The sequence below is a fragment of the Podarcis liolepis genome (genome assembly GCF_965112155.1).
Source record: "Podarcis liolepis genome assembly, chromosome: 7".
Classification (NCBI taxonomy): domain Eukaryota; kingdom Metazoa; phylum Chordata; class Lepidosauria; order Squamata; family Lacertidae; genus Podarcis; species Podarcis liolepis.
In genome coordinates this window covers 74,839,567-75,278,843 of record NC_139561.1, presented here as the reverse complement: position 1 = coordinate 75,278,843, position 439,277 = coordinate 74,839,567, and the positions used below count along the sequence as shown (strand labels likewise).

General features: G+C 46.5%; 18 protein-coding genes and 3 long non-coding RNA genes across 49 annotated transcripts in view; 12 read left to right on the top strand and 9 right to left on the bottom strand.

The window, feature by feature from the left end:
* The window catches only part of LOC310712335 (neural cell adhesion molecule 2-like), a 17,964-nt gene extending 14,188 nt beyond the window's left edge, over positions 1-3,776 (bottom strand). The window contains exons 1-2 of one of the 2 annotated variants that reach the window (XR_014528855.1): positions 3,651-3,746; positions 1,212-1,301 (exon numbers count right to left, since the gene is read on the bottom strand). Coding sequence is in view for 1 of the 2 variants with exons in the window: in XM_083515278.1 (XP_083371404.1) it covers positions 1,212-1,301; positions 3,651-3,690 (130 nt within the window). In the remaining variant the exon portion in view is untranslated. Of the gene's footprint in view, positions 1-1,211; positions 1,302-3,650 lie in introns of both variants that reach the window. The other variant, XM_083515278.1, reaches the window with a different exon arrangement.
* Positions 3,777-40,331: 36,555 nt separating this feature from the next.
* Positions 40,332-44,319, top strand: LOC310712356 (trafficking regulator of GLUT4 1-like). The gene is made up of 2 exons (XM_083515317.1): positions 40,332-40,940; positions 42,962-44,319. The coding sequence occupies exons 1-2, from the start codon at positions 40,626-40,628 to the stop codon at positions 43,133-43,135; spliced, it is 489 nt and encodes a 162-aa protein (XP_083371443.1). The 5' UTR covers positions 40,332-40,625; the 3' UTR covers positions 43,136-44,319.
* Positions 44,320-49,239: 4,920 nt separating this feature from the next.
* Positions 49,240-52,243, top strand: LOC310712354 (transmembrane protein 91-like). The gene is made up of 2 exons (XM_083515314.1): positions 49,240-49,679; positions 51,119-52,243. Exons 1-2 carry the CDS (start codon positions 49,353-49,355, stop codon positions 51,287-51,289), a joined length of 498 nt encoding a protein of 165 aa, XP_083371440.1. The 5' UTR covers positions 49,240-49,352; the 3' UTR covers positions 51,290-52,243.
* A 3,103-nt stretch (positions 52,244-55,346) lies between these two features.
* Positions 55,347-59,088, top strand: LOC310712369. The gene is made up of 2 exons (XR_014528858.1): positions 55,347-56,223; positions 58,308-59,088. It is a non-coding gene; the product is annotated as an uncharacterized lncRNA (long non-coding RNA).
* A 1,979-nt stretch (positions 59,089-61,067) lies between these two features.
* Positions 61,068-78,327, top strand: LOC310712352 (proline-rich transmembrane protein 1-like). The gene is made up of 3 exons (XM_083515312.1): positions 61,068-61,387; positions 71,964-72,580; positions 76,840-78,327. Exons 2-3 carry the CDS (start codon positions 72,224-72,226, stop codon positions 77,011-77,013), a joined length of 531 nt encoding a protein of 176 aa, XP_083371438.1. The 5' UTR covers positions 61,068-61,387; positions 71,964-72,223; the 3' UTR covers positions 77,014-78,327.
* A 7,696-nt stretch (positions 78,328-86,023) lies between these two features.
* Positions 86,024-90,990, top strand: LOC310712376. Its single transcript, XR_014528865.1, has 2 exons — positions 86,024-86,561; positions 90,713-90,990. It is a non-coding gene; the product is annotated as an uncharacterized lncRNA (long non-coding RNA).
* Positions 90,991-107,838: 16,848 nt separating this feature from the next.
* Positions 107,839-136,408, top strand: ATP4A (ATPase H+/K+ transporting subunit alpha). The gene is made up of 23 exons (XM_083515224.1): positions 107,839-108,105; positions 111,423-111,554; positions 112,327-112,386; positions 114,361-114,564; positions 114,920-115,033; positions 116,373-116,507; positions 117,653-117,770; positions 118,248-118,516; positions 119,031-119,229; positions 120,563-120,672; positions 121,854-121,988; positions 122,880-123,072; positions 124,079-124,254; positions 125,851-125,987; positions 127,414-127,564; positions 128,594-128,762; positions 129,381-129,535; positions 129,641-129,764; positions 130,854-130,999; positions 132,264-132,397; positions 132,592-132,693; positions 134,423-134,514; positions 135,312-136,408. The coding sequence occupies exons 1-23, from the start codon at positions 108,094-108,096 to the stop codon at positions 135,338-135,340; spliced, it is 3,096 nt and encodes a 1,031-aa protein (XP_083371350.1). The 5' UTR covers positions 107,839-108,093; the 3' UTR covers positions 135,341-136,408.
* A 2,121-nt stretch (positions 136,409-138,529) lies between these two features.
* TMEM147 (transmembrane protein 147) lies at positions 138,530-146,869 on the bottom strand. 2 transcript variants are annotated; one of them, XM_083515306.1, is made up of 8 exons: positions 146,792-146,869; positions 146,152-146,277; positions 144,694-144,763; positions 143,089-143,154; positions 142,752-142,888; positions 141,127-141,211; positions 139,772-139,893; positions 138,530-138,831 (listed from the first exon to the last, which is right to left on the bottom strand). In XM_083515306.1, the coding sequence occupies exons 2-8, from the start codon at positions 146,226-146,228 to the stop codon at positions 138,711-138,713; spliced, it is 678 nt and encodes a 225-aa protein (XP_083371432.1). In that variant the 5' UTR covers positions 146,229-146,277; positions 146,792-146,869; the 3' UTR covers positions 138,530-138,710. The 2 variants fall into 2 exon arrangements, with proteins under 2 accessions (XP_083371432.1, XP_083371431.1); XM_083515305.1 differs by having other exon boundaries at positions 146,728-146,812.
* Positions 146,870-155,066: 8,197 nt separating this feature from the next.
* Positions 155,067-172,284, bottom strand: GAPDHS (glyceraldehyde-3-phosphate dehydrogenase, spermatogenic). 3 transcript variants are annotated; one of them, XM_083511307.1, is made up of 13 exons: positions 172,034-172,111; positions 166,520-166,723; positions 165,102-166,483; positions 163,743-165,059; positions 161,534-161,630; positions 160,947-161,053; positions 160,005-160,095; positions 159,052-159,170; positions 158,442-158,523; positions 157,663-157,814; positions 156,736-156,898; positions 156,152-156,249; positions 155,067-155,492 (listed from the first exon to the last, which is right to left on the bottom strand). In XM_083511307.1, the coding sequence occupies exons 4-13, from the start codon at positions 163,769-163,771 to the stop codon at positions 155,417-155,419; spliced, it is 1,014 nt and encodes a 337-aa protein (XP_083367433.1). In that variant the 5' UTR covers positions 163,772-165,059; positions 165,102-166,483; positions 166,520-166,723; positions 172,034-172,111; the 3' UTR covers positions 155,067-155,416. The 3 variants fall into 3 exon arrangements, with proteins under 3 accessions (XP_083367433.1, XP_083367432.1, XP_083367431.1); XM_083511306.1 differs by lacking the exon at positions 165,102-166,483 and having other exon boundaries at positions 163,743-163,931; positions 166,618-166,723; positions 172,034-172,198; XM_083511305.1 differs by lacking the exons at positions 165,102-166,483; positions 166,520-166,723 and having other exon boundaries at positions 163,743-163,931; positions 172,034-172,284.
* A 1,957-nt stretch (positions 172,285-174,241) lies between these two features.
* On the top strand, positions 174,242-181,253 carry LOC310712373. Its single transcript, XR_014528862.1, has 2 exons — positions 174,242-175,052; positions 175,298-181,253. It is a non-coding gene; the product is annotated as an uncharacterized lncRNA (long non-coding RNA).
* Positions 181,254-181,354: 101 nt separating this feature from the next.
* Positions 181,355-207,783, bottom strand: LSR (lipolysis stimulated lipoprotein receptor). Of its 4 annotated transcripts, XM_083515249.1 has the most exons (10): positions 207,146-207,778; positions 202,090-202,431; positions 193,884-194,003; positions 190,089-190,145; positions 187,803-187,949; positions 187,216-187,386; positions 185,733-185,792; positions 183,826-183,957; positions 183,042-183,667; positions 181,355-182,278 (listed from the first exon to the last, which is right to left on the bottom strand). In XM_083515249.1, the coding sequence occupies exons 1-10, from the start codon at positions 207,204-207,206 to the stop codon at positions 182,243-182,245; spliced, it is 1,752 nt and encodes a 583-aa protein (XP_083371375.1). In that variant the 5' UTR covers positions 207,207-207,778; the 3' UTR covers positions 181,355-182,242. The 4 variants fall into 4 exon arrangements, with proteins under 4 accessions (XP_083371375.1, XP_083371377.1, XP_083371376.1 ...); XM_083515251.1 differs by lacking the exon at positions 183,826-183,957 and having other exon boundaries at positions 207,146-207,783; XM_083515250.1 differs by lacking the exon at positions 190,089-190,145 and having other exon boundaries at positions 207,146-207,772.
* A 6,327-nt stretch (positions 207,784-214,110) lies between these two features.
* FAM187B (family with sequence similarity 187 member B) lies at positions 214,111-221,114 on the top strand. Its single transcript, XM_083515277.1, has 2 exons — positions 214,111-214,996; positions 220,696-221,114. Exons 1-2 carry the CDS (start codon positions 214,158-214,160, stop codon positions 221,033-221,035), a joined length of 1,179 nt encoding a protein of 392 aa, XP_083371403.1. The 5' UTR covers positions 214,111-214,157; the 3' UTR covers positions 221,036-221,114.
* Positions 221,115-230,308: 9,194 nt separating this feature from the next.
* MAG (myelin associated glycoprotein) lies at positions 230,309-306,956 on the top strand. Of its 9 annotated transcripts, none has more exons than XM_083515241.1 (13): positions 230,440-230,557; positions 260,739-260,812; positions 266,804-266,937; positions 270,852-270,950; positions 280,957-281,031; positions 287,313-287,681; positions 289,619-289,915; positions 290,932-291,189; positions 292,017-292,277; positions 293,705-293,992; positions 294,978-295,074; positions 298,429-298,528; positions 302,852-306,956. In XM_083515241.1, exons 5-13 carry the CDS (start codon positions 280,983-280,985, stop codon positions 302,990-302,992), a joined length of 1,860 nt encoding a protein of 619 aa, XP_083371367.1. In that variant the 5' UTR covers positions 230,440-230,557; positions 260,739-260,812; positions 266,804-266,937; positions 270,852-270,950; positions 280,957-280,982; the 3' UTR covers positions 302,993-306,956. The 9 variants fall into 9 exon arrangements, with proteins under 9 accessions (XP_083371365.1, XP_083371364.1, XP_083371369.1 ...); XM_083515246.1 differs by lacking the exon at positions 230,440-230,557 and adding an exon at positions 299,679-299,714 and having other exon boundaries at positions 260,303-260,812; XM_083515243.1 differs by lacking the exon at positions 266,804-266,937 and having other exon boundaries at positions 230,312-230,557.
* A 3,253-nt stretch (positions 306,957-310,209) lies between these two features.
* On the top strand, positions 310,210-330,651 carry HAUS5 (HAUS augmin like complex subunit 5). The gene is made up of 19 exons (XM_083515247.1): positions 310,210-310,462; positions 312,011-312,073; positions 312,957-312,989; positions 314,606-314,630; positions 314,902-315,034; positions 315,213-315,372; positions 315,738-315,813; positions 317,166-317,245; positions 318,027-318,087; positions 318,233-318,360; positions 319,070-319,148; positions 320,064-320,209; positions 320,788-320,950; positions 321,869-321,949; positions 324,258-324,403; positions 325,612-325,726; positions 326,899-327,037; positions 328,445-328,577; positions 330,166-330,651. Exons 1-19 carry the CDS (start codon positions 310,356-310,358, stop codon positions 330,311-330,313), a joined length of 2,016 nt encoding a protein of 671 aa, XP_083371373.1. The 5' UTR covers positions 310,210-310,355; the 3' UTR covers positions 330,314-330,651.
* Positions 330,652-330,766: 115 nt separating this feature from the next.
* ETV2 (ETS variant transcription factor 2) lies at positions 330,767-344,075 on the bottom strand. Of its 2 annotated transcripts, none has more exons than XM_083515288.1 (8): positions 342,983-344,075; positions 342,057-342,161; positions 338,358-338,537; positions 337,676-337,759; positions 336,134-336,301; positions 334,740-334,931; positions 333,920-334,038; positions 330,767-332,650 (listed from the first exon to the last, which is right to left on the bottom strand). In XM_083515288.1, the coding sequence occupies exons 2-8, from the start codon at positions 342,130-342,132 to the stop codon at positions 332,465-332,467; spliced, it is 1,005 nt and encodes a 334-aa protein (XP_083371414.1). In that variant the 5' UTR covers positions 342,133-342,161; positions 342,983-344,075; the 3' UTR covers positions 330,767-332,464. The 2 variants fall into 2 exon arrangements, with proteins under 2 accessions (XP_083371414.1, XP_083371415.1); XM_083515289.1 differs by having other exon boundaries at positions 342,057-342,141.
* A 7,365-nt stretch (positions 344,076-351,440) lies between these two features.
* LOC310712330 (retroviral integration site protein Fli-1 homolog) lies at positions 351,441-380,801 on the top strand. 3 transcript variants are annotated; one of them, XM_083515264.1, is made up of 9 exons: positions 351,443-351,600; positions 369,349-369,554; positions 371,433-371,590; positions 372,729-372,932; positions 373,995-374,081; positions 374,730-374,795; positions 376,381-376,440; positions 377,920-377,967; positions 378,486-380,801. In XM_083515264.1, exons 1-9 carry the CDS (start codon positions 351,583-351,585, stop codon positions 378,998-379,000), a joined length of 1,362 nt encoding a protein of 453 aa, XP_083371390.1. In that variant the 5' UTR covers positions 351,443-351,582; the 3' UTR covers positions 379,001-380,801. The 3 variants fall into 3 exon arrangements, with proteins under 3 accessions (XP_083371392.1, XP_083371390.1, XP_083371391.1); XM_083515265.1 differs by having other exon boundaries at positions 351,449-351,600; positions 371,436-371,590; XM_083515266.1 differs by lacking the exon at positions 377,920-377,967 and having other exon boundaries at positions 351,441-351,600.
* A 5,509-nt stretch (positions 380,802-386,310) lies between these two features.
* Positions 386,311-399,107, bottom strand: RBM42 (RNA binding motif protein 42). The gene is made up of 10 exons (XM_083515263.1): positions 397,555-399,107; positions 396,618-396,771; positions 394,889-394,976; positions 393,992-394,057; positions 392,493-392,653; positions 391,504-391,644; positions 390,437-390,643; positions 389,409-389,529; positions 388,755-388,949; positions 386,311-386,812 (listed from the first exon to the last, which is right to left on the bottom strand). The coding sequence occupies exons 1-10, from the start codon at positions 397,713-397,715 to the stop codon at positions 386,700-386,702; spliced, it is 1,407 nt and encodes a 468-aa protein (XP_083371389.1). The 5' UTR covers positions 397,716-399,107; the 3' UTR covers positions 386,311-386,699.
* A 100-nt stretch (positions 399,108-399,207) lies between these two features.
* COX6B1 (cytochrome c oxidase subunit 6B1) lies at positions 399,208-404,678 on the bottom strand. Its single transcript, XM_083515334.1, has 4 exons — positions 404,531-404,678; positions 400,955-401,070; positions 400,287-400,387; positions 399,208-399,457 (listed from the first exon to the last, which is right to left on the bottom strand). The coding sequence occupies exons 2-4, from the start codon at positions 401,058-401,060 to the stop codon at positions 399,404-399,406; spliced, it is 261 nt and encodes an 86-aa protein (XP_083371460.1). The 5' UTR covers positions 401,061-401,070; positions 404,531-404,678; the 3' UTR covers positions 399,208-399,403.
* Positions 404,679-404,805: 127 nt separating this feature from the next.
* Positions 404,806-427,417, top strand: LOC310712342 (gilatoxin-like). Of its 10 annotated transcripts, XM_083515294.1 has the most exons (7): positions 404,806-405,146; positions 413,674-413,852; positions 422,056-422,143; positions 422,883-423,036; positions 424,918-425,162; positions 425,524-425,660; positions 426,817-427,417. In XM_083515294.1, exons 3-7 carry the CDS (start codon positions 422,092-422,094, stop codon positions 426,997-426,999), a joined length of 771 nt encoding a protein of 256 aa, XP_083371420.1. In that variant the 5' UTR covers positions 404,806-405,146; positions 413,674-413,852; positions 422,056-422,091; the 3' UTR covers positions 427,000-427,417. The 10 variants fall into 10 exon arrangements, with proteins under 10 accessions (XP_083371420.1, XP_083371419.1, XP_083371425.1 ...); XM_083515293.1 differs by lacking the exon at positions 404,806-405,146 and having other exon boundaries at positions 413,601-413,852; XM_083515299.1 differs by lacking the exons at positions 404,806-405,146; positions 413,674-413,852 and adding an exon at positions 413,858-413,872.
* On the bottom strand, positions 409,935-421,655 carry LOC310712327 (vomeronasal type-2 receptor 26-like). The gene is made up of 5 exons (XM_083515258.1): positions 421,635-421,655; positions 418,756-419,183; positions 414,391-414,609; positions 412,385-412,508; positions 409,935-410,954 (listed from the first exon to the last, which is right to left on the bottom strand). The coding sequence occupies exons 2-5, from the start codon at positions 419,023-419,025 to the stop codon at positions 410,035-410,037; spliced, it is 1,533 nt and encodes a 510-aa protein (XP_083371384.1). The 5' UTR covers positions 419,026-419,183; positions 421,635-421,655; the 3' UTR covers positions 409,935-410,034.
* Positions 427,418-431,460: 4,043 nt separating the features above from the next.
* LOC310711078 (uncharacterized protein) lies at positions 431,461-437,318 on the bottom strand. 2 transcript variants are annotated; one of them, XM_083512545.1, is made up of 3 exons: positions 437,167-437,318; positions 434,478-435,463; positions 431,461-432,896 (listed from the first exon to the last, which is right to left on the bottom strand). In XM_083512545.1, the coding sequence occupies exon 2, from the start codon at positions 435,361-435,363 to the stop codon at positions 434,512-434,514; it is 852 nt and encodes a 283-aa protein (XP_083368671.1). In that variant the 5' UTR covers positions 435,364-435,463; positions 437,167-437,318; the 3' UTR covers positions 431,461-432,896; positions 434,478-434,511. The 2 variants fall into 2 exon arrangements, with proteins under 2 accessions (XP_083368671.1, XP_083368672.1); XM_083512546.1 differs by having other exon boundaries at positions 437,048-437,175.
* Positions 437,319-439,277: the final 1,959 nt, after the last annotated feature.

Sequence of the window (439,277 nt, the reverse complement as noted above, 5' to 3'; positions counted from 1 at the left end):
CAAGTCCTGTTCACGGAGGAAAAGTCACCCTGCGCCATCACAGTTGGATGCCTGATCCAGCTAGAAGAAGTGGGTGCTCACTCTTATCAGGCTGGGTCAAGGCTGAGCTTTTCCTGCACAAACGTCCTTGACACACCTCCTTAGTGCAGGCTGGGTAAGCAAATTCCCCTAACAATATTTTTAGAATCATAGAATTGTAGAGTTGGAAGGGAACCCGGGGGGTCATCTAGTCCAACCCCTTCAAATGCAGGAATCTTTTGCCCAATGTGCTGGGAATTACCAGTATAGGGGACAGAACTACCTAAACTGTATAGAAACTTGTATGCTACTACAGCGGCAAGAATGCTACTCTCCCAGAAATGGAAAGAAGCAGAAGTCCCAGCAAAGGAAGAATGGAAAAAACTTACAGAATATACAGAAATGGCGAAACCGCTATTAAAGGTTTGTTTGTTCAACGATTAAAGTCCTACGTGATCTGAGTTCAGACCCGAGAAATCCAGGTCGGTTTCTATCTATGCAGCACTATTTTTAGTACGAAAGGACCAAAATAGTGGGACCCATGCTAAATAAACGTCCCAATTAAAACTACTGTCTACCACTAAAGTAGTAAACATGCCCACCTCATAAATCAAAATTACCAGAAGATAACAAACTTTTTTTTTATTAAAGAATGGAAATGTTCTGTTGAATATTTACAGATAAACAGATAAGAACTTTGGCAGTATTATTGTAATAACCTGCAGTTTTATATAAGAGTATATATTTAAAGTAGATGACTAAATGAGCTAATTAAGTTAATTTGAAGAAGGTGTTAAAAATAAATTTAAGGAACTGCAGGAAGAGAGGAAAGGAATTCAACTTCTGAAATGTTAAAATGATTGTAAAACTAGTGAAATATATAAACCTGAGAAGCATAAATGACTCAAACCCGTGACCCTGTGATGAAGATTCTCATGCTCTACCAGCTGAGCTATCCCAGACATTCTGGGTAAGGGGAATCAACCAGTTCCCCACTGCTGGTCTCTATTGACTGGCAGCAGCGAATCTCTCAGGTTTCAGACAAGGAAGAGATGCTGGGGTTTTGAACCCGGGGCCTTCTGTATGCAAGCAGGCACTCTGCCACTCAGATCACCCTGCAGGGGCCCCAAATACTGTGCTGGCTCCTGCTTTGATGCATATTCGTGCACACGCTCTCCATTATCCGCTTTCACCTTTGCACAAGAAATACGCTTTCTCGCCCAGCTGCACGTCCCCATTGCCAGGGATGATCTCCAGAGACGTCTTGGCGGAGTAAACAGCCCCTAGGAAGAGGAAAGAAGCACATTGTTTCGTCCAATCACAAGGCAAAGTCCTTTTAGCTCAGAGCATCTAGTCAGGGCTGGCCCACCAGCACAAGGAAGCATTCCAAGCAGCCACAGCCAGTGGCAGTGGTGTTCAGGGCACCACTTAAGCAGCAGATTATTCAAGAGGCATACCCTCATGATCCTCGACGACCCCACAGTGACGCCAGGGTGCAGCTTTATAATTGCATGGTGCAACAACAACAAAAACATGCCCTGGACCACTTTGGAGTCCAGTAGAAGTAAAATTGGGGACACGGGTAGCACTGTGGGTTAAACCACAGAGCCTAGGACTTGCTGATCAGAAGGTCGGCGGTTCGAATCCCCACGTGCTCCCGTTGCTCGGTCCCTGCTCCTGCCAACCTAGCAGTTGGAAAGCACATCAAAGTGCAAGTAGATAAATAGGTACCACTCTGGCGGGAAGGTAAATGGTGTTTCCATGTGCGGCTTAGTCATGTTGGCCACATGAACCGGAAGCTGTACGCTGGCTCCCTCAGCCAATAAAGCAAGATGAGCGCCGCAACCCCAGAGTCAGTCACGAATGGACCTAATGGTCAGGGGTCCCTTTACCTTTAACTTTACCTTTAAAAGTAAAATTAATGGGTTGATTATCTAAATTTCAGTCGCAACACTGGTGAGTCAGCTAAATGTAAATATGGGGGGAATCACTCAAAAGGGGGAGAAAGTGTGCTTTCTTTGACCCCACTCACGCCATACGTTTAAAGCATTATGATACCACTATAAACATTCCCCCAAAGAATTCTAGGAGCTGTTGTTTGTTAAGGTGCTGAGTTGTTAGGAAAGGCTCCTAATCCCCACCCCCACCCCCAGAGTTACATTTCTCAGAGTGGTTTATCAATCCCTCTTCCCAGGGGCCTCTGGGAATTGTAGTTCTGGGGGGGTCTCTTAACAATCCTCAACCAAGTATGCTATCCAGGAATCCGGAGCTGGGGAAAACCATGACTACTGTTTTAAGGGGCATGACTACTGTTTTGATTGTATAGTGCCGTTGGAACCTAAGTCATGGCTATTAATTTCAGTGGTTCCAACTGCACTACACAATCAAAACAGTATCATGCCCCTTATCATAGTCATGGATTTCGACGCGGGTGGCGCTGTGGGTTAAACCACAGAGCCTAGGACTTGCCGATCAGAAGGTTGGCGGTTTGAATCCCCGCGACAGGGTGAGCTCCCGTTGCTTGGTCCCTGCTCCTGCCAACCTAGCAGTTCAAAAGCACGTCAAAGTGCAAGTAGATAAATAGGTACCACTCTGGCGGGAAGGTAAACGGCGTTTCCGTGCGCTGCTCTGGTTCGCCAGAAGCGGCTTAGTCATGCTGGCCACATGATCCGGAAGCTGTACGCCGGCTCCCTCAGCCAATAAAGTGAGAGGAGCGCCACAACCCCAGAGTCGGTCACGACTGGACCTAATGGTCAGGGGTCCCTTTACTTTACCCTGAATAGGTCTAGCATGAACTAGAACCCAAAATAGGTGTTGACTCGTTCAAAACTATCCTGTTAGGCATGCAGAAAACAGCAGCAGCAGTAATTTGCCATTAGGAAAACTAAGCAAAACATTTGCTTGCAGGTTTGAGCTAGGGCAAATGGCAGTTCAGCTGGCATCTCCAGTTAGCAGGATAGGGAGAGCAAGTAACGGGGAAAGACCTTTTTCTGCCTTAGATTCTGGAGAGTTTCTGCCAGTCAGAGCAGATATTGCTGGGTGAGGTGGACAAACTGGCTGGCTTGGTACATTCCTAGATTTTCTAGGTTTGAGATTACTTGCAGAAGCCTTCTGATCCAGGGGCACTCCAGCCCATCACTATCTCATCCTCTGTCCTTTTGTAGCCTAAATGCCCAGGCAGTCCACAATATCCCCATGCAAGAAGGAAGCATTACTGGGCTTCAGAGAGCCCCCAAAGTTTACAGAAGTACCATTGGGGCAGGGAGGGGGTTGGAGGGGTAAGAAATATATCATAGATTAAAAAGCGAGAAAAGTCTGATTAGGACCATGCATGGTCACCGGCCACAAAAGCACTGAGGAAAATTGGGGGAAAGGATAATGGGATAATGAGTATTCTGGAAGAGAGTATGCCAGACTGGCTAGGACCTTGAAGAGGGGCACATCGCACTGCAATATTTTGTTGCAGGTCTCACTTGCTCCCTTAAAGAAAAAGTCATAAAGAGGAAGGAACGAAATAGCCAAAGAGCTAATACTAAGGGACTGTGGGGGGTGCAGTCTAGACACCCATAAACTCCCTTCGTGGAACAGGGCCCTTTCTTTCTTTCTTTCTTTCTTTCATTCATTCATCTTACCTGCTGCAAACATGAAAATGAGGAATCTCCCTGGTTCCATCTTTAAAAGGTGGGGATAGGAATTGGGCTCCTTTGCCTTTCAGCACCAGCAGTTTGGAACAGGGACTCCTGGGTCCTGGGCTATTTATAAAGCTTTTTCGCCCGCCCACCACCCTCCCTCCCTCTCCCTCCCACCTTTTTCTTTCCTCCCTGCTGTGTGCCCCTGTGGCATGGGGGGGGGGGAGGAAAAGGGCTGGAGCAGGAAATCAGGGTGGGAGGGGAGAAAGAAAATAGGAAGATTTGTGTACATGCACGCTTGTGCAGGCATGCAGATATGCATTTCCAAATGTGCATTTGCCTATATTTCAGCAAACTCAGGTGCTCAGCTACGATGGCTACCTAGTCAAAACAGTACCATTAAGATGCAAGAGGGTAGCACCAGCATGCTCAAGTGGCAGAACTCCAAGATTTGGAGGAGAAAGAGAAAGAAAAAATTCAAAATAGAATATCTCAATGATTGAGCATAATCCATCGCCACAGAATGCTGGGTGTTTGCTAGAGGGAGGCGGAATTAGGGGTGGCAGAATGGAATGGGATAAACTCAAAGGAAACTTGGGCTGTGTGGCCTAGTTGGAATTCCCAACAACAGCACTACACACTGAAACATTTTGTTGCACTCCACACTTGCTATTTAGCTAGCGAAGTGTTACATTTGTTAGTCGCTTTATAAAAAGAAATAGTGTCGATGCAACTTAATAACAAAATGCAGACAGATAAAATAAATTAAAAACCATTTTTTTAAAAAAAGGAAAACCAAATGTACAATACAAAATTCATTTAAAAGCTCATTCAATAATACAATAGGAAGGACAAGTCCTAGTAGGGATGTGAACACACACACACACACCTTGATCCATCCCAAGGCCCCAATCCAGGCACCCAATCTGGGTTGCCCCAGGGAACACCTGCCCAGCCCCAGATCCATCCCTGAAACAAGTTGGGTGAAGGACTGATGTTTAATGAGAGCTTTTTAAACCCTAGTTAAACATACAGTCTTCCACCTGATGGAGAGCAGAGGGGCTCTGATCAGGCAAAGAAGCGCTGCAGCACAAGACCCTGCCATACACGGAATACTCTTGAGGAGTAGCACTCTGCAGCAGCAGCCAGAGGATTCGATCCTGTGGGGTGCTGCTCCTCAAGAGCCACCCGCTATGGAGATCACCCACCCAGCCCGCTCTGGATCAGGCCATTGGTCCATCCAGCCCAGCACCCTGTTTTCACTGCAGCCAACCAGATGCCTATGGGAAATCTCCAAACATGAGCTCTTTCCCCGTCCTGCAGCTTCCAACAACTCATATTCAGAAGCATTTACCACCTCCAACTGTGGAGGCAGAGCACATCCACAAACTTGTCTGATCTTCTTTTATTTTTTATTTTTTTAAAAAAAATATTCAATATTACAAGACATATTATCCAAAAACATATCATCCTTGTTCCCCCCCCATTTTTCCTCCCTCCCGCCCTCCCACATGAAACCCACCCACCCCCACCCCACCCTCCGACTTCCCTCAGTTCCAGTCTTTGGTTTCTCTGAGAATGCTGTTTTCTGCATGTTACAAAATTGTATAGGTCCTCAAACGATTTAGCTGATTATTATCAATAAAAGGTTTGTGAATGTTTATTCAAAACCTGCCAAGGAGTCCAGTTAGCTTTGTTGCGTCTTCAGATACTTTGTAAAGAGTTCCCATTCATCCTTAAAGTCACAGCTATCCTTCTCCCATAGCTTATATATCAGTTTTGCCAGTTCTGTATAGTCCATCAATTTTTCTTGCCATGATTCTTTGTTTGGGGTTTCTTCAGTCTTCCATCCTTGTGCTACTAGAACTCTCGCGGCCGATGTCACATACATGAAGATGTTTTTCAACTTTTTTGGCAGGTCTTTCCCTACAATCCCCAACAAAAATGCCTCAGGTTTTTTAACAAATGTTAAAGTCTGATCCTCTTTTAAAGCCATCCCAGTTCGTGCCCATCACCGCCTCCTGTGGGAGTGAGTTCCACAGGTTAACTATGTACTGTGTAATTTTAAAACACTAATTAAACATAAAGTGTTGGTGGGAGAGAGATGCAGAGTCTCCTTGCCCCTCACCTGGCAGAAAGTGTGGGGTTTGATCTCATGGGGCACTGATACTATTGTTTATATAGGAATATAAAGCTTGGGGGGTTGAGGTAGAGAGGAAATAGATAATTTACAGTTACAAAACCCTTGGTCAGGTTCCTATGCAACTGAATAAGGCGACAGACTAGTAAATCTAAATATTTCCTTTCCCCCATTATATATATAGACACTTAAAACAAGCAACAATAATCTCAGCTGACTTGGGCCAATATCTAATCCTGCAGAACAGCTCATAAAACAAAGGATAGCCCCTTCCCTTTCCTGGACACAATGAATATATAAAAATACAACCTGACTCTGAGTTGAATGTGGTATTGCAAGTTTATGTTGAATGGGGGAGTTCTTGTTCCTGCCAAGGGTTTCAAAGTATATTTTACGTTTGTGAATTGTGCCTTTTTGAGTGATTTTTCCTGCATTGCTTCAGGGATCACGAGCCTTCATGGCCCCTTTGGCTCATTTGCAAAGTAGAGGAACTATTGTGACTCTTCCCAGCACACCAAAATTAACCCCATGCTGTGATTAGGCTGGCGAATGCTTCCTTCAAACCCGATTCCAGAGATTTCATTTACCGGTTTATTTAAACTTATTTACCACTTAATTTTTTTAAAAAAAACACACCTCGAAGCAATTTACAAAAAAAACCAGGAAAATGAAAGTATCAGTAAAAGCAGTCCAAAAAAGCTATTGAAAGCATTAAAAAAAATGGAATCAACTACAGTGGTACCTCGGGTTACAGACGCTTCAGGTTACAGACTTCACTAACCCAGAAATAGTACCTTGGGTTAAGAACTTTGCTTCAGGATGAGAACAGAAATCGTGTGACAGCGCCGCAGCAGCAGCTGGAGGCCCCATTAGCTAAGGTGGTGGTGGTGGTGTTGTTTAGTCGTTTAGTTGTGTCCGACTCTTTGGACCAGAGCACGCCAGGCACTCCTGTCTTCCACTGCCTCCTGCAGTTTGGTCAAACTCATGCTGGTAGCTTTGAGAACACTGTCCAACCATCTCGTCCTCTGTTGTCCCCTTCTTCTTGTGCCCTCCATCTTTCCCAACATCAGGGTCTTTTCCAGCGAGTCTTCTCTTCTCATGAGGTGGCCTAAGTATTGGAGCCTCAGCTTCAGGATCTGTCCTTCCAGTGAGCACTCAGGGCTGATTTCCTTCAGAATGGGTACGTTTGATCTTCTTGCAGTCCATGGGACTCTCAAGAGTCTCCTCCAGCACCATAATTCAAAAGCATCCATTCTTCGGAGATCAGCCTTCTTTATGGTCCAGCTCTCACTTCCATGCATACACTTCTATACTGGGAAAACTATAGCTTTAACTATACGGACCTTTGTCAGCAAGGTGATGTCTCTGCTTTTTAAGATGCTGTCTAGGTTTGTCATTGCTTTTCTCCCAAGAAACAGGCATCTTTTAATTTTGTGACTGCTGTCTCCATCTGCAGTGATCATGGAGCCCAAGAAAGTAAAATCTCTCATAGCCTCCATTTCTTACCCTGCTATTTACCAGGAGGTGATGGGCCCAGTGGCCATGATCTTCCTTTTTTTGATGTTGAGCTTCAGACCATATTTTTAAAAGTGGTCACGACTGGATCTAATGGTCAAGGGTCCCTTTACCTTTTCCTTTTACCTCAGGTTAAGAACAGTTTCAGGTTAAGAACAGACCTCCAGAACGAATTAAGTTCTTAACCCGAGGTACCGCTGTATCAGCGAAAACCAGATTAAAACACATCAGCATTCTTGCATTCAAGGGAGCTTGGCCAGATAGCCCTTAGAATCCCTTCCAACTCTACAATTCAGTGATTCTATTAATATTCTACATTACCCAGGTGGGCTAAACAAAAACATTGACTCCCCCCCCCCACAAGACCCTAGACCACTATGCCACTGTCCCTCACAGCCAGTAGACCACTGCACCCACCCCATGGGGGATGAGATGCAACAGGTCCTTGCAGTTGCAATCTACAGTCCTGTTCTCTGCCTCCATCCATCACCGTGATGGGCATTTTGCTTATTATGTTTACAAGAGACAACTCCTTATCTCCGCAAGGATCCACCATCTCAGGAAAGCAGGGGGACCTGGGGACATGAAGAGGAGGAGAGCAGGAAAGACAGGGTTTGGCGTTTGAGTTCCTTTTCAGAAAAGCTGTTCGCTTCTTCCCCGACCACTGCCCATGCCAGCCCTTGCCACCCCTCCTCTTCCTTCAAGACAGTGCCCCACCTAGTCAGCCTGTGATGGCAAGTACATGATGGAAGAACTTACGAGAAAGGTCAGCATGGCGTCATGTGGAACAATGCCATTGTTAGGGGTGGCCCAGGTGGACAAGCACTGGGATGGGTGTGTGCCGCGGCCCAGATCCCCCTACCTCTCCCCCGCTTTTAAACTTTAAAGTTTTAATTTTGTAAAAACAAAAAGACTTTGCCTATACTTCAGTGGTGTAGTGTAGGGGGTGCAGGGGGGGGCCGGCCGCACCGGGTGCAACATCGGGGGGGGGCTCACACTCGCAGCTCTCTGCCCCTACCTGGCTCACTCACTCTCTCTCAGTTAGGGGGCGCAAACTACTTGCCTTGCCCCGGGTGCTGACAACCCATGCTACGCCACTGCTATACTTTGAACATGCTGTAAAATGCAGTGCTGGTGGGACATGGCAGGCACCCAGACAGCTGCAATCTTAATTTGCTTAGACACCTAGCCTGGAAAGCACTAACTAGGCTTTGGGAAGGAGCCCTTATGCCTCTCTCCCAATGCTGCTGACCTCCCCCCCCCCCCCACACACACACACCAACTGCTTCTGCGGCCCCTGTCAGCTGGCCAGGAGAAATAGGGCGCCCCGGATCAACCCAGAAGCCGTAAGGGCTTTTGGAATTCCAGGGCTGTCCAGAAAAATTGTGACACTTGAAGATTACATACCCTCCAGATGTCTCTACAGCGGTACCTTGGGTTACAGACGCTTCAGGTTACAGACTCTGCTAACTCAGAAATAGTACCTTGGGTTAAGAACTTTGCTTCAGGATGAGAACAGAAATCGTGCTCCAGTGGCGCAGTGGCAGCGGGAGGCCCCATTAGCTAAAGACATTTAAGGGATTCTCTGTTGGTGATCCCCTATGGTTTAGATGTACACAAGGCATTACCTCCTTTTCTTTCACATAGGAGGAGACACCTCTGCTGAGTTGATGCCTGTTGTGACACGTATAAAAACAAATGAAGTATGCTTCTTGCTTCAGAAACAATGGTTCACTAAGGTAAAGGAGCACAGGCCAACACTGGTGTTCTGCTGGTATATTTGCACACAAAGTGAAAGGTCCCCAGTGCTCCCTGTTCCAAAGGAAACCAACTCTGGGTCTGTTGTGGTAAGCCTGGAATTCTGCAACACTCAGGAGAGTATGAAATGCCCAACTATATTATGGCTATGAGATTTCTGCAGCACTTTCATGCTCTGTCCTCAAGCTCAACCATGTCTCCTGGAAGACATGGTGTGTCTGTTTGGAACTGCTTCAACCCTCCTAGGTCAGTCTTCCCCAACCTGCCCCAGCCAGTATGGCCAATGGTCAGGTATGATGGGAGTTGTAGTCCAGAACGTTGAGAGGTCATCACCAGGCTGGAAAGGTTGTCCTAACTTTACGGTTTCATGGTTTTCTGTGTGAAAACCAGTGTAGAATCTGGAAGCTGGAGTGCAAAGACCCTTTGTAGAGTATCACTGAACATTGGGTGGAAATTACAGGAGGGGAGAGAGCTGTTGTATTTGGTTCTTGCTTTCAGGTTTCCCATAAGCATCTGGTTGGCCACTGTGAGAACATGATGCTGGACTAAATGGGCCACAGGCCTGACCAGCAGGTTCTTCTTATGTTCTTAATAATTAAGTGCCTCAAGAGTTTTGAGGAGAAAGGGGGCCCAGAGATTTGGAGCTTCGAAGACGAGGCCTCTCACTTCCACATCTAAACAGCCAGTGCCAAGCTTATTTACAAGGCCACATGTTTTTCCTTGCGTCACCCAGGACCATATTACATTGTCCCCTTACATATCTGGGTGTGGTTTCAGAGATGGGACAATAACCAGGATTGCTGAGGGGAAAACAAGACAGGATGTTTCTGTCTCCTGACAAAGCCCATTGTATGGTGGATGCTTTATTTATCTCTGCTGTCCTCTGCTCTGATGTTTACCGTGCACAGAGATGCAGATAATGGTTTTCCAACCTGTCTTTGCATCCAAGCCTGACAGAGGCCCCTCCTCACCACCTGGGAGGGATGAGACCACAGGCCTGCATCACAGTAATCTCCCATTGTTTTCTGTGCCTTCATTCCAAATTGCACGTTCCCTAAGGGTTCCCTGTGGAATTATCCTGCGTCTATCCCAGCAGGGAGGGAGTTTTACCCCTGAAGCAAAAACACGTTCAGCATGCGGCCCAATCTACGCAAGCAAACCACTCCCACCTTTAAACAGGTTCACAGCTACACTTTAAGCAACAGAACAGTAATAGTCCCTATTTAAGCTGGGGAGGGGGGGACATTTGTGTACAGACAAAAGAAGGGAGGGCAAGCTGCTAGGCATGTATGCCGAATGGGTTGCATACCCTCCAACATTTCTCCGATGAAAATAGGGACGTTCCATTCCATAATGATAATTTTATTATTTATACCCCGCACATTTTACAGGGTTGCCCCAGCCACTCTAGGCAGCTTCCAGCATATATTTTTTATTTTATTTTATTTTATTTATTGAATTTATATACTGCCCTACACCCGGAGGTCTCAGGGCAGTTCACAGAAAAGATCACAATATATAAAATCAAAGTAAGAACTATAACCCAATAACACCCCTCCAAAAAAGAGCTACATTTTAAAAGGGTATAGGATGTCAATCAGGTCAGCCAAAGGCCTGGTTAAAAAAGAACGTTTTTGCCTGGCACCTAAAGGTGTATAATGAAGGCGCCAGGCGAAGTTCCCTGGGGAGAACTTTCCACAGGCGGGGAGCCACTACAGAGAAGGCCCATTTATATAAAAACATAATAAAACATTTAAAAAAATTAAAACTTCCCTATACAGGGCTGCCTTCAGATGCCCCAGGGGGCTGGACAAATCTATACCTTCCAACATTTGTCCAATGAAAATAGGAACGCCCTAAGGAAATGTGGGACATTCCGGGATCAAATCAGAAACTGGGATGGCTTCTCTAAATCAGGGACATCCCTGGAAAATAGGGACACTAGGAGGGTCTAAAGTTGCTTTAGTTCACTTAGTGATAGCTACCAACTTGTATGGTTGAAAGAAATAATTCCTTAGAGGAAACTATGACCACCAAAGTGGTGTATGCTGTAGATGAGAATAGATAAGATGAGGGAAGAGCTTGCGAAATTTTGTGTACCATTCCTTAGTTTCATATACTACTCTTCAGTGCATAATTAAAAGGGGGAAAAACTGAAGAACTACCGTTCGTACTAACTATTGTTATTTTTGAAGAAGGAGAGTGGGAGCCTGTCAGCCTGACAGGAAATCAAAGAGTTGGGGACAGCGAATGAAATGTTTGTGCCATAAATGTGCATAGTAGTGGGAAAGGAGGGAGAATTGGTCAAAAGAAAGCCATCCCTGTTAAAATGGTGTTCAAAAAAGTACTTCAGTACAGGGAAGAGAGCTTAAAGGGTTTGGCAGTCGATACAGCTCAGTGAAGAGAAAAGTGGATTGGCTGAAGACTAAAAGTTAGGACTGACCAGAAATTTATCAGGAAACCTGAAAGACCAATTTCCCCTCCATTGCATTTAGATTAAAAAATGCGCCTGATGGTGAAATTCAGGTGGGCTTTTTGACTGGCAGCACTGCAGTACAGTACAGTGGTACCTCGGGTTACAGACACTTCAGTTTACAGATGCTTCAGGTTACAGACTCCACTAACCCAGAAATAGTACCTCAGGTTAAGAACTTTACTTCAGGATGAGAATACAAATTGTGCTCCAGCGGTGCAGCAACAGCAGGAGGCCCCATTAGCTCAAGTGGTACCTCAGGTTAAGAACTGTTTCAGGTTAAGAACGGACCTCCGGAATGAATTATGTTCTTAACCCGAGGTACCACTGTACAATAAAATCCAAGAGGCTCCATCTGTACTGGTGGTTTTTATATCAAACCATATTATCCATGGTAATTGTTACACTACAAGTGAATTCAAAATTCTGCTAATGTTTCCATCTGTTTACAGTGGTCTTCTGAGTAACTTATAAGTTTTTCCCATTCTTTTATAAAGTATTTGTCCTCTTAGTTCCTGAGCTTTCCAGTCAGATTTGCCATTTTGGCACAGTCCATCAGCTTGGTTTGCCATTCCTCTCGGTAGGGACTTTGTCTTCTTTCCATCTCTGGGCTAGTAACATCTCTTATACGATAATGTTTTGATGGGATTGTTTTGTGGTGTATTTTAAGTATGGATGATTATATTTGTAAACGGAGAAATCTGAGGGCTCCCTTGGACAAAAAAACAAGGACACCAGCCAGGAATACCAGAGCAAAACAGCAGCCAGTAGGCTTGGTCTTTATTGAAGACTGTCGCAACAGGACTCCCACCTGCCACAAGGTGGAACAAGATGGAAGCCCCGAACAAAAGAGCCCCCAAACTTTTATTAGCTGCTAATCCCCATGTTACACACACACATCTCAAACTACATCACTCATACATCACGGTTACATCATGAAAGGGGAGGTCTGGTGGCAGTAATCAGAGCATCCTGGACCATGCCCCATGGTTCTCCTTGCCCTCCACCAAACACCCATCAAGTGCAACAAAAAAGATATTTACATTTCCCTGTTTCCCAGCCAAGTTAATCACACCCTTTTGTCTTCATCTGGGTTTGTTATTTCTGGAATGGCTACCTGTCTGGCACTCTGGTATCAGGATGCCAGGGATTATCACTCAGGCAGAGGGGCTGCTAACTAGCTGAGCTCACATGTCTATGTGAATTTCTGAAGTTTTCCCAGTGAGCCAGTACATAGATACATTGATCAGTGAATTCTTACATTTGGTATCGTGCAGCAAAGGCCCTTTGAATAGATAGGAAGAAACTGTGATGAAGTGTTTTGTGGGGACATATCACAAAAGTCACAAAAGCGATTGTGCTGATTTTGGTAGTGGGCTGCATGTGCATGATATCTGCTGGAGGGGCAACCCCCCCCCCAACCTATACATAAATTCCTGCAACATAGCACAACAGCGTTTGGAGGGCATTAAGTTGGCAAGTTCAGTATTCAGTTAACAGTTTCCAATTTGTTGTGAATTTGCTATTCCTTAACCCCATTGCTATTGTATAATGTATTAGCTTCATCACAAAAGTATAGTCATTTCCTCCAGGTCCAGCTTGCCCCAGTGTAAACTGTGTCTGTGATCCAGTACATCGACATACAGACGGTCTTTTACCCTCGCCAGATTCAACGTTCTCCCTTCTGCCTTACTTCAGGGCAGATTTGAGGGTAAACCATATACAGCACGGGTCTGCCCTTGTGGCTCGTTGGAAGTTGAAACTGCTCCACACGTACTATTACGTTGCCGTTTTTATGAGGATGTACGTTTGACTTTTATTACACCTGTTTTGCAAAAGTGCAGGAAAGTATCGGAACTCCATAGTTTAAAACTACTGCTAGAGGACAAGAATCCCAAGACTACATTAAATGTAGCCAAATTCTATGTGTCAGCAATCAATCGCAGGAAGCAAGTGGTATCCCATAATGACCAAACCCCTAAATGTTAACTACAGGGAGCACGCTAATAATTAATTTTAATTTTATATTTAAATCCTTGTTATATTCATATTGTCCTTTGTATTTCTGATTTTTTTTTTATGATCTGCGATATTGTGTGTGTTGTGGCTGGTCTGTGACCGTATTAATAAATTCATTCATTCATCGACATAGCTCCTCTGAAATTGTAGCATACACTTTTTCTCATGCTGACCTAGCAGTATGCATCAGTTTGCATTTCTTGGTACAGAAAGTGTTGATCTGATCTTTCCTATTCCAATTTATTCAAGAGGGTTCTCAAAGCTTCTCTGTGTGAAAGAAACTGGTGTAAGCTGGAAATTTCTAGTTGACATGTAAGTTTCTATTCTGCCTAGAAGCAAGCAGAAGGTTCATGATATTTGGGTCATTTCTTCAGAGAAGCTGAGTACAGCTGGCTTAAGCTGGTTTTGTTCTCTCTTTTTGTCAAGGTCATGCTGGCTATAATCATAAGGCCAGAAGGAGCCTGGGTTTCACTTTCTGTCTCTCTTTCCTTTGGGTGTAAAAAGGTAAAGGTATGTTATGAAAATGTTTTATAGATGGTATATAACACCGGTAAAATTAGTGAAAATGTATAAGACATGTAATAAGTGTTGGAAATGTAAAGACAAAGAAGGCTCTTTTTACCATATGTGATGGGAATGTAAGAAAGTGAAAGGCTTCTGGGAAATGATATATAATGAATTGAAGAAGATACTAAAATACACATTTGTAAAGAAACCAGAGTCCTTTCTGTTAGGGATTTTAGGAAATGAGATAAAGAGGAAAGACTGTAAATTCTTTCAATATGCAGTTACAGCTGCAAGAGTGTTACTGGCTCAGAAATGGAAACAACAGGAAATACCGATGATGGAAGAATGGAGAATGAAGCTGTTAAACTATGCTGAGTTGGGCAAATTGACTGGGAAGATTAGATATCTAAGAGACCAAAAGTTCATCGAGGACTGGGGAAAATTTGTGGAATATCTGAGAAGTATAAGTGAGGGGCAGATAACGCTAGAGGGATTTAAAGAAGCACTGTGAAATTTGAGAAGTATTGTTAAAAGGGATTAGAAGTGGAAAGGATTAAATAATGACAATACAAACTTAAGGAATGCGTAACTTAAATATTGACTATGGATGATTTAGGGAGAAGCTGAAGGAAGTCCAGAAAAGAAATATTTTGTGAAAAATTGGATGTGAAACTATTGTGTGTTTTTGTTGTAAATTAATAAAAAATATTTTTTTAAAAAAAAAAAGTTAAAAGGTAAAGGTAAAGGGCCCCTGACAGTTAAGTCCAGTCGCAGATGACTCTGGGGTTGCGGCGCTCATCTCGCTTTACAGGCTGAGGGAGCCAGCATTTGTCTGCAGACAGTTTTTCCGGGTTATGTGGCCAGCATGGCTAAGCCGCTTCTGGTGCAACGGAACACCGAAACCAGAACAGAGCATGGAAGCGCAGTTTACCTTCCCGCCGGAGTGGTACCTATTTATCTACTTGCACTTTTTGACGTGCTTTTGAACTGCTAGGTTGGCAGGAGCTGGGACCGAACAATGGGAGCTCACCCCGCCGTGGGGATTCGAACCGCTGACCTTCTGATCAGCAAGCCCAAGAGGCTCAGTGGTTTAGACCACAGCGCCACCCACGTCCTTTTGGTATAGTGTTCTGCATATACCGTATTTTTCGCCCCATAAGACGCACCGGCCCATAGGACGCATCAAGTTTTTTTGGGGGGGAAATAAAGGGGAAAAAATTTATTTTCCCCCCCAGGCGCTTGTGGGGCCGGCAGCGGGGAGAAGCGCTCTTCTCCCCGGCGCCCGCCTTCAGATCAGGTCCGGGGACAGCGGGAGACACGCTGCACCTCCCAGCTGTCCCCGGAGCTTGCGAGGCCGGCAGCGGGGTCTCCCCACCGTCAGCCTCCAAACCACTTCGGGAGACAGCAGGATGGTGGCGTTCCGCCTCCCCCTGTCCCCCGACCTTGTGGGGCTGGCACTGGGGCTCTCCTGAAGCCTGGAGAGCGAGAGGGGTCGGTGCGCACCGACCCCTCTCGCTCTCCAGGCTTCAACGAAAGCCTGCATTCACCCCATAGGACGCACACACATTTCCCCTTCATTTTTGAGGGGGAAAAGTGCATCCTATAGGGCGAAAAATACGGTAGTATGCTTAGTGTTACAGTTTTAGTTTTATTATAAGTTATTATAACTTATTATATTAGAAGTTATTATATTATTATATTATGTTTAAATTAAGTCTGCTGCAACTGGATTTCTTATGGACAGTGCCAATCCTGAATGTATTGGATTTGTGACCATTATGCTCTTTTGCCTTCTGTAGCAGTAAAGCTCTGCTGGATGAAATCTTAATTGCCTCTGGTCTCTTTATTGGCAATCCTGCAATGTGTTTAAGTTTTTACTCTGCTAAGTATACATTGGAATGTGCTCTGGATAAATATTAGTAGAATGCATGTCAGTATGTCAGGGTTTGTGCTCAAATGACCCCAGCCACGCCTGCTTGGTTGGTAGCAGAGTAGAGTAACTTGCAAGATGATGCGTAATTCAAAACAACAACAACAACCCCAGTAAACTCTATTAGTAAAGGTTTACTAAAGGCATAACATGAGCTTGGTGGTACAATTCCAGCTCCCTGGAAGGTAAAGGTCTCTCAAAAATCTGGTTGCTGCACAATTTAACAGAAAAAAACGAAACTTAAACGTCTATGTTGTTAACGAAGAAATCTGAGGGCTCCCTTGGACAAAAAAACAAGTATACCAGCCAGGAATACCAGAGCAAAACAGCAACCAGTAGGCTTGGTCTTTATTGAAGACTGTCGCGACAGGACTCCCACCTGCCACAAGGTGGAACAAGATGGAAGCCCTGAACAAAAGAAGACCCAAGTTTTATTACCTACTAATCCCCCATGCTACACCCCTAAGACTACATCATAACTACATCATGACTATATCATTGACACAACACAAAGAGGACGGGTTTCAGGGAGTTGTGAGTGTCTTGTCACCTGTCCGGTTCCTCTTTCCCCCTCCCCATGATTACATTCCTGAGGACAAAGAGGAGTTCAGTGTTTCCTGCCCCCAGAGGGAAGGGCTGATCACTGTCCTTTGTTTCAGTCCGTACTGAATCCACTTCCATATGCAGGTCCTTTGTGAGTGTAATGATCTTCTGTCTAGGACCATCAAGGTTGGCATGCCAACTGGGTAGGGCTTGCTGCAGATGTGTTGGTATGCTTGGGGGATTATGGCTGCCTTGTGTCAAGTCTCCCTCGTTTGATAGTCCTTCCTTCATGGTGTAAAATAAAAGTGTAATGGTACAAATCCAATGTATGGCTGATTTTCTATGAATTTATAACAGAAGCATTGTGTATGTCGTGTGTGAGTGTGTATGTGTTGTGTTTGTACAAACTGAATGATTGGGGGGGTGGTTCCTGCAACATGTTTTAAAGGTTGGTGATTGGCTTTCGTATTTTACGAACCACTTAGAAGCCTACTTAGTGGCAAGCTGTTGTTGCTGGTTCTTTTTTTTCCTCAGGCTCCCAACAAAGTGCGGTTTGCTCACCTGCTGAAGACAGCAATAGCTGTGACCTTTGCATCTTTCCGTTCTCCCTCAGCCCACTGCTTCCTTTGTGCACTAAGGCGAACTAACATTTCATTTGAGCCAACATTTCCCAGAAGGGACTTTTCCAGGGGTTTTCTTTTCCCCCTGCCCACCCACAAACTGCTGGAGATTTCCACCTCCCTCCAGAGAATATCATAGGAAGGTAGGGTGCTGCCTTAATCCAAGTCAGGTCATTCAGTTTGACCCCAGTAGGTTTGCAAACTTTTCTCTCCCTGGGATAGAGGCAGAAGTTCCACTGCTGCAACTGGTCCCCTGTTGACTTCCAGGGCTTACGTCCCTCCACCACGACCCTGGCCCCTCTTTGTCTAGCTTCCTCGCTCCTGAAACACTCATGTTTGTGTGAGGGGGTCTGTCAGATCTCTTTCCACAGTTCCGTTTAGTACTGCAGCTAAAAATAACAGTCCTGGAAACTTTCCCATTTCCTGCAAAGCTGCACCCCCTTTGCAGCGCCTTCCTCTAAGCTGCGTCCCTCTTTGCAATGATAGCTCTGTTGTGAGCCAGTAAAGTATTCTGGGAAAGAGAAGACAGAGTCCGAGGCCGTCATGTAAACTGTTTAGCTTCAGTGTCTCTCTTTGGAGGAGACAAGGTGACTGACAGATCAGGAAGTGGGATCCAGCAGTCAGAGATGAGGTGGGGCTGATCTGCAAGGGAATTGCATACTGATCTTGGAAAGGGGAGTAAAGTTGATGAAGCCTAGGAGTCAGGGAGGGTCCTAAGTTTTATTTCAGGCTCCAGCATCATGCAGAAACATGACAGTTGTCAGCTGGCATCTGTCCGAGCCAGACAGACTATGTTCCCTGGCTTGCGGCCAGCTTTACGTTTACTCAAAGAAGAAACACACACACACACGTCTCCAGGATCCAGTTGCTAATGCCTGACTTCTGCTTGTTGGAAGTGGCAACAGCAGAGATCATTCCATCTGTAACTAAAGGGTTAGTGTTAAAGTCAACTAGCCAAGAAGGGTACAGGTGGAAATGTTGCTTAGCAACCAGACCCAGTGGCATGATGTTTGCTGAGACAATACACACCCTGATTGGCCGTCTAGTTTGGAGGTAGTTTTCCTCTGCATGTTTGATTCAATGTCTGCCTGCTATGTAGAAGGCCTGAAATAAGAAAGAAAAAAGCCTCTCTGTTTATTTTTCCTCATACACTGCTTTTGTTCATTTTCCTCCCTAAAGTGTGAGCAGTATTTATTTTGTCTCTGGACTCAGCATTATTTATGTGACTCTTGCAAACACTGCTGTGGTCTTCCTTCTGTCCATAAATCCTCAGCAAATGGGGGTGTTGGGGTGGGCAAAATCCCTCTTGTTTTTCAGGAATGCCCCATTGGCCAAATGGGCATCTCATTCAAAAGCACAGAGAGGTTTCAGTCTATGAAGAGACCAGGCATTTCCTAACCTAACGGTTAGCTCACTGTGATGAGACTTCAGTCCTATCACCCTGGGCTATAAATATACAATCTGCCTTGCAAAAAAATGTTGAGCTAACAGCATTAAGGATCAAGCATAACTTATTCTAGTGACTATATTCTTTCTCAGTAACTCTGCATGCATATGAGAGGGTTTGAGGAGGGCAGAAAAGTATTTAGGGTAAACCCTCCCTAGCATAGCGTGAGAGTTGAAACAATCCTCTAAACCACAACAGCCAGAAGATAGCATATGCGTACTTCCTTCTCTCTCCTGAATACACTGGTGTGGTTTTTTTTTTTAAAAAAGTCCTTTCTTATGGCAGGGGAACTGAAAATTGCAAAACATTTGCACGAAATATCAATTTATCAGCCAGATTCAAAATCTGGTATGACCCGGGTCTTCTCTGTAAAGCACTGGACAAACCGACTGATGCCACGCACAAGAGATCTGGATTTCACTGAATAATAATGAAAAGATGTGTTTGGGTCTGTTACTGGGGGGAAATCCTCACTCTCCACTGGCACAGGCTATTAAAACCCCTCGATAATCACTGCCAAGTCCAGGGGTTCAAATAACCCTTCGTTCCCATATCAGAGGATATTTCAGCTTGTGTGCTTAGCCTCATGCTGTTGTGCTGCATGCACCGCAGTCCGGCCGCCTTCCTCTTTGTGCTGTAAGCCCCCATCCCATTTTTATTGGTTTGGTTTGTTGCCTGAGTGGTGGCTCAGGGTGGCTGAATGCAAACGTTGTGAAGTTAATGAAAGAAACAGCTGCAAAAGAATCAGAGACAAACCCAGACAGGAGTTCATTCTAGAATGGGATAACTTCAAGAACTACTTGTAAAATAGCTGTAATATAAGCACGGTAGTTGCCTTTGAAAGATTTCTGTAAATGATATAGATAATGGAAAATGACATTAAAATAGAAAAAAGAATTTTTACCAAAAAATAATGACAAATTAAAGTAATATGTTTATTACAAAGGGAAACATAGAGAGAATGGGAGGTCTTATGTTTGGGTAGAAAACACATAGTTGAAATTATATGTAATTTTCTTTGTGAGCATAGATATCCTTATTGGACAGACTGAAATGAAGATAACTACATGCTGTATATATATGAAAAATGATTAATAAAGCATTTTTTAAAAAAGAAGAAGAAAGAAAGGAACAGTTGCAACAGATGCAATTGGCCACTGTGGGAAACAAGGCTTTTGACTGGCTCAGCACCCATCCACCATCTTCAATGGTATGTCTGCCTGCTATAGGTAGCATCCCAGCATAAAGGCATGTGAGGAGAGAGAAAGCTGGAGCTCTTTGGCAGAGCTAGGGATGCAAGAGAAATGCATTCAAGTGAGCCTACCGAATTCGCACTTCCTGAACCAAACCACAAGTGAAACATGGTTCTCCTTGGAAAGTCCATCTGAATTTTGTGACGTACTTCTCCAACCAAAGAATGTGCACAAAAATGCATAGCTTCATAAAAAAGTACACATTCTTAAAAAAGAAAAGAGTATGCCACTGAAAATTAGATACAATAATGCATTCTATTAGGGAGGAATTGCTTGCAAAAATTGCATATATACTAGGCAAAACTAGAACTAATACTAGGAGTGTCAAGTTTGCCCTGCCTAAGATCCCCATTTCATCCCAAGATTTATTTTGATGTAAACATGTAGTTATCCTGTGTCCTGTCCTCCCTCCTTTTTTGTCATCTTTTCTTGGCTCATTACTGGAGTCAACCTACCCTTTTTCTTCCCTTTCTCTCCTCCCAGTTCCTCAGCCCTTCCCTTGTTCCCTTCCTCCCCTGCTTATTCCCTCCTACTTTAACAAAGTCTTTCCTTGCTTTCCTCCTTCTTCTGTGTCTGTGTCTGCCATTCTCCTCCTCCAATCAATCCTGAAGATCAGCCATTCTGGCTGCAGCTGATGGGACAAAGCATTCTTAGGGAACTGGGTTAGGGAAGACTACTTTCAGGAGCTGCTGTCAGTCAGAGTAGGCAATGCTAAGCTTGCTGGATCAATGGTTTCATTCTGTATAGGGCAGCTTCTTTGTTGTTTAGTCATTTAGTCGTGTCTGACTCTTCGTGATTCCATTCACCAGAGAACGGCAGGCCTCCCACAGTTTGGTCAAACTCATGCTGGTAGCTTCGAGAACACTATCCAACCATCTCGTCCTCTGTCGTCCCCTTCTCCTAATGCCCTCAATCTTTCCAGCATCAGGGTCTTTTTCAGGGAGTCTTCTCTTCTCATGAGGTGGCCAAAGTATTGGAGCCTCAGCTTCACGATCTGTCCTTCCAGTGAGCACTCAGGGCTGATTTCCTTCAGAATGGAGAGGTTTGATTCTTGCAGCCCATGGGACTCTCAAGAGTCTCCTCCAGCACCATAATTCAAAAGCATCAATTCTTCGGCGATTAGCCTTCTTTATGGTCCAGCTCTCACTTCCATACATCACTACTAGGAAAACGATAGCTTTAACTATACGGACCTTTGTCAGCAAGATGATGTTTCTGCTTTTTAAGATGCTGTCTAGGTTTGTCATTGCTTTTCTCCCAAGAAGCAGGTGTCTTTTAATTTCGTGGCTGCTGTCACCATCTGCAGTGATCATGGAACCCAAGACAATAAAATCTCTCACTGCCTCCATTTCTTCCCCTTCTATTTGCCAGGAAGTGATGGGTCCAGTGGCCATGATCTTAGTTTTTTTGATGTTGAGCTTCAGACCATATTTTATGCTCTCCTCTTTCACCCTCATTAAAAGGTTCTTTAATTCCTCCATACTTTCTGCCATCAAGGTTGTGTCATCTGCATATCTGAGGTTGTTGATATTTCTTCTGGCAATCTTAATTCCGGTTTGGGATTCATTCATTCCAGCCTTTCACATGATGAATTCTGCATACAGTCATACCTTGGGTTACAGACACTTCAGGTTGCACGTTTTCGGGTTGCGCACCACGCTAAACCCGGAAGTACTGGAATGGGTTACTTCCAGGTTTTGGCGCTCGCGCATGTGCAGAAACACTAAATCATGCTTTGCACATGCACAGACGCGCCGAATCATGATCCGTGCATGCGCAGACACGCCGCTGCGGGTTGCGAACGTGCCTCCCGCACGGATCATGTTCGCAACCTAAGCATCCACTGTCGTACTCCTTTCCCAATTTTGAACCAGTCAGTTGTTCCATATCCAGTTCTAACTGTAGCCTCTTGTCCCACATAGAGATTTCTCAGGAGACAGATGAGGTGATCAGGCACTCCCATTTCTTTAAGAACTTGCCATAGTTTGCTGTGGTTGACACAGTTTTGCTTTTGCATAGTCAATGAAACAGAAGTAGATGTTTTTCTGGAGCTCTCTAGCTTTCTCCATAATCCAGCGCATGTTTGCAATTTGGTCTCTGGTACCTCTGCCCCTTTGAAATCCAGCTTGCACTTCTGGGAGTTCTCAGTTCACAAACTGCTTAAGCCTGCCTTGTAGAATTTTGAGCATAGCCTTGCTAGAGTGTGAAATGAGCGCAATTGTGCGGTAGTTGGAGCATTCTTTGGCACTGCCCTTCTTTGGGATTGGGATGTAGACTGATCTTCTCCAATCCTCTGGCCACTGCTGAGTTTTCCAAACTTGCTGGCATATTGAGTGTAGCACCTTAACAGCATCATCTTTTAAAATTTTAAATAGTTCAGCTGGAATATCATCACTTCCACTGGCCTTGTTATTAGCAGTGCTTTCTAAGGCCCATTTGACTTCACTCTCTAGGATGTCTGGCTCAAGGTCAGCAACCACACTACCTGGGGTGTACGAGACATCCAGATCTTTCTGATATAATTCCTCTGTGTATTCTTGCCACCTCTTCTTGATGTCTTCTGCTTCTGTTAGGCCCTTACCACTTTTGTCCTTTATTATGGTAATCTTTGTACGAAAAGTTCCTTTCATATCTCCAATTTTCTTGAACAGATCTCTGGTTTTCTTGCGCTTCTTTAAAACCAGGAGAGTGGGACAATGTATATCCAGTCCATGAAGCAGTCTGGAGAATAGAGCTATCTTGGAAAGACCTAAATCAGCTAACCCTGCTGGAGAAGATTCTTGCCGGAATGTGTCTGATTGAAAATGATTCAGACATTGAATGGTAACACCACCATGCAAGGACAAAAATTAAGATAAGGTTGCCAACTGCTCTGTAGAGAACAACCCATCTGAGGCTTTGACATAGAAACCAGCAGGCTAAATAAGATAATATAATTAGTATTATTAATTAGGAATGTGGTGAACGCATAAAGACATGATGAATAAGTTGTATTGGAAGAAATATGAGGATTAACTCTATTTGATTAATTGGGAAGATAGTTAAATAAAAGTCTATGCAGGCATTGAACATGCACAGTCGATGGAAAAAGAGAAGAGATGGGAAAGTATTAGAAATAAAGAAATTATTGTGAGCAGCAAAGGATGGAGGTGGGAAACGCATCTTTAAAGGGCGGGGGGAAGTCAATCTTTAAATTTGTGTTCCACTTGAATTAAGTTGTTGTTCATCTGTTAAAAATCTAGAAAATTAATTAAAAAAATAATTGGGGGTGTCTGGAAACCAGTAGGTGAAGATTTCTATGGATGAACTCCCACATGCTCATCTGCCAATTGCCACAAAGAGGCACATGAGCAGGTGAGCAGGTGAGGAGCCACGGCCACACTAACCCAGCCTGTGCATGTAAGATTTGAGGAAGAGGCTTCCAGGCTGTTAACTGCAACACCCTTCCCCAACCTGGTGCCCACCATATGTCTGCATCTCCCATCACCCCAGACTATTGACTATGCTGGCTTGGGCTTATGGGAGCTGTAGTTCAAAACATCTGTAAGATATCAGGTTGGGAAAGGCTGGGCTAAGATTGCTCAGCAGGACTTGTCCCTGCCATGCCTTGATTGAGAAATTAATCTCTTGCTGCTACATGTTTTCTTAACCTCACTGGTTAAACAAATCTCTGATCGTGTATCTGGGTTAAGAGCCCAGCAAAAAGCACAGATTATGGGAGATGGTGAAAGAAAGCTAAAGACAGCTCAGTCCTTCTGAGCTTTTCCCCCTCTTCCTCCTAAAATTGACGCACACTCACACACAAAAACCACGAGTCCTTGCAGAGAAATGTGTCATTGTAAGTTATGAGCAGGTGCTGGAGAAACAGCCTCAAACCTAGGTACACATCTTGTAAATACAGCATGAACTTGAGTGTAAACAGTGGGGTTGAACTCAAGGGACCATGAACTCTACGTTTGGCAGGACAAAAAGCAGTGTGGGTTTCTTAGCAAGGGACGTTTATTTAATGATTGTATTTTTATCTCAGCCTTCATGCAAAGGGAGAGAAATGCAAGGTTGTTTGCATTTTGATGAGAAACAATCTGATTTGCGCTTTTCAAACCAAAGCATGAACATGCAGTTCAAAGCATAAACATACAGTTACCCTATGAAATTCAGACGTCTCCAAATTATCAACTGGCAAGCAACAGGTCGAGATTTTCTAGGTAGAGCAGTTTAGCTTGAAGTGTAAAGTGAGCAGAGCTGTACTATCAAAGGATTATTGAAAGGAACAAAAATGGAAGTGAAGATGAAACGATTTACAAACACCATATTATTTGCTTCGAAAAGAAAAGCTTCAGAGTGCAAGCAGAGGCTTGGTCTTCAAATATCATCCACCAGAATTTAGAATATATCTCTGGCTCAAGCTACTGGAGCTACAGCAATCGGCTGTGCAACCAACCACAAAAACTGTGGTGCCTTCCTGAATCTTCCTTTGCACAAACCATTCTGCTAGCACAACCAGCACACCATGAAGGGACTTTAACTTAGCATGACAATGAACTCCTCCCATGATTATAGCATCTTAAAGTCACCATAAAGCAAACTGTCTGTCATTAAAGCATGTCAACAGTAAGCCACTATATGGCAGTACAAATGGGACAAAAGCTAACAAAGTATATACGTCATAGAGCCTACAAATCTAAAGTGCACACAGTTAATGTATTACTTTAACCTTCATATCAAATGAAACAGTATTTGTTAAAATAAGCAGACCTACAGGCCACACACAGGAGAAAGTCATTTGGATGATCCAGAAACACAGGCCACACACAGCAGTAATCAATCCACATTTATTGTCCACCCTAAAAGTTTCAGATACAGGACAGAAAATTTTGACAGCAGTTCTTTCTTCAGTCTCTACATTGCTGGGTTAAAGGTTCTTCAAGCCATGAAGACAAGGGTGAACTTTCCCAGAGTAGAGATGGAATAAAGTAGATGGGGTGTGTACTAAAATGCTGGTGGGGATTTTATTTTTTTTTAAGTAAATTGATATGGAAATAACCAATCAGTCATGTTATTTGTATGCCACCTTTCCAAGGTTAAAACCATGCTCAATGCAGCATACAATGAATTTAAAAATTACATAATTATAGACATAACAAAATATGCCATAAACAATAAAGACATCAAAAAGTACATAACCAAACTGAACCAATTCCACATAAATCATAATATAAATGGCATGGTAATATAAAATGAGAAACTGAGTGAAATCACAACTGACAGATTCACTCATCCTTAATCTCAATGCATGTGCATGGACACTATCCTCTCATGAAGTGCCTGCCCACTGTCTCGCCAGAGGGTACATGCTCTGGTCATCTGCTTGGACTACTGCAATGCGCTCTATGTGGGGCTACCTTTGAAGGCGACTCAGAAACTACAATTAATTCAGATTTCAGCTGCCAGACTGGTGACTGGGAGCAGCTGCCAGGACCATATAACACTAAAAGAACTACATTGGCTCCCAGTACAATTCAGCATGCTGATATTGACCTTTAAAGCCCTAAACAGCTTTGGCTCTGTATACCTGAAAAAGCATCTCCATTCCCATCGTTCAGCCCAACACTGAGGTCCAGCTCCAAAGGCCTTCTGGTGGTTCCCTCATTGCGAGAAGTGAAGTTGCAGGGAACCAGGCAGAGAGCCTTCTCTGTAGTGGCGCCCACCCTGCGGAATGCCCCCCCCCATCAGAAGTCAAAGAGATAAATAAGTATGTGGCCTTCTGTAGACATCCGAAGGCAGTCTTGTATTGGGAAGTTTTTTATGTGTGATGTTGTGTTGTGTTTTTGTATGTTTTGTTGGAAGCCACCCAGAGTGGCTGGGGCAACCCAATAAGATGGACGGGGTACAGAAAATAATTTTTTTGTTGTGGCTGCTGCTGCTGTTATTTCATACCTTGATAAAAGACCATTTTGAGCAGTTGATATTGTAGGACAATTATTATTATTTTCTCCAAGGAAAAGAATTGCTTCCCCTTTGGTATTTTTCAATCAGTGGAGGGCAGGGTTGTCGAATAATCAAGTAATACAGAAAGTGGTGAAGAGCCTTTCATTGCTCTGAAATGTATTTTTATTTATTTTTAATTGTCTTCTTTTAGCATCATAGTAATTGTTACCGTTATTAATTACATTGATATACAACCTTTTCCAGGGACATTTTATCATATGTGGTGGGACTGTAACGTAATTTTAAAAAATTGGGAAATGATATACAATGAATTTAAGAAAATGTTCCATCTAACATTTGTTAAAAAACCCAAAGCATTTCTGTTAGGGATTGTAGGGAAAGACCTGCCAAATAAGTTGAAAAACATCTTTATTTTTGCGACAATGGCAGCGAGAGTCTTAATAGCACAAGGAAACCCCGACTAAAGAACTATGGCAAGAGAAACTGATGGACTATGCAGAATTGGCAAAACTGACACATAACTTACGGGACAAGGATAACTGTGACTTTAAAGATGAATGGGAACCTTTTACAAAGTACTTAAAGATGCAACAGAGTGAAGGGAATATGAAAAATGGATTATTAATAGGTAAAAATTTAACGTTACAATATTTTAAGATTAAAGACTAGGATAAACAAAAAGGGTAAGGATTTGCTGAACCAACAAACTGAACTGGAATACAAAAAAGGGAGGGAGGGGGAATGGGGGAAAATTAAGGATGATATGTGTTCAAGATAATATGTTTTGTTTAAATTCCTAATAAAAACTTAATGAAAAAAGGGGGGAGATATACAGTGGCACCTTAGGTTACATACGCTTCAGGTTACATACACTTCAGGTTACACACTCCGCTAACCCAGAAATAGTGGCTCAGATTAAGAACTTTGCTTCAGGATAAGAACAGAAATCGTGCTCCGGCGGCGCGGCAGCAGCGAGAGGCCCCATTAGCTAAAGTGGTGCTTCAGGTTAAGAACAGTTTCAGGTTAAGAATGGACCTCCAGAATGAATTAAGTACTTAACCCGAGGTACCACTGTATAACCTTTTCCTCCAAGAAGTTCAAGAGGGTGGAAATGTTTCTCCCCCTCCCACAACAACCCTGTGAGGTAACTTAGGCTGAGAGGCAATGGCTGGCCCAAGGTCACCTCACTGACGGGAACTGCTTTCCTGTTTTAACCGAGTAACCACACCCGGTACCTGCCGGCCTGCTTGGATTATTCATCACCTAACCCCTCATTCTACCCACTTCCCTTCCAGATAGTGAGAAACAGGAAAGTCGCCAAATCAAAGAGCCCGAGTGATACCCAAGAGTCCCTTGAGCAAAGAAGAAGAAGAGCCCAGAGCCTTTCGCTGCAAAAGGCAGGCATCCTGAAGGAAGAAGATTCAGAGTGGTTGGTCAGGTACCACAACAGCAGGAAGGCAAAGTGCAGGGAAGGAATTGAAGGTACCACCTGAGAGAGAGAGAGACGGAGAGACAGCAGGTCACCCATCAGCTCATCGGGGCAGCCAGAACAGAAGAAGGATGGAGAAAGGAGAAGAAACTCTTGTTGCAGAACTGCAAAGTGGGATAGAAGGAGGAGAGCAGGAGAACACTATGAGCAATGAGAAGCCACCTATCCCCTCTGGAGAAGACCAGGTCAACACCTTGAGCAATGAGAAGCCACCTATTCTCCCATCTGGAGAAGAACCCTCACAAGTGTTCGATCCACTGATCCCTCCTGCTGGGACAGCACCACCCATGGATTATGGGGCACCCCCCATGGGCTATGGGGCACCTCCTCCTTTCCAACCCCCATACCCAGTTTATTATGCCCCACCCGATGCAGGGTCCACAGTAGATCCCATCCTTCAGCAACCACAGACCATCACCATCACACCTGTACAACCCTGCAATGAACCCGATCACCTGGGCTACTCCATCTTTACCATGCTCTGCTGCTGCCTACCCCTTGGTATTGCTGCCTTAGTTTACTCTCTACAGCAGTGTTTCCCAATCTTTTTTGGGCAAAGGCACACTTGTTTCATGAAAAAAATCTCGAGGCACACCACCATTACAGCCCCGTGACGTCAGCGCGCAGCGTCACGCCGGGAGGGACATGAATTGCTAGCAAATTACATAATCACCTCCTTGAGGGCTGGCTCATCTTCTCCGAAGGCAGAACCCCATTAATTAACAGCACAGACTCACACCATAGCCAAGACGAGGGGGGAAAACCTCAGTCATGCACAGTCATGCACATGTGGGGGCTAAATGAGGACGAAGACCGGGCAGAGAGCAGGGTTCAAATCACCCCACCTGGCCAGGACAATCCCTGGGTGCTCCCTTGGGCCACTCGCCTGACCCACCTCGCAGGGCTGTTGTTGCGAGGATAACACGGGGAGAACCACGCGCGCCCCCGGGAGCTCCTTGGAGGAGAAAGCGGGCGATGAATGCAATGCATGAAATATATGAGAGGCGACCAGGTTTTGCAGGTGAGGGGCCCCCGCCAGCCTCCGCTTCCAACACCCGGCGCAACGACGCCAAAGTTTCCCCCCGGGCTCGGCTCGGGGAGCAGCGCTGCTCCCCCCCGGCTCCCCTTCGCCCTCCCGGCTCTCTCTGCCGCCCACTGGGGACCCCCCTCACCTGCCAAGTCTGGAGCGCCGGTGGAAGTTGCATGCATGCATGCAGGGCGCTGCGTTGCCATTGCATTGCACTGCATTCCATGCAACGCCTGCACGCATGCATTGCCTTGCACGCCTGCCAAGGGGTCTCCCCGCGGTCCGATGCGTCCCCTCCGGCGCGGATGCAGCATTGCAAAAATAACCCCCCCCCCGACGCAGCCCTACCTGGGGGGCAGCCTCCGCCTCCGCTGCTCCGCCTCCGCGGGGATCCCCGGGCTCCATCCTGCCGCCCGATCTCCGCGGGGGCGCAGGTAGGCTGCGCGGGGTCTGCGCGGAAGAGCCCCTGCCCGCCCGGCCGCCGCCGCTGCGCTCATTCCATGGCCGGGAGAAGAGCGCTTCAAACAAAACGCCCAGCCCGCCAGGCCACGCTGGGAAATGTAGTTCGCGCACCCCGCGCGGGCGCGGAGCCCAAGGGCGAGGGGACTACGGATCCCGGCCGGGGACGGAGGGGGAGAGGCCGGGTGCAGGGATGGAGGGACGGGTGGGCGAGCGAGTGAGTGAGTGGCAGCCGCCAAGCCTTGGCCGAGAGCCAGGAAGGGCCTCCCCGGAGGAGGAGGAGGAGGAGGAGGAGGGAGGCGCAGAGCGGGAGGGAGGGAGGGAACCCCAGGGGTCATCTAGTGACGGCGCCCCAATCGAAGATTTGACTTTTTTAAAAAAATAAAAAAAATCTTTTGAATTTTTTAATTTTTCCCGTGGCACACCAGGCAACATCTCGCGGCACACTAGTGTGCCGCGGAACAGTGGTTGGGAAACACTGCTCTACAGGTGAGTGTGCAAAAAAGAGGGAGGGAAGGAGGGAGGGAAGCAGTGTTATGGGTACAAGGGGATTCCCTCATGATAAAATATCCAGGCAAACAGTTAAGCTTTAGTTTTTACTAAATTCAAGCTTGTTTCCGCTTAGGTGAGACAGAGCCTTCAATTCCCAGAGGGGGCCAAGCTCCCCACATTGTCCTCAGTCAATTGTCCATTCCTTGGCGGGGGGAGGGGTCATTATCTTTGATGAACCAAGATCCTCACTTGCCATCCCCTGATCTACACATCTTATGACATTATACAATGATGCATTGTATTATATTTTCCAATCATGCAGAGACAATGCAAAACAAAAGCCAAAGCAAACATTGAGGTAATAATGAAATAATAATAATAATAATAATAATAATAATAATAATAATAATAATAATAATAAAGGTTGCTATGTTGAACTTATCTAGATAAAGATCTTGAAGTATATGGATTTGATTGCCCTTGTTATATGAGTTCCTAATGAAAAGGCTCATTTTTCAGCAAAGTAGTCATAGTTCTGTCTGCCTCCTGTCACCCAAATCAGATTAGTCCTTTTCACCATCGAGGCTGTGTACCAGACTTCAATCAACTAATTTTTCGAGGTCAGCAATTGAATTTCCCCCGAATTATAACCATAAGCATAAATTATGGGGATGCTTACAAGGAAGCCCAACTCCATGAGCATGAAAGGAACCCTGGCTGAGGGAGCGGGTGTCCTACTTTGCATCCCAAGTTCCATCTTTAAAATAAAGGAAGGAAGAGGAGGCAGTTGAAGTTGCCCTTCAGCAGTGACTAAGCAGGGGTGATGCTTGAGATCCACCTTGGTCATTTTCCTTTTGCCCACGCCCTTCTTTCTCCCCCAAAAGTTGCCTCAAGCAGCGTCTGGCTGCCTTGAGTCCTTGGGGCCCTCCCTGGGAGTGGGGTAGTCAAGGTTTTCTTGACTGCGAGGAGAAGCCCGGGTCGGTTCCTTTCCTGGGGTCAAACCCAGCAAGGCAAGTTGTGCTGGACCATCGCAGCAAAAAAGGAAAAATTCATCTGCCCTTATCAGGAGCTGCACAGATCCAGAACCAAAGACTTGCCCACCTTAAAGCCTGACTGGCTTATTGTATGGGTGCCACAGAAAGGGCCACCATTGCCAGCCTTGTGATGGGGGGCTTTCCCCCCGGAGTTGTGCAGCTTCCGCAGATGAGAGGGTGTAGGCAAGCAAACCTGGAGTTGGGATCTGGTCCCGCCTCCTTCAATGGCCCAAGCTGCAGCCTGTCTCTGTCTTTCTCCTGTAACCTCTGCGGTGGAAATACTTTGGAACTAAGTGTCCAAAGGCACCCTGGTGGTTCCCCGCAAGGAAGAACCTATTGCGGTTGGCTGCTCTGCCCTAACTCCTCTTAAGGGGGTCTCTGATTGTGGGGGGGGGCTCTTGTGGCTGCTGCTCCCCCCACCCAGCAGCTTCCAGATTGTGAAGGAAGAGGGGCAGGGCCCACACAGACGTCCAAGATTCAGCCATGACATGAGGGGCATAGCTAGGCAGGAGGTCTAGGCTGACTCCTCCGTTACTGGTCTTGGCAGCCCTACTGCCATCAGGAGATTGGGTGGGGTGGGGCACAGCCTTTTGAATAGCACAAAAAGGTATGCAGGCCCTGGAGTGAAGGGGCAGCTCTGTGGGCTGAATTTCTTGAGAATCATAGAATCATAGAATTGTCAAGTTGGAAGGGACCCCAAGAGTCCAAACACCTGGAATGCAGAAATCTCAGTGAGGTCATACATGACAGATGGCCATCCAACCTCTACTTAAAAACCTCCAATGAGGTCCACCACCTCTCGTGAGAGTCCATCCCACTGTCAAACAGCTCTTACTGTCATCAAGTTTAGTCAGAATCTCCTTTCTTGTAACATGAAGCCATTGGTTCAGGTCGTACCCTCGGAGCAGGAGAAAACAAGCTTGCTCAAACCTCCAAGCTTGGGCTTGCAAGCTTTAGGACCGTTACTGGAAATCCATGTCTCTCACGGAAGGTGTGGAGATGTTGGAGATGATGCTGGTATGCCAGGTGAGCATGTGAGCATGTGAGGCTGGAGTGTCCTTGGTACCCTTTGGACAATGGGCCATGCCAGAGAAGAAAGGTTATCCAGTGTGGTGGTTATCCAGAGCCAGCGTGGTGTAGTGGTTAAGAGCGGTGGACTCGTAATCTGGGGAACTGGGTTCACATCTCCGCTCCTCCACATGCAGCTGCTGGGTGACCTTGGGCTAGTCACTCTTCTTTGAAGTCTCTCAGCCTCACTCACCTCACAGAGTGTTTGTTGTGGGGGAGGAAGGGAAAGGAGAATGTTAGCCGCTTTGAGACTCCTTCGGGTAGTGATAAAGCAGGATATCAAATCCAAACTCTTCTTCTTCTTCTTCTATCCAGTTCATCCCAGGCACTTTCACTTATCTCTCTTCCCAGACCCGAGATGCCAACCGCATGGGAAGGACCGTGGTTGCAAAGCAAAAATCCAGGCAGGCACTGAAGTTGGCCCACTCAGCAGTTGGCGTGGGGATTGTATTCCTCATTATGAACATTGCACGACTGGTGCTTTTCCCTGACAAGAACTGAAGATAAACTGTGCATCGGTCATATTTGTAATGCACCACACTCGTGCACACACATGCATATTCATGACACACTGCTTTTCAGCCTAAGCTACCGCTCAGGGTTTTTGTGGGGATTCAATGGGAGGCCTGGGACGGAGGCATCGGAATGGGGTGCAAGATGCCTTGGACTCCAATGCTGCGCCACAGTGGGAAATAAGACAAGGTGCAAATGCCATAAACTCTGCATTCCCCTCATTGAAAGCTTCCAGTGTAGAATAAACCAAACTTCTTAAAGATGCTACAGTCTCTGCTGCATCTTGATTCTCAACCATGGCTCAGCGTCTGGAACCCCTGATATCTTGCTACCGCCCAGCAGAGCGGGGGGATGGGGGGGGACAAAACCTTTGTAGCTATATAAGCAGCCCTCGAAGATGCATTTTTTTAAAAAAAATAAAATTATTGAATTTTCTGTTTTACATTTTAGAATATTCATTTTTACATCCTTAAGATAGCAATGGCTTCCCTTCTTCTCTTTCCGTGGTTCATTTTACATATCATAAATCCCTGCATATTTTACAGAAACTATACCATTCAGTATTCCATTATTGTGTACATCATAACTTATTTACACAGTTGAATTTATCTTAGCGCTGCCAGCATTTTCAGCTTTGACCAGTTATTTCCCATATATTCAATAAACATTTTCCAATCTTCTCTAAATGTATGTTCTTCTTGTTCTCTTATTCTATACGTTAAGTCTGCAAGCTGCGCATATTCTGTCAACCGAAGTTGCCACTCTTCTTTGGTTGGGACCTCGCTCGTTTTCCATTTGGGGGCTAACAAAACATGGGCTGCAGTAGTGGCATACATGCAAGACATATCTATTCACTCCAATGAATTCCTAATTCTGCACCAGTGTCAAATTGACCCATACTTTGCTTTCCTTTTAATATATCTCAGTGCCGTCCTCCTTCTGCTGCCAGCAAGGCTATAAGTCCAGCCTTGGTAGAGGATCTTGGCGAAAGCTGTTCTCTGGCAGCAGCCAGCTCCCAGCAAGGGAGGATTTGCTTGCCTTGATAACAGGCTGAATGAGTTCCCGCTGCTCAGCTTGAAGCCATCATTTCGGCAGCAGTCGTGCTGCAGGGAAAGGACCTTGGGCCGAGGTCTTGGAGAGTGGGGGAGGCAGTTCCAAATGACCACTAAGATGCATTATATTGTGGGAATTTGCTTGCAGAAATGTGTGCATTAGTCCAAACAGAATACGGAACTATGTTTCTTGGGGAAAATTCACAGTAAAGTCTGGGTGAAATTTCATGAGGATTTAAAAAAATTAAATTAAATTGTTGCAGAAATGTGGAGAACTGAATTTACGACTGGAAAAATACAGAACCTGGAGAACCAAGATTGACAATTTGCCCGTTCCTGGCCAGCATTCATGCCAACTCCATTCGGGCCCTGGGTGCTCAAGCACCCACAAAATTCTCCATGAAGAGGCTGGACACCCACATATTTTGGTGCCAGGGCCATGCACGCTGCATGGCACCCACAGCCCTGGGCACCCATGGTTGCGGGCCAAGTTGGCACTCCTGCTGGCCAGGACAGAAGCTATCCCTTATTGTGACACAGGAGATGCTGCCTGGGTCTCCTCCGGGGGGGGGGCAGAGCCTTCCACTGAACACCTCAAGCATTTGATAAATACCAGTTTATTTTTGTTTATTTTTCCATTATTTTTATTAACTTTTCTGTTTTACATTTTAGAATATTCATTTTTATATCCTTAAAGTATCAATGACTTCCCTTCTTCTCTTTCCATGGTTCATTTTGCATAATATAAATCCCTGAATATTTTATGTAAACTAAACCATTGAGTATTCCATTATTACAGTACATCCATCAAAACCTATTTTCACTGCTGAATTTATCTTAATGCTGCCCACATTTTCAAATATACACCATTTTCCCCCATAAACATTTTCCAATCTTCTTTAAACATACATTCTTCTTGTTCTCTTATTCTGTATGTTAACATATGTTCTATATGTTAACATATAGAATAAGGTAAATACCAGTTTAGCTCCAGAGATTTCCTCCCATTCACCATGAGTTGTGGCAGGGCTATGCTTTGTCCCCATTGCTTTTTGCATTAAGCTGTTTGCTGCAAGTGTTGCTAGGAAGACAAGAACAAAGGTGATGCTGGCAAGGGCAGCAAGCCATAAAAACCAGTTTGCTAATGGTACCACATTATGCATTACAGAACCAGTTATCCTCTTTATCAGTTTTGCAAGGGGCTTATTACACAGCTTCTCGGTTCCAAGTAAATCACATAAAATGAGAGATTCTGCCAGTCACTATTTCATTCCCTGGCTAAGGAGCCTCTTAAATCTAAATAATGCAAAGGGGTGAAATGGCATATGGAAGCACATGGGAGTCTGCATTGTTTCAAATAGCCCCTGTCTCCTGGAAAACAATCTCATTAAGCTAATTGGCTTCATTAAGACAGAGCTGAAACAGTGGAGGTAACTGAATATAATGTGGCATGCAAATATGTTCCCTTAAAATGGTTGCATGGCCAGGGTTCCTGCTCTATTTTCTATCTCTACCAGTGAATCAGCAAAAGCTTTTGGATAATTTCATAGGGAATCCTAAAATATGGTTAACAGACGTCCCCGTTTCCCGGAGACAGTCCCTGGATTTACAAAATCCATCCCCGGAATGTACCTGGATTTCATTTCATGTCCCTGGATTTATATTTTAAGCGTTGTAGATTTATTAGTAGGGAATGAATGTTGTGTCGTTGGTTCAATGGCACAAGACATATGGGGACTTCCAGCGAGGCAAAATGGTGGGCGCCATGACAGTGAGCAGCTCCTGAAGCCAGCCAGATCCACTGCACCACCAGGCTGGCTCTGGGCTGTTGAGACTGCCACTGCCAAGGGGGAACCAGGTACGCCCAGCACGTCAACTGGGAGAACTGCTGGCACACACACACACCCGCAACCCAAATTGAGCCGGGAGCGAGAGCGCCCAGCCACCCAGCCAACTGCCCAGCGGCGCTCCAGGGCCAGGAAAACCCTGGAGCTGACGGAGGGAGAAGGAGGAGAGGAGAAGGAGAAGGAAGAGAGAGAAAGTGGAAGGAGGTTGTGGCCCTGATCTGGTGGAACGCTCTGTCACAAGAGACTAGGGTCCTGCGGAACTTGACATCTTTCCGCAGGGCCTGCAAGACAGAGCTGTTCCACCAGGCCTTTGACCCCCTCCTTCTGTAATCCTCATAGCACTCTAGCCCAATGGTTGCCATTAATTTGATTTTGAATTGATTTTAGAATGGATTTCAATTAATTGATTGTGATTTTATGTAAACTGTGTTGTTTTTACTGTTAAAATAAAAAAATTCCTTCCAGTAGCACCTTAAAGACCAACTAAGTTAATTCTTGGTATGAGCTTTCGTGTGCATGCACACTTCTTCAGATATCTGAAGAATATCTGAAGAAGTGTGCATGCACACGAAAGCTCATACCAAGAACTAACTTAGTTGGTCTTTAAGGTGCTACTGGAAGGAATTTTTACTGTTGTTAGCCACTCTGAGCCCCGCTTCACCTGGGGAGGGCAGGATATAAATAAATAAAAAATATTATTATTACCTTGCCACGCTGCTACTGCTGCCACCACTGCTGAAAAGAAGTAGAAGAGCACTGGGAGAGCAAGGACACATAGCCGAATCCAGGCCCAACCCAAGCCTACTCCACAGTGGCTAGTGCTCCAAGAGAGCATGCCGGGGCCCAGAGGAAGGCAGCGCAACAGAGGAGACCACAGAAGAGAAGATATTACTTCTTAATTTTTTATTAAAAAATTAACTTTTTAAAAATAACTTTTTTTCTCTTTTCAAAAAAAAAAGTGTCCCCGGATTCTTTGAAAAAAATCTGGTAACCTTATCATAAGAGAACTTGGATCATTTCAGGTACGCTTCAAACGGTACTGGATTACCCAATAAGCAGATTAAACACACACACTCAGGGCAGGAGCAAAATAAGGGCAACCCCATTTTGGGTGGGAAGAATTTGACATTTGTTATTTCAGAAGAAATAGTCATCATTTTCTGATGTTGATGATTAAGAACTGTACATCAGAACACTCCTCACCTGGAAAAAAAACTCCTCAGAGAGCAACCATGTGGCCAATTTGATTCACTTTCCGTACTCTATATGGAATCAGACATGTTTTGTCAAGTGACTTCGATGAACTTATCCGGAATTTGGAAATCAGAAAACTGAGAAAAAAGAAGCTATTTTAATTGTAGCATACATGTAAGTTTTGTGTCATTTCAAAAAAAAAAAGCTTTTTTATTTTAGTGTTTAGTTTTTATTTTGGACTACCTGTCTGCAGGGGGCACTATAATCTCTTCAGTGCTGAGAAGCTCTCAATGTCTTAATCCAGCTCTGGCTTCAAAATGCAGTGTCTCGGGAATGTTTAAACCGTTCCTCATCTCCAGTTGCACAGCAAAGCAGCCCAGCCCTAAGACAGCTTGTTTATGTCTTACTTTAACCATCATATTAAACTAAATACAGGCCTTTCGAAGCAACAAATCCTGCATGCTACATGCTGGAGGTAGCCATTTCGAAGGGCTATAAACACAGCCGCACAGTATCACAAACAATCTTTATTTACATTCTTACCTACTTTTCGACGATAGATGGCAGAAAACCTCAGCACCGTTTGCGTGATCCAGCAAGACTCTTTTTATGTGTTAACTTTTTGTTTTTTTTAAAGCAAGGGAGATCTGGTCAGAGAAAAGACTGTAACTCAGTGGCAAAGAATTTGCTTACATGGAGAAGAGCCCAGGGTTTTTAAAATGTTTTTATTAGCAATTTCAACATAACAACATATCAAAACATATCATATTGATTATTTTTTCCCATTCCCCCCCCTCAAACCCTCCCCCCCCCGAGACTTCCCTCAGCTCCTCTCTCTGATTTCCCAACCCATATTATTCTCTGCATGTTATAAAACTATACAAATCCTCACATTATCTACCATGTTATCAATCAATAAATTTGTGTATGTTTATTCGAAACCTTCCAAGGAGTCCAATTCATTTCGTTGTCTTTTTAAGTAATTTGTGAAAAGTTCCCGTTCTTCTTTAAACTCACAGTTGTCCATATCTGGCAGTTTGTATGTCAAATTGGCCAGTTCTGCATAGTTCATCAATTTCTCTTGCCACTGTTCTTTTGTCGGGGTTTCCTCATTCTTCCATCCTTGTGCTATCAAGACTCTTGCCGCTGTTGTTGCATACATAAATAAATTCTTTGTTTCAGAAGACTCCAGGTTTAATCCCCAGAATCTTCAGGTAAGGCTGGGACAGAACCCTGCCTGAAACCTTAGAGAGTCACTGCCAATCAGTGTAGACAATACTGAGCTAGGTGGATCAATGGTCATACTAGGAATAAGTCATCTACTGCCACCTAGTGAGGGTCTCCCTCCATTCTGTCCTACCAGTTCCACTGGACAGCAGCCAGCAATGGTTGGGGGGGGGGGGCTTTTCACAGGACTTTTCTCTTGATCCTGTAGCCTGAGACCTCCATGTTCAATCCAAAAGTCACGATTGCGGGGAGATAAAGGGGGAAGTGCAACTAGGAACGGACTGCTGGTTAATGACCCTGAATATAATGTCACCGAATTTGTGGAAAACAAGTTTCATTATAGCTATGATAAGAAGTTTCCTGTTGCATCACAGCTATTGCATCAGGCAGCTGTCCAGCACAAGGCTTTCTGCCCAGAAGTGTTGCTCAGAAGCTTCTGGAACAGAGAAGGGGAATTTTTGTCCCTTGGCTTGTTGTTGGATTCTGACTCTCCTCATCTCTGATAAGAGGTGGAATTCAGCACCACCTGGAGGACCACCAGAGATTTCCCATCCCTTCTTCTAGAAGGTGACAAGCAGGGCATAAAGCCAAATCCCATCCCTCACTGTCGCCCCCACTGCAATTGGTCTTCTAAGATATTGTGCCCCTAAGCATGGAGGTTCCTTGTTGCCATTGCTGCTAATTTATGTCTGCATGCATTGATTTATAATTGCTTTGCCCAGTTCTTCAGCCAAAAACGGCTCCCAGAGCAGCTCACAGGTAAATTTCATAAAAGCCAAACAAAGCAAACTCAGCCCTCAGGCTTACGATCTAAAAGGCACAAAAGGAAAAGCAACGGGGAGGGAGGAGGGAAACTCAGCATTAGTTCTTGAAAGCTCTCCAGATGTCCTTTTATTTATATACTGCAATCTCTGGGTGGTTCACGACAACAAAACGTAAAGCAATACCTGGCTAGTCAGGAAAAAAAGAAAAAAGCTTCAAGCAGCCACATAGACCTGTCAACATAAAATAACAAAAGTATCCAAGGGAAAACTGAAATCAAAAGTGAGAATGCCTGAAACTTTGCTGGAAGAAGGTCCCACAGCATAGGGCCAGCAGCCCCAAATCTCCGACTTCTGGTTTAACAATCGATCCCTTTCGCGGGGGAAACAGAGCTGTCCCAAGACATTTTGGCACCTGAGGCAAACTGCAAAAAACGGGAGGAAGGGGGAATGAAGTTCTGCACCAGGAACAAGGGAGGGAATCAAATCAACAATGAGAAGGGTTGGGGTGAAGGAACAAAGGGCTGGGAGGATCCCAGCAGGAGCTCCTATTTGCCAAGAGGCTGATGTGGAAGCAACATTGGGGAGGGACTGCTGAGGAGGCAGCAAGTCCAGGCCGACCCTGTCAGGGGGAATTGTAGGAGCCGAGTCCCTTTGCCCCCCCCAAAAAAAAATATATTTCAGGGGGCCACCCCCTCCCAAAGTTGAAGGGAATTCCCATTCAAATGGTGGGTGGGTGCCATATTTTATTCAAGTTGGCATCCCTGCTGGGAATTGTAGCTGTGGGAGGGGAGAATCAGTCTCCAAAGAACTCTCAATGCCCTTAATAAACGGGGGGGGGGGCCTTTGGGAGAAACCAATGCTTGTTTAAAGTGGTAAAAAAGTGCTTTACAGGCTTGTAAAGCCTCCTCCCTCCTTCCCTCCCCCCTCCCCATTGCTTTTCCTTTTGTGCCTTTTAGATCGTAAGCCTGAGGGCTGAGATTGCTTTACAGGCCTGTTTAAAGTGGTAAAATAGTGCTTTACAGGCTTGTAAATAGTGCTTTACAGGCTTGTAATTCTGTCAAAAAACGAGATCAGGAGTCTCCTTCTTTGGAGGTCTTTAAGCAGAGGCTTGACAACCATATGTCAGGAGTGCTCTGATGGTGTTTCCTGCTTGGCAGGGGGTTGGACTCGATGGCCCTTGTGGTCTCTTCCAACTCTATGATTCTATGATTCTATGATTCTATACATGTACAGTGTGACCGTGACCCAAGTTTCTCATTTCTCCAAACTTAAGTTCAGTTCTCCATATTTCTGCAGCAATTAGTAGTTTCTTTTTTCCAAAACCTCTGTGTGTGTGTGTGTGTGTGTGTGTGTGTGAAATCGAGAAAGAGATAGCCACACCGGCAGCATATTTCTTCTTTCTCGTATCCAAAAATGCTCTGCCCTCACCAGTCCTGGAAGGATCCTTTTAAAAAGTCCCATATGCTCAGAGACTTTGCGCCTGTTCATTGGAGGATATAGGAAGCCCAGAGCACTTGTTCTTTAGGTGTCCCTTTTATGAAGAGGCACGTAGTGAGACCATTGATCCCCTGCTGGTGAGGCTCACTGACCTCCCGGAAAAGCAAAAATTAGACCTTTTCCTGTTAGGCAAAGATCATAAGATGACCCGGATGGTCGCCAGATTCTGTGTACAGATCTGCAGGTGCAGACCATCCCCTGACTCAAACTAGTTCGTTAAGAAAATCCCCAAACTCTGTTCCATGGGTGACTCTGGGTCATCTCTCTGCAGTAGCTTATCTTAAAGTTTTAAGCTTATCACATTTATTAATTTTAAATTTATTGTTGTACATTGTTTTAAATATTTGTTTTCCTTCTGGGATTGTACCCCCAAGTGTGTTTTATAAGCTGGTCTCCGACCGTAATAAATTTTCTACCTACCCACCTACCTATCTATCTGTATATATACCAGCATTTCAGTGTTAATTTCTCTCAATAAACACATTTTGACTAATGCACATATTTCTGCAAGCAATTTCCCCCAACGTATAACGCAGTTTTGTATATCATTTCCACTGAAGCATGCGTTTTTAGGCACCTCTCACCCTAATATATGGATATCGTTTGGTTGGAGAAATGCTTTGCAAAATCTGGAGAAGTGTATATTGGTTTGAGAAGTACAGTTTAGGTAGTTCTGCATTAAAATGCAGAGAAAAAATTATTTATCCTCCATTCCTAGGGAAGGATAAGGGGATATCAAATGCTCCCTGGCGCTTCTACATTCGGTATCAATCGGCTGGGGTTATTCATTATCTAATTCCTCATTCCAAACACCCACACATTTTGCAGGGTGGGAGGGAGGACCGCGGTGCCCAGTTCTTTTGTCCAAGGGCAGAGCATTGCACACAGCTCCCCTAAAGCAAAAGAGCCAAGCAGATCAGCCTAGGTTATAGAGCAAGGACTCTTCTGAAAGAATATTCAGAGCAGTGGGTCTGGTACCACGACAGGAGGAGGGGAAAGGGGAGGGGAAAGGGCTGGAGGTGCAACCGACCGAGGAGAGACAGGGACTGCAGGTCACGCAGCAGACAACCCAAGAAGCAGGGATACCAAGAGAAAAGGGAGAGAGACTTCACTAGCAGAATAGCAAGCCAGTGGAGAACGGAGGAGAGCAGGACCTGCACCATGAGTGACATCAAATATGAGAGGATGAACGAAAATGCTCTGCACATGGATAATCCACCGCCCTACTCTGCAAAGAACGAGGAGCCTGGTCCTTCTGCTGGGATGGCACCCACCACGGGCAGCAGAGGAACTCCCGCTATGCCGCACCAATACACCCCTTACTATGGTCCAGCCAGCATAGCACAAACTTCGCAAACCATCGTCATCAGTTCCGTGCAGCCCAGCCGTGAACCGGATTACCTGGCCTACTCCATCTTCACCATGCTCTGCTGTTGCCTCCCCTTGGGTGTTGCTGCCCTTGCGTACTCGATTCAGGTGAGTGGGAGCTGAGTGAGTGTTTGAGAGAGGACTGGGGGGACCTTAAAGGGCAGGGACAGCTGCCTGTGCTGACATCTAAGGCCCCATCTGCACCATACACTTAAAACAGTATCATACCACTTTAAACAGTTGTGGCTTCCCCCTCCCCCAAAGAATCCTGGGGACTGTAACTTCTTAAGGGTGCTATTTTTCTAGAAAAAGAGGCGCTGGAACTCACCACGAATGTCTCCCTTGTTCTCTTATGAAGGCAATGGCACCCACCTGAGAGGGGCCAGAATTCGGTTCTGGTGAGATCCAGCTGGGGGGGGGGGAACCCTGGTGCTGAGAGTTGTTAAGAGTCCCCTAGTTAGAGCTAAAACAGAGCCTTAGCTACAGGGGAGCCAGCCGGGTATTTTGCCCCATGTGAACCCTCAAGGGGAAGCCCCCACTCAGTTTTCCTCTGAGACAATCTAGGCTACTCAGAGGGGAACAGGGTGGGGGCTTCCCCCTTGAGGGTTCACACAGGGCAAAATACCCAGCTAGCTCCCCTGTGGCTAAGGGCTCTGAGACAATCTAGGCCAGGCATAGGCGAACTCAGCCCTCCAGATGTTTTGGGACTACAATTCCCATCATCCCTGACCACTGGTCCTGTTAGCTAGGGATGATAGGAGTTGTAGTCCCAAAACATCTGGAGGGCCAAGTTTGCCTATGCCTGATCTAGGCTGAGGACACCGTACCATCACCTGTGTTGAAGCAAAATGCTGTTGCCAGTATAGCTGGATTCCATACACTGAAATACGACGGTGCCGTCTGGCCCACAGGCAGCAAAATGTCTAGGCCTAGCCCGGGTAGCTGAGACAATATGTTGCAGCAAAACAAAGAGAGAAGCTCGTGGAAGCTTAAAGGCAAGCACATTTATGGTGGCAACTGTTTTTATGGAACAGAGCCCCCCTCTGTGTTTTATCTGAGCTGTGGCATGCCACCCATGAATCCATAACAGCCTAAGAAAAGCCTGCTGGGTCAGGCCAGTGGTCCTTCTAGTCCTGAATCCTGTTCTCACTGTGGCCAACCAGATGCGCACTAGAAGCTTGCAAGCAGGACAAGAGCACAGCAGCCCTCTCCCCAGTTGGAATTTCCAGCAACAATTAGTGACTATGGCTGGTTATTGTGGCTAGTAGTCACTATTAACCACCTTAAAATCCTCTTTTAAAGCCATCCAAGCCATCACTAGGGACGTGGGTGGCGCTAGGGACGCGGGTGGCGCTGTGGGTAAAACCTCAGTGCCTAGGACTTGCCGATCGTATGGTCGGCGGTTCGAATCCCCACGGCAGGGTGAGCTCCCGTCGTTCCATCCCAGCTCCGCTCCTGCCCACCTAGCAGTTCGAAAGCACCCCTAAGTGCAAGTAGATAAATAGGTACCGCTTTATAGCGGGAAGGTAAACGGCATTTCCGCGTTTCTTCGTCACGCTGGCCACGTGGCCCGGAAGTGTCTTCGGACAGCACTGGCTCCCGGCCTCTTAAGCGAGATGAGCATGAAACCCCAGAGTCAGTCACGACTGGCCCGTACGGGCAGGGGTACCTTTACCTTTACCTAAGCCATCACTCCCTCTTGAGGGAGTAAATTCCATAGCTGGAACTATTTGCTGTGTGCAGCAGTGTTCTGAATGTTTCTTTTGTCTGGGTTTTGCTGATACAGTAAGTTACTGCATCTGGGAGTGTGGATAAATCAGAAAACATTGCATTTTGACAAGAGGCAATGTTTACCATGACAGTACTGCATGTTACCACTGGACCAGATGATCATCTGGAACCTCCTGTCAAGCAGCAAGGAGAATCGAACCTCCGCCTTGTATCTTTGGTTCGGGAGATGGTTCTTCACTTGCCATGATGTTACAGTGGTCAGTTATGCCCCTGCAGACTAGGGCAAGTTACCACTTTGTACATGGGTGTCTGATTTCGCACTATGCCACACACATTCGGGAAGAGATAAGGGGTCAGTGTGCTCTTCCCCTGATCCAGTTTGTTCTCTTTCTCCCCAGACCCAAAACGCCAACCAAAATGGAAACTACATAAGCGCTCGACGAAACTCCAGGGTGGCACTCATATTGGCTCACACAGCACTCGGAGTGGGTCTTGGGTGCCTGATTATATACATCATCTTCTGGATGAATATTTCTCACCAGATAATCGAAGTGCCAACCATCAGCCCCTGAGGATACACAACGTTCATATGCTAAAAGTCATTCCCTGCCCAAGATGCCCAAGTCTGAGAAGTCCTCCTAAATTGACGTCATGCTCTTTGAATCGTTCTGTAAAGTGGTATGTTCTGAGCTGACTCCCATACCCTTGTTCTAACTAGGGATAGATTTACAATGTCAAGCGATGAACATCATGTGTGAGCCAGCTCTGTGATACCCAAAGATCTCAAACTCCTTCCAGGAGTATCTCTCCCCTCTCTCATTCTCCCACCCAGAGTTATTTCGATTTCGAGAGTCTTCTGGTCTTGTCCTGTTCCTCTTCGCTGCTGACCATTCTTCCAACATTTCACAGATAATAATTGGGACATGCATGTAACACAACAGTTGTCAGAGCACAAATTTCTACCCAAGCCCTATCCTTGACACCCATCCCATTCCCCATCGTCCTACTTCTTTGGCCTTATTCGTAAAATTTTTCGGAGACACCGTTGATGGAATCTTATAAATGCCATCTCCAACTCCTCGAAAGATTCCATCAACGGTGTCTCCGAAAAATTGGGAAGACAGATGAACTAATATCAGTGTACTGGAAGAAGCAAAGATCACCAGTGTTGAAGCAATGATTCTTCAACATCAACTTCATTGGACTGGTCATGTTGTGTGGATGCCTGATGATCGTCTTCCAAAGCAACTACTCTATTCCAAACTTAAAAATGGAAAGCGTAATGCTGGTGGTCAACAAAAGAGGTTTAAGGACTGTCTCAAGGCAAATCTTTAAAAATGTAGTATGAACACCGACAACTGGGAAACACTGGCCTGCAAGCGCTCCAGTTGGGGAACAGCCTTTACCAAAGGCTTTGAAGACACTTGAACTCAGAATGCAAGGGAGAAATGTGTTAAGAGGAAGGCACGCTTGGCAAATCCACACCGTGATCAGCTCCCACCCAGAAACCAATGTCCCCACTGTGGAAGGACGTGTGGATCCAGAATTGGCCTGCACAGTCACCTACGGACTGATTGTTAAAACCGTGTTTATGTAAGACAATCTTACTCGACTACAAGTGATCGCCAAAGAAGAAGAAAAAGAAGATCCTGTGATAACTTATCCCATATGTTTTTAATGCAAAGAAGGCACTTGTGAGATGCTTAGAGAGCTATCTGAGGCAAAATAAATAAAATATACAATGAGATCACCATGATTCTGTGTTGTGTGATGTTTTCACAAAACTGCTATTGGTTCCACATAGAGAAAGGACAGTGGGATAAATGTTCATTATCTGTCACATGCAGCTCTTTCTCCATTCTGCTGCAGTTCACCTTCTGCCCCAAAGTGTGTTATTCTAGAGTTGTTATATTTTGAAGAGCAAAAAAGAGGACAGCCTGAGCCGGGAAAAGAGGTGTGTGGGTGCACCTCTTTCCTCAGCTTGGACTGTCAGCAGCCATGGCATGCAGAGCGTCCATGTGCCTCTTTCACCGGCTCGGGCTGGCAGCAGCAATAGCATGCAAGAGCAGCCTGAGCCCAAGCCACCCCAGCCCAAGCCACTGCCAAAAACAAAAAAAATCCCAGACATTTCCTTTAAAATGTACAAATCCACCCTGATGGGCATGTTGACCCCCAAAAGAGGACATGTCTGTGTTTTCCCAGACGTATGGCAGCCCTAGTTATTCGTCTTACTGTCCACTGTGGTGAAATTACATAAATTACTTACATTATGTTGTCATTAAGTCATTCCACCCCATTCATTTTGATGCAAAGAAAACACAACACAAATGGGGGGTGGGGAGAGGGGACGTAATTTGTAGATTGAAAGCAGCAACAGGGAACATTGACTTAACCTGCTAGAGGGGTTTCCATTACAGATATGGGGGCGAATGAGCCAACATTGTCCATTTCTGCTCTCGTTTCTGTTTTCATCAGAATTCCCTGACATGCCTAATCATGACACCTTCATGGCAGATTCACTGACTTCAGCTGTGAAGACAGAACAAAGCCATCATGGCTAACAGCCTTTGATAGCCCTCTCCTCCATGAAATTGTCTAATCCTCTTCTTTAAAGCCATCTAAGTTTGTGGCCATCCCAAGTTCCATAGCTGGACTAAGCACTGCATGAAGTACATTCTGTTATCTCTCCTTAATGAGCCAACTTTCAGCTTTATTGGAGATCCATGAGTTCTAATGTAATGAGAGAGGGAGAAACCTCCAAACTTCAGCGGCTGTCCTTCAATCTAGACTGTCCTTATTCCGGGGGGGGGGTCCAACAATCACATGGCAGCAGTTTTGATGCTCTTCTGCAATGAACCCACTTCCCCCAATAATCAGACTTTTTGCAATACAGGAAGAAATGAGGCAATGCACTGCAACGTCACCTAACCTTTTGCCATACAAATAAAAGCATGCACCATATAAATGTTCCATTAGCAGCTAATGACATCAAATGTTCCCCTGCAATTGTTGTGCAAATATATCAGGGTGAATGGTGCAATAAACAGGTCATCTAGAAGCAGCAGTGGTCAAGGGTCACAGGAGGTCAAATACCCAAAATACCCATTACGCCCTGCTGCAGGAAAGTCCCAGCACAGTCTCTGTCTCCAGTGTCCCAGAGCCTCCCGAACAGCATGGGAGGGGATTGGGGATTTTTTAAGCACCAAAAAGAGCTCTTTTCACCATTTGTGTTGATTATAACCCATCAGAATGGAAAGAGGTGAGTTAGGAGTGGTTCCTAGGGTCACTCTGGAGAAGGTCAAAATAAAAAAATTCCTTCCAGTAGCACCTTAAAGACCAACTAAGTTAGTTCTTGGTATGAGCTTTTGTGTGCATGCACACGAAAGCTCATACCAAGAACTAACTTAGTTGGTCTTTAAGGTGCTACTGGAAGGAATTTTTTTATTTTGACTATGGCAGACCAACACGGCTACCTATCTGTATCTGGAGAAGGTGTGTGGGAAGAAACATTTAAGGGACACTGGAAATACAAGGTGCTTTCACTTCAAGAGAACAGTGTGCAAGTTTTGTTCCATGCAGTGGGGCTTCAAGGAAGAGACAACTTAAGTGGCTCTGAAAGAAGATATTGGAACATTCCAAATCATCTGCCCATGCACACACACACAGGAAATAGGACCCCTAACTGAAAGGCAACACGTGGAGATCTGCATTGATCATGGCAATGCAACCCTAATTATTATTATTGCAGAAGTCTTAGAAGGGGCATGGCTGGGAGGGGAGGCTACAACGAAAGGACCCTCCATTTACGAACTTGTCACTACTCTTCTGTTAGGAATCAACATTTATCTCTATCTAAAAAGGCAATCTGGCCTTCATTTTCTGAAACCTAGGCAATAATAATAATAATTTATTTATACCCTGCCTATCTGGCTGGGTTTCGCCAGTCACTCGGGGCGGCTTCCAACAAAATATTAAAATACAATAGTCCATCAAACATTAAAAGCTTCCCTAAACAGGGCTGCCTTCAGATGTCTTCTAAAAGTCTGGTAGTTGTTTTTCTCTTTGACATCTGGTGGGAGGGCGTTCCACAGGGCAGGTGCCACTACCGAGAAGGCCCTCTGCCTGGTTCCCTGTAACTTGGCTTCTCACAGGGCACTGGATGGGGGTGGAGACGCTCCTTCCATTCAGAGCAGGAATAATGGGGGGGGCGGGGAGGGAGAGGTCTCTCACTTTCATGCATTTCTTAGCCATTCAGACCACCCAACAAAAGCAATCCTATGGGTGGTTTTACCTTCACTCTGGATTAAATGGTGCTGGGGTGGGGAAAAGAGAGATCAGCTTTCAAAACGTTGCAAAAAGTGAGGAGGGACAGTTGGAGGGATGAGTGAGCCGCTTGCACGGCTGTGATCTGAATTAAGATCGTGCAACACGCCAATCTCCCTGGGGCTGTCTTGGGAGCGAGGTGGTGAGTGCACTGCCTGCTGTGCGCGTGCTTGTGCGTTCTTCTTCTTGTTGTTGTTGTTTAGTCGTTTAGTCGTGTCTGACTCTTCGTGACCCCATGGACCAGAGCACGCCAGGCGTTCTTCTTACACGAATGTAAAGATGCGCAGTGCGCCCATTTCCACATGCGTTGCAAACCGATCTGTCTCCAGCTTCTGTGAGCCTCTCCTCCAGTTGGCTGCTCACCCTCCCTCTCCCCCCCCCAACATCCCCACCGCTCCCAAGTGTGGGGTGGTAGGAGAAAAGGGTAGGAAAGAGTGGAAGTTTCGGTGCCTTTCCCTGCTTTCTCCCTCCGTCCCCCTCGCCCGCTCCTGCTGCGCTTTTGCGCCAAACGGTAAAGGCCAGCGGGGTAGTCATTTATGCAAGTAACCTAGGGATATCCCCAGTTCTCCTTCGCAACCCTAAATGCCCACTCTGTTTCTCCCCATCCTCGCCCTGCCTTCCCCAGCTTCTCTTCCTGGGCTCCAGCGACAGGAAGCCACGGGGCCGCACAAGCCCCGCACCCATGGCTTCCTCTCTCTCTTGCTCACGCACCCCGACGTGGCGCCGGCAGGAGCTGGTCACGCAGCAGCGGGTGCCGTCTGTTCAGACTCCGGCTCTGCAAAAACGACGCCTAAAAGGAAGGGCGGTGGCGGACACGGGTAACATGGGGGCCCTGTGCGATGCCAACACTGGACTTCGCCACCCCCCAAAGGCCTTTCCAAACTTTAGGAAGGAGGCGCAAGCTTCTGTCAGGGTCCTAAAGTCTCCCTTACCCGGATTTCAAAAGGCTCCCCCCTGGCTCAGCGCCCAGTTCGCTTCGCACAGCCCTAAACCCGTTCTTACTAAAGGTTTATCCACACTCTGGAAAACTGGTTATTTCAAGCTCAATCGGAGCAAACCGCAAAGCATGGAAAATCCGAACTGACCGAGCGCTAAAGTATGGGTTTTTGCTGGGAAGGGGGGGAACCACACTTCAATGTGAAGATTTGAAAAGAGCTAGGAAAAAGTTAAGTGCGGATAAGCCTGAGAGCAGGGGTCAGCAAACTTTTTCAGCAGGGGGCCAGTCCACTGTCCCTCAGACCTTGTGGGGGACCAGAGTATATTTGGGGGGGGGGGAAATCCTATGCCCCACAAATAACCCAGAGATGCATTTTAAATAAAAGGGCACATTCTACTCATGTAAAAACACGCTGATTCCAGGACTGTCCGCGGGCCAGATTTAGAAGGCGATTGGGCCGGATCCGGCCCCCGGGCCTTAGTTTGCCTACCCATGCCTAAGAGCATGGGCTACAGGAGCAGCCGCCACGGCTACAGCCCCTCCAACAGTCCCAGTTCCAGCACCGGCTTTAGGGTGCTGCAGACAGCTTCCCTGTGCTGGGGGTCCTTGCTTTGGTTTTTGTACCATATTGATCTGAGAATGGCTATGGTAGAAAATGAGATCTGAGTTGGGATAATGTTTTCTGATCTAACAAGCAGGACGAGTGATTGCTTAATAAACAGCTGCTGTCATCTTAATTTCCCCCATCAACTTTGTGCAAACAAATCAGGATGGGTGGCCAATAAGCGAGTCAGCTGGAAGCAACATTTATCTCTTTCTCAAAAGGCAATCTGTCCTTTGTTTGCTGAAACCTGGGCTACAACATGTTCCCGGTCAGGAGTACTTGGAGATAAGATTGGTGGACAGAGAGAGGCATCCCTCTTTCATGCATTTCCTAGCCACTCGAAAAACTACTCATTGAGAGTGACCAGCCGGTCTCCAAAACAAAAGGAAGGTTTTTGGCAATTCTGCCAGGACTACTAAAGCAATTTCCAGCACCAGACCTGGTTCCAACAACCAATTTTTGCCTCGGTTTCTGACTTTGCGATAACATAAAATATGGAAGCATTTGCAGCTTTGAAATGGTGTGTCCATTCAGTCACACAGAAAATATGAGGAAATTGAAGGCCACACTCAGTATTCATCTGACTGCTTTGGGTTACCAATTTCCTCATTCCTAGCCCTTCATACTTCTGGGCTGGGAGACCTGGTGGAGCTGCTGTTATATTCTTCCACAGCCAGAGCCCAGACTAGGGGTCACTTGAGCAGAGAAGCCGGCACTGTAAAGCCAGCTCCCAGACAAAAAAAAAGACCGAAGTTAGCAGAAAGAGGAAGAGGGGAGGGGAGGAAGGGCTGGAGGGGGCGGCCGAGGGGAGGAAGCGTAAAGCACCAGCAGCTAATCACAGACAGCTGAGGAGGAGCAGAGCGAAAGACTTTGGAGGCTGCGTTCAGGGAACACCAAAAAGGAAAAGGAGAGCAGGCCGTTCGCCATGAGCAACTACGAGAGGCTGAAAGAGGAACCCATCCCTCAGGATCCACCCCCTTACTCTGACAAAGACTCCCATGAAGACCCTGAGCCAGCTGGATCAGAACCCCGTCGCATGGGCTGGCCCTCTAACCCTGTGCCATCCCAGTACCAACATTATGTTGCAGCTGGTGCAGGATCCCACCAGTTTCCGATTCTTCAACCTCCGCAGGCCACCGTCATCATTTGTGGTCCACCTGCCAAGGAGCCTGATTACCTGGCCTACTCTATCTGTACCATGCTTTGCTGCTGCCTCCCCCTGGGCATTGCTGCCTTAGTTTACTCTATAAAGGTGAGCTCCTCCCTCTTTTTCTTTGGGCTGGGGGAGATGTAGTGCTTATAATAACAGGCAGTCCAATAGGCCCCATGACCTTTTCTGGTGGCCCCTGTAGCAGAGGCCTGTAGAAGGCTACAGGGTGGCTTGTGTTGTAGCTGAAATTCAGGGGAGCAGGTGAGCCTAAGGCTTCTGGATTTCAAGGTTTGGGGGCCCTTTCTCCACCCCAATAATTCAAGCCACCGTGTTGTCCACAGGGACAGGGAGAAACGGCAGAGCACAAAGTGGGTGGTGGTTTCAAAGAGAACAGGATAAGGGGATCGCTCAGATGTTGCTTTTGCTCAGTCAAGGCTAAACTCAGGCAGGGTGAGGTTCAGAGAGGGGGCTGAATCACGTCTGTGTGCAGGAGGGTTCCAGCTGGCTGGAGGGGCTCAAGCTAAGATCTGCAACTCTGAATCTCCTACGCTTCAGCAGGAAATAAAATGAGCCTCAGCACAGCTGCCTCTGCCAGCGCTGAAAGTTTTTGTTTAGCTTAAAGGGGCCCAGCCCTCTGCATTGGTCTCTTGTTGCTATGGTGGAGCAGAGGATTCCCTGCTTGTAGTGTCTAAGTGTGACATTGTCACAGCCTCTGACCAGTGAGGAGTCAGACACTGGCCCCACAGGCACTTTGGGTAGCAATGTTTCTGGGCTGTCTCCTGAGTGGCCTTCCTCCTTTCGTTTCGGAGTCCTGCACCTCACCACCTAAAAAGGACTTGACTCCTGTTCCCCGGCAGGTGCAGGATGACTCTTAGGCAGCCAACATCCAGAGAGACAGCTGGGTTAGCCTGTTGCAGCGAAACAGGAAAGAGTCTCTGATGACCACTTTAAGGTTGCATGGATTCTTTGGGGCATTTGTTTTCACAAACTAGGCTTTGTCTGAGCTGCAGGGCAGCTTTCTGAGTTAGGGGTGGGTGGCCTGTTTCATGGTGGCCCAGGTCCTACTTGGATGGTCATTTCTAGAAGGTGATGCTCAGGGAGTGCTCTTCGACTCCCTGGACCCTTCAGTGTGGGGTTCCTCTGGGTTTGATTTTATCCCCTCTGCTGTTTAACAGCGACATAAAACCACTGAGTGGGGTAATCTGGAGTTTTGGAGTACAGTGGTACCTTGGTTGTCGAACTTAATCCATTCCGGGAGTCCCTTTGACTCCCAGAACCATTCGAAAACCAACGTGCAGCTTCCAATTGGCTGCAAGAGCTTCCTGCACTCAATTGGAAGCCACAGAAGCCATGTCAGAAGTTCACCTTCCAAAAAACATTCACAAACCAGAACACTTACTTCCAGGTTTGAGGCGTTCGGGAGCCGATTTGTTCAGGAGCCAAGCCGTTCGACAACCAAGGTATCACTGTACCTTGCTGGTGATGCACAGGTCTACTTCTCCTTTACATTTGTCATCAGTTCTCACTCTCTTTCTCCACAGACCCAAGAAGGCAACTTTAATGGAGATGTGATAGCTGCCAAGCGAAACTCCAGGATGGCTCGCATCTTGAACCACACAGCCCTCGGAGTGGGCTGCTTCTGCTTCATTATGTATATCATCATAATGGCAACTTTGTATTGGCAACTGCAAAACCAGCACCCACTTGACTGAGGATTCACTGCAGAGCCTCCACATTTCGAAAGACCTCCCCACCGTTGCACTACTGAGAAGAAGGCCTGGCTGGACGCTGTGCTTTATGAATCATTCCATAGCAGGAAGTGCTAAAGGACGAGTCACACGTACAGGCTCATCACATGATTTCTGTTTATTTTACTTGATGACCAACAATGGGATGTGTGAACTTCAAAGCATTGTCCCAAAGGGGACATCAAGTGCTCTTGGAAGTTCTACCTAGGGGGGAAAATATAATATCCTATACTCTGCCATAGATTCCTATACAGTGGTACCTCGGGTTAAGTACTTAATTCGTTCTGGAGGTCTGTTCTTAACCTGAAACTGTTCTTAACCTGAAGCACCACTTTAGCTAATGGGGCCTCCCGCTGCTGCTGCGGCACCGGAGCACGATTTCTGTTCTCATCCTGAAGCACTATTTCTGGGATAGCGGAGTCTGTAACCTGAAGCATATGTAACCTGAAGCGTATGTAACCCGAGGTACCACTGTACACATAATAATTTTTAAAAACAGGGATGGGGTTTATAAGAGATTCTGAAAAACACAATGTTATTATCAAGCAGGATCTGGTGACAATAGGCATACTCCATTTACAATTATAGATCAGAGATGGAAAAATACAGACATAATATGAAGCCAAAATAATCCATCGGTATGTGAATGTGTGGAAGTGAGTGACTAGAACTGTTTATTATGTAGGCGTAATGGTTAAACAAGGCAAGGTTACAAAACGTGAACCCTAATCTACCAAAGCAAAGTAATTAAAATATTCAAATGCTCTACACTACTTCTTCTTTTGACATGTTCAGGGAAGTTTTTAAATGTGTGACATTTTAATGTATTTTTAATCTTTGTTGGAAGCTGCCCAGAGTGGCTGGGGAAACCCGGCCAGATGGGCGGGGTACAAATAATAAATTACTATTGCATCTTTATTGAAAGTTCAAAAAATACATAATTATATGTGCACTAAACACTGAGAGACGTGAATAAAAGAGAGAAAAAGAGAAACAGAATCTGTGTAGAAGGGAAAATAAAGTGGGGGGGGACCCCAAACTCTATGCTTTACAAGGTTGTTATTGTCCTTCACCAGATCTTAACCTATTACAGTATTTGTAAGAATGGATTCCAAATATCAGTGATTAAATATTACGCAACAAAAAAAAAACCAGCCATCAACATATATGAATCTTTGTTATTAGCAAACCAATTTGATATACAGGTAGTGAGGGAGAATTGGAAGAATCAGAGATCTCCATTTCGACCACACAGTGGGAAACTGTTTTAAGTGCTATAACAAGGTGTCAATGGACCTTAGATTGAGGCTCATACAACAAAAAATAATATTTGGAATATACTGGACCCCATTTCGTTTGTTTAAAAAAGGGCTATCTAATGTATCTAACTGTTGGAGATGCAATAGGATAATGCTTCTCCAAAACATATGTTTTTTCATTGTCCTATATTGAAAGATTTTTGGCAGAGGGTAACTGGAACCATCAACAGAACTGTACGGAACAACCGTACATTTGCAGAAAGTGGAGGACTCCCTGGTCCTCTCGAATTATATAGCCAGCTCATGGAACCTTACAAAAGGACAATACGAGTGGACTCTCCGTGCCCTTACCACAGCAAAAAGACTGATCCTGATGACTTGGAAAAATCCTGATGAATTGGAAAAATAAAAATGCGGCTCCCTTCTATGATTGGATTGAAGACTTATGCAAACTCGTAACATATGAACAACTTGCATTACAAACGCAGACTTGTCATGGACAAATGCTCTACACTTAGCAAGCGACGGACATCACGGGTGATACCTTTATGATACACAAACATTCCAAGTAGGAATGATTAGGTTGTATCCAGTGCTTCCTCTACTCAGAGTATACCCATTGAAATTAATGGATATGACTGACTTAGGTCCATTCCGTTCAGTGGAGCTACCCTGAGTAGAATTCAGTTGGATACCACACAGAGTCCCATGGACAATGGCCATGTTAGTTGCCCCAGAATTGGCAACAATAAAATATAACGATACATGCCCTTAAAATAAAGGGGGGTTTAGGGCAGTGTGACTGCTTCTGCCGCACTGGGCGCCACAACTATGGCATGGTGAATTGAGCTGAATGGAAAGTGAGAGGTGGGAGGCACCAAATGTTGGCCTTGGGCTGGGAGTCTCTGAAATCTGAAAGACCAAAGTCTGCCCCTGCCTTAAAATCATGATATGGGCTTACCCCTCTGGCTCCCAGCTGCAACTCTCCTCACTGGGGGACAGGAGGCGGGCAGGTGTGGAGGACTCCCTGGTCCTGAATGGGGTAACTATGCCCCTGAAGGACCAGGTGTGCAGCCTGGGAGTCATTCTGGACTCACAGCTGTCTATGGAGGTGCAGGTCAATTCTGTGTCCAGGGCAGCTCTTTATCAGCTCCATCTGGTACGCAGGCTGAGACCCTACCTGCCCGTGGACTGTCTTGCCAGAGTGGTGCATGCTCTAGTTATATCTTGCTTGGACTACTGCAATGCACTCTATGTGGGGCTACTTTTGAAGGTGACCCGGAAACTACAACTAATCCAGAATGCGGCAGCTAGACTGGTGACTGGGAGTAGCCGAGACCGCATAAAACCGGTTTTGAAAGACCTACACTGGCTCCCAGTACGCTTCTGAGCACAATGCAAAGCGTTGGTGCTGACCTTTAAAGCCCTAATCAGCCTTGGTCCAGTATACCTGAAGGAGCATCTCCACCCCCATCGTTCTGCCCAGACACTGAGGTCCAGCTCCAAGGGCCTTCTGGTGGTTCCCTTGCTGTGAGAAGCCAAGTTACAGGGAAACAGGCAAAGGGCCTACTCGGTAGTGGCACCCTCCCTGTGGAACGCCCTTCCACCAGATGTCAAAGAGAAAAACAACTACCAGACTTTTAGAAAACATCTGAAGGCAGCCTTGTTTAGAGAAGCTTTTAATGTTTGATGGACTAATGTATTTTAATATTATGTTGGAAGCCGCCCAGAGTGACTGGGGAAACCCAGCCAGATGGGTGGGGTATAAATAAATTATTATTATTATTATTATTATTATTATTATTATTATTATTATTATTATTATTATTATTATCCCACCATCCTGCCCAGTTTTACCTTCCTATATAAGACTCCATCCTCCAGTTTTGTTCCCTTCCTCTTGTTATCCAGACAATTAACTCCCTTTTCTAACCCTCCTGCCTCGTCTTCTCAGTACTGCTGGGCCTGGTGCCTAAATTCTCCCAATGCTTCACCAACAGGAATACATGCCTATCATACCCGTCTTCTCATCCCACAAATTTCAGCCCAAGCCATACAGTACCCAGGCAGGGAAGGTGTGGCCTGGGGCCAAACAGTGAGGCCTGGAGCAGGACATTGGTCACTCAGTCCTGAAGCGCCCCATCCCTGCCTTAAAGCTAAAGAAAAAGATGCACTTTGAACATTAATTAGTAAATGCCATCTATTCTATTCATGCAGTCTTGTGTTTCAAAGGCAAATACTGCAATTGTATGCCAGTGTGGCAATACTGCAATTGTGTGGTGTAGTGGTTAAGAGCGGTAGACTCGTAATCTGGTGAACCGGGTCCGCGTCTCCGCTCCTCCACATGCAGCTGCTGAGTGACCTCGGGCCAGTCACACTTCTCTGAAGTCTCTCAGCCTCACCCACCTCACAGAGTGTTTGTTGTGAGGGAGGAAGGGAAAGGAGATTGTTAGTCGCTTTGAGACTGCTTAGGGTAGTGATAAAGTGCGATATCAAATCCAAACTACTACTACTACTACTACTACTACTACTACTACTACTACTACTCTTCTTCTTCTTCTTTTTCTTCTTCTTCTTCTTCTTCTTCTTCTTCTTCTTCTTCTTCTTCTTCTTCTTCTTCGTCTTCTTCTTCTTCTCCTTTGGGAGCCTCAGAGTGATATAAATAAATATGTGATATGATATAATATACAGTTGCAGCGTGGAAGTCAAATGGAATCCATTCCGGTCGTCCGTTCAACTGCCAAAACGTTCGAAAACCAAATTGTGGCTTCTGATTGGCTGCAGGAAGTTCCTGCAGCCAGTCAGAAGCTGCAGAAGCTCCGTAGAATGTTTGGCTTCCAAAAACAGTTCACAAACCAGAACAGTCACTTCCAGGTTTGCGACATTCAGGAGCCAAAATGTTCAGGAATTAAGCTGTTCGAAAACCAAGGTACGATTGTACATATTTTATGATTGGGGTGTATGCAGTTTTAGGGGAGGAGTCATTACCAGTTTCCTTGTTCCCAGCCACTCGTACTTCTGGGTTGAAAGACTCAGCGGAGCTGCTGTCCTATTCCAGAGACAGAGCACGGACTAGCGGCCACCTGAGCAGAACAGCCAGCAATATAAAGCCAACGCCTAGGCAAAAGAGGACCAAAGTTCACCAAAAGAGAAAGAGGAAGGGAGGGAGGCAGCAGGAGGCGGGGAGAAGAGTTAGAGGTGCAGTTGGGGAGAGGAAGAGCAGGGCACCCAGCAGCTAATCACAGACTGCCAGCTTCGGGGAGCAAAGGGGAGGAAAAGGAGAGCAGGCCGTTCGCCATGAGCAACTACGAGAGGCTGAAAGACGATTCCACCACCACTCAGGATCCACCTCCTTACGCTGACAAAGACTCCCATGAAGACCCTGAGCCAACGAAACCTCTTATTGGACCAGAACCCCGCCACATGGGCTGGCCCTCTAACGCTGTGCCATCCCAGTACCAACATTATGGTGCAGCTGGTACAGGATCCTACCAGGTTCCGATCCTTCAACCTCCGCAGGCCACCGTCATCATTCGTGGTCCACCTGCCAATGAACCTGATTACCTGGCCTACTCTATCTGTACCATGCTTTGCTGCTGCCTCCCCCTGGGCATTGCTGCCTTAATTTACTCTATGCAGGTAAGCTCCTCCCTTTTTTCCTTTGGGCTGGGGGCGATGTAGTGCTATAATAACAGGCAGTCCAAAAGGCCCCATTACCTTTTCTGATTTCCTTTTAGCAACAGTCTGTAGAAGGCGGCTTGTGGTGTTGCTGAAATTCAGGGAGCAGGGGAGCCTAGGGTTTTTGGATTCAGGCTTTGGGGACTCTTTCCTCACCCCAGTTGATAGAGAAAAATAGGGGTGGTTGACTTTTACTGCCCAACTCCCTAAGGGACCGAGTCCCCTAAGTCTATGATCGGTCAGAGATAAATGGATGGAGGCAGGAGGCAGTGAAAGCAAGGCAGATCTTTATTTTTCTGTTGCAACAGAGTTCCCTCCCCACCTAGCAAAGAGCAAAGAGAAACTCAGAACCAAGAAGAAACATCTCTTTTAAGGGTTTTCATTTTGGCATGGAGAAGAAGGACATCCCCTCTACAAACAGTCAGAAATTACATCACACATAATGTGGGGTAACTGTGGCTCAAGTAGGCCGAGATGTCATATTCCTGAGGATTTGGCAAGATTTACATAGTTCCAGACACAGTTTGCAGAAAAGGCATTTGATAGGACCAGGGGTCAGCAACCTAAGGCCCATGGGCCACAAGTGGCCCATGTGGATCGTTTAACCAGCCCACGAGCCACCCCCAAACCAAGCCGCCTGCTCGGCGAGTCCCCGTGTGTTGTGCTAAACTGGCACAGGGACTCGCTTTCGCAGCGCCAGAAATTGCGTCTGCACGATCTGGCACACAGAGGGATCTCTGCTGGAGTGAACCGACCCAGACAAGGTAAACCTTGCAGACCCCTGGATAAGACAATCAGGATGCCTGTCAGTCATCCCTCATCTGGGCAAACACTGACACTTAATAAAAAGGAGGTTCAATAGATATAGGAGAGGAATCCCTTCAGGAATTTCCCCTCATTGCTACCTGCCCATGTGGTCTCAGGCAAGAGGGATTAAGGAAGCAGAGGAAATATTTAGAGTCTTTAGGAGACCCAAGCTGGCTTTTGGATTGCTCTCCTGTACTATTGTAGTGTATATACTTATGCATGTGTGCAATTATCAACATTTCTTCTATATTTGAGACCTTCTTCTATATTAGAGACCTACAACACCCATCATTTAAGCCACGGTGTTGTGCTACAGGAGAAATGTCAAAGCACAAAGTGGGTGGTGGTTTCAAAGAGAACAGGATAAGGGGATCGCTCAGATGTTGCTTTTGCTCAGTCAAGGCAAAACTCAGGCAGGGTGAGGTTCAGAGAGGGGACTGAATCAAGTCTGTGTTCAGGAGGGTTCCAGCTGGCTGGAGGGGCTCAAGCTAAGATCTGCAACTCTGAATCTCCTACGCTTCAGCAGGAAATAAAGGCAGCCTCCGCCCTATATAGTATCAGCACAGCTGCCTCTACCAGCAGTGTGAGTTGTTTTGCTTAAATGGGCCCAGCCCTCTGTGTTACGGTGGAGCAAAGGTGCCTCTGCTTGCATTGGGTCTTCCAAGTCCAAAGATGACATTGCCACAGCCTCTGGCCATTGGGGAAGACAAAACTCTGAATCCTTTATTTATTTATCTTTTAATTTTTTATATAATTTTCATTTAGATATATTACAACAATTATTCCATCATAATTTTAGCATTTCAAACTTTGACTCCCTTCCCCGTGTTTCTGTGGTTCTTTTCATTTCTTTTCATCTTCCTGCATACTCTTGAGTATAGGCTATATTAAAGGCTGAATTAAAAACACAAATTCCCCTGTAGTTATTTTCCCCACCACACTGTGTCGCCTCTGTTCCTCACTTTATGACCTCTTCTAGCAAGGTCACTTTTTCTTTTGTTTATCTTTCCTGCTTCCTGTTAGTCCTCCTTCACCCAAACACAGACATGAACTTTCTCAGAAATGTGGGATTCCCCTGGGGTATGATTTTATCCCCCCTGCTGTTTAACATCTACATGAAACCACTGAGTGGGGTTATCTGGAGTTCTGGAGCACAGTTGTCAGCGATAGGCTGATGACGCACAGCTGTACTTCTCCTTTACATCTGCCGTCAATTCTCTCTCTCTCTTTCTCCACAGACCCGAGAAGCCAACCTTAATGGAGATGTCATAGCTGCCAAGAGAAACTCCAAGATGGCGCGCATTTTGGCCAACACAGCCCTCGGGGTGGGATGTGTCTTAATTGTTGTGTATATCATAATAATGGCAATTGTGTATACAAATGCAAAAAATCAGCATCCGCCTAACTGAGGATTTGCCGCACAGCCTCCACCCCCTGAAAAACCTCCCCACCGCTGCAATAATCAGAGAAGGCCTGGTTGGATGCTGTGCATTCTGATTCATTCCATAACTAAAGGGCTGGTATACACATGCATGCACATCACATGATTTCTATTGAATTTGCACAATGACGAGCAATGGGGTGCATGAAATTTCAGAGCACTTGATGTTGTCACTTTAGAGGCAATGCCTAGGAGCAATACCTAGGAGCAAATTTGTAATATATTCTGTAATACATCCTGTCATATATTCCAATACACATTGGAAATCTATTCCTAGGTATATATATAATTTTTGAAAAGGGGGGTGGGGGGTTATAAGAGATTCTGAAAAATGCAATGTTATCAAACAGGATCTGATGACAGGATGCCAACTCCACTTATCATTACTGATCAGAGATGAACAACTGCAGACATAAAATAAAGCCGGGAGCCAGAATAAGCCATGGGTACGTGAATGTGTTGAAGGTAATGACTCAAACTGTTTATAACATAGGTGTAATGGTTAAACAAGTCAAGGCAGAAAAATGTGAACCCAATTCTACCAAAGCAAAGTAATTAAAATATTCAAATGGTCTACACTTCTTCTTTTCTTGACATCTTTATTGAAAGTTCAAAAAGTACATAATTTTATGTGCACTAAACATTGTGAGACATAAATAAAAGAGAGAGAAAGAGAAAGAGAAACAGAACCCATGTAGAAGGGGAAATAAAGGGGGGACGACCCAAAACTCTATTCTACCGAGGGAAAGTAATCAAAGTATCCATATGCTTTATACATAGCAAGTGATGGACATCATGGGTGATTCCTTTCTGATACACAAACGATACAGTTCCAAATAGGAAATATTAAGTTGCATTCGGTGCTTCGAATACCCGTATTCTCATCGCACAAATTTCAGCCCAAGCTCTGCGGAAGAGGGGCAGTGAAGGTGTGGCGGAGGGTCAAATAGTGAGGCTTACAGCAGCACATTTGGCCCCCAGTCCTGAACTGCTTCAGTCCCCCTCCCTTAACATGAAAGAGGAAGATGTGTCTTGAACGTGAATTAAATGCCACCTCTTGTATTCATCCAGTCTGGTGTTTTAAAGGCAAATAATGGGCATGTATGATGCTTTGGAAGCCTCTCGGAGTGATAAAAATAAAAATGATGTGATGTAATATACATATTATATGATTGGGGTTTTATGCAGTGTTAGGGTAGGGGACAGTACCTCTGGCGGGGGACATGCCGTGCTCCTTCTGGGGTAGTTTGCCCACCTTTGGTCCCCACCCTACACCAGCTTGGGAGGGCGATGGGAGGGGGGGGCAATGCCACGCATGACACCACACATGTGACTTCATGACATCTGGAAGAGCCAGGGGAACATCCAGCCAAACATGGCGGCCAGGTGGCTTCAATGGCTGGGGTTCAGACTCCACCTTCTCCTGGAGCAGCCACCAGCAGGAAGCTGCTTCGACCCTCTTTCCACTCCATGGCAGGAAGTGGAGAAGGAGGAGTCCCCCCCCCCCATGGATGTAATGCCAGGAATCACTGTTTCTTGCTGCCGTTTGCACAAAAGGAGAAATACAGCAGAGTCATAAGAGCATTTGTAGAAAACCCTTATGTGCATATTGCTGTGGTGTTCAAATACAGCCAGTGCCTAGATACATGCATACGTACATACATACATACATACATACATAGCTACCTGCAAAGATAGATAGATGATATAGATAGATGATAGATGATAGATAGATAGATAGATAGATAGATAGATAGATAGATAGATAGATGATAGATAGATGATAGATAGATAGATAGATAGATAGATAGATAGATAGATAGGATAGATAGATGATAGATGATAGATAGATAGATATAGATAGATAGATGATAGATAGATATAGATAGATAGATGATAGATAGATAGATAGATAGATAGATAGATAGATGATAGATAGATAGATAATAGATAGATGATAGATGATAGATGATAGATAGATAGATAGATAGATAGATAGATAATAGATAGATAGATAATAGATAGATAGATAGATAGATAGATAGATAGATAGATAGATGATAGATAGATAGATGATAGATAGATAGATAGATAGATAGATAGATAGATAGATAGATAGATAGATGATAGATACATAGATAGATGATAGATAATATATGGGATTTGTATGTTTTCCATCCCATGGCATTCAGCAGCTGTCTTCTCTAGCATGAAAGGATCAGTATCTTTGGATTTCTACCCAAATTTAGGATTCAACATAGACTAGACTACATTCATTCATTCATTTCATTAAACTTACATCCTGCCCTTCTGCCTAAGGAGTAGCAACCACATCAATAATGAAGCAATTTAATCGTACAAAAACAGTTTAAAACAACCCTCCAGTTTAATAGTTAAAAACATCTTTTAAAAAGGCCTCTACTCCCACAGCAAATAATTTCAGGGTTGCCAAGAACAGATCTTTCAGCTAACAAATGCCTAAGGGAGCAGCAATGTTTTTGAATTCTTCCTAAAAGTTTATAATGAAAGAGAGAGGGATGCCTTATTAGGAAACATCTCAGATTCTCCTACGTGGGAGCTATATATCTGGCCTGGGAGAAACTAGTAGCCTCCCCAAATTTATGAACCTGCGCAGACCCGATGACATCTCATATACTTGAGAATTGCAAGATCTCTCTGCCGTGTGTGTCCATTTCCACAGCAAGGATGACGGAAAAGAACTACAGCACTACATGGCTAGGAAATATCCTCCACTTCCTGGACCTGTGTTGCAATACCCAGGACAAAACTGTCTCTTGCTCATTGCTTGCCCCTCATTCCACACGCTCTTCATCTGGAAAGCTAGACACAGCAAATCTGTCCTGTCTAAGAAGCTGCGTATCTAGGAGTCTCCAAAGGAAGGACCCAGAGCTTGGCTTGCATTGCAGAGGCAACACACACACCTTAAAGAAGACCCAGACCACAGAAAGAGGGCTTTAAGGCAGAGGGGGGGAGAGCAGGACACCCAGCAGCTAACCAGGGCAGCCACAATGGAGGAGCGCCAAGAACTGAGCAGAGGTTGCAGAACAGAGAAGACGAAGGAAGAAGAAGAAAGCACCACAATGAGCAACCCAAAGCATGAAAAGCTGGGTGAGAAGGTACTTGCCGCTCAGAACCCCCCTGCCTACTCTGAAATAGATGCCTATACAGAGCCTGACCCATTGAAACAGCCTCCTGGGCCAGCACCCCAAGCAGGCTATGGGGCAATGCCAGCACCCCAAGCAGGCTATGGGGCAATGCCAGCACCTCAAGCAGGCTATGGGGCTATGCCAGCACCCCAAGCAGGCTATGGGGCAATGCCTTACTATGGCCCACCTGGTGCGGGATCTCACCTAGGCCCAGTCCTTCAACCTCCACAGGTGGTCTACGTCACACCTGTAGAGCCCACCAATGAACCTGATTACCTGATCTGCTCCATCTTCACCATGCTCTGCTGCTGCTTACCCCTTGGTCTTGCCGCCTTGGTCTACTCTATACAGGTAAGTGTGTGTGAAAGGGAGAGACAAACAAATGGGGGCGGGGGGTGAGGCTCTGCTAGAAAACAAAGGAGGCAAAAAAGGCATGCCCCCCCTTAGTAACAAGGGGTTGCACCCAACTGAGTTCTACTCAGAGAAGACCCATTGCAAGTAATGGGTCCAAGTTTGTAATGGGCATTGATTTCAGTGGGTCTGCTCTGAGTAGGACTAGCATTGGCTTAAGTGCTGTTTTTGGAAGGTGACATCGCAAGCTATAATTTGGCTGTAATTGGGAGTGGGACTTCTGGATTTCATTGAAAGATATTTCCCTTTGCAGTTCAAGCATTGGCACGATGGGAGTGGGAGGGGAGTGAGGAGAGAAACTTGATGCAGTTTGAATTGGAAGGCAAACCTACCTAATTTGCTCTTTCCGAAATGATACACAAACCGAAAAACAGTCCTCCTCCCAATATGTAAACTTCTCTGAATTCTGCAACACAGTTCTCCAGCCAAGTATGTGTGTACCAAAACGCAAACGCTAGGGCAAAACGTGTGTAAAATGCATACACTCATAAAAGCAACATCTAAGAAAGGATTGCATCGTGTTACGGGAAATTGCTTTGCAAACGCGTCTGTCTGCTAGTCTGTTGCGGTGTGAGCAAGGGAGAGTCTCATAGCACCTTGAAGGGAACAAACTGTTGCAGCATCTCTTTTGGTGGACCTGAGCCCCCTTTCATTGACTTGACCTTGATAGGTAGGTACCCACCATGTGATCCTCAGATAAAGGGCAGTATGTGCATTTAATAAATAATAACAAAATGTATATCATGCCACCACTTAGCTTCAGAATCCAGGCATGGTTAAAGGTGTGATGTGGAATCAAACTTTTTTATTTTAATGCAACTAGGACTGTGGATGGAAAACCGACTCTTTGGCAAGGGCTAACTTACCATGGAGCTGTTTACAACTTGGTGAGATGGAACATCTTGCCACACAGCTAGGAGATTGGTCCTCATATCCTTAGATCAAGGGCCAATTCTTCACTGGGCATGATGCTGCAGATGATCAGCTGCAGGGCAAAGAGCTCTCTATGCCACCCCAATACCCCAATGCCACCTCTATGGCACAGCTAATGCTGGATCCCCCTGCTCCGGCGGGAAGGTAAACAGCGTTTCCGTGCGCTGCTCTGGTTTGCTAGAAGCGGCTTAGTCATGCTGACCACATGACGCGGAAGCTGGCTTCCTCGGCCAGTAAAGCGAGATGAGTGCCGCAACCCCAGAGTCGGCCACGACTGGACCTAAAGGTCTGGGGTCCCTTTACCTTTTCATGCTGGATCCAACCTCAGTGCTCTGTGTTTCAAGAACTGGGATCCACCTTTGTCTTCCTTCCTTCCTCTTTTACTGCATGCATTGAAAGAATCGTAGAACTGTAGAGTCAGAAGGGACCCTGAGGAGCATCTAGTCCAACTCCCTGCAATACAGAAATATGCAGCTCTCCCATTGGAGGGTCGAACCTGCAACCTTGGCATTATCAGCACTATGCTCTAGCAGACTGAGCTAGCCATCTGATCTTTCTCTTGGGGCATGTTTGATTTTCCTTTCTCTTTCTTCCTTATTCTCTCCTCCTCCTCCTCTCCCCTGCACCTCCTCCTCGCTTCCTCCTTTTAAAACAATGTGCATGAAATTACGAGAGAGAGAGAGAGAGAGAGAGAGAGAGAGAGAGAGAGAGTATGGCAGAAAGCCACTGGTGTGACCCAGCTTAAATGAGGGTGTGATCCAGGATACGGCTCATGTCAGTGGGCGCATTTCCCTTCTTTGTACATCGCCCCCGAGGAAGGAGTTATGCAAATACTCATTGTAAGCGAGTTCTCCATAACTGTGTGCCCAGGGACCGTGAACCCCACCATATCAGTAAAACAAGAACCACAGGAAACATTCAGTGAGGTTCAATTAGGCCACAACTTTGTTGGTTACAGGAGTAACTGAGTTTTGGCTTGGCATTGAGCAGCCGCCATCTCCTCCAGTCAGCCTGCTGGAGGGATTCTGGGGACCAACCCTGATTTGGGGTGGACCCATGACATATATTAAATAAATGCAACCTGCACAGACTTGCGGCATTGGGGAGTGCTGTGGCTCTTAGCCTGGATGTATGGACAGAAGCGCCTCCTTGTGGATCTCTTTATCGGGATACCCCAACACCAAGGAGTGGGGAGCAGAGGCTCATAACCTCCTCTCCACCAAAGAATAGGCTACCTTCATCTGATCTTTTTCTAGGGTGTATTTCATTTACCTTTCTCTAACCCACATTCACTTTTTTTCTTAATTCTCTCTTTCTACCCTTCTAGTTCCCTGCTGCTGCTGCTGCTGCTGCTGCTGCTCCCTCCTCCCTCCTCTTCTCTTTCTCCCTTTAAAACATTGCATAATGTGAGAACATGATGCTTGGCTAGACAGGCTACTGGCCTGATCAGGGTTGCCATGCTCTTATGCAGTGCGGCTTGCCATAGAACTTGTGGCTACATATGCACCACACATTTCAAAAAGTCCATTTAAAGCACATTTCTCCCTGAAGAATCCTGGGAACAGTAACTTTCCCCTCCAACAGGGCTACAGTTCCCAGCCACTCTTAACAAACTACAGCTCCCAGGATTTTTGTGGGGTGGGTGTTTTAAACATACGATATGAACCCGCCCGCCCCCCAGATGTTTTGAGACTACAATTCCCATCATCCCTGACCACTGGTCCTGTTAGCTAGGGGTGGTGGGATTTGTAGTCCCAAAACATCTGGAGGGCCGAGTTTGCCTATGCCTGGCTTACAGTCTTGCTTTGCTCTGCTAGGTTCCAGACTAAAACCACAAGGTTACTGGTAAGTGACTGATAGCCTCAAGCAACAAGATTCTTCGTTGGCTAACACCAGGCAGCTGTTTCTCAGCTTGCCACTTCTGCATGCTGGAGGTGTTCCTTGGCGGTGTGGTTTCTCACTTGCTTCTCTCTCTTTCTCTGCAGACAAGAGAAGCCAACTTTGCTGGAAATGCCGCGTCCGCCGAGAGAAACTCCCGAATGGCACGCCTCTTCTTTCACCTCGCTCTTGGGATTGGGCTGGGGTTACTTATTTTATATATCATCCTTGTTACAAGAAATTATAGATAAAAAATGTTCATAAATTTACAAGGCAAACATATACATGAGTATGTAAACCACGTGTCTGAAATAGTACAGGAGAACAATCCTGAAACCATTTTGACTCTCCCAAATTGACCTCAAATGTTTCTCTGCAAGGAGGAAGGAAATGGGAAAGACTCTCCATTGTCTTTTGCTTACCTGTCTTTAGGGCATCTTTCTGTATGAACAGGGTGAGCCTGTGACCTGGATTCAGGAATTAAAGTATTTACTATCACAAAATAATGGCCAGGCTCCCCAAGTAAGCAATCACTGGCCATTGTCAGGTATCCTGGCAGACAGGATTTCTGTTGTAGACCGCCTCCTTCTGTGATGTGTGTATGATGTTTTTGGGGGTGATCTTGAGATACAGGGTGGGGAATTTCAAAAGTCTATATAAGGGCTTGCACACCATTGTTCTGGGTTCCTCCTCCCTTCTGCTTGTGGTGAGTGAAGACCCTGTTGCCAGTGCCAGTAGCGTGGGGGGTGCAGGGGGGGCGGCCGCACCGGGCGCAACATCTGGGGGGGGCGCTTGCACTCGCAGTGCCCTGGGTGCTGACAACCCACGCTACGCCACTGCCTGTTGCAACAGTTTTATAAAGATCAAGTTTAGTAGCTGCTTTGCTTCTCAGTATTTTCTGGTTGGCCTCTGTTATTTTCTCCTACCAATAGGGAACTCGCTTAAGGACTCTATACGAACCCTTGGATAGCCCATAAGGGAAAAGGAGCAGATTTTGTTTACATCAATATGGTGAGCCAGGCAGGAGCTTTGGCTGTCCAGATTCTGGGGGTGAGGAAGGACTGGTGATCCAATGCACACCAGGCCATTTGCCAGGAGGAGCCACCAGTCCACCAGCGATCCCAGGGTCTGGAAATAACTGGCGTTCCAGCGGGGCTAACCAGAGGAAGCAACGCTTGATCAGGCCAGCCATAAAGAATTTAGTAAAAGATCCCGGGATCGCCAGGAGCAGCGCTTGCAGAAGTGAGTATAAGGTACCGTGCACAGGGAAGATGGTAGGGAGGACTGTCCAACCCCAGGGACTAAAAAAAATCTCCCTCTATCAATCCTTTTTCTGCTCTTTGTTTACAGATTTTTTAAATCTACCCCTTCCCTTCCATGAGTCCCTGGTAAGAAAAGTCAGTCATGGCTTTATTCAAATGGTAATTTAGTCAGGAGATGCAACACTTTAAATGATATAATAGATTTGCTGAATCATGAACTCTGTACATGTCTAGAGGCTATGTTAGCTTAAAAAGAAAAGAAAAAGGAGGTTTAAAACAAGAAGTGACAAGGCTATGCCTTGCACATGAAACTTTATTCAAATTTCTTAATGTAAAATTGGGAACCATTGAGGGAATTGCAGTGAGAAATACCCCTTTGTGTGCATTGTGTAAAAATGTAGGTTTTTTTCCTTCTTTTCTCCCGCAACACCCAAAAACTAAGTGAAGGAAAGTAAACAGACAGAGCAGAAAATAACAGTAGTAATTATATGGAAAGGTGATAATAATAATTAAATGAATAAAATGCTTAACTCTAAAATTTTGTATTGTTTACAACTTCCTAAGAAGAAATTTGAAGGATATTCTCCCCTTCCTTGGCTATTTATTATCTTCCTCTTTTTTTCTTTTAACCAATTGTGTCTTCAGACCCCAACCCTCTGCAGGCCTGTCTCTTCAAAGGATGTGTTATTGGAAACTGAATGGTGAAATCAGCCGGCATTGCTTCAAGAGGACATCAGCAATTTCTCTCCATAAAGGACTTGAGGGCAGTGGGGGAGGGGTGTTGAATAGTTGAATTGTTATGGACATTTTCTCTTTTCTGACCGCAACCTAAGAAGAAAAGGAACTTAGAAAGCTATAGGACTATCTTCCACTAGGGCCAGGGCTTTTTCAGTGACGGCTCCGACCTGGTGGAATGCTCTGTCCCACAAGACTAGGACAACTGCCCTTTTATTAGAATGGTTTTTACCAGATTGGTTTGAAAAGTTGAGAACCATGGGGCTATATAAATTATAATTGGACTCAGTTTGAATTGGGCAAGTGTATCCAGGCTGCAAATACCGGTAGTTTGTTTTTGGTTTTTCGATTTTTGTGTGTGTGTGTGTGTGTGTGTGTTTTGTCCTTAAGAGCAAGTGAGCAACTTCCCTAGAGTGCAAAACCAGAGCCTATGATAATAAAAGCCCATAGAAAGGTCAAGGCAAAGCCATCTCTCTCACGACATGTCCAAACTTGTGGCAGGAACAAGGTGACATGCTCCATGAAACCCCTAACACCAAGGTTTGTCGTTGCTGTGGTAGGATGAAGGTGAAAGAATAGAGGAGAGCAAACTTTGGCTTCAATGGCCGGTGGCTTGGACTCCACCTCCTCCTGGAACAGCCACCAGCAGGAAGCTGCTTCAACCCTCCTTCCACTCCATGGCAGGAGGTGGAGGAGAAGGAGTCGGCCACTGGAGCTGTGCCACTCTCAGCTCCACACTTCACCTCCATGCTTTTTGGACATGAAGGCCCCAGACTCTCCCAAAAATATTGAGGGAGCCAAATGGGCTCGGCTCCCAGGAGCTGGTTTCCCTGCCTTGCACTCAGCTCTCATCTGTGGCTCCTAGAAGCTATCTGTCTAATGGCCACACCCTAAGAGTGGTTTCAATTGGCTGGCTAAACCAGGTGAGGGTAGCTGATGGGTCTCAGACCAATACAGTGGTACCTTGGGGTTCTCAAACTTAATCCTTTCCCAAAGTCCGTTCCAAAACCAAAGCGTTCCAAATATAAGGCACGCTTTCCCATAGAAAGTAATGCAAAATGGATTAATCCATTCCAGGCTTTTAAAAACAACCCCTAAAAGAGCAATTTAATATGAATTTTACAATCTAACAAGACCATTGATCCATAAAATGAAAGCAATAAACAATGTACTACAGTCACACAATCAATCATTCAGTAGCCGAACTGGGTTCTAAACAGTCACAAAAACAAAACAAAAAGAGCCGCAAAAACAAAAATGCAAAATTAAATAGCAAAAACAGATGGACCTCAGTGTAACACTCAAAACGGAGCATGTTCGGCTTCCAAAAAAAGTTCACAAACCGGAACACTTACTTCCGGGTTTGCAGAGTTTGCATTCCAAGTTGTTTGAGTACCGAGGTGTTTGAGAACCAAGGTACCACTGTAGTGGGTCCAACACGTGGTATCCGCATGTGCTGTAGAGGCAAGTGAGGGGCAGGTGGTGCTGGTCAACCTGTAAGGTACTCTACCTAGAAGAAGGAAAACTCTGATCCTAAACCTTCGCTGCTTTGCGGGATATCTTCAGGAGAAGGAAAAGCTAAGGAGTAACCCCTTCACAAATCTGGAGTTCAGTCCCCAAGACAGTTGGGTGGTGCCTTTTACACCTCCTTCCAGAAACTCCTGCAGCCAAGCTGGTGCGAAATGTATTGCTCTGCTTTCCAAGAGTCTTGTCATCTGAACAGCCCAGGACCACCTTACACACTGCCCAGGCTTGCACCCCAGGAAGGTGACTTTGGTGCTGCTAACACAGCTGTTTGACTTTACCTCATTCTCTTGAGACAGACGGATGCCAACAACATTATGTGATGGAGGTGTTTTCAGTGTAGACTGGTCCATGAGGGCAAATGGGGCAGTGGCCCACCAAACCTCAGGCAGCCCCCACCTGCCTGCCTTCTTACTTACAGCCCGTCAGGGGGCAGTTCTGTCTGTGATTGGCTGTGGCTCCGCTTACTGCCTCCCGGCCCAGCAGTCCCATGGCTACATGCTTTATGGGATGAATGCTTTTGAAATAAAATAAATAAATCTGAAAGGCCCTGTTCCTGACCGCAGTGAGGATTAATCAGCCCTAAAAGCATACCACACTCTATTTTTGGTTCCTTAAACAAAGGACTTAGAATCATAGAATTATAGAGTTGGAAGAGACCACAAGGGCCATCGAGTCCAACCCCCTGCCAAGCACTCCTGACATATGGTTGTCAAGCCTCTGCTTAAAGACCTCCAAAGTAGGAGACTCCACCACACTCCTTGGCAGCAAATTCCACTGTCGAACAGCTCTTACTGTCAGGAAGTTCTTCCTAATGTTTAGGTGGAATCTTCTTTCTTGTAGTTTGGATCCATTGCTCCGTGTCCGCTTCTCTAGACTTGCAAACTCTGTAGACTTGCAAACTACAGGCAGATGTCTTTGTCTCAGTTCCTGTAATTTCACTTTGGAGCTCGCCTACTCATAACTAGTTTACATGTGTTTGCCCATTTCGCATTCCAGGAACACATTTCACATTCCTAGAACTATCAGCTTAGATCCTTCATTCTGTAGATTTGAATAAGGACAGCAGTATTTAATCAGTCAGGCAGATTGATCAACTCAGCCTGTGCTCCCAACTCTGAGTGTGTGTGGGGGGGTGTTTCATCTGAGACCAGATGGACATGTTGTTCTAAGATGTTTGATACCACACTTGCATCTTAAAGACAAAGGAACTCTTTTTTCACCCTTCAGAAAAACTGTTTAATTCACACAACATGTTATGCAAGCTTACCTGTGTAATTAACCAACTGCAATTCAGATGGTGAACCCATTCGTAAGAAATCCATGGGGAAGGACAAATTTACAAAACACTTGTGCTCCGCTTTCTTACAGCAGAAAGATTGGCTCAGTGTACACCACCTTTTTAAAGTCATTGTTGACTTTTCAGGAGGAATTTGACCCAGGTGTTTGGTGGCTGAAAGACAATGTCCTTGACAACCATGAGATCACTGGATGAGATAATATTTTTCACTGCTTTTAGAACTTTTTTTTTTAACTGTCGTGGTTTTTAGAATGTTTTCATACCGTCAGACATTTTACCCGCAAAAATGAGAAAGCTCCATTTTTTGTTCCAAGCTTTCTTGCATGCGTGAGAGCACAGAAACAAAGCACGCATTCTTTGATCTCGCAAGACCCAAAAACATTCCAGTGTTGTGGCACGACCCAGCTGATTCACACCAGAGCACCACATCGCCGCCCACTACCCCTCACTGCCGCCCACCCCTCCCTTCTCCACACCATGACAAAACCAGAGCATTGTGGGACAAAGGCAGGGCACCCTCAAGGAAAGGAGGTCCATCCCACTGAAAATGGGGCACTTGGCAAATACTGCATTGGCCTGGAAATAAGCCTCACTTTTTCCCCAAATTCCATCCATGAAAAGTTAAAGTGCAGCTTATATTCACGACCTTACAGTATGCAGCCAGGAGCGTGGGACAAACAGCACCAGGAGCTTGGAAAAGCGGGGGCCGCCCTGTGCATACTCCCCCATCCTCTCCCCCAAGGCCAGGAAGGGAGAGAGCAAGGAAGGGGAAAGGCCGTCGGCAATACAGCGTGGCTCCCCCCCCCCCCGGCCCCCCTAGTATGCAGCCTGGAGCAGCGAGGAATGGAATGGCTTATATTTGGGTTTTGGAGTCCCCCCCCCTTTCCCCCTCTAATTTTAAAGGTACGGCTTATATTCAGGTGTGGCTTATATTCGGGCTAAAACAGTATATGTTTTGACTTGGGGGTGTGTTTGCAGCCCTGTGCTGCTTTTAGGAGGAAGGGTGGGTGATAAATTATGACGAAGGCTAATGGTTTATTATTGATGTGGGAGCAATAAAACCATGACCCCTGGATTAGCACCACATCCAAACTGAGGGTGGGGGTTTGTGGCACTCAAACAAACCATGATTGCTAAAGCCATGATTTCAGATTGTGGTTTGTTTGGAGTGAAATGAGCCACAACCCCCCCCCCCCCCGTGGTGGATGTAATGCCAGGAATCACTGTTTCTAGCTGCCGTTTGCACAAAAGGAGAAATACAGCAAAAGGAGAGTCATAAGAGCATTTGTAGAAAACCATTATCTGCATATTGCTGTGGTGTTCAAATACGGCCAGTGTCTAGATACGTATATACGTACATACATACATACATACATACATACATACATACATACATCATAGCTACCTGCAAAGATGATAGATAGATGATATAGATAGATGACCGATAGATAGATGATAGATAGATGGATAGATAGATAGATAGATAGATAGATAGATAGATAGATAGATGGTAAATAATATATGGTATCTGTATGTTTTCCATCCCATGGCATTCAGCAGCTGTCTTTTGTGGCATGAAAGGATCAGTATCTTTCTACCCAAATTTAGGATTCGACATAGACTAGACTACATTCATTCATTCATTTCATTAAACTTACATCCCATCCTTCCTCCTGAAGATTAGTAACCACATCAATAATAAAGCGATTTAGTCTTACAAAAAAAGTTTAAAACAACCCTCCAGTTTAAAACAGTTAAAAACCTTCTAAAAAAAGAAGCCTCTACTCCCACAGCAAATAATTTCAGGGCTGCCAAGAAAAATTTTCAGCCAACAAATGCCTAAGGGAGCAACAATATTTTTGAATTCTTCCTAAAAGTTTATAATGAAAGAGAGAGGGATGCCTTATTAGGAAACATCTCAGATTCTCCTACGTGGGAGCAGTATATCTGGCCTGGGAGAAACTACTAGTCTCCCCAAATTTATGAACCTGCGTAGACCCGATGACAGCTCAGATACTTGAGAATTGCAAAATCTCTCTGCCGTGTGTGTCCATTTCCACAGCAAGGATGACGAAAGAAAGACTACAGCACTACATGGCTAGGAAATATCCTCCACTTCCTGGACCTGTGTTGCAATACCCAGGACAAAACTGTCTCTCGCTCATTGCTTGCCCCTCATTCCACACGCTCTTCTTCTGGAAAGCTAGACACAGCAAATCTGTCCTGTCTAACAAGCTGCTTAGGAGTCTAGGAGTCTCTGAAGGAAGGACCCAGAGCCTGCCCAGCATTGCAGAGGCAATACACACACCTTAAAGAAGACCCAGACCACAGGAAGAGGGCGCTAAAGGCAGAGGGAAGGCAGAAGGGGAGGAAAGGGTAGGAGAACAGAGAAAGAGAGAGAGAAAGCAGGACATCTAGCAGCTAACCAGGGCAGGAGGAGGAACGCCAAGAACTGAGCAGAGGTTGCAGAACTGAGAAGACGAAGGAAGAAGGAAGAACCACCATGAGCAAACCGAACTATGAACAGCTGGGTGAGAAGGCACTTGCCGCTCAGAACCCCCCTGCCTACTCTGAAAAAGAGGCCTATGCAGAGCCTGACCCACTGAAACAGCCTCCTGGGCCAGCACCCCAAGCAGGCTATGGGGCTATGCCAGCACCCCAAGCAGGCTATGGGGCAATGCCTTACTATGGCCCACCTGGTGCGGGATCTCACCTAGGCCCAGTCCTTCAACCTCCACAGGCGGTCTACGTCACACCTGTACAGCCCACCAATGAACCCGATCACCTGATCTACTCCATCTTCACCATGCTCTGCTGCTGCTTACCCCTTGGTATTGCCGCCTTGGTCTACTCTATACAGGTAAGTGTGTGTGAAAGGGAAAGGCAAAGAAATCGGGGTGGGGGGTGAGGCTCTGCTAGAAAACAAAGGAGGCAAAAAGGCATGCCCCCCCCCCTAGTAACAAGGGGTTGCACCCAACCTAGTTCTACTCAGAGAAGACCCATAGCAGGTAACGGGTCCAAATTTGTAATGGGCATTGAATTCAGTGGGTCTGCTCTGAGTAGGAGTAGCATTGGCTTAAGTGTTGTTTTTGGAAGGTGGCATCACAAGCTATAATTTGGCTATAATTTGGCTATAATTGGGAGTGGGGCTTCTGTATTTCATTGAAAATATTTCCCTTTAAAGTTCAAGCACTGGCACGATGGGAGTGGGAGGGGAGTGAGGAGAGAAATTTGATGCCGTTTGAACTGAAGATAAACCCACCTAATTTGCTCTTTCTGAAACGATACACAAACCAAAAAACAGCCCTCCTCCCAAAATTCACACTTTTCTGAATTTTGCAACGCAGTTCTCCAGCTGAGTGTGTGTGTACCAAAATGCATACAGTAGGGCAAAGCATGCGTAAAAGGCATATACGGGTAAAAGCAACACCTAAGAAAGGATTGCATCGTATTAGGGAAAATTGCTTTGCAAACATGTGTATCTGGGCAAATGAGCTAATAGGTCTTCATGGGGTCTTTAAAAGAAAATGACAGTGTGGTGCAGAAAAGTGTAGGAGCGAACTTAAGATTGGGAAAATAAAAAACGGAGAGAAACCAAAACTGACAGAGGGGCCCACCCCACAGCCCTCCTACACAGTTACAAGGAATTAGGTAAATAAAGGAGAAACAGACACACATTGCTAAACTACATGTTTACGTAGCTGCATGTTACACTGCAACATCTGGAGGAGGCTAGCCATGCTAGTCTGTTGCGGTGTGGTCTGTTCTGGTGCACCAGAAACAAAAATAACATGCCAGCACTTAGCTTCAGACTCTAGGCATGGTTAAGGGTGTGATGTGGTATCAAACTTTTTTATTTTAATGCAACAAAGATTGTGAGTGGAAAACCGACTCTTTGGCAAGGGCTAACTTACCATGGATCTGTTTGCAACTTTGGTGAGATGGTCACCTGGAACATCTTGTCACACAGCTAGGAGATTGTTCCTCATATCCTTAGATCAAGGGCCAATTCTTCACTGGGCATGATGCTGCAGATGATCAGCTGCAGGGCAAAGAGCTCTCTATGCCACCCCAATACCCCAATGCCACCTCTATGGCACAGCTAATGCTGGATCCCCCTGATCCTGCCAACCTAGCAGTTCAAAAGCATGTCAAAGTGTAAGCAGATAAATAGGTACCGCTCCGGCGGGAAGGTAAACAGCGTTTCCGTGTGCTGCTCTGGTTCACTAGAAGCGGCTTAGTCATGCTGACCACATGACCCGGAAGCTGTATGCTGGCTCCCTCGACCAGTAAAGCAAGATGGGTGCCGCAACCCCAGAGTCGGCCACGACTGGACCTAATGGTCAGGGGTCCCTTTACCTTTTAATGCTGGATCCAACCTCAGTGCTCTGTGTTTCAAGAACTGGGATCCACCTTTGTCTTCCTTCCTTCCTCTTTTACTGCATGCATTGAAAGAATCGTAGAACTGTAGAGTCAGAAGGGACCCTGAGGAGCATCTAGTCCAACCCCCTGCAATACAGAGATATGCAGCTCTCCCATACAAGGTCGAACCTGCAACCTTGGTGTTATCAGCACTATGCTCTAGCAGACTGAGCTAGCCATCTGATCTTTCTCTTGGGGCATGTTTGATTTTCCTTTCCCTTTCTTCCTTATTCTCTCCTCCTCCTCCTTTTCCTTCTAGTTCCCCACTCCTCCTCCTCTCCTCTCCCCTCCTCCTCCTCCTGTCTTTTAAAACAATGTGCACGAAATTACCAGAGAGAGAGAGAGAGTATGGCAGAAAGCCACTGGTGTGACCCAGCTTAAATGAGGGTGTGATCCAGGATACGGCTCACGTCAATGGGCGCATTTCCCTTCTTTGTACATCACCCCCAAGGAAGGAGTTATGCAAATGCTCATTGTAAGCGAGTTCTCCATAACTGTGTGCCCAGGGACCGTGAACCATCGGGCCATATCAGTAAAACAAGGACTATAGGAAACATTCAGTGAGGTTCAATTAGGCCACAACTTTGTTGGTTACAGGAGTAACTGAGTTTTGGCTTGGCATTGAGCAGCCGCCATCTCCTCCAGTCAGCCTGCTGGAGGGATTCTGGGGACCAACCCTGATTTGGGGTGGACCCATGACATACATTAAATAAATGCAACCTGCACAGACTTGCGGCATTGGGGAGTGCTGTGGCTCTTAGCCTGGATGTATGGACAGAAGCGCCTCCTTGTGGATCTCTTTATCGGGATACCCCAACACCAAGGAGTGGGGAGCAGAGGCTCATAATCTCCTCTCCATCAAAGAATAGGCTACCTTCATCTGATCTTTCTCTAGGGTATATTTTATTTACCTTTCTCTAACCCACATTCACTTTCTTTCTTAATTCTCTCCTTCTACCCTTCTAGTTCCATGCTGCTGTTGCTGCTGCTGCTCCCTCCTCCCTCCTCCTCTTCTCTTTTTCCTTTTAAAACAATGCAAAATGAAATGACCAAAAGGCAGGGAGAGAAAGAGAGAGAGAGAGAACGGCAGAAAGCCACTGATGTGACCCGTTTTAGAACAGGGTGCGGTCCAGGACATGGCTCAGTGCCCATTCCCCCTCTTTGTACCTCAACTCTGAGCAATGTGTTGTGCAACTGCTCATTGTAAGTGAGCTCTCCGTATTTCTCAACAGAAATATCTGTACATGCACCCAATAGATGTTCAGAATACCACAACACACATGTAACTGGCTGAAAAGTAACATAACATTATATATAATGAAACTGTAATATACTCATCATATCAAAAAAATTGCAAAGCACTGTTCCTGATGTCAATAACATATCATATTACTATTAATCTTCTATATATTTTTATTGTCGTAAAGTCCAAGGATAGTCAAGTCCAAGGATTACAATGGACAGTTCCTGTAGGTTAATAGTGTGTGTGTTGACTCAATAGACATTCAAGCATTAAAACATGCTTAAAGTCCATATAAATCATTAATCATAATTCTAAATAATATTTCCTCCAATGCAACTTAACCATCATGCCTTTATGCGTTTGCAGCATTCTAATTAATAATACTAATTAAATTAACTTCTTTAGCCCTAGCATTCTGTTCATGTTTTACTAGCCCCTCAATGATCCAGAAAAATCTCCTGATCTGCCTTGTTATGCAATTCCCTTTTCACAAAACAATTGGGCGGCTTTTAAAGCACGTTAAACACATTCATAGAGAAGGCTGTCAGCGATTACTTGCCACAATTGCTGATGTTCTACCTTGACTGTCAGAAGAATTATGCCTCTGAATACCAGTTGCTGAGAATTGCAGGTAGACAGACGGCTGCTGTTGCATTCTTGTCCAGTTTGCAGGCTTCCCACAGGCATCTGGTCAGACACTGTGAGCACAGGATACTGGGCTAGACATGCCCCTGCTCTTACCATAGAACCTCTAGCTGCATATGCACCATACATTTTAAAAAGTCCACTTAAAGCACATTTCTCCATGAAGAATCCTGGGAACAGTAGCTTTCCCCTCCAACAGGGCTACAGTTCCCAGCCACTCTTAACAAACTACAGCTCCCAGGATTTTTGTGGGGTGGGTGTTTCAACAGGCCTACACCAACTGTGACAAGGGAGGAGGAGAGAGGGTCTTTAATCATGAGATACTTTAAGGGCAGGCCCCAGCCTGCCTGCTGGCGGTCGCTGAGAGCCTGATTTGCAAATTGCTCATGGAGAAACCTCACCACTGGTCAGATCTGTGCTGGTGAAAACTCAGAGGACCATCCAAACTGATGTCTTGAGCCTCAATGTGAGCTTACAGCAGGCATAGGCAAACTCGGCCTCCAGATGTTTTGAGACTACAATTCCCATCATCCCTGACCACTGGTCCTGTTAGCTAGGGATGATGGGACTTGTAGTCCCAAAACATCCGGAGGGCCGGGTTTGCCTATGCCTGGCTTACAGTCTTGCTCTGCTCTGCTAGGTTCCAATCTAAAACCACAAGGTTACTGGTAAGTGACTGATAGCCTCAAGCAACAAGATTCTTCGTTGGCTAACACCAAGGCAGCTGTTTCTCAGTTTGCCATTTCTGCATGCTGGAGTTGTTCTCCAGCTGCATGGTTTCTCACTCGCTTCTCTCTCTTTCTCTGCAGACAAGAGAAGCCAACTTCGCTGGAAATGCCGCGTCCGCCAAGAGAAATTCCCGCATGGCGCGCCTCTTCGGTCACATCGCTCTGGGGATTGGGCTGGGGTGCTTTGTTATATATATCATCATCGTAGTGATTGTTTCTACCACAGCAGTCTACCTTCCACCGCAGAAGCCCTGATGATGCCCTCTGCAGCCTTCAGATTCCAAAAGACCTTCCCCACCCCACCCCAGCAGACAGGCAAGAGAAGTCCCCCTTTGACAATCGTCTTCCATAACAGGATACGCCATGGGCTAGATGGCATGCGTGTGTGCCCTCGCGTCACCTGACTTCCATAAAGTCGACTTGGTCGCCATCAATGGGGCACAGGGCTGCAGAGCACTGCATCTGAGCCAGCATCAGCTGACCTGAAAGGTCCACCTAGCAAGAGCTTTGCCGCAGCCCAAACACATTAAACGAGAAGCATTATCTGTGCTCCAGCTCTACTACACGCAAGCATCCCGAACAGAAACAACAGAAGAGGGACAGGCAAATGGATTTGGGCACTGAGGATCTGAAACAGTGTCCTGCCTGATGGCTTGGGAAATGCCCACGTCAATTGCCTTGCTCTTGCCAATGTTAAAGTAGAATTACCTGTTTAGACCATATCCCGTCCAGAGCCCAGATGTACCTCTCCTCCATCTGACACCTCTGGTCCAGGTTTCTTCCCTGGGCCTTTAGTGTAGTGGCATTTGAAACACCCATCCATTATATATCTGCCTTTTAAAAGTCTTTATTAACTTTCCAGTGCACTGTTGAATGCCTTTCTTTTATGCCTGCCTGTGTCTGTATTCAGTTCAAAATTGTCTTTTATGAATGAACAAGCTAATAATCTATGTTTACTTGTGGGGTTGCTTTACCCCATATATGCCAACTCAACCACTTTGATCTGTGGAACTGGCACTGTTACAAGGGCTACATAATATTCCCTCTGCATCTGTAAGGAATCAATATTTTAGTATGGCAACGCTCACACTTTGGAACTCCCAACCTATTGACACCAGGCAGGTGCCTTCCTTGTATTCTTTTTTGGTGCCCACTAAAAACATTTTTATTTAGACAAGCCTATATAGACATGTAGAAGGTTGGGTTGTGTTTTAATCAGCTTTCAAGCTTATCATTGATTCAATTATTTTTTAATGTTTTAAATAGCTGTTAACAGGGGGCTCACTTCTTATTCTTTTCTCTTTTTTTACACTGCTTTGAGGGTTGTCTGTTTGCTATGTGCACCAACAGGATATAAATTTTGTGAAATGAAAATAAATAAGGAATAATCAGTTGACACAAACTGCTCTTCAAACCACGGCGTAAGGTGGTCCCCCCGTAGCCCCAGACCACGTTTTGTACAGTTAACTAATTGTGTATATCATATAATATTGCTTAATCCAGGAATGAAGATGATTTTCAGTGTTAGTGAAGAGAAGCTGTCAGTTTCATTAAAAATATTCGAAATACCTCCTGCCTCCGAATGATATTGTATTTACTTCAAACAAGCAAACTGTCTGCCATTGTGATCAGTAGGGCGAGTCTACATATTACAGAGACCTGGGGAGGGATGACACATTTGTCTTTGCACAGCATATTTGTTCCCCACCCCCAAATTTTCCGTTAGTGGGGAACAGGCCACTACCATCAACACTAATGGGCAGATTCCTCCACCACCACTACAACGTTTGCCATGAGTCCTGAGACATCACCAGACTCAGGAATGGAGTGGCAAGCTCAGAAGAATGAGGAGCGGGAACAGGAGGATGACCTGGGACCTGCGCTGTGGGGTTGCCAAGCCAGGGACATTCCAGACTCTGAGATTTCACAGCCCAAAGCTGACATCTGGAGGGAGGGCCCTGGAGATGTCACGGAGGGGGACCCTAGTGATGTCATTAAACATGACACATTAAGTGAAATATACTCAGAGTCTAGTGTGGATTTCATGCTCTTTATTCAGCTCATAGTAGTGAGGAATGGAAGTTCCCCCGAAATGTCTGCTTTATATACATTATTTACACAATGGGCCCCACGTGATTGGCTAATTCTGGGATTCTCCTGTAGGCAAATCAGGTTGAGGATTCACTTCCACCTGGAGTTGGATTGGGTGGCTCCTGCGGACCAATCAGACTGCTGCATTCTGGATCCTATTGTTCTAGGACCAATCAGACTGCTGCATTTTGGATCCTATTCAATTCAGTACATAACATTAAGCAACAGAACAGATCCCCTTGAAACCAATACTAGTGAACTGCCAGCGTTAAGGATGCAATTGCCAATCAGTACAGTATGCATTTAATTTCCTCCTGATCTCACTGTCTACACACAATCTCACCAGGGCTGGAAGACCCACAGTCAGAAGAGGAGGGGCACAGCCTAGTCACCCAGGACCCATTGCAATGACTCATCTGTCTTGCAAGGCACAAGAGTTGCACGAGTAGGCTCGCCTTGCCCTTTCTTCAGAAGCTTGGCAGGTGGGTGTGTCAACCCACTGGGATTACTCCATTGCTTCTGCACAGTTGTGAACTCCTTGCCCTGATCTTGGGCTCTGTAAGCTGAAATCACAGCTTCTAACCTGGCTAATCTCACCTATCCTGTCACCTAGCCTGAGCGTAAAGGCTGCTTTGACTCAACACCATTGCTGAGCCGGACCCCCTATGTCAATAAAGATCTCTTCCTTGCTCTTGCCTCTGTTGTCATAGTCCAAGCGGGAGTCAGGACAACGTTATACTCAAGTGTGACCTCTTTCATTTTTTAAACATTGCAGTCAGAGTGAATGAAAGCCATCTATCTCTATCAGGAGTGTGCAACTTGTGACTACTCAGTTGTTGCTGGACTACAAATCCCATCATTCCTGGCCACTAGCTCTGCTGGCTGGGGATGATGGGAACTGGAGTTCAGCAGCTGGAGGACCAAATATTCCCCTCCACAGGCTGGATCTATGCTAGCAGACAACCAGCCAGCAGCCACAGCAGAGAAGTGCATGCTGACTCCACTACTGCAACATTATCCCAAATGCCACTGATGATAATGATAATGATAATGATTCCCTGCTGGAGGAGTTCGTAGCTTCTGCCTACCCCTCCTTGCTTATGGGTATCTCATTAAAGGAATCCACGAGGAGTTGCTTCTGTCCGACGCCTAGACAGAGGCCAGGGCCATATAACTCCTCCAGGGGGATCCCTTGGGGGGAGTGGTGTTCCCCTATTTGATGTAGGTCATAGGCCTCCCCCATTTGTGGTTTCCCCTTAGATACACTCCCAGCAGATGGGCTGGAAATAATTAAATGGATTTACCCAATAGCTTTGCCAAACCTTTCACAACTGTATCAAATAGTTGTGGCCTATTTCAACCCCCAAAACCCCCTTTCTTCTGCTGTCTTGCCTGCTTATTTCATCACATAGAGAGTGACTGGGTCATGGGGCTTTGGCATCCAACAGGAATCTTTGTTGGCTAACACAGAGGCGACTGTTTCTCAACTTCTCAGGAGGACCACCCACTTCTGCATGCACGCAATGTTTTGCATTTTTCCACTAATCCGTTGCTTCTCTCTTTTTCTGCACAGACACGCGAAGCAAATACCACTGAAAACAGCTTGGCTGCTCAGCAAAACTCTCACTTGACACCCCTCTTGGCTCAAACAGCTCTCCTGGTAGGGATTGGATTCCTAACTCTGTATCTTTCCTTGCTGTTCCTCTCTGATCTTTGCTCAGTAGCTGACATTTCCTGAAGATGCATTGCACAGCATTAATATCTGAAAAGATGGACCAGTTATCCTGGTCTGATGCCATGCCTTTTGAATCCTTCTGTTGGTGCAGGCTGGTACACATTGCTTGCTCACCCTGCGATTTCCGTATAACATTAAAAATACATTAAAACATTAGTCTTTTAAAACTTCTCTAAACAGGGCTGCCTTCAGATGTCTTCTAAAAGTCAGATAGTTATTTATTTCCTTGACATCTGATGGGAGGACATTCCACAGGGTGGGCGCCACTACTGAGAAGGCCCTCTGCCTGGTTCCCTGTGGCTTCACTTCTCAAAGTGAGAGAACCACCAAAAGGCCCTTGGTGCTGGACAGTGTCCAGGCTGAACAATGGGTGGGGAAACATTCCTTCAGGTATACTGGGCCTGAACCCTTTGAATTGTGCTCAGAAACGTACTGGGAGCCAATGTAGGTCTTTCAAGACCAGTGTTATGTGATCTCGGCAGCCACTCCCGGTCACTAGTCTAGCTGCTGCATTATGGATTAGTTGTAGTTTCCGGGTCACCTTCAAAGGTAGCCCCACGTAGAGCGCATTGCAGTAGTCCAAGTGGGAGATAACCAGAGCATGCACAACTCTGGCGAGACAGTCTGTGGGCAGGTAGGGTCTCAGCCTGCATACAAGATGGAGCTGGTAGACAGCTGCCCTGAACACAGAATGGACCTGCACCTCCATGGACAGCTGTGAGTCCAAAATGACTCCCAGGCTGCGCAGCTGGTCCTTCATGGGCACATTTACCCCATTCAGGACCAGGGAGTCCTCCACACCCACTCGCCCTCGTCCCCCCAAAAACAGTACTTCTGTCTTGTCAGGATTCAACCTCAATCTGGTAGCCGCCATCCATCCTCCAATGGCCTCGAGACACGCACATAGGACCTTCACCACCTTCACTGGTTCCGATTTGAAAGAGAGGCAGAGCTGGGTATCATCCGCATATTGATGGACACCCAGCCAAACCCCCTGATGATCTCTCCTAGCGGCTGCATGTAGATGTTAAAAAGCATGGGGGAGAGGATGGAACCCTGAGGTTTGATGAACAGCAGAAGACTGTAAGAACTTCAAAACACTGTCTTTCAGGCAACTTCAGGGGAATCATAATTGTAAAGCTGACCAAAGGTCATCAGGTCAAATCAAATCCCCTGCAATGCAGGAACCACAGCTAAATGATCCCTGACAGATGGCCACATAACCTCTGTCTGAAAACCTCCAACGAAGGAGAATCCACCACCTTTCAAGATAGTTCACTGTCAAACAGCTCTTACTATCAGAAAGTTCTTCCTAATGTTCAGTCGGAATCTCCTTTCTTATAACTTCAATCCTTTCTTGCAATTTGAATCCTCTGGAGGAGCAGAAAACAATCTTGCTGTGTTTTCCATATGACAGTCCTTCAGACACTTGAAGATGGCTATCAGTCTTCTCTTCTCCAGGTGTGTCCTGACCCTTTGTGATCATTGGAGAAGCTTCAGCCAATCACTGTCCGCAGTTTCATCACCATGAAATGTCAAGAGAGAGTGAATTTCAAGCTAGAAGTTTCTTTTTTCTCTCTCCTAATGCAAAATATCACCAGGATCACACCTGGGAAGGGAAGAGCTCAACCTCTTCCATTCCTGCCTGCATGCTACTGTCACCCTTGATATTGTCCCCAGGCCCTGTTTTTTTAAAAAATTTAAAAAAAAAACCAGACATGACTGCAAACCATTCAATTAAAGAAATGTCTAGTTTGGCTCCAAGATGCATACCGAGATGTGCAAGGCATTTTTATTTGCTCCAGTAAATTTCCAATTCTGCACCAGCTGAACAACTCGACTCTCTTTGCTTTGCTTTCATTTTGTTGATGCTGTTATTTTTCGCTGCCAACAAGGGAAGACTTGCCTCAACCGTATGCTAACCCAGTTCTAACTACTCAGGGAACCCCTCCAGACTAGTGGTGGTGCTGGGGTTTGTGAGTATATTCTGCAATATGTGTCTGACACTATAGCAGTGGTGGGTTCACACTGAACCATCCACTCTGCTGCTCCAGGAGGAAAACTCAAATCAGGACAATGGTGCAGGGAACAAAGGGTTAATCCCCCCCTTCCCTTCCCCAGTATTGTGGCCCTGATTTGAATTTGTCAAGTCCATGGGTCTGATGGGAGCAGCATCTGGAGGACCACAGCTCCCCTAGCCCTGGTTTAAATGAAGGGATGGAAGTACTCTGTCTCAAATGCACAGGTGAGACATACCTGGGAGGGCTAGCTAGCAAGACAGGAATAATATCCCGAATGGCCTAGATGGAGTGGGAAACTGGGCAGAAACTAAAATGAAATTCATCAGAGACCAATGCATTTAGGTATCAAGAAAAAATTAAATGCCCATGAGTCAGCAACGCAATGCGGCTTGGAAGGTTAATGTGGTTTTTGGCTGGATTCCACTTCATTCGTTTCAAAAGAAAACACCATGAAAATGGAGGGGTGGGGGAAACATAATCAATTACATATCATTTGCCGTTTGCAAGCACAAGAGAGAACGCTTGTCATATTTGTTGCCTTGATTCCCCTTCCAGGCTTGTTTTATATATTGCATAGGGCAAGGTTTTTAATTTTATACATAATTCTTATGTATATTATTATGCTATTTTATTCCGTTTGGCCACAACCTGTATTTGGCTGCCTTAGGAGTACATTTGAAATCTGAATCCCGTTAGATGCTGAATCCAAAGGATTGTCCTCTCAGTGTTTTCTATTGCAGAGTCAATTACGGTAATACAGGAAACGCTGGAGAGGTTTAAGAAACATCTAATGATCAGGAATAAACAGAGGCTCTGAAAGGGGACCTGGTGGCCTCCTTAGACTGTCAGTGATGTTGCCTGCACCCCAGTCTCCAAGTGGTGAGAGATTCCAGGAATTCCAAGCACTTTTCCCCGGGTTTGGTTTCCTTGGAATGACAGTCAGTGGAGACTGTGGTGTCTTTAGGATATATGGTTTTATTGAGTCGTGTGTGTGTGTGTGTGTGTGTGTGTGTGTGTGCGCGTAGGGCTCACAGCATTAATACTCCAATGGGCCTTGCCTCCCCATTCGCTTTCCATGGAACCCCGCACCCCAGGCTACCACTTTGGGATTCAGCCTACAGACAAGGCCAAGCACCTCTGTGTCTGCTTTCAGTTCCCAGCATCAGCCCAACTCACTCCTGAAACTAACCCCCAACCAGCGGCAGAGCATATGCCCACACTGCCTAGGGTGGGTGCACTCCCGAGGGGTGCTGGGGGCAGAGGGTGCCCTCCCAGGGGCAGGAGAGCCGCTCAGATGCATGGAGTGGCATGCGCACCCTACAGCTGGGGGCAGAGCGAGCCGCCAATGGTGAACATTCAGCGCGCCACCCACCCGCAACTCCCAAATGAAGGAGGAAGGCGAAAATGCCGCCGGCAAAGCAGCACAGCTCCTCCCACACACCTCCAACGGCTCAAGGTAGGCTTGGGAAATGTGGGCAGACAGCTGGAGGAGACTCTTGAGAGTCCCACGGACTGCAAGAAGATCAAACCTATCCATTCTGAAGGAAATCAGCCCTGAGTGCTCACTGGAAGGACAGATCATGAAGCTGAGGCTCCAATACTTTGGCCACCTCATGAGAAGAGAAGACTCCCTGGAAAAGACCCTGATGTTGGGGAAGATGGAGGGCACAAGGAGAAGGGGACGACAGAGGACGAGATGGTTGGACAGTGTTCTCGAAGCTACGAACATGAGTTTGACCAAACTGCGGGAGGCAGTGGAAGACAGGAGTACCTGGCGTACTCTTGTCCATGGGTCACAAAGAGTCGGACACAACTAAATGACTAAACAACAACAAAGCGCGCCAAATGTCACTCCCCTTAGTGAAGGCACCCGGTGCAGACCACCCCCACTGCACCCGCCTTCATCTGCCCCTGCCCCCAACACCAGTATATTGTTCTTCCTAGGATGATGTGACTTCCAGCCAGTTGAGGTGGGGAAAAGCCGCCACCACCCTCTTCCTAGATGCATCTTCAGTTGTCAATGTGGCCACACAATTCCCTCTTTCAGATGGTGGTGATGCTACTTAGCAGGACTGGCTCTGGCTGTTAGCTATGGGGTTCATCCATGCTTCCACTTGTCCTGTGCCTGGAAAGCAAGCTCTGAGCAGTCTTCCCCCTTGCCACCGTCCTTTTCAGACAAAACCCCCCTCTTAAGCGCTAAATCAGAGCAAACGTCAATGCAAGAAAACCTGAATTTGCTGTGTGCTCTCCTTGAGCCCTAAAGAGTGGTTTTCCCCAAGGAATAAATGATCACCGGTGTGATGGCCTGGGATTCCGATTCGGAGGATGAAACAGAGGAATCCCAGCCTGCACAAGAGTCCCCGCCTCCAGGGCCGGCTGAACTGGGGCAAGGCCTAGATGCTGAAGAACCTGCACCTGTGGCAGTGCATCAGGAGCTGGCCCCAGGTGAAACCCTTCTGGCCCCAGAGAGGCTTGACGACTCAGTGGCCACAGGTGAGCCTCCTCCAGGGCCCAGTAACCCTTCGGCCTCTCCTGATCTGCAGAGGCTTAGGGCAGAGAGGCGAAGGGAACTGGTTGCCCCCAGGAGGAGTGCTCGCCTTAAGGCCAGAGGAGGCGGGGCTCCTGGGGGTCGGGACCGCCCCTGACCTTAGAAGAGGATAAAAGCCCAGTCAGCCCGGCCCCAGGTTGCGGGAGCAACGTCGTTGTTGGCTTCGGACCTGCCTGTGTTCCTGATCCCTGCTCGGCCTCCTGTTCCTGACTATACGGTACTCCTGTTCCCTGCTCGGCCTCCTGTTCCCGACCATCCGGTGTTCCTGCTCCCTGCACAGCCTCTTGTTCCAGCGTTCCTGTTCCCCGCCCGGCTCTCTGCCTCGGACCTTGCCCCTCTTCGTGTGGACTCTGCTACACCCAAGGTACCTTACCCCCGGGACCAGCACAACCGGGGAGATGCATAACCACTTTGCAAGCAAATCAGCATCACTGCACACTGCTGTCTAATCTTCCCGCAAACAAATCAAGACAAATACTCATAGACTAACCTCTGCATAACCCAATCAGGATGAATGCTCAAGAAACACCTGCAGGAGCTCAAGGAATAGATTCCTGTTCTTATTTTCAGCTGTAAAATGGGGAAGAGTGTGTTTGTATCTATGTATGAAGGAGCCCATCCGTTCACAGTGCCCTACTTCAATAAGTCTTCACCCATATCACAGTACGTGAGTCTGTCTCTCTGTCTTTGTGGGTTGCTTGTTCTCTGCCTTATTCCACCCACACATCCGCCTAGGCTCCGAGACACCATGAAGTCATCCTGTCCGAGAGCCAGGGCAATCAGTAAATCGTTCATTAAGCAGACGGGCAGACCAACCAGCATTATAAGGCAAGAGTCCAGCCATAGAGAAGATTCAGAGGGATTGGTTGGGTGCCACGAGAGGAGGAAGGCAAAAGGCACAGAGAGGATTGGAGGAGGTGAGAAGAAGAGAAGAAGATACCCAGCAGCAAGTCGGGGTGGCCAGCAAGGAGGAACGTGAAGAACTGAGAAAGGCAGAGAAACTGTACTTGGAGAACTGGGAAGAGCTGGAGGGGAAAGAGGGCAATAGACTGGCAAAATGAGTGACCCAAACTATGAGAAGAAGTCCAGCAACTGGCCTGACCCTCAGGCTCCACCACCTTTCTCTGAAAACCAGCCCTTTGAGTCAGAGGCTGATCCGCTGGCACCTCCTGGTCAGCCTCCACCTGCCCCGGGCTATGGGTCAGCTCCCTCTATGCCACCTCTTTACCAAGCTTATTATGGCCCACCAGATTCAGGAGGCTACCAAGGTTCGGATCAAACCCCGCAGGCCATCTTCATTGTGCCTCCTCAGCCCACCAATGAGCCTGATCACCTGTACTACTCTATCTTCACCATGCTATGCTGCTGCCTACCTCTGGGCATCGCTGCCTTGATTTTCTCTATAAAGGTGAGAAACAAGAGAGGGAAAGTGAATGTGGGAGGGCATTATGCAGTGCTAGAATACAAGGGAGCAGAGATGGCATGCCCCACTTAACTTTTGCCTCTTGAGAACTGTGTATTAGGAGACTTCAGGGCTTGCACTGGTTGGGCCAAAACTGGTGCTCTGGGTGGAAGAGTCGAAGCTTGTGGCTTTCACTATGAGCCCTTTCCCCACAATGTCAAGGACTGTTGTGTTGTGCTACAGGCTGGGGAGTCAATGAAGGCGAAAGCACTATAATGCACAGAGTGGGTGGTGTTTGCAGACAGAGCAGGCTTGCGAAGGTGCATGTTTACTCTTCCAGAGTAGCTTCTGGAGGAGCAGGAAATCAGAAAGAGAGTCTCCTGGCAACTTAAAGATGAACAGGTGGGTATGGGTTGGTGGCGTCCATTTTCGTGGACTAGACCGCAGTAGTCTTCAACCTTGGGTCCCCAGATGTCGTTGGACTACAACTCCCATCAACCACAGCCAGCTTAGTCAATGGTCAAGGATGATGGGAACTGTAATCCACCAATATATGGGCACCTAAGGTTGAAGAGCAATGAACTAGAGCCTCCTTCCAAGTTTAGGCTGGGCCACCACTAAATTCTAACATCTAAGCGTTCTTTTGGGTGGTAGCTTTGCCTGAGTTTTGCTGATATGGATGGAGTCGTTTACTGCAGCTGGGAATCAGCTGGCCGAATCAGATGCCCATTTCCCCAAGTGGTGGTGGAGTGGTGGATTGCAGCTGCTGTGCACTGAACAACCTGAACATCCTTTCAAAACAGTAACAAAAATTGCACCCTTTCCTTCCATCTTTGCAGCAGCGGCTGGTTGGTTCTCCACTTAGCATCATGTTATAGATGATTCGTAAGACATCTGAAAGCAGTCCTGTATCAGCATGTTTTTAATGTTTGGCGTTTTTATATGAGTTGGCTGGGGCAGCCCAGCCAAATGGGTAAGGTGGTATTATTATTATTATTATTATTATTATTATTATTATTATTATTACTCCTGCTGCTGCTGCCACCACCAAATAACCTAATGCAGACTGTGGAACATTATCACTTAATATGTGTCTGTGTTGCCCTACTGGGGTTCAAAGGAATAGCGGCTGGGTATTGCAACTGATAGGAAGAACAAAATCTTAACCTATGCTGCACTGCAGAGCAAATAGATCGACACAATGGAAGGAACTTTTAATCACAAGACCCTTACCTTGATAGTCCTTGGAAACAGATAGCAGATGGCCTGTTTGAACTGGTAAATCAACGCTGGTTGTAGAAGCATAGCGCCTTGACTGATATTACTAGCAGTAGCATTGTTGCACAACTGATGGGTATGTTTGATCATTGTGGCAATCCAGATAAGCTTGTGGCTGATGGTGCAACCAAGTTTGTGGCGGCATAAATCTCAGCCGTTTCAAACTGATGTGACTTGGGGGGGGGAGGAGTTGCCTCTTCAGATTATCCGGCCAAGCAAAGTCAGGAGCCTTTTTTTTATAACTGGCAAACTTCAGTAACCCCATTTACAACTGGAATAGTGGGTTGATATCATACTTGGAGAATAAAAGGCACAGCAGACTCGGGGGAGGATTAATTAATTAGATAATCCATACATCGTGTAATAAAAAATTTAAGGTCTTATATATATAATAAATGTTCATGAATGTACCAACCAAGCACGTACATAGATATGTGGACCACATGTCTGGAGCAGAACAGGAAGACCGACCTGAAACCATTTTGACTCCCAAACTGACCAAATGTTTTCTCTGCAAGGAGGGAGGGGGTGAGGGAGCCTCTCCATTGTCTCAAGAATTGGGTAATCACCATCTCAAAGGAATGGGCAGACAACCAGGAAAGGCAATCAGATAAGGCAGACAGGAAAAACAACAACATTCAAATTTCTGCTGTAGACCGCCTTTTCTGTGATGTAGGCATGAGGTTTTTTGGGGGGTGGTCTTGGGTTACACCCCTTCTGTGATGTATGTATGATGTATGGAGCGGTGGTCTTGAGCTCTAGGGCAGAGAACTTAAAATGTCTATATAAGGGCAGGCACACCTTTTCTCTGGGTCCTCCTCCTTTCCTGCATGTGAGGGGAGCACCCTGTTGCAACAGCTTTAATAAAGATCAGGCTTACTAGCTGCTTTGCTTCTCAATATTCTCTGGTTGGCCTCTGTTATTTTCTCCTACCGATAGGGAACTCACTTAAGGACTCTATACAAGCTCTTGGATACCCCGTAAGGGAAGAAGGGCAGATTATGTTTACAACACATTATTACTCTGAATAAGTCAATAATGTCCAAATTGCTGATGAATAGATCTCATGAGTGTGCAGACTGTGTTTGCAGAAACCCAAAGGAGTTTCCAATTCTGAGACTCAGTCAGAGCATACAGCCCAAGCTCTGAGTCTTGTTGTGCTCTGCTCGCTTCCAGTCTTAAACCATCTGGTTAGGAACATAGGAAACTGCCTTGTCCGAGTCAGACCATTGGTTTATCCAGCTCAGTATTCCCAATACTGACTGCCAGAGGCTCTCCAGGGTTTCAGGGTCTATCACAGCCCCACCTGGAGATGCCAGGGACTGGACCTGGGACCTTCTGTATGCCAAGCAGATGCACTGCCATGGAGCAATGACTCTTCCCCTAAATTATTGGTAGGTGCAAATTATTATTAATTGTGATTCTGTTTGTGATTACCAGTGGCGTAGCGTGGGGGGTGCAGGGGGGGCCGGCCGCACCGGGCGCAACATCTGGGGGTTAGGGTTAGGGGGCGCAAATCCACAGGTTAAGGGGCGCAAATCCACGGGTTAGGGGGCGCAAATTACTTGCCTTGCCCCGGGTGCTGACAATCCACGCTACGCCACTGGTGATTACTACTACTACCAGGGCTGGATTGAGATTTGATGAGGCCCTAAGCTACTGAAGGTAATAGGGCCCTTTCTATGTCCAGCTGTCCTTTGTCAACAACAAATTGTTGCTGTTTTTTTGCGTAGAATATATGCTATATGGTAATTTATGGACCTCATAGGTCTCTAAAGCCATTTGCACCTGTTGCCATGCAACCAGTCCGTGCAGAATGTAGGCACTCTATATATAGAAATGAGCAAACCAGTGATATTTTAGGGAGCAGGCTAGCAGGCGGGGCTCATTACTTACATCATAGGAGCCTACACAAAACAAAACACTGTTGCTGTATGCAGGTTTTATTGCATTTGTTTTTTATCTTATATTTTGAAAATGTACATCCAGGTTGTTGTTTTCTTTAATGGGGGGGGGCGGGTCAAGAGAGTGGGGCCCTAAGCTATAGCTTGTTTAGCTACAACTATAATTTATTTTATTATGTGCTTTTTACCCTAAGGTCTTGGAATGGGTTACAACAATGAAAGCACAATGTTAAGAACAGTTTAAAACATCTCCGACATCTCTTGTTGGAGATGTAGATTAAATGAAGGAGATCACATACATATCTTTTGGAACTGCTCTCAGATAGAAATATTCTGGAAATCCATGCATGTCCATATCCATTTCCAATACGTTAGGATATCATATGCCCTTGGAACCTAAAACATCCCCGCTTGGTTATCTAAATGATGCTATTCTGGGAAACGATCAAGAAATAGTGTTCCACCTTATAACTGCTGCTAAGATTATAACAGCTAAAAACTGTGAGGGAAGCAGATCTGCTACTGCAATCTGAATGGATCGAGATAGTAACTATGATTAAGCTAACTAATTCTAAAAGAATTAGTCTGCCAGTTGTTTGGACATTACCAGGATTTCAAAGGCAGAATTGATGTCCCGTGGGGTGGGGTGGGGATTTCCGAAATACAGAGCTTTGTCCTGGGATCTTAGGTAAGTCAGTCACATTTATTTCCTTTAAAAGGCTCAACAGTTTTGGGGGGTATCCTTTTTTGAAATATGGGAACCCGATAAACCAGCCTACAGGTTTATGGAAACATTACAAAAGATATGTTTTGGAACAGCAAGTTCATATAATCACAAAGATAATTTGTTGGCTATTGGTTAGTGCCTCACAGCCTGAGACAAAAGGATTGTTTGCTAGCTACCAAGCCATTCCTGCATTCCGGACAAGGTCTCTAGTTGCATTTTTTTCATGGGTTTTCTCTCTTCTTCCCCAGACTCGCGATGCCAACCTTGTTGGAAACGGAACAGTCGCTCGGCAGCATTCCCGGACAGCGCAGCTCTTGTCCCACCTGGCAGTCGGAGCGGGGCTCATATTCATATGTCTGTATATAATCTTAACTGTGATTATGTTTAAGGCAAGAAGTTATGAGCTACAAAACCCTTGAAGATGTGTGACACGGCGTGCATATCCTAAAAGTTCTCCCCTTCTCTCCATCCTACCCTCACACACAGAGAAATTCTCCTCTGATGTCATGCCCTTTTGAATCGGTCCCCCCAAAAAGGAAAAAAGAGATGTGCTACAGGCTGGTTCTCACACACACACACACACACACACACACACACACACACACACCATGAAATGTCTATGCGCTTCACTCAAGGACCAACAGAAGATGTGAACTGCATAGGACTGCATTTGAGGTGATATCAGGTGATATGAATTTTCTTTCTGGTAGATTTAGTGGGGGGGGGCTTTGCACATCAAGAGATGGGTACTGTGTGTGATCCAGCTGCACAATAACACAAAGATCCCAAACCAAAATAGGAAGAGGAAAACTGATCCCCCCCCCACCCAATTTCCTTCCCATTTCAGATTTCTTTCTTTGGACTACCAGTCTTCCTCGTTTTCTCCTGGGCTCTTCCCAGTCTTTCTGCCAAAGCTCCCCATTGATCTCCCATTCAGGTTCTCCAGTATTTCACAGGCAAAAGCTGGGACATGCAGCTGCCCGTCACCTGAAATCTCATACCACAAATTGATGCTCTCTTGCCCCGTTACGCAGGACTTTGTTTCAGTGGCGGCTGCTCCATTGGTGTGAGTGAAGCAGTGCCCCCCTAACCATAGTCTGCCCTTGGCCAGTACCCACCTGCCTGCCTTGCTACTTACATCCAGCCAAGGGGGTTGGGTTTATTATTGGCTCTCTCCCCTATTAACCTCAGCATTGCTCTTGTATGGGGAGGATGGAGCAGGCAAAACTAGAATTAGTTGGCTCTGCCTCGCATTAGCTGTGGCTCTGCCTGTCGTTGCCTCTGGTGCCCCCTGCTGTTGAACTCCCTGCCGCCCACCCTATCAGCCCCAATGGGCAGCAGCCCTTTGCTTTGTTTTGTTGGCCCCGGTGTTCATTAAGGCTGCTGTAGCATGTTTTCAATGCGTAGAAGCTGGTTGTGCTTTCGGTGAAAATATATGCTAGATGGACAAATTTGCTTTAAAGATTCATGATCAGCCTCGTCGCCAGCATGTGACTTGGAAGGCCGTGTGCACTACATAATCAGGTGCCTTAATGTCTGTACTTGTGAGCTCCGCTCATCCTCCTCTCCTTGGATGCAATTGTCTTGTGAGAATGTTTTGTAAGCTGCTTTGAGAGCCACTGTGGGCAATGTAGATAAATCTTGAAAGTGTGAGAGATAAACCATTGCGACTCTCCCAAGGTCATGTCTTCAGCTTTGTTCCTAAGGCTTTGTAAAAGTTTAAAAATAAAAATAAAAAAGAACAGAAAAATAATACAGAGTGACATCAAACGAATGTTGTAAGTAGGACAGGGGATCTTCTGGTCCTAATCTTGTAGCCCCAGGACTGAGGAACCTCAGGCTTACAGACCAAATGCGGCCCTCTAAACCTCCCAAGGTGGCCCTTGGGACTCTTCCCACACCTCACCCAGCTTCCTAGCTGGACCCCAACTCACAAGTCCTCCTTCACACTCTCCTCAAAGACTTTTGCTTGGTTCCTATGTGTCTTTGAACTCTGACGATGCCTCTCGTTTATCTAGATTAGTGTTTCCCAAACTTAGTTCTCCAGTTTTTTTTGGACTACAGTTCCCATCATAGAATCATAGAATCATAGAATCATAGAGTTGGAAGAGACCACAAGGGCCATCGAGTCCAACCCCCTGCCAAGCAGGAAACACCATCAGAGCACTCCTGACATATGGTTGTCAAGCCTCTGCTTAAAGACCTCCAAAGAAGGAGACTCCACCACACTCCTTGGCAGCAAATTCCACTGTCAAACAGCTCTTACTGTCAGGAAATTCTTCCTAATGTTTAGGTGGAATCTTCTTTCTTGTAGTTTGGATCCATTGCTCCGTGTCCGCTTCTCTGGAGCAGCAGAAAACAACCTTTCTCCCTCCTCTATGTGACATCCTTTTATATATTTGATCATCCCTGACCACTGCTCCTAGCTAGGGATGATGGGAGTCCAAAAACCACTGGGGACCCAAATTTGGGAAACCGGGATCTAGCTGAATTTGTGGAAAGATGTGTGAGAGTGCGTGCAGAAACTAGCCCACTGCACAAAGGTGAAATGGACATTGGTTGCTTCGCCCAATTTTACCTCTGGCCCCACCCACCACTGGCATGTGGCCCCTGGAAGGTTGCCCAGAAGGGAACGCAGCCCTCAGAATGAAAATAGTTCCCCAACCGTTGCTGTAGTCACAGCTCTCTTAGGGCCACAGCTTAAAGCTGCAGCAGGAGGTAAAACTGGGGATGAATGGCAGATATCTGGTTGATGTCAAACAGATCAGCATGGATTTCCGACTCCCAGTGTTGAACAAAACAACATATATCACCCCCAGAATTATATTGCTGCAATGAAGAAAGCTTTGGAGGGGGCATACACAAGGGGGCTTGTGAAGAAGGCACAGCAGAGACTGTACTTTTTGAGAATACTAAGGAAAAACCATCTTCCGCAGAAACTGCTGCTTGCCTTCTATCACTGTGCCATTGAGAGCGTGTTCACTTATGGCTTATGTGTGTGGTACGGAGGCTGTACTACCCAGGACAGGATGGGGTTGTGCAGGGTTGTTAAGGCAGCAGAGAGCATTGTTGGCTGCCCACTCTCCACCTTAGAGCAGATTTATGCCACAAGGTGCCATAGGAAGGCACTGGACATAGTAAAAGATCCATCGCATCCTGGTCACTGTCTCTTTGAGCTCTTGCCGCCGGGACGGAGATACAGGACGATGAAGACAAGAACGAGCCGTCTTAAGAACAGCTTCTTCTCCAGAGCGATCTCGGCCCTGAATGGGAAGCCCGGACTTTGAAAGTCATCTAATCTCCCTTGCTGTATTATACTGTATTGTTTAATTAGTGTTTTTATGGAGCAGTCAAGTAATTTCGTTGTCCCCGAAGGGGGCAATGACAATAAAGATATTATTATTATTATTATTATTATTATTATTATTATTATTATTTATTATTTTCATGTGGAACAACTGTGAGCAATGTTCACTTCTGGAGATTCCTGAGCTCAGGATTTTGGATGTCTGGGTGCATGTCTTTTGCACCAGCAAGTAAAGCCCCACAAGCCTCACTCTGCCTTCAGAGAGCCCCTACCTTCCTGCCTTTGTACTTACAACCAGCAGAGGGGCAATGGCTGTCAGTTTCTTCCTCCTTGATATCAGTGTTGGAACTCAACAGGGAGGAGGAAGAGGACAAGACTGGAATCAGGGCCGTGGCTAGGGGGTGGCAAGGTGGACCCTCGCCAGGGGCGCAGGCGATGGGGAGGGATGCAAAATTGGCTTTAAAAAATGTCCATAAATATAAATATTGATTATTGCCTCATAAGAAATTGTTTTAAATAGAGGGTGAATTGAAGGGGGGGTTGGAGGAGAGGCAGAAAGAAGAGCTAATTTGTCAGTGGCTAGAAGGCGCAATCTGGACGGTTCTGCCAGGGGCACAAGATCGCCTAGCTACGGTTCCAATTGGAATTAATTCACTGTGCTATCATTGGCTCTGACGCCATCTACTGTTGGCCTCCCTGCTTTCCAGCCTACCAGTTCCAAAGGGCAGCAGACACTACTGTGCACAAGGCTCCGGCAGGCAGATCTTGGGTTCTAGGGAAAAACCAGGAACATGGGCATGCATACTTGTGGTACGGCAAGGTTAAAGCGCATAAAGCATTTAAAAACCATATTGTCAGGAAAGCACTGTTTAATGTCTGGACAAGGTATAAGGACTTACTTGAAAATAAAACCCCAAGGTGGTTGTCACCAATGGAGGCAAAGGCTCAGAAAAGGCCCAATATGGAGGCCAAATGGTCAAAATATTGGGAGATTTTGGAGCAAGAAGGAGACAAATTGAAATTGCAGAGCTTTGACAAACTAAAAGACAGAGTGCGAGATTGGCTTCATTATTACCAAATAAGAGAGGTATACAATTTGGATAAAAAAATTGGCTTCCAGGTGGAAAAATCAAAGTTGGAAACAGAATTGTTAGATCCCAAAACTAAGATACTTTCAAGAATGTATAACTTGCTGTTAAAATGGAACACTCAGGATGAAACGGTTAAATCTGCTATGATTAAATGGGCACAAGATGTTGGGCATAACATTATGTTTGCTGACTGGGAACAGTTGTGGACCACAGGTATAAAATTTACGGCATGTAATGCCTTAAGAGAGAATATTATGAAAATGATATATAGGTGGTAGATGACACCAGTCAAGCTGGCAAAAATCTATCATTTGCCCAATAACAAATGTTGGAAATGTAGAGAAACTGAAGGTACATTCTTTCATCTTTGGTGGACGTGCCCAAAGATTAAGGCTTTCTGGGAGATGATCTATAATGAAATGAAAAAGGTATTTAAATATACCTGCTTGAAGAAACCAGAGGCCTTTCTCTTGGGCATAGTCGGCCAATTGGTGCTAAAGAAGGATAGGACTTTTTTATGTATGCAACAACAGCAGCAAGAATATTGATTGCAAAGTATTGGAAGACACAAGATTTACCCACGCTGGAAGAATGGCAGATGAAGGTGATGGACTACATGGAATTGGCAGAAATGACTGGCAGAATCCGAGATCAGGGAGAAGAGGTGGTGGAAGAAGACTGGAAAAAATTTAAAGACTACTTGCAGAAATACTGTAAAATTAATGAATGTTAAAGGGATGTTGGATTGAAAATAAGCGGGATTGGTAAAAAGATTAACAAGAATATGTAAATACGGATTGATAATGGTTGAAAATACATATTTATAATAGGTTAAGATATTGAGTAAGGATAAATGATAGAGGGTAAGGATTTGCTGAATTAATCATGTGAACTGGAATACAAAGAAGGGAGGTGTGAGGAGGTCAGGAAACAAGTAAATGAAATATAAGACATGAAAATATTGATAATTTTTTTCTTTTTTTCTCTTTTTTCTCTTTTTTACTTTTTACTCTTTACTGTTTATGTGTTTTGTTTATGTATTTTTGTATCTCTTTTCTCTTTTTATTACGGTTACTTTTTGCTCTTATTTTTTATGTTTAAATTCTGTAACCTTTTACTGTTTGTAAAACTTTAATAAACATCATTAAAAAAAACAACAACCAGGAACATGAAGAAGAACTGTGCTCGGTCGAACCAAAGGTCTGTTTATCCCAGCATACTGTTCTTACAGTGACAAACCAGATTAGCCTACAGGAAGCTGGGCAGCAAGTCATGAGTGCAACAGCATTCTGCCTGCTTGCACTTCTTTTTGAGTGGGATTCAAACACATACTGGCAAATTCAGACTGCACAATTAGAGCTGAGGGGGAGGCGTTGCACAACAAACCTGCTTCCCCAAAACACTGCTTCCCTTTTACAATAAGGGAAATGGTGAGGAAATGTGGCACAGCATGTGGGATACCATTGCTTTGACACAGCATCATCTAGCCTCCTGGCAGACAAATGAGGGTGAATAGCTTAAGTCATCTACCGAATCTGGATGAGTATTTAAACAGGTTGTCTCTGGAAAGTGCCTTCAGATTGCAGGAGCATTTCTGATCAGAAATATGGCGGGAGCTGCCAAACGGACACTTGAAATGGCAGTGATGTTGCAAGTCCCAGTGACAATCAGCAGATTGTTGGCACTTGCAAAGCACAGCTTTTAGCAGGGGGCACCAATCAGCCGATTAATAATGTCTGAAAGCCCTCCGTGGCCCAGCCATGTCTTTTCCTCTACAACTTCATAGCAGAAGGAGCTTGGCTAAAACAGCCTTGAATGTCAAAGATGGAGGCCTGTGCAGCCTGATTACACCCATGGGCCAGAGCTTCCCCACCCTTTGGGGATTTCATTTTTAAACCCTCAGCCTCCTTTTAAGGCAAGAGAAATATAGCGAAAATTCATGAACTTTGTCCCCTTCCCAAAGGCTAATGCAATATTCACCAGGGCATGTGAATGCAGCCTTGTGGCCCAATGGTCAGACTTGGCATAAAGCAGTTTCTTATGGGTGGCGCTGTTGCCTAAACCACTGAGCCTCTTCGGCTTGCTGATCAGAAGGTCAGCGGTTCAAATCCCCGTGACGGGGTGAGCTCCCGTTGCTCGGTCCCAGCTCCTGCCAACCTTGCAGTTCGAAAGCATGCCAAAAATGCAAGTAGATAAATAGGTACTGCTCCAGCAGGAAAGTACCGGTAAACAGTATTTCTGTGCATTGCTCTGGTTTCGCCAGAAGTGGCTCAGTCATGCTGGCCACATGACTGGGGAAAACTGTGGACAAAACGCTGGCTCCCTCGGCCTGTAAAGAGAGATGAGCACCGCAACCCCAGAGTTTTCTGTGACTGGACTTAGCTGTCAGGGGTCCTTTACATTTACCTTTTTATGTTCCTAAGATCTACCTCTCCTGTGAGTCCATATTGATTGGCTCGTTTCCATGTGCATTATTATAGATGGGTCCAGCCCATTTTAAGTTCACAGATCCCCACAGTAAAATCCCCTTCCTGTGCAGGGGTCAAGGGACAAGTTATCCAGAGCGTAGAAACAGCTCAGCCTCAAAAGCAAACTCGGTTCAAGTCATGTGGTGTAACAGTAATTTGAGCAAGCTACAATTTTGCCATTTGCAGCCTGGTTAGCACATGGGGAGATGATGGGACTTTCCCAATAAACAGTATCTGATAAACTAAAATGTTGACATTTCCTGCTTCCCACAACTGCTAGGAGATGAAGCTGAGAGTTTCCCAACAACCCACTCCCTCTAGACACATCTTCGACTTTGTACACACCATATATTTCAAGCACATTCATCAAAAACCCTGGGAACTGCATTTCTTACATTTTCCACTTCCTTAGCAAACTACAGCTTCCAGGATTCGGGATGGCTTTAAATGCATGGTGTGTGCAGCCTAAATGAGAGAGGAACCGCAGGCTCAGGGAAACTGGCAAACCAGCATAGGTCTTATGCGCTGCTCGCTTCTCCTATGTGGTGACTGTTGCTCCCCTGCACCTTTGTTACCTCGGCAAATGTGGGACTGAGCACCTTCGAACCTCACCTCTGCCAATAGCTCCAGGCACTCTGGTGTCTTAGACTTAGTCACTGTGTCTGCATCACAGGCATGGCTGTAAGGGCTGCAGCAAGATTGGAAATACCACAAAGACAAGAACCTTGGTTCCTCTTTGCTTTCTGGAAAGGGAGGGGAACCTTTTTCTTTTTTTAAAAAAAATATTTATTGCAAGTTTTAGACAAAAAAGAGGTTAAAAAGGACAAAAAAGATAGTACCATCACCCTACAATCAAACGAAAAACAGAACTAAAGAGATTTAGAAAGTAAACATAGAATAAGGAAAGAGAAAGAAAAATACATGAAAAAATACATAAAAATCAATTTATCCAATCATATTTTCATAGTCTTTGGACTTCCTCACGTCACCCTTTCCTGCGTTCTCAATCAGGCAATTTTAGACAGCAATTTATTACCTTGTTTCAAATCTTATTAATAGTTCTCAAATATTATGTCCCCAATTATCAATACTTTTATCATACATTAGACTAGTTGACTTGAGCACAGTATTACCTCAAATTTCATCATTTTCTCAAATATCACTTACTCATATCTCTTATGGCTAAATTACTGATGCCGTGTTATTTTCTGTCATGCATTCTCCTAGCATTCATACAGCTTGTAATGTTTTTGTAAATAGTCTTTGAACTTTCTCCAGTCCTCATCCACCGTCTCTTCTCCCAGGTCTCGAATTCTGCCAGTCATTTCAGCCAGTTCCATGTAGTCTATCAGTTGCATCTGCCATTCTTCCAGAGTAGGCAAATCCTGTGTCTTCCAAAACTTTGCGATGAGTATTCTTGCTGCTGTTGTTGCGTACATGAAAAAGGTCCTATCCTTCTTTAACACCCCTTGGGTGACAATGCCCTTCTGGGAAGGGGAACCTTTTTCAGCCCAAAGGTCACATTCCCTTCTGGACACCCCTCCAGGAGGCGCCTGGGGCAAAAGGGTGTGGGGCAACCGATGTAAGTTTTACCTTTGACTAGTAAGCTTCCCCATCCCTGCTTCATTCCATCTGGACACTCCTTTCTAGGACTCTTGACTCATAGAGTTGGAAGGTACCCTGAGGATTATCTATTCCAGTCCTCTGCAATGCAGGAATATGCAGCTGTCCCTTCCGGGGATCAAACCTGCAACCTTGGTGTTATATCAGCATCTTTCCCTGAAAAATCTGCTCCTTGTTTTAAGACTCCTACGTCCTCCAAGGAACCAAACTACCCCATTTTAGCCTCACATCAGACTTGTGACACAGGTTATGCGGAAAGACAGGGGCTTGTCTATGGTAGCAAGGGCCTTCTGGCGGTTCCCTCACTGCAAGAAGTGAGGTTACAAGGAATCAGGCACAGGGCCTTCTCGGTAGTGGCTCCCGCCCTGTGGAACACCCTCCCATCAGGTGTCAAGGAAATAAACAACTATCTGACTTTTAGAAGACATCTGAAGGCAGCTTTGTGTAGGGACGTTTTTTAATGTTTGAGGTTTTGTCGTGTTTTTAATATTCTGTTGGAAGCTGACCAGAGTGGCTGGGGAAACCTAGCCAGATAGGTGGGGTATGAATAAGAATAAGAATAAGAATAAGAATAAGAATAAGAATAAGAATAAGAATAAGAATAAGAATAAGAATAAGAATAAGAATAAGAATAAGTTGTTGTTGTTGCAATCAGCAGCTATCCCTGTTACATGTCATCCACACAGCAGTGGTGAAACACCAGTGATCACATAGCAGCCGTGTTTGCCAATAGCGTGCACTGCTGCCTTCCACAAGTTTCTTGGAGAATATGCAAGCGACTGATTAGCACCCATGCTGTGCTGTGCTCTCTGTTCAGTACAATCACTTCCATATTTCCCTAAAGTGTTTGGCAGTGACAATCTCAGTGGCATGTCCGCAGCTACCACTGTACTCACAGCTAACTTAACCTCGGCAAACATATTCTGCTTTCGTGCATGTCAAGTCATTATATCTGTAGCAGGATTAGGCTGACCATGTGTCCTATTTTACAGAGGGTAATCCTCTATTTGTAGAATTATTTTAAGGGCTGCTAGGTCCAATTCTGGTTTTAAAAATAAAGAACTGTGTGTACACCATACATTTAAAGCATGCTTAAAGCACAACCCTCCCTCCAAAGAACCCTGGGAACTGTAGTTTGTTACGGGTGCTGGGAATTGTAGCTCTGTGTATGATAAACTACAGTTCCCAGGATTCTTGGGAGGGAGGGTCCTGTTTTAAATGTACTTTAAATGCATTGTGTATACACAGCCAAAGGACCCTAAGGAGGGAGATCAGAGGCCTTGAAGGTGCCAATCAACAGTTAGCTCCTGGACTAGGCTCCCAGGTCATCAGATCCCAGTCTTCCCCATTCTGATGACCATGGATGCCATGGATGCTTTGGCTGAGAATCCTGCATAGAAGGGTGAGACTAAATGACCCTTGGGGTCCCTTACAAATCTATGATTCCATGAGGAGATGCATTGCATTTCTATTTAAATCAAATGGTATTTCTCAATTTGCATTTAGAAATAGCACATGCAAAGTATCTATGTCCTCATTTTGAAGGACAACGCAGAAGAAGGTCCTTAAATCAGCGCAACTGGCTTTGGGGCTTTGCAAGCCCCAACGAATGTTGGACAATCAGCAGCTATGGGGACTTGCAGCTGATGAACCCAACCTGAACCACCGGTTTGACAGCTTAGCCCATGGGTTATGTGGCTTGGTAAGGTAAATAGGTAAATGACCCCTGGACAGTTAAGTGCAGTCAAAGGCGACTATGGCTGAGGGAGCCAGCGTTTGTCCACAGACAGCTTTCCAGGTCATGTGGCCAGCATGACTAAACCACTTCTGGCACAATGGGACACTGCGATGGAAACCAGAGCATACGGAAGCGTCGTTAACCTTCCCACCGCAAAGGTACCAACTTATCTACTTGCACTGGCGTGCTTTCGAACTGCTAGGTTGACAAAAGCTGGGGCGGGAGCTCACTCCATCAAGCAGATTTGAACTGCTGAACTTCTGAGCAGCAAACCCAAAAAGCTCAGTGGTTTAGACCACAGCACCACCCACGCTGTGGATTTGTCCTCCCTCCAGACTGAAGATCTGGCCTTGTGTAGTGATGCAAGCAGTGACTCGATAAGCAGCCTTGAGCTCGTCGCCTTGAGAACAGTTTGGCCATGTACAATGCAAGGAAAGTCACAAGGCCAGGAAACAAAATTCCAGAAGGAAAGATAGCAATGTATGGCGCATTAACTTGCTCGGCTCAAGGGTGCGGCTCCTATGAAATATAGGAGAGTCGAAACCTACTGACGGCTGCGTTCATATCTGCCTTCCTGTTGACACATGATACAACAGAGTGAGCTTCAAGGCAGAGAAGTGATTTGATACCGGATCGAAAGCCTTTGTGATGCAGTGGCTAGAGGCCAGGACTGGATCCAGGAAATCAGGATTCAAATCCCCACTCAGCAACAAAGTTTAGTGGGCACCCATGAGCCAGTCACCATCTCTCAGCCTAACTGGTGTTGCTGTAAAGATAAAATGGGGAGGGAGGAAACCCTGTATGCTGTTTTGTGGGTTTTTTGGTAACATATTTATTGAAAGTTCAAAAAGTACATAATTATATGTGCACTAAACATGGTGAGACGCAAACAAAAAAGAGAAAGAGAAAGAGAACCCACGAGGAAGAGAAAACAAAGTGGGGAGGGGGGAAACCCCAAAACTATATACAAGGTTATTATCTTAACCTATTACAGTATTTGTAAGATTGGATTCCAAATACCACTGAATTTGTCCATGGCAAGTCTGCGTTTATATGCAAATCGTTCATATGTTGTGAGTTTGTACAAGCCTTCAATCCAATCATAGAAGGGAGCCACATTTTTATTTTTCCAATTCATCAGGATCAGCCTTTTTGCTGTGGTAAGGTCACAGAGAGTCCACTCATATTGTCCCTTTGTGAGGGACGCGGGTGGCGTTGTGGGTTAAACCACAGAGCCTAGGACTTGCCGATCAGAAGGTCGGTGGTTCGAATCCCCGTGACGGGGTGAGCTCCCGTTGCTCGGTCCCTGCTCCTGCCAACCTAGCAGTTCAAAAGCAAGTCAAAGTGCAAGTAGATAAATAGGTACTGCTCTGGCAGGAAGGTAAACGGCGTTTCCGTGTGCTGCTCTGGTTCGCCAGAAGCGGCTTAGTCATGCTGGCCACATGACCCGGAAGCTGTACGCCAGCTCCCTCGGTCAGGGGTCCCTTTACCTTTACTAAGGTTCCATGTGCTGGCTATATAATTCAAGAGGATATTTTGCTCTGCAAATGTACGGTTGTTCCGTACAGTTCTGTGATGGTTCCAGTTACCTGCTGCCAAAAATCTTTCAATATAGGACAATGAAAAAACATATGTTTTAGAGAAGCATTATCCCTATTGCATCTCCAACAGTATACTGTCTTGAGCTCCTTGAAAGATAGGTCTAGCTAAAATACTTCCCTCGCTGCCTCCGCCACCGCCAATTAGGCATTCTACATAGGCTTCTGGAATTTGAAATGCAGTTTCATCCCTTATTCAAGCTGTTGGTTACGCATTTCACAACTCACAGACATGTGCTGTTCACACTTATTCTGCAGGACCGTAACTCAGCAGCAGAGCATCTGCTTTGCATGCAGAAGACCTCAGGTTTGATCCACAGCATCTCCATCTGGGGCAGGGAAAGAAGCTGCCCAAAATCCTGGCGCGTGGCTGCCAGTCAGTGCAGATAGTATGAAGCTTGAAGGACCAGGTGCCTGACTCAGTTACAAGGCAGCTTCCTACGATCCCATCTATTATAATGAGTGAATGAATTCATAATGAATTAATTATCTGTCCTTTACCAGCAGGTCTGAGGGTATTAGACGACGACTTGAAATTCAGAACTGAAAACAGCAAAAAACAAAGCACAGGAATAGGATAGGCCCAGAAAACATACATCTCAAGTGTCAAATGCCAGGGTAAAATGGTGTATCTTCAGCATTCGCCGAAAGCTGTAAAGTGAAGAAGCCGGACGCACTATTTCTCCAATGAAAATAGGGACGTCCTATTCAATAATAACAATAATATTTATACCAATACAGTGGTACCTCGGGTTAAGTACTTAATTCATTCTGGAGGTCTGTTCTTAACCTGAAACTGTTCTCAACCTGAAGCACCACTTTAGCTAATGGGGCCTCCTGCTGCCGCCGTGCGATTTCTGTTCTGAAGCAAAGTTCTTAACCCAAGGTACTATTTCTGGGTTAGCAGAGTCTGTAACCTGAAGCATATGTAACCTGAAGTGTCTGTAACCCAAGGTACCACTGTATACCAATAATATTTACACCAATATACCAATTTATAACAATAACATATATATATCTCACTGGTTTGCCCCAGCCACTCTGGGTGGCTTCCAACATATATAAAAAAATTAAACATTTTTAAAAAGCTTCTCTATACAGGGCTGCCTTCAGATGAGGTTGGATAACTCCATAATCTCCACCATTTCTCCAATGAAAATAGGGATTTCCTAAGGAAAAGTGGGACATTCTGGGATCAAATAAAAAAACCAGGACGGCTTCTGTAAATCCGGGACTTGCCCTGGAAAACAGGTGCATTCGGAGGGTCTTTGGGGAAGGACTTTCACAGTTTAGGGGCTGCCAAGAGAGAAGGCCCTCTCCTGAGTCACCACCACCCGGAACCTCTGAGGGAAGGAGGCAGGTTTTCTGGTATGTGGGACCCAAATCATTTAGGGCTTTAAGTCCTGGCATGAGCACCTTGAACTGGGCCCAGAAATGAACTGGAAGTCAATGCAGCTATTTTAGAACTGGGTTATATCTGTGTACATGGGGTGGTTTGCAGATGGTTACATGGCTCCCAGCAGGGCTTCTAACACAAGTTTGTAGCACGTGACCTGGAATAGAATGCTATTGTACAGGCGGCACACTGAGTAACAGTGGAGAAGGCAAACTGACGCTTTCACATCTCACATACGCGAGTTGTGTTTGTCTACGTTAATCCTTCAGCTTCCCTATCTCTCCTTCCTCTTTGTAAGGTCACCAGCTGATAAGCAGGGGTTGGGGAGGAGGGCCCTGTTCCCCAGAGATTTCTGGCTCCAGCACAAGGCGAAGGTCTGTGAACATGCCAGAGGCAGCTCTGGACGCAAAGCTGGGGCATTTTAGTACAAGGTCCTGTCAAGGTCCCTCAGGGGGGAAAGGAACGACAGCGAAGAACCGGGAGGGAAAGGGCAGCCCACTAAGAGGTACTGAGAAAAGTGGGACGTGAGGAGCCTCCGTTATTGTCTATGAACAAAATAAAAGCCACATTCACACCACCACCTTGAGGTCCCTTCCAACTCTGCAACTCTATGAGCGCAAATCCTAAAAAGAGGATGTGGTGTGGGCCTTCTGCTTATGTTTTTAAATATGCTGTAAATTGCTTGGAGATTTTTTTTTTATTTTTTTTTTTGCGTAAAAAGCAACTGTAAAAGGAAGATTCCCAGGCTCACTTGGATTCTGGTGACTGGGACTGGCCGCCAGGACCACATAACACCGGTCCTGACAGATCTGCATTGGCTCCCAGTACGTTTCCAAGCACAATTCAAAGTGTTGGTGCTGACCTTTAAAGCCCTAAATGGCCTCAGTCCTGTATACCTGAAGGAGCATCTCCACCCCCATCATTCAGCCCGGACACTGAGGTCCAGCGCCAAGAGCCTTCTGGCGGTTCCCTCACTGCGAGAGGCCAAGTTACAGGGAACCAGACAGAGGGCTTTCTCAGTAGTGGCACGCGCCCTGTGGAATGCCCTCCCATCAGATGTGAAAGAAATAAGCAGCTATCCTATCTATAAAAGACATCTGAAAGTTCAGGAAAGTTTTTAATATTTAATGCTGTACTGTTTTTAACATTTGATTGGGAGCCGCCCCGAGTGGCTGGGGAAACTCAGCCAGAAGGGCGGAGTATAAATTATTATTATTATTATTATTATTATTATTATTATTATTATTATTACTCCCAAAGACACCAGCCAAGAAAATAGGAGCAAAACAGCAGCCTGTAGGCCTGGTCTTTATTTAAAAGACTGTTGCAAGAGAACTTCTAGCCACCCCATAGAAGAAGCAGGGAGAAGCCCCAAACAAAGAGATGCTTCCTCTTTTATCAGTTTCCCCTTTTCCCATAAACACCTCAGGTGAAGCATCAGGCACACATCCCAGATACATCATACATACGTCACAAACAGAGAGGGGGTTTCTGGTAGAAAGCAGTTTGTCAGGTTTGCCCCCAACCTCCCTTGCCCACCACCCATCAAGTGATACCATAGGGATATTTACAATTCCTGGTTTCCCCCCATCAGGTAATCACACTCCTTTGTCCTGACCCAGGACCTAATCCATTCCTGGGTGGTTTGCCATTGTCCATGAGACAACTGCCTGTCTGGCACCCATTTGCCAGGGTGCCAGTGATTATCTCTTGTGCAAGAGATATGTGATCCCAGGTTTCAGGGATTATGGCTGCCCACATCCCAGACTCTCCCCCCCCCCCCTTGGTAGCCATTCCTTTCCTAAACAGAACAAAGTTGGAATGGTGCAAATCCATACTGGAGCGATTTTATATGACTTTCTAAAGTTTTCCCAGTGAGCCAGTACATAGATACAGAGGTACCTCGGGTTACATACGCTTCAGGTTACAGACACTGCCCACCCAGAAATAGTACCTCGGGTTAAGAACTTTGCTTCAGGATGAGAACAGAAATCGTGCTCTGGGGGTGCAGCAGCAGTGGGAGGCCCCATTAGCTAAAGTGGTGCTTCAGGTTAAGAACAGTTTCAGGTTAAGAACGGACCTCCAGAATTAATTAAGTACTTAACCTGAGGTACCACTGTACATTTGTCAGTGAATTGTTGTATTTGTTGAATAGAGATAGGGGGAAAGTGTTTTGTGGGGACATATGCAGGAATGATTGTGTTGAGTTTGGTAGTCGGGGGGGTGTATGATGTCTGCTGGAGGGGCAACCCACCCCACCCCCAAACTTTACATAAATTCCTGTAACACAACTAACAGGTTTTAATTATATTATTATTATATTTCTATCAACTTTGGTAGCTTATTAGTAGCTGCAAGACAAACAATCCCTGGAAGGATGAGGAGAGTTGTACAGTGCAAGAATGGTCTAAGTGAGGGCCAGCCCAACCATGAGGCAAATTGGGGCAACGGCCTTCAGGCGGCAGGATCGATAGGGGCAGCAGATCTGGCCTCCAAGGAATTTCCTCTCTTTCAAATAGGGAAGTGTAACCTGATGCACTGTGGGGGTATTTTGGTTTTTTTGTGCTTTTTGTTTGTCAGTTTAATAATGTGTTTAACAAAAGGAGGGGAATGAGAAATCTCTTCAGATGCTAGCATAAGTCACTTGCCCTCAAACCTCTCCTGTTCTCCCACTCAAGAACCACAAACTGAAACTCAAAGTTGAGAGGCATGATCAACTCCAAATCCCACAGAAAGGCTGACCACATAGGATGCTTGCTACGAGGCTATAGCAGTTTCCACTTGACATGGCTACCACAGCTGTGGTTCTTTCGCAAAGCTTCGTGCCAGAGGAAGGGAAGGGGGACGAAATCTGATTCATTTCCCATTTAGGTCACATTCACACCACGCCGCAAAACCGCTATTAAAAGCACTTTAAACAGCCGCAGCTCCCCTCCCCACCCACCCCAAGAATTCTGGGAGCTGATGTTTGTTAAGTGTGCTGAGAGTTACCTTGTATTTTTATCTTGTGAACCGCCTTGAGATCTTGTGATGAAGGATGCTATATGAATCTGATACATAAAATAAATAAGGCAACCGCTAGTCCCCTCGTAGAACTACAGTTTCCAAAGTCGTTTTGCAACCATTGTCTCTTCCTGAGGAACTCTGGGAACCGCAGCTCTGTGAGGGGAATCAGAGTCTCCCAACAACTCTCAGCACTCTTAACAAATATTGTAATTGCCATACTTCCATCGCCTTCTTTTTATGTGTCATTGCCACAGTGGCATCATCAAAAGAATTGTTTTTTTTGGGGGGGGAGTCGCTGTTGACGGTCCTTCCATGGCTCAGTTGCACAGCTCATAACTAGTGGCCTACCGACCAGACCTTACTATTCCTGTCTCCCCTCTTGGAACCAGGGAGGGTATCTGTTGCAACGATCAAGGGTGCTTACATGTAGAAATAATAATAAACTGCACCCCACAACCAGTGTGGTATAGTGGTTAAGAGCAGTAGTCTCGTAATCTGGGGAACCGGGTTCGCGTCTCCGCTCCTCCACATGCAGCTGCTGGGTGACCTTGGGCCAGTCACACTTCTCTGAAGTCTCTCAGCCCCACTCACCTCAAAGAGTGTTTGTTGTGGGGAAGGAAGGGAAAGGAGAATGTTAGCCACTTTGAGACTCCTTCGGGTAGTGATAAAGCGGGATATCAAATCCAAACTTTTTTTCTTCTGAAATCAAATCCGTTAATCATAACACAATGTCGCAGTGTGATGTGCTCATGTTCCGGCCAAAACGGCACAAGGGGGAGGAGGTATTAACAGAAATATAAATCAAATCTTGGGGAGGGGGGACCCAAAAACAGCCTGGTGAGAACTGAGTATGCTCAATGGCCACTAATACTGGGGGGAAATCAAGATGTCTCTTTTAGCCACACAGGGAGATGGTAGGAATCGAACCTGGGACCTTTCAGCATGCAAAGTAGATGTTCTACCACTGAGCCACAGCCGTGGCTTTCCCCCAGAGCCTTGTAATTAATGGCACCAGCTCTGTCCTTTTATATGGCCTGTTCCTTCATCCCCCTCACCTTCAAGGTCTTTGCCTTCGACGCCTGGATGTGTTTGCTCCAGAGGGAGTTGCCATGGGTGGAAAGGGGAGTCCAAGGTGAAACCTGCTCTCTTGGGTGTTTGTTTTCTCCCTTCTGAGGCTGTCACCTCCTGGTGCGTGACTTCAAAAAAGCACGCAAGACGGCTTGGCATCCCCTCTCCTCCCTGGGACAAGGTGGCACCCAGAGGAATTGATAAAAGGGGGACACCCGAGAGGGGTCACCGTTTACCCTCCCTGAGCCACAGAGCACCTGCAGCAGCCTGACACTCAAGACCCACCCGGGTCTGTCTTGTTGGCCTTAGAGAAGACAGACCCGAAGGAATCAAAATGGGGAAGGCGGTAAGGAACTTCTGCTTTCACCTAGACACCTCCGTTTTACAGAGGTTTTAGGTTTCCATCTCTGGCCTCCTTTTTCTTGTGAATTCTTGATGATCTGTGATTGTGGTGGGACCAGGGACGCTATACGTGATCCCACTTCCAATACTAATTGTGGCTGCAGATGTTTCAGGGCAGATATACCACTTGGTTTCCAAATTCTGAAGCCCCGTAGTTTCCAGTTGAAGTCTGGTAATTTTTCATACCACAAATGTTCTGTTGGGGGGGGGCAGTGTTCCACTTTTGTTGCACTGTTACAGCGCAAGAACTGCCCTCCTGGTGGCAGTGACATTGGAGAGGTGTTGCAGAACAGCTAATAAAGCAGAATGGTTTGTGGATGGCCCAGCCTGAAACCACCACTAATTCACTATTATTGCATAAATATCAGGGGGCAGGCAAAATAGACCAGCAAAGATGGTGCAGAATCTGGAAAATAAAGTTCTATGAAGAACAGTTGAGTTGGCTGCTTTTAATTTGGAGAAGAGGAGATGAAGAGGAGACAGAATAACTGCCTTCAAATATCTGAAATTCTGCCATGCAAAAGGGGGGGGGGTGACTTGTTTGTTGCTACTTCAAGGGACAGGAATAGACTGGATGTATGGGGAAGGCAACAGAGCAGCTTTCTGCTATACATTAAGAGAAACCTCCTAATGGAATGAGTTGTGTGACAGTAGCCCAGACTGCCTTGCAAGATGGCAGGGTCTCCTTCACTGGAAGTATTGAAGCACTGGAAGCATCATCAGTCAGGGATGCTGCAGTTGCAAGATCCCTGCATTGATCAGGAGTTGGACTAAATGTCCTATGTGGTCCTTCCAGTTCTGCATTTCTTGGTGTCACAGTCTTCTGGAGAACCCTACCCACTCGATTCATGCACAAATCTGCAGAAAAGCAACAGTGCCAGAGTTAAACCTGCACTCTGCTATGATGGTTTCCAAAGGTCCCCCTTGACAAGAGATGAGGGAGAAATTCTACCCAGTTCATATTTAAAAGGAAATCCTCCTAACATTCAACACCATGAAAACAAAAATACAGCAATTACTTTGAAATTCTCGCTGCTCTGAATTTTCCAATGCAGTTCTCCAGCCAAGTGTTGTGTACAGAATTGCATTTACAGTCAAACCTCGGATCGCGAACACCTCCGTTTTGGAATGTTTTGGCTCCCAAATGTGGAAGTAAATACTCCAGTTTTCGAATGCTTTTCAGAATCCAAACATCCGACGCGGCTTCCGCTTGAGTGCAGGAAGCTCTGGCAGCCAATCGGAAGCCACGCCTTGGTTGTCAAACATTTCAGAAGCTGAAAGGGCTTCTGAAATGGATTGCATTTGACAACCGAGGTTTGACCGTACTAGGGTACAGTTTGTATTAAAATGCATACAGGCAAAGTGATGTGGGAATGTGGAGAGCTGAAAAGAAGAGTGGAAAATGAGAAGGTGAAATTGGCAGCTTTGCTTCTTCCTGCCCTTGGCATCTTATAAATCACCCTGTCATGTTTGACATCTAGCTAGTGAAAGAGAGCCAACGGGGCGAGGTGTTGCCACCTTTCAATGCATGCTTTTAGGCAAAGTGAGGGTTCTAGTCCTTCTTGTTAATTGTGAATGCAACACCCATATAGAAGATTAGATGTTGCATAAGTTGAATAAGTGGCAGCCGACAGACATAGCAAGGCTGAGAACAATCATGACAATTTGTAATACAGTTTCCTTCATTCTGGGTTTAGGAAGTTGAGCCAGTTGTTGAGTCTTGCACAGATGTAAGATTTCATCACTTGGCTTTATTTCACATATCCTGGGGTTATCCAGGCAGTGAACTCACAGCAGAACATAGAACAGGGTAGAAATAGGAATCCAACCATCTGAGCAGAATCTCAGCTTCCGGCAGGGGTGTTAAAAAAATTTCTAAACCTCATAACTATTAATTAATTAATCTTTTTATTTGTATGCCACCTTTCCATAGTTAAAACCATGCTCAAGGTGGCTTACAACATGAAAAAATGTGCATAATTTTTTAAAAAAAACACACAACAAAAGTAGTCATAAACAATAAATAAAACTCACCAAAAAGTAAACAACCAAATGGAACATTTCCCACATAACTCTAAAAAGATATACAGTGGTACCTCAGGTTACATACACTTCAGGTTACAGACTCCGCTAACCCAGAAATAGTGCTTCTGGTTAAGAACTTTGCTTCAGGATGAGAACAGAAATTGTGCTCCAGCGGCGCGGCAGCAGCAGGAGGCCCCATTAGCTAAAGTGGTGTTTCAGGTGAAGAACAGTTTCAGGTTAAGAATGGACCTCCGGAACGAATTAAGTGCTTAACCCGAGGTACCACTGTAGAAATAAAGATACAGTACAAAAAATTAATATCAATGAACAACCCCTCTCCCAACTAGAGAGAAGAATATGAGGAGAAATCTTGAGAGAATTGCTGTGTGTAGGGAGAGAGGAGAGAAAGAGAGATGTCTCACATGTTAAATGGGCGGGGGGGTCAAGTACATTATCCCACTGAAATCAGCAGGGTTTAAAAATCCTCGATCCTGAACCAATCAAACTGATTTGGGATGACCTGTGGTTTGGCCATGGTTCAATTAATTTTGGTTGCAATCTTAAATCCGCTTACCCCTGGAGTAAACTGCATCCAACCCACAGAAAGGATGCCCCCCCCCCCGCTTAGAACTACTGATTTTGTTCTCCTATGCAAATGCAGGCAGATTAATCCACTCGAGTTGTGGTTGTTTTTTCTTATGCTGAGGAACAGATCCAGCCAAGCTCGTGACCACCACCACCCAGTTCCTCAGGCACAAAGAAAGTGTGCCCTCACAAGAACCCTCACTTTGAGAAAATCTCCTATCTTGTCGAATTTGAATTCAGTCTCTACTGCAAGGGAGATTGTTGGGTTTGAGCTCTGAAATACGATAAAGGACAGGGCCTCTGAACATGTGTGAAGTGCCTTTCCTTCCCATTAATAGTGCCTCTCAGCCTGTGCCACCTGCATTCCCCCATTCATGAAAGGCAGTGCCTCTGCACATGTGCAAAGTACCCTTTCCCCAGCAATTAATGAAAGGCAGCGCCTCTGAGCATGTATGAAGTGCCTTTCCCAGCAGTTAATAGATGATAACGCCTCTATTCATAAGTCCCTTCCCCTTGCGGTTAATAAAAGGATGTGCTTCTGAGCATGTGCAGAGTGCCTTTCCCCAAAACTAAAGTTTCAGCTGATTACATTGCCATGGTGCATCAGTTCAAGTTCACAAATCTCTATTTTCCCCTCACTCTTGGCTTCAGGACAAGTACGAGATGTACTCGGTGGAAATGGAGAAACATCCTGGTGGGGAAATGGATGTCAAGATCAAGAAGAAGAAGAAAGGGGAAAAGAAGAAAGAGAAGTTGGAGAGTATGAAGAAAGAGATGGATGTGGTAAGTCAGCTGAATGCTGATTTGGACGTTCTGAAAGGGACTCTTATTCCGTGAGACAGAGAGGCAACTGAGGAAAGGCCCTTGCTTGCAGTCACACTTCCATAATATTTAATTATCATATTTACCATCCTATCTATTGCTGCCAGTGTTACTTGTTATCTGGAAAGGCAACTTGGTGACTTGGCAAAGGGCGCAGGTTTAAATCTCTGCTCAGCCACCAAGCTCATTGGGTGACCTTGGCAGGGATGGCGGCTGCATTAAGGTGGGGTCCCTTCTGCTCTGAGGGGCTCCTGTAGGCTTACCATTGAGCCTCTTGGGCTTGTCGATTGGAAGGTCGGCGGTTCAAATCCCCATGACAGGGTGAGCCGCCATTGCTCTGTCCCAGCTCCTGCCAACCTAGCAATTCGAAATCACACCAGTGCAAGTAGATAAATAGGGAAGGTAAACAGCGTTTCCATGCGCTCTGGCTTCCATCATGGTGTTCTGTTGCACCAGAAGCTGTTTAGTCATGCTGGCCACATGACCCGGAAAGCTGTCTGTGGACAGACGCCAGGTCCCTCGGGCTGAAAGTGAAATGAGCGCCGCAACCCCATAGTCGCCTTTGACTGGACTTAACCATCCAGGGGCCCTTTACCTTTTCTCTCTTTTTTTACCTTTTATGTGGTAGTTGTGAGGCAGCGGCAGCTGCAGGCAGTCCCTGCCACCCAATATCCCTTTCCCTCCCCCCTCTGAAGCCACTCTCTCTTCATCTTGGGTCTGCTTTCCCTTTTAGGACGATCACCAGTTGTCCATAGAAGACCTGGAGCTCAAGCATCGGACCAGTGTCACCAAGGTGATGCCCACAGGTTTAAAGAGGGGATATGCGACAATCTGAGTGTGGTGTATTCTTGTCTGGGGTCCTCCAGATCTGAATGTTTGTGTGCCATCTAGTGTTGAAACAAAATATTACAGGGATTTTAAAAATGTGTCCAAAATGTCAAAATTCATACTCAAAGCACATATTACCTCACAACGTCAGTGGCATATTATGCTTTTTCTTTTTTTCTTTTTTCTTTTGACAAAGTAATAAGAATAAATAAATAAGAATAAAAATGTGCACCCCACCCCCAACCATTCCAACCTCGCAAAATTTCAATACCCGTTGCGATGGTTTGACCCCTTTCTGTTTAACAGTACAGATTCTACAAACACCTTCCATATTTCCTCGAAATCATTTCTCCTGCGTATTCCCCATCTTACCTTAATGCAGTGGCGTAGCGTGGGTTGTCAGCACCCGGGGCAAGGCAAGTAATTTGCGCCCCCTAACCCGGTAGGGGCAGAGAGCTGCGAGTGCGAGCACGCCCCCCCAGATGTTGCGCCCGGTGCGGCCGGCCCCCCTGCACCCCCCACGCTATGCCACTGCCTTAATGGCACATCTTTATTGATCATTAATAGCTATATCCCCCACACCTCTTTATAATTTTCTCCTATTTTATATTCTGCTTGCGCCTTCCACTTCCTAGCTATCATAATTCGTGTAGCAGTCAATAAATTAGTGAGCAAGTCCTTTATAGCCTGTGAACCTTCCACCCCACCTTAAATTGATAATAATGCTACCTCTGGACCTTATATTATGCTTCTTAGGTAAGAAGGAGTACTTAAACTATCCAACTAACTTTATTTCCAAGAGAATTCAATTGTTGTGGTATTTTGTTTTGTTTTTTTAGCTAAAAGCCCCAGCTCTTCTGGCAAATATTGAGCTACTGTGTCAGAACTTTTAGAAACACAATCCGTTTGAAATCGGTTCTTTTGCCATATCAAGATTTGATCTCAAGGTGCATTTTTTTTCCAACCATGCATTTTTGTAAAAGAAAAGTTGAAGAAGCTTTCCCCCCACCCAACCCACATTTACTTTCATGATCTCTTTGGAACGCGCTTCATAGTCTTGGGAGTAAACGAACATAAGAACAGCCTACTGGATCAGGCCAATGTAATCTTGCATCCTGTTCTCACAGCAGCCACTCAGATAGCTGTGGGAAAACCCTCCAGCAGGACCTGAGAACATGAGTCTTCTCCCCTCCTGTAGCTTCCAGAAATTGTTGATTGAGAAGCATTACTGCCTCCAGCTGTAGCACAGCCACCAAACGGGCTTTGGGGAGTGTTGTGTTTTCAGTGGTGTTTGCCTGAGTTTGAGTCTGGACTAAGGATTCTGAGCGCCTGTGTTCTGATTCGATACATGTTGCCCAATCACAGAACATTTCAGGATTTGGGCCTCTGCCATTGGCCCTTGAACTCTGAGTCGTGATTCGCAGTCTGGAAGTTTAGACAGCCAATCAAGTTGGGAGTGGGAGTGGCCCAGGCTTACAGAAATGTATACAGTGGTACCTCTGGTTACATACTTAATTCATTCCAGAGGTCCGTTCTTAACCTGAAACTGTTCTTAACCTGAAGCAGCACTTTAGCTAATGGGGCCTCCTGCTGCTGCTGTGCCGCCATGTGATTTCTGTTCTCATCCTGAAGCAAAGTTCTTAACCCGAGGTACTATTTCTGGGTTATGAAGTGTATGTAACCCAAGGTACCACTGTATAAGCAGGTGTTTTGACTCTATTTCCCAGTGATGTAGTTCAATAAAGGTTCTGCCTGTTATCACTCTGTCTTGCCTCATGGGAACCCACCTACACTTCAGGGAGGTAGCCTTCTTGGACCCAAATATTTGGGACTATCAAAGCAGAGGACAAGCTAGGGACTCAGAATTGTCTATTCCCCAACTCCAGTCCTGGGGGGAAGTATTTCTAATGGTCCTACCTCCCCTTCTCTCTACTTCCAGGGCCTGAGCAGCACTGTGGCTGGAGAGATCCTTCTTCGTGATGGCCCCAATGAGCTGAAGCCCCCCAAGGGCACTCCTGAATATGTGAAGTTTGCCCGCCAGCTGGCCGGGGGGCTGCAGTGTCTCATGTGGGTGGCAGCAGCCATCTGCCTCATTGCCTTTGGCATCCAGCTCGGGCAAGGTGACCTCACCAGTGCAGACAACGTAAGTGCCGAAAGCAGGGCTGGGAGAAGCTGTAGTCCCTCCAGGTGTGACTGGACTACAACTCCCATCATCCCTGAGCTTTGGCCATCCTGGCTGGGGCTGATGGGAGCTAGAGTCCTATGAGGGCCCTGTTGTCCATACCCCTCTGCATCCCTGACTTAATGGATGCTATGAGGAGGACACAGTGGCGAGAGATAAAACTGGTGAACGAAAGGTTGTGAGGTTCAGGTCACCCAGCAGTGATGCTCCAATAAACGCGGAATTTTAAAATGGAAACTGAAGGCGTAACAGCTGCTGGAGTGACAAAATACTACAGGAAGATCATAGGCTCTTTTTTGCTTTCTTCCCCATATAGCTATACTTGGCTATTGCTCTCATTGCTGTCGTGGTCGTGACCGGCTGCTTCGGGTACTACCAGGAATTCAAAAGCACCAACATCATTGCGAGCTTCAAGAATCTAGTGCCGCAGGTAAGGGGAATGTTCCTGGGTGACTGCTGTTGCAAATGTGGCTGATGGCAGTGAAGGATCAGGCCAGGTTTACACGCAGGTGTGCGCACACAACCACAGATCAGGCTCCTGTAATTTGTAGAAGTGAAACTGGCAATTCCAAGTTCTTTCTTTCTTTCTTTTAATGAAAAATAGCCATAGGAGACTAAAGGAATGTAAGAGGGAGCATTTGATCTTTTCTACTCCAAATAGTTGAAGGAAAGAAATCATAGCCCAGCAGCAGACTTCATGCTTTGAGTGCTTTCTTCTGTGGTCAGTAACTTATTTTGTTAAGATCAATTAAATGAGGGAATTCAGAGTTCCCCTGACTTCTCTTTATCTTCTGGGGAAGAGTTTCTGTTAGCATATGGAAGGAAGAATTCATTGCACCAAGCAGGAACCTTAAACTTGTTTTTATCCTATATTTTATTCTGCGAACCACTCTGAAATCTTATGATGAAGGGCTGTCTATAAATCTAATTAATAATTATTATTATTAATAAGGAGTAATAATAATAATAAGGAGTGCCTGGCGTGCTCTGGTCCATGGGGTCACAAAGAGTCGGACACGACTAAACGACTAAACAACAACAACAACAATAATAATAAGTTTGATCCCAAGCAACTTCAGTTAAAGGGATGAGGCAGAAGATGTTGATGGGTAAACTGCGAGATAGCTACAAGACACCTATGGTCTTTGGCTAATGTCATGACTATTCAGCTTCAAAAACACCAGCAGTGGGAGAACACTGGAACCAGAATAAGCAGTAATGTGTAGAGAGCCATGGCTAGGCAGCAAATTACCAGCCAGTGCTGCTATTTCAGCAGAGGTGCTACATGATCATGGCAGCAGACTCAAATACAGTGCATTACAATAGGTAAAGGTAAAGGACCCCTGGATGGTTAAGTCCAGTGGGGTTGTGGCGCTCATCTCACTTTCAGGCCGAGGGAGCCGATGTTTGTCCACAGACAGCTTTCCAGGGCATGTGGCCAGCATGACCAAACTGATTCTGGCACAACGGAACACTGTGACAGAAACCAGAGTGCACGGAAATGCCATTTACCTTTCCACCACAGCAGTACCTAATTATCTACTTGCACTGGCGTGCTTTCAAATTGCTAGGTTGGGACAGAGCAACGGGACCTCGCCCCGTGGTGGGGATTCGAACAGCCAACCTTCTGATCGGCAAGCCCAAGAGGCACAGTGGTTTAGACCACAGCGCCACCCGTGCCCCGCATTACAATAGTCCCATCTGGAGGTGTGGTTTGATTTATAGGTTTCCAAGTTTTAACGTCTGACTCTTGTTCCTCCCGACCACAGCAAGCCACAGTGATTCGAGATGGCGACAAGTTCCAGATCAACGCCAATCAGCTGGTGGTGGGCGACCTGGTGGAGATCAAAGGGGGAGACCGAGTCCCAGCAGACATCAGGATTATCACCTCGCAAGGCTGCAAGGTACACAAGACCTTTTTTGGGAATGGGGAAAATTCTAAGCAAATGCTACCTTCTCACAAGCTTGTGCCTCTGCTGCCCTCTCCTGGATGAAGCAAACCATAAAGTCTGATTTGTTTTTGCCTGGGGAGAAGTAGATAAATTCACGGAAGACAAGCCTACCAATGGCTACAAACGTATTATGGCTATGTACCACTTCCACTACCTGAGGCAGTATGCCTACTTCTGGGGAAAAGAGTGAGAGAAGGTTACAACCTTGCTTGGGGACTTCCCAGAAGCATCTGGTTGGCCACTGTGAGAAGAAAGTGCTGGACAAGATGGGACTGGGAAGGGAGTTGACGCATTACTTGGTCACTTGGAGCATGTGAATCCTGATAGCCACTTTACGCAGTTGCAGCAGAGAAGCACAGGGCTTCACCCTTCTCCTTCTCCTATGCAACTGCAGCACAGTGCTTCACCCTTCCCCCACCAGCCGCTTTTACCTAAACAAATCCCTCCCTGCCAATGAATTTTCACCTGTCCAGGCATCCATACTCACCTGTTCGTTACATGCAAAGAGTTTGTATCCAACTCAATTCTGCTCAGAATACACGCACTGAAATTGATGGGCCTAAGGTGATGGTGTCCTTTAATTTCCAAGGGTCTGAGGCTAACAAACATTGGATAAAACCCACCTTTCTGGAATGCCAGCTTGGAGCAGGAGGGTAAATTTCAGGGAGGAAAGCGAGGGGTAGGCAAAGGCTTTTGATATTAATATCAATATTCGTTAGTCCCTTTTCTCACAGAGTGGCACAAAACAAATTACATTTATAAAACCAAGGGGGAAAGCTAAAAACACAGTTATACAGATATGCCCCTCTAATAGAGGCCACCACGCCACCCTTGAAATTAAGGACCAAAGCCCAGATAAAGAGAAAAATATATGCCTGTAACATAAAAGTACATAAAGATGGTGTCAGGTATGCCTCCATGGGGAGAGCGTTCCACAAGCAGGGGGGCCACCACTGAAAAGGCTCCTTCTTGTGTCCCATGGAGAGGGCACACAAAGAAGGATTATCTCGGTGAGGACCAGATCAGTTCATGTGGGGAGAGGCAGTCCATGGCAAATAGCCACATGCATGAATCACGCTTCTCTCTCTCCCTTTCAGGTGGATAATTCCTCTCTGACTGGGGAATCAGAGCCTCAGACAAGAGCCCCCGAGTGCACCCACGAGAGCCCCCTGGAAACTAGAAACATTGCCTTCTTCTCTACCATGTGCTTAGAAGGTAGGAAGGTGTCCAAGTGTGTGTGAATGGGTGGACAGTGTGTGTGTGTGTGTGTGTGTGAGAGAGAGAGAGAGAGAGAGAGAGAGAGAGAGAGAGAGAGAGAATAGTTTGTGTGTGTGTGTGTGTGTGTGTGTGTGTGTGTGTGGAGTGCATATATCTATATTATGGTCCTGCTTTGGGATTTGGCCCTGCCCACTGCCAGTATGCAGTCCTTGACCACTTTTCCTGAGGGTCTTCATCCTGAGTGAGGCAGTGGGAGGGCCATTAAAAGCTGCTCAACCATCGCTGCTTCCTGTGATCTACAAAGCTGGCAGGGCCTGGCCCAAATCCACACAGAGTCTTTACAAATGGTTTCCCATTGTGAAGAATGCACTGTGAGGGGCCTGGCCATCTGGACACGCCCCTACCTAATGAAGTTTGGAGGGGGGTCACGTTTATGAACCCGTACCAGCTCTGTTTATCTCCGTGTCCTCACAGGCACAGCCACGGGTATCATCATTAACACTGGGGACCGTACAATCATTGGGCGCATTGCCAGCCTGGCTTCGGGCGTGGAGAATGAGAAGACGCCCATCGCCATCGAGATAGAGCACTTTGTCGACATCATTGCTGGTCTGGCCATCTTCTTTGGGGCCACCTTCTTTGTGGTCGCCATGGTGATTGGATACCCCTTTCTTAAGGCCATGGTCTTCTTCATGGCCATTGTGGTGGCATACGTCCCCGAGGGCCTTCTGGCAACTGTCACTGTAAGTATCGCTTTCCCTCGGTTTTAGGGCAGGGGTGGGGAATCTGTGGCCCTCAATATGTTTCTTTTGTCTGTCCCGAATCTTCCAACATTCAGCTTCAGTGGATGCCTCAGTTACAGATTTATGAGAAAAAGAGAAAGCTAAATTCCCCCTATCCACTTTCTTCATACTATGCATAATCTTCATAGATTTATCATGCCCCCTCTTGCTCATTTTTAACGAATGTTGCGCACACGCTATTCCTCTGAAGCACATTCAAAGCAAATTTTGCCCCTCAAGGAATTCTGGGCATTGTAGTTTGTACAGGGTTGCTGGGAATTGCAACTCTATGAGGGATAAACTACAATTCCCAGAATTCTTTGAGGGGAGAAATGTGTTTCAAATGTGATTTAGTGTTGTAGTATGCAGCCCCAAAGCCTGAAACATGGTAACCTTTCCTTCATTATAAGTATTTTCAGCTGAAGTTTTCTGCATTTCCATCTCTCTGTCTTTATCTCTCTCTCTTTCTTCATAGGTTTGTCTTTCCCTCACAGCCAAACGCCTGGCCCGGAAGAACTGTGTGGTGAAGAACTTGGAGGCCGTCGAGACGCTGGGCTCAACTTCTGTCATCTGCTCTGATAAAACAGGGACTCTCACTCAGAACCGCATGACTGTCTCCCACCTTTGGTTTGACAACCAGATCCATACAGCGGACACCACAGAAGATCAGTCAGGTGCAGAGACTGGACTTCACAAATGCTGGGCCAGAGGCACTTGTGTCCGAGAGACTAATGGATAGGGTTGGCCAGGAAAGGCAGGGTCAATTGATTTAAATCAGGGGTGCGGAATATGTGTGTTATTGGACTACAGTTCCCATCATCCGTGGCTATTGGTGGAGGCTGGTCCATTAGGGTGAATAGGGCACTGTTCCACCATCTCCAGTCTTCTCCCACCTGCCCCCACCTGCCTGCCTTCCTACTTAGGAGCAGTCCAGCAGGTGGTCATGGCTGTCAACTCCCTCCTCCTGCCACCCAGCACGACCAATCATATCCAAACACAGCCAGAAACTTGCTCCTTGATGTCAGAAACCACCATGCAGTGTCACCATGTCAATTGTTATTTTAATTTCTGGTAGGTCTGACACAGGCGAAATAAATAAATAAAAATAAAAAATTGTCTAGTAGCTCCTTAGAGACCAACTAAATTTGTTCTGGGTATAAGCTTTTGTGTGCATGCACACTTCTTCAGATACACTGAAACAGAAATCACCAGACCCTTATAGAGAGAGAGGGTGGGGTGGGGTATTTCTCAGAAGGGTAGTAGGAGATGGGTGATTGTCTCAATGGGTATGGTAAACCTGTTGACGACTGTTAATTACTGCAATTAGTCCTACAGGAAAAAGCAAGAGATAGTATGCAGATGACCAAAAATAGCTTTAGCATGTGTAATGAGACAAGAATCCAGTATCTCTATTCGGACCAGGTCTCTCCATTGTTTTCAGTTTAGTAATAAGTTGTAATTCAGCAACTTCTCTTTCAAGTCTGTTTCTGAAATTCTTTTGTAATAAGACAGCTGCTTTGATATCTTGTATTGAATGTCCTGTGAGATTGAAGTGTTCTCCTACTGGTTTCTCTGTCTTGTGATTCCTGATGTCAGATTTATGTCCTCCCTCTATATATAAGGGTCTGGTGACTTCTGTTTCATGCACACGAAAGCTTATACCTAGAAAAAACTTAGTTGGTCTCTAAGGCGCTACTGGACTTTTTTTTTTTTTTTGTTATTTTAATGTAATGGTTGGCCACCCTGGGACTCTTGGGTAAAGGGCAGGGACCACAGGCACCTCAAATAAATCAGTAATATCTGAACTATAATGGACACCAATATACCAGTTCATTTGAATCATTAAATGCTTGCAGTGAGCAAGGCCTCTGGAGCTAATGTCATGGCCCAGGCTGGTTCATATGGGTGAAAGCAATCCTTTGGATAACTCAGTCCTAAGCCGTTTGATACAGAAAAAAAACTATTAGTGCCACCTCCCCTCACTCTGTCTCATTTTGTGCCTTCCAGGGCAAAGTTTTGATCAGTCCTCTGAGACGTGGAGAGCTCTCTGCAAAGTGGTGAGCCTCTGCAACCGCGCATTTTTCAAATCAGGCCAGGATAGCGTCCCTGTCCCAAAGGTAAGGAAGAGCAATGGGATATGGCTGGAATACATTTCTGCTAGTAAATGTGCCGTCCAAAAGTACACAATGCAGCAACGTACTGTGGTGCCCCGCAAGACGAATGCCTTGCAAGACGAAAAACCCGCTAGACGAAAGGGTTTTCCGTTTTTCGATGCGCTTCGCAAGACGAATTTCCCTATGGGCTTGCTTCGCAAGACGAAAACGTCTTGCAAGTCTTGCGATTTTTTTCGCTTTCCCCCCTTTTTCTAAGCCGCTAAGCCGCTAATAGCCTTTTAGCCGCTAAGCCGCTAAGCCTTTAATAGCCGCTAAACCGCTAATAGCGCTAATCTGCTAAGCCGCTAATAGGGTTGCTTTGCAAGACGAAAAAACCGCTAGACGAAGAGACTCGCGGAACGGATTATTTTTGTCTTGCGAGGCACCACTGTAGCTGAAGGTAATGTTTCCAATAACAATTTAAATAGTATTTGTTTAAAATAATAATATACTTTTTAATTAAAGCAAGAAAAGCAACTTAAAGAAAACACATCATTGGGTTAACAGCAGCAGCAGCAGCAACACCACTACCACAACTACACATCAGGCTGGTACAATAAAAATAGAAGCCTTTAAACACAGAATAACATAAAAGCCATTACTCTCATGGGTGGAATGAATCTTAAGGAGTAATAATATCATATATTATTGAATCAACCAAATCCATCGATAAGCAGAGGCACTGTTGAACTATTATTCTTCATTCTATTTGTGAATTGCTTCCCATAAAGCATCCTGAAGCGATTCACAATATAATAACATATAGGGAAAACACTACAAAGCCCATCGTCCACAACCTGCTTGGCAAATGCCCAGGAATGATGGGAGGTGGTCCAACAGCATCTGAGGACCCAGGGTTGAGGGAAGACTGTATCTCTGGTGCTTGTTTGTGTCAAATCAAGCCTGGAGGAGCCTACGCCCTGCCCACCAATCCTACATGTGTGGCAATAGCCTTCTTCTTATGCTCAGAGACTCTTCCATCTCCAGCCAATCTGTAAGTAAACTTGTCAGTCCCTTTTGTGGAGATGGTGCCTCTAGATCACATCAGGGCTGGTCCTAAAATGTGCCTTTTCTCTCCTCGCCCCTGGCACTGCATTTCAGCTGTACTGACCTATGTCCATTTTCTCTTTGGCATCTGACCCCAGCGGATCGTCATCGGAGACGCCTCAGAGACAGCCCTGCTGAAGTTCTCCGAGATCACCCTGGGCAATGTGATGGAGTACCGGGACCGCTACAAGAAAGCCTGCGAGATCCCCTTCAACTCCACCAACAAGTTCCAGGTCAGCCGCTGACTCTGCTCCGGAGGGCTGACTAGGCCTTTGCCAGCCTCAGCCACCCTTGTTCAGTTAGCTCAGAATGAACTGCAGAAAACTCTGAGGCAGCCCATTGGCCCATAAAGACCCAGTTCTCTTCTGTACTCACCAACCCTGCCTGCAAAGCAAGCTTCACCTCTGATTACGCCCCTTGCTGGCATAGATGAAGGATATAGGAAACATTCACATGGGTTGCTGCTCCTGATTTTGCCTCAGACCCCCCCCCCCACTGGCATGCGGCCTCCAGAAGGTTGCTTTGAAGGGAATGTGGCCCTTGGTCTAAAAATAAAAAGGTTCCCCACCCCTCTGCTAGAGTGCCAAGGTGGTGGAGTGGACTACATCGCTTCAGAATGCAAGGTCACATTTTTGAATGCTGGGATGTTTGTCTTTTTTAAAAAGAAAAACTTCAGGCAAGTAGAAGTTTAGCACTGCAAGGAGTAGGTCGGGGATGAAGCTTTCTCTCTAATTTGCTCGTTGTTGTATTGAACTTGTGGGGAGATGTTGTTGTTGTTGTTTGTTTGTTTTTCACATGCTGCCCACATCCTGAAGCGGTGCAGTCTACCAGTTCCACTGTCAGTGTGTACCATTAGATCATTTTGGACTCTGGATTTTGAATAGCAGTGCCTATGACATCGCTTACTTCAACATGTCGTAAGCCCACCCCTCTTTTGGGGGTGATGTTCTGCAGAATGCCCCCCCCCAAGTTCTGCCCTGATGGCACCATTGTCTGCCGTGTGCCCAGACTAGGCCTCAGTCCCGTTCTCCCCAACAAGAGGGCAAAAGAAAGGAGGCTAAAACGCAGGGCGTATTTTTATGAACAAGTCCTCCTGTGTCTCCTGCTCCCCTTCTTCACTCCAGCTGTCCATCCATGAGCTCGACGACCCTCGAGACCAGCGCTACTTGATGGTGATGAAAGGAGCTCCCGAGCGCATCCTGGAACGGTGCTCCACCATCATGATCAAGGGTCAAGAGCTGCCCCTTGACGAACAGTGGAAGGAGGCTTTCCAAACAGCTTACATGGACCTTGGCGGTCTGGGCGAGCGTGTCCTGGGTAAGTCGGGAGGGTGAGGGGTGGGTGTGGGTGGGTGTGCTGTTGGTAGAACTTGGGACCTGATAAAGGCCAGGTCTGTATTCTGAGGTACCATCAGAGCCAGCGGTATAGATTTGAGGGAACACTTAGCAAAACTCTCTCTCCCTCTCGTGGATTTTCTCAGTGTCAGTGCTTTCAGGAGTGACATGGAGCTCCCATTTCACTCTCCCACAACGGCTTGGGGTGTTGGAACATCAAAGGGCATTGTGGGAAATGTCAATGACAGCTCCAAGCCGCCCAGCACTCATCCTGAGGATGCCCGGATGCTGATCCTGGCAACTGGCATGTCAACTGGCTGAAACACAAGGAGTTGCCTTGTACTGAGTTGGACCATTGGCCCATCTAAGTCAGTATCATCTACACTGACTGGCAACTGCTGTTCAAGGTTTTAGATAAATAATCTCTCCCAGCCCTACCTGGAGATGCTGGGGATTGAACCTGCATGCAAGGCAGGTGCTCTGCCCCTGAGCTATGACCTTCCTAAGCAAGTGTCCAATGAGACTACAAGGGTAGGAGGCCAGGAGGCCAGCAGTAGGTGGAGCCAGAGCCGATTTCCCTGTGTTTGGTTGTTAAACCACTCTGGGAATTGTAGCTCTGCGGGGGAATATAGGGGTCTCCAAACGACTCTCAGCACGCTTAGCAAACTACAGCTCCCAGAATTCTTTGGGGGAAAGCCATGACTCTTCAAAGTGCATAATGCTTTCAATGTATGGTGTGGATGTGGCCCAATTATTTCTAAATGCACATCTCTACACATTATTAATTGCATTTCTACCCTGCCCCTTCCTTCCAAAGGTGGCACACAACCTAGTAGTAAAACAATACTGAAAAGGAAAATATTACCATATGCAGATTATATGCAGATCCATGTCCTCTTCTTTGGTGATATGTTTCCTCTTTTTCTGACGATGCCTCTAAGTGTCCACCCTTGGCAGAGGCCTCAACATGATTCTCTGTTTCCTCACAGGCTTCTGCCACCTGTACCTTCCCCAGAGCGAGTTCCCACGTGGCTACAACTTCGACAGCGACGAGATGAACTTCCCCACCAGTGGGCTCTGTTTTGCAGGCCTCATCTCCATGATTGATCCCCCCAGAGCCACCGTGCCCGACGCCGTCATGAAATGCCGCACCGCTGGCATCCGGGTATGCTGCCAGCTGTTCCGAGATGTTTCTGGCTCCATTGGAAGAATTAACAGCAACCAAGAGGGCCGGCCCTATCGTTAGACAGAGTGAAGTCACTGCCTCAGGTGGCAGATCCTGGGAGGAGCGGCATCATTTCTCCTGAGACTGTGTGCACCCGCACTATCCTGTCACCAGTGTTAGGCAGCCTTTCCCAGCCTTGGTCCCCCAGATGTTGTTGGACTACAACAACTCCCATTAGCCTCAGCCAGAATGGACCGATGGTCAGGGATGATGGGAGTTGTAGTCCAACATCTGAGGATTCAAGGCTAGGCAATACTGGAATAAGATTCACCTGCCAGTTCAGCCAGCTTCTGATTGTGGAAATGGGAGGCATGCAGGGCTTGGGGGTGGGCACCATCTTGTTCTTCACTGCAGGCTGCAAAATGTCTTAAGTCATCCCTAGTAACAAGCATCTTGGCGAAAAATGATAATTTACATTTTGTATGGGCAATAGGGATGATATCTCTAGTGGCCGTTAGTCATCTATATAGAGTTGCAGTGGTATGTAGCCAGTGTGGGTGAGTGGTCAGAATGTCAGACTTGGACTTGAGAGGCCAGAGTTCAAATCTCCACTCAGTCACAATGAATGTCACTGGGGGGGGGGGGGCGGAAACCATGTGTGCCACCTTGGTGGAAAGTTGGGATATAAACTTAATAATAAAACAAACTATCATTAAATAAATAATTAAATTAGAGGCAGGGACTGAGCATTCCTGAATATAAAATGATGTGATTCTGATTCACTGGGAAAGCTTTTTCTTTCTTTTTTTTAAAGGTCAGGGGCCTGACATTAAAACTACAGTGGTACCTGGGGTTAAGTACTTAATTCATTCCGGAGGTCCGTTCTTAACCTGAAACTGTTCTTAACCTGAAGCACCACTTTAGCTAACGGGGCCTCCTGCTGTCGCCGCGCCGCCAGGGCACGATTTCTGTTCTCATCCTGAAGCAAAGTTCTTAGCCCAAGGTACTATTTCTGGGTTAGCGGAGTCTGTAACCTGAAGCGCCTGTAACCTGAAGTGTATGTAACCCGAGGTACCACTGTACATGTATTTCCTACCCTCCCTTGAGACAAACTCAGGGACTGTGACTGAGCCAAGGTCAGCTACCCAAGTAGCTTCATGGCTGAGCTTGGATTTGACTCCAGGACCCCCATCTGCACCATACAATATCATACCACTTTAAACACCCATTGGCTTCCTCCAAACAATCCTGGGAACTGTAGCTTGTTTAGGGTCTTGAGGGGTGCTAGGCGACGCCTATTCCCCTCACAGAACTTCAATTCCCACAATCCACTCTGTGAATTGTAGCTTTGTGGTGGGAAGCGTCTCCTAGCATCCCCTTAACCAGCTACAGTTCCCAGGACTCTTTTGGGGAATCTGTGACAGTTTAAAGTGGTCTCATTGTGCTTTATATGTATAGCGCAGATGCCTCCCTGAACCTAGACCAACATTCTCATCAGCATTTTCCAGTCAGGCTTATTCGATCTGTGCTGATGCAACGACAACCAAAGATTACTTCAGGAAGGGCCATTTTGAACCGCTGCCCTGTCTTCTCCAGGTGATCATGGTGACAGGAGACCATCCCATCACCGCAAAGGCCATTGCTGCCAGTGTGGGCATCATCTCTGAGGGCAGCGAAACGGTCGAAGATATCGCCACCCGCCTGCGCATTCCCGTGGAGCAGGTCAACAAGCGGTGAGTATCTAAACACAGAGAGCTTTGCCTCAGAAGCAGCATGGCTTTGTACCAGGAGTATATATGATGATAATTATATTAATCTTCTTATATCTTATAGTGTGGTGGTTTGTTTGATTTTTCTGTTATTTGTTTGTTTGATTGTATGTTTGCTTACTTGTATGTACATCTGTTTTTCATAAATGTATTTATTTTAAATTAATAAAGATACTTTTTTAAAAAAAGAAGCAGCGTGGCTTTGATTTAAATCAAATCGATTTAAATCATGATTCAAATCACTAGTCAGTAAGACTTGATTTTAATTTTTTTTTTACAGAAAGACTCATTCTTGCTGGTATAACCTTCATATTTACAACCAGATGAAGGTTTCATTTTTGGAATAATAAATTTTCAGAGTAGTTATATCAAAAATTACTGATTTGGTTGTACTATTAGAAATACATAGACAGAGATAATTATAAAATTATTGTGAGGTTTAATAAGTTAACTGTTTATATTGGGACAACTTTTCTGCTGTACTTTATTGGGAGGAGAAAAATAATCATTTCCTTAATAACAATTTAAAAAATTTAAACAATTTATTTAACTCAAACAATAACATTATAGCATATGTATCCATGTTTGTTAACTGATGTGGTTAAACATTTAAAAAAAAACTTAGACTGAGTTTTAGCACACATGAAAAACTTAAAACAAATTCTTATTTCCTAATGAATAGCCTTTGGACTATAATGTAACTTAAATAGAAAACTATCTTTGGAAAGATTTTTCATCCAAAAGCATTTTATTTAAAAAGTCTGATTTAAATTTTAAAAAATCATTGATTTTTATCCACCCTGCTCAGAAGCATCACAAAGTGCAATTAGGTGACTTTAGACTCTGGGTATAATAGTCACCATACAGGGGGAAGTTCTCCATCTACAGAGGGTCACTTCCTTCAAAATGTGGTAAGCCAGCCACACTGAAACAAAGGAAGGACAGAGTTGTGTTTGTCCGGCATTGAAAATACCAACTCTACGTCTTGTTTGTTGCTGAAGAGAGGCTCTCACTTGAAAACTTGAGGCTCTTTATTTATACAAAAAAACTTTTGTCTCACCCCTTCTAGTGCCCATGAATCACTCAGGGCAGATTTCAACAATGTAAAATTGCAGGACAATGTAAAATGGAAAGTGTTTTGCAACTATACAAATCCATAAAATATGCATTGAAAACCCAACTGAAACAACAGTGGCATTGATGACATGTCAAAATGAACATAGCAGGCAGAAGGCTGCTGAAATAAGAATGTCTTGGCCAGCCAGCAAAAAGGCAATCAGAAAAGGGCCCATCCATGCCACTTTCCCCACAATTATTGGTGCAGCCACTACAAAGGCCCTGTCTATGTATGTGACCCTGGGGCTCTCCCTTTCTCTGCTTTGGCATCCAGGGACGCCCGAGCCTGTGTGGTCAATGGGGGCCAGCTGAAAGACATGGAAACCGAGGAGTTGGTGGAGATCCTCAAAATGCACCCAGAGATGGTCTTTGCTCGCACCTCACCACAACAGAAGCTCATCATTGTGGAAAGCTGTCAGAAATTGGTAAGGGGCACAAAACCCTAACTGCAGAAGGTATTGTGGGCACTGTGAATTTGGACCACCTGCTTCATACGATTATCATTCCCTCCATTTCCAGTCTTCAGGCATGAGTGTTGATGGTTGTGCATCAAAAATAACACTATCTGTGTAACAAGACAAAGCACTTGAGGAAACCTCAAGGTGTGCAGAAGGACAAAAATCTTTAGGAGGGGAAACTAAACTGTTTGGGGTGTGTGGACAGCCCAATGAGAACTGAGCATGCTCAGTCCACATGGAATGATAACTGACTTTTGATGGGGGGGATGGAATGGAATATCCTGGAAAAGGGCAGGACTGGCTGGCTGGGACTCTGAACTCCATACAGCAACATTTTGTTGCAGGTTCCATCTGTAGGTGTAGATGAATGAGCCCATCCAGACATCCTTTCTATTGCACATTAGTAATGATTTCTGCTCATAATGTCACACACAATCCCACTTTCAATACTGTTTGTCCCTGCAAAAGTTTTGGGGGTGTTCACACTGCTTCATTGCCAATCGCTGCACATCCTGTAACTTCCTGCTGCAATCCTGTAACCTTTTACAGTGGTACCTCGGGTTAAGAACTTAATTTGTTCCAGAGGTCCGTTCTTAACCTGAAACTGTTCTTAACCTGAGGTACCACTTTAGCTAATGGGGCCTCCCACTGCCGCCACGCAATTTCTGTTCTCATCCTGAAGCAAAGTTCTTAACCCGAGGTACTATTTCTGGGTTAGCGGAGTCTGTAACCTGAAGCGTCTGTAACCCGAGGTACCACTGTATATCAAAAATGTTCCGGTTTGTTTATCTCCCACTTTTGTTGCACTGTTCCTGCTCAGGACAGCAGTAAATGTGGGATCACTGGGGAAACATAAAAGAACAAACAAGAATGGGGAAAATGCAGCACGGATGTGCTAAGATTGTGTCGCGGATGTATTAACAGCATGCACCTGCAATAAAACACCCATCTGCAGGAGGCCCATCTCTCTCTCTCTCTCTCTCTCCTTGTTCGCAGGGTGCTATTGTGGCGGTAACAGGAGATGGGGTGAATGATTCCCCAGCACTGAAGAAAGCTGACATTGGTGTGGCAATGGGCATTGCCGGATCCGACGCAGCCAAGAACGCTGCTGACATGATCCTGCTGGATGACAATTTCGCCTCCATCGTCACTGGCGTCGAGCAAGGTCTGTTCTCGGGAGGCTGTGGCACAAGGGGGAGGGTTAGTGCCTTTGGGTCATATATCAGCATCTGATGGTGGCAACTTCGTGTGGGAAGGTAGGTGCCACCACCGAGAAGACCCGCTTCCTAAGTGTCAGAAGGTGGCATTCCACTACTTATGGAAAAGCCAGCAGTCTCTCCTCCGAAGATCTTAGCAATTAGCCAGGGATGTCTAAAGGGTATGCATGAACCCTGACTGTGTGTCATGCAAGACAGCAGAAGTTTGTACCATTTAGGGGCTGGGTGGTCACATAGGAAGTTGATACTGTGTTCTGGGAAGCTGATGAGAACACAGTGCTGTGCCTGCCCCCTTCCTGGACAGCATCACTATGGCAACAAGGCTCACTCTTTGAGATGCTGATGAGAGCATTGAACTGGCCAGCTAAGGCCATTTCCTTACAAAGAGGCTGGTATGACTGGCTCAACAGCTTCATCTATTAGATTCCAAACTTTGCTGGACACAGAATCACAGGCCTGGAAGGGACCCGCAGATAACATCCAGAAAGGTTCGATGGAAGAAATCCCAGATCAATGACAGGAGTCATCCATTAAACCCACCGCCATCATTCTTTTCTTCCTTTCAGGGCGCCTGATCTTTGACAATCTCAAGAAATCCATCGCGTACACCCTAACCAAGAACATCCCAGAGCTGACGCCCTATCTGATCTACATCACTGTCAGTGTCCCGCTCCCCCTGGGTTGTATCACCATCCTGTTTATTGAGCTGTGCACAGACATTGTGAGTGGCCAACACTAATCCAGCAGAGGCTCTTTCCCAGGGCTGCTCAGTCTTGTTTCCGACCCCCAACTCCAAAACAAAAACCTTTCTCATCTCTCTTCTCAGTTCCCCTCAGTTTCCCTAGCCTATGAAAGGGCTGAGAGTGACATCATGCACCTGAAACCACGCAACCCTCGACGGGACCGTCTGGTCAACGAAGCGCTAGCGGTCTATTCCTACTTCCAGATCGGTGCGTATTAGAGCTGGAAGGGGGGAGCCTAGAGGTTGAAAAACAGGGGAGAGCAAGCTATGTTGCATGAGACAAGGCAGGGAAGCCTAGGTGGGCTCCATGTGGAGTGGAGCTTCTATAGGGACTGGCAGGAATTGGCTTAGATACCTGCCCCATCATGCCTTATCCCGTGGGGAGGAGAAAGGCACATCATCTGAGCAGTGATGGATGGTTGTGCAGTGGCAAATTCAGAAGCACAGGATCCGTTCATGATGAGAGCAGCCAGGCTCCCTCACAGCCACACCCCTTCTGAGATTATACAACCTTCTAAGATCATAAATAAACATATAATTATACAATAATAATTAGGGATCCACTACAGAAAACCATGCAGATCTCCACAGAACACCTTTCATCTAGATCAGTTTCCCAAACCTGGGTCTCCAGCTGTTTTTTTAGACTACAATTCCCATCATCCCTGACCATTGGTCCTGCTAGCTAGGGATGATGGGAATTGTAGTGCAGAAACAGCTAGAGACCCAAATTTAGGAAACCCTGATCTAGAGCTACTATTTTCTGTGCAAGTGCATGCAGGGTAATGATCTGAAGCTGCTCCAGTTTCTTCTTTCAGAGTGACTAAAGTTGTTTTTTCCATAGAGGTCAACAGTACGTAACGGAACTTGCACACCGTTCTCTTGAAACTGATGTGCCTTCTTTTCAGTGCTCATATTTGGAGCAAGTTCTCCTCCTTGGTGTTCTTCCCACATGCCTTCTCCGGGTTGACCCAAGGAGCCAATCCTCTGTGGCTGACTCACCTCCTTTCACTCATCAGCAAGAAAGGTGGTAACACTTCTTCCCAGTGGCTTAAAAGCTCCCCTTTCAAGCTGATCTGGGTGGCCCTGGGACTCTGGAGAAAGGGATGCTGCCAAGACCCTGCTGCAGAAATGGTAGCAGGTCCACGACCCTTCCCAAAACCCCAGGCCCACTACACCAGACAGGCAGGTTGGGAATGTTTGGGGACAGCTTGGGTCAGGGGGGCAGTGGCTCCATGTGCTCTAATGGATTGGCCGCCCACTGACACAAACTCCCCTGTTCTTCCCTGCCACACAGGAGCCATCCAGTCCTTTGCCGGCTTCACCGACTACTTCACTGCCATGGCCCAGGAGGGCTGGTACCCGCTGAAATGTGTGGGCCTTCGGGCAGCCTGGGAGAACGACCATATCCAAGATGTTCAGGATAGCTATGGACAAGAGTGGGTGAGTGGAGGAGACACACTGCTTCTGGCCTCCAGGTAGGATGGCCAGATGTCCTGCTTTGTTGGGGACAGTCCTGTCTCTGAAAGGCGGCCCGTTTAAAGACAAAGAAACGTGAGGAGAACAAGGGTCCTGAAGCACTTAGCCAGCTGACTGAGGAAGCACAAAAAGCACTGTTGATTTGCTATGATGCTATGATATAGGCCTACGTTGGGCTGGCCTATATCTTCCAATTCTACAATTCTATGATTCTATACCTCCACTGTCAGAGGCAGTAAGCCTCTGAATGCCAGCTACTGGAAATCAGTGTGATGAATGTGGCCTGCAATTTTTGACTGAATTATCAGTTAAATTATTATTTAAAACAACAACAACTTTAAATTGCCCTAATCAGGCAGGAACTTTGCATCTGTGTATGGAGAGATAGAGTAGGTTTAAAGCATCAAGGTTTGCCCTAGATCCTGGAGGGTGCAGCTAATCACTAAAATCATATACAGTGGATGCTCGGGTTGCGAACATAATCCGTGCGGGATGCATGTTTCAAACCTGCAGCGTTTGCAACCTGCAGTGGTGCGTCTGCGCATGCGCAGGTTGTGATGCAGCACTTCTGCCCATGCGCAACCACCGAAACCCAGAAGTAACCCGTTCCGGTACTTCCGGTTTTCGGCAGGTCCATAACCCGAAAAAACACAACCTGAAGTGTCTGTAACCAGAGGTATGACTGTATAGTATTTTATCAATGGTGGTTGGTGCCCTTGAGGACTGGTAGGGCATAAGGCAGGGAGGCCAGCAGTAGGTGGAGCCAGAGATCCAATGGCAGGCAGAGCCAACTCATTCTGGTTTTGTCCTCCTCCTCCTCGTTCAGTTCCACATGAGGCAGCACTGAGACCGAGCAGGAGGCACACCAACACCCAGGACGGGTTGCGCATAAGATGGGAGGCAGGTGGGGGCTGGCTTCAGGCAGAGTGAGGTTGATAGGGCAGTGCCCCGTCTGCCTGAATGGAAGTGTTCCCCATTGTTTATTGGAATGACTCACAAAGGAGCCAGCATAGCCCACAGTAGGGAGATGCAGCCCAACAGCACGTAGAAGGCCACAGGTTCTCCATCAGAGCCCAGATCCTGTGTAGGGAATGGGAAGCCCAGCCTTTCTCTTGCAGGAGGCGCCACTGGGCACCCTAAGCTGGTGGGTGCAGCTGGCACAGGGAGAGAGGGCAGAAGATAGCCAAGCATCCCTCCGTCCTCACTGATCGATTCTTCCCACCTGCAGACTTTTGGGCAGCGCCTGTACCAGGAGTACACCTGCTACACCGTCTTCTTCATCAGCATTGAGATGTGCCAGATCGCCGACGTGCTCATCCGCAAAACGCGACGCCTTTCTGTCTTCCAGCAGGGATTCTTCCGGTACGTGGGAGCCGAACAAATCTCCAAGCCAAACATGGTTCTGTGCTATACAATATGCTGCATTCTCCATTCTTGTAACAGAAGTTATTGTGATAGAAGCACCCTGCCCCCATCTCCCCTCAATCATGCTACCTACTTCGCTGAAACCAAGCCATATTCGCCACCCACCCTGAAACACACCCTTCCCTTTTCAGGAACAAAGTCTTGGTGATAGCCATCGTGTTCCAGCTCTGCCTGGGCTGCTTCCTCTGCTACTGCCCTGGGATGCCCAACATCTTCAACTTTATGCCTATAAGGTAAGACCTCAAATGCCTCCATGGGGCAGATTTAGCCCTCCACTCCACTCCCCCCCCCAAAAAAACCAACAACAACCAGTGGAGGATACTCTGTAGAAGAGAGTAGGGCAGCTGGATCTAATAAAGCTAGTGGCCTTCTTTGAACTGATGGCAGACATTGGAGGGCCATCCAGATGTTGTTGGTCAGCATCACCCCTGACCATTTTGCTATGCCAACTGGAGCAGATGTCCGGCAGCATACGAATGGCACCTCCAGATAAATGGAGCAAGGTAGCCTGACTTGGTATGACTTAGGACGCCACCACTTAACTCACCCGTCCAGCTCACCTTCCTAATTCTCCATGCTAGCCTGAAAGCGGGAAAGCAGATGAGCACAGCCACTGTATACAGTAGATGATAGATAGATAGATAGATAGATAGATAGATAGATAGATAGATAGATAAAATTTATTGTCATTGTCCGTATATACACAGTATACACAACAACGAAAATCAAACACCCACCCAAAGACCGGGTTCACATATACATTTGCACGTATCTCCGACACTCTCATCCTATTCAGACATAATCTATAAAAAACATAACATAATCCAGAATATAACATGACCTATTAAGGCATAATCTATAAAATCCAGAATATAACATGACCTATTAAGGCATAACATAACCTAAAACCTATCTCATTCCTTCCTACTCCCTGCTTGCTAAACCTTGCAACTGGCCCTGAGATCATTATTTAGTGCAATCAGAGCTCTTGGATAGAAACTATTCAGAAGGCGTGTGGTTCGTGTTTTCATTGTCCTATATCTTCTGCCCGAAGGCAATAGTTCAAAGAAGTTGTGAGCAGGGTGGGTGGGATCTCTCAGGATATTATGTGACTTCTTCAAGATGCGAGACGTGAAGATCTCATCCAGGGTTGGTAGTCGGAGCCCAATAACATTCTGGGCAATTTTAATTGTTCTCTGTAAAGCTTTTTTATCCGTTTCAGAGCTGCTACCATACCACGATAATATACTATAGGTTAAGACACTCTCGATGGTACTATGATAATAGGACAGAAGTAGGTGCTGGGATAGATGCAGTCCCCTGAGCATTCTCAGGAAATACAACCTCCCCTGCACCTTCCTCACAACCATATTAATATTTGCAGTCCATGAGAGGTCCTCCGGGATATAAACGCCCAGGTATTTAAACGCCCAGGGACTCCTGTGCTTAATACTAGAGTAGAAGAATAGTAAGGTCCCATTCTCACTGTCTGCGGCCTATCAGTCAGGAAATTCCTTACCCACAGACAGATCTTCTGATGTATACCCATCATATAGGGCTCTCTTTCACCCAGCACCATGGACAGCAGCCCAGCAGCTTTGTTCTGTTAGTGGAAGCATCTCCTAGGCCAGCAAAGGGCAAATGGAGATCTACTGGTAAATCTCTGGTTAATTTTTAGATTACAAAGGAGATTTCACTCTGCTTTTGTTTTGCAACAGTTACCCTTTTCCCAAGGTTATTTGCATATTTATGGTATCCTTGAGAAAGTATGTTGTTTCTGAAATGCATTGAAACACTTATATGTAGCTCCTGGACTCCCCTCCCTTTGTTTGTCCTCCTAGTGATGCTACCTCATTTTTGAGGTTGGTTTCCTGTCTTCCTTGGGCCAAGCCAACATAACGATAACTGAGCTCAGCTGGCTGGCTTAGCAATGTAGCACTGAAATCCCTTTTTCCTGCTTAGATTCCAGTGGTGGCTGGTGCCGCTACCCTATGGCCTTCTCATCTTCGTCTATGATGAAATCCGAAAGCTGGGAGTCCGGAGACACCCTGGAAGTAAGTAACTGGGGGAAGAGAATTCACCTGTTGCATCTGCCAATGTAGAAATGACACGTGTGTCTTCAGGCACACTCTCCTGCCCTGTTGTGGCTACTGACCTTTGGGTCAACCTTCTGGTCTTGGTCCTGCATCTGGCAGCCAAAGCAGCACTCAGAACAGCAGGCAGGAATGTGATGTTTCAGCTCCCTGGGCTTTGTGAGGGAAGCCTGCAATGGTCTTTCTCCACGGTCTGAGGCAGCCTGCTTCTGAATTCCTGCTGTAGGACACAGAAGCCATTGGTAGCCTTGTCCTCCATGAATTTGCCCAATCCTCTTTTAAAGCCATCTGAGTTGGTGGCCATCACTGCCTCTTGTGGGAGTGAGTTCCATAGTTCAACTATGTGCTCCACAAAGTATTTTCTTTTATTTGTCCCGAATCTCCCAACACTCAGCTCCATTGGAGGCCCACGAGTTCTAGTGTTAAACTTTTCTTTATCCACCTTCTGCATGGCATGTGTGATTTCATATACTAATCTACACTTCTTACTCGCCTTTTATCTGAACGAAGTGCAAGACAGCCAGAACCGACACTGACATTGGCTGTAATTTTTAAGGACTTGTTCCTCGGCTTGCTTGCTTTCTCTCTCCTCCATCCTGTTACTTTTTCCCTCGTTTGTCTTGTTTTCTTAAATTATGAGCCTATGGGCAGGGGACATCTTTGAAACTTATTTTTGTATGCAGCTGTGAGAGCCTTTGGGGGCCAAAGGATGGGATACAAATGCTGCAAATTAATCGTAAACATTTCCCTTCCTCCAGGTTGGTGGGACAAAGAACTCTACTACTAAAGGCAAAGCTTCTTTTGGATGGAGCTTTTTCCCATTTTCCCTGCTTGTGCAACGGAGACAAGGAAATCAAGGATTTGCTTCTGTCATCAACAACTGCTGAGCCAAGCCTGCCATGTTTCACACCAGAGAATCAAAGAATCGTAAGGTTGGAAGGGACCCCAAGCGTCATCCAGTCCAACCCTCTGCAATACAAGAATCTCAGCTAAAGAATTCCTGACAAATGGCCACCCAAACTGTTGAAAAGCCTCCAAGGAAGGAGAGCTCACCACCTTCCAAGGTTGTTTGTTCCACTCTTGATCAGCTCTTACTGGTAGAAAGTTCTTCCTAATTTTTAGTCACAATCTCCTTTCTTGTCCATTTGAATACATTGGTTCAGGCCCTACTTTCTAGAGCAGCAGAAAACAATCTTGCTCCATATTCCATGTGACAGCCCTTGAGATATTTGAAAGTGGCTGTCGTATCTCCTCTTAGCCTTCTCTTTTCCAGCCTAAACAAACACAACTCCCTCAACCATTCAGCATAAGGCTTGGTTTCCAGACCCTTGACCATCTTGGTTGCCCTGCTCCACACACGTTCCAGCTTGGCAATATTCTTCTTAGATTATGGTGCCCAGAACTGGACACAGTATTCCAGGTGTGGTCTGACCAAGGCAGAATAGAGTGGTACTATTACTTCCCTTGATCTGGACACAATACTTCTGTTGATGCAAACAACACCTTTAAGATAAAACTTAAGCTTCAGGCTACCACAGTTCCCACTCAGCTACTTTGGGGTAGTCCTTCGTCAAGAAATGATTTAAGGGTGCTGATGCGCAGAGGGAAATTATATATGTATGATTGCAGGTGCTGAGATCACAGCCGAGTAACAAATTGGCACAGGATTTCTAGATCATGAGAGTTTTCATGTGCATTTTTAAAAAAATAAATACCAAGTTTCTAACTCTGAAGGCTGTAAATATACATGTAAAAGCAGCATGCCAACAAAATCTCTATGTGACAGAGCAGAAGGGAGGAGGGCAAGCAAGGCATGAGAAACAGAATTAAAATAAAATGACAAAAGATAAGCCAATGAATGCAAATTGGCATTTCGTTTATATGGGAGCTGCATTCAAGTTTTTGGTGATTTTGGGTCAGCATTATTTACAGAGGCCAGGAGCCCATAGCCTTCCACATTTTGCTGGACTACAACTCCCATCAACCCCGGCGAGCATGGCAGACAGTCAGTGAAGGTGTGTGCTGCAGTCCATCATCATACGAAGGATTTCTGATTCAAGCAAAATTTGCACAACTGTGTAGCCCACTGAGTGTCAACGGGTTTGAAGCTAGCCATGCTGCTGCTCAACCATGGTGAAGCAGGGTCTACTCCAGCTGACCAGGTACCTTTGCAGATGTTTTTCTCCTTCTTCGTCTTAAGGTACAATTGACTAAAATTGCTATGTTGGCAAAGGCACCCTCTGAAGGATCCTCCCCTGCTCCTTTAAGCAAAGGAGCAGATGGCAAGGCGGTGGGGGTGGGATAACTTCTTCACTGCTCCTTTGGAGTAAGTCTGCACCCCAGGTTGGGAATCCCTGATATAGGAGTGGGTAGGCAGGAATGGGGCTGAGCCGGGCCAAAAAGGGCTTCTGAAGCACCACCAACCAGCAGATCCTTGGGCACTCCAGACTCCCTTCACGCCAGCCAACCAAACGTCAAAGCACAGGACAGGGCTTTCTGCAAGAGCTTGTGCAAAGAGCTCTGAGCACCGCTTTGAAGCCCCAGCCACCAGCTGATCATTGGCTCTTCAAAGCACCGCTTCACGATGGCACTGAGTGATCTGACACTTGTAAAACCTGGCCCGTGGGACAGATAAGGACCTGGCCCGTCAGCCAGATCCAATCCCCACCCCCACCATAGCAGATCTCAACCATGAACTATACAATTATTTATTCATACGCCGTCACTGGAATTCGGTGGTGCGCATCGAAAATGTTTGCAACAACATGCAGAACTGAAGGGTCTGAATGAATCAAAATATGGCAGTCGCCCTCAACAGGGAGCAGAGTCACCCACTGCCCTGTGCACCAGCTTATATGGAAAGTTAAAGGATCCCTTTGCTATAGGTATGTACATTTTCAAGAACCTCCAACCAACTCACTAGGGAAAATAACACACTGTAGAGAGAGAGCTTGCTTGTTGTTGTTTAGTCTTTTAGTCGTGTCCGACTCTTTGTGACCCCATGGACCAGAGCACGCCAGGCACTCCTGTCTTCCACTGCCTCCCGCAGTTTGGTCAAACTCATGCTGGTAGCTTCGAGAACACTGTCCAACCATCTCGTCCTCTGCCGTCCCCTTCTCCTTATGCCCTCCATCTTTCCCAACATCAGGGTCTTTTCCAGGAAGTCTTCTCTTCTCATGAGGTGGCCAAATTACTGGAGTCTCAGCTTCAGGATCTGTCCTTCCAGTGAGCACTCAGGGCTGATTTCCTTAAGAATGGATTGGTTTGATCTTCCTGCAGTCCATGGGACTCTCAAGAGTTTCCTCCAGCACCATAATTCGAAAGCATCAGTTCTTCGGCGATCAGCCTTCTTTATGGTCCAGCTCTCACTTGCTTAACTCCCTTCAACCTGACGGAAAGAACCCCACTTCCCCATGAAGCTTTTGGGTGCACACACCCATGTAATTGTGACTTTCTGCTATTAGACTCTCCTATTATTCCACCCTAAATTTAGAGATGCGCAGGAAGCAATTATTTACACTTTTCACACAAAACCAACCTATTTTGGGGTGGTGGGGCCCTCGAATTGACAAGGGGAAGGCAGATGGGAAGACACACTAGCAGGCATTTGGTTCCTGGGTCTAACACAGATGCTTTTCAGCAGCTACAATGCATTTATGCCTACCCTGCCTTACTCTGCGACAACTCAAGTCACCTCCTTGCAAAGCCACCACTGACCTGACACTGATCACGCCTACTTCAAGGAGAAAACAAAGACCCACGTTTGATGCCATTCCCATGCAGCGTAACAGGCCTGTTCAGACAACAGTCACAGAATCATAAAATTGTAGCACTGGAACGGACCCCCAGGGGACATTTAGTCCAACCCCCCTGCAACGCAGGAATTGCAGCTAAGGAATCCCTGGCAAACGGCCACCCAACCTCCATTTAAAAACCTCCAATGAAGTCAAAAAGAACTTAACCACTGCAAACCACAGAAATACCAAAACCTGTTTATTATTATTATTCCCCTCGCCTGCAAGCAGAGGCCGCGCTGAGGCCAATCTCACCACGGGCAGGATCAAACCGTGTCTCGACTTGGCGAAAGTGACTTGGCCGGACAATCCCGCCGGGATGCAAAGGCGATGTCTCCTTCCCGAGTGGGAAGGAATGAACCCTCAGTTGCTGTGTACCAGAGTGACAAAGAGAGTCAGGGAGCTGAGGGAAAGGAGACCAGTGATGACAGCCTTGACCAGGAGGGCTGTCCAGCTGCCCAGGAGGAAAACATGGACGAAAGACCTGGGAAGGAAAAGAAAAGGGAGAGGGTTGGTAAGGAGCAGAGGAACATCGGGAGCTGCTTTCTACCAAATCAAAGCACTGGTTCATCTAGCGCAGTGCTGCCCACTCTGGCTGGCAGCAGCTCTCCAGGGTTTGAGACATAAGCATTCCTCAGCCCTGCCTGGAGACACCAGGGATTGAACCTGCGACCTTCTGCATGCAAGGCAGATGCTCTACCACTGAACTACAGTCCTTCCGTGGCTGTAAAGATTTAGTGGGGCAGGAGAGCAGGAGGTCGCAGTTCCTTACAACTTCCATGCTTGAAAGAAAACATCCTGCAATGTTTAATGCTTATATATTTGGGGAAGGGTCATAGCTCAGCAGCAGAGCACATGCTCCACATGCAGAACTTCCCCAGATTTAATCGCTAGGCTCTCGAGGTAGGAATGGGAAAGATTCTCAGCTAAAACCCTGGAGAGCCTCTTCTAGTCAGCGTAGACCCCTCTTTCGCCAGCCCTGTGCATCCCTGACCACTGGGATGATATTGACCAAGGCTAACAGTGAGCCAATATGGCGCAGTGGTTAGAGTGTTGGACTAGGACCTGGGAGGCCCGGGTTCAAATCCCCGCTTGGCCATGAAAGCTCACTGAGTGAGCTTGGGCCAGTCCCTCAACTCTAAGCCCGACCTCCCTCGCAGGGTTGTTGTGAGGATAAAATGGGGACAAAGAGAACCACCACGTTGAGCAACTCTGAGGAAAGATGGGATGTGCATGCAATGAATAAAATAACAGGAGCCGCAGTCGAACATTATCTGGGAGGCTGGTGTAGACAATACTGAACAAGGTATTGTATTGAAGGAATCGAAGAAGCTGCCTTATATTCAATCAGCTAATGGAAGCCACGGCCCAAAACGCACAAGCCCCAAGTCCCACCTCCAAGCTACGAGCACCCAGTGACTCACTCCATGAAGAAAGCCTTGTAGACACTGACTCCCAGCAGGAAAGTGAGGGGCAGTCGGTAGTGTTTGGGTAAATCGTAGCGTGTAAACATCCATACCAGGGCGGCCGTGGCAATATAGTGGACCTAGGAGAAGAAAAATGGGGGGGCGTGAGGGGAGCAAACAGAGAGAGGAATGATTCCAAATCCTTTCTGTAGCACATCCCGCGAGGCAGCGGAGGTTTAGGACCAGAGTTTTTCTTCTCCTAGACAGGCTACATCATACACCCTGTACACCACTGTTATCCATAATTGTAACTTGTAACTAGACTTTATTGGCACAAGTTAAAACAGTACAATCATACAAAGTCACCCAAATACTTTGATAAACCAAACACAGACAATACAGTATATAAAAGACTAGAGACCCACCATTTAATAAATCAGGCAACTTTAGATTTAGCTTTAAAGACCTCGGCTAAGTACCGCAAAACAATATTGGTAGTTTCAGGAGTATCATCCCTCAACAAATATTGGATCACAGAGCCTTTGCAAATTGATACAGTCAAACCTCGACTCCTGAACACCTCCGTTTTAGAACGCTTAAGCTCCTGAACGCCAAAAACCCAGAAGTGAATGCTCCGGTTTTCAAATGTTTTTCAGAAGCTGAATGTCTGACACGGCTTCCGCTTGAGTGCAGGAAGCTCCTGCAACCAATCGGAAGCTGCACCTCAGTTGTTGAACATTTTGGAAGTCGAACGGGCTTCCGGAACTGATTATGTTCAAGAACCAAGGTTTGACTGTATTTTGAGCTGTAAGGGAGTCACTAGGAGATCTCTGCGATGGGTGTTGAGAAGAGGGCAATCCAAAATTATGTGATGCAATACTTCCCTTTTGTATATAGACAGTGGTGTTTTGGTTGCCTATGGATCCACACTCAGATAGTGACTTTGCTATAAGTATACACCTGTAAAATTTCCAGGCGGCCTGCTATACAAGCCTCATAGCAGGCATGGATTTTATTAAAATGCGTTATTTTAAAATGCAACTAGTCCAATGTCACTTAAGAACAGCTCAGTTCAGAAGGAACATTAACACTGAGAGTTATAGTCTCTTTTGAACTATTATTCTCACGCGCATTCAGACCCATATACAAAGTTTTGCAGTTTTACTCAAACAGTTAATTGGATTGATTCATCGGAACACACAGGGACACACACAAAAAAGTGTATTTCTTCTGTTATACAAACACCACCACTAGAACAGCAGGGGAAGAAAACAAAAGCAGGGAAGACTATCCAAATGTCGTGCTTCCTCCCCGCCAGCAGGGGCACTGCTTTAGAGAAGCTTGCAACAGGCAACAGCAGAATCAGCACTTACCAGACTGATGTTAGAGTCGATGCTCATCTGGATGTATTTCCAGTCAAACTCAATTCCACGAGCTCCCACCCAGAGCGGGATGCATCTGTCAAAAGCACAGCGGCGTCAGGCACACTTCACACATTTATTTATTCATTTCTTCAGAGCATTTGGTACCCACTCTTCAGTCAAAAGGACCCCCAGAGCGGCCTGTGGGCAATCAATTAAACAAGACAATCCCTACCCTACCCTCAGGCTTGCAATCTAAAAAAGCATGGCATGTAAAGGAAAAGGAAAAGGAGGGAAGAGGAAAAAGTCAAACTCAGGCACCAATTTTTTAAACAGCTGTTCTTACAATGATGGAGCTGGGCTTTGGGCAAAGGGAATGGAATGAGCCTTCTGCTTCCTGTCTCTCCCACAGAGGCAGCCTGATGGACTGGCTGCTCCAAGGTGACAGCAGGAGACCTGATGGAGCTGGTCTGTCACAGCTGATTGCATGCAGCTACAGCCAAGGATCTCAAAACCAGACATTACACATGCATGTACACACAGACACACTGGTTGCAAAAAGAAAAAGGAAAAAAGAGCAACCTTCCAAAAGCTCTTGCACAACCAGGGATCAGCCTGTAATTATGAGCCATGAAAGTCTTTCCAAATTCAAAATGAAACCTAGGGCTGCACACCCAGGATTGTTCATCACAAAGGCTCCCTAGAATGTAGCACCAGAGCCTAATATTCTTTGTCAAAATAAATAAATAAAATGTCCATTAGCACCTTAAGGACCAACTAAGTTTCAGATGCCAAGGTGTCTGAAGAAGTGTGCATGCACACGAAATCTTATGCCCAGAACAAACTTAGTTGGTCTCTAAGGTACTACTGGACAATCTTTTTTATTTATTCTGGGTCAAAGTTCAGCTTGGGGACATCCAACACACTGAAGTTTCCACAAGCATGTGCAGAGTGTGTCTGCCTCAGCAATGAAGCAACAACAATCCAAGCTATGTGGCAGCGTAAGGATTAGCCCCTCCAGGCAGATTCAAGTCCCAGCGCCTATCATTTTAGAAACGAACCACACCTTCATGAGAATAAGCTCACACCCCTTGACACCCTTTAAACAACTTAAAAGAGTTATTTAAATCGTCGGGGGAAAAGAAAGAAAAGAGATATATTTGTTCCAGCTGGTTGCAGAAACATATCAGGCTTGTGGGGAATTTTACAGAAAATTGAAAGTGCAAAGAATTGGCCTGAAAGGGAGGAGGAAGGCGGAGTTAAGCAATTGTAAGGTGATGATGAAAAAGGAAACAAAAATAGGTTTTTTTAACAAACCATGCAATTGATGGTCAAATAGGTACTATTCATTTTTAGTTGTTGGAGGCATTTTGTGGGTAAAGTCAGAACACTAGTGCCTGCTACGTTCATTTGAATGAGGGGTTTAAGAGTTTCTCCAGATGAATGAATGTGGATTAAAAGCATGTAAAAAAATAAAATAAAAGCACGCAACATTGCTGATGGAGGAGGCAGACATAAAAACCCACATCAGAACCTCACATTCACCTGGGATAAGTGGCTCCAACTGAGCTCCGCCCACATACCTCCCCCACTAGCTCTGGCTCCACCCCCTAGGGCGGGGCTAAGGCCCAACTCACCGGGACATGATGAGCTCTGCTGTGGCCCATCCCATGGCAGCCACCATGATCTTGTACTCCCCTTTCCCTGCGTTCCGCGACATGACTAGGTGCAAGCCTACCAGGTCGGCCAAGTCTACGGTGGCTTTCATGAATTCCTGGTGCAAGAGGAAAGGTTTCAGAGCAGCAGACAGGAAAACCCCAATTCCCCCCGTCCTCCCAAATCCACATCCCTCAAGTTATGCAAGCACAGATGCTCCCAATGTTGTAGGACGGTCAGTAGTATGTGATACGGGTAGTTGTACCTCCATCCTTGTAGGCTCCCACCCTGCCCTGCTTGCCCAAGTGCCAGACTTACTCCAATGAAGTCGTAAGCGCCTACGCCGCCCTCCCAAGTCGGGAAGAAGGTGGCTAAGAACAGCATCTGTAAGAGAGAGAGAAGGCAGCAACCAACATTTATGAATGAAAACATTTATAAAAACAGGGAAGGAAATGTACAGTGGACAAATGGACATAGTTATGTTCTACCAGAATCCTGAAAATATAGATCACTCTCCAATTCAAGCCTTCATTACAGCCCATGAGAATGAGCAGCAAAATTTCCCGATTAACATTTTAAGGATTGTGGTGAAAGGCAACAGTCAGGAGGGGCCACTATTCCCAGGGAGGGCACTTCACAACAAGTACAGGGGCCACCACTGAAAAGGCCCTGTCCCTTTGGGGAAGAGCGAAAAAGTTAGCATAGCACAGCATAGCATAGCACTGAAATCACACGTACAGGACTGTCCATTGAGTACCCATTGTTAGCTGGCTTCATATGCCCAGATTCTAATATACAAAGAGTCCTGCTGGATCAGGCTAATGGCTCACCTAGTCTGTCATCCTGTTTTCACGGTGGCAAACCAGGAGCCTGTGACAAGCCCCCAAAGCAAGACCTGAGCATGAAAACACTCTGTCCCACTGTTTTCCCCGGTAACTGGCATTCAGAAGCAGATGGTGGCTAGTAGCCATTGATAGCCTTATTCTCCATGGATCTGTCTATAATCTTCTTTTAAAGCCCTCCAAATTGGTGGCCATTCCTGCCTCCTGTGGAAGAGAGTTCCACAGTTTAACTCTGTGCTGTGTGAAGAAGCGTTTTTCTTCTGTCTGCCCTGAATTTTCCAACATCCAGCTTCACTGACAGACTCGGGAGTTGTAGTGCTTTGAGAGAGGGAAGTAACAATTTCTCTATTCACTTTCTGAGCTTCTGCAGGTGATCCTGAGAATCAGGTCTCTTAACACATATACAGTGGTACATCGGGTTACATATGCTTCAGGTTACATACGCTTCAGGTTACAGACTCCGCTAACCCAGAAATAGTGCTTCAGGTTAAGAACTTTGCTTCAGGATGAGAACAGAAATTGGGCTCCGGTGGCGCGGCAGCAGCAGCAGCAGGAGGCCCCATTAGCTAAAGTGGTGCTTCAGGTTAAGAACAGTTTCAGGTTAAGAACGGACCTCTGGAACGAATTAAGTACTTAACCCGAGGTACCACTGTATAGGATTGCCCAGTTTAGGGTGAAGTCCAACAGACTATAATGGCACTTACTCCCAGCTTAGTGGATACAGAATTATGTCCCAAACAAGAACAAATATTCTCACCGCTGCAGTGACAGGCCTCCTAGATGTTGCTGAACTTCATCTCCCATCACCCTCCACTATTTGCTATGCTGCCTGGTGCTGACGGGAGTTAAGAGTCCAGCAACACTGAGAAGGCCCCATATTCCCCAGTCCTGCCTTGCTGGACACCGCAATGGGATCAAACTCAGAAAGTCCATGGCACAACCCATCAAACTATGCACCAGCGCAAGGGTGTTGCCGAGAGAACTGTGTGCCTCCTTTGCAATGGACTTCACATTCTCGGCATCCAGATTCTCGTGTGCTACTTCCTTAAAACTGCAAGAGAGCGAAGGGGTCGGGCAATACCTTGCAAAGCTGCACAAAGAGGTAGGTAGCTCCGGCTTGGACACACCTCCAGAAGGCATTATACTCTGACCTGAAAGGTGCAGAAATAAAAAAGACAGCACTTGCACTTTGTGGGATGGGATATTTCTGAAGCAGAAGGAGCTCTCTTGTTAATGGCTGTTTTCCCCCCGCCAGAGCTTTTATTTCTTGGTCCCTGGCCCCACAGAATGAGATAAAAGGACAGTACTGGGTCCAGATGTTTTGGACTCCAGTTCCCATCAGTCCTGGCCAGCATGGCCAACGATTGGGAATGAGGGGGGTTGTAATCTGAAACAGCTGGAGGGCATCAGAGTGGGGAGGGTTCACATAACTGCATGCAGCCCAAAATAAGCTAAGCCTTGCTCTGAATTAAAATTAATGAGCCAATGTTAGCCATGTCTATTAGTTTCAGTGGGTGTGTTTTGAGTAGGACCAGCACTTTATTTACCACCCTTTATATTTTGGAAATTTGGTTTGTTTACTTGCTACGCATTTGGGCACCTCTGAAGGTATCATAACCAAATTTCGCATGCAGCGCCTGAGATCAAGCACCGAGTGCTCATCTGACGCTCTCTCGAATCAAGAGAGTGGGCTGAGCCTTTGGAACGGCACTGATATTTCTGCTTCTTAGAATTCCCAAGCAACAACAAGCTTGAGGCTGCCAGTGGTTTACAAAAGGAGCACATGCAGAAGATCCCAAGTTCAATCCCTGGAATCTCCAGGTAGGAACGGGGGAGAGAGAGAGAGAGAACCCTTCCCGAAACATTGGAGAGCTGCTGCCAGTCAGTGTGGGCAATACTGAAATGGATGGACATATAAGGCAGCTTCCTGTGTTCCTACACATTAAAAGGCACCAGTCTCTGTTTTGTATACCCCACAAGCCCTACTAAACAAATGAGGCCACACCATCCCATGCAAAGCCTACTCCCATTCTAGCTTTCCATCCATTATGTGCCCCTCAAAATGCACTGCTCATAAAGGTAAAGGGACCCCTGACCATTAGGTCCAGTCGTGACCGACTCTGGGGTTGCGGCGCTCACCTCGCTTTATTGGCCAAGGGAGCCGGCGTACAGCTTCCGGATCATGTGGCCAGCATGACTAAGCCGCTTCTGGCAAACCAGAGCAATGCCGCTTACCTTCCCGCCAGAGTGGTACCTATTTATCTACTTGCACTTTGACCTGCTTTCGAACTGCTAGGTTGGCAGGAGCAGGGACCGAGCAACTGGAGCTCACTCCGTCGCAGGAATTCGAACCGCCGACCTTCTGAAAGGTCGGCAAGCCCTAAGCTCTGTGGTTTAACCCACAGTGCCACCCGCGTCCCACACTGCTCATAAAGGGTGAAGTAAATCTGTCCCAGCTCAGCCAGAACCTCCCTACATCACCCCCAACAATGCACCTCACATTCCCACCACCCCTCAAACACACACACCCAACACTTACAGGCCGCTGCACTTGTAGGTGATGAAATAGGGGAAATAGGCGAGGGCAAAGCAATTCCCAAAGTGGAAGAGGGTCATCTCGCAGCCAGCCCGGCGGGTCGAGACTCGAGGTCGTCCCACCTGCCGCCTTCGGAAGGAAGGAAAAGGGAGGATGAGAAGCACAGCAAAGAACCAGGCGCAGCCTCCCCCATATCCTGACCCACAACACGGAGGCAAGGGGTCCCGACTCCCCCACTCGCGAAACCCATCTGGGGGTTGCTAGGCTCCAACTCGCGCCCACCCACCTCCTGCCCAGGGATAATGATGGGAGTTGCGAGTCCAGCGACCCCCGGAAAGCCGCAGGTTCCCCTGCCAGGATTGTAAGTAACCTCGGGGTCGGGGAAAGGGGGACTTGTCACAGAATTGTCGGGTTGGAAGGGACCCTGACGGTGATCTAGTCCAGGGATCCCAGCGAGATCACCCATGACAGGTGGCCATTCAGCCTCTGCTTCAAAACCTACAAGGAAGTCTCTGCTTCGGCTGCGGGAAAGCGAGCATTTACCCGGGAGCAAGCCCCATGGAACTGAGCGGGACTTACTCCTGAGTAGACGGGTCTAGGGGCTTGAACCGCCCTCCACTCCCGTTGATCCCCCGGTACTTACTGATCTCACGTCTTCCCTGCTTTTCCCCTCTGCATCTGCGCATGCGTGCAGCTTCGCGCCCCTCTCCCTTCCTTCCTTGAACTATCTTTGCATCATGGGGTTTGTAGTTCTGCCGAGTCCCTGTCTATCCTGCGTTCGGAACGGGCGCAATACAACTCCCAAGGTGCACCGCGCGAGCGGCGCCCCAAGGGCATGGCGGGCGTCGTAGTTCTTCATTCGCACGCCTTTAAGAGCGTGTTGTTGCGCAAAGTTGTTGGGCGGCGAGCGGCGCCTTCCGGCGACATCCGTGAACTGTCGCTGGAATCAACAGAAAGGCTCGATAGATTCATTGCGGCGACAGTTGCGTGCTGGGAATCGTAGTTCTTCGCCGCCCTTTCTGGAACTACGGGCGCAATTCACTTGGCAAAACCAGAGAGTTCCTGCTGCTACACAGACTGCGCCTGTTGCACGCGTGTCCTTTGTGCAAAAACGCCACATATTATACTTCTTGCATTTCGGCCCCAGTGATCAAATGCTTACATTTTCCTCCCCTCTCTTCTGCACATCACACATATCAATGACCTCTTCTTTGTTCATAAAAGCATTTGTGAACCGCCCTGAGACCGGGTATAGGGCGGTATATAAATTCAATAATAATAATAATAATAATAATAATAATAATAATAATAATAATAATAATAATTTGCTGCAATAAATATCCACTGGGCCATGAAGGTCACTGGGTGACCTTGGGCCGGCCAGCCTCCCTCAGCCTAACCTACCTCTTGGGGTTGCTGTGGGGATTAAATGAGGAGGGAAAGAACCATGTACATCACACCTTGAGCTCTTTGAAAAGGTGAGATATAAATGCAATTAATGATAGAAGTGGTTTCTAAGCTTTTGAGGCAGTTTACCATGGGGGTGATAAATGGTGCATGAGAACAGCCGCAGAGTGAGGGCCAGCCAGTTTAAAAAGTAGAAAGCTTTTCAAGTCAAGCCTTCGAATTTATGATGGCAAGGAATGAAACTTGCCAGGTCTGTGACTGTTGCATTGCCCATTTCCTCTTGCCCTCAGCCCTTCCAAAGCCAAAGACAACTAAATCCATCCCTGCGTGGCCAGATGTTCTCTGCTGATGCCGCAGGAGCTGTGTGGGATTCTCTCTCTTCCTTATGCCTAATCCCCTTGCATAAACAGAGATTATCTCTGACCCTTTTATTAAGGCGGAGATGGAAGGATCGGAAGGGTGAGGTCAGTTTTGCTGTTTCCATGCTGGGATCCCTTCACCTTCTTGTAACAGATTGCTTGATTTCCTGTTGAACTAAACCACCAGCCACCCAACACCAACAAAAGTGTCCTTTGAGGGCAAGGTGCTGCTTTGCTTGCAAAACATCCGGAAAGGAGATTCAATTCAACCCTCCTAAACTGCAAATCAGCTGGTTGATGAATAATAATAATAATAATAATAATAATAATAATAATAATAATTTATTATTTGTACCCCGCCCATCTGGCTGGGTTTCCCCAGCCACTCTGGGCGGCTTCCAACAAAGATTAAAAATACATTAAAATGTCACACATTAAAAACTTCCCTAAACAGGGCTGCCTTCAGATGTCTTATAAATGTCGGGTAGTTGTTTGTCTCTTTGACATCTGATAGCAGGGTGTTCCACAGGGCGGACGCCACTACCAAAAAGGCCCTCTGCCTGGTTCCCTGTAGCTTTGCTTCTTGCAGGAAGGGAACCGCCAGAAGGCCCTCAGCACTGGACTTCAGTGTCCGGGCAGAACGATGCGGGTGGAGATGCTCCTTCAGGTATACTGGGCCGAGGCCGTTTAGGGCTTTAAAGATCAACACCAACACTTTGAATTGTGCTCGGAAACATACTGGGAGCCAATGCAGGTCTTTCAAAACCAGTGTTATGTGGTCTCGGCGGCCGCCCCCAGTCACCAGTCTAGCTGCCGCGTTCTGGATTAGTTGTAGAGCAAACATTAGTTGATGAAGGGCTGGGCCTGTAGCTGTTTCGAAAGTTGCCGCTGAGGGATGGCCAAACGAGAGGAAATGTATCACACACACAAAAGTGTGTCCAAATTGCAAATTCTAATCTAATCTGGGCTGATGCAGGTTTAAATATAATTGCTGTAATTCAGGCAGACACTTTATTTATTTACTGCATTTACCTTTTGCACCAAGGAGTTCAAGATAGCGTAACATGGTCCTCCCCTTCCTCACAGCAACCCTGTGAGGTAGGTTAGGCCAAGAGGCAGTGAATGGCCCAAAGTCGCCCAGTGAGCTTCATGGCTGAGTGAGGCTTTGAACCCTGGTCTCTCAGGTCATAATAACCCACACTTTAACTGCGACACCACACTGGCTCTCAAGAGGTTAGGTTTCTGCTAGAGTTTCAGGCAGAGTTATTTCCATTACCTGTTGGTGAGCTAAAATTCCCTTCACCTGTGACCAATGGCCATGCTGGCTGGGGCAGATAGGAGTCAGGCTCCAGCAGCACCTGGAAGTTAGAAATGTAGGACACTTCCTTAGATAGAGTTAGCCCATTGCTCTATCCAGCTCAGCAGCAGGTATGCTGACTGGCAGCAGATTTCCAGGATTTCAAAGGTGATGTACTTTCCCAGTCCCACCTGGCAATGCCGGTGATTGAACCCGGGGCCTTCTGCAGATGCTCTGCCACAGAGCTACAGCCCTTCCCAAAACATGGTGCATTTCAAACTGCCGGCAACCCTGTTGGTTAATAAAATCTCCCAGTATATCCTCAAGGAACAGACACCTTCTTGCTCCTAAAATTTGTGCAGAGCAAACTTACAGGCGTCACCAGTTTGTGATAGTGGTAGCAGTAGGACATGCTTGGAGAAGGACAAGAATTAAGGGCACTGCGAGCATCTCCCCGTTATCATTTGTGAAATGTTGGCAGGTATGTGATCTCAAGCACAACAGGCCTTTGGTTACCAACAGGGTAGGAGAATCCAGTTTAATTAGGTTGTTAATCCTCTAATCTGCTCCATGAGCCCAACTGGAGGCAGTTTTGGTCAATGGGGATGTAGCAAGAGATTTGCTGTTGTGATCATGGATCAGGAGCACGTTCAGCTCCTAAATCAGCTGCTCCACTTTAGTGATTTTATCTCTCTGCTAAAGGACCTCATCATCCTCCTCCTGCTGACGTGATCTCGTAAGTGGATGAGGCACCGCCCTCCTCCTCCCACTCCTCGGGAACAGCAGCACCCAATGAGACAGGATGACCTTGAACAGAACAGAAAGGGTTGGCTTGGGTGCAATGAGAAGAGATGCCTCCAGGTGGCACTATGGATGAAGAGTTTCGGCATCCACATTTGGGCGGTATGATTCCATCACAAATATTGGGCTGTATACTAAATCATACTGAGGAGCCCATATTTTCCAACTGCAAAGAGGGCACCTGGACAGGGATTTCAACCTTGATCGCCAGTTTTCACCGGGAGCCTGGAAGACCACAAACCCTGTCGGGGGAAAGATACAGTGCTGGGATTTCTTCCAGCCTGCTGTTTTGCATTTGTTCTGAAAATTCAAGAATGGATCACATGAAAACACAGGCTTTCACCTGTACATTAAGAGATCTTGCATTATGGCAAGGAGGAGGAGGAGTTGCAACAGGTCTGTGGGTTTCTCTAGAAAAAGAACGAGGGAAGCATGTTCCTTGCAAGGACGTTAGTTGCCTATGGCTTAATCCAAACACATTTGCATGAAATGCATGCAAGAGCGGGGATTGTGCAGTTGGGGAGACCTGGCTTTGCAGGCATTCTGGACAGGTCTCTGGCTTCATCCTCCAGCAATTCCCTCAATCACAACAAGGCAGCCATAGAATCCTGCCTTTGATCTGTCACAGCAGTTTTCAGCCACAATTGACTGAGCAAAGCAAACAACTCAACAGGGAGTATCAGATCTGAGAGCATTCCACACAAGTTCAAATGAATCGTGAAGCCTAATGAGAAGTGCTCAAGCAGGGTAAGATCGGAACAAGATGGTACAAGCACCATCTTCTGCCCTGCAGCATACAGGTTTGCCCCTCTGACCAAAGTGAAAACTAGAAGCCACTGGACTAGGATATAAAAGCGTATTCCTTGGGTTGTGGCAAATCTCTGACTCCCTACTTGAAGAATATCAAGGGGAAACGGAACTGTCCTACTTGGTTCACAGCTAGTTATCCTTTGTGTAAGCTGAAAGGTGCCCAACAAAATCACAAAAATGAAGATAATAAAAGCAAACAAGCAGCAGACAAAATTGTGAAAACAAGGCAGCAACTAGAAATCATACAACAGGTATGCTTCCCAAGCTGGGTAGGAGGTGGGGTCAGATAGCATACAAACAGCCAAATACTATTAAAAGCCAAAGAGACTAGGACAGATTTTGTCTCCCATCTGGATAGGGACATAAGCAGTGACCTTACATTTAAATCAGACTACTGGTCCATCTGCCTTAATGTTATTTGTTATCAGTCTCCCACAACCTGTGGGGATCCTCCGGCCTAGGGAGTTTGCCCTCATGGGACTTGCTTTACGCTCTGCCCCAAGTGTTTTTGCCTAGTTGGAAGGTGTCCTTGAATTCTGGCAATGCCTCTTGCTTCCCTGGGTGGTAGGGTAGTGTGTGTGATTGTAGAAACAAGCCCACAGTACGAAGTAAAATCTACAGCTGCTGCTCTGCCCATTGCTGCCTCTGGCCCCACTCACTGATAGATTGTGTCCCTCAGAAGGTTGCTGAGAGGAGTATGAGGCCCTCAGGCTGGAAGGAGATACCTATTCCTGTTGTAGTGCAAAATATCTGGAGGGCAATATCTCCCCTCAGCTTTGGGAGGAAGCATCACCTGAGAATAAGAGATGCTGAGGACAGGGGGTGCCCAAACTTTTTTCAGAGGGCCAAATTTGATGAAGTGGAGATAAACTGCCACATGGCCCCCCAAAACGGACTTTGGACATGCCTGACATACATCGAGGGGAGGCCATGGCCCTCGTGCCCTAAGCTCTAAGTGCTTCTCCTGCTATCAGTTTATTCCATTCTAGTCTTATTTTTACTGCAGGGATAGGGAACTTGTGGCCTTGCTGATGATGTTGGACTCCATCTGCCATCTGCCCCAGCCAGCATGACCTTTGGTCAGGGATTATGGGTGCTGTAGTCCAACAACATATGGAGGGCCATCCATGCAAAATCTTCCAGGAGCACAAGAGCATCAACCCCCCCCCCCAAAAAAAAGCCCAGATGTGATCTTATCCTTCTTACCCTTCCCACCTATTTTGGTTTGGATGCTGAAACTCAAATGCAAGCGAGTTCACACAAGATGCACAGTAGAGAAAACTGTCTGCTCTAACTTTCGCATTGGACTGTGCAAGCAGCGCACAATGTGTTAATAAGGCTACAGTTTTCAGAGAATTCCATCCCATGCTGAAGGCAGGAAATATTTGCCAGAACTGCCAGCTCACAAAGACAGAGCTGTAACAATGGGCTGCGTTGAGGCATTTGACTTGGCTTGGCAAGGAGCTCATTCCCAAGAACTGAGAGCCTCTGTCACTGACATGACTTTGCGTTTGGACGCAAGCTCTCTGCAGACACTGGATAGCTCTGTGCAGAAAACTAACCTGCAGCAGGCAGGACAACTTCATCTGAAACCAGACAAGGTTGTTTAGGACGCCAATGCTTGCATAGCCAGTTAGCAACCTTTAAAAGGTTACAAAACTGCAGAAGTAGAACTAGATGTATGTCCATTCACATACACAATAAGTGCAGCATGAGTCTTTGCCTGCCATGCGGAAAATACCTGAAGGCAGCTGCTCAACATATTTGTGAGCAGTGTGAAAGTGTTCCTCTAGTCCAGGTGTCAGGTATCTTTTTCAGCATTCCTTTGTGGGAAATCTTCCAAGGGTCACATACAAGACTTCCCCCTTTGTACCACAGGCTACATTACAGTTCTGCCAAAGCCAGGCCACACCCCTCACTAGCTCACATACACATCCCTAACTCTCCATCCAGGCAGGCAAGAAGCTTCACCACAGCTCAAGAACTCATCTCAGCAAGGCAAAAACACTTGGAAAATGCGAAGTAGATGATCAGAATCCCCCTTCGGATCTTGAAATATGGGTTCCCTCAACAAAATTTAAAATTCGGCTTTGTAATTCGGAATTTATGTGATGTGATTTGATTTGATGTGATTGGCCGGTTAATAAAAATTGTTTAAAAAAGAAAAAAGAAAATGCAAAGTAGAACCAGTGAGGGGTGGGGCTTGGGGAGAGCCTCACGGGCAATGTAAGAAACTTGGAGGATAGAGGCTCCCTACCTGCTTGCTCTGCTCTCAACACTGGGTGGAATCCAAGGGTTGTTCCCACTAACACAAGATCCCAGTCCTCATGAGGAACTTTTCAGAAGGCTACAGTGGGCAATATGGATTAGCAGAGGATCAGGGACCTCCCTTGCGCAAGAGGAAGCACTTTTTGCTAGAGTGAAACGCAGCCCTGGGTACAACAACAGTGACCAGCCAGCTGCCTTTGGAAGATTATAAGCAGGGCATGTGGAAGGTCAGCTCTGCACTGGCCTGCTCCCCTACTTTGTGGCTGGCCAGAGTGCCCTCTGGATGTTGTTGGACTAGAGTCCAACATCTGGAGGATCATATTGCTGGCTATTCCTGTTCCGCAGCTCTACATCCTGTGGACGTTCATGCATCTATTGCCTGGTCGTTGTTGTTTAGTCATTTAGTCATGTCCGACTCTTCATGACCCCATGGACCAGAGCACGCCAGGCACTCCTGTCTTCCACTGCCTCCCGCAGTTTGGTCAAACTCATCCTGGTAGCTTCGAGAACACTATCCAACCATCTCGTCCTCTGTCGTCCCCTTCTCCTTCTGCCCTCCATCTTTCCCAACATCAGCACCCAAATCTCATGACATCTGTTGCAGGCAATATATGCGCCCAGGAAATGCTGAAATTGTCCCTGAGCGACCTGTCTGAAGTGGCAACTGTCTCTGGTCACTCTTCCCTTTTTTTGCTGCTGCCATGTTATATTGTGAATCCATCTTGGCTCTTCAGATGTTGGGGGAAGACAACTCAATGCTATCGGTAGGCCCCACACCAAAGACTTCTCCCTGCCCCCCTGCAGAAACAATGGCAGCAGTTTTTACAATATGGAAGAATGGAATCCACCTTATGTAGAGCCAGGGAGTGATTACTTCCATAAGCCATGCAGCCTTTCAAATAAACTTGGCATACTCTGAAATCTGGTGCAGCTATGAGCTAGGTTCAAATTCCATCTTACTAGGGCTAGCCTGGGTGCACTCTTTTGGTCTTAGCTGCTCTCCTGCAATATCTACATTGTGGGGTTATAAGGATTGATGGGTGTATTGCAAAATGGTATGAACTATCAAAAGTGTTATAGCCTTCTGAAAGGTTTGTGATTCTTATGCTAGGAAAAGTTCATAAGTTATGGCTACAGAGGTTTATAGAAAAGCCCAAGTTAGGAGTTTGACAGCCTCCTTGAGGGAGGTATATGGACTTTTACCAGGTAGATACTCTGAACAGCAATACCTTTTACATTCTCATGGTGGTAGTGCAAAAAGTTAAAAAGCTCAGTGGTAGAGCTTGTGCTTGCATGCAGAAAGGTCCCACGATCAGTTTGCAGCATCTCCAGAGAGCCACTGCCACTAAACAGAATGCACCAGATTACAGCAGAGGCAGGCAGCAGGTAGACCTGGCCCTGCTTAAAAGATTGCTGGATGATTTTTGCAGATCAGCTCCTGTTCAACCACAGTAATAGAACATCCCCCCCCCTCCCAATTGGTAGTAATCCAGATGGGGGGGGTGTATATATAGATTTAGATCATCTCACAGCTCTTTCCAGCAGTCACTGGTTCCGCCGCCACCATCATTTGCACTTGGGCTGTCCTCCAACCATCCAGCCACTATTTTGCACTTGGTTCTGACTGGTGGACCTCAGGATTTGAATAGAGACCAAGTAGATCCCACAAGCTTTAAGTCTGCCCATGTTTGAGCTTGAGGGACTAATATAAAAGCTCGATATAAAAGGCAGCTTCCTGTCTTCCCTAAGTTTCTCAGCAAACTATAGCTGAGGAGACAGATTTTACACAAGTCCTGCACATAGATTAATGGCAACCAGGATTCTGATCTTTGCAAAAAATGAGCATTTTAATCAGAATGCTCCTTCGATAGAGACATTTAGGAATGCTCAAAAGGTGTCCAGTTGATACACAGGTGTGGTCAAAATGCACATTTCAGCAGACCCACAGGGAGCTAAAATAAAAGCCCAGGAAAACGTTTCCAGGTTCACATAACTTCAGTGGTTTTATTTCAATGCTTACGAGATCTCAAGGACACTACAGCCACACAAACCAATGTGTAACCCCAAAAGCTAGACTCTTTCTCCAGGGGGAAATTCGGTGCATTTGTCTTCACTACGTTTTTAAAGCTCATACAAGCTGCTGTGGAAAGCAGGATTCACACTCACATGTACACACATACACACAAAGCTTTACACAGTGACAAAAGGTGCAGTGTTCAGGGTTCTGTGGTCGAAGCGAAGAACTGGCCAGGAGATCAAACCTATTGACTAAAGGGGTGAGAGGCCACTCTGTCGGATAGCCTGGAATGCAGAGTGTGGGCAGTGCTCATTCGTGCTCCTTGCTGTACATGTGCTTCAGGAGATCTACTACACGGCAGCTGTAGCCATATTCGTTATCATACCTATAGAACGGAAAGAAAATTGCATCTAAGTAATGTTCATAGCCCAAATCACACAAATCCACAGTTCCCAAGTGCCTCTGACAGTGAGCCAGGAGATAATCAGTACCCCCAGTTTTCAATTATAGAAGCACCTACTAGGGCTGAACAATATAGTGTCCCAAACCGGTTTGAAGCCCATATTGTGATATTGGTTTCATAGTTTTTGCTCTGGTAATATATCACGAATCATGAGATGTGGGTGGGTGGGTTTGCTTTGCAAAAATCACATTGTGGGCAAAACTTTGAAGTCAGCCTCTACATAGCTCTATCCTTATTTCAGACATTGTGGCATATCAGTATATTCCGATGTTGATAACCAGCCCTAATGCCTACGACATATACAACTCCCTCTCTCATGTAGACACAATAGAACTCTGGTTATACAAATATTGAGCCTAGTTGGTAAGTTGTTCACAGCAGATGACAAAACCAAAATGTTCCAATTGCCTCAAGTCATCCCTGCTTGGTCAAAATTGGGTGTTCCTTGCTAGCTTTCAAAGGAAGCAGCATTGCTACCTGAGCAAGCCTAAGTCAGGGTGGCAAATTCTCCTTCTGAGAAGGGATTATCAGGCAACACACCAACTATGCTCCAGTGTGGAAAAACACCTGCTCATTCTTACCAGGAGATGAGCTTCACAAAGTTATCATTGAGGGAGATCCCTGCTCCAGCATCAAAGATAGAGGAACGATTATCACCAATGAAATCAGTAGAAACAACCTGCAAAAGAAGCGTGAGAATTAAATTATATACAAAAGAAAAACAAAAAAGACTGGTTCATCACAGATGTCAACCTGGTACCCTGGGATTCCAGCCTTGTGAGATGTTGGTAAGATGCTCCAGCAGGTAAAGACTGTTTGCCCAGTCCCTCAGGTTCTGCTATACTTATACTTTAAGCAGAGCACCCCACATTTTATTTTACTAGTGAATGAATGGCAGCGACTTTTGGCTAAGTGATTAAAAGTTTGGATGTTGGATTCCACAGTCAAAAATATACCTCAGCTTTAAATGCCCACCTGGTGTAGAATAAAACAGCTTTTTGCTAAAAACTAACTTAGAATGTAACCGCTTCCCCCAGCAGCGTAAATCAAAGCAGGCATTATTATTGTTCTGATGAACTGCATTGCCTATAAGTGGCTCAATGGTGTGCCTTGGGATTTCTCTCCCTCCACAGCTTGTTCAACTGAGAAAACTATCCATACTCACCTCATCTTCTGTATACCCCAGGATTCCTGCCATTGGCCCTTTAGCTGCCTTCTTGACAGCTTCTTTGATCTGAGCATAGGAGGCTGGCTTGGAAAGGCGGCAGGTCAGGTCAACAACTGAGACATCACATACTGGCACACGGAACGCCATGCCAGTGAGCTTCCTGTTAAAAGAGGAGGTTAGTCATTAACGGGGGGGGGGGATTATCCTGGAGGATTACTACTAAATAGGAGCCAAAATTATATACACTTTAGGAGAGTGGTTCTGCACATTAAATTCTTAGCACCACCTGTATTCTATGCACTGCTCTTGGGAAAACATGGCAGAGGGCCTTCTTGGAAGTGGTGCCCGCCCTGTGGAACACCCTCCCAGTCAGAAATAACTATCTGACTTTTAGAAGACATCTGAAAGCAGCCCTGTTTAGGGAAGTTTTTAATGTTTGATTTTTATCATGTTTTTAATATTCTGTTGGGAGGTGCCCAGAGTGGCTGGGGAAAGCAAGCCAGATTGGCAGGGTAATAATAATAATAATTATTATTATTATTGTTGTTGTTGTTGTTGTTGTTGTTGTTGTTGTTGTTGTTGTTGTTATTACTGTTGTTGTAAGTCATGAAAAAAGTGCCACAATTGTTCTGCTAAAGATTGCTAATCCATTTCATGGCAATCTAATGTATGGGCCAAGTGTTTGGGCTCTCATCAGAAAGCCAGGGCAGAAGGTCTGGGGAAGAAATGTTGAGAGACCTCAAGCAACTACCCTAAGAAAATAATGCTGGGCAATGTCATGTTTCTCTCTTCTGCATGAGCACAATTAACATACCTTGCCAATACTGCTTAACCTGTTTTGTAGTCAACAAACAGCTGCAATAACTACAAAGACACAGGAACTAGTTTCTACAGAGGCCTCTGAGAATAAGATATATTCCATACCCATTAAGCTCTGGAATGACCTTGCCCACAGCTTTTGCAGCACCAGTAGAAGCTGGAATGATATTTTGGTGGGCACCCCTGCCATCACGCCAAGCCTTGGATGAGGGACCATCCACAGTCTTCTGAGTGGCAGTATAAGCATGAACTGTGGTCTGCAAACAGAAGAAGCCAGTTAAGGAGACAAGCAAGACATTTTAGAGTAGATTCTGGTCTAACAAGCAATATCTGAGGTTTTCTTGGAAACCTAAACTTTTGCTTTACATGTAAAAACATGGGATTGACTCACACGAGATGGACATGTGTTAACTTTATGGGAGAGCAACTCTAATCTTGACTGGTGACAGGATTCAGAGACCTAAAAACTAAGCTGCACGCTTGTAGTAAAAATGCCCTTTTTGCCCCTCAGCAGGCAGTTTGTGAAAGCAAAAGTGATTCACAAGAGCGCCAACACTTCTATAAGAAACAAAGAATCAATACATGATCACACAACAGCTGCAGACAGGATTCAACTTCCCAATCATTTTATCTAGAAGCCTGGCCTCTAAGGACTGGATGGCACTGTTAGAATATTGTTTTGAATCCTCAAACAGCCACCAATTTGGATAAATGCTTTTTTATAGTCGGTAACTGAAAGCTATAGTTGTGCATTGTGTAGGAATTTCAGTTTCTTCTAGACCACACTGTCTATAGGAAGACACCAGGGTGATAAAAGGTTTTGTCAGAAGTCCTGCTCTTGAATGCAAGCTCCATTCTCAAAGGCAATCCTGTGTTGCTCTTACCATAAGGCCCTCCAAAATGCCAAAGTTGTCATTAATGACCTTGGCCAAAGGTGCCAGGCAGTTGGTGGTGCAGGAAGCATTGCTGAAAAGCAAGAGGGATACATTAAGCTGACCTGACAACTGGCCAAGGGAAAAAGCACAACCTTTTTGTGTGTAACACACCCAGGAGCCTGCACTGCAAGCAAAGACCTGTGGGTTATCTCCAAAGCTAGGTAAAGTTCATGCCCCAAGCTTTGATTGTAGTGTCCCATTTTCCAGGCTTCTCTCTTAATCTGGGTATCTTGAACAAGTTTGTGTAAATCATCAGCTTTCCAGGTAGGCTAGAAGCTCCCGCAACCATCAGGGGATATGCTATGAATTACTATACCTCCCCCATTAGCACCTTGCTTTGCAACACAAGCTCAGCTATTCTGCAGAAAAAGAGAGAAAGCAAGGCCATCTTGTCACCACCCTGCCAACCCAAACTCCTCTACCCCCAGGGAGGACCTGAGCCCCCTGCCTACATGATTGTTCTTTCACTGGAAAGCATCCAGAGAGACCCATCCCTAGAGTGGCCATGCAGCAAACTACTTCTCAGAAGACGAAACGCTGGGGTGGAGAGGAGCCTTACCTCACAATCTTCATGCTGGAGGGATCGTACTTCTCATGGTTGACTCCCATAACAAACATTGGCGCATCAGGAGAAGGCGCACTCACCACTACTCGCTTGGCTCCACCATGGAGATGAGCCTGTGGAAGGCGGCAGGGTTTTTTTTTTGTTTGTTTTTTTGCATTTTAAAATTTTATTAATATTCCATCATATATACATTATATCTGTATTTAGTACATCTCATACATTTTGGACTTCCTTCAACGTCATTGACATTCATTCGTATTTGTTTCTTTGTAACACATTCCAATCGTTCATACTGCCATTCATACCTCCCTTCATACATTATTTCCAATAAGCAATACTTATTAGTGCTTTACAGTGCCTCTTTAAATCCCACTAGCGTTGTATTTACTAAACATTTGTTCTCCAGATAACCCACAAATTTCCCCCAGTCATCTATAAACTTTTGATCCTTAATATATCTAATTTTCCCTGTTAATTTATCCAACTCAGCATATTCAGTCAGTTTTAATCTCCACTCTACTATCATTGGGCTTTCTTCCTGCTTCCACTTCTGCGCTACTACAATTCTAGCTGCCGTTACCGGCAGTAGTGGAAGATTTTACAATCCTTTCTTTTAATGTCTTTTCCCACCATGCCTAATAGAAAAGCTTCAGGCTTCTTTACAAAAGTATAGCTTAATATCTTTTTCATTTCATTATAGATTTCATCCCAGAAGCTTTTAAGGCAGGGGTTTTTTTTTGGGTCAGTCACTGAAGAGCAAACTCAGGCCATGCAGAAAGCATTGTAAGTAGGATGGAAACACAGCACACAAAGGGGAGCATGCTCCAGCACAGAGAACTGCCCCTGTGCATTTAGAAACCAAGCATCCGCGGCGGGAGTCCAGCGCAGAGTCACAGAAAGGCCCAAGAATTGCTTCCCTTTTCTGAACAAGCTACACAGGTACTTACCGAAGCTTTCTCGACGGAGAGGAAGACTCCGGTGGATTCTACTACATACAAAGCTCCTGCTTCGCCCCATGGGATTTCATTTGGTTTCATGCTGCAAAATACAAGATTGCAAGGCCTTTTGTCAGTAGCTGTTTTAGTATGTGGAGGTGCGAAGAAATCTCTCACAAAAGTATTAGCTGCCAGAGGACATGGGCAGGTTAGCAGTTATGTACCTGCGGGACTTGGCTGCTAATTAACCGTCTTTAAAACTATTCATCAAGAGCTTAGTAAAATTGAGGTATGAATAAACTGATGCTCTCTGCACTGACGAAATGCTTTTAGAGTCCATATATAACTGTAAAGTGTAATGAATGGATGCTTTTAAGTATTCCAGTGAGGACTAAATGGTAGAGTGTTGCTTTTTACAATCCCTGATACGATCAACGGGCTAATGGCAAAGTCAGTCCCAGACAGGTTCACATCTATGTACGTAGGAGGACCCAAGAGAGGTGGGAAGCAAAACAGGATATTTGTAACATTTTATCCTGGCCTTCTCCAAAGAGGTTTTCCACCCCCAAGTTCTTCTAACAACCCCATGAGGTGGGTTAGGTTTCAAAAATAGTGACTAGTTCAGTGTCATGTAGCCACAAGGTTGATTTGAATCTGGTTTTCTCCAGTCCATCTGTTACAGCACACAGGCTCTCTGCATTCAACTCTATCACAGCCTGCTGCAGGATGATATGCATTTTATCGTGCCCGTGAGAAAGAGATGTAGTCTTCTGTGGGGATAGGGATGGTGCACAGGTACACGCACAATCCTTGCATCTGTCACATTTTTGGTGCAGTCTTTGGGCCAGTCATCAGTTACACAAACCTCGGACAAAAATCTCAGAAGCCTGCTGCAGATTATTGCCAAGAATGGGTACGCCTCTAGTCAAGACCCTGACTTTTATCCCCACTTACCTCTGGAATACAGAGATTTTTGAGCCATTCACTACCAGCTTGCCGTCCTCAGCCTTCACTTCTCCCTTGAAGCGCCCATGTGTAGAATCATACTTGAACATGTAGACCTAAAGGAGGAAGAGAAGCGTCAACCGCAACCATATTGTGCCAGGCAGAGGGCACTGGATTTACTTATTTTTGCTTTCTTGGCTAGAAATAAAAGCTTATGCAGAAAGCATGAGGATGGTACAGATCACCCAACCCAATACCCCCTTATTGTATCCATATGTTAATATGACGCTTGAACAGGGCCTTACATACAGTAAGTGCAGAAATCTGTACATTTCCAATTTTCTGATTGCGATTTCACACACTTCACCTCTATGTGCGCTGGGATTTACTTATGTAAACTAACATGCAAATGGGGTATAAATGTGTCTGTGTACGTTTCACTTGAGATGGTGCCAGGATGCCAAGGACTAGCCAGCATAATCTTGACCATTCACCACCACCACCACTCCCTAAAACCTTCCTTTTCAGTCTACCAAGGAAACAGACTAAGGGCCATTGTACATTTGGAGTTCAGTCAGACACCATTAAGCCATTACCATGTATTTGACGTCAATGAAAGGATCATTGATAGCCACAACTTTGACCCCCTTCTCCACACAGGCTCGGAGGACCAAGCGCCCGATACGCCCAAATCTGCAAAAAGACAAAAGCCAATCCATTAGAGTTGCAAATGTCCCTCAGCCCTTTCTACATAACTAAAGCAAGCAGAATATGTTACTTGAATAGGCCTTCTTCTAGGCAGCAATTAAGGCTTCCACAACATTAAAAAGCCTTTTTCCACTTAGACCCATAGTTGACATCAGGATGCAGAGCATGAGCAATTAAGCTCAAAACCTTGCTAGAAGCCCATGGGTGCTTAGGAGTAGCCAACCTGATACCTTCCAGATATTGTGATTTGCAACTCCCATCATCCCCGATTACTGGCAATAATCGGCTGAGGAGAGTTGAACTCCACAATATCAAGAGGGCACCATGTTGGCTATCACTGAAATGAGCATTCAGAGACTAGATATTCCTGCTCTGCGTTTTGCTTTCTTGCACAAGAAGCCACCTTTTGGTTAACCAATCTAGAAACTGTGTTCTAGAGGGTTGCTTGGAACCTTATCAGAAAGCTCTCCAATGACAATGATCAGTAAAAGTAGACAAGTTTGCTGCAAAATGTTGCTCATCAATAGCTCTATTTCTCTGCAAGATTCCGCACAGGAGAACATTGGGTCTGTTGTAGCATGAATGCATGCTCTATACATTCTGAGTGACTGTGAGGCTCAAAAGACCTGTGAAACATGAGTCAAGCATGTTGCCTGGAACAGGGGTTGTCAGAAGGTAGATTGGGATCTACTGGCAGATTACTGGAAGATTTACAATGGACTGGTGAGAATTCCAGATGCCCCAGTTGTTTCACTACAACAATGAACACCCACACAAATTAAGCCATTAAGAAACCCTAATTTGTAGTAACTCAAATACAGACTAGTACTTTTATGTGCTAGTCATCCTAGAGTATTGCTCATGGGGCACAACAGGGAGCTGGCTCTGATTTAAAGCCACCATTTTGCATATGGTTCTGCACAGTGAAGCTCATCATTGTAGTGGGTCCAACAAGCCTGATGTCTGATCACACTTGTCCAAGAGCAGGCCCGCCCAAAAATCCTCTGCAACATGCAAGGGTTTTGTGGTGGACATGTACGAAGCTCCTCAAGCAGACAACTAGTGTAGAAAAAAGATTCCTTGAAAGCACAAAGTTTGGAAATCATAATTATGATCCAATCCTTCCAACTCCCTGAAAATGGTATTCAGAGACCTATCACCTTTAATATTGAAGGCAATGCACTGCGCCACTGTGACTAATAGCCACCGATAGCTTTCTATCCCATGAATTAAGTCTAAACCCCTATTGAAATTGGTGGCCATTATTACATTTTTGTGGCAGCAAGGTTCATAATTTATAACTATGCATTGACACATATTGTACTGTGTGAAGGACTTCCTTTGGTCTGTCCTGAATTATCGAACATTCAGGCTCATTAAATGTTCCTGGGTTTGGTTATTATGAGGGAGGGTTTTAAAAAAAAACCTTCTCTCTATCCACTTTCCCCACACCAGGCATAATTTTATAATTTCCATCATGTCCCTCTGCTTACTTGCCTTTTTTCCTACACTGAAAAACCCCTCCAGATTTTGTAACCTTTCCTCACAAGGGAGTTGTTCCAGCCTATATTATTTTGGTGACCCTTTTCCATCTCTACAATATCCTTTTTGAGGTACAGCAACCAGAACTGTACACAGTACGGTGTTCCAAGTGCAGCCTCATCACAGATTATTGTAACAGCACTAGGATGTTGGCAGTTTTATCTTCAACCCCTTTCCTAACAATCCCTGGTAAGGAACTCCTGCCAGTTTCTTCACTGAGCTATCTGCCCACTGTATTACCGTATTTTCCGCTCTATAAGACGCACCAGACCACAAGACGCACCTAGTTTTTGGAGGAGGAAAACAAGAAAAAAAAATTCTGAATCTCAGAAGCCAGAACAGCAAGAGGGATCGCTGCACAGTGAAAGCAGCGGTCCCTCTTGCTGTTCTGGCTTCTGGGATAGCTGTGCAGCCTGCATTTGCTCCATAAGACGCACACACATTTCCCCTTACTTTTCAGGAGGGGAAAAGTGAGTCTTATAGAGCAAAAAATACGGTATACTGTGTTACAACAAACAAACCAGCAAGCAAATGCTCCTTTTGAAAAATCCTTACCCATTGATCCCAACATGAAATTCCGCCATACGTTTCGGAGGTGGTGGAGGTGGAGGAGGAGGAGGTGGTGGAGCTTCTGGTTCTGGCTCTGGGGTAGGCGGTTCTGCCTCTGGGGTAGGTGGTTCTGCCTCGGGGGTAGCTGCCGGCTCTGGAGAGATTTTTGGAGGAGACCCTTCACTTATCTCGAGCCTGGAAGCATCAGAAAGGAGTAAGCATGCTGGCTTGGACAGAGGCAACTAAAGATCATATTGGCTAAACAGATTTTAATTGGTTTAAGTCATTTTCACTCCCCACAACTAGAAGTCTACGGTAGGAGATGCCAGTAATAATCAGCCCCCTCCCTAGACTACCACTTCCAAGATTCTTTAAGGGGCCATCACACTCCCATGTGGGTTAACCCAAGGATATTTATTATTCCTGCTCCCCCCCCCCAACATTCTTTATTCAGCGGTTAGATCATTTATGCAAGCCATGAAGATTTAACTTCAGGACTTTTCTAACAAGGATGGACTTCATATTGTCCTATGTATCTCTCTTCTTCCCAGCAACCTTGGTTTACAATGATCTACACTGTGACATGTGACTCAAATCCACTGCACAGTGTTGCAACAAGAGGAGGAAGAGACCCGCTACTTACTCAAAGAGAATTTCCAGATACTGTACTGGTCTACATACAAACTCTAGGCTTGTGCACACTTCTGCTCGTCCTGTGCCGGGGGGGGGGGGGTCTGAGTGGTCTTCCACTTGTCCCACACTTTTCAGACATGGGTCTGAGTGGTTTTGCCTTGCCCCACCAGTTTCCCCCAGAAAATTCGCTCTTTAGCAATACAGTGGAACAAATGGCAATCTGCAGAAACGTCAATTGCCGATTGTTTCAATTCACCACTAAAGACTGGGTTTCCCAAGGGGGAAGGCAGTGGGGCAAACGGAGTATGCCACAAGCATTTTGTTCTATGGTAATTTCTGCTCCAGGGTTGAATTCAGGAACTTGAGCTTCAACTTTGGACCAGAGGCTGGCTGTACACAGCAATGCTTTGATGGCTCCTGTGACATCATGAAGCCCCTTCACTTCCATTAATTCCAGAGTCGGCTTAGCAGTTGCTCATATTGATATTTTTTAAGCCCTACATGCTTCAAAAAGATAGCCACCTAAAGCACAGGGGGAAGACTCATGACTAATCAACATTCACACTACTAGTATTCCTTTATTACAAAGAAAGGAGAAAGCTTGGCTTACCACGCAGGAAAAATGAGCTCCTATCACTTCCATTATATTTATTCAGACCCTAACTATGCTGATCCGATCCCTTCACTTGACTATAAGAACTAATGTGTTGTATCAAACTAAGTTTAAGTAACCAGGGTTCATTACTTTCAATGGGTCTAACTCTGGATAAAATGCACAGATACAACACACATTACAGGAAATATTTCTGGTGAACAATGCATATTACATGGTTTGCATTGGGCCAGGCAACTTGAGTTTCAAAATGGGATTTACTGTGTAATTAGGAAGCTTGTTTGCTCATTCCAGGGCAAGAACAACAAAATTAATGTAAACTTCCGATTTAGTATACAGTCGTACCTTGGTTGTCGAACAGAATCCATTGTGGAAGTCCATTTGATTTACGAAAATGTTCGACAACCAAGGTGCGGCTTCTGATTGGCTGCAGAAGATTCCTGCACTCAATCAGAAGCCGCGGAAGTTGTCTCAGACATTTGGCTTCCAAAAAACATTTGCAAACAGGAACACTCACTTCCGGTTTGCGGCATTTGGGAGCCAAAATGTTCGAGTCGCAAGGCGTTCAAGATCCAATGTATGCCTGTACATATCTCTGAGAGACTATCCACTCCTTAATTTGCCAGTAGCTTTGTTTTGTTCTTGGATTAAACCAAGCATCCCGGAATAAGATCTTAAAATTGCTGCCTGCTAAGCTACTTCTGACAGGCCACATGCCCCAAAGGCTTGGAAATGGCAAACAGCTTCACTAATTATGTCATGATGCACCTCCTGTAAGACCACATTACACAGGACAGCCAAGTGGGGAACCCCAGTAAGTAACAATACATACCGTCACAAAGCAAAATAGCCTTGTAGACTGAAAACCTGGAGGGAGGCCAAATATTTTAAGACTGAAGGGAGCCTCCAAGTCAAGGTTAACCAGAACACACAGTTTTCTCCGGAGTGAGATTCACTTTGCTATGCTTCTATGTAAAGTAGATGAATCCTTGCCATAGCAAAAGCTAGGATACATGAGAGCATAGTTGTTTTCTGTAGTTTCATCCAAGAGTTGAAGATTCCATCACACAATACACTGAGGCAAGCAAGGATAAATGGCAATTCCAAAACATTCCAGCATTCCTGGCCAAGCTAAAGGGGGCTGGTCGCCTAGGATCACTAACCCAAACGACAACTTTGGGTGCTTCTGAACATGTAAACAAACCTTCAATATGGAGAACAGTGAAAAGATTTAATAAAAAATATTTTCATATCCAGATAGAACATGCTTGCTTAACCAAATTTCAGTAAGCGCACACTACATGCTAAAGGAAGTTCCTAAATAACGTACATCTGCTTGGGAGAATCTCGCTTGGAGAAAAGTTCTCTTAAATGGGTTTCACTGAGGTTCTGGATATTGCCTTACCCATTGTTGAACCTCATTTACAAATGAAGTTTAACAGACCTAGAACAGGGTGGCTTTCAAACCATATATTGTGAACCTTTACTGTTATTTTTACCACTATATATCTTATCTCTTTACTATTATTTTTACCACTATATATCTTACCTCTAGTTACATTGGCTTTACCAACTCACAGAGAAGGCTGCTGGTATTTAAACGTTCATCAGAACCCCCTCAAGAAATTTGCTTACCTGAAAACTTTGACACTAACTGATGTGCCGCCACAATCCGGTGGCGGTGAGCAACTGCGATTCATTCTGCTGGCTGACCTATCTACCGTTTCTCTACCTAGAAATACTGAAAGAGGATTTCAGGAGGCTGGTTAACTTCTGCTCGGCTAAGCTTGCTGCAGCTATTATCAAAGATTCCTTTGCTCCCCAGCATTTCTGTTTTTTCACCACCCATTCAAAACTGTGTTCTTAATAAGAATCAGGGACTTCTGGCCCAAAAGTGGTTATAAGAACAAAGAGCATCGGGGTAGTGGGGAGATAAGAAGGTCTGGCAATTTTTAGAAGTGCACCTCCAAATGTTCTCCAAGTAACTTGCTTTCCTGGAAATGTTAGTCTGAAAGACTAGTTCCTACACTGGTAGCAAAAAAAATGTTATTTAGAGGGATTACCAAAATTCAGATTGAAACAATAATTTTTGGAGCCATCTTCAGAAGAACCACAGTCCAGTTCTACCCTACTGAGCAGATACTAGGAAAAGATTGTCAAACATATCCCTGAAGATGAAGAGTAGCAACAGAAAAATGCCTTATTACAGCAGCTCATTGATAGTTCCAAAAATTGTGAAATGGCTCTTTTTGTTACAACTTCAACAATGCAACATATACCATATTTTTATATATATACTGCTTGTATGCCAAAATGGCAATAGCAATACGACACAGAGGTGATTGTATCAGTTGCCTATCAAGGTCTTTTCAGCTTTCAATCTACTTTTTTGCTTCAGCATCCTGTGCAGAACCCAAGAATAAGTGGAGAAACTTTTGCCCTGAGGGGCATAGCAGAAAGCTAGACAAACAAGGACAGCTATTTGCACAGTGCTCCTGCCCAGATCAGAAAGCAGATGATAGCCAAGGTTATATATGAATCAAGAGAGCACAGCTTCGCATTTGAAGACAGTTACATAAGCATGACTATCTACATTTGTGTTCCTGAGCCCCTTCGTTTGCATTCAGCAGGATGACTCCGCAAGTTTGCTTTATGTCCTGTTGGCCCCATTTGTATTGAGTCTAAGCTACAGGTTTATATAACCATGATTATATGGTTTGTTACAAGCAGAACAAGTTGCTTCCCCTGGTCATTTTAACCTAGGCTTCTGCCAACGGCAAGTAGGAAAATACTCATAAAATACAAAAAGGCAGAGAAAAGAATAAATACAGTGTCTTACCATCCTGAGGTTCCAGTATTAATTTCTCCCGCTGAGTTATAGTGGCTTTGCAATACAAAACCAGTATCACATTTGTGTATCTCACCACTTCAACCTTGAGCAGGATCACCTTAGTCATATTATCTCTTATTTGTATAAAGATGGATACTAGATGACTTTTCAAAAATGCAGATGATGCCAGTAACACGTTAAGGTGGGGGTTTTCCAACCTTCCCTGCTACAGCCACCATCAACCATCAATTATTTCTAGCAACACTGCTTGCCAGACTTTCAGCCCCACTAGTGATACTAATGGAGCCATGCTTTAGAGATGGTACCTTTTTTGCCAACCAAGTGCTTCCCATACAAGGAGATATTAAAATGAATCAAACCAAGGAAAGAAAGAAGCAAAGATCTTAGTCAAATGATCTTTTATTTAGAAATCCTGCATTTCCCCTGATTTTGTTAAAATGTTGCATGCCAAACAATAAATATCTTGGCAACCGCAATTGGAAGAACAGAAGCCATTTTGTTTCAGAACAGCTCAGGTCTGGAACCTCTCAAGCGTATTATTTCTAAATTGCTCGGTACAGAAAAACCTTTCGATTCCTTGGCAGACAGCCCCATGGAATTTTGCAACCCATTGCAGATTTGCCAACGCATTTTCACAACAGCGTACGGTAAAAAGGGGAACTTAGCAATAGCAATTTTGCAGCATTGCTGTGAAAACGACATTGGCCTAAGCATCAATAATTTTGCCACCGTTATTTGGTGTTCTTGGATCTTCCGGTTTACGCAGCTTCCATGAATGCAACAGCTTGGAACTGTATGACAGCCACAGAAGTTGCTTCATTTAACAAAATGAATATTAACCAGATATATTTTCTTCTATTGCTTCATTACCATTTTGGCCTTCCATACGTGTACCTAGTACATCACGACAGAAGCAACAGTCCGTCACCGAAGTGAGTACATTCCCATCCTTCTGCAGACATCTAATTGCTGCAGTGACGCTCTGTGGCCAACAGCAGAGTCCCAAACCCATCCAAGAGTACATTAAGCAGCAACCACAGCCTAGAGCAGCATCGGCAGGCACATACAGTCCCTGAGCATTTTACAACCATCACGTCCTGGCTGCAGATGCTGTGACCTTGAGACTGTATTGGTGCAGCAGAAAAGTCTGCCCACACCCTACTCCTATGCAGTTTGATGTGCCAAAGCTCATAGGTGCCAATGGTCTTAGTCAGACCTAGAGCTAGTTTCACAGTCTAATCATGCTATACATTTCTCAGTATAAACCCATGGCACCCATTGCAGTGTACCCTTGCTAACAACCGGGATCCAGATTTTCAGTTAGAAAATGGGCTCTTATCTCCTTCCTGCATTCCTGGAACAAACAGTTTGCATTTGACCTCCACTGACCAAAGATAGGAAGTCTGTTTTTTTAGCCTTTAGTCTAAGCCTAGGCATGTTTCCCTTCTTGTTGTTTGTGGGGAGCCTGGAGCAAGATAACAGTTAGCTGTCTGCTCATATTAGCAATTGAGACTTACAACCTCCTTCACAGAAAGACTATATACTTGATCTGTGGATCACCTCTACCGAAGGTCCATCTATTCGCCTGCTGTAGTCAATAATGCAGGCTTGCAACATATTCATGGTCTCATTTCCAATGTCTCAATATTTCATGATGATTGCAGTTTTAAGTAGACATTGTGTGCACTTAAATTTTGAGCTACAGCTCCAAGAAAGTAGTTTTTTCGAACAGGCTATCAACGTATAAAAAGTGTAGAATTAAAAAAAATGCTTTATATTCTGCCAGCAGGGCACTGGATGAATTTATAGTGGTGCAGCATATTTGCAGAGTCTCATTCTTGCAATGAGCACACGGTTCTGCAGCCTAGTTTCTACCAAAAATAAGAGTCAGATTAATTTCCCTTCTAACAATGGCATTATTTGCGAGGAAGTAGCTTTTCGGTTTCTGAAATCCCTGAGGGAGAATCCTGGCCATCTTTCAACTGCTGCTCTCTGGAGCGTGCCTGGCTGCACGCAGACATCACTGCTTCCTAATCTCACCGATGTGATGCGACAGTCACATGAACAGGACGGATCCATACAATTAGCAGTTGATCTGGAAGAAACCAACTCGATCGCTAGGTAACAGGGGTCTTTGCTTCCCTACCTCTGCAAAAATCCCTAGGTATTGAAAACTACCCAGCCAGGGTAAAGGCAACATATATAAACATCAGCCAGTTCATTCTCTCACCTGGAACTGATACAGAACAAATCTTTACAACTTCTTATATTTTGATTTATGCAAAATATACACAATAAAAATGGTGTGATACTATTCCTCAAAGAGGATAAGAAGTCTAAAAAGAAAAAAAGATAGAAACCCGGGCTTATTTCTACAGAAGGGAGTAGGTGGGACAGAATCTTTCATTAAATTCCTCTTTTTTTAAAAAAAAACAGTAAGGGAGATGCTTCTTCCATTGATGAAGAAAAGTAAAAAGGCAGGAACTGCCCATCTAACAGTCCTCAAAATGGAATGGTCCAGGCTTGACTCTTCAGTGGTTTTTCTGACGCAGTTGCATTTCTAGAGAGATCCATGGTACAGATGAATCTGCATCATCATCTCCTACTCTCAGTTGTTTAGTGCCTTCTCTAGCAGTAGCTGAAGCTTCCCTGCTGGCGCCTATAGGGGAACCTTCCTTGGTATCCAGCATTCTTGTCACTGCAAATACTTTCAAAGCAAGCCCTAAAGCTTCCTTACAGCACCCTTACCATGCACCCATCAAGGGCAACATTCTCTCTCCAAACTGCTGCATTGTAGCATCAAGCAAACCTGCAATCATGTAATTTATTCCCCTTTACACCACAACCTTTACTCCAAGGAGACCAAAGTGGCACACACTCCCCTCCCACTCCGTCCAAATTTAAGCCCTGAAACCACCTTGTGGGGTAGGTGTGTTTGTGTTTATTATGTTTATATACTACTGTTTCTTCCAAGGAGCTCAAGGTGGTTGTGCATGGTCCTCCTTCCCCATTTCATCCTCACAACAACCCTGTGAGGTAGACTTAGGCTGAGAAGTGGTGACTGGCCCAAGGTCACCCAATACAGTGGACTGAGTGCGGGTTTGAACCTGGTTCCTGCCATGTCTTAGTGAAACACTCTCACCGCTACAGCATGCTAGCTGAGCTTCCCCTTGCCCCACACCTCCTGTCCTCCAAGTCCCCAAACCAGTCCACTACAACAGCACCCTCCTCCATCTATGCCCTAAAGCCATTTAGGGACTGTTCCTGTCCACAGGCCTGCCCCCTCCCCAACCACAAGCCTCCTGCTATCTGATTCATAGCACTGCAGAAAGAAGCACCATGTTGCTATGTGGTTGACTCATGCTTCTGAGCTCTCCTAATGCTCTAGCTCTTGAAGGCTACTCCCCGCGACAACCACACGTACAATCCACCCCACCCCGAAACATCACCCCTTCTCTGAAGACGACACACATCCACTTTGCCCCATGCCTCTCTTGCCCCCTCATGCAGCCCTTCTCAAAACTGTACAGAGCCAAGCTCACGGTGGTCTTCTGGGGTCAACCCCCAACACAGCGCTGTCCTCTCAGACATCATCTCTCCTTCCGCCTCCATTTTAGTTACCCAGCCACAGTCTATTTCTTAACTGGAAAGATGCCTAAGCCACCTTTTCAATACCTCAGCCCACTAGTGTGGTTTTCAGGGGTTAGAGCGCCAGATTAGGGACCTAAGAGAGCAGGTGTCCAAGTGGTGGTTCAGCTGCTCACTTTAGGGGGGGCTCTTCCCCCCCAACAACCCATCTCACAGGGTTTGTGAGCTGCCGAAGCAGAACCATGTGCACCTTGAGAACGAAAAAACCCACACACATGTACGGAAAGAATGAATAAAAGTCATCAGAAGGCAACGAGCAATTTAAAAGCACTGAATACGGAGGATATAAATGCATTAACAGGCAAATAAATGTCAAGACCATCGATTTTTAAATTAAACAATAATCCCCATTCGCCCAGCCTTGCAGCCCCCACCCACCCAGCTAGCATCCTCTATAGGGCGCCCCTTCCCCCCTCCCAGCATCCTCTGTACGACACCCCCCACCCCACCATGGTCGACTGGACAACCCAGACCACCCCCCAGACCCTCTAGGTCCACCCTAAAGCGCCCTCTCCAGCCGCAGCATCCCCCACCCCGCCCCGCCCCACTCACAAGTCTATCCAAGCGACAGACCAGATGGCGTCGAACAAGCGAAAGCAACGGCCGGGCTGCAGCTTATATACCCTCTGCTGCCAGGCAACGCCTAAGCTCCCGCCCCCGCCTCCTCCTCCCCCCTCCCCGAACGCGCTCTTGCGGCACCTGCGCGCACGCGCGCCTGCGCTTGTTCTACTTAGCAAGTCAGCCCGAGGCGGCGCGTGCGCTCGCGCGCCCTCTCGCTCGAAGCCCATTGGTACCCGGCCCCATCCGCGCACAACGGCCGCGGCGCGCGCTTCCCTCCTTCCCGCATGCGTAGTTCTGCCCTCTTGGGCATCTTTCGCGGCTCGGGGTTTTTTTGTGTGTGCACCTGCTGCCCAGGTGAGGCGAAGAGAGAGCAAGGAGGAAGGAAGGAAACCAGGGCCGCTGGGCATTATTTGTTTTCTGTGGCCTCCTCCCCTTGTGCATCGTTGAGGCGCCTTCACACGTGACGGGTTTCCTTTTTTAAAAAGAAAAAGAAAAGCTACCCTTTACCTGTAGGAATGCAGCAGATGTGCTCTGCGTGGAAGAAAGATATGGGTGTACCTTGAAGGCTTAGCAACGAATATATTGCACATTATTAATGCCCCCCCTTTCCAACCAGAGGAGCGCAAGTGATAAAGGAATTAAAACGTCTAAAAACAATTCCTATCCAGTTCCAAACTTTTTTGTAGGGTGGGAATAAGAAAATCAAAGGGTTTAGTCAATGAAAGATGTTGGAAAGGGTGGGGTGGAACTGGCTGGCATCTGGAAGCCTTGTGTTCATGTCTTCTTTTAAAACGTACCTCAGGGCAGAAGTTTCTGAGAATGTTCAAAAGTCACGAGCCTCACAATCATAGCTGTTTGAAATATTTGCTTGCCAAATCCTCAAGGAAGATGATTTAGCAGCAGTTATATGTGGCTTGATTGCAAATTATTATGGCATGGGCTTTTGAGGCCTATGGCCTGTGTTAAAGTGTTGGCCTGGATTATAGTATACTGTACACAGATGCCCTGTGTGTGCATTGTTAAAACCGTGTTTATAGAAGACAATCTTACTCAGCTACGAGTGATTGCCAAAGAAGAAAGGAGAAGAAAGCAGCAGACAATGAGGTCGGAAGGAAAGGCAATGCAGAAAGCACAGGTGGTGATAATTATTGCACTGATGCATTCTGAGGTGCAGGTGTTCCTCATCGACACTTTCATTATTAACCCTTTGCTTAACACCTAGCCTCAAGAAAAGTTCTGATGAACTCAAAAGCTTGCTTTGCAACACTTCGGTCATAATAAAGGAACTTGGGAGCTATTTCATAATAAAAGTAGCAGTTTAACCTTTAGGTATGTGTGCTAATGTAACCTCCCTCTGCTTAGCTTAATTGGTGGGTTTTTCTCTGAGAAAAGCTTATTGGCATGCAGAGGATTGGCAAAAAGTATCCCAAGAGATGACATCACCCCTGTTGTGAAATAAATCAAATGCTTAGAAGCTGGCCCGCTGCTCCACTACCTGATTGCATTATTAACAGCAGTCATGCAGAATAAACATAGAAAACCATTCTGATGTTTAAGCAGTAGTCTGATAGCTATAGTCAACCAGAAATTGCATGTAGGCAAATACATGGAATGCCAGAAAGGTGAGTAAGTGGACTGGCAGAGGAAAAATGAAGTGATTCATCATCCTCTGCCAACAGTGCTGAAACCATACAGCCTGCCAGATGACAAAAACTCCCTCTTCTGCACCATGCAGAGGCAGATGCAGCAGGTTGCCGGAGGAGGGACAGAAACCCTCTGCCAGCTCCCAGCAGCTTACTAAAAAAAAATTACATTTCTTCAGGTGCCAGGTGAAAACATTTCTCTGTTACCAGGCCTTTGGCTGATTAACATTCTATGGCCTTTTAAATGTGTAGTGGGAGGGGGTTATTGCTTTGTTTTTGCTCCAATACGTATTTTGTGTTCTCATTTTGAATATTTATGTTGTGAACTGCCCTGCTGTCTTCAGTACACAAATTTAAGAAATAGTAAAATAATAATAAATAGATTGCTATAAATGAAGAGCTGTTTGACAGTGGAACCTCAGGAGGTTGTGGACACTCCTTCCTTGGAGGTTTTTAAGCAGAGGTCAGATGGCCATCTGTCATGGATGCTTTAGCTGAGAGTCCTTCATTGCAGGGGGTTGGACTAGGCAACCCTTGTAGTTCTATGATTATACAGTGGTACCTCGGGTTAAGAACTTAATTCATTCTGGAGGTTCGTTCTTAACCTGAAACTGTTCTTAACCTGAGGTACCACTTTAGCTAATGGAGCCTCCCGCTGCCGCTGTGCCGCCACCGCACAATTTCTGTTCTCATCTTGAAGGTACTATTTCTGGGTTAAGCGGAGTCCGTAACCTGAAGCATCTGTAACCTGAGGTACCACTGTACTGCAATTGCAGAATAATATTTTTTTAAAAAAACCAGGAAGATGGAGGAAGAGGCAAAAATATTAATGGCAAATTAGGTAAGTATTTTACCTAAAAGATTACTGTCACACTCAAAAGAGGGAAGGGACAAATAAATGCAGAAGCTGAGTTTGATTAAATGGAACCGAGACATATACTAGGTAAAAAAGGATGAAGGCAGCAACAGCGGGATGCAGACCCACAGGGGTGGTGGTGGAAGCCACAGAAGCAGATGAAAGCTGCAGGAGTTCTTTCAGGCTGCTATTGCCTCCCTGTTTTAAGTTGCTTTCCTCCATTCAGTCAGCCACAAGGGAGCAACAGAGGCGGGGCACCGCATCCGTGCTGACGTCTCCTTCGGCAGGATGAGCCAGCACTATTGAGCCATTAATAATTGAGAAGACGGGAGCAACAGGGTGGGAGGGAGAAGGACCGCAGAAGCAGCTGCCTGCCTCGATGTCTTTGAAAAGGCCTCAAGGAGACGTCTGCCTCCACGCAACCAGTATGGAGACACAACCAATGGTGATGGTGAAGAATGTGATTTATTTAAAGGAGAGCATCTTCAGCGTACGACAAAAACTGTACCAGGCCAGTGTGGTGTAGTGGTTAGGAGCGGTAGTCTCGTAATCTGGGGAACCGGGTTCGTGTCTCCGCTCCTCCACATGCAGCTGCTGGGTGACCTTGGGCCAGTCACACTTCTTTGAAGTCTCTCAGCCCCACTCACCTCACAGAGTGTTTGTTGTGGGGGAGGAAGGGAAAGGAGAATGTTAGCCGCTTTGAGACTCCTTAAAGGGAGTGAAAGGCGGGATATCAAATCCAAACTCCTCCTCCAGGCACACCTCTGTGGAAAGGGGGTTCCACAATGCCGCATATAATGCCCTCTCCCAGGTCTCCACCACCCAAGCTTCTGAGAACTGTGGAACCACTCATGAGAGGGCCTGTAGGGAAGGAGATTTTACTACACACAGAAAACTACCCCATTTGTCCTTTTCGAAAGCTCAGGTTTCAGTTGGTTGGGATAGTCTCTTTCCAGGCCCTAACCAACATATTTCCCAAGGGGAAAGCGAGAGAGTTGGCTAGGCTTGTGTCCTCATGCCATCAGCTCCTAGAAAAACACAGCATCAACAGACAATGGAGTTTGCTTCTGTTTTGTTGTTGTCTTTTGCATCTTTATCATAGGTAATTTTTAATTTTAAGCCACCATAGAGTTCCTTGGCAGAACATATATTCCAGTAAATATATGGAATATATATTGATCATATAGTCCAATAAATCAGTCTTAGTCTTATGCAATTTGGGATGCTGGAATGAGGTTCGTATCTCTTTGCTGTTTCCCATGACAAACAAAATCAGACTCAATTATGTAACTTTGTTAAGTGACACAAGTAGCATCCTATACCCTCTTACCTGGGAGTAAGTCTTGGCTGTGACTCCTGGAAGACCAGCTCCCTGTCTTGCAGGCTTTTTCCACCTGACCTAGGAGGGCAGGGCCTGAACTGACTCCAGCTACAAAAACTGAGGCTGCTGAACTGACCCTTGGGCTAGGGTATTGCTTAGAGGGCTTGTTGCTGTTACTTATCTTTTTGTATGTTTCTTTCTTTATTTTTAGTTCTTATGATCTGTGGAAATTGTTGACTTGCTTGTGTACTCTCTGATGTGTTTTTTAATTGTTTATTACTATTTTTGTTGTGTTTGTAATTATTTGAGCATGGTTTTAACTATGGAAGCGTGGCATACAAATAAAATATATGTATTTATGTATGTATGCATGCTTTGTGGCTGAAGAGGGGTGTGTTTGTTTTTTAACCAGAACCTCCAGCAGGTGTCAAGTATCTACCTCCTCCTTGAATTAAAAGTACCATTCCTTCCTTCCCCCAGTGAATGGGGTGCAAAAGGAAGAAGAGAGGTTGTGGTGCCAGAATCAATAACTGTGCTTGCAAGAATTCCTCTGCCAAGGCCACCATCAGCCCTTGAGGTGTTGCACAATGCCCCTTCCCACCCTGCCTTAACCACTTTGGGAAATGCCATGCAATGCCCTTTTGCCCACCCCAGTCCTCTTCAAAGACACCCCGGTGCCGCCGAGAAAGGGGTGGGCGCAGCTGGAGTCTCTCGATGCGTTTCAACTCTGCAGCTTCTTTGCTGCAGATTGGTCAGGAGGCCCGGGGCAGTAGTAGAGCAGCACTAAAAATAACTCATCAGGAGCTCCAGTGGAGCGTGCGAGAGAGAAAAAAGGCAATGGAGAAAGAAGGAATCACATGAGAGAGAAAGAGGTGAAGGCAGAAAGCAGTCTGATGGTGGAGGGTACACATGCAATATTCTGGGTTAACTGGGGCATTAGCATAAAATGAATGCAAACATATAGATTGGGGGAAAGGCACCATCTAAATTTATAACTTGTGCTAGGCATTCAACATCAAAAGCATCCAGTGAAAACCACATTTTACAACAAAATAAGTTTGATGCACTCAAAATAAGTTTGCTTTTTTGCTCAGTGGGCTTACTTCATAGCTACTTTAGGCTTCAGTATAATTTTTTCAGAAAAGGTAACACGAGCCATTCTTGTTTTAATTCTCACTCTATAGCTACTGCAAGTTTTTGTGGGGAAATGGTGATGAAGCCATTGGCAAACCATGAGCTGAGCTTCTCAGATGTCACAAAAGGACAGGACAAGTCAAGGTTTGATGTTTTATTGTGTTTTTATATTTTGCTGGAAGTCACCCAGAGTGGCTGTGTAAACCCAGCCAGATGGGCAGGGTATAAATAATAAATTATTATTAAAATTATTAAACAGATAGTGATCTGGCTTGAGCTGCCGATAGCCTACAACAGGGGCAAGGGACCTGCCAATGTTGTTGGACTACAGTGCTCCTCTTCCCTCACTATCGGCAAAGTGGGGTGGGGTCATTATGGGAGTTGAAGTCGAACAACATCTGGAAAGCCATATGTTCCCTCATTCATGGAGCATTAGAAGACAATGGAAGCCTAGGGCAGAAGTAGGCTAGGACCCAAGGCTGCAGCAGGATGTTTTAAACTTAAATGAAGGTTGAGATTTTTTTTCTTTAAAATATAAAGCGTTATAGAAATGAAACTAATAATAATAATGAATCTGAATATGACCAAGGCAAAAGCAGCAAGATCTTTCATGCCACGCATGGCTTTCACCCTTCACAATCGAAACCTGGGCACATCTATGCACATTGCATAGTTCTACTGCAATCTTTAAAACGGTGGAAACGTCTTTGTTATGGCTAGGCCTTTTCCCAGCAGCAACTCAATAAGATTCTATTTCTATATGTCTGCTAATGGGTGATATGTGGTAGAGGTCAACACACCACTCTCTCTACTAATGGTTGTACCATTTTCATTATCCTTTCAGCACCAGGTACAACATTATTTTTCAACTGGGATCAGAGCCTTTTCGGGGGGCGGGGGGAGGTTGTGTTGGTTGCATTTGTAGAGTTTCCAAATTTCATCAACCATACTGACAGTACACCTGAAAAGCAGCATATAAAAAGTTTAAAATGTAACCATCAGTAAATATACCTCCCGAGGCCTTTACTGTTTTTGGGTGAAGTAGTGAAAGCCTTTTTGTGTTCTCCCTGGCGGTTGCTCTTGCAAAGTTTTAAAACAAAGACACATTGATATCTGCAAGCAGAGGGCCTAACAGCTGCCCATCTCCTCCTTGACCTGGAGTTTAGTGACTCAGCATTTTAAATAATTCAGCTTGGTGAGCATCAGGCAGAGGAAGGATGCCGGAGTGCACTTGGGGATTTAGGATAATTTGTTCTAGAAAAGCAAGACTAAGAATAGAAATATTCTACTGGGAGTAGCTGTTGGCATTTCTGATTATTTCATTTGTCAACCCAAACCCAAATGCCACAGCAGCCTCCCCAAGTATACAACTACTGGTGCCTATGATCTGCATTGCAATGTTGGTTTGTGCAATATAAAGGGGAGAGTACAACACAGCCCTTTCCTGCCGTCTTGAACACTGTGCGGCAGTGGAAGCCAGTAAGGGTTTAAAGGCTGCAGTCAGTAATCTTAACATCCGCTCCCTTGCAAGGGTTGCTACTGGTTTACTTTGAGCAGTCAAATTCCTGCACCATTTCAAAAATACACACAAAACCATACAATCAAAAAAATATTTTTCCTCCATTAAAGCACCCCAGTGTCAGAACAAGCTGCTTGTGTCAAGCTTCCTCATCTGTGCAATGAAGAAAGGTACGTGTATAGGATTGCAGTCTAACTGTGCAATCCAAGCCCAAGATTTGCTGGGAAGAGCAAGCTTGGCACAAGCACATCTCAGGCTGCTCAAAGCTGGTCAAACTCTATTTTAAAGGCTTGTTTTCACTGCACTAGGCTCAGGCTGGCTTAGCCAGCAGTAACCCCACTCCTGAACAAAGTTTGGAATAGGGGTAACGTGCACCAACTTAAGTGCTGCTGGCTTCCTATATTGTTAGGACTTGTAGCCACTGTATGACTGACACAAGCCAAAATAAAACCAAATAAATAAATCCGAACCTTTCATCACATCCATATTTTGTGGCACGCTATCAATCAAATATTGCCAGCTATTAGGTTCCATGGCATGCAAAGCAATCGAAAACTGTCAGATATAATCCTGGCTGACGTGCAATCAGATATATTGATATATCAAAGCACTACTGCATGCCAAATACTGGACACAGCTCTGCTTAAGAATACAAGTGTAAAGGTCCATCTAGTCCAGCATTCTGTTCTCGCAATGTGCCTATGGGAAGCAGGCCCTGGGTGCAACAGCACTCTCCCCACCTGTGATTCCTAACAACTTGCATTTAGAGGCTTACTGCCTCCCAACAGGACAGGTAAAACATCACCCTAGCCTCCTTGAATTTTTCTAATCCTCTTTCAAAGCCAGCCAAGTTGGTGACCATACCTCTTGTGGGAATGAATTCCATACTTTAACTATGCACCATATAAATCAGTAATTTTGTCTGTCCTGAATCTCCAAACATTCAGCTTCATTAGTGGACGGCACCATGTTCTAGTATTATGCAAGGGAAAGCAAACTTCCCTCTACTCACGTTCTCCGCATCATGTATAAGGGATGTGGGTGGCGCTGTGGGTTAAACCACAGAGCCTAGGACTTGATGATCAGGTCGGCGGTTCGAATCCTCGCGACGGGGTGATCTCCCGTTACTCAGTCCCTGCTCCTGCCAACCTAGCAGTTCGAAAGCACGTCAAAGTGCAAGTAGATAAATAGGTAACGCTCCGGGGGGAAGGTAAACGGCGTTTCCGTGCGCTGCTCTGGTTCGCCAGAAGCGGCTTAGTCATGCTGGCCACATGACCCGGAAGCTGTACTCCCTCGGCCAATAAAGCGAGATGAGCGCCGCAACCCCAGAGTCAGCCACGACTGGACCTAACGGTCAGGGGTCCCTTTACCTTTACCTATCCTGCTACCTCTTACATACTTTTTCTCTAAAAGAAGCAAGCTCCATACCATTCCACATAGGGGAGACTCCCCATCCCTACAACCTGTTTCTGAATCTTTCCCAACTCTCCAATATCCTTTTTGAGAGGAGACTTCGTTGCAAGGATAGCCCTGCTGCAACCAGCTGCTGCTTAGTTGCGTAAGGTTTTAGTCGTAAAAGTTTTACTATGAAGCAGGCGTTTGTGTGCAGAGACACACCAAAATATTGGAAGGGCTGTGCGCTTCTGTGGGCTAATACTGCTAACAATGCACATCCTAGTATTTAATACTCTTCATTCAAAAAAGTAACCCAACCAAAATGACACATCCTGGATTGAGAGGGCATCTGTGGCCTGTGGCCTCTGCTGTCTCTGGCAGCAGAAGCTTTGGGCTGCATGCATCTCTTTGCAGCGCTTGGTCACGCAACACGACATGTGAATGTGCCAGCCCAAAAGTTGTCCCTCTCATGGCCAGCCTGGAAAACTGCACGCTCCAGCATTTCACGACGCCACCCCAGCAAGCACACATTGCACAACCATCACTTCCAATATAGTAAGCCCAGTGGTTGCTGCTGTTGATTTGCCACCTGCTGGGCAGTTTGAGAACATCAAAGCTCCTCTGCTTCTTTCCCCCACCGCTCTGCAACCATCACAAGGGATTCAAACTAGACCTGGAAGATGGCGTTTTGTTTTTAAATGAAAAGTGCTTGCAAGAGGCTCCAGATATGAGTGGAAGGGAGAGGAAGAAAGGAAACTGAGCCTTTTCTGCTCTAGGTCAAAGTATTTTCTCCAGAAGTGGAAAAGCAGCTGTGATTCGTAGATTTTGAGTGGGAAAAAAGACACAGGAGGAAGGCCTTAATAATAACCTCTCTCCGCCCCCTGCAAGCCTTTCCCCCTCTCAAGGCTTCTCCTATGGCAAATTTTCACAAGTTCATAACATAGGTTGTCCATTACAAACTTTACACCATCCTCAAACCAGCTTAAATATCACTGCCACCACTGGCAGAGGATCTTTCATAGGAAGTTGGAAACACAGTTTGCAGCAAGCAGTTGCCTTAGAACGACTTAATATTGTGGTCACTAAAATAGAAAATGTCAATGCAAAAGATATAATTCTCAGCACTACAGGCATAGAACTCACCATTTTGTTGGGGGGAGGGGGAGAAATCTGTAGTATTCAACATTGCATGACCCTTTATTTATGCTGTTATGTTCAGCCTTCAATTAATGGTGGCCTACTTGCACAAACATGAACATTTACGCAACTAACTTCAGAGCTGCCTTAAACTCCCCTCTCAAATGCTCTACATGTGCTCTTTTCAAAAAAAAAAAAAAAAAGAACCCACCTCAGAATAATTATTCTAAAAAAATAAAATACAGAAAAGCTAGTAAGAGGGATGTTTTTCACCCACCCTTTCCCAACATCACATCCTAGTAAAGAGTTCAATCCTACTCGTTTTATTTTCATTTCTATAAAACAGCAAACTCAACAAAATTATAAGCTCTTTGCACTCTAGAAACAAGAGTTGGGAGCCTGTAGTGATGCCACTGTTGTTAAGACTCCTATCAGCCCCAGCCAATGCAGCAAATGGTCGGAGGTGATGGAATTTGTAGTCCAACAACATCTGGGAGGTCACAGGTTTCCCACACCTGCCTTAGAATATTTACAGCACTGGCAGTCTATACTTTGTTTAGAAAGGGAAAAAAATCTTGCAAGCACAAAATCACACAACTCATGTATAAACTACTTTCATAAACCGCTTTTGAGGTTTTTTACAATCAAGCAGTACATAAATTTTATGGAATAAAAAATAGAATGAAAAGAAAAAAATGTATTTGAAGCACTTCACAAAAACCTATGCAGGAAATGTAGTTCCAGTAAATTCTCTTTGGAATCGTCTTCAAAATTATTCAAAAAGGTAAAGCGAGAGGAAGTTCTCCTTTTGGCAGAATAAGACCACTGGTTTCTGTTTCCAGTACAGTACTGTAGGATCGTGTTCAAGTGCCCTCCTGAACACTACGGAAAAAATAAAACTAGGCCTGAAATTTAACAGGAGCACCCAAAAAGGAGCTTAAAAGTTCTCCTGCAGTGCAAACTCCTTAAGATTCTGAGCTGATATGCAATGAAGTTAAACCTAAGGCACCAAGAGGTCTGTTTCTCAAGTTTTGTCCAGTCGACCAGTCCCTGTTGTCAGCTGGGCATACATGAAAGCTCCACTTTATAGACTCCAGGTGAATAAATCTCATATCAACAAGCCAAGACGCAGTTGCTGTAGCTGTCCAAGGCACAGGACTTCTCTAATCCACCCAAGGCAGAGGTATGGAAAGGGTTAAACCACCAAACTTTCCCTGCTGACAGCATGGTTCTGTAGGGCAAAAAGAAAGTCAAGGTTTAGTAATACAGTTTAAGACATTATATCTCACCAGATCTTTAGAACAACCCAAGGCTGTTAACACCACAAGGTATAACAAAAACACCACAAATAGAAGATACACTCTTATTGACCAAGATCCACACACAGGCACCCTAATACACCTTTGCACAGCTTCCTGAGCCTCAATAATAAAGACATATACTGGTGGGTCTCCAATTCTACTATCTTGGAGCCACTAACCAGAAAGCTAGTTTTAGTCTTCCTTTAAGGAAAATTCCCATAGCAGATCCTACAAAGCCGTAGCTGCTGGATAATCTTCCCCTATAAAGCTGACTGAACCACCCCAACCACTTCAGTTGCTCTTATCAGTACAACGCTGGGTCTTCGATTTGGATCAGCCCCAAGAACAGGTGTGGGGAGACTGTGGCCTCCCTAGACATTACTAGACTCCAATTCCCATCATCCCTGAAGACCGGCTATGCTGGCTGGTGTGGATGGCAACTGGGAGTCCTGCAACACCTGAAGATACCCACTCCTACACTGGAACATCTCCTCTGTTGAACCCCTTCTTCCAACAGCAGCTCAATCTCCTCAGGAGAAAGAAAAGAATCGCCCTTGAGGGCCTCATTCCTCCACTTCGCTAGCAACGTAAAAGGATCCAGCAGTCAACTGAAGGCCATGTTTCATCTGAAATGCCAAGGCAATGCTATCATGCACCACATTAGCAGGGTGCTCTCCCTACCCCCCTACTCACCCTCCGGAGCTTGCGGTCATTCTTGCCACGGGAAGAAACAGACTCTGTCTCTGTGTACGGAGGTGGTGGCGGCGGGGGGAACCCATTGCTATCGTCATCTCCGTTTCTCCTGTTGCCGGGCCTCCCACTTGATGTACTGGCATGATCCCGGTCCTCACGGCCGGCCGCCTTCTGCTTCCGCCGCAGCGCTTCCTGCAAGATCCGGTCATCGTAGTGCGATCGGTCCAGGTCCCTCAGGTCATCCCTGCTCCGGCTGCGCCGTCCGCCGTAGCGGTCATAGTCGTCGCGGGAGTCCGGGGAATAGTCGCGGCGGTGCCACTCGTCATCATCGGAGCCACGTTGGCCGCGGCTCCTGGGCCGGTCTGGATAAGGGTCCCGGTCCAGATCATCCAGAGCGTCCACCGAGCGGGATCGGGGCCGCCGGCCATAGCCTCGTGACGGAGGGTCCTCGTAGTGGCCGCGCCGCAAGGGGGGTAGCAAGCGCCTGGTCTCGCTGCTCCGCATGCTCTCCTCTTCCACGTCACTGATGGGAGACATCGCCTGGCCGCGCAGCCGCCCCAGCCCCTGCCGCAGTTCGTAGCGCCGATCGTCCTCATGCAGAGAGCTCAGTTCGCTCATCACAGAGGCTGGAAAGTAAGCGCAAGAGAGGGTCAAAAGCTTCTAGGCTGCAAATGAGTCATCAGCTAGTTATCATGCTCTCCTAAAAAACAGCTGTCCCCGAGGGCTGCTCTTGGGGAGCCCCGTGGTGTGCTTCCACACGTAAAGAAGGACCCAACCAAAGTACCTTTCTCAAGCCTCCCATTAGGCTGGCCTGGGCGGGTGGGGTCAAAGTTGGCCAGCTCCTTCTCCATATAGTAGAGCACCCGCATGGAGTCATCCTGCTGGTTGGCTTGGATGCGGTAGCCGCTGCGCACAGCTGGGGAAGAGACATCAGGAGCAGGCTTTAGGACAGAGGCCCATTTCCCCATTTGCAGGGAGCCAAATATCATCCATGGGACAAAACGCAGCAAACAGGGCTACAACCAAGGGATTTGCCCACCACCAAGAAAATGCAGTTCTGAACTGGAAAGAGGCAATAGGTGTCCCTTCTCCTGCACCCAGTCTTTTGATCTGTAGCTGTCCCCCAACCTGCCTGCACAGCCTACAGCAGATGAAGGGGCAGGAAAGTGGGAGAATAAATGACAACCTCATCGCCTGCTTCAGCAGATTTAAAAATAAAGGAGGAACCTCCAGGATGCAACAGGCACTCTGTGAACAAGGGCACATTTCTCTGCATGCTGGGAAAGGTCCTCCCAACACAGCCTGGAAAATTCTCGCCTCTGCTGAGCATGACGTTTCTCCCCAAGAGGCAGTCATTGTCTCCATGAATCCCTTTCCAAGGCTTTCTAAGTGCAAATGGCAGGATAGCATTCATATATCTGTGGCACTATGACCCTAAACCATGCAGCAGCAAGTATTCAGCACAGCTATGTTTGGAACACACAGTCCGAGCAACAGCTCAAACTAGGTGTGCTACAGAACTGAGTATCAGTACAAAGAGGGCAACAGCACCCTGCCTATGTTCTTTTGCCACCTCTTTTCCAAGCAGGAGTTTTAAAAACCTGTCCACTTTCTGCCAGTCTTTCCATTTTCTGGCTTGTTTTTGCTGCTGCTGCATTTTTAGCTTTCTTTTCTGGCCACATATTTGCATTTCAGGAACTCGAAGATTCTATATAGGAACTTGTCCACCCAATATGGTCAGCAATGGCCCACTGGGGGAATTGAACTCTTCCCAGTTAAGATACTTTGGTGGGGCGTGGGGTGCTATTCCTCCAAGTGACACCATTGCTGGCCCCAGGGACGCGGACTTATAAAAAATATTGGGGGGGGCCGCCCGGGAAAGCTCATGAATAATAAATAAGCTCATGAATATGCAAATAAAGTGGCGCCGCCTCCTCGTGAGCGAATAGGGGAGAGCGTGCTGCGCCTATTAATCAGCTCCGGAGCGGAAACTGGGTGGAGCTTCTGCTCGGGAGGGAGGGCAGGAGGCATGCAGCCCGACCCTGTGCATTTTGGGCTGGGGGAGGGGCGGCGATGGCGCTCTGCTGGAGGGGCGCTGGAGATTATTGGGGGGGCGGAGCCCCCCCAAACAAATTTTTGAGGGGGCTCGGGCCCCCTCAAGCCCCATGGAGTCGGCGCCTATGGCTGGCCCTGCTCAGCATAGAAGAGGTAGCAAGGAGCGGCCCAGGATCTTGCAAGTGCCCTTCCTGGGCACTAAACAGGACAATATGTCAGAAGCCTATGCGGTATCCTCTCATACTATCCTGAGAAGTGTGCATCTGGAAGGTGAGAAGGAAATCCTAAGCAAACTCACTACATGAGCAATTTCCTGCTCTATCTTTATTAATTAGCAAGCAATTCTGCTTCTGTGCAGCAGAGGGAAGCATTAGCCCTCAATATCCCTCTCCCCACACCCTATAAGCTTTCAACCTCAGTTGCTTGCAAATACAAACAGATGGATCACACAAAAGCATAATTCCCCATGTGAGCTCATAAGCAGCTCCCCCACAATAAAGCAGGTTAGTTCAGCCAATGGTGAAGCACTTGCCCACCCAAAAGGTTGCCTGCTGTCAATACTTCATTTTTATATGCCCCTCAATGAAGGTCCAAGCAGACACTTCTGCTTCTATCTCCAATACACACGTTTCTTACCAGCATTTGCAATACTATCTGTATCCCTCAGGAGGGGCACCTGGGAGCTGTTCCCACCAACTGCAATAAAATAGACAGCAAGGATTGTCAAAGAACTTTGGTATTCAGCCATGAGAATGACTGCTCAAGCCTACACTCCTCAATCCTGCAAACTTGTACAAGCAATATCAGGTCATTCTTGCAGTTCTGGGGTTCATTGTTGTACCCTGTAAACAAGTCCCCTTTTACTTAGCGTTGCCTGTCAAGCACCTGATGCCAGGTGATTCGGCACTTTGAAGTCTCAAAAGCTGGGCCTTCAAAGCATGACGCACAGCCAATTCTGGAGGCTTCAGCTCTACTTCCTATTAGTCACTGGGTGGCAGAGGTGAAGCCTGCCTTCTTTTGCCAATGCACAATCATTAATTCATTCATAATTTTATTTGTATGCTGCCTTTCCATAGGTTCAAGGCGGCTTATAAAAAAAATCAGATAATTACAAACATGGCAAAAGTAGGCATAAACAAATAAAACACAAATTGGACAATTTCCACATAAATCATAGTAAATGCTAAAATAAAGATAGTAACAACACCCCTCAATAAACCCTACTCAGCTGTCTATTCAGCAGCCTCAGCTTTTGTAGCTGGAGTCAGTCCGGGCTGTGCCCTCCCAGGCCAGGGGGCGGGGGAAGGCCTGCAAGGCAGGTATGAGGACTCACAGCCCAGATGGTCTCGGGCCTCTTCATTAGCCTCATATTTTGTAGCTGGAGTAAATCACTTTAAGGCCCCTGGTTGTGTACTGGCAGCCACTTCTCTACAGTGGTACCTCGCAAGACGAATGCCTCGCAAGACGAAAAACACGCAAGACGAAAGAGTTTTCCGTTTTTTGAGTCGTTCCGCAAGACGAATTTCCCTATGGGCTTGCTTCGCAAGACAGAACGTCTTGCGAGTTCTTGCGAGTTTGTTTCCTTTTTCTTAAAGCCGCTAAGCCATTAATAGCCGCTAAGCAGCTAATAGCCACTAATAGCCGTGCTTCGCAAGACAAAAAAACCGCAAGACGAAGAGACTCGCGGAACGGATTAATTTCGTCTTGCGAGGCACCACTGTACTTGCCTGACCCCTGACATCACACATCAGGTGTGGGTAGGTGGGTATGATATGGGGGCAAACAGCCTCAAAGGCCACATCTGACCTGCAAGCCAGAGGATCCTCACCACCTGCTCTGCCTGAAGAACTCCAGCAAAGGAGAGCCCACCATCCCCTTCTACATGATTGTTTCCAAAGCCGAATGTGCGTATCACTGTGTTGAGCAAGACAGCAGCTGCCCAAATAGTTACAGGAAGTGAGGAGCCAGCTCTATCACCCAGCAGACCAGGGTTAAGCCCAAATGAGAGCTCACAAAAGTCAGGCCCTTGGCTAGCACAAAGCCTTTTAGAACTGTCAATTCAGCCCAGCAGGGAACTAGCTCTGAGGCAGCAAGGATTTGGCTAGTAGAAGCCACTTACCTGAACTGGCTCTGTCGTAATCCACTCCATAACCGTTGTACATGGCAGGCATTGGACCCATGGGGATCACAGTGGCTGGGGGCCCCTGCTTCAGATGGTTACTGGATGCATAGAGGGTGGGTGCATAAACACTGGGGGCCCCTGAAGTTGCAGCTTTCCCTGCAAGGTAGACTGAAGACATGCTTGTGTTAGGGATTACAATATATTAATGCTGGAAAAGAGGAATTCTAAGCCAAATGTTCAGGGCATTCCTCCAGCAACATTCAGGGGAATCACAAATTCAGGCTCAGCGATAACATTTGCCCTGCTCTGCTTTTCATCAGGGCAAATGTAGGCAGGGTGGCTTCCATATTGCCCATGTTTCCCTTGCAGAAATATGCTGATATAATGCAGCATTAGGTAGTTTGGGGAAAGTTAGGGACTGCTTATATACAGAGCCATGGGTGTTTTACTAATAAGCCTGTGGGCAGTCACACAAAGATGGGAGAACTTGTCCTCGGGTCAGGCAGAAGGTTCATGGCAGATCTGAGAACAGAAGCTGCTCTGCCTGCTCTCGCAGTTCAGGGGAAGAGAAGAAGACGACTTACGTGCTTCAGGGCAGCAGCACTTCTCAGAGCAGCAGGGGCATCGGACGTAGCAGCAGCAGGTGTGAGGGCAGCACTGACACCAGCAGATCCCAAAGAGCATTAAGACCAGAAAGAACCCTAACACCACCAGGACGACAAAGAGCCAGTCTGGGAAGAAAGGGGGGTGGGGAGGGAAAAGTCCTTTTGAGACAGAGCCTATGAATCAAGTTCCATCTAGAGAGAAGGGCTAGGCCATCCTGGCAGCTTCTACACTGAGTCAACAAGCTTCCGTTAAGGAAGAGAATGCCAGTTGTGATACCAGGCACTCCTTGCTCTAATATACAGCTCTCACAGTGCGACAGCCTTAGCAAACTGACAATTCCAGCCCCCTCCTCACACCAGCTCCTGCACCGCCCAGGCCCAGAAGTCCCTCCTCTCAGACCCTAACTGATCCTGTTGAATGCTGAGTGCATGCCAGCAGGTCCTCTTGAATCCTGGGTCCCAAAGGGCTGCTAAAAATCTAGACATTCATTCTACATCTATCCCATTCATTGCACCGTTCTGTCTCCTAAAGGATCAGGATCAGGCCCTCAGCCCCCTCTTGCTATTCCTAAGCAAAAGAACTGCTGCACCAAGATTGCTTTGCAGAGGCAAAATCCCTCCCATGTGTCAGTGATGCCGAAGTCCAGTGTCAATGCTGAACCTACAACTAACAAGTCGCCCAGGGAAGCAAAAGCCTTCAGTGTGCCACATTTTTTGCTCCTCTCGTTCCTTCTCTTTCTATTGGGCGCTTTATCCACTGCTTTTATACACAGTTCTTTAAACTCAAGGGCCCTACAGCTGCAAAATGAACAATGATCCTAGACTGGCAGACCAATTTCCATATATTACCAACACAGGATCTGGGATTAGCCCAACAGATGAAGACCGCAGAACTTGCAGGATGGAGCGTGTTCTCTTTCGAACTCATACACACCACAGCTCAAAGAGGGACAAGGCCTCATGGCACAGATCTCTCCACCTATGTCTGTCAAATGCAGCAAGCTCTCAAGTGCTGGTGTCCATCATTCACGCTTTGAAGCCAGCCTCAGCAGTCCTCCTCATCTAAGGATAGTTTTCCAGGATGAGTTGGTTGTGTTCAGCTGGCTAGAGCATGGTTTTAAGTATAGCTCTCCCACCAACTTCTAATGGAGTGTTAGGGGACTGCCTTTCTGCTTCGCAAGCAGTTGCGTTCTGTGTAGGATACCAGTGTGGTTTACCCTTCCCTCTCACTAGCTGCTGGGGCTGAAAGGACTTGCATAGCAGCAGCCCCTAAACAAGTCCTGACAAACCAAAGCTGGGGACCCTTTGCTTATGCCCTCCAGCCAAAGAACATCAGAACAATGCACAACCCAGCCTTCACCAACCTGGCACCCTCCCAATGTTTTGCACTACAATTCCCAGCACCCCAGCCAGTATGGCCAGTGATCAGGGACAATGGGGAACTCCAATACAAAGTTTATTGAGGGTGCTAGTGTTAAGACACAACAGCAACCCCTGTGCAGCATACCATCATCATAACAATATCATGTGCAAATGAACACCAAGGTTTGCTATGAAGTTACACTCGGCAGGTAGGCTGCAGCCAGTTCCAGCTTGCCCAAATGTGTTTTCTGCACAATCCAGATGCTGGTAACATTAATAATAATAATAATAATAATAATAATAATAATAATAATAATAATAATAATAATAATAATAATAATAATAATAATAATACATTATTTATACCCCGCCCATCTGGCTGGGTTTCCCCAGCCACTCTGGGTGGCTTCCAACAAAAGATTAAAAATACATTAAAACATCAGTCCTTAATAACTTCTCTAAATAGGGCTGCCTTCAGATGTCTTCGCACTTTACCTTTTTTTTTTTTTTAGGTGAACACCCCCAATGTATGTGTGAACCACTCCTAAGTCAGTTACAGGCTCAAGGGACCCTGAATCGCACACTGCACTTAAGCCTGCATCTCTACAGCAGGGACATGAAAAGACAGGTTCTCTTGTACATCACAGTTAAGAGGTAGGTGGTGGGTGGGTGGGGAGGTTGGAAGAAACGTAAAAGAAGCCTACAGAGTTTTGCAGCGTTAGCAAGTTAACAAAAGAAGTACCCTAAGAGACAGACATTTTGGACTCCTTTCCAAACCCAGGCACGCCTACTGCTACCCCGACAGATTCAAGGATAGGACATATTAAAGAACAAAGGAGTATTATCCACCCACCCCTCACAACCCCAGGAAAGACAGCATGGAAAAAGAAGAAAAGCCAGTACCTTCCATATGCCCTATCTGAAAGCCTGGCAAAAGCTCTGAGACACCGGAGGATTTGCCTACAGAACAAACAAAAACACAGGGAAAAGAAAGTTACTAAATACAGCTGGCTGCTCCTGGAGGCAGGCACTTCTGGGCCAGCTAAAGCAGTGGTTTGGAACCTAGGGCCAAATGCAGCCCCTTCCAGGCCTCTGTCCTTGGGACTCACCCCAGGCCCACACCGTCCCTGCTCTGCGCTTTCCTCAACAGCTTTGGCTTGGCTAGAATGTCTCCTCTGACTATCATAATGCTCTGCGCTTGCACGAATGATGGGAGAGGTGTGTGTGTGGAAAACAAGAGACTTCTGCACAGCTGGAACGAAGCCCACTGTAGAAAGGCTAAACCATCCAGGACGCTGTGCTGGCATGTGGCCCCTGGAAGGCTGTTTATGAGGAAATGCGGCCCGCAGACTGAAAAGGAACCCTAGAGGGGCAAATGGTAATATCAGAAATTCCATCTGCAGTGATTTATCTGTGATGCACAGAAGCCCTTATTTAAATGCTGCAGTCAAGAAGTGATGAGCCTGCAATTGTTACCTTGTCCTAAGATAAGCCCACTGCTTTTGTCTTAAGGAAATGGAGAAGGCAGAGAGGTAAGGACTAACATTCCTGGGTGGGTGGGTGTTTGTGTGTGTGTCCCCATCCGTCCCCCTGATGGAGCAACTGCAAGCCAGGCACGCACTCTCACCTACAGAGTGGAATGTTTGGGAAAATATTTCCTTTCCCAGGCCCTGCTGTAAGCAACCGGCATTTTTTCAGAACATGCAACCCTGGCACAGCCAGGCACATCACCCTGCTGCAGTTCCTGATGGGGGCGGAATATGGTTTCTGACATTAAAAAAATAGAGGAAAAAGAAGAGTACAGGAACTGACAGGAAGCAGACACGTTCCACAGAGAGGGTACTATCTGGAAGAAAGCAGGTCTCCCAGTTTTAGCCAACTTGGGAGTAGAAAACCTCAAGACAATACTACACACAGTATGAAATAGCTGCCTGCACAGAGGCGTCCGAATATATTCCCTGCCTGCTCTGCTCCCTCTGGTGGGACAACTCCTAGAGCCCCCCAGAGAAATGGATTGATGTACACAACATAATTGCGTGGGATGAGAACCAGGTCACAGATCTGAACATGTTAACTTGGCAGTCAGGCAATGCCAGAAAGTTGCTCAGGAGCCTGCAGGATAGGACCAACGATCTGCCTAGTTGAAATCTTGATTCTAATACTGGCCACACAGATGACTTTGAGAAGCTTACCAGGGCATAAAGCCAGTAGCCCTCCCATGTTGTTGTTTTTTGCCCTCGACGTACAGTACACAGAGATATACTGTATTTTTTGCTCTATAAGACTCACTTTTTCCCTTCTAAAAAGTAAGGGGAAATGTGTGTGCGTCTTATGGAGCGAATGCAGGCTGCGCAGCTATCCCAGAAGCCAGAATAGCAAGAGGGATCACTGCTTTCACTGCGCAGCGGTTCCTCTTGCTGTTCTGGCTTCTGAGATTCAGAATATTTTTTTTCTTGTTTTCCTCCTCCAAAAACTAGCTGCGTCTTGTGGTCTGGTTCGTCTTACAGAGCGAAAAATACGGTACTTGCTCTGGACATTGAGGTTCCATTTAGCCAAGAGCCATGAGTGCAAAAGTTAAGTAAAAATCACAGCACAAATTGCAAAATACAAATTAAAGAACGCAGACATACGAAAAAGAACAGCAGCAGTTTGAAAACAAACTCACACTGGGTCCCAAGGGCACATTGCCCCCTTGGTATACAAAAGATGTTAATAAACAAAACAGATAAGATATGACGCGCCACACTTTTAATCCCTGCCACTGCAGGAAAGTCCATTCATGTTCATTTCCTCTCTGCTTCAAAGATCTGCTCACAGCACACAACCACAAGCAGCGTGTTGGTGCACAAAATTCAACACTAAGGATCTGTGTTTGGTTTTGTTTTTTTAAGAACAAAACAAACTTCTAGTCCTAATGTATGTAACAAGGAGCCTGAAAAGTACACAGGCAAAGCCTTATGAAATAAATCCAACTACAACGGACCTGGAAGGAAGAGGGTGAGTGGGATTAGGCCAAGCAACATATTAAGTTGCCTTTCACGCAGTTAGACCACTGATCCATTTCCGACCATCAACAATTCCCCAAATCCACAGACAAAACAAAAGGGTTGTTCCCAGCCCTGCTACCCAAGACAGTCTTAACTGCAACTACTACTGCATATACACAAGGTCCCAAAATCAATCCCTGGCAACTCAAGCAATAATATTTCCAGCAGGTAGCATTAAGGCTTGTATGCCCTTCGTAGCACACAATCATTGAGAAAGGCAGAAACATGTAGAATAAGCAAAATTCCATGCATTTTTGGCTTAAGTAACAATATACAAGAATAGTATTTTTTTAAGCTCCACAAAGGACACAAGATTCCTCATGACAGGGGCCAATGTTACAGGGCAGGGTGACGCGGCACTGCCCACGATAAAGGGACACTTCAGAATGCCAGTCTCCACCCGCCCTTAGAACTGGTTCCTCCAGTACAGTATCACAGACGTGCACACGCACACACAGAGATTTTGCAAAGAAAGAGTCCTGTGTGCATAGCAAACAAAGATCAACCTGCACCCTGGCTCCAGTCCAGAGACCCTGCTTTGTTCCCAGAACACACACACACACACATTGGAGAGTATTTACAACTGACTACAAGAGGACATCTGAGTAGCAAATTTTTGTGTGTCTACGAATGGGTGTCCCAGATAGGGTGTGGCATAGGTTGGGAGTGCAAGGCACCCAGAGCTATAACAAAGCTGGGCATAAAGCAGTGGGGCTGATATGGCAGGCAATCAAACAGAAGGAATTATATGCCTGCCTGGAAGCACAGTGCTGGGGTCCCAGAAGTGGTTTCTCAGGCTGCTAGTGCAGCGCACAAATCAGGCTAAGGCAGTAGAGAAGGTCGGCAAAGTTTTCGTGGCTTGGGCCGGTTCACAGTCCCACAGATGCCGCCATGGGCCGGAGTGTGTGCGCATGCACGCACAAACGCTATTTCTGGCACACCTTCCGGCATGGAGGAGGCATTGCACAGCTTCCCACTGGCTGCAGGAGCTTCAGGAAGCCAGCCAGTGTTGCAGAAGGCGGTCCCCGCTCTGCTCCACGCCGTAGCGCAGCACATGGGAGCTGACCAAGTGGGCGGCGGGGGTCCATGGGCCAGTTAAACAACCCCCATGGGCCGCTTGTGGCCCATGGAGCTTAGGTTGCCGACCCCCGCAGTAGAGCCTGGGCAACAGAATGGACTGCACCAGTTCAGACCCTGAGTTATTGAGGTGGGGAGATAAACATTTTGGATGCTTCCTTACATTTAAAAAGTCTGAGTGAAAACTAGCACAGCACCTCTCTTCTCTCCTGTGTTGTTTTTCTCCTTGGTGTATTTTTGTAACCCAACAAATCTGGGCTAGCAGCAACAAAATAAAAGCTACCACCTGCAATATGAACTACATCACCTCATTCTTCTGTGGATGAACCCAAACACCTTATCTTCCTCTGAGTGGGTGGGACTTGAAAAGCAAAGGTACACGCACCAGTTTTGCAGGGCAAACTAAGCTTGACAACCATCCAGGTCTTCCTTTCCTCCTGGGGATTTACCCAGTAGGCCAGCTAGTCTTGTGCGAGAGCATCCTCCCCTACGAAGCCTCCCACAGCATGCAATTAAGCTGCCCTGATCTGTCCTGAGAGATTCCTGTGTGCTCAACAGCAGCCTTGTCACTTACCCAAAACAATGAGCTCAGCATAGGCCTCGTTGTTGCCTTGCAAGTCTTGATTGGAAGTCACTGTGCAGTAGTACACCCCACTGTCTCCCCAAGCTGTCTGGTCAATACTGAGGTCAGCATCTAGAGGAGAAGGATGAAAAAGAAGGCAGAGAAGAAGAAAAGGGTATCAACCCAGATGCTAAATGTCAGCTCCTTGGATAGATGAATGTTAAGCAGAGTCACAGCATCTTCTCTCAAGGTATATTCCTACATACAAAACCATAATATTGTTCTAAAGAAAAATAATATTCTTCCGCTGGTTATTATAAACTGTACCATCAGTTTGGTTTTTGTCTTGGGAATCTATGAGCATCGTAGGGAAGCTGCAAACCATTGCTCATGAAGAGAAACCATACGGATACCTACCTTTCCAACCATTCATTTAAGGAAATTTACCTATATGTAAGAACTGGAAACTGCAGCAAGGTGGGGGTATTTTGTGCACAAGTGATGAATAGCACCTGTCTCTGAAAGCGAGCTCTGGGCCCTAGAGAGAAGCTGTGCCCCAATTTCAGCCAGAATTATTTTCAAAAGCTTATCCTAGCTTTTGTGCTGCAAGGAGATCAGAAATAGGCAACCATACTGGGCCTCTCCCAATCGGTGGAAGACTCATTGTTCAAGAGGAACGCGAAAAGTAAAAAAGGAAATCTCTTGCAGAGGCGAGCCACCCCACCTTTTTCCAGGGGAAAAAGTCCTGGGATTAAGCCAGAAACTGACAGAGGGGCTTCTCCAGGAAACACATTCCAAATTCACAATTAAATTGCCCCCGAGTGCTCAGCCGAGCAACTTCTTGCAAGAGGGCTTGACTGGGCGGGGGGTTGTCCCTGCTACACCTTGCACTCCTTGCACTCAGTGAAGCAGCAGTCCAAGGTCATAAAGGGTCAAACACCCATACTATTTCTGCAGCACTGTCCCTGTCTCCAGCATCCAAGAACAGCCCAATCAGCACAAAAAGGAAGCTTCTTAGCCACTGTGTGCTCGAAAGCCAAACATTTATGAAAACCGAAAACACAAGGCTATTCAGTTTTTTTAAAAAAAAATGGTGTGCAAGTTCTTCTACACACAATTGAACTTCATGTAGAGCACAAGCCACTATATTGGAGCACACCAAATCATTTGCCCATGTGTGTGCATAGAAAATAAATCTAACAGGAAGGGAGCACATGGAGATCGGCATTGATTGTTGCAATGTACCTCTGAGGATGATGATGATGATGATGATTATGGTGAACTTGTATAATCTTAGAAGGGGTGTGGCTTGTGACCATGATGAAGGGACCCTACACTTCTGAATATGCTACACTACTGCCTAATCTCTGTGCCTGGCTGAGGATGGAGGTCTGCAAAGATGAAGAGTTGTGCAGGTAAGCACTTCTATTTAGTAGGAGGGTACAAGAAGGGAGTATCCAATGCAGCGGTAGTTCACGCTGGGACCACTCACCAGCAGTAGGAGGGGGGGGAAGGTTGTTTTGAGACTTTTGCTGGATTCTCTGCCCAAAGTCTCAAGAAAAAAATATTCCCTGTACAAAATTCCATCCATCAACAGTGGTACTTCCCTTCTTAAAAGGGAAGTTACAACTTTAACACATTGCATTGGATGCTCTCGCTATGGTTAGGTAAGGGCTATTAGCAGATGCTTGTTTTTTCCTTCTTTGAATCATACCAGGATACAGAAATGGCTGAACATGAAGTAGAATTAAATCGCAAGCAGGCAAGGACCAGCCCACAGGATGTACTGAATCCCAAGTATTTATTTTTTCCTCATCTGCACAACTCTGCACTGCTGCTGTGTGGCAATTCATGGGCCAGTTATTCTCCCTTCTCTGGAAAGTAGACAGCTTTGGCCCATTCAAGGATCTCCAAGAGAAAGTCAGTGTGGAGAATGAATGACTCAATCCTGTAAAATATAGGAGGCGTGAAATAGGGCGAGAGACAAGGAAGTGCAAGGAAAAGGGTTTTCTCTCAGCTGGTTTGGATTCTGGTCCTCCTCATTTGCTCCAAGGCTTCTGGCTGGGCCAAGTTAACAACAATTAGTTGGGTAGATCAAGCCACCAACACCTAAGATCACAGGGAAACCACTTCCTCACTTCCTCATACAGCCCAAGATAACATGCAATTATTCCCCATGTGCTAACTCACCTGGTGGCAATTTATGCCTTCAACTTCTTCCACTTTAACAAGTCCACAGAGGCAGCATTGGGTGAGGGAGAAGGAAATTGGTCACATACACATTCTAGCGCAGTTGCTGAAGCAACAAGTACTGCTCACTATCTCCGATTGTAAAAACCAGGGATAGCCAACATGGTGCCCTCCAGATGGTCTCTCCCATCAGCCATAGTGAGAATGCCTGACAGTCAGGGACGATGGGAACTGTAGTCCAAGAACATCCTAAGGGCACCATGTCAACTACCCCTGGTACAAACAGCATCTCTGCTGTTTTGCAGGAATGAGAAACTGGGTCTTTTCAGGCAGGGAACCCGCAGCCTTGCTATAGGGGTTCACAGCTGCATAAATAAAATAAGGTTTGTTCCGCAACAGCCCTCAGGAATGTTTCCCCATAGCAAACCGATATATGTGCAAATATCAGATACACCGGCAGTGGCAATACAAGAGTTGATGGGGTTGGCCTCACTTTTACAGAACTGCTTTCCAGGTCATGACTAAACTGCTTCTGATGAAACAGGACACTGTGAAGAGTGCCAGAGTGCACGGAAAAGCCATTTACCTTCCTGCCACAGTGGTACTTGCACTGGCGTGCTTTTCAACTGCTAGGTTGGCAGGAGCTGGGACAGAGCAACGGGAGATCACTGCATCATGGGGATTCGAACCGCCAACCTTCTGATCGGCAAGCCCAAGAGGCTCAGTGGTTTAGACCACAGTGCCACCTGCAAAAGCCCAGGAGACACTAGGGACATGCTCAAGCACAGCAACATAGGATCATAGAATTGTAGAGTTGTACGGGACCATTAAAAACCTATATAGATGGGTTTTGCAAATACACATGTTTATTCTTTCCCCACCCTCTCCTGTTCCTTACTGAGCAAATGTTGCATCACTCTTAAGATTAAAATTCTGTACAAAGGCCAGGACCACACCAAGGTCTTGAGCCACCACTTCACCATCCCTGTTTCGAGTGCACCAACACTTGGAAATCAGCAGAATATCAGCATATTCTACAAACCAATTGTTTCCAGAACCTGAACATCAGCCTAAGCTGCACCAAGTTTTTAAGTAGACCTTCTGTGCTTCCTGAAATAACTGCAATTAGGTGCTTAGAAAGTGCTGCGAGGATGGAAAGTGCATTGCAATTATTTTTTTTAACTGCTGGTTATGGTGCTGCTGAAGGCTTCACAACTAAATCCACTCTGCCCATTACTAAGACGAGAACTATGCAGAGCTTAAGCAGCAGGGGGAAAACAGCACAGGTGTCCAAAAGGGTTGTTTTGGTTTTCTGCAATGTGAGTCAGACCTTAGTGTAGCAGGAGAGGAAAAAAAACCCTGTTATCAGACTGCAATCTTTTCCATGGGTTTGCAGGGAGGCAAGAAAGAGAACATGCCTGTGATGACTCCAAATCTGGCGATCGACACTTGTTTTGAAACATGCTATCACAAGCCGTAGGTTTTTGCCATGGACTTTTGACCTGCTGGAACAGTAAATGCTGTTTATTCCTGTTTTGCCTCTCCTCTCAAGTCTTTGCTGATGTCAGAGTTCATAAGAGAGAGAAAAAGAAAGCAGCAGTACTTGCCAGAATTTAGCAGGGTCGATTTTGTTAAGCACAACAGCAGGAACGAGATAGTGAAAAGATTGCAAAATGGTTGCTGTTCTTGGTCCCAATTTGTAATTATTTTTATTTGGTTTATTTTATTTTAAACGAACAAGGGCTGCAATATATACAGCTTAATCCTTTGCATGCTTACTGGGAAAACAGTCCCAATAATAAGACAATCTTTGGCTTAGAGGGAGCAAGCAAAGGTGCAGGTACCCAGAGCAGAAACTTTGCTTCTTCCCTGCTCCAGAGCCAGTGTGGTGTAGTGGTTAAGAGTGGTGGACTCGTAATCTAGTGAACCGGGTTTGCGCCCCGCTCTTCCACATGCAGCTGCTGGGTGACCTTGGGCAAGTCATACTTCTCTGAAGCCTCTCATCCTTGCTCACCTCAGAGAGTGTTTGTTGTGGGGGAGGAAGGGAAAGGAGAATGTTAGCCGCTTTGAGACTCCTTCGGGTAGTGATAAAGCGGAATATTAAATCCAAACTCTTCCTCCTCCTTCTTCCCAGAGCTAGTTCATGGTTTGCTTTAGAATAACGTGCAATCCCAGGCTTATGGTCTGTAAACCTCAGGCAAACCATAAGCAGTATACAAAGTGCAAACCTTGGTTACAGCTCTTGATTTGCTCGGAGTGAGACAAACCATGAGGCTGGCTTAGTTCTGGCCAGTGTGGCAACAGCAGGAATGGCGCTGGAGCAAAGCAGCTGCCATTTTCATTCCAGTTAACCACAAACATGGACTCTCTTGCAGAGTCAGAGTCTGGCTTGGTGTTATGCGTGAACCAAGCCTCACCACGGCCAATAGGGTTCACTCTCGACTAAGTGTACTTAGGACTACAGTGGTGCCCCGCAAGACGAATGCCTCGCAAGACAGAAAACCCGCTAGACGAAAGAGTTTTCCATTTTGGAGGTGCTTTGCAAAACGAATTTCCTATGGGCTTGCTTCGCAAGATGACAATGCCTTGTGAGTTCCTGCTGGTTCCCCCCCCCCTTTTTCTAAGCCGCTAATAAGCTGATCCGATCAGCAGATAAGCCGCTAAAAGCCGCTAATAGCGCTAATCCGTCAATGGGCTTGCTTCGCAAGACGAAAAAACCGCTAGACGAAGAGAATCACAGAACGGATTCTTTTTGTCTTGCGAGGCACCACTGTACAACCTTAAATCAGACTAAAAAGGTGTCTTGATTAATCTGTTGGAAGTCATTTTGAGACAATTCAAAAACAACAACAACAGAAGGCATTCTCCTCTCTGCAAGAGAGAAAGGGAAAATGCCTCTAAGATTTTACTTGCTGGAAAAGACAGGTACAACACCAAGTATGATTCCTTTCCCCTTAGAAAAGAATCTTCCATTCTCTCTCCTTAGCGCAGGAATGTGGGAACCTGGGCCCTCCAGATGCTGCAGGATTCCAACTCCTGGCAGCCTCAGCGAACAGAGGCAATGCTCAGGAAGGATGCAAGTTGGCAGTCCAGCACATTCCCTGCCCCTGGCTTAGTATTTTGCTGCTTTCAGAAGTCATGCTATCAACCAGTGAACTGCACTGTTCTCCAGTTGTGCAATACCTGCCAATACAGTGGTGCCCCGCAAGACGAATGCCTCGCAAGACGGAAAACCCGCTAGACAAAAGGGTTTTCCGTTTTTGAGCTGCTTCGCAAGACGATTTTCCCTATGGGCTTGCTTTGCAAGACGAAAACGTCTTGCAAGTGTTCCGATTTTTTTCCGCTTTCCCCCCCTTTTTCTAAGCCGCTAAGCCGCTAATAGCCTTTTAGCCGCTAATCCGCTAAGCCTTTAATAGCCGCTAAACCGCTAATAGCGCTAATCCGCTAATAGGGTTGCTTCGCAAGACGAAAAAACCACTAGACGGAACAGATTAATTTCGTCTTGCGAGGCACCACTGTATCCTCAAAAAGCGATTAACAGGGTTGTTGGGGTTTAGAAGTAGAAGAACTGGATTCAAAGCCCTTTCATGTGTTTTACGATTGATAAGATGTATTTTGTAGTGGGCCCCAAGCAGTTCATTTGCTGGTTGCAAGAATACTTCGGGGTGTTAAAACAACAACAACATTCAATCCATACAGAAGCAACAACTCAAAACCTACATAGAGTGAATGCAAGTGAAACAAAGAGAGTATATTGCTTAAGTACTCCAGGGTTTGTACAACCGAGGGTGGTGGTTTTGACCTTTTAAAAACTTTAGAAGATTTGGCCCTACACATCTCAGTGCCATGTTCCATCAATTACAACAGGGGTCGGCAATTTTTTTTAGCCGCAGGCTGGTCCGCTGTCCCTCAGACCTTGTGGTGGGCCGGAGAAGCAGAATCAGGGAGTAGGAGCTGGAAGAAGAGGCGAGGGGGGCAAGTAGCCACCACCACCACCACTGCTTTTTCCTGTGGGTAGGCAGAGCGAGCTCATCCGCTCCACTCCCTGGTCCACAGGAGCACCAGGGTGGCGGCGGAGGGAAGATGAACGGCACGAAAGGGCTGGCTCCGGAGGGGCTGCTTAAAATGGCGCTCAGCCAGCCCCTTTCCTCCTCTAGGTAGGGCAGGGAGAAGCCAGGAGGAGGGAGGGAGGAGGCGCCACCACGGTGTGTGGGGGGGGAATAGAATGGCACAGGGGGGAAATGGCGCAGCCCGAACGAACAGAATCCCCAAGCCGATCCACAGACAGTCCGCAGGCCGGATCCTGATTCGGCCTGCAGATCTTAGTTTGCCAACCCCTGAATTACAATCAGATTTCTGACCCTCCCCAATCCTGCCATATCAAGTACCTGCTGCCTGCAAATCTACCAGCCCAAGCAGAACATTTTTCATTGAAGCTTGTGATTTGTCAAACTGTTAAGTGACTCAAGCACCTATCACCCAGTCTCTCTCTCTCCACCACAGAAGACTCCTAATACACACAATAATGTGAATACTGTTGCAACACCACAATTTCTCTTTAGAAGCTTAGAGGCATAGCATTCTTTGCCTGTATGCTCTCACACTGAATTCTTGGCACCTCCACTTAATCTCAAGTATCTGGGCTGAGAAAGACCCAGGAAGGGGAAGCTGTTACCAACAAGAGTTGACAAAAACTCAGCTATCTACGCTATTGGTTTTGGCTTTAACATGGATTACCGGGAACTCATGCACTGAGTTTACATGACAAAATCAGTCTCTTGTCAAGTATGGCCTGTAGAGTGCTGCTACACAGAACTCTGGGCACTGCACTGCCTGCAAATTCAGCTTTTGTAGCTTGAGGCCAAATAATCAAAAATTAAATTTTCCAAAGGCTTTTAGGATTAAGTTTTCTCGCAGAACTGAAATGCTCTCTGCACATTAAGCGGTTGTATGTTAGGCTAGGGGAGGAGTTGTCCTAGCCAGGAAGCACAGCTAATCATTCCAGCACTTGTAAACTTATTGTTCTCTAGCTCCAGCCAACAGAGAAACTGGGGCACAGGAAGGTGTGGAATCTGGTCGCACCCAGTTGTAATCCTGGCACTTTGCCTTTCTTCTTCCTTGTGCTACAGATAAGACGTAGGTTTAAAAAAAGCCCCATGAAACTCAAAACAGAAAGCCTGGGGAAAGAATACTTTAGAAGTGAGACAGTGCTTTATGTGTTCAAAGCACTTCACATAATGTTACCCAATAATCATTACAAGAGCCCTGTGATATTTTTATTTTATTTATGTGAAAATTTACATCCCATCCTTCTAGGGCTTATGCACCACTGAAGACACCTAAACATTTGACCAGGGGTGGTGAACCTCAGGCCAAATGCAGTCCTTCAACCCTCAGGCCATGCTCCTCCTCTGGCCCAAGTTATTTTGTCTTTAGAATGCATATCCTGCTGTTCTCACCAAAGGAACCTATGGCACCTAGCAATCTGAGCCACAGAAAGAAGACCGCAAACACAGCAGCCTGCACCAATGAAACTGACAGAATCACAGGACAGCAGGAACTGGGTACCAAAAAATCAAGACTAACAGCAGAATAAAGCCACCGCGAAGCTGTACCAAGCTGTGAATCTGTAGCCACAAATAAGCGACAGTGTTTTAAGATCATGGCCTTTGTCTCCAAGATAAGCCAGATCTGACTGAAAGACACTTCCAAAAAAATATCTTCCATTTGTCCAGCTTCCAGATCTTGGCTTCTATTCCATGAGCCTGACCTGTCTACATCCTTAACTTTTATCATCCTGTGCTCACTTAGAACATTGCTTTCTCTTCATACATACATACCTGCTTTGAGAAAGCCAATCTGATGCCACAGTTAGCCTATGGGACTTTGATCTAGGATCAGATCGCCGCCCAAACAAGAAGCTCTCTGGGTGACTTTGGCCCCAACATTCCCAACCTAACCTACCTCACAGAGCAGCTGCTATTAGGGTTCTTGGAGACAGCCACCACTCCTGTTGCTATTTACTTACTATTGGTGATGGTGATGCGCCGGCCCTGGTAGAAGTCCCCAAGGGTCACTGCATTGCCTTGCTTGGTAGCTACAACCCGCACTGTCCTGGAGTTGTCCTGACACTCCACGTATGGGTTGTACCCGGGGTTGTTCTGCTGCAGCTGGTTGGTGATCTGGCTGTCCTGGCCGCTGGGGTTAAAGGCATCTGCCAAGCGGCTCCGGCAGTAAGACTTGTACTTCCACGTGACAATAGGTGGTTGGGTGGCCGAAGTCTGGTAGTTGCACTGGAGAGTGACAGGTTGAAATAGGATGACCACGTTGAATGGGTTCTGCACTGTGACTTGCATTGCAGAGGCCGGATCTGGAGATAAGAGCAGACAGTCAGATAGGACGACATGGTAATGAGCAGAAAAGTAGTAGAAAATGCCACAGAGCTCCCTCCTGGAATGTTTCTAATGTTTCTCCACCACAGTCAATTACTACGACCATTGCACACTAGAATCCAGGACTGTGAATAATCCTGCCTTATCCTCTTAGCAAACGCCCCTTACGCTTTTTAACAAATTCATTTCAGGGGCATGCAGTCAGCCCTACCACCTAGTTAAGCCAGTTTGGCTTCTCTGCTTCATCTTTCAAGAGGAAATAAACATTTAAGTCTCAAGTGTGGAAATCAGACATGGTGTTTGCAAGCTCACTGAAAACACAGCATTTTCTGTAACTAAATGCTGGCCATCTAAACCTGTCAAATGTTGATGGACAAGGCAGGAAATATCCCACAGTCTAGCCTCTTGGGAATCTGATATATCTTTCTACATGTTAGGTGAGCTAGAGAGCTTTGCTATCACAAATGCAGAAGCCAATTTATTAAGCCAAGGGTTTTTATCACTACTTCAACAGGGAACAAGAACTGGCGTTAGCACAGAGTGAGGAAATGCACTCTCACAGGCAAGAGAACCATTATGCATTTAATTTCATTCATACCCTTAACTCATACCCTTAACCTGTTTCTGGCTAACAGGCAGAAAAGAAAGCCAGAGAGTTGTTATCGGCATCTTTCAAACAAAAAGAAATGCAGGATTGTGGGGTGAGAGAGAGAGAGAGAAATGAACCCCATGAGCCTTTGTTTCTAGTCTGTCTTCAAGGAATCTTTCTCAAGACGATCTCTTTCCTTGACTCACCAGGCTTTATTTTATCTCAAATATTTATATACCACATTTCACGAAAAAACAAGCACAAAGGTTTGAGAGTAACATTTTCTCCAGCTCTGCATTTTAGACACTTCCACAACCCAGCTGCCTACTTTCTCTAAACCAGAGGTGGGAGACCTCCAGCGCTAATCTGGCCTGCCACAGGACTCAATTTGACTTGCAAAAACATTTCCCACAAATCATCCCCACCTGCTCTACACCTGAGCAATTTTTTTTCTCCTCCAAAGGAAATGCTTTGGATGCAAAACACTGGAGGAAGGACTCTGAATCCAAACTGCTTCCTCTGCAGAGAGCGGGAAATGCTCCATTTTTAAATCAGCTGATTGGTGGCTACACCAAGCCTCTTTGAAAGATGCACTCCCAGCACCAATCAGCTGAATGGTGCTGAAAGTACCTCTTCAAAGGAGGTTGCAGTCACTACTGATCAGCCGTCTCAGCAACCTCCATTGAACTTTGACATGCGTCAGTCACAACTGCATCATTAAGATAGCCGGAGGTCTTGCCCAGCACTCAGCCTGCAAGGGGTGGGGGCAATTTAGTCCACCACCAGCCAGTTCCTCACCCTGCTCTAAACACAGAACTAGAGCTACACATGCTAAACCAGGAGGGCTAATCAGTAACTGAAAAACAGCCTGAAGAAGGGGAAACTTGCAGCAGCTTCTGGGTTACAGAAAATCGTTTCCCATTCTGAAAGGAACAAATGACTTCCTATCGATGGGCTGCTAACCCAGCATACGTTATTCTCATCTTCCCCAGTAATCCAACTGACTCATTAGCCAAGCCTTGTAAATAAGCCTACATGGAACTTGCAAATCCACAAAGACATACTTGCAGTACATTAGCCACACAACAGTTTTTCCAGTTCAGCAGAGCATTCATACTTGCAGCTAATTTAGGGGAGCAGCTATTTGCAATACTACATAAACATACCTTCCATTTTCTTCCAATCAAACCAGTCAACATTCTAGCACTTAAATGAAGTGATGGGCCACAGCTACTTCTTAATTTATTCATAACACTTGTCAACACCAATTGCTACCTATTATTTATTGATGTAAACCTCTAAAATGTATTCTGTACATTTATCTATCTTCAGTACATTTTATTTTATTTTATTGCTATGGCTAGTGGCTGATGCAAATAAAATTCTTCTGATCTGATTACCAAGTCATGCAACCACCACTGTTCATAATAAACCCTGAAACTCAAAACTCCAATAGGAGTCTCCTGCCCCAAGTATTTCACCTTTCCACATATGTAGCCAAGCTGGCATGCATAAATACTTCATGTACTGGCTGTGCTCAGACACCATGATAATCAATTATGGTTGTATCTGAACTCTGAAATATGCTTAATGTTAACTATGGCTTGTTAAAAGAAGCCAGTTTGGTTGTGTAGTAAAGTAAAATTAGTTTATTGTAAACAAATCCTAGTAAGTTAAACACATTTTGTTTGGGTCAGATATCAACCAAAAACAGGAGCATAATTTTTTGACCTCTTCTTCAGGGCCCAACCGGGGAAGGATAGGGAAGGCCATACCTGGTCCTGTCACAATAAACTAGGGGTTCTGGTGCCTGTCAGTACCAAAGAACATGGATCTTCATGATTTTTACATCTAATCAGTTGAAAATCACAGAACAGGTATATCTGTGTAAAAAGAGGTGACCTCTGATGTGATGGTAGTTTGAGGGGACCCCTTATAAAAAAATTTGAGGATCCATCAGGAAATGTACCTCAGAGCTATGTGTCTGTGCCATGGTAGCTCCAAAAGCACCATATTGGGGGGGGGGGGAACGACTCATGAAACAATTATACAATTGCAAGAGGGACCACTTTATTTACTAAATTCAACTTGTGAGGGGGTTTTTTTGGGGGGGGAGGAAGGCACACACAATTCTGCGTCACTCCAACCTTCTTTCCTAGCACTCAAATTTCTCTCAACTCCCCCCCTCCACCCTAGCCATTCTCTTTTCCTTCTCTCAGGTGGCTCCCCTTTCACTCCTATCCTCTCCGTCATTTGCTTTCCGTTTAGCTTCTCAGGTAGCAAACAGTCTAGAAAGGCAAAGCGTTCCCGCAAACCAGCAATATCCACACAAAAAAACCCTGACAGATCAAGGTGGTTTTTATTAGGTGCCTGAAGGATATTTACACTGTCCACTGCACTAGTATTTTCAATCCAAATTTCCTTTTCGCCGAAAAAAGCAAACCCCTGTCCACTGCTTGCATCAACTTTCTTCCTTTTATTTGCTCCCGTGGTTTCGCCTGAAGGGGGGTGGGTTGGTACAGAGATCAGTTTCGGCAGGCGTGTCATGGCTGCCACAGCAGCCAAGATGAGACATCACCCGAGAAAAAGAGAGGAACAGAGATGACCACATTTCCCACAAGCTGGGTCTGAGTAGAGTCCAGGCTTCTAAGCAAGACACCCACCACAAAAGTGACATCACCTGCTGCAGAAGAACTATCCCTCTCTCTAGGTCATGAAACCAGGATTACAGAAAAGGGTTAAGGTTTGAGCAAAAACAATTATCAGTCCCTTCCTGGGTGTTTACTTTGGAGGAAGGCCATTAAATGCAAAGCACACACCCTGCCATGTGGTAGACCTAATCCCAGCCAACAGTGGGGGAAGGGGTATAAAAGCATGCCTAAATTTAAGCCACCAATGGGTTGATCCCAATCTTTTCCCCTGGAGCAAATGTTTTTATCTCCCATGGGGCTGGAAACTTGTTAAGGTACTTTTCTCAGCAAGCAAGGATTTCTTATGTTCCACCAACTATTAAACACTGTTGAAATTCCAATAAGATTCCCTGATGCTGGACATTACTACCTTTCCTTCTATCCTTGAAAACACAGGCACTTTCTACAACACGTAGATGGGGTTACTAGGTCCTATTTTGACCCCTGTTCCTTTAAATCTCCCAATGAGCCTCCTCTCCCAACAAACTGAGGGAGTCAAAGTCAGCAAGGCAGATCATTGGGCTGTAACCAGACAAACCTATATGCAAAGAAAGACACAGACAATCCCTCAAGTTGAGAAAGGTTGTTGTCTTGCGGGAAGGGAGCCAACAAGACAACTTGGTTTTTCAATCCAAGAAGGTGGGCCCAGGAACTGAAGAGAAAAGGCATGTATTTTACATCCCAGAGGTACAGGAAGCAGATTAGGGAAAACTGAAGCTTCTTGGCCTCCCTACAGAACCAAGTTTCAAATCACTGCGAGACCCTGGGCTGGTCACCGCCCCTAAACCTAACGTACTTCACTGGGTTGTTGTGGCAATTAAATGTGGGGAAGCGAGAGAAAGAGAGAGAAAACTCTGTACACCACCTGCAACCCTTTGGAGAAAAAGATGGGAGCCAAATACAGTAGATAAATCATCTCAGTTGCCAACTTCCTTAATCTTTCGACAACTACGAAACAGCTAGAAACCTAACAGGTGCTGATTTCCCTCATCACTTCCATAATAAGAAAAAGGCTTCACTCTGTTAATGTCTGCCTGTCGGAAACCCTATTTTCTTTTTTGTGAAAGGGGGGTGGGTGCAGAGAAAATAGCAGTCATATACCCTTTCCTCACCAGGAAGCCCACACCTTGGAACAGGTGGGTTTCCCAAGTTGCGAAATATCCCCATAACCTTTGGAAGACAGAAACCCTCTTTGAGCTCTCCAAACAAAACAAAAAAAAAGGTCAGCGCGAAGGAGAAAGGAGCGCGAGCCCTTCGCCCAATCAGCTCTCGAGTTGTCTCCCCCCCCCGCCAAAAAAACAGAAGACCCCGGACGAGTTTCCTCCAGAGGAGGGTGGAGGGGCAAGGTAGAAGGGGGTCCCGCCGCTCGCGCTATAAAACAAACAAAAAAAAACTTTTAAAAGTTCTTTTTACCTAAGATCCAGGCGCTCCCCAAGAGCCACAGCAAGGGCAGCATGGCCGGCCGAGTCTCCATTTCCCACCCCGCTGGCTTGAGAGACGCGGGGAGGGGAGGGGTGGTCCGCAGGCAAAGGAGGGGGAAGCGAGAACTCCGTCGGATCCTTCACTGCTTCGGCCCCTTCTTCCCTCCGCGGACACTTCAGCCGAATCCTTCAGGAAAAGCCGCGTCCCGCGGAAAGCTCCCCGAGTTACGTCCGACTGCCGAGCCCCTCTCTCTGGGCTCTCGCTCTCTCCGCGCGCCTCAGGTGCAGCGCTCGCTGTGGGTGCCTCGCCCAAACGACGGAAACTACCAACTCCCATAAAGGAGGAGAAAGGGGGGTGGCGTGGAGGAGAGACGCGAACCTGCTGAGGCGCTTTCCGGCCACGGAAAGGCTTTCGGTGTGGTGTGGAAGCCCGTCCGTTTGCCGCCTTTGGGAGTCTCTTTTACTGCAAGGCAAAAAGTAAAGCTCACCTGTACCTTCACGACCCCCCCATCCCTTTTATGTAGGTGGTTCAGCCCCCCCCCCCCGAGGCCGTATTGAGGACGAGCCGGCCAACTTAAAAGGGTGGGGGAGGATGGGTCCAGCTATTAAACTTTGCTGCATCCACCCCCCCCCTTAATATGGAAGTGAGCTTGCCCAGGTGCTGCCTTGGCAGGCGGAGGGATACAGAGGGCAGATTTAAAAAGCGCAGGGAACGTGATTGGTGGAGGACGGGTTGGTCCAAGAGGGTAGGGAGCGGGTTTCAGCCACTTTACTGTACCTGTAAAGCGCATTCGAAGCGCGTTATTCCCTCAAAGAGTCCTGGGCGCTGTAGTTCCCCCATCGCAGAAGTACAGTTTCCAGCAACCCTTAACAAACTACAGTGTCCAGAGTTCTTTGAGGGAAAGAACGTGCTTTACAGGTACAGCTGAGACTCAACTTACACAGGCTTATATTGCAGGGATAAGTGCAGAAAGCCAAAATTGTGTACAGTATAGTCAAAATATATAGGGTGCAATGGTCAAATAATCGCGCCCCCCTAGATTTCCACCCTCTTTTATTAATTAATTACTTAATTTTTGGTCAAGCACCTGAAGCTCAGCTGAATGCACACAAGTTAAATGTGCATAAGTTGTGAGTGCCTTTTGCTGAGCAAGAGCTGAAGGACTGCTTGATACAATCTCTGCGCACTAGGTTTGTGAGAGATATTTCACCAGCCTGTTACGCCTACTATTATTGCCATTTTTAAATATTTTTATCCCACCTCCTCTCCAAGGAGAACTCAAGGCAGTCTATGTGCTTCTCCTCCCATACCATTTTATCCTCATAATAAATAACCCTGTGAATTAAATTGAGAGATAATTTCCTTTTCCTGCGAGTGTGGTATAGTGGTTTCTGTGACGGTGTCCTGTTGTGCCAGAAGTGGTTTAATTATGCTGGCCACATGACCCAGAAAGCTGTCTGTGGACAAACTCCGGCTCCTTCAGCCTGAAAGCAAGATGAGCACCGCAACCCCATAGTCGCATTTGAGTGGACTTAACTGTCCAGGGGTCCTTTACCTTTTGTACCTTTTACCTAGTGGTTAAATTGCTGGACCAGGACCTGAGAGAACAGAGTTCAAGTCAGTATTGTTATGTATTGAAGTTCTCACCCTGGCCACCAGGAGTATCGTGTATATAGTTTTCACTCAGGTCCACGTCAGTTACTTTAGGTGGGAAACCCTGGGTTGTTGCTGCTACAGTGTTGACAGCCGACTGCCTATAAAAGCAGGCCAGCTGAGCTGTTTGCTGTTCAGTTCTGTTCCAGCTTACAAATAAAAAGCTGCTTTGAAGAAATCACTGTGTCGTCTGCTATGTCCACCCACGACATAACAAGTATTCAACGATATTTTTATGGATGCCTTTTGATGATTTTATTCTTATGTGCTGTATGCCACCTTGATGTATTTTTATTTACGTGTGGGCTGTAAATATGTAGATAAATAAATAAAAATGCCCAGTTAGGCACAAAGCCCACTAGGTGCCTTTCAGCAATTCATTATCTCTCAGCCTATCCTGCTTTTAAGGCAAGAGTAGACTACCTTCTGGAAGGAACTTGCTAGCAGTGGGTGGGCCCAGTTGTAAGAAGTGGTTAGAACAGCAAATGTGATTTGTTAGATTTGTGCAGTCAATTACAGTGGCTACCATATTCAGGTCTCCATGAAACCTTAAGCTGGTCCTGAGTTCAGGAACTATGCTAGGGCTATGAGGCAAGCCCTCCAGAGCTGGGTTGGGTGTTTTAAACCCCCAGTGAATTTTTAAAACATTAGTGGTTTGGCATCTTACTGTCAACACCCTTTTCTTTCCAACATTCCCAGTTTTGAGCTGTTTAGAAAATAGGACTAGTGTATGTTAATGTGTGGCAGTATGGGAAAGTGGTTAGAGTATCAGACAAGGGCAAGGAAGACTAGAGTTTAAATCCCCACTCATCCATGAAGTTTACTTTGGTAAATTGCCATCTCTCAGCCTGGCATACCTTGCAGGGTTTTTGTGAAGTTACAATGTGTAAGGGAAGTGTCATGTATGAGGCTCTTGGAGAAAGGGAAGGATAAAAATGGGGGGGGGTTGTTTTTTGCTTTTGCAAAGGTGAAAAAATGTTCAGAATCCTCCCTCTGGGTGCCACAATTTAAGAAAGATATTGACAAGCTGGAACATGTGCAGAGGAAGGCAACCAAGATGACCAGGGGTCTGGAAAGCAAGCCTTATGAAGAGTGCTTGAAGGAGATGGGTATGTTTAGCCTGGAAAAGAGGAGACTGAGAGGAGATATGATAGCCATCTTCAAATATCTCTGGGGCTGTCACACGGAAGATGGAGCAAGTTTGTTTTCTCCTGCTCTGGAGGCTAGGGCCCAAACCTACAGATTCAAATTACAAGAAAGGTGGTTCTGACTAAACATCAGGAATGATTTTCCGACAGTAAGAGTTATTCAACAGTGGAACAGACTCCCTTGGGAGGTTGTGGACTCCCCTGGAGGTATTTAAACAGAGGCTGGATGACCATCTGTCAGCTGTGTGTTAGTTGAGATTCCTGCATTGCAGTGGGTTTTCCTAGATCAGTGTTTCCCAACCGGTGTTCCGTGGCACACTAGTGTGCCGTGAGATGTTGCCTGGTGTGCCGCGAGATGTTGCCTGGAGGGAGGCGGGCGAGGGCGTTTGCTTCCCGGAGGACTTGTGGGAAGCCGCCCCTTCCCTGGGCGACGCACCGCCTCGCGACTCCGGAGTCAGTCCCGAGGGCTCTCGGAGGGACTCGCGAGCGACGGTGCGGAGGCTCCGGGGCGCGCTCAGCCGGGCCGCCGCGCGCCCCCGCTGCAGCTGCCTGGCGTGGAGCGCGACGCGGAGCCGGCCGGGCTTGGAGGCGCCCAGGTAGGGCCGAGCCGGGCGGGGGCGGGGAGGTCTCGGTCTGCTGCGGGCGCAGGAGGGCGAGCGGGAGAGGGGGAGCCGTCGGGTCTCCTGGAAGGAAGCGAGGCGGCGGCTGAGGGGGATGCAGCCCCGTCCCCAGCAACAGGCGCTCCTCGAAGTGAGGCCACAAGTCGGGGCTCGGACAGGGCCTGGAAGCAGCGGCTCCGGCTCTTGGGAGCGGAGAAGGGGACTTCAAAAGCGGCCTGGAGGAGAAAAGCCCCGATGCAGCGAGAGCGGGGAGCATGCTGCCTTGTCCAGGCCTCCTCGCTTTGTGCCGTCCGCTGCCGGGAGCAGGACACGGGGGCTCCTCGTTCGCATGCTTTCCCGGGTGATCGGTGAGGGTTAGGGTTAGGGTTAGGGTCCCTCAGTCCCTCGCTTTGCTGCCTCCTCCCCCCCCCCACCCCCAAAGCTTGGAGGTTCCCCGGCAAGGGGGAGGGAAAAAAATTCAAAACTTTCACTTTCGTGCGTCCCTCCCGGCGTGACGCTGCGCGCTGACGTCACGGGGCTGTAATGGTGGTGTGCCGCGAGATTTTTTTCATCAAACAAGTGTGCCTTTGCCCAAAAAAGGTTGGGAAACACTGTCCTAGATGAACATTGTGGTCCCTTCTAACACAACAATTCTCTGATTCTCTGATTCTGTTGAAGTTTTGATTGCAAATTCTTTTGGGCAGGAGACCTACGTATCTTTCCCCTTCTGCTGTTGTATGATGGCACAATCTTTCAATCACAATCTTCCTAAATACTGAATTGTTTCCCCTTCAGGAACTAGCCGATGCAACTTGTGATAAATAAGTTGTCTGAAAGGTGGGGGAGAAATGCTAAAAGCGAATAAACAAAAGGAGTATTTTGATTTATTTATTTTTACAGCACCATCAATATATGTGGCCCTTTCCAACATAAGCAAGCAAAGATGAAGAAAGGCTTTGCTTGCTACTTGCCAGAAATAACTTCTGTTCTTGTTGTTTTAAAATTCTGCCACTTGGGATAAAAGGAGAAAGGGAAAGGAAGGAAAACATAAGCCGAAAGATAAAAGTCAGAGGCAGATGTTTTCCTGTACATATAGCAAATGGCACAGGGGTCATTCCTACAATCTTATGATTGCATTGTTTCATGCTGGCACTGATCTACAGTTTGGAAAAATGCTCTAAGCAGAGTGGTTTAACCATCAGTCCCTCTTCACAGGGAACTCTGGGTGCAAACCCGACTGAATTCAATGCTACTTATGTCTGAATAAATATACATAGCCAGAATGGGGAACCTGTTGTTCAGCTCCAGCTCCCATGATCACAGATGAGCCAACCCCAACACAGGCAGCCCATCCCTGGGTCGGAAACCTCAATTTGATTATTATTCCAGAAGATTAATAAGAGCTTAAAAAAAAAAGACTTTGAACTTACAGTTGCATTCCTGTTGTACCACATCATACTTTGTTTAAAACACTCTTTGTTTCCTTTAGTGAAAAGAAGAATTAGTCATTATTTATTTTCTTTTTCATCACTGTTTGCTGAATGAGCGGTGTATGTTTTCTGTTCGCAAGAGAGACCTTTTATGGCTAGAGAGATCTTTCGTGTAACCGGTCTTTTATTTGTGTGTGTGTGTGTGTGTGTGTGTGTGTTTAAAAAATACTGGTGAATGGAAATATGAGGCCATACTTAGGAGGATCAGGGTACGTAGAGCCCCTGCCTAACAGCCTGAGAGCTGCTGCCAGTCAGAGTGCAGGCCAGCCACCAACCTGAGCCCTGCCTTCATGTTTTGGACTACAACTCCCATCAGCCCCAGCCAGCTGATGGGAGTTGTAGTCCTGAACAATGCGAGTGAGAGAGAGCACCATGCTGGTGAAGGCTAGTGTAAACAAATGCAACATCCTGTTATAAGGAAGTTCTCTACCATTTTATGGTGTGCATGTAGATCCCGCAGTTTTAAGCCCCACTTTTTTCCTGACCCTTTGTCTGCAGCCTCTCTTCCCCTGACATTTCTTCCCCCTCCTTCCCCAATTTAAGTGGCAAACACATTGGCCCCTCCACTAAGGCCCAACTCCCTTAAATGGAATCAAAATCTCATAGCAGATTGTTGGTAATGTCCCTTCTTGCTTCTCTCCCTCTTCTGTATTCTTTCCCTTTACTATTGTTATGAGTTGGGGGGCGGGGTTCAGTTTGGATGAAAACCCTTCCAAACTTTTGATCCTGTGTCTCTGAGAGCAGAACTTATAAAAGAGGGCTTGCCAAACCAGTTCCTTTGTTTGAGTGGCTAGTTAAGTACCACAATTTAGCATATCCAAAGAGGTTGCTCTGCATCTTAAAACACCAGGGTGGGCCTTTCCCCTCACCCCCTTCACCTGACTGGTATGTAGGAGAACAATAGCCGCAGTTGGATTGTGAGACATCGCTTGCTCGCTGTGTTGCTCTGAGCTGAACTTGGGGGCTCCCCTCAAAACTTAAAAGGGAAGCAAGTCCTTTTGGGGTGTTAGTGCTGTGAGCCCCTCCATCCTATGCTCATATGTGTCGGTAAGTGTAAATATATCCCAAAGACACCACAGTCTCTTCTGACCTTCATTCCAAGGAAACCAAACCTGTTGTGCCCTCAATCTTTCCCAACATCAGGGTCTTTTCCAGGGAGTCTTCTCATGAGGTGGTCAAAGTATTGGAGTCTCAGCTTCAGGATCTGTCCTTCCAGTGAGCACTCAGGGCTGATTTCCTTAAGAATGCATAGGTTTGATCTTCTTGCAGTCCATGGGACTCTCAAGACTCTCCTCCAGCACCAGAATTCAAAAGCATCAATTCTTAACCAAACCTAGTAAGCATGGGAACTCCCAGAATCTCTCAGCATTCAAAGATCGAGGTGGTGCATAACAATATTGTCTCTTTTCTAATGTTCTTTCCCCTTTTTTATTTCTATTTTTATTTTAGGTCTAACAAGTGCATTTACAATACAGGAAAGATTATGTAAAAATTTTGTCTTTTCGTTAAAACATTTGTAAAATAAGATGAAAAATATTTTTTTAAAAAAAATATATATATACAGTAAGGGAAAGAAGTTTTAGCACCTTCATAAACCATAATTCTTCACTTATCTGTACTGCCCTCATTACCATTTTCTGTTGTTACATACATTTGTAAAGGCAATGGCTGCATCTTTCCCTCCTTTTAGTAGGTTGCTGTTAAGAATGTTTATTATCTTTAACAATAAATAAAATGGGCCGTGGGAAGGGATGAACTATGTGTGTTACACTAAACTCCTTGGAGAAAGAAACATCTAATAATTTTATTCGTGTAAAAAAATAATATTGCCCAGCTTTTCAGCTGATAAAGCCTCCCAGATCAGATCAGGAATAAAACAAAAATAAGAATGAGTAATGACTCGCCACCCCCTGGCAGCAGTTGTGGAGAGAGGCATGTCTGGGTCTCCAGACAACCAAAGTCATACTGAACATCAGCAATTAGAATTACTCTGGCTAAGCCCCACACTCCATTATGACATCATCCTCTTGCCCACCTCAGTTATGATGTCACAGTGAGGTCAGCTAGAACGTTCCTTTCCAGTTGCCCTTAGTGCGACAGTGCCCAGCTGGTCATGTCCTCTTGGGCATCTACTGTGGCTCTGCTCCTGGGTTTGGCCTTGGCCTTCACTGATGGTAGCCTGTACGAGGGCCACTCCCTGGGGCCGCCATGTGTCCCAGGCCAGCCTTGCACAGTAGCCTTCATCTCTGACAACCCAGTGATCCTGCGCTGCCCCCATGTCTACTTCAAGATTTTCGTCAGTTGGCAATACCTGGACCCAGCCTGGGCGAAGGAGCAGCCCGTCACCTTCCTGCGCTCAGGGGGCCCCATCTGGCCCTTGCTCAGCCATGCCAAGTTGAGGAGGTTGCGCTTCAAATCCCAGCTAGTCGCTGGCAACCTGTATATCCCAAACCCCAGCGTGGAGGACTCCGGCTTGTACACCTGCCGGGCAGGCGATGCCACGATCGCCTACTACGACGTGGATTTCCAGGATGCCGGGAGCATCCATGTCTCACACGCAGGCCTCGGGGAGACGACCCTGGGCAATTCCACCGCCGAGCTAGAAGACGGAGCGCGGGCCAAGCTGTTCACCTCCTGGAGCCCTTGGCAGTCTTGCGACCGCTGCGGCAACCCCGGAGAAAGGAAGCGAGTGGGTTTCTGTTATGCCCAGGTGACCTGGGAGGACCGGCACGAAGAAGATCCACTGCCCTGTGGGATGGTCAGGAGGAAGCACCCGGCGTTGCCGCGAAGGGGCCCGGAGCTGCGAGTGGAAAGCTGCCAGGTGCCCTGCGATGCGTCTTACCTGCTGTCCCAGGATCAGGCCAGCGCCGTTCCGCTCCTCGTCTTCACCACTTACCACCCCCAGCTCAAGACCGTCGCCCACCTGCGCTGCCCAACCTCTTCCATCTACAGGTACGGACCTCAAGCTCGCTCCGTGGTAGAGCCACGGGCCCTGGCTCAATCCCTGGCAACCCCAGTTAAAAGGAGCAGGCAGAAGGCAGCAGCATCTTTCTCTCTTTAAGACCTTGGAGAGAGAGCCACTGCAAGGCAGACACTAAGACCGGGGTTGGCAAACTAAGGCCCGGGGGCCAGATGTGGCCCACCGGGCTCATGCCGCCCACTCAGTCAGTCCCCACGCTGAACCAGTGTGGCGTGGAGGCCGCGCCATGCGGGGTCTGACTTCCGCAACACTGGCATGGCTTCGGATTGGCTGCAAGAAGCTCCTGCAGCCGATCCGAAGCCGTGGACGCCTCTAACCGATGCCCCTTCCTTCTCGCCGACGTGGCCGCATATGGGCAAGAGCCGAGCGGGAGGAAGCGGCGGCAGTGGGGAGGCTGTCTCTGCCACCCAGGCCAGCGGCATGGGGTCTGCGGGGCACAGAGCCAAGGCAGAGGACAATGACGACGCTGTCGAAGACGAGGCAGTGGCTGCGGCATGAGTGGCAGCGGTGGGGGGGTCTTTTTGTGATGGGGGTCCTTTGGGGGGTGCTTTCAGGAGAGGGTGGGTCCGGCCCCCCACAAGGTCTGATGGACAGTGGACCGGCCCTCTCCTGAAAAAGTTTGCTGACCCCTGCACTAAGACTATACCAAATGCAAATGGACCAATGGTCTGTAAGGCAGCTCAGTATGCTGTGTCTCCTTGATACGTCGTGTCTCTAGCCCCACACTTGCCTTGCAGGATTATTGTGACGATAAAATTGGGGAAAGCCCTTGGTATCCCACCATGAGCTCTTCAAAGGGTGGGTGGGATGGAAGTGTAGTGAACAGGTGGAGCTCAGTGCTCCATGAAACAACTGCCTTCTGGCACAGCACATCCCATTTGGCCGCCTGAGGCAAAACAGGAAGGTGCCGCTGCTGCAGCCGCACTTGCTGCGAAATCTCACCGGCGGTTGGAACCCTAGAAGCTGCCACTGAAGCCACTTCTCTTGTGACAGTGGGTGGAGTTCCCGTGATGGCTGCGGAGAAGCAGATGTGGCTTTTGGCTAGACCCAGTGAAAGCCCTGAGACAGCTCGCTGGAAGCCGCAGCCGCTTCTCACTTCTCTGTTGGGGAAGGGCATCAATGGGAGCATGCCCCCCCCCCCCGGATTCCACCGCCTGAGGTGGTGGTTTCAGTTTGTCACACGGGCGGGTGGCTGCTGACTGCAAGGAACCGAAAGCATCTTATTGTTGCCTTGGTGTTGTTGCCATCAATGGCTATTCAGAAGCATTCCTCTTCCAGCAATGCAGGTAATGTGCCCCATGCCAGATCTCTAGAAAAGCAGCCAGCATCCTGAAATATACTCGGGAGTCGAGAGTGGATTTCATGCTCTTTATTCAGCTCATAGTGGTGAGGAGGAATGAATGTTCCCCCAAAGTATCTGCTTTATATACATTACTTACACAATGGGCTGTACGTGATTGGCTAATTCCGGGATTCTCCTGTAGGCCAATCAGGTTGTGGATTCACTTCCATCTGGAGCTGGATTGAGTGGCTCCTGCGGACCAATCATACTGCTGCATTGTTCTAGGACCAATCAGACTGCTGCATTCTGAATCCTATTGTTCTAGGACCAATCAGACTGCTGCATTTTGGATCCTATTGTTCTAGGACCAATCAGACTGCTGCATTCTGAATCCTATTGTTCTAGGACCAATCAGACTGCTGCATTTTGGATCCTATTCAACTCAGTACACAACACATCCCAAAATGTCTCCAGAGCTTACAGCTGATCTCTCTCTCTCCCCCTCCCCCTCTCTTTTACACACACACACACACACACACAGACAGACAGAGAGAGAGAGAAAGAGAGAGAGGGAAGGAGGGAGAGGGAGAGAGAGAGAGAGAGAGACCCAGATTGCACCTTCCTTAGATGGGAAAGGGGAAATCCACCCTCCTTTTTTCCTGGCTGAAAGATTTGATTTATCAGACTATTTTAGCATTCCACTTGACCTCTTTCTTGTCCACGCCATGAACCTAAGACACCATCTATGCAAGGCTTCGCTATCCACTTCTTCCAGCAACTCATCCTACACGCTAGACAGGAGGGCACAGAAGAACCTTTGATTTTTTAATCTGCCCCCTTTTCACCCCAATAAAATAGTCAAATGTAGCACAGGCCCACATGTGTGTACTCAGAAGTAAGTTCCTCTGAATTAGATCCCATGTAGGCTGTGTAAACATTACGCGGCTAGGTACATGTTTCCCAATCCAGATCAAAACTGGTTTGAGGGGCAAATCAAAATGCAACCTTTCATTAAAAACTACAGAGGAAATATGGATTGTGGCCAAGATTGTGTGCGCAGTGCTCCCCCAGCAAGCAGTGGGAGCACGCTGGGTGCAGAGTAAATCATAGAGTTGGAAGAGGCCATGAGGCTCATTTTGCCCAGCCCCCTGCAATGCAGGAATCTTTTGCCCAACGTGGGGCTCAAACCCCCAACCCTGAGATTAGGAGTCTCATGCTCTACCGACTCTGCTGTGAGTGTGTACACAGCTTTCCGCCCCAAGTACGTCTGCATAGAATTAAAGTTGGCTGCACACACGTTGTACATTTAAAGCACGTTGTTTCTGCCCAAAGAATCCTGGGAACTGTAGTTTATCCTTGACACAGCTACAATTCCCGGCTTCCATAACAAACTACCGTTCCCAGGATTCTTTGGAAGAAGCTATGCATGGTTTGTATGCAGCCATATATGGTTTGTTCCAATTCTTTCACCATCCTAGCCATTAGCTGCTCACCCACCACAATCTTCAGCACGAGGAAATGTCTGTGTGAATGAAGGGGAGATGCTGTCCCATATAAGTGTTCTCACAGCACTTAAGTTTCGCCTGTCTATGTTCTCTCTCTCAAATAAAAGAAAAAAGCCAGTTAATGATTGACAGGTGACTCGACTTTCACCTCCGGATGCAAGGCCAAAATGCCGATTAATAGCTGGGGGGGTGGGAGGGGACTAGAAAAGTATCAGTAACAGCAAACCGAATCCTACTCTTTAGTGAAGCAGGAAACAGTTCACAGGAAAAGCAAGAAGTTATGTAGGAATAAAGACATTTGAGACGAGGCTAAAGCGAAAGTTTAACATCAGTCTGCTATGTTTGGCAGGATGGGAATCCGATGATCTCTGGATCTGGCCCTGATAACGATCTCACTGCTGTTTATATTGCATCCTGACAAATATTTGAAAAAAGCCGGTCCTGCCCTGCCATTCTTGTTGTGTAGGACATTGGTAGCACAATGTCTTTTCTCAGCCTGAAATTGTTTGTGCTCATCCTCAAGAAGATGATGCTTTTGATCTAGATAGATTTTAGCTCCTGTTGTATGCAATAGGGAATGTGGTTACGTGATGGGCTCTCCTTGATGAGGTAATCCACACCTTTTCCTACCTGCACGTTCTCCCAGGTGAAGGAAGAAGGAAGTGGTGGTTGCAGTCTTTGCATATGTATCCACCCACAGTGTTATTGGACAGGTGCGATGGATACACACACAAGCACATTTGTTTTTACCTGTTTTCAAACAGACACACACTGGGGCAATGCAGAATCAGTCTGCAACGAGCGTCTATTTGATGAATGAAACCAGTTTCTCAAGAAGTGCTTTTCAGGGGCAAAAAATAAAAAAATGCAGTTTATTTAGATAGCATGTGGACAATTCAGCAAGTCTCCATTGCTTCTAGAACAAAAGGTCATGTGTCAAAAGTACAAAGTTTTCAGCACTTGCTTAAACTTCTTGTTTTGTTTATTTAGGCATTCCCTGAAATGCAGCCCAACCACATAACTACTGGATAGATAATCTGAATTAACTTATTCTGATTTGCATGTTATGGCATTTTGTGATATTATGCTGCATACAGCTTTGGCATTCTTTATGATGGGCGGTATAGACATTTGTAATAATTTTAAGTAGACGACCTGTCAGCCAATGCAAAGCAAGACAATGAAACAAGGACTGACTCTAGACATATATATATATATATATATATATATATATATATATATATCTCACTCACTGTGAAAGTGCTTTTCAAAAAGTGTTAAAACGTTTATTGAATTTGCCATTAGCCCACCATTGCCATCTAGTGTCACGTTTGTATGATGCACTTGGAAAGCACTTAAAATGTTATATTTGCAGCTGTATAGCTGAGTCCAAAATATTGCTGCTACCTTTGTCTGCCAATCATTTCTGTGCCTTTCCACAAGACCAGGAACTTGGGAGGCAGCAGCTGTCTCGATTCTTGCTGAGTATTTGGGTAGAATATAGTCTGTGTGGTTTTTCTTAATATTATCTGTAAGGTAGAGCTGGGGACTCCAGGTCCCATCAACCCTAGCGAGCATGGGGGCGGGGAATTATAAGCCACAAAATCTGGAAGGCCAAAGGTTCATACCTGTGTCAACTGCCCCGGAAAAACCAAACACCTTGTTTTTTCCTGATTCAGGTAGGTAGCCATGTTGGTCTGTTGTAGTCATAATAAATAACGAGATGAAAGATATTATATATATGATCCAAAAAGAACTCCCTTAAGAGAATCAAGTCTTTTTGTCTTAAGACAGTCTTTAAAAGAATCTTTCAAAAAAAGTTTTTTTAAATAATTCCAGTAGCACCTTAAAGACCAACTAAGCTTTCTAGGTATGAGCTTTCGTGTGTATACACACTTCTGCAGATACTAGTTTTTTCCAGGAAGTGTATGAATGCCATGTTGGGTGTCGTGCTCTCATGCGATTTTGGGCCAAGACCTTGCCCCCCCCCCAGCATTTGGGGGGGGGTCTGTGATCTCACATGGTACCCCAGAACATGTGTTTTCCGGATTTACGATCTCACACAGGAGTGCAGACCTCAAATAGAGTTTCCCAGTTTGGGGCCATGTTGTGATGGGGGGGGGGGGTGAAGTTTCTCTATCCCTGTTAGAAACAAAGTAAGTTATGCTTGGAATTACTGGATTGTATTTAATGTTGGTCCTACTCAGGGTAGACCCACTGAAAATAAAGGAGATGACCAAAGGAGGTTCACCAATTTATTTAAAAGCACTATTTTACCACTTTAAAGGCCATGGCTTCCCTCTGGGAAGAACTCTGGGAACAGTAGTTTGTTAAAGCTGTTGAACGTTGTTAGGAAATTCCCTCTCAGAAATGCCCAACACCCTTAGCAAACTATAGTTCCCAGGATCCTTTATTGCCATGACTGTTAAAGTGTTAGAAGAGTGTTTTACAGTGGTACCTTGGGTTAAGAACTTAATTTGTCCTGGAGGTCCGTTCTTAACCTAAAACTCTTCTTAACCTGAGGTACCACTTTAGCTAATGGGGCCTCCCGCTGCTGCCGCCGTGCCGCCACCGCACAATTTCTGTTCTCATCCTGAAGCAAAGTTCTTAATCTGAGGTACTATTTCTGGGTTAGCGGAGTCTGTAACCTGAAGCATCTGTAACCTGAAGCGTATGTAACCTGAGATACCACTGTATATGTATATCATGAATGAGAGCTGTAATTTAGTTCAATACAGCCTACTTTTTAAAAAAAGCATCCTTGACTAAGGCAATGAATTAATCACCTCAGGCACCTGTAGTTAATTGGCTAGGATGCTAACTGCACAGCAACAGCCTGCATTTCTGTCTGCAAAATGTTCTCCCCCCCCCTTCTTTTCTTCAGTCCTGTGTACTGGCAAGCAGGCCCCACCATGCTGACCCGCCTTGAACTTCTCCAGAAGAATAGCTCCCAGAGCCTGGACAAGGCCACCGGCGGCGGGATCCTGCGTCTCTCCTTCCAGAATGAATCGCATGGGGCTTATTACCAGTGTTATGTCAACGGGCACCTGGTGGGCAAGTTCATCGTCGCCTCTTCTGGAGTCGTGCCAGTCTCTGGGGAGCATGGCCACACCTACTCCATCATCGAGGCGCTGATTGTTGGGCTCTCCATGTTCCTTGTTTTCCTGATGTTCCTCAGCATCATCCAGTCCTGCCGCAGGAAACCCGGAACCACCATGGTCTAACTGGGATGCAGACAACCTCTTGGACATCCCAGAAAAGCAGGGCATGGATTGCTGACTAATAAAAAATATTGACTAGCAATACGTTTGGAGTCAGTCTTGAGCCCTGGAGCTGTGTGTAGGGAGGGGAGGGCTTGAAATCTGTGTTGGTTGGAGTGATGCTATACAGTAAAAAAGGTAAAGGACCCCTGGACAGTTAAGTCCAGTCAAAGGCAACTATGGGGCTGCGGCGCTCATCTCGCTTTATTGGCCGAGGGAGCCAGTGTTTCTCAAAAGACAGCTTTCCAGGTCGTGTAGCCAGCATGACTAAACCGCTTCTGGTGTAACGGAACACCGTGACGGAAACCAGAGCACACAGAAAGGCTGTTTACCTTCCCACCGCAGCGGTACCTATTTATCTACTTGCACTGACATGCTTTCGAACTGCTATGTTGGCAGGAGCTGGGACAGTAAAGGTAAAGGTAAAGGGACCCCTGACCATTAGGTCCAGTTGTGACCAACTCTGGGGTTGCGGCGTTCATCTTGCTTTATTGGCCGAGGGAGCCAGTGTACAGCTTCCGGGTCATGTGGCCAGCATGACTAAGCCGCTTGTGGCGAACCAGAGCAGCGCATGGAAACGCCGTTTACCTTCCCACCAGAGCGGTACCTATTTATCTACTTGCTCTTTTATCTACTTGCTTTCAAACCGCTAGGTTGGCAGGAGCAGGGACCGAGCAATGGGCGCTCACGCCATCATGGGGATTTGAACCACCGACCTTCTGATCGGCAAGTCCTAGGCTCTGTGGTTTAACCCACAGCGCCACCCTCGTCCCAGGCAGGATTGCAGTTGCAAATTCAGCTGTTCACAGGCACACACCTCTTCTAAGATTATACAACCTTCTTAAGATTATGCAATGATAATAATTATTAGGGACGCATTGCAACAATCTATGCAGATCGCCATGTGTTGTCTTTCAGCGAGATCAGCTATTTTCTGTGCACATACATGGGCAAATGGTTTGGAAAGCTCCAGTATCGTCTTTCGGAGCTGTGTTTTCCAAGGCACGTAACAGAACTTGCACATCCTTCTTTTGAAGCACCTTGTGTTTTCAGTGTCCCTAAATGCTTAGCTTTGGAGCACACAGAACTCCTCTTCCGTGTACTTCCTGTACACCTTCTCCCGAGTGACCCTAGGAGCCAGTCTTCAGCAGCTGACTCGTGTCCTTTCACACTGATTGTCTCCAATCAGAGCAGAGGGCCAGAAGAGTTCTCTAAGTTGCCCAAGGGTTCCCTTGTCATGTTGACTGGGAGGGTCTAGGACAGACATAGGCAAGCTCGGCCCTCAAGATGTTTTGGGACTACAACTCCCATCATCCCTAGCTAACAGGACTGGTGGTCAGGGATGATGGGAACTGTAGTCCCAAAACATCTGGAGGGCCGAGTTTGCCTATGCCTGGTCTAGGATGCTGGAGGCTGGGGCCTTGCTGCAGAAATAGTAACAGGTCCTTGATCACCCATGACCAAGGACCGCTACTCCTCTGGTACCAGGAGAAGATGTGCTGTATCAAGTATGCGAGCCAAGCCACACATTGCATTAATCACCTTTTTAAAAAGGTGCGCTTAACACTGCCAATTTTGAAAAAAAAGAAACCGCACAGGATTCACGTTCCAGATCAAGGCCCTGCGCCACTTTCCTGCTTACCCACTGTTACTATTCCCCAAAGACGCTATTTACCACTTATAATGATCTTTAAGGGCAAATAGCCGCAGGGCAGATTCCAGCAGAATCGGGATCAGGCTGCTTTCCTTTCGAAATAGGAGATTTTAAGCATGTTTCGTAGCAGTGTGATTAACGTGGGAATCTGTGGCCTTCAAGATGATGTTGGACCTCAGCTCTCATTGTCCCTGCTGGCTGGAACTGAGGGGAGTTCGAGTCCCACAAGATGTGGAGAGCCACAGGTCCCCCCACTGATGGAATAAGTAGTTTGGTCCACAATGGAGGCTGTGATGAGGGGATTCATGTTCACGTCAACACAACACAAGAGGGCACTGTGGTATAAGGCACTCATCCACAGATTTTGATTGGGGTGCAGGTGCAGGTACAATCACCCAGTGAGTTCAGTGGCAACCAACACTCCCCTCCAAGCAACCCTCTGGGACCCTCCCCAGGGTGGTCAGGCATCAACTCCCCAAGCTCCTCCCATTCTTCCCCAGGATTGGACCATTCCGTCCATGACATCTCCAAGGGACTCATGATGACAATAGATCCAGCTAATCAGCTGCACTGGCTGAACACAGCACAAGGTCTTCCACAAGTGCGACGGGCTTTCCCATCCCCTTTTTAACTGGCTGCACTTCCAGGTAGAGATTGAGGGGCGGGGGAAGAGAGCACGAATTTAATTCAGTTCACGTTTAAAGGCAGATCTATAAAATCCACACGCTGCAAAACAATGAGTCACAGCCATCCTTTGAAGTCTGCACTGACCCAAATCGTGCAATGCAGTTCTCCCAACCAAACGATGTTTACAAAAAAATGCACATATTATGTGAATTACATAAGATGTGTACAGAAGAACACACATTTTAGTGAAAATAGTATTTTAAAATGCATGTTAGGGAAATTGCTTGCAAAAAAAGTGCACACCAGTCAAAACTGCATACAAAATTTGCTTTGTTAGGAGAAATTTGCAAACAAATTTAAAAATGCTAAAGAATTTCCATGAGGGTTTTTTTTTTAAATTGCTGCAGAAATGTGGGCAATTTTAACTCAAGATGGGGGGAAAGAGAGAACTGAAACTGATAGCGCCTTCCACCCCTGATTTCAGGTTAAGGGGCAGAACTAGGGTGACCAGATTCAGTTCATTGGAAGCTGTCTTATATCACGGTTAGACTATTTGTCCATCTGGCCTGGTACCATTTACAGCCTTTTACCACTTACTCTGACTGGCAGCAGCCAATGTGTGCCCAACACAGTCTGTGGGGTGGCATTTTTCACCTCCAGAGTTCCAGTTAAGCACATCAATTTAAGAACGAAGCAGAGAGAGATCCAAAAATGGGAGAATGCAATTTATAAGAAGACGGGAAGAAGAAGAAGAAGAAGAAGAAGAAGAAGAAGAAGAAGAAGAAGAGGAGGAGGAAGAGGAGGAGGAGGAGGAGGAGGAGGAGTCTGGATTTGATATCCTATTTTATCACTATCCTAGGGAGTCTCAAAGTGGCTAACATTCTCCTTTCCCTTCCTCCCCCACAACAAACACTCTGTGAGGTAAGTGAGGCTGAGAGACTTCAGAGAAGTGTGACTAGCCCAGCAGCTGTATGTGGAGGAGCAGGGAACTGAACCTAGTTCACCAGATTACGAGTCCACTGCTCTTAACCACGACACCACACGGGAAAAACAGAATTAACTAGCTATCAGGAAAACTAACACGTTTCCAAGCAACCGACAAGGCAAGGTGAATGGAGATTCATGGACAATAAGAACTAGGTCAGATTTGTACCATACATTGAAAGCACACGGCTGCCCCCAACACATCTTGGGAGCTGTAGACTCAAGACTCCCATTATGGCCAAGGCTGATGGGAGTTGTAGTCCAACAACACCTGGAGGGCCACAGGTTCCCCAGCTCCCTGCTATATGTCTGTGCTTATTTACAAATAATGTGGCAAGGGGTGGACGCAGGGGCGATCCAGGCAGCTGGTTCAAACCAGAATGCCTTTGGGGTCAATTAAACTATCAGGCCCCTCCAGCGCGCAGAAAACATCCACGCTCTTCTCTCGGAGACAATAGGTCAATTCTCTGCTGCCAACTGCTATGACTTAGTAGCCAGGGCAAACAGTCCCTGCAGCCTTTGTCTTCGCAATGAATCACCCTGGTGCGCACGGTAGCCGTTGCTTGACTCATGCCTGCTCACAACCGCGGCCTTTGTCTCCAGCTCTCGGGATGGCACGGTGGGTGACTGACACAGCCCTCTCTCGCCCTGTGCCAGGGACAGCAAAGAAGGGCACTTCCATCTTCCCACTGCCCAGGGCACAGAACTCCTAGCCTTTGGCTCCTGGGAGAGAAACCAGGCACATCCCTCAGGTGTCTGTTTTGTTTTTAATATTTCTCTTTGCTAACAGGCAGCGGGTGAGTTGAGAGATCCGGCACAAGGCCTTGAAATATATATATTTGCTATGGTGGTATCCAATTTTATTTTATTTTTTTTAAAAAATATTTATTTGGTTTTTCAGATTAAATCTTTACAGCCACGTATTCAACATACAACATAAAAACAAGATTCCAAGGAATCTCTTGTACTTTCCTCCTTCCTCCCCTTTGTGGGTCCTATTGTTAATCATTTCCTCCTGCATCTTTTATAATAATCCAAATCTTTTATCTCTCCATTGTATCCAAAATTTGCCATTAAACTACAAGTGATATTCCAATCCTACTAATGGTTTTAACTGTTTACAATGGTCTTTAAGATAAGTTATAAATTTCCCCCATTCCTTATTAAAATTTTGGTCTTCCTGGTTTCTGATTCTTCCAGTCATTTTAGCCATTTCAGCATAATCCATCAACTTCATCTGCCATTCTTCTCTGGTAGGGACTTTATCTTCTTTCCATCTCTGAGTGGTATCCATGCCGCTCACGGCAGGCCCATTGAGCTTAATGCACATGAGTAGCTTATGTCCATCAGTTCCAATGGGTCTACATTTGAGTAGAACTTAGTTTGATACAATCCTATGGAATTGTCTCTGGGGCGAATGACTACACCCAGACTTAGGTGGTGTTCACACCATCCATTTAAAGCACATGTCTTCCCCCCAAAGAATCCTGGGAACTGTAGTTTATCCCCTCAAAGGGCTTCAGTTCCCAGGTTTCTTTGGGGGAAGACATGTGCTTTACAAGTGTTTTAATTGTACGGTGTGCACACAGCTTAACTAATGTGTATATTTATTAACTTATTATATATATATTTAATGCCACCTTTCCTTCAAGGACCTTGAGGCAGCATACTTTGATCTCCCCCATGTTATCCTCGTCACAACCCTGTGAAGAAGGTTAGACACACAGAGAGGGAGTGACTGGTCGTGAGCTTGGTGGCAGTTTGGGGATTTGAACCCAGGCCTCTCCAGGCCTTGTAGTCCAGAACTGAGTCCAACCAAGGTGCCCCCAACATTTCTGAGCCTGGGGACACATCTAGAAATCTAAGGAGTTGTGTTTGGCGCACCACAGAATAACCATTTTACAGAAGAAAAACTGGCAATGCTCACAATCCTTGCAGAACATCTACACATACATAAAAAACAACACAGGCAAAATAAATTGGAAATGACCAAACCAAAAAGCCCACCAACCCTCACACCCGAACAACTTACAACATTAAAAAAAAAAAACACAGGAGGGGCAAGTTGACTGGAGAGGCACCATCGGGCATCTGTTGCGCTCCTCCCTGGCCTCTGTGTTGCCTGGCAGAGGACCTTCTTCTAGTGGTACTGAGAATTCCTATTATTCTAGGGTTGCTGTATTTCAAAAAGTGGAAATCTGGACACAAAAGAGCAGGGGGGGGGGCAAAGTTGTTATTGCTTCCATTGCTAGTTTCTGAAGCTGCACAAACGTTTGCTACCGATCCTGCAGTTTCCTGAGGCATAATGCTGTTTGAGGGACTATCCCTCAAATTAGCTTCCGTTTCATAGTTCAATAGCACCTGTTGAGCCACATGTTTTTTTCCACTCTGTCCAACACCACTTGTTGGTCCCCCCCTCCTCTTTTTTCTTCCATTATATTCATACTGAAGTGAGTTCTGATGCTGAACTTGCTTGCTTCCATATTACTTTTTAGATAGACCCAGTACATTGTATTGGTGGTTTGAAACCAACTCAAGTAATGCCACTGAAGTGCTGCTAATGGTTAGAGTGCTGGACTAGGTCCTGGGAGACTAGGGTTCGAATCCCCACCTCGCCATGTAGCTGACTGGGTGAATTTGGGCCAGTCATAATCTCTCAGCCCAAGCCTACCTCACAGAGTTGTTGTGAGGATGAAATGAGGAGAAAGAGAACCATGCACGCCTCCTGGAGCTCCTTGGATGAAAAAGGCAGCATATAAATGGACTAAATGAATAATGCCCTCCTGGGGGATACGGAGGTTGGTTGGCAATCTGTCATGCATGATCTAGTTGAGATTCCTGCATTGCAGGGGGTTGGACTAGATGACCCGAAGCTCCCTTTCCTCCTCTAGATTCTAGAGTCTAGAATTCTAAGATTCTAGAGGGGGAAACATTACTAAGCAGCAACTTGGGCAACTCCCCTCCTACCTCCCTTTCTCCCACTGGATCCCGCCCATTAAGACACGGTGAGGCGCGCGATTTGCTATACATTCTCAACATACAAGCCTCTTGTCCAATGAGCGGGAGCCAAAGACTGACAAGCCGAAGGGCGGGGTTTCTTCACATTTTTTCTCCAATCAGAATGTCCAAGGGGTGGATGCGTCATGGGGAATTGCCTGACGGGAGTTGAAGTTCTATCTCCCTCTCATTTGCTCGTCAGGCAGACCGTGGATCGAGCGGACTACAGTTCCCAAGTGCCTGTTCGGCAGCTGAGTTCAGCCTTAGGAAAAGGGAGCGCAGGAAGATTAGAAAAATCTCGGTTTAAAGAATGCGCTGGGTGGAATCGTAGAATTGCAGAGTTGGAAGGGAACCCGAGGGGCATCTAGCCTGCAATGCAGGAACCTTCCCTTTCCCTAATACAGTTTGGGGTCCTGTTCAGGACTATTCTACTCCCCATCCCATTCAGTAGCAATGGCCAGGTGTATCCTAGTTTATAAGAGGACAGTCCTCTGCCTAGTCGGAGTCTGGCTTAATGATCAAAAACCTTCTTATTATTCTTATTCTTATTCTTATTATTATTATTACTTATACCCCACCCATTTGGCTGGGCCTCCCCAGCCACTCTAGGCTGCTTCCAACAATATTAAAAACAATACAGTGGACGCTTGGGTTGCGAACGTGATCCGTACGGGATGCATGTTCGCAACCCACAGTGGTTGCAACCTGCAGCGGCGCATCTGTGCACGCGCAGGTTGTGATTTGGCACTTCTGCACATGTGCAATGCGCAATTTAGCGCTTCTGCACATGCGCGACTGCCAAAACCCAGAAGTAACCTGTTCCAGTACTTCCGGGTTTCGGCAGGTGCGTAACCCGAAAAAGCACAACCTGAAGTGGCTGTAACCCGAGGTATGACGGTAAAACATCAAACTTTAAAAATTTCCCTGAAAGCCTTGAAGCTGCCCAGACACAGCACAGTAGGCCCCCTTCCCCCACTATGGTGAGAAGTCTTTCTGTGTAAATTGCAGAAATCCGTTCCAAATTTACATATGCATAAATAAATTAGGGGCATACAATTTTTACGTAGCTCTGTTTTCCTCTGCAGCCATTTCAGGGCTACAGTTTTCAGAGTTCCTCATGAGGAGGGATTGGTTTAACAACCAAACCCTCTTCACAGGGAGCTGCAGTTTTGTCAGGGCAGCAAAGGTTTCTGGCAGGGGTTGCCAGTCCAGGACCTGAGACCCTTCTGCATTCATCGGGAGAGTGTGTGCACGAATTCCATCGTGCTAAGTTTTTTTTTTTTTTTTTTGCTGCTATTCTGTTAGTGTTGTTAATATTGTTTTATGGATCATGAATGCTGTAGTACGTTTTGAATCCTGTATATGACTTTTGTCGTAATGGTGCTGTTTAGCTTATTTCCCCCCGTCGTTTTGTTAATAGTGCTTTATAGACTGCAATTGTTTTACTGATGATTTACTGTATAATTGTTTTACTGAGGAATTGTTACGATTTATGTTGTATATATGAAGTTCTATTATGCTGCGGTTGTTTACTGTTCGTAAGCCGCTTTGCAATGCATGTGCATAAAAAGCAACGTAGAAATATAATGAAGCAATCAAATCAATCACAGCCGATGCTCTACCACCGAGCTACTGCTTGGACCATGCTACCTGGAGCCGATGAGAGTTGGGATGTCCAAAAATAACTGGAGGGCAGCAGGTCCTGCATCTCCACTATAGAAAGTGTCCTGTGGAAATGCCTCCATATGTAGCTGAAGGCTGAATGATACCCTGAACGGGACAGGAAGATCGAAACCTTGAGCTGGACCTGCAGAACGGAAACCCTGCCAGGAAAACAGTGCTGGTTTTGTCAGTTCAGCCTGTATGACTGCCCCCCCCCCACAAGCATTCATGTTATCCAGACCCCCCACATGGGTTTAACATGGAGACATGTCTTCTCAAATGGATATATGAGTCCAGATTTCCCACATTCAAGCCAGAGCTCTGCTGTCCATCACTCCATGTTGGCTGCTATATTTTGATTTTTATCCATGGTATCAGGGCATGGGATGCGGGTGGCGCTGTGGGTTAAACCACAGAGCCTAGGACTTGCCGATCAGAAGGTCGGCTGTTCGAATCCCTGCGACGGGGTGAGCTCCCGTTGCTCGGTCCCTGCTCCTGCCAACCTAGCAGTTCGAAAGTACGTCAAAGTGCAAGTAGATAAATACTTCCGGCAGGAAGGTAAACGGCGTTTCCATACGCTGCTCTGGTTCGCCAGAAGCGGCTTAGTCATGCTGGCCACATGACCCGGAAGCTGTACGCTGGCTCCCTCGACCAATAAAGCGAGATGAGCGCCGCAACCCCAGAGTCGGTCACGACTGAACCTAATGGTCAGGGTCATCAGGGGCATAGCTAGGCACAGGCTCACGATGCAAATGGGCATGTGCCTGTTTACATGCTTGGATGCCTCTGGGCGAATTAAGGTGTCGGAGACCATGGATCTTACCAGCCCTGTGCTCCACAGTATACCTAGTAAGCAAAATAATATTTTTAAAAAATAAATTAAAAAGGCAAAATGGGAAGATGCCTTGCACATTGCTCCGTCCACTTCGGTGCCACCTACACTAACTGGCAGCAACTCTAGCGCTCTAGGCAGGAGATATTCCCAGCCCTAGCTGGAATTGCTGGGGATTGAACATGGGAACTTCTCCATGCAAGACAGATTCTCTGCCACCGAGGTTTGGCCCTAGGGAAAGAAGGGGGCAGGAGATCAGGGACCTGAAGCAAAATACCTGGGGCTCAGGCCCCTGGGCCACCCGCTGAGAACACCCCTAGCTCAGTTACAGGACCCCTGCTCAACAAAGCAACCCAATCCTAGACTTCTGTTTACTTCCGCAAGTCATTCCTTTCCTGGGTGTTTTGCTCCCCACCCTCCGGTCCTCCCTGCCCCCAATCTCCATCAATACTTAAGCCCGATCTCCACGTCTGGCACATCTGTGTGCATCACTTCATCCTGACATCTCGCCACTGCTGCTCCCTCTACGCCCAAAGTGTACACAGGGGCTCATTGTTCTGGATGCTCAGCTTCCCCTTGTGGGCTGATCTGCCTTGGCTTTCGCTGGCCACTGAGGCTGGCATAACCTGGTACCCTTGGCTGGGTCTGAGGACTTGTCTGGTTTCCCGGGACGTATTTGCTGGAGGAAGGACAGCAGCGATTCCACGAGAAGCCCATCCTCAGATTCTGGGTGAGTGCCGTTTTATTTTACTTTTGTGAGGGGCTTCTGTGGGAAGGCTCACCGATGAGGGCAAAGGACCTGGTTCTTTTTTGTATATTGTCAGAGCATGGATTGATCTCCTAGCAGAGCCAGAGAGCAGTTTCGAATCAAAAGACAGCTGCTAAGGTATTTTTATAGCTTTGGGGGGAAAGGAGATTGCAGTTGTTTGGAGCAGCGGTAGCCAACTTCTGGCTTATGAGCCACATCTGAGGCATCTGTCCCTTGGTGGAACCCCACCAGAACTCAGTCAAGATGTGGGATAAAGCCTGCCTACTGCTTCACTATCAAGAGCAAGAGTCAGGGGGAGACATTTTTGTGGTGTGTGTTCGTGAGATCTTAGCTCAATGGCAGAATACCTGCATCACCCGCAAAAAGACGCAGCAGCTCCAGGTACGGCTGGGAAAGACCCCTGTTAGAAACTGATTTATTTACAATATGCCAAGGAACTCAAGACCCCGTACATGGTTCTCCCTGCTCCATTTTATGCTCGCAGCAACCCTGTGAAGTTGGTTAGGCAGAATGACAGCAACTGGCCCCAGGTCAGCCTGTGAGCTTCATGGTATGTGTACCCCTGCGTACCCCCAGAAAAAAGGCACTGGAGTTATGTGACCCCCAAGCCAAGGAGATAAATAACTATACAACCTTTACAAGATATCTGAAGTCAGCCTTGTATAGGGAATTTTTTTTAATGTTTAATGTTTTATTATGTTTTTATTTATGTTGGAAGCCTCCCAGAGTGGCTGGGGCAACCCAGGCAGATGGGCGGGGTACTGTTATTGTTGAAATTATTATTATTATTATTATTCATTCGAGAAATGCTGGAGGGTATGTAATACTGAGTCAGATGGACCAATAGTCTAACTTAGTGTAAGACAGGCTTGTATGTTCCAGTGATCTACATGCAGGAGAATGTGGAGACATAGGGACATAGGAATCTGCCTTATACTAAGTCAGACCACTGGTCCATCTAGCTCAACTTTGTCTACACTGACTGATAGCAGCTCTCAGGGTTTCAGACAAGATTCTATCCCAGCCCTACCTGGAGCTGTTGGGGATTGAACCTGTGACCTTCTGCTCTCAAGGCAGATGCTCCACCACTGAGCTACAGCTCCTCGGTCCTGAAGTGATAGAAAAAGGGAGAGCTTCATTCAAGATCGCATGCCGAGAATCACAGTTTTGACAGTTCCTTTCTGGCAATGGGTGGGGTGCGTGCAATGTTCTTGCAACTAGAAAAATGGCGCTCTTCAGAAGAAATAGTTGAAATAGAGCCCTAGCGCTAGGGTTATTTATATATTTATTATTTTCAGAAAATATTCCTGTGAGGGTGCCCCTCCAGGAGGTCACTGTTATACAGGAGTGATTTAAGAAGTTTAGGTTTGCATAATGAAAGTGCCTTCTCACCCATGTTGTTCTAAATTTAAAATGCCCTTTTGCTGTTAGAAAAGTGATGGGGAAATACATTGAAAAGGGTGGGATGAATGAACAATTGATGGGAAACAGGTTCAGCCCACCCATGAGGCAAGGTGAGGAGACTGCCTCAGGTAACAGGATTCATTGGTGCAGCAGATCCCGATGTCAGAGCAAGAAGGGAGGTGCCATTTGGTGTGTGTGTGTCCACCTGAAGTGCCAAAATATCTTGGGCTGGCACTGATGGGAAGACATGTAACCACTTTGCATGTGGATCAGGATGAATGTTGAGTCAATGGCTTGTGAGTCCTATAAGAGTCTTTTAAAAATGGCATTCCTCCCCTCCACTCCATGTTAAAGTCAACTTTGCACCATTCTGCTGCATGTCTGCATCATGAGTAGGGATTTGGTTCAGTCCACATTTAAAGGCAAGCTTATCTACTTCACACTCTCTGAAACAATATGTGAACCAAAACACAGGCAACCTTCTGAATTCATACTTATCCAAATTTTGTGATACAGTTCACCAGTTAAGTAATGCACCCAAAAAATGCATATACTTGGATGTATATTCATGGGGAAAACAGGCAAAGATGCATGAGTTTAGGGGAAATTGCTCTAAAATGTGTATCTCAGGTAATATTGCATACAGCCTTGTGCATATTAGGAGACACTCTTTCTAAAATGTTGATGAATTTTCATGAGAACTATATTTAAAAAACATGAGAAACTGAAAATGTTGAGAACTGAACTTAACATTGGAAAGATTAGAAACTGAAATGGACATTTTCACCCATTGCTATTCAGGGGAGGTCATGTGTAAATTTAATGGTGAGCTTCTCTTTCCTTATGTACATTTAGTAGCCCTTGAGAGTGCAGAATTGAGAATATTTAGCTTAGAGCAAGTGACCAGGAATGGTGCAAAGGAATAGGTCTTCTTCGGATCCAAAAGGGTTAATTCAGCAGAACTGAAACTGAATTCAGAAAGTAGGTCAGCCATTGGAAATTGTTATATGAACAATACATTTGGAAATGTTTTAAAACGTGGTGCTGAGAGGAAATCGTTTGCAGTGTTCAGTGGTCGGGTTTGACACTTTTTCAGCTGGTGTTCCCAAAACTCTTAAATCAAATAGTGCCCATTGCCAGGAATGTGGCATGGGAGAAAAATGGAATAAACCTTTCAAGGTTGCAGTTTCCTTTGCAAGTAAATTTGATATGCCACAATTTGCATGAGAATTCCACCCCACCCTCCCAATTCATTTCAGCAGTAACCAGGAAAGCCAGGATGCCAGGGCCAGAATCTTGTCTCTGATGGGAGCACTCTTAGCAAATTGTTTTGCAAATTGCAGAGCGGATGGGCAGGGGTGTGTGTGTGTGTGTGTGTGTGTGTGTGTTGCATTTGAATTCTCAAAGCCTTCATCAAATTTTGAAGTTCTCTGGGTTGGTGCGGTGGCTAATCATAAAACCTTTAGCCTATTCAAAAACACATATTGTTCTGCACAATCCCAGTCTCTGAGTGGCGAGACACGTCGGTGGTGGTTTCAAGCCCTTTTCTGAGGTCTGGAACGAAGGTGAATGGAGACTGTGGCATCTTTAGGTTATATTTACCCATATATACAACCTGAGCATAGTATAGAGGGCATCACAGCACTAATCCTCCAGCAAAGGAATTGGTTCAGCAGCCTCTTCTACTGGATTCTAAGCGTTTCCTGTGCACCAGACATTTTGCAACATATGTTTAAAATGCCCCAGGTTGAATCTCTCGCATTTCCGAGAGCAGAGGATCTCAGCCAGTGTCAGGGGGACACAGTGAGTAGATGGACCAAGGATCTGAGTACAAGGCAGCTATTTCATATATTTATACTGGATGTTAGCCGCAGGTCGCCCTCTCACAATTATCTTGCATTTCCTCTGGATGTGCAGCCAATGCTGTTCAGCAAGGTATAGTCTCCAACAGAAGACTAAAATACAATAACCTATGAAACATTAAAAGCTTCCCTAAACACTGGACGGCTGACAAAAAAGGCACACTGGTTGCTGCTGGGCAGCCTTGGAAAAGATGCTGCTGTCTTCTGGAGATCTGTTGGGTTAGATCTGGTGGAGCGCTTCACTCCAGCACTGCAGCCTAAGGACAGAACTTTTTGCCACGTTGTGTTGTTTTCAGCGGTTACCCGGAGTGAGTAGAAAATTCAGCATGTGGCTTCTTTCCTGTCACGGCGCCCCGGTGACAGGAAAAGCATCACCTGCCGGATTACTGTTGCTGCTAAAACAACTGTGGATGCCCTGTTGGCTCTCCAGTTGGGACTCCCATCAAGTTCCTCCAACCCCAGCCACCTTAGCCAGTGGGCCAGGGATGAGGGAAGTTGTTTTCTGCTCCAGAGGGTAGGACCCGAATCAATGGATTCAAATGTTAAGAAATGAGACCCCGGCTAAACATTACAAAGCACTTACTGACTGTAAGAGCTGTTCGACAGTGGAACAGATCCACCTCAGAAGGTGGTGGATTCTCCTTTGTTGGAGGTTTTTAAACAGAGGTTGGACGGCCATCTGTCAGGGATTCTACCCAAATGCGATTTTGGTTTTAAAACACGTTGTAAGGAGTCTGTATGGGAGTATATTGTATTTAAAAATAGGGTATCAGAGCTTTTAGGGGCTAACCAGGTTGGGATAGCTGCGATAGCAGGCTTGTTGGGTTTTGAATGTCTTATGTAGATTTTTCAGTTTCTTTGTTCTGTATGGGACAATGACAATAAAGATTATCATATCGTATCGAAATTCTTTAGCTCTGATTCCTATGTTGCAGGGATTATAGATGACCTTTGGGGTCCTTTCCAACTCTACAAATCTATGATTCTATGAGTTGCAGCTCAAGACCCAGCTCAGGAGGGGCAAGGTGTGTGTGTGGAGTTATCAACCCTTCCTGCTTCACACTGGAATGGAGGGAATTTATATAACGAGTCCCAAACTGAACAAGCTTTTTTCCCTTTTGGCATGGTGCACGTTTGATTTTATCCACCCGAGGGCAGCAGGGACCCATGAACAAACACAAAGGCCCGCTCAACAAAGGGAGCTTTGAGCAAGCTGCAGCTCCTACATGGTGTTCAGATCTGAGCGTGAAGAGGAGAGCTTTTAATAGCAGACAAAGTGCGGGATTGCTCTTCCGCAGCTATAGCTCTCCCAACCCCTTGTCAGCACCCCGGCAAGATGTATTTTTATGTTCTCTCACATTGGCCGCGCTTTGTGTTTAAACTGTTCTCGCTTGCAACACTTGAAAGTGCAATACAAAGGCATAATAATAATACAAAGCCCCCAGTCTTGAGCTTTGAAAGGTTCCTAAGAGAGGGTATCATTCTCAACGCTGAGGAGGCAGCGTGAGTTCATTTATGCTGCCTCCTTGCTGCCCTGTTCTAAATTTGCAGAAAACAAACCTAAACAACAGCTTTCGTTATCCTCGTTTATTATATTTTTATCTCGCCCTTCCTCCAAGGAGCCCCAGGAAGTATTTCTTATTTATTTCATTCAGGGAAATTATACACCGCTTATTGGTGCTTGTCTCTAAGCAGTGTACAAGGAATGCAATCCAATGAAAATTAAAAATGACGAAGTCAAAATTCAGTTTAAATGCTTTCTGGGATTTTTTTTTTTTTTTAGTATTCAGGTGCTGGAAGTTCAACACGGAAAGTGGGGATTCTCTCACCTCAGATGGAAGAGGCTTCCATAAATTCGTGCCCCCGATATTCAACATATAGCTCCTGATGAATATGAGCATAGAATCATAGAACCATTGAGTTGAAATAGACCCCAAGAGTGCATCCCATTGGATGCAGTGGATCTGAGCCATGGAGGACCACCAACAGTGACTCCCCAAAAGACCTCAGGGATCGGGCAGGGGTATAAGGGATCAGGTGGTCCCTGTGGTATCCTGGACCCAAGTTGGCAAGGGTCTTGCAAAGGTCTTGCAAGGACTTTGAACATGGCCTGGTAGTATATGTGGTTCACTCACCACACCCTTTTATCTTCAGAACAACACTATGAGGTAGGTTGGACTGACAAAGAATAATTGTCCCAAAGTTGGCCCCTGGCTGAATAGGGATTTGAACTTAAATCTCCCCAGTCATAGTCCTAGACTGCGATGGCTATACCACACTGCCTCTCTTTATGTTTTGCTGCTAGGTCACGCCACGATGAGTTTGGGAAAAATTGTGGTGGCATTTGATCACTAGATCTACATGCCTTGTTAAAAGCATGAGATTTGCTCGCCCTGCCCCCACCACATTAACCAATAATGGCCTGCAGAAAACTGGGTTCAAAAAACTACCCTTGAATTTCATTACCAATATGTATCCCAAGTGGCAATTCTGACAGCCAATCTTTCATCATTAGTTACGTTGCCTGGAAACATCGAGCATTCGGAGGCTTTCAAAATTATTTAAGAACTTCAAAATGTTCTTTTGAATTCTCCCGAAATGCTGAGCTGTAACAATATGAAAACACGATGAGCCTCATCGCCATATGCTGATTCTTCAAGACTTAGCAAAGCTGAGAGCCATTTCGATACAAGCACATCCACCGTCTGCTTACAGGAATGCATCTGTAAGATATTGCAATAATCTTTAACGTTTGTGGTGTTTTCTAACCTTTGGTAGAGAGAAGCCCTAGTGACAGATTTTTCTCTGCCAAGATCTAGCGGCCCATTATTTTGGCAGCAACTAAAAGGCTTCCAAGATTAGGGTGGCCATGTGCCCTTTTTTACAGAGGACAGCTCTCTGTTTGAAGGACTAGTCGGTCCAAGTCTGGTTTAACAAAAAAGAATCGACAGAAGGGAGAGTAGGAGGACCATTAAAGGAGCTGTCCTAACAACTTTCAGCACTGTTGTTGTTGTTGTTGTTGTTTTAAGAGAATTTCAGGTATACAAAATAAAGTGAAGAAAGTAAAGAAAAAATTGAGGAAAAATGCAAATGAGAACTAAAAATACAATAAGGAAAAGGGATACAATGTAATACACTGAATATAATCTGTTACACTTCCATACATTCTTATATAGATATTCAGGGTTACTTCGGTTTATGAACTTAATCTGTTCCAGAAGTCCGTTCTTAAACCAAAACTGTTCTTAAACCGAGGTGTGCTTTCCCTAATGAGGCCTCCCGCTGCCAGTTCCCTTCCACCTTTCGGCTTCCGTTCTTAGACTGAGGTAAAGTTCTCAAACCAGGACACTACCTCCGGTTTTGCGGAGTTTGTAAACCGAATCGTTCTTAAACCGGACTGTTCTTAAACCGAGGTACCACTGTATACGTAATGTTATTGTCCTAATACATATGATTATTAATAACTCACTATACTTTATATAAACTCATTCCAAACATCAGTATATTTATCCAAACAAAACCTACGTCAATAGGCAGCCCATTCATACGTTGCAAATGTTGTCATGTTGTCGATCCATTGGTTAAAGGGGATCTTATCTTTATTCTTCCACTTCATCGATGCCAATCTTTTAGCCATAGTCAAGGTGCATAGAATCCATGTTCATTGCTCAGCACTCTTTAACAAACTACAGCTCCCATAATTCTTTGTGGCTGTTCAAAGTGGTATCACGTTGCTTCAAATGGATGGCCTCCCACAGGCTTGCTCGGTGGTGGCAGTGGCAAGCAGGTTGCATCAGTTCTCATTTAACGCTGTGCATCTGGGAAGGGCTGTTTAAATTTCCCACAATGCCCCGGAGTGACGCAACATCGGTGGCATTGTGGGAAATAAAAATGGCAGCACCCAAACACTTTATTAAAGTGAGGCCCGAGGCAGGAAGGAAGCATGGGCTCCGCCAGGCTCCTAGGGGGTTCTGTGGCTGCCCAAGGATGCATACCATGAGCAGCATGGGGTCAATACCAGGCATAGGCAAACTCAGCCCTCCAGATGTTTTGGGACTACAACTCCCATTATCCCTAGCTAACAGGACCAGTGGTATGGGATGATGGGAGTTGTAGTCCCAAAACATTTGGAGGGCCGTGTTTGCCTATGCCTGGTCTGTACCATAGATGGGGAAGGTGTGGACCAGCAAAAGTGGCTGGATTGTTGTTGTTGTTGTTTAGTCGTTTAGTCGTTCAGTTGTGTCTGACTCTTCGTGACCCCATGGACCAGAGCACGCCAGGCACTCCTGTCTTCCACTGCCTCCCGCAGTTTGGTCAAATTCATGTTGGTCTCTTCTATAACACTGTCCTTCCACCTCGCCCTCTGTCGTCCTGTTCTCCTTGTGCCCTCAATCTTTCCCAACATCAGGGTCTTTTCCAGGGGGTCTTCTCTTCTCATGATGTGGCCAAAGTCTTGGAGCCTCAGCTTCAGGATCTGTTCTTCCAGTGAGCACTCAGGGCTGATTTCCTTAAGAATGGATAGGTTTGATCTTCTTGCAGTCCATGGGAGTCTCAAGAGTCTCCTCCAGCACCATAATTCAAAAGCATCAATTCTTCAGCGATCAGCCTTCTTTATGGTCCAAGTGGCTGGATTAAAACTCCCATAACCTCTGAGCAACATCCTTATGGGAGTCGGATGGCACCAACATTGGAAGGGCTACTGGTTGTCCAATCATGATTTACACACAGACAAACACATATCATGTTGCCCTTTTTAGATGACCCCCCCCCCTCGTGGTCTTGATTCTCCTCACTCCACTTAATTCCTAAGGTGACCAGATGCAAAGAAGGACCAGGCCCTTATGTAACTTCAAGCTGGATTTCAGTGATGCATTTTCCTCTTCTTTTGACATTGCGTCAGTTTCCAACCTATCGAGTATCTAAATTTCTTCAAATATCCATTTGCCTTTTGGAAAGCAAAGCCTGACAAGACTAGGCCTAGGACCATAACCAGTTTAAATTTTATTTTTATTTTTATAATCACCTTAAAAGAATTCTCTGATGTATGAGGCAAGAATTAAAAAATAGGACGTTAAGAGTTTTAATATACAGATGTAAAAACTGTAATTTGCAGGTGGCAACCACCATTTTAGAAGTCACCAACCCCTGCCCCAGACCACTTTTTCACAGGTCCTTCTTTGAAGAAGGGTGGTAGCTCAGTGGTAGAGAATCTGTTTGCATGTGGAAGGACCCTGGTTCAATTTCTGGCATCTTCTGTGCTCCGGGGCGGGGTGGGGGAGGCATTTTTATTCCAAAACAACTTGTTTTCATCAAATGCTGCCAGCTGAATCGATTCACTAATCTATTAAAACGAATGTCATTCATTGACTAAGATTTCTTTAACCGGGCAACAGGTTACAAATGCTAAGCGTGGAGTTTCAGACATCAAGATTTTGCCAGGCTGTAAGATTTGTGCGACATTAAAATAATAATAATAATAAATCAGATTGAAAAAGGGTGCAACAACCCTAGAAGCCCCTCGCATCTGATCTGCAGCACGGCTGCACCGTGTGATGTAAGTGAACAGAGTCTGGGCTCTGCAAGGGACGAGCTGAGCCTAGCTTGGACAAACAGCTTTGTTCTGTGACCTTTCCTTGAGTGGCGCTGCCAGGCTGTGCCATTCCAGAGCGGCTGCTTCACGGCGCTGCGTTGAGCACGATCTGCTTTTAACACAAGCCATTGTCAAGAGGAAAGAAGGCAGAGCAGGGAAGGGCGCCGCTCTGCGAGCGGGAAAGAAACCTTTGTGAAACTAAGGGAATGAGCACCTAGAAAGTCCTTGACTGCACAGACCATTACTCCAGTGACCTACATGTTAGATCAGTCCGCCTAGCCTGTTTCAAACCACAGCCACACAGGAGAGAGATGAGGAGCAGCCCTAGACTGAGGCGCCATCTGCATCATACACTTAAAGCAGTACCACGGTAAACACTCATGGCTTTGCCCTGGGAACTGTGGTTTTTGAGGGTGGCGAGAGTTGTTAAGAGACCCCTGTTCCCCTCCCTCAACTACAATTCTCGAAGTGGTTTAACAATAACCCCTCTTTACAGGGAACTCTGGGAATTGTAGTTCAGTGAGGGGGACAAACTACAGTTCCCAGGATGGGGGGGGACTATGACTGCTTGCAGCAGTTCTCAACCTGTGGGTCCCCATATGTCGTTGGACTACAACTCCCATCATCCCTGAGCTCTGGCCTTGCTAGCTAGGGGTGATGGGAGTTGTACTTCAACAACATCTGGGGACCCACAGGTTGGGATGTTGTTGTCGTTTACCGGCAGATCCCAGGGCAGGTTGCAGAAATCAAACTTTCAGAATTGCAAACAGTGAGCGCTGCATTAGCATGAACTGGGTGGGCTCTCAAAACACACATCTCGGGGGGGGGGGGAGAGTGCTTCAGCATTTGCCGAAAGCTGTCTAGTGAAGAAGCCAGACGGACCACTTTGGGAAGGGAATGCCACAGTTTAGGGGCTGCCACAGAGAATGCCCTCTTCCCAGCTGCCGCCGCCTCAGCTTCTGAGGGAAGTGGAACTACCTATAGGATCCCCTCTGCCGATATCCACACCTGAAAGGGTCTGTAGGGAAGGTTTTGTGGATACAGTGGTACCTCGGGTTACAGACGCTTCAAGTTACAGACTCCGCTAACCCAGAAATAGTACCTCGGGTTAAGAACTTTACTTCAGGATGAGAACAGAAATTGCTTGGCGGCAGCAGGAGGCCCCATTAGCTAAAGTGGTACCTCAGGTTAAGAACAATTTCAGGTCAAGAACGGACCTCTGGAACAAATTAAGTTCTTAACCTGAGGTACTACTGTATTTGGGGCCCAAGCCATTTGGGGCTTCAAACACTACCGTGGGCACCTTGAATTAGGCTCAGAGAGAAACCGATAACCCGTTTCCATTCCGCTACTGCTACTGCAGGCGTCGACATCCTTTCCCGTCTTGTTCAGTGCCTCCCGAGAGCTGCTCCAGCTTTCCTTCTCTGAAGGAGTCAGTCTGGGACATGCGCCTCCAGAGAGCTAGCAGGCCTGGGCCTCTTGCCAGGGGTAGGCGGGCACAGCTGGTGCCCGTAGGAGGGAAGTTAACACCAACAGTGGAGGCAGGAAAGGGAGAATCAGCTACAACCGAGACCTACGTGTGTGAGCGCTCTTCGCACACAAACACACAGTCGCGGACACCCACACCTCGCCGAGGCACTCTTTCTTGCTTGTACAGAAGCTTCTGTGTGCATCCAGTTTGGAGCCTGAGCTTTAGGACTGCTTCTTGGGCCGACACATCATGTCAGTTTCGCTTGCGCTCTGTAGCCAGTCTGCCTATCAGTCATTTGCGGTCAGTGGCGGACTAGAACGTAAGACAGGGGTATCAAACCAGGACTGCACATCCCATCAGACCAACCAGTATTTCACATCCCCTCCAACATTTCTGTGGTGAAACAGAGATGTCCTGTTCCACCCCTCTAGCTTTTATCTTATGAAAATGGGATGTCCTGATCCAGCCCCTCCATTTCACCAGTGAAGAGAGTGACGTCTCATCCCCTTCAGCGCTTCTGGAGAAATAGAGACAACCAAAGGGAAAGCAGGGCAGTCCAGGATCAAATCAGAAACCAGGATGGCTTCTGCAAGTCAGGGATTGTCTTTGGAAAACCAGGACACTCGGAGGGTCTGATTTCACCCATGGGTCAAGGATGATGGGAATTTGGGGAGGGGGGCTTCCCTCGTGCTTGATCCGGAAGCTGCAGTTAGCACAGGATGCTGCAGCACGATTGCTGACAGGAGTGAGAACCTGTCAGAATTTAACACTTTTTGCCCAAAGAACTGCACTAGTTGCCAATTTGCTCCTGAGCCAAATTGAAGGTATTACTATTCGTTTATAAAGCCCTTAACAACTCGGGATCCGTTTACCTGTGAGATTGCCTTACCCGTTAAAAGTCCACTCAACTGCAGAGCTGGCGCTGTTCCGCATAGTACTCATTCCACATTTGTAAGAAATTGGTCTTCTGTTGACGTCACTGTATTCTGAGTGGTCTGCTAAAAACCTTTCTTGTCGGGCAAACCTATCAGTAGTGTCAAATGTTTACATGTGTTTCAGTCTGGCTTTTAGCATATTGCTAATGTCAAATATTTCTTCAAATGTTTTGAATAATTGTTTTTAACCGGTTTGCTCTTTTTGTAAACCACTTTGAGGTTTTTGTTTGTGCAATCAAATGGGATATAAATTTTATAAAATAAATTAGTCCAAAGCAGCTGGAGGGCTCAGTGTTGGCTATCAGAGGCAGTGAACTTGTTTCTGGGACTCACAAATGCTGTGGCAGGTAGATTCTGCATGTGGGTCTCCATGGGCATCTGGTTGGTCGCTGTGAGAAAAGAACGCTAGACTAGATGGGCCTTTGGCCTGATCCAAGAAGCTCTTCTTACAAGAACACAATGAAAGTCCTTAGTAATTAGTAAGGTGCTGAAAAGTGGATTTGCATACTCATCAGCTGCCCTGGAAAACAGATATCCTGCCTGCCCCCTGCAGCAATTTTGGGTGCCTTCCTCTTTCACGATCTCTGGCCAAGATCTCACCCTGGGAAAAGTGTTTTTGGGGTCCCACAATTTTGTGCAGTGCACCAAAATGTGTGTTTTTGAGCGCCACATCCCCCAAAGCTTTTTTTCTGGGTCCATAATCTCACATAGGTCACGTGACTCACGTAGGATTTTGTATCTGGAAGATGGCATTCTGGATTTGGGCTGTGTCACACTGGAGGGTATGGATTTGTTGTTCTGAATTACTGGAAACACATCTAATGCTATGGTTTGGTCTGTGAGTACTCTTGCTTAGAGCAGGGGTAGCCAATAGAGTGCCTTTCGGATGTTGGGCTACAACTCCTATCAGTCTCAGCTGGCATGGCCAATGGGCAGGGGTTGTTTGTTTGTTTGTTTGTCACATTTATGCCCCGCTTTTCCTCCAAGGAGCTCAAGGTGGCATCCATGGTTCTCTTCCTCTCCATTGCATGCTCCCAACAACCCTGTGAGGTTGGTTAGGCTGACTGGCCCAAGATCACCCAGTGAGTTCCATGGCTGAGCAGGGATTTGAACTCTAGTTTCCCAGGTCCTAGTCCATCACTCTAACCTGGCTCTTTATATTACCATATTATCTGGATAGCTCTGTTTGTTAAGAGTGTGGTGCTGATAATGCCAAGGTTGCAGGTTCGATCCCTGTATGGGAGAGCTGTATATTCCTGCACTGCAAGCAGTTGGTGTGTGTGTGTGTGTGTGTGTGTGTGTATATATATATATATATATATATATATATATATGCAGGTTTTGGTGTCCTCGGGTGTCTTCCCGTGTAAAAGTTGGGGTGTCTAGGCGACGTTTCGACGAGGTCTCACTCGTCATCTTCAGGCTGGTGCTTTCGGCTTCTTGTTACTGGAACAGAGCGGGATCTCAGTGTTTGAGTTCCTATAAATACTGTAGAGGGGTGTGGTGTATTGCCTCAAAAGTTCTGGGCAGAGGGTTCTGCCCAGAACTTTTGAGGCAATACACCACACCCCTCTACAGTATTTATAGGAACTCAAACACTGAGATCCCGCTCTGTTCCAGTAACAAGAAGCCGAAAGCACCAGCCTGAAGATGACGAGTGAGACCTCGTCGAAACGTCGCCTAGACACCCCAACTTTTACACGGGAAGACACCCGAGGACACCAAAACCTGCATTCCTGTACCCGTGAAAATCTACGAAAACAAATATCTCACCTCTACGGGGAGGAAACCTTCCAGCTGACAAGAACCTACGAGAAACTAGAAATCCGAATCCCCTCTGCCCAGAACTTTTGAGGCAATACACCACACCCCTCTACAGTATTTATAGGAACTCAAACACTGAGATCCCGCTCTGTTCCAGTAACAAGAAGCCGAAAGCACCAGCCTGAAGATGACGAGTGAGACCTCGTCGAAACGTCGCCTAGACACCCCAACTTTTACACGGGAAGACACCCGAGGACACCAAAACCTGCATTCCTGTACCCGTGAAAATCTACGAAAACAAATATATATATATATATATATATATGTTTTACAATTTAGAATACTCATTTAAACATCCTTAAAATATCAATGACTTCCCTTCTTCCCTTTCCTTGGTTCATTTTGCATATCATAAATTCCTACATATTTTACAGAAACTAAACCATTCAGAATATTTGATGGATATTATTACATCCACCAAAACTTATTTACACTGTTGAATTTATCTTAATGCTGCCAACGTTTTCAAGTGTATACAATTTTCCCTCATAGGACTAGATGATCCTTGTTGTCTCTTTCAACTCTACAGTTCTATGATTCAGTTACAGGAATGATAGCAACTATTAGTCCATCAGTATCTAAGAGGACACCATGTTGAATATTCTGGCCCCAGCAAGGCCAGTGGTTTGGGTTCATGGGAGTTGTAGTCCCACAACATCTGGAAGGCCACAGGCTAGCTATCTGTGGCCTACGCAACGTGACAAGAGAATGTCACTGTTCCTTTCGTGGCTGTGGGTGGTCTCTTGAAGGGCAATTCACATGGAGGTTCTGACATTCTGAGAACTGCTCCTGTGGAAAATTACGAATAGCACTCTTGGTGACGACAGTGGAACACAGGAACCAGGTCATCTCTGAAGTACCAACCTATGGTTGGTAACTTTGCCGAGGTACAAACAGAGAGGAAATGCAGGCTAGAGCAGATAAGATTCATCGGTCTTGTGTCTGCTTTTTGTTCAACTAAATCACAAGGTTGGTTCCCTTGGATACAGATACAGATTCCCCCCCCCCATACAGAATTCTAAACAAAGAGACAAAAACACACTAAAAATTAAAACCTAGCTATTGTCACAGCCCAACAGGATTGTTATGAATGTTGCCATGATTGGATGACACCATCTGTGGTACAGTTAGGTAATTTTGGATTCCCAGACTTCAGCGGTCTGCCGTTGGGACCCCCTCTTTAGAGGGTAATAATGAGCTTTGCTTCAAAAAGGGAGGCGTGAGGAGGTCGATGAAACAAGTTAATGAAAGATAAAGATTTGGGAATATTGGATTTGGTTTTTAAATTTTTTTGTCTGCTTTTGTTTTTGGTTTTGATGTATTGTGTGTTTTGTTTTTTCCCTTTTTTCTTTTTATTGACTTGTATTGTTGAATTCCTTTTTTATTCTGTTTTTTATTTTTTTTATGTATTGTAACTCTTTATTGTCTCTCCCCCCCCACTTTTTTTTGTAATTGTTAAACTTTTAATAAATATCATTTAAAAAAACAAACAAAAAACAAAATGTGGTAGGATCAACGGAAGCTGCCTCAGGCTCAGGTTCAGACCCCAGCAACTGAGGAATGGTTGGAATGGAAATGTCCCCTTCCTGAAACTTTGGAGAGCCATTGCCCATCACTGCAGACAGTACAGAGCTAGATGGACCATGGGTCTGACTCAGACCATACATTTAAAGCACACCTAATGCATGTTTTATATGTCTGTTGTTACTGTCCATGGAGTTTCCTTGGGATACTGGAGTGGGTTGCTGGTTCCTTCTCCAGGTGGACCACATTTAGTCTAAACTCTTGGCTATGACCTGTCCGTCTTGGGTGGTCCTGCACGGCATAGCTCATAGCTTCTCTGAGTTATTCAAGCCCCTTCGCCATGACAAGGCAGTGATCCTTTTGAATTGTGGTGCTGGAGGAGACTCTTGAGAGTCCCGTGGACTGCAAAAAGATCAAACCTATCCATTCTGAAGGAAATCAGCCCAGAGTGCTCACTGGAAGGACAGGTTCTGAAGCTGAGGCTGCAATACTTTGGCCACCTCATGAGAAGAGAAGATTCCCTGGAAAAGACCCTGATGTTGGGAAAGATGGAGGGCACAAGGAGAAGGGGACGGCAGAGGGCGAGATGGATGGACAGTGTTATAGAAGCGACCAACATGAATTTGACCAAACTGTGGGAGGCAGTGGAAGACAGGAGTGCCTGGCGTGCTCTGGTTCATGGCGTGACGAAGAGTTGGACACGACTAAACAACAACAACAATGCATGTTTAAAGCATATGACTTTCCCCAAGGAATTCTGGGAACTGTAGCTTTCATAAGGGTGCTGGGAATGGTCACTCTGTGAGGGGGGGGGGACTGCAGTTCCCAGGATTATTAGGGAGGGGGAAACTGTGTGTGTTGAATGGTAAATATCTGGAAGGCAGCTTCTGATGGTCCTAGGCTGAATGCCCCCTCATACTCTTCCGTGCCTCAATGTTTTGCTCATTCGAATCCAGCTCCCTGCCTAGCGCTCTCCCTGCAGGAGGTAGATGGGACACTGGCAGCAGCTGACTAGGCAGCTGAGCCAACCTTTGCAGATCCTGCGTGATTAATGATCTGGCACCGTGATCCTTCCTGGTGGGTGTATTTACCGCTCGGTATCCTGCCAAGTCTTCCGAAGAGAGGAGCAGCCTCCATCTCGCTTCAGAAGCTGTCTCGAGTGGTGGCCCTCGAGATCTGTGGGGCCATGTTCACCTTGCCTTCTGGTCAGCCTTCCAGGAGTGGGAGAGTGGGGCAGGCTAGTGCTGGGCAGCAGGGGGTCAGAACATGGATGTAAAATTTAGCTTGGTGCAGGGGACTGGTTTCTACACATGCCCAACCCCCTTCTTTATCTCTGACCACAGTAGTAACTTGGTTCTCAAACTTAATCCGTTCCGGGAGTCCGTTCAACTCCCATAACTTCAAAAACCAAGGCACGGCTCCTGATTGGCTGCAGGAGCTTCCTGCACTCAAGTGGAAGCTGCGTCGGACGTTCAGCTTCCGAAAAACATTCACAAACTGGAACACTTGCTTCCAGGTTTGTGGCGTTTGGGAGCCGATTTGTTCTACAACTAAGCCGTTCAAAAACCAAGGCACCACTGTATACATCCCAAACAGGCAAAAACATGATGAGAAGCAGGACCAGGAAGGGGGGAGGCCTAGGGAGAGCCCAAGGGGCCACACAGAGAGGCCTGGAGGGCCACATGCAGACCCCAAGTTATGCAGCCCCCGAGCCAAAGAGATAAGTAACTCGACAACCTGTAGAAGACATCTGAAGGCAGCCCTGTATAGGGAAGTTTTTTAAATGTCTAATGTTTTATTATGTTTTTATATATGTTGGAGGCCGCCCAGAGTGGCTGGGGCAGCCCAGTCGGGCAGGGTATAAATAATAAAATTGTTATTGTTATTATGGAATAGGACATCCCTATTTTCATCTGAGAAATAGTGGAGGGTATGAAGACATTTTTCTTTCAACAACTCGTTCTACCTCGATGATAGGCTCTGCCAGAGCTGTTCTTATTATGTTTGTAAATTGCCTTGACAAACATGTTAGAATGTGATTCATTAATATTAATATTAATTATAATTATAATAATTCCAGAAGGTTGGCCTGGTGGCCTGGAAACCACAACGCTGCTTACACAAAACACTTTTAATACGCACACTTAAAGCGCATATCTTCCCCCAAAGAATCCTGGGAACTGTAGTTTACCCCCATGAGCTATAATACCCAGCACCCTTAACAAACTACAATTCCTAGTATTCTTTAATTGGAGGGGAGAGAGAATGTGCTTTGAAACATATGATGTGTACACTACTTGAGTGTTATGACAAATGGTTGAAAGAGCTGAATTTAGTTCAGCCCAGAGAAGGAAAATTAAGGAGAGAGAGCTTTCTTCTAAGATCTGGAGGGCTGTTTGGTTGCTTTTTGGCTGTTTGATGGGGGTGTTGAGTGGTTTTTCTTTCAGTAGCCTGCTTTGTGTGGGTGTTTCATGTGTTGCAGTGAGGTCCTGAGCCTCGCCGTTTTTCCGTCTGTGAAATGGGTCTTTTGTGGTTCCCACGAGCGTTCCCGAGAATTCGAAATGTGCTTTACGGTTGAGCTGCCGCCCTTTTCCATAGGAAGCTATCTTATGCGGAATCAGTATTATACAGAGTTGAGTCTCCAGCATTTCAGGCAGGGAATCTGCCCCAGCCCTGCGTGAAAATCCCTGGGCTTTGTATGCAGCCACCTTTGTATGCAGAGCAGGTGGCCTAATCTATGTGTCTTCTCCTTCGAAACCTCGGAGCTGGTGGAAGGGATTATCTCCATCAATGGCTCCATCTAGGTGCTGCTGTTGCCAACACTCATTTTTTCGCCCCCTTTGGTGGTGTTCCTGTGCCCTGAACGGCTACTTGGCAAGCAAATAAAATTTGGCAGCCAAACTGTTTCTCAGCAGGGAGGGAAAACGATAAGGGGAAGTTTCAGCTGCTGAGTTTCAGCTTGTTTCCTCATCCTTCTCCCACAGAGTAATTGCCTCTGATATTCCTCCTTCGATGCACTCCATGCTAATTTCTGTTCTTCTCCATCTACATACTGTAATTATCCCAGAGCAATTATAGTCTGCCTTCCTACTACTTTCCCCCTCACCCATCCTGATTTTCAGGAGATGGGTGCCTTTCTACCCTTTGGTTGACTCCTCCTGACTGGACAGCAGCCACCAGCTGAGTCTCTTTTCAGCCCTGCTACAAAAAACAAGCAAACCAGATTTATGTGCTTATTCACTATAGAGAAGCGGTAGGCAACCTAAGGCCTGGGTCCCAATCTCTTTCTCAATCTGGCCTGCAGACGGTCCGGGAATCAGCGTGTTTTTACATGAGTAGAATGTGTGTTTTTATTTAAAATAAATCTCTGGGTTATTTGTGGGGCATAGAAATTCGTTCATCCCCCCCCCCAATATAGTCCGACCCAGCACGTGGTCTGAGGGACGGTGAACCGGCCCACAGCTGAAAAAGGTTGCTGACCCCTGCTATAGAGCATCAAGCATCAGGAGCTGTCTATCTGGCCAGCCAGAGTTTATGATTTCAGCAGTCGGGGGTGCCAGACTTGTGGAGGGGCTGCCTGGGCTGCCTGCATAACTACTGCCCACCTAACAGCTAAAACAAGCAGCCCAAACCATTCATCTCCCCACTTGAAGTTGGCAGCACTGAACCTTGCAGGTGTAGGACTGAGTGAGGCTGGCTAGGCTGGCTGAGTGAGGTTGGCTAGAGGACCTCTAGGCGCACTTCCATCCTATAGGTGCATGATTCTGCGACCTGCATGGCCAACGTTCCATTAACGTTCATTTTTGCTTTCCGTTTGTGGAGCAATGTTTGACATCTGTGTGCCCATTCGAGCAATGTGCAGGCAAGCGATTGCGTTGAAATCCACGACATGCAAACGTCTAATCCTATAGGGCAGGGCTAAATCATGGATGCAAGAATGAAAGAAGAAGCTGCAGGATCAAGCCAGTGGCCCGCCTAGTCAGCATCCTGTTCTCACAGTGGCCAATCAGACGCTTGCGGGAAACCAGCAAGCAGGATTCAGGCGCAAGGACACTTTACCCTCCTGTGGTTTCCAGCAGGTAATATTCAGAAGCATTCATCCCTCCAGCTGTTGCGGCAGAGCCTAGCCATCATGCATTGCTAGTAGCCATGGGCAGCCCTCTCCTTCACAAATTGGTCTAATCCTTTTTCGTTGTTGTTAAAAAATCTAGTTTTTATAGAAGGTTTTTTTGTGATACAAAAAACAAGCAAGGGAAGATACATAAACTGTGGTGTCTCCACTTTCAATTCAGAGAGTCTTTTTCATGGTTTGTTTGCATTCAGTGTGCCATCTTGTTTGCTGGCTGTCCTTGCCTCCTGCAGCAGTGAGCTCCACAGAGTAGCCATGCTCTGGTGGGAGCTGTCGTCCCCAAACAAAACCTGGTGGGCACCCAGTTGCGGAAGGCCGTTCTGGAACGTTATCTTTTATCACCCCACCCCACCCACCTCCGGACCATCTCACTCTGCTCCTTTGCGAGCTCGAGTGAGCATCCCCACGATGGCCTGCCTGTTTACTCGGCTGCGAAAGCAACACGATTGAGTTCACCATGGCAATGTGCACACGGCGCACGGGCCCAGGCAGACGGGGAGCTGCTGCTCACAGGAAGTCGGAGCTCGTTTCCCCATATGCTCTGCCGATTGATGCAGATTCACACTAATAATTAGGGCCCTATCCCTGCTTGCTTTACACCAGCAGAGCTTGAGGAGGGTGCGAGAGCTGGAAAGGAAAGGGTAGGGAGGTGGGCTCCGTGCCAGTTACTCAGAGTTCAGTACAAAAGCCCGAGCGATTAAAACACACCCTTTTGCCTAATGCCTCTATGTTTGAGGAGCTGGCACAGGGGGAGTTAGCTGGGTTACAGCTGCACAGGAGGTCTCTCTCTGCAAGGATTGCTTGGCTTGTTAAGCTAAGATGCAGCCACCTCTGGGGGAGGGAAGAGAAATTTGCTTGAGTTTGCCCTTAGAAGAGGGTGAGACAAATTCGTGGAGAGTACCAGTGGCTTCTTGGCACAATGGCAATGCTCTACCTCCTCTGCCAGAGGCGGAAATGCTTCTCTGAATATCGGTTTGCTGGAAGCCACAGGTGAGGAGAGGTTGTGCTCACCTCTCCTACTTGAGGGTTTTCCCATGGACCACTGTGAAAAGAGGATGCTGTAGCAAATGGGCCTGATCTTACTGGGCTGGTCTTATGTTTCCAATTCCACACTTTCCAAAGCAGTACCAGAACCAAAACAGAGCCATCCTTCGAGAGTCACATGAAGAGTAGGTGGGTTCCCACGAGGCAAGACACCGTGATAACAGCAAGAACCTTTATTGAACTGGGAAACAGGGGCAAAGCAACTGCTTATATACATCCCTGAAAGCCTGGGCCACTCCCACTCCCAACGTGATTGGCTGTCTAAACTTCCAAGCTGCAAATCACGACTCAGAGTTCAAGGGCCAGTGGCAGAGGCCCAAATCCTGAAATGTTCTGTGATTGGACGTCATGTCTTGAATCAGAACACAGGAGCTCAGATTCCTTAGTCCAGACTCAAGCTCAGGCAAACACAGACCACTGAATACATAACATCAGGCTTCCCTGAATTTTGCATTACTTTGTCCTACAGCCAGGGATATGTGCAAAAACATGTGTGTCCTGCTGTGAAGCGTGCCTAAAAATGCACGTATAAGGAAAATCAACATTCAAAAATGTGTTATATCAGGGTAAACTGCTTTGCAAATTTGTATATGTTAGGTGAAATTGTATACAGATTTGTGTACATTTGGATAAATTTGCACTAAAAGGCTGGTTAGTTTTCCTGAGCACATTAGGGGGGAAATTGCACGCAAATTGCATGGAAATGTAGAGAACGGAATGTAGCAGTGGAAAAATGAGAAAATGGGGAAGCCAAAATTGTCAGATTCACCTTCCAGATGTTGTTGGACTACAACTGTCATCAGGCTCCTCATCCCTGTGATAGGACACTGGACATAGACCTAGAAGTTTGGGGCTCCTGTTCTACTTCTTCCAAGGACATCATGAGTCCATTAAAGTCTTTCTTTAAGCCTCAGTTGCCCAGTCTGTGAAATGGCTATAGCAATAACTGACATTCCTAGTGGGTTGTCAGAATTAAACGTACTTCCAAATAATGGTTCACTCGCATCTGTTTATCACGGGAATCAAGAACCTCTGCCCTCCCAGATGTTGGAGCTTATCCATACAGGAGTAAAACATGAATGCAGCCATAGCCGCAGGATCCCATTGTTGACCCAGACCTTCCGCACACTTCTAAATGCAGGGTTTCTCAATCCTAACCCTTTCAGACTTCCCAAGAGTTGACCCCCCCACACCTTGCATTTAAAGTGGGTGTTGGAGACTAGGAGAACACTGATCGGGGGGGGGGGAAGGTATCACGTGGAAGGCCCTACATTAATGGGGGCAGAAGCGAGTGCAGATCCACATTTTGCTCCTGTGTGGACAAACCCTGCTGTTGGACACCAACTCCCATCAGTCCCAGTCGGCATAGCCAGTGGCCGAGGATGCTGGAAGTTGTCGTCCAACATCTGGAGAGCCACAAGTTTTCCCCTCTCCTATATCAAAATAGACCCTTCTCAGCACAACACCCTACTGAACCAGCCAGCGAAGACAACACCAGGAAACATGGGCAAAATTGTCCTATATTCCGTTTCAGTCTGGGAATAGACTGTGCATGGTCTGAAGGCACACGATGCAGGTTCCTTGCAGAAACTTAGCAGGTCTGGCTTCTGCCTGCACAGGAAGACGGTCAGCAAAGCCTGTGCACACCAGCCTGACTCCCACCAGGGGAGAAAGACGGGATATAAGTAAACTAAGGGTCCCTCAAGACAGCCTTTTCATTGTGCATTTGTGATTATTTGTGCTCATGATGGCATCAAGGTGATAATACACAATTTCACTTTCAATACTGTTTGCACCTGCAAAGGTTTCAGGTTGGACATACTGCTTTCAGGTTGGACATACAGTGTGGTGTAATGGTTAAGAGCAGTAGACTCGTAATCTGGTGAACCGGGTTCGCGTCTCCGCTCCTCCACATGCAGCTGCTGAGTGACCTTGAGCTAGTCACACTTCTCTGAACACTCTCAGTGTCACTCACCTCACAGAGTGTTTGTTGTGGGGGAGGAAGGGAAAGGAGAATGTTAGCCGCTTTGAGACTCCTTTGGGTAGTTATAAAGCGGGATATCAAATCCAAACAACTCCCCTTCTTCTTCTTCTTCTTCTTCTTCTTCTTCTTCTTCTTCTTCTTCTTCTTCTTCTTCTTCTTTGTTCCCGATCAGTGTGTGTCCCATTGCAGAGATCGTGCAGCTTTTTACACCACAAATGTCCTGGGTTTGGAGGTTTGTCCCACCGCAGTAAAACTTTGAGGTTGCAGGGGGGGGGGGGAGGAAGGTTGCAGTCAAGTAAAAAGTAATTCTTTATGAAATAAATAAAAATAGAGTGCATCTTCTCCAGACAGCAACAACGCTGTAACAAAAGAAGAAGAAGAAGAAGAAGAAGAAGAAGAAGAAGAAGAAGAAGAAGAAGAAGAAGAAGAAGAAGAAGACGACGACGACCACCTTTATTGTCAATGTGCAACCTGTGTACAATGAAATTAACTGAGCCTGGGGAAGCTCAGGGAAGCAATGCAGAATGACTAATACAGTGGGATTATATGGAATCATAGAATTGTAGAGTTAGAAGGAATCCCAAGGATCATCTAGTCCAACCCCCTGCAATGACGGGATCCTGCCCACAGCCATCCCTGAGCGGGCTCAAATCACCAACCTTCTGGTTAACAGCCAGACGCACCGACCCATTGCGCCACAGAGACCTCTGTGCGGACAGTTCAGTATAAACCCACCAGCAATACAGCGTTATTGCATCAATGACTTGTTGCAGAATTACACCCACCCACCCACCCACAAAAACCACCTGTAATGCAAAGTGTGTTTGCTGAGGTGCTGTAAACATGGATTAGTTCCTTTTTGGGGCTCCGTGCTAGATAATTGCTTGCTGCTGTCATCTAGATTGTTCAGCTGTTGCTATGCTCTACCCCAGAAGCGGCTGCATTTCCAGAGCAATTGTTGGACGGGAAGGAGGAGACCATTTTCCATTCTGGAGCAACTATGCAGCAGCTCCAGGCTGTTTTGCTCCCGCCTTGTGAATAGTATCACAGTCCCTAACTGTCACCGAGTGAAGGACACTCATGGTGCAATTTGCAAAATGATCCAGCAGAGGAAGGGGAGGGTGGAATTCTGTGGAGGCAGACACACACAGAGAGAGGATAGGATGTTGTAGATTCCCCGGCAATGGATATGTTGGTGGCTTGGAAACACGGGGGACCATTAAACAGGGATCTTTTGTGACTTAACTGTGTTTTCCTGGGTCTGGGGAGGTGTGCCTGCCCACAGTAAGGAGGGGGAAACGTGAAGAATGCGTTTTTGGGCGTGTCAGGAATGCCTCCCAGTAGAAAGGCTCAATTGGAGGAGATTGTGCTCTGATGAACGCAGCCGGAGAAATGGATTCACTGTGCGTCAGATCAGCACAAAAACCATCCCCGCCCCACAGCCAAACTGGAAAATGCAGAAATCCTGACTCCAGAGCACCTTACCCATTAGGCCCCCATCTCCTCTTTTTCTTTTTTTAAAGATATTTATTAAAAGTTTTTAAGATATAACAAGAAAAAGGAAAAATAAGCATACAAAATAAAAAAACAGTTAAAAACACACATTGATTTTCAATAACATGTCTTCCATACACTTATTTCCTCGGACCTCCTCATACCTCCCTTCTTTGTATTCCAGTTCAATTTGTTAATTCAGCAAATCCTTACCATTAAACTTTTACCCATTTGTAAAAAAAAAATCATATCTCTTAAAGCATTACAGTTGGAAACCGCTTAGTTTCTATCCAACATCCTTCTAACATTCATTAATTTTACAATGTTTCTGTAAGTAGTCTTTGAATTTCACCGACTCTTCTCCCTGGTCTCGGATTCTGCCAGTCATTTCTGCCAATTCCATGTAGTCAATCACCTTCATCTGCCATTCTTCCCGGGTGGGTAAATCTTGTGTCTTCAGTACTTTGCAATAAGTATTCTTGCTGCTGTTGTTGCATACATAAAAAAAGTTCTGTCCTTCTTTAACACCGATTGGCCGACTATGCCCAGGAGAAAGGCCTCTGGTTTCTTCAGGAAGGTATATTTAAATACCTTTTTCAGTTCATTATAGATCATCTCCCAGAAAGCCTTAATCTTTGGGCACGTCCACCAAAGGTGAAAGAATGTACCGTATTTTTCGCCCCATAAGACGCACTTTTTCCTCTCCAAAAATGAAGGGGAAATCGGGGTGCGTCTTATGGGGCGAATGCCTGCAAGCCTCGCGAGCCCGGCAGGAGGTCCCACCGGGTGCGCGAGGCTTCGGGTGGCAGCCTGTCGCCCGAAGCACGGGGAGCCCTCAGGAGGGCTTCCCCTGCTTCGGGCGAGTGTCAGCAAGCCTCGCGCTCCCGGCAGGAGGTCCCACCGGGTGCGCGAGGCTTGGGGCGGCAGCCTGTCGCCCGAAGCACGGGGAGCCCTCCGGAGGGCTTCCCCTGCTTCGGGCGAGTGTCAGCAAGCCTCGCGCACCCGGCAGGAGGTCCCACCGGGTGCGCGAGGCTTGGGGCGGCAGCCTGTGCTTCTAGGTGCGCGCAAGCAGTCCGCTAGCCTTGGGAGAGCCCCGCGGCTCTCCCAAGGCTAGCGGACTGCTTGCACGCACCTAGAAGCTTGGGGCGCGCTGAGCTCAGCACGCCCCAAGCTCCTGGTGTAGCGCAGCGATCCGCTAGCCCTGGGAGAGCCCCGCGACTCTCCCAGGGCTAGCGGACTGCTTGCCGGCACACAGAAGCTTGGGGCGCGCTGAGCTCCGCACGCCCCAAGCTCCTGGTGTAGCGCAGCGCACCTGGGGGGGAAATAAATTGTTTTTCCTTTATTTCCCCCCAAAAAAACTAGGTGCGTCTTATGGGCCGGTGCGTCTTATGGGGCGAAAAATACGGTACCTTCCGTTTCTTTACATTTCCAACATTTATTATCTGGCAAATGATAGATTTTTGCGAGCTTGACTGGGGTCATGTACCACCTGTATATCAGGCCCCCATCTCCTCTTGTCCAGAGAAGGAAGAGCTGTGGCGCAGCGTTAGAGCATCTGCGTCGCATGCCCAAGGTCCAGGGTTCAATCCTCGGTATCTCCAGGACAGTGGTTCATCTAGTCCAGCATCCTGTTCTCACAGCGGCGAAACAGACGCCAGTGGAAAATACTCAAGCAGGATCTGCGCACAAGAGTCCTCTCCCCTTCTACCGTTTCCAGCAACTGGTATTCAGAAGCATGGCTCCTCCGGCTGGGCTAGTAGCCGTTGACAGCATTATCCTCCGTGAATTTATCCAATCCTCTTTTATAGCCTTCCAAGTTAGTGACCACCATTGCCTCCTGCAAGAGCAAGTTCCATAGTTTTAACTCTACGCTGCAACCCAGCTCTCCATAGCCAACATGTGGGAATGTTCAGGGTGGCAGGAAAGGATATATTGTTTATTTATATCCTTCCTAAAGAAGTGTGCCAGTGTGGTGTAGTGGTTAAGAGCGGTAGTCTCGTAATCTGGGGAACCGGGTTCGTGTCTCCGCTCCTCCACATGCAGCTGCTGGGTGACCTTGGGCCAGTCACACTTCTGTGAAGTCTCTCAGCCCCACTCACCTCACAGAGTGTTTGTTGTGGGGGAGGAAGGGAAAGGAGATTGTTAGCCGCTTTGAGACTCCTTAAAGGTAGTGAAAGGCGGGATATCAAATCCAAACTCCTCCTCTTCTTCTTCTTCTTCTTCTTCTTCTTCTTCTTCTTCTTCTTCTAATGCTTTTGATGCTTTTGAATTATGGTGCTGGAGGAGACTCTTGAGAGTCCCATGGACTGCAAGAAGATCAAACCTCTCCATTCTGAAGGAAATCAGCCCTGAGTGCTCACTGGAAGGACAGATCATGAAGCTGAGGCTGCAATACTTTGGCCACCTCATGAGAAGAGAAGATTCCCTGGAAAAGACCCTGATGTTGGGAAAGATGGAGGGCACAAGAAGAAGGGGACAACAGAGGATGAGATGGTTGGACAGTGTTCTTGAAGCTACCAGCATGAGTCTGACCAAACTGCGGGAGGCGGTGGAAGACAGGAGTGCCTGGCATGCTCTGGTCCAGGGGGTCATGAAGAGTCGGACACAACTAAACGACTAAACAACAACAATGAAGTAAAGTTCCTTTACTTAGCAGAGTTACATTCCCCTTTTTACATGCACAGCAGATAGCTGGTTGCAAGCTCGCGTGAGCCTCTCACTATTATACAATTCAGTCTGTCTTCAGACTGAATGGTATGTTCCTGGTAAGTTCCCTTGAATCCCTCTTAAAAGAATAAAGACGCCTTATTCAAAGCCAATAAAAGAATCAGGTAGGTAGCCGTGTTGGTCTGACACAGTAGAAATATATAAAAAATAAATAAATAAATTGTCCAGTAGCACCTTAGAGACCAACTAAGTTTGTTCTTGGTACGAACTTTTGTGAAGGGCACTGTTGGCATTTGATAGCATGAAGAAGTGTGCATGCAAATGAAAGCTCATCCCAAGAACAAACTTAGTTGGTCTCTAAGGTGCTACTGGACAATTTTTTTTTATTTTTATATATATATTTCAATAAAAGAAGTTTACTTACATCAGTTCACAGTTGGATATCTGAAGGCAGACCTAGTTAGAAATGTGGATATACCCCATATGGGAAAGTAATCCCAGTGCTTCTGCTAGCTGGTCAAACAAAGAAGGAAGTCAAAAAGGGGAAAGGTTGCTGCATGACTCGTCCTTTTGTTACCTGGACAGGTTTGGTCATGCCCACCTTCTATCATGTGCAAAAGGAAGGATGCTCCAGCCAGGAGGAACAGGAAGCTTTGACTGGCTGGACCAAACATTCCCTCGCATGTCTTCTCTAGCATTACAAGGAATGTTGTACTTGACTGCCTCTCATGGATCGCATCCCACACAACATATATCACTGTCATATATAAACCACTCCCCCCCCCCGCCTGCCCCAATACAGCAAAATACAGCCAATTTAGGGTGTTGATCATCTGCTGGAAGAGGAAAGAGTGGAAAAGGAGGGTGGGGCAGAGAAATAGAATGGGGTGGCTGGGATTCTGATCAGGGAGCACTCCACGCTGCAACATTTGGTTGAAGCTCCCTTCTTCTCCTGACTAATAGCCAATGGCCATTGATTCCACACCTGGAAATAGAAAATAAACGGTTCCACTTCTGAAAATAGAGTGTTCTCACCTCCAGCATCTTGCAGACAAAAATAGGGAAACTTGTGTATGTGTATGCAGGTGATACTTTCACAGCCTAAGCATTACTGAGTGTATGGTACATGTGCGCACACACAGTGATGCATAGCTTCCCTGCCTTCCAAATGTTGCATTAATTTGCTCAAAGAGAACTTATCCTGCACTGGCTTTCAAAGCAGTCTTTCCTGAGAAGGCTTAAGAGAATGTTTGTCATTGGATCTGACTGCTCTTACCTAGGATGAGCTGCAGCAACCACATTTGGTGACGTATATAGTATTCGGAGTGGCGGTTTGAGGGGGGCTGTGAGGGAAACGGCATTCTGACTCTTTGCACCCATGCACATGCATTTGAGTGTGCACACCCTACAACCAAGAGATCCGCTCAGATATTTAACTTTTTGAGTCCCTGGAAAGGAGCCTGATGCCTGGAGAACTCAATCTCTATCCACACAAAAGTAAATATAGGAACAACAAACCAGGGCAATTAGGGCATCAATAGCACCATGGTCCTCTCTTTTGGATGAGGGATCATAGCTCAGGGCTCCTTCAGGCAACCTATTTATTGATCACAGACCCTAATTTGCTTGCACAAATCTTATGTGGTGGTTAGACTAATGTGTAGTCGTTTTGGTGTGTTTGTTTTGTTTTTTTTATATGACAATGAGCATTCATCCTGCACTCATCTTGATTTGCTGGTGGGGTGTTTACATGTCTTCCCATTAATTGCAGGTTCATCCTACGCATTTCCCCTCCACTTTCCTAACAGCAAACAGTCTGATTCATTTTGAGTGGAGATTTGTTCTAATCCACTTTAAATGCACAAACCAACAGCCCCTCCAGACATCCTTTCGGATTGCACATTCATGATGCTATTATGGCGGCCGCACATGTTCCCACTTTCAATGCTGTTTCAGAGTGGACACCCTGCTTCATTTCCAAGCAGTGCACGTCCCTCTGAAATCCTGTAGCTTTTTATACCCAAAATGTTCCGGTTTACTTATTTTTGCCCTGCTTTAGTTACACTATAGCCCTTCCAGACAGGAAGTAAAGTGGTAGCATTGGGGAAGCACCCTAGAACAAAGTGAAGCAGAATAAATCCACTGCTATTGCAATAATTGTCTCCTTCTGCACTAATGCACTATTTTATCAGTTTGAACAGCCATGGCTTCCTGCAAAGAATCTTGGGACTGTAGTTTGTTAAGGGTGCTGAGAGTTGCTAGGAGTCCCCAGTTCCCTTCATAGATTTACAACTTCCACAGCGGTTTAACAATCTGGTCACTCTTACCAGGGAACTCTGGGAATTGCACCTCTGGGAGAGAAATACAGATCTCCTAATAACTCTAACCACCCTGAACAAACTACAGTTCCCAGTATTCTTTCGGGGAAGCCATGACCGCTTAAAGTGGTATGGTGCTGTTTTAGATGTATAGTTCAGATGGGGCCTTATTGTGTTAAGAACATGCTGTAGAATAGGGTTACCAGACGTCCCCGGTTCCCGGGGACAGTCCCCAGATTTGCAAGTCTGTCCCTGGGAAACGTGGCAGTGGCAGTCTCAGCAGCCCAAAGCCAGCCTGGTAGTGCAGTTGGCTCTGGCTGGATTCAGGAGCTGCTCGCTGCCACTGCCAAAGGGGAACCGGGGACGTCCGGCGGTACAGATCTCCTGCCCCCTTCCCCCTTTGTTTTGACAGATCGGGGGAGGCTCAGGAGTTGCAAGTGGGCTGCCGTTGCCCAGGAGGGGTGCAAGGCGAGCAGTTTCTCTGTCAGGCAAGTTGCAAAGCCCTTCAGTCAAAAGAAAGGGGGAAGCGGGCAGGAGATCAGGGAAGCTTGGGAGCCATGGGCGGTCGCACACAGTTGCCCAGTTTTTTAAAAACTCTGCGCATTTATGTTTCACAGGGTGCGAAAGAAGGGCTTTGCATCTTGCCCGGCAGAGAAACCGCGCACCTTGCACCCCTCCTGGGCAATGGCGCGCCACCTGCCTGTGACTCCTGAGCCTTCCTCAATCTCCTGTCCCTTTCCCCCTGTTTTGACAGATCAGGGGAGGCTCGGGAGTCACAGGCAGCCCAGTTTTTCAAAAACGCTGCGCATTTATGTTTCACAGGGATTTCCACCTTTATACAATATGCATGTGTGCTTGGGTTTGGGTCTTTTGCCTCACCATCCCCACTACTGACTCCCAGCTTCAAAAATAAAAAAATAAAAAGTGTCCCCGGAGGGGCCCCTAACATTCCGGTTTGCACTTTAATCTCTCCCACAAAATATTGATGGCCTGCAGGCACTTTCAGCGGTTGGGCTCACATTTTCCATGCTAAAGCTTCAATCCCTGGCAAGTCTAGTTAAAAGGCAGCAGTCCGGAGATGGGGGAGGCCCTCTCCTTCCTGAGACCCCTGGAGAGTCAATCGTAAACCAGTTCAGGGGTCCAGAAGGAAAAACAGCTTCCTATGTGTCTGGTCACTCATGCAGACCTCAGCCCCTCTCCCAGAATTCAGTGCAATTCAGCAAGCTAGGATCTCATGCTGCTCTCAGGCAGGCAAGCTGCTCAGGATAACAGGTATTTAGCTGATTGCTAGATAATGGCACAACGCAAGAAGCAGGAGAGCAGGCGGATGAGAATTAAAACCGGCTCCTTTTAGGGGAGTCCCAAGGCCCAGCCCAAATCACATCCACCCACAAGAGAGGAAGGAAGATGTGCTGCGAGAGAAGCAGCCAATGTACTAAGCCAAGCATCCCCCCCCCACTTGCAGCAGCCTGTCTTTTCACTCTCCCCCCCCCCCAACACGCACACATAGCCGGTGGAATTTGTGTGTGGGCTCCGCTTGCAGAAATGCAGAGCTGACATAGTCGGGCACCCACTGACACTCGCGTGCCCAGGAAGCTGCCTGCTCTGCCCAGATTCCACCTACGGATGCTGCGCCACCCTTGAGATCTCTTAGAAGCCCACAGGCAATTGTCCTGGGACAGAAGGGGCTGCAGCATCACTTCAACCCCGGCTAGGACTCCATCGTCCCTCTTTGCTGCTGTCCATCAGGCCCAAGTGCCCTGTCTCTGTTAGTGGCCGGCAGCATCAGAACCAGAGGCTCCGCTTCCATCTGCTGACTCCAAGGTGGAAATCTTTTTGCCCTTCTGCTTCCCAAGACAACCTGGGCTCTGGTTCAGCTTGCTCTTTTCCTTCCAGATCCCCACCCAGTTCGTCCAAACTCGATGCCGGAAGCATCAACAGGAGAGAACGCCAGTCGACGCTGCTAAAAGGTAAGTTTCATCAGAGCAGCGGGAGTTTCTGTCTGTAGAGTTTGGGCAGGACCCCTTCAGGGGTTCTTGTAGAGTTGTTTTCCTAAGATTAAGCCCAGCCTGAATATAAAAACCAGAAGGATGCTTGTTTGGAAGCTGGGTTTCCAGACCCAGCAGTCCTGGTTGAAGCATTGTCACAAACTCTGCTTTAGGCTCTGCCCCACATGCAAACAGCCAGTGTGGTGTGGGGGTTTGGGTGTTGTTGGACTAAGGTCTGGGAGAACTGGGTTCGAATCCCCACCCTGTGGCGAAGCCCATTGAGTAACCTCTGGCTTGTCCCTGTCTCTCAGCCTAAACTACCTCGCAAGGTTGTTGTTGGGATAATAAAAACAGGATGGGGGTAAACCATGCATGCCACCTTGAGCTCTTCGGAAGAAAGGCGGGCTATACATGAAATGACTAAGTTGCTGAGCCCACTAGGAACCTCTGCCCCTTCTTATGTCACATTAGCAGAACCATGGGCAATATATCTGCTGGCACCCCTTTACGTCCTGCCCAACCTGATCACCAGTACAGGGAGTTGCCTGGAAGTCTCAAAGTCTCCTCTGCCCCTAGGGACAGTAGGGCTGGAGGTTTGGGGCCAATTGGCTCCATCCATCATGCCTTTTTTACTGATTGCAACTCCCTTGCTGCATACAAACTGGTTGGAACGAATGTGCCTGTCGACTTGGCCAGATCAGGGGAAAGACGTCGTAACTGGGAAGGGGGAAAATATGGGGGTAAGGATTGATCTTCATCTAAGGCAGTGAAATAGCTTGATATTCGGCCGTGGGCTGGGTCCCTGTTTCTTGTGTGTGTCTCTGTCCTTTGGAGGAAGAGAGACCCTGGCACGGTGTTACAATGTGAGCTCTTCAGGTAGAAAGTCTCCCGTTCAATTCCTGGCATCGCCTGTTTTTTTAAAAGCCCTCTCTGCCTGAAACTGTGCAGACCCACTAGCCAGACAGAGGAGGCAAAACCGATCTGGAGATGACCGTGAGCAGTCTGGCTTTGGTGTAGCTCCCGGTGCTTTCGGGCCACAGAGGTCAGGGCAGGAGCTGTGCTGGTGCTAAAGAAGCCTGTCTATAAATCGTGCCTGCCTCCTGTGACTGTTCTCTGTTCTGGAAGGAGACACAAATGTGCTTTGTTTTGTTTGCTCTGCAAACGGGGACAAGCAGCTTGTTTATCTGCGCGAAGCCTGTCTGGAGAGAGGTAGGGTGATGCCAGCCCCTGGGAAACGAAAGGGGCCTGATCCCCTAGATTGATGGGTCTGAACAGACATCCACCCTGATCATCGCCAAGGGGGTTTGTTTCCCTTGGCTCTGGGGGTGAGATGGACCCTTCCTTGAGGAAGAAACGGAGCGTCTGCTGACAGTTATCTTGATGGCATTGGGCAGGAGCACTGTTCAAAGGCTGGGTGGACAGACTCTGGCATCGAAGGCAGAGGACAATGATGAGAGGGTGGAGGTGTTCAAAATGGAGCGTGGAGAGCCCTAAGGGGACACAGCATGCCTGTCTGTCTGTTGGGTGCCTGTCTTCGCCTGTGTCATTTCAGATGTCTGTAGAGAAAGGGGCAGCAATTTCGTGGGGGAGCAGATTTCAGCAGGATTCTGTGGTCTGTTCTTGAAATGCATATAAAGAGCAACCCTGTTTTTGCACACTCAGAAGGAAATCCCACTGGGTTTTATAGTACTTGCTCTCAGTAATGTAGGGATCAGACAGCTGCGGCTTCCTGGAAAGGGACCCTGAGGGTCATCTAGCCCAACCCTCTGCAATGCATGAATCTCAGGTAGATCACACGTGACAAATGGCCATCCAACCTCTGCTTAAAAACCTCCAGGGAGCCCCAGCCTGCATGGCCGGTGGTCAGGGATGATGGAGGCTGTAATTCAGCAACATCTAGAGGGCCCTTGCTTCCCTGCTCAATTAGGGATTGCTGCTTCAGTTACTAGAAAGCAATATACACCTCCCCTCCCCCTCCCCTGCCACAAAAGCATAAATGGTGACTGTTGTTTAATCTCCCAACAACTTCAGCGATTTTCTTTAAACCGATTTTAATAAAGCAATTTTATAAAAACAACAATTTTATTAAAACAGAATAGGAAAAAGAGGTGTGCTTTTGACCTGCAGATCCAGAACGCAGGCCTCTTTCCTTGTTTGTAACTCTCCAAATGTTGCTGGATTCCAGCTCCCATCATCCATGCACGTCTCCTATGCTGGCTGGGGCTGTTGGGACCTGGAGTCCGGCATAATCTGAAGGGTCAATCGTTCTCCATCGCTAGATTATAGCAACACAAGGCAGCAGCTTTCCTAGTGGGGCAGAGCCACAGGAGTTGCCTCCCAGGGTCAGCATCCCTGCCGCTTACCACGAGCAGGGAGGTCCAAGGGGGCAGCAAGGTCAGAAGCATTGGTGGAGCCTACCTGGCACACCTGCCAGAAGACTATCCTTGCAGCTCCACCTCACTGGGCAAGCCACACCTGTAACCACCATTGCCAATGTCAAAATTCCACCACCAGGGGGCGTTCATCAGAACAGGGCCTTTTCTGTGGTTGCACCCTCAATATGAAGTATAATTTGCGCCAATATTTGTCCGGGCATTTATGGGACGTTAGTCCACTGCTGCATATGGATGTACTGGAATTTTTATTCTTGGTTGTATTTGAGTTTTGCTTGCATTTAGAAAAATGGCCCTAAATTATCCATGTCCATTGATTTCTGTATATTTTATATACAGTGGTGCCTCGCAAGACGAAAAGAATTCGTTCCGCGAGTCTTTTCGTCTTGCGATGTTTTTCGTCTTGCGAAGCACGGTCCGTCGCAACTGCGCCTCTTCAAGCGGCTTTTTAAAAAAAGCGCAAGACGTTTTCGTCTTGCGAAGCAAGCCCATAGGGAAATTCGTCTAGCGAAGCAACGCAAAACCGAAAAACCCTTTCGTCTAGTGAGTTTTTCGTCTTGCGAGGCATTCGTCTTGCGGGGCACCACTGTATATTGTGACTCACTCTTATTTTGCCTGGATTATTGTTTCAATTTTTGTTTTAAATTATGTTGTAACACATCACAGGATCACCGGTGAGCGGACATGGTTGAAAGTGCCCTAAACTGAATAAATAACTTTGCAATCTTGTGCCTATCTGCTTGGAAGTAAGTCCTACAGAGTTCACTCGGGGCAGAGGTGGGGAGCTTTGGGCCCTCTCAATGTTGCTGAACTACAACTCCCATCACCCCTCGTCATTGGCCATGCTGGCTGGGGCGGATGGGAATTGGGAGTCCAACAGCACCTGTAGGACCACAGGTTAGTCTTAGGGCTCGCTTCCAGCTTGCAACAGTGTGCAGAGCAGAAATAACAGGCGCTCTTGAGGAGCAATTGCATATGTTCTGAAACACGGGGATGGTGGGGCACGGGGAAGTCCTGCCAGCCCTCCCTAAAAAGCACCCCAAACCTTGTGGCAGGGAGTTGGGGAGGGTGGTGGAAGAAGGTTGGGTGAAACGTCATGTGTTCTAACTTATCTGCAGCACCACAAATTTGGCTGAGAATGTATGACGGCCAAAAGGAACGGAGGCGAGGAATTCTAAATAGATCCAGGCTCTGCTGGCCATTCCATCTCTCCAGCAAACCCAAACCCAAACAGCCAATGTGGCTATAGATTTACAGATAATTTCTGCAACAGGATGCCAGCCCCTTTCCTCCAGCTTCTCTGTGAACCAGCGAGATCCTTTCTCCTCCTCTCTGAGAGCGAAAGGCAGCCAAACTCTCCATCTTTTTAATCGCCTTTCCCAGCTAATCCCTCCTTCTTAAGCAGCCTCTTTCTCAAACCTCAAGAAACACACGCACAGTCTTCCTGTCGTTTCCATGCCCGTGCCACCCGCCCACCCTGCTCTCTCAGCTCCTTTGCATCCTGCGGGTGCCCTTGCGATAAGATCTCCCTGTGTTTGTAACCTGAGCAAGCGCTGGGAGCAGGCAGGAGCTGAAAGCACCAGGGCAGCCCTGCCAAGGCATTCTGCAGCCGCCCTGGCAGCAACCAGCTGATGGCTCAGCTGCCACAAGCCAAGTATTTTGCCAGATTTGCAGGCAGGCACGGGGAGAGATGAAAACAGGCTACTCTTGCTACTTCTGCTGGGAGCTGTACTAGGGTGGCCCTGTGTCCTGCATTGCAGGGTACGGTCCTTTCTTTGTGTTCTCTGTTTGACGGCTTCTTTCAAAATGAAAAAGAACCCTAAGAAGGACATGAGGGCAACGCAATGCTTTTATCTGCTTCAACTGCACACATTTAAATGTCCGGTATGCGTCTGAATCCCTCCCCCAAAATAGTCTGGAGGTACCAACCACTTTTCCCACTATGGTGAGAAGCAGCATAATTCAATTTAAATGACAGGCCAGTAATAATTTTCTCAATTTGCAGCTGTGCATATAAATCAGCACATGCAAATCAGCGTCCTATTTTTCGAGGCTGATATGTCAATACGCTAAGCCCACCCGAAGCTTAGCTGTACAGTGGTACCTCGGGTTACATACGCTTCAGGTTACAGACTCCGCTAATCCAGAAATAGTGCTTCAGGTTAAGAACTTTGCTTCAGGATAAGAACAGAAATCGTGTTCCGGCGGTGCGGCGGCAGCAGGAGGCCCCATTAGCAAAAGTGGTGCTTCAGGTTAAGAACCACTCCAGAACGAATTAAGTACTTAACTCGAGGTACCACTGTACAGACTTTCAAGCCTAACAGGTGTGCATTACTCTGTAGCCAGTCACAAGCCTTGCATTTCTACATCCCCGATCCTGGGCATGTTCTTAGACAAAGACCCCACTGTATTCCATGGGGCTTACTCCCAAATAAGTGTGCTTAGGACAGGAGCCTTATATGTAAAACTCATTCCCTCTTGAGTTGCAACAGCTTTCTTAATGAAAACATTGTGCAGCTGAGAGCAGCCATTTTGATTTCCCACAGTGCCCAGGAGTGATGTAACACCAGTGGCATTGTGGGAAATAAAAATGGAAGCTCCCAGGTGCCGTATTAAAGGGAGATGCAAGGCAGGAGTGAACCATGGCCCTGCCAGAAGGTGGGATTTGCAGCTGCTGCTAAGGAAGCATGCCACAAGCAAGCACAGGGTGTACACTAGGAGTGAGGAAGGTGTGACGCAGAAGATGTTTCAGGACTGCAGCTTCCACCATCTCTGAGCATTGGCCATGCTGACTGGAGTCCAGCAACATAGAATCGTCGAGTTGAAGGGATCCCAAGGATCGCCTAGTCCAACCCCCTGAAATGAAGGATTCTCAGCTAAAGCAGATAGATAGAACTCTGTTCAAAAACTTCCAAGGAAGGAGAGTCCATAACTTCCCAAGGCAGCCCATTCCACTCTTGAACACTTCTTACTGAAATTTCTTCCTGATTTTGAGTCGGAATCTCCTTTCTTGCAACTTGGAGCCATTGGATCGAGTCCTACCCTCCAGAGCAGGGGAAAACAAGCTTGCTCCATCTTCCATGTGACAGCACTTAAGATATTTGGAGGTGGCTATCATATCTCAGGGATGCTTTAGCTGAGATTCCTTCATTGCAGGGGGTTGGACTAGATGACCCTTAGGCCCCTTCCAACGCTACTATTCTATGTTTCCATGATCTCCTCTCAGTCTCCTCTTTTCCAGGCTAAACATGTCCAGCTCCTTCAACCGTTCCTCATAAGGCTTGCTTTCCAGACCCTTGACCATTTTGGTTGCCCTCCTCTGCACACATTACAGCTTGTCAACATCCTTCTTAAATTATGGTGCCCAGAACTGGACACAGTATTCCAAGCGTGGTCTGACTAAGGCAGAATAGAGTGGCACTATTACTTCCCTTGATCTGGGCACTATACCTCTGGAGAGTCACAGGTTCCCCAGCCCTGATGCATGTGTGCACATAGATCCACACGTAACATTTTGTCATGTTTTGATTATCCTCCTTCTTCGCTGTCCTGATGGGCCCTGCTCTGCTTCATTTCTAAGGTGGGCAGATGTAAAAAAGAACAGCCATCCCCTTTTAACTTCACGCTGGATAGAGAAGACCAGGAGAGAGAGGGCTTAGCAGCCGCAGAGTGTCATGCAAGATTGACAGCCCCTCTTCAACACCACTATTAAAGGTACCACAGACTTTTATTTCTTTCACAGAAGAGTTAATCACAGAACACCATAGAGTTGGAAGGGACCCTGAGGGTCCTGAAATGCAGGAATATTTCACCCAACACGGGGCTTGAACCCACAGCCCTGAAGTTAATAGTCTACCAACTGAGCTATCCCACTTTAGTCGTTTGCTTAAAAAAGAAAGAAAGAAAGAAAGAAAGAAAGAAGAAAGCATCTGGGGGCAGGGCTCAGACCTTAGGAGCACAGTCAGACCCACTTGTCCCTGTAGCCAAGTACTGTCTGCACTGACTGGCAGCAGCAATCCAGGGTTTCATGCTGCCAACCCTACCTGGAGATGCTGAGCCCTTTTGCAATCAAAGCAGATGCTCTACCACTGAGCCATATTACCCGAAACTTTGCTACCGACTACCAACACTCCTCCACTTAATCCACTGGTGGAGTGCTTTGTGCAGCGCTGGCAAGAGGATGGCCCTCTGCACGCCCTCAGAGGCGCTCCTCCTCTGCATTCTCGAATCCCATTGCATTCTAGAACCCCATTCTCCCCCCCACCTTGCCTGCTCATTTGCCCTTAACTATTTGAGGATTAAGTGTTACGGACCAGTGTCCAATGTCGGTGTCTCTGATTAAGTATCAGCTTCATCTGAGCTGCTGGGGATGGGAGGAGGAGAGGGGTTTGTGTGTGGATGGGATGCAGAGAGGAAAGTCCGGCATAAACAAATCAGCCCTAAGGAATGGCCAGAGGAAGGAGATGGGTCTGCTGCTCTGCGGTGGACCGCTCTGAATCGGTGGTATTTGGGCACAAGAAAGGCCCTCCCTTAAAAAAAGGATAAGAGACCACCTCTCTCGCAAAGACAGGAGGTGAGCTGTGTGCAGGGAGAAGGTTTTGCTGTATGGCCTGGACGTTTCTGTTGCGGGGAGGAAGGAGAGGCGCAAAGGAGAGATGACAAGGGACAGTTGCCGGAGGGGGGTGTCAGAGAAACAAGAGGTGTATTGATAACTGCACAGGTGGCTTTTGTTGTGTGTTTGACGCAGGCCGCACCCAGCCAGGATCAAGCCCCCTCTTATGCCTCCGTTTGCGACAGAGGCAGGCAAGTGGGTGTCACCGTCAGCCAAGCAACAATAGGAGCCTGTGTGTTTTCTTCTGCTGCTTCTTTTGTTTTCGGCTCCCTGCTGCTTCCCAGCAGATCTTCGCCCGAGGCCGGTGCCACAGGCTGACATTGTGCGGGTTCTGGTGGGGAGGGGGAAATGGGTGAAAAGGGCCTGCACCGCCCACTGTGCCACCAGGATGAACATATTGGGGCTTCCATTCGGCAGCCATCTTGGTTTGGGATGTTCTGAGGACCTGGCGGTAGTTACAGCGTTCTCCAGTGTTCTCCAGCCTTCTTCAGTCTTCAGATGCTGCTGGACTTGTTGGAAGTGCAAAAGCAGGGATCATTTAGTTTGTAATGTAAGGGTTAATGTTAGTCAACTAGACAAGAGGATGGCAGGTGGAGATGTTGCTTAGCAACTGGGCAGAGTGGCATGATCTTCACTGAGGCAGCACATTCTCTGACTGGTTGTGTAGTTCTGAGGGAGTTTTCCTCTGTACGTTTGGATGAATGTCTCCCTGCTATGTACAAAGGCTGAAGTAAGAAAGACAATGCTATGCTCTGGAAGCAGCAAAGGAGCATCTCTCCACTGCCTTGGTTGCCACAGGGTAGGCCCGATTAGGAGCCTGAACGTGCGGTTGGCTCTGGGTCTGCCTGCCACCTGAACAGCAGTCCTGATGAGCCTTAGGGATGAGAGCCGTATGAGGTGGTGAGCCTGTTTATTTTGCAATCCTTCCTTTGGCCTTTTCTCCCCAGTCTCCAATCTGGGCATCGGTGTGAGGAGTCGTCTTCACTTTGGCAATGTCTGCTGGCTCAGCCCAGAATGCCTTGCTGATAAATCATTGAACTGGAGGTGTTGAGAAGCCCAGCAAGCTATTGCAGTATCTTGTGTCTATGAGTTATCATAGTATCTGGTGTCTGGGCACGTTAGACCTAGCAGGGATTTGAAATTGCAAGAATTGCCCTTTTCTTGATCACGGTGGCTGTGATCAGATTCCTTCAGCTTTCTTTTTTTAAGTATATTCAGATCACGACTGTACTCAAAGCTGCTGAAAGGGTTTTGTGCCTAGGAGCAGAAGGGAGTCCTTCCTTTTTTGCGATCATCCTCTTGCAATCAGATATGCTAAAGAGCTGTTTCCCTTCTCCAAGTCCTGGTCCTTATGAAGCCAAAACAGTACCACCCGCAAAGACACCCTCAGAAGAAGGAGATGTCATGAAGGCCTTCTGGGAAATGATTTATAACGAGTTAAAAAAGGTGTTTAGGTACACCTTTCCTAAGAAACCGGAGGCCTTCCTCTTGGGCATTATGGGCCAAAAGGTGTTAATGAAGGATAGAACATTTTTTATGTATGCTACCACAGCAGCAAGAATTCTTATCGCCAAATATTGGAAGACTCAAGATTTGCCCACACTGGAAGAGTGGCAAACGCAACTGATTGACTACATGGAATTGGCCGAGATGACTGCCAGAATCCGAGATTTGGGAGAAGAAGCAATGGAGGAGGATTGGAAAAAATTCAAGGACTATTTGCAAAAATTTTATAAGTTATATGAACTATAAAATGCCGCATGACTTGAAATGTTAGCCCCAGCAATGAGAGTGGAATATATATGAATTTGGATAATATTATTGAAAGAATCAAAGTTTAAATGGTTAAAAATGATAATATGTTTTGCTCTTAGAGTAAATGGATAATAAGGGATTTAAACTTAAATTGCAATTGAAAGTACAAAAGAAACACATGAAACAAGGTTATAATTTGCTGATAAATTTATTGTTAAGAATGCATTGTGCGGGAGATGTGGGGAAGTTCGATAGAAAGTTGAAATAAGTTGTTGAAAGGTTATGGTTCTTTTCATTTTCTTTTCTTGTCTTCTCTTTTTCTTTCTTTTGCTTTGTCTGTGATTTGAAAAAATGCAATAAAAATTATTATAAAAAAAAAAGAAGAAGAAGGAGATGTCAGCAGACTCAGGGAAACACCAATGTTTGCATAACCACACAAAAAAGACAGTCAAATGTTGACTGAGCATGCTCAGTGGGTACAGATTGCTGAATTGTTGTCAGAGGCACAATTATTTGCAAAAGAATCAAGTGGCTGGAACTCTGAATGGGAGCAAGTGGGCCTGACTTGCAAGTATATATTTCGTTTTTATCTCCAAGAAGCACAGTGTAGCATACATAGATCTTCTGTTTTTCCCCCCACCCCCTCCCCTGGTTGCTCCCACTTTTATCCTCACACAACATCTCTGTGAGGTGGGTTAACTAGGCAGTTTGAATCAAGGTCAACCCATGAATGTTGTAGCTGAGTGAGGGTTTCTCTCTCCTCGCCCTCCATGCTCTGAAATGTTTAGACTCCACCTGGGCTTTTGTGGAAGTTAAATCTGCCTTGCATATAGCAATGCTAGGATTTCACCTCTGCTTTGCATGAAGAAGCTCCTGGGTTCAATCCTCAGATCTCCAGGAAGTGATGGGAAAGACCCCTGCCTGGAACCCTGGACAGCTCCTGCTGCCAGTCAGTGTAGTCAATGTTGGGTTGGATGGTCCAGTGGGCAAAAAAGCATTTGTTACAGGAAAGAAGAAGCGGATTGGTCTACTGGCGTCACAACAACAGCCTACCTGTGCAACCGGGGAAACAAGCTGATTGGTCTGCTGGCTAGTGACCAATTGAGAGAGCCGTTTCCATCTTGCTAGGATGGAACATTTGACGGGTTTACATAGGTTTTAGGAATAGGGGTCTGAAAATCTCTTCAATTAATTTAGGGGGGGAAATAGTTTGATGGAAATGTCAAAAGCCCTACTAACATGGCAATGTTTCTCTATTCAGTGCGGACAACCTGAAACTTGTTGGAAGCGAAGAACTGTAGCTCTGAAGGTCTTCTGCTTAGGTCCTCAGCTCCACTGCAGAACATCTGAACTCCCTTGAGTGAGTCATATTTTCTCACAGGCTTAAGATTTTCCGTCAGTACAAGGAGGGTGGGATGAAAACAATTTCAGCTATGATCCCTTTGTGAGTGTTCTTCTCTTGCATGTGTTACTGGTTGACATTTTATCTTTCCACACCATGCTGCTATGCTTGCAAATTCATTTGCTTTTCCTTTCTCATAAGTGAGGAGTGTGGGGGTGCTTCACCAACAACATCTCCTAAATTCAGCTCTCTGCTGTAGCTGTTGGTCTGGCCAGAGAGCTAGAAGCAACCCAGCGGCAGCTCCTTTGTCTTCTAAGATTGACAGATTTTAAAACAGGCCTTTGCTCCTCCTGGAACAATAAGGACTAGAAACTTAACACTTTCTAAAGTTGAAAAATGCAATTGCTTTCTGCATGGAACTTGAATGTGCCTGTTATGGAGCAACTTACTGGCTGATTTGGGTAGAAAATAAAATAAATCGTACTTTTCGATAACAACCATGCTGCCTATGTTCCTGGTGACAGTTGGGTTTATAAGTGTAATTTCCCAAGAATCTATTAAATGCAGGTGCTTTTTGGCACGTTGAGGATTAGTAATCAGTTGTTCCAGGCATAACATTTCACTTATTTTATTATTTCCTGGGACGACTGGCAACATTTCCTGAGACGACTCACAAGTGGGGGCGGAGGGGCGGATTATGCATATGATATTCTTGCTGAGTCTGCCTGGAAATACAGAGGACCCTTGTAGCAGTAATAAAGATTGAATGTAAATCAAAAGTCGTTAGATTCTGCACCAAGGAGAACCCATACCCTACAAGCAGAATTCCTGAGATTTTATGCCATAACTCTCTGTATTGTTATGCGTTCCCTGAGCAATTAGATTTCTGTGAGCAGGGCTACCCGTGTGGAAATATGCAGAGGCAATACCTGGACATGACAAAAGAGTGTTATTAGCTCCCCCCCACACACACACCCAAGGATGTGTTTCCATGGGAACTAAAATATCTGACAATGACCAGGAATTGGTTGGAGACTCACCTGGAAGGCGGGTGGCTATTTTGGAAAACCCTAGTTAGCCAGTGATGATGTTGATGCTAATAATAGAATAGAGTAGAATAGAATAATAATATAATATAATATAATATAATATAATATAATATAATATAATATAATATAATATAATATAATATAATATAATATAATAAATATAATATAATTAATATAATATAATATAATATAATATAATATAATATAATATAATATAATATAATATAATATAATATAATATAATATAATATAATATAATATAATATAATAATATTTATGCATACCCCACCCATCTGATTGTGTTTTCCCCAGCCACTTTGGGCAGCTCCCAACAGAATACAGTCATACCTCATGTTACGTCCACTTCATGTTACTTTTTTCAGATTACGTCCCGCGGCGACCCAGAAGTACCGGAAAGGGTTACTTTCGGGTTTCGTCGCTCGCACATGCGCAGAAGCGCAAAATAACGTGCCACTGCGGGTTGCGCTCTTTTCATGTTGCGAACAGGCCTTTGGAACGGATCCGATTCACAACCAGAGCTACCATGGTATTAAAAACACGATAAAACATAAAACATCAAAAACTTCCCTAAACAGGGCTGCCTCCAGATGTCTTCTAAAAGTCAGATAGTTGTTCATTTCCTTGACATCTGATGGGAGGCCGTTCCACAGGGTGGGCGCCACTACCAAGAAGGCCCTCTGGAAGGAAGTCAAGACATGCATTCATTCATTCATTCATTCATTCATTTATGCTGCCACCTATATACACCAGGGGTAGGGAAACAAAGGGCCGTATTCCCTCGTGGCGAACATCCCAGGGGCCATTTTCCCCTGGTGGGTGGGGCCAGAGGCAGAAGTGGGTGGAGCTTCCGGGATGCGCTTCTTACCTTTGTACACAGACACCTCTCGCCCTCAAGGCAAGCCAAGAGTACACAGTACAAGGGCACCAGGCAAGAAACGCAGAAAGAGAGCGTGCAGCAAGATAGGTTGAGGGGTGTGGGCCTGGGGAGATGGGTGTGGCCTAAAAGAGCCCCTGGGGCCGCATAGAGAGTCCTGGAGGGCCACAATGGGACCCCAGGCCTGATGTACATGGTGCTTTACAAAGAACAGGTCCCTGCCCCGAGGGGCTTACAATCTAGAACAGGCACAGGGAAACAGGAGAGGAAGGGGGCAAATGTAGTCAATGTTCCCTGTGAGGAGGAATCAATGGTTAGAAACCATTCTGGGAATTGTAGCTCTGGGAGGGGAATAGAGGGGCCTCCTAACAGCTCTCAGCACCCTTAACCAACTACAGTTCCTGGGATTCTCTGGGGGAAGCCATGGCCATGTCATGTGCTATCACAGCGCTTGAAATGTGTAATGAATGTGGCCTATGAGGAAATGCAGCTGCCCCACTTCAGAGTGAAAGGGCTTCCCCATCCCTGAGGCAGACCTAGGAGATGAGTTTGAGCTCTCTAAGCATCTTAGGGTGCTGGCTGTCTCCCTCCAGATCTGCTCCAGCCTTAGTTGACTTTACGATACGATACGATATAATAATCTTTATTGTCATTGTCCCATACAGAACAACGAAATTGAAAAAAATCTACATAAGACATTCAAAAACCAACAAGCCTTCTATCCCAGCTATTACAACCTGGTTAGCCCCCTAAAAACTCTCATACCCCATTTTTAAATACAATATACTCCCATAGAGACTCCTTACACTGCATTTAAAACCAAAATCACGTTTGGATAGAAACTGTTTGCCTCTCTGCTGGACTGTTTCGATGACACCTTTCACCTTTGCTGCACGATACGTAAATCAATGCAAATGTTACAAAATGCCGGTGAACGTCCAGTGACCTCCTTCCGAAGGAAATCAAACCTGGGTAATCAAACCTGTGTCCCTGGAACATCTCGCTGCTCAGAGAAGTGGATCGTGCTTACCAGCAGGTGGAAAATAACTGTGCAAATGGGTGGATCCAAACGAGTTGAACTTAAGTTCTCATTGAAACCAATGAGACCAGTTAGTCCCATGGATTTTAATAGACAGAAAGCTCAACAGTTTAGGCTGCAGTCCTAACCCCATGTATTTGGGAGTAAGCTGCACGAAATTCAGGCTGGTCTGCAGTTCCTTACCCAGAGCAATGTCAAAATGCAGAATGAATTGAGATCTGCTTTCTCTCTCTTTTTCTTGCAAGAATTTCAGTTCTGGTGGGCTAATTAAAGCTGCCCCTGTCATGCTTCAGTTCCTGATTGGCTCACTGGCCGTTTGAGGGAAGAAGTGACAGGCAGAGTTGCCTGCAAATAATAACCGGTGTGGTGTAGTGGTTAGAGGGTTGGACTACGGCCAGGGTTCTCATCCCCACTCTGCCATGAAGCTCAATGGGTGACCTTGAGCCAGTCCCTGTCTTTCTGCCTCACCTTCCTCACAGGATTGTTGTGAGGGTGAGATGGGGAGCAGGAGAACCATCAGGCATGCCACCTTGAGCTTCTTGAAGGAAAGGGGGGGGGGGTATTAATCAATCAATCAATGGCCAGTTGGTTAGGGCATGGTGCTGACATTGCCGAGGTTGCAGGTTAGATCCCTGTAAGGGACAGCTGCATATTCCTGCACTGCAGAGGCTTGGACTATTTGACCCTCAGGGTCCCTTCCAATTCTATGGGAATACTCGGACATAAGGCTTCCAGGTTGATGGACTAGATGGATTGGACAGTAAGGACTGACACGACCCGAGACCAGGAAGATGAGACGTTGGATGAAGATTGGAAGAAAATTTATAAAGGAATTTTTTTATTTAGGGAATTGGCTAAAAATTAATGAATATTAGGGGAAATGTTGGAATGAAACTATATGACTCTAGCAGAAATGATATCAGGAGTTATGTATATTTGAAAACCAAGATTTAAGCTTTAAGGTATTTTAGGGTAAGATAAGGTTAAATAAATTAAGGCAATTTGAATAACAGAATACAGTGGTGCCCCGCAAGACGAATGCCTCACAAGACGGAAAACTCGCTAGACGAAAGAGTTTTCCGTTTTGGAGGTGCTTCGCAAAACAAATTTCCTATGGGCTTGCTTCGCAAGACGACAATGTCTTGCGAGTTCCTGCTGGTTTTTTTCCCTCCCCCCCCCCTTTTCTAAGCCGCTAAGCCGCTTATCAGCTGATCCGATCAGCAGATAAGCCGCTAAAAGCCGCTAAAAGCCGCTAATAGCGCTAATCCGCTAATCCGTCAATGGGCTTGCTTCGCAAGACGCTAAAACCGCTAGACGAAAAGAATCACAGAACGGATTCTTTTCGTCTTGCGAGGCACCACTGTATGGGGAAAGATGGTAAGGATTTGCTGAGCTAATTATAAAGTTAAATTGTCAAGATAAATTTTTTAACAAAAATTGAGAAAGATGGAAAGAATTTGCTGAAATAATTAATTAAACTAGAATACGAAAAGGGAGGTGTGAGGAGGTCAATGAAACAAGCAAATGGAAGCTTTAGATATGTAATTTGGGATCTATGTTGTTTTCTTTGTTCTTGTGTTTTCCATTTTTCTTTTTTTGTTGTTGTATTGTTGTTTCTTTTTTTCCCTTCTATGTATTACAGTGTTGTTTTTAATTTTTCTTTTTTCTTTATAACTTTGAAACTACTAATAAATATTATTTTTTTTAAAAAAACAATTCTATGGGAATAATCTCCAAATGAATCCAAACTTTAATGTCTAAAAACCCTGGTAGAGGACAAGGATCCTGAGATCACGTTAAGGGTAGCCAAATTCTGTGTGATTGCCATAAAACCTAAGGAACAAGCTGTGCCATCATAAAGATTAAGGTTTTAAATGATAATTTTAGGTTATATGTTAGTAACTAAGTTTTAATTTATATATATTTTTAACTGTTGCTATATCTGTATTGTCCCTCTTATACCTAATTGCAAATTCAAATGTATCCCTATCGTGTTTTATTACTTCCTTGATATTGTATGTGGGCTGGAACTGGTCTGTGACCGGAATAATAAAATTCAACTAATTCTATGGGAATATTTCCCAGCTACCTCTGGGTCAACGACCCTGTAGCGGTGATCCACTCTCTGGAAATGTAGATTGCAATCATAAGCTCTGATAGCTTGCAAACCCAAAAAAGCTAGCAGGGCTTGGCTTGGGCAACCCAGTAGTTGCCACTGACCATTGTTTGAATAGCTACATGCAGAAATTCAACTGGTAAAGCTTTCTCCCTACCATTTCAGTGGAACAGACTCCCACGAATGCAGAAATTCAACTGGTAAAGCTTTCTCCCTACCATTTCAGTGAAACAGACGAGAGATAGTAGACTCTCCTTCCTCAGAGGTTTTTAACAGAAGTTGGATGTTCATCCGTCATGGTGGATGCTTTAGCTGAGATTCCTGCATTGCAGGGGGTTGGGCTAGATGACATTTGGGTCCATTTCCAACTCGTAAGTTTCTATGATTCTATTTCACCAGCTGCATGCTGAGAAAAGCTTCACTGCTGGATTTCTGCCTGTCACACAGGAGCCTTCCAAAGCAGGAGGGGAAGAAAGTTGGCAAGGCTAGAAGCCCAAAGTTGGTGTGTTCAATACAGGCCTGCTGTAACCAAAATACATTTGATGCCTCTGTTTAGACACCACAGAAACGTGCAGGAGCAAAACATATAAAGTGTCTCTGCCCTCTGCTGGAACGTCAGAGCAAAGCAAGCAGGGGGACTGATTTATTTATTTACTCATCTTCTAAAGCATTTTTAATCCCATTCTTCAGCCAAAAAAAATGGTACCAGGGTGCCTTTTATTTAGCCATTATATTTTAAGTGTTTGCACCCAACCGTTACGTGGTGTTGGGCTTTATAATAAATAGAAGAATAAGTACTCCCAGCTATGTACAATAAAACAGCAATTGTTCCTCTTGTTATCATTGCTCAGCCTGTGCATGCAGTTCCCTTTGGTAACCAAAGCAGCACCCATCCATGCGCAAGAAGGAAGTTTCAGCAGGGCTTGGAGAACCTTGAGGTTTGCAGAAGGACAAAATAGGATCCAGAGCAGCCTAATAAGACTTGTATCTGTTCAGTGCCCGTGCAATAAGGAAAATTGGGGGTGGAGTCTTGTTGTGGCTTTAAATTGTTAGCTGCCTTCGGTTTCTTCTGAGAAAAATTAGGCAGATTGTACATTTTTTAAAAGATAAAAATAGATAAACCATAAGAAGGAACACTCCACACTCCAACATTTTTGCTACAGGTCCCATTTGTTGCAATCCAAAACAGCAGATGGCAGAATAGCATAGAAGCTGGAGATAAAAAGTCACAATTAAAATGCCTGGAAGAACTTACAAAAAAGATATTTGCGTGCGTGCTCAGCGTCCACAGGCAACATCGGACATTTGCACAGGTTGGTTCTCAGCCTTTCTTTACCATCACCACTGTCATTTGAGACCAGGTAGCAGCCTGACCGCAAGCCCAGTTCTGGTCAAGGGTGATGGGACTTGCAGTCCAACTATATCTGGAGAGTCATGGCTTCCTTACCCCTGGCCTACACATTAGTGGAAGGCCACCCTGAACGGTCCAAAGTGTGTCACATGTGGCACGTTAAATTCTTCAAGCAACGTAAACCCCCAAATATCTGAAAGACCATCTCCTTCCATACACCCCCCTCAGGTACAGTGGTGCCTCGCAAGACGAAATTAATCCGTTCCGCGAGTATCTTCGTCTAGCGGTTTTTTTGTCTTGCGAAGCAACCCTATTAGCGGCTTAGCGGATTAGCGCTATTAGCGGTTTAGCGGCTATTAAAGGCTTAGCGGCTTAGCTGCTAAAAGGCTATTAAAGGCTTAGCGGCTTAGAAAAAAGGGGGGAGTGAAAAAAAAATCTCAAGACTCACAAGACATTTTCGCCTTGCGAAGCAAGCCCATAGGGAAATTCGTCCTGCGAAGTGCATTGAAAAATGGAAAACCCTTTCGTCTAGCGGGTTTTCCGTCTTGCGAGGCATTCGTCTTGCGGGGCACCACTGTATTAAGATTGACAGACGGGAACCCTCTTGGTTGTTCCGCCACCCTTAGAAGTGGTGGCCTGGGAGAGGGGATTCTCTCAGCAGCCCCTGAGCTGTAGGATTCCCTCCCCACAGAGATGTGCCTTGCTCTTTCACTGCATGGCTTCTGTCAAATGCTAAAAGCCCTGGCCTTTAACCCCTGACAGATGTGTGTCTGGTTGCATGTGTGTTCACCCTAGAACCACAAAGGTAAAGGGACCCCTGACCAATAGGTCCAGTCGTGATCGACTCTGGGGTTGCAGTGCTCATCTCGCTTTACTGGCTGAGGGATCCGGCGTACAGCTTCTGGGTCATGTGGCCAGCATGACTAAGCCGTTTCTAGCGAATCAGAGCAACGCACGGAAACACCGTTTAACTTCCCGCCGGAGCGGTACCTATTTATCTACTTGCACTTTGACATGCTTTTGAACTGCTAGGTTGGCAGGAGCAGGGACCGAGCAACGGGAGCTCACCCCGTTGCGGGGATTCGAACCGCCAACCTTCTGATCGGCAAGTCCTAGGCTCTGTGGTTTAACCCACAGTGCCACCTGCCATAGAATCATAGAATTGTAGACATGGAAGGGACCCCAGGGGTTATCTAGTCCAACCTCCTGCAATGCAGGAATCGCAACAGAATCATCCGTGGCAGATTGGCCATCCAACCTCCACTTATAAATCTCCAAGGAAGGAGAGTTCGCAACCTCCCAAGGGAGTCCCAAGTAGAGTAGAAGAAGAGTTTGGATTTGATATCCTGCTTTATCACTACCCTAAGGAGTCTCAAAGCGGCTAACAATCTCCTCTCCCTTCCTCCCCACAACAAACACTCTGTGAGGTGAGTGAGGCTGAGAGACTTCAGAGAAGTGTAACTAACCCAAGGTCACCCAGCAGCTGCATGTGGAGGAGCGGAGAATCGAACCCGATTCACCAGATTACGAGTCCACCACTCTTAACCACTACACCACACTGGCTCTTACTGTCAGAAAGCTTTTCCTGATGTTGAGTCAGAACTTCCTTTCTTGTAACCTGAAGCCATGGGTTCAAGTCCTATTTCTTGGAGGTTTATAATTGATTATTAAATTTCCACCCCATCTTTTCCCCAAGGAGATCAAGGGGGCGTAGCTGAAAGACTATCTCCATTTTCCCCTCACAGCAACCCTGCAATGTGGGTTAGGCTGAGAGAGCATGACTGGCCCAAGGTCACCCAGCATGCTTCACAGTCAAGTGGGCATTTGAACCCTTCTCTCCCAGGTGTCAGTAGTCCAGTGCTATATCCCACTGGCTCTCTAACTCATCTCAATTGGTTTTAAACCGTTTTAGAAAAATGATTTTATTATTTTCAGAGTGAACAAACAATGAATACCCTTCTCCGCAAGAGTGCTACGTCTTGCCAAACAAATTGTTTTTAAGATGCAAACCATTCCCCCTGTTAAATAAAAATATTGTTGCATAAATCCCGGTGGGAAGCAGGTGGTCTCTATCCGTTTTCCTTTTTTTAGCTCATATGAAGTAAAACTGAACCAAGTTGCAGAAAATCTGCCTGGCTTTTTGCGGGTTTTTCGTTTGTGTAACCTCTCTGCCAGGTTTCCTGTGCAAATTAGGCTTGACAGCTGTATACACCATAAATCTATAAAGATCTCCGAAAACTATTTGTAATTGTTTTCATGTGTGAGTGGGGTGGGTGGGTGTTTAGGATCAGGTTAGCCATATTGATTTGTATGCTGTTGGTGGATATTTGTCATTGTCTTGTTGGGCTGTGTATGTGATAAAGGGGAGCCATACCGGGGTGAAGGCGTCTTCTTCTATTTGTCCCCTTGTCAGTTTCAGTTTATTGGTTAATTTTTCTAGTAAGGCTGTTTCCCATACTATTTGGTACCATTGGTCCATGCTTATTCCTGACAGGTCTCTCCAGTGTCTGGTTATGATGTTTCTCGCTGCTTTCCCCCATTCTTCCTAATGTCTCAACAAATGAAACCGATTTGTAATAAAAAAATAAAATAAAAATGTTACATGGAAGAAAAAAATACAAGAGAGAGACATGGCACACACCTTTGTAAATCAAGAAAATCTTTAATAAAAATACATTTTAAAAAAAACTATTTGTAATTGTTTTGATTGACATTGTTGTAACCTGGAATCTTATGGTGAATGGCAACTTCACAACGATGGTGATGATGGTGTTAATCTCTGCTGGTTGCTGCTGCAGGTTTCCCGTTGCCATTTTAGCTGTGTATTTTTTTCCTTCCTTTGTTTGTATTATTGATTATTGCTGTGATTTCTTTTGTTGTTCAATTCCTTATCTCTACTTTGGAATGTTCTGCTTTGCTTTGTGGTGGCTGATTGGTTTTCGTTTGTTGCTGGAGTGCTTTCTTGTTTTACTGAAATGGTGATGTCGAATTGGCTTTTATCTTGTACACCACCCAGGGAACAGAGGGGATGGCCATAGATGCTGGTGCAGATGGGGCTACTACACCTTTAACAACTTGCCATTCAAGCTGCACTACTATTAAAGGTGCAGAAGCCCACTTTTGCAGCCGGCCATGGCGCTGTGGGTTAAACCACAGAGCCTAGGGCTTGCCGATCAGAAGGTCGGCGGTTCGAATCCCCGCGACGGGGTGAGCTCCCGTTGCTCGGTCCCTGCTCCTGCCAAACTAGCAGTTCGAAAGCACGTCAAAGTGCAAGTAGATAAATAGGTACTGCTCCGGCGGGAAGGTAAACGGCATTTCCGTGCGCTGCTCTGGTTCGCCAGAAGCGGCTTAGTCATGCTGGCCACATGACCCGGAAGCTGTACGCCGGCTCCCTCGGCCAATAAAGCGAGATGAGCACCGGAACCCCAGAGTCGTCCGCGACTGGACCTAATGGTCAGGGGTCCTTTTACCTTACTCTAGGTAAAGGGGCCGAATAGATAAATATTACAGAAAGCCCAAGCAGTTGTTCTTATGCCATTGATTTAAACCTGCTTCTTCTTCTTCTTTTCCTTAGACCAACCATTGCAAAGTAATAACAGCATGAAGTGCTTCTACAAAACTCTCCTCGTCTCCTGGGTCCTGTTTGAAGGTATGTCTCAGAGGCAGGGTGCAATCTCGCCTCTGATGTTCTCACAGCCTGCAAAGCTGTGACCCACCAATCCCAAATGCAGACCCACCAGAAGTGTAAGGATGTATGGAGACCCTCCAGAGGCATGCTAAACAAAGGGTGAGGAACCAAGGGTCCAAGGGCCAAATAAAGCTTCCAGGTCTTTCCATCTGGTCCTCAAGACTCTCCCTAGGCCACACCAGTTCCCATGACACACCCCTCAGTGGCCCTTCTCACCCCAAGCCCCACAAGCCACCATTTGAGGCAGTGATGGCCACCAGCTTGGATTAGGCAAATTCATGGAGGATAAGACTAGCTATTGTGACCCTAATGGCTATGTTCTGCCATCACGGTTGGAGACAGTAACACCCTCAACACCACTTGCTGGGAATCACAGGTGGGGAGAGCACCCTTGTGCTCAGATCCTGCATCTGAGCAGCCACTGTGGGAACAGGATGCTGGACTAGATTGGCCATTAATCTGATCCAGTACTTATGTTCTTCCTAGGGGCTGCACCCTTGCCTGCTCGGCTTACAAAGCCCCATTCCTCTTCCCAGCAGATGCAGCCACCAAGCTTGCTTTTCACCTTCTTCTGTTCTGCAACTCCATTTTGCACCCGTTCATCCCTGTGTCCATGCCTTCACCTGCTCTTTTTGTGGAACACCCCCCTGCACACAAACCACACACCCATGGTAACATCCTGCATGTTCATCCGTCCCATCCCCCCAATGAACTACAACTACCAAGCATCCTTTAGATTAGCCTTTCTCAACTTGGTGGGTCCCCAGATGTTGTTGAACTACAACTCCCATCATCCCTAGCTAGCAAGGCCAGAGCTCAGGGATGATGGGAGTTGTAGTCTAACAACATCTGGGGACCCACAGGTTGAAAACCACTGCTTTAGACCATGGGTAGGCAAACTAAGGCCCGGGGGCCGGATCTGGCCCAATCGCCTTCTCAATCCAGCCCGCAGATGGTCCGGGAATCAGTGTGTTTTTACATGAGTAGAATGTGTCCTTTTATTGAAAATGCATCTCTGGGTTATTTGTGGGGCATAGGAATTCGTTCATTTTTTCTCTCTTCAAAATATAGTCTGGCCCCCCACAAGGTCTGAGGGACAATGGACTGGCCCCCTGCAGAAAAAGTTTGCTGAATCCTGCTTTAGACCTTCTGCCCACTTATGAAGCTACCATCCCCTCTTCAGACCCTTTCACATCCCGGCTTTCATCTTCAATCCCATTCCCATGCCTCCTACTCCCAGCCTTTCATCATCCCCTTTGCACTCCTCATTTTCACTTCCATTCCCCGTTTTCCTCCTCCTCCTTACTTTTCTCAACTCTCCTTTGCACACAGATCACCCCTGGGCCTGCTCTCATCTATTCTGCAACCGCCTCTGTGCCCACACAACCCATTCTAATATATGTTGCTGTAACTGTAGCCTGCCAGTTAGTTTCTTCAGTTGGAGAAGGTTGAGTTCAGTTGATGGATGCTGTATGTGCATGTATGGGTGTTTGCTTGCTAATAAAACATTTCTTCTAAATTGCTACGTTGAATCTGGAACTTCATGTTGAAGACAACACATGGTACCAGGAGTGAAATACATTGTGTGAAGGTACTATGGAATATTTGAAGGCCCCACATCCTTTATTTCCCTGACATTAGACAACTGAGGAATGGAAGAGAGAGAAGCTTGAAACAATCTATTTTTTTCCTTCCTTTTAGCTTCCTTCTCACTGTACTCAAACAACATAAGAGGTTTGTGTAAAGCAGGGATGGCGAGACACAGGAGAGTTGTTTTCTTAAACAAAGAAAGGAAGAAACCAGTTTTAACAAAGATAAAACAGCAGAGATGGGTGCAACAGAGAGGCTAACACAGAAAAAGCTAACACATAAAAGCTAACACATCAGAGACTTTCCCTTCTCACTTTACTCAAACCTTGTTTAAACCCAGGATTGTGATGTGGCACTGCAAATCCTCCATTGCAGGCTGCATGATAATAGCCTTACACACACACACACACACACACACACACACACAAACATACATACATGCAGATATTCTTAATGTGTCCTGGAACTGTGATATTGCCTCTTACTTGCCTAGACAGAGAGGTATGGATTTTGCAAGGCACATGGCTTGTAAGCAGCCTACTGTATCACATCTATTGCTCTGCCCATTTTTTGGCCTCCTAACGCTGGCATATGGAATGTGGCTCCAGGATTGAAAAATATTCCCCACTCCTGTGCTAAACCTTCTGTTTTGTTGCTCCATCATTGCATTGTACACAGCTGATGCACTCGTTTGGCAGAGACTCTCCTGTTGCAAGCAGTGGCTTCAGCAGTACAGGGGATCTGACCCAAAGCAGAAGTCCAGATTCAGGCAGCCAGACCAAGGCAAGGCAAAGCAGAGCAAAGTTTAGTTCATCCTTTTCCAACCTGGTGCCTTCCAGATCTTTTCAGCTACAGTTCCCATCAGTCGCAGTTAGAACAACCAGCGATCAGGGATCATGGGTGGTGCAGTCGTCCAACGCATTTGGAAGGTACCAACCTAGGGAAGGTCCTAGTGAGATGAGGCGAGTGCCAATATTCCGTGGTACCTTGGACAGCTCCATGCAAGGCTTAAGCTGAAGAGCCCAGCTCAAATGTTGTTTCAGCACCAGCCAATCTCAGACTGAGCTTTAAATGATGATGATGATGATGATGATGATTTATTTATACCCCGCCCATCTGGCTGGGTTTCCCCAGCCACTCTAGGCGGCTCCCAACAGAATATTAAAAACACAATAAAACACCAAACATTAAAAACTTCCCTAAACAGGGCTGCCTTCAGATGTCTTCTAAAAGTCAGATAGTAGTTTATTTCCTTGACATCTGATGGGAGGGCGTTCCACAAGGCAGGTGCCACTACTGAGAAGGCCCTCTGCCTGGTTCCCTGTAACCTCACTTCTCGCAGTGAGGGAAGTGCCAGAAGGCCCTCAGAGGTGGACGTCAGTGTCCTAAGTAGCTGCATCTGCCTTCAGCCAGGAGAGCAGCCTCAGTTAAAAATCCCCAGCCTGCTTTAACATGCATTGGCTCTGATGAAGCAGGAGGAGACTGTGGTCCCACTAGGGCTTCTGAGTGGAGGTCAGAGGTGGGGCAACACAATCTCCTTGGGTGCTCATATTATGAGCTCCTCAAGTGCCCATGCTACTGAGTTAGTATGAGCATCCAGGGCTTGTTCAGAGGGCAGCTTCTTCTCTCTCCCTGAACCCCTGCCCTTATTCAACCCTGAGACCATCACAGACACTGGATCATAACCAGTACACACCTACTCCAGATTGTGTACAGTGATTGAAGGTCCTGGCTCACCTAACTTATGTGACAGCCCCCTCAGTTACCCTGTTTAGAAGTCTACTGAGGAGCGACTGCGTTATTTGACTAAGTTGGAAGAAATCCAGCAGGGAGCTTGTTGGTTTCCTTATGGGCCCTTTCCCTTTCTCCCCCTCACTCCAACATTGTGTAGGTAGATCCAGACAGATCTTTGCCGAGTGATGGAATTAATTTTCACCTTTTTTGTTCTTTTGGCCATTACCCATAGCCTCATTTGCTATGAAAATCAAAGGAAGCTGTGTTGATCCAGGAAAGGGGGGGGGGAATCAAAATTCCCACAGTTGGACATGGAATGCCTTTATAGGACCAGTCCACACAGTAACAAGCACAGGCTTTCAAGTTCTCCAAAACTCTCCATTGGGCTGGATGTTATATACAGCAGGAGGGAAGAGGGAGAGAATTAAAAAAGAGTTTCCCCCAAATAGCCTAGACATTGTAAGGTTGTCATATTTCAAAAAGTGAAAATCCGGACACAAAAGTTGTTGAGGTGTTGTTGTTGTTTTTTGCAAAGTCATTGGGCTTTATCTAGTTCTTGAGCTATTTTTAAGGAAATTCACCGAAATCTACATTTCCGACATGGGTCGCCATACCTCTGCATTTTCATGGACATTTTTAGCAATTTCCACCCGGACACTGTTTCTGATGGCCGAATCCTGGCTACGTCTGGGAAATTCCAGATGTATGGCAACCCTACCATAAGGTCTGTATCTATTACATTGGTCTCAAAATGAAGGTAGCCAGCTTGTTTGGATACAGTTGCTTCCAAGCAATCTATCAGTAGCGGATGGTGTATTGGGCTGCTGGCGCTTACCTGACCTCCCAGCAACTTAGTCACTGCTGTTTACGTGGAGAGAGAGAGGCGGTGGGGAAGTCAGTGCAGTGCAGTTGCACCGGCGGAGCCAATGCAGAACTCCTACCAGTGTGTTTGCATCATGTTGATCTTCCCACTGCCTCTCCCCTCTCTCTCCCTGTCGATAAGTACAGAAACTCAGTTGTCAGGAGGTTAGGTGAGCAGTGTCACCGCACCCCACCAGCTGCCACTGCAATTTGTTTATTCATCCTGATTTCTTTGCACAAAGTTTGTGGGGAGGTTATGCTTTGTTGGCTTGCCTATTTGAGCATTCGTTTTGTTTGTGGGCAGGTTATAAGACGCCGTGTCAAGCGATTGCTTTCCCACACTTTCCAGTGCATTTCCCTGGCACGTTCCTTACCGCAAAAAGTTCGGTTTTTTTTACAGAAGCGGATTTGTTGCGCAGGAGTGCCAAATCCACTTCCGTTGCGCAGCCTAACTTTGCCGGTATGCAACTGAGTCCCACCTGCAAAAATAGCCACACTCTGGAGGTGCCCTTAGTCTTCCTTAGGTGCTGCTGCAAATTGTAGGGTTTGCCTAAAATTCCGGGACAAGGAAGCAATGCCTGAACCCCCATTTTTGGAAACGGTTATCTAGACCTGTCTCCAGCATTAAGCAAAGGCAGAGAGAGAGAGAGAGAGAGAGAGAGAGAGAGAGAGAGAGAGAGAGAAACATAGCAATCTTTATTTGAGCAAAGCTGGAGATTAATTTTAGGTAGTGTTATAGGTAAATGTAGAGAGTGAATCAGCTGAAGTGATTGAGCATTTGCCTCAAAAAGTAAAGCTCCTCTTCAGGTGATAGAAAATTGCCTTCCATTGCTTGTAGATTCTGCTTCCAAACAGAGAAATCCTGTTTTCTCTTTAAGGCACATAAAAATCAAAGAAAGCCTTTTTGGGCCCAGTAGGGGATATGATTTGCATGCACGTTCAATCCCCATCATCTCTGGATAGGGCTGGAGAAGGCTCTTCTCCAAAACCCTGAAGAGCCTCTGCCCATTCATATAGACCAGACTTTCCCAACCTGCCACCTTCCAGGTGTTTTGGACTCTTATCAAGCCCAGCCATCACAACCAACCATCGGAGATTATGAGAGCTGTTGTCCCAAACACCAGCTAGACAGTCCTAAGCTAGACAGACCAGGGATGGAGAACCTGCAGATTTCCAGTAGTTGCTGAACTCTGACTCCCATCATTCCCAGCCACGATAGCCAGTGATCCGGACAAATGGGATCTGTAGCCTTCTGGGCCACAACTTCCCCATCCCTGAGATAGGCTAGTGGCTCGATTTAGGCCACGTTCACACCATATATTTAAAGCGTTATGCTGCCGCTTTAAACACTCATGGCTTCCCCCAAAGAATTCTGGGAGCTGCAGTTTCTTATGGTTGCTGAGAGTTCTTAAGAGACCCCTATTACCCACCAAAAGCTGTCAATCCCTCTTCAAAGAAACTCTGGAAACTTGTCACTCTGCGATGGGAACAGGAGACGTCCAATAACTCTCAGCACCTTTAACAAACTATAATTCCCAGAATCCTTTGAGGGAAGCTGCAACTGTTCAGAGTGATATGCCACTGCTTTAAATGTTTGGTGTGAATGTGGCCTTGGTCTAGAGAAGCTTCCTAAATGCTATGTACGTATATACAGTCGTACCTTGGGTTACAGACGCTTCAGGTTACAGAGGCTTCAGGTTACAGACTCCGCTAACCCAGAAATAGTACCTCAGGTTAAGAACTTTGCTTCAGGATGAGAACAGAAATCGCACAGCGGCAGTGGGAGGCCCCATCAGATAAAGTGGTACCTCAGGTTATGAACAGTTTCATGTTAAGAACAGACCTCCAGAACGAATTAAGTTCTTAACCCGAGGTACCACTGTATTAGCAAGTGGAAACAAGGCTGCTATAGGTAGGAATAGAGACTTACGGTGCTGCAGCAGCGATTCAGCCTTGAAAGCAGGACGTGCAGGGGAGCATTCCCGCAAGACATACAAAGCAGGGGAGGAGAGAGGTGGCCTTCTCTTCATGGCTTCCTCTGCGTCTCTCTCTCACAGGGGTCCTGGCTGGTCCATGGAGCGCCTGGATGCCTGAGCACATGTCCGCCTTCGAGGGCACCTGCGTCGTCATCCCTTGCCGCTTCAGCTACCCTGACGAGCTTCGCCCGTCGGCCGTGCACGGCATCTGGTACTTCAACAGCCCTTACCCCAAGAACTACCCACCCGTGGTCTACAAATCCCGCACCAACATTGTCCACGAGAGCTACTTGGGGCGCACCCGCCTGCTGGGAGAGCTGAACTTCCGCAACTGCACGCTGCAAATCTCCCGCCTCAGCCCCGAGCTCACCGGCAAATACTACTTCCGCGGGGACTTGGGAGGATACAATCAGTACACGTACCCTGAGCACTGCAACCTGGAGATCATCAGTGAGTACCAAGCCAGGCCTGCTCTAATTCTCTTTTTCTGGAGAAGGGGGCCTTTGTGCGCCGTTTTATAGAACAAATACATCTCTGCCAGACTGTGCTTCTTGTGTGTGCTGACTTGCCTCTTAATCAGCCCAGGGAGAGGCAAGTCAGGCAAGTGAAGGGCCAGGTGCTTCCCTCTCCTCTCCTACACCACTGTCTCCCAGAACCAGGAGGGGAGTGAAATGGGAGGAGCAGGGGAAGTTGTCATGCAGGCATAGTCTCCGGCTGCATGCCCACAGCCCATCAGGGGAAGCTACATAAACCAGTGGAGGAGGAGCTGTCCCCTGTAGCTGCAACTGCAGACCTGAAAATATCTGCCTAGACACTAGATTCGTGTGTGTCAGGATGCTATCAGCAGCCCCCAGCTGGTTGCCCAGGAAAGTATAAATACAAGGAAAAGTTTCTTACCATCATTTTTCATTTCAGTCTTTACAGAGAGAGGCTGTAGAACCCAGCCTCTTGGATAATGGCGTTGTCCCAAGTGAATCTCCACCCCCTCCGTCTCTCCCATTTCCCACTTCTATGGGTGCTGCTACGTGCCCTCTGTCTTCAAGCTCTTTGCTCTCCTACTTTTAAGGCTCGCCGAGTTCCGTGAGATGGAGGGTCTGGGATGCTTTCTAATGACAACGTGTCAGCTGGGTGTTGTTCCGGCTGTCCCGTGATCGCCCAACATTTCTCCTCATCTGCCTCTGAGCTGTGACCTCCCTCAAACCCCTGTTGTCAATCTAGACTGTCTTCCTCTTCCTCCTCCCTAGAAGGGTCAGGATGCAGAGGCAGTCTCCACCATTCCTCCTCTGCCCAGTCCCTGACAGTGTTCATCCCCCCTGAGTTCTTCAAGGGGAGCACTGAGATGTGGGAGGAGGAGCCTGTCTGGTTGTAAGCAGGTTGTAAGCAGGAAGGCTCAGAGGAATCAAGGCTGAGGCTGGTGGGGCAGTGCCCCATTCACCCCGGCCGACCAGCCTCCACTGTTGGTGTCTCTTTTCTTTTCTTAAATTTTATTTATACTTTTCAGATATATACATTTCACTGATTTTACAATCATTTTGACATTTTAAAACTTGACTTCTTCCCCCTCTTTCTGCGGTTCCTTAAATTTATTTTTAATATCTTCTGCATATCCATATGAACATAACTTACTCATTTATTTATCTTCTTTAAATATATACTCTTATATAGCTGTAGGTTATAACAATAATCCTGCCAATGTTTTTTATCTGTTTACAATTTATCTTTAAATATTCAATAAACCATTTCCATTCTTTTATAAAAAGTTTGTTATCTTGATTTTACTCTTCCGGTAAGTTTCGCCATTTCTGCATATTCCATAAGTTTTTGTATCCATTCTTCCTTTTCTGGGACTACTTCTTCTTCTTCTTTCCATTTTTGGGCAAGTAACATTCTTGCCGCTGTAGTCACATACATAAATAAATTTCTATACAATTTAGGTAGTTTTATCACAGAGCCTAGGACTTGCCCATCAGAAGGTTGGTGGTTCGAATCCCCGCGATGGAGTGAGCTCCCGTTGCTCAGTCCCTGCTCCTGCCAACCTAGCAGTTCGAAAGCACATCAAAGTGCAAGTAGATAAATAGGTACCGCTCCGGTGGGAAGGTAAACGGCGTTTCCGTGCGCTGCTCTGGTTCACCAGAAGCGGCTTAGTCATGCTGGCCACATAACTAAGCTGTACACCGGCTCCCTTGGCCAATAAAGCGAGAGGAGTGCTGTAACCCCAGAGTCAGCCACGACTGGACCTAATGGTCAGGGGTCCCTTTACCTTTACCTATCACTATAATTCCCAAGAGAAAGGCTTCTGGGTTTTTTTTTACAAATGTTATTTTAAGCATCCTTTTCACTTCACTGTATATCATTTCCCATTGGTATCTCTTTTCAACTCCCCACAGACAAACCCACCATTGTAAGCCCCCCAGAAGTGGTGGAAGGGACCGAAGTGGAGCTGCGCTGCGTGGTGCCGGATAACTGCCCTGACATGAAGCCCATCATCACGTGGATGAACCACGAGAACCTGGCTGAGCACTCAGTCTACGCGCAGGTGGAAGAGGAAGGCGGCACCTGGTCCCTCGTCTCCCTGCTCAAATTCATGCCGTCGCGCGAGAACCACGGGCACGAGCTGGGCTGCAAAGTCACCTACTCCAACACCACTTTTGAGTTTGATGGGTTTACTACCTTGGATGTCAAATGTGAGTCGGGGTTCCGAAGCGGCTGTTGATACGTTCATCTCCCTAGGTCTCAAGGTGGAGAACAGGCCTTGCCACCTCTTCTTTTTATCCTCACAGCAACCAGGGCCGGCCCACCCATGAGGCAAGGGGAAACGACTGCCTCAGGCGGCAGCATCCACAGGGGCAGCAGATCCGGCCTTCGAGGAACGCATTGCCCGCTGTTGCTGCTACCACTGCTGTGCTAAACAGTGGTCTCTTTTGTTGCACTCCTTGGAGGCTGGATCTGCTGCCATCTTGGCAGCTCCCTGCAATGACGCCTCCGCAACGGCTTCTTGGTGAAGAGGAGGTGATGGTGGTCTCCCGCCACCCTTGTTTCCAATGTAGATCTTCATTCCGCTTTTGTTCCTGATGTAGATCTTCACTCACCCGTTCTTCCCTAGCCTGGGGGCGGGGACACCATTTTGTGCTTTGCTTCAGGCACAAAAAAGTTTTGGCTGGCCCTAACAACAGCCCTGTGAGGTAGACTACGCTGTGAGATACTAGCTGGCCCAAGGTCACCCAGTGGGCTTTGGGGAGGTGGGGGGGGTGAACCCAGGTCTCCTAGGCCCTAGTGGGCACTATAACCACTACAACACATGGGCTCTCGGCCACATTTTCACGCTAGAGGACCTCTGGAACCAGGGATGTTTGCTCAATCTACATCAAGTCCCCATGTTCTGCAATGAGGGAGGGCCTGTTGAATTGCTTCTACACTGGGAGTCTTTAATGTCTTTTGAAGCCCATAAACAAACCTTGGCAGACCCACACCGTAGATTGAAAGCACATCCAATGCACATGACTTTCCCCAGATAATCCTGGGAACTGTAGTTCCCTCAGGATGCTGGGAATTGCCATTCAGGGAAGGGAAAACTACTGTTCCCATGAATCTTTGGGGGAAGTCGTGTGCTTTAAACGCATGGTGCAGATAACCCTGGTTACTGCATGGAGAAACCAGAGCACCTCCCTGAGGCTGATCTCTTTTTGGCTTTCTTCCACAGACCCGCCCCGCATTCTGCAGGCGAACTCCTCCGTGGAGGTCATTCAGGGCTCGCATGTGGTGCTGGTGTGCTCTGTGGACAGCAGCCCCATGGCCTTGATCTCGTGGCTCCGAGAAGACGAAATTCTGCACGAGGACATGGCGGGAAGCCTCACGCTCCACCTGGACAACATCACCCACCTGCAGGACGGCATCTATACTTGCGCAGCCGAGAACATTTATGGCAAGGACAACCATTCCCTGGCCTTGGCTGTGCTGTGTAAGTACCCAGTCCTGAAGCCCTGAAGCCAATTCGGGGGGTGGGCGGGGGGGGGAGGCCTGCACTGCAATGTAACCCCAAACTTTGCAGCAGGAAATGAGAGGCTCACTTTCAGGCATCTAGACCTCAAGTCTTTTATTTAGTCTGAATGTTTCTATACCACTTCTCCACAATGAAAAAAAAGCAGTTTATTGGGGGTTTTCAGAACACATACACACCAAACTTCATTAACGGCCATATATATAGCTAAATATAATAATTTTATAAAATAGCAAAATACATATGATAAATACATTATAGTTATAATATACTGTATTTTTCTGTCTATAAGACACCCCCATGTATAAGATGCCCCCTAATTTTTGACATTATTTTTAGGGGGGGAAACTAGTCTTATACAGTGGTGCCCCGCAAGACGAATGCCTCGCAAGACGGAAAACCCGCTAGACGAAAGGGTTTTCCGTTTTGGTGGTGCTTCGCAAAACGAATTTCCTATGGGCTTGCTTCGCAAGACGAAAATGTCTTGCGAGTTCCTGCGGGGTTCCCCCCCCCTTTTTTCCCAAGCCGCTAAGCCGCTTAACAGCTGATCCGCTAAGCCGCTTATCAGCTGATCCGCTAAGCCCTCTAAGCCGCTAATAGTGCTAATCCGCTAAACCGCTAATAGCCGTGCTTCGCAAGACGAAAAAACCGCAAGACGAAGAGACTCGCGGAACGGATTCTTTTCGTCTTGCGAGGCACCACTGTACACAGGAAAATACGGCACTTAATATTTTTACTATGTGTTCCTTTGGTGGAAAAGACGGCTTTTGGTTGTTTCCCCCTCCCAGATGCCCCTTGGAAGCCTGTGGTGAACGCCTCTGTGGTGGCCGTGGAGGGAGAGCCGGTCACCATCCTGTGCAGCTCGCAGAGCAACCCTGAGCCCATGATCACCATCTTCAAGGACAAGAAGCCCATGGCCATGGGCGTCTACCAGAACCAAGTGGCTCTGGAGTTTGAGTCTGTGACGCACGAGGACGACGGGGAATACTGGTGCACGGCAGAGAACCAGTTTGGCCAGCGCAGCACTGCCTTCAACCTCACCGTTGAATGTGAGCACTCGCCTGGGGGCCCCAGAAACTCTTGTGGGACATAAATGTGTTTTGGGTGGTGTCCAACTGTGGCACCTCATTTGCTCAGTGGAATTCTGCTCATGCAAGCAGGATTATTCATTCCACTCCCCTCCCCCCACATATCAGCCCCCAAGCCTCATTCTGCCTTGCTGTAGGGCCACCACCATATTCTGGACTGATGCCAGCAGCTCTGACCCAGTTCTTCTGGGGGCTCACATCTGTCAACCTCTGGCTCGGAGGTCTCCCAGTCTCTAGTAGCAGCTTCAGAGCCTTGATGCTGGTCTAGTGCCCTGTCCGATGCCTTTGCTGGAGACTCTGCAGTCTCTGACTCCCGAGTCTTGACTGCAGGTGGTCATTACAGCTGGCCCCTTACCTATGGTGGCATGTCTGTGCCACCATAGGACAGCCCCTGGCGTCCTGACACAGGCTTTTGCTTGTGGGCCCACCCAGCCACCCAAAGGAGCATGTGCAGTCCAGCAAAACAACGGGACTAATCTGCTGTTGCACCTCCACCTCTTTCACAAGGACGTAAGAAGTGCCTGCTGGGCCAAACCAGTGGCCCGTCTAGTCCAGTGTCCTCTTCTCACAGTGGCCAAGCAGATTCCTATGGGAAGTCTGCAAGCGGGACTCCAGCACAAGAGCACTCCTCCCTCTTGCAGTTTCCAGCACCTGGTATTCAGAAGCAAGGCTGCCTCCAACACATAGCTGTCAACTTACAGATTTGAAAATAAGGGACTAGCAGCCTTGAAAATAAGGGATCAGCAGCCAAAATAAGGGATTTTGCTGTTGTAAAGAGTTACATGCATTGGTAGGATTGACAGATGCTGTCAATCTGGCATGAGGCGGTTGCGGTGCCGCCGCGGCCGCTGAAGCGCCGCCCTTCTGCATCCCTCCCCGTCCCCTCCTCTTCCTCCTCCCTCAGGCCACCTCCTCAGCTGCCACCACCGCTGCTGCCTCCGGGCTCACAGGCGGCATGGGCAAGAGTCTCTCTCCTTTCCCCACCTCTTGGGCGGGGAAGGGCCGATGGAACTCCTTGCACCAGGACGACGGCACCAGCGCGCTCTCTCGTGGCGGAGGACCAAGAGCCGCTGCTTCCCTCCCGAGCCGGGCGAGCATGAAACCCGGGAAATTTAAGGGACATCATCAATAAGGGACAGCAGCAGGACACGGCACTGGGATAAGGGAGTTTCCCGCCAAATAAGGGACGGTTGACAGTTATGCTCCAATAGTGAAGGCAGAGCTTAGCCATCATGATTAGTAGCTATTGATAGCCTTCTCTTCCAGTCCTCTTTTAAAGCCATCCAGCTGGGTGGCAATTGCTGTCTCCTGTGGGAGTAGGTTCCGTAGATTAACAATGCACAGTGTGAAGAAGCATTCTCTCTCTTTCTCTCTCTCTCTCTTTGCAGTTGCTCCCCTTATCCTTTCGGACTCCAAGTGCACAGCCGCCCGGGACACTGTGAAGTGTATCTGTGCAGCCAAATCCAACCCGGAGGCTGTGATCACCTTTGAGCTCCCCACACGCAACGTGACGGTGAACGAGACCGACCGGGAGTTTGTGTACTCGCAGAAGACCGGCTACATTGTCACCAGCATCCTGACCTTGCAGAGGGAGGTGGACTCCCAGCTTTACATCGTCTGCTCAGCCAGGAACTTCTACGGCACCAGGAACCAGCAGCTGCAGTTCCACCACTCCAGTGAGGGCCCTTCCAGGCAACTGCCCCACCTTGGTCCCTGCAGCTCTCAAGAGGCTCATACCAGTCTTGTCCAGGGGTGGCGCTGTGGGGATGGATTTAGACACCAGGAGGGGACCTATTGTTTAGTTATTGTCCTTCCTTGCTCATGTGATTGAGATCAGCAGAATACCATCCTTTGCAGTTTAAACTTGGAAGCAAAGACAAGGTTGATTTTACCTTCTAGAAACAATAATCCAGGATGCTTTAAGGCAGACTGGATTTTCCCTCGTATTACCCCCTTTCAGCCACTTAAAAACCACCACCACACACTTCCAGCTGCTGGATGACTCAGCCGGTAGAGCATGAGACTCTTCATCTCATGGTTGTGGGTTCAAGCTACAGTTCTATGATTCCACACAGCTTTTGTGAAGAAGTAAAAGTAGTATTTACTTACATAATCTAGGTCTCGAAGCAGCAGTTGCAGTAGCAAAACAAAGGCAGGTTTATAACTAGTGTCTAAGTTACAAAAGTACAAAATGTAAGTTCAAAAATGGTGCCTGAGCTGCAGAGCTCAGATACGCACGTGTGGTCAGCTTGGAGGCATGGTGAAAGAAGAGAGATGCGCCCAGGCAGGAAGGAAGTATGTAGCGTTTCAGATTCCTGCCAAGGCAGACAAAGGAAGTGATCTCACAGAGTTCTCTAGCCAATTTTACAGGGAAAGTCTGTCAGCCTCAGCCCTACAGCGAAACATGAATTATTGGCTTGCGTGCAGTAATGTCCTGCAGGTTCTATACATTTCAGCCAAGCAGAAGGGGGCAAAGCAGGGCCTTGGGAGGCAGGTGACGACTGAGGAAGAGGTATAGCCTGTGGCGGGGGTGGGGAGTTAGCCCTAAGAACCAGCTAAAGAGGCCTGGGGGGCTGCATTTGCCCCTGCTCTGCTGAGACCAGAGCACTGGGACTATCTTGCCAACCCTGTGCATTTCTCTCTATTTTTTTAATTTTCCAGATAGTCTGATGTGGGCAAAAGTGGGGCCTGTTGGAGCGGTGGTAGCCTTTGCCATCCTCATAGCGGTCGTGTGTTATGTCAGCCAGACCAGGAAAAAGTAAGTTTTTTGTGGTGGGGGTGAACTCAAGCCCTCCCTCCTTCATATCACCTCATTTTCTTCCTGTAAGAAATCCAGACCCAAATTCAAATCTGGGAAAACATCACCAGAACCAGGGCCTTGTTTCCCCTGTTTTGCACCAAACACAGAAAACACACTCCCTCCCTCCCTCACTGCAGCCGTGTTCCTGGAGCCAATGGCTGCAAAATCAGCCAATTACCTTTTGACCATAGGAACCTAGAAATCTGCTTTATATTGTGTCCATCTAGCTTAGTATTGTCTACTCTGACTGGCAGGGACTCTCTAGGGTTTCAGACAGGGAGTCTTCTCCACTGTCCTGGGAGATGCTTCTAAATGCTCCACCACTTCCATAAGCCTCTGAAGGCACCTGCATCCCACAGAGGCTGCAGCTCTCTTGCACAAGTGAGAATGCTCCAGCCAGCATTGGCTACAGAGCTAAATAATAATAATAATAATAATAATAATAATAATAATAATAATAACAATTTTTTTTATTTATACCCCGCCCTTCCCGGTTCAAAAACCGGGCTCAGGGCAGCTAACAACAAATTTAAAACACTTAATTATAAAAGCAGCATAAAATACAGTATAAAAACATGAATAACAATAAAATTCAAAAATCAATTTAGGGGAAATAAGCATCCCCAGGGCTAGCTGGCTGAATTGGTCCTACTTGGGCCAGTGAGGAGGCCAGGGGAGAATTAGCTGTGGGGTCTCAGATTGGGTGATCGTCATAAAAGGGGAGGGGGAGGGAAGAGAAGCGAAATAAAAGATCAGGCTGAATTCAAATTAAAGGCCAGGTGGAATAGCTCTGTCTTACAGGCCCAACAGAAGGAGGTTAAATCCTGAAGGGCCCTAGTCTCATGGGACAGAGCATTCCACCAGGTCGGAGCCATCACTGAAAAGGCCCTGGCCCTGGTGGAGGATAGTGTGACTATATCCAGGGTGCTGACAGGCCTGGTCCAGCCTGCTGTGAATCAGTAAGTTTCACTGCTGCGGGCAGCTTCTGCTGAGCCTTCAGCTCTGATGAGACAGGGCAGGTTCTCTCTATTCACGGTTTGTGCAAACAGTGGCTTCGCATGATCTCTGAGCCCACGACTACAGTCTCTACAGATGTCCTGGGATGTGTGAAACTGCCACCACATCTCAAACACCGCAGGCAGAGGTTTCGCATGACTTGTGGTTTGCTCCTGCAAGACCTTCCACTGAAGGAAGTTCATGTATTGAGGGGCACGTCACTGTTTCACACATTCACCTCTGGAGAGTGGGGCGAGGGGCAATGTTTGCCACTCAACTTCCATTAAAACACATAAGGACATAAGCACAGCCCTGCTGGATCAGGCCAATGGCCCAGCTACTCCAGCACCCTGTTCTCGCAGAGGCCACCCCTATGCTTGTTGGAAGTTGAGGCGCAACTCAGCTTGCTCAGAAGGGTCTGCCTGGGGTAAAGGCAGATAGAGTGTGAAACCTCCAGGTTCCTAAACTGTCTCCGCCTCTTTGATCTCTCTGCTGACCTGCCCACAGAGGTCAAAGGGATATGTGTTAAATTGTGTCCTCTCAGGGTTCTGAGAGTTGTCAGGAGACCCTCTCATCACCTCCTAGAACTACAGTTCCCAGAGTGGCCTAACAAGCACTGCCTCTTTCCAATTCTCTCACAATTTTTATCTGGACCTTCATTGGTCGAGGTCCCCTTGGATGTATCTTCCGAGAACAAAGTGGCAAGAATGATTTCTCTGTTTCTCCACCTAGTTAGTTATCTAGGACTAGAGAACTCCTACCTATCAAATATGTACTTTCCTTAATAAAAAATAAACTTCCTTATGGTGTACTAAGTCCCAGCCTTAAGACCTTCCAATTCAAGTTGTGCTCCAAGCAAGGATTCATTTCATTAACGTCTGCTGTTGCGTGCAAACTCCAGTGTGCTAACACAACTAGGGCTTGCCAAGTCAGACATCATGCTAAACCGTCATTAAGCTTCCTTAACCATAGCCTGGTGTGTTATCTGAACTGAGCCCCAAAGTGAGGGATATACCTATGTAAACTTTCCCTAAACCATGGCTCAGTGATAGAGCACATCCTTTGCATGCAGAAAGTCTCAGGTTCTACTCCCTGCAGGTAATAGGTAAAGGTAAAGGACCCCTGGACGGTTAAGTCCAGTCAAAGGCATCTATGGGGTTGCGGCGCTCATCTTGCTTTCAGGCCGAGGGAGCTGGTGTTTGTCTTCAGACAGCTTTCCAGGTCATGTGGCCAGCATGACTAAACCACTTTGGGCGCAACAGAAAACCAGAGCGCACGGTTTCTGTGACGGAAACCAGAGCGCACGGAAATGCCGTTTACCTTCTTGCCACAGTGGTACCTATTTATCTACTTGCACTGGTGTGCTTTTGAACTGCTAGGTTGGCAGGAGCTGGCACAGAGCAATGGGAGCTCACCCCATCACGGAGATTGACCTTCCAATCGGCAAGCCCAAGAGGCTCAGTGGTTTAGACCACAGTGCCACCCGTATCCCTTCATCACCAACATGGGCTGGGAGAGACTCCAGACTCTGAAACCCTGGAAATCTGCTCCCAGTTGAGACAGCTGATTCTGGGCTAGATAAGCCAATGGTCTGAATCAGTATATGGGTGCTTCCTGTGTTCCTAAACTGGATGTTCCCAGTTTCATTTGCAGTGCAGCCAAGAAGATACTGAGAGTCTCTGTGGCTTCCCAACAAACAATATAATCTAAGAAACAAATTAGCACTCCTATTATTCCCTTAGTGGAATTTTAGAACCCAGTCCACAATCCAATTAAATGCAAGTAATTGGATTCAAAATTATTTCAGTCCCACTGCAATCAGCGAATAATACAATTTTGAAAACAAAACAAAACCCAAAACTTGAATTTCCTGCCCATCACCCACTGAGGACAAGATTATTAAAGAAATACTGACAAACAGAAGATAATTGAGGATTTGCAAATAGTAGAAAGATTGGATCGTTTATCCTGGCTGGAGATGATTGCCAAAATAGCTATCAGGCCTTGAATATGGAAGTGCACTTATCAAAGCTGTCAGATAATCCATTGGTTAATTAATGAATTGTTTACTAATCACTCATCAGCTGTGATTGCAAATCTGAAACTCATCATGCTAATGAAAGAAGCCGCTTGGGATTCTGACTGATTTACATTATATAGCCTGGTGCCAAAATAATAACAATAAGAATAATAATTTATTTTTTATATGCTGCCCATCTGACTGAGATGCCCCCAAATGGAGGTGTTGGCTGGAAACATGGACAGAGTTTAACATTATAAGTCTTTGTCACTTCCTTATTTTATTATTATTCCCAGGAAAAGTATGAATGAAAGTTCGAGTTTCATGCAAACAGAAAACCCTCCTGTCGCCTACAGCGGAGACTACAGGACTCCTGGCCATCTGGAGAAATCAGAGGTACTGATAAGAGGGAGGGTGATGGGGGTGTCCCATGTCCCCTTTTGGAAGCAATATGCCTCTGCTGGGCATCTCAGGTGGGGAAAGTGCTGCTGTGATCTCGCCCGGGCTTGTGGGCTTCCCTTTTCATAGAATTGTAGAGCTGGAAGGGATCACGAGGGTCATCTAGACCAACCCCCTGCAATGCAGGAATATTTTGCCCAAAGCGGGGCTCAAGCCCACACCCCTGAGATTAAGAGCCCCGTGCTCTACTGACTGAGCCGTCCCTTCAGTCAATGAGACACCATCCCTTGAACATCTGGTTAGCCACTGCGAGAACCGGCCATGCAGAGAGACATTAAGCGAAGGAAGGAAAATGTGAAGGTTTCTTTCTCCCTCCCTTGTGATCTGGCAATGGGTATTTGGAGGAGAGAGAGAAAAAGAATAGTTTAGGAAAGAGCCTCGTTTGGATTGCCAGAAAAGATTGGCGGTGGGGAACCATAGCTGCATGCAGAAGCAAAAATGAGCAAACGTCCTCTTTTTAACTTGTAACACGTTTTGAGTTATTCATGTGAGAGCGAGTGCGGGTTATTTCCTGCAGCAGAATCTTGCTATTGTTCAATAAAATGGGGGAAAGGAGGAACCTGGGGAGGGACTGTGAGTCAACACGAAGCAAGTCAGCTTGTAAAAATGGAGGCAATCAATTTTAAATCAAAGCAGACAGAGAATTGTAGCGTTGGAAGGGACCACGAGGGTCATCCAGTCCAACCCCTTGCAATGCACAAGTCTTTTGCCCAGCGTGGCCCTAAGATTTGGAACCTCATGCTCTACTGACTATCCCTGGGAAGAAAGATTGCTTGTTAGGCCGCTCTGGGAGCTGTAGTTCTAGGAGGGGGAATAGAGGGTCTCCTGCGGACTCTCAGCACCCTTAACAAACTACAGCTCCCAGAATCCTTTGGGAGGGGGAAGCCATGGATGTTTAAGGTGGTATCACAGCGCTTCAAATGGAGGGTGTGAACGTCCCCAAACTGTGCCCCACGGCTCAGATCTGCCTGTCTCCCAAGATGGGGCCCCAAACCCAGCTATCTCACCTTGCCTCATGGCAGGGCTGATTCTAGGGTTAGCCTTCCTCAGTCAGGTCACTAGTGACTGCTGTTCCTTTTCTAATAAGGAGATCTGCTCCCTGGAGAGCCACTGACCTGGGCAGGTAAGTATGGACCTCTCCATCCATGTGCATAACACCATCCTTTTTGTGTATATGGCATCCGGGCCTTAGAAAACAGAATTCTCCTGGTTTGGACTGAATGGGGGGGGGGGTGGATGCAAGTGTTTCTGGTCAATGCTGCTACCACCAGGCAGCTGGTTTCTGATCAGATCAGACAAGGCAGGGTTGATGTCAGTCAATTCTGGTGTCTGTTCTAACAGAGGGTGCTTTCAGGTGCATGGCGCTTACATCGCTTTTATGTCTTGCATTTCCTATGTGCATCAATTGGCGTCAGTATGTACCGCTAGTGACTGGTGCTTTGTGGTAGGAGGCAGGGAGGCCAACAGTAGGTGGCACCAGAGAGCCAATGACACGGGAGGACTGGTTGGGCAGTGCCCCCATTTGCCCAATTGAACCAGCCTCCTAATATACCTCCATTGATTATGGGGAAGGCCAATTTGTGTGGATGGCTTTTAAAAAGGAAACACAGACCTTCCAAGCGTCCCTATTTTCCAGGGACAATCCTGGATTTGCAGAAGCCATCTCGGTTTCTGATTGATCCTGGAATGTCCCGCTTTTCCTTACAAGGTCCCTATTTTCAGTGGAGAAATGTTGTGGGGTATGGAGTCATGTGACCCCTGAGCCAAGGAGATAAGTAACTATACAACCTTTAGAAGACATTTGAAGGCAGCCCTATATAGGGAAGGTTTTTTTAATGTTTAATGCTTTATTATGTTTTTATATATGTTGGAAGCTGCCCAGAGTAGCTGGGGCAACCCAGTCAGATGGGTGGAAAATTATTATTATTATTATTATATTATTATTATTATTATTATTATTATTATTATTATTATTATTATTATTATTATTGAATAGGACATCCCTATTTTCATCGGAGAAATGTGGAAGGATATGTGCATGTTCTGGCTTAATCTAGGTCAGATCTTTGCTGGAAGGGGGTCTTTATGTCATTGAAATTCTACTCAGTATTGATCCAGAGCAGTACTCCAACGTATAGTTAGCAGAGTAAAACTTAAACACGTTGCAGGATTCCCAAAAAATAGACCAGAGGCAATTATATTTCATCCAGCAGAGCTTTACTGCTACTGAAGGCAAATGAGCATAATGGCCACAAATCCGAAACATTCAGGATTGGCACTGTCCATAAGAAATCCAGTTGCAGCAGACTTAACTTAAAGTTACAATAACTTCTAATAAGTCTACCTTAAAACTAAGCATACTATGTACAGAACACCACACCAGAAGGAAAAGAGATAGAAAGAGAAAGTGAAACCTAGGCTCCCTCTGGCCTTACTTTTATAGTCAGCATGACCTTGACAGAAAGAGATAACAGAACCAGTTTAAGCCAGCTGTACTCAGCTTCTCTGAAGGAAAAACCCAAATATAGTGGTACCTCGTGTTACGGACAGGATTTGTACGGAGGCCCGTCTGTAATGTGAAAAGCCCGCAACTGGAAGTGCCGTGTCTGCACAGGCGTGCGACGCGATTTGGCTCTTCTGCACATGCGCAAAGCGCAATTTAGTGCTTCTGCACATGTGTGAGTGGTGAAACCCGGAGGTAACCCATTCCGGTACTTCCAGGTTGCTGCAGGACGCAAGACAAAAACACGCAACCTGAAGTGAACATAACATGAGGTATTGTAGCCTTTCTAGGCCTTTTTAACCATGGATAGGAAATGTTGCACCCGAGCAGGGATGAAAAGAGTCAAAATGACACCAAGGGGTTAAATCCAGAGAAAGAGCTTTATTCTGCCATGGGGGGGGGGGGCAGAGGCACCTGTGTGATTCTGTCTTTCTTCAGTATGACTGTATCATGAACCTTCTGCTTGTTTCTTTCACACAAAGAAGCTCCCAGAATCCTCTGGAATTAATTAGAATAGGAAATATATCTACACATCAGTTCAATACTTTCTGTACTAAGAAATGCAAACTGAGACTTTAACCCTTGGCCCTGTTGCAGTCCTGATCTGGACTGGCACGTCCCATGCCTGCCTCTTTAAAAAAGCCAGTGATTCCATGTCTCGTTTCGCTCAAAAAGTGTCTTTCTGATTTGAAAACGGCCCTCTGCCTTGGTCTGTCTTGTGCAAACAGCTTCCACGTGTGTGCATGCATCATGGGAAGTCCTCGAGCCGCTTTCAATGTCGCTTGTGGAAACGCACCGGGTCGTTGGTGTCAAAGCTATGTGTTTCCTTGAGTGTGCCTCTGCAATGGCTTCCCCCAGGGTCTGTGTGTCTGTCCCTCCCAGGCGCTGTTAGGCCATTCCCTGCCCTTGCTTGCTTCTGTGACATGTAAACTTGTGGTGAAGACAATATGGGATATCTGTTTTCAATGGAAGGGCCCGATCCTGAAACATAAGAAGTTCATAAGAAACAGGAACAACGTGCCTCTGAACAGGTGCAGAGTGCATTTGGGCACCACCGAGTAACTGCAGTACTTTGGTTTCCACGTCACATGGTAGGGGTTCCAATATAGGCTTGATCTGCAGCACCTCCGTCGACCCTTGTAGCTTAACATACTGCTTGGGTAAATGGGTTGGTCGAAGCCAAAACATATACTGAACCAAGCGATTGGTCTATTTACCTGGGGGAGCAGTAGACCCTCAGGATGTTTCTGCATTGCACCTCCCATCATCTCCTGACCATTGGGCCACACTGCCTGGGGATGATGGGAGTCAGAGTCCAGCAATATCTGGGGAGCCACAGGCAGGGGTCAGTAAACTCTTTCAGCAGGGGGCCGGTCCACTGTTCCTCAGATCTTGTGGAGGGCCGGACTATATTCTTCTTAAAAAATATATGAACAAATTCCTATGCCCCACAAATAACCCAGAGATGCATTTTAAATAAAAGGACACATTCTACCCATGTAAAAACACGCTGATTCCCAGACCGTCCGTGGGCAGGATTGAGAAGGCGATTGGGCCGGATCCGGCCCCCGGGCTTTAGGTTGCCTACCCATGGCCACAGGTTTCCCCATCCTTGCTGTAAGAGAACGAATGTGTTTGTGTTGTCTTCCAAATAGCGAGTCTTCAGGATTTAAGCCCCCGCAGCAGTGAGTTCCGCAAATCCGAGGTGTGATCTGGGGGGAGCCTTCAACCTGGTCTTCTCTCTCCCGCTCCTGCAGTATGGGCGCTGCGACAAACGGCTCTTGAACAAGGACCTGGGCATTGACTACGCCAACATAGACTTCACCAAACTATCCACGAAGGACAGCTACACCCTGACGGAGGAGCTGGCTGAGTACGCCGAGATCCGAGTCAAGTGAGCTCTTTCTCCAGCCGCCGCGGCAGGCAGCTCCCATGGACCTCCACCCATTGGAACTATTGTAGTCTAATGAAACGCCTGGCCACGCCTCTCGGCTTTGGCTTCCTAGTCTTGAGAAGACCCTACCAATTGGTTTTGATGTCTTGATACTCGCTCTTTAAATGCTCATCTGTATCTCCCTGGGTCCCCTTCCTTCCCCTCTCCAGAGTGCATACTGAAGATTAATCTAATGCAGATTAGTCTGTCCACTAGTTTGTTTGTTTTTAATTCTTTCTTCTTTTTTGCCACCCAATCAGGGTGGTTACGAAATTGTGGGGTGCGGGGATGACTTTGTTCCACTTTTGCAACGTGCATGGATGGTTTGCGGCGGGCTGGTGGTTCTAATCCAGAACTGGGAAATAATTCTGGGTCAGTTCTGAGATTAACAAATCTGAAATAGCCGAGCGATCTTATGTATGCACAGATCCAAGAACGGGGGGGTCACCTTTCTGTATCCACAGCAAGTGGACCAGATCCCCTCCAGGGGAGCACTTGGGTCTTGGTCTGGCACAACCAGTGCTGATGAACACCTGCTGTGGGTCTGACTCATAGCTCCAAAATGTCCATTTCACATTCCAGATCCCGCTTTTAGAAAGCACTGAGCTCTTAGTTAAAAAGAACACAGAAGCGCTTAGAGGCTGCGTCTCACTTTAGGACCCCTCCTGACTGATGTTTCCCTTGGGTTTTTTTGTTTGTTTTTTGTGGGTGTGCTTCTGCAACATATCCTTGATGCAATAATAGTGCATTAGTGGCCGTCCACACGCCATTCCGCTTTATTGTTCTGCAATGTTTCCCAAATTCCACCGCGTTATTGACATCTGGAGCAGGACACTCTTGCATTTCAGCCCAACAAAAGCAGAACGACGTCATGAACAAAGCTCAGGACGGTTGCGGTATAAAAAGTTGCAGCATTTCAACTGGAAGTTACAGGGCATGCGCCGCTTGGAAACATAGCAGTGTGTGTCTGCCCCCAAACTTTCGCAGGTGCAAACAGCATCGAAAGCAAGGTTGTGTGTACCATCCTGAGCACAAATTCTCATGAGTACACAACCAAAATGACTTATGGAGGGGCCCTTATGTAAACATGTGCTGGTCAGCGGTTCCTCCCCACCCTTGCAGCCTTGGTTTTTAAAATCCAGGATCAGAAAGAGAGGCGGGGGGGGGGGTGCGACTACCATTGACATACTTGGCTAATGCACGTGCAAAGTGTTTTCCCGTGACGCTTAATGTCCTTTTTGCATATCTCTCATCTGTAAAGCAGAAAGTCAGTTGACGAGAATGTCAGTTCTGCTTTTCTGTGCTGCACTAAGGCCCATTCCAAGCATAAGTATGCAAGGCTGAATACAGTGCAACAACATCTGCCCAGTTCTGCTGCCATTTGTCTTTGTGGCACTGAAACTCAGTCTCTGAATTGCAGCCTGTTCAGAAGGCAAATGTACTGGACAAGAACCTTCTCTCTATAAAACGGTGTCCCTATCTTGAGCGTGTTAGCACCAACAACAAGCCGCCTGCCTTTGATTGCATTGGAAGACATGAGAGAAGCATCTTGGACTCTTCAACTCAATCAACAATGCTAGCTGTATATCGCGACCTCCTGATGTTTATGTGACTTCATGTTGAAAACCCTGTTATTTTATTTTGGTTAACAGGAGAAGCAGACATTGTAGTTAGCTGTGTTAGTCAGTTAAAAGAAAGAACCCCCCCCCCAACCCCAGTATGGTAATAATACTGTTTTTAAGAATAACCAAAATACTGCAAGGTTCATCATGAGCAAGCTTGAGAGTTGTTCAGAGCTCTTCATCAGATTATGAAGAATTTGGGAGGGCTTGAAAGCTTGCTCATGAGTTTGTAATATTTTTGGTTTGTCCTAATGAAACTGTTTCTCGAATGTGGCTTTGGGAGAAATAGAGCCTCTCATATGCCAGAAGATGAATAAAAATAATTCAGCAAATATTGTTTCTTTTTAAAATGCAACTCACGATTTGTGAGCTAGTTCTGTAATAGGTGAGGTGCTGGTAAGTTATTTTTGAAGGCTTGGGGTTGGCAACGGGGGCCAAATCTGCTTCTGCGGCCCGATCCCTTGCAGAGTTAGGCATGCCTTAGCCCAGGGATGGGGCATATGTGGCCCAGAGGAAATTTCCGAACTACAGATCCCATTATCCCTTACCCTTGGCCACGTTGGCTGTGGCTGATGGAAGCTGGAGTCTGCCAACATCTGGAGAGGAGAGACAGCTTCCACACCCTGTCTTAGCCCACTGAAATCACCCGAAATCGTCGTTTCCACTGAACCTGCCAGCTTGATGAATGGCCTAACCTGAACCCTAAGTGTTGTCAAGAACCAAAGGCCTTGGTTTTGAATTGTCTGATAGCTAACCAGTTGCCAACATCACATGCATATCTGTAGCTCTATGAATGGGGGCCTCGTCTTACGCATACAGCAGCGACAGCAAGTAGGGTCGCCACGCGCTTCAGTGGCCCGGCTCCTGAAGTTTTTCAAGTGATTTCCATCTCCCGTATTCCAAGAAAAGATTCTGCTGCACCTCTTATCGCTCCAGGTCCCATCCTACGCAGAAATGTTTAGCTTTAAGATCAAGGCTCTGCCCCCAGTCTCCTGTTTCCAGCATACAGATATCCTATGTTTGTACTGTACAAAAACGTATTGTATTTTGCTGATCAGATTACTATCAAATCACAAAAAAGCTGGGAATTCATGAAGCACAGCTAAGGTGGACTCCCTCACCTCCTATTCCAATGAAATGACTTTCCACCACAGGCAAATTAGTGTTGGGGGGGGGGCGGGGAACTGTGGTTCCTGATTTCTGGTAGCATAAGCACCATCCGATACATGATGTTTATTAGTGATGGTATTTAAAGCAAAGTCGGTGTAAACCGGAGATACACTCAGATGAAAGAATCTTGTTTTCCTCCTAGCTTTGTAACCCGGCTAATGCTTCCTACCACTTCCCACTCCCCTAACAGGATTAATCTCTAACCTTCCAGGAACGATTATGGTATGTTCTATTTATTGCAAAGATACTTTTTTGGGGGGGATACTTTTTATTAGAAAGGGGAGGGTGGGGAGGATATGAAACTGGAATCTAATAACATGATCTAAAGATGAGCATATACACATTGTGTCAGAAGTAATTTCCGCTGGCCTAAATAGAAGTTACTCCCTTGTTACCAGGGTCTAGTAAGTCTGTTTGTAGGACTGCAGCCTACAACATGAAAATATTCCTTATACTGAGTGACACGGTGACCATGTGGCCCCCAAACAAAGCTGTCCAGGATTTCAAATGAGGGATATTCTGAGCCCTGCCTGGATTTGATGTCAGGATTTGAACCTGGAACCTTCTGCTTGCGAAGCATGCCCTTATGTGATCATAAGCAGCAGGCACACTTTGAGGGGAACAGGGTGTATGTGTCCCTTTGCTGAGGAACCAACTATATATATATATATATATATATATATATATATATATATGCTAATTTCAAGTCACCCTTTAGTTATATACCAGTCAACTTTGTCAGTTTCCCATATGAGCAATTTTAGCTTGGTTGTAAATAGGGGTTAGATAGTTAGGTTTAATTTTAAAGGCCACTGTTTGCTTTCTAACTTCATTAAGTACGTTCCTCCATATGTGTGTGTTTGTGTGTGTGTGTGCACGTGAGGCTGAGTGAGAAGTACTCTTGTGTTTCGAATGAGTGTCGGGCAGATGTAAATCTCTATCACGATCTCTACGGGCGGTCCAGCCAAGCAAACGAGGAAAGGTCAACCCCACCTATCAGGTTGGCAATATTAATCTTAAGAAAAAAATGCTGGGCTTTTGTACAACTTTGGTCCCACAATACAGCAAGTGTTTAATGACTTTTAACCCATCTGACTTTGTACCCTGAAAGAAATAAAACAGTATTTTACAAAGCCATCTTGTGTCTTGGCTCCTTTAAGTGGCGTCTTCGGAAATCAAAATCATTTCTCAGCAGCAAGGGGGCATTAGAAGTGAAATCAGGTGAAACATGGCACAGAGCCCCAGTGTCCATTTGAAAGAGGCACTGCCTTCTTCCTCAGCACAAGATCTTGGGGTTTTTGGGGGGAAAAGAAAAAGAAAAGAAACACCACTATTGCAGAAGTTTCCTCTGCTGATCACTGAAATTAAAGTCGGAGCCGCCATATTTATGGCAAAGACACACAGCGCGGTGCCAAAAATGATAACGCAGTGATATGTTGGGGAACCTTTCCCCCCATATTCTCTGTGGGTCAAACCCTTGGGAGCCACATGCAAGTGGTGGCCAGAGCTGGAGGCAAAAGTGGAGCAACAAATGTACACTTTGCCTTTGCAAAATTAAAGGTAAAGGGACCCCTGAACATTAGGTCCAGTCGTGGCCGACTGGGGTTGCGGCGCTTCCCTTCTGGCGGTTCCCTCATTGCGAGAGGCAAAGCTACAGGGAACCAGGCAGAGGGCCTTCTTGGTAGTGGCGCCTGCCCTGTGGAACGCCCTCCCATCAGATGTCAAAGTGATAAACAACTACCTGACATTCAGAAGACATCTTAAGGCAGCCCTGTTCAGGGAAGTTTATAATGTGTGACATTTTAGTGTATTTTGGTCTCTGGAAGCTGCCCAGAGTGGCTGGGGAAACCCAGCCAGATGGGCGGGGTACAAATAACAAATTATTATTATTATTATTATTATTATTATTATTGTTATTATTATTATTATTATTATTATATTATTATTATTATTATTATTATTATTATTATTATTATCTCGCTTTATTGGCCGAGGGAGCCGGCGTACAGCTTCCGGGTCATGTGGCCAGCATGACTAAGCCGCTTCTGGCAAACCAGAGCAGCTAACAGAAACGCCGTTTACCTTCCCACCAGAGTGGTACCAATTTATCTACTTGTACTTCGTGCTTTTGAACTGCTAGGTTGGCAGGAGCTGGGACCGAGTAACGGGAGCTCACCCCGTCGCGGGGATTCGAACCGCCGACCTTCTGATCGACAAGCCCTAGACTCTGTGGTTGAACCCACAGCACCACCCGAGTTAGGTTAACACTAATTCTAGCCTCAGGATAATGAATGCAGCTTTGAACTGCCACCCACACTGTTTTGATGCAGGTCAATCTGAAGCGAGACCCTCCACAGCTCGTTGACAGAGCACATGCTTCTTCCCCTGCAGAAACTCCCAGGTTCAATCCTGGCCACTTCCAGGTAAACCAGATGAAGGGAATCTTCTGCAGACAGAGACAACAAAATCCTGGGAGGTTGTTAAGCAAGAAGTTGGATGGCTACCTGTATTCTTCAGCTGTGATACTTGTGTTTGCAGGGGACTGGACAAGATGGTCCTGTCAGGAGTTCAGCCTACACTTGAGTAGGCCCCTGGCAGAGACACATGTCCGAATGTCATGTTCTCTCCCTCCTGGTTGATCGTTCGGGAGCTTCATAAGCTTTCTTCAGTCCAAACATGATAGCGACCGATGCCAACTAACACCGGCACACTTAGGGATCCGCAGTGTTTGCGCAGCATGCGCATGACAGACCTCAGCAACTCAGCATTTTGGCTAATCTACTTTATTTACCTATAAACACACACGGAGCACTGCAACATGGCTCCCTCTCTCTCTAGCATCAGACAGAAAGAGAAAAAGACAAAGGACAATAGTCCCACTTCAAGGAACACAGTAACACAAACATCCTATCTTCGTCACTTCCCACTCAGTGGAGTCAAAACATATACAATCATGTGAAAGACAACAATCCTATGACTGCAATCATAGATCAGGAATTCTAAGAGGTCCTTGGGGATACTGTCCCAAACTACAATTCTATGATAGTATATATCTTCTGAAGTGCAATTCAGTTTGGCTATTATGGCTTGAAAATGTATGGCTTGAAAATGGTGTCTGGGTGGATTTTTGCTGAATTGGCGAAAAGTAGCATTTTTATTGGGGTAGCGAGGAGCGAGAGGGAGATTCCCCAGAAAAAACTCAGCAGTTTTGTCTGGATTTTAACTTATGGGAAAATGTTAGGGTGGGATGAGGGAAGAAGAAAGATGAGGAACCCTTTTCAACCCGAGGACAGCATTTCCATCTAAATGACCTTCCAGGGGCCGCATGCCATTGATGGGCAGGGCCAGAGGCAAATTTATATATTATAAATTCATATATTATAAATGTACAAATAAATGTATAAATGTACAAATTTATATATTATAAATTTGTACAGGCTAGTTTTTCTTCACACCTGTCTTTCCTCCATCTAATCAGCTCCATGCAATTCACATTGCAATAATCCATATATAATTTTATGGGTGACAAAGTCCACACTATATTGGACCACAAACAGCCACAGCTGCTGAACTAACAGTAACTGGAAACTGGCACTCCTGACCACCAAGGGTACCTGAGCCTCCAGAGATTACCATCAGGTCAAGGAGTGCCCCGGAGATTCGTACCTGCTTCTTAAGGGAAGTGTGTTGTGGGTTTATATTACATATACATAAACTGATCGAATATGCGCAGCTTGCGGACCTAACATATAGAATAAGGGAACAAGAAGAACATACATTTAAAGTAGATCAGAATTTTTTTATTGAATATACAGGGAGAAATTGTGTACACTTGAAAGCACTGGCAGCATTAAGATAAATTAAACAGTGCAAATAAGTTTTGATGGATGTAATAATGGAATTGCGGTGGGCAGTGGAAGACAGGAGTGCCTGGCGTGCTCTGGTCCATGGGGTCACGAAGAGTCGGACACGACTAAACAACTAAGCAACAACAACAAATAATGGAATACTGAATGGTTTAATTTATGTAAAATATGCAGGGATTTATGATATGCAAAATGAACCATGGAAAGAGAAGAAGGGAAGCAATTTATATTTTAAGGATGTTTAAATGAGTATTCTAAATTGCAAAACAGAATATATACACACACACACACATTTCGAAACGCACGCATGTCATAAAGAGGGCTAAGAACAAAGATGCAAAAAAATGTACTGTACTAATAGCAATAGCAAGACAATCAGACACGGCCTTTCGGGCAGACGCTCAGCCCTCTCACAGCCAACCCGAAACTACAAATTCCAGCAGCCTGTGCGAAAGCGGAGTCTCTCTTTTTCCCGCTCTCTCCCTCCCTCTCCGGCTACACGTCCCGGCAGTTCTTGCGACACTGGACTACATCTCCCGGCATGCCACGCGAGGGTGGGTGGAGCTGGGAGGGAAGGCGCTGGAGTTGAAGTTCCGCGCAGGCAGCGGGAAAGAAGCAGCAGCAGCAGCAGCAGCAGCTGCGGGAGGAGTTTCGTCGAGCCGCGGCCGGGATGGAATGGAGCAGCGGGGCGTCGCTGGCGCAGGAGCTGCGGCGCTGGGCGGCCGAGGAGATGCAGCTCCCGCCGGACAGAATCCCCTCCGAGAGTGCAGCCCGCCGGTGGGTGACATTCGGCCCTCTCCTGCCTCAGACCCGCGCCCGCCAGGCGGCTCCCTGGAGTATATTTCAAAAACTCCCGCAAAGCGAGTGCCTCTGAGCATGTGCAGAGTTCAGGGCCTTACGCCTCTGGTGACCCAGTTGCTGTTGCGCCTAGGTCATGCTTGCAGGTTTATTTTATTTCAATTTGAAAGGACCCTTTTGTTTTGCTAGAACCCACAACCCTGAGTCTTATGCTCCACCGGCTGAGCTATCCCACCTTTCCCTTCAAGCTCAGGGTGGCATACGCAGTTCTCCCTCCACCCCGCCTCATTTAATCTCCACAACGACCCTGTGTGGTAGGTTACGCTGAGAGGCAGTGTCTGGCCCAAAGCCAGATTCGGTGGGGATTTGAACCCAGGTCTCAAAGGTCTTAGTCCAGTACGCTAACCACTACACCATGCTGGCTCTTCGGTTTCCCACAGGCATCTGGTCGGCCGCTGTGAGAATAGGATGTTACGCTAGGTGGGCCATTGGACTGATCCACCAGGGCTCTCCTCTTAGATTTACAGGACCTCCATTGGTTTAAATCTGCCCTCAGGCAGCAGGGAGGAGGATGGGGAGAAAACTAGAATTGGGTGAAATAAAAAAATTCCTTCCAGTAGCACCTTAAAGACCAACTAAGTTAGTTCTTGGTATGAGCTTTCGTGTGCATGCACACTTCTTCAGATACACTGAAACAGAAGTTGCCAGATCCTTCTATATAGTGAGAAGGTGGGGAGGGGTATTACTCAGAAGGGTGGTGGGAATGGGAGATTGGCAGGTAGCTGAGATGAGCCTGTTGACTACTCTTACCGACTGCAATAGGTCTTACAGGAAAAGGCAAGGGGTGAGAAGGTGAAAAATGGCTTAGTCATGTATAATGAGATAAGAATCCAATGTCTTTGTTCAGACCAGGTCTCTCCATGGTTTTAAGTTTGGTAATGAGTTGCAATTCAGCAGCTTCTCTTTCCAGTCTATTTCTGAAATTCCTTTGTAGTAAAACAGCTACTTTGAGATCTTGTATAGAATGTCCTGGGAGATTGAAGTGTTCTCCTACTGGTTTCAAGATCTCAAAGTTTCCCCCCGTTTAACCCAGTTGTGTACAGCAGAGATAAAAATTGTCCATCAGAATCTGAAACCTTACCTAAAATGCCTGCTCAAACAAAAATAGTCCTTGCCAAGCACTGGACCTTCAGCGGGGAGGGGAGAGAGGCCTACTGAAATGGGCCCACAGTTCTGAACGTGCAGGTGGGTCTGAGCCATGGGGGATTGCTAACAGTGTTTCCTGCAAAGACCTCCTCAGCCAGGCAGCGATATAACGAATTGAGTAGACCTTAAGGGATTCTGGTCCCAAGTTATTAAAGGCTTTGTAAATTAATCCAAGAGCCTAGAACTTTGCCCAGAAGCATAGGGGCAGCAGTGGAGTTACATGCTGGTTGCATGTAACGGATTGTATGTTAGTCGCTCTGGGAGCCTTTTTGGCTTATGAGTGGGATATAAATGCTTTCCGTCCTTTCCCCTACTCTCTAGGATGTGCTCAGGTCAGTGTGCTGAGATCTGGAAATTCGTCATCCAGCATGTTCGCCACCAAAGGTAAGAAGCTAAATGGTTGTGTTCAGGAGAAGCACCGAGAGGCTGGCGGGTTAGGATTTGGCTTTTTGTTTTCCTCACAGTGGGGAGGTGGTAGATGTCGGCTGGACTTCATGCTGGCTTCGGCCGGAGGGAATTGGAGTCCAGCACACAACTTGAAGGGCCACAGGCTCCCTGTCTCTTGGATGAAGCTAGCTGCCCACATTCAGCAATTCTTTCACCAGAGGAATTTTGCTACTCCTGGGATCCCATTTATATTCATGGGACGTCTTGGGAAGCAGATGGGCTGAAACAGCCTGCTTTTATTGTTGGCTCTGTTCTCGTGCCTTTAACGCTAGGCTGAGATACTTAGAATTACAGAGTTGGAAGGGACACCGAGGGTCATCTAGCCCAACCCCCTGCAATGCAGGAATCTCAGCTAAAGCATCCCTGAGATATGGCCATCCAACCTCTGCCTAGAAACCTCCAAGGAAGGAGAGTCCACAACCTCCCGAGGGAGTCTGTTCCACTGTCAAACAGCTCTTACTGTCAGAAAAGTATTCCTGATGTTTAGTCAGAATCTCCCTTCTTGTAGCCTGAAGCCAATGGCGCAAGTCCTACCCTCCAGAGCAAGAGAAAGCAAGCTTGCTCCATCTTCCATGTAACAGCCCTTAAGATATTTGAAGATGGCTATCGTATTTCCTCTCAGTCTCCACTTTTCCATGCTAAACATACTCAGTTCCTTCAATCATTCCTCATAAGGTTTGGTTTCCAGACCCTTGGTCACCTTTCTCTGCGCATGTTCCACTTTGAAACTGGGGTGACAGTATTTTTTGGCACAGAGATCAAGTAGTGGGGGATACAATGCACTTCATTGACTTAATTTTTCTCTTTGTTGATACTATAGGACCGTAAAGAAGATCCGGGGCAACTTGCTATGGTATCCTTTTGGTGGGCATTTGCCTCCAGCGTTCCACACCTTCTTCTGCTAAGAGTTATCCCTCCTCTTTTTTTCACCCTTTGTAACAGTGGTGTGGCGAGCGAAGTTCAGCAATGGGCAAGTTCCTTTGCTGTTGTGCTGTAGCTCAGTGGTAGAGCATCTGCTTTGCATGCAGAAAGTTCCAGGTTCAGTTCCTGGCATCTCCAGGTCGGGCTGGGAGAGGACCCTGCCAGAAACCCTGGAGAGCTGCTGCCAGTCAGAGTAGACAGTTCTGAGCTAGATAGCCCTGTGGGCTGACTTGGAAACTTTCTGTGTTCCTCCCCTTTGTCTGCTTCTCCATGAAGGAGGAAGCAGCACCGTTTGGATTTCTGTAGTGTATTTCCTTTTTATAATCTGCCGTTCCTCCAAGTGGATGCACAGTTCTTTCCACCACTCCCTTCTTATCCCACCACAACAATCCTATGAAGGAGACTAGGCTGACTTCTGCCTGTGTTGGTTGTCATTTTGGCACCAGGATAGGACTTTTATACTTTCCCAAACCTTTGCATTTTTAAGTGTTGGGGGGTTTTTTTCTTCCCAATTTTTTTAAATTGATTTTCACAAAATTATAAACAAACAAACATAAATCATAACCTTATTAAAATTATGCTTATTAACATTGTTAAGTGACTTCCTCGCTTCCCCTTGATTGAATTTCATTGCACACCCTTTTAACGGTTTTCCAAATCAAAGTTCTTATAAACTTAATCATTAAACATCCTTATATCTTTTCAATTCGAGATTAAATATATTGATTCATCACTTAACTTATATAAAATCCTAAGCCAATAGTTGGGGGGTTTTTTTGCCTTCTGCCTATACCTTCAGTAGCCTGACAATCAAAAATTCAGCAGGTAAAGCTTTGCCCACTATTTATTTCATGTCAGGGATGTATTACCTGCTTAATTTGTATGCCTGGCTGTGGTTAAAAGAACAGCAGCAGAGGCCCTCTTCACCCCTCCCCCCAAAAGAGGCAGCCCTACTCTAGAACAACCCTTCTGTAGAACAACCTTTGTGTCACTGCCTCCTTCATCACTATTACTCCAAATGATGAACTTGTTCCTGTTTTCTGACTTCTGTCTAAACACATTGCTTACATCTTCTCCACGGTTTACTGTGTTATAAACAAGCCTAGCCTCTTGCTGAGCTCTCACGCTCTCCCCTTCTGCTCCCGTGCCACATCCATGAAAAGGGCTTTGGTGTTTCATGAATCACAGTTTGGCATCTCGTCCAGACCCAGCAAACTATGGTTGATCTTAACATACAGTTTGTTTGAAAGACGTCAAACCATGGTTTACAAAGCTGGCATTTTCAACACACCATTGTTAAGATCAACCACAGCTTAGGGTGTGGACGTAACCACTGAATTGTGATTATTCATCAGAATCAGAAGCTTCCAGACTTTTTTTTTTAAAAAATGGCTATTTACCTCAAGGGATGGAAGTGGGAGCACACCTGCAGCAGAGAAAACTGGGTTCTGTGCTTGTTGGCTTCTTGTGACTTCTGGACATAGTTGTTGTAGCGACTAAAGAAAAATGGGAAACTGTTGGTTTTCTTAACCCGAACCTTTCATGTAGGTATCGGCAGATGGAGGAGACTGAGGTGAGAGATCAATATACTGGGAGGGATTTGGGTGTTGCTGCTTCTCCGTGTGGCTTGGGCTTTGTAATCTGTGGGGAGGGGGCTGCCTTTCGAATGTGGAGGGGGAGAACTTCGGGATAGAAGCCACATTCACACCCTATGTTTGTGGGATAGTGGGGCGGGAGGAGGGTTGCCTTATGTCTATGAGTATTGTGGGCAAATGAGCTGTGAGTGAGCTTAAATGTTCCACGGCAGAGTTCCACCCTGGCAGGGCTGGTGTTTTTCTCCCCAGGGCAAGCCCAGCAGTTCAGAATCAGAGAAGGAGCGCCGTAAGCAGCTGGTCCAAGAAATCTCCCGTCTGCGGGGGGAGCTGCAGCAGCTGGACTTGCAGATTGAATCAGCACAGCACGAACTCGTGGCAGATGGTGAGAGGGAAGACGTTGGCTCAATGGTCATAAGGACTAGAACCTCGAGTTGTTTCAAAACATAAAAAAGGCCAAAACTAATGCCTATTCAAGCACTTGTGCAGAGATCCCAAAGTTGCGAGGGGGTACCCACACAGCCCAATTTGTGACGCGCCCTTGCTCTTGTCTGGTCTCTCAGAGGTCGCCCTGGAGACGGCGCAGGAGGAGATCTGGGATGCCAAGCGCCGCAGCTTGCTACTCAAGGCGTACTCTGCCCGGGTCGCAGCAGAGCGTCAGCAACTTCAAGCGAGAGCGGCAAAAGTCGGAGGCCGTCTGGAGCAGCTGCAAGAGATGGAGAGGTAGAGTCCCCCATTTCCAGTCTCTTGGATAGGCAGGGCACATTTGTCCAGAGTAGGGAACCAAGAGCCGAATGTGGCCCTCCCTGCCTGGCCCTTGGAACTCTTGTGAGGCCACGCCCCCTCTCCAGGCCACACCCCTCACTGGCCCCAGCTTTGCCCCCTCCTTGATTGCTTTTGCCTGGATGGAACTCTGATGACATCTCTCCCTTGCCCGGGTGGCGGATGAACAGTCGCTTTGTATAGCTTAGTGTACAAAGGTGAGATGTGCATTGGTTGCTCTGCCCACAATGGGCATGCAGGGAATGTTTGAGAGGTCTACCCAGCTGTTGGAAGGAGTTCTCTCTGTTCTAATTTGTTCTCTGTAGGAAGGCCAGGACAGCGGTGGTGTTCAGCAAGAAAGCCCCGGAGCCTGGATTCCCCAGCTTGGAGCCGGAGGTTTTGGTGAGGACTGGTGGCTTGCTTGCAGGGAAGAGGGCAGAGTAGCTTCTTGCAAAGGTGTATTTACTTGAGATCAGGGAAATCGGGATTTTCAAGTATTTATTTACTTTGTAGTACTGGCTTAAGGACAGCTCTTTCTGGTCAAAGTGTACGTACCAATGTCTGGTTACTTATTGGCCGAAACCTTGATTCTGAAATCATAATCTTTCAATTTCTGGTGCTTATATCCCAACTTTTTTCCCTCTCCAAGGAGCTCAAGGCAGCATACATGGTTCTCTCCCCTATTTAATCCCCACAACGACCCTGCAAGGTAGGCTAGGCTGAGAGGCAGTGACTGCCCCCAAAGTCATCCTGTTCTCACAGCGGCCAACCGGATGCCTATGGGAAGCCTGCAAACAGGACCTGATCCCAACAGCACTCTTCCCTCCTGTAGTTTCCAGCATCTTGTATTCAGAAACATGTTGCTTCTGACAGTGGAAGTAGCCATCAGGGTTCGGAGCCAGTGTTTTCCTTCTCCAGGAATTTGTCTAATTCTCTGTTAAAGCCACACGCGTTGGTGGCCCTAATTGCATCTTGTGGGAATGAGTTCCATAGTTTAACTAGTTGTGAAGATGTTGTTTCTGTCCTGAATCTTCCAGCATTCTAGCACTGGCTGTAGTGTTTTTGCACGAGTTCTAGCACGTGCCAAGGTTCCGCAGTATGAGACCAGACAGTTTTCGAGGCACGTAATTCAGTAGATTTGGAGGGCTGTTTTGGGTGTATGCACTGTGGAAGCTCAGTCAAGCGGTTAAGCTCACTGCAGAAAACAGGCACTTAGCAGAGGTGTCTTTTTACTAGGCCAAAACCAACATGCACTACTGCACATACATACACTATTTATAGATGTTACGAGTTATCTCCTCTCTCTGAGCCCAGAGAGGGCTATTTCCTTCAAAGTCCATGCTTGTGTTAAAGCCCACAGCCAAGTCCTTGGTTCAGTTGCTTGCAGAGTCCTTCAACTTAACAAGTTCTCTGAAGTCTGCCGATTTTCCAACTTCTTCCTCAGATGATCTCTTCAAAAAATATTCACTCAAATCCACAGTTTCATCCTAGAACCTTCAACAAGTCCTGCAATCCCCTATCACACCAACCTGCACAGCATGCTGTAACCTGAGTTTTTATACGCAAAGTTTCTCCCAAATCTGCCCCATAGCACAGATAAAAGAGTTAGCCTGCCAGTGCATTGTGGGGAATGAGTCATCGTCTCTGCTGACTCTTGGAGAATTAACCTGTTAACTGCATTTTTTAACAGGCTGGAGGTAGGTGTATTTGGGGGGGAAAACCTTAGCTGAGGTCTGTCCCTTGTTTCTCTCCAGCGAGATGTCCAGGAGGCCTGCCAGCTGCGCTTCCACTTCCTGAAGACCCTCTTTGAGCGCAGCGTATCAGGGCATTTTCCGTAAGAGCCTATCTTCCACCCCTTTCCCATTTCCCTTACATTTGTCCCATGTTTTGTATACTTTCCTCCCATTAGCCTTGCATTGTAGACTTCTCCCTTGCTCCACAAGTGCCCAGCTTCCGGATTTCACATTGGGTATCTAGAAATTGAGCCACAGTCTCTTTGGACTGCCCAACATAGCGCTGGCTAACCGAACTGGGACTCTGAGGTCTCTGCTGCAGTGCTAATCCTCCATTTTTTTAGATGGGGGGGGGTGCTTTAGTGGGACTTTGCCTGCTTCTGCCAGGTTACCGCTATCTCGTATGATTCTATGAGTTGTGATGGGCTGAACCTGGGATCTTCTAGAAGGAAAGCAGTTCATAATTCTACTCCCCCCACGAAATTCCTGCACTGGCTCCCCGTCTGCTTCCAGGCTTGGTCCAGTGCCATGGTGCTCCCTTTCTAAAGCCCTTACAGCTAAAGACCCTCTCCCCAGTTCTACACCCACACAGGTTTGTCCTTTCCAGACAGACACCTTAGGTCTTCAAACCATTTGGGAGTGCCCTTTCCCTTTTGGTATCCTTCCCCTTTGAAAAGCATCCTGGTCATTCTTACCTGTGCTTTTCTCCCTGCCTCCCTGAGCAGGTTTGGGGGAACCTGCAGCCCTCCAGAGATGTTGCTGGATTATGCATGCTGGGGCTGATGGGAGTTGTAGTTCAGCCACATCCGGAGGGCCACAGGTTCCCTGCACCTCCCCTTGAATTTCTAACACTCTCTCTTTTTTTCCTTTGGTGTCTCTCAGCAGCGGGATGAATGAGGAGCAGCTGAACTCTTCCTACCAGCACTGGCTGAGCATTGTGGAGGTAGGACCACACATTGCAGAGCAGCGATGAGGAAGCCTGTTGCTTTGCTTGGACAGCTTGCTCTAGGACTGCCTGTGAGCAGTCTCTTCTTTCTCTCTCTCTGTCTTTGAGGCCATCCTCACTACCTTTCCCTGTCTCCCCACAGAAAGTAGCTGGCTCCCACCCTCCTGCCCACATCCTTTCAGCCCTGGAGCACCTTGCCCTGCAGAACACACAGCAGCTGCAGGAGCTCACCAGCAGCATCAACATTCCTAGGGATGTGGAAGCCCTCAAGTAGGTCCTGTCCTGGGGGAGAGGGGTGGCGGCGTTGGGTATCCTGGGCTAATGACACCACCCAGCACCCCCCGAGCAACCTCTGGAGAGCTCCGGAGGGTGGCAACAGGAGAACGGGACTTTTCTGCAGTGGCTCTCCATTGGTAGAATGCTCTCCCCAGGAAGGCTCCCCTGGTGCCTTCATTGAGGTGCCAAGTGAAAATGTTCCTCTTTAATCAGACAGCCACAGATTGACAGCCAGTGTCGTGGAAGGCGGGATTATTGGGTTGTCTTTGTTTTCATTATGTATTTTCTGTTTTTGTGATGTTTATCTCGTGAACTGCCCTGAGACCTGGGGCGTATAGGGCAGTATGCAAATTTAATTAATTACTAAATAATAATAGTAATGAGGCACGGCCAGGGAAGGTTGTGACCTAGGGAGAGGAGGCATGGACTGGGGAGAAGGTCTGAGGTTCTTCACTGGCTCCCATTTCAATTACCCGCAATGTTTCTCTGTGGGGGACTTAACCTGGCTGGCCCCGAACCAGCTATTTTTTACGGAAGCATTGCTGTTCTTTGGCACCAGTAAGCCCACCAAGGCTCAGGGGAAGTGTTGGGGGTGGAGGGAAACGCACAATGTCAAGCAGTCGCTCAAAGTCAGCGTCTTCCCCTCGGTATCTCATGAGGCTCTTTGGGGTCTACAGTTCTCTCCTTTCTGCCCCATGCTCAGGTTTCGCTATGATAACGCCCACCTGGAGGATGTGTCGGAGCCAATGAATGACCTGCCCTCTGTTCGGACCCTCATACAGGTGACAGCCCTTGGCGCTGCCTTGTGGCTGAATGTAACGGGGGGGGGCATGTAGCTATGGTTCACACACGGTCTGTTTTATCTCTTGTGAATAGGGCTGTCGAGCACCTACCTTGTCTGAGTTTCTGAATGAGTGCCGTTTCCAATGCAGCTTTTACTTCAGCCAGTTCATACATTCAGTTCTTCACTGCTTGAAAGTGCTTGTGCTGCTATATTCACTGTTGTGTGAATTCTGAGAGAGCTAACTAAAGACACCGGTTATCTGAAAACTTGTATCCTTGGAAGTGTATAATTGATCTCTCCAAATTATTTTGGGCAGCAGGATTTAAGGCGGATCTGGTGATAAGGACATTGGAAGCTATGCTTCTGAGCATTATTCAAAGAGCTGGTGCTGACTTTTAAAGCCCTAAATGGCCTTGGCCCAGTATACCTGAAGGAGCGTCTCCACCCGCATCGTTCTGCCCGGACACTGAGGTCCAGCTCCAAGGGCCTTCTGGTGCTTCCCTCACTATGAGAAATGATGTTAGAGGGGACCAGGCAGAGGGCTTTCTTGGCAGTGGCACCCGCCCTGTGGAACGCCCTCCCATCAGATGTCAAGGAAATAAACAACTCTCTGACTTTTAGAAGACATCTGAAAGATAGCCCTGTATAGGGAAGTTTTTAATGTGTGGTGTCTTACTGTGTTTTAATTTGTTGGACGCTGCCCAGAGTGGTTGGGGCAACCCAGCAGGTGGGCGGCATATAAATAAATTATTATTATTATTTATTAGGTGCCTTCTACTGAGTCAGACCTTTGGTCCATCTAGTTCAGTTCAGGTCCATCTTTGTCAGCACTGTCATTTTCCATAGGAGTTGGATGCCAAAAAAAGGGGGCGCTCATAGTCTTTGCTTTCCTTCCTTCTCACCTGGTGGGCAGGAGGGCTGGAGCAAGTGCGAGATGCTTTGTGTGGAGCAGATCCCTTTAAACGCCCAGGAGAGGAGCCTCTTGGCTCGGCTGGAAGCTGTCGTCCAGGAGATGCATAGCCTGCTGTCTGATGACTCGGAGCGCTCTATCCTGGCCAGGTGAGAAGACGGATCTTGCAGTTGTGGTTCCTTCAGGGGAGACCATGAGCAGCAATGGAGCTGTGCATCTCACTTTTAAAAACAAAACTCTAAGCCAGTGTTTCCCAAAGTGGGCGATACCAGCCCCTGGGTAGCGTGGGTAGGGAGCCAGTGTGGTGTAGTGGTTAAGAGCTATAGACTCGTAATCTGGTGAACCGGGTTCGATTCCCCGCTCCTCCACATGCAGCTGCTGGGTGACCTTGGGCCAGTCACACTTCTCTGAAGTCTCTCAGCCCCACTCACCTCACAGAGTGTTTGTTGTGGGGGAGGAAGGGAAAGGAGAATGTTAGCTGCTTTGAGACTCCTTCGGGTAGTGTTAAAGCAGGATATTAAATGCAAACTCTTCTGGGAAGGGGGCGGTATGCTGGAACTATCCAGGGGGGCAGTAGTAGCCTTGGGTGCAATTGGGGGGGGGGTGTTGAATAAAAATAAGGGCAGTGGAAGCAAATGGGGAGAGACCTATAAATAAGTGCACTGTGTGAACAGACACGTGTCAGGGATTCTCTTCCCCCTTTTTCTCATGCTGCCTCCCATCCCAGAGCTGCGTTTGAGCTGGAGCTCCGGGCCGTGCGGTTGAGGGGATACAGAGACGGACTTCTGCAGGGCTGCCGGGAGCTGGAAGAGGCGGTGAGGACCCGGCACGAAGAACTGCAGGCTGTGCAAGCTAAACGCCAGAGCATCCTGGACTTCCGCCACCTGGTGGTGAGTGTGTGGAAGGGAAGATAAATATTTGAGGGGGGAAGAGTTGTGCGGGTCTCAGGATCATAGGTGTGTGGAGTTGGAAGGGGACCCCCAGGGTCATCTAGTCCCACCCCCCACCATTCAGGAATCTCTTGCCCAATGTGGGGCTTGAACCCACGACCCTGAGATGAACAGCTGGCATTCTCTACCAACTGAGCTATCCCAGCAATAGATCCAGAGAGTCTGAGGCGTAGGGTCAAAAGCCTTGAGACAATACTGCTTAGAAGCCATTTTGGCATGTAAGCAGGATGTGAATGAATAATAATAATTTATTATTTATACCCCGCCCATCTGGCCGGGCTTCCCCAGCCACTCTGTGTGGCTTTCAGCAAAATATTAAAATACAGTAATGCATCAAACATTAAAAGCTTCCCTAAACAGGGCTGATTATACAGAAGGATGTCAACTTCTAGGTTAGGAAGAGCCAATCTTGTTTCTCTCTCTCCGCCCCCCGTTTCCCCCCTCATAAATATAATGGACTACAATACCCATCATCTCTGGCCACAGGCCATGTTGATTGGTTGGTGGGGCCTCTGGCAACATCTGGCAGGTGCTATATTGGAGGAGGTTGTTAAAAGCCCCCTCTTTCCCTTTTCAGAGTGCCTTGTGAAGTGGAATGGTTTGTTTAAACGACTCTGGGAATTTTAGCTCTGTGAGGGTCTCCTGACAACTCCCAGCACCCTTAACAAACTTCAGCTCCCAGAATGCTTTGGGGGAAGCTGTGACTGAAGTGGTGCCATACTGCTTTTACTGGATGATGTGAATGTGGCCATGTGTGTGTGCCTATGCCATTAGGAGAGGCTTTGGGAGAAGGGGGTGCCTAGTGCAGTCTTTTGGAAAGTAGCTCCTTAATCTCCCTTCTCTGCCTCCTTCCTACAGAATGAGAAACAGCAGCACATCCGGGCGCTCATCAAAGGAACGTCGTATCTTAAATCACAGCTTCGCAAGGACCAAGCAGAGGCAAGATCTGAGGCTCCCTTTCATCTCTACATGGATATATTTATGGCCCGGGGTGGCAATGTGCCAGAATCTGTTGCTTAGATGTGGGGAAATAATAATAATAATAATAATAATAATAATAATAATAATAATAATAATAATAATAATAATATTTTATTTATATCCCACCCTCCTTGGCCAGAGCCGGGCTCAGGGCAGCTAACACCAGTAAAATTACAATAATAATAAAAAAGCCAATTTAAAATACAGGTTAAAATATAATTTAAAATGCAGCCTCTTTTTAATAGTAGCCCATAGATCAAAACCATAAGGGGAGGGAAATATAAGGGTCAGACTGAGTCCAAACCAAAGGCCAGGTGGTCTTGCAGGCCTTGCGGAAAGATGTCAAGTCCTGCAGGGCCCTAGTCTCTTGTGACAGAGCATTCCACCAAGTCGGGGCCAGTACTGAAAAGACCCTGGCCCTAGTTGAGACCAATCTAACCACCTTGCGACTTGGGACCTCCAAGGTGTTGTCATTTGTGGACCTTAAGGTCCTCCGCGGGGCATACCAGGAGAGGCGGTCCCGTAGGTACGTGGGTCCTAGGCCACATGAAGTCTGGCTATGTAGAAAGGGGGGCATTCTAGATGTTGGGGTCAGGCTAAGGGGGCAGCAGCAGATTTTGAGAGGGCAAGTGTGGACTACCAGCTCCAACTACCCCCTTGCAACATCCCCATTGGTCAAGGCTGATGGGATTTGTAGCCCAACCTGGTGCCCTCCATAAGTTATCTTAGAACTGTAGAGTTGGAAGGGGCTGAAAGGGTAATCTAGTCGCCAGTTTTCCCCATACCTAATGCACCATCTGCTTAAAGCCAGACTGGTCATGCTACAAAAGTCATATGCTGGAGCTAAGAATCTGCCTTATGCCAGGTTGGTCTATTTGCCCACCCAGCCAAGGATTATCTCGTCTGACTGGCACCTGTGGTTCTCCAGGATCTCGGGCAGAGGTGGGTCTTTCCCATTAGCTGTTTCCTGATCCGTTTAACCAACGAGCACTAGGAAAAGGCATGGCATAAGAGGAAGATGAATTTGGAGGGAGGAGGAAATCTGCCAACAGCAATGCAAGTTCTTAGCTGAAATCTGGTCTTCTAATGGCCAGCTAGGATACAAGAGCTCGGGGAAGAGGCACCAAAAGTTGCTGTTCTCTCAGCTGCGCTGACAGACTGGCCCTGCACCCCACCTATTCCCTCCTCTGCTGCAGCCTGATGTAACAACTGCTGACCATTGATAGAGGATGGAGCACGGCTTCTTAGCAGCAAGGATTGTGGCATTTAATAATAATAATAATTTTATTATGTATACTCCACCCACCTGGCTAGATTTCCCCAGCTACTCTGGGTGGCTTACAGCACATAAAAAATTAAAATCTTCCCTAAACAGGGTTGCCTTCAGATGTCTTCTAAATGTTAGGTAGTTGTTTATTTCCCTGACATCTGATGGGAGGACGTTCCACAGGGTGGGTGCCACTTTAAAGAAGGCCCTCTGCCTGGTTCCCTGTAACTTGGCTTCTCGCAGCGAGGGAACAGCCAGAAGGCCCTCGGAGCTGGACCTCAGTGTCCGGGCAGAATGATGGGGGTGGAGACGCTCCTTCAGGTATACTGGACCGAGGCTGTTTAGGGTTTTAAATGTCAGCACCAACACTTTGAATTGTGATCGGAAACATACTGGGAGCCAATGTAGGTCTTTCAGGATCATTGTTATATGGTCTTGGTGGCCATTCCCAGTCACCAGTCTAGTTGCCACATTCTGGATTAGTTGTAGTTTCCGGGTCACTTTCAAACGTTGCAGTAGTCCAAGTGGGAGATAACCAGAGCGTGCACCACAGCCTGATTACCTGATGGAGCTGGTAGACAGCTGCCCTGGACATAGAATTGACCTGCACCTCCATGGACAGATGTGAGTCCAAAATGACTCTCAGGCTGTGCAGCTGGTCCTTCAGGGGCACAGTTACCCCATTCAGGACCAGAGAATCCTCCACACCTGCTTGCCCCCTGTCTCCCCAAAAACAGTACTTCTGTCTTGTCAGGATTCAACCTCAATCTGTTAGCAGCCATCCATCCTCCAACCGCCTCCGGACATACTGCCACTAGAGTTGTTCCTGACCCAAGTGGGGCTCTGCAACGTTGAGGACTAGAAACTTCCAAAATAAATATTACAAAAAGTGCAGCGAGGAGACCTGGGATTCCATGTTCTGCACCTGGAAGCAGAGGTACTGTGCTTGCGTGGCATCTTTGTGACCATGCTGGTTTTTCTTTTATGTCTCTCCATCAGATCCAAGACTTCATAGAAAAGAAACTGCTGCCTCAAGAGCAATTGGTGAAGGGAGCAGCAGAGCAACTGGAGGATAGGGTGGACCGCGAGGTTCGACAGTTTGGGACCATCGCTCTGCCTTGCCTGCTGCGCCGCGATCTCCCTGCGTGAGTCCTCCTGCTCCCCTCCCCATGGATGAGCAACGCTTTGGGCTCTAGAAACAGGAGAGCCCCACACTGGGCAGCAAGCTATCTACCGTATTTTTCGCTCTATAAGACGCACCAGATCACAAGACGCACCTAGTTTTTGGAGGAGGAAAACAAGAAAAAAAATATTCTGAATCTCAGAAGCCAGAACAGCAAGAGGGATCGCTGCACAGTGAAAGCAGCAATCCCTCTTGCTGTTCTGGCTTCTGGGATAGCTGCGCAGCCTGCATTCGCTCCATAAGACGCACACACATTTCCCCTTACTTTTTAGGAGGGAAAAAGTGAGTCTTATAGAGCAAAAAATACAGTATTTCTAAGTTGCTCGTTTTCAAAAGATCAAAGTCATGCTTTGGCCGTGCCTCCCGAAATCGTTGAAGCTGGAGAACTGGCTGCAAGTAAGAGTAGGCCTCCCTGATCCAGGTGCTCCCCAGATGGTGTTGAACTGCAACTGGCCATGGACCATGCTAGAGTTGAGACAGCAAGGTGGGCAAGGCTGTGAAAGACTTTTGCTGGTTGGAGGCGGATGGTTAATTGGTCCTGGCTCCTCCTGCGATGATCAAAGCTGGAATAATGTACTTGAAACAAGTACAAATAGTTAAAGTGTATTCAAATGAGATTGATGTGGGTTCCAAGTCTTGTCCTTCTCTGATGCATAATCTGGAGGGTGGTTAATTTATATTTTAAGCCTGACGGTGCTTAGAGCTGTGTGTATCCCATGGCCCCATCTGCACTACACATTTGAAGCAGTATCATGCCATTTTAAATTGCCATGCCTTCCTCCAGAGAATCCTGGGAACTGTGAAGGGTGCCAATAGTTTCTTGGGAGTCCCTTATTCCCCTGCCAGAGGTACAATTCCCAGAGTGATTTAACAATCGGGGAACTCTGGGTATCGTAGCTCCGTGCGGGGCAGAGGGCTCTCCTAACAACTCTTGCTGGCCTTTACATTTCCCAGGATTCTTTGGGGGAAGCCGTAAAGGATTCAAAGTGGTATGATACTGCTTTAAATGTATAGCATGGACTGGGCCCATGTTCGTACCTCAAGCAAGCACACAAATGTGTGTGCGTTGGGATCAGAATGCATCCTCCATCTTTGATTTGAAGACAAGGGGTGGAGAGGAAATTGTGAGCCCTTCTTTCTGACACACACACTCACCCAAAAATATTCCAGGTCTCAGCGAATCCCCGCCCATGAGCTTTCTATCCACCGCCTGAGCCGAACCGCGCCAGTCGTGTACCAGCCCTTCCTCAATGTGTGCCAAGGAGTCGCTTTCCCTCTCTACAAGGTGAGTGCCTCTCTGCTGCGGGCTTGGTTTATATCTAGGTGGGGTGGGGGAGGAAGCTAACTGGGTTGGATCACTTGAAATAACTTTTTCTCCCCCCCCCCACCTCCCCCAATAGCCCAGTGGTAGAGCCCATGCAGGAAGTCCTGAGTTCACCTTTTTGCTTATAGCAGGACAGCAGGCACTCACCTGTGACACTCCAGCTTTTGCTAGACTGCTACTCCCATCATCCCCAGCCACCATGGCCCAGAGGTCAGGGATGGTGGGAGCTGTGGTCCAGTAGCTTCTGGAGGGCCTCAGCTTAGCTGTCTCTATGTTAAAAGGATCAGGAAACAGGTGGTGGGAGTCATACTTCATGGACAAATAGCCTGTCCTGGTGCAAGGTGGCTTCCCCGTGGTCCTGGGATCCCGCACAGCCTTTTTTGCAGGCTCCTTTTCCAGCAAGAAAAAAAGTGTTCTGGCGGCTTTGCATATCATGCAGAAGCCGACACAATTGCCATGGCCTGTCTGTGAAAGCAGAGAGCTCTGGGCAACCCCAGTTCCATGAAATATGCATTTGTATTCTGTATGCACCTTTAGGTATGCCACACTTTATAGATCAGGGTAGAATTTTGTTGAATTAGTCCATCGCTAGGGCTGGGCGATAACTGGTTTTCAACATCGCGACAGATCGCTTGCTAAACATCGCAATATGCTGATATGTCACAATGTCTGAAATAATGTAGAGGCATTGGCTGGCTTCAAAGTTTCTCCCCACATTGTGTGTGCATTATGCAAAAATCACATCATGGTTTGCAATATATTGCCATGTCAAAAATTGTGAAACTGATATCATACCGGTTTTGACTTCAAACTGGTTTTGGGCAATATATCAATATATCGCCCAGCCATATCCGTCACCCGTATCGAGAGAACAAAATACAGTTCATTGCCACATCAAATAAAACGTCTGTTTCTTGGGTGAAATAGCTGGAAATTAAACATGGAGCTTTATTTTTAATAGGGCTGCTGCTTGTCAAAATGACTCGGTACCCTTAACTCCGAACCTTTACCAGTGGTCTAAAATCCGCCCTAGATAACTTTTTCTAAAATGGGAGGCCTTCCTGTGTTGCTCTCCAGCATCTTGTGTTGATGTCTACTGTGCCCTGTGCTCCATCATTCCTCTCTTTCTCCAGGCCCCGGAGGAGCTGCTCGTGCACACCACAGAGCTGAAGAAGATGCTCCTTCTCCTGCGTGCCCAACTTGGCTCAAAGCAGAGGGCACTGGGAAGCCTGCAGCGCCAGCTGGATAACTCCCCGGAGCCAGATGCGCAGGGTGAGTCGGCCTTAGCGTGGCACCTCTTGGAGAAGGGAGCCGTGGCTTGTGGGTGAAGCATCTGCTTCCCATGTAAAGGTCCCAGCTTCAGTCACCAGCATCTTCAGTTAGGGCTGGGAATGTCCACTTCCTGAAAGAGCCCCTGCCAAGTCAGTGCAAAACCAGGCAAGGGTGTATGTGGGTTTTCCCCCTACAGCCTGAGGGCCACATTCCTTTCTAGGCAAGCTTTTGAAGGCCATGTGCCAGTTGTGGGTGGGGCCAGAAGCACAAGTGGGCGGAGCAACAGGTAATAATAACAACAACAACAATAATAATAATAATAATTTATTTGTACCCCGCCCATCTGGCTGGGTTTCCCCAGCCATTCTGGGCAGCTTCCAACAAAGATGAAAAATACATTAAAATGTTATCCTTTGTACAATAGGCTGGTTTCTACACACACACACACACACACACACACACACACACACACACACTCGCCCCCTCTGTACAGTGGTATCTCAGGTTAAGTACTTAATTTGTTCCGGAGGTCCGTTCTTAACCTGAAACTGTTCTTAACCTGAAGCACCACTTTAGCTAATGGGGCCTCCTGCTGCTGCCGCAACGCCGGAGCACGATTTCTGGTCTCATCCTGAAGCAAAGTTTTTAACCTGAGGCAATATTTCTGGGTTAGCAGAGGCTGTAACCTGAAGCGTATGTAACCTGAAGCGTATGTAACCCGAGGTACCACTGTATTCTCCATTCAAGCAAGAGGCATTATCAGAGTTCCTGCCAAGCCAAAACACTGGAATAGGCCTAGTTTCCTCACCTGTGGCCCTCCACCAGTGGCTCAACCAATACCCAGCAATGTTCTTTCTCAGAAACACTGGAAAATACCTTATATGCCAGTGGTTTTAAACCAGTGTGCAGTGGCACACCAAGGTGCTGCAAGCAACAGGGGCTACTTCAGTAGCTACCCGGAGGACTCTCAAGGAGAGGAGAGGGGAGGCAGAGGGAGAACTCCAAAAGGGAGGGGTTTCAAAAAGGGGTGAGGGGCTACAGGCTCTGCAGACAAGGGGTGACATAGCTGGACTTCTGAGGCTCAGAGCATGTTTCCCCACAGAGAAGCCACAGAAAGAATGTGGTTGGTCAAAGGAGCTGTGGACTCAAAAAGGTTGAAAACCTCTGTCTTAGGCTAACTCCAGGAATACACTGCCTTCTGTTCTGTGCTAGGCTTCATTGGTGCAAGTGGGGAGTTGCTACTACCATACTATTTCAAAAATGCATTTTTCATTTCCGTTTTTGCGGATGATGTGGACTAACCCCGAGGCCACCCACAAGTTGTGGCAGGTAAAAAACCTCCGTACATAGTTGCTGCTTGATACTCAGCGAGTGCTTCCCAAATCTCCCTCCACCCCCCGTCCCCAGCTCTCGTGCGGGAGGTGCGGAGCCACGATGAGGAGCAAGCCCGTGAGCTGCTGCCCCGGATCCAGCGCATGACGGATCAGTGCCGGTGTCGTATTGAGCGTTGGCAGGAGGTACAGGCTGTTGTGGACGCCTGGTAAGTGGAGGGAGGTTGGCAAGGCATTGTGGGGTATATTCCTGAGCCTAGTCCCTTCCAGATGCAGTTGGGACCACAACTCCCATCATCCCTGGCTGTTGCCCATTCTGCTTGGGGGCTGATGGGAGAGGGTGGACTCAACATGGCATCTACCTTTGGGTTAGGGCAGCCTTACTCAAACATGGGCCCCCTCATCCGTGAGGAATAATGTGTGGGTAGTGGGCGATAGGGATGCAGGTGGCGCTGTGGGTTAAACCACAGAACCTAGGACTTGCTGATTAGAAGGTCAGCGGGTTGAATCCCTGCGACGGGGTGAGCTCCCGTTGCTCGGTCCCTGCTCCTGCCAACCTAGCAGTTTGAAAGCACGTCAAAGTGCAAGTAGATAAATAGATACCACTCCGGCGAGAAGGTAAATGGCATTTCTGTGCGCTGCTCTGGTTCTCCAGAAGCGGCTTAGTCATGCTGGCCACATGACCCGGAAGCTGTACGCCGGCTCCCTTGGCCAATAAAGCGAGATGAGCACCGCAACCCCAGAGTCGGTCACGACTGGACCTAATGGTCAGGGGTCCCTTTACCTTTACCTTACTGGGCGATAGATATAGGACACAATATAGAATTTAACCTCTGGGGAAAACGCTGGAAAAGTGATTTGAAGTTCACAGCATGTTATTCTTTGAAGGAGAACTACTTGACAATGATTTAAAGATGGTATTTAACTCCGAGTAGGCTTGCTAAGATGTATAAAGTGCTGGAAATGCCAAGAGGTGGAGGGAATGTTCTTTCATCTGTGGTGGACTTGTAAGAGGCTAAAAGAGTATTGGGAAATGATCCATCATTAATTGAAAAAAATGTTTAAAAGTACTTTCCAAAAAAACCCCCCGAGTCCTTTCTGTTGGGGATAATTCAGACTGAAATTCCCAGGTATTAAAAAAAAAGGTTATTTATGTATCCTACTACTGTGGCCCGTGTTCGGTTAGCCCCAAAATGGAAAACGAGTGAGGCCCCAACCAAAGAAGAATGGCAACTCAAATTGACAAAATATTTGCAGCTTGCAGACTTAACATATAGAATAAGAGAACAAGAAGAACATACGTTTAGAGAAGATTGGAAAGCGTTTATTGAATATATGTTTTGATGGATGGAATAATGGAATACTGAATAGTATAGCTTTTGTAAAATGGTATAGCTTTTGTAAAATGTGCAAGGATTTATGATATGTAAAATGAACCATGGAAAGACAAGGGAAGTCATTGATATTTTAAGGATGTAAAAATGTGTGCTTTAAATTGTAAAATATATATATATATATATATATATATATATATATATATATATATATATGGAATAATGTGTGGATGGTCCAGTATCCACCCCAATGCAATGGCATGTTGTGGGATGCACCTGCAAAATAAACCCCACAGGAGCCCTAGTTGATAGGGATTTCTGCCTTCCCCCTTAAAGAAATTGGTGCACAGGATCCATCAGCTCTGAGGTTCTTGGGTTTTTTGGGGGGGTGAGGTGGGGGGGTCCTGGAAAAAACTAGCCCAGCTGCCACTCTGAAACACCCTCTCTGTTTTCCCTCTTCCAGGTGGGAGCAACCCGCACAGTTTGTACTCCCCACCGAACGCCGCCTTGGCTTCACCCTGCAGCAGTGGTTGGAGCGCTGGACCCTGGCTGCCAGAGCTCTGCAACAGAAGCAGCAGCAGCAGCAACACCAGCAGCAGAGCTGGGTCTGAGACCAGTGTGGGAGAGTGCTGGGTCTTTGTGTGACACACACACCCCACTTGCTGGAATATAGGTATCTAAGCCTATCTGCGCTCATTACTGAAGGGGCATGGCATAGGTCAGGTTGCTCTGGGGAGGAACCTAAGAGCGGTGTGTGTATCTGTCTGTCTGTCTGTCTGTCTGTCTGTCTGTCTGTCTGTCTGTCTGTCTGTCTCTCTCTCTCTCTCTCTCACACACACACACACACACACACACACCAGCATCCTTTCTTGCTGTAAGTTACGATTTGATAAGTAGAATGTGCCTTCATATTTTCTAATTCTTTGGAATAAATCTTACTGCATCAAAACACGCCTTCATAATTTCCAGTTCTTTGGACTGAATCAAAATGCCATGAAATCTCAGTCAGGGGTGGGGGGGATGGGACTTGCTCTTATCCTTCTGTGGCCTGGCTCAGCCATTTCTAACTTCTGCAATACGTGCTGCTGCCCTGCGATTTTGGCAGCAGTTCCTCACTTGTGCACCTGGCAGGATCCTTCACTGGTTTGCTGCTCCTCCCCAAGAAATCAGGGTTTCATCTAAGGCTGGGGATAGGAGTTCTGTGGCCTTGCAGATGTTGGGACTCAGACTCCCATCAGCCCCAGGCAGGGATAGTGGGAGTTGTTGTCTAGAAACAACTTGTGGGCCACTGATCAAGCCCCACCCCACCCACCTGAAGTAAGGCTAAGGTTTGTGGTGCTCCACAGGCCAGGTGGACATTCAGAAAACAGAAGTTCTACCATCTCACAGCAAAAAGGGAAACCACCTTGGAACATCTGCAAAGCAAATTGGCTGCCTTTTTAAAGGCAGCATGGTTTGGCACTGAAAGGGGTTTGTGTTGCTTAACCTACCAGCAATCTCTTGATTCTTTTATTAACAGCAAACATCAAGTAATTTATGTCATCAAAGATGGCTCTGGGTCTACCTTGAATTGCAGTGTAGGTGAAAGGATATTTTCACCATTTCCCAGACATTTAAACCCGCTCTGGTGTTTGTGGTGACGACTTGGAAAAATCTTACCTCTCTGAATCCTAAGAAGCAGGTTCTGCAACTGAAGTTATTCTGAAAGTTTGCCATCTTCCACTGCAGGCAGGCAAATTCACATACATACATTTGCACCCTGTCTCTCCCACTGAAAAAATGCTATGGCACCCCACAAAACAAGTGGACATTCAGAAGACATGTGGATGTTTGCTACGAATTGGAGAAATTACTCTAAAGCTGTATATGTCTATTCAGAACTAGTTCCTGTTTTTAGTTCGTTGGACCTTACTCCTGGGTAAGTTAGAGCAGGAAACTGACCAATTAGACTTGTCAATTGCAATGTAATCCTGTGCATGTTAAATGACTAAACACGATGGGGAACTGTAACCGTACTTAGATTCATGGTGCGTGGTTTTTTGAAAAGCTGCTAAAATTTTGCTGCTTCCTTTCAGCCATGGCCCCTGTGACCAACAGAGCTGAGAGACATTTTCACCCACCTAAAAATTACGCTTTGGGTTTGTTCATTTGTTTTATTTTCATACTACTACAGTACATGGTGCTTTACAAATTCTGGAAGGACAGTTCCTCTGCCCCAAGTGGCTTACAATCTAGCCACTGACCCAAGGGAGGGAGGCAAAAAAACCCTCTCTGCATATTATGAATACTGTATTGGTAAAAGATTCAGCAAATGAGGCAGTGCATGGTTTTTTGGGGATGATGGAGGAGTGGAGGAGAGACACACCAAGGAATTACATACTCCTCCCACCCTGCTTTATTTTGTTCCAACTAAATGCCCAGGTATTTTCCGCTTCTGACCAAATCTTCGTCTTTGCTTTGTTGTTCCCTGCTCCATGAGTGGGGAGCAAAAAGCGTAAACTATTACTTTGTCAAATAGTGAAACCTGCTTCAATGGACATACTTTTGGCAAACAGACTGGCCAGCCTGCAAACAGCAGCAGCAGAAAATGTCCTATTTGCAGAAGCACCAACCTTGTGCCAGCCTTGCTGTCCACTTAGCTCTTAAGCAAAGTCTTAAAGGAGCTGGCGATGTCCCCACTAGCACCTTGTTCCTTGTTTCCTACCTGGTGTTGGCGGAGGGTAGGCCCAGGGGCTTGACGATGACGACAATACTAGGCCTTTCTAGCTGTGCAATTTCTCAGCTAGTTCACCCATCGGGCCCTGGATGTCGCAGACGAAACGGTACACGTAGCGCTGTCCGCTGGTCTTGTGAATGATGTTCTTGTGATAGTAGTAGCGCAAGCCGCGGCTGAGTTTCTCGTAGGTCATGCGGGGTTTGTTCTTCCTCTTGCCCCAGCGCCTCGCCACCTGCCCATAGTTGAGAAAGAAGAATGGGATGGAAGGTAGCCCCCAACAGCGGCGTAGCATGAGTTGTCAGCACCCGGGGCAACGCAAGTAATTTGCGCCCCCTAACCCGGGGCAAGGCAAGTAATTTGCGCCCCCCCAACCCCTAACCTGCGAGTTGCCGCTGGCGCTGCCACCCAAACGACGCCGCTTGCCCGGAGGAGGAGGGGGGGTAGAGAGGCGAGGAAAATGCAACGGCCCAGCAGCTGCAGCAGCACCGGCGGAGGCGGGGCTGTGAGGAGGGGCTGCCTGGCGTGTCCTCCGCGGCGAGCGCTGAGAGCCGCTGCCTGCCGGGCGCCTTCAGCCCGGACGCGCGCACAGCTCGTCGGTTCCGCGAGACATGCGGCTCCGCTACATCCTGCACCCGAAGCTCTTCGGCGACTCCGGAGGCAGCGAGCGCACCCCCCGCAGATGTTGCGCCCGGTGCGGCCGTCACCCCTGGCACCCCCCACGCTACGCCACTGGCCCCCAAGCACTGCGTCAGCGTAAAGATCACAAGAGCCAGAGACCTGTTGCATGTTGAGTTTGCAGCTGGATGTGTTGTGCTACAGCGGCCTTGACCAGCCTGGAACCTTCCATCAACTCTCCAGCCAGCACATAGTCTGAAGTAGCTGGAGGGCACCAGCTTGGCAAAGGCTGCCTAGTGAGATGATGGCATTTTCTCCTGCTTGAGGGTAGGACTCGAACCAGTGGCTTCAAGTTATAAGAAAGGAGATTTTGACTAGACATCAGGAAGAACTTTCTGACAGCAAGAGCTGTTCAACCGTGGAATGGTCTCTCTCTGCAGGTGGGGGGGCTCTCCTTCCTTGAAGGCTTGTAAGCAGAGTTTGGGGGGCCACCTGTCCTGAATGCTTTAGCTGAAATTCCTGCATTGCAAGGGGTTGGACTGGATGACCCTTGGTGTTCCTTCTATGAACCCTATCTCCCATTCCTGTACAATACACAGGTTTTCAAACTGATGTTGATCCTGTTGACACATTCTAATTCTTAAGCGTACATCTAAGACCCCCATTTGAACCGCAAAGGTCTTTTCTCCATGTCCCTCTGGTTGGTGAGGTTGGCCCCCACCAAGGGGGTGTAGAAATCACACTACTCATGCCAGCCCATCCACATGCTCTCCTTGCCAAGGGTTCAAGGGAGCCTTGGTACACCTCTCTTGATGGGAAGGGCATGGAAGGAGTTTTCCCACTTGTGGGTTAAGTGCCACTGCTTCCATTCGCATATGAGCCTCACCTCGTGGGGGTCGCAGAGTTTGAACTCCCAGTCGTTCCCCGTCCAACGGATGAAGGCCTGGCAGGAGCCATCTTGGAGCAGCTCCAATAGGAAACGCCACAGCTGGATGGGACCAGAACCTGTCCAGGAAAGAGAAGCAAGGAGTGTTGGTGGTATGCAGGGCTTCAACAGAGCCAGTGGCGTAGCGTGGGTTGCCAGTGCCCTGAGGCAAGGCAAGTATAGCACCCCTAACCTGTGATTCCTGTCAGGGCTGGGCGGTGGTGATTTTGGTGGGGAAGGGTCTTCCCAGCAGGGAGAGGGAAGTTGGGGAGGGAACAGCAGTGGCAGCTGTTGTTGTTGTTGTTGTTTGTTTGTTTATTTCATGAAATTTTTACACCGCTTGATTGTTTTAAACCAGTAGCAGCCTGGTTGCTGTCTACTTGTGCCAGCTGGCGTCCCATTGTTGGACCCCAATTTACACAGTGTTTTTCTGGGAATCGTTGGAAGCGGTTTACAAGATTAAATCAAAGCTACAAGCATAACAATAAAACGGCCATTAAAAGCTGTTGCTGAAATCACACAGGTAGCAGCACATCAAGCCAAATAAATAGAAGGGAGCAGATTTAAATCTGCTGATCCCACCCCCCAAGGTTTCAGATCCATGCAAAAAAAAAAAAGCCTTCAGCAACACAGCAACTTTTTGAAGACCTCTGCAAGCCAAAAGAGGAGGACCTTGACAGACTTTTCCAATAGTTTGAAAGCTATGGAACAGCCTCCGAAAAGGCCCTGTCTCCGGTTTCTAGTATTGATGGGAAGGGTAGAAATCTTTCCAGACTGTTACCTGTCCGTTCCCTATGGGACAAGTGGGTGACGTTGGCTTCTGCCCAGTCTCTTGACTCCTTTTTCCTCTGGGTTCTGACCGGAGGGCCACACCGACATGAATCGCTTTCCAAGGGGATCGGTTGGCTGAAGACAGCTGGGCCAGATGTCTCTCTCCAATCACGGGGTGTCACAACCCCCAATAAATCTTGTTCTAGAGGGGAAATTATGGAAGAACAGGATTGTGAGGGTAGACTGGAAAGCATGTGGAAGATGCCTGATAAAGTCATAGAGGTTTGTGAAGGGCTCAGCATGGGTTAGGGCTTCTGTGCATCTCATGGGTGTAGCCAAGGGGAGAAGGCAGGCAGGAAGCTGCCCCCCCTAAATCATTAAAAATCAATACAAATCTGAGGTTCTGCCCCCCCCCCCAACAAAAGCCCCACCACCACAACAAAAATCTGGCTACAGTCATGGTGCCTCTATCTACCTTTGGTCCCCCTCTGATTTAGGAATGGGCCATAGCATTTGCTTTGCACATATAAGGTCCCAGATTTAAATCTCCAGTTAAATTGACCAGGTAGCAGGTAATAGGGCAGGCATCTTCCTGAGATTCTGCACGAACACTTCCAAATCAGAGTAATATTGGGCTAGGTGAAATGAACCACATTGAACTGGAGAAGCAGTGTAATTGTACCCAGCTCTATTCAAAGCAGACACGTCAAAATGAATGGAAACTAAATCATATCCATTCATTTTAACGGCTTCTCTTCTGAGTAGTACTAGCCTTGGCTACAACAGTGTGTTCGCCTTCTGCTATCAGAATACAGTGGTACCTCGGGTTAAGTACTTAATTTGTTCTGGAGGTCCATTCTTAACCTGAAACCGTTCTTAACCTGAGGTACCACTTTAGCTAATGGGGCCTCCCGCCACCGCCGTGCGAGTTCTGTTCTCATCCTGAAGCAAAGTTCTTAACCCGAGGTACTATTTCTGGGTTAGGGGAGTCTGTAACCTGAAGCGTATGCAACCAGAAGTACCACTGTACTGCAAATCAATGGTTGCTGGGAATCAGAGAGGAGAGAGCTTTGCGCTCAGATCCTGCTTTCCAGCTTCCCATCAGCATCTGCTTGGCCATTGTGAAAACAGGATACTGGATTGGATGGGCCAGATCCAGCAGGTCTTCTTTCACTCTTACATTGACGCAGACAGTGCAAACTGTTTAATGAGGCTGCGAGATTCTACTTTCCGTCCTCTGGAATCCTCTGCTTCCACGTTTCTTTCAGAACATACAGACTAGAATTGCCTTGCAGGATCAGACCAAACATCATCCATCTAGTTCAGGATCCCACAATGGCCAGCCAGGTGGGTTTCTGGGATGCCCAGTATCAGTGCATGAAGCCAACAGCCGTACATGCCTACCTGGTTCTTGCTGTTCCAGCTGACCTCCGAGCAAAGGCTGAGATGAGGGCCGTTGCTCTTCAGGGGAGCAGCGACACAGAGGAGAAGACAAGGCCTGAGGTGCAGGGCTAACATACGGGGAGACCTGCAGACTCATGGAGCTGCTGTCCTGATAGGCAAGCCTAGAATCTGAAGGAGAAAGAAACATCAACCACTATCTGACCGCTTTTCTCACCTCACACCAAGGAGCTCTGGCCCTCCAGGTGTGGCCTCTCATCATAGCTGTCAACTTTTCCCTTTTCTTGCAAGGAATCCTATTTGGAATAAGGGAATTTCTCTAAAAAAAAGGGAAACGTTGACAGCTATGCCTCCCATTTCTGTTGTCCGCTGGCTGGAGCTGATGGGAGTTGCAGGCCAATATTCAGTGGAAGATCCCTCTTCCTGTTTTGCACCTACAGCCAGAATCTGGGACAATGTAAACCAAACATCCCCATAGCATGCAGACAGTGGCGTAGCGTGGGGGGTGCAGGGGGGGCTGGCCGCACCGGGCGCAACATCTGGGGGTTAGGGTTAGGGGGGCGCAAATCCACGGGTTAGGGGGCGCAAATCCACGGGTTAGGGGGCGCAAAGTACTTGCCTTGCCCCGGGTGCTGACAACCCACGCTACGCCACTGCATGCAGAGAAAAACTAACTCCATATACAGTGGTACCTCTGGTTACGAACTTAATTCGTTCCAGAGGTCCGTTCTTAACCTGACACTGTTCTTAACCTGAGGTACCACTTTAGCTAATGGGGCCTCCTGCTGCCGCCGTGACGCCACCACACAATTTCTGTTCTCATCCTGAGGTAAAGTTCTTAACCCGAGGTACTACTTCCAGGTTAGCGGAGTCTGTAACCTGAAGTGTTTGTAACCTGAGGTGTTTGTAACCCGAGGTACCACTGTACAACATACCTGGAAGCATAAAACAACTCCCCTGTTGTATGTACCATGATTTCAGGACTCTGGCAATTTGCCAGGTTCCCTCTTTGTTTGCCCATCTGCCAGCAGATGCCAACGTCCTTTTTAAAAAATAATTTCAAGCCAGCTTTTGAACAGTAATTGCCATCTTACAATCTGCTGAACTCTTAAAGCCTTTGCCTCTTGTTGCCTAAATGTCTGGTCACTGTTGTAATTAATAGGTGACTGTTATGGCACCATTATTGTTTTATGTGTATGTGTGCGTTTATTACAGTAAGATGCTTTGATTATTTTGTAATGTATAGAAATGAAACATTTGCCCATCTGGTCTGAACCCAAAACCGTGGAGGCGGAAATGACCCGAGGCAGAGATAGCTGCTGTGGCACCTGCCAGATGTCCCTGGACCAACTCCCACCATCCCTAACCATTGGTCAATGTTTGCTGGTGCTGATAGGAGTTGTAGTTCAACAACATCTGGAGGGCATCTGGCTCTCCCTGCTCTGATGTGTCCCAAACTTCCTAAAACCGCCTACAGAGCCATCTCTTTCCTCCTGCCTATAACCAGTGGGGGAGCTTCATGCTCCGCCAGTGCCTATAACTTACCTCTTTCATACAGTGCACTGTAATCCAGGCAGGTAGAGGAGACCTGTGTCAATTCCATTACCGTATTTGTGTACTCAGGGAAGCCTAGAAAAGAAATGGGATAATATTAGTCTTGTTAGTTGCTTGCTGCTGCCCAAAGGGTCTCCAAGCAGCTTACAACATGTGGGCCCCATCCGCAATACACATTTGCAGCGGTATCGTACCACTCTGATCAGACATGGCTTCTGAACCAATAATTCTGGAAATTGTCATTTGGATGCTGAGAGTTGTTAGGCGACCTCTATTCCCTTCACAGAGCTACAATTTCCAGAGTTCTCTAGGAAGAGGGATTGGTTGTTAAACCACTCTGGAAATTGTACCTCTGTAAGAGGAACAGAGGGTCTTCCAAGAACTCTCAGCCTCTGTAACAAACTACAGTTCCCAGGATTCTTTAGGGGAAGCCATGCCATTCTTATTATTATTTGTACCCCACCCACCTGACTGGGTTGTCCCAGCCACTCTGGGCAACTTCCAACATATATTTTAAAATGTTTACATGGTATGATACTGCTTTAAATCTATAGTGCAGATGAGGCCCTGGGATCCATCAACATCTGGAAGGTCACAGATTCCCATGACTTTCCAGTGTGGCTGATGAAAAGGTCAGGATACTTTAGTGATCACACCCAGAGATATCATTTACCTTTCAAGCCCGGCGTGTGATGGAACGGCATTTCCTTCTCAAACCCTTCAAGCTCAGCTAGGTAACTCCCACCGGTCCAACTTGGCGGCGGCTGATTCACCTCATTTTCTGGCAAAAACCAGGAATCTACAGCTCTGAAGTCTTCCTCTTGGAAAACCTTCTTGTAATCTTCCATGAAATCTTGATGCAGGGGAGAAATAAAGAGAAAGAAGTAAGGGCATCAGGCTTTCATTTGAAAACACTTTTTTTTGTAGGGCAAAGACGAGGAGGTTGAGACCCTCCCGGTATTCCCGGCCTACAATTCCTATCACTCCTCCGCCACTGGCTGTGCCAGAAGGGGTTGATGGGAGTTGGAGTCCAAAAACATCTGGAGGGCCGCAGGATAAACAGCAGTCGGGGCTGAATACGGCTGCATGAAATGGTACAAGAGTTAAAGCTGGCTTGAAAGAAATGGTGTCTACATTCATCCCAAGGCTACCCCTTAATGCCAGTGTACTGCATAGCTGTCAACGTTTCCCTTTTTTAAAGGGAAATTCCCTTATTCCGAATAGGATTCCTCGTGAGAAAAGGGGAAAGTTGCCAGCTATGGTGTACTGGAAGAAGCAAAGATCACCAGTGTCAAAGCAATGATTCTTCAACATCAACTTTGTTGGACTGGTCATGTTGTGCGGATGCCTGATTATCGTCTTCCAAAGCAACTACTCTATTTCGAACGTAAAAATGGAAAGCGTAATGCTGGTGGTCAACAAAAGAGGTTTAAAGACTGTTTCAAGGCAAATCTTAAAAAATGTAGTACAAACACCGACAACTGGGAAACACTGGCCTGCGAACGCTCCAGTTGGAGAACAGCCTTTACCAAAGGGGTCATGGGCTTTGAAGACGCTCGAACTCAGGACCAAAAGGAGAAACGCACTAAGAGGAAGGCACGCTTGGCAAACCATCACCATGATCAACTCCTGCCCAGAAAACAATGTCCCCACTGTGGAAGGACGTGTGGATCCAGAATTGGCCTCCTCAGGGGCTTACGGACTCATTGTTAAAACCATGTTTATGAAAGACAATCTTACTCAGCTACAAGTGATCGCCAAAGAAGAAGAAGAAGACCCCTAACCACACAGGCTTTGCAGATCATTTGCAAGCTTCTATGATGAGAGGCAACAAAAAGCCAAAGGAAGCCAACCAGAGTTGCTGGAGCAACTCAGTCTGATGGGCAGGGTATAAATAATAAATTTATTATCATCATCATCATCATCATCATCATCATCATCATCTGCAATATACTAGGCTTGTCTGTTTTGACTGGCAGTAGCTCTTTAGGATTTCAGCCAGAAGTCCTTCCCATCATTTGTGAATTCATCCTTTTGAACTGCAGGTGCCAGGGATTGAACCCAAGACCTTCTGCAAGCAAAGCGTGTGATCTATCACTGAGCTAAACATCTCTCCCGGAAATTTCTTAAGATAAAGCCTCCTGCTTTTCCCCTGGCATTGGTGCCTAGAACTGGCAACTGTTTGCTCCACATGCAGTGGCTCTGAGCGATCACCCAGCCAGATGGGAACAATGTGTGTACACAAGTGTGTATACCCTGCCACAGGAAGTGAAACCACTTTCAAACTACTCGCTACCACCTCAGAAAATAATAATAATCCCTGGCTCTGCTTTAACGTCTTGTCCTCTGAACGCTTCCATTTGCATTATACAAAGAAGCACCGTTTTAGGATTCTCGTTACCATGTGCCCTGTGATTTCCTGAATGACGCCCAATACTGCGTTCCAAATACTGTACATTTAATCTCAGTGAATGTCTAGTAGTACATGTTAATAATGCCCACTTAAATTCTTCTACATCTCCATTTATATTAACTTTATAATTTTGTCTAAATTTATAAGGGATAAGACGCCACTGATATATAGTTATGCAGACATTTTCTTTAAGGTTGAAACTTCCTAGCAAAAATGTTAAAGAACCAGTTCCATTCTTCTTCTGCTAAAGACACACACACACACTTGAAAACTGCTCAGAAGTCATTATGGCATGTAAGTTGTATATAAATTTATTATTATTATTTCTACTACCACTAATACCTAGGGAGCATTATTTGTAACTTCCAACGCTCAGTTCCAACCATTTTGATAATTCATGGCTTGATTGCCAGTGTTGCTTCAATTTTGCATCTTACTTTAAAAAAAAGTTTATTTGTGTTAGTTTTGCATTAAATTTTGCATTTCAAAAAATCTGTGAGGCTGTTGACTTCGAGCATTTTAAGTATTGCTGAAGAGACACAGAATGTGTCGTCGTAATCATCATCATTATTATTATTATCTATCTGTATTATTTATCTGCATGCCGCTCTTCATTTGCAGAGCTCAGGGTGGTTCACAGCATGAAAACACAAGATAAAAACCCAAAACAAAGACAAACCAAACCAATAGCCCCACCCCTACCCACAAACACATTTAAAAAGGCTATAGCATCATGAATTCAATTAATGCAGGATAGAAAGCAAATGGCTCTCTCTTTATATATTTTAACCAATGCATACTTTACAGCAGGGAAAGGACCCTGCAGCCTTCCAGCTGTTGCTGGACTCCAACTCCCATCAGCCCCAGCCAGGATGGCCAAAGGTCAGGGATGATGGGAGCTGCAGTACGAAGACAACTGGAAGAGCAAGGTTTGCCCACGGGGAAGGGCAACAGCTCTGCGAAAAAGCATCTGCTTTGCATGCAGAAGGTGGCTGGTAGGTTGGGCTGGGAAGGTCCCTTGGCTGAAACCCTGCAGGGCTGCTACCAGTCAGTGTAGACAATACTGATCTAGGTGAAAGATGTTGCGTATTTAGCAGGTTAATTGCACTGCAGAAAGCGTGCTGGGGAGACCACACGTTCAGGAAACAATGAAGAAACGCAAAAATATTTTTTGATTGGCTTTAATTACAAAAACAAAAACTCCTCTTACATTAAATCTATAAGTATGACCCATCTCTCGACCCATTCACCAGGGGACTGAGAGAGGTACACGCTGCTCTTTATATACTGCAGTGGTACCTCGGGTTAAGTACTTAATTCGTTCCACAGGTCCATTCTTAACCTGAAACTGTTCTTAACCTGAAGCACCACTTTAGCTAAGGGGGCCTCCTGCTGCTGCTGCGCCGCCGGAGCATGATTTCTGTTCTCATCCTGAAGCAAAGTTCTTAACCCGAGGTACTATTTCTGGTTTAGCTGAGTCTGTAACCTGAAGAGTATGTAACCTGAAGCGTATGTAACCCGAGGTACCACTGTATACCCAATTGCTGACACAGCTTAATTAGCACAACTTAACAGCACCTGCTATACTGCTTCACAGCTGTAAAACTAGGTCATGATATTTACTCTGGCCTTTAAAGAGATACACATTTTGTGAAACAATAATGAACCTTAATATTTAAATAAACCATTCAACAGACCAATGGTCTGACTCAATATAAGGCATTCATCCTTTACTTTGACATGCCATAGGTGGGAACTGTAGGAATCACTAAAACGAAAAAAAGCTGTTCATTTATTCATTTGAGTCATTCTTTTAAAATAAAACACCTCAAAGCAACACCCAGCAGCACAATCCTACACACAGGCACTGAGAAAGAAGTCCTACACTCGTTGGCATGGGGCTGCAGCCGACATGATTAAGGGCTGAGTGTGGAAGGAATAACAGGGAGAAGCTCTTACCCAACTGTTCCACCTCTGCTCCAGTCGGGACCATTTGCAAGGGGGGCTCCATCCAGCATTGGCGCCAAGGATCCATGTCTGCAATCTATTTAGATCGATTTAGATCTGAATTTAGCAGAATTTTAAATTATTTTTTAAGGAAAGAAGTATCAAAACTAGGCAAAAGTAAGGCAGATATAATAATAAACAGATGCAACAATAGCAAAAAAAAAAAGTTAATATTCTAATACTCGCAATCAGATTGCAATACGATTTTTGCTTTCCTTCTTATTTGTGAATATCTGGACTTGCCGTCATAGAATTTCAGAGTTGGAAGGGACCACAAGAGTCCTCTAGTCTAACCTGCTGCTCTGTAGGAATCTTTTTTGCCCAATGTGGGGCTCGAACCCACAACCCTGGAATTAAGAGCCTCGTGCTTGAAGGTTAAAGTATGGCAGATGTGCTACACTGAGCCAAACCGCTGATCCATCTTAGCCCATTAAGCAGCAGTGGCCCTCCCTGATCTGGCCAGCAGTGGGTTTCCCAGAAACATGAGGGTCTCTTAACTGCAAATGCCAATTACACTGAACCTGAAACCTGTAGTACGAATGTGCATTGAGCTGCTGCCTCTCTTTCCCTGCTCACAGGCATCACCTCAGCATTAGTTAGGAATCTGCCTTGTACTGAGTCTGACTGTTGGTCCATTTAGCTCAGCATCCTCCAGGGATGCTGCTGGATCAACTCCCATGATCCGCAGCCCGTCAGGGACAATACAAGTGAGAGTCCAGCATCACCTGGAAGGTCAGAGGTTCCTGGTCCAGGAGCAGCTCTCCAGGGTTTTAGCCAAGGACCTTCCCATCCCTTGCTGGAGATGCTGGGGATCAAACCCACGACCTTCTGCACATAGAGCATGTGCTTTTTGCCACTGAGCTATGCAGGCTACTCACCACTTCGCTAGGTTCTAGGATAGCTGATCCAGTACCGCCTGGTGGCGTCTTCCTCAGCTCTTCCTCTTCTTTTCCTTGGACAACGAAACTGGCAAAGGGAGGGTGTGCGTACCTACTCAGACCTCTGAATGGTGGGATCCTGCACCATGCCTTAGGGGGGGAAATGCTGCTGGGTGCTTTTCCTTGGCCAGGAAATTCAGAGGCTGCTACTGCTGCCCTTTCTCCCTCTCTCTATTAATATCCCTCTACCCTTCCAGTTCCTCTGCCCAGCCATTGGCTGGTTTAGCCGGTTTCGTGACTTTTTTCTAAGTTTATGGGGAGGGGGAGATAGGCGTCTATGTCGTCACAGCCAGTGTGTGTGTATGTTTGTGTCTGCGTATCACGACTCTGCAGCCCCAGATCAGAAGGCCAGGTGGTCGGATTTCAGAGCTGGGGGGAGGGAGGGGGGAATCGTGAGAGGAAGCAGGACTGGTGTGTTTATCTCTAGGGACCACGGTGCAGCCAGCAGAATCTCCTTGTCAGGCTGTATAAGTAGCCCTAATAAATCTCGAAATGAGACACCGCAGCTTCCTCTGAGGCCTGTCCTGGGCTGAGAACTATGAGGCTGAGCTCCTCAACCAATTTACCTGGAAATAAGCTAAGGGGGACTTGTTCCTGAACGCCTAGGATTGTGCCGTTAAGGAACAACTTTTCCCAGGCTCTAACCAGGCCATCTAAGGTCACCACCGCCAGAGTGCCACTATTTCATGGGAGAGATTCTATCACATATTGATCATTTAGGTTTGCACAATAGCAGTGATAGGGCTGGCACTGAGCATAAAAGCTGTCGTTTAAAACAGCCTTTGCAAATCCTCAGATATACAGTGGTACCTCGGGTTACATACGCTTCAGGTTACATACGCTTCAGGTTACATACTCTGCTAACCCAGAAATAGTGCTTCAGGTTAAGAACTTTGCTTCAGGATAAGAACAGAAATCGTGCAGCAGCAGGAGGCCCCATTAGCTAAAGTGGTGCTTCAGGTTAAGAACAGTTTCAGGTTAAGAACAGACCTCCAGAACGAATTAAATACTTAACCTGAGGTACCACTGTATTCACATGTTGCAATCTACACATGCTCTGAGTGGAAATTTCAACAAAGAAGCATCTTATTTTTTATTTTTTTGGGGGGGAGTTCACAATCTGTGTGAAATGCGTTTATTGCTATAGTTTAACAACTCTGTATTGATCCTTACAGTGTAAGGGAATCAGCAGCCATCGCTTGACCAGTCGTGATGGAAAATCTTTGTGACCCCAGGAGGCTACGGGGTGGAGTGAAGGGAGGACAGACGATTTCATGGTTCCTTTCATGGCAGCTGATAAAAATCACTCGTGCTGCCCTGCCTCACAAAAAGGAACACAAAACGTGAGGCTAGGCATGTCTGCTCAGAAACAGATCCCACAGAGGTTAGTGGGACTTGCTCCCAGGTAAGTGGGTAAAAGACTGGAGCCAAGTCAAACACATAGACGCACATTTTATTTCTAAGGTGGAAAATAGGTGTGTTAAATTGGTTTGTGAATTGGGATTGCTTTACTCTATAGTAGGGGTGGCTAACCGGGGTCCCCACACATTTTGACATGTTCATACACTCAGGACACATACAAGCCCACAGCCTCCCTCCCCATCCCACAGGGGGGTTACAACAATATGAAAATACAATATTAAAACCATTTGGAAAGCAAACAAGAGAATAGAGTGTACGTTTAACAATGTACATATAATAACATGCCCTGTTGTGCTGCTTTTATTCCTCCTCTAATATATTTACTTATTGTTAAATTTAGATCCCGCCTGTTCTGCCAAAGAAGCCCAGGGCGGCAAAGAGCAAATGATGAAACAATAAAAAATAATTTTAAAAAATAATTGAAATAAAAAATGCAGACTGGGAAAGTTCTCAGAAGGCAACAAAAATATAACAGCGCTGGCTCCTGTCTAATATTCAAGGAGCTGGTGCCACAGCACTAAAGGCCTGATTCTGACATTGTGTGGAATGAACCCCCGAGTAAGGGACAATTTGCCAGAAGCCTTCTACTTCAAGAGCTCAGTGATCAACTGAATATATAAGGGGCGAGACGATCCTTCAGGTAAAAGTAAACAGAAAAAACTATACAATCTGAGTGGCGGGCGGGGTGTGTTCGAGAGGCTGAAGAAATACATTGGTTCATAAGAGTTTGCAAAATCCAGAGTTCAGCAATAAGAACCAAAATGTCTCAGAAACTTGGCGAGCTTTCAAGTTCTCCAGAAGCTTCGTTCATTGGGCAAGAGGCTTTGTGTAACAACTCGCCTGATGAAGCATTCTGGAGAACTCAGTAGCTTGTGCAGTGGCGTAGCGTGGGGGGTGCAGGGGGGGCCGGCCGCACCGGGAGCAACATCTGGGGGTTAGGGTTAGGGGGAGCAAATCCACGGGTTAGAGGGCGCAAATTACTTGCCTTGCCCCGCGTGCTGACAACGCACGCTACGCCACTGAGCTTGTGACTTTGGGGTTGGTCCCCCAATGGTACTGCCCAACTCTGGGTTCTTAAAATGTATATGCTAGGGACTAAAATGATGTCAGAGTTGGGGAGGGGAGCTTTCCACATGGGGGTGCTAACGCCGTGAATAAGGCCCCTTTCCCCTGCCATTGCTACTTGCCCCACTTCAGAGGGCAGGAGAACTCTGACCACTCCGCATCATGGTGAGTAGATCTCTCTGACCCCCTGCATAGAGCACATGCAGATGGTCTCTGCCCTCAGGCTTGCAACTGCAGCACACAAAAGAAAAAGGGAGTGAGGAGGGAAGAGGAAAAAAGCAAACAAACACAGCTGCCAGTTCTTAAAGCTACATAGTCGTTTTTTTTTCATCCCCTCAGGCAGGAGAGCACCACACCATGCATTCTACTGGGTGTCAGGGTGGGGGAAGCACTTCTCAAAGTCCTGGCAGCTCAGAAGAGAGAGTGCCAGATATCTCTCAGTCATTAGCTCCCATTGAGATAACAAGCACCCCACCCACCTTGAGCCATTAACAAGCAATCTTCCTCGCAAAGGAAGTGGCTGGCTGGAGATGCAAAAGAGGTAGCAAGAGCGCATTTAGGTTCTAAGGCTTAGTTGCTGTCCTTTTGCACAAGCAGCTCTCCTGTGTTGGAAACAGACCGTGAGTGCATCTTTGTGTACACACACACACACACACACACAGAGAGAGAGAGAGAGAGAGAGAGAGAGAGAGAGAGAGAGAGAGAGATTACACCACACCTCATCTCCCCGCTTTTTCTGTGGAAGGCAAGAGAGCAACGATGGTCAGGCCAGTTGCACAACCCATAGAGATAGATCAGCCCCCTTGAACAGCCCGAAACCACAAACCCGCAGATTGTGTAAAGGCTTGAGATTGGGTAAGAGAGAAGAGGATTGCCCTCTACCCTAACTGGAACCCAGCTCTGCAAAAAAAGCCCTCGCTGTGGAATCCTTGTTCCTTAATAGCCCTGGATCCAAATCTTTAATCCAAGCATAGGGAAAACCTTTTCAGTCTGAGGGCCACGCTGCCTTGTGTGGAACCTTCTGGGGGCCGCATGCTGCTGGGTGGGTGTAGCCAGGGGCCAAAGTAGGTGCAGAGCAATTCCCCCCCCCACACACACACACAAAGCAAAAGTTTCTACACCTTCAACTATCCATGTTCAATCCGCCCAAGGGCATAATGGCAGGCACATGCATTCAAAGGGAGCATGGAGCCAAGACCACAAGGCGCATAAGAAGAGAGGTGTGGCCTAGAGAAAACCCCAAAGAGGGGCCGGATTCTTCCCCCACCAACCCCATGCCTGAGATGCCCTTCCCTGCTTTCAACCCCTCTCAGTGGCTAGATAGGGCCCTCCTTTCCACCTCTCCACAGTAACTTTTGGCAAATCTCATTTCCCATGATCCTAGCAGGAACTATGGCACCCCAATAAAATGGGGAAGGGGGAGTCAGAGAGAGAGAGAGAGAGGGCCTGACCCTGCAACCCCTCCACTCTCAGCCCCTTCCCCTGTCAGGGAATCTCAGGGGAGAGGTGGGTGCCTCAGCCTGAAACTGCAGCGTGAGGTTATGCAACGGCCCCAGCACTGAGGCAAGGAGTGCACAACATCGACCGGAAACCACAGGGCCCCACGCCTCCCCACAAAGCACATACCAGGTGCAACACAGATCAAGGGGTGAGGAGGGGCGGGTGAAGGACTCTGAATAGTAAGGCTGCTCCTTTCTGTGACTGCTGCTGGGCAATCTTGGAGAGCAGGGCCTCTGGCACAGGAACCTTTCATCCAGCATCACTAACTGGTGTTATGGCGCACCAAAGTGTGGCTCCATGCCGCTCCTTTTGCAGAGAGAGCCACAGCGCCCAGACACATAAACAAGCCAGGGAAAGAGATGCTATGCTTTCCAGTTCAACTTTCCCATACAGTGGTACCTCGGGTTACATACGCTTCAGGTTACAGACTCTACTAACCCAGAAATAGTACCTCGGGTTAAGAACTTCGCTTCAGGATGAGAACAGAAATCGTGCAGCGGCAGCATGGCAGCAGCAGGAGGCCCCATTAGCTAAAGTGGTGCTTCAGGTTAAGAACAATTTCAGGTTAAGAACAGACCTCCAGAACGAATTAAGTTCTTAACTCGAGGTACCACTGTACAAGTAAAGCACTTGGTTGGGGTGGTGAGCACAAACTGCAGCTCTGCCAGAGGACCGGTTATAGTTCTCAGCATTCTTTAGCAGCAGGGTGGGGAGAGAAAGAAAAAAAATGCTTCTCCATAAAGCAGGGGGCCAGATTTGATGAAGTGAACATGCGTGAGGGCTTTTTTTCTAGGGTTGGGAAAGGAAAGTGACTGGTAAAATGAGATGGGCAGATCTACACCATATATTTAAAGCACATTTATTAAAGCACATGACTTCCCCCAAGGAATCCTGGGAACTGTAGTTTTTTTAAGGATGCTGGGAATTGTAGCTCTGTGTGGGGGAAATCAGGGTGAGTGCACGTTAGATAACCAATGTGGTTCAATCTCTCTGCAAACAAATCAGGCTGATTGTTCGTTAAGCAAGCTGTCTGGAAGCGGGCCACATCTCCCCATATCTTCCAGGACCACAGCAGTTGGCATGACATCATTAACTTTAGTTTTACCTTCCTTTGCTCCACTTCATTGGCTACTGCCGGAAAGTCGGCAGGAGCCTTTGAGCAAAATGATGTCACAGGTCTGCATTATAGAAAGGTTATCAGCACAAACAGAAAGGAGAGGTGGATTTGGGACCGTTGTATGTTTAAAACAACATGAAGTATTTGCTTCCAGGTGGGTTCCCCCCCCCTTCATTTTAATGTTGTGAAGCTGCTCTATGAGCAGAAGAGTGGGGTCCAAATAAATTGACGTGATCGACTGATGTCATGGCATTAGCAGCACCCTACAGCAGACATGGCGATCGCCAGAGTTTAATGACTATCTTTTTCAAAACTGTCTCTGCTCAGTAGGATAAAGCTAGCCTGTCAGATCATTCAGATTAACACTGCAACATTTCCGAATATTGTCGTTTTTATTAAAAACAGCACACCACGTCACCTTTGTTCAGAAGCTATTTTCCTAAGTGTTGAAAGAAAAATAAGAGTATTTCTAAGGAGAATTTGCACCCAATGAGATGAATGCGGGTCAAACAACTGAGCTAGAACGGACTTTCAGAGTCTTTTCATATCACTGCTTTTCAAAGTCCAAATGTACTTGTGGCTACGATTCAGAATCTTGTGGACACCCAAGTACTTTGAGAGAGAAAAGGGCACATTGCACATTCCAACTCTCCAGCCGCAGGGCTTATCCACACTTAACTTTGCTCCGTATTTCTAGGTTTCCCAGGTCCCGGTCCAAGCAGCGTTTTTTTATCCCAATGCTTTGCCTGGAAAACCACATGTTTTACCCCTGATTCAGAGGAAACAGCCACCGAGTTTTCCGTGGGTTGCCATTTGCTCCAATTCAGCAGTAAAATATGGGAAAACGCCAGGACTAAAAAAAAAAAAAAAAACCAAAACCCTGCTCAGAAACAGACCTTTCAAACCTAAACTTGTGCCTAGAAAGTGTGGCACAAAGGGGAGGGTGGATGAGTCTGCAGTCTAATATCTTAAATTCTGAAACCAACTCTTCTGGGGTGGGTGGTGGTGGAATTTAGACTACTTTTTTTGCTTTCCACTTCTCCCAAACACAGTAAAATTGGTATCGTCTTCCAGCCTTTGCTGGACAAGGTTAAAGGGAGGTATATTCCAAAGTTACTTTGCTGACAATCACCAACTACCAAGAGCATTCACATACCAGAAATTCAGATTTGCACAACTAAAAGGGATTAAAGCACTCCTGAGCGGCAAATCCACTAGAGAGAGAGAGAGCGCGTGTGTGCGAAAAACAGACTTTTGCAGTTAGGAAAGTCACGAAAAACTATTGATTAACAGGAAGATGCATAACTGTCCTGCAAGAAATCAGGATGAATGGCCGTCATCATGGAACCTCCCTGCAAACAAATGTTCAGTCAGGACCAGGCACCGTCAAACCTCTGCATAAGCTTCATGAAAGAAAATCAGGATAGATACTCAATAAACATCTTGTCTACTTTCTGTTCTAACTTAGGGAGAGACGCTTTGCATAACAGAACGGCATGGCTCAGAATAATATCAGACCTACGTTCTATGGCCTGGAGCTAGATTCACATCAAGAGCCAAATTAAGCTAGTGAGAGAGGATATACATTTTAAAATACGTGCGAACATATATCAGACCCTCTAAGTGTCCTTATTTTCCAGGCACGTCCCTGTTTTAGAGTAGCTGTCCCTGTTTCTGATTTGATCCTGGAATGTCCCACTTTTCTTTGGATGTCCCTATTTTCATTGGAGAAATATTGGAGGGTATGGAGTTACCTGACCCCTGAACTGTCTGAAGGCAAGCCTGTATAGGAAAAGTTTTTTTAATGTTGAATGTTTTATTATGTTTTATATATGCTGGAAGCTGCCCAGAGTGGCTGGGGCAACCCAGTAAGATGTGTGGGGTATAAATAGTAAAATTATAATTATGGAATGGGACGTCCTTATTTTCACCAGAGAAATGGTGGAGGCCATGCAGACATGTGTTAGCTCACACTGAGGTCTGGAACTACAGAGGAATTTGCGTGGTTGCTTATTTTCTACCCAGGCCCTAAGTCAGGGCTGGGGATCATGTGACCCTCCAACTATTGCTGCACTACAACTCCCATCAGCCCTGACCATTACCTATGCTGGATGGGGAATATGGGCATCGGAATGCAGCAACACCTGGATGGCTCTCTCTACCTGCCCTAGCCTTTGAAGTAGCTAGTATTGCATCGGTTCTCAACCTGTGGGTCCCCAGATGTTGTTGGACTACAACTCCCATCATCCCTGAGCTCTGGCCTTGCTAGCTAGGGGTGATGGGAGTTGTAGTTCAACAACATCTGGGGACCCAAGGTGGAGAAAGGCTGTAATGTGCTTTAGTTAGGATTGTACTGATAGTGTATCCTTTAGGCTGGCTAGAAACTAAGTTGCTTCCGAATACATACAGCTCAGTGGCACAGCATATTCTCTGCCGCCAGCAGGTCCCAGGTTCAGTCGGCAGCATCTCCACATAGGGTTGGGAATATCCCCTGCCTGAAACCCTGGAGAGCTGCTGCCAGCCAGTGTAAGCAGTACTGAGCTAGATGGACCAAGCGTCTGACTCAGAGTCAGGCTATGTTCCTATCAAAATTTGGCCCGTTCTCTTACTGATTCTACCGCGGTGGGATGTTAGTGCTCCAGGTGTGTGCACCAGGCTTCTTTGGACTGTGGCTCAGGGACAGAGCATCTGTTTTGCATGCAGAAGGTCCCAGGTTAAATCCCCAGCACCTCCATGTAGGGCAGAGGGAGACTTCTGGCAGAGACCTTGGAGAGCTGCTGCCAGTCCGTGCAGGCAATACTGGGCTGGATGGCTGAATCGTCTGACGCCATATAAAACAGTCTCCTATGTTCCAATCCAAGAAGCTAAGTTCGAACATGAGTTTGTGCATCTCTGCTTTTAGGGAAGAAACCGTCTTCCTGGTTTTCGTTGGGAGCTCTTGGTCCTTCTTGCAATAAACAAATAATCATCGAAACGGCCTTTCTGAAAATCCAGCAGTCCTGTTGTAGAAAGAGGTCTTCTTTTCCTCTTCGCATGCTATGTTTCCCCGCCAATGAAATCTCCCATTTCTTTCTGCCTCCATTCTGCCGACTTCTTGTCCCGCTTTGCAATTTGAAGTTGAACAGAGAGAGAGAGAGAGAGAGAGAGAGAGAGAGAGAGAGAGAGAGAGAGAGAGAGAAGGCTCGCAAACCAATTGATGCTATTAAAAAAAAAAAAAGTTTCAGAGCTTGCAAGCTTGGTCACACCAATAGAAAACCAGCCCTAGCGGCTTGTGTGACTTCACTTCCCAAAATTAGACACACACACACACATACACACACACACACCCGAGCCCTGTTCATCCGGCCCCCTGTGCAAGATCAGCCCCTGCCAATGCAACTGAGCCAAGCGCCCATGGAACTCTAGGCGGGAAGCAGCAGGTACAGGCAGGCGTGCCATGGATTGCACCATCAAGGTAAGTTCTGGAGATGTTCCTCCATCTTCGTCAGCAGCTGGCTCCCTGGCCCCCTTCTCTGTCTCAGGCTTGCACCAAGCTGGTCTCTGGTTCAGTTCCTCTCTCTCTCTCTTTCTCATACACACCCGGCTCCAGAAACAGGGGCCCCCTCCGCTCTTTCCTTCTGGTACAAAAAAATTTCCTCTTCCTTCCCTTTCGCGGCGGTTGATGTCTCTGAGCTTTTAAAAAACCCAAACCAAACCACCACAAGAGACGCCTTGAGCTCTGAATGGGAGAGTTCCCTTCCACTGCCTGGCCTGACCGGCCGAGAGATAGAAGATGGGGGTGAAATGGGGGACCCCCCACAAAAAAACTGTCATGCGTGGAGAGACTCCTCTCCGCCATATCATCATGGTGACAGCAGGAAGAGGATATTCCTACAGGGGTGCCTGTACTGGCCTGCAAAACCCCAAGAATTTCAGGGATGGAGTCCAAGTTTTGGGGTGCTTCAGCCTCCCCCCCAAAAAACTGGAGGTACTCCTCTTCATAAAAGGTCAGTTCCTTTTGCATTTCAGGGGTTATCAGCTTGTACACTGGTTTGCCTTTCCCGACTTTACCTTTCTCTGTGATCTTTTAATTTTTTAATTTTCCTTTCAACCGCATATTCACGCGGGTCCATGGATGCTTTTAGGGCTTTGCAAATTCTCCAAGCATCCACTTCAATTCACAGCCCTGTAGCATTAAGATGTGCTTTTGTCCACCATGGGTGTGTTCTTGGTGAAACCGTGGATCTTTTGATTTGAGGTTGTTTGAGACTGAATGTGTTTCTCCAACCACCCAAAAGGCATGTATTTAAGAGGAGAGAGAGAAATGAACCAGCAGAAACTCTTGAAAGATTTGTAGTCATTTTTGGTTTGGCATTGCTGTCTCTATTGGTGGTGTGGGGGGGGGGGGACATTCTGTGTTTGGGCTGGGTTGTAGATTAGTACCGGACTGCTCTAGTTTTCAGAAACAAGGAACACTGAGCCATTTTTGTTAAGACTGGAATCTGGCAGGGTGGAAGTAAGATTGGGCACCTTCTGAACTTGGACCCAGATTCTGACAAGGTCAGCACCGGCAGTTTCCCTTTGACATTATTCACTGCTTTGTGTTGTTGAGACAGTTTCAGCAAATATTCAGTTAGTACGCCACCACCCTGCCTCTTCCAGGTTAAAGAGGCCACTGAGCCTGATGTCTTGCTTTACAAAGCACTGGAGTCAAAGGTGCTGATTTTGCATCTGTCCCAAGAGCCCTCTGGGAATGTTGTAGTTTGAAATGCAAGTTAATTTACATGTCTTGAGTAGAGGCATCTCACTCCTCTTCTAGGGCGACTATCTTTGCGATGTTTGATGAGAGTTCCCTAGGAAGCAATCTGTGGCCCTTGAAAGGGTGGATCTATTTTGGGGTTTTTTAAAAGTTTAGGGTACAACTTTATTTTTTAGGATTTTAAATGGTGTTGCTAACTGACCATGGAGGGAAAAAAGAGGACCCAATTCCTTGCTCCTGTTTCTTGATCGGCTGAAGTAAGCAGGAAATAAAAATGTTCACCTGCTAAGATCTCCAGATCAAGCTGCTGTTAAGAGGCACGGAGAAAGAATGGCCTCCAGTTCTCAGGGGTCATCTATTAAATATGAAATGTTTTCAAACGGGGAAAGTATAAGTGCTGGTGCCAAGGGAGCATTTTCAGGGAGAGTCCTAGTGGTAGGCCAGAATATTTGGTAAAGAGCACGATTCATGGGTCAAGCTCACAACTTCTTTTCCCTTTTACTGACTGTGCCTTTAGAAGCATCTTGACCTACACAAAACCATGGGGGAAATTCTGCATGCTTAATTTGCCTATGCCAAGCTTCAGTTAAACCAGCAGTGGGAAACCTGTGGCTCTCCATACAGTTGATGGACTCCAACTCCCATCAGCCCCGGGGCCAGGGATGATGGGGGTTGTAGTCCAGCAACACCTTGAGGTCCCACAGGTAGAAATGGCGACACCTGTATAGCTATCACCTAGAAACCGAAACGTCTGCTAAACCGTGGGTTCACTAGTCAAGCTGCTATGTCTTCGCTTTACTCCCTCTTCGCTTTCTTCCAGATTTTGGGAGACTAATATTTGGCTGGTTTCTTTGTTTATTTTATGATGACATTTACGTCTCAACTTTCCATCAAATAGCTCAAGCTGGTGTATGTGGTTCCCCATTTAAAGCTCACAAGAACCCTGTGAGGCAGGTTAGGCCTTGAGAAAGAGCAACTGGCCCAAGGTCACTCAGTGTGCTGGGTGGGGATTTGAACAGCTCCTAGTGTGACGCTCTAATCACTTTGCCATGCTAGATCTCTCAGGCTGCCTTCAACAGGTGTATGTCGGGCAGAAATCCAACAGGAGAAGCTTTCTCCTCACATGGAGGGATAGGGAAAGGCTTCATTTATTGGATGAAGCCCGTGATGCAGCTGTTAAAAAGTCCCAGGGACCATTATACAGTGGTGCCTCGCAAGACGAAAAGAATCCGTTCTGTGATTCTCTTCGTCTAGTGGTTTTTTCGTCTTGCAAAGCAAGCCCATTGACGGATTAGCGCTATTAGCGCTATTAGCGGCTTTTAGCGGCTTATCTGCTGATCGGATCAGCTGATAAGCGGCTTAGCAGCTTAGAAAAGGGGGGGGGGGAACCAGCAGGAACTCGCAAGACATGGTCGTCTTGCGAAACAAGCCCATAGGAAATTCGTTTTGCGAAGCACCTCCAAAACGGAAAACTCTTTCGTCTAGCGAGTTTTCCATCTTGCGAGGCATTCGTCTTGCGGGGCACCACTGTAGGGGGAAGTAAGGCAGCCAGGCTGGAGGGCAGTTGTCCCATATTAATTAAGAATGAATGCTAGGGTGCAGTCTGGTGTATATAACACACCAAAGCCTGTCTAGATCACTGTCTCCTATAACAGAGGTGATAAAGGATAGAGATACACACCTCCACACACTTTTGCTTCTCGCTACCCAGAAAGAAACAAAGAAACCTTGGATCCCTGCTGGGTACGCACCACACATTTAAAGCCCTTTGCTCCTCTCACAAAATCCTGGGAACAATAGCTTACCCCTCACAGAGCTACAATTCCAGCAGCCTTAACAAACTACCAGTACACCCTAAACAGACAACATTTTGCGGGGGGCGGGAAGCCATGTGCTTTAAATGTATGGCAGACAAGGGTTCCCAATTTTAATTTATTTCAACTATACCACAGACGGCCAGTTCACGCTGGTCCTTTGGCAACCTTTAGCAAGCTGCTATGCTATGCTTGATTTGGAGTGGGAAGGTACAACAGTTCTCTTTTATCATTCTAGATCAGATCTTTAAAAAGCAAAAACAAACCCACAACCTGTTAACTTGGGGTGGGGGGCGGGGCGGGGCACTGCCAGAGGAGCATGTTGCTGTTTATGTGGTAAGGATCCTAGCGGGCTCAGCATGTGTACATTTACCCGATATAAGAGAAAACAATAGCTGGGGGAAGGGAGGCCTAGAAGTAACAGCACCCCCTCTCCTCCAATATTCAGGATTTCGGTAGCCAAACAGGAAGCTGTGCCTCCACCGCTCCCCCCTGCCCTCCAGCTCCATCCTTTATTACAGAAGATAGGAGAGCTATTTAAAGCCCCCCTGGCTTGCAGGGCAGTTCTGAGCCTCGGGTCCCCATCAGGCAGGCCTTATCAGCAACAGCAGAGGCTTCCGGCTTTGCGGCCTCAGACTTCCTGCCTTTGCTTCCTGTGTTAGCTGTCCCACCAGCAACATCGAGCTACCATGATTGTCACACCCCCCCTACACCCCACCCCACCCCCTGCCTGCCCGCCCCGCAATCGCCACCATCATCACAACCACATCAGCCAGACCGCCTCACGTTTCAACAACACACGCTGGTTTTTGTGCAGCGCAGAATCTAGGCTTGCTGTTTCTACACTTTGACAACACTGTTAGGAGTTTGAGGGTGCCAGAAACCCCTCTAAAGCCTAGATCAGGGGTTCCCAAACTGTGGTCCACAAACTTTTATTCAGGTAGTCTGTGGTGTCTCTGTAAAAAAGACAATTAAAAGTCACACAGCGTTTACTCCAGCACATTACAGTTGCTGCAGCAGGCAGATAAACCGTAACTGGCCCACGAAGACCCTCGGCAATTTCCAAGTGATCTCGGGTGGGGTGGGGAGTTTGGGAACTATTGCCCTAGATCCAGCAAGTGTTAAAATCCAATCGAGTCTCTCTAGCTTTCTGAACGCCTGGATCCAGCAAGTTTTATAAGCCAGGCTAGTTTCCTGTGTTGAGGCGATTGCCTAGGTGATGGGCAATTAGGAGAACAACGGATTAAGGGGCTTGGTGCGAGACAACAACAGACAAAAGCCAGAGTCTGGAATAGAGTTTTGGGGGCTGTGATGTCAACTACAAGTAAAGCAGCACGCTGTAGAAAGAATCAGAGAGCAATGTTTGATTTCTGTTTGAATCCAAGGCTGCGGCAGTGGGAGAAGCAAGACTCTTTTAGGGTGTTCATGCTGTGAACCCTTCCAGCTCAGGCTGTATGTGTAAATAGACCATATATCCTGAAGGCACCACGGTCCCTGCTGCGCCTCAGTCCTGGGACCCCTGAAATGTCGCACCGCTCAGAGATTGGGGTTTTCGTGCAACAACAGTGAGAGAGATGGACCAATGGTTCTGACACAACACAAGGGAGCTTTCTGTGTTCCTAGTCTTACACACACACACACACACACACACACTTGCAGCACCACCTACAAGTTTTTGGCCATGCCTTGCCTGGGCACACCTCCCTAAGTGAGTCTACCTCCTAGTTACATCAGGTCCAGGGAGCTATTATCCATGGGGCACCTGTGGGGTTGTGGGCTCTCGGCAGATGCCCCACCATGCTGGGCCTTGGCGCCAGTCCTGCACATGCGTACCTCACAAGTCTCCACCTCCTCCAGGGCTGGTTCTAGGTTTTGGAATACCCCTGGGCAAGATGCTCTCAATGTCCCCCTAACCCCCTGCAGTGCAGCCGCCATCTCCTCACCTCTCCCTCTGAGCTCAGTTCACACACCCTGGCCAAAAGGAAATCACAAGGCATGCAGAGAGGCGACTGCTGCTCCTCTTCGCCCCTCTCATTGCCGATTCGCTTGGAGAGAATAGCTAAACGTGCAGCAACAGTGAGTGTTGAGAGCAGCAGGGCACTTCAGGGACTGGGAACGGGGTCTATATTGAGACATGGTCCTCAGCAAGTGCCCAACAATGCCAATATAGCCCCCCCCCCCAATATTATATGGTTATTTGTTCTGCAACTGCGCTGCTGTTCATCACCATTGGTTCTGGCCAACTGCAGCTTCACTAAGATTTGCCCAGGGTTTCATGGGTTTGGGTGTTTTGACAGGTTGGGGTTCTTGTTTTTCCCATGTAAAAATCAGATTTTTTAAAAAGAGAAAAATCAATTTGCCACTGATATTATGCTTTTTGCCGTGAAGGGGGGTGGGGAGGGGAGACAGGCTCTGATCCCTTGGGATAGGATAAAAATTTAAAAACAATTAAAAAGTTGCTTATTCTAAGAGGGTGGGGAACCTCAGGCCTGGGAGCTATATTAATAATAATAATAATAAATTTATATGCCACCCATCTGACTGGGTTGCCGCCGCCACTCTGGGTGGTTCCCAACAAATTAAAAGCATTAAGCACAGTAAAACATCAAACATTAAAAACTACCCTATACAGGGCTGCCTTCAGATGTCTTCTAAAAGTCAGATACAGTCCTTGACATCTGATGGCCCTCCCGACCTCTCTGTTTGGCCCTTGGGACTCTCCTCAGGGTATACACCCTCTCAAGGCCTTCACCAGCCCTGCCTTGCACCCTTCTTGAGTGTTTTTGCCTGGCTGGAATTTGTCGAACTATGACAATGCCTTTTGCTTGCCTGGATGGAAGATTGAGCGGGTGGGGGTGGGTGTAGCAATTACTTCACCATACAAATATTATATTTAAATTAATTGCTCTGCCCACTTTTCCCTTTGGCCCTGCCCACCTCTGCCACATGGCACCCCCCACTCCACCAAAAGTTGCCCCCCCCCAAAGGAAATATGGGCCGAATAAAGTGTCCCCCCCCGTAATTTAGGATATTGGATAAATATGTAAAGGTTGCTAAGCAACCAACGCCCTTCTTTCTTCTTCCCTGAACCCGGCAACCGTACAAATCTCTCCAAGGCTGAGCTGCTGTTGTGACAACGGAGGGGCCAGCCACAATGGTTTCCTCCTCCTGCCAGCTGAAGCACCCTTTAGAAATGGTGGCCTACAAATTAAAGCAACTTTTTTCGGCCTGCGTCCTTCAGGATGTTTTGGACTACAACTCTCCTAGACGCTGGGGCTGATGGGAGTTTGTAGCCCAAGTTCGCCTCTGGACTGTCACTATTGTGCAAGAGGGATTCAATTGCTGAACAGAAGTTTTAGGTCATTTACAGAGGGTTAGAGTGCTCTGGCATCATAACCCACACTTTCTAAAAAAGCCATACTTTTTTTGGGGGGGGGGGTGCGAAATGACAAGGAAAAGCGCCAAAAAGTATTGGACAGCAATCATTGGATGGGAAGATGTCGAAGCGCCATGTAAACAAATAACCTCACCGTGGAAAAAAATTCAAGCAAAGGCTCAAGGGAGAGCGGGCATTGCTCAACTTTGTGCAAGCAGATCAGGGCGAATGCTCAGTAAACCAGGTTGGCAAAGGCAGTCCTTGCTGATGGCAACCCCACCTCAGATGGAAGACCACTTACTGTATTTTCTGGCGTATAAGACTACTTTTTAACCCAGGAAAATCTTCTCAAAAGTCGGGGGTCGCCTTATACGCCGGCTACAGCAGCAGCTCCTGCAGCAACTCCCCACCAAACGATAAAACGACAGCAAATTAAATCAGAGGACACCAAGCTCTCTAGATGAAGCAGAAATACGCTTGAAAATTGGCCCTGGAAGCCCCCGGCCACTGGGAAGTGGAGCAGATTTCCGAGCCGGACTGGAGACTGGTTTTTTAAATTTTTATTTGGTGTGAGTTGGAAGAGGGGTAGTCTTATACGGCGAGTATATCCCAAACTCTGTATTTTAACTGGAAAAGTTGGGGGGTCGTCTTATACGCCCAGTCGTCTTATACGCCGGAAAATACAGTAATTTGCTTTGGCTCCTAGACTTCACCTCTTCCTTTGCTCTTTACCTCAGTCAACACTGTGGCCCCATCTGTATTAACTTGTTAGAGATTTTTAGGGGGACCCCCCCAAAAAACCTAGAAGTTGGTAAATGGTAGGATTTTGATTGCTTGGATTATTGAAGGGGAGATTACAAGCCAATGGAAAAATAGAGACTGAGCTTTCTTTCCAAAAGTCAGGGCCTCACCTGGGATAGAGGCATTAACATGACAATATGTTATCTGAAGAAGTGTGCATGCACGCGAAAGCTCATACCAATAACAAACTTAGTTGGTCTCTAAGGTGCTACTGGAAGGAATTTCTTTATTTTGTTTCGACTACGGCAGACCAACATGGCTACCTACCTGTAACTATGGCAATATGTTTTGATGGGCCATCTCAGAGGAGTCTTGGGCCTGGGCAGAGAGAAGGTTGCCAGGGTAACTGGGTCACAGGGAAACAAAGTCTTTAACAAGGTGTCAGTGGCGTAGCGTGGGGGGTGCAGGGGGGGCCGGCCGCACCAGGCGCAACATCTGGGGTTAGGGTTAGGGGGCGCAAATCCACGGGTTAGGGGGTGCAAATTACTTGACTTGCCCCGGGTGCTGACAACCCACGCTACACCACTGCAAGGTGTGCTGGAAAGAAGAAAGGAGAAAAATGACTGAGAAACAACTTAGCAAGCAAAGAGAGATGCCTTTGACTGCAGTGCTGCACCCCTGTGGGGAACAAGTCCTTCTTTAAATGACCTTGCTGTAAGATCTGGACTACCTCCATGCAGGCTGGAGGTGTACGCATGTGAATAAATCACATTTCTTAAAGCTGTGACAGTCTCTGCCGCGTCTTCAATTCTCCAAACGATCACAAACCCTGGGTGGGCGCCTGGATTGCCCTGGAATTTTGCTACCTCTCGGCAGAGAGTAGGGGCAGAGCCAAACTTTTGCGACACTAAATTTAAAACAGCATCATACGATTTTAAAGTCATGGCTTCCCCCCAAAGACTCCTGGGAACTGTAGTTTGTTAAGAATGCTGAAGAGTCGCTAGGGGACCTCTAGTCCCCTCACAGAGCTACAATTCCCAGAGTTCCCTGGGAAAGAGGGTTGATTGTTAAACCAGTCTGGGAACTGTAGCTCTGTGAAGGAAATGGTAGTCTCAGCACCCTTAACAAACTACAGCTCCCAAGGTTCTTTGGGGGAAGCCATGGCTATTTAAAGTGGTATTATGGTGCCTTAAATGTATGGTGTGCTTGTGGCCCAAGACAGCAGGCATACGGGATTTGGCTGAGGGTAAAGTGAGCTTGGTGGGGTACTGCTCCATTTACATTAATGGGCCAGCCTCCATTGGCTGCAGTAGTTTGGTCCACAGTCTCTAAATGTTATTTTTCATTCTAGTTGCTTTGCGCTCTCCGTGTGTGTTTTGCTGCGTTTTAGCAATCTTTGTCTAATCTTACCTCATCAGTTCTTCAGAGTTAGGATCCTTATCGTACACTGGCTATCTTTCAAAAAGCAGCTGACTAATCAATTGCACTCCTTTCAGCAATTGTAAAAAGAGATACAATGTGAGGAAGGGCCATAGCTCAGTGGTGGAGCATCTGCTTTGCAGGCAAATTATCCCTGGTTCAGCCCCCAGTGTCTCCTGGCAGTGATGGGATAGTTCTTGTTCTCAAACCCTGGAGAGCTGCTGCCAGCCAGTGCAGACAACATTGAGCTGCATGGCCTCAATTCCTCAGTCAGCTCAGGCCAGAAGACTGCAGGGCAGCAAGGCAGGCTGCAAACCATGAGAATCCCTAATCTGTTTGATTGCCCAGTGTCAGGAACACACACTCTAGATCCCCCCGGAAAAACCTGGAGAAAAATTATATAGACCACAGCAACTCCCCTTTCCTGGTCCTCAAGTCTGCCCTGAGTATCCAGCTGAGCACAGCTAGGTGAGACCAACTCCACCCTGTTCATCATCCACCAAGGTATCAGGGATACAAACCAGATTGGCCTCCTCACCCATAATCAGATCATAGATGAGGGGGTCTTATTCAGAGTCAACCTGGCATTTAGCAACAGCAGCTGTAGACCCAAGGGTTCCTCTCCTCCCGGACAAAACTCCCTTCCCTTGGTGAAAATTAACAACACCTATGACAGCAATAAAAACCCCACAAATTAAAAACAGTTAAAACAACTAAAGCGATTAAAAACAGGTTAAGACGGTGGCTGCTTTCAGTCTGCATACAATATGTAGCTGATCACTTTCTCCCATTTGACATTGCATTTAATTTTCAATGAAATGAACAGGGTAGAATAACGTAACGACAGTGTAATTTTTGTAATTACCGGTAATTGCAGAACTTACATACTTTTGCTACAGAGGACGGTGAGACGAATAACGTGGATTTTAGCAGAAGGCAAATTGCAGCAGAACAGAAACAGTTACACGTATCAAACACGTGGGGCCAAGCAAAACAATTATTTATTAAGCAGCGGTCTCACTCAGTGTAAGGAGGCACAGGGGACAAAGAGGCCTTGCAGCTTGAGGGAGTATCAGCAGAAGAGGGAGTATCAGCTGGTGTGGCCTGCCATGCAAGCTACACCTGCTAAAATTATATCCTCTTCACAATTATTAAAAGCGCACCGGTCCCTTTTTTTGCATCTGAGTACCATGGTGGGACGTGGGTGGAGCTATGGTCTAAACCACTGAGCCTCTTGGGCTTGCCAATCAAAAGGTTGGTGGTTCAAATCCCCGTGATGGGGTGAACTCCCATTGCTCAGTCCCAGCTCCTGCCAACCTAGCAGTTCAAAAGTACACCAAAAAAGTGCAAGTAGATAAATAGGTACCACTCCAGCGGGAAGGTAAATGGCATTTCTGTGCACTGCTCTGGCTTCTCCAGAAGTGGCTTAGTCATGCTGGCCACATGACCCAGAAAAACTGTCTGCGGACAAATGACAAACGCCAGCTCCCTCAGCCTGTAGAGCGAGGTGAGCGCCGCAACCCCAGAGTCGTCTGTGACTGGACCTAACTGTCAGGGGTCCTTTACCTTTACCTTTTTACCATGGTGGTGGGGAAGGAGATTTTCATTGGGATTAGAGTGGGAAATTAAAGCCCTTTTCCCATGTCATGGCCCTGATCCACTTCTGATCCCTTTACCATTTATTTGAGTCTCTTTGTGTCAAAATCAGACACACAGTGTAATTATTTAGTGGACAGAAGTCTTTGATGGTCAGCTTGCTTGGTTTTCTCATCAAACCAGGCCAGGATGATTGACAGTAACCTGGAAAAACACCAGTCCATTCTGCTTCAGTACTTTTAACAGAAGTTGTGATTTGTAGGAGTGAGCGTGTGAAGCTGTTCAGGCATGGAAATGAAACACTGAATGGTGGTGCAGAGTGAATTCTTTAAGGGACATGCGCATCAGGGTCTGGCTCAAAATTGGCCACTTGACATATTAGGCAAGCGTATGGTGTGCATATATATTGCTTCATTTCATGGGAAGATTCTCCATTTCATTCCTGTATTGCTTTTCTTGTATGTTCTGTCCTCCATTTCTCCCTTTCCGCATTCTAGTTTAAATAGAAGAGTTTCTAAAATTAAATTCTAAGGTAATGCAAAAGAGGACACAGATACCTGCACTGTTAATTTGTGTAAAAAAAAAAAAAAAAAAAAAGGAGAGTTCAGCAGGCATAGTATGTCCTGGGCTTATCTCTTCTACATAACTGTTAAAGGTGCAGGAGTACCTGCCTTTCCATCCAAATACCTTATCACAAATCGTACTTTCTGGCCTGGAAACAGGGTGGATGGATGCAAAGGAAGGCATAGTTGCATAGAATAGAGGCAGGCATAGGCAAACTTGGCCCTCCAGATGTTTTGGGACTACAACTCTCACGATCCCTAGCTAACAGGACCAGTGGTCAGGGATGATGGGAACTGTAGTCCCAAAACATCTGGAGGGCCAAGTTTGCCTTTGCCTGGAATAATGTCAGCAGGTGTAGCTGAAATTTTCACGCAAGGCACATCATTTGAAATTCTCTCTTCTACGCAACTATTAAAAGTACTGCAGAGGAGCTTTCTTTTCTGAAAGTAGGTCATGCTCAGTTTGTGTCAGTTCCTCCAATTTGTTCCCCCTTCCAGATCACCAGAGTGCCTATCTGCAGGGATCAAATACTGCAAGCAAAGGACGAAACAAGAATGAAAGCGCAACCTTTACAGGATTGTCCTATGCACAGCTGTAGCGAGATTATTTTTGTAGAGTGTTTCGGCAACACACAGGCACTCCTGTGTCTTCATGCAATTTTGTTTTCGGTCCCGCCCAGTCTGCTTTTTCAGTTTGATCCGTACTCACGATAGTCAGTGAAGATACGCGTTCGTGAAACTCAGCACCGAAAGAATCTTGATGCAATCGTGCACAGAAGTACACCAAGATGGTTAAAATAGCAAAAACAAGAAGCCGAGGTAGTGCAGATGGCCAATGGGAAACTGTAGGAAGTGAAAGCTGTGGCCAGTAGTTTGCAAACAGTACTCTGTAAGATGACTGAACTTTTTTGTTGTTGTTGTTAAGGAACAACTAATCGTTGAAGGCATTTGAGAAGAACAAAACAGGCAGTTTGGAACTCCCAAAACTCAGGAATAAATTGGGATGGGGACAATTTCCAAATCATCCCTAGTCTGGAGGAGCTGCTGGTTTCTTTCCCCGGAACCCTAGCTTTCAATCTGTGTACTGGAGGGCCCTAGGGATCTTCAGAAGCTTACCGGGGGCTCCTGAAGGACAGTATCAGTCAGTAATAGTAGCCAAACTTCTCTGAATGGCAGCTGGCCCACCACAACTCAATTTCACAGCCGCAGGATGTGCTGCGAAGGATTGCATTGGGTGACCCGGGGCCAAAGAGGGCAGGTTCCTCCCCATGTAATTAATTGCACAGAAAAGAAATTCCAGCAGGTATAGTTTGCACGACACCTGCTAAAATCCCCTCTGCTAGTCACTTAATTGAAGGTGCAGCAGCCTTCTCCTTGTGCCCATCTCTTTGTCCATGCTCCCAGTTTGTGCAGGACAGCATCCCCCTGAATGCTGGTCACTGGGGGGGGCAACAAGAGGAGAGGTCTTTGGTCCCCGTGCTGCGGTGGCTGGTGCCCATTGCAACTGATGGGGCAGAAGGCAGTGAGCCCCAGCGCTACTTGGAGCCAGAGCAAAGGACTTCTAGCTTTGACCCCATCTCCTCCCTCCTGAGTTATACAAAGGCAACACTGAGACTCAGGAGGAGGAGGAGCCAGACAGGGTGAGTGGTAGAGCATCTTTTGGGCATGCAGGAGGTCCCAGATTCAATCCCCACATCTCCCCTTAAGGCTGGGAGAAAGACCCTTGTCTGGAACCCCGGAGAACTGCTGCCAGGCTGTGTTAGACAATTCTGCGCAAGCAAGACCAGTGTTTGAATCAGTACAGTATAACCTAAGAGTCTCATCTACAAATCTTTAATGCACAAGCAGGTGGAGACGGGAGGAAGTGTTTTCTTTAGGTACTTCTCTGCTAAGCTGTTTAGGGCTTGAAAGGTAGGTGCCAGCACCTCGCACTGGACTCAGAAGTAAATAGGCAGCCAGTATAATTATTTCAGAAGTTGTGTAATATGGCTTCAGATAAGAATTATAGCAGCCTAATTTTGAATTCTTTGACACTGTGTAACAACAACAACAACAACAACAATAGTAACAGTCCTAGTATATTAGGATTGCCATATTTCAAAAAGTGAAAATCCGGACACAAAAGTTGTTAAACTTTTTTTGGCAAAGTTGTTGAGCTTTATTGGCAGAAACACAAACAATAATGTAGTTTTTGAGCTATTTTAAATGGAAACTGCCCAAAACGACACTGCCGACATGGGTTGACATATGTCCAGGTTTTCCTGAACATTTTAGCGATTTCCGCCCGGACACTGCTTCCGACTGCAGTCTTCTGGCCGTATCCAGGAAATTCCAGACATATAGCGACCCTACATAGTTAATGCTCAGTGAACACCTTTCGCTTTCTGTTCCTCACTGTTATATACCTCTTGCTGGACTTCCCCAAAACTGTTCAAAACCTCTGCCTCCTTCTCCTCTAAGTATTCTTATAGTCTCCTTGTCTGAAATTTGCTGCCCGTATCGATGGGAATTTCTGTGTGAAAACGTTAAAGTTGTTTTACTGAATTGTCTGCTCAAGGACTCCCCTCCTTTCCCCAAACGTGACAGGAGAAAGATCTGAGAGACACGCCGAGAGAAATATTCTGACCCATCTAGAGTTAACAGGCTACTGATTTTCTGTGTTTCTTTTCCAAGAGACACTGGTCATTCCTTAGGCAGCCCTGTACTGGGAAGTTTTTAATGTTTGATGTTTTGCTATGTTTTTATTATGTTGAAAGCTGCCCAGAGTTGCTGGGGCAACCCAGGCAGATGGGCGGGGTAGAAATAATACGACAACATCATTATTTTTAATACTATTATTATTATTATCATTGTGAAGGACTGTCAGTCCTCGTTTGGCTGTCTGTTTCTTTGCTGGAGTGGGGGAGGGGTTTGCTCCCATGGGTTTAATAATTTTTCTGCCTGCTGCAGCAATTGTAATATGCCATGCTAGATGCAGCACAATTTTAAATTGTATCTTTATTGCTTCTTTTATTTCTTGAATTGCGTTTTATTGTATTACAATTTTCATTTCGTAGGAACAGAACGTAGAGCAGTATCACAGCACTTCAAACTGTCTTCCCCCAAAGAATCCAAGAAACTCTAGTTTGTTAAGGATGCTGTGAGTTGCTAGGCAACATCTGTTTCCTTCACAGATTCACTTTGATTGTGACTTCAAGCTGGGGATGATGTGAGCCCTTACCTGCCATTTAGCATGGTACAGGAGGTCCGGTGTGGGCTTCTCATCTTCCTGAGAATGAGGCCTAAGTCACCCTAGTAGCCCAACGATTCCTCTGAGTATCATATGAGGGGATCACAGAATCATCATCATCACTTTATTTGTACGCCGCCTTTCCATAGTTAAAACAATGCTCAACGATGGCCCTTGTGGTCTCTTCCAACTCTATGATTCTATGATTCAAGGCGGCTTACAACATGACAAGTTTTACACAATTACCAACACAACAAAAGTCATAAACCATAAATAAAACACATCAAAAAGTACACAACCAAATGGAAAACAATTTCCACATAAATCATAAAATCTAGAACTAAGAATACAGCATTAATATGAATCACAATTTAAAATGACATAGATAAAAACAATTAAACAAAAAGAAAAGAAAACGTTATACACCTTGCATATAAAGATGGACATTTGAGCTCCAGCACTGCATGTTAGTAGTAGGAGCTTTGTTAACCATGATTAATATGAACCAGGATTCCTTATTAACCCAAGTTTTAACCAAATTAAAAAACAACTAGAAACAGTGGTTCTGAGGCTCAGTTATTTCACATCTTGAATGACTAAATTGTACCATATAATCATAGAATTGCAGAGTTGGAAGGGTCATCTAGTCCAGCCTCCTGCAATGTAGAAATCTTTTGTCCAATGTGGCACTCGAACCCGCAACCCTGAGATTAAGAGTCTCATGCTCTACTGATGGAGAACAGAGCAAGTTCCGTGGGCATGAACCTGACTATTGGGAACAGAATGGAGTGTGCTGTAGAAAGGCCTGGCCACCTGGCTAGAATGCTGAAGAGGAGCTTTCTACACTGCAATATTTTGTTGCAGTGCCTCCCTCCTCCCCCACTTTAGTATAAGTGATTTTATCTGCCAGGCCCCATCAGCTTTGCTCTGTGGGCTTGAGGCAGCAAGCATGTGTTTGCTGAAGGAGCCAGGAGAGAAGCAAACCACACAGCTCTCTTCCCCCTGCATTGGATGATACCATCTCCCCACCAGTGGTGCCTGCAGAAATGTCTGCTCAGCACCCCCAAAGACTTCTGCTTTTGGTGCATGAAGGAGCGCGCAGCAGCACCCTGGCGCTGGGTGTTGGGAAACAGGCGCCTCATGCAAACTCTCCTGCAAGACAAATTTCGAGCCTATGGGGCCTGGTCTGTACTATTCTGCAGGAGGGGAATGGCGTATTTCAATGTTCCCATTCTTTTAGTTTTGGCTTTTTAAAATCTCCCTGCAAGTAGAGGTTTAGTATAGCAGGAAGATAGCTGAGCTCAAACCTTTCTCCTGAATGTGCTCCCCACCTCGTGTTTTCCCCATCAGCAGGCAGGAGTTACTGGTTTTCCTTTTCCTTTTTTTTTTTTGCATGGGAGAGTATTCAAAGACACTATCCCCATCCTGAAGCTTGAAGTCACACCTGCCGGAATTTTTCCTCCTTGTTCTCTTGCACATGACAGGGTCTATTTATGTAGGATCGGATAATCGTTATGTTGTGGGATGGCCACCTGTCATGGAAGCATTCCAGGGGGTTGGAAGAGATGGTCCTTGGGGCAGGGGCGGAGCAAGGTGGGTGCGGTCCTCCCCTTGTGTCACCTCTGAGGGGGATGACAAATGCTGTGTGGCCCTCAATGTCTGTGAGAGACTCTGTGGCTTTGGCGTGCGCTGGCTTCCCGCTGCCAAAACGGTCTGCTGTAGGGCGGCAGGCAGACTCCTCGTTGCAAGGCACGTGATCTCTACAAAAAAAGCTCAAAAACTCTAGCTCCCCCCCAAAATATGAAATAAAGTCAAACCATTTTTGCAGGCAAAAAAATAAAATAAAAAATTCAATGTGTGCGTGGGGGGTGTGCCAAGAAATTTTCCACACCGGGTACCACCTGACCTTGCTACACCACTGCCTTGGGGGTCCCTTCCAATTGTATGATTGCTCTGTCCATTGAACCACACGGGCTGTTTAGACTCAGGAACCCCGAGGGAGCTGGTTTTCTTTTGTGACTGGACTTAAGAGCTCCAGCGCTGATTGCGAGCAACCTCCTCCCTCAGTTTCCTGAGCTGGGGGTGCGTCATCGCCCGGGAATTCCATTGTCGAGATAGGGCCGGGATTTGTGGAAACCTCGCTGTGCAGTCCTGGGAAAGCTCAGCCATTGACTTCCCCACCTGTTGCGTTTTTCAAACCAGAACCTGCCGTACGGAGCCGGCCCAATTGTTAGGCAGGGTAAGGCGGCAGATACTGGAGCGGTGGGCAGCAAAGTTCTGGAGGACCAAGCTCTGTGGTGCACACAACCTGCCCTCTGCACTAGGGTAGAATCAATTTGTCAACTGCACTTTCTTATCTTCCCCGGTTTAGGTTCGTTTTGCCACATTTCTGTATGTTTCCAAACTCTTATTGGAAAAAAATGCAAGCAGATTATTAGTGTGTGTTTCTCCGAATGCACTCATATTTGCACAGCATTTTCCCCTAACAGCATACATGGAGGGAGCCCCACCAACCTGGGCCATAGTTGGAGCATTTGCTTTGCAAAACGTCCCAGGCTCAACCCCCGGTGTACTCAGGTAGGGCTGGGAATAACCCCAGTCTGAAATCCTGCAGAGCTGCTGTGTAGACAGTTCTGAGCTAGATGGACCACTGGTCTGACACAGGATCAGGCATTTCCTATGTTCGCCCAGGAAGCAAAACATATTGGGTCTCCCCTGCTACTACAGCTCTCAAGTGACTTTATATCTGCTTTTCAAAGCCCTGGTGAGAAGCCATTGGGACTTGAGAGACAGAAGTGTTTGATGTTTTGGTTTCAGTCCTGCATAATCCCAGCTCTCTCTGTACTCAGTTTCCATTCCTTCTGGGACCAGCCCTACTGTTTGGCAGGGTGAAGCGACTCAGCTCAGGCTGCAAATTGGGGTGGCCAAATGCAAAAGAAAACAGGGTTCCTGTGCCTTGAACAGTCATGTAGAAAGGATTTCAATACCTGCTGAAATTCCTGGGGCAGGAACCTTGTCCTCCCTGCTGCAAATCCTGCAGTACTTTTGGGGAGCACTGAACTTGTTCATCCTTCTTAGCTTATTATTGTCCTTTCTTTTAACCAATAGGGTTTAGATTTTTCTGCCTCTGGCACCGACATTCTTTCATTCCCAGAAAAGGGGAGGGATGGCAAATTCTTTGGAAACCTAACATTACTGGAAGTGGCAGCATTACTGAGAAGATCAGTCTCATGAGAGAAGCATGGCCCAGTCATTGCATTGTTTTAACTTCAAGCGTGTTGTTAAAAACTCTTTCATCTACTCGGGCTTTTAAAGCCAATTTACCCTAATAGGTTTGTTTTCTTTAGAGTTCCAAATGTGTGTGTGTGTGTGTGTGTGTGTGTCTCTCATCCTTGTTTTCTGATGGTTCTGTTTAGGTTGGCTTCTTTGATTGTTTTATTGTTGTATGTTGCCATGAGTTTGGGGAACTATGAATAATAATAAGAATAATAAGTATTGTTATTATTAATCATTCCCCCCATTCCTGTAAGGAGCTCAGAGTTCTCCCATGTGCTCCAGCAGACATTTTGCATGGACTGGGGAACCTTTGGCCCTCCCAGATGTTGCTGAGCTACAGTTGCCATCTTCCTTGACTGGCGCTGATGGGAGCTGGAGCTCGCAAGATCCTCTTCCCTTGATTCCCAAACCCTGATCCTTTGCTTGTACACTTTCCCCCCACGCTTGCAGGAGGCGCTGTCAGTCGTAAGCGAGGACCAGTCCATATTCGACCCATCCTTTGGCACCCCGCACCTCCTGAAGACAGAGCTGCCCTCGGTGGACAACTACGGTGGCAAGGAGGGCATCGGTCTGGAGGAGCCCCAGTGGCAAGCCCAGGCCAACAGCAGAGGCCATGTGGTGAAGCAGGAGAATGAGCAGGTCAACTGCTCCAGCAGGTCAGTGGCACTTCTTTGAGCTGGCTAGCAGAAATCTCCCTTCCTCCCAGCAGCCATCATCAAGCTTGAAGGGCTAATTTTCTTGTAATCATGTGGCTGCTTAAGGCCCAGGAACCAGCTGACAGGGACTGCATACACGCCATCCAGTCAAAGCATGCTCTCCCCAAAAGAATCCTGGGAGTTGTAGTTTGTTAAGGGTCCTGGGAATTATAGCTCTGTGAGTTTCCAGGATTCTTTGGAGGCGCTTTAAATGTGTGTTGTATATGCAGCCTAGCCTTCCCTGCCTCTACAGCTCGCCTAACCCAGATCTCTGCATTCTTTCCATCTGAGGTGGCCGCTTTTTCTTTCTATTTTGCTCTACTGTGCCTTTAAGAGCAGGCTGCTTACAGGGACATAAAGAGCAGGCGCCGAGAGGCGATCCTTTTACCTCCATATTGCCTGCCCGCTTCTTGCAAACCAGGCTGCTGTTTAAAGCGCAAAGCGCAAACCAGGCTTTATTATTATTGTTATTCCTGGTCAGTTGGCAACCCTTCTGAAGCTCTTGGGCTTGTTTGCCCTGCCGTTGCAAAGATCTGATGCACAGAGGCAGGGCAGGCCATTGGTGGCTGGTACCCACTGGGACTGGCAGAGTGAGTGGCAGGGAGGCCAGCGATAGGCAGATCTAACCAGGACCTGGGAGACCAGGGTTCGAATCCCCCCTCAACCATGGCCCTGTATCTCAGCCGAACCCACCTCACAGGATTAAATGAGGAGGCCAGGGAGCCAGGGTACACGCCACTCTGAACACCTTGAGGGAAAGGGTAGAATACAAATGCAATGAATACATATAAATATTCTTCTTAACGGACCCTGCTGCAGTGAGGATGGGGTGATTCCCTACCCTGCTGCAGCGCCTGGGCCTTTCAGACCAACTTTACTGGCTGCAGGACGTATCTTCCCCTGGAGCTTGTGGCTGCTCTCAAACCCACAGGAAACAACTCACTTCCCCTTCAGCCAAGCAGTTTATATTAGGCGAATTTGCATCAACCAACGGGCATCTGGTGCAAAAGAGGTTAGCGTAGTTCAGGGCTTCCCAACTTCTTTCTAAAGGAGGCTGAACCTCAGCTCAAGCCCTGCTCAAAAGGAAGGTGAACTCGAGGGAGGGACGCAGCTACAATTCCCAGAGTGGCTTAACCACCACCCCTCTTCGCAAGGAATGCTGGGAATTGTAGCTCTGTGAGGAGGACAGGAGACTCCTAACAATTCTCAGCAGCTACTAGACAAACTACAGCTCCCAGAATTCTCTGGGGGTGAAGTCGCCACTGTTTGAAATGGTATCATAGTGCTTTTAATTGATGGTGTGGATGTTGGCCCAAGATGCCACAGCCACCACAGAAAAAGCCATGCTCAGGAGGAGGAGGCAGCACATGAAGAAGGGTCTCAGAGGATGGCTGGTTTCTGCCTCTGTCATTGGTGCACATAGAGACCTATAAGCTCAGCTAACTAGCCAGGCTAGAGGCCTTGTGCCTTATTTTGTGCTAGGAGCAGCTTTAGTCCCAAGGTTGTAAACAACATTCCTAAGTGTCTACATTTGACAATGAGATGTGCTCTGCTCAAATGTCCTAACCCCCTCAGGTAGAAAAGGAATGCAAAGAGACCACCTGCAGCAGGGGCTGCTTAGAGAGAGAGTCCGTTGTTTCCTTGCCGAATGAATATGTAATGAAGGAAAGACCATACATGGTATAATTCGTATTGTGTTGTAACTTTAGATTGGAGGAAGATTTTTGCTATATCATCACCTGCGAAATGCTGGGAGAGCGCCATTCAGTTGTGGCAAGTTTTCAGACCTCAGTGAGCACGTTGTCCAACAAAGTCTCCTCTCCCTCTCTTCTCCACCAGCAGGCAATCGCCCGTGGACTGCAGTGTGACACGGAGGGGCAAATCAGGGGGAGCAGTTGACCCGTCCCAGGTATCCTATCCAGCAGGATACAACAACCAGCGCAGCAGCCCACCTGTTAACCCCCCCAGCGAGGAGAAGAGGGTCATTGTCCCAGCAGGTCAGTATATGGGGGCTTTCTGGCATCTCCCCGCCCTTCTCCCCGACTTCTGGTTCACACTATGCTGAACTCAGCTACAAGCTCTCTCTACACACGTACAAGGGTGCGTGTGAAATAGTGTGTGCTTGTTGGTTTCTGCAGCTGAGCTTTTGTGTGCACAGACTGTACACTTGTTGAATGTAATGTGCGAATACCCCTGCTGGCTTCTTGTATTGGGGAACAGCCTTTTCTTCCAGTAATGGCTGGTTTCCACCTGCTGTGGGCAACTACCAAATCCCATTTGTAACCTGTACTCTTGACACAAGGGATGGTGACCAAATCACTTCATTTAGAACAAACTCTTACACATGTAAAGCATGAGAAAAGCCCACCAGAAACCTGTGTCCTTTCAGCTGCTTCTAGAACTCCTCAGCTTTTGTGTAAAACCAGGACTACACTAGAAAGTAAGGGGTGTTGGTGGTGGATGACTGTTCAATTAGACGTGACAGGAAATCACACATCACATGCTCAGAGGCACAACCATCTTACATATTCCCGGTCTGAGTTCTAAACTTCAAAATAGGTCAAGAAAGGCCTATGGATGGTGTAATGTTAAGAAATTCCAGGACATGTTTTATGCGAACCATTTCACCAAACATAAGAGCACCCCGCAGAACCGATTATGGTAGGGTTGCCATAATTCAGAAAGAGAAAACCCAGACAGAAAAGTTGTTGATTCCGTTTCGCAAAATCGCAAAGAAATGAGGTTTCAGAGGTATTTCCCCCCCAGAAATCGCTGATATCGCCACTTCCAATATGGGTTGCACCATGCATTTAAAGCACATGACTCCCCCCTCAAAGTATGCTGGGAACTGTAGCTTGTTAAGGGTGCCAGGAATTGTAGCACTATGAGTGGTAAATTACAGTTCCCAGGATATTTTAAAGCATGCGCCTTTGATGTATGGTGTGTACTCAGAGGTAGCCTCACTATCATATTGCCCCAAAGTATCCTGGGAACTAGAGTTTGCTAAGCGTGCTGGGAATTAGCTCTGTGAGGTGTGAAGTACAGTTCCCAGGGGCCTGCAGAGGGTGTTCTGCCCAAGGAACATCCAAAACCTGGAGCCAACATTGTACCCAGACACCTGTATCTCTCCAACAGACCCTGGCGTGTGGACCCACGAGCACGTCCGCCAGTGGCTTGACTGGGCAGTGAAGGAGTATGACCTCATCGACGTTGAAACCGGCCTCTTCCAGCATGTGGACGGCAAGGAGCTGTGCAAACTTGGCAAGGAAGGTTTCCTGCGGCTCACTACACCATACAACGCCGACGTGTTGCTGTCTCACCTCAATTACCTGCGCCAGAGTAAGGCCATTGACAGGCTCGGGGTGGCAAAACTCAGTTTTCAGATAGAGGCTGCGTGTGGAACAGGGGGGCGTTGAACAATAGCCACTTCTAAAAAGTGCTTTCTGCTCCCTCATGGGGAGCTGGTTATCTGAACCATGCAACACTATCAGGAGAATTGCATGACAGATCTGTGGCAAAATTGCAGTGCTGGATAGTAGGAGTATTCATTTCCTCCAAAAACGCTTTGCATGTAGAGCATTAGCCGCTCAGGGCTTCCATGACACACTAACTTTCCATGTGTGGGGTGGTTTCAAAGAAGGGATACGCATTCAAATGAAAGATCCTCCGCTTCCAGTCTGAAGCAGTGCAAGAATCCTATAATGCTTGACACATGCCCTATGCAAAGTCAGGTTTTTGATCCATCTAGGTTTTTCTTTTCTAGCCCTGCTCCCTGAGACCATGGCACAGTGACAGAGCATGTGTAAGGTCGTAGTTTTGTCCCCCAAGCTCGCCTCTTTGCAGGGGATGGAGAAGAACTAAGAACATCAGAATATGTCAAAGGCCCGTCTAGCCCAGCCAGCATCCTGTTCTCACTGTGGCCAACCACATACCTATGGGAAGCTCAAAAGTAGGAGCTGAGCATAATAGCTGCCTCCCCATCTATGATGCCTAGCAACTGATATTCAAGAGTATACTGCTAGCAACCATGGAAGTAGAACATATCCAATGTGGAATTTGAGACCCTGGACTTAGAGGCCTAGTGGGAAGCAGATTCCTTAGCTCAGGCATAGGCAAACTCGGCCCTCCAGATGTTTTGGGACTACAACTCCCATCATCCCTGACCTGGTCCTGTTAGTTAGGGATGATGGGAATTGTAGTCCCAAAACATCTGGAGGGCCGAGTTTGCCTATGCCTGCCTTAGCTCTTGATCTAGCTTGGAAAGTATTCTATTATTCTGACTGCAACTATGATTACCCTGTGATAATAGCAAACAAAACCTCAATCTGTGACTGGGCAATGACCACCGCAGCCCCTCCTGCCCTCTAATAACTCTTCTGCATTTCTCTCTCCTCCACCCAGGCAGCCCCACTTTTACGTATCCGCCTGCGCCAGTCATTACTCAGCAGACCCCGCCCCCGCCACCCCCGAGGGCCCAAGTCAAATCCGGTAAGTTGCCAGCAAAGCTAATTGCAAGATTGGGACGTGGGGCTGGGATAGGACCCGCGTCTCACAGATCTCACATGAAAGCAAAGTTGTGGTGCTTGAGACTGAGCCACAGAGTCAGGGGAGGTCTGGCTATAGACCCAATCTGGCAATCCTCAGCTTCCGTAGTAGTCATTATCAATATCCCCCGTTCTCTCACATTTTACAGAGAATCATTGATGCCAACCTGCTGCAGGCTGGTGTTTCTCAGTGTTTCATTCCCAACTTTTCCCATATCCAAACTACTGTGTTTTAAAAAGAATAAAATAATTGCAGCTCCAGCCTCTCCAGGTGCAAAACACCACCGAGGCTCTTCAGAGCTACTGCACCTTTAGTTAGAAGCTTCCTCCTCGTAGCTTTTGCCACTAATTGCTTCCTGTTGAAAGCGGCGAAGTGTTAGGGATTGCCCCTTAATTTGTCATGTCTCTGCATGGAGAGCGCATATATATTTGGTTGCTACACAGTATTGCAAGCATGATGTACATGGACAAAATACACCGCCATTTCCCATTTTACAAGACGGGGGTCTCTGAATCATCTGTGAACTGTGTCTTTCCTCCCTGAAATAGCACCTCTGTTTAATTCAGGCCCATTTTCTCTCTCTTGGTACAGAGTCTGCATATGAAGAAATACGGCGCAACAGCTGGGGCAGCGGCTCCATCAGCACAACTTCCAAAGGTACTAGTTAGTCATTCCCAGAATAAAAGCTGGGAAGGCTGCATTTTTAATCTCTCTCCTCTGGTTGTGTTGATATGGGGCAGGGCCATAGCTCAGCGGTCCAGAACATCTGCTTCTAGTGCAGAAGGTCTCAGATTCAATCCCTGGCATCTCCAGCTAGGGCTGGGAGAGACCCTCCTGAATTCTGAATCCTGGAAAGCTGCTGCCAGCCAGTGTGGGCAATCCTGAGCTAGCTGGACGGGGGGGGGGGCAGGGTTGACAGCTCCCGGTTCTCCTAACCTGCTTGGCCAGGAATTAATCATTCTCAGTCTGCATGGACTGGATGGACAAAGCTACAGGTGCCCGATAGGCAGAGGACCCCTCCAGATGTCCTTTTTCCTGTGCACACATGATTATTTGTTCTCATGGAGCCAGAACACAGAGTCATTCAACAAAGCTAAAGGGTATGAGATTCAGGAGAATGAGAGAAGAAGCGCACCCTTAATAATAAGAAGAATTTATTATTTACACCCTGCCCATCTGGCTGGGATTCCCCAACCACTCTGGGCAGCTCCCAACAGAATGTTAAAAACACAATAAGAGATCAAACATTTAAAACTTCCCTAAACAGGGCTGCCTTCAGATGTCTTCTAAAAGTCAGATAGTTGTTTATTTCCTTGACATCTGAAGGGAGGGCATTCCACAGGGCAGGCGCTGCTACCCAAAAGGCCCTGTGCCTGGTTCCTTGTAACTTCACTTCGCGCAGTGAGGGAACTACCAGAAGGCCCTCGGAGCTGGACCTCAGTGTCTGAATAGAACACTGGGGGTGGAGACGCTCCTTCAGGTATACTGGGTTGAGGCTTTAAAGGTCAGCACCAACACTTTGAATTGTGCTCAGAAACGTACTGGGAGCCAATGTAGATCTCGGTGGCCACTTCCAGTCTAGCTGCCGCATTCTGGATTAGTTGTAGTTTCCGAGTCACCTTCAAAGGTAGCCCCACGTAGAGTGCATTGCAGTAGTCAAAGTGGGAGATAACTAGAGCATGCACTACTCTGTTGAGACACAGTCTGTGGGCAGGTAGGGTCTCAGCCTGCATACCAGATGGAGCTGGTAGACAGCTGCCCTGGACACGGAATTGACCTGCGCCTCCATGGACAGCTGTGAACATAGAGATAATGTTAAACTACAGAACTTGCTTCCACAGCAAGCTTCCACCAACCTACATCAACCTACATTGCTTTTACAAGGGGATTAGACAAATTTATAGAGGTTTAAGTGCATTGATGGTTACTCATCCTGATGGCAGTAGGATCCTTTTGAGATCAGTGTGCCCTTGAATACCAGCTGCCGGGAACGAAAGCAGGACAGAGCTATGGGGCTCAGGCCCCTCTTGCAGACTGTCCATAGGCATCTGGTTGACCCCTGTGAGGAACAGGATGCTGGTCTAGGTGGGCCTTTGGCCTGATCCTGCCATGCTGTTCTTTTGTTCTTTTGACTTCAGTCAAGGGGAAATAGCTCTCAGCCCCAGTGAAATCAAATAATTGCATATGGACATCTTTTGTTTCTCTCTCTTAATGCTTCCCTTGCTGCTTTTCCATCTTCAAGGTTCTCCACCACAGATCCAGGGTGTCGGCAGGACTCCTGATTCAACACGCATTGCTCCAGGTACAGTTTTTCACCTTTCCTAGGAGGAGTTTGCACCATTTCCTGCCTTGGGACTGCCACCCTTTTTTTTATCAGCCTCTGTTCCTGTGCTTTTAACAACAGCATCATCTGCAACCCAGCAAGGGCTCCAGTGTATCTCCATCCTGTCAAAAGGATCACCTGCTGATTTCTGTAGATCAGGTTGTTAAAGGCAGAAGAGCAGATTAGGCTCCTCTTTTTCTGGTCAGTTGGCAACCATGCTTTCTAATGACACCACACATTTTGTGATGTGGGGATGGCAAGCATATTCTTATAATGCTTTCAAACGAATATATTTAGCTTGCGCAGGTGGAAGGGGCAAAACAGGACTCTTATATCCACGGTGTTGAAGAGAAAATTTTGACAGGTGCAACTTGTCATGTCAGAGTTCTGAAGGGAAGGAAAAATGTGCACTAGCTAAAAATCTCTCTTCTGTATAAACAGAGGAGATAGATCATGGACTTCAACAGGTCATCCTAGCATCAATGGCATGCCTTTATTTAAATATACGTTCCTTCTTACCCCTAATATATTTTCCACTCACGTTTCATCTCCACAACAGCTTTGTGGGGTTGGTTGTGGCAATTTTTCTGCGGCTGAAGAAAAAAAAGGCTGAGGTGCAGAGATGCTTCCAAGCTGAGCTGTGGGGTAGCCAACTTTTTTTAATGGCAGGGCTCCTGTGCCTTTAACGGCTATGTGGCTAGCAAGAATTCAGCTGACAAAGCTTTTCTCAGCATGGAAAGAACAGTGATGGGGAAAGAATTGTTGGCTTGGTTGGATTTCTGCTTGCCACTCAGCTCCTAAAGACCTTGCTAAGAAGAGAAGTTGACAAACTAACAAGGTGGTGATTTGAACTTGGCTCCCAATGCAATAGCATCTAGTAGGCCATGGATGGGGACCTGTGACCTTCCAGATGCGGTCGGACTTCAACTCCCATCAGACCCAACCAGCATAGCAAAAGCTCAGGGATGATGGGAGTTGTAGTCCAGCAACTTTGGGAGAGGGACCCCAGGTTCCTCATTCCTTGGAGTAGAACATAGTGGCTCTTGGAGCAGTTGGGCCAGAAGGAGGTCTAGTTGTTACTGAGGTGGTCAAGCCTACCTGTACTTGCTTCAAGTGTGGGCTCACATTGCTGAATGCAGAAATGCATATCCTCTCTCCCTGCACAAGGATTGCTAGCATGTCGTGCCTACAGCCTAGCTTTGAACTTGACAGGCTAGTTTTCTATTTGCAGGGACTTTTATTTACTGATATGGAGGAGCATTCAGCCGCATGAGCTGCAACCTGCAGTCTGAAGTGGTACAGCCCAGCCCAGAGCTGTACCACCTCAGCCAGAGCTCAGCCGGGAAGCGCCTGCGAACAGCAGTGAGGCTTTCCAGGCGATGCGACAAGGCAGAGCTGCAGGTGGGGAGGTGCATCTTACTCCAGCCCCTCTCACGACTCCCTTCTCATTCTCACCAGATCCATACCAGGTCCTGGGACCCACTAGCAGCCGCTTGGCAAACCCAGGTGGGTCCAAACGTCTCTTTCTCTTGGGGAGTTAGAGGGTGTGTGCAGACGGGCTCGTGGCACAGAGGTGCCATAATGGGAAAAGAAAGCTTCGCCTGTTGAATCTCTTTCTAAGGCTGGGAAAGGGCAGGGAGATAGCAAATAGGTGCTTGCAGAGACGAAAGCTCCCACCCGTTTAGCGAGCCAAGCTGTTTGCTGTGACAAAAGCTCGGGCAGAGGAGAATATGGGAGTGAGGAGCAATGATGTGCCATGTTCAAAAGCCCAGTGTTGGTCTCCAATAGAGTTGGGGAACCTCCAGCCCTCCGGGTGTCATCGGACTACAACTCCCATCATCCAGTGGTCATGGATGATGGGAGTTGTAGTCCAGCAACATCCAGAGGGCTGCAGGTTCCACAGCACCTGCATTAGACCTGCCCTCTTAGCCCGGCCAACCCACTTGCTGACCAGCTTCGCAGACAGTTTGGAGCTCCCACCTTTGCCCCCAACCCTTAACCAGGCCCCTTCTCTCCCCCTGCAGGCAGCGGTCAGATCCAGCTGTGGCAGTTCCTCCTGGAGCTGCTGTCGGACAGCAGCAACGCCAACTGCATCACCTGGGAGGGCACGAACGGCGAGTTCAAGATGACGGACCCCGACGAAGTGGCTCGGCGGTGGGGCGAGCGCAAGAGCAAGCCCAACATGAACTACGACAAGCTGAGCCGGGCGTTGCGCTACTATTACGACAAGAGCATCATGACCAAAGTGCACGGCAAGCGCTACGCCTACAAGTTCGATTTCCAGGGCATCAACCAGAGCCAGCAAGGGCAGCCGGGAGAACCTGCCCTCTACAAGTACCACCACACGGACCTGCCTTACCTCCCGCCCTACCACCAGCAGAAGGTGGGCTTTGGCCTGGGCCACGCCGCCCAGATGCCCACCTCCCCCACAGGCTTCTTTGGGCCCACCTCCCCCTACTGGAATTCCAGCGGGGGCAACCTCTATCCAAACCCCAACGTGCCCAGGCAGCCCGGAAGCCACTTGAGCTCTTTCTTTTAGTCCCCTTGATGCCTCTGGGGCCCTTCAAGCTACTTGGACTCCTGCGGCAGCCAGCAGAGCTCATTGTTCAGACAGCAGCCGAGCCCCAAGACTGTGAATTATCCTGGGTGGTGTGGATGAGGGTTCTGCCACCAGGGGGCACCCCTCTCATCGCCTTTGGCACTTAGTGCAACGCCCATCTGATCTCCTCCTTCGCCACTAGGAGGTGCTGGACTTGGCTGGAACTTCTACAGCACAGATGGGGAGCCCGCAGCTCTCCTGTTGGTGTTGGGACTACAACTCCCATCTTCTTTGACCCAAGGCTGGGGATGATGGGAATTGGTTCCGGCAACATGGGGAAAGGACCAGAGCTGCCCCATCTGCAGCTCCCGAGCCTAATAAGGGCCTCGAATTTGCATGCACCGTAGCAGAGGGAACTTGAGGTTGCAAGAGACTTGCTTGGCATCTTTTCATGGCTGGCCTAAGACGTTTTGCTAATGACAAACACAGCTGAGCAGAGCAGGCTAAGGTGGGGGAACATCACAGGCCACAGGGGACCTGCAGCCTAGTCCTCCAGCCCTTTGCTGCCACACCTCTCTCTCACACACAAACACACACACATGACCTCTGCCACCTAAGTTGGCTGTCTCACTCTCCCTTAATAGCAGTGGTACCCAGAGTGGTTTTCCAATCAACCCCTCTTCCCAGGGAACTCTGAACTATAGTTCTGTGAGGGGAATAGGGGTTGCCTTAACAACTCTTTGGGACGCGGGTGGCGCTGGGGTCTAAACCACAGAGCCTAAGGCTTGCCGATCAGAAGGTCGGCGGTTCGAATCCCCGCAACGGGGTGAGCTCCTGTTGCTCGGTCCCTGCTCCTGCCAACCTAGCAGTTCAAAAGCACATCAAAGTGCAAGTAGATAAACAGGTACTGCTCCGGCAGGAAGGTAAACGGTGTTTCCGTGCGCTGCTCTGGTTCGTCAGAAGCGGCTTAGTCATGCTGGCCACATGACCCGGAAGCTGTACGCCAGCCCCCTCAGCCAGTAAAGCGAGATGAGCGCCGCAACCCCAGAGTCATCCACGACTGGACCTAGTGGTCAGGGGTCCCTTTAACAACTCTTAGCGCCTCGAGCAAACTACAGTTCCCAAGATTCTTTGGGGGGTGGGGAGCCATGGCGGTTTAAATGTATGCTTTAAATCTAGGGTGTGAATTTGCCATAGTCACCCTTGTAGAAATTAACAGAGAAGACAAAACCAGAATGAGTCAGCTCTGCCAGTCGTTGGTTCTGGCTCCCCCTACTGTTGGGTTCCCTGCTTTCTGCCCTATCAGCCCCAATCGGCCACTGAGGAGGTCAAGCCTATATGTTAAGACTAGCAGCTGCTGGGGGAGGAGAGACATTGACATACAGTACAGCCACAACAATAGCAGCGCCATTTTCTCTTGGAACATCAAATTCCACTCTCTGTTTCCAAACCCTGGTGTGACAATAGAAGTAGCATTTTCCAGCATGGCAGTGATGGTTGAAAAGGGCCTTTGCTCCTGACTTGGGCATTTCCAGTGTATTTGGGCAGTGGGGGGTTGGGAGGGAGATTAAGGTAGCAAGTGCTTATTGGCTAGCACTCATGCCATCACCAGGGCTGCTTTTGCCCCCTTAAGCCAGCCCACATTTTTTGCAACTATTTTTAATGTTTAAATGCTTAAGGTTCATGGTTTTAATTTGCCAGGTGGGTGGGTGGGTGGGTAAGGAAAAGGGAGAACATTTATATTCCTATTTTTTAAAAGATGCATGTGTGGCAGTTTTAAAATAAATATTAAGAGACACAAGGGGTTAAGAAGCACATGTGTATGTATATCAAGAGGGGCTGAACTTAAAACTGCAGTTCTACGATTGCAAACCTCAAAGCACAATGGTTAGACTTAACTTCGTTGAGCTGAGCGAGGCTTTCGAGTGGGCTATTTTGCAACTTCTTTCCAAAGTCTTGAGTATTTTCCAACCTCTTTCCAAAGTCTTGAGCACCTATTGCCTTCTCATCTGTACTAAAAGCTGCTCCGTTTCCTTCCAGAATCCCCACAATGGTTTGGAGTTATGCTATTTTGGGGCAGCGTAGCAAATTGAAAACGCAGACCCAGCCAATGGGCACTACTAGGGTGAGGTCAGGGCAGGTACCCTTGTGGATCCCTGACAATCACTGGTGCTTTAACAAGTGCCCCAGGTTGCCTTGTGGTGATGCCAGGCCTCATTCTGGGTACTGCAAATTTGCCTCTAAACAGTGTGTGGAGGCCATCTATTAAGAATGGAACATACCGTATTTTTCGCTCTATAACACGCACCCGACCATAACACGCATGTAGTTTCTAGAGGAGGAAAATCCGTAGGCATGCCACCCGTAGGCATTCCCTCCATAACATGCACAGACATTTCCCCTTACTTTTTAGGAGGAAAAAAGTGAGTGTTATGGTGCAAAAAATACGGTATATTGGTCTTCAATGACTTTAGCAATCTCAGGGGCTCTGGAGGATGTTGTTGCTTGGAGATGGGTCGCTTCCCCTCATGGAACTGCAGTTCACAGAGAAGCAGGAAAGACTGCTAAATCTCTTTCAGTTTATAATGTACATATATATCAGAGGTAAATAAGCATGTGATCTGAGCATGCAGCAAACCACTTGAAGCTGTAAAGTGGAACGAGCATTTTGTTATATAAGGCTCTCCCATGAAAGAGATCCCCGCGAGTAAAAAAATCCAGCGCAGAAAGGAAGTTTTTGTTTCAAGCTGTTCCCTGCTATGCTAGGTTTCTACTTGCAGGGAGAGTGTTGCTGTTGTTTCACATATGGGATTGTTGAAAATAGGATTCCTCCAGCTGCAGTGGTACAAATCCTAACCTCAGCCTCTGGCTCATGCCACTGCCTCCCAGGAGCAAGGAGGAGAGGCAAGGTAAGCTCAACCTCTCTTGAATAATAGGGGCAACAATTCAGATAAACAAGAGGAGATGCTACAACAATCTTCTGGGGGGGGGGGGTGTGTGCTGAGAGTTGCTAGGAGATGCTTCCTCCCCTCACAGAGCTACAATTCCCAGAGTGGTTCATGCCAGTTTTCAGGGAACTCTGAAAACTCTGTAAACAGGCACTACTACAAGTCAACACATGGTTTAAAGGTGTAGTCTGACTGGTATATATACTTAAAGGGACACTGAAGTCCGGATGGTGTGACCTAAATTATACAAGTGGTGGAATTCCCCTTTATTTGTCAGTGTTGCAAACTCTATCCCATTTCTGCTGCTTGTGGAGGCAGACCCAAGAGGTTGCAGCCGACTAAATCGTGCTCTCATACGACGACCTGCAGAAATCAATGGACTCGGCTGACCGTTGATTTCAATGGGTCTCCTTTCGAGTATCACTTAGTTGTAGCAGCAACCCCCTTGGGTGCGGCTCCACAGTGGCAGAGACAGAAGAGCTTGCAGTACAGGCAAAAAGATGCAAATGTCACCCACTTGCATAATTTAGGTCACATCCGGACATCACCTTCGCCGCCACCTTTAAGCGCCTATATGACTCAGAGTACACCTTTACGGCACACGTTGGATGAGAACGGAGGCTGCTGAAAAGCAAAATGCTGAGGAGGACAGCTACCAGTTTGAACCATCTTCTCCGGCAATGACCCTCGTACTTCCTAGCTATGGAATTGAGTAGCAGTAACAGCAGCATCTTATTCAAAATTCTCTTTGTCTCCTGTATTCAACTCTCCCTCATCTCCTGGAACTTCCCAGCCTGCCATCAGGTAGTTTAGCACCAGGAAGGCCTCAGGAGATGAGGAACATCTTATTAAGAGGACTACAATCGCAGGAAGCAAGTTGCCCTAGCCATACACAGAGAGCCAGTGTGGTGTAGTGGTTTAGAGCGGTGGACTCATAATCTGGTGAACCGGGTTCGATTCCCCGCTCCTCCACATGCAGCTGCTAGGTGACCTTGGGCTAGTCACACTTCTTTGAAGTCTCTCAGCCCCACTCACCTCACAGGGTGTTTGCTGTGGGGGAGGAAGGGAAAGGAGATTGTTAGCTGCTTTGAGACTCCTTAGGGTAGTGATAAAGCGGGATATCAAATCCAAACTCCTCCTCCTCCATACGGATCCCATCAGTCCATCTTGAGTAGCAGCAACCAGAATCCCGAATACATGGGTTTTGGAGAACCACTGCTCTTCCTCTTGTGTGTCTGTCACTCACAAAACAACATCCTGAAGCTCCCTTTAAGTACTGCCCCACTGCAAAGATGGTGGATTCCACTCATTCCCATAAACACATCTCCCTCCGTAATACAATTTCTGTTCTGTAGCGCTCCTGCATTATTAGTCTTCAGTGTATTAAAAGATGTGCTGTAGCTAAAACTTTCTGGATTTGATGGGTCTGGAGTAGGCCTGGGCAATATATCAATATGTATTGTGAGCACCGGGGCTATCTCAGCTGGGGGGGGGGGACTTCCCCTCCCCCCCAGCTGAGCGACACAAACAAGGTGCATTGTCCCTGCCTGGGAGCCTGGCTGAAACCGCCTCAGCTCTCTCTGTCTTTCTTCCTTGGAAAGAGAACTGCAAAAGCAAAAAGCTATACAGAGTGGAAACAGCGTATCTCAAGTTCCTCACACAAGACTCCAACGCTGGAATGTAAACAGACATGTGACATGTAACAATCCCACACAACTGCAGCTCGGGAGGAATGGAATTCTCAACACCAATAGTTTAAAAGTTGCATGTGAAAAGAAATTCACACAAAAACCTTGAACTATGCTTTTCAGTTCCGTTTTCCTCCACTCTGAAATAAGATTACCCCTGTGGAGCTCTGTTGTCCACTTTTAGAGTCAGGTGCGTGTGATTCCTGAGCTGTAGAGCTGAACATGGCTCTACAAAACACTCAAAGGCCATTTTGGTGGTCTGGTTTAAGAAACAGCAACAAAAACCCCCAAAGCCTGTAGTTTCCCCCCTCCTGAGTTGCTATTATTATATATGTATTTATTTATATCCCCCACTTTCTCTCCCCGACATGGACTCCCCCTAAATCCCAGGGTTCCCTGCAGGAGTTCCAGATCCTTTCCCCAACAGAGGCCCCTCAGCATCTTTCCCTCCCCCCCCCCCCGCATTTCTCTTATTTAATCAAGGGAGCAGAGCAGAGCCTTGTCCCACCTCTACAGCTGCCGCCTGCCCGACAGCCTCCACCCCTGCAGGGGTCAAAGCACCCACCTTCCTCCACTTCTCCCATCTGCTTCCTGCTCTCGTGCCCAAATCCACGGCTGCTTTTCCTGTTTGTCCGGCCCCAGGACAATGCAGACAGCTTGTCTAGGACATGCACAGCCAGAACAATGGGGGTTACGAAGCAGATGGGCCATGCAATAACACAAGGGGGGGCGGATGACAGAAGAGGCTCCTTCGCTTCCCTGGTTCTGCTCCCCTCTGCTTGCAAAAAAATAAAATGAAAGTAGCTATTCCTAACTGCAAATGGTAAATTCATGTGCCTCTACAGGTACCCTCCTCTTGCTGTTGCTTATGAGGAGGGCAATTCCTTTTCTCTTCAGTGACCAGCCCAAGGCCTTTAAGAAGCCACTCTCATAAGAAACCCTTGCACAATTTCCCCAGAAGCATGAAAGGAACGGTAGAAGCACCATTTATGTCTGGGGTGGGCGAGAGAAGAGGTAGGTAACGTGACCCGCTTTTACCTCTGGCCCCCACCACAGGTGCGCAGCCCAACTGGTCAACCCATAGGAAATGAAGCTGACAAAACAGGTTCCCCTCTCCTGGTTTACGGAAATTGGCACACCCACAGCACCAGTGAGAAGGCTGGTTTAAGGAAGAGGTCAGGCTATTTGGCCATCTAACCCAGTACAGTGGTACCTCGGGTTACATACGCTTCAGGTCACATGCGCTTCAGGTTAGAGACTCCGCTAACCCAGAAATAGTACCTTGGGTTAAGAACTTTGCTTCAGGATGAGAACAGAACTTGTGCTCCAGCGGCGCGGCAGCAGCAGGAGGCCCCATTGGCTAAAGTGGTGCTTCAGGTTAAGAACAGTTTCAGGTTAAGAACAGACCTCCGGAACGAATTAAGTACTTAACCCGAGGTACCGCTGTAATGCCAACTCTGACTGGCAGCAGCCTCGCAGGGCCCTTAGGCTGAATGTTTCACAGCACCCCATCTTTTTAATGAGATGCCAGAGGTTGATATTGCGACTTTCTGCAGACCACTTTAAGAGGCAGTGGCGGCCACTGATTTAGGTGGCCTTAGAAAACCAGACAAATTAATGGAGGATAAGCTTTCTGGCAACTACTAAACCAGATAGCTCTGTTCTACCTACAATGTTGTATGCTTCTGAATCAGACCAGATTGCCATTGAGATCAGGCTCTCTGTGCACGTTTCCAGTGGGCAACTGGTTGGTTACTGCGAGAACAGATTGCTGGACTAGACGACCCAGCAGGGCTTGATTAGGTTCCTATGCAAAGCATGCCCTCCGACGCTGAATGATAGTTCCACGCCCCTCCCACCCCAATTTCCTCTGATAAGCTTCCAAGAAACCTCAGCATTTCCTAGAACAGCTCGAAAATCATTTCCTTTAAAAGGAGAGAAGCTGCCAGTCAGAGTAGAGGCAAACAGGTTTACCTGGAAGAAGGCTGCTTTCCTAGGACTTTGACGAGGGCTCTGCTTGGAGGGGAGAGGGGGCACCTTGGGGGCGTGGAGAAGAATAGGGATGGAAAGCTAAATGTTAAATCAAATAAGAGGGGGATATTAACCTCTAAACACTTTGCTTGTAAGTCAACCCTTTTGGATAAAATCTAAACGAAACAACAACCCACTTTCCAGAACCACAATGGTTCCTTTTGAGCAACCGCATCACAGGAATCACGTTAACCTTACTTGTGGCTTTTCAGGGTCTCGCAAGGCCTAGTCTGGCTACAAGATTCAGCCACTGGTATCACAGACTCAAGGCAATCTCTTGGGGGCTGCTATGTCCTATCTAGAACCAACATGGGGTTAGAGCTTTATGGAAGAGAAAGAAGCTTTATCAACCAGGAAAGGAAGGCACTCTCCTCCCAGGAGAAGGGGCACCACAATAGAAGGAATTGTCTAGAGACAAGAATGTGGCAGATGGCCATTTAGCCCAGGGATGGGGAACCAGGTGGCCTCCAACTTGCACCAGCCCTGGTCAATAGTCAGGGAAGATGCAGTCCAGCAGCCTGGAGGGGCACAAACTCCAGCATCGGTCTTTAAAAAGTTTTTTAAAATGTGGGGGACCCACAATAGGTCATATTGGTCAGAGGGAAACTAGAAGGGAATAACTACACAGAAGACAAGCTGAATTAATGTAGTAAGAAAAAAAAAGATACACACAACTTTATTGGGTAAGAAGACTTTTGTTCACGGAAGTTGTCGTTACGCACAAACTATCCCCCAGCTGGGTTTGTAGGTTGCGACTCCTCAGCACTGAACCCACAAAGCTGCTATTAGACTGCAGAGCTAATGGGGAAGGGTTTGTCTGTGTATGACAGAGAGAACACACACATATCTTCTACACGGAATAGGCCTTGGACTGATGGAGTAACAAAGCAGTTCCGATTTCTTGCCGGCAGCTTCTTCCTGCGGTCTGCTTCTTCTCCAGCAGAGGGCAGGATCAAACAGGCCTACAGACACTCAATTCCTTGCTTCAAGGGGCTCATGGGTGAACAGCATACAACATCATCCTGCACCTCGTTACCTCAGCCCCAACTTCTTCTTCTCCTTCTGTTTCTTGCGCACCACGTCAATATTGCGATCTTTCCACATGCTTTTGCGCAGCTTGATGGGCCGGCTGCCGACATACTTTCCTGCCACAGACACACAAGGAAGGGCAGTGGGGAGGTTGGCGGGGAGGCAGAGAGAGAGGAAGGAAGTTTCAGTAAGACTGTCCTGTCCAAGCCAGCTCACCTTGTGTGGCTGGAGAAACGTGGAGCTGTTTCCCAAGCCGCCCTCGGTTAATTCACTGGCTGACACCCCAGGGCTTCAACATAATACGTTGTGCCAATGGCCTCCAGTTACGCCATCAAACAAGACAACTAATGTGGGAATTGAGCAACCCTAGAGACTTCCCCAAGAAGGAGCATCTGAAGTCAGTCATATTCCTCAAAATGTACACCAGATTAGAGGTACAAACGTTTCCAGACAGCCTTGGCCTGCTCCCTCATCAAGATGTATGTCATGTTACAGATCCTTTCAGGTGTTGAACATCAGCAGAGTGAGCCCTCTTGATAGTTCCATCGCTTTCAAAAGCTCAGTGGCTGCAGCCCAGGAAAAGGCATTCTTTGTGGCCGCTCTTAGTCTGTGGAACTCCCTACCCAGAGAGGTGCATCTGACACCTTCCCTACAGTTTCCATCATATGTTGAAGACACACCTCTTTTACCTTGTCCTTTGACACCCGAGATGCTGTATTTTAGGACTCACCCGACACTTGGGATTATAATCTGTTTTTAATGTTGCACTGTAAAGTGTTATGACCTGCCCTGGACCTTAGGCAGTAAACAGTGATAGTAAGAGTAATAATAAGCAGCAGCTTTGAAGATGCTATGAGGGCTTTCAAGATCCAGCACAACAGTGCTGGCAGGTGAGGAGCTGGCCATTTCCCTGTAGTACTGAACCTTGGAAAGATTCAGAAAACAAGTAGACGTATTGCTGCCTTAAATACAGGAAGCTGCCTGATACAGACTACAGTAGTACATTGGTTCTCAAACACTTTGGTACTCAAACAATTTAGAACCCAAACACTGCAAACCTGGAAGCAAGTGTTCCAGTTTGTGAACGTTTTTCAGAAGCCGAAAGTGTTCCATTTTGAGTGCCACGCTTCCGTTTTGAGGTCTGTCTTTTTTTGCTATTTATTTTGTGTTTTGTTTTTGCAGCTTTTTGTTTGGTTTTTGTGACTGCATAGAACCCAGTTCACCTACTGATTGATTGATTGATTGATTGATTGATTGTGTGACTGCAGTACATTGTTTATTGCTTTCAATAGAGAGCCAGTGTGGTGTAGTGGTTAAGAGTGGTAGACTCGTAACCTGGGGAACCGGGTTCATGTCTCCGCTCCTCCACATGCAGCTGCTGGGTGACCTTGGGCCAGTCACACTTCTTTGAAGTCTCTCAGCCCCACTCACCTCACAGAGTGTTTGTTGTGGGGGAGGAAGGGAAAAGAGAATGTTAGCCGCTTTGAGACTCCTTTGGGTAGTGATAAAGCGGGATATCAAATCCAAACTCTTCTTCTTCTCTTCTTTATGGATCAATGGTCTTGTTAGATAGTAAAATTCATGTTTAATTGCTGTTTTAGGGGTTGTTTTTAAAAGTCTGCAACGGATTAATCCATTTTGCATTACTTTCTATGGGAAAGCATGCCTTGGTTTTGTAATGGACTTCCAGAACGGATTAAGTTTGAGAACCAAGGTACCATTGTACTGGGTTTGTCTAGTCTAGTTTTATCTACTCTGTTTGGCAGCAGTGCTCCAAAGTCTCAAGCAAAGGTTCTTCTCATTGCCTGCTACTTGATCCTGGAAATGGCAGGAACTGAAATTGGGACTGTCTTCATACAAAGTGCATGCTCTGCCCTGGACCCATGATCTTTCCCCACTTCAGCAGAGCAGGGGCTCCACTGGGAGTGAGTGATTCCAGGCCCTGTACAGCTCCTAGCTCTCCCCACCCCCCGCACAACAGGGATCAGGCACCCCAACCCTCGGAATTCTAGGATTCCACTCCCATGAACTGGATCCACAGCTCAGGCAGCATCTCACCATTCATCTCCCGCATGGCACGGACATAGTCGTTTGGGTCCTTGAAGCTGACAAAGCCATAGCCTTTCGTCTTGCCGGTGCGCTTGTCCCGGATAACCTTGGCTTTCAGGAAGGAGGGATAGCGGCTGAAAGCGCGTGCAAGGATGTCATCATTCACTTCATTGCCCAGGTCACCACAGAAGATCCGAAAATCATCTGGGGGGGGGGTGGAGAGGAAGGGAGGAAGATCACACAACATGAGGCTGGGCAATTGGCCCTTTTGACAATTTGTTGAACCCTTTCCTGGCATAACAAGTTTCTGGCCCTCAAGACGGGCAAAAGGAAAGCAGGATGATTTGCAGCAGTCACGGTACTAGTCCTCAGTGTCTTCTGTGACTCCTCGGCCTTCAAACAGCAGTAAAATTGTGTGTTATTTCCCCCAAACCTGTCTAATTTTAATAGTTTATTATCCAAGTCTCAAAAGCCAAGTTTGGCTTGATGAAGTTTGTTAACCTGGAATTAACATTTATTTCAAACAGAAATTTAAATATGAAAGCATTTATTGTCAACCACTGATGTCAACTAACCCCAAGCTTGAGGGAACAGTCCCTTGCAATGTGGATTCTTGCCAGTATTTTTGACTGTTCACCAACCCACGTGACGATGGACACTCACCAGAATCCCATTCAAGGAGGCTGGGGTCCTCCCAGCACGTCCCAGCAGCTGTGCGGATGCAGCGCTTGAGCTTTTCCTGCTTCATTTTCTTCTTGTCCTCCGGTGTGCTCTCTACAACAGGCTGGGAAGAGAGAGAATGTGCTGATTAGGCAAAAGACCACGTCAATAATTTGTTTCAAATGAAAATTTGTTTCTAGCCTGGTGACCTCTGAGTAGGTAGGCTGACTGAACCAGACTCTCTTCCCCCTCACATTCTCATTTACCCTGTTGGAGGAACTGGACATGGAGGAAGGAGCTAATTTCCTTCATGAGCATAAATCACCCATGTATGAGATAAGCCAACAGGTACGAGCCTGTTGCTATGGTTACAGCCCAGTGTTAAGGCATGCCAGCTCATGGTGGCCAGGTCTTTTGCTGTAGTATGTCGGCCTGTGAGTCTGTCCATGAGTTGGAGTCTGTGTTATACAGTGGTGCCTCGCAAGACGAAAAAAATCCGTTCTGTGATTCTCTTCGTCTAGCGGTTTTTTCGTCTTGCGAAGCAAGCCCATTGAAGGATTAGCGGATTATCTGCTGATCGGATCAGCTGATAAGTGGCTTAGCGGCTTAGAAAAGGGGGGGGGGGAAACCAGCAGGAACTCGCAAGACATTGTCGTCTTGCAAAGCAAGCCCATAGGAAATTCGTTTTGCGAAGCACCTCCAAAACGGAAAACTCTTTCGTCTAGTGAGTTTTCCGTCTTGCGAGGCATTCGTCTTGCGGGGCACCACTGTATCTTGAATATAGAAATATTTTTCACTTGTATGTATATACCTTGTGGAATAAGAAGTCTACATACAAGCTGTATGTATATATCAACATCTGGAGCTGCTTTACTGAAGCCTTATCTTCTGCAGCAGTAAACTGTTTTGGATCTTAAGCTGCCTCTGTGTGGTGACTGTAAGTGGGAGCAACTTCTGCTGCAGAGGTATCTCACCTCACTTCCCCACCAGTTTCTGCCCATTTCTAGTGGGAAGCCACGACTGCTCCTTACCTCGACAGGTACAAATCCAGCATCGGGGCCCCGGGATCGCTTCCCCCGCGCGGGTGGCTGCTCGTGCCCACGTAGTGGCTGCAGGCTCCTTACATCCACCATTGGAACGGGCTCCGCCTCCGGCATACTTGGACCTATCACAGGCTCCTCCATCCCAACTGGCTCCTTCTCCTCCACCACGGGGGGCGGGGGCTCCCGATGCTCTTCCTGCAGAGGGAAGAGGAAGGGCTGTGATGTCACCGCTGTAGTACAGACCGGAGGCCCTTTTTCAGATGCCTCCACCTTGCCAGAACTGCCCGGCAAAGGTAATCTTAAGCGGTGCAGTTCAACAACTTCCCGCACGCTATCAGAAAGGATAATAATAATAATAATAATAATAATAATAATAATAATAATAATAATTTATTATTGATACCCCGCCCATCTGGCTGGGTTTCCCCAGCCACTCTGGGCGGCTTCCAACTGAATATTAAAAACAGTACAGCTTCAAACATTAAAAACTTCCCTAAAGAGGGCTGCCTTCAGATGACTTTTAAAAGTAAAATAGTTGTTTATTGTTTTGACATCTGCTGGGAGGGCATTCCACAGGGCAGGCGCCACTACCGAGAAGGCCCTCTGTCTGATTCCCTGTAACCTTACTTCTCGCAATGAGGGAACCGCCAGAAGGCCCTCGGTGCTGGATCTCAGTGTCCAGGCTGAACGATGGGGGTAGAGATGCTCCTTCAGGTATACTGGACCAAGGCCATTTAGGGCTTTAAAGGTCAGCACCAACACTTTGAATTGTGCTCGGAAACTTGGGGGAATTAAACTGTGTGTGTAGTGGCTAGAGCGTCGGACTAGGACCCAGGAAGCAAATACCCCCTCTGCCATAATGTTCACTGGATGACCTTGTTGAGTCCCTGCCAAGTCTCAGCCCAACCTACTACACAGGGTTGTTGGGGGGATAAAATGGATAGGGGGAGAACCACGTGCTTGAGATCCTTGGGGGGAAAGAGATGGGATACAAATGCAATAAATAGTAATAATAAAAAATAATGTGGCCTTCATTTGGCGTGCTCACTACTAACCTCTTGCTTCTTCACTGGCGGGGCAGAATACACTGTGGGAGCGGCCTGGATGACAGTGGGGTTCACCTTGGGGGGCACCACCACGGGTCGAGGAACAGGCACCAGCGGCGCCAGAGGACCGACGGGGATCCCTGGCCCAACCTAGCCAAAAAGCAGGCAGCAATCAGTGTCAGTTTTGCAAGTTCAACGCTAATATCCAAAGTATGAGGCTGATCAAGTCCCCATCCCACTTTGAACCTACAAGTCTCTGTTACTTGAGAGCTCGCGCCCAAGTTTGTTTATTTCGTTCCACTTCCTAATGCATTTTTCTTTCATACCTTGTATCTTTAGACTTTAAACTTAAGGATAGGGACTACTCTGTTATACTAGTGATCTGGGAGCCTGTTTTGACTGAAGTGGGGGGGGGGCAGTAAATAAAAACGAACACCAGCCACTCCCATAAAGCTTTCCCCTTGTACATGCTTGTGAAGGTTCAATAGGAGTAAGGCAAGTCATGGGTTTTACAGCACAGAGGCCGCTAAGTCACATAGCGCCAAATACTCAAGCTGTTCATTTCCAGTCTGGCAACATAATAAAGGATGATCTCCAGCTCTCATCCCCAGTCACCTGCCCCCGTTGAGCACAACCTGTTGCTTGATAATAGTTCTGAATCAGACTTCTAGAATAGCAGGGTTTCTCAAACCTGGGTCCCCACCTGTTGTTGGATTACAACACCCATCATACCTGATTCTAGTTCTGCTAGCTAGGGATGATGGGAGCTGTAGACCAATAACAGCTGGGGACCCAAGTTTGAGAAACACTGGGCTAAAGAGAGGGCAGTTCCCTCCTGCTTCTTTCCCAGTAGCCCCATGTATTCCCCTTTGGTCTCCACTGGCATGTCCCAATCTATTCCCCTCTGAGTGAACTCTGGCACAGAAGCAGAGAGCAGCCTCAAAAACTGGAAAAACAGATACCATCCCTGCCCTCTCACCAAAGAAAAAGAAACTCACCGGGGGGCCAGATCTCATGGGCCCTATGCCCCCTAGGGGCGGGCCAGGTGCTCTCTGCATTGGGGGGCCCATAAGCATTGGGGGGCCCTGGGGGCCTGACATGGGGGGACCCACCATAGACTGGTGATGAGGAGGGCGCATTGGCAGAGGACGAGGGCCACCTGCAAAAAGAAAATGCAGTAATAATTAGAAATCAGTGTTAGGCAACACTCAGCACACTGACCAATAAAGGCATCTAAAAATATTTCTGGTGCTTTCCGTTTTCAGTTTCTATACCCTTGGCTGGGCAGCTTAGAAATGTAATTAAAAAGCTTTGCATTCAGAAAAACATACTTTCCATTCATTGACTGGTTTATACGCTCCCTGCAAGGCCCTTTCCACCTGGCCTAGGGGGCGAGGCCCAGATTCACCAGCCCTACTGAAGAGGCTCCTCATGAGGCCGGAGGAACATCGCCCGGCTATTATTTTATTGATTTATTGATTTAATATGCTGTACACCACTTTGAGGTTTTTATTAAAAATATAAAGCAGTATAGAAATTAAAAAATAAATAAAATACGCTGTGGCTCAAAGGGGAAGAAATTATTGGTTTTTCCTTCAAAGTCAGCTGAACCCCAAAACGCCTCTGGATTCCCTGAGAGCCCCAGAGACAACAGGGTATGGAGTGATGTGCGTTCAGGCCTCTTCCCAACTTCTGTGCAAATGCCGTGAGGCACAATACGCGCATCACACCAAAGGCCCATCTAGTCCAACATTCTGTTCTCCTAGTGGCCAACCAGATATCTATGGGAAGCCCACAAGAAGAACCTGAGAGTGACAGCACTCTCCAAATTTCTGGTTCCCAGCAACTGGCATTCATAGGCATACTGTCTCAAACAGTGGACACAGCCATCGTTCCTAGCAGCCATCAATAGAAAATCCATGGGGAAGAAGGCTAACACTCTTTAAAGCCACCCATACCTTGTGCTATAATGGAAACATGGCTAGAAACCCAATGGATTTTTCTTTTTAAGATAAACCTGCTTATCAGGAAGAGTCACAGGAAGAGGATCGGTGAAAGAAAGCCTATATCTGTGCTGAATAGGAAGAAGATACATTACATCAAGGATGGGGAAACTGGTTCTCCAGATGCTTTTGGACTTTAACTCCCAACAGCCCAGCCAGCATGGTCAACGGTAAAGGATGACATGAGCTGCAGTCCAACAACTTCAGGAAGCACAAAGATTCCCCATCCCTACTCTTAATAAGAAGACCTATAGTGAATCAGACTAATCCTGACCACCAGCACCTTGCCATCAACTTCAAAGCAGAGGCTGTTCCCAGCTACTCAGTATCCTCAACCCGGGGATTGAACCTGAACCTTCATCCATACAAATCATGTGCACTCCCACTGAATCATGGCTTCCTATCTGCCTCCACAGAATCCCACCAAATCTCCCACTCCATGTTCCTTGCAAAACGGTGAACCCAACCAACAAATAATAAAAAAGACATCTTACCGGATCTCTGCAGAACATGAGGCACAAAGGTCGGCCGGAGGATGGGGGGCCGTTGCGGGGGGACAGCTGGGGGGGAAGAGAGAATGGATTTCAAGGCCCTTGGACATACAAAGCCCATTTCACAATCTTTGCAATCTCGGCTCTTTTATATCAACTTTGCAGTTTCCAGGCTGAATTCACAGTGCTGGCAATTAGCCTTTAAAACCTAAATGACAACCAGTATACTTGAAGGGATCGTCTTCTCCAATATGAGCCTGCCTGGCCACTGAGGTCAGCTGGAGAGTCCCTTTCTGCATGCCCTGCCTCCATATAAGGTGTGATTGGAGGAAACACTTAAAAGAACTCTATTGCAGGGTCAACAAAGTATGAATTTCTCTTTGAACACTTCCCTCTTGCTCTTCTGAAGCTAGCTGAAAACTTATTTCTTCTTTCAGGCCTATGACCTGTACGTTCTTGAATGTTTTATTCCTAGCTCTTTCGGTTTAGTTGAGATGGGGAGCCTGTGGCTCTCCAGATGCTGGACTTTCAACTCCCATCAGCACCAATCAACATGGTCAAAGGCCAGGAATGATGGTAAATGTAGTTCAGCAATAGCTGGAGGGCCACAGCTTTCTCATTCCTCTGCTGATGTGATCTTAGCGCCCTAACAATTTAGTAATCTGTTTTAATTGCTTGGTTATTCTCTTAAGCATTTTGGGTGGGACACAACTTAATATCTGACATAACTGCAGTTGTGGTGGGGAACCTATGACCCTACAGAGGTCACTGGATTACAACTTCCACCAGCCCCAACCATGGTGGCTGAGGCTGATGAAAGCTGGGAGTCCAACAACTGGAGGGACACAGGCTTCACATCCTTCTGGTAAGAATAGAATTACAAAGGCACTGGCTATATACCTGGGCCCACAAATGGCACTGGAGGAGCCACGATGGGGGCCACCACTGTGGCTGCCGCTGCTGCTCGGGCTTCGAGACTCTGCTGGACCTGGAAGAAAAAAAAGAAACAAATGGCAAGAACAGATGTCAGTGAAGTAAGATGAACAGTCAAGTACGAAAGTTTAGTATTCACACATTCATCCTCCTCACCCCAGCTTCCTAAGGGCAGCTCTGCTGCATCAGACCAAAACCCTACACTATCTGTAATCCTTGTTTCCTGAAGATCAAATGCCTATCTAACTTGCATGGTGTGTGCCAATTCTGCCTTGCACTCAGCAGCATGATAGGTGCTGGATAGAACATAAAAGTGGCATGATTGAAAGAGGACTTGCATGTCACAACCTAATGGGTGAGGTAGCAATGAAGAGAAAAACACAGTGTTAGTCCTATAGAAATGATTTGTTGTAGAATGACACCACACTGCATTACCTATGTGCTAAAAAGAAATATTCTACTGTTTCAAAACACTGATCAAAACCTAAATCGGGGCAGGGGGAGCAGGCTCTGCTGGCCATGGAGTAAGCAGCAGAAACTGAGAGCTCTGAGAGAAAATATTTTAAAGGATGGATTTCTCACTCTGAAGAACAAGTATTACGAAGCAAAGAATACAGGTCAGTCCTTAAGAACTTTTCAAGCAGGAATGTAATTTGTAGTAGTGAAATAATAAACATTACTACTTAATTTCTGGGCTAGACACAAGCCCTGGGCCAGATGTCAAACTTATTGGCTGGAAAAGAATCTAAAGCAAAGGGCTTGTTAAGACAAAAAAATGGACAGTTAGAAATGATTGGACCTCTTACATTTAAATAGTAGAAGTAAAAAAGAAAGGATCAATACCCAGGACAATAAAATATTTGGAAATCTTGGGAGTAAATAACTGAATATAATTAATTACTCTTACTTCCGGTCTCCAGGCCTGAAGCCTGATACCAGGTTGGAGACTAGATTTAATTGAAGCAAAAGAACTTGAAAGGGAAAAACAACAAATACTACAAATAAACAAGGGGAAAGGTGAATATAAAATGGAAGAATGGTATAAAGAGGTGTGGGATATAGCAATTAATGACAAATTAACATGTGCTATTAAGGTAAGATGGGGAATATGCAGGAGAAATGATTTTAAGGAGATATGGAAGATATTTGTAGAATTTGTGCTGTTAAAATGGAAAGGAGAAACTATCGCAAGAGGTGTTGAAATTTTGGAAGGTTGGATAGTTATAATGGAATGGTCTGGGGGTGCATATTTTTATTTCTACTTTATTATTACTTTGTTTAAAAAAATAAAAAACCTAAATCAACACCTACTGCTTCAGCCAAAGTGGAAAAGTGACAGCACCAATATATTTAAAATATTACAAATGTGTAATCTGAACTTCTAATCCCAAAGCCCAGCTTTCCTCACCTGCACCAGATTTCAAGGCTTCTACTGAAAGCCAGGAACTGTTTTATATAGAGTGAGACCACTGGTCCATTTAGCTCAGCATTATCTATACAGTACTCATGGGCAGCAGCTCTTTGGAGTTTCAGGCAGGAGATTTTTCCCCATTCCCAACTGGAGATGCTAGGATTTCAACCTAGGACCTTTTGCATGCAAAGTATGTTTTCTACCATTGAGCTACAGCCCTGTCCCTCAAAGCTGTCCAGCAAGCTTCCTGCATTGCAAAAGGTAAATCTCAAGCAGACTCCTCACCTGTTGGTAGGTGTTGGTGGCAATGATGGGTCGGATGACAGGGACTGGGGGGACTGCAGACACAGCTGGCACTGCCAGGGCAACTGGAACAGCTTCTACCACAGGGGCAACAGGAGGCAAGGATACTGGAGCTCCCAGCACCTCCTGCTCAAACCTGTAAACAAAAACCCATAGCATTTATATGATTCTTTTGCCATACAAATGCCCCACATACACCATTCCATTATTAATCTGAACAACTGGCTTTATATTTTGATTGATTTTATTATATCCATGCTGAGGACCACGAAGGGCCAAGTTCAAATCCCACCCCTCCAGCAACAAAGCTCACTCTGGAATCTACATCACCTTTCATCCTAATCAATTTCACAGGTTTGTTGAGGAGATAAAATGAGGGGGAAGTGGGCCATGGACACTACTTTAGCTTCTATTAAGGCATGATATAAATACCAAATAATAATCACCACCATCATCAGACAAGAACATCAAATGTTTTAAAATCTATTGACAAACCACACCAAGAGTTGTAAAGTGGGCCGTTTGGAGAAATATTCACTTCAGAACACCTCTGCCCCATACTGAGATCAGGAGGCAAAAAAGGAGGATGGTTTGCCTAAGCTCTGAGAACAAGGCTAAGGAGGGCTCTGAACTGGAAGCATCCCAGCTCGCAAGGGAGACTCGGAGCTCCCATTACCAACACTGCCCTGGGTTCCACAGCCCCGTTTCCTAGCACCTGCAACGCTTTTCTTTCCAGCGTGTTCACTGTCAACGTTGTAAGACAGGGAGGGAGGGGCCCCCTGAAATCTCCCAGGTGTCCCCAGACTTCCAGCTCCCATCACCTCCGTCCATGAAACCATTTTGGCTGGTTTTCGCTGCCCCCCCAAACACAGGGCCCCTCAATGGGAGCCTCCATGGGCGCCCTCCCCGCTTCACTCACAGGGCCATCTCGGCTTCCATTTCCTTCAGTCTCTCCTCTCCACTCTTCGCGCCGCCGCCGCCTCCTGCGGCCGCCGCCGGTGGCCCTTTCCCGGGAACCCCTCCAGGCACCCCGGGGGGCCCTCCCGGCGGCGGAGGGGGCGGAATCGCCGGAGCCGCCATGGCTCAAGTGCTCTTCCAAGTCGGTAGCAACCGCTCCTACAGCTACATGGACCACCGTCCCCCGAGACTACTTCCGGCTCAGAGCTGATGACGATAACCCGGAGACTTCCGGCGCACCTCGCCGACGGTAGGAGAAAAAAATAGAACTTCCGGTACAAGCAGAGAGCTGTCTCTCTATGGTTGCAGGACGGTGTAGCTCTTTCCTTGTCATTCTCTCTGGTGAAAACTCGGCCGCAACCTATTTTTTTTGCTAGGAGTGAGGAAATAATGTCAAGACCGGAAGTATTGCTAAGAACTGCAGCAGTGTGACTGAATAATTGCTACCTCTATGGATACGTCGCGTTCCGTTTCCCGCAGAACGCTGGGCGGGGCTAAGCAGGAGGCGGGGCTTGGGTGCCCCCCCACCCCGGTTGGAAGAAACTGAAGAGGGGGGAACCTGCTCGATTAATCTGTGGGACTTGTAGGATCGCGCTGTAATTTTTCCATTCGCCTCTCCATTCAGGGAAGCAAGAGGCATTATCAGAGTGAAGGAGCACCTCATAGCCAGGCAGAAGCACACAGAGGAAGCTCAGGGATGGTGAAAGATGCAGCCTAGGGAAAGGGGGAATGGCCGGAGGAATCCCAAGGGCCAGATAAGAGAGGTGTGGAGGGCTGCAATCAGCCCTGAAGGCCAAAGCTTTCATTCTTACCTTGTGTGTTTATTCAGAAGGAAAATCCACAGAGTTCAATAGTAAATGTACATAGGTCTGTCACTTTGCAATGCAGCCCTACAGATATTTACACAGCAATCTGAATCACCCTGAGTAGGGCTTGCTTCCTAGCAATCAACCACCTAATGTTTTCCTTTTGTCCAGGTGAAGGGCTTCTCACATTGGGAGAAAAATATCACTTTAGTGCAAGAATGCCAACTTGAATAAAATATTGGGGGGGGGGGCGAGCAGGTAAGCCTCTCCCCGCATAATCGATCACAAGATGCGGCACAAGTGCACCATTTAATTGGCAATGACCATCAATTTGGGGGGGGGGGGGCTTGACTCCTATGCTACAGTGCCAAAGCAGCAGTGATGAAGTCATACCTTAAGCCCAGCAGGAAAATAACTCCCTTCTGTAAAATGTGTTATCTAGGCTCCCGCCTCTTGCATAAGTACAGAATTCAAGGACTTTTGTCATCTGCTCAGGTAACTTATTACAACGTATCCAAACAACCTGTGGAACATTATTTTATCATGAGCACCAAGTGGGAACTGGCCAGCTGAAAGAGAAGGCTGACCGTGATGTAGCCAGATCAGCCTCCAATCTAACAAGCAAGTAGGAAATTCCATGTGCAAAAGTATTCCAGACTGCTTATCAAGTGGAAGTGGAGGGGTGGTGGTTTATGGCAAAGCAAGGAGGGGTGCTGTGGAAAATTATGTGAGTTGTGTATCCTACACCTTATAAGAAGCACCCCAGTCATTGACAACAATACCACAAATTCACATGTAATCAGCCGATCTTAACACAAACCATAGCCACAGGTTTTTATGCCTTTTATTTGAATTTGCACTGTCACATCATGTTGGATGCTCAAGTCAGCATGACCAAGAAAAAGCATTATTTCAGACTATCCTTCAGTCACCGTATTTCGGTGGGGAGACCTCCGCAGCACAGCAGTGTCATGAGAAAGGGAGCAACTGGCAGGGGCAAGACAATCAGATCTTGCCAGGAAAAGTCCCCTCTTCTATGCGTTCATCCCAGCTAGTGACCTGCAAAAGACCAATAGGCTTCTTTGATTAGTCATATCTTCTGGGCTAGTACAGAGGCAAAGTGACAGACTACAGATCTCCTCCTCACATGGAATTCTGCAGCTTTCTTTGTAGAAAATTAAATCACATTTCTAATCCTCATAACCATAGGTTGTAATAGTCTTCATTTGTGGGTTTTGTGGGAGTTGCCTACAAAATGTTGCAATGTTCGCAATGTAATATTTATATTTCCTGCATAGCTATCTAGCTTATCTTCATATTTAAGAAAATTTTGACCTTGCAATTTGTCCATGAAAAGGTCTCCAAGGCAAAACTATGAAAATAGTAGTAGTTCCAGTTATATTCTTTTCTTACCCATCACTTATCAATACATATCCTCCTTGTTCTTTTGCCACATGCAGCTAAAAATATGGGAACACATCAGGCTCACATTATTAATTTTATGCAAAATAAAAGGTTTTAGTGATTATCATTTTGAGCAGATTGAAGCTTTCTGACACACATTAAGCATCTATCTATTGCATCTCTGAGGCTTCACCCAGCACAGCCCATGGTCCACAGAACCTCCCCTCCAGTCAAATAACAGAGCACTGAAATGTGCCAAACACCACCCATCAAGCCCATCCTTTACCGTATCTGAAGAAGTGTGCATGCACACGAAAGCTCATACCAAGAACTAACTTAGTTGGTCTTTAAGGTGCTACTGGAAGGAATTTTTTTATTTTGACTATGGCAGACCAACACGGCTACCTATCTACTACTGAATCCTTTACCCTGACACCTATTTCTCTTTCACATTCCTTAGCCCTGCTCAGTTCCATTCACATACCCAAGAAACAGGGCAAAGGGACGTGTACACTCTTTTGTACCACTGGCAGACATAAGGGTCTCCTCCCTTGGCATTCATGGCTTTCTCACAGCGGTGGAAATCTGTGGAGAGAGAAATGTTTCAGACTTATGAAGACAACCACTGCAGCTCCTCTAGTACAGAGTCCAGGAGACAGCTTTTTAAACCCCAAACTGTTTGCAAGACTCTTTTGATGTAATCTGCACAAGGTGGCATCAGACATTATTTTTGCCTATCTCTGCTTATTTTATTGTTATTTAATCCTTCTTTCCTCCTCTACTATAGAAACTACCCAGATCAACTTACAAAAAAGAATACATAACACTTGCACATTCTCGTAATAAGGATATTATAGTGATATTATGGTCTGACCTGTTGCATTTTCCTATTTTTTCCACTTACTGCCTCATTTTATGCACAGATCTAGAACTGCTGCAGCCTGAAACTTTTAGGAAGACTTGCACAGTACACTACGGACCTTGCCTGCAATAGTGAAAGTCAGCAGTTTGGAAATTCAGACATAGTACAATAGGACAACTACTTTTTTTTTTAATACTTCTCTGGCAACTCAGATGTCAGATGATGAATAGTCCTAGTTTCTCATTACTCAGCCAAGGATGCAAAAATTCACACAAATAAATTATACTCACCAAGATAATTCTGCCAGCAGTTCCGGGTTTGGTTTTGATTGGGGAACCGGCTGTCAAATGGAGCCGTTCGGTAATTTTCCAGCTTTTCCTTTATGGTTTCAGACATGTTCTCTTCTCTGAAAGAATATATAAAATCAGCAATGTGAAAAGGCCCAGAAGCTTCACAGCTGTAATGCTCAGAAGCCATATCCCATGTTAAGGGATTATGTGTCCCAAAGATATTTATATCTTCAGGGAGCATTCCAACAACTGGATGGCAGCACAGTCAGATCATGGGAGCAGAACACTGCTTAAAAGGTAAAGGTAAAGGATCCCTGGACAGTTAAATCCAGACAAAGGTGACTATGGGGTTGGGGCGCTCATCTAGTTTTCAGGCCGAGGGAGCCGGCGTTTGTCCACAGACAGCTTTCCAGGTCATGTGGCTAGCATGACTAAACCATTTCTGGTGCAACGGAACACCACGATGGAAACCAGAGTGCACAGAAACGCTGTTTACCTTCCCGCCACAGTGGTACCTATTATTTACTTGACTGTTAGCTTTCTAACCCCAGCCCACCAAGCACGCATACACACATGTATACCTATCAATCCATGCAGCAAAGAAATACATTAACACAGTATTTTCTCTGTACACCCCCTAACTAATCTACGATATTAAAACCCCATCACCCAATATCTGCCTGATAAGAGGCCAGAAGGATATTGCTTCAAGTCCCAACATTGCTGTGGACATGCTGGAAGGAGAGTAGTAGTATGCAGAGCAGGTATAAGGGAACCTCTGGCCCTCCAGATGTTGAACTACATCCCTGGCAAATGGTGATGCTTGCTGGGGCTGATGGGAGTTGTGGTTCAGCAACATCTGAAGGGGCAAAATTTCTTTGCACCTGCACTGCTGCGAGTCCTGGAAGACCTGCTCCCTGCTTGGCTAGCTTTTTTCCACCTGGCCTGGGAAGGTGGGGTCCTGGCTGACTCCAGCTACAAAAGCTGAGGTTACTGAACACACTCTTGGTTTGGGGTATTGTTCAGTGGGTTTTATTGCTATTGCTGATACTAATTTTCTTGTATCTTTATTTTTAGATCATATGATTTATGTGGCAATTGTTCAGTTTGGTTGTGTACTATTTGACGTGTTTTATTTACTGTTCATTACTACTTTTGTAGTTTAATTATTTTCATGCTGTGAGCTGCCTTGAGCATGATGACAGCTCCCAGTATTACATCTGCAGCACAAGAAGTTAATGCAACCAAAAGCCCTGCTCCCACTCCTGATGACTGCATACCTGAAACATGTGTATCAAGCATACCTAAAAAGTCTTGCTCCCTGATCTCAGATGCACCAAAGTAGCAATAGTTACTTCTTGGTAGGATGGCGAGAAGCAATTAAGAATAGTACTCCTGTACCTTCAGTAACTCTATAAGCAGAGGCTTCCAGCAGGTGCAACCTGCCAGTTCTGCAGCAAGTTTGATTAAAGCTGCCTCCACCAAAGCCTCCTCTTCTGCACCATTTCAGAAGCCTTCCACTCCACCTGGTCACCTTACCTGGTCAGTGGGATAGAGAAAGAGCTCTTTGGGGCTTCACTAAAAATGCCACCATCAATACTCTTTCAGTTATGAAGCTGCACCTACAACAGTTGTGCAGCAGGCAGAAATTCAGCACTGGGAACTTTTGCCCAAGCATGCAGACAGAAAGAGCACTCCCTGCTAAAATTCTTACACCGCTAGTAAAAAAATGTACAGCAGCCTTGCTAAGACTAAAGGGAGGCCAGCTCAACACACCTGCAAAAAGCCTCTTGCAACCCAACAACAAATAAAAAGACATGTACTATACAACAAATAGTAATACATTAGAAAGCACTCAAAAGTATCTCACGCATAAATAGCAATGTTTGAATTACATCAAGGTGACAGAAAAGGAAAGGAGGCAATTGAAACCATTGATTTAAATAAAGTTTCCCACAGAGACTTCTTCATATATTTCCTAAACAGCAGTTAAATCCTAAGACCTGTACAGCACTTAAGAGTGTAGATATTCATAACAGGTCCATTATATTCATAACTTCATTAATATGGAAAGGCCTCCTTTAGCACAATAAGGGGCTCTGATTCACTTTGGAGATTAACTGTATGTCCAATATGCTTATATTCAGATTTAATGAAAAGAAACATAGTATTTACAAATAATCTTTTAAAAACCTTTTTTTTTAATTGTATTTTTTAGCCACCCGAGTATTATTGCATTGCAACAATTCTGAAACATAGGTATAAGCATCGGTTATATTTAGACTGTCAAAGAGTTAAGAGGTGCCACAACAATCACCTTCAATTATCTGACCAGCTGCCACATGGGGCAAATCTATCTCCTGTTGCTCCAGCAGGTAGAAGCAGAAATTCTAATTATGTGTAAGAAACTGGAGACTAAATATTACGGGGGGAGTGCTTCATTTTGTGCAGATTGTTTAGCATACTGCCATGGAAGGAGATTTAAGCAGAAGCTAGATTGCCACCTATCAAGGATGCTGCAGTAGTGGCTGTCCCCCTCACACCCAGAAGTAGGCTGGACTAGAGGGAACTCTGAGGTCCCTTCTGACTTTAATACCTGCAGGATCAAGGGTGAGTAAAGAGCAGCACATCCCTGAATGATTTCAAATACAGTGGTACCTCGGGTTAAGTACTTAATTCATTCCGGAGGTCCATTCTTAACCTGAAACTGTTCTTAACATGAAGCACCACTTTAGCCAATGGGGCCTCCTGCTGCTGCCGCACCACCGGAGCACGATTTCTGTTCTCATCCTGAAGCAAAGTTCTTAACCCAAGGTACTATTTCTGGGTTAGTGGAGTCTGTAACCTGAAGCGTATGTAACCTGAGGTACCACTATACCTTAGCAAAGAGCCCTGGCCGAACTGTTTCAGGAGTGGCAACAACAACAATATATATACATGCGCGTTCCAGTCTCCCCGCCGTCCAATATATATTGCTAAAATAGTTTAAGGCTCCTGAGGTGTGTGTGTTGGGGTGAGATTTGTAGTCACCCGGAAGTGGACCTTGTGTGTGTGTTCGTGTGTGTGTGTGTGTGTGTAATTTATCGCGTTCCTGGGCTCAGAATCCACTCTTTTAAGCGCATGTCTTCTTAAATTATTGTATTTTAATATTTTGCTGGAAGCCGCCTAGAGTGTCTGGGGAAACCCAGCCAGATGGGCGGGATTGATTGATTTAAAAAAAAAACGCAGAGCGGGTCCCACCAGGCCTGAAGCCTGTCCACCCCGGAGGAAGATTAAAGCCCCAGTATTACAGAACGGGGGCGATGAGAGCCGAGAAAAGGGCGCCTTGGAAAAGCCTCCTTGGCGGGATTCGAACCCGGGGCTTCCCTGCTCCCTCCCCTCGCCCGCCCTCCAGCCTCTGGGCCCTGAGCGCCGCCGTCGGCCGGTTCCCCTGGAGGTAAGGAAGGAGTCCGGCCTGGCGGCAACCAGCACCCAAACCCCGGCCCGTCTCCGAGAGAAGGCCGGGCCCAGCCCTCCGAGCTCCGGCTTCCCCTCCTCCTCCCGGCCCGGGCTCCCTCGGGCCTCCGCGCTTCGCACCTCAGCAACAGGAGCAGCGGCACTCAAGGCTCTTCCCTCAAAGTGACTTTCACCCGTAGACCGGCCGCGGCTGTGCCGGAACAAACGAGAGCGGGGATTGTAGAGCGGCGCAGGAAAAGGCGGGCGCAACGGCGTGATGGACAAGCCTTCTCCGCGCTCGCAGGCGTTCGAGGAAAGATTTGCGGCGGGCGGGTAGGCGGGCGCACTTCCCCGACAGGCCCGGTAGTCACGCCCCCTTTCGAGTCTGCGCAATGAGAACGAGCTTCGGGGCAGTTGCGTTCTCTTTACCCCCCCCCCCGAAAATCATATCACGGCTTTGATTTTTGTCAGTTGAAAATTCTAGCGCTCAGCAAAAAGAAAAAAATCTGGCTTTGGATTGTTACCACGGGACAGCAGGGCTGCGATCCCCTGCTTCACGTAGCTCGCATTCAACTTAATGAGTTACTTCTGAGTAAATATGCATCACATTGGGCTGCAAAGATGAGGCATAGAGGAAGAAGACAGTTCCTGGATGAAAACCGAACAGCTCTCCCATGTGTTGGGATGTCCCACTGTTCTGTCCCAAAACCAGAAATTTCTAGAGAAATGTATTTACAAAAATTTCTTTAATTACAAGGTAGGCAGTCCCCGTGATCCCAGGACTGGCTCTACTTAACTTGTACAGTGGTACCTCGGGTTACATACGCTTCAGGTTACATATGCTTCAGGTTACACACTCCGCTAACCCAGAAATAGTGCTTCAGGTTAAGAACTTTGCTTCAGGATAAGAACAGAAAATGGGCTCCGGCGGCGTGGCAGCAGCAGGAGGCCCCATTAGCTAAAGTGCTGCTTCAGGTTAAGAACAGTTTCAGGTTAAGTACGGACCTCCGGAACGAATTAAGTACTTAGCCCGAGGTACCACTGTATAGTGTTATAAGAATTCTAAGGTCACGGAGGTGGGAAGGATTTTTGTTTGTGTAAATAGCAGTTTATTTTTGTGTGTCTACGTATTTTCTTTTTACTTTCTGTATCAGCAAAACTTTAATAAAAGAATTGGAAAATAGGATTCTAAGGTCTCAAATATAGAATAAATGATCATTATATGTACAAGGCAAACCCATATATTAGTATATAAACCACGTGTCTGAGGTAGTACAAGAGAGCAATCCTGAAGCCATTTTTACTCTCCCAAATTGTCATCAAATATTTCTCTGCAAAGAAGAAATGGGAAAAGCTTTTCAATTGTCTTTGGACTGTAGGGGCTTACATCTCCCTGCAAATACAGTCTGGCAAGTATCTGTTAAGCTGAGCAAACTATCAATATGTGTGAGATTCAGGAACTAAAGTACTGGTATTTACCATCTCAAGGGAATGGCCTGGCTACCCAGAAAATGCAATCAAGTTAGGCATTATCAGGTATCCTGGCAGACAGGAGAGAAGCAACACACTCAATTTTTTACTGGAGACTGCCTTCTTCTGTGATGTATGTATCATGTTTTTTTGGGGGGTCGTGGGGTACAGGGTGGGCAATTTCAAAAGTTTTTATAGGGGCTTGCACACAGTTGTTCTGGGTCTCTCCTACCTCCTTGCAAGGGAGGAGGGGAGAACTCTGTTGCAACAGAAAAATAAAGATCTGCCTTGCTTTCTGTGGATCTTTCCTCCATTCATCTCTGACCGATCATGGACTTAGGGGACTCAGTCCCTTGGGGAGTTGGGCAGTAAAAGCCAAACCCCCTGTTTCCCCCCTATAACAATAGTCACAGTATGTTGCAAATTAGAAACAAATAACTCATAACACATCTATTAACTGCTGCAAGAACAACTATTGCCAGGACACGGAAATCATTAAAATAATTAACTATGGACCAATGGTATAATGCAATTTGGCAAACAGCATTATTGGAAAAACCAACACAACATTTAAAAGTAGTAGAAGCTCGACAGTTTTTATGCAGTCTGGTGTTACTTTATTGATTACACAAATAATGAGGCATATGGTAGAACAATGAAGTTTACACCCAGCCTGGTGAGCATGAAGTACATATTTTATTTTCCTTCCCCACTTCCTATGGATTCCTATAAATTCTAATTGTTATTGATGCAAAATATATTTTACTTACGGTCACCAATCTAAGCAATACAAATACAGTGGTGCCCCGCAAGACGAATGCCTCGCAAGACGGAAAACTCGCTAGACGAAAGAGTTTTCCGTTTTGGAGGTGCTTCGCAAAACGAATTTCCTATGGGCTTGCTTCGCAAGACGACAATGTCTTGCGAGTTCCTGCTGGTTTTTTCATCTTCCCCCCTTTTTCTAAGCCGCTTATCAGCTGATCCGATCAGCAGATAAGCCGCTGAAAGCCGCTAATAGCGCTAATCCGTCAATGGGCTTGCTTCGCAAGACGAAAAAACCACTAGACGAAGAGAATCACAGAACGGATTCTTTTCGTCTTGCGAGGCACCACTGTACCCATACATCATATCTGTAACAATTAGAATAGTTTTGGTAAATACATTTCAACACAACTTCGTTAATATATTCAGAAACTTTTATTTGAGTATTTATTGCTGTTTTATCTTTATGTAATAGTTGCATTGTCATATGCTCTAATATAAACAAAGATATATCTCAAAGCAACTATGATAAGCAGTTAAAAAATGAAAAGGAATAAAAACTATGTTACGAAGAGAAGAAGGCAGGGGCAGGGAAGATGCATATTTTCTCTGGATCAAAGTCACATCATCACCTAAAATAATATTCTTACTAAAAGGCGGCAGCAGCAGTAAGAAGACAACCAATAATTTTGAAAGTTCCATTGATACAATGTGTGGGAGTTTTATCATCCATACTTTATAAGTGGCAAATGTCCCAGCTCCTCAAAACACACAGACAAATGATTTTACTTTTAGGTAAGAAACAGCTATTTATTTAAGCAAGTAAGAACTCATCCACACTTCTGCTTGCCCCAGTATTTCTCCCCCGGAAAACCTGTTGTTTACCACAGAATTGGAGTGAACATCAATTTAGTTTTCTCCAGATTGATGTTTGCTTCAATTCAGAATTAGAAAGCAGATTTTCCAGAGCAAAGCAGCGGGACAAAGGCAAAACTGCTCCGACTCTTGCCTAGAACACAAGGGACAAGTGAAAAACCACTCGAGCCCATGTTTTCTAGGCATGAGACAATCAGAAGTGTAGGTGAGCCCTAACAGTTCAAGCTCAGCAGCAGATTCATGGCTCAGGAGTCACAATTCAGAAGTTCAGGATGAGGGCAAGAACTGGATGGAAGGGCCAAAGATGTCCCAACAGGTTTCCTGTCCCTCCTGCCAAGATTTCAATATCAAAATTGAAAGTGCATGGTTTGTTGGGGCACTTGGATCTGCTCCTATCTATGAAGGCAGAGTCTGACCCTAGGCAGCAACACTGCACTCTCCTGTTTGGGCTCATATTGAGTCACTTCTGTCTCCTGTCCAACCTCCTATCTCGGCTGATCAAAGCTCTCCCCAGCCTCCACTGAAGCACTCTACTCTGCAGGAAGATTGGTGAAGGGAGAGCCAGCATCCATGCTCCCTCTTCTAAAATGGCTGAAGTTAATTTGGAAAGTGGGAATCCCCCTGCTCCTACCCAGGTCTGTCCATTTACCCCTCTGTGAATTTATTTTTCCTCCTCCCTGTGTCAGAGTTACCAACCCAAGCCTAATCCCAACAGTGCTGCAAGGCTCGTGATGGCAAACAAGTTCATTGATAAACAAAACACATTCTTCCCCCCCCCCCCAAAAAAAATTACCTTGGCACCTGGACTCCTTTGATTGACTTCTGAAGATAGAGCAGAGCACAGGTGTCCAGGCATTTATTGGTCTCATAATTCCACACATGGCTTAGCCATGCAGGTGTGGTAAGAAATAAGGGGGCCAGACATTAATCTGAACAAAAGCAGAGTCAGAGGATGGAACCTGGGTCCTTTTACATGTAAAGCATGTGCTTTGCCACTGAGCAATGTGGTCACCCCAAATGCAAAGTGGGAATACTAGTGGTCGGCCTCAGGTAGGATGCTTGCATCTCCAGGGAACCTGCCCAACTGTCTGGAACTGTGGAAAGCCCCTACCAGTCATTGTAGACCATGATGAAAAAGATAGACCAATAGTTTGATTCAGTATAAGGCAACTTCTTCCCTTCCTCCATTAGAGGTCAGGATAGTGACTTGGTCATGACTACATAATGAGTTTGTGTCTGAAGCTCAGACATGTTGGGTGGTATCCAACTAATATGTCCCACCAGGGCAAGGATTTACAGTCGCACAATAGAACTTTCCCCAACTCCCCCACAACTAAATCTGGACTGGGGTTCCCCGAATCCTCTGGTGCAGGGGAAGGAGAGGTGGGAAAGTTCTGTTGTGCAAGTGAAAATCCTGGCATTGATAGGATGTGTTAGTTGGATATCACCCAATGTGTGCTTCACCCCACTATGTATAATGCAAGAAAACATTGGGGCAGACTTCACAGCTCTCCACATGAAGCACTCACTGAAGTGGGATTGTAGTGGGCAGAACAGCATCACACAACACCACACCCACCACCCACACTACTGTTAATAAGGGAGAAGCTTTTGGCAGCCACCACACACAGTTTGTGCATGGGGTGAGGATTGAACCTTTCTGTATCATGCTTCCAAGCTGAACTTGTGAACAAGTTCATCACACTGAGGGTCCTGTGAAGGATCGGCCTCTTGAAATTTCAAAGCAAATCAGAATGTTTCAGATTCACTCATATATATTATCAGTGGAAATATTTGCTGACAAGGTGCTCTTTTTGGTCTTATCTGGCTGGAGCAGAAGGCCAGGCCAGTTGCAAAGGAAGATGTCGCCAAGTGAAAACACACTTGCTTTTTTTTTTAATGATATTTATTAATATTTCACAAACAATAAAAACAAATTCTAACAAATTCCAACATTCAAACTGCAAAAGCAAAACAAATAAAAAATACACAGTAGAAAAACAGTTGATAGAAGAAAGAATAAAGAATAAAGAATAAAGAATAAGAACAAAGAGAAAAGCCAAAAATCAAAACTGAAAAATAGATTAATATTTTCAAATCTTATATTTTCTTCACTAGTTTCTCGACCTCCTCACACCTCCCATTTTGTATTCCATTTCAAATATTAAATTCAGCAAATCCTTACCCTCTAACATTCATCCTTACTCCATATGTTAACCTATTATTATAAATATCCATTTCCAGTTATCAATCCCTATTTACATTTTCTTAGGCATCTCTTTACCAGTACCACTTATTTTCACTCAAACGTCATTTCAACATTCCTTAATTTTACAGTGCTTCTGCAAATAATCTTTAAACTTCTTCCAATCTTCCTCCACCGACTCTTCTCCCTGGTCACGGATTCTGCCAGTCATCTCTGCTGAAAACACACTTGCTAATGAGATAAAAAAGGAAGAGAGACTGGCTTGCCGAATCTTCAGATATCCGAATTCTGGCAATCAACCACACAACTTGCAGTATTTCAGTCTCCAAATTTAAAGCTGTTGGACTCCAGAGTTTAATTTTCGAGTGAAATGCTCCCGGCTGTTCTGATCTGGCCGCAGCAGAATAATATAACACTTGGGGAAGAAGATGCAGCCTAGTAACCCAGCGCTGGAGGCCAAAATAGAGAAGATCTCCACAGCCACCATATATTTCCCTTTGGTGCTCAGGTAGCTTGGGATGAAGGACGCCCAGACGCTGCAGAAAACCAGCATACTGAAGGTGATGAACTTGGCTTCATTGAAGCTGTCAGGCAGCTTCCTGGCCAGGAAGGCAACCGTGAAGCTCACCAAAGCCAAGAGACCCATGTAAGCTAGGATGCAGTAGAAGGCAGTGACGGAGCCCTCGTTGCACTCAAGGATAATGTACCCAGGCTCCGAGTGGGTATCAAAATCTGGGAATGGGGGAGAGGTTCCCAGCCAGACCATGCAGATCCCAGCCTGGATGAGAGAACAGAGCAGCACAAAGCCATGGGCAGCTCTGGGTCTCAGCCATTTCCGCATTCTGTTCCCCGGCTTTGTGGCATTGAAGGCCAGAACCACAGTGATGGTTTTGGCCAAGACCGTAGCAAGAGAGACTGAGAAAATGAAGCCAAAGGCTGTCTGCCGGAGAAGGCAAGTTTCCATCCTTGGCCGGCCAATGAAGAGCAAGGAGCAGAGGAAGCAGAGCATTAGGGAGGAGAGGAGGATGTAGCTGAGATCTCGGTTGTTGGCTTTGACTATGGGAGAGTCTCGGTGTTTAATAAAGGTTCCGAGCAAAAATATAGCCAAGAGGGAGAAAGAAAGAGCAGAGGAAGCTAAAGCATTCCCCAGGGGCTCATCATAGGACAGGAAACTTAGGTTTTTGGGAACACACTTGTTTCTGGCTTCATTTGGATAGTAGTCCTCTTTGCATGTCTCACAGCGGTCCATATCTGGAAAACACAAATTGGATCTCACTATTGACCACATAGACCCATGCATCCATCTTATTGATCAGATGAGTTGTGCTATAGCCAGGTCACCCCAGAAGCCCAGTGCTGGTAATAGCATTTGTAACTTTAGAGGAATACAAATATAAAACTCAACTGACCTATCTACCTTACCTTTCCTAAGCTAGGTGAAACAGAAAAGACTTGATCTGAGTTTTGGCTGGTTTCCAAGGGAAAAATACTATGTACTCTGTGGTCACCACAGGACATTTGGTGAACTGTGAGGACGGCCTGATCTAGCACAACTCTTCTTATGTTCTCATGATCTTTGCCCATGCAATTACAAATCCACATATCCTCATGCCTCATCCTATCTCTGGCCAACAACGTAGAGCTGGATAGGAAAATTCAAACAAAGTGAATAAGATTGCTCAAAAGAAAAAACCAAAAGCACGCAGAGCTTTGGGAAGGCAAAATACCCTTTGACAAAACTGTAAATGCTGACCATATTTCTATAAATATACTGTTTTTAACTCCTGAATTTCTTGCTCCTAAATAATGTTAATTTAGGTATAAGTAACATTTTTCCAGAGCTTGTTAAGCTAATATTTAAGACATAGTCATATTAAAACTCTCCACTTTGGGACAACCAAACTTTTTGCTGCTGCAATCATACAGGTAAAAATATTTGTAAGTTATGTTTTATTGACAGTGCAGTACAGTGGTACCTCAGGTTACAGATGTTTCAGGTTACCGCTAACCCAGAAATAGTACCTCGAGTTAAGAACTTTGCTTCAGGATGAGAACAGAAATCGTGCTGCGGTGGCGTGGTGGCAGCGGGAGGCCCCATTATGGTAGCTAAAGTGGTACCTCAGGTTAAGAACAGTTTCAGGTTAAGAACAGACCTCCAGAATGAATTAGGTTCTTAACCCGAGGTACCACTATATAGTTTAACGACCATGACAACAACAATACATATTGAAATGTTATTGATAATAATTTAACAACCATTTCCCATTTGGCCGGCGAATGGAATGCCATTTCCATAGTCTTCCTTGATGCTACCTCTTTGTTCAAAGCTGCCTTAACAAATTAAGCAGCTCGTCTACATCTAGTCAATCACAGGCACATTAATTCTATACCCACTAAAAAGAAAAAAAGATACTGTGCATTCTTAAAACACTGGAATCTGATTTGGCTGAAATAAAGAAATGGGTTAGTGACTTACCAGATTCCAGCCCATCAGTGCTATGCAAAGGTGGTTTATGCTGGGAACATGCATAAATTATTTTACCCTGAGTTGGATCCAAGATGAAAAATGTGAATATCAAAAGAAAAAGCAGAACACACAGAGAACACAAACATAAACTATGTATGCTTGTATTTATTTATATTTATTTATTAGTCAAGCAATGCCTTGGCCACATTCTTACCAATTTGGTTGGAGATCTGGCCAGGTAGGCACCGGACACATTTGAAGCAGCAACTGGGCCTTCCTCTTTCAGCCACTTTTCTAAATCCAGGGAGGCAGCTCTCACTGCAGATGGAGCGCGGATGCTAAAGAAGTGCAGGAAGAAATGCAGTTTTAAAAATGGCTATTTTGCAAACTATGGCATTCAATCACGTATTGGCAGATTCATACTTGATTTGGCACACTTGCACGAGTCCACTGCCCCAAAAGATTGGGCACTGCGTTAAGGAAAATGACAGGGCAATGCACAACCTCAATTTGCGCTATTTAATTGTGGAGGACTCCCTGGTCCTGAATGGGGTAACTGTGCCCCTGAAGGACCAGGTGCACAGCCTGGGAGTCATTTTGGACTCAGCTGCCCATAGAGGCAGAGGTCAATTCTGTGCCCAGAGCACCTGTCTACCAGCTCCATCTGGCCCGCAGATTGTCTTGCCAGAGTGGTGCATGCTCTAGTTATCTCCCGCTTGGACTACTGCAATGCGCTCTATGTGGGGCTACCTTTGAAGGAAACTACAACTAATCAAGAATGCAGCAGCTAAACTGGTGACTGGGGGCGGCCACAGAGACCACATAACACCGGTCTTGAAAGATCTGCATTGGCTCCCAGTACGTTTCCGAGCACAATTGAAAGTGTTGGTGTTGAACTTTAAAGCCCTAAATGGCCTCGGCCCAGTAAACCTGAAGGAGCGTCTCCACCCCCATCGTTCTGCCCAGATGCTGAGGTCCAGCGCTGAGGGCCTTCTGGCGGTTCCCTCACTGCGAGAAGCAAAGCTACAGGGAACCAGGCAGAGGGCCTTCCCTCCCGTTAGATGTCAAAGAGATAAACAACCACCTAACATTTAGAAGACATCTGAAGGCAGCCCTGTTCAGGGAAATTTTTAATGGGTGACATTTTAATGTATTTTTAATCTTTGTTGGAAGCCGCCCAGAGTGGCTGGGGGAACCCAGCCAGATGGGTGGGGTACAAATAAGAAATTATTATTATTGTATGTGGATTCCCCATCATTTTAGTGTGAAATTTGATTAATATACACATCTTTATATGCAATTTCCCCTAAAAATGTGTTGTTGTATGTTATTTTCACTAATATTTGATTTTTTTAAAGAACAACTTAATGTATGCATTTCTATAGACATTACTTGGCTGGAGAATTTTGGAGGATGGGTGTGTTTCTGTTAATGCATTATTTTGGAAATTAGGCAGATTTGCCTTTAAATGCAAACTGAATCCAGTTTCTCCCCAATTTCTAGGAGGGACAGAGCTGTGTTTGCCAAGTGGGGTTCCTTGAGCCTCCTTGACTAACCGGCTGGCTGCCATCAGGTGTTGCACAAGTTGCAGGAGCTGTTACCCTGAACAACTAAAAGAGGCTCCTGGGAGGCTGGAGGAACATCACTGGAACAATTCTTGGGTTGGGGCAACTGACTAAAATGTTTTAAAAGGTTTTAAGTGGTTCTAATTTTGGTTCCTCTGCTTCGTTTTTGTTGGCTTGGTGTTGGTTAAATGTTTAGCTGTGTTTGGCAGTTATTTTAATGTGGGTATAACTGTAAACTGTTGATTATTGTTATTATTATTATCATCAGTATTGTTGTTATTGGTTTCTATTGGTTTGTTGGTTTGTTTATTGCTTGTACAGGATATTTTGTTTTTAAAAGGTTTGTTGTGTTTTATATATGTTGGAAGCTGCCAAGAGTTGCTGGAGAAACACAGCCAGATGGGCAGGATATAAATTATATAATTATTATTAACCACTCTGAGTTGTGTGAAGGTAATAGAGATCTCCCAAGAACTCACAGGACCCTTAGCAAACTACAGTTCTCATGATTATTTGAGGGAAACCATAACTGTCTGAAGTAGAATGTACTGCTTTAAATCTATAACACACATGGGGCCTTGATCCAGCCCCATAAACCATCCACCATACCTCACTTGGGTGGAGCACCCAGAGCAGAGTCTTTTTTGAGTCTCACCTGCCCTAATCGTTCCTTCCAGACAAGCTTAGCATCGTCAAAGAAGAAGTCTTGGCCACGGTGCTTCACTCCTCCAACTTTCACACTAACCAAGGAGCTGTTAGGGAGCACGCTCCAATTTAAAATATCATAAGTAGCTGTGGAGTCTCCATTCTCATCAAAATAAACCTCCTCCCCAGCACTGTTATTGAATTGGATCTTCTTCAGAAACGTGTGGAGCTGAGGGCAGAGATTGCAAGGGAGGGAGAAATCTCTCTTCATGAAAGTATTTAATAATTATGACTGCTAACTGATAGAAGAGCTTACTTAAATAAACTGACTGTTCCACATTTAGATAGTGAATGATTGAATTTATTAATTTTGGTCACAGACCAGTTCCAGCTCACAAACAATTTCAGGGGAGTCATAAAGCCCGATAAGGGTACATTCATTTAGCAACTTGATTCATCACGTTTAAATTAATATGAATATTGTAAAATGTGACTCTGGTGCATGTTTGTGTTAGTGGCTGGGAAAGCCAGAGAGGGCATCTCCCCCTGCTGTGTTTCAAACTGCACTTGCGGAACAATGCTCTGATCTCCTCTATACATATTATCCAGGATATATTTAAAACCGTATGGTGCCTTTGCTAATGCAATGAATGAATATTATAATCTATTCAAATCTATGGGTGGGACAGGGCCCACTGACAGTGTCAGGAAGGGAGATTGCAGCTAATAGCCGTGAGGAATCAGGTGATCTGGAGAGCCAATGAAGTCCCTCTTGGTCTCATTTAAAGACCTCTCCTCAGAGTGGCTACCATCTTTGGCATTGTTGAAAACTCTCCTCTGTCTCAGATACATTATTTGTGTCATAATACCTGCCATGGGGGTAGAAGGCCTTTTCTCCTCCTCCTCCTCCCTCCTCCTCCAGTATTATGATATCTCATTTCCATCAGTGCATGGGCTACTGCATAGACCGCATTGTAAATGCTATAGCTCTGCCACATGGTGTTCATATCAAAATCTGAAACAGGCAGGCTGTCCAGTCGTTCCCTTTCAGTGCATTTTCTTTTCCCATACCTTGGGACTGAGTAGGGAGGAGGCATCACACAGTCAAAGGCAGAACCCCAGAAATACTTCATGAAAACATCGTTTGGATATTTTTTAGGGTTCACGGACCGAAGGAAGTCTCGAAATTGTGGGATTTCCGCCTTATGAACTGCAAAGGACAAAGCGTCCTGGAATGGGTCTGAGTCTGGTTTGTATGGGCGGGAACCTGCAGTAAAATCCCACTGGGCTGTGATGATCCAGATCTTGCCTCTCGTGCGGAGATTTCGACTGAGAAGTTGCAACTGAAAGAAGTGACTGGTGCTGCCGTAAAACACAGTCACGTTGGCTGAGGACTTTGTGAGGGCATCCTCCATATTATGAATGGTTTTCATAGCCAGGCTCTTCCTGTTGTACATCTTTAAGATGAATTCAGCGCAAACTCCATTTTTCTGCATTTCACCTTCCAAGACCTGGAGGAACTTCTCACTATTATCGTCACCTGTAAAAACTACTCCAATCCACGTCCAGTGGAAGTAAAGGATCAGCTTGATGATCCCGGTGAACTGAGTCATGTCACTGGGGACTGTCCGATACAGAAAAGGGAATTGGACCTTATCACTCAGGATGGGATCAGATGAGCCGTAACTGATCTATGGGGAAAAGGGGGTATTTCTTGCAGATTTATATTGTTTTTGAGTAGGAATAGAACTTTCCAACCATTTTGTGTTCAATTTTTGTTTTTAAAATTGTGGCTTTTAAGTGTAGGAATCTTGCAATTCACTAGAAATATAAACTTAACTAGGACTGTCCTCTCCTCCTCCTTCTTATTGACTAAAAGGTTGACAGTGTGGGATAAATCAGGCTCAAAAAACCAACATGCTTAACTCTAATTAATGCATGAAGGGGTTAAGACCATAGACTAAGCTGTCCTGCCAAGCTTATCTTGGGAGGAAGGCTTACCAAACTCTTTGTTCTCTCTATTCCACTGTGTGAATCCTACTGTCTAACTGCAAGTTGGTCAGTAAATCACACTGTTCAAAGTTGTAGTTAATTCTTTATTAGCAAGAATATGATCTTCACAGGCTTGGCTGAGTTTCAGGCCAAATGAGCACAACAGCTTATTACCTGTAGCAGTTACTTCATGAAATCAGTTGCCAAGACTAAGGGTCGCTGCCTCCCCACAGCCGTCAATGTCTCCTTCTCCCCAGTTGTTGTTTAGTCGTGTCCAACTGTTCGTGACCCTATGGACCAGAGCATGCCAGAGCCTCTTCCAAGTGATCAGAGACTGCTCCTGCATGCAGACTCCTTTGCTCTTCCCATTTCATGTCTCTCCTGGGAGTCAGAGGGTAAAGGGAGTCAGAGGGTAAAGGGAGCTTGCTGCTGCTGCAGCAGCAGCAGCTGGGGGTAACCCCTGTGACTTTTCAGCAGCTTGACTCATCTCTGCCACTGGACCTCCCTCCTCACACTCACCTGCTTCAGCTTCCGCCTCTGATTCTTGACTTCTCTCTGCCACAGACTCTCCCAGCTCACTAAGCCCTGTTACTCCCTTCAGATTCTGACACCTCCTCTTCTCAGTCTTCTCCCTCTGACCTTTCAGCATTGTCTCACCGTCACTCCCCAGACTCTGAGCCATTTTCCTTTGGTGGTTCCTCCATTGGTTCCTCCCACCATTCCTCTGTGTCCAATCAGTCCATTACACCTACTAGCAAGGAGGCTTAGTCTGGATGCTCCAAATTTATACTGTGTGGCTTAAGCAGGCCATCTTTGTGTTTCTATACAAATAATTTAGAAACATTTACCATTTTGGAACCTAAGTTATACTGTCGGTCTTTTATTGCTGCTGTACAGAAAAGCACATGAACCTGACCTTTGAAGAGTTTGTAAGTAAACCATTTTTAATTTACCAAATGTGTGGTCTCTTTCTATGCTAAGGGAAGTGGGGAGCTTTAGAAGAAATTTAGAAGGGATATTTTAAAGGTCTAACAGCTTATATTTCCATTCTTTCCTTCACTGCATGTTTTGTGATTTTAAATCTCTGCTGGGGCTCTTTCACCAAAGAGTACTTGCCTCAAACCTGGATCTAAGCTTCCAGGGAATTCTCTTTCTGTTTTACCTACCATTTTACCTATCTAGTATTTTATTCCTTTTAACAAAAATTAAAAACCAGCAGAGAGGAGGAGTGAAAATTATGGACTGCATCTGACAAAGAAGACCCATTGAGAGTAGACCCATTGAAATTAATGGGTCTAAGCTATGCTCATTAATTCCAATGGGTCTACATTGAATATGACTAATACTGGACACAGCCCATACTATATAATTAGAGTTGGAAAATAGGGCTTTAGGCTCATTCTCACTTCTGCTTATCCCACGTCCAGAAAGCACAGGTCCCAGTGGTTTCCCATTTGACCTGTGCTTTCTAGCTGGCTGGTTTCCTTGCCTTCCCTCCCTTTCACTGTGCAGGATACAACCCATGACATCTGTTTTATTGTAGGCTGCCCTGGGATTGCCTGTTGACAAGAAGCAGGCTGAAAATAGTTTAAGTAGATAAATAAATATTACTTGATTGACATTTGAAGGGAAAAACACACACACACCTGAGTACCTTCTGTTGATATTTCAGAAAGAAGAAGAGTTTGGATTTGATATCCCGCTTTATCACTACCCAAAGGAGTCTCAAAGTGGCTAACATTCTCCTTTCCCTTCCTCCCCCATAAGAAACACTCTGTGAGGTGAGTGGGGCTGAGAGACTTCAAAGAAGTGTGACTAGCCCAAGGTCACCCAGCATCTGCATGTGGAGGAATGGAGACGCGAACCCAGTTCACCAGATTACGGGTCTACTGCTCTTAACCACTATACCACACTGGCTCACTGGAGCTAGTGTCAAACTGGAGTAGTGTCAAACATTAGCTGAGGTAAAGGGAGGCCATACCCAAATCTAATCTTGGTTCTCCAACAGTTTAACACTGTTGTTCTACTAGTGAATCTAACACTGGCTGCATGTCTTGCATTCTGTCAGTGTAGTGAGGTTTCTGCTAATTCCTATAGACCCTCAGGTGGACATAGCCCAAGTCTGTCTGTCATCCTTCCTTCCTTCCTTCCTTCCTTCCTTCCTTCCTTCCTTCCTTCCTTCCTTCCTTCCTTCCTTCCTTCACATTTATATACCACTTCTCTATAGTATAGGATTGCATCTTTAATTATGCAAAACAAACTCCAGCCAATTTGCTTAATTTACATTATGTCTTTTGGTCACAGATGTCCTGTTTGCTTGCTCCAGTATTTTGAAGTCAGAGAGGGTGTCACTTACAGCAACAGAGCACAGAGCCAAACTCACCTGGGGTACCTTGGAGCTCTGCAACATGTTGCTCATCTCAGTGGTCGACTCGGATGTCAGAGCCCCAATGACGGCTGCCAGCTTGCTCTGCCCATGGCAATGATAGTTGGGGACGGTTTTATCCTTTGGACTTTTGCTGACCAGGCTGTCATAAGATGGCCTCCCGTAGGAGTAATAAAGATCATATGCGCTGGGAGGCAGGGGGAGCACGGAAGGAGTCCAGTTCCTCTCAGATAAAATGCTAACGGTGGCCTCATGGTTCTTTCTCATGTCGTGACTATCCTCATAGAGCTGGAATCCCAAGGAGACATTGGGAAAGAGATGAGAGTCCTTGTTGAGCTCTTCCACTGCAAACACAAAGGCCAAGGTGTGCTGGTAGTTCTTCTTAAGTTTGCTGCAGTGGGACAGTGAACCTATTGTGAACTGCCCTGGAAATATTCAGTTAAAAATGTGCTAGACAGACAGACAGTACTCAGAAGGGCATGGGGATGATTTTGCTATGCCTCAGGGATAATGCACCCCTAACCCCCCTAATTGCATGCAGTAGGTATGCAAATATGTATGCATAGATAGATGGGTAGATACTGCAAGAAAGAAACAAGAACAGCACCTTTACAAGTGTTAAGACTTCTGAGTAACTGCTCCTTTGTTAGCCAGATTGCAGGTTAATATTTAAAAAGGCAAAAAAGGTAAATGACCCCTGGATAGTTAAATCCAGTCAAAGGTGACTATGGGTTGTGGCGCTCATCTTGCTTTCAGGCCAAGGGAGCCAGCGTTTGTCCACCGACAGCTTTCCGGGTCATGTGGCCAGCATGACTAAACCACAGAAACCAGAGCGCACAGAAATGCCGTTTACTTTCCTGTCACAGCAGTATCTATTTATTAACTTGCACTGGTATGCTTTCAAACTGCTAGGTTGACAGGAGCTGGGACAGAGGAATGGGAGCTCACCCCATTGCACAGATTTGAACCGCCGACCTTCTGATCAGCAAGCTCAAGAGGCTCAGTGGTTTAGACCACAGCGCCACCCGCTCCCACAGCAGGTTAATAGCACAGGCTGGCAGGCAGATGTTTTGTGAATGGGAGCTAATGGTATGGGGATGATCTCTTGATAACTGGGGATCTGTCTGCCCTTTTCAAATGAAATGTTGACCAGTACTTGAAGGAGGATGGCACCCCTCTAGGTAAGGGAAGAGGGCAGGGACCAGCGGATGTGCATAGGTGTGAGAGAGAAACAGCAGTAAAAGAGTTATCCTTTTGGGAGAGAGAGAGAGAGAGAGAGAGAGAGAGAGAGAGAGAGAGAGAGAGAGATTATACACTGAGGGCAAACTACACAAGACAGCAATTCGTGTTTTAAAAAGTAAATTGTAAAAAAAGTACGGTAAATAACCTGGAAGAAATATTCTCTACAGAAGCTGGGCATTGCTGCTTGCAGAAAACTTTAGACCATTAAAAACAAGCAGAAACTGAATCTCTAGCAGCATAATATACAGGGTGAGTTCTTTAAAAGAGGCCCTGTGGATACAGAGTACACATGTTCCACAGAGCCTCTTTAAAAGACTCACCCTGTATTTTAGTAAATTTGAAATATTAGGGATTTGTGTATTGACTCTCTGACCCCACACATAAAGAAATGTCCTTCAACTATATGCCACTGAAGAAGACTTTATAGGTTGAAACACGTATGACATGCTTTTGAAATATGTCTGTTGTGAACAATCTTCACCTTCTGGATTTCAAAGTTTTGAGCAACAATAACTTTTTACTTTATTGCTGTGGTTCAGTTAGCACTTGAAAGACATACTCAGTCAATATAGTTAGAAATTTTAGAATATATTTATGTGATATTTCACACTGTGTCTACATTGCAGTGTTGTGAAGTCACATAAAATTGTTCATTCTATTGATCGCTAGCCATAGACTTGCTTTTGTAAAGTTTTTCAATTCTTTCACACCAACATGATAGAAATATATCCTATGCACTTAGGCCTTGACTTCATTCATTCACTTGTATGTATTGATTGCTCGAGAAAGCAAAAGCTTGTTCCTACGCCACTTCTGACCTCATCTGCAATAACATCATAGACTTGAGTCTGGCTACACAGAGATTGATAAATTCAGATGATACATTCTGGTTTCCTGAAACAGTGTTAAATACTTACTGACTGACTTTTGCAGAGGAGAAAGGCTGTGGAGCACTTCGGAATTGTTCCTGTTCACCACTTAAAATATTATGGGATAAAAGGCCACCAATAATATGGGCCCCATCTCTAGAGTAGCCTTCCGTGTAGCTTTTCTTAGGAGTACACAGGGTTTCCTCTCTCATAGCCACAGCAGTGGGGAAAAGCAGCGTGATAAGGATCAAGGACAACATAAGGGCACAGTCAGAGGCTCTGAGAGAGCAAGTTCAATGTGGTCCAGCACCACAGCCGCTCTATTCTGAGCCGCAGAGTGGGTCTACAGTGAGCAAGGTGGAAGATCTTGGCTTTGTTCTATAGACAGAAGCCTTGCCTGACATAATAAGGGCATGTTTACACCCAGATTCCTGACCCTTTCAACAACTCTCATTCTTGTTATTGCTTACCAGAGTCCCCTCTGGGTGGACCTCCTTGCATTGATCATAGTCATTGCAGTGATTCCACCTCCCTGCCCAACGCAGATGCTCCCTGCTGCTCCCTGTGGCCCAGCTCCTTTCACAAATATGTTTATGCTGATGTGCCCCTGTACTGTGGGGACAAGGAATGAAGCAACAGCATGGAGCACCTGTGCCCACACAAAGTTCCCTGCAGGCTGAGGTCATATTCAGAGGCCTTGCTCTGGCCCTGCTCCATGTTCCTCCAACGTTGGAGGCTGAACCGGAGTTCACTGGAAACACTGACCTTTTGTTGGTGGTGATTTCACCACAAGGTCCTCGGGTGGGTTGCAAATACAATATTAAATCAGTTAAGATGTACTTTGTTATCTTAGTGAAATCAGTGCCCCATCTTTGAGGTTGCCATGAGACGACATCCTGTTTTGCCATTCTAGGAGGAAAGTGCTGGCTCTGGTTCTGTTCAGATTAAGTCCAGGGCTTATGCTTATTCTCTCTCTCTCTCTCTCTCTCTCTCTCTCTCTCTCCCCCTCTCTCTGTCAAGCTGCCTAGTTGAGCCAGGTGTGGACTGCTGAGAAGGTGGCACCCGCTGGACACCTGGGCTGTGACCTCGGGGTGTAGATAAAACAAAGGAGTTGAGGCACTGAGCCAAAAGAAAAGAACTTGTATCACATTTTCTTAATCACAGAACTTGTTCTCTACTTTCCAAGGTAGGCACAGACACTTCGCCACGCAGATCTGCTGCTATGGAACTCGCCAAATCGCTGCGCATCTTTCTGTTCCTCCTGCTGTCTTTAGGTAAGAGAACTGGTGGCAATGTGATATGGACCTCGGAAGGGCGGTGGTGGTCTAGATGCATCATAGCAACACAGGAAGCTGCTTTCTCCTGAACCAGACCATTAGTCCATCTAGCTCTGTATTGCCTATGCCAACGCTCTCCAAATTTGTGTCTTTATTGGGCTGCCTTTCCAGGTGAGGCCCGCTGCCACAAGGTCCTATACACAGAGAGGCTTTGTATTTGTGGTCAACCACAGGGGGAAGGTATTTTTATGCTGTTTTTTGTTGTATTGTTTTTATTACTCATTTTATGTTAGCCTGCCCCTTATACAGAGACCCAAGAGATTGCATTCTGAAAGCCTTTGTTCACACATGCAAACAGGTACACCCTGGCATAAATGGTCTGGTTTATTTTGACTGACAATAATAGCTTTCTGACACGATGCTCTCTGTGCACTGGCTGCAAAAATATAAATAAATCAGGAGACAGGAGTTAGATAAAATCTCTATAAATTGTGGCGATTCAACGGTTTAATTTGAAAACGAGCTGGATTTGAGTTTGTTGATGTCTCTGGTAACCTCTCTATTACACCATGGATGTTGGCTCATATTGTGGATGTATGTATCTGTATGGTTTTATTGGTACTGTTGTTGTGGGTTTGTCCTGGCCTATGGCTAGAACAACTTATACTGATTGATGGGTATTCTAATGAAGAACGTTGGTCACCATCCCAGTGAGCTTTCTTGGTCTGTGTTGCAGTGTCAGCGCACCGTAACCGGATCATTGGAGGCGAGGAGTGCCCTACAAATAATCATTCTTGGCTGGCTCTGCTCTACGACTCTGACACGCTTCTATGCTCTGGAATGTTGATCACCCCCGAATGGGTGCTCACAGCTGCTCACTGCTACATTTGGTGAGGAAAATGTATGGTAAAAATCCATTGCCAGGTCTCTGGCTATGCTTCAAGGTGCTTCTTAGGATCTTTAGCGATCAGAGTGTGCGTTTTGAAGGGATCTCATAAGGGCAGAGCTTTGCTTTTACATAGCACCATTGTCAGGCTTCAGACCGATCCCCCTTCCTCATGGCTGGCAGCAAGAAATGGGAAAACAAGAAGTTCTTACCAAAGGTAATTTATTCAATATTCACAGAGAGAGACGCATGATGGCGGCTTTTAGATAATGGCGTTGCTCCGAGTAAAGTCCCACCCCCTCCATCTCTCCTATTATACGCCATCCCTATACAGCTCACCTGAGCTTTCTGTTCTACTTTCAGTGCACACCAGACCTGGAAGGGGGTGGTCTGACATGCTTTCCAAAGACACTGAATCTGTCAGCTGTCTCTCCCCTGGCGCTTCTTCTGCTTCCTCCTCCTCCTGCTCTCCCAGTATTTCCCAGCTTCTCCTTGCTGCAGCCTCTGAACTATGACCTTCTGCAGACCACTGTTCTAAATCCACACGGTGTCCCTCTTCTCTGGGAAGTGCAGGAGGAAGGGGGGTGGTCTCCACCATTCCTCCTCAGTCCAGTCCCTGACAACCATAACAGTTCACCATGTGTATTACGGTCACATCTTACGGGCATTCAGCTTGTGCAGTTTCAACCATACATGGCGGAAGGCGGGCCAGTGAGAGAGCTTAAAAGTTCATTTTGCGCCAGGCCAGTTTGCAGTTATCCAGCATGGGAAGAGCTTTGAAGCTCTCTCTCTGCCTCGCTGACAGGTAAGGCTTGCTCTGCACGCTGGTCCTGGTCTTGCAACATCTTGCAGTGCTGTGCAAGCTCCCACAGATCTCACACTAGCCTCCCTCGGGACAGAACTAGAATTTGTTTACTTTGTTTACTCTATCTATCATCTATCTATCTATCTATTTCCTTATTGACTGTACAAAATCAAGACAGAAAGTGTACGCACAAATGATTAGCTACGGACAGAACAATTCTGAATATTCAGTTTATAAATCTATTCCATAACTCGTTTACTTATCTGTTGTTCACTTAGAAAATATTTAAGTCCTACAGTTTTACCCCACATTCAGAGAAACATGTGTGAGTGGTGCAGACAGATCTGATTAAAAAATATATATTAGTTGGCTCTGACAGCCATGGACTCTGGCTCCACCTGCTGGTGGCCTTCCTGAGTTCCGCCCTACCAGTCTCAATGGGCATCAGTCAGCACTACCCAGTGCCACTCTTTAGGTATAGGGACAGCATCATTGCTTGGCAACACCCATGCACAAGGGGGAGATAGTGATAGGCTAGAAGCACACAAAATCTTTAGAAGAAACCAAAACCTTAGAGCAGGCATGTCCAATAGGTAGATCGTGATCTACCAGTAGATCACTGGACGTCTGCAGTAGATCACTGGTAGATCATTGACTGTGAAGGGAGCCCCAAAAGAAGCTGAACAACTGTGGCTCCCCTAAAAAAACCTCAACACTTTACCTCCTCCCTGAAAAAACAACTTTGACCCAACCCCCCCCCCAAAAAATGGGCCTTCCTCCTTCCTAAAAAAACTCAACAACTTTGACCTGAACCGCAAAAAAGGGGGTAGATTACTGCAAGTTTTTAAATCTGTGAGTAGATCGCAGTCTCTTGGGAGTTGGCCACCCCTGCCCTAGAGGGGTAGAGAACTAGGGTGGCCGTGTGCCCTGCTTTACAGTGGGCAGTCCTTTATTTGAAGATCTCACCAGCTTCAGGCCAGAGTCCATGACAGATATCCACTCCAAACAACAGTGAGACCAACCTGTCCATTCAGGCCTTGCTTTGAGAAAGTCCTGTGGTCTTTGCTTTTTGTCTTCTAGTGGAAACATCCAGGTAAGGCTCGGAGCACACAACAAAGATGACTATGAGCAGTTAAGAGTCAGCACGTTGAAGAAATGCCCCGGTGACAATTGCTCGTGTTTTACCGACGACATCATGCTGATCAAACTGAACAGCTCTGCTGTCATGACTAGCCGTGTGTCTACCATCAACTTGCCCTCCAGCTGCTCCCCGGTGGGAACAGATTGCACTGTGATGGGCTGGGGCACAACCACCACTCCTGAAGGTAAGTGCTGTTGGCAGAGTAGCAACATTGCAGCTAGGAAGTAGACTCCAGAGAGCAGCAAGGTCAGGTATTTGTCAAGACATCAAAACTGGCAAAGGCACGGCTTCTTCAACAAGACTGCTATCCTCACTTTACACAGAGCACCTGGGAAGGTTGATGCCTGAAAGGATTCTTGGTTTGGATTCTTCATCCTCACAATTTAAGTGGGCCCACTGAGCTCGTCTGCTCCAAAGTCTCCAAAATCCTGGAGGTGGCACTGCACATAGCCAGATTTGGAAAAACGCGACTATCCTTGTCGCCTGCAAATGTGATCTCTCACAAGCATCTAACTAGACAATCCTGGCTTCCATTTTGCTTTCAGAGACATATCCTGACGTTCCTTATTGTGTTAACATTACAATATTTGACAACCTTGTGTGTGAGGCGGCTTACCCATGGGACGTGACCGACAACATGTTTTGTGCAGGATACTTTGACGGAGGCAAAGATTCATGCCGGGTAAGGATATGCCAATTGTGAGCAGGATTGCTAAGTAAGGATCAGGCCTGGTAGATGGGGTGGGAACGGGGGAGCCTGAGGCTTAAAATCTGTTTCCTCACCCTCAATGTGCATTCCTGTACTTGCCTTCTCCATGTATGGTATTATTACATGGAGATGTTGCTTCTCATGCCATGGAACCAGTCTTCCTTAGGAATTCCCAGGGTGAAACTCATGGCCACGTTGACTGTGGCCATAGGTAGTGCCGTTTTTCTAGAAGAAGGGGTCCAAGAACTCATGAACACCTCCCTCTTTCTCTTAGAATGGCAATGGCGCCCACCTGAGAGGTGCTGGAACTGAGTTCCTGTGAGTTCCCCCTGAAGAAAAGCCCTGGCCATAAGGTCCTTTTGTCACACACATCTGTGGAGCTGTCTGGAAGCCTTAGCAGGAGAAACAAGCGGGAATGTGAATGGGCAATAGAGCAAACTAGGTGGAGCTGGTTTACAGAGGGTACAGCTAGCAATGGCACTATGGTTGCTTCCAGACTGCCACGAGATTCAATCACATACCAACAAATTCAGGCCGTACAATTAAAGCTGTTTTGGCACTCTTGCAAAACACAGCTGCTTCCCCAGAAGATCGGACATTTTGGAATAAGGAAAGTGAAGGGAAAATACACTGGAACGTGCATGATGATCCTTGTTTGACACAACAAAAAAATCAAGATGGGTGCTCAATAAGCAGGCCACCTGGAAGTGAGCTTTGCCTCTGAAGACCAGTTGCTTGGGAACATGAGTAGGAGAGGGCTAATGTATCTGTGCCCCACCTGTGGACTTCCCAGAAGCATCTGGTTTTCCACTGTGCAGGGCTGGCCCAGGACATTTGGGCACCTGAGGCGAACCACAAAATGGCGCCTCCCTCCCTGCCAGGGAAGAAGGGGTGAGTGAAGCTCTACATCAGGAACAAGGGGCGGCGGGGGGGGGGGGATAAAGATCTACATCAAGATCTACTGCGCCACAGATCCTGCCGCCTGAGGTAGTTGCTTCACCTTGCCTCGTGGATGGGCTGGCCCTGCCACTGTGGGAAATGGGATGATGGGCTAGACAGGCCTTTGCACTGATCCAGCAGGGCTCTTCCTACATTTCTTGTGATAGCTCATCATTTGTTCTCTCAACAGGGTGATTCTGGGGGACCCCTTATCTGTGGTGATGGAGGCCTCCAAGGTGTGGTCTCTTTGGGGGGCTTCCCTTGCGCTGAGCCTGGTGAACCTGGCATCTACGTCAAGATCTGCAAATTTCTTGAGTGGATCCGTACTACTATAGCGGAGAATACATTTAAGTCTGGTGCCTGTAAGGATTGAATATTCCAGTAGAAACCTCTTGAGCAACATGAGGGGGAATAACTTAGCTGCAACTGCCTCCTTTCCTCCATGCCTTAAGACTGCAGGCCTAGGCATATTTTATCCTGGGAGTAAGACTCATTGAACACGGTGGTACTTACTTTAAGTAAACATGGAGAGGATGGTGCTGTGCAACACCATGCCCCACCTTGAAATCCTGATCTGGTACACATTTACTTAACAGTAAGTCACACTAAACCAAATGAGATCTGTTCCCAGGACAATGAGCATGGGTTGGTGGTCCTATTGTTGTGATGCATGAATTATTCCCTCCCTCGGTGCTAAAATATTGAATCTTCTGATTACGTAACAACCATCGTTTCTGTGCAAACTTCTTGCTCTGAAAGCTAACACCTGAAAAATAAAGTAATCAGCAGAATTTAAGTGTCCATCTCATTTTCTGATCCGGTGCGGGTGGCAGACAGCCCTGACAAGGAGATGTAGAATAGCGTCTTCCCCCTCTAAATGTGCTTATCCCCGAGGCTTAATCTTATCCTCAAGAACAGAAACTTGATAAGGAAGAACGTCTGATTAGTCATCTTTGATGTATCAGAACCAGGGACCAGGATGAACCAATTAATTGTTCTTAAGCCTCGAAGAGCTAGTTGTGTCATGAAGGGAGGACTTAACTCATGGTACCCAATGTGGTGCCCTCCAGACATTTTGGACTACAACTCCCATCACCCCTGACCATTCACCGTACTAGCTGGAGCTGATAGGGATTGTAGTCCAAAACTTTTCTAAGACACCATGCTGGCTCTCACTGGCTTACATCATACACAGCTCTGTTCTGTGCATGTATACTTAGAAGTAAGTGCCACTTTGTTCAGTGGGACTTACCCTCTTGCTTTTGCATGGGACTGTAGACTTAGTCTCAGTCACTAGGCAGTTGCCTCAGGCAGCCTATTGTCATGAAAGAGCAGCCCATTGTTATTTAAGCTTTTACAGTGGTACCTCGGGTTACATACGCTTCAGGTTACAGACTCCGCTAACCCAGAAATAGTACCTCGGGTTAAGAACTTTACTTCAGGATGAGAACAGAAATTGTGCTCTGGCAGCGCAGCAGCAGCAGGAAGCCCCATTAGCTAAAGTGGTGCTTCAGGTTAAGAACAGTTTCAGGTTAAGAACGGACCTCCGGAACGAATCAAGTACTTAACCCGCGGTACCACTGTATTATTATTGTACATTACCTGACAGGGAAGGAGAGAGGCACACGTGCCATTTTCCGCCTTCGGTGCTAAAATATCCAGATCAGTCTTGGATAATATGTACCTTGACCTGGGCAAGACCATTTGCTGCTCTCCATCAGTAGAATATCTTGGTCTAGCCTTCCTCTCTAGGCTTTAAATATTAACTAAGTACAGTTAAATAGTGTACAGATAGACTGAGCCAACCTGGTCCCCTGGTTTGGGGGCTAGTCAAACCCTTTCTCAGTGGCCACACCTGTTCAGGTGCCGAGGGAGGCCTTCATGGGCCCCTCCTTCCCAGGCCCCACAGCTTCAAGTGGCTGGCCCCACAGAGAATCATCCTCTGGCACCCAGGTCCCAGGAGGAGCAAGTGGTCCTTGTGGGATTTTGTTTTGTTTTGACTCAGGTGCAATATGAAATTAGCTTGACTGGCCTTGGGTTCTTATGGGTACTGTGACTTGCTGGTGGTTGGCCAAGTTGCTGCTCTGTGTCAGGCTGCCTCAGGCAGCAAAATGTCTTTGGCTGGTATTAGACGGACTTGACCTTAACTCCTAGGGATTTTGTGTGCCCGTGTGATTCTTGTTAATTAAGACACTATTTAGCCTGCATTGGCCTAAATCAAGTGTGGCCCTCAAGCCCTCTATCTGGCTCATGGGACTCTCCCCAGGCCACACCCCTCAGCAGCCCCAACTTTGTATCCTCCTTGCCTGACTGGAATATGGCTGCCTATAATGATTCTTGTCTGCCTCCGTGGAGAACAGAAAGTGGTGTGTGTAGAAACCAGGCTACTATAAGGAGATAGAATTTATGCCCACTTTTGCCTTGGCACCCCACCCATTACTAGCCTATGGCCCCTGGAAGGTTGCTTAGGTGGGAGCGTGGCCCTCAAGTCTGAAAAAAAGATTCAGCACCCTTAGCCTAACATGTTTTAGGATGGCATTTCTTCTCAATTAACACATGTAGTGTGATTTAAAAATCCATTGCTTTGATTTGATCCTCAATAGAGCCTTTTGGCGTATGGCAATTTAATAGACTCACACTGCTGTTTCCCTATGAAGTCCTGTCGCTCAAGGACTGCCATATTAAGGTCAGTTAACAATGTCCTGCAGAGTTTTGTGTTACTCAGATGTCTTGTCTGCTTAACGCCAGCAAAAATCGATCTGACAAATTTAACTTCCTAGTGCCATAAAAATACCTTTAAAAATTGGAATTATTTGTGCCTGCTAGAAGCTCTCTAAGGGGAGGCTAATTAAGTGGCACTATTCCTGTTCCTCTGCAATCTGAAGCATCTCTGTGAGACTGTAACACACCAGGTGCCTGAAAAGGCTAAATCCCAGGATGCTAATGAAAAAACACACCTCCTTGGCCTACAATTAGAAACGGTGTGTGTGTGTGAAATGATCTCTCAGGTGGCAGCAGCCAAAAGGAGAAATAAGTAAGTAATCACGAGCCAATTCCATGGGGTGGGACAGGAAGAGAAACAGAGGGAGGAAAGAGCTGGTTGGTGAAAACAGCTGCAGTGGCAAGGGAGTGAGCTGCAGCTGGCAGGAGCAAAACACATGTATCAATTAGTCCTGCTCTAATTCTTTAGAAAAATCTTTGGGGATCTCAACTTATGGGAAGAGTTTTTAAAGTTTTCATGGTTTGGAAACGTTGCGGCCAGCTTGTTTCGGGTCCATGGGCACTCTTGCATACCAGAGAAAGTGTTGAGACCTCTTTGCCCCCACAACCTATTAGGTTGGCTACAACCGTGCTTCTTCCAAGCCTAATTTCAGTCTGTGCAGGAAGGTGTGGCGTTTTGTAGAATCGTAAGAGTTGGAAGGGACGCCAAGGATCATCTAGTCCAACTCCCAGCAACGCGAGAATATGCAGCTGTCCCATACGGGGATTGAACCTGCAACCTTTTAAGCGTGTGGTTGGACACTAAATGTGGAAGATGTTTGTGTGTGCAGTTGGAAAGCTGATAACGTGGAGTTTGGTTTCTAAGAAACCAAAAAAATCTGCACTTTTAGTCCACTATCTTGATTCAAAATGGCATCCAACTCTATCCATAGATGAAAACCTGCTCCTTGATCTCAGGAACCATCATGAAAAAGGTAGTTTATGGTATCTTCAGAGGTGTCCAAATGCAGAGATCGGACAAATTTCCAAATTACCGTATTTTTCGCCCCATAGGGCGCACCGGCCCATAAGGCGCACCTAGTTTTTTTTTGGGGGGGGGGAATAAAGGGGAAAAAATTATTCCCCCCCCCCCCCAGGCGCAAGGCTGGGGCAGGGGAAGCCCGAGCTTCCCCCGACCCCAGCCCCCGGAACAGGCTGCTCTGCGCAAGCCGGGGGAGGGCTCCCGCGGCTTGCGTGGAGCTACCCAAAGCCTGGGCACGACTGCTGAGCGCACGGGGGCTTCGGGATAAGAGGCAGCATTGCGCAAGCCAGGGGAGCACTCCCGTGGCTTGCGCGGGGCTACCCAAAGCCCGGCGCGACTGCTCAGCGCGCCCGGGCTTCGGGATAAGAGGCAGCTCTGCGCAAGCCGTGCGAGGGCTCCCGCGGCTTGCACAGAGCTTCCTGAAGCCTGGAGAGCGAGAGGGGTCGGTGCGCACCGACCCCTCTCGCTCTCCAGGCTTCAGCGAAAGCCTGCATTCGCCCCATAGGACGCACACACATTTCCCCTTCATTTTTGGAGGGGGAAAAGTGCGTCCTATAGGGCGAAAAATACGGTATTTAGCAGATTTTTATGAGAGATTTAAAGGAATGTTTATATGAATCATATTGTGCAAGATCAAGCCAATATTAAGCACTTCTAGTTCCACAGAATGGAATGTGCTGACAGATAACATTCCCATTGAAATTGACGGGACTTAAAAGTGCTTTGCTTGCCCAGATCTTGTTCAAAAGCAGATTTAGGACAGCCAAAAGTTGTACCTTCTCATAAAATCTGTAATTAACTGATGGAATTTGCTTTTGAGAACTGTAGCAGCAGCAACTAGTTGAAACAGGTTTTTCTAAAGTACTGGACAAATCCAGGTTTATCAAGAGCTATAATTTCCTCTGTGGCTGCATACATCAGCATCTCGAGCACAAGTTGTTATTTGGAGGGTGTTCAATGTTGGACAGGATTAAGTAGCCTCTAGCATTCAAGTCTACTCAAATCCCCTATTCTCTGAATATGGTGAAGTGACTGGGAAGAGGCTCAAAATAGGAATTCTGCAGCAGAAGGGACGGTAACTCCAGACCACTGTGGGGGAAAGATCCTTTATTACATGTGCTCATCCACGGACATACACACACACCAGAAATTTACACAAATGAAAGCAGGGCTAAAGTTCACCTGATACAAGGTGAAAGCGGAAGCTACATCACATCAGGACGGGTATCAAAAACCTAGTTTCTACAAGCAAGAAAACACTTTGCTCCCATTTCAACACACTAATACAAACCTGGGGGGAGCCGCAGAAAAGACCCTTCCCTTCCCACTCCATTCCTCAAATATGTTGCAGAAACAAAGCCCAGCTTGAAGCACTGAAGAATGCTTGATCTCCAGCAAACAGCTGGTTCGTCAAATTGTGACTACTTTGGCTCACAGATAAGTACTGTAGGCTCCAAATCCATTGATAAACCACTGAAAAAAAGTTACAAGCAAGGAGGGAGAATTCTGTGGGTTATGAGGCCAGTCATTATCAAAATGCTTTTGAGTGGCTAGACTCTTCATAGATACAACATGAGAATCCCATGTAGGTCTGCCAGACTGCATGGCAATCTCCATGCCAGCAGCTCTGAGGGAGGTATGGCAATGACAAGGGGACTCACCGCACAATCAAGGCAAACTACATGGGCAACAGTGGGGCTTGCATGATGTGGAAGTGTTTGACAGCAACAGCTGCCTTGTACCTGCAACATACAGAGTTCACTACAGTTTATAGGGCTGTTGGGTGTAGTGAGGAGCTAGGCCTGTGGCAGAAGCCCTGAATTCCCCAAAGGTGTTCAAAGTCTGCCCTGCCACACAAAATGTCTTGGGAGTGGTACAAGGTGACTTTTCAAGATTTCCCACACAAATTCTGACAGGATGAGCAGGGCAGGCCATCTCTCCAAATTAAGAGGCACCCCTCTGAACACAAAGCAAGGAGGGGAATCAGGGGGAAACATTATCTTGCCAATCATAAACTGATGGGAGGAGGGCATGGGAGACTGTCTGAGGAGTGGGGGAAGAGGTGAGGAAAAGGTGACTCAGATGCCTCAGATCAACCTGAGGCAGACTGGCAGGTATCATTTTCATCACAGGACCCTTCCCTTCTACATCCTATCAGAATGCTTATATGTACATACATTCCAAAGTCATGCCCACCCCCCACCCCTTTTGAAAAGCTCTCAAGTTCCCTTCATGCTTTGTCCTTTCTCCAACTTATTCCTATGGCATTAGTGGACAGAGGGCATTCTTTAAGCTGCAAAAAGGACCAAGCAAGATTTTGAAATTCCCCTTCTCCCCGTAATGTATACACACACAAAAAGTCAGATGATGTGAAGGGTTCTGCTCCAGTTAATGGTCTCCGTGCAGGGAAAGGCTGTGTAAAGGTCTTTTCATGCTCGGCAACTGCACTGTGATTTCTGAGTTCCTCTGGCCCATTTAGGCTTCCCCCGCTCGGCTTGGTAGATAACTAGGTCTTTGATTCTCTCAGTCTGTAAGGAAAACCAAGGACTCATCAGAAATGGTAAACAATTCCAGAAATGTAGAGCTGGCCAAATACATTCAGATGTTCAAAGCAGTCAGGTGAAATGGTGGGCCCAGAAAACCACGATACTCTGTAGCTGACCATATGCTGTCCTTTAAAGATATTCCTAATCCTGGCACCGGAGATGGACAGCCTAATCCTTCATTATAGGTATCATCTATTTATTACTTACGTGAATAAATACACTAGCCTAAGAGTAACACAGGCAAAAACTGTGGTTTAATGTGAATGAGCTGGTGTGAATTTAATGTGATGTGCAAACCAGACTAATGCCTCTTTGGACCAAAATTTATTTATTTATTGCCCTTTCTTCAATTAAGTCAGGGTAGCATCCATGAGTTTCTCCACTCCACCCTGCCTGTCTTATCCTAACAACCCTGTAAAATAGGTTATGATGATAGTGCCTGGCACAAGTTACCTAGAGAGCTTCATCGCCGAATTGAACCTGGGCCTCCCTGGCCCTAATCTAACACTCTAAACCTGCCTGTCCCCAACCTTTAGCCATCCAGATGTTGTGGCGACTCCAGCTCCCCTCAGCCCCAACCAGGATGGCCAATGGCCTCGGGTGATGGGAGTGGTAGTCCAGAAACATCTGGAGGGCACTATCTGGGAAGATAGCTGCTCCATCCATTGTGACACACTGTCATCAGGTAATTTTGCACACACACCCAAATTCTAAAACATATATACACCACAAGACCAGCCAACAACAGGCTCTGATGATAGCTCCCAAAATCTGTTTTCCAGCTGCCAATTCCCTCCCTCCAGCCTTTGACACAGACCAGCACGGTTATTTTAATGCTCTCAGGTATAAGGATGCTGATTACCAGTGTATTTGTATCTGCATTAAGAAAAAAAAACTAGGATACCATGTGGATCTCAAAACATCAGCACATGGAGGATAGCTGTCTTGGTTTGTTCTTCACAGACAACCATATTTTCTTAGTCTATGACCACCATACACGGGAAGCCCAGTTAAAGATTCAATGGCTACTCTTGTGGCTGAAAGTCAGTGAAGTTATACACTCACAAGTCAGTTAAACCTGTGCACACAGAGTTGTTCACATTTTCCATCTTAAAAAGTGGGTTGCCTCTGCAGCATGTAGCAGAAACTTCAAAAGATGCCTGTGTTTCCTTGGCTACTTTCACTGTGTAATAGCGGATAAGGGGTTCCTGGTAGTCCCTAGGTATTTACTTCCCGCTTTGTCAGTCAAAATTCCTGTGCATCTCAAAGTCACATGCACAGTCCTTCTAAAATCTAGTTTTTAACATTTCATCAGATCATCACTGCCAGAAGCAGTAAATAGAGAGAACCCATAATGGCAACCAAGCATTCATAGGAGGAGCTCTTAACAGCTTGGCTCTTCACCATCTTGTGAAGTGCTGGGGAGAATTCAGCACACATGCAGGTCAAAAGGGTTGCTTAGAACCCATCCAATGCAGGTGCACTGCAATGTTACTACTAACAGACCCCGAAGAAAATTTAAGCAATGTACTGAATTAATAATAGTTGCTTCCTGCTACCTACCAATAACCAGTCCTGCTTGTCTGATTCAGTGACTTCAGCGGAGCCAACTCCTTGCTGAAGACCGTTGCCTTGCCCTTTCTGGGTAGGGCCGTCTCCCAGGCTCAGGGTGCAGAAACTGGTAGTCTTCTGCCAGGGCTACAGCCTCATCCCCATTTTCAGGGTGACGTTCCCGAACCCAGCGCTGGACATCCTCTGGGAGGAGGTTCAGGAACTGCTCGAGCACCAACTGCTCCACAATCTCCTCCTTGCTGCGGGCCTCTGGTTTCAACCACTGGAACAGCAGTTCCTGGAGTCGCTCATAGGCCACTTGGGGCCCTTCAGTCTCTTTGTAGGCAAAACCCCGGAAGCGTTTGCGCTGGTTCTCGGAGCCCACGTTCGGCAGGCATGGGATGGCTTGCTCCAACCTGGCACATCCTCCAGCTCGGCCAGCAGCCAGACTGCTATGAGCCTGCTGAGCCTCCCCAAAGAGATCTGGCAGGAGCATGGCCCTTCCTGGCTCTCTGGCCTCCTGGCAGACATCCGGCATTTCTTTAAAGATGTCATCATCACCATCATCATCCTCCATCATCCGCTTTGCCCCTTTCCCTTCTCCCAAGGGCAGCACTGGAACTGACACAGAAGCCTCTGCAGCAGGGGGCACCAAGGATTTTTCAGTTTTTGGTTTCTCTTCTTGTTTTACCTGCAGCCTTGGGGCTTGACGCTGATCCGTAGGCTGCTGCGTCATCTCCGAATGTTCAGCTCCTCCTCCTGAACACTCACCAGCTGCTTTGGCCTCGCCTCTATCCAAGTCCTGATGCTCAGCCATGTTGGTGTTACCTGGATCCCTCTCCTTTGCAGGGTCACTGCAGGATGCATCTAGGCTCTGCTCATTCACCTTGGTGGCCATTTTCCACAACACGGCTGTTTGCCAACCCTGCAGCTATGCTAGGATGTCTGGTGAACAGAGTACCCGGTAGGTGCTGCTTTTTCTTTGCTTCAAGAAAACTCTGCAAAGGGCAAGGGGTGGAAGGAGAGAGAGAGCAATACAGACGCAATTGATATTCAGGCTGTGCTTCAGCATCTGACTAAGACATATTCTGAAATCAAGGGACTTAAAGTTAGTCAAATTCATTGATGCCAATGGCATTACTTAAGAGTATGACTTAATGCAGGGAGGGAGAACCTTTTTCAGCTTCAAGGCCATATGTCCCATATCAGTGGTGAGTGGGCACCAGAGGCAAAAGTGGACCAAGCAACCAGTGCAAATGCCACCTTTCTATAGTAGGCTAATTTCTACACACATCCCTTTCTCTCCTCCATCCAAGCAAGCAAGAGTCATTTTCAGAATGCAAAGACACATTCCATGCAGACAAAAACATTCAAGGAGGGTGTGAAGGCCAGTGGAATGTATGGCTAGGAGGAGCAGACTGATTCCTGGAGGGCTGCATAAGGCCCTGGTCCTGAGGTTCCTTATATGCTCATTTAGCCTGTATATTTGTTCCAACACATGGCCAGTTTGATTCATGTGAGAAAATAAAACAAAGTAAGATCTGATTACTCACACATGAGTGGAAAGGGAGGGCTTCCCTGAAATGGCTAAATTGGGGAGATGGGAGAAGTACCAGAACTCAGTGTGCATGAAGATGCTCCCAAGTTCAACTCCAAGCACCCCTATAGATGGAAAGGATTAGGCAGCAGGTGATGGAAAGATCTCTGCTCAAGCCTCTGAAGGGCAAATGGTTCTGTGCTATGGGCTAGATGCTACTCCAGCACGCTCTCAAATGGGGAAAGCAGGCCCTTAACAAAGTAGATCTGAATTTGCTCCCCGTTTCAATAATGTGACCTAATCAGTGTGTGAGATCCCATTATACAGCAAAATCAGTCCAACAGTAAGATCATGGATTCCCCCTAATTTATTCTGCCCATCCCATCGGAAGATGGAAATTCTTACAAACTCAATAGAATGGATAAAATACCCCATCTTCAGAAGCCATTTGCACAAAACATTACAGCCTAGGTAAGTTTCCTTAATAGTCTTCCAGTAGGGCTTATTCCCAAGTAAATGCACCTGCGATTTCAGCCTTTAATGTGACTTAAGGTCCTGCATACTGTATAGAGAATGAGCGCCATTGCCTGTCCTGCTTTTCCTCAGGGGGGTTACAAAGAACTGCCTGCGCCTTTCCTCCCTGCGCCTTTCCTCCCTGCGCCTTTTACGCACAACTGAAGCCAGATGTTCCACTGAGGTCAATGAAGTTTGCTCCTCAGCCACGAAGCTTAGGATTGCAGCATTAAAATCACACACACACACACACACACACACACAAGCACACGCGTGTTAGGAAGAGCGGCATTCTGAAGTGCTCCAAACCTAGACAGGAAACCGATTCCGTCCTCGCGTATGAAAAAATCGGGGAAAACAAAAGTGAAAAAACCGACTCGGTTTCCGTTCCCTTTCTCGACTGGGAGCCCACGTAGGTTTTGCACGACGGGCCGCAGGCGCCCAAACTTATTGAAGCGTCGCTCCGGTGAGGACTGCTCGATTCGGATTCACTCCGCCTCAGTGAGAACAGCCTAATTCGGATTATACCCACCCCTGTTCCTTTAGCAACCAGAAGAGGAAAGTTTCAAAGGGAATGAAAGGAAGAAGCCGGTGCCAACTGCCCCCCTCCCCCCGCATCCCTTTTGTTTTGATCTGGGCAGCTGCGCGTACCTTCACCCAGCCGAGGCCTCCTTCCAACACTCTGGTCCCGCCTCCGGAAGTTTCCCAGGTACTTCCGGGAGAGAGAAAGCAAGAAAGAGCCAATCGCGACTGACGCTTTCTACGCCAAGAAGCCGAACGCGGGAAAGGGCCATAGAGCTATACACCTGCGAAGAACATTCAGGCTTTACTTGGACTTGTAAAAACAACAGGCTTTGGCCATTTTAAAAAAAGCGTGACGTGATCCATGACGTGGCCAGGAAGGCGGGGAAAGCTCCAGAACCCACAACTGGGCAATACGTACTTTGGTGGTTGTTGCGGCTCCCCATGAGAGCGTTCGGGGAAACAGACAAAGAAAGAGGGCAGGGCATCATGGAGATTCGGAGGGTAGAGCGGCATTTCCGTTTAAACGTTTTCCTCTTCCCCCGGAAATGACGCTCATTTGTAATTCTCAGCCCCACCCACCACGACGCTCCCACGTAGTTGGTGTTGTACAAGGGAAGTCAGTGCGGTAGGCAAGCTGCCTTTTAGGGAAGCCTGTCCCCCCCCCCACCTCAACACTCCCACAACCCCAGCAGCTTGAAGGCCTCTGCAGTACTTTAATTAATTTATTTCCCAAAATTTGTAGACCGCTTGGTTCTTTTTAAAAAAGCAACAACCCTCGAAAGGGGTTTGCAAAAAGGAAAACAGTAAAATCGAGAAAAAATCGCAACCATGCTTTAAAACATACGGAAGTTAAAATACTAAAACATTAAAATTATCTCAGCTTTCTAAGCATCTAGGTAGGCTTGTCTACACAGGATTATTATTATTTTTTTGCAGGCCCAAAAGGACAGTGAAGGCACTCACTTGATCTCAATAGGCAGGGAGTTTCAAAGTGCAGGTGCTGTAAACTGGTCCAAAATTGTTAAGGGCTTTATATGCTAATAGCAACATTCTGAACTTGGCCCAGTAACAAATCAGCAACCAGTGTAGATCTCTGAACATGGGTGTTATATGCTGACTAGGCCTTTTGTTGTCAGCAATTGTACTGCAGCATTGTGCACTAGCTGCAGCTAGGAGACATTGCAGGGCATCTTCAACCTTTGGTAAACATTACAAGTTGGACATGGATGCTTCTGCCAAGAAATCCTTCAGCAGGAGGGTATTAGAACAGGTAGTTTCTCAGTAAAGTGGCAGCCCCATATATTGATCCCCCATGTCAGTTAAGCTTTGGCATATCCCATTCAAGGCTCCCCTCCTCACTGCAGGAAAATGTGACATTGGACCTACCAAGAAGGTTCATTTTCTGCAGGGAATGAAGGGGAACTCGCCCACCCGAAGAGATTTGAGTTTGATCTCCACTGCAAGCTTATTGCTTTTTTCTTAATAAAAAAATTCCTTCCTGCAGCACCTTAAAGACCAACTAAGTTAGTTCTTGGTATAAGCTTTCGTGTGCATGCACACTTCTTCAGATACACTGAAACAGAAGTTGCTAGATCCTTCTATATATTGAGAAGGTGGGGAGGGGTATTACTTAGAAGGGTGGTGGGAATCGGAGATTGGCAGGTAGCTGAGATGAGCCTGTTGACGACTCTTAACGACTGTAATAGGTCTTACAGGAAAAGGCAAGGGGTGAGAAGGTGAGAAATGGCTTAGTCATGTATAATGAGATAAGAATCCAATGTCTCTGTTCAGACCAGGTCTCTCCATTGTTTTAAGTTTGGTAATGAGTTGTAATTCAGCAGCTTCTCTTTCCAGTCTATTTCTGAAATTCCTTTGTAGTAAAACAGCTACTTTGAGATCTTGTATAGAATGTCCTGGGAGATTGAAGTGTTCTCCTACTGGTTTCTCTGTTTTGTGATTCTTGATGTCAGATTTATGTCCCTTTATTCTTTGGCGTAAGGTTTGGCCTGTTTGTCCAATATAGAGAGCTGAAGGACACTGTTTGCTGCCACATACACCCGGACAACACCATTACTGGCCCCAACAACATCACACATACCATCTCGGGACTATTTAATTGCTCATCGTCTAACATTGTGTATGCCATCAAATGCCAACAGTGTCCTTCAGCTCTCTATATTGGACAAACAGGCCAAACCTTACGCCAAAGAATAAACGGACATAAATCTGACATCAAG

Coding starts and splice junctions, on each gene's coding strand:
- LOC310711078 (XM_083512545.1), bottom strand. CDS start 435,363: ATGGCCACCAAGGTGAATGAGCAGAGCCTAGATGCATCCTGCAGTGAC.
- COX6B1 (XM_083515334.1), bottom strand. CDS start 401,060: ATGTCTGAAACCATAAAGGAAAAGCTGGAAAATTACCGAACGGCTCCA. Junction 400,388..400,954: donor CTGCTGGCAGAATTATCTTG/GTGAGTATAATT, acceptor CTCTCTCCACAG/ATTTCCACCGCTGTGAGAAA. Junction 399,458..400,286: donor CCCTTTGCCCTGTTTCTTGG/GTATGTGAATGG, acceptor GGTCTTTTGCAG/GTCACTAGCTGGGATGAACG.
- LOC310712342 (XM_083515290.1), top strand. CDS start 421,497: ATGAAGCAACAGCATGGAGCACCTGTGCCCACACAAAGTTCCCTGCAG. Junction 422,144..422,882: donor GTTCCTCCTGCTGTCTTTAG/GTAAGAGAACTG, acceptor TCTGTGTTGCAG/TGTCAGCGCACCGTAACCGG. Junction 425,661..426,816: donor GAGGCAAAGATTCATGCCGG/GTAAGGATATGC, acceptor TTCTCTCAACAG/GGTGATTCTGGGGGACCCCT.
- GAPDHS (XM_083511305.1), bottom strand. CDS start 172,269: ATGGGCTTCGAGCGAGAGGGCGCGCGAGCGCACGCGCCGCCTCGGGCT. Junction 161,054..161,533: donor TCATTGACGTCAAATACATG/GTAATGGCTTAA, acceptor TTCCTCCTTTAG/GTCTACATGTTCAAGTATGA. Junction 157,815..158,441: donor GCATTTTGGAGGGCCTTATG/GTAAGAGCAACA, acceptor TTCTGTTTGCAG/ACCACAGTTCATGCTTATAC.
- LOC310712356 (XM_083515317.1), top strand. CDS start 40,626: ATGAGTGACATCAAATATGAGAGGATGAACGAAAATGCTCTGCACATG. Junction 40,941..42,961: donor CCCTTGCGTACTCGATTCAG/GTGAGTGGGAGC, acceptor CTTTCTCCCCAG/ACCCAAAACGCCAACCAAAA.
- RBM42 (XM_083515263.1), bottom strand. CDS start 397,715: ATGGCGGCTCCGGCGATTCCGCCCCCTCCGCCGCCGGGAGGGCCCCCC. Junction 394,977..396,617: donor CCACCAACACCTACCAACAG/GTGAGGAGTCTG, acceptor TTTTTCTTCCAG/GTCCAGCAGAGTCTCGAAGC. Junction 389,530..390,436: donor CTGGATTTGTACCTGTCGAG/GTAAGGAGCAGT, acceptor CTCTCTTCCCAG/CCTGTTGTAGAGAGCACACC.
- LOC310712330 (XM_083515264.1), top strand. Junction 371,591..372,728: donor GAGGGTCATTGTCCCAGCAG/GTCAGTATATGG, acceptor TCTCTCCAACAG/ACCCTGGCGTGTGGACCCAC. Junction 377,968..378,485: donor CAGCCGCTTGGCAAACCCAG/GTGGGTCCAAAC, acceptor CTCCCCCTGCAG/GCAGCGGTCAGATCCAGCTG.
- MAG (XM_083515238.1), top strand. CDS start 230,389: ATGCTCAGCTTCCCCTTGTGGGCTGATCTGCCTTGGCTTTCGCTGGCC. Junction 289,916..290,931: donor TACTACCTTGGATGTCAAAT/GTGAGTCGGGGT, acceptor TTTCTTCCACAG/ACCCGCCCCGCATTCTGCAG. Junction 293,993..294,977: donor GCTGCAGTTCCACCACTCCA/GTGAGGGCCCTT, acceptor TTAATTTTCCAG/ATAGTCTGATGTGGGCAAAA.
- LOC310712327 (XM_083515258.1), bottom strand. CDS start 419,025: ATGAGAAAGAACCATGAGGCCACCGTTAGCATTTTATCTGAGAGGAAC. Junction 412,509..414,390: donor GGAAGGAACGATTAGGGCAG/GTGAGACTCAAA, acceptor GCACTTCTTTAG/CATCCGCGCTCCATCTGCAG. Junction 410,955..412,384: donor CCAGATCTCCAACCAAATTG/GTAAGAATGTGG, acceptor TGTGTTTTCCAG/ATATGGACCGCTGTGAGACA.
- LOC310712352 (XM_083515312.1), top strand. CDS start 72,224: ATGAGCAAACCGAACTATGAACAGCTGGGTGAGAAGGCACTTGCCGCT. Junction 72,581..76,839: donor CCTTGGTCTACTCTATACAG/GTAAGTGTGTGT, acceptor CTTTCTCTGCAG/ACAAGAGAAGCCAACTTCGC.
- ETV2 (XM_083515288.1), bottom strand. CDS start 342,132: ATGGATCCTTGGCGCCAATGCTGGATGGAGCCCCCCTTGCAAATGGTC. Junction 338,538..342,056: donor AGCAGAGGTGGAACAGTTGG/GTAAGAGCTTCT, acceptor CCCTGCATCAAG/ATTTCATGGAAGATTACAAG. Junction 336,302..337,675: donor CAGTGCACTGTATGAAAGAG/GTAAGTTATAGG, acceptor TTTCTCCTTCAG/ATTCTAGGCTTGCCTATCAG.
- TMEM147 (XM_083515306.1), bottom strand. CDS start 146,228: ATGACCCTCTTCCACTTTGGGAATTGCTTTGCCCTCGCCTATTTCCCC. Junction 144,764..146,151: donor ACCTACAAGTGCAGCGGCCT/GTAAGTGTTGGG, acceptor TGCACCTTTCAG/GTCAGAGTATAATGCCTTCT. Junction 143,155..144,693: donor TCTTTGTGCAGCTTTGCAAG/GTATTGCCCGAC, acceptor TCTCTCTTACAG/ATGCTGTTCTTAGCCACCTT.
- ATP4A (XM_083515224.1), top strand. Junction 111,555..112,326: donor TGAAGAAAGAGATGGATGTG/GTAAGTCAGCTG, acceptor TTTCCCTTTTAG/GACGATCACCAGTTGTCCAT. Junction 131,000..132,263: donor ATAGCTATGGACAAGAGTGG/GTGAGTGGAGGA, acceptor TCCCACCTGCAG/ACTTTTGGGCAGCGCCTGTA.
- HAUS5 (XM_083515247.1), top strand. CDS start 310,356: ATGGAATGGAGCAGCGGGGCGTCGCTGGCGCAGGAGCTGCGGCGCTGG. Junction 320,951..321,868: donor TGGACTTCCGCCACCTGGTG/GTGAGTGTGTGG, acceptor TCCTTCCTACAG/AATGAGAAACAGCAGCACAT. Junction 324,404..325,611: donor CTGCGCCGCGATCTCCCTGC/GTGAGTCCTCCT, acceptor AAAATATTCCAG/GTCTCAGCGAATCCCCGCCC.
- LSR (XM_083515249.1), bottom strand. CDS start 207,206: ATGGAGACTCGGCCGGCCATGCTGCCCTTGCTGTGGCTCTTGGGGAGC. Junction 202,432..207,145: donor GGGGAGCGCCTGGATCTTAG/GTAAAAAGAACT, acceptor TCTTATCTCCAG/ATCCGGCCTCTGCAATGCAA. Junction 194,004..202,089: donor GCGCATCACCATCACCAATA/GTAAGTAAATAG, acceptor CTTCTCCTCTAG/ATGCTGACCTCAGTATTGAC.
- LOC310712354 (XM_083515314.1), top strand. CDS start 49,353: ATGAGCAACTACGAGAGGCTGAAAGAGGAACCCATCCCTCAGGATCCA. Junction 49,680..51,118: donor CCTTAGTTTACTCTATAAAG/GTGAGCTCCTCC, acceptor CTTTCTCCACAG/ACCCAAGAAGGCAACTTTAA.
- FAM187B (XM_083515277.1), top strand. CDS start 214,158: ATGTCCTCTTGGGCATCTACTGTGGCTCTGCTCCTGGGTTTGGCCTTG. Junction 214,997..220,695: donor CCAACCTCTTCCATCTACAG/GTACGGACCTCA, acceptor TCTTTTCTTCAG/TCCTGTGTACTGGCAAGCAG.